This window comes from Typopeltis vanoorti, chromosome 7 (assembly GCF_054136105.1).
Source record: "Typopeltis vanoorti isolate ZY-2024b chromosome 7, IOZ_Tvanoo_1.0, whole genome shotgun sequence".
In the NCBI taxonomy this organism is placed as follows: domain Eukaryota; kingdom Metazoa; phylum Arthropoda; class Arachnida; order Uropygi; family Thelyphonidae; genus Typopeltis; species Typopeltis vanoorti.
This window is the reverse complement of record NC_143555.1, coordinates 50,305,871-50,830,000: the sequence shown is the minus strand read 5'-3', so window position 1 is coordinate 50,830,000 and position 524,130 is coordinate 50,305,871. Positions and strand designations below refer to the sequence as shown.

The following is a 524,130-nucleotide window of genomic DNA, read 5'->3' as shown; positions in this document are numbered from 1 at the left end:
GAAAGGCATCGGAAGAATCCCGAATAATTAGTATACTAATAAGTCTTCCAGTCCGGTTGGTATCCCGCTCCAGTAGCTCAGAACTGTTCCCGTAATTAATACCTATCCAGTCTTTATAATCTTGAATTCGATAATTATCGTACAGCATGGAAGCAAGCCTATATTCAGCTTAACCAAAAACAAAGGGTGGGGGGGGGGATATCACTCACTAAATTATTTTTCTGTTGCCTTCACCATTCCATGAAAATAATGGAGAAAGTCATCAACATTCAACTTGTTTATCACCCTAGAGATATGGATTCTGTTACTCTCGATTCACAAACGTACCCCCTTGCCAACATCATTCACCTTTGTATACAAATCACTGGAAAGTTTGGAGAAATTATTCATATTTCTGGAGCATTTGATCAGGTCTGGCGCAAAGACCTACTTAAAAACGATATCATTCATTCACTCTGAAGTTTAATTGCTCGTTTCTTATTTGGTCATTAACTACTTGTTTTGGTGGACAGCTTTCTTTCTTCAGATTTTTTCACTAACGCCGGAGTGTTCAAGGTTCTGTACATTTTCTTGCCTTTCCATAATTTCACATCGAAACGTCAGGGTGTATGGCAGCACTCAAAGACAATGATCGCGTTCTTCATTTTATTCCTTCACATGAATCTCTCTCTCTCTCACTCGAATCCTACCTATATGGTTTGCTGACGAGTACACTCGCACATGCACAGATGTGCTGTAGATTTTTTAGCCATTCCCGTGCAGGTTTGATATACTCATATATGAACTACCATTCCTCCTCATTTGACAAACATGGTGGTCAAATATCAAAGGTACGGATTATTCGTAACCGATGCCTTAAGCATATACTTACCATATTCCTTGGGCGGGGAGGGGGGGGGGGGAGAAGGAGACCTCGTCGACTTCAATGTAGCCCAAAACAGTCTTTTCTTATTTTATGCAAGAAAAATCACTTCGTCTTTTCTCACTTTTCATAAGACTCTGATCTCAACTCAAGATCAGCCTCTGCTGCCTTTCCTGGTAAGCACATCACATCCATTGCAATCACTTTCTTATAGGCGTACTGTTTCCGTCTTGTATACGTCTTATGTAGGTGTTATTATTCTGAACTGGACGCCCCCCCCCCCCCCCCCCCAATCGGTGCATTTTCTCTTATAGCCTGTAACACACGATCAACTGGTTGCAAACATCCACTCACTGTCCATATTCAAACCTAGAAGGAATTCATTGTCTTCTTCCTCCTTCATTATATCTACCTGTGTTCTTTGAAACAGCCTTTCTTATTTTTTCCCCTCAAAGACTAAATCTACACCTGTTCAAGAAATATATCGCAGGGTTCCTGTCTTCTTAACTACTTTACTAAATATAGCAGTGATATATTATAAGTTTTTGTAATTCGACTTGCATATTAGCTGAACTTTCTCTTTCTTATACGCAAGTTGAATTTCAGATTATTTGGAGAAGTAGGTTGTAGAGGTTACTAGTTGCCCAAGAATAACTTGAAGGCTGGATAATTATTGGGAAGTTTATAGATGGCCTTATTATTTCTCGAATTAGTCATAATGATATTTTTAGCAACAAGACTGCCTACTGAAAGATGTAGGAGGATGCTGAATATAGAACATACGCCGGTAAAAATTGTTTATCGTATAAAATACAGTAATGGTAGCATTAAAATTCTTTATAAAAACAGCTATATGAAGATAAAATGAATTATTTCTTAATGCAAAGCTGGCCATATACGAGAATATAATGTAATGAGAATTTTTGATTTCGTAATATTCTTTTATCCAACCTGCTGTGCTATTAGTTTGGTTTACAAACATGAGCATTGCTAATATGTTAGTTTTAGTTTGCAATGTTCTCATAGAATTGTTCACTAGAATTATGAAAGCGGCATCCTAAGGTCCATGAGAGCAGTATATTATTTGTTATTTGACTGTCTAATTGATTACTTGTTTTGTGGGAATCAACCCGTACGAATCTGACTAAAACCCAACTTCCGTTGCTAAGCCATTATCAAGGTTCTTTCCGTTTTAGATTGATCCCGTCCCAGCTATTTCAGCCAGAAAGAGCAATCGTGGTATCTTTCTCGCTACTGAGTCGCTTACGAGTTGGATAGAATTGTACTAAATATGAGATGATAAAATAGCTTTTCTCCCTTATTGTATCAGCAGCCGAAATAATAAAGGTCATTTAAAAAAATAGCGAGATTGTTGCTTATAATCGTCGATAAAGCTGATATTAGGGTTTGATCGTGGAAGCTTTGATAAGATTAAGTTTTGTATAAAGAAAGAACTTTAGAAAAGGGGTCGAGAGAAGGGACATGTGGATGAAAGTGAACTCTTTCTTTGCGCGCCCGCATACACATTTTCTTTATACTGTTCTCGAATGTTTCATGCGTTCAAGAAAATATAGGTCCCTCGAATAAACATTCTTACACCAGCCGAAAATAATCCCCTCAGTTTCAACACCATCAGTTTCATCTATCAAGCGAGCATCTTTTATGTTCTTCCTTTGTAAATGCAACTTCGTATTTGGATGAGCAGTTCTCACAAAATAGCTTTCTTTCCTTATAGTAATATTTCCATATTCCCATATATTGATTTCTTTCTTTATATTTCCTTACAGTAATGTAAAAACTGCGCGGAGTTTGACTAATTTTCATTAATGTAGAGGTTCCGATCCGGGATCAGTCAACCACGAATTGGTCTTATGGTATTAGAATGATACTCGGACGAATAGAGAAAAATAAAGAGCTACTGAAAAAATGAATGACGCCAATGTTTTGAATATTAGCATATATTTTGAAAGTAACATACGTTTTGTTTAATTTTGAATGAGAATTAACACTTATTAACATATTGAATGCTTTAAAAAGAAATTATTTCAGATATATTCAATTTATTCTTTATAATTAATTATACATAAAATTTATACTGTTAAATTTGATTTTAAAGCAGAGATCTGCTTTTCAGAGATGAAATTGACGCTTTAAACTCGCTTTTTTATGTTAGTTTTTTGTCAACGGTCCCAGAACAGACAGATCTTGCACTGCAGATGGTGTGTATATTCGGATCCAACTTTATTTGTTACCACGTTTTCAATATAAGTTTCCTTGGCATTTACTTGGAGTATAATATCTTGTAATAAACTTGTATTTCTTATCTAGAAATTCTATCATAATATTGAGAGAAGGTTTAAAAAAATAATCGAAAGAAATGATCGGATCATTAAAAAAAGTATTTTTCGCCTTTCAGTCTCCAGTTAATTGGATATTAACTGGAGACTGTAGCACATAAGTAACGTGTTTGAGCGAACGGTTTAATAAATCACAAACCTAGATCTAGAAGCGAAACATAATTTTTAAGCCACTTCAGGCCTCCAACAAATAAGGTGGTAGTATGTGTTATACTGGCTGACGAAACATTTGTTTACGTGTTTGATCTCCTTTTTTATGAAAATGTTTTTGTTGCTGAAAGCATCTAATTATTCATCATTTTTTTTATCATTTTGGAATTTGTATATAGTGTTTAGAATAATTGATTACAAAATATCTACTCTTATTTCTATTGAATAGATAAATACAAAAATTGTTAAATGGACAAAGTATACCATACTCAGTAAATTAAAGGCGTACTGCTTATGTAACTTATTGCACAATTATAATCTGCTCCTCTTTCGCTTGAGTCAAGTTCTGAAACCAGCTTGTTCTTTTTCTGTGCAAAGTTGCACGATATGTGCTCGTTCTCAAGACAATAATAGGAATAACCCCATTCCTAAATGACTGCTATATTTTTCACCAATAAGCAGGATTTGAAAAAATGGTTAGCGACATTTTCTGGTGAAGCAGCTGAAATGTATTTTTGCACTCCTTTACGGACAGTGATGCTAATCTTGCTACGACCCACTATTTTAGGCTTTTCCAACTTCATTTTTATTCCTTATGTTTGTACCTGATATCCCATCTACGTCTGTGCCCTGCGTTATGGCGCAGTCCTTTGGGACGTCGCCATAACGCCATTAACCCCGTGCAAGCAGTAGATGTAAAAAGTTGCGAATTGCTTTCCTTAGGCGTATGTTTTTCAGCAGCACATTAGAGGTCATTCTTAAATGATGTCACACTCGAGACTTTTTTTTTTTTACCTCTTCCACATTTTCTACCGTAACAAGGACAGACATCACTCCCCCCCCAAAAAAAAAAAGGAACATTTTGTTTTACAAAATATAATATACACTTAATGTTAAATGTTCTCGAAGCCATTAAATAAAGCAGTAATTGGATTTGGAATTTTTTTTAAGTCTAATATTCTCAAAATTAGCGTGCTCCATTTATAATTGACGAACTTTTAATTTTTTTTAAAAAATGTTTTGACTTTGCCATATGACATCGTTCAATGTGTTCTCTCCACCCTCTGAAAGGTAGACCATCGCCAAAAGATGAGTCATTGTTTTCTTCGAATCACCGGTTTAACTTTATTTGTGGTCGTTACTATCATTACCTGTAGTTTTATGTGTGCTAAAGAAGTTTAGTAGCCTTAAACTGCTTGAAATTCAGTTGAAAGTTTTTATTTTCTGAAACTGCAGGGTTTAAACACTAATGTAATTCTGTAATTAGTTCAGAATTCTGAACTAATTAGAATTCAATTTGCAATTAGTTCAAAATAATTGTTTTTATTAAAATAAAAGCAAAAATAAAAATGTCCCATTAATATATTGGATTTTAATATTTTTGAAAGAGTAAATTATCTTTACTAAATTCTGTTAGTTAAGAGATGATTATTCTATTTTCTTCAAATATTCCTCTCCAAATTAAATCTGGAAAATAAGTAGTATCAAAATAAAAAGAAATATTTTAATGATAAGAATATTAAATTATTTTGTCATCATAATATATTTGTACAGAGCAGTGATAATAGACTAATTTAGAAGAAAGTTCTAGCCATGAAATTTTAATTATATTGGATAGCTTTATATCTGGTACGCCCCTTGAGGACATACATCAGAAGGTGATGAATATATAGATAGCAAAATTTTATGTAACGTATGCGACTCTATAAATAAACTAAAAAGGTGTGAACCACCTTTTTAAGTTCATTTATTGATGGAAACCATATGACCAAGATTTCAAGCCCATGATCATCTTTAAAACACACAACGGTGATTTTCTATGCATATGTATTAATTGCTGGCCTGTCCTCACCGGACAGGAATTTAAAACCATTATTACACATCTAATCGAGAGTTTTTAATTTTTTTGTGTGAAACTTTTGAAATATTTCTTGTGCCCTGTATGTTTTTTGTGCGCATGTAATGCCAAATATTTCTTTTCGATTATTTTGCTGTAACATCGCTTCTTATACAGCGCTCCTGCACGTCATCAAGCCACGCATTTCTCTGAAATTTTTGTCGCACAGTTTCTTCTTTGCATAAAAAAATCAAACAGATTGAAAAATAATAATGAATGCTTCTTTTTAAGCGAACAGTAGCTTCTGCTGGTAACGGAGTACATTTTTTGATATAAAAATGAAGAAGCAGATGAATGAACTGCCTAAGGAAAATTCAGGTAGTGGAAAGATGCTCACATTGGATGAGTTTCGTGCGTGAAGATGATGAGTTTTAGCTTTCGTGCGGTGTAAGAAGCGCTCCATAGATTACGCGGATGTATTGTTCACGAAATCCCAGATCGGCAAAAACTTTTTTCAGTAGCTTGCATGTTTTTCCGCTGAACATCTTCGCACATCGTGTCACGTATCTGATCATTTTTCTGCACTTTAACCTTCTACAATTATCCTCCCACGGTTTGTTCGCACAGCACTCTTTACCAATGAGAACAATCATCGCTACTTGCAGGCATGTGAATTCCGTGCTGCTTCTAAGGCGGGGTGGCTCATACTTCATACTTGACGCGGCGATCCTACTGCCTCATGATCACGTGACATTCCCGCAGATGCGAGGAGAGCTATTAATTTTGCCAACGTTGGTGTCTAATTTCTTGGTTTCGTTCGGCACGAGGCCCGAAAATAAACTAGTCTCTGCGATATCAGGGAGAGTCTGGCATCGCTAGTTGTACAAGTAACATGCTTTTGATGCTCCACGTGCTACATTTCGTTGGGGTGTACGAGGGAAGGCAGGACGCCAAGTTGAACGCTAGAAACATTACTGCAACCGCATAAACAAAGCTCACGTTACTGGCGACCCTTGGCGTCTTGTGACTAACGTCAAAAACACTTCCTGACGGATCTATTTTTATGCTTATCAGTTGGGGACAGGTAACTAGCCACACTCCAGGAGGAGGTGTAACTGGGAGTGCAAGAGTATGAGGACTGATATGCACCTTTATTGATATTATATACACAGTTGCAAACCGGTTGGCACCGTTCTATGATACTATTTCATTTATTTATTTAATTTTTAAGTTAACTCCTAGTTTGCTATATGAGAAATGCGGGACATTTTTCTACCCAAGAGCTTTCGATCTGTTTTGGTTAACAGACAAAAACAGGTCACGAAAATGTCACGTGTGCGAAAGGAGATGCGAGTTTCAAAAAAAAAAAAAAAAAAAGAAAGAAGCTAAATAGGATTTTGCAGACATTGGACAAAACTGAAACAAAACAACAATAAAAAAATACTGACCAATAAAAACAAACAATTTTGAACAAATTCTCAAGTCTGATTACAGTCGAGTAAATCAAATTATTATGAAGCATTATCAGAAATAAGCTAGTACGCCCTTGTGAGAATAATAGGCGTTATCGGATTATTTTATTTATATAAACTACAAATCAAATTCAAATTTTTAATAATTTAAATATTTCACTGTTTGAGGAAATGGTAGTCTATAAATAATTGTTTAACTGATAAAAATTTGCTTATGAACATATTACATACATAGTACTTGAGGGTACGTGGCAGGAATTTGATGATGATGAATTACAAACTTTATATTAGTATCAATAAAAGTAACATTGGTTTGTGGCTATTTTTAAAAATCAGAGTTAACTACTCTTTATTATAATAAATGCGTAATTAACTATAATAAATTTACTATAATAAATGCGTATATAATTATTTGCTCATTACTCTTCTACATAATGTACTGTGTAGAAGTAACGCATGTACTTTACTAATACATTTGTAACACTTCACATTTACATTCTTAATATGTATATTTTTTCATTCTGCATCTTTCGGTTCCATCAATCTTGTTTCTTTTTTGTTTAATGGGCGACCTCTATTCGCCTTCCAGGTATTCTGCCAAAAACTTTAGGATTGCTTCTCATTCATAGCTTTCGTGTGGCACGGAACCAGTTCTCAAAGCATTCTTGCCAAGTCTCTCTACAGTAGAATCCTTCATACTACAATCACATATATGCAGCTTTTCACGCGCTTCATATAACAAATTGAATTCTTCAAGAAATTACGTTTGTCCCGTATAAGACTTCTCTTGTTAAGAAACCTTTGTGTAATCTGCGCACACTTGAACCAGAAATTAATGAGTTGATAATTACATTCTCATTTTGCTCTCCAAAAAGTAGTTTTCATCCTCCTCTCCATGTGTCTGAACGGAAGAACTGGAAAATTTTAATGCTGCGTAATATTTTAATACTGATTTTTGCGCTTATTTATGTGTAGTTCTCATTTGATCGTTCGACGTCTTCTTAAGAAAAGAGACCAAGAAAGGAAGAAAATTTGCATTTTTTTTTTCGAAGTTTCTTGAAGCTCAAGTTTTTGTTTGAGAAAGCTTTTTACTTATAACGTCTCTGAAACAGATGTATGAAAGTGAACTTTCTGAAATAACAGGCTAATAAAATATCAAATTGTTTATAAGACGTTGGTATAAATAATTAACAACTGTATATGCTAGTTTGTTTTTTACTCGAAAGGAAAAAAATATTTTTCCTTTTTGAAACTGGTGTTTTTCAACCAGACAAACTAGGCAGAAGAATGCATGCAACTAAGGCATAATACTCTGGCCTCATAACATTGTTTCACTAGTAAATTCAATAAACACAACACCATCAAAGCTATATTAGCATAACGCCTTATGGATGTCTTTGTTCTTTGCCTCTTTCATTGAACCCCAAGAATTTTGAATGTTTTGTGTGTGTGTGTGTGGGGGGGGTTGTGGCATTCTGTTTTAGTCTACATTAAAACAGGCTGATCTACACCTTAATAGTGGTAAATTAGATCTAATTATCAGGTGTTGCTTTAGTATATAATCATGTATTGTTTTCTGAACTTCATGCAATTACATTCAATTATTACACGATTGACGATCGCCGTGGGATCCGCTATTAAAACATAGTAAAAACTAAATCGTGAAGCAACTGAAAAAAAACCTTCTTTATTGTTTAATTAGCCAAATAAGACTTCAAAATACAATAAACATTAGGCTGTCCATTTTACATAAGATTAAACACTCACCGTCCTTGTTGGCCGAGTGATAATCGTCTATTTCCCATTCAGCAATCTGTGGGTTCCAATCACCTTTGTGAAACCGATTTTCACAGAGTGGTGGTAGATTATTTTCGTCGCCCGCTGTGCCATTACAATCCTGCTATTTGAAAACTAAGTAGTTTTGAGAGAAATACCACTGTTCGATGTCCAGAAGCAGGGGAACCTGATTTTCTCACTCTCTTAGCCCACTCACTTTGTACTAAGTATACGATTGGTTTACAACCTATCTCTTCGACGGGCTTAACATTACACGTATGTATTTGAATATTTCGTAAACTAAATCCATAAGAAAAACTCGCCGACTTGGATTCTTACCAGATATTTTACAAGCAAAATAATTTCACAGCGTGATTATGCTTGACTGATAAACAAAGAATTCAGATGAAGCAGTATGCATTATTTGAAAATACAGCGTAGGTAACGCGGAAAACGCAAAAAAGTTTAACAGCAAGCAATTCATAAGGACTATATCATTTTGGCCACAGGCTGGAAGTTTGGTGAAACTGCAGTCATCCAAGATATGAAAAGTGCATGAAGAAGAAAAATAAATAAATAAAAAACTTAGAACGTGATCGGACCTTTCTTCTTGAAAGTGCTGTCACTGAATGTCGCTTTATTCAGCTCTTCCAGACATAGATTGTTCCAGGTGTCGATGAAAAATGGATTGGTCGTCGACGCCAATCGGATGGCTTCCATGTTCATCCGACTTAACTCTAACATTTTTTTTTCTTATGGGCATGATAAATGATGTAGTTTATTTGAGAGAACAACAAAACAGTAAGCACTTGAAACAGCAGTGTAGGCAGCTTTTATCGGCGTTATATTACCAAGTAGGTTGAAATGTGCTGAAAAAGGCTTCATCTTTGCATCGACCAGAATTCGGTACAGTAATCAGTAAAATAACTAAAGTGAAGTTTTCTGCTGATTATCCTTTTTTGTAAATGTACTTCTAGAAAATAAAAATAACTGCTAGATTTATTTTTCTTTGTGTTTATTCCCATCCGCTAAAGGTTACAAACCTATAGTACATTCGTACCACAGATGGGCTAAGAATTTTTTTATTATCCGGAAACTTTACTCTACAAACTAAACATGGAACTTTTTTTTTTTTCAAGGCACTTTATGTTTCCAATAATAGAAGGGGCAGTGAAATTCGATTCTGACCTAAAGAGACTCATAGACATCCGTGCCCATAGCGGGATTCGAACCTACAGCATTTAGAGAGGAGCGGAGATTACTTCAACCACTTGGCCAACCAAACCAACATCTAACCTTTGTTTATATTCAAGTCGAAAGCGGTGAGTTTCTTACTAGCTCTCTTGAAGATTGTATTTCATTTTTTAAAGATTACCTCTCTGAACGTAGTGAGAATCTTTGTTTTAATTCCAAATAAAATACTTTAGATTAATAATTTCATATAAGAACAGTTATAGTCATGGCATTGATTTATTTCAGGATATAGTCTGACGTTATCAATTTTCATTAGTGGTTGAAGAAAATTTGAATGACATGGCCATTTCACTGAGGAAAATGAGTCCTCTGGGCTAAATATTCATCTAAGAAGAGTATTCACTTTACTCTTATGATTTTTAAATAATAAAAAATTCTCATCTAAATTTCTGATTGCCAAAATATGGTTGTTTTATATTGTATTAATAAAATAGCTTAAAGATATATATATATTAACCTGAACCATAAATCGATATCTCAGGTGTAAATCTTAGGTATTGAAAACTGAGTAATTCTTTATTAAAAAAAAGTAGCAGAATGGATTTTATTATTCATTAGACGTTTCTAAATTAAGACCACTAAATTAGATTTACAGTACTAGAAAAATCATATTTTGGCATATCACGATCGTTTTGTATAAATGCACACCATATTTGCTATGCATCGCCGTTCTTAATCTCTCTCTCTCTCTCTCTCTCTCTCTCTCTCTATATATATATATATATATCCATGAGACTAATTTGTGTGTTTTCGTAACTGCATAGTCGCTGATCAGTACGAATATTTAAATTTTCCAACGCTTCTTAAAGCAAATCTAAAAGCTACTGCCTATTTACCTTAACATTTTTACGTACAGTTATGAAGCATTGCCGTTTTCTTATTCTAATTTCAAATTTTGTGTGTATGCAACTATTTTGTCGATGCATTATTGCATTCAACGGGAGATAGGAATCGCTTCGGTTATTTCTAACAGTAAACATTTTGCTTGCTTCAGAAGTTTTCTTTTACAAGTGACTTCAAAAAATAATATCGGGCTTCCCTTGTTTTCATTATTCAACGAACAATCAACCATTGACTCAAGACTTGCAAACAGCACTCATACATTCAAGGTCACCAGTGTTGTCATATTTGTTCAAACCAATTCATGAACATTATAAATAATACATTTTTACTGTATTTTACGATATAGAATGTTATATTGATGTTGGTTGAATATACGAATTTCGCCAGTTTTTCAACTTGCTCGGAACTTCTTTTCGCCTTAAAGCGTTTCAGTTTTCGCTCAATCAATGTCTTTTTGTATTTGATTTGGAATTTCATACCAATTTAACTATTCTTTTTTGTGTCATTGCATGCTATTTAAATACTCATTCGTGTTACTTTATCCATTCGCTTATTGGTTTGTCATTAATGTTTTATCAAACTTTATTTTTTTGAATATTGTAATGTTTTTATGGTATGCCTTCCATTTATTTCTTGTTTTTAATGCTTCTATTAGTGTTAACATTGGTCAGATAACGATGTATCTTTTACTTTCCTTTATTTTCTTAGAGACCTTTATTTATCCCTGTTGTAGATTTAAAACATCTTGATATTTTATTAGATTTTAGAGATTGCGTATTTTTTCACAGTTATTTGTTATTCCTGGATTGTTTAAATTCCATTATCTGTTATATTTTCCGTTTAGTTCCAGTTAAAACAAACGTATTTCTCTTCTAGTTTTTAATTTTCTCTTGAGATTTCCATTTAAAATTGCTGCATGCTTATCATAGTTTAAAATATTGTCTTTAGAAGTCATAATTATGATTTCTTTCAAGTAATTTATATCATCTTCATATCAAACCGAGTTTAATTAGATTTTTTATTATTTCAGTTATCCCCTCCCGTTTTTTTAAATGTGCTATTATTTCATCTGTAATTGCGCTAAATAAAAATGTATTTAAAGCACATTCCTCTGATTTCTTTCCTTTGGGATTTTTCGCGTATTTGTATTATGATATATTATTATACAGTCATATCTGATGTATGCATCTTAAGTCAGTCAGTTAAATAATTTATATGGGATATTTTTTGAACAGGTGCTTTCAAAAAAAAAAAAAACCGGTATAATTTCGTAATATTTCTGTTCTATCTCAATTTTATGCCCTAAGTTATTTTCTGAGTCAACGAAGCACATAAATATTTTCTTAGTTTCTATTATTATTTTTTATAGCGTATTATATTAGTACCTTCTCTCTGCTTACGAAATTCTTGCTGTTCCTAATTTATAATTTAGTTGTGATTCTAATTCTTTTATAAAAAATTTCTGAGCATAAGTAAGCATAGAAACGATAATTGCTAAGAACACTAATAAATTGTTATTTAGAATTTTCGCTCTGAATATTGTTAGTGTATAGAAGTATCCAGCATACCGTTATTGGAATTTGGATCGGATCGGAGATGAGGTATTATTCAGAAGTTACTACTTCCTAGCCGGGGTTAGTTGTCCAAAATTTATAGACATTACCGTGACTTCGTTGATCGAGTATTATATAGGAATAGAATGCAAAGGATATTGTATCTTCAGAGAAGACAGAAGGAACAGGATGGTGGTGGGGGGGAGTTGTAATATGATAGCAGGGGAATTGAAGCAAGAAAAGAAGGAGCATCAGGAGAATAGGGATGTAGACAGCATTTCATTCAGGCTATATGATGTGATAGTTGATGGCATGCATTGGTAAATTAGCGAGTGGTCGAGTAATTGTTATAGGGATTTCAACTATTAGGACATAGATTGGGTGAGTGAATAGTCACAGCAGGGAAGGAAATGGAATTTATACAGCGACAGACAGATAGCTACCTGAGACAGCATGTAATGGAAGGCACACGAGGTTCTAGAGTACTGGATCTGGTCAATAGCATCAGAAGTTATCCACTGAGAATTTAACAGAACCAATGTAGCTACATTGCCTTCTCTTAAGGAAAGTGCATGTTGATCTGGGAAATTGCCAGACTTGCACAATTTTCTGTTAAGAAGGGATATATGTGTGGAATTACAGAGCAAGTGATTATTATAAGCTAATCAGCTTTCAGCAGTACAGTGGAATAAGAATTTGAAGGGGGAGAGATGATGGTGGTGGTTTGACATAGCAGGTGGTCAAGGGGCGTTTGAGGAAAGCAGAATCAAAAGGATAAATCAGGTAGGAGTTAGATGGACGAATAGTAGCATTAAGTAGGAATTGCCGACACATAGAATAAAGTTGAGGAGAGAATATAAAGAAAAAGGTGATCTCGCCTATTTGCAGTACGAGGCATAGGTAAGATGGACGACCGTGCATTGTAAGGAAGAACAAAGCTAATTATGAGAGAAAGCTAACTGACAAGAGCTATCTGATTGCAAAAAGCCAGAATTTCTCTTGCTATATGGCAAGTAAAAAGAGGAACGACTATGGAATAATATCTTCAAAAAGTGCTGATGGGGGAGAGGTAAGGTAACAGAAGCAAATCAGATAGTTGAATTACTAAGTGAGCATTTTGCAAGGCTATACCATCTAGGTGGTGATGTCGCAACGCCAGATTTGACATTGTCTGATGGAAAAATACAGGTTGGAGAAATGGAGGTGTTTAGAATATTACAGAATCTCATTGTGAACAACGCCTTGGGATTAGATGGCGTATTGGCCCGTGTTTAGAAAATGTTCAAGGGAATTATTTTCTCCTCGGAACAAGCTGTTTAATTCAGGCCTCAGTACTGGGAAGGTGGAGTGGACACAGCAAAATAGTGTGATTGCATAAAGGAGGCTCCAAGACAGAAGTAGTAAATTATAAGCCAATCAGCACTTAGGAGTGGTGGTTAAGGTATTGGAGAAATTGGTGAAAGAGAGAATTCAGGACTGAGTGGATAGAAATATAATATTTTATAAGGGGAAACATGGTTTAGTGAAGGGTAGGCTTTGTATTAGTAATTGACTTACTTTTTATAACAAAATGACAATGGAGTTGGGTAAGGGAAATAGCTACTCAGTAATACTACTGGACTTCGCAATGGCATTTGACAGGAATCCGCAAAAAACTTTCTTGCATAAATTAGAGCAAAAGGGGATTTGGTGATTTGGATGATTAGAGAGTGGTTGATGCACAGATATTGAACAGCGGTTAATAGAGGAATTGAGTACAAGAGAAGGCAGTTGACTAGTGGTGTACCACAGAGCTCAGTACTTAGTCTTCTGTTGTTTAATTTACCCATCAGTGATTAGGAAATGATTTGACAGGAAATATTCAGTTGTTTGATGATGATGTTTCAAAACTAGGAAGAGCAATAGTGAATAAAAGTAATGCAGAGATCCTGTAGGATGACTTAAATAAACTAGAAGGATGGGCAGAGATAAATGGTTGCCAGTTTAATGTAGCCGAGTGTAATGTGATGCACTTTGGAAAGAAGAGAACATTACTATATTAATAGAACTAAACTGCAGGAAACTGATAAGGCCAGGGACTCGGGGATGATTGTAGGCAAGGAGTTGAAATTTAGAAGGCATATTGCAAAGGTAACCAAAATGGCGCATCAGGTTACGTGGTTGTTGAAGAACATACTAACAAGCAGAACATAGATATGGAAATTGTCCCCCCCCCCCACACACACACCTTAATAGTCCACATCTGGACTACTGCACGCAGATCTGGTTACCTGGATTCCGTGAGGATGAAGAAATGGTGGTGGAGGGAATCCAGAGGCAAGTGACAACGATCGCGGCGAATCTATCGAATGCTCTCTATGAGAATAAATTGAGGATTTTGCGGGTTTAAAAAACTAGCTGATAGGCGGAAAAGAGGAGAACGATAGAAGAATATAAGTCATTAAAGGGCTTTTAAGGGAGTGACACTGAAGACTTTTTCAGTTTTCAGGCAGGGAAAGAGAGAATGAGGGGATCACTCATGGGAATTGCGTAAAATGGGTTAGCAAGGATGTTAGGACTAAATCTTTTGCTTAAAGGTGGTGAATGGGTAGTGTGAGTTGCTAGAGGTGACTCTGTGGTCTTATTTGTATAATAAGTAATAATTACAACCCTTTATTATTATTATTATTATTATTATTATCATGTATAAGTATTGGGTTTTTTGTGCATAGTTGCAATTACTATTCTCAATCATTGAAATCTATATATAGAGGGCTTCTCTATTAGAATGTATGATTGAATAGGATGAAAACACAGATAACTTACAAAATCTCATTGAATTTGTTCCAGGCTGCCAAAAACTTCACAACTGGCTAATCCTTTAATCCTCTCATCATTTGAAAATTATTTGTGCCAGTATAAGAAAGGTGTTCATGCAACTCAAATCACTTCCAAAAATGAATTATACGTTTCTAGCATTAGCAATGCGCATGCCTGTCTTAAACGTATTAAAATTTACCCTTTTCGACCGTGTTCTTAATTAAACCCTTGTCAAAAAATAAAATTTTGGCATCCATTCTAAATTTAATTACTCACACTTCGTTTTCAAACACTTCATTGTGATAGCAAAGCATTTAAGTTTAAGATCTGTAATCATATGTTGGTGTCTACGTTCTCAGTAGAATTGCTGTTGTAATAGTACTTTTAGTGATGTATAATAATTCTTAATATAGTCGGACTATTTTTTTTTTCCTTTGTGAGCGCACGTTGCGGTTTCTGTTGAATTAAGTTAGAGGCACAAGTAGGACAACTATTTTAATAAAAATAAATTGATGCTGGAGAGTTAAAGTGCGCCAACGCCTGTCTACCTCTGTAAGTTAATTACTGGCTGGTTTTCAAACTCCGAGGAAGCTGTCGCTTGTCTGCGTTAGAGCTTGGGAATTCCAAAGTGCTGATGGATATTTAAGACAATGAAGAGTGCCATAGTCGTTAAACACAAATTCAATCACTTATGACCTTTATACTCTCTCTCTCTCTCTGTTACGAATGTGTTTTCGTTCTGATATACTAGTTCAAGCATATTTAAAAAAAGAACATTTTTATTTTAGGATTAAAGTTGAATTAAAACTTTAAATAGATTTACATACTCGTATATGATGTGAGCAAAATTTTTAGTGCAAAAAACAAAAACTCATTTTATATACTATGCTTAGTAGGAAGGAATAAAAAATAAATTTATTTATACTTGATTTCCACTGAACTTTGCCGTCACGTATTGGAATTGAATTTATTTTTTTCTGGAAAAATGTAATTGAAACTAAAATGAAATTCGTTAATCAAATATTTAATCTACGAGAATACTAATATAATAGTTAAACATCAACTGCACTTTTTTGGGTAGTAATTCGCCCTTGATAACGTGGAATCAGTTATTTAATCTGTAAATAAAAATAGGAATTTAAGTGTATGTAATTTTGAGCTCTCCAGTAGTTGTTATTTGTAGGAGATATATCTTAGACATATTCAAATTGAATTGATTTCCGATACATTAATAATGATTTAATCACTTACACATATATACTAATATGTTAAAAAAAAGTATGCAGTGATAAAAGTGCTTGTGATCAGATGCTCTGAAGCAAGTATTTCTGAGGGAAGGTCATGCTGATGGATGGATATTAGAGATTAGATAAAAGTATTAGATAAAATATGAATATTCACTGACTCATTTATCCATGCTCTCGTCAGAAAGCTGTGCACAATTGGGGAGGAATATATCGCCTTCTACCTTCACTTTGATATTCTTTATTATTCAGGATGCGGAATAAAATCATTGGACCTAAAGCCGGATTCACACGATGCCAGTGCAGTTGTGAGTTATTTGGTGCTGTAGCTGGTCAATACGAGACTCGCCATTCGCATCGTGTAAACTCAGTGTTATACTAAGTAACAGGCATTCTGGTTTTACGACGCAGCTTAAAATATATAGTGCTCTTCCCAACAAAATTCAACCGCGGTATCTTTGAAGCTTATTAAGTTATTAGACAAAAAAAGCGGAATCGACAGAATGGAGTCAGACACGAACTAGACGGTTCATCAAAATTTTATTAAAATAGTTCGTGTGATCGTTTAAGCCTAGAAATGATTCATAGATGGAAATGAGCATTTTGGAATCACCGAAATAAAATAACTACAAAAGTCTCCGTTTTTGCTTACGCGCGCAGGCACACACACAAATTTAGAAGATCGGAAATGAAATAATTCATGTTGATTTACCGAATAAGCTGTTTTACGTGTATCATGGAAAGGCCTTTTAGCGTTGGTGATATTCCAGCTGTTTGGTGTTCCTATATTAAGAAAACTGTCTTATCATGCGAGAAGTCAAGAAATTACAGCAATCTATATAATTATTTTCTTGTGTGCAAGTTGGAATGGTGCATTTTGCAATCAAAATTTAATAGCAAGCATGCACTTCAGGTAAATTTTTGTTGTTTGAATTTTGTGGTATTGAAATGATAAATAGAGCAATGATCCAGCGAAGTACGGTTGTAAAATTGGAATGGTCACATGGATTATCTTGTAATACCCCATTTTTGCGGTAGTTTCGTGTGCTATCCTTTTTTTTTTTTTTTTGCCGTAATTTTTTTATTTAGCCTGAAGCAAGCAAGGAATAAATTTGGTTAAAATCTGAAAACAGGTGTTTAATAGAGTTAGAAAGGTTCGCTGTGAAGTGACATTAGCGTTGTGTCATCAGCTTCTTTTCCTTTTTGCTTTGCAGTGTGCTAAGTTTAGAAGTTCATATGAATGTTAGAGGCAAGAGGGACGATAGAAAACATCGCATGAAGAACTTGGCAAGCCATATGAATTTCTGTTGTGGTGTTGTTGCTTTGCTTTCAATTTTGGCTATATGCATTATATTTCAAAAAAAAAAAAATAATAAGAGAACCATTTTTCAAAGTGGGCCATATACAGATAGCTGCAGTTTTTTTTTTTTCTTTAGAGAATTTAAGCTTATTCATATTAGTTGTAATGCTTTCTACACTGTAGCGAATAAAAAAACCAAAACAGTTTTGTTGTTACAAAGGAACAGTAGTTTCTCTGCTTTTTCTAAAATCACGTTGTCTTCACGAGTAGACTGTTGTTTTTAGTTAGTTTGTGTTTGAATCCTTTCCATTGTTTCTTCAATTAGCGAGGATTTCCATGGGCCTGTATTAGCTTAACCGAAAAATGTTGACATATTCACCTAAAGGGTCGGTCTTCAGTAAATATATTTTAGTTTTTCCTCTGCCCTTATATCACAATTATTACTGCAGTATGTAGCACGTTTTGGATTTTTTCTTGTTGTAAATTTAAAGTTAAATTTTTTATGCTAAATGCCTTTGGTATTATTTGATGCGTTTTAGTTCTTGATTAGATCTTGTAATGACTAAGTTCAAATTTATTTCTTCAGTTTCTTTCTTTTCTCTTTTTTTTTATTTTATTTTATTTTTTTATTTTATTTTTAATGATTCGTTGAAAGACTACATGAATATCGAATGGGAACACGAGTTTTGTTGTTTTTTCCCCTTCGGGTTTTTAAGTCAAGTAGAGATTGTTGCTTAAAATTTTATTGAATTTTGTTTGGCAGAGCTCTTAGCAATTGCTTCTTGTAATGTTTTAAATTATCTATTTTGTAGTGAAATATTTTACGCATTTTTGAGTTGTTTATTTTTAAATGCTTTGTATGGTCTTTGAAAATATTTTAATTGGCACCATAATACTTTTAATGGAATTATTTTTAGGAGAACTACAAGTATTTCTTATCTGCTGATCAAAACGTCAACATTTTTTGCTTTTGCATGCAGTTTCCATATTATTTTTCGTATTTTCATGTAGTAATTCGATCTACATCAAAGTATCGGAGATCTGTATCATAGTAACATTTGCGGGAGTGATATATTAATTTCTTAAAAGTTAAAAACTTGCTATTTGTTCATAGCTGAAAATTTACGGCAATAAAATATTTTAAGAACTTCTGTTTCCTTTAAAAATATCTGGGATACACATTGTTTCAAATTTTCAATTAGGTGGGAGACCACTATCCTACTTGTTGAAGGGGTGAAAAAGTTGCAAGTGTTGTATTTAGAGAAACGTTTACAGATTATGTAAAAAATTAAATAAATGTATGTGTATATAAATCCATAGCCCGCCCACGGTACTAACCTTAGTCACTGCTTTGTATTACGTTTCTATTATATTATCAGTTTGCTAAGCGGTATGTTTGCTTTTATAGTGACTTATTCGTTCACCACATGTAAACCTAAAGCTATTTTTACCATCTTTTCTGCAGACATAATTTCATTTTGGCTGATTTTTCAGAGAAACTTCATTTCCCCGAAAAAATGTTTATACTTTAATTAGGCTAAAGTGTAGATTGCTTTTTTAGTTATTTCCTTTCCATTGAATAATGTCATTAAATTTTATGCACGCTGCAGTTTTGTCTGATTACATCTTATTTTTATGCACTCACTTTGCGTCTGCTATGGTATGTTATTATTTGCTTTTATTATTATTGATCTGCAGTTGTAATGGTCTACTCGAAGAGCTTGTCTCTTATATTTAGTGGTCTGAATATCACTAGGAACTGGCGTGATAGGAACAGCAATCTTTTCTTATCTGGTAAATAGACCTCGATCCGAAGTGAGTGTCAACATAATGTCCACGGGAGTTTTCACAAGGCATTTACTGTATCTTGCTGGGAATCTAAATTGCTGTTGTTTAGGTTGAGAAACCAATCTGATGGTGGCGAAAATTAGCGAATTGTCATCATTAAGGTGAATATTGCATTGCTTCCATACGAGATTAAATTGCAATTGGATTCTCTAATTCTTTACGTGAATACAAATGGATACTTTATTGCTGTAATTTGAAGTATGCGCTTAGATTACAACTTTTTATTCAGCTATTACACGCTGAGTAAACCATTATGTACAGCATTAAAATAATTAAACAAGCTCATGAAGTTTAATTTATGATACATGCGTGCTCTCATTGACAAAATACTTAGTTTATTCGTAATGTGTGAATATATCTCATTATTCTCGAAGTCATTTTAAGCGAGCAGCTAGAGAGGTATTGAAGAATAATATCGTTCCAAACTACTATAACTACTCTGCAAAATTTATGTACCTGGTATTTCTTTTAAGAACTCCCTCAGATAATCAAGAAATCGTGTATAGCTATTTCATTTTTCCATATAAATTTTATTTTCACGATTATCCGAAATTGTTTCGGATAATTGCAATTGCTTTTCATTTCCTAATCACAGCTCTGCTTTTAAAACTTGTCGAAGAAGAAGGAATAGATATCTGGACACTGTAAACCTGTTTGAAACTTAAAGACAAAATATAAAAGTAGATCTTCATACATCTATGGTGCTAGCAACAGTTAGTGGTCTTTTTGAAAGTCAATTTGTGAACATTTAAAAAATGTCTACTTACGATTTTTTTTTGTTTATCTTTGAATTTTAGCTATTTTTTGTCAGAAAAATAAACAATTAAATCGTTTAACGCATTTTTGGTTGCATTTTTGCATTTTTTAAACGCACAGAAAGATATGAAATGTACTGGGACATTTGTTTTAAATTTATTCAAGTTGATTCAGTTTTTGTTTTAGACAACTTTTATTGGCAGAAATTCGCAAAAATAGTTTGCTATCAGAATTATTCCATTTAATATAATTTCTACATTAAATGAAATAATTAGTAAACAGGTGCTTACATATTTTGCGATCTGCATCTACAAAGAGTATTCCAATTCCATGCTGGAAGAATATAACATTCTATGGCTTCATTATCAGTACACGTGTTTTATTGCGCACGAAGACCATATCGATTACCTGAATATGATTATGACACAGTAGTCAGCAACACCGAGCCCAAAGATTCTAATAAATTTTTTTAAATACTCATTTTTAAATACCTGTATGGTATTTAAAAATGAGCCAGTACTAAACAATTAAATCAATAATGCAAGCCAACTAGCTGCTTTGAACGTATTCTGTTTTCTTATTAATCAGCTCACTTTTTACATCTAAGATATTCTTCAATGAGGTGTCATGTATTTTTATAGACGGATAGTTGACGAATAATTGGTCGAAATCACTTTAACCTTGCCATCCGTATGGTCTTCATTTTTGTGAACCGAAATTCTGGATCCGAAACAACTTAACTGCTCCAAATTTGGTTGAACGATGTGATAGTGTGGTGTCTGCGGTGGAAGTCCGTACCCTAAGCCCCTACATTTAAGTTCTATTACGTCTCAGGGACTTAATGGAAATTAGGGATCTCAGCAACATAAACAACTACATTTCCAAATTTCGTAGAAATTGGTTGAAAAATGGAATCTGTAGAGGTGTCAGAGAAGAAACGTGACACTGATTTCTTCTAATCCTTACGTCTGTCTCTATACAGTGGTGTAAATTCGAAAAGCAATGGTATATCATCCATTATGGACTATCTCTTCTATCAATATGTACTATTTTCAAAAATTATTGGACACCCTTAGTAAAACTCGGACTCGTGATGAATGGTAAAGCTGGTGAAAGTCTTGATCATTACGCAGAATGAATGCTCGCTGAAATTAACTCACAGCTCTTTTTTGCAATGCCGATGACCTATTATACTGTAGTATATGATCTAACTAGAAAATTATATTTGCTTTCAAACACTAATGTTGTACTTGTTCTCTCACTTCGGGCACATTTAAAAAAAAAAATGGATACCACTCGGCGGAAACTTTGCTAAAAGAAGTCCTAAGCGTCGTCTGCTTCCGTTGTTACGACTGCCGCGCCTCCTCGCCACCAGTACACAGTTTAAAGAGAATTCGCAAGTCTTCGTGACAAAAATCCTTACAACTCCCTTTGGGGGAAGCACATCCGTCACAGGAGTGTCGATGTTGCATCTAAAAGAAAACTCAGGCGAGTAATTGACTCTAAAATACAAGAAATGAGGTGAGAGCTTTATGGTGCGATGCAGCTCCCACAAACTAACAAAACAAAAAAAAAAACTATATAATCATCATTAACTAAACATCAAGAAAATATATAATCATTATTAAGAAACAAGCCAATAACATTAATTAATTATATCAGTTTTTAATCTGGAAAGGGCATCGGCGTTACCATGACGACTACCCTTTCTATTTGTAACGGTCATATTATAACGTTGTAGGGCTAAAGCCCATCGGGACAACTTGGCACCATGAGGGGGGGCACTTTTAGTTAGATAGGTCAGAGGGTTATGATCTGAAATTACCTGTATTTCAGCACCAAATACCCATGTGTCAAACTTTTTCAACGCCTCCAAGACGCAAAAAGCTTCCCTTTCAATGGTTGACCATTTCATTTGACAGGAATTTAGTTTCTTACTGAAGAAAGCAATGGGCAATTCTTTTCCTTGTTCGTTGTTTTGAGCTAAGCATGCGCCAATTGCTGTTGCTGATGCATCCGTATACAACTGGAACGGCTTGTCGAGATCTGGAGTATGCAAAGAAGGCATTTTTATAAGCTCTTCTTTGAGTTTCGTAAAAGCTTCATCAGCATCAGTAGTCCAAGGAATATTGTTTGGGACACTTTTCTTAGTCAGATTTGTCAGTGGTAATACAATTTGGGAGAGTCGTGGTATGTAGTCACGGTAGTAGCTAGCCAGCCCAAGTAGACTTCTTACTTCCTTCTTTGTCGCTGGTGTCGCTAAACCTTTTATAACCTCGACCTTCTCTGGGTCCGGGGAATGTTGACCGGAACCAATCAAATGACCTAGGAACTTCACTTGATTTTTCCCGAATTCGCATTTTTCTAGGTTTACTGTTAAACCCACCTCTCTTAATGTTTTGAAGATTTCATCTATATGGGTGAGATGTTCAGACCATGTTTTAGAAAATATAGCCAAATCGTCGATATAAGATCGGCAGTATGCTTTATGAGGAGCTAGTGCTTTATCCAATGATTTCTGGAATGTACTTCCAGCGTTCTTCATTCCAAACGGTAAGACGTTCCATTGATAGTGACCAGAATGTGTCACGAATGCAGTGAAGGGCTTTGCTTCCTTTTCCATAGGGATTTGCCAATATCCCTTGGTGAGGTCAACTACAGTGATAAATCTTGCTTGTCCTACCTCAAATAATAAATCTCTAGCTATTTTCATTGGATAAGCATCTGGAATAGTAAAACTATTTAGCAATCTAAAGTCAATGCATAGTCTGACACTTCCATTTTTCTTAGCCACACAAACCACGGGATGAGCCCATTCACTGACACTTGGCTCAATGAGACCCATATCTAACAGTTCTTTGACTTGTCGATCTACTTCCTTTTGTAGAGTGATTGGCACCCTATAGTTTCTTAGGGGAACAGTTCTCTGCAACTTTGGAGTGTCCGTCAACTTTGGCATGACCAGGTTTGGAACTAAAAACATCTGCATATTTCCGGAGGATGTCAAAAAGTTCTTGTTTTTGTTCTCCCGTCAAGAGAGCTTTCATATCCTCAAGGTGTTTCCTAATATCTTCGACTGATTTATTCATCTTGTCAGCGGGTGCATAGTGGAGTGTTCCGAAATCTTCATCTAGCTCGAAAACTAGACCGACATGATTAATTCTTTGAATATATGGTCGAAGCTTATTTATGTGGAGCTCCCTGATACTTCCATCCTTCATCTCAACCTTCGCAGAATGTGGTCTAGTAAGTTGGACGACTGTAGCAGGTCCTGTCCAAGTATTTAGAAGCTTATGAGAGGATGAAGGTAACAATACTAAAACCTTTTCACCAATAATGAAGGATTTTTCTTTGGAACGAAGATTATATCTGGAGGAGTATTGTTCTTGAGACCCTTTGGCGTTCTCGGATGCAATTTCATGAGCTTTTCTTAGATTTTCAAGAAGCTCTTGTAAATAATTTTCAATCGAGCGAGAGGCAGTGGTTGGGATGCCTCGTCCACCAGTCCAAATTTCCTTTAACAAAGATAAGGGGCCTGGAGGTAATCTTCCATATACCATCTGGAAAGGTGATAACCCAGTAGTGCTATGTGGTACTTCTCGGTATGCGAATAGAAGATAGGGAAGATGTAAATCCCAGTTTCTTCCATGCTCCTGTATATTCTTATTCATCATCTCTTTTAAAGTTCTGTTCCAACGTTCGACAGCGCCCATACTCTCAGGATGTCCTGGAGTGGAAAAACGTGGAGCTATGCCTAGCAGATCTTCAAAAGCTTGAGTGAGTTTAGATGTGAAATTCGTACCTTGGTCGGTACAGACCATTTTAGGAAATCCCGTCTGAGTAAAAATCCTCATCAGAACATTACATGTAGTTTTAGCACTTATTTCCTTGACAGGTATGGCTTCGGCCCATCTAGTGCATAAATCAACAGCACATATTATGAATCGATGTCCTCTTCCCGATGGAGGTTCTAACGGTCCGACACAATCCACACTCCATACCTCAAACGGAGTTTCTGGTCTGACGATAGGTCGTATGGGGATTCTATCTCTACATGTAGCAGTCCTTCTCATTTGACATTCCTTGCAGCTTTCGCAATATTTTTTCACATCTTGTTTAATGGTAGGCCAAAAGAATGAGTACTTGATTCGCTGACGGGTTTTCTTTTCGCCGAGATGGCCAGCAAGAGGGATTTCATGTGCCATCTTTAAGACATTTTCTCGTTTCACACACGGTAGCACTACTTGTCTAATATTCTCGCCACAAATATGTTCGTTATGAAGCAGAACCCCATTGTCAAACGCATAGGCATTTTTCTGCCTTTTTGCCCATTCAAAACACCTTCGGAGCGTCTCATCATCCTCTTGAAGTTTGCCGAATTCGAATTTTGTTTTTTCTGGTATACACTCATTTTCTGCACCTGGTGGGGACTCTATCGTACTGACTGCCAATGCTGTACTGGTTATTTTCGAAGGCATGTCTTCGTCTTCATCATCTTCTGACCGTTTATCACTTAAATCTTTTGATTTCAGAACTGGTGTCTCCCAATGATGACTACTCTCATGTAGCTCGACGCTTTCGACCAGTATTTCATAGGCAGAGGAGCTCAGTAGCAGATCGGTAACCAGTCTTCTTGAGACGGCACATGTGACTGGAACATTACCATGTAAATTATCATCAATTTTCATTTCAAAAATTCTCAAGGGTGTTATTTCATTTTCTCCGAAAGCAGAAGATATTTCTATCTTACTTTCTCCATCATGGGGCGTATCTGCCACTAAATCTTCGCGCACTACCGATATTTGCGCTCCCGTATCTATTATTCCATTTAAAACCCTACTTCCGCATTTGATTTTGACGACCTTCAAATCATCTACGTTTCGACCAATGTCCACTGATTTGGATACTGGAATGGAAATTTTGGCAGTCAACACACCTGATTTATTGTCATCCCCAGTGGTAGACGTTTGAACTAGGTTACTGTGTGCTGTAGCAGGAGTACCTTTTGGCTGACTATTTTTCATACAAAACTTGGCGATATGACCTTCCTTTCTACAAGTAAAACAAGTTGGTTTGTAGTGAGGCTTGTATGAATCATCAATTCGCCGCGGCTGGTACCATCTCGGTGGACTTTGAGAGGGAGATAATAACTTATTCTTGAATGTTCGCTCAGCAGGTGGAGTATAAGGTCTAAACTTTTCAGTAACCTTGTCCTTCGGAATAGCTCCAATGGGCTTCCTTGATGTACTACGAACACTGTCGTATTCGTCCAATCTGTCAGCTAACTTGGTTGGAGAAACGAATTTTGCCCAGTCGTCTAAGAGATGTTCTCTCACTTCATGTGGTACTTTCTTCTTCAGTTGATCCGTAATAATTAGATCTTGTAACCCTTCAAAATCCTTGATATCAAGGCCACCAATCCACTCTTCGAAATAATTAGTTATTTCATAACAGAAATCCCTCCATGATTTTTCAGCAACCTTTTGGTGCATCACAAACTTTTTTCTGAAACTTTCAGGATTTAGTCTAAATCTCTTTAGTAGAATTGTTTTAATATATTCATAATCTTCGCAATTTTCTTCTGACTCTCTACCAATTAATTGGACAATCTCAAATGGTAACAAAGTCAAGAGACATGATATCCAGTCTTTAACATCTATTTTGGTTCTCTTAGCTTGTCTTTCAAACAGGGATAGGTATATCACAATGTCATCCTCTTGTAATCTAAACCTAGGCATTAGCTTAATTAGTTCAAGACAATATGGTTTATTGTCACTGGATACTGGAGTTGAGGTTAGTTGAACATGCGCTTCAATTTCCAGTTTCTTCAACTCGAACTCCATTTGTTCTCTTTTCTGTTGGGCTTCCAATTCATCTTTCCGGCATTGGGCTTCTAGTTCTTCCTTCCGCCGTTGAGCTTCTAATTCTTCTTTCTTCATCAGTTCTTCCTCGAGTCTGGTACTAATAATCGTCTCCAACATCCCTTTAACAAATTCTTCTTCATAAAATTTACTTCCCGTAATAATCATTTTAAGATCTATCACTTTCATTTCAACAGTTGGCTTCTCTCCCAATTCTTCAGCCAATTTACGTAAATCTTCCTTTCTACCTTCGGTTAAATAAGCCATGGTGCTTAACAATAACTCTCTTTACTGATAAAAAAAAATCACCCTTAAAAGGGAATCAATTGCAATTTTTTTTTTAAATTCGCAGAAAGAGATGTATATATTTGGCGATTATGGGACTCATAACTAAATTCAACATATCATTTGTAAACATAGATAAATCTTACAATATTATCAGATAAAAAAAAAAAACTTCAACTACACAATTTACTACACTTTCAAATACACAAATATATATATATATATATATATATATATATATATATATATATATATATATAATCAAAATAGAACTCTAAAACATGGGAGCATGCATTTACATAACGAAATCACAAGTACTGACTGTTCCAAGATGGAACAAACATGCAAAACAGGACAAATCGGTAAATGCAGAACAGAACAAAACAAAATAAATTTAAAATGAAAAAAAACATCAACGATTCTGATTTATCTGGGACAAAAATATAGCTTGAACACTGGGGTGTTTTTCTTTTATCCAAACTATTGTACTACTGTTCCAGGATGGAACAAAATTTGAATACTGATGTATTCTTTCTCTGGCGAGAAATCAAAACTACTACTGTTCCAGGATGGAACAAACTCCGAACGCCATTTTTTTTGTTTTGTATTAAAACAGACTTTCGCCGAAATAATCAAAATAGAACTCTAAAATATGGGAGCATGCATTTACATAACGAATTGCTCTCACCTTGTAGGTCCTATCGACTGCGCCAGTAAAACTCGGACTCGTGATGAATGGTAAAGCTGGTGAAAGTCTTGATCATTACGCAGAATGAATGCTCGCTGAAATTAACTCATAGCTCTTTTTTTTGCAATGCCGATGACCTATTATACTGTAGTATATGATCTAACTAGAAAATTATATTTGCTTTCAAACACTAATGTTGTACTTGTTCTCTCACTTCGGGCACATTTTTTAAAAAACAATGGATACCACTCGGCGGAAACTTTGTTAAAAGAAGTCCTAAGCGTCGTCTGCTTCCGTTGCTACGACTGCCGCGCCTCCTCGCCACCAGTACACAGTTTAAAGAGAATTCGCAAGTCTTCGTGACAAAAATCCTTACAGACACCCTTCCCTTTCTCTCGAAGATTGCGTGCTGTTGACAAACCGCTAGAAGATTTTATTTGATTTTTATGGCGCAAAGACAACAAAATAGTCAAAAAAAGTAGTCAGTCCACTAGGCCGGCCGGCGGATGCTAAATGTTGTGTGCAAGAATGGATAACGTACTGTAGGTCTAATATAACTAAATTCCAGCAAAATGCTATTATGACATCTTGCTGGAATTTACTATGGATGGTTTGATGCGTGCAACCAAACCTCATAACAGACAACCACAAGTTGGTTACGTTGCGAATCTTGCTGTGATTGGACAGCCCGATGAAAAGATCTTGCTTAAAGAGTAATCGTCATCACGATACACATTAGATTTAGATTGACGCGTTTGTTTGGGTATGTCGGCTATAAGAACGTATTTATCTGAACATGCCGTCCCATCCGTTAAGTTAGAGTTGGTGGTGATCTCATGGTTTGGATTAGAATTCGCTGTCTAAATGCTGGATAAATGAATACCAAACATCACATTGCAGACAATTTGTGTTTGCTTTGAACATATTATTCAGTCTTGTATAAACATGATAATGCATCGTGTCTTACTCTAGTATCTGTGGCGATATAATTTGAGGGAACAAGAGTGCAGAGGTCAGACTGGGCAATACAAAGTTCCTCTCTAAAACCTTCGGAGCACCTTTTAATAAGATTTAGAACGAGATGGATATGTGCAACTTTTCTTCAGGAATTAACTGTCGTATTGCTAGAGGAACGGATCAAACCTGTCAGTGTCATTTAGCAATATTTAGTGGAAAGTCTATCCAGCAGAGTGGCATTTCGTCGCGGCCAGAATACACCATGTGTATTCCATAGGATTCAGATCACAATATTTTGCTAGGATCTTGGAACCTACTACTCTTCGAACGCTTCTTTAACATTTTCGAGAATTTCAATCACCTGACCGATGAATATAACTATCGTGCGCTGTGTGCATGGTTATAGGAGTTACAAGTAATGTTTCCAAGAGAACCACCAAGAGGCTTTGTAACGTTGTAATCACGAGTAAAAGGCTTTCTAGATCATACTGGTCCCAAAAGCCAAAGTTTAACCATATCTGTAATCCATATTGTTATCAAACTCTGACGCTCCACTGTTTATTAGGAAATATGATTCATTGTACCATAACTTTTTTGCGATTGGTCAGTGAAGAAATCACAGATGTTTAAAGTATGCTCTCACCATAGTGTAAACGGCGTTTCTTTTTTATGTTATTTTCACCTCACTCACGGTTCCCTGTGAAATGGAATTTGCGTAAGGCTTCGCAGTGTAGTCATTCATCTTTGTCTTTCGGAGGAAAAATTTGTAAAACAATAATAAATTTGTTCGAAAGACAATGATGAATGACTGTACCATCAAATTTCTAAAAGGTGACGACTGCCCCACAAGTGGGGTTTCTCTGGAGTGATAAATAATTGTTCCCTGCATTTTATGGTACATTGATGGATTGCTTCTGTCCTGGTATCCTTATAATCAAAGGGATATTGTGCCCATTATCTAGTTATGGCATACTGATTTGGTGGCACATAATTATCTCAAAAGTTGCAATCGCCTTTTGTTATATAATGCACGTGATTTGAAATATTGTTTTAACACATAACATTTAGTCTCTGTTTCACTGATATTGTGGAAGGCATTCCTCAATACGTGAAAATTCTCCACGCTATATTCTGTCCTCGTGCAACTTCTACAGCCCTGGACGTCGTTGTGGTGCAAAAGTAAATCTGAATGCAATGTGACCCGAGTGATTTTTTTTTTTTCTTCAAGTTTAGTAGTCCCGTTCATACAACTAGCAACACCAATCCGGTTTATCTCGTTTCTATGAGAGGATGATTTTCGCTTGTGATAACGACCACCAAATTTGTTCATACTTTTACAGTATGAGTTGATTTTGACCTAAGTCATCGTTCGGTTAGTGGGCAATTCGATTGCCTACATTATGTTTTCAATCTCGATGTAGTATTTTTACCTAGTTTAAGACTTCAAGGGTAATATGCGAGCATCTGAGATTGTACTTCAACATGTCTGAATTTCGTTTGAGGCATGTTGATGCTAAGGGATAATTGGTTTCTAATTCTTTTGTCATGCAGTATATATGACTGAAGACCAGAATGTGACGTCAATATACGCAGTATTATATTTCTTACAGATTGCTATACATTTAGACCTTACCTTATTTAAATAATCCATAGTTGTAAATTAAAAAAAAATCCGTTAGTATGTTATTCTATGCAGTTATTTTTTGTCATTCGAATGTTCATTCATCCATTTCTGACTATTAAGTTTTCCGTTTCATTTAATATTTCTTCACTGTTACACTGCGACAACCTATTTAGGTCGACTGTACTTTTAATGATTAGTGTTTCCAGATTTAGTCACTTCCATCCCTTTCAGTTTTAGTTATTCTTGTTTGGATGCTAGTAAAATAGTGTCATTAGCTCAGAAAAATTGACGTGTTGGTTAATACATGCAGATTCTCTGAAGTTGCTTTTGAGGTTATTTCTAGAAGATTTGTGCAGTAGTCGAGCTTTTAGAACACCACATTTTAGAGCAGCTAGCGACGATGTTTCTTGGCGATCATTTCTACTTTGTTACTGTTCATCATTCGTACGGAATATTTTAAAATGTTCTGCTTAGAAGTTTCTCTTTTTAAATGGCACTTATTCCATTAACTCTAATACTGTTTTTAATACTTTATGTCTGTAACATTTCCGCTACGTTATTTTTCAATGAAGATTATAACGACGAGTAGGAACACATCAGATGCATGTCTTGCATTTAGCATGCATCACACCCATTGATCAATTATTTGGTCCTTCTAAAATCGCTTGCTGGTTATAGAAAATTTTTATTTCTTCTCATCGAGAGCTGCTGCTGCAGTTATTTTGCAGAAATGTTGAATTAAATGTTCTAAGCCGCTGAGATTTTCAGAACATAACAGTTAAAGCAGAATATTTTTTTTGTGTGCATTCTACTGTACTTCAAATGGATGAATCATTTATTCGTCATAACCTCATACGCATTGTTAATCATTTTGAATGTGAAGGTTTGCATTGGAAACAATAAGTATTTCTCAGCTGACTCGTGCTACCCGAATCCGACATTAGAAGCCTTTTTATGTACTTTGTAATCTTACTCTTAAGTTTTTCTGATCACTTAGCAATCTCTCCTATGATGCCCTTTCATTCGTCCAGTGAATTATAAAGGAAACAGAGGAATTATTGCGTTCTGTTTGACTTTCCATGTTCTGAGAAGTGGGATAAGTGTGACTGAACGGTGTTATGAAAAGAAGCAGACATTCTCTCCCGAAAAGGAGCATACTAATTTGTATCATGTAACTTCAGTACAACTTTATAGTACGTTTTTACCGAGGTTACATTATACTTAAAAGTTAAGCAAAAATGTATGAAATTCATAGCGAAAGATGTAATTTCAGATTGGGCTTACAGAGATTTCATTGCAGATAAAAACAAAGACTTGGTATGAAAGATGAGTAAGTAAACCATTTGCAATCATACTAAAAGGGAGTGAAATTAAGCAGGTTTTATATCGCTCTTCACCTAACGGTATTCACTGCATACACCCTTCTAATTTTTAATAATCTTGAAACTCTTATATTGGCATTTTACTTAAACTAGAAACAATAGACAGTAATATTCATTATAAAATTCTCTATGATAGAAATTATCAGAACTTTGACATACCCTTTAGTGTACGTACAAGTTCATAGGGCTGTCTACTTACCCTACGCAGCCCCCTGAAAGTAGACAGACTCGCGCATGTATGCTTTTACCGTCACACATTGAAGCTGATTTTTTGGCAGAATAAAGAGGTCATTGACTTGATACCAAGAAATGATAATTTAGTTTAACTAGAGAAGACTTCGGTTAAACTGTGTTTGGAAAACAACGAACATTTTTATTCGTCATGGCCAAGTCGCGTGTCGGTGTATTTCCCGAGCTTGAAGTTGTTTTAGGCTCTTCACTGTTTGAAGAGGAATATAATAACGAAATATATTGTTCTTTTCAAGAGACTATATTTTTAATTAAAAAATATAGTTTCAGAAATATACATGCGAATTATATATTTAAAGCCAGTCACCTTGCTTCTTACTTTTCTCTGATTTTTTTTTTTTTCCACTGATGAGTTCGTTCCTGCTGTAACTACAAATATGCTACACATTTGCGCAGCATTCAATGCTTCTGATTATTTTAAATTCAGAGTAGGCAAATTAAAAGTGTCAGAAATGAACAGAAGAAGCTTGTAGGCTGCATTAAAAAAGTTCTCGGTTGGAATTTCTCTAATTGTTCAGATCGTTTTCTAGAGTTTGATTCTTGTATTCCTTTGATCTAGTCTTCAGTTCATGTGTATTTGCAAGTAACACTGGCACTTCATAATATTATCTAATGAAAATACAGTGCACTCTCCTTTTTCATTTCACAAACCTTGCACTGCTCAGATCAACAAAACTTCGAAATATTTTGATCTCAAACTGTTCTTCAATGGCTTATTCCTTGCAAAAATGATTCTAGTCTTAATTTGGACAATACTCAGATCTCTGAATAAGACTAAATTTCTCTTTTCTGGACAACCTCCAGTCTATCTTGGCATAAACACGTTATAAACGAAGTCTTCATTTTCAAAGAAATCAAGTTCTTTCTTTTGATAGGTTATTTTCTCTGAACAACTGATTAATCAACTTAACAGAAAAACTGTTACAGTAATTATTTATTCTCACCAATTCATTCCAAATATTTTCCGATTCATTGTTAATCAGAATTGACATCGGTAATTCCAATGCCCTTACTTTCCTGTAAATTTTGCCAACACGTACAGGCAGCTGTGTTCAACGCAGTTCAGCTCCAAACTTACAAAATATACTATTCTGCCTCTTTTCATGGCTTTTGTTGTCTTTTACTCTTGTTTTTAGTAAGTTTACCTTTTTTTCGCGCATCCGCGATATTAATGTATTATCGGTTGAACAATCTCTCATGTACCATACAAATTTCTCCTTAGAAGTGGTATTGTATTATGTATACTAATTATGAATAAGCATTTGACTGATAAATTACATGGTTGAAGTTTATGTAATGTCTAGTAGAGGGCGCCACGGAACTTACAATTTAAATCTAGTAAAGCGCTTTGTTACGATGGGTTGTATATTTCTCTGGATAGTAAACAGTACATGTATTTTTCATTATAAATACAGTGCAAAACTTTGAAACGTGATTTAACCACACTTCAAGGTATATAGTGCTCATAGCATCCAATATAGACTAAAAGAGAAATTTCGTGTTTTTGCATTATTTGAACGAATAACCCTGTATCCAGGAGTAAATGATTTGTTTCGTTTTTACAACTACAAACAAAAGTTTATAGTAATAATCATGAGTTTCATTTTATGTTAATCTTCGAGTAAAGAATTTTAATTATTTTTAAGAAAAATGTATTTAGAATTTTTCATGAAGCGTGCTATTCCTGGTTGAAGGAACTAACCATACTTCGCCGATGATTTTTTTTTTTAATCTGCCGGCGCAACTCTAACCAACTCATCCTTATTTTGAGCTCTGTGTAAATAAATTGTTTGATCCGGCTAGGAAATATCCCCTCCCCATTTCTCGCTCCTGTTACTTCTACTGATGTATAAATGTACTTTAAAAGTATGACGGAAAATGTAAGTATACCTTGGAAAATGGGAAAGGAATCATTCCACATTTTCGAATACGTCATTGAAACAATTCTTGTTGACCTGCTGGCAGCCGATTGCGGGAGCTTACCTCTATTTTTTTATTTATTGTATATATATTTTATTATTATTATTTTTTAACGGAACTCATCGGGAAGCCGCTAAATAATCGCATCGCGCTACTATCTAATTTGAATAGAATTAAAAGACTATTTAAATTAGCTCGTCTAGAGGGAGATTAATACTACTGAGGATGAACTACCGAGGCGCCAAGTTTGGAGCTCATTCTTCCCCTTGTGTACACAGAACTTATCACATCTTTCTGTTTTTCCAGGATAACTCAGCTTTTGTTATCATAAAAAATATGACAACTGAAAACTTATTTTCTGTAATAAATATATCACCCTATAATATCACTTGCAATGTTTGGAATTGAGGGTGCCTTATTTACAACTTCACATACCTTCTTAGCGCATTCGCGAAGATAACCCAATATATGCTTTTCGATTGGAGAGGCCTAGATTCGAATCCCATAAGCATTTTCAACCCTTCTCTGGGTGGATAGCGTTACATTCTCTAACACAATGATTTGAATCCCACTGTGGCATAGGTGGCCGAAAGTTGGTAGACGATTTTTGCCGCCAGCCTAAAGTAGCTTGAAAAGGGTCTACATTTAGTTTAAGAATTATAGTTATCTAACGGCTATTGGAATTATCTTAAATTTTATCCAATTATTAGCCTACCTACGATGCTGCTACCAACGGTAGCCAATCAGTAAAGGTTGTAAACATTTAATTACCATGGATGAGCTAAGATTAGATAATTTAATTTCTCTGCTTTAAAGACCAAATGCGATACTTTCACAAGCTCTTCAGGTATTCAGTAAACAGGCTGGTGGTCTTGCACCTGGCGACGAAAATCATCTACCATCCAAAGACATTAGACATCCATATCTTCAGTGGAATTAGAACCACAGCCTGTTGGTTGGAGAGTGGGTACGCTAGTCACTCGGTCACCAGGGGTTGGCTGAGAGTGCAATTAATATAAACACATGGATTAAGATGAGGCTAATGGTGAGCTGCTGATTTTGCATCCCACAGAATAGACAAATCTGCACGAGAACACATGCAGTTAGAAGACATAACATATTGCTTTCTTGGCTTGAGTTGCTTCGGTCGTAATTATAATCATGTCCGTTATAACGAACTTCCAACCTCAGGGAAGTTCATGTTCACAGCATTTATTTAATCACTGCGGTTTAACATTGTAAGAATCATTGTAATCATTATCGTAAGAAATATTTATAAGGACTTTTCAACTAAAATGAAGTTATCGGATCTTATGTTGGATGGCAATGCATTTTTACCCGAAATTCAAACCTCCAACCATTAGAAACGCATACTTAATTGGTATATTTGCTTCATGGACTGCCAATTGATGCTAATCCTATTGTGAACCTTCTGTATACTTAACTCACTTGTTCACTCTCCCTTCCGATGTTTCTTCCGCGAAGTGTTTTTTTTTTTTTTTGCGTTCAGAGATATCAGAGAGCACCTAAACTGGAATGTTACCTTTGGGTCAATAATACCTGTAAACTTTGATAAAGGGTAGAGCTTTTTTCAAGATTTGCACTGAGAACCTAAAGTTTTTGATAGAATTCAATATTTACTTACTTTTTCCAAGAGATTTCGATATTCAGTATTAGAACATTTTGAGATTCTATCCGTTGAAGTTCTTCATTACTTTTCATTATAGGGTTTCGTTTTGCATATTTCAAGCTTTTTCAGATTCATTCCCTACCCGGCAGAGCCGGCTACGTAGTATTGCAAATGGGTAAGAGTTCGTATCCGAACTAAACACACATAATGTTATCAAGCGGGAAGCATTCTTGCCTATTTTTATATTGTTTTATTATTTCTAATCGTTCCTCTGATAGCTGATTTACTAATTGTTTAACTTGCAGTATTGATTGCTTTAAAAGTATTTGGAACTTCTGATGACGGAATCGAAAATGTGAGTCTGATTAACCGATGTTCTTGTTTAGAACAGAAGAGTAGTCTGGCATTATTGGGAACGTAAGGTTATCAGGCGTTGGCTTGAAAAGAAATTAATCGCTCGATTCGATGTATTCTTATCAGTTATATTTGACTGGATACAGAAATTTACATGAAAATCACCAGCAGTTTTCATTTTTACATCAAATGAAATAAATATCTGCTATCATACAGATCAGAAAGGTGTACATTTGAACCCACCGTCTATTAATGTATGCATTACACTCTACGCTCTTTGAGATAATTGAAATAATTTGAACCTGTTGATTTATTTATGAAAGTTGAATTGAAGTATTTAGGCTTCGTTATATTTAAAAGCATTTAATGTACACATTGCTACTGCTCAGTAATTTACATGAAAGCTATCCATACTTCCACTTTTCTCACTTACCCACACTGAACGGAGAAAAATCGATTGCTCTTCGGTTTCGAAGCAAACAAACAAATAGTTTAACAGCTATCACTTCTGAATTATAAGGACAGCGTAAGAGCGAGTCGATAGTACTGCTGCGTTAGACTCTTTGAATTTAACAACACAAAGGCGGTCGCCTGATGGTGATTCATACGCTTGCCGCAGTCTGTTGGCTTATATACATACATTCACTCATCTACAGGGCGCACCGTACGTAGGTATCCCATGATTATTCCTCAGTTCCTTCGGTGACCCGGACATATCATTAACTCTTCTAATTATAGAATGTGATATCATGTAGAAATCCGGTGACCACTAAGTAGACTGTATATGATTGTGACACGTTCGTATTTCTGTTTCCTAGCAGTTTCTGTATAAAACTTCTTAGGCCTGTGTTAAAATTATGTGAATGAACACAGCGTTTCCGCAATTGTATGCTAGTGTTTTACATGGAAATGTTTCTTTAAAACATTAAGTTGCCTCAGTGGGACATATTATGGAAGACAATTTGAAGTGGCATTCACAATATTTATTTTCTCCCCCATTATTTACGTATTTTTAATCAGGATGAACAAGTTCACTGAATGCCGTATACATTCGGTATTAACGCAACTGTTTTTATGTGCATTTCAATATTTCTTTAGGAATAACTGCAGCGACATCGCTTCTAAAGTTGTCGTTGCAGTGAGGTCACTTTGGATGTGCACACTTTTTCGTTTATGTAAATCTATAGGGAGAAAAATCTAAGCTTGCAGGCTCTAAACTTCGATGGTCAGGAAGTTAGTGTTTTTCTGCATTATCAGTTATTATTGGAGGCCTGTAGACTTATCTCAACATCATCAGTTTCTTTGAATTGATTTTACTATCGCTTAATACATTTATCATAAGGTGAATGCCCTGTGATACCATATGGGATGCCATGGGATACCTACGTACAGTGCGCCTTGTAGATGAGTGAATGTATGTATATAAGCCAACAGACTGTGGCAGTTCTCATTTTACCGAGTCAAATTTTGCTTACCATAAGGTACACTTGAGCGATTTATTCTCTCCATCTTGACACCTACTAATTTGGACTAATTGTGCGAACATACAAAACTGTGAATAGGGAAGCAAAGAACTTAGGTTAGAGCACAGTTAACCGTATGTTTTGGAAAATATTTGCATTTAAAATACCAACTTTCTTTTCTGGAAATTATCTGTATTAGAATAAAAATTATTAAAATATTTGAAGCCGTTTGTTAATGTGTTCGCGTTAAGAAAGTGAGTTTATCGCGAATAAATAACTGCACTCAACAAATAGGCAAGGCAAACATAATGTAGTGAGTTATTGTATACTTAATGACGCTATACGTGCGTGGAGTATTGTTCGGGAAAAATGTGAGCGGAGAAGGAAGTTGGAGTTGTATGACTGAAAATGGTTATTTTTTTTTCTCACTTCATTTAAAACATACGGCTGAAAAATTAAAAACTAATATGCAAAGACTAAATGTTATTTTCTATTATTCCGTTCATGGATGATGAAAAATATCTTACTGTAGCAACATGAAGCTTCAGGAATCAAAAGGTGTCCCTTTCCTGGGGAATTTCAGCACGAGTAGGAAACTTCCTTCCTCCCCCGGGGAAGGAAGTTTCCTACTAGTGCTGAAATTCCTAGGTAGGATCAATCAGTTGGTCATATTTTATAATCGCCACGCTCTGAATGCATCTTGCAACTGCCAAATGTTTCCCCATCTTCGATTCACCCGCCTCATGCCCTTAGTTGCCTCAGAGAAGATCCAGAGCAAGAGCGTCATACTTATCGTGGTTGTTCAGGATTTCTGAGTAAAAGCTTCATTTCCGTACCAGTAATGAATATTTTAAGGTGCTATAGTAAAAAGAGCCATTCGCAGAATAAAGACCATTTTTAAGTGGAACAACGATTTGAAATTAGAAAGCCCGAATTTTTATTTCTAGAATACACAAACCTGGTGGATGCATTCCTTGAAACTTTGCGTTAACCGAAATTCCCATTTGTAGGTGTAATTAATTATAACATGTATTTCAGTAAGATAAGGTATAGATCCACACACCAGAAGAAATAATTATAACTTAGAAATGTATATGGACTTACAGAGCGATTTGAAACTAATGATTACTAAAACTTTAGTAATCATTAGTTTCTTAGTAGTCTTCGGGACCTCTGGACTTAGTATTTTAATGTTGATAATAAATAAAATAATAAATTTATTAAACATTAAAATACAAAGATGCAGAGGTCCCTAGGACTTGCATGGTTCAGCGTTGTTGTATTTAATAAAAACATTTTTCTAAAAACAAACTATCTTAATGTTCAGGGTATTGTTTTTCTTTCTAATTTATCTAATAGATTTTCATTTCATTCTTCAATGAATTCCGAATGCAAGAAGCTTTACTAGCCATCAATGGATTATTAGTCGCATCTGCCTTCATAACTGGTTTATGAAGCGCATAGCAACTAGGCTGCACTCTTTTACCCGGTGTTCCCAATCCTAAATGGTATTAATGCTGCTTCATACGATCGGTTTTTCTAAGATGTGGAACTAAAAAGTTTCTTCTTGGCTCTCCAAAGATGGACTAATTTTTTCCCCATACATCTAAAAAAATGTCGAAGACAGCGGCATGAAACTAGCAAGTAGCACGATGAAGAAGAAGAAGAAAAAAGATCAAAAATGAATATTTTTACAGTGTATTTTCGTATTTCACACCTATATGTGAATTTTTGAATCGTGTGGTATTTAATTTTAGTATTTGACCTGCTTTTCATAAATCGAGAAACTTTCGGTCTCTTCTGATAGTATTATAGTATTCAAAGCAAACAACAAGAATAAGTAAAATGAGTTTTTACTCAAAGCGGATTATAAAAAATACTTCAAATAATAGACGAAACAGCATGACCAAAATTTACGAGCTAGTTGATTAATTTACTAATATTTTGTTCACATTTCATGGTATTGTAAATCATTCTAATATCGATCCTAACAATTCCTTCCGGAATAGTGGAATAAGCACAGTTAAAACGTAACATGTTTGTTTGTTTATATTACATTAGTGTATCTTACGAACATAATAAACAATTATCAATGCAGTCACACTTTCAGAGCCGTATTTTAAATGATAAAAGTACAGTATACATGTTTGAAAATAATGCATTTTCAAATTATTATTTTATATTATTATTGTCATGCACTTACAAGAATGCAACAGTACGTAAGCAGACACGCGTCATGTATGCAACTGCTGCGTGCAGATTGCGAAGTTTTTATTCTAAACAGTGTGTTCTAATGTTATCAACGGACAGAGCTCATTTTAACTCTATGCTGTAACATTATTGAATTACCAAATAAGAAAAATGGATTCTAATACTCTATATGAAGAGCCAGAACAAGATTCGTATTCTGGGAATAGACGTATGTCAGGTAGAGGCAATATTTTTCGAGATATAGGACCTGTTCTGAAAGATCTTTTACAGCACAACCAGCTGTGCGATGGAATCGTTAGAACTGAGGATGGTGGTCGTTTTGAACTTCATTGTGCAATGCTTTCTGCAGTCAGCCCTTATTTCCGGACAATTTTTACTGTAGTGCCATCTTCTGGTACTAAAGATGTCACTGTTCCTAATATATCAAACGATATCATGGCTCTCATAGTTGATTTTTCTTATACAGGCAAAGTAGCAATAACAAACCAAAACGTAGAAAAACTAATGTTGGCAGCTGAACAAGTTCAAATTCCAGACATTGTTAATCAGTGCGTTAAGTTTTTGGCTTGCGAACTGAAACCAACGAATTGCATCAGTATTTATCTTTTCACAAAGTTCCATGATTGTCCGTCTTTGCAAAAAATAACAACGAGCTATATTCTAGAAAACTTCACGCAAGTAAGTTCTGATTATAAATTAATTCCTTGATTAAATCAGTAGTATTTTATGTATCTGAGTGTGTCGATAGGATGTGCAACTCTCACTTTTGAATATGTTTGCAAGGCAAGCACCTCCGATGTCTTCCATGACTGATGATAAATAAATAGAAATGTATGTAGGAAGCGAGAGTATTAGCGATATGATAAGGAAAAACCAAATGTCACATACTATTAAATGAAAATAAAAATATTTTCCTATTTTCATTTGTTTTTAACCTGATATTGATGTTAATATACTTCAGTTTGTTTATGCTAGATCCGATTCGATGTAAATATGTTCCTCTCATCTTTGAGCTGCCAACGTCTGTCGGCCTTGTGGTTAGTATATTTGCTCTTCAGCCTACAGGTGCTAGACCGAATCCCGCTGTGGGCATGGATTTTTTTGATTATTGTCTTCAGGTGGGAGATAAATTTTATCGTCTGGTATGAGAAAGAGTCCTGCTTAATGGAGGCCTGAAATGGCTTAAAAGTTCCGTGTTTGGACTCTAAAGCAGAGTTTCTGAGCCGTGTAAAAATACATAAATATATAAATTAATTTTAAAAAAATCCTTAATCCACTCACGGTACGAATGTACTATAGGCCTACAACCTTTCGTGAGTGGGCGTCATTAAAAAACATGCCCATGCCATCAAGAAATAATTTTCGCCTACAGTATTTCCTAAGCAAACACATCGGCATTCAGTACGTTATGGAAACATTTTGAACTAGGTGGTAAACTTACATAATTTAAAAACAGGTTATAAAGAAATAGTGTAACATATTGTTGAGTTTAAGTAGAAATTTGATAAAAATGATGAATACCCAAGAAAGCTAACAAACCTGTTGTGCACGTACAGAATTTTTTATTTACTTTGATATATTTGTATAATTAGAGGACATCACTTAAAAAATAATTTTAAGTGACGCTTGAATCGGGAAGCTAATTTTTGCGTATTGCTAATTTGCAAATATCAGTGCGAAGAATGTTTTTTTTTTTCGAAACTGTCTCATAGATTAATTAATAATTTAGAGTGGTAATTTTAATAATTTACGTTTCCAATAGTTGCGTATAAGAGGAAACTCAGCTTTGATTATTCGCTTCATTAAAGCGACTTTCGCCCAATCATTTGATCGAAATAAGCTGAATAAAATCATTATTTCATAGTGATTTCAGCTATGTATTAAGGAAAGATTGACGATTTTTTTAGACTAGCTATATAAACGAAACATTCCTCTTCCGTTGAATAACAACGGAAGAGGAATAAACAAGGTCATCCAAGGTTTTGGCTTCCAATTTTGAATCACTGACCAGTGGTGAATCTCCCTCCTATTAGCTAACCTACGCGTCTCAGATGCATATAAGGACCCAGTGATATAAGGATTCCGTCTACTTTTTTTCACGACAGGTTTTGTGATTCATTTTCTGCTCTGTTGTTTAGGTTTCCAATAATGCAGACCAATGAGTAAACATACTGCTTTGGCCAATGACGTTTGCACCCTCGGCTTCATTTCTGACCCCTTTCCGGCCCCAATTCTATACTGTCTTACTGGAACCTTCGTGGCTGAGTTGGCTTTGACAAGGGCTCTGGTTAGAAACCTAGGTTCTGATCTCTGCTAGGTGCGAAGAACTTTATAAGGGGTTTTCATTTGAGTTAGCCTGTCTCATACGGAGGTTGAAGGATGATTCATCGTATGAAACAGGCAAACCGGTCAGAAGAACACACTCAGTTAACAGACAACACGCTGGCCTTATAATTTCGTTCGTCCGTAATTCTTCGAAACAACAAATCGTTTTCATTTGTTTACGAAGAGTCGGAAAACAATATTTTCTGGGACTTCATTGCCTAAACTTAAATGATGTTTCTGATATTATGTTTTGTCTCCATTTCGGAGCTTTCTATTCATACATCACACTGATTATCCTTGCAGTTTGGTAATTTTTTTTTTTTTTTTTTTGCTTAAGACACGTTGCTGTGATCTGTATGTTTTATTCCTTAGTGATGCTGTTCATGAAGGTAAGGTACCAATGAGGATATTCCATTCTTCGAAGCGTAGATTCGTAGAATACAGTTAGTTTGTAGGAACCCAAATCGGCTATTTATATCACGCTCACATCATCAATATGCTATCTGTTCTGAAATCTCTCCTGTGGGAGTGATCTAAAAACGTATTTTGTTAAAATACATTAAAAAATAATATCTTTTCAGAAGTGTACTGTATATGTATAAAGTGGAAGTGAAAATTTGTTGTGAAAGTGAATTATTTATTCGCTTATGAAAGTAAAGATATATTTGGTTTCACAGAAAGGCTTTCTTGCCCTAGCTACCATTTCTGTTTTACGAAATCAGCAATTTTGTAGTTAGGATTTTCTAAGTAGACCTATCACAAATGTTTAGTTATCATGTGCGTATCCGCTTTAAGCTTTGTTCAGTATCGACTAGAGTGGGGCTATAATCTCAAGATTTGTTGTTACACTTATCTGCTTAGCAGTGAATTAGAGCAGACTCGCTGTTATATATATCACACTCAATGATTATAAATAGTTGTTTATACTTTGCATTTTATATAGCAAAATTCTGTCATATGCCTTTTATAGATATCCATTTCTGTATTTGCAGTAATTTGAAAGAAACCTCAAGTTGTACTCTGGTTTGGAACACAATTCCTGCTTCTACTTTGAATTGGAGTTTTCTTGGTACTTGAGAGTAATTGAAAAACATTCTTTTTGTTACTAAGATAGCAAAATAAAAATCTCTTAGAAACACTATTTGTGCAGAAGGTCACAGTTATTAGTTGGCTCCAATGTAAAGTCGAACTTTATTCTGAGATCATCTGCTTTTAATTGGGTGATTAATCGAAGCGTTAGTACTCTTTATCTTTTCTGATTAACTTATACTTTTGTATCGCAAGTTATACAATTTTCTTAAGTGCTTTTTTAGAAAAGCGTAGAAGAAACCACTTGAGGAAATTATGTGTTGCAGAATTCATTCGAGAGTAGTAGGTTCTTGTAGGATGAACTACTTTTTATCTCGAATTGCAGAAATGAAGAATTCTTGTTCTGAACTAGCCAGCTGCTTACCTTTGTTATAAAGATATAACAGAGGTATAAAGACTAGCTTATTTGTTTTCGTCGTTCAGTAGTGTAATTCACGATGAAAATGAACGGTTTAATATGAAAGTTGCATAGAAAAAAATGAAGTTAGGTAGTCCCTTACAAATGCAGCGGAATGATTGAGATTATGACAAATAATTCTTATTAATGGCGTCACCGAAGCATCACTGGTGTCATTCCATTTGTAATATTGCTTTTATGATAAGAACGGGAAAAGGGAAAACTTAGAGTTGAAGCTAAATATAACTCTGAATAATCAAACAACACTCTCTAATGTCGCTCTACCAAATAAGCATTTTTCTTTTGCTATGGTTTACGGGACGAACTGAGACATTGACTTGTTAGTTTCTGGAACAACTTCAAATGAACTCAAAGAAGTCGTTATCATTGTACAATGTATTAACCGGAGAAGGTGAAGCTAGTAGAAGATCAGTAGAAATATCATGTTGATATATGCGATTTACGCATCGAAGGCAAAAGCAAAATCGTCTCTACTGCACGATGCATTTGCGAATTATGACAAGGAAAATGCATAGTAAAGCAGTTGACAGTAAGTAAATTTGTGATTAATTAACTAACTGGAAAATCAAAAATTCTTCATAATCCATCTAGCATCCATCCGTATTCATTGTTGTGTTCACTATGAATATTTTTTTTAGTATAGAGACAGAAATTAAATAGAAAGATAATAACAAGAGATTTAATTCATCTCTTGTTATTATCTTTCTATGAGAGACGTAAAAGATGTACTCCATTACTAAATACGTAACAACAACAAGATATTTAATTCATATTTATTTAATAAACAGATTTTTGAAGCTGCATTGAATCAGCTTTATTTATATGCTTATTTGTTCACTCACCTGGATTAAAATTATTTAGTAAGGAACATTCTTTCTGTCATTTGAATCATTACAGGATCTCATCAACAATATTTTCCCTTATCGGATGATGCTATTGAAGAGTTGCGGTGTGGAAAAACGATCAGTTGCCATCACATCATTAAATTGATTCATTGCAACATTTTGAATTATTTGGAAGGAAGTAAATTGCTGTATTGCCTTGGAATTCTCTATATAGCCAAGCCTAGTTTGATTAAGAAAGATTTCATTCCTTGACAGATGAATTAGATATCCTCACAGCCTAAGTTACAAGCTTTTTTTTAGTTATGCGTAGGTCAGCTAAACATATCAATTCCCTGAAAAAATGTAAATACTATTATTTTCATGAAATGTAATATCGATGTGAAATCATTCATTTGAAATAGTCCTGATTTCAGAGGAGTAATATCCAAAACACTCAGAAATATCAAAGAAAAAGAAAAAAATAATAGAAGATAGCATCTAGAACTGAAGGGGTCACTATGAAAATAGCCCCTAATATATGCCAACGGATAAGCATTCTGATTACGATCTCACGACATTTTCCCAAATATAATTTTATTCATGCCATACAAATGACATTCACTATTGTTAAAAATTGGATCCTTTGATGATCAGTAGGATATTAGGAATTCATTAAAATGATAATATAAATAATAAAATGAGCTTTATTTCACCGAACGATGTCAAATGATGCTCACAACCCTATTTTCCGTTGAAAGTACAATAAAACTTCAAAGTTCAGATCTTTTGGTATAAAAAATCTGAACTTTGCTTAACAATGGATCTAATTAATATAAAATGCTGTTTTCACGTGCTTCATTAATTGACCTATTTTCTAATATCACCAAACTAAATAATTAAATGAGGATGACTGACCTACAGTGATCTAATGTATTTCATCGTTATTTTAGTCCTTTACATTCAATAAAATCTCATTTTTGGTTATTTGTAACAGGCGAATTTATACTTTAAATGTTTTATTTATTTTATTGCACCTGATCCTTTCTTGGTTCATTTGTATCTAACAACTTGTATCTTGGCAAAACATGACGCTGCAAACTGTAGCGTCACCAGTTTTGTCAACTCTGTCAGTTCTGTGTTGCAAGCACTGAAGAAAATACATTCGCGCAGTACCAGACGATTAAGGGATATTAGATGATTGTTTGAACACCGTCCATCTGAGGATTCAGTTTATGCTGAATTTGGGGAGAATAATTGCCTCATGTGGACTCATCGTAACCCCACCCTATTACCCATCACATAAAGAGAGAGTGTAAGCTTAGCTAAGGGATAGAAATGGGACTTTCTGAGCAGTTAATCCACGAAACTGGTACATAGTTAATATATTAACAAAATTTTGGTTACAACCCGAATTCATTGAAAAAGCTGCTATTACAGGAATAACAAATGTACCGTCATATACTGATTTTTTTTTTTAATGCGATAGTGATTATATAAAAGAAATATGGATATAGCCAACTTGTGGGAAAATTAATGCCATAAAAGTTGTCTTTGAACAGTTTCCGCTAGGCTCAAATCACGAATACCTCCTCAGCCATTAACGAAGAAATCTAGAGTATTGTACATTGTGCAATGTGTTTATGTTGCACGAGATATATTGTTCCCATAAGTTGTGTGTGGTCACATTTGCCGATCTGCAGAATAGAGCATATTTCTTATAAATAAAACATGTTTTCAAGATACAAAGAACTTGCCAGTTTCATTGGCTAAGTGGATAGCATCTCGTGGATTCACACCCACTGTAGGTCTGCCTGTTTGTCGTACGAATTTGATCGTCCGGCATATCAGACTACTACATCTTTTTATAGGAGGTCTGAAATGGAAATCTGAAACTTGCTCTACTTTGTAGAGCAAGTTTTTCCAGATTATCTAACACTTAGTCCAGTAATTGTGCGATTCCTTTACAACCTTTTGTGAGTGGAATTCATTCAGACAAAAAACCGGGGTGGGGGGGGGAGGTTGAAGACTTTCCCGCCATCTTATACTACAAAAGTAGCAGAATGTAGTTTGAATGCTACGCCACATGTGTCATGAAACAGTTATGAATTATGACTTAAGGAGTCAGCAGAAAAAATACGCATTTCTAAGTGCATAAAAACCAAGTCATAATATTAAACCACACACGTATCCGCAGAACTGCTCATATTTAGCTTAACATATACATATATATATATATATATATATATAGATAGTTCTCCATTAAATCATCCCAACCATTCCAGCCGAAGTATTTTTCAAATAATTTGAAAAAGGCTGGCTGATACAAGAAATATCAGCCATGCACATTTTTTTTAATTTGGGGAATAGTTTAAGATCCGACGAGAAGCGACGTAGGCCGACGCTATCAGTTGCTTTTATTCAGACAATGAAGAACTGCTGCAGACATGCAAGAAAAAATAAATGCAAATGACATACAGCCAAACAACATGTCTGTCTGGGAGAAAATACTCAGAAGCTGGCAAATTTGCAAAGCCGACTGATGATGTTTGCATGAATGAACAAGTCGTTCCTGTCAGGTGGTAGTAGGCAAAGTTGGTTGGCTGGTTTATTCAAATCAAGACGGAATTAAATTTTATGTATTTTGAATTAACATCTTATTTATGAACATTTATACATTAATTACCTGTTTATTATTTATTTACTTATTACTTTTCTTTTATTTATCTTGAATTAAAATTATTATTTTTTTAAATATCGTATCTTAATGTACTATCCGTTGTGTAATCGGAAAGACCTGGATTTATACTACAAAAGTTTTACAATATAATACATTTCGCAACTGTTACTGAGTTAGCCAGTCCATCGGTCTCAACTGGTTCCATAAGTCTGTTTCTTTTTGTAATCCACTGACAACCCAGTCGGTGAAAAACACTCACTTGGTGGATGTAGTACACTGGTATCAGATCACATTGCTACCGTAGCGTTAACTTAAATAACCGTTTCCAACTATGTATATTTCAGCTGAGCCCTCTACTAGTTTCCACCTACAATGTGTTTTAAATGATAAAGCAAAGGATCGCAATCAAAAATGAACAGGCATATGAAGTTTTTCCCACCAAAGGGAAAGCAGTCCACGAAGATACGCAAAATAGAGATAGCAGTAAAATAGTTTCTTCAGAGGACGCCCTTACATTTCATTTGAGTTTTTATTTGTGTAGTGATTGCGGTCTCCCCCTCCCTTAATTCTAATTGTGCAGTTACAAGAGCAAAGCTTAGCGCATTAGAAAGGAGGCGGGAATTTCTCTCATAATTGAACGTCATAGAGCCATAAAGTGTACTTCACAATTCTGATGATGATTTATGATTTTAATGGCAAGGATAGCAAAGGTCATACTACGCTATATCATAGGTTATAGCAGTACAAGGTAAGACGCCTAATCACAAACATCCATGCTCGCAGCAGGCTTCGAACCCGCGACCTGTTGGTTGGAGAGCAGGTACACTTGGCACTTAGTTCTGTAATTATCTCCTCTGATTGCATAGCTATTTTAAATGGACACTTATTTGACGAAGTATTATTAAAATAATTTTAAAGAAAATTGTGAGAGAGCATTAGATGATGTCCCGCCATTCTTTCTGCAAGATATATCTGCGTTTAGTGTTTAACGTATAATTTACAAATCTCTTTGCTTTGAGTCAGCACTTTTAATCATCTGTTTAAAATGTAGTTAATATTTTTATGGTAATCTCTTACGCGAGAAGTTATTCACTTTAAAGTATACATTAGTGCTTACAAGAAATTTAAGTTCTTATTCGTAAGAAACTTGTTAACATGGGATTTGGAGTTCAGTATTAGTAGTAATGGGAGTTCAGTAGTTTCTGCACGAGTTTAAGAGGGAGTGATGTCTCTGATGAACAGGGATCATAGACATATTTGGAGCAGGTGAACGCAGCAGAAACTAAATGACCACAAAAGAGAGTGGAGTGAATTGGTGAAGGATGAGTTGCTCTCTCTCTTCTGCTGCGAAATACGTTTACTTCGATGTTGAGGAGGCAACACATATAATTTGTTTATGCGAAGAAAGGCTGGAAGTTAGAATTACCCAAGGATTTGGTTGTTGTGAAAAGCAAGACTTTTGTAAGTAAGGGACTCGTTTTTACCAGAAGTGAAACATGATTGAGTTTTCCGAACATTGTAGTTAGCAAGGTTAACAGAGTCCTCACTGAATAATTGTTTGTAGATTAGAATTTAGGGTTACAGCAGTATAATATAATATCCTGGAAGTTTTGTTGATTTGTGTACTGAAGTTTGTCACATGAGAAAGATGAGCGCATTGTGCTCATCACTTTATAAATTTAACTGAAAGGATATATACAGCATATTCTTCCTTTATTTTTCATGAAATCAATGATATTAGTGAAATTAATTGCACTAATTAGCGAAATTTAAAAATTCGCATTATAGTAGCCTATAATGACAACATAGTTACGAGGACAAGATAGTATTCTCTCCGGCTGGATTCGAATAGTGTAGGAGAAATCTTTGCCTTTCATTTGAAAGGCAGAGATTATTTCCATCATTAGTGTAGGCTTTCATCCTTCAAAACAGGCTAGAGAATACAATTAACAGATTAATATACTGCTCCCCTAGCTTTTCTTACTTCGGTGTCGTAATTACAACTAGTTAGACTGTAAACTGCCTTTTTCAGAATATATTAGTTCTGAATCAGATAATAAAAGCTAACTACAGTCGCACTAAATGTCTTCAATTTTACGATATGTACTCACCAATATTCGGAATAGAAAAAGCAACCCTTCTAGAAGGATGTAGTAAATGATTAATGCTAATTAATTTGGGACTTCTGCCTTAATTTTCGATGCAAGGATTAAATGTTTCCATGTTCTTAGATTCTTATTTTGACGAAACACGCCATTCTCTTGGTTGCAGCTGTACAAAGCGAGTAACAATCTAGCAGGATTTATTCGGCCGAGTGATTTATGGCTTGCACCACTCTAATGTTGGCGAGAGAAGAGGGTGTGGGTAAATAATCTGTCGACGTAATCACCGGGAGGACTCGCTATCGACCGCACTGTATTAAAAACGGGTTTTTAATAACGTGTTTTAAGTAATTAGATCTTGCAAAGTTACTCTTTACATGGACCGAAGCGTTTATTTGGTGCCGCTGATATCGGGCTCTTGGGTACGTATTGAAAAATAATTTAAGAACTACTTTTAAATGCGAGAGTAATTAACTTTAACACTAATCTTTAAGCCTTACCTATGTCAAAGTGTATTGTATAGGCATCGATCAATAGAGATAACAGGTTGTCTTCGTGCTTTTGTTTTCGACACAAAAACATTTTTTTTTTTTTATAAGTAGTAGCTTAGATGGTAAAGATTCGGGTGGATTTTCAGTTTCGAAAGTTCAACATTTATCGAAAGCGGATATTTCTTTTCCAAGAGTTTCAGGTGTATTAAACTCTGAAAAAAGAAAAGAATAATCGTTTCGTAAACTCTATACCAAATACTTGAATTATCGCACAGGACTGCATATGACATAAGATTACATAACGGTGATCCATGAGATTAGCTTATGTGAGAAGACAAGTAGCATATGTTGTTTACTTCAGCTATACTAAAAGCTGCGACAAAATCCGGAACAATTTTAGCGATTCTGTTAGCCACTTCGTGAATGGAGTTGCTTCAAAATGATGTTTAGATTTGTAATTCCACGTCCTCTACTGGAAAGCTGCTATCGGTACTTCGGATACTGTGGATGCAATTAGGTGATAAAGATGATAGTTTTCTAATTCCTGTAGACGATATATATATATATATATATAATGTTAAAGATACCAAGAAATTTTTTTTACATATATATTTGGTGTATCTTTAATGTATAATACATCCAAGGTAAAAAAACTTTCTACATATATATATATATATATAAAATTTTTACTTGCTGTACTATTGTAATAATGTACATAATTTCATTTTATATTTTATATTCCAGACTTAATCGAAACATGTTTTCCAGTAACTAGTTCTAATATGTGGTGTGTGAATGAAATCTCAGAAAATATTGTCATAAAGATCTGGTTTAACTCTCGAAATTGTTAGCCATCCGCAGTGTTGGGGATGGGGTGTGGAGAAGGTCATAGTATGATTAGAGTTCATACCGAGAGAGCTAAGTACCCCCCCCCCAACACACACACACACACCCTCACTCGAATTTGTGGGTATTGTAAGATATACTTTTATATTTGATAGAGGATTTCAATTATCGCAAGTAATTGAAATTAACTCAGTTTCGAGTTAGAAAAGGCCTGGTACAAAATAATTCTTTCAAAGATATTTTCATTAAGTTCTTCTCATGCTTTCCATAACTAAATAGATAAATTGCTGTGGGGGCCGCATTTATTATTTACGTTCATAATATGTGGTTAAGGGCAAAATATACTTTGGTGTTATGTTATTTTCATGAAACATTTAAAAATATTTTATGAAATACTTGAAACGCAATAATAAAATGTTAAGCGATAAGAAAAAATCGCATAACACTTTAAGTGCAGAATTTTATTCCAATCTGTAATTTACATTTTCACATCATGTAATGTTTTTGACCTTTTTTTGCTGAAGAGAACTTTCAGAGGAGTACCTGACCGATCATAATTTCATGCACTAGAAATTTCTCTTGTTATTCGTCTTAGAGGACGAAAAGGGAATTCATAAGCATGCTTGAGGACTGGGGAGTTACTACCAAAAAAATGTTACTAATGATATGTTACACTTGATTTTAATGAGAATCGCATATACTGTGGATCTTAACAGGTATTGAATTTATTCCATATTTAAGCAGTCGTATCAAAACACAATTGCAACATATCTTGAATGGCATAAATTGCGTTTTTCACTAAGTAGGATGCGGAAAGTGCCAGCTGTTTTGCATTTGTTTCTTCCGCTATAGCAGAAGATTTCTTCGTCACTCCACCAGGAGCATACCTCTGATAGATAATGAATATGTATATCCGGCCGTGACGCGTCTCTCGACACTAGCAGTTTCAAATAATATTGAAAATCTGAGACGTATAATAACAAGTGCAAGTTAGTATCTAGAAACATGAAACCACTTTTCCAAGAATTATAATATCATTCTTAGGCTTTCGCAGTAGAGTATGGAACATTGACTGAGCTGTACACATTTAGTTTGAGAAATGATTAAACTTTTTCTCACGCCGTGGGTGAGAATGTTTGTAAATGTCTGTAGGCAGGAGGCGAATTTCATTGCTTAGAGTGAGATCACCTCCACGCTTATTGGAGGCTTGAAATGGTTCAGAACGTTCTATATATATTTCTAGAGCAGCATTTCTTGATTATGTAAAAAATAAGTAACTACAGAAAAAGTAAATAAATCTTTCAACCTACCCACAGTAATAATGTATTATTACCTTTCATGGATGGGAGTTACATGAAAAAAAGTTTCATTCCTTTTTTTTAGGACAAAAACAGGAATATTCAGGAAAAAATATTCCCCAAGAATTTATAAATTGAGGGATAAAGGACTTGGATTAGAATTCCTGAACATTTTTCTGGACTTTATTGGGTACGAGTATGTCAAGTCTTTCGCTTAGGATTATTATATTTATGATGTCAAGTGTGGGTCATGCGAAAAACTATATTTGAATGACAATATCCCTTGGGATTTACGGAATTTATTAGCATATAGAATATTAAATCAGGAAATGTTTAGGAAATATCGTTATCATTACATCACCAATACTGTATTTGATATTAGCAGGTATCGAACTTTCTTACTTAAAAACATCTATTTTCTTGCTTTTCGATTTTTAGTGCAATACAAAAGCGTGTTAATATTGGAAATTCTGTTGCGCAGAATTTTATTGTTACGGAAAAATTATTTTTCTGCTTTTTCCCCCTGTAGGTGTTTCACAATAGTACCGAGTTTCCTCGATTGGCTGCCGAAGATCTGGAGATGTTTTTGAAGTCCGATGAACTCAATATTTGTAATGAAGAGCTAGCATTCCTAGCAGCTATTCGGTGGGTGGAAGAAAATCCTGCAGAGAGAAAGTGCTTCTTATCGACCCTTCTCAACTGTGTTCGTTTCGGTTTGTGCAGTTATGCGTAAGTGACATTTTTTTTCTCTGTGGATTCTTGTATACCTATCAAGTTGAAATCGTAATTGAAGAGTTAATATTGTTTAAAATTGCAGAATTTTACACGTATACAACAGACGCTAGTTTTCCAAGAAGAAAACTGGCATCTCTTGTATACTTGGAAGGTGAAGTGATCAAGGCAGTGTTAAGTATGTTAATTAGGATTAGCGAGTATTCTGCTAAGTACGTAAACACTTTGAATAGGCTATTACTAATAGCAAATATCCTCGGAATCTATTCCAGCTTGATGATATTTGAATTCTGAATTGTCAATTTGGATTAATTGATTGTGAGCATTTGAAATTCCAACCAAAGACGACTTCTTTGGACAGATGGACTGCAGAAAATCTAACTTCAAAGATAAATATTTAAATAGATCGCAGTGATTATCAGAATTTGGCAAGCGATAAAGACAACAAATGAATACAATAGAATGGGATGAAGAATTTTGAGATCCAAATTTCATAGACAGATTGAAAAGAAGGAATTTCAAGTTTCGTATTGTCTATAATGGGATACCACATCTTACCTCTCTCTCTCTGTTGTATTTTTTAATTTTTTTAAAATTATTTTTGTACTCTTTTGATCTTTAGTGATTTTTTTTTATGTTTGTTATTATTTTTGTCGGGGGCTTCTCTCTCGAAACAAGCAAACTGTACAGAAAAATACAGTAAACAGACATAATACACTGGCCTCCTAGCTTTAGTTGCCGCGGTAATTCAAGACAACCTTTTCAATTTCGGTGCCGACTTGTGTGATCTTAGTAATTAACTAGAACTTCCAAAAATTTCATTTATCGTGCAACAGTAGACTTATTATAATGGCACGAGAGTGCTGCTTTGGCAGTTTCAACTGGAAACATTACTGAAAGGCTTCCATATTCCAGCTCATTAGGGTCCATAGAAAGGAATTGCTTTCCAAGACAACATACTTTTTTCCTAGTATTAAATTTCATAATAATATACACACACACTTCATACCAGGACTAGTGCAATACTAACAGATTATGACCCGTTATTAAAAAAATTGACAGATTTGCTGTGATCCGTTCTCTATTATCTACCTCTCCCCTTTTTTTTGGCTATTATGTATATATTAGGTTTATTTATATCACAGTCGTCTGTAATGTGCTTTTTTGCAGTTTCTACATGGGCACGGTCATGACCCATCCCTATATAGTAGGGAGTCAAGAATGTCAGAATGCGCTGTATGCAGCATCCATGCTCCTGGATGAATTGGATGTTCCTGTAGGTATCAGGCCTGTTGATCTGCACCATCCTTTACTCCGACCTCGCATTCCTCATGAGCTGATTTTTGTGGTTGGAGGATGGAGCACTGGGAGTGCTACTAATGCCGTGGAAACATATGACATACGGTCGAACCGGTGGTTTCTTTCTAGTTATCCTGACAATATGCCCAGGTAAGCAAACCTAAAGTTTGGCTATGTAATATAATGTGCTTAACAAGAACTTTCTTATATATGTGAAAGTTGGACATGAATGCCTCTATTTTGAAACATGCAGTAAATCTTGTAAATATTGAACATGCTGCAGTCAGTTTCGAGGCGTGTTTATAATACACTAGAACTCAATAACGGCTGTTTGTTATAACGGACAATTAAAGATTGGAATGATAAAATTACTCCCAGAATTAAAGTGCATAGTTTTTATATATTAACATGTATACAGCATCAATATAAATTAAACTGGTATGTACTGAATTCTTCAGTGCTGAAATAGTATTATTCCATTCGCAACTGACACCCGATTCATAAAAGAAAAAAAATTACGGGACTACTAATTTTTGGGATTGAACATTTTAGTGCGCATGCCGAACTGTAAACAACGGTAGCCCAGGATGAATTAAATAAATGATGAGTTGAAAATACACTGTTCATTTTCAGTCAAGCTAGACGCTTAACTGAAAAAATACAATAAATGAATTGTCAATCTGAATCAGGGTTTCTGTTTACGCCAAAGAACAAGTTAACAGCTGAAACTTTATTCCATCTCTGCACGTGTTTTTTTTTTTTTTTTTTTTTTTTTTTTCCGACTCAAGTGGAGCAGCGATCTCATATCGATGAAATTCATATTTACAAATCCATGCCCACGGCGGGATTCAAATCCGCAGCCTCGAACCGTACGCTAACCACTCGGGAAACCACTCAGGTAACTGCTCATCACGCAATTGTTTAAACATGTGGATTCACATGCCTCGAGCAGTATACTTCTATCAGATCAGAAACCGAGTGAAACATAACTCGCGGCTGTCAATAGTACTCGTAGTGATGCTGCGTTATTCTTCTTGCCAGTGGAATGCGGCTGACTGGGGATGGTAGAAGACTTGCTGGATAATTTTATGATTACAGAAATCTGCTTAAAGCGATTATTATTAGAGTCCCCAGAAATAGATTCCTAAATTTTACATTATAACGATCTGTTTTTATTTATATTAGTGATTTTCAACATTAGTAAAAATAAAAATTTTGAAAATTTGGTTTAATAGCCAATAAGAATACAATTTGGTCGGCTAAATCCCAAATTGCCAGCCCATCTTCGTCCGTTCAGTATCCAGGTAGATACCTAACAGGGTGCACCACGAGAAGGTGAGGATTGGACATTAGGTCAGAAGCCCTGGTCGGTTCTCCGCATTCCTTTGAAGGCTATGTGGAGATCTCCTCTCAGTTATATAGCTTAAGCACCCCCAGACTTATCCTGTACACCCCTTGAGGATATATATCAGGAATTTGATGATGTAAAAATAAATATGGGTTGATCGTTACAGAGATGGTTGCATATTATTATAAATATGCTTGATATTGAATGCATTTGAGAAAACTGACTGCTACTTTTCTAAAATATGTCATATAAGTCGCATCGTGAAAATTTTATTTCTTCATTGTTAATCTTGCATTTCCCTTCATCTTATAGAAAATTGTTTCGATATAATGTCATTGCTCTTAGTTTTAACTTAAAGTTGACGAAGTTACCGTCTTCACAAGCAATGCGTTTAGATTACAACCATTAATAAAAGAATGAAAGAAACGAAACATGTGAGGTGCTCTTTTGTTATGCACACCTATATGTTGCGATTGCAATCTTATTACTTAAAATTGCTTCTGTGTAGCACGTGCGAGATATCAATCGTACCCTGAGCTGTGATTTCAAGTTCAGTGGTGTCACGCATGTTTGGCTCGAAATAGATATCTTTATTACGAAAGTGCAATGGCAGCGACGTAGCATCCCTCCTTTTTTTGGGGGGGGGGGATAAGCATCACTGCGTTGTCTGACACGGATTTCAATAGGTCAAAGTGGAGGATTGTTTGTCAGTTTTATGGAAAACAGAGCAAAAAGATAATTTTTTGTGTGTTTTTAAGGAGACTGAAAGTTGGTTTCTGATATTTAATATTCCTAATAATGTTTTACTTTTATATTTAATTTTGGCGTTCCTAAATAAAACACAGGCATCAGTTGGCCATGAAAGAAATGAATTATATTCGTATTAGTGCATAGGATTCAGATAATTAGATTGTATTATGCTAGAGTGTAACATAATCTCTTAAAATATATTAAATATTTAGGATTTAACTCTCGCTGTTAGTTTGAGGATGCTCATTAATTTGAAGAAATTATTATTTTGTAGTTTAACAAATTGATGTAATTTAAATCGCTAAATCAGTTTCATTTATGATATATTACTCATTGGAAACGCAAAAAGAATTATTACTTGTGTCGATAATTTTTGTTCTCACCAGTTGCCCATGGTTGCTGGAGATGGATGACATGACCTACAATCTCTGGTTCTCTACCTAGCATTGCATTTTATTTGATAAATACTGCGCGATGAGAATTTTAACTCGTGCATTATTCGGATTCTTCCTATCGTATTATAAATTATGTACATCGCTGTGTTGGTAAACCATGGGAAACCTCATGAATACCAAATTCATGTAGAACTAGAACTTTTTATTTTATTCAGTTTTGGTGCAAAGAAAAATATCAAAATGTACAAGAAACGACCAGATCAAGGAAATAGGTAAGTTCACCGTTAAAGTTTTGAAAGAGGACGAAAAGGTTTCTTAAATTTGATAATAGTGCATTGTGCGCATTTATTTTTCTTTCTCTGGACATAGCAAAACTGAAGGAATGGTATCCAGTTGATACAAAGTTCGAATGCAATTTTAGATGAAAGCCGAAACAATCTAAATAATCACATAATAATAATAAATGTTAATAATTAAATAATAATTAATTCATTTTTTCAAACTTTATTATTTATATATAATATTTATGAGACATTACAAACACAATTCTGCATATCAGATACTTGCACGTGCATAATATTTTTTAAATAATAATAATAATAATAATAATAATAATATTTGTTTACAACATATATTATTGTAATATTGACAATCATGATTATTACAGGGTTTTTTGCATTTTTTACACTATATATATATATATAATAGACCAGAAATGGAGAACCTCAGTTCAATAGTGCAGATCATTCCAAGGAGCTGATATTGATTCGGACCAGTTTAGTGATTGCGAATATAAGACTAAAACTGAAACAAAAGTACAAAGGAAAGTTCCAAAAAGCTAGAGACATCTCAAAACTAAATGAAGACAGGCTAAGAACAGCATATTGGAAACTAAGCTTAAGACCGCAAGTGAAAAACAAAATATAAATACAAGAGAAGAACGACTGACTACAGTGCTAAAACAAAGCAGCAGAGGAAGTAATTCCTGAAAGAGAAAAGATCAACAAGAAATGGATAACTCAGGAAACCCTAAAATTGGTACAAGAGAAAAGAGAACTGAAACTTAAAAGAGATAATTCAGGGGCAGCAGATGAGTTATACCGTCAAAAATGCAATGAAGTACGGAAAGCAGCAAGATCTGATAAAGCTAAATGGTTGGAGGACCAGTACAAAGACATTGAACAGTACTATGGAGAACACAAAACTAGAGAGGTCTACAAACCTTATAAGAAATGTCAATAGGAAGTGGCAAACAAGATCAGTATCAGTCAAAGATGAAAATGGTAAAGTATTGATGGACAAGACAGAAATCATACATAGATGGACAAGATATTGCAGCGAACTATATAAAAATCAACTAAACAATACTGCAACAGAAGTAATCAAAGAACTAAAAGCAATCTCTCCACCAGCAGAGATCTTTAAAAATGACATCTTGGAAGAGGAGGTGAATAAGGCTATAAAACATCTCAAGAACAACAAGAGTCCTGGAAATGACAACATAATAGTCGAGATGCTAAAATATGGGGAGAATCAGTTGTAAAAGAAATATATCAGCTATGTAATGAAATATGGAGATCAGGATATGCCCCCGAAGAGTGAAAAAAAATCGGTCTTGGTTGTTCTTCATAAGAAAGGCGGTGCTTTAGAATGCACCAATTACAGAACCATTGCATTATCTTGCAATAGTTCTGTAATTGGTGAAGTATTGCAGTCATCTTGGCAAAGTGCTGATGAAAATACTAACAGAACGCCTAGAGGGGAATATGGAGGCACATCTTCCGGACAGCAAACCGGATTTCGACAAGATCGAAGTACAGTGCAACAAATACTTGCACTAAGACTAATAGCAGAGAAAGCTCGAAGAAAGAACAAAACGACATATCGCTGTTTCGTGGACTTCCAAAAAGCATTTGATAATATTGACCAAAATATAACATGGGCTGTCTTGGAATCCTGTGGTGTCGACAATAAATTGATCCGCCTGCTGAAAGATATAAACAGCCAAGCACAAGCAAAAATCAGGATAGCAGGTGAGACTGGAGATTGGTTTGTCACAAGACAAGGGGACCCAATATCACCAATCATCTTCATCACACATCTGGGTAGAACACTAGATAAGAATAAAGAAGAAGGTGAAGGCATTTCAATAAATGGCATGAGAATAAACTACCTCTTCTTTGCAGATGACATCGTCTTGATTGAAGAAGACGCAGCAAGGCTGGAACAGTGCAAACACTATACACAGAAGGAAAAAGATATGGACTAAATGTCAACTTTGAAAAAACTAAAACAATGATATTCGCACAACAGGAGTTACTGAAGAGAGTTACGATAGACATATTTCAACTGGAAAATGGGGAACACTTCACATATCTTGGATGCCACATGACGCATGACTTGGACCCCAAAAAAGAGAGAAAAATTAGAATAGCTAGAGCAACAACTATTTTAAAAGCCATGGACAAAATATGGAAGAGCCGAGCTATAAAGATGCAAACTAAACTGCGCATTGTAGAAACCTGTATCTTCAGCAGCATGCTCTATGAATGCGAGGCCTGGGTCCTGAGAGAATCTGAAAGGAGGATATTGGCATTTGAGAGGAAGTGCTATAGAAAGATCTTGAGAATAAGCTGGATACAGAAATAAATTTAGTTTAATCCTTTATCCAAGTGTGAGCAAACAACGTTTGCGCCTGAAAGTATCTTTAGGACTGGGGTAAGGTAGTACAGCACCGGGAAACTCGTTGCAAAGGTGGATGGACCAAGCTAAATCACTCCTATCTCAGTATCTCCCATAATGCAAAACACATCTCCTTATGGATATGTATGATGTTATGTATTAAGGGGAGGGCCACTACCCAGACTAGTTTCGACCTTTATTTAGGTCTTTTCAGTGGGAGCCAGGCCCAGAGGTGGAGATACCAGGCAGAAGCAATACTACCTTACCCCAGTCCTGAAGATATTTTCAGGCGCAAACTTTGTTCGCTCACACTTGGATAAAGGATTAAACTAAATTTATTATAGCCTAACCAAGTGAAAAATAAACTTTCAACATCTTTCTCTAAATCCAGAGTAATTTAATAAAAAGGTGGCATACCTTTTGGCAACTCCTATAGGTAGAGATGACTTTGCTATTGCTTCTGCCTGGTATCTCGACGTCTAGGCCTGGCTCCCACTGAAGAGACCTAAATAAAGGTCGAAACTAGTCTGGGTAGTGGCCCTTCCCTTAATGCATAACATTATACATATCCACAAGGAGATGTGTGTTTTGCATTTTGGGAGATACTGAGATAGGAGTGATGTTATCTTGGTCCACCTTTGCAACGAGTTGTCCGGTGTTGTACTACCTTACCTCAGTCCTGAAGATACTTTCAGGCGCAAACTTTGTTTGCTCACACTTGGATAAAGGATTAAACTAAATTTTTTATAGTCTAACGAAGTGATAAATAAACTTTCAACTGGATACAGAAAGTGAACAATAGGAAATCTACAGACGAATACAACCAAAAGAAAACCTGATCCAGAAAATAATCAAAAGGAAACTACATCTATTTGGCCATATATGTAGAATGAATGATGAGAGAAAACTAAAAACGTTGCTGTTTGGAATAATTGAAGGAAAGAACAAAAGAGGAAGACCAAACAGAGAATGGGGCGATGACATCATAAAATGGTGCAGAAACTCTATACAGAAACTGAGTCATCTTGCACAAAATAGAATGCAATGGAAGAATCATATCAAGATAGCAGCAGACACCTACGGGCATTGGACCCATGGTTCTTGATGATGATAATGATATATATATATATATATATATATATATATATATACACACAGCAATAGGTATTATTTCTCTATATAATAATTTATTTGAATAATAAGAATTTTTCTCTTATTATCGTACAGATAACAATAATAGATTATTATGATTATTATATATTATTATGGGTTTACAAATATATATATATATATATATATATATATATATATGATTTTTTTTTTTTTTTTTTTTTAAACAGTGAAATTCATACAAATTTTTCCGGTTGAATAAGATTACAATTTTTCAGTATTTATACTATAACAATACATTACATATATTTACAATTTGTGCTTTAATGTATTTCAGCGCTGTAACTACAGGACTTAAATGTAATAATTTTTTTTTTCTTTTTGTGTTGATCTCGGTTGAGATCTAATGTCTCAGCTTGCATCCTCGAAGCTTTTTAATAAGCTTATCTGAGGATGACACCGGTTGAGCATTGATTGCTGTGTTGAAAGTAGCCTGATGTTTGATAGTCTGATATTTACTCGCACACACGCACTTGATAATTTGGAATGTCATGACGCGTCACTGAACTGGAAAGCCTGAACTAATATATTTCGTTTCATTAGGTTTGTAAAGTGTGTGTAGGATGCGTATTTCTTGTTCATAGTATGTCCTTAATGTTCTTTTCAGGCTATTGTAGTTTGTAAGGTTTCTGTATTCAAAAGGTAGTTTATTTAACACGTCTGGGTTGTAGAAGCTTCGAGTGGCGTTTCCGTAGTAATTATTATATTTATATGTGATATAATTAGTTGTCTGAGGTCTTGTTATACGGTATGTATTTCTGGCTGTCATGTAGTTGGCATCGAAATAATATTTTAGCATAGTGACATAAGTGTCTTGCTGTTACTATTTTGTGTTCTGACATCGCGGTGTATATAAAGGCGGTATTGTCTCTTTGTTCCCAAAAGATAAGTTTTATCATTTTGTACTGTAATGATATTAATCTATTTAGTTTGCAGTGTGCACAGAACGCATACGTTGTTATAGCGTGTCTTAGTGTATTTTGGCATAGTGCTTTGTATATTAGTGTTTTCAGGCATGTGGGAACTATCTCTTTTAACCTCTAGAATTTGCAAGTTATTGTTCGGAGTTTGTTTTGTAGATAGTTTATGTCGCTATTCCAGTTCATGTCTGCATCGAACTAAATTCCTAGGCATCGTATTGTTTCAACCTGAGTGATGGTAGTGGTTTTACTATTCTGTGTTTTTTTATGTTGGATGGTTAGATGTATATTATCAACTGTTTACTCAGTGGATTTCTGAATATCATTAATTTTGTCTTGTCAGTGTTTCAGTGTATGGAGGTTTTGGTAAACCAGTCAGTGAGCAGATTTATGCCATGCTGCATATTTGTTTGGCCTATGCTTGCGTTATTAAGAATGGATATTATAGCTGTATCATTTGCGTATTGGAGATCTTGTCTTTGAGAGGTAGCTGGTTAATATCGTGCATATAAATTATGAATAGATTTGGGGAGAGAACACTCCACAGGTTACTGGTAGCTCTCTACTGCGGTTTGACCCGATACGTGTGATATGTTTTCTATTTTGAAAGTAGTTTGTAAACCACCTGTGCAGAGGCCCATCTATTCCAACATGTCTTAGCTTTTCTAATAAGGTTTCATGTGTGAGTATGTCAAATGCTGTAGTCAAATCAATAAAGACTACCATGACAATTTTGTTTTTATCTAAGGCGGTATTCATTGCGTCCGTAAAATCTTCCAAGAGAGATGTTGTTCCCTTATTTTTTTGAAAACCGTATTGTGCTTTGGGATAATATCAAAGTTCTCTATATGTTGCGAGTTTCCTTAGTACAATTCGTTCCATAATTTGATAATTGGAAGTGTCGCTATGGGTCTGTAATTATTGATTAAATTTCTCTTCCCTCTTTGTATATGGGCGTGATTATGGGCGTCTTCAACATACTTAGTATTTTTCCGGTTTTAAATATTTTCCAGTTGAGTGTTGCTTGATATCCTTAGGTCTTATACCATCGATTACTGGGCCCATTTTTGGTTTGATTTGATGTATTACAGAGAGAAGTTCTGCTTTTATGGTTGGGAACCATAATGTCTGTTTTGATTGTGGTCCAAGTGGAGGATCATGTTTTGAGATTGGACGGATATTTCTCTGTAATTCTTGGATGAAGTCTACAAAGTATTGGTTAAAGTCATTTGCTAGTTGTTGGATAGGTTTAGCGTGTTTCATGAAGCTGTGTTTTATGGTTTCAGAGGCAGTGGTATTGGGAGTACAATCTAGCATCTCGTTGATCAGATGCCAGGTTTGTTTCATGTTATTTTTTGCGGAGGTTAATTTGTCTCTGTAGTAGTTTCTTTTGGCATTTCTTATTTGCGTTGTAAAGCGATTCCTTGTTGTTTTGTATTCGGATTTTAAAGTTGTGTTATTTGGATATCGCTTTAATTGTTTCCATGGGATGTTCTTTCTGTATATTTAAGATTATGTTTTGCGTTAATCAAGGATTTTGGCTTGTGTTTGAACGAATTCTGACTTACTTTGCAGCTTTTTTATATATTTCATCCAGTGAGAGTTTAATGTTGTTGTATAAGGTATCCATTGAATCTGGTGACGCCATGTGTTTCTAGTCGAATTTTCTTATTTCGTGGTTGACTCTTTCTTCGTCTATTATTGTTTTGTGTTGCGTTTCATATGTGGAGCATTACATGGATATTGTCTTAGTGTGTAGGTTTAGAGCCGTGAAGTAATGGTCTGCTACTTTGCACTTCATGACTGCTGCAGTGTAACTATTTGGTGGTGCCCGAATATTTATGTGATCTAAGCAAGAAGCAGTGATAGCATTTCCGACTGTTTCCTTCTCTCGTACATGATGCTATGGTTGGTATTAGGTTATACATAGATATCGTATCTAGGTACTTTACAGTTTTCGTTTCAATATTTATGTTATATCACCGATTATCATTAGGTATTTGGTTGAGCATAATTCTTGGCGTGAACGCCAGCAATTGAGTTCGTGGAAGAATTTTTTCACGTTTAAGTTTGGTGGCCTGTAAATAACATTTAGTATTAATGGGTGCTGTTGATTGGCGGTATTAGTGATTTCGATGTAAAGGATTTCGGCATGCTCAAACTGATAAACAGTTTCTTATGCTATTAATTTATGTTCAGTATATATTAATATTCCACCCCCTCTTTTCGTTTGGCGACAGGATCTATGTTGTTGAAAGCCTGGAATTTAGAAGGCATTAGTAATGGCAGGGTCGCATTTATACTTTTGGAGGCCCGAGGCGCAACATCATTATGAGGCCCTCAAAAATAAGCACTTTTTTTTTAGTTTATTGAAATAAAAGTCAACATTTCTATAATAACTCATTTTAATAACACAATACAACATTGGTATACATATATTTGCATTTTAAAAAAGTATAAAAATAAATCAGTTCAAATTTAAATAAAAAAATTAATAACTGAAAGTTTTTTTTTTCTGGCTTTGGTTTTAGCAAATATATCTATAATGACATCATAATTGATCGAATCCATTACATCTGATTCAATGCATAATAACGACAGGTCGCTTGTTTGATTTTGATGCAAGTTGCTTCTTAAATAATTTTTTATTCGTTTCAACACTGAAAATGAGCGTTCAGCACTTGCATTTGAAATAGGCATCGTCAAAAGTATTTTTAAAATTGTTTCTACGTTCGGAAAAGTAGACCTTAACCCATCGTTTATAAATTTGTACATATTTTAATTGAAGAATTTTCTTCCTTATCATTATTAAAAATTGTTTAACTTCATTAGTAAATTTTTCTGGATCAATATCAGTCCCATAAGTTTGTAAAATTTTATCAATACTAGTCTTGTACTTGTCTTCATCTATATCTTCCTTCAAAAAAATGTCAAACATATCTAATATGTCGAAATAGCTTTTTGTTCTTTCATTAATTTCCAAAAATAGCTTATCGCAAATGACATTAAAAGTGTTCACAGCGAAATTTTCTTTCCCATGTAATATAATCTCGCTATTAGATTGTGAAACTTCGTCACTCATTTTTTTTCGTTTTTTAACTCTTTCCTTTTTCATCTTTAAATTTTGTCTCATCTGTTAATAAATTCGCTTCTTCATTTACAGCAGCAAAACTATTTCTTATATCTAAAATAAAACCAACTAAAGAGTGTAACAAATTATTAGCTAAAAACAAATCCATATCGGGATCTTGTAGAGATTTACTAGTAGCATTTATTCGTTGTAAAATTTTGTCCCACATAACTGTTAAAATTGCTGTTTCTGGTTTGTCAAAATGTTCAGCCAACGATGAGCTCTCTAATTTAGAAATAGGTTTTTCATGAGGAGAAATGGATAGTTCAAGTAATGCATCTTTAATTTGTTTATATCCACGTTTCAAAGCCAATATAGCGTCAGCTCTTGCGGACCACCTCGTTTCACTTAGTCTTTTTAAAGATTTTTTTTTTCTAAATGTTTAAGGAGTAACCCCATCTTCTTGTTGAAGATGAAAAGTAATTATATATATTTTGAATAAAACAAAAATATTGCACTGCTTCCGGACAAGATTCCGCGGAATAGTTGCCAATTATATTTAAGGAATGACTAGAGCACGGTATATAATGTGCAGAGGGAATATGTTTTTTCAGCCTAGCTTGTAAACCTGTATAGATACCTTTCATATTGGCAGCGTTATCATAGCTTTGCCCTCTGCACATTTTTATATCCAAAGATATAAAAATTCATAGCTATTAACGCTATGAATTCATCACAAGTATGGTAAGAAAGATAATTTGATCTGCCAGAACCACAGTTGGCGTACATTTTCGTGTGATGTTTTAAAAAATCATCAAATTCACTTAAATAATTTAAGCACGATAAATAATTTCCGCAAGAATCAGAAAAAATATCATTTTTATTTCCTCTAAATGCTAGCCCTAGTTTACTCAGTAACTTAATGGTAGCTATTATTCTTTTTAAAACCTCTCTCCAATAATTTTCTTCAGATTGTATTTGTTTGATCAATTCGACTATTTACAGAACTTGATTTTCTTTTGCAATATGTGCACATCGCTCGTATATGCTCAATAGAATGCTCGTGATCACATAAGGTTCGTGTTATACTTCCCCAGTCATTAAAACCCTTCATTAAGCTATTATTTGACTTAGAAAACAATTTACAAACAAAGCAGTAAATTGCTTTGCTGGTTTCTGAAAAAATTATCCCCTCTCTTTTTTCCTTTGTTCCATGCGCCTTTTTACAGTAAAAATGTGATATATTTACATTTCTGACATGTATTCTATTGTGTTCTGTGTATTCTTTTTTTAAATTTTCGATTTTACCAACATTCTGGGGCATATTTATTAAAATATGATCGATAAACTGTTAATTAATGGTAAGTGGTCACACTGCTATATCGGTAGGATAAGAAATAGCTTGCTTGCTAGTAAGTACATACTCCGATTGAAAATTTTCTTCAGAATCCTCTTGATTTGTTTCATTTACTTCTTTCTCTCCTTCTATGTTTTCCACATCATTTTGATGTTCTTCATTTTCACTTTCATATCCTCCTGATAATGATACCAATGTTTCGTTTTCATTCCGAGAACTGTGAAGTACAACTTCAGTTCTACGAAATTCTTCATTTTCAGAACGCAAGAAAGACAAAATTGCCCCCTTTTGACTATTTAGCTGTTTTTCATTTTCTCTAAGTCGTTTTCTTTTACTAGCTCCGGATTCAAATTTTCTTGGCATCATTATGTGTATTAATCTATCAAAAGCAAAATAAATATTTATTAAATCCAAAATAAACATATAAATAAAATAAACAATTATGTTAAAAGCTTAAAAAATACAAAAATAGAAACAGTAGAATCTTGGTTTTGTTAAAATAAACGAGTAACAGTAAAATAAGAATAATTAATTGGATAATATATTCTTACCGACTGCGACAACTACTTGTATACAGTATACTGCTTTACAAGTACTAGCCAAATAACGGTAACTAAACTATTAGTTTAATTACTGTTTTTTTTTTGGAATTTCTTTATAGAGTTCATAATTAAAAAGGCTCTAATAATAATAGATTTCTACAAATGTGTTCATCTTGTTTTGGTATTATCGAGTTATTCTGAAGCATTATGAATTTTGCTATTTTTTTATTATGCTGCTAATATTTCTTCAAATGCAACACTTTTTTACAACAAAACTGGCTAAGTTATGGTGAATATATCTGTTCGCAAATATACTCAAAATCCGTTTGACCCAATAAAAAGGCAGAATGCTGATGAAACTTCATCAGCATTCTATATGTTAAAATGCAATTACCCCCCCCCCCCCTCCCGCCGTTAACGGATTATTGTAGTTATGTGCACTGTATTTCTTGGATTGATCCTTTTTTTGCTGCACAATTTACTTATTGCGTTTCTGCCCAAATAAAAACGAATTTCACATGTGCGAAAATAAATAATCAAAATGTTTGTTTGCATTGGAAATATTATATCAAATATGTATATTTTTTAAATAACATTTATTGAAATAAATATGACAAGTTGCTTCATTTCCTTGCAAACTAAGATTATATGGGTCGCACATTTCAATTTTAGGAACAATTTATTTATTTATTTATTTATTTTTATGAACAACAAATGATGTTAAACTGCATTACTCGGGGTTTCCGATTGTGAGTCAATTTAATTTATATCCAATGGTATTTTATCAGAGATTCTACGCCTTTGTCTTTTGCTTAAAACTGCAACAGTACAATTACTTTGGAAAAATAACGAATTCAAACAAAAAGAAAGTACGCACATGTGTGATAATTTTAGGCGGGGGGAGTTAGCCATTAAAGGCGAATTAATTCTGTTATGAAAATTTTGAAAATAAAATTTCATTTTGACACATGCAACTACACGTTTCAAAAGATAAATTGTAGGGAAAATATCGCTACTTCAAAATTATTATTATTATTATTATTCCTGACACCTCCAAGGAGTGCGAAGACTCATCGCGGGAGGATACCTACAATTGCCTCAACCACTACATCGAACTTCTACTACGAATCATCTCCATCAACGCCATCTATCGCCCACCACAACTAGTATTTTTTGTATGTAAATTGCGTGTGCTCTGAAGGACCGATTTGTCTGTATGCGGGATGAAAAATCCGAGTTTCCAGGAGAAAAAACCCTGCTACCTCCGTACGAGATCGGCTAACTCACCTTCGAAAAATTGCCGCATAATATCGAAATTAGCCGAAAATATGTACTTCATAACTGCAAAAACCTACAGATTACGTTATGAAAATTATGTATTACATGATATGATTCAAGATTTACGTATGATAACTAACCTTCGAACTAAGATTATGAATAAAATAGGAAACTTAATTTGGAACAGATGGAGGCTGTATTCATTTTTAGATTCGTATTTTCATGAATTTATAAAATAATTGTTTGACAAAAATAATTATCTTCAATCGAGTTCTTGGAGAATTTTAAAATGTATTGGCGATTAAAATAATTAGCAAAAAAATTGATAGTGATATTGATCTTCCAAAGTGATACAATATGAAGTGAAGAAAGTATGAAAGGATTTCCTATTTTACGCTGGCATTAAAACTATAATTATACGATTAAAACAAGCAGCAAAATGAATATAACTCGTAGGTATTTAGTCTGCTATAACTTAGATTCCGGTTACCGAGCAAACGGCAAGCAACTGGGTTTCTTGCTGTAGGCCACAGAACGTAGCTACTACGTACGCCAGGTAATGTAAGTGTTCTTTTCAGCGTGAAGGATTATCGCATCTTCTAATGAACATGACGGTCAAACTACACTTCTTATCCATGTTCTTTCAGCACGTGGACAGAATATTATCCAGAATATTATACGTGTACCAGCAAAGAAATGGTACACGTACATACATGAATTTTATGGAATACAGAGTTCCTGTTAGTTTTATATTCTAAGGAAACAACAATGTATTTCAAATGGAAGCGGGAAGCCTCACAAATTAATATTTAAAAATAAGTATTTTATTTTGCAACTATAACTATGCTGTTTCTTTATTGTTCTTTGTGAGGAGTAAGGTTTTAAAATGAGCCCCCCCCCATCTTGCGCCTAATGGTAAATGCGGCCCTGAGTACTTCTGTTAGAACCAATATGACAATAACGCCGGTGTAATTCTTCAGATAAGTTTGTAGCATTAACCAATGTTTTCTGATGCTTCTGATATTAATATGTAGGGTGGAGAGTCCTCTCGTTTTACTGCGTGTTGTTTCCATATATCGAGTGAGTCAAAATTACAATTGCTGATATATTCTGGTGTTATTACATCTGCTGATGATTCACATTCATTTTTATTCTGTTAAGTACTTAGAAAGATTGGTATATTGCCATGCGATGCGTTCAAGTCTTTGGCAACTGTTTTTTTTTAATCTGCTAGCTTTTATGAGATTGTCTCTTGTGGACTTGCTTGTAAGTCGAACTATGACTGGTGCTGGTCATGGCAAGCCTTGTTTTTCGTTCTTCCTGGGAATCCGATTTAAGGTTTGAACGTCGTTATGCTGTAGGAGGATGTCAATTGCATGGCCTAACTTTAGAACAACGTCTCTGAGATTTTCTATGGATGCAGTTTCAGGAAGATAGTTTATGACAGGATCTTCTTTATATTGTTGCTGATTTAAAAGTTCGTATTGTAGTTTTAGGGAATTAAGTTTTTGATTGAGTTCGGATGTCTCTTTCATCAAATTATGTTGCCTATCAGTTAGTATGCTAACAATATTTTCGATGTCTTTTACTGTTTGCAAGCCTTCTTCCACTGCTAAGTTATTATATTTAACAAAATCCTCATATTTTCTAAACATTTTTGTTATTTGTTCGTTCTGCTTATAAAGAGTTCTTGGACAAGATCTACTAAGCTGGCTTTTATAGTCTCTAAACCGTTTTCTAGTAGTATATTTAATGAATTCAAATTATAGGACTCACCTGTATTTCTTTGTCTGTTCAGTTCATTGTCTGATTCAGCCTCCTGTATAATCGGCTGCGCCATGTGTAGCAGTGTTTCTTTGTTCTCCCTGAAGTATAGGCACTTCCATTCCTCGCGTTTCGACTGGATTTACGTTGCCAGGTTGATTCCAAAAAACCGGAACATGTAAAGTGAAGATAACTAAGGCATTTCCTGCAGATTATATGATGACTCACCTTTCTTCCCTTGAGCAACTGTAGCGTGACTCTGAAAATGGTGACGTTCTTTGGTCACCACGGTGCGCTCCGTATTCAATTTTCATCACTCAAAATCTGGATGCTACTTAGCGGATTTCGATGAATTATATATCACTGTCTTCAGCGTGACAAGTAGAATTACTCTGCAACACTTTCAAATTAAAAATAGGAGTTAGAACCACTTTAAAACTATAAAATGGGGACAGTGATAACACCGTGTGCCCGATCGTATGCCCACACAGCGCCCTCTGATGAATAATAATAAATATTAATAATTAAATAATAAACTTAAATAATAAAAATAAAAATAATACCACCTCAGACGTATGTATTTAATTAGTTTAGCCTAAAATCATTTCTTTCAGTGGTGAACTAACTCGACTGTACAACACCGGGTATTAATAATTCAACTTTTCAGAAATGCATTCTGCATTAACAGGCATGATCAACAGTAGGGTATATCAGAAACCATTTAAAAAAAAAAACGCCAACTTAAAACATACACTCTTATTCGTTTCGACGTTATGCATCGAAAAATTTCCGCAATATGCATCTCCACAAAAATTACTTTGCCCCCCTCCCCCTCCTAATTCGTTTCAGGTTGTACAAACTCTGAGCACCATGAACTTTTTTCAAGCCATTACTGACCTTTTGCACCGATATTAATATCTTTTTGCTGCCAATGATCGAAAAGAAAGGGGCTTGAAAAGTTCCATGTTTTATTCTCTACAGAATGATTTCCGTAGTATGTAAATAAAAATAGAAAAATATAAACCTTATCCAACCCATGGTACGAATGTACAATTCTAGGTTTATTATTATTATTATTGTTCCGGGCAACTCCAAGGAGTCGACAGACTCATCGAGGGAGGCCCTAACATCATGTCAAGAACAACTATTCGACATTCACACAGTATCTATCATACCTTGCCTTGACCTCATTCACGGTCGTAGCACCCACAACAGACTCTGGAAGCTTATTCCACTCATTCACGAATCTCCATGTAAAAAACCTAGCTCTAACACCCTTGTCGACCACGCTCTTGCCCAGCTTCCAAGCATGGCCCCTAGTCCTCCCACCACCAGTCATATTTTCAAAAATATCTTCTGGATCAATCTTATAGAAACCCTTCAGTAATTTGAATGTCTCAATCATATCACCCCTCCTTCGCCTATCGACCGATTTCTGCAACCCACAAATCTTAAACCTAATCTCATAAGGTTCATTCCACAGACCTGCTATCATCTTGGTCACTCGTCTCTGGATCCTCTCCACTTCCTCCCCATCACGAAGAAACCCTGGTGTCCATAACTGGGCACAGTAGTCCAGATAGGGTCTTATCAAGGCTCGATACAGAGGAACAACAACTTGTTTGTCTTTGCATGTTAAAGTATTTTTCAGAAGCCAAGTGATTTGGTGAGCTGATTTAGTCACTTTTGCAATGTGCCCCCTAAACTTCAATTCCCTATCCACCAACACTCCCAAATCCCTGGCCTCATCAATCTCATGGAGTATGGTTCCACCAATGCGATATACTGCTGCTATTGTTTTCACCCCAAAGTGCATAACCTTACACGTTGACACATTAAATTGACATCCATTTTTCCTAGCCCAGTCCTCTAAACTATCCAAATCATCCTGTAAAATTTTGACATCCTGCTCATAATTGCTCTACCCAACTTTGCATCATCAGCAAACAAGTGAACACTTCCTCTCAAATCCTTTCCTATATCATTGATGAACAAATTGGAAAGCAGTGGTCCAAGAACAGAGCCCTGTGGCACTCCACTAGTCACAAGCCATCTTTTAGACTCCACTCTTGAATAAACCACTCTCTGGTATCTCTCCTTCAACCACCCTCCTATCCATCTCACCAACCCTATATCTATCCCCATCTGCTCCAGTTTACTGATTAGGGTTCTATGTGGTATCCTATCAAAAGCCTTGGCAAGGTCCAGTAGTATTACTGTAAACCCATTACCCCTATTCAGTTCAGCCGTCACATACAATATCCCATTTTCATCTATCCAATCCTGTATTCTTTTCTTGACTAATTTCTCTAAGACCTTGACAATGATTCCTGATATGCTAATCGGTCGGTAATTTACAACAGCAGTCTTGGAACCACCTTTATGCAGTGGAACTATTTTCCCCTCTTTCCACCACCCCCAGGACTAACCCAGACCAGAGACTCAAATTAAACAAAATGGTCAAGGGTACTGACAATTCTTTAGCTGCTTCTCGTTCAACACGAGCTGGTATACCATCCAATCCCACAGATGTATTGACATTGAGGTTATGCAATAGACTACTCATCTCCACTTCATTCACCACAATTCCCGTATAATCTACTGGTACATTCGTTTCTGCAATGTCACCACCTGGATGATATATTCTTGCAAAGTGCTCACTCAGTAACTCAACTATATCAACTGATTCAGTTACCTCCCTACCATAGGCATTCTTTAAAATCATTCTGCCATGTACATTTTTCCTTTTACTTGCTACATATCTAAAAAACTGTTTAGGATTCTCTTTAGCCTGCATGGCCAATGTTCTTTCGTAATCTTTTTTTGCTTTTCTTACCACACTCGTTACCCTTCTGGCCTGCACTTTATACCGTTCGTGTGCCTGCCGGTCACCTTTCTCCTTAAATTCCCTCCATAGTTGTTTCTTTTTTTTGCAGCTCAAGCTTAATGGTGTTATTCATCCATTTAACCACTAGTTGATTTATTATTCGGACTCTAGGTATACAGTCAGCCATTGCTTCATGCAAACACTTCTTAACTGCCTCCCATGCACTATCGACTTCTAGTCCTTGCAGTTGTACATGCCATCGCACTGAACCAATCAAACTCCTAAGCTTGTCATACTTTCCAGCCCGATAATTCCACATGTACCCTGTCTTAATTGAAAATTCCACACCTTTAGCCACCTCCCAAGTCAAGACCCCATGATCACTCTCACGGATTGGTGGCAATGTGGTCATATTTGTTACAGCCAAATCTTCAGATGTAATTACTAGATCAAGCACTCTCTGACCCCTAGTATTTTCCATTACATGCTGTCGCAGATAGTTATCCCTTAATAACCGCATAATATCCAATTCCTTCCTCCCGTGTGTCCTCTCCTCACTCCAATCAGGGCGACCATAGTTGAAATCTCCCATAATAATCACCCTCCTTCCACTCATTTCTTCTATTTGCTTGTGCATGCTGTCACCACCATCTTTTCCATCACCTGGTCTATAGCAGCACCCAATTGTATATTTAGTTCTGCTAGCCACAATCTCACACCAAATGGCCTCAAATGTGCTCTTTTCTCTATCCTGCAATTCAACTTCTATTCTCCTTGGCTGTAGCTCATCAGCTATCATCAACAATACTCCCTCCCCCCCATTTTATTCTCCCGGTCATTCCTGAACACACTATACTCATCACATTCAATCCCACTAGCTATATCATCTACAGTCAGCCATGATTCACTAATACCAATAACCTGTGGTCTGGAAGTGCCAACCATGGCCAAAAACTCTTCCTTCTTGTTCCTAATACTCCTAGCATTAGTGTACATGAATTTAAGACCCCCATTAGCCCCAACCGTAGCTTGATGCCTTATATTAACTATCCCACTCTGATTTGTTGTCCTTATTCGCTCGGGCATATTATATTCATTCATACATTCAACTGCCTCCCTAAGGACTGTATATCTACTCCCCCCCCCTTAATAAATCTAGTTTCCCTGAATTTGCACATCCACCACATTCAGCAACACTTTCTCAAGTCTTCTTACACCATAACCATTCAAATGCAAGCCATCCATCTTATATAGATCCTTTCGCCCATCGAACTCACCCCACACGTCCACAAATTCCACACCACTCGTCATACATAACCCACGCATAAAGTCATTCGCAATTATGGCCCTCCTTTTAAACATTTCACTGTCATACCGTGGCAAAAGACTAATCATTCTAACTCTCTCACTCTTTTCTTTTGCTACCTCAAACAATTCATTCAGGTCTTCTATCATTTCCATTTTGTCTCCTTTCAAATCATTCGTACCTGCCACAACAATCATTTCTTTCACCCTTTCCTTTTGCTCTCTAATAGACTCAGTTACATCCTTTATGGTCACACCAGGTTGGTACGATTTTGTCAAATCCTCTACTAACGAGTCTCCATACAGCACTCTATCCTTTATTTTATTCATGTTCACACTCATACGTCTATTTTTCCTGTCATACTTTTTATTATTGGCTGGTTCATTCAATCGACTTTAGCTCATACGCTCTAGCTGCTGTTTTGCCCTTTGTATCGCACCATTGAACAACGCGATCTCACTCATTGCGTCTATCTCATCTTTTTTATTCTCAGTAAAACCATTAATACTATCATTCACACTTTCTACATTCACACTCTCACAATTCTCTGGTACAACCTCGCCGTTTCTTGTCATATCCCTATTTTCTTCATTCTGAAGTTTGACAAAAATATCACACTCACGATCCGAAATACTCTTCAATTTCTCATTCTCCCTACATTTTCTACACACATTCACTCCTTTATTATCATCTAACCCACTCTGACCGCACTCCGCAAAGCGTACATTTCGCAGCTAGTATACTGAATCATCTCTTTTATACTACCGTTCTTTGATAAAGATGGCGAACCATCATTACTGGCCGCCATTTTCCTTCGTACTGGAGCCATACTTACTTGCAACGTATTTTATCAAATTATAAATTATAACACACCAAAAACACACAAAAAGATGCACTAAGAGACGCAAGGCAAACAAAACTACGCAATATTAAATAAATTTATCAACGATAACTGAAAATAATACTTATCTTATCCGGAGCTTTCACGAATACTACACACTACGAATCCCTCTAGCGGCGACAGCCCCAATAAATATGCTATAAAGACACACAAAATACTCTAAAAACACGAAAATCGTTCTAATATACTATAAAACCAATTTTCTAAGGAAAAATACACAAAAAAACACCAAAAATCACCAGTTTTACACGAGTTTACATAATTTTTAGAATCATAAATTCTTTTACACGAACTGTTTTGTGTGTGGAGGGAAATAACATGTGAATAAATAATACGGTTTGTTATATTTTCTTTTGTCTATGTTTGTGGACATCATATACCTCGCAAGAACATTAAATCAAAGTACGGCGAAGAGATCAGTTTCTTCACAAGTCAAAATTAAAAAAAAAAAAACCTGGATCATAAACGGTGTTCAAGTTTTTCCTTTTCTATTAACACATTGTTTTTATTAACGAATTCTGTTTAAGATGCTAATTCTAACATAAACTCTTAATAAAAAAATGTAACTTTTTTAAGTTTCTTTAGAAGATGCATCGGAGAAAAGTTATACTTCAAGAGACTCCCTTATGACCACAATATTTTGTGGCAGTGAATATCACTAAGGACTTTTATATTTCTAATTTCCTTGCATCTGGCCTGTTCACTTTCCTTTTTCAAGTGATATGATTTAGGAAGCTGCAAGTATCTTTTATACATCAAATAGTGAACAAAAGTATAATTTAATTTAAAATGGATTCGTGACAACTAAGAGCGCTGCTTCTAAGTTTTGAGATCGAAGCTGTTTTCAAATCAGTCTAACAGAAAAAAAAAGTAACGCTTACACTGCTCATTTAGAGAAAAATAAATTGTTAAGAGTAAAAAATCTCATACACGGCAAATTGAATTACCGAGAAAAAAGAAAATTAATGGAATATCATGCTAAAGTTGTAATTAGGTGAAAAAAAACATTTAGGGAGCCAGAAAAAAATTTTGAAAAATAAGGTTAGGAAAAAAAAGTTGGGATAAAAATGTCCAGCCATATAATTATCGGGTACCTGTTTCATGATGGTAATTATCGATGACAAAAAACAAATTAGAAGGCTTTACTTACTTTGATGACATCGTCACTGCACGCATTGAATAGTGTACATTGTATTGACGTATAAGAAAAACGTGTACCTTTTCATGCTTCAAATGCAAATGTGGAATCTGCATCAAGTTTACTAACCAGATATTGACAAGGGATTTCTATTTGATTAAATGAGACGACTTGTTTTACTAGCTTCAGTTGAGAAAAAATATTTACAAAAAATACATTTAATAAAAATAATTCCTAATAAAGATGTTATGTAAATCAGTGGTATTCCATTTTACCTAATTAGAACAGCTTAAGCATGATACACAATTTGTCGTTGTTGTTTTCTGTGGAAAACCTATGGAAAGAGTGTAAATAACTCATCTTGGTGTGTGACCCAGAGAGTATTCTGTTAGCCGGTTTGCCTTCGTCTCAGGTATAATTTTTCTTTTAGAGTATTCTAACAGTGTTCTAAAGCAGGGCGGAATTATAACGTAAATTGTCCATTGAAGAAGAGAAAACAGCTTTCTGGGAGTTCAAACATGTTTTTTAGCGAAGGTAGTACATATAGTGTCATTACCTACTGACACTATATGTACTACCTTCGCCATCAAGTAAGCCAAAGTCAGCTGCAAAAATGCATTGTCTCATAGCACAAAGTAGACATTTTGAAATTTTCATCTTTATGTTAAATATCTGCAGAGGAGCGAAAGAGACGATGTGTTCAACACCTATAAACTGCATTATTGATTATAAGTTAGTGGTTCTCAGGATATCCATTACGTGGCTGTGGAGATGACCAGATTTTTTTATTGGGCTGTCTATTGGAGGAAACTTCGACATTATTTACACCGTCTCAGAAAAGTACAAATGTTTTTTTCTCAACTATTTTTTGTGTTTTACTTATAAAATATTCTCTTGCAATACTCTCTGCATATTTTCAAATATTTTTCCTACCCTTAACAGCAGTTTTTAGAAATTAATGAATTTTGAATCTTGAGGCGAACGGTTTATCGGATGATATATATAACAGTCGCTAGCTTGACTTACTTTGGCTTGTTTCTACCACCCAGTTATTGAACTGCCGAAACATTTGTTTTTCACCCCTCACTCTTGAGAATTTTAAAAATATATAAAAAATAATGACATAAGGAGTCACCAGGTTTCATAATGTGTATTAAAATGTCTGTGCGAAAAAGTGATTCCGAATGAAACTGTAAACACAAGAAATGACAGAAAATGAGTGTGCATGGATGATGGAGACTACAGCAGTCAACTGGATGATTGATGTACGTGTATCATATTACAACGTTTAAAACGAACTTCTTTTAATAAATGTGGTAATATTTATTATTCTATATATGTATTCGATTTGCGTCGATACCAGTTTGCGCTAATGTTACATATAAGTGATTTGTGTCCCAAAAGTTCTGGAATTAGACTTAATGTGGTATAGATGGGAGTGTTATGCACTCATATGCAAAGGCAAAAGTTTCGCCCACCGAATAGTTTTTTACTATGTATATGTTATTTTTTTATCCAAGTCAGCATGAAAGAATTTTATTTTTATGGAAAAGAATAAAATTTAAGGTTTTGTGAGTTTTCGCTTCTGCTGTCGGATTTGCATCCCGATGTTTTTTAATGTTGAATGTGTGCCTTTCCAGTTCAAAATTCATCTGGCTTGCTCCTGAGATTATCAGGGTCAATTGTTGTTGATAAGTCATATTCTATGGCTTTGTGAAACTTTCGATTTTTTTTTTTTTTACTGCCTCTCTCCCTTCGCTGTTTTTGTTTAACTGCACTATCTATTCGCCTGATGCATTTAAGATTTTGGACAACTGTAAAGCTTATAACTGTACATTTTTTTTGCTTGTTATACGCTGGTTATATAATGTTAAGGGTAACTTCTGTGCTATTCGTTGATTATATTTTAACATTACAGTATTCAATTTATTCAGTATCTAAAATTAATACGTAATTTAAAGATTATTTCGTTTTTGTATTAGTGTTCTCTAACTTAACTCATATGTAATTATTTCAGACAGCTGTTCATTTGAGAGTATTGAGAATTATTCAGTATTTCAGTATCTTTCAATATTTTGATTATAGTAAACTTTGTAGTTATAAGCGGCGTGTACTGTTTAACAACGAAATCGTGGAAAGTAAGTACTATTGGAATAGACAGAAATTCGGAGCAGATCATTTATGCTTTTCTGGTTAATTGATTAGTTCGTTAGATGAAAAAGAAAACCTCGGAGACACAAATAAAAAGTGCATTTCATAATAGTATTCTTGTATAGTGACATCACCAATTACCACAAATAAAAGTAGCATAAAGTTCGCTTTTCCATTGACCAATTTTTATACTAAATGGACACTGATCGTATACATTCAGAGTAGAATTATCACTATCGTCTGTTATCACTTTGGCCGTAATAACTCATATTGCGTCGAGCGAACACATTTTAGCTTAATCCCAAATTTTATTTAATTCGATCCCAGCCAGAGTGAAGTTACTGCATTGTGTATTTTCGAAACACTTTACCAGTTTGCAATCGTCCTTGAAATGAAAACTGAGATGGCTCAACACATTTTTGGAAGAATTCTCAATCCGAATTTCATTAAAAGTTTTCAAGCTAGAGACGACGAAAAGTTACATACAAGCAGACAAATAAAATGAATCTAATTAGGTACTCGCACATTTTTGCAGAGCCCATCTAAGACGAGTATTTGATTGAATCTTTTTTCTCAGTGTAAAGTTTTGCGTTGCACAATGTGATACTTCAATAAAGAATTGAGTATTTAGGTCTTTTCTCAAGTTACATAGCACATATTAGGACCATATTTATCCGTCTTTTTATATAAATAAATATGCTGGAGTCACTTTATTTTGTAAATCTGATTTATTCGGTAATTAGAACCTTGACTGAAGTTTTCTTCGATGACATAACAATTTTTGTTTCTATAAGGCAATTGAAAATTTGTTTAGCCATACACACACCAAAGAAGAAATCAAGCAGAACGGGTTGTCATATTTGGGATCTTATCAGTTGAAAAAGAAATGACAACATTTATCGTTCCATTTGACTTTCGATTCAATTTTTAAATTAACTTAAGATTCGCTCGGATCTTTTCTATAATTGCTTGCTTGTAATAACATTTGGAAATTCTAAGCCTAAAAAGTTAGCATTTTTAATATATATCGGAATAGAATATTTTTCTTTTTTTATATATAGAGCATATCACGGATTAATCGCAATGAATGGCTTGGTGTACATGATAGGAGGCTTTGATGGGAACCAGTGTTTCAACACAATGCTCTGCTACAATCCTAAGACTCATGAATGGAAAGAACGAGCCTGTATGTACACTTCCCGATGTTATGTGAGCGTTGCCATGGTGGACAACTATATTTACGCCCTAGGTGGCTACGATGGTCATATTCGTGTAAATACAGGGGAAAGGTACGATGTCAAGCAAAATCAGTGGTATGTGATAGCTGGAATGAATCAGATAAGAAGTGATGCAAGTGCCACCTCATTAAACGGTGAGCATTAATCTTTTTCTAGTACTGCTCTCTTTACTTAATTAGTTATATTGACATTGAATCTATTTATGAAACGTAGAGTAATAAGTTACTGGTTCATAATACAATTTTTTAAGAATTGTAAACACGTTAACACAAGAATATTTTAATGTTTACCAAATATTTCAGTCTGAAACTATCCTCAGTGGCTTGATAGGAACTGTTTTTACAAGGTGGAATACAAACAATTGATCATTCAAAAGTAGAACGAGCCGCGTGACGTTACATTGCTAAGCATTAAAGAGAGGTAAATTTAATCAGAGTGATGAATAAATTATAGGTATTAATTCACAATTTCATATACCAATCTTAATTTATAAATTCAAATAAAGATAACATTAGACCAATGTAAGAATTAAAGGTCTCAATTAAAAAAAATAGTGTGTTATCAGGATTAATCTTTCCCATATTTTTGACAAGGATATACAATCATTTCGATTCAAGTTAAGGCGTTGAAGTAAGGCCTCAGCACTCTCTTTGAATAGGCGTTCGAATTTATAGCGACATCTATGTAGAAGACGAGCCTGGGACCAGAGGATGTTGTGGCTTGTCTCTATCCCGTGCTGCACCAATCCAGACTTATCGGATTTGTTGTGCAGAATGTATGATTGATGTTCTTGAATTCTTTTTTCTATAGAGTGTCCTGTTTGTCGAAAGTAGGAAAGATTGCAGTTACAAGGAACTTGATATACACCAGGCAGAGACATAGTTGAGCGTTTATCTTTAGAAGAGGGGAAATATTTTGGATATTTTGTTAATAGGGATATAAGTGGCTGTTAAATCACATTTCTTCAGAATTCTTGAAATTGGTTCTGAAATCCCGGAAATATATGGAATTGGAACTCGATGTATTGATTCTTTGTTGTTCTGGATTGGATTGTAGGAATTGAACAGATGTTGTGTAGTTTTTTTCGGAGAAGCCATTTAATTTCATGTGATGTTTGATAGTTGAAAGTTCTTTCTGTTCCCCCTCATCCGCTCACCTTCAGGTATTCTGACAACAACAGTTTACAGAAAACCCACTTTTACTGGACGTTACATTCTCAATCTCCCCATCATCCTTATCAAAAAATAGGAATCATAAAATGTTTAATTCGACGAGCTAGAACTAATTGCACAACTCCGCATGAATTACGGAAAGAACTTTCAACTATCAAACATCACATGAAATTAAATGGCTTCTCCGAAAAAAACTACACAACATCTGTTCGATTCCTACAATCCGATCCAGAACAACAAAGAATCAATACATCGAGTTCCAGTTCCATATATTTCCGGAATTTCAGAACCAATTTCAAGAATTCTGAAGAAATATGATTTAACAGCCACTTATATCCCTATTAATAAAATATCCACCTATTTCCCCTCTTCTAAACATAAACGCTCAACTATGTCTCTGCCTGGTGTATATCAAGTTCCTTGTAACTGCAATCTTTCCTACTTTCGACAAACAGGACACTCTATAGAAAAAAGAATACAAGTAAATCAATCATACATTCTGCACAACAAATCTGATAAGTCTGGATTGGTGCAGCACGGGATAGAGACAAGCCACAACATCCTCTGGTCCCAGGCTCGTCTTCTACATAGATGTCGCTATAAATTCGAACGCCTATTCAAAGAGAGTGCTGAGGCCTTACTTCAACGCCCTAACTTGAATCGAAATGATTGTATATCCTTGTCAAAAATATGGGAAAGATTAATCCTGATAACACACAAATTTTTTTTTTAATTGAGACCTTTAATTCTTACATTAGTCTAATGTTATCTTTAATTGAATTTATAAATTAAGATTGATATATGAAATTGTGAATTAATACCTATAATTTATTCATCACTCTGATTAAATTTACCTCTCTTTAATGCTTAGCAATGTAACGTCACGCGGCTCGTTCTACTTTTGAATGATCAATTGTTTGTATTCCACCTTGTAAAAACAGTTCCTATCAAGCCACTGAGGATTGTCTGTTAGTTTCAGACTGAAATATTTGGCAAACATTAAATATTCTTGTGTTAACGTGTTTATAATTCGTAATTTAATGTCACAAGTGTCTCTCAAGAATAGAATACAATTTTTTGTATTTTTTAACGGAATCGATTATTAATTTCGATTGCAGAATCATCTGTCAGATGTTTTTACTTATTGGCAGCGAATCTGTTTGATATGATGAATTCTATTCTAAATATCATTTTCCCTCTTTACCCGACTCGTATATCCATGACAGGAAAGCATAATGTCAGTGGGTTATTATTAAGGCTGGTTTTGATAATGCATGTGGAGTTACTTGACATTTTATTGCAGGGACGATTCCTTATTTTATTTAAACAACTCACCAAACATTGGACTGTTTTTTCCCTCCTCTTTAAAGCATGGTGTAAAATTGCTTCATCACAATTCATTTTTTGAAAGAAAACCTTCGCATTGATTTTACTAATTCAGAAAAGGTTGCGAAAACAAGTTTCCTTGATATTCCTTCTGCTTTTAAACCTAATCTATGTAACTCAAATAACTGAACTGTTCACCAAATCATACTCGCATTCGGAAAATATACAGCGTAATTATGGCTAGTGAGTTTGCACACTTGTCTCGGACGCTAGCCACATGAGGATTTGAGCCTTACATATTCTTGATAATCAAAATAGTGAGATTATTTTGACCAAATGGTGATTTTAGAGGGACATTGCACACAATAAATGAGCGTATTACCGGTTTACACATAAGTTTCTGAGACATTGTCAGAGAACATTTCAAGAGAATGTAATATCACATTGTAAACATGTTTAATGGAGTGTGATTGCTCTCAGTGTAAACTGCTAACATATTCATTTACAATGAGATTATTTGCATGCAGTTTAAAAGCTTGCTATGAAAGAACAATAAAGTGATATTATTAGAATGCAAAGAATTATTTAAATATATACGAACTATTAAGGGAAGAATAAATGACTGTGTGTGTGTATAAGCCAAGCCTACTTTGTTTATTAAGCCACAAGAATGGAAAAGCGTATCGTTGTACAGTCTGATGAACGCCTTAAGATTTAGTACTTTTGGAAAGGAAACTTTTTTTTACGCATTATGTTTAGTTTTGAGGCATTAAAAACTTTGCTGTTTTCTTATTTTATTCGTGAACTTCGAAGCACTCAGTGCAATTTGCGCTACTATTTTTCTTCTTTCTTTCCAAAGCGATATCTTTGAAGGATCTATTAGATTTCCCTTTAATGTCGATGCACACATATAATTCAGTACCTCGGCCAGAATCCATTATTCTTTACAAACACGTTTTTAAAATTCAAGTTTCTCAATTAACAGATTATAAAGTTCGTTATTTAAAAAAACGTTTTGTGCTGTATGTTATGCATCTTGGTAAAAGAAATCGTACCACCATTCAGTAATCGCAAGAAACCGGAGTTTATTGTTATTTCAATTATAGAAAAATAACCACCCTGCTTTTTTTCTCCATTACAGTCTGTGCATGCAATTTTAAATTTCTTTATATAAATTCAATTGAACAGGCCTCTTGAAGTGTTCATGAAACTTATTCGAATTGTGACCAAACATTTCACCATCTGAATAATACTTACCGAGAAGCTAGGCATTTTAAGAATAAGCTCGCAGCTGTAATGACGTCGGTTTCTTATTTTAACGGCATTGCTTTCTCTTAGTTACCGTTACTTCAAAATTCTCATATTTATGATTTTAGCAGAATTGGACCTTATTAATATGCGCATAGCATAGAGGTGAACCTCGAAAATATTTTCGGAATTTAGGTAGGCATTAAATAGGATTAAACAAGTGAAGCCAATCATAGAATCATTACGGTATGATCGCGTAATATCCTTTTGCTCTCCTGTTATTTAGGCTACGTGTTAAGATATATCACCTTTTCATGTTTTAGATATCATAAAATTCAACTTGGCGTTTTGGGTTTATTATTCTCGTGCGCGTCTTAATACATTTTATCTTTTATTTGTCATCAGCTGCTAAATGCTTTTTTTCCCCTGATTGCATTAAATTTGTAACTGTTGGATGCAAACTGAAAATTGAGCATGTCATTTTAAGCCCCCCCCCCCCACACACACACCGTGCCTTTTGCATGTTAGCTCAGAAAGAATGTTTTCTGACATGGTTTTGTATCCAAATTTCGGCCAAAAAAAAAAGAAGTTAATTTCCCCATTAAAATTTCATTGGTCCATGAAGTAAATTCTCATTTCATTAAATTGACATTGAAAGTCGAAAATGGACAGTTTTGTATCTTAGGAGATTAGAACAGTAGTAGAAACAAAATTTCGTGCTTATGACTTTGTCTTAGGTTTACTCACACTGGCACATCTAATGGGCTTCGATTCTTAAACATGTGAGACATATCCTTGAGAAGTTCGGATGAAAAGTGGCAGATTTTCATATATGGCTGACTTGTAACTTACCATTTCAACCATTCTGTTTATAAATTGGTATGTTCAAGTTTGTGGACAACCGTGGAATAACATTCTTGTAATGGTATTTTTCATCGTATACGGAAAATTACACCCTAAAAACGTTTAAGATTTAGATTTTGTTTGGTTAATATTGTATATAATTTCGTATAAACCTTGCATACTTCAGTGACCCGATTTCATTGAAGAATGACAAATGTTGTTAAAGAAGAGCATTATGCAGGTCGACGAATAAAGTGAATCCATCAGCTGTGTACGTATTGTTATGAAACCCACCGAAAACGGAATCTTATATTTCAAATTTTCACTCCTGCCTATTGAAGAAAGCAAATCTAATTTTATCAATTTAGTCGTATTCGTAAATCACATTCTGCGCGATTGCTTTAATATTCTATATGTCATCTATCAATTAGGAGCAGATGAGATAATTATTTGCTCTAGAAACCGACGTTTATGATTGTCATCAGCTTGAGCCGTATGAGTTGTCAATATGGCTCACGTTCCGTGTCCTACTGAGAGTGCTCACCGAAAGCCTGAGCCAACTCATGGCGAAGTTAGCAAATGCTCCTCCCAGTAAAATTCGTTTACCTTGGCTTACTTTCAGAACATCAACATTTCTTCCTTATTCCTACATACAAACGATAATTTTACGTTGTTCGTAAATTTTCATTTGGGAAAATAGTATATTTATTTTCAAATGAAATGAATGGCATTATTTGTAACAAAGAACGACATACATTCCAGAAGTGTGTATTTTGTGGTGTCTATCACTTCAGCCGGCCTGGTTGGCTGAGTGGTTTAGCGAATCCGTTCTTCAGCCAAGAGGCTGCGGGTTCGAATCCTGCCTAGGCATAGATGTTTGTGAGTGTCCTACTAACTCTTTGGGGAAAGGGCGTCTGCGACCCTACCACTTCTCCTATCTCCAAAAACCCGGTGAGGTACGAGAGTGACCATGCGGTGTCTACAGACGTCAAATGTGGAAATTTTATAATTTCAGTCGACAGTAAATAGAGTGTGCAGTTTACTCTTAACCGTTAATATGTTTAACTAGAAAAAAATATTACTCAGTAAAATGGTCACGTTTTATGAAAAAAATGTTTAAGATTTTAATAATTCGCGTTCTTATTTTCCTGCATTGCGAATTCAGTTGGTAAACGCCACTGTTTGTTTACTGCAAAGGCAGCGAGTTCGAATCCCGTGAAGTATGCGTGTTTCTAAGAGCTATCTTAGAAACACTTCTTACTATGTAAGAGCTTGTATAGCTTCTTATGATTAAATGGCTTTCACTTTTTTTGTTTAAAATGTCATATTGCTATTCTGATCTGATCCTGTGGCTTCCTCTCTTTGAGAGGGTTGCAACTGATTACTAGGGGGATAGAGACGGAAGGTGTTTTCGCGTTGCCTTCCTTGCCGTATTTCTATGACTGGAGCCTGTGTATTCACGGGTCCGGTTTGCCTGCTTGCGGGATGAAAAACCCCAGATAAACTGGCGGAAAAAACCCTGCTATCCAAGCCCAAGACCGTCTAACTTGGCTATGGTTGAGGAAGATCCTTAAGCTCCTCACGTCGTCGATGGGAATCGAACCTAGGACACTCTTCCCCAGGCATATGGTTGCGAAGCGCAAAGCCACTAGGCTAACCGCGCAGACCATATTGCTATTATATCACAAATTTTGTGGGATATAGGCACTTGCTCCACTTTTTTTAAAATTTTTATAGTGATTTGTATCACGTCTTACAGCAACATTCGCACTAAGTTAATATGAAATTAAAGTAACGGATTTCGCCTTTTAACAGAACTGTTTTGAGAGCGTCATTCGATATTAAATCCCCTAATCAATTTGTTTAAGGATCCGTTAGAGGTGTTTAAAAAAATATATAAAATAAAAACATGCACACAGTAAATTTTTTTTTCATTAAAAAATATGACAGCTTGCAAATTCAGCATGTTAAAAGGCCTATACAATTTTGGTCACAGTATATTCTCCCCCCCTCTATTTGTAGTTCTTTATTGAATATTAATAATATCAAGTTAATTTGTTATTCACGTGACATTACTGGACGCCGTGTAGTCATTGTACATCATAGGGTTTGTGGCATAAAGCCTTCTGCTGGTAGGGTCGCAGATGTCTTTTTTACACACAGAGTTAGTAGGGCAATTATAAACATCCGTGGTGGGATTCGAACCAGCAGACTCGCGTTGGTAAGCGGATTCGCTAACCACTCGTCCAACCAGTCCAGTAATAATATCAAGCTCTTTCTTATATCCTCATTTTAATATGGTTCTGTCATTGATGGAAATCTCTTTGCTTAACTTTCCTTAGAATTTCTTTCTGTGGTCTTTCTTTATATAACACACTGGCCCACATGGACTTTGTTGTAGCTGTAATAAATCACGCAGTAGTTCCAGTCGATCTCTGAATTCCTTATAGGTTATGTGATCTAGCTTCAGCTCTTCAATAACTTTACTGAATTATAAAGTTACTTTTTTGCCAATTTAAATTGTATTTCGAATATTATTTCTATAAGCTGACTTGATATTATTTGATTATTTTTTAGGAATTCAGTAGATCTGGCCACCTTTATTTTAGCAACTAAAGCCGATAATTGCTTTTTCCTTCTAATGTCGACAGGGCTTTTGCGAAATCAAGCTGTTAATACTTTTTTCGTTCTCTTCTAGCGTTTCTAATTTGAAGTGTTAATTAAAATAAAAGCAAATTAAAGCCTGCATTGTGTTTCACTTGTGTTAACTTGAGATCCATTTCTTAACTGTAACATTTTCTTTGATCACAGATAAGCAGCAATAAAATAATGTAATCTTTTTTCATCGGTGGTTAATTATCAACAAACTGTTTCTGACATTCAAGGAATGTCAGAAACAGTTGCAGAACACTAACGAACCGCGATAGGTGGTAATAACAAGAAAACTTAATTATCCCGAAGTGAGAAAGAGATAGAAAAAGAATTAGGTACAAATGCAATTTTTAGTCTACAGCTCTCTCCAGACAATATTAAATGCATCTCTTGTAGACATAATGGAATATATAGTGTGTAATTTACCCACATTTTAAAGTAAAATGACCCAGTATTTTCTTTGAAATATCAGCATTACATACTTTTAATCTCCCCCCCCCCCCCCCCCCCGAGCTCAGAGCCGACGTGAATTATATCGATTTAAAAGTTTCTTGTAAAGAAATGCCTTCGAACCAAATTCGGAATTGAGCATTACAATCCGGGAAAATACGTGCATGGAGATCATCTTGAACACTCATGGATTTTGTCAAGGATGAAGGCAAAAATATATTTGATTTTCTCATATATTATAAAAGAAGCAAGATAAACTCACCACGTGCTCTTGTAACGATTATAATTGTTATTTCAGAACTGCAACTATACCAGACAGTAGTTGTAGTTCTAAAACCACTCATCTTAGCTTATGTCAAGGAAAAAAAAAAAAAGAAATATCTTGAAAAAAATGCAATTTTTAATTTAAGGATAATTCACCAGATATATATATAATCGTAGTTCTAGATTATCGAGAATAACTATAAAATATTCTGGAACTACTATTAAATGTGAACAGATTTAATTTTTTTACTCATAGTAATGTGTATTACTTTACAGGCAAGGTGTATATTGCTGGGGGCTTTAATGGTCAGCAAGTTTTGAACAGTGCAGAGGTTTATGACCCGAAGAACAACACATGGACAGAGATTCATCCCATGTCAACTCCTCGAAGTGGCGTAAACTTAATAAGTTACAAGTCGGCTCTCTACGTGCTCGGGGGATTCAATGGAACTAATAGATTATCAAGTGGTAAGAACTTGGATGGTTATTGTTTTTTAAATGTTAGTTGTTTTTTTGTCCTATTAATCTTTCTTTCTTCCCTTCCTCACTCAGTGTCTCTGTAGCATATTCGGAAGAACAGCAGTATTTTTTGGATGTAAAAATCTGAGTTGGAATTTATTCTGAGTCAACAGTAACATAAAGGCGTTTCAAATCGGCAGTCAGCCAGGATGCTCCTCATAGCCTTTGCTTACTCCCCTCCAGCATTCTGTGTATTGAAACATGGTATTGTCTATACAGTTATGAGGTATTAGCCTCTTTGGAAAAGCATGAGTGAAATCTTTCAGAGAACGAGAGGACGCATTCATTTTCAGACGAGGTAGGCATTTTCTCCTCTGAGGAAGTTTGGTTTTTCACCCCATGATGTCACAAATTGCGTTTTCTTATAATTTGACTTATTTCATCTTTTTTTTTTTTTTTAATTTTCTTAACTTTTTCTTATTTGACTTATTTCACTTTAAATTTCTTATACTTTGCTTTCTTCATTTTATTTATTTCCTTTCCCTTTCTTTTCTCCTTGAATATGCATTCTGACTATTTAATTTACTTTTATTTATTATTTTATCGGTATGCTATAATCGTACTCAGTTTCAAATAAATCAGATGTTGGCACTCACCAGAATCAGACCGTTTGTAGTTTGAATACCTACTTTCTACTTCCTATATAATCTTTTCGTACGATGATCACTTTTGCTGATATCGTGGGAATTCAAGTAATTAGTAAAATTGCGAAAATAAGATGATAGTAGTTTATAATTTGTTTTAAATATTAAAGTTAATTTATTTTGAGAGACTGCCTACACACCTGGAGTGAATTTGTAAACAGTGTCGCCTAAATTATAATGCCGTTTTGTATTTCAAATCTCTCTCTCGTATAATGTAATAGAGACCATCCGTTACATTATGATTCATTCAGTTTCCCCCCCCCCCCTAATAGGCAGTGAATAAATTTTTACATTTCACTCTTCACTTGAAAAACATTTTTGTTTGAAACCATTTTCCTCTTCTTCTAACATGCAAAGATTACGAACGGCAAGAACTGCACAGTAAACTATTTCAGCTTCTTCTGTTTTGCAAGGGGTATGTTTATATGCTGTTGGAAAGTGATGACATCATCTTCAAGTATTACCCATCTGCACATTTTCTTATAATTTCACTGTGCCTACACTTGTCATTTGCTGTTAAATTGCGCTGTTTCCATCCCACCATATCACGCCTTCTTTGTATCCTTCAGTAAATATTTACTCCTTTGGTAACAGCTGTTTATTATACTTCCCACCTTTTCACCGATATTCTTACCAGCATAAAGCTCGTGTCGAAATTGGTTCACTGCTGACTTGGCCATCATCATTAAAAAGCTTCTTGTCATCGCAGAATCGTGTCGCAAGAATTAAAACACCATCCACTTATGTGCGATTTCGTCAAATGAGTTTGTTAATTAGCTACTTTCGTACTCGATGTTGTATAAATAGGGAACAGGATGCAACTATAACTGAAGCTGTTTTCTTTGGAATCGTGCCAGTTTTCATGTTCTCCGAGTATTTTCATATTGCTCCTCCTTCTCCTGCAATATCTCTAACATTTTCTGTAGTATTCGTGTAATGTTCCACTGCGGTGCTTTCGGAATGGTACAATCAGGGTTTAGTGAAAAATATTAGGCGATCCTTGCAACAAGATATGAAACCCGAAAATGAATGCTTTTTTTTTTTTTTTTTTCTTGGTTATTGGAGAAATATAACCTGCAAAAGTTTTGGTGTTCTCGATCCAGTCGTTACGCATTAATCGTACACTAGAGCACTTCACTATTCTATGTCAAGTATTAGCTACTCTAGAAATAGTATACTCCATTTATATATATATTACACATTTCAGTTTGCAAAACAATCGTCCCTCCCAGAGGTTTTATTTTCTTTTTTCTGGCTCCGTAATCATAACGTTCTTCGTTGTAGGCCTTTTTATATTTTCTGGATTACATGGAATTTAGTTTTTATGTTTTTTCACTCATTTATGAATTACTCATGAAATGAGAGATTAATAAATGAATAATCAATCATAACATTTACTCTGTACATCTTAAAAAGTAATATAAGTGTAACAAAGAACTGGGTTGCTGCCTAAAAGTAACGCACGATTTTCGAAAAATACTTTAATTTATAATTCAGAATAAGTTTGTTTTAAAAAACAGTTCAGCTTTCATTCATGTTAGACCGACTAAAAGTTATAATTGATTATCAAGTATTAAATCATCTGTTCATATCGGGTGTGCTATATAGTTCCATTAGCCTCCGTAGCTCAGTCGGCATAAACGAAGCCCTTTGGTCGGAAAAACCTGGGTTCGATTCCCGTCCAAGACGTGAGGAACCTTTATTTGGTCGCTTTTGACTAAAGGTGAGTTAGCTGGTCTCATACGCAGGTAGGGAATTTTTTTCACCCAGGAACTCGGGTGTTTCGTCCCCCCCCCCCAGAACAGGCAAACCGGCCAGTGATCACACGCATCTACAGACATAGGAGACATGGGGCTAACCACCTTATTCTCGAGGCGGTCGCGGTTTTAAATCGTAATAGGCCATGCCTAATAGGAACGTAACAGACCACTAGGTCTAATATACATAGGAGGATCTAGTTTCATGAACGATTTTTGTACATTTTGATAGCGCATTTAAAACAGTAGTAGGAAACTCACAGTATCTGTTTCTGTGCAGTACTTTGAACAAGAAAATTATCAATGTTCTTACAATCCTAAAGTGATTGCAAAATACCGTTCCTCTCTTACTTGCTAAACGACGTGAAATGCGTAGCATTCCTGTTATGTGAGAGATGTCGCCGAACGTATTACCAGAATTGTCAAAACGATCCCGTTGACTGCCACTTTCAAGTCTCTCATCAAAATCTGCCAGTTAATGATGTCCTCTATGAAAGGTGAACTTGCCTGTTTTTCATTACTTATTTACTCATGTGATATGCTTACGCAGTTTAAATTTTGCCCGTTCAGTTGAAAAGTGGATTTCTGTACACCGAGTATATTCGAATTATAAAATCACATAAACATGGTCTAGCCCACCATTCTTTAGGATAATACTAAATTACAACACTTGAAGATTACAAACATGTTCTCAAAGAAATACACGGAGCCTTATTATATCGTCTTCATTCGCAATGAACAAAACCCTGTGAGAAATTTGAGCGTTTTAACTGCATCAAATGCATTTTTGGTACTCGTAAATGTCGTTATTACCACAGTTCCTAACAGTGTTTGGTTTTAATCTAATGTGTATGTTCAGTGTTGCGTCTGAATATCTCATCGTTCTGTTAACTCGTGCACTGACACTGCTGAGATATTTCAAGAGAAATGTCTTTTTTTTAAACTGTTTTAGTTAATTATATTTTTTTATAATTCTTTCACGGTTGGTTTTTTTTTTTTAAGTTAGGAAAATACACAGGCCCCATTAGATTTAAAGAAATATTCCTCGATTTGTACAATTCTTATTTTATGCATTACATAAGGTCACGGCAAATATTACTTTATTTTTAAGGAGGCTGCATGCGTATTCATACGTTTATATGTGATTCCGAATGTCCTTTGTTTTGTAGAATATACATAACTTGTTATTGATATCTTTAGCAGAATCTTAGATGGGCTTTTTGTTTTTACTGATCATGAAATACAAATGCGTAATTTTTTATTTTTTGGTATACTGATTATGTTCTCACTCCTGTCATTTTGGAATTCTAAGTAGAAGAGATTAGTATTGTATGCATGGATTGTCCATATTTATTTACAACATTTCATCCTATCCTACCCATAACTTTCATCGGGTCCATGAAGGATTTCGTTCAGCTGTCAGAAACTTTCAAGTATCCCCCCCCCCCCAAGCCTTGGGTCGCTTGCATTATAGCGTAGGTAGTTCGTACGCTGTACTATCGCCCATTTCATTGATTGCTAAATACTCCGTGCTTAGTTTTATCTTTAAAGTTACTTATTTACCGTGTAGTCTGCGTCAGAATAAATGATATTACACTGACTAATCGGAGACTATGATTAAGACTTAATTTACTGTTCGCATATCCTTAATTACTTCTTTCGTAATTAAAAGTGCATCTTTTGTCCACTATCCTTTTGTTAATGGTATTCATGTCTTCATATTCAGAACATTAATTTTCTGTTTGGATTATCATAAACATTCTTAAGAAAAAGCTATTCGAGTCCTATTATTGCTTAATTTCATCTGTGCGTAGCCTTTAACATCAAGAGTACTCTTCTGCTTTCATTTCTAATAATCTTGCAATTTTTCAGAATTCCTCTTTTTGTACTTTCATAGTCAACAGGATTCAAATTTTATGCATATGTTCGTTTGATTCATTAATTCCATTATTACTCATAATTTTTTCTTTGTAGTTTCCTGATTCCTCAGTTTTTTATTTCATACAGTTCTTAATGATCAATGGGTTACTTTTTTTATTTTTATTTCGCCTCCTAAGTGATATGCGTTTACCTCGTGACACTTTTCAGTCATATGTTGCATTTTGTTCTTTGGTTGTTTATCTGTTTATGCATCTGTTCGTTTCATCGCCAATGTGACCGCACATGCGTGTCTTTTTTTTTTTTTTTTTCCATATTCATGGCTACATCGTCTTTATTTTACTTTAATCTGTTGACCTCATACCCTCAATATGCTTCATTGATTCAGAAGCCATCACTCAACACTGATAGAAATCAAAATATAAAGGTAAAATCTTATCCATTTACTGCTCTCTTTATTTTAACATTATAATCCAGCGCTTGGATTGATGCAGGGAGAATATGCTAACTATAATTAGCATATTCAAATACTTCTAAAGCAGTTTAACATTTCATTTTAAACTGCCTTAGAAGTGTTTAAACTGAAACTTTAAGTTGATTGTTAATATTAGTGTTTCATTTAGTTATAGAATTTGTAAATATAAAAAAAAGGCACCTAATACTTTTTTTTTTTTAAGTGGAGCGATACGACAACCGTCATGACCATTGGATAGAAATTCCCCATATGCTCAGCCCACGCAGTAACTTTGCTACTGCAGTTGTTGAGGACTATCTGTTCGTCATCGGAGGTTTCAATGGTAAGTTATCAATCAGTACTTGCAACTCTCCTTAATTTCTTTGCGGGAACATTCACTGGTTATGGTATTATCAATTTTATCCATATTAAATTAAAATAGGGGCATCAGAAAAAAAAAACATTATACAACAGTGGAATTTTCATTGAGAATTTACTGCATAATAGAAAGTTTGCGACTTGTTTAAAACTGAGTTGAGTACATGTTTATGGAGAACAAGCTAAAATGAATGCACCCTATAGTTGAAAATGCAGTTTATTCATTTTAAAATATCATTAAAATTATAAATTTTTTTCGATAAGCATTCATGCTGTGTCGAGATCATTTGACAATGCAAATTGTACACGTACATTTTTTTCTTATTCTGTGGTATTATTGAAAACATATGCAAATTGATTATATATTTTGTAAAATGTAGTAAATATAAAACTACCACTTGTTACTATTCCACGTCTATTTTAAGTCGATGAAGTAAAAATGAGTGTGCAAACATTTTCATTATAATTTTAAGGACGTTCGTAGAATAATTATAAAAACATGAATAGCTAATGAAATATTTGCAGCATTCAGGACTTTTTAATCCTCGTGAATAATTCAGTTTGTCCATACAAAAATAATGCATTTCTTATACAAATACCCAGCACATAAAAATCTGAATTATTTAATATGTGAATAGTTAGCAGTCAGTCAGTCCATGCCGCGTGAGAAAAATTTAATTAAACGGAATTAGATTATTTGTTTACAACATCCCTTTTCATTTCATTGCATTTTATTTTACCAGTGTCTACCCCTCAATGAAAGAAAAATAAATTAAATTGGAGGATTTCTTAGATTTCAGTTGTTGCATTTTCTCCGGATTTCCATAAACAAAGTAGTCAAAAAAATCAGATTGTAATGAGAATTGTGAAATTAAATAATTTTTTCCATGTTACGGGAATGAGGAGAGAAAGTAAAAACAAAGAAACTTGACCCTGCCTAATATTTAGAATTTTCAATGAAATATATTTGTAATTGTTCTAATACATTTATAAATTCTGAAACAGAATGGATTGCCTGAGGATTGTGAATGCCGCAACGGCGAATAAGTTTAAGGAGAGATACGAGAGGTACTCTTTGAATAATGGTTTGTGTGGGTTTCCCGCGATGAGTCTCTTGACTCCATTGGAGATACTCGGATAATAATAATTTCATTTATATTGAAATTTATTAAATAGTTTAGTAATTTCGAGAGTTTGATTTATGGGATATACTTGAAAAGAAATTATATTCGTTTTCATCAAGATTTATTATCAGTAAACAGTAAAAGTTTGCACATGATATAAAATAACTTCTCAACTTAGGTGTCTAACCACAATAAATTCAAATATCTACAATTAACAGTGGATATTTGAATTTATTAAGTGTGGTAATATTGCTTGCCTGTTTCAGTAATCTATTTTTAAAATGTTTTTTACTTGTGGCGGAAATAGTCATGCTGCTTCAACTCACTTAACCTGAATTTCGAATCGTGGCATTGAAAAGCAACATACTTTGTTCAACTTTAGCCTATATAGCATCTCAGTTTGAAGCAAGGAAAAAACTTCATAAAAAATTCTGTCCGAAAAAGCACTCTCTAGTGATATGGTAGCATTAGTCCCAGTCATTGGATTACGACTGATGAGACCAGTTTAACTTCTTTTATATTTGAAAACGCGTAATGTATAATATGCTTAATTAAATTAGAAAAAAAAATGGAATGGTTCTGAGTATTAAATATATGTAGCCTTGTGTCTGTTCTCTTTCCAGTTTATCATATTAGTATGTGAAATCATTTACTTCAATCTTTGTAGTACTCGAAACAAAGTTCTGTTTACTGATTTGTTTTTAGTTTACAAAGCGTCTCACGTAAATTCATAAGGATCCATTTGCTACTTCTAACCGCGTAATTTATTCCCGAAGTACTTATATAAGGCACACTGTGGCAAAGTTGCAACCATTTCAATTGTGGATATGCGCAAATGGGAATGGAATGGAAATTCTCTGCTTGTTTGACGTTACATCGAATACCCGACGTATTGCCTCGAGCTGTAGGACAGTTAGGGCGTGAAACGAGTTATTGGAGTGATTGAACACAAAAGTTTCACGCACTTCGAAAGTTAAACAGTCAGTGCTAGTTATAAAAGACCTCGTGAAGCATACTTATATTACAAGTAGACTGGTTCGTGAAGAACCGATGCGATTTACTTTGATCTTCGCAGTAACAGATCAGAATTTTCAGATTGAATAAATGCTTCTGGACAACGGTAATCTGATAATTTTAGCATTCTTGAAATCCAAGAGCCGTTAATCTATTCGAGCAAACAGATAACTGACGTGACTTCAGAGCAATTGCATTACTCTCGCTAAATGGGAAAGGATTATGTTCACTATGCGACTACCGAGCTGTAGAGAGAGATTTGCTGTGAGGCGACTACAATACCGGCGAGAACATCAAACTTAGTTCGTTCTGATTTTACTTTTTTTTTTGTTTTTTTTGCTTCAAGACTTTGTAAGAAGATTTATTTAAAAAATAATCAGAATATCCAATTAAGATTAAGCGGTTTGTTGTTAATTAACTTTTATCATTTCTTATTCAACTTTCTGGTTCTTTCGAGGTGTTTTAATTTTATCCACGCCCTTCTCTGTTTATTCTGCACTTGCTGATTTAACACTTTTTCTTCCTGGGTATGTTAACACCCTTCAGCCCGCAACCGTGTCATTTCGGTTTCGCTATTTTGGAATATACTGCATCAGTTGAAGTTTTCTATTTCAAGAATTTCGCCTTCTTTCATCATGTCCTTGTCTCCAAGTTTTTTCGTTTTTTTTTTCTAATTCTTTTCTCTTTTTGTTGCATTCCATTTGTTTTTCTTACTTTTTTTTTTCTTTATTTAGATCATTCTTGACTATTCTTACACTATTCATCCTGTGTCGAAAAATATACTTAAAAAAAAAAAGACGACAGGAATGACAGCGAATTAAAACAAATCAAATCTTTTGCTTTAAAGCGATTGTTATTACTTACATTCTACACTTGTTATAATATTGCTTCTTTTTGTAGTTTTTTAACATTCACTTTTTGAATTGGTAAATTATTCGTTCGTTTAGCCGAAATTCAGTCATATACTATATAGCAACTTGCTAAACTTGGGGACGAAACCTATAACTAAGTACTAAAATATTTTCGTAGTAATTAAGAGCATCACAACAGAAGTAAATATATTAAACACTTATTTTTGATATTTAATTACTACGTACATAACGGATTATCTACGGAAGAACTCGGTATTATTATAAACAGTACATGGCTCAAACTGGCGTTGACGATTACAACTGGCTAGATAGTATATGAAGAGAATTCTTGGGGTTCTAATTCTTCTAGTTAGCAAAAAAAAAAAAAAAAAAATGAACACGTTTTCATATTAAGAGCGATCAACTACACAGAGTCGTAAATCTGTTCACAGTAGAAAATGGATCAAAGAACCAATGTAGTTAAAGGAAAACACTCTAGTGGTTTAATTGGCCTTTATTATTTCGTTATTTGAGTTAGGGCAGCTGTTCTGATTTGATTCTTTTTCAGAAATTCTAAGTTGAAATGATGATTAAAAGCCGAATTGAGAATTTTTTTCTTGTCCAATTAGAATTTGACGTTCACAACTTCTGACTATCTTGAGACTTTCTTTTCGGCTTAAATATAATTTTTCTCCTTACACACCAGTATTGTCTCTCCTTCTCCTTGAATGTTAAAACGATAATGACCACTGATGAATAAACGTGTCGCCCTGGAGTTCCACCCAGCTGGCTGATGACACTGATTAAGATCTCAGCCATAGTTTTTGCATTGTTCAAATTTAGAAATATAGTGCTCTAGGTGGTAATATCCCCTCCACACACACAAACCCTTCCTTGTACCGATCGCCAACATGCATCAGAAATTAACTTTTAGATTTTCACATAAATGAATCATAACATTATCTATTACTCAGAATATTTCTGATAAAAGGGGATTTCTATTCAGCGTATGCAGAAATAGTACATATTTTATAATGGCCCAGGTAAATAGTTTTACACTCTACAGGAAAGGGAGTGACCCCTTAAGGCTACAAATTAAATGTTTGTTATTACTGATTAAATTTTGTTATTAAAAGGAATATTACCTGAAAGATAACTACATATTCATTGCATTTTTAAGTTACTTGCCTGAATTTATTTTATTTAGTATTGCGCTCAATATTAGATTGAAAATGGGGAACATGCGAAACCACTACGTTGTGTGTGTGTGTGTGTGTGTGTGTGTGTATATATATTATATATATATACACACACACACACAGTATATGGAAAAGCAAGAATATAATAGTAAACCAAAAAGAACGAAAATTAATATATCAGTAGTAACAAGTAATGATGAGGGCAGTTTCGAATAAAGCATTGTTCCCTTCCGTCGAAGAAGAATTTTCGGTGCTTACAAACGTTGAAAACGCTGTAACGTTTGATGAGCGTATTTGTACACTGTGAGCATTTGTCCAGGAAAGAGGTAGCTCCCTTCCCCTCACAAGAGGGTAACGAATACGAGGGTTTTCGGATACTGGGGAAGATAAAATAGTGATAATTGCACCAGGAAAATATTGAGATGAACGGTCAAACACTAAAGTATAGCCCAAACTAAACATCTGGGAGGCACACTGGGCAGGACTCTGACATTACGTCAGCATTTTACAACAGTCATCATTCAGATGTTTGCTGGCACATCTTGCGAAGTCCCGTCGGAAGTATTTCGGACTGCAGCTATCAGCTTGGTTTTTGTTCCTACCGAATATTTTACTCCTATGTGACTCGCTAAACAGCATGCACACGTGTCAGTCGATACCCAACTCGACGTCAACATGAGAATCGTGACAGGAATAATCAAACAAATCGTACCGCGCCAGCTCCCAGTTTGAGCAATATCGCTCCACCATGTCTACTCAGGAAGCATTTCCTTCAAAGAGAATACACAAAAATCATAATCAATGCACAACTCCCGATCCACACTGATCCAGACATGATAGACTCAGATCTCGCCACCCCCCCCCCTCTTGAAAACCTCAAAGCACCTGATCGACGAGGGATTTAATATTTCCGATGCTTGAAAATAAGAGTGGAACAATATGGAGATCCAACTAGTCGATTATCTGGTTTTATCACTCTCGTCATTCCTGGCGAACACTTAACCAACTTCCACCATCACAAGGTACTCGTAAGAGGCCGGCATGCTTGCACTCCTCTTCTGACTCCGGCTTGCGACTGTGGATCAGTTCAGACAATAACTCACATTATGTATGCAGCAAACGCGCCTTCTCTGGCAGGCCATCGGACGTAATGAGCGTATCAACGAAGATACGCTCATTACGAAGATATAGCTGAGTGAACATAAATTTGGACATAAATTTATGATATAAATGATTAATCACTATGTGTAATATGGATTATTTTATCTATATTCTGTTCTTTAAGATAGTTTTTAATTTTAATTAAACCTATTCTGTACACACAAAAAATAATGGTAACTAAGAAAAATGCGTAATCTTGTTTGGAGAATGTGAAAATATGAAAGGTAAGAGATGTTGTAATATTCCTTGTATTGATGGATTGAACTTATCCATCCCTTTAGGACGGTTAGAGTTCCCTAATGCGGCCGGTTTGTCATTCCTTGCTGCTTCCCCTAATGGTAATATTCATGACTATAATCCGTATGTGTTCACAGGGCCGGTTTACCTCTTCTGCCGCACGAAAAACTAGTTTCCTGGCGGAAAAAAAAAATCCCTACCTCCGTATGAGACAGTCTAATTCACCTTTTGCCGAAAGAGACCAGATAAAGGTTCCTCGTGTCACTGACGGGAATCGAAACTGGGTCTTTCCGACCAAAGGGCTTCGTCTATACTGACTGAGCTACGGAGGCTCATTCCTTGTCTTGCTTTTGTGTTATAGAGGATATATAGTGCTACTCACACTTTACTGATTGCTGTTAATATAGAAACGTGTGAATAGGGTACCTGTTCTACAATGAATATACGCTGCGGGTTCAAATCTTATTTTATATATATTTGTGAATATCTTTTAGGTGGGAGATGAATTTCAATCCTTGGTGTGCGACCACTGACTTGTACCAGGCATAAAATGACTTGAAGTTCTAAGTTTGGTCTCTTAGAGCAGGGTTTCCGCATTATTATATAACAAAAATAAAATATTAAAAAAAATCTTAGCCCACATTAATATTGTTTGGTGGAAGTCGCATAAAAACCGCTTGATTTTACTTTATGCGACTCCAAAAAATTTGTGAAGATCGGTAATCGGTGGGGAAAATAATTAAAAATGAAAGGCCAAGTAGCTGTACAGAACGGGTATTTTGCAATCCCAGGGCATTAAGTTTACTTTTCATAAATTGAATTTGGTTTATAAATAGACAGCTTCGCTTCAAGCTTAGGATCTTTTTAAGCGAGAAATTATATGAGCATACTTAATGAAAGATCGTCGTTTTAAACTCTTGATACGTCACACAAATATCTGTGTAAAACTCTGTGTAATTTGAACAACTCATCGCAGGAAGGGAATCGGTAAATATTGTTCGAACATAATGTTGCGAAAGCCGAAATAAAAGATTAATTTTCATTAATAACTAAATATGTATTATTAGAGGATTAAAATGATTCCGTGTTTTCTCTCGCAAGGGGATTAGTCCAAAGTATCTCATTTCTATAAACAGATTTCCTGTTCAGAAGGAATCAAATCAGTGCGCAATTAATAAGTAATTGTGTGCATTACTTTATAATCTCGCTTCTGTGAGAATTAACCCTTGCAGAGAATTGGCAGTTTAGATTAAGATTCCGAATGTAAACGTTTTTAATAATTACGCCATAACAATTATTGTTTGTATTTTACTCTAGAGTACAAAGAATTGCGACCTTTCTTTGAGTTGTAAATTAATTGAATACAAAGCTGAGGAATTTATTATTATTCCCCGCTAACGAAACCTAACCTTGCTGCTATATCTTTTTAAGTATTTTTCGTTTAAATATGTATCGTTTGTGAAATATCATCCTTAGGCTTATATTTTTCCTGTGATAAACGTACCAATTTCTTTTTTTTTAAGTCATGCATTATCGAAGCTTGCTAATTAACTTAGAAACGTTTCCAGTTGCCTACTTCAACAACCAGATAATCATTTCGTTCTTTTTGTCATCGCGATCATGCTGGAGATTAGAATCACACTGTATCATGATTCGTAGAATTCTTTCTAGCTTCTGAAAATACATTTAGTTATTAATTATAGGTGTTATAGCTGTTTAGGAAATGCAACTTTCATAACCATTTTAGTTTTCCATCGATTTATGTGATTGTATAAATATAAATATTTTGTACAGTATGTACTCATTTTATTGTTCTTACGTCACTGAGAACTCGGACAATCATTTTGATTATCTAACATCCTCATGTTAGACTGGTTGAGGATCTTTTGTGTAAATAAACTACAGGTAACTGTAGTATAGGTAGTAAAAGGTAGAAATATCAAGTATAATATACTTTGTAACCACTTGGTTATAAAGCATATTATATTTTAAGAAATATGCTTCACAATAAATTACATTCCTGTTGCCGAAGTAAACAAAATTTTGCGCTTGAAATATCTTCACAACTAGTCTTTCGTCTTTATCCCAAAATGTAAAAACATTACTGGAATGGTCACTTCCGACAGGTTTCAACATTTATTAAGATCCCATCAATGGGAACTAGACCCAGAAGTTACCAAGATCAAATCAATGCAGAAGTCATATTTTCCATATTCAAGTAGTAAAATAGTGTATCACCATAGTATTAAATATACCTAATGGGAGTTGTAGAAAGTTTCATGTAGCTTTTAAACTTTCGATAATTCCAGAAAGGTAGAAAGATACGACTGCTGTTTGAGTAACAGTTTTTCATGTGACAATGAGATTAAAGCCTATTTGGTGTGAGGTGAAGTATAACAAGATGAAATACGTGGTGGGATGTTGTTACAAACGTAGGAGACTGGTTTATGTTGACGAATGCATCATGAAATCATCGTGGGTGACTTCATTTATCAAACACTGATCGAATAGCGGTGAAATCTGGTAAGAATGAAGCCTAATTTATTTAACTGTTGCGAGACAATCTTCTCACGTAGCACGTGACAAAAAGAACTTGAGGTCAAAGAGTATTAGACATAACTACAGTGTCAGAGTAATTTTCAGTTAAATACGTTGCTGTTCTACCACTGGTCGACGACAAGTAATCATGCTGTACAGACTTTGAAAGTGGCCAGGTATGCAGCACCTAATATTTTCTATTCAGAAAATATTAGGTGCTGAATTACAAAGCAGGAAAGTATGAGTTCAGGAGAATATTAGGTTCTGGCTCACGGTATCGGTTGCTAGATGAGAAGGATATCGGGAGGTGGAAACAATAAAACTCCTTAAATATCAGAATGCTGCCGAAGATTCCAAAGAATAAATAGGGCAGGAGTGAAACCAATGTGCAGTGCTATTAAGCAAGAGATTCCCAAGGAAAATATTTTGTGGAAGGAATTTCGTGTGCATAAGGATAGTGTCTGTCATCCGGTAGAGTTCAAAGTATTGTATGGAAAGCTAGTTCTATAAAAAATAACTAAACAAATTCCATCATTATGCTGAAGGTGAATGAATGTGAGTGTTAGATGCAAGAGAAACTGTTCAGCTAATGAGTTTACATTTTGTTATGGAGCACGATGCTAACTTTACGATACTGCATGAAGAAACTTGGGTGTATGAGGAGTAGGTACAAAAGCTGTTGTATAAACTGAATCAGCTTTTGACGATAAAAGTATTAAACTGAACTGACCACGTTCTTAGACTTGGTTGTATAATTGGAGCCTCAGCACGGAAGATTCCGGAGTGGAAAATGTATGAGTTGCACAAGGGTAATAATGCCAAAACTAATGCGTCTCTGTTGAGCTTTTAGTATCTCTGGAGTGGCAGTTTTGGTGAAGTTGATATGAGTTCGCATACATAAATGGGTTGAAGGGAATCTATACTTTGCAATGAACAGCATGTGTTTACTAAGGGGAGGTTATGTTTGAATAAATTGCTGACATTTTGTAATGTTACAGTTGAGTTAGACCAGTGGAAATAGATAAGCCATGAATATTATTGGGCTTGCTAATTTGTACAGGATATAGCATGGAATACTGTTGCATAAGATGGAGGATAATGGATTGAATTATAGAGTGTTGGCTTGGATGAAAGAGGATGGCCGAGTGGCATCAAAAAAGTGGTGCTGGAATGACCAGTGGTCTATCCTATGGATCACTCCTTGTTCGATTGTTATTCAGTCTTTACATTAATAACATTGGGAAGTATTTGGAGATATCTAGCTGTTTCCTGATGAAACAAAAATAAGATAATTCGGAATACGACTGATTTGCAGAATGGTTTAAATAGGCTGGCATTGTCGTGTGAAAATATTTGTTAGTTCAGTGTTAGTAAATCATATACGCTGGGATCGGAGTTTTAGTAGATAAGGAGTTGAATGAAGTTCAAGGGCCATATAGCAAGGATTGTAAATACAACGTCAGAGTATAATTGCAATGCCGAAACGAATACTTGCATGTGTAGATAAGGAAGTCATTTTTGCTTCTTTACGAGGCCTCCTTGATACACAACCTCATCTAGACTGTGCATACCTGGTCTTCTGGTTTACTAAGCGATGCAGATACGGCGACGAGTATTCAAAGAAGAGTGTAAGGATGCTATTAGGACGGTGAGATGTCGATTATGAGGACAGATTGAGAATTTGAGGACTTCAGACACTAACAAACTAGAGAAAGATAGGTGATATGATGGAGATCTAAAAAACCTCTGAAAGGGTCATGTAGAATAGCAGTAGATGGAAATTTTCATTTCATGGAGGAAGAAGAGAGGGAATCCATGGAAGTTGAGGATGAATGCAATCAAGAAAGTGGTGAGAACTAGATTTTTCTCTTATAGAGGTTAGTGCGTAATTTAAAGGGATTGCTTGTGGAGGTTATGAGTGGAAGTAATATAAATGAATTCAAGGGGACTCATCGAGGTGACTTTCCTTGATGAGTCCCCGACTCTCTGAAGGTTTCTTGTAAGAATAATAATATTACACACGAATCATCGACCAAGTTTTTTTTAATATGAAAACTGGTTTATGTTGTGAAATGGTTCTGGTACAAGCAAACACCATTCTTTTCAAAATCAACTTGTATGTAATTAAACGCCAGCCTAAAGTACGGCATTTAGCTATGAAAATTTACATTTTGTATTATTTTGCTTAATATATTTGCACGGTTGTATTTTGCTTAATGCGGAATACAACCGCACTCTGTGATGATTTTTAGTTAACGTTTCTTCGGTTATTTCGAATTGTGCCAGCGTCATCTCCGTTATAAGTTTTTACAGAAACAGACTGTTTTGAAGCGCGATGATCGTATCCTGATCCTTTACTTGAACTGAATGGTAACGATTCCATGGAAATGTTCTTGACTGTTATGAAAACATTCAAGCTGTTTAAATGTTTTATTTCCTTACCTATACACGGCGATGATATGCTGCAAGTTTAGCAACCTTTCATGTGTGAATCTGATTTAAAAAGCTCTAGCTAAACGTCTACTCTGTAACACTCAAACATCTTTGCATACAAATAATGGACATTTTGTATGCAGTTGTTTAAGTCGTTATGTGTATATTTTTTGTTTTAACAATACGATCAGGACTGTGCACTAGAAAAGTACCATTTTCAAATAAAATGGAGTGTAGCAAACTGGTTCAGGTCACTAAGTGAACAGTATCGTCTTCCTAAGATTCTTAAGCATCTTGAGGTCTATTATAAAAAATTATAATAGATTTATAATTTTATAAATCTGTTATATTTACTATTTTATAAATCTAAATATAAATTATAATGTATAAGGTCACTTATACGTTAAAAAAGACAAACTATAAATACAGTAAACAACCTCAAATTTTGTATTAATGTTTGATAAATTCCAGCCCTACGTATTCAGGGCTGGAATTTATCAAGCATTAATACAAAATTTGAGGTTGTTTACTGTATTCTATAATTTGCCTTTTTTTTTTTTTATGTATAAGTGATCTTAATTTTTTTATAGACCACAAGACGCTTAAGAATCTTACGATGACGATACTGTTCGCTTAGTGACTTGAACCAATTTAGTTCACAGTCCTGGTCGTATTTTTAAAACAAAAAATATACACGTAACAACGGCTTAAATAATTGCATACAAAATGTCCATTATTTGTATGCAAAGATGTTTGAGTGTTCCAGAGTAGACGTTTAGCTAGAGCTTTTTTTAAATCCGATCCACACATGCAAGGTTGCAAATTTTGCAGCATATCATCGCCGTGTGTAGGTAAGAAGGAAATATGTTGTTGTGTCCACCCATTTGAAGGTTAGTCTCTGGTGAAGACAGAGCGAGGGAGGCTGTTCCAAAGAACAGAAATAGGTTGAATGAAAAGCGAGGAGCGGAAGTAGATTCAGTAACTTTGGAGCTATACGATAAATTGATGTCGAGTTGCATTATTACAATCTTGGAAGAAGGAGAGGGATAATAGTAGCCATTTCTGCAGACATTTTCCATTAAGGGACTTAGACATTGGAGAGTAACTGGAGTAAATCAGTAAGGGAGGGGGGGTAATCATTAAATCGAATTTTCCACTTCTGACTTGTGTCAAGCACTGTTAAGATATGGGAATGCTATTCACACCAACCCAAATGTGTGAATAGCATTCCAAAGTGGGCGAAGTAGTATCTTGAACAGACAAATATACCAAGTTTCTGAGAAGCTGAAGAAACAGTGACTGAGGCGTGTACGAATTTCTGGTTTAGTCTGCCTACCTACGTCAGCATTGCACAAATGAGTTGTAGCTACTTCATGTATAACTTAAGATAAAAAATAAAAAAATCTGTTTGTGTGTGTTTAGTGTAGGAATTACTTGCAGATTAATATGCGGGAAAACTTCTGATTGGCAATGAAGTATTTTTAAAGCTGTGTAGTGAAGGTATAGAAATGGACTTCCGCAAAAAAAAGAGGTATAATTGGCTGTATTGTTTATATAAGTTTGAGAGTTTTAATTCTTTCTGTTGTTTACTCTGTAATTTGTTTCAAAGGAAAGATTATACTTGGCTTTGAGCGTGTAATACTTACAGAAGCAAGAGGATGAAATTCCACTTTATTCCATTACAGATTTGTTTGCACATCTGGGCGACCCTGGTGAAAAACTCGAATTTGCTTTCAATAACGCATGTATATTCGACGAGAATTGCTAGAACTAAGATTTTGTTTAAAATTCAAAGAATGTTACCATGCGGAGAATATGCATAATACTTCAGATATTTATAAATAATTGTTGGCATATCTGTTTCGAAATGCTCTTTCAATAAGAGCACCTTACTAATTACTACACGAGCACACTTCAAATTCGTGTGGCGACATCCATTTATATTCTAACATTATCAGGTAAGATAACGTTAGTACATAACGTTTCAAATCAAGCTGAATACACATTCTATGCTTTTTTCCACCCACCTTATTACTGCCAGCCCGTTTCTAAACGATTTTCAACATGTTTATATTGGAAAATTTCTTGTAGGATTATTCAGTATGCTTTAGATATTTAAGCATTCAAAGCTGCTGGTTTTGAAATAAAATTTATATTTATAGGTCTTACAACTGTTCCTTTTGTCGAATGCTACAGTGATCAAGAAAACGTGTGGCGAGAGGTGACCAACATGAATCTTAATCGCAGCGCCCTCAGTGCATGTGTGTTAAAAGGATTGTCAAATGCCAGAGAATATTCTTTTTTGGGTGAGTGTTAAATTTTTTGTATCCAAATGCAGTCGAACTAATAGTCAGTTAAAATATTGTAACATCAGTCGTTGTTAATCTTGCAATATTAGCCCACTATTGATAATTTCGGGACGAATGGCTTTTCTTTGCTTCGATTCGGTCTTTATTAGATATTTCCCAAACATCGACCTAATACCATCTGACCTTTGAGTGGACTTTTGATGCTTTTCTGAGACTTTGTATGCTGATCACTGTCGGTATCCAAAAACGTGTCGTATCCCAATTTTGCGTGTCTTATCAATAATTTTCCTTGTAGACAAACTTTGTCACAACAAGGATATTGTTTTCCTTGTTTAACAATCATGTTTCGCACATCTTAGGCTGTAAAAATAATGATATCGAAAATATACTATACATTAATTAATAAAGAAATCCGTATTAAGGTAACTCGGCGATGGCGAGGATTGTATTCTCGTAAGCTCTCGAGTCAACTTACGAAACTTTCATAGTTTCTCTAAATATTCGCCTTTGAAATAATGCTGGATTTAACATTATTTCAAAGCCTATATACTATACATGATTTACTACCTTTCAAAAGGACGCTATATTAGATATTTTGTTTAAAATCCATATATTGTCCCTCGATACTCATTCGAATTACTTCCGATTATCGGTATCTTCTGCCACCAATACTTTTACCCAGGAATTCTTTTTTCTTGCTTTCCATTTTTAACAAACCTATTCACCTCTTTTGTCGACCATTTGTTAATATTCATTTTCATCAAAGGAACACGGCGTTCTTATGTCATCTGCTGTAAAATGCGCCCAACAAGGGTTGTCGCCAGATTAGACCGCGCCCTGGGGCAAACAATTAAATATCGCCCCTGAGGGGGTTATAAGGCAAAAATGTAATAAAATTTCGAATTGTTCTTTTGTTTTTATTACAAGAGAAACATTAATGCAAAACGATTACATAATATTAATTAAATTTGCTCTACGGGGATATCGCACAATAAAACTGTTTATAAGCTGTTTTAATTCACCTTATAATTTATGTCTGCCTCTATTGATATACACTAGTTGCTAGACCAACGAAACTTTCTTGGGTCGTTGCTGTTAATAAATAATAGAGCTAGTAGGAGCTAAGTTCACATTATGGGTAAATATCAAGAATAGTGATCGGAACTTGCTCCACCTTTGACATGAGTTGCCTCAGCTTGCACTACCTTAAGGGTCAGTTGCTGCAGTATCCAGGTATTTGCTTACGCTTGGAATCGCCGAACTTTATATAGTTTCTACTATATTCGGCATGAAACTCTTTGAGTTTCTTATTCGGCTAAGAAACGATATGGGATGTAATATCGCTTAACTTAAGTCATATGTGGCCGAATTGAAGCCTTTGACTCTTCATATATCTAATAAGTTAATAAATAATTTTTTTAATCAGTTTAAGCTTGGAAAAACCTCTTTCCAGGCCATACTGCGTTAGAAATTTGCGTTCAGCCATATTGCAGTAGGCGCTGTCGCCTACCGCAATATGGCTGAAGTATTTTATTGGTTATATCTAAATGTGGTTCATTGTGAAGTAGTTTTATTCCTGTCGAAAGCTAAATACCACTAAATGAGTCTTCCAAGCCTTGTAGTCATTTTATGAAAGCACGCTAAGTAGTTTTGCCGGTTTTTTTATGGCTCGCTTGAGTGAAACGATTTCCTTTTGATCTCCACTCATAGTTTTGGGGACCATTTTCAAATGTTTTTAGTGTTCCATTCCAATTCGTTTAACCTTTTTTGTTCAGCGTCATCTCTATAAACGATTATCAATTCTCAAGAAATTTTTTCTTCACACACATCGCCCAGGTCATTCGTCGTCGTATTGGTGCATGAGTTTTCCGAGGGAAAACTCATGCACCAGATACGACACGCCAAGCTCTTGAGGGAGCGCCATCTACATATCTCACCTTTCAAATCGAACATTCAGTAGCATTTTCTTCTATTTCACGAACTTTTTGATAATTATTTTTGTATTCAGTAGGTTCGCAATAAGTTAAAATGTAATTTTGTTTTCCCTCATGCAGGCGAAATGAAAGTCGAACAGGTATTATTTAGGTCATATTGTTCATTAAAAATAAACTTGTACGTGTTTTAAAACACACACAATTTGAAATAAAATATTTTAAGATATTAGGAAAAGATGTTTTACGTGATGGTTAGGAAAAAAAGTTTATTTTTTTTCGAGTTATAATTTCATTCAATGACAGTAGTGAATTTGACAAAATTTAAGATTGGATAATTTTAACAAGATAGTTAATTTGCTCGCGGGGTATTTGCTAGTAACATAAACATTAAAGTATTATTTTTTTTTTTACTTTCAGGTAACTCGCCCGATAATAACTAAACTTGCTCTTGCCACCATTTAAGATTAGTGATTACTCTGAATTCCAAAAATTGGTTTTATGACGGGCATACGTTAGAATTGAAGCATAAACTGAAATTCTGCTTTTCTTCCTTGCTGAATTGTGCATATTCTAATAAAGATTTCTAAGTTATTAATTATTTAGGTCATCTTATTTACTTCATCAGCTGAATGCGCACACTCCATCTTTAGTCGTCCTGTGTACGCCTGATATTAATATAACCGAATTTCTTCTTGATTTCTTTGCATTCTGTATGAATTTTTGTTTCTTTAGTCTTTGATATGTATGGAGAAATGAATTCAACGAAAACCTTTGTTTTGGTTGAACTCAATAATGAGATATGCATCACTTGAAGGCAGTCATAAACAAAGCAGCCAATCTGCTTAAAGTTATCAACAAGAGAGAGTGTTTCAATTTTAACGAGCTGTTCAGAAGCCGTTTACAAGTATTGCAGCAAATTATATCGCGAGGGGTGTTGGAAGTACAAATTAGTATCGGGTCGTCAGTGTTAGTTCTCTCTGTGAAAATATGGCAAAGAATTATTTCGACTTGCTATCGGCATTATTTTATTCCTTTTAAATGCTTATTAGAAAACATTTTAGTGTGAATAATCTTATTGTTTTGTAGCGTCTGTAATTCTCTGACTACATTTAGCGTTCTGCTGCTGATCATATTAGCCTTGCATTATGCTGTTTCATAATAATGATAGTACAAATGCTTTTATATATTTAGATCCTTTTGGCTGTAGCTATCCGCGCATATGAGTAATAAGATTCAGCTGTGTGTCTAATTTGAGAGTTTGTGTAGTGCCTTTTGGAGACTATTCATATGACTCCTCTATCTCCTAAATGGTTTCTATAGCTCAAGATGAGTTAATATATACAGTGTATATATATATATATATATATTATTATTTTTTCTTTCCAAACTCTATAGTATTTTTCTTTTGTATATGAGTTCAAATTTACGCAGGCATTATAGGATTTTTCGCAAGTATAATGATCAGGGTTGGAGGGGGAAAGCATAACAGGTTTTGAGGGCTCTGCGGACACCAGATGGATTTGATTGGAAATGGCAACCAAGCGTTAGAGACCGGTGCATTATATCTGTTTGATTGCTTTTTCTCTGGCTGTTACCGAGATTGAAAATGCTACTCTCTCTCTCTCTCTCTCTCTCTCTCTCTCTCCCTCCCCCCCCTCTCTCTTTCTGTATGACACCGATTAACTCCTTGAGTTGGAAATTATTCTACCAAGAAAAATTATTTTACCGATTCACAGATAAGAATCGAACCCATATCTTCCAGCGGATGGACAAGTATTCCCGACAATGCGTATAGAGATGTGCAACTTCCGACGATTTTGACCAATTATATGTTACTAAAAGACAATTTTATGCTTTATAAATATTTGTATATCGGAAATTTCCCTCTGCTGTTAATACATTTTGTGATGCATCGAACCACAGCTGTTAAAACGAATCCCTAAAGCTTTTTGTAGCTCGTTTGTGGTTTCTTTTTGAATGAGAAAAGAGGAAGTTACTGGACCACAAAAGCAGACCCATTTGGTGAGATATTCTGCGAATAGAATTGCATTTTTCTGATTTAGTCTATTACTATGTGTTCTCAAGAAAGTTTTCAAGTAACAGTTGGGCCAACATTAAGTCCGTTTCTGTTAAATATTGTGATGGAGGTGGTGAGAGAAGATGCGCCTTGGACAATGTTGTATGCAGATGACATCTTGCTGTGTGCAGATTCAAGGGAAGAAGTGGCAGCTAAACTGGAAAAATGGAGGAAAGTACTGGAAGAGAGCGGTATGAGACTGAGCAGAAGTAAGACAGTATATGTTACAAAGTGGACGGCGGCCAGGAGACAGATCTGGAGCTGGAAGGAAATGTCATCAGGAAGGTGAGGGACTTTAGATACTTAGGTTCAACAGTGGAAGAAGATGGAGGAGCTGAGAAGGAAGTGGGATGCAGGATACAAATGGGATGGAGGAACTGGAGAGAGAGAGAGAGATACTGGAGTGCTATGCAATAAGAGGGTGCCGATCACTCTGAAAGGCAAAATCTATAGGACAGCAGTGAGGCCAGCTATGAAAACTGTGGCCCTGAGGAAAAATAACATCAGCAGGATGGAGGTAGCAGAGATGAGAATGCTTAGGTGGATGTGCGGTGTGACCAGAAAGGATCGTCTGAGAAATGACTATGTGAGGGGAACAGTGAAAATTACGAACTTAGGAGCGAAGATACAGAAGGCAAGATTGAGATGGTTTGGTAATGTGATGAGGAGGGAGGACGAATATATGGGAAGAAAGGTTATGCAGATGGATGTGCAAGGAAGGAGGAAGCGTGGGCGGCCAAAGAAGAGATGGAAGGAACTGGTAGAAGAGGACTTGAGGATGAAGAGCTTGGATGTGGTGACAGCTCAAGACAGGAGAATGTGGAGGAGACTCATCATTAACAGCGACCCCACTTAAGTGAGACAAGCTGCAGAAGAAGAGTCTACTACTGTGTGTTGCTCAAAAAGAACTGTTTGATAAAATCGAAATAATGTATTGTTTTAAAAATTATCCCTATGCAAAAGATGGGTTATCCGATTGAGAATAATGATGCGAAAAGCTTGATTTTGATGGCGTTCTTGCCTACAAAGATGCACAAATGCTTTCTCTGCATTGCGTATGTCTTGCTGATTTGTACTTCAATTACGTGTATCGCAATCCAGTCCACACTTCTCAATGTATTATAGTTGATCATATGTTGGTTCATTTGATGAACCACTGTAGACAAACCGTAAGAAAGTTAAGCTATAAGCAAAGTAGACTTCTAAAAGAAGTCAGTTTCAACGTAACGTATAATTTTCTTAAGAAATTATTTGATAACGACGTACAAACAGAGATAGCCATGGTTCATCTGTCATCCTGACCAAATGAAGTAACTTTTCTCATCTGCATTCACTTATAATTGAAACTCGTTGCTGTAGTAAATTAAGAGCACGTTTACATGTATAAACATAATATTTTACGTTTTTCCCCATGTGAATCCAATCTCAAGTAGTGTAGCAGATGTATAATTACATATCTTAATACCATGGGAGGGCTAAGATAAAGCATATCTCTTCTAAGGACCATGCACGATAGTCTTTTTCTAGTCTTACATAAGCAAGACGGTAATCTCACACTGGGCAGTTAAATTCATCAGTCACCTAAAGAGACATCCACTGACGCCAGTTTTAACTGTACCTCTTCTTGCCTATAAGTTTTATTTTAATATTGACTTGCAAATAATTTTATTTTAGGTCCCAACCTTATATTCTAACAGCAATGATGTATCTTAAATGTATTAAGATTGATATTTTGCAAGTGATGCAGAACTCTGGTGATACCCGCCTTCCATGGTGGTGTGAGTTGGCCAGTCTCGTACGGAAGCGATTTTTTTTTTTTTTTACTTCAGATACTCAAATGAAAAATTTAGAATAATTTCGGAAACCAAAATATTTTGAATAGCTTGTCTTAAGGGAACTCAACAACCAGTTTGGTCATCAATCTACACCATTAAAAGGTTTTCCCATTTCGCCAATAAGATTGGCATATTTACGGATAACTGCAGTATTAACTAGTGTAATACATTTCGATTTCACTTAAAACTGTTTTTAACAACTGCAACAGCAGTAGTGTGCAAGAGAAGTTCCACCTGTGGCCTCTTGTGTTCGATACACCATCGAAACTGAATGACTTTCACCTTAGTATATAATAGGCTTACGCGTCTTCTTTTCACTGGAAACAACAGCACCCTTTTTTGAATTTTTATCTGTCATATTTAACAACAATAAAATAATAAAGTTTATATAATTCACAGCGAAACACAAACGAGAAAAACATATGTAACGAGCAAAGACGTAAATAAAGTGAAGTCACGAATACTGTGCACAAGTCGAATGAGCGAATACGGCGTGATATGAATAAGCATTCGTCATAATTGAAAAACGTCGTATGAGTGGATCGTCGTAATGCGGGTATTACTGTATACGGAACAATTTGATAAATACGTAGGGGAATGCGACTATTTTTAAGAATAATCGCTGATTTGTCGTAAATTCAACAAATATTTCATATCAGTGCTGTTTACCCTTTTAAAGAGCATGATGCCATGTGAAATAAAAATATTCAACATATAGTAATTAGTCGCCCGAGGAGTAAAAGCTCTTCCAAGGAAGGTTATATTCGTATTATGGCGCGTATCATGTTACCAACTTCACGTATGACTGAAAAAAGTTATCGAAACCCATCAAAATGTAGTCTCAGTATAAAACATTTCACATTGAAAGTGGTGATCTTTGAATATCGCGATGACACACAGTTTTCCATGTTGACAGTGCAAACTTCTTGACGTTTGTTGCGTTTGTCTATTTCGAAACGTTGGTTTTGGGGTTGGGGCAGGTCTTGCATATTACCAATGAAATAATTGTTACCATTATTTCATTGGTAATATGCATGTGCATGCAGCAACAGAGAAAGGAGAATTATTTGAAGATGTTAGTAGGCAGTGTTATTAAAGTTGCGTTTATTTCGATGGGAATATCAAATGAAATCAGTCACCGACACTAATATTGAATGAAGAACAAGCGAGACATCATATGTTAATCTCCATCTAGGTGATACCCCTGCATTCGCTGGGCAAGAAACTTTCACTATAAATAATTGAACACCAAGGATAGGAGCTATTTCTGAAGTTGTGTGCTTCAAAAAATCTACCTGCAGATCGTTGTACGTCATCGCGTTTTCGTAGCATTTTTCTCTTGTTACCATTTCAAATGCCACATTTGCTACCTCATAGCTAACCACTGTGAGCTGAGAAAAATAAAACCATAACCGCCTCCACGCTGATGGAAAAATGAAGTTATCGTCATTAAAGAGGTAATCATTGGTAACGTATAGAAAGTGTTGGATTTCTAATAAAGTAATGAATATCATAATTGTCAATATACTTATTTTGAATATCACATCAAAAGCTTATGCTTGTAATATTAGCGAGAACGAATTATATTTTTCTTCATATAAGAAAGAACCAAAAAGTTGATTCACTTACCACACAAGAAGAAAATCTGCTTGATATTTTATACAAAAATTTTACTTGTGAAACATTTTCTTATTAGAGTCATCTGAGTTAAAAGTTAAAGTTTACATTTTTAACTTGGCTTGTTTTTTATACAACATATGCAAACGGGAAAATTTAAATCCGTGCTGTCATAAAATGTATCTTTCAAGAAGAGAATCTCAGATGAAGTGAGTGCGCAGTGACAAAAATGTTACATGCACTCGCTTCCAGCGTATTCAACTGTTAAAATGGTGTGTTGAGTTTATTGGCCATATTTGAACGAAGATGCTTCCATATTGAAGCGACCCTGTAATGAATGATCGTCATTTATTTGTTGTATGCAGTTCTGAGTTCGTTGGTGCTACAATCAAATATCAAAGTTTTCACGTTGAGAAAAAGGTTTCTGCAAAGAACGGATGGTAGATGTGGATCGATGAAAGAAAGCACTTAGCTGCAGGTTTAAGAGCATTTTTAGGTCTTCGGGATATTTAAAAACTGATCCATGATCCAGAGGACCATTTGATTCATCGTGGTTGAACATTTCTGGCGGAAGACAAAACTATCTTGGAAGTTTCCTTAACGTTTTTAAATGTTTCTATCTCGTTGGCAAAGTGCTCGTTCATTTTCTACAATGCTGAACGAGTCTGTCTTGCTAGAAATACTACTCTTACTGACCTGAAAGTAATTATTACACACCGAGTTATGTACTATTGTCAAAAATTATGGCTTTTTATGTATCAACATGCTGCAATCTTGTAGTATCGTTATACTGGATGCCAGTATAACATAGTGGTGCCTTTTAAGCTGGTTTAATTTACGGGGAAGGGAATCCCTTCCCCGTAAATTAAACTCCCTAATGCAACTGTTTTGCAGACTCCCGTCCTCAGTCGTTTGGGCTTCCGTATATTTTCCTCGCGTAAATTTCCTCCTCTGGCACGATTGATTTTCAAGAAAATGGCGCTCTTACTTTCGATTCGACAAATTCTTACGGTTAACTGGCATAATAACTTGAAGTTTACTAGGGGGTTAACTTCTAGTCTCTTCCACTACGGACTATTTGTAATGATAGCTGTTAATGGTTAGCGGTTTAAATAATGTGGATTTCAGAATTACTTGGCGAAAAAAGATATAAAGCCATAATGACCATAAATGGTTATGCCGCAATTGTGTTGGTCATATGCTTTGCTTGAGGGCAAAATATTATCTACATGAATGGAGTAGAGCAGTCGATGAGGAGTCCAGCACATCACTGCAGCTTTACTTTCGTATAAGTCATTTAAAGATAACACTTCTTATTTAAAAATATTTACTACTTCAACCATACAATAAATTATGCGGTTCAACTGCAAATGAATATGTTCCAATAGGTCCTAAAACTATTCTTTTAAGAAAAGGATACAATCAAAAAGGTAACTTGATCTGAAAATGTTTATTCGAACTGTATTTTACAATATAATTCGACACAGGAAATAGGGGAGCTGAACACATTACAAGTCTCCAGTAAAACACGTTTAATACTGGACATGTTAAATATGAAGCGTTTTTTTCCTTCCAGAGAATGTGAAAGAAATAATGTGCGTCGATATCCGAGGCTAGTGTGGAAAAAAGAGCTCTATTTTTCTGGATCACGTATCATTCCGGGAATTTTCGCTGAAAGAAAAATTAAACAGCAAATGTTTAGCTAGGTTAGGTTATTATACCCAAATATTAATACAATAATCACTATTCATATGAAAGTATATTCTATTAAGTATTGCAGGTTGTTCAGTAACCGTATAGGAGCCAAACTTGAATTAATTAGGAACAATCGAATAGACAGAGCAGACTCTTAATATTCTTGTGGAACTAGAAAGAGCTGCATGATTAGTGTTCAGTGAAGTGTACGGAGGTTGGAAGATCCGCAGACTTGTATAAACAAAATACCAGTGCAATATCTTCGTTAAAAATATCTTGCTGGTTCAATAAGTTATGTTTCCGTTTTTTGTGTTTAACTTTGTCACATTTAACCCAAGCCACTACAATAAACGAACCATTATCTTTAATAATAGAAAATCAGACTTTCAGGCTGTTTTTCCAACTTTTTCTTCTTCTTCTCTTTTCCTCGTCCCTTGTTCAAGGACAGGCAGTGGAAGAGCGAAAATATCATCTTCTTTGAATATGCCACCTCTAATAAAGTTAACGCTCAACTTTGTATCTTAAGCTTACTCTAAAGAACAACTGTTTACTCCTGGACCAGATGGAAGAACCATTCTTTTGATTTACCAGGCTTATTCCTTAAGGTTATCCAACTTAAATTCGGATTTGTCATTTCGCGAAACAGGTAAGCTAGCTGAAAATCGCACGCAGTTGACAAGCGTAATATCTTAGTTACGGTAGCCGTAATTCTAAACAACAAAGGAGAGTCTCATTTTTCTTGATAGAATTTAATGGACAAAACACAATTTCCTTCTTAAAGGGAGATCAGCTTCAAGAACGAATTGCTTAAAAGACTTGAAAGTAGCATATCTGTTCGTTAAGAAAATAACTGAATAGTGGTGTGTACACCTTCAATATACCGTGATCGATAGGATTACTGGGTCTGTTGGGAACCAACTTGCATTTACACATCTCCTTCAATATTGTAATCACATAAAGTGGCTCCTTGCATCAAAGTTTCGTCTACCTGCCTTACGTGTGAATATAATTAAGTACAATAAGTAGACGAATATTATTTAGATAGGGATAAAAGTAACTTTCGTAGCTCAGTCTCTTTCTATAATGCTCTCTGCTTGAAACGTTCTAGGTTTGAATCCTATCTGTGATGTGAAAAACCTTTATCGGGGTTTTCTTCCCTCAAAATAGGTAAACCAGAAACACACACACACACATTTGATAATTATAATTTATAATACCAGACCATGCAGATAGGATAAACCTCTCTGTCCGCATTTATTAGGTTTTAACCAAACCAAGAGGCATTGAAATCAAAGACATTGAAATCTTCGAGATCAATTATTGACATCGAAAAATTAAAATATTTTGCAGCCATCTAGTTTCCGAAAACAGCAGATTGGCCTCGAGTCTTCCTTAATCATAACGCGCATTTTTTAAAATCTAGAGATAACGTTGGTGTGGGGAGAAGATAGGTTTAAATACGATTGTGTTTATATCTGAATGAGAAACTGTAATTAAGATTTAAAATTAAAGAACACAATGCTTGATTAAATAGGGCAGAAATTACCAAGAATGTCCTCAGAATAGTGAAAGGCAAAATGGACTTAATAATAGCAGCGTATTCCACAATTGAAATTTCTAAACAGTATATAATGAGACAGCCAGACCTTCAAATGAAATTCTTTCAATGATTTTTTACAACTTTACCATTATTTGTTTGACCTCATACATGAAGATAGTTCGTGTAAGGACGACGAATTACTCAAGTCCTGCTGCATGTCTAATTAACATCTGCAATACTGACTTGCGAATCTCACCAACAAACTGTAATTCTTCAAATAGTAATTAGTTCAAAGATGGATTATTACACTACTAGGATGTCAAACTTCCTTATCTCACAAGAGAAGAGCATCTTTTGTTTATTTTAATTGCAGATACAGATTTTCAAAGCTTCACTAATTATCCTACCAATAAGATTCCTGAACTTCACCATAGTGATCACAAAGACCTGGGTTTGTATCTCCTTAATGACATTATTATTATTATTACGTAACATCTCCAGGGAGTCCAACGACTCATCAAGGAAGGGAATCCACTCTACAACTCTGTCTCCACCATTCCACATTTCTTTATATAAGGACATTTGAAAGTTAGTGAATTGACTACGAAGGGAAATAGCAGGGTTTCCCGTCCAAAAAACTAACCTAACTTGGGTTTTTGAACTCACCAGCGACATATTATTACTAGTCTCATAGCCAACCGGTCTGAAATTAAGTTAACGAAATACTGTTTATGATATGTATATAATCTACAAGTGAGCTCAGGTCATCACTAGCAATTTGGAATAGCATTCACTAATTTTTTTCTATTAGATTAGACTAGGATAAACTGACAACCACTGTCAAATTATGTCGGTTGGGTATGTGATAGAAAAAAAATCATTGTATTACAATATTTTGTAGGTAAATTGCTATATAAAAACTCATTTCTAGTCTCCTTGTGTTATTAGGAGAAAACCTTTCCCCAAAGAGAGCTCGCCCAACTGAAATTGAACGATATTTTGTATTTTAAACAACACATCAATTTTGAAATTCAAATATATAATGATTACCACTGAGAAGTGCTTTGCAATATTTTCAGATTCCTCTGAAAATATTGCAACAAGTTTCCATTTGTTGATCAACAGTTATCGCCAACTGTTGATTTTGGATACTGCAGTTGAGCGGCAATGGCCGTATGGACATGCCACCAATGTAACAGCCTACGATGACACCTCTCTCGAAGTCACTGGGTTCACGTCGTGTTTCCATACCACTTGTATTCAACTGCCACGATGAAATACTACTTCATACTATCTATACACTGATTTTAACAAACCTGGAATGTTCCATAGCTTCAAGTAACAGGGGGTGTCCGAACAATTATTGGTTGATAGTATATATTTTACAAATTTATAGGGTAGCTGATCCTACTGTAGAAGTTTTAATTCTTTCATAGCCCCCCCCCCTTTTTTTTTCTTCCTTTCGCCGTATAACAATTATCTTATTCACAAGCTCATCGAGGAATAAATGGACTTCTCTGAATATTACATTGTATATAATAATTAAAAAATACAAATAGGCGAGGCATAAATTAATATTTGAGTATTTGTTTTATGATAAAAACTCGACACATCACAGCGAGAACTATCTTGCACATTAAAGTGATGAGCTAAGGGTCTAGACATGCATATCCGTATGCTATGAGTACTTGGAGTACAAAAATGTACCGCTACTACGTTCAGGAAAACTTTTATAATTTAATTTAAAAGGTTGCTGTTATAGCAGTTGTAAGAGAGTAATATCCCTTACCACTGGAGATGACATGAAATAATAAACACGGGCTATTTAATATTCCACAGCGTTCCTTGGCATCCCGGCCAGCATCGATTAACTCGGTGTTTCGTTGCTAGTGGAATTTCTAGTGTTTTTGTTGCGGCACTCTACAACTATGACCAATATATGTAACTGTCAACGTGGATGGTGCTTACATACCATGTCTAAGAGAAGTAGTAACTCGAAAAAATGGTTCTCACATCTACATTAGCATTCCTTGTTGTCACATCAAATTGAAATGCTAATTTCAATACAAGGAGTTTTTGACAATCCATTTGTTATATTGATTTGTGCTAACATTAAGTGGGTAGGTGGTGAAGATACATATACTCAGGATTAGTCATCCATCTAATCAATCTCTCTGTGTGTGGATGAACTATAGATTTTAAGATTTTGATTAATTATGTGAAGCCCACGTCAGATCACATGAATCACTTATTCTAACATTGATGATTTAGTTGTTACTGGGCAGGAGAGGAAGAGAGTGAGATATATAAAACAGCAAACGTTCCATTGAAACGTGTTACTTTTAGTTATACAATTACAACCGTTTTGTGAAAATACACACCGAATATTTCGAGAACTAACCTAACCGCCACCGGATTTGAAGGTGAGTCAGCAGGTCTCATACGGTAGTGGAGAGGTTTTAACTCCGGGAACTTCAGGTTTTTCGTCCAGCAAACTGGCCAAAAGAACATCCCAGTTTACAGATATAATATAATACATAGTCTCGCTTAACAAACAACAGACATCTACTACATATATTTGTTAGGAAATATCCTCTCTTCAGCGCCGTCTTCTAATAAGACTGTGAGTACGTTTTAAGTAGGGGAATTAAAATCAGTTTGATTAAGTTTTTCATGATATACTTTTCACAGTTCGTTAGTATGGATTCGCAAAGCTGTGATCTAAACTAGTCTTGACTCTACGAATTGGGAAATAGCGTGCGTTTCGGGGTTAATTCAGCGGGGAAGAGAGGGCATGAACTTCATGAGCGGTTCGGAGTAAATCCTGTTACTAATAGGACATGGGTATCCAACCTTTTGGCTTGCCTCAGCCACATTGAGTGAAGAGGAATTGTATTGGGCCGCATATAAAATGCATAATATAGTTAATATATATAAGTAACAAAACTTCCGTTATTTATTTTTTTTAAAATTATAACATTAAAGAAGAGGACAGCATAAAACACAAAACTAGTGAGATATTTGGCCTTGTTTACATGAAACCATTGCATCAATGTCTGGTTCGATGGAAGTGGCTGCAATTCGTAGTGAGCTCTCAAGGTACTCGTCAGAAATTTTTGATCTAACTTGACTCTTCGTATGCTTCATTCTTGAAAATAGTTGTTCACAAATGCACGCACTATCAAAAAGCGTTAACATGAATAAAGCGTGATTTTGAAAAGCGAAGGATGTTTTTCTCTGGGAAGGATAGGTCTTATAAAAATCTAGCAAAGAGACATGATCAAATTTTTCTTTGAGTTGAATATCTGATTGCAACTCTATACATTCTATTTGAAAATTCTAAGGTAATGTATTTATGTCGACTGAAAATGGAATTGCAAATATACAAAAAATTGATACTTTTTTTCTGAAATCTTGAAACCTATTCTCAAATTCCTGTATCAAAACGGAAAGAAACACAGCATATTTTTCGCATCACATAATAATGTTAAAAGTTTAAGAGCTTATGCGGCCGCATTACTAATAGTCCAGGGCCGCCCGCGGGTTGGACACTCCTGACTAAGGAGGTGTAGTTTCACTTTTCAACTCAGATTAAGATTCTAGTGAAACAAAAGGGTAAACACTGAGACATATTCTTCTTCCAAGAGATTTTCTAGGAAGAACAAAATTTCCATATTACGTAATCAAAATTTTCAGTGAATACATATGGAAATTTTATTTACTCAGATGATAAAAATATGCAATTTACTTAATTAAAGCGTTACCGCAAATAAATTTCGGAGCCTCCGGCGCTCATTTGGTATAGACTACTGTTTCCCAAAGAGTGGTACACGTACCCCCCCCCCCCCCCCCAGGGGTACGAGGCACGTTATATCTTTTTGTCGCCGTATTATAGCAGATAAGTGCAGGCCTACTCTATAATTAATTTTTCAATAACTAAAAAACCTAAAAGAAATTCTAAACAAAATGTGTCTCAGCATGTATCGATTGACCTCAGTTAGGGCCATGTCCGATTAAAAGCACAATTGCGTTCCACCTATGTGGTTCGAACTGTTTTCATTAAGTTTAAATAGTTCGAACAATGCGGTCGGAACTCTTTGCTAATTAAGATACGAATCGTTTGTATCTTAAATTGTAACAACCCTTAACAATTGTTTAACCACCCATGTAGCTGTCATGCTTGTCACAGGTTGTGATGGGTGTCCAGGTTATAGGCGTGAGGATAAAACTCACTTTTTTAGCAGTTGTGTTAAGTTATTAACAAATGTTGAAATGCAGTCTAATAATAATTATTATGACTATTATTTATTTAATATTAATTAAAATATTTGATTAATATTAATCTTTTGTATATTTTAAACTCTTTAATGTGGATCAGTGGTTAAAAATCGGATGTGTGAAACGCACAATAGAAAATAAAGAAGGCGATTATATGTTTTAACTGTGAGAAAGAACAATTTGATGCATCAGGATCAATACGTAATGAAAGTGATGGGTCTGAGCTATTAATTTATTATAAAGCAAATATTTAAAAAAGATACCTTTTATAATTATTCTTCTTTGAATGAAATATAACTTCTCCCAAAATTGCCCTTAGCTGAGATGGAATACGAATTTCCCAAACTTTCTGGTACTGAAAGTTTGGGAAATACTCGTGTAGCCGAACCAGTTGGAAAGACGGATTCGAATCCCGTCTCTGACATGAAACCTTTATCAGGTGTTTTGAATCAAATGATAAAGTAGCCAGTCTCATATAGAGGCGGAGGGGTTTTCGTCCTTCGAAACAGGCAAACCAGCCCTTTATGAATACAGCAGATGAATGGCAAGTAGGTTGCATCAATTGCCTAAATCCCCAATTAGGGGACTAAACCTGTCTTGAAGGATCTGGATGCTTTTTAGCGAAATGCCATTCCATGATCATGTATTAGTATTTTTCCCTTAATTATAACCAAGTACGATCCAGTCAGAGATAATTATAACCAAGTACGATCCAGTCAGAGAAATTGGATTGCTTTGGTCCGAGTCTTATTTAGAACAGTGATAGGTTACAAACGTATTACCCAACATGAACGATTATGAAATTTTACCTTGAACGTGTTCTTGGGTTGTGTTGTATTTGAGTACTTCATTTGTAAAGATATGAAAGGATCTATGTATAGGAAAGAAGGGAAGGAGAGGGACTTGGTGAATATAATACTGTAAAAGTAACATGCAATTATGAAAGTCCCCATCCTTCCAAAATGTTAATTTTGAATTCAAATATTTTTAAAATTTGAAACCCAACCTGGTTCCTCAGCCTTCTTTTTGTAGCATGGAATGATATTCGTTCATTCCTCCCCTCTTGATAGTCTTACGATACCCATTTAAACAAAAAAAACAAGATGGAGACCCTTCGCTAAAGTGTTTTTTCATGTTGAAACAACGCTAACCATGAAGAGAAAGACACGTAAGGTTTCATATACTCTGATTTATTTATTATTTTCATTTTAAACGATTTTTTTGCCATTATAAAGGCAGCATAATATCCTATTGTGTACATAGCGTCGCTACAGTATTCACAAAATTTGCTGGTACAAATGACAATAATTAGGTATTTCTATTCTATGCTTATAATAGGTTCTCTAGTGTAGTTTCCCAGCTAAACCGGACAAAAGGACAAACTATATCCGTGATGAACAGTCTATAGAACGAAGTCATTCATACAGCAGATGTGATATTACATGAGCCCCACCCTGTTATCTGGAAAGTCCTATTTGAGCTAAAATAAGACTTTCTCTAAAGATCCAGTATCAGCCTTTTCTTGTAAATATATTGTTGAATATGCCCTATAACAGATATTAATGTCTCATTAATAAGTACGATGCTAATAACATCGTACATGTCTGACGTCAAAAGCATGAATTTGACTGATGAACATTTTGAAGGTGTTCATTACTAGGTATGCCTCATGATTTTTTGTTAAACTGTGTCTTTGTGCAATGCACACTAGTAGAAACTGCAGCATCGCCCTGCGTATTGCACATGATACTCAATTCAAATACGATGCTAGTAAACTTACGTTAAAATTGCTTTCTAAGTCCATGCATACGTAAGAGTTATTTCGGAATTCCGACTGAATGTAATTTATCGAAATTTGGAATTTCTGTATTCTATATATTCCCACGTTTCAGTGGGACATTTGTAGGAGAATAAAAAGGAAAACATGTTTAAATTATATTGCAATTCTGCTCTGACTGAACGAATTGCTTTAAATTGGGATTTAAGATGTACATGATCTTGAACTGTTTTAGTTTCAAATAAAATTATGTCTATGATAAAATAAATAAACAAATAACGAAATGATCGTTGGTATTATAAAAATTCGCATTCTTGTATAGTTCATTCATAGTCACAACAACAATAGTTGAACCTAATGGTAAAATTTGTAGGTGGATATTTCGCCATTAAAATATATCATTTGAAATGACTCAGCTTTGTTAGAAGTTGTCATTTCAATATATTTTGGCCAGGGAAGAATTATCATTTTAACTTTTTTCCCTAACAAAAACGAATTATAACGGAAAAACTCTCTCTAGTTTTGAACCTCGGACTTTACAATCTATACATGACTAAATTGCATATTGTAATGGTAAGATCGTTTAATTATTTACATTAATTCAATTATAAGATCAAGCTGAATTTTTCTGAAATATCAATATTTGCATTGTTTTTGCAAGACATGTCTGCGACAAATTCACGCAGAGGCGTAGCTAGGGAGGGGCGGCACTTTGAACCTTTTTGAACTTTTGCAGTTAATTCTAAAATACAGTCTCGAGAACACAGTTCCAAATATTGTAATACTACTGCGAATTTTCCTCACAATTGCTTTAAGTGTCGCTAGTTGTGAGAGGAGTTTTTCTAAATAAAATTGATTAAGAATTACCTACATTACTATGAAATAGACTTCGCCATTGTCACCGACGATTTCGCTAACAGAAAAGCAAAAAAAATAACATTTTAGAATGTTGAAATTAAAGTTTTACTTCAAAAATAAAGTGCTTTAATTTATTTCCCTATACGTGGTTTGACGTTTTGAAGTATTTTTGGTGTGTATTGAGAGGGGCGGCAAGAGCTGTAGCTACACCACTGAATTCGCGTATTCACAGTGCACAAAAGTTATAACGTGTTACCTTAAATACCGACCCTATGTTGCTTTACGTACACCATACATAAGGTAATGCTTAATTTCCTCTTACAAATAGCCCGATTGAAACCGAAATTATTCAAATTTCAATATAGATCCTAATTACCAAATTCCGTTAAATTTCATCCATAAAGAAAAACCATTGTTTTATCAATAAAAATGCTCCGAATTTTATTAAACTGAAAGCTTGTTATTGCGATGGATATCATAATCTGTACACTATTTCGTCTCTCCAAATGGCCAGAATTGGAACGGAAACACATTTTGTTAAGGATACCAAATTTCAATAAAATACATCCAGCCCGTCCTGGAATGACTTGCCTACGAATGGAAAAATCAGTCTTGTATGTGCTTATGCATTTTGGGCAACATACTAAAAACAGTTCTTGTGATAAATGAATGGGATCACAATGTAAGAACGCTACTGCCAAATGCATTTTTTTAAATGCTTATTTGCAGTCAGCAGCAAATGAAAAGAATAAAACTTAGAAACTAAGCTTAGGAGTGCTGTTCTTTCTGCCATTTTATTAATAGGTACTTAATTATTAGTGGAAATTAATCCATCACGAGAAGTTTTCTTTTTTTCTGTCAAGCTAAAGTAATCGAAGCGAACGTCTCGAGTAAATGGTTAAGTTGCGTGGGTTAAAAGCAGTGTCCAACTTTCCACACAAGAGTTGCGTTTGTGGCGACTTAGTAAAAGATTGTGTATGATCCACAATCTTTTACTATCATATATTTCGAGGCTTTCACTATCTGGATGGTTTCTTCAGGATTCTTTTGACCCTAAGATAGGGTCAAGTGATTCTCGCCAACACTGGTCTAACAGAAGTCGGCATCCTTTCTTTCTTGTAGAAAGTATCCAGTTGGGTTCATGTCTAGGTTCATCTGTCACTACATTAAAATACTTTTTTTATGAAAAAGTTACACTCCGTTTCATAGTGCGTAAAACATGAATAATAAGGCAGTTTCATCCACTACATTAAAGAAACTAGCAGTCTTTTCCTAATGATACTGTATTAAATATATGATATAATAAATAAATGTGTAGAAAATTCACCCTTCAAGACTAAAATGCGAGATTTTAAATTGGCATTTCTGCTGCCTTGGAAATAAGCAGGCATATTCGTAGTAATTGCGAATGATAGAAAACTCTTCGACTTGAAGTAGGGAGTGGTTTATATAAATATTGCATGATTTCACAGCAAACTTCGATCCAATTAAATTGCTTTTATACATGCAGCATAATATCAAAAACTGGTGGTGGAAGCTCGAAAAACAGAAAGCGTTTTAGTATGCAGTGCAAGATATTCACACCCTCCTATGCCTTTTTTCTTTTTCCCTGCCTTATCTCTAAGCTTCTTTCTTTCTCAGAACTTAAGGGATTCTACTTCATCCTCTCCTTTCTATCGGTGCTGTCTTCACTTTCACTCTGCTTTTATTTTTCTTTTAAATGCTCGCTTATTTTCATCTTTTCCTGTACTAGTCACTCGTTGATTACATAGTTTCGCATTGCAACGCAGAATCAAAATATCTCACATTACACTTCTAATAGTTATTAAAACTCAATCACCTTAAATACTATTCGATGGTAACTGCACTTCTATAGACTGATTAGCTAATTTTCTTGTTATCACAAGAAAATCAATAAGGTTTCTCTTAGTATTGAAGTAAGTTTTCATTCCCCTACATTCGTATGACGTCTTTCAGAAAATTTCTTTCTTAGGCTAAATAATTAGTGAAAGGGTTATAAACAATATTCACTTAAAATCATATCGAAAACCGTGTTGTGTGACCAGAAACAAACGCAGTTATTTGCTAGTGGTCAAGAGGCTCGAGAACAGTGCTTTTACAGCAGCTGCGCCTGTCCGTAACATAATTTTTTGGACTTTTAACATGGGTAGACAAACAACGTTAGTGATGCACAGATAATGTGTAACAAAAGATTGAAAAGATCGATGGAAGAACATATCACTTTCCCCTGCTGCTGGTATGCAAATGTAGCTTTGTGCTCATTCATTTCAGCGCACGTGTTTCTAAACTGCTGTGATCTCCTAACTTGCAAGCAATAGAAAAGAAAGAACAGACAAGTATATCATTATTTTCTTAGTGTCCTCCTTCCTTTTTTTCTTCAATTTCTTTGTGTCTGTGAACATGCATAATGGTCGTATTCACACTGTCTAAAACCCTTACTTTAAAGCAATATTGAAATTTATATTTTTCTTTAAAGTTTGTGCCGAGTTTGGCGATTAGCAAAAATTTTAATTAAAGTTAGATTTTCCTAAGAAGTAAAGCAAAATAAAAATAAAAAAATGTTTTCGATTTCATTGTGGGTAAAAGAACTCGCACGGCGTGAAACGTCTTCCAGCTCACCCAGGAGAAAATTAATTTGGCGATTCCTTGTATCAGAGTTGCATTCAACTTTACCAGTCCAGTTATAATCTGCTACTCGCAATTTTGATTCTCCGATATGATTTATTTTCAGTAAGGGAAAATTTTTAATTATACAAGTAGAAGGAATGTGCTGTTAAGCGCCAGTGGAGAATTATAAAGAAAAAATAACTTTACACTGACCAAAATATCGTGAAGGAGGGAGCGAAATGCATTTATTGTCTGCAGGCCATTTCTGCTTTAAATATGTTTGTTCTTTGCGGAATCATGCATCGTATGATTGGTAAAGCATGCATCGTAGGTTAACGTGTGTTTGTCATGTAATCGGTGCAACATTTGCGAAAATTCTGATTTGTTTCTTCTTCGCTAAATATTTAATATGTATATTGAATTTCATTATGTTATTATTTATGGAATCGTGAATATTTTTTTTTATTAAACTATAGCTAGAAAATGCTGTGAAAATATTTTGCCATTCCTCAGCTGAGAACTATAAAAATACTGAAAGAAATATATGCATAAATAAACGGATGTTTTTTTTTTTTTTTTCTGGTAGCATTCGCACCAGAAAATGTTCGGGAACTTATAATAAACTAATATTACAGATTTTTAACCCTTCTTGCATGGCCAAGGACTCGCTAAACTGATTATTTTGAAGACCAAACAGTTTTTGTGATATCTCAGGCCTCCAGCCAAGAAGTTAGCGGTGGTATCACACCAATGATGAAAAAAAAAATAATCTGCCGTCGAAGATTTTCTTTAGAGTTGATTCATTGGATAAGTTGAACAACATATAAAATAGTATATGCTGTGTGGTCTCATGCGCAACAGTAAAGGAAGCTGGTGCTGTCCAGACTCATTTTTCATCTGCATATTTCGAAGTTCATTCCCGGATACAACAGATAAATATTCCTAAATACTTTAAGTCTACATATGGTAACCCCACTGGCAGCTTTTCCATTTCTTTACCTTGGAAGATATTGACAACTGGATAGAGGTGAAAGCGCAGTTTCATCAGTAATCACGGAATCAATTGAGTGATCCAGTCAAAAAATAAAATAAAAATAAACCAGCCACGCCATTATTTGAAATTTCTATTTTTTTATACAGAAATGGCAATGTTTTTTTTTTTTTTTTTTTTTTCATTCCACAACATAAGCAGACTACATATATGATGCGCTAGCCTAATATTTTAGTTGTATATGCCATAAAACATTTTAAAGCGTAATATTTATATAAAGGTGTTGAAAGTTAACAGAACTACAAGCAAAGTTTTCTAGGTCAAGTTCGAATTCGCAGTCTTGTTAAGCAAAGCTCACTATTGCTTCTGTTGTATACGGTACCAATGAATGAAACTTTCTCTCTGCTACCATCCATTATTTTTATGTGCAGCTCACCCACGAATGTTTGACAGGGAGTAGCGATATTTTTAAGGATTAGATAACAAATATATGTACATTTTTTGCTTTGTGAGATGGAGCTTCTTTTTCCCAATCCATCTCCATTAACCAAAGTGAGGGTCTCGCAACGATAATGAAATCGAACTCTTCCCCATATATCTTACTGTATTATTTTTGATATAAAAAAGTGGACCGCATATGAAGTGAATACGAAAAGAAAAGCGCAAAATTGTGACCACCATTTGTGTAGTTTTAATTACGTTTACTTCTTTATTACGTTCATTCCTATGCTTTCCAAAAATATTACAACTGTTTCAAAACGAATCAGAACTCCCGGTGTGTTCCAAAACAATCCGAACTAAGCATTTTTTTTTAAATCTCATTTTGGATGCATTTGGGCGGCAGTCCCCCTTCCCTTTGTTGGTTAGCGTAAACAATGTGTGTAAATCTCAGGGATTAATGGTCATCCGTAAACGATGCACATATATTTTTCGAAGCAGTAGGAGATGTTTCTGTCACAAAGTGCGACAGAGTTTCAGGTTCCCAAATTATTTTTCTTTTCACGTTATAAATTAAAAAGAGAAATTAAGTCTTTGTTCTTAAATTTCGTCAATTTTATTTTTGTAACATAGTTTAATCGTAGACAATATTTTGAAATCACATGATATCATTAACTAGGTTCTATTTGTATTTTAAAAAAAATTAAAATGGCAAGCTGCTGGTCTCCTAACCCAAAAGATTTAAAAATTTCAAAGAAAATTATACAAATTTGTGTAAGATGTGACATCTGCTAGATATTGTCATCCTCTCCACCAGAATGTCACATTTTCATGAACCTAAGAACGTGATTTCTTTTAAGAATATCTTCGTAATTAGGACACGGTAGATGCATGTAGCAGGCGTGCACTAGTTCTAATGCTCATATCAGATGCATGACTGAAACCCATACTCTTTTTATGAGACCGAACTGCTGAGAAATACTGTAGGTTGCTCTTCATTCTTTGCTGTTTAATTGAGTCTACGCGAATTACAAAGAATATTAAACTCAGTCGGCGAGCCACATGCATTATTTTCATGGAGAAGTATTTCTGTTCATTCCGATTGCAGCTTTATAAAGACAAATAAGTTCATTCATCATCAGTCTTGCGGTTCCTCTCTCTACGGGATGAGAATACATTCTGAAATCTGTCCTAGTCGGTTTCAATCAGAATCACAGGGAGCTGGAATTTGGACGAGTTAACTATGGTATCTTGTGCAGTAGAATAAGAAAATGTATATAAGAGAGTAAATTATTTGCGAAACACGCATACACGGACCGCATTATATTGTGGTATTTGGAGCAGGCCAAAAATGAGCAGCAACCCCACACTACTCATTCTCGACTTTACACTAACAATCAAATTTTTAAATAAATCTTGTCCATTGAATCTTTCAGGAAGCCACTTCAGACCTCCAATAAGCAAAATGCAGTCATCTCACACCGGGAAGTGAAAATCTACCATCTAAAGGACATTTTCAAACGTCCATATTTCATTGGAATGTGAACTCGCACGCCTATAATAAGGTTAGAAAGCGGAGATGCTTTCTAACCTTAAAAAACCTTGTTTTTGTTATTACCTGTATTATAAATTATGATTGGCATTAATATTTCATACAGTTTCACCAAACTTTAAGCTACAAATACAACAATTCGCAGAGGCTTCCTTGTGTAAAATACAGATTTTTTACATTTTAACAGATGTAATAAGAAGAGGACTGCAGAATAAAATTTACCAGTCTTATTGTAGATGTAGTATTAAAAAACAAATTATAGTTCCGTCTGGTTTTCAATTTTAGGCATATGTAATTAGCCGGTGCCCATGCTTTGTTTCAGACACTTTTTTTACCAGTAGATAGAGCCCATTTCCCTAATAATGCAATATATGCCATCTAGAGAGGGAGGGGAGAACAAACTACTCCCCCATCTTAATAGTTTGTACCGAATTGTATATCCAGTTCGATGCTAACAGTATAATTTCACTATCTGAACCTAAGAAACTTACTGTACGCCATAGATTATGTAGTCAAAAGAAATTAAAGTTCTGAAACTGTATGTAGCAGTTCCGGCAGTTTACCCTTCACATATCGTTCTATTGACCACCAAGTGAATAGAATGTATTGCACATTTTTGTACAAGAACTTTAATGGTTTGAACGTTTAGAGCATGCATTCCTTATATACTGCACTCTGTTGTGTATGAACACGTTTTTATCAATATACTTCTTGCCGTTTGTTAAAGAGCAAGTAGAACAATTAACGTTTTTGCAGCACACATATTAGCTAGCATTAGCTTTTTGATGTAATTTCGCTACTGTACTGACATCGAGTGGGAACGAACACTTTTCGCTTATCACAACGCGAATCGCCGTTCTCACTATTTTTATAAAAAATAAAAACGAAATTTTCACAGAAAAAACGAAGGCAGGGAAGAATGAGGGGAAAGCAGACACAAAGAAGTATGGAAAAAAAAAGTAGAGCAGAAGAGGTTGTTGGGGAATGCAAATGAGGATAAAAGAAAAAAATGAAGGCGATAGGAATATCTCTGACTGAAATTTAAAACTAAGAGGCGTTTCTTCGTGCATGATAATACAAACATTAATAATTACCATCAATGCATTAAAAGGAGACTAATTCCTTTAATTTTAAAGACAAAAAACGTAAAAGTACTTAAGCTAAAGTAATCTGTCTTGTAAAACAGACAACACAGAATCGTTGCTACTTCTATATCCATACAAATGTTAGGTATTTTAAGCAATTTAACACCAGCAAAATGAAAGCGTGAGATTGGATAAATTTGTAATAAGAAATTTAACTAAATAGCTCATTAAGTGGGCCACCACCTTTGTGATAATGATGGCTTAAGTGATCGAAGGATGTTTTATATCCTAGCATTAAAAGCGTTAATTTTTGATAAGTTGTGACATTCCAGATAACATGATGAGAAAGAAAACCTGCTGCAGATTTTCCTTTATATTACCTTTAGTACTGTTGATAATTTAAAATGTTGATAAAATATTCGACGTTTATCTTGAATATTCGTGTACTCTGAGAAAGTCCGAAATGTGTTTTCGGATTACGAAATAGAAAAAAGTGAATGCTTTCAAATGAAAGCAAAAACAGCTTACTTTAGATTACATTGTTCCTTTTATACCACTGCCAACCTATTTGCCGAGTGGTTAACGTACCCGCTCAAAGAATTCGAATCCCACCCCGGGCGTGGATGCTTGAATGTCTTTCGGAAATCCCATCCATGAAGGGATTTCCCCCCCCCCCCCAAAATATATGTATAATCGCAGTAAAAGGAAAGCTTGTCCGCTAACCTATGACGATGTTGAGTGGAAAGTCTACAGCTTGAAAGAGATGAACTTCTGTTAATATTTCTCACAGATGCTCACTCACTTGATATCAGAGAATCATCCATTTTATTTACTTATGCTTTTTCCTCCAAAGACAAAAAAGAACTCATGGCTTAATTAACACAGTTAAAAGTGAAAACAAACGCGTTTGTTTCGTGGCGATTTTTATGGGTTTTTTTTTTTTTTATTTTTATGTTGAGCCCATACACGAGAGGTTGGTTGATCAACCTATAGTATATCAGCGATTTTCAACCGGTGTGCCGCGAGATTTGTGAAAACAAATTAATTGAAAGAAATAATGCCGTAATTTGCGAATTTATTTATTAGTGTCTGGTGTTCCATCCGCACGTGAAGCTCCCTTATTTATGTTTAACGAAACATACAGTTGGTGAATCGGTTTAAAAGTGTGTTAATTAGCTTCAATCTTTTGATAAGCGCGTTTCAAAAATAACTTAATTAAATTCTCTTATTTTTAAAGTAACTGGTAAGAGTTCTTTTATTGTTTTTTGTTTTAATTCAGTTAATTTTATTCAATAGTATTCTTTTAATATGGATAAATTTGTAATAAAAAAAACGAAAATTTGAAGACAGTGAAGAAAGTGACACTAGTTTTGCTCAGCACATCAACTGATCATACCATATCTAGTACTGGTTCTTCTAAAACTAAATTAAAAACTAATGTTCGCCATTACGACGAAAATTATTTGTCATTTAGCTTTATTTCCAGTCAAGAAGATCCGCCACTTCCTACATGCGTAGTTTGTGGCGAAAAATTAGCAAACAACGCTATGGTTCCAAGTAAATTAAAAAGACATTTATTTACAATCTAAACATTCTCACCAGAGCGAAAATCCAGCTGAATATTTTAAAAGACTTGTACCGGATAAAACTATTCAAGCAAAAAGATGGACTAAGTTTGTAAGTGCGTCCAAAAAAACGCAAGACGCCAGTTACGCAATCGCTGAAATTGTTCCTAAAAAATGAAATCTCACACAATTGCAGAATCGCTAATTCTGCCAGCATGCTGTAAAATTGTTAATATCATGTTTGGCGAGGAATATGAAAAGGAGATTTTAAAACTTCCTATGTCAGATAACGCCATTTTTCGACGTATTCAGGATTTGGCCAAAGATATTGAGTTGCAAGTACTATCTTACATTAAAGAAGCAGATATGTTTGCTATTCGATTGGACGAATCAACTGATGTAACTGGTAAAGCTCAACTAGCCTTCAGTAGATTTATTTATAATGAAGATATTATAGAACAGTTTTTATTTCGTCAACCACTCCCGGAAACAACGAAGGGCCAAGATATTTTTGATGTTGTTGATAATTACTTTAATTGCCATAACTTGTCTTGGAATTCTTGCATCAGTATTTGCACGGATGGTGCTTACTAGATGTCAGGAAATGTAAAAGGGTTGTTACACTGGCTCAAAATAAGAATCCTATAATTATTTTTACACATTGTTCTCTCCACAGAGAAGTACAAACAATCGAGATTGTTTGCAGCACTCTGATCCTCAATGGAAGCTTCTTACACGCAGTTGTTAATACATACAAAAGTGAGATGATTATCGCGTGGACGAGTTTTATCAAGATTTTATGAACTAAAAGAAGCAATTCTAATATTTTTCACAGCTCAACAGTCCGAGTTATCAGATTTTCTTAGCGACGAGCTTTAGTGCAGTAAGGTTGCATTTCTTGCTGATTTATTTCAATCTTTAAATACACTTAATAAAAGTATGCAGGGAGACTGAAAACAATCTTACTTCCACTGAAAAAAATAATGCATTCAAGGAAAATCTAATGCTTTGGGAAGAAAGAATCAGAAAAGAAAATGCAGTAAATATGTTTGAACTAACGAAAAAGTGCAAACTGAATGAAAATCTAATAGATCCAATTTTACAAACCTTAAGATTACTGAATACAAATATTGAAAAATAGTTTTCCTCACTTGACATATCCTTCGATTGGATAAGAGATCTGTTTGTCTTAAGCGCGTGTAAATTGGAAAATTTAAAGATTACAGAAGAGAACGAATTAACAGATAAGAAATTACAGAGGTTTAAAACTAACACATTCAACAATAGATACTACTTCGTTTTGGTTATCTCTAAGAAGTGAATTTCCAAATATTACCAAAAAAGCAATAGAAATATTTCTTCCATTCTCCACGTCATATTTGTGCGAATCAATCTTTTTCGCAATGAATATTATTAAGAACAAAAATAGATCGCGACTGGAAGCCTTGAAAAATGATTTAAGAGTATGCCATCGCACAAAAGATATTCTGAAACAACATCAAGCTCAGATATCTCATTCAAATTAACTGCAAGTACGTGTATTATTTAATACATTTAATATTGATTTGAAAAAATCAATACAAATTTTTAAAAATAATTTTGAGTATTGTTTTTTTTTTAATCAAAATGTCAAAAATACTTTACATTTTTTTGGAGCAAACAGGATAAGTAATTACTATTATTAATATCTTGTTTGTGTAAATCAATCAACATTATGCCTATTTTTTGCCAGATCGTCAAAAAAATTAAAAGAATATATTTTTAAGTGTGCTTCAGAATTTTAATAATTAGTCTAGGTATGAAAAAGGTTGAAAATCACTGCCGTATATGTGTAGCGGCTTGTGAATTAAATTTGATTTAAAAGCCTGTATATTTCGTTCCTTGGGAATCTCATGAAGTGGAAAACTGTTCCACAATACAGCAGTAGCAGGGATGAAGGAAGAAAAGAAACTTGTTCTGTGGGTTTCAAGGTACTGTGAAGGGATTTTGAGCAGCAGCTGCACGTGTTCAAACGGGTTTAGTACTAAGTGGGGGAATTATTGATGCTATTTTAGATGAATATTTGCCATGGAAATATCCAAGTGGTCACGCGCTCCGCAACCATATGCCTGGGAAAGAAGTGTCCTGCGTTCGATTCTCGTCGCTGACGTGAGGAGCTAAGGATCTTTCTCAGACATAGCCAAGTTAGCCTATCTTGGGCGCGGACTGCAGGGGTTTTTCTCCCAAGTTTATCTGGGTTTTTTCCTCCCGCAAAGCAGGCAAACCGGTATTAATAACACAACGCTTCACAGACAATTGCACATGATTTGATCGTGGGGATAACGACCCCACCTCGTAGTGAGTTATAAAACCCAAAAATGGGAGGCCAAGGCCCCCAAATGGGGCTGTAGTGTCGAAGAAGATGATTTGCATGGAAATATTTATAAAATACACAAGTTGCAGAGACCAAACTTCTGTGTGAAAGTGTGTGGGGGGGGTGAGTTGGTAAGAGATGGGTCATTTATCAATCTAATTGCTCTCCTCTGTACTGAGTCAAGTATTTTGAGAGAGCTTTTAGGGGCTCCACCCCATATGTGAGAGCAGTATTCAATAGCTGGGAGGATTTGTATAAGGTTAACAGCTCTTTCTTGCAAGACGTTACTTCAGAGGTGAAGTAACGTCTTGCAAGAAAGAGAAATCCTAGTTTTTTATTAGATGAGGATGCAGTAGTTATGATGTGTTTATGCCAGGAGAGGCTTGATGTCAATAATTACAAGAAGAGAAATCTCATCTTGTCTGGAAATTTCAGTGTTGTCAAAAATAATGTTGGAGAAAATGGTTCTTTTTTGTGAGAAATAAGACAGAACCAGGTTTTACTGGCATTGAAATTGACGAGGTTATCTGAACCCCATTGGAGGATGGCTTGGAGATCAAAATTGAGGGCAGTGGTGGTTGATATTCTCCAGGTCGAATTGAGTTGTGTAGAGTAAAGTTTATCAAATGAAAGGGAAGAGTGCAATTTGCTATCATCTGCAAAACTGTGTATTGGGTTGGAGGCCAACTGAAGTAGGTCATTGTTATATAGAAGGAAGAGGATAGATGAGAACGGAACCTTATGGAACCTGGCATTAATTGAATGACGAGAGGATAGGGAACCATCCACCACCACATATAGTGTGCGTCCAGACAGAAAGCTGGCAATCCAACTGCAGAAATCCTGAGACAGTCCAAATGATGGGAGTTTGCTTAGGTCAAAAGCTTTGGAGATCTCAAGTGCAACCACTTGAAATTCAAATTTCTCCATGGCATTTGTCCAGAGATGGATGATATGTGTGAGTAGATTCACTGTTGATCGGCAACGATGGAATCCGTACTAGGGTAGTTTATTAGCTGAGTGCCTTTGAGGTAGTGTAGGAGTTGGGAATTCATGGTTTTCTCCATTACTTTAAATAGGGCTGAAGTGAGTGAGATAGAGCGGTAGTTAGACGGCCGTGATTTATTGCCCTTCTTGGGAATGGATTGAATATAGGCCAATTTTCAGGCTGTGCGATAGATACCAGTGGAGTAAGAGAGTATATACAGGCGACATAGGATAGGAGTCAGTTCTGGGGCACAAACCTTCAGGACAATTGGAAAATTCCTTTAGGGACGGGAGACTCTTTTTGTGTCTAATTTGGATAATATATGTTTCTGATCTTTCTGGTAAAAGGGTATAGAGGAATTGTATGTTAGGCCTCTGGAATGGTTGGGGAGGGGCATTTACCATTGTCAGTTATGCTTGTATTGGAGGTGAAGTGTAAAGCCAAGAGACTAGCTTTTTCTGTGGGTGATGATGTAATATAACAATCTGGGTGTGACAGGGGTGGGAATAGTATTAGGAAAAAATTACGACTCTTTGGCAAGAGACCAAAAGGCTTGGCTGCAAGTTTCCTGATTTTTGCTCGTTCAAGCTGTTTCTGAAGCATTGATGGTTTCTCTTGCATCTATTTCGGGTTTGATTATAAGCACTAAATAAGGATGGAGTTCTTGATGCGAGCTAGTTTGGGTATGCTTGGTTTTTCATTTGTACAGCCTTTACACATCTTTTTGAGAACCAGGGTTTAGTTAGGGGACGGTAGTTCAGAGTAGTGTGGGGAATTTGTTTCCATGCCAGTGATAATTACTTTGGTGGTACGTTCGGTGCAGGCCGGATGCAATTGGGAATGAGGCATAGAAGTCACGGTGGCTGTCCCACTTGGTAGTGTTATAATGCCAAACTGCGCTTGATGGGAGAGGAGATGAGCACCAGATTTTGGTCGGAATTACCTAGGGGAAGGACCACTACATCCCCTGTGTATTTGGAAGGATCATTGTTGAGGAAGAGATCTAGGGTGTTTGGGGAGTGGTTCAAGTTACTTGGTATTCTGCTTGGCATGTGAACAATTTATGTAAGGTCGTTAGTGATGGCAAATGTTTCAGCATCTCTGCCTGCAAGATCCGTACAACTGGAGGAGGAAAGTCAGTTGTTGTTGTGGACATTAAAATCTCCTAGGAGGATGATTTCGCTGTTGGGAAAGTGGGACTGGAGAGAATCAGTTTTTAAGGAGAGGCAATTAAAGAACTCAGAGTGGTTGGTTGCATTAGGGGAGCGATAGAGGCAGCAAATGAATTTGAGTGGGAAAGGGATATTTTCAACCAAAGAAGATCAAAGTTCGGCGATTCTAGGTTGGGTGCTCTCTGGCAAGGTATGTCAGAGTCGCACCCTCGCATGTAATAATTGTATGTAGTAAATATTACCTTGCATGTAATAATCGCATCTTTTATTTTTGTGTGAATCCCACCCACGGAAGGTTTACAACCTTTCGTGGGTGGGATTCACACAAAAAATTCACACATTCTAGAGACCAAACTTAGAACATTTTCATGCCTCCAGTAAGTTTCATGTCGAGGAATGAAATTCATGTCCACCTAATGACGTCTTATAATTATCTAACAAACCGAAAATTGTTCCGTGCATGGATGAAGATAATATTAATCAAAACATACACAGACCGTAAAGCTTAATTGCATCGCCAGTTTTTCAAAGTAAAATACGCGATTATTCGTTATATTATCAGGACAAACTTTAAGATCACCTTACCGAGAGAGTTGCCATGCCCATAAAAGATGCATGTATCGACATGAATGTCTTGTATATTGCATGTATGTAGTGATTTGTTTGTAATTATATATTGTTACATTTATGACATCATCAATTGACTGATTGTCGGAGTAGTTAGCATATTCCCTCTCTAACCGACAGGCTTCGAATTCCACCTTGAGATGTGTGTATGTGAATGCTAGTAGATAAATTTCATTGCCTAGTGTGAGGCCCCCCCCCCCCTGCTTATTGGAGGCTTGAAAAAGTTCCATGAGTGACCTCTATTATAGTAGAGTTTTCGAACCAGGTAAAAGTGAATAAAAAATATTAAAATTAATTCTATAAATAGTAATAAAAATGGGAAAAAATCCTTAGCCTACCCACAAGCTTACAATCTTTCGTGGATGGAGTTACATAAAAAAAATCCTATCTATAAGAATATTTATATTATTGTTTATCTCTTCATTTATTGAAGAAATAACACACAAAAACGCAAATACATCACATGGTTGGTGGTGCATATATTTCTGCCCTTACACCACCTTCTCAATGGCGCAAGAGCAGAAATAAATTACGTACAGCAATTTTACGTAACGTCAGAACATAATCACTTCAAATAACACTACCAACGTATTACGTTGTAATACGTTAAAGTATATCTATGCATAAGAAACATCTTCAAAAAGCAGTAAGTGTTTGATTGTAACTGAAGACGAAGCAAGTAAGGCTAAGATACTGTATATGTTATATCTGCTAAATAATTGCGTGTATTCGTTGATTGGGCTGATAAGGAGGCGACCAAGTCTTTCTTCCCGATAAAACGGGATTTTAATTCTGCCAAAAGAATGCAGGCAATTAACAGACATAATACACTGGCTTCATAGCATTAGTTGCCTCTACCGTAAAGCCAGAGTTGTAAAAAAATAAATGAAAACAAAAACATCCTTAGCCCATCTACGGTACTAATGTACGAAGTCTGTTCGGGCGGTTAGTCTATTTTGTGGGATGATTAAACTTTGGAGAGCATGTGATGGTCGGTATTGCGCAAATCTCACTATAATAAAAATGTTTCTATTACTTTGTCTTCGCATTGTACGAAAAAATTAATTACAAATAAAGATAAAATAAACTATATAAGCTTTAATTTTTTTATTTGTTTATTGTTATAAAAGGTGTTAGCTGATTTATTTATATTTGTTTTGGTAAGTCTCCAAAAGTTGGATAGGGCTAAACGGCCTCGCCTGTTCCATGTATTATTTTTTTTAAATTTATTCTGAAATAGTTTCTTTAAGTTGGGTTTTTTCTTTAATTTTAAAATGTATAATCCAAGACTGTTTACCTTCTTTAACACAAGTTACGAATATTGTATATATAATACCGATTTCCAAGGATAAAGTTTAAAAAATCGACTTGTTTTATATTATAAAATATTATGATAGCCATATGTCAAAAACTTTCTCTGAGATCAAGTATTTGAAAGAAAAAGTCTTATCAATATGGCATACTTCAATTTTAATATATTTATCAACTTCACGCGAAGTTAAGAGATTAAAAATTAGTAATTTTCATGATTCGGCTAAAATCATGCTGATTCGCAAAATTATTTTATTGCATGAAATTAGTTTTGATGCTGCTTCATTTACTTCATTGTAAACATACAGTTAAGTAGAGTTACTGCTATTCTACATGGCTGTGTTTAGAGTGGACTCCACTGTCGAAAAAAAACGGACTTAAAAATTTGCAGTTCTGAATATTTCATAGATTCAATTCAAATATCTCTTTGCGTGAATGTAAGCAATTATTTATCTTTGGAAAATCTGTCTAGGTTGAAAACAAAGTAGATTTTCCAAATATACTCAATGTGTCTATATAAGAAACGCATGGTGCTTAAACGAAACAAGAGATTTTATAGAAAAGAAGATCCATTAACAATATTTTACTTGTTTTCAGTATGCTTTAAGAGAAAACCTAACTGTTCACTGTTTCGTTCTTGTAAAATAACATTTTTTTTTATAATGCAGATATTGTTTGTTTAAAGTTATAAACTTGAGTGCCTAACTGAAATCGATAAACTAACTAGTAACTTAACGATAAGAAAGCGAAGTAATTTGTAGTTGTGCTATAAATGTAGACTTTTTTTATAGCATACCGAGCTCTAGTTTTAGGGTAAAGATATGTATATTACAATCAATGTTCCGTACAATTACTGAACTGTTGCTACGCAGTTGCGACGGACTTGGTCACTAGTTTTTCTATGTATGTCTAAAAAGTTTAACGTGCCGCGCAGTCATAAGATCATGTAGGATACGAATCAAAAGAGGACTTACTAATGCTATTTCTAAAGGATGAAGGAAGAGCAGGTCAAGATAATGATGTTTGAATTTCGACTGCAGGGATGTTAGCCAGATGTTATTCTTAGCTTTATTAATTTGGAGAACAGTAGGGGAATTATGCCTTTCGTTTAATAGCTGTTGTGAAGATATGTAAACAAAAGAAAACTGAAATGGGATGAACTGAATAATGAACTCTTAATATCTCAAGAGTTTGGTAATGCACCATAACAGCGGTTCTTGCATCTGCTCTAATCCGTATTTTGTGTAAGTGAATTATGATGCTGACGATTCATAAAACTAAAGCAGAACTACAGTTCATCTAACTCCTGTGTGACGTATCTCTATATTACTAAAAGTCCTAGCTTAGTTTGAGACAATGGACGGACATGACGTTATGTTTCGGTGACGGACTTCGTCATAGTAGCAATGCATGCTACTACTTCAAACGTTCTCACAGTTTGAAATCAAAAGCATCCTAGAAAGGATTAAAAAATTATGATATTTTAGCTAGCCAAGATTAAGTTACTTAGAATTATATCACATTCATTATAGTGCACGATTGACTTTTTTTTTTGACGTTCGTTTATTTTTCTTAAAGCTCCATGAAAAGCATGCAGAACTGAAAAATATATCTTAAAAAAAAAAGAAGGCAGCTGGTGTTAGTAGAATCTTCAGCGAGGACGTATTTGTTTACCAAAGACTGGCTGTTCTGCGACAAAAGAAATATTCGAAACTATATCTCTGTAGACAGGCGGTGTTCTATTAGCAAGAAATGCGAATGTAGACAAATAATCTCATTACTTTTCGTCCTTTTTTTCTTTTCCGGTGTAAATTAGATTTCTCCAGTCCGAAGACTAATATTGTGTTCCTTTCTTCTTGTCATCAGATCGAAAGGGTAAATTAGATTTTTTTTTTCCATAGTAAATATTCTTGAAACAAAATACGAGAATTTAATTTTATCCGCGATTGTCGAAGCATTTTCTATCGAACGGCGCGACTGGGTTGCGACTCGGTGAAAAAAAAATAATAATAAAAATCATTCTGTTATCGACTACTGTAAAAATAAATTAGGAAAAATGAACAAAACCAACAGCGACTTCCGAATGGACCTATAGTAGTCATGGTGACAACAGCTCAGATCTGAAGTTTCTTTTATATATATATTTCTTACCTTGTGATGTGTGTAGGTCTTCGATTTGGAACTTGGAATTAAAAAAAAAATGTAAGTTTTGGTATGCTGACGTTTCGTGATTTAAGTGTTCCTTCTTTAAGAAGGAACGGAGGCGGGAAGGAAAGCGTGACTGATTAGTTGTGCACTTTACGGCAGTAAACGATACTCAAATCGGAGGCTAGACCACCTTAAGATTAAATCCATTTCAATGCGGAATTAGTTTTCAGTCTATTTGGCCATCACCACATATCAGTGAGGTCTGTGTAGATCAGGGGTCTCCAAAGTTATCTGCCCGTCGACCCCCTCAAGAGTTTCTTGACTTGTTATCGACCCCCTATATTTTACTATTACGTAATTATAATAGGACAAAAAAAGACGCTTAAAACCGAATTAAATATTACCCATACAATGATGTCTTATATTTTTCTGTCGACCCCTAATAATGTCATATCGACCCCTTTGGCGACCACTTGTGTAGATGATCGTACCTACTACTAGTTACACGCAACTGCCTGCTTCAGTCCATCTTAAATAGTATACAGGATTAAGATTTTAGTGACCATGGTGGAGGAGCAAATATTGCTAGGTTTTTTTTTTTTTTTTTTTTTTGTGACTTCCACCTACGAAAAGTTGTGAACCTATTAGTACCGTCAGCGGGCTAAGGATTGTTTATTTGATTTATGTAGTCTACAGACGTTTGTTAATCAGTCTTACACTACAATATAAATGCATTTAAAACAAGAAAACTCTAAAGTACAGTGCAATGAGATACAGATATCCGTAGGACACATTATATATATACATTCATACACACGCGATTACTGTAGCTTGTGTGGTTAATACTGGCAGTTTTAATTGAATCTATGGTTTAAGTAAATTAAAATTTAGACAAGGCGAACTGATAATGATATGGTAGAATTCGATTTACCAGCAGCGCAGCCTACTTCTAAATATAGAGTACAAAAAGATCAACCAGGCGTGGCATGATTTAAGAACAGGTAATTCTTTTTCCGTTTTCCAAAGATGCAGCAACGTGGAGACCCATATCGAAAGTAATTTAACTCATAAATTTACGTCGTACATCATCATCACTGTCCAGTGTGAGATTATCATCTTCCCTGCTTATTGGCGTCCTGAAATCAAGCTTAAAGTTAGATGTTTGGTTATTAGAGCAGGATTTCCGTATTATCCCACCTACGATACTAATAAGCATTAAAAAAAAAACCCACCTTCATGTTTTGAATTTATGATTGTGATTTCTTTATCATTGGTTCAAAAGGAAGGCCTTGCAGACGATTCCGACATTTTTGCGAACTAACAGATGGATAATCTAGTATATTAATAGTATGCATAGCACCACAGTCCAGGATCACGGATTCCATTAATGTCATTAGCTCAGAAGACTAGGGTTCTCAATCAACTCTTACGCTTCTTCTAAAGTAGAATTTTACTTAGTGATATCTATATCGTTCTATAAGAACGATATAGATATTACGCATTTTTGATGATGAATTGGAACAGTTTATACTATTTTTAAGAGAAGATAAAGACAAATTCAATACTGCCACTCAAGTATACCACGCTGCAAGAGAAATGTCAATTTTTACAAACGTAAAATTACGGGTCCCGGAAATTTTACCGCCAGGGTCTAGCCGGCTTAATCCGCTCCTGGGAATTTGAAAAGAGAATCAAGTTGAGTAGGGAGATTTGTTTCTCATGAAAGACAGCATCACCGTTTTAATAGTCGGACTTGGTCTTCCGGAGATAAGTAACCAAAAAAGGTTACAGTAATAATAAAGACAGAAATGAATACAACAGAATGAAACAAGGAAATTGAAACAGAGGATGGTATTCCAGTTTCATATTCTCCGACATGGGATGCTAGTTCTGACAGTGTATAGTAACCCTTGTGACAATGAAGCATGCAAAAAAAAGTTTTAGTCGTATTCGTCTCCCAGTGATGACTGGTCTGTAGAAAGAGCGTTCTGATTATCTAACTCTTAACCCCCCTCCCCCTCACACACACATACTGTGGTAATATATACACACACACACACACACACACACACACACACACACACACATACACACACAAAAGTTTACAACCTTTCGTATCTTATTCTCCAAGGTGCAAATTAAACCTGTTGGTTATTTTCCACCACCCATATCTACTACCTACTTTCCAAGGTTCATAATAATTTTCATCATCTGGCGAGAAGGCTGCTTATTTGCTTTCAGGACATCTGCAGTATCTTTAAAAAGTGCGATGTGTCGAGTAGGATTCCAAATCTATCCGCACTATCCTAGAAACTGATTTTAATCATCAGGAAACGTGTCAAAAACATTCAGAGCTATCAGGAGTAAAAAATTGGCCTCTTAGCCTTAGTGATACCAAGAGTAATTACAAACGGTACTCGTGGTACTAATGTGTTATATGTTTACCGTGGAGAAATTGTTATTTAACAGCATAATAAACCTCATTTTCAGTATTATGCAACTACAGTAAATTATTTAGTTTGCGCGCTCGCGCCCTTGGATTTTACAATTAGCTGTATTATTGTGGTTTGTGGGGATATTCCGTTGTTCCATCCGATGATGGATGCTCATTGATTGGAATGATTTGGATACCAGTTCCGTGTGGGACACCGAGAACTTTTAGGAGGGCTTCTCAACTGATGGTGAGTTTACCAGTCTCATTCATAGGTGGTAAGGTTTTCCCTACAAAACAGACGAACGGGTAATAGTACGAGTACTGTACGTTGCGATAATACGTAAGGTACATTGTATGTACCACGAATTAAACGGAGGTAAATAAAGCCACGTTATAAAAAATATTTTTTCTTGTATTCGCAATGTTTTTAGAGTTAATAAAATATGGCTGAGAAAATCAGTAGTAATTTCGTAAACGGTTATAAGCTGTATTTAACACTTAATTGAAGTTCGTAAGCGAAAACTATTTGATCAAAATCATTTTAAACGTATGTAAAATTTAAATTACTCAGATATTCCATGATTTTAGTACTAAGCATTTAATGGTTGTGCATCAAACATTCAAATTCTTAGACATGTAATTTGATTACGTTTAGCAATAAAAATCCAAGGCTCTTTTCAGTAAAAGGTACTATTCAACCCGGATATTTGTATCTAGATGAAATGAACAGTGTTAGGAATTGGGTGGTGGTGGGGGAGTTCAGTTGGGGTTAGGAGCATTTACAAGAAAAATAAAAGTATTTTAGAAGAAGACTGCTGTTTCTGAAAATATTTTTTGTACTTCAGCCGCCAGCAACATTTCAGTGGAGTAGGAAGTGAATATTTATGCTTTTATTACGGAAGTAAAGGTTTGAAATCTTTGAGAACCTTTTAGCAAAGATTCTTAAGCTTATTTTTATCATGAAGGGATCCATACCATTAATCTTTTCCTCAACGCTTTATTCTCTATCCCGAGGTACGTACTGATTTCTATAGCCCGTAATTCTAGTAGCGTTTAGCGTTCTTATTGTTACCTAGCAAAAAAAAAAAAGGTTCAAATTCCAAGACAGTTCTATCTCTGTATGTAAAATTTTCTTTTTTTTTGTGTGTGTGTGTTTTATTTATCAGTCTACGACCCAGTAAAGAATTCATTTCATTTTTAGGAGTATCCAACTAAAAGGATGAAATTGTAAGACGCATTTACACCCCGAAAAAGTACGTAAATCGTCCAATCGGTTATTTTTTGGTCGATAACAATTATTGTAAAGTTATCCCAGACAAACGTAAATCCATGACATCGTATGATTATATATTTGTATATTCTAACGCCGGATGTGTCTTTTGTGGCTAATAAAATAGCTTAGCACTGGTCACAAAAGGATCTCGTGCATAATTGTCTGGGAAATACAATGAAACCGGTGGACAACCTATTTATTTATCACGCGAGGCAACCTAGTAGCCTTGGGTGTTGCTTGAAGGCATCTTCTAACTTTCAAGATTGTGTATTCCATAACTTTTAATTTAAGGATCGGCCCAAGATGTCATCTTGACCACCTGTGCATACATCGGAGTTCATTCTTCTCATGAAAAAAGTAAAAAGAATTATTAGACCTGATGAAAAAAATTAAGATTATAAAAAAAATTACATGCCGTGCTAGTCAGAAGAAATCTACACTTTTCCATGCATAAGATTCTACTTAAATTTGGTATTTATAATGTTTGCAGACATTTTCGAGCATTCCAATTTTCCATTTAGACTGTTTCAAGGGAAATAAAGTGAATAAATCTTTAAATTAACTCTGCAGTAACTCCCTCTGACAGGATAGAATTTAATGAAGGTTGGTATTTCGGATTTGTTAAAATTCGTCTAGTAATAATTTACATATTTTGTTCCATCGTACCGTTTGTTACAAATTTATATACTAACAGTAGATAAACAAAAACGAGTCTGCATTATTTTGACTTGTTTGTTAGATTTTTCCAGAAGTACCATCCTTCCTTTTGGTGTTCTTTGAATAACTTAAATACGTTAGAGACATCATGGTATTTATCGAGAAAACAACGAAAATTCAACTCTTATGTATATTATAATAAACTTTATTTAATGTCAGTGGTTAAATGAATACGTTACTGGATATTAGTTTTTGCTATTAAATTAGTTATTGGCTCAAGACTACTTAAATACCTTCTCTTTTGACGTTATCTTGGCGTTGTTATTGGCAAACTTTAAAATTATAAAATTCATTTTTGACTTTTTTTCGATATAATTAAACAAATTTAATGACAAAATTGTCTGTATGTAGTTTATGACAAAAACTACTTTTAGGTTCAATTGTTTTAATGAATAATATCACTATACAAGAATGCTACTAAGAGACACTTCATAACTGTCCGTGATAATTTCCTTCGAAACATCATTAAGCTGTCCTAGTGGATGGTAAATCTTTCCTTAATAAAGTTGACTACAATTCAGCATTAAAAATGGCCTTATGTACCAAGAGGTATTACGTATAAACTGGAGAGATCTATTTCAGGAAATAGTTTTGCAAGAAGGTATTTGTGTAGACCTCGTAACTTCCATGATGGCAGATTGGCAGAGAAAATACTTAAAAAAAAAAAGTTCTTTAGTCGGTGACTAGAACCAAGATTTTGTTTTTAGCCGGTGTTTTGAAGACAAGAAGGGTTTCCCTTTTCGATTAACTCAGAAAAAAACAGACTATAGAACTCGTACTGTTTTACGCAGTAATACTAGTAGGACAGAATGGCAGCAGTTGTCTGATATATTCTCGTCTAAAATCGGTTGAAATGAATTAATGATAATGAAGGGGTAGAACTGGTTTCCTACCGATTTCCGAAGTTCCATTTCCATTGGGAAATGAGAAGGCACTGGAGGGAAAATACAAGTTGACCTCAAAATGCTATCATTCAATCAAATAATGTGCATTTTATTTTTTCCTAAAAAGTTATGAACGAGAATAAATTTTATGACCCGACAACAATAACAACAAAAAAAAAAAATTAAGGGTATTTGTGGCGGCGCGCTGGATTTTCTGCCTGAATACTTAAAAGCGTTTTTCAGCCAAGTACTAGCGTGAAATTGCCTTTTTTTTTTTTATTTGAAATTTCTGACTTCAAATCATAAAATCATATCGGTGACGACGAAAGCTTGGTAAGAATGTCATCGCAAAGAATTCTTCCATAAAACATGCTTACACAGTAGAAATTTTAGATATCGTAAAATAATGAACGCGAATCTTTACATTACTTTAATGTGCCATTCATATATCAAACACTTATCATATCAGAGAATCTTGCAGCTATATATCGTCAGTGCTGATTTTATTTAAGAGATGAATCATTTTAGCATGCCAAAAGGTATATTATAGCAGTCCGTTCTTCAATTTCCCATTATAAAGTAAGTCCGATGTAATGGACAGATATTAACTGATAATTCTTTGTCAATAAAATGTTTTTTTTATTGACAAAGAATTCAGTTAACAGCTGTGTCAAGCTGTTGCTACTATTAACTTTCCCAGAGAAGCCAATGACAACAGAACTTTATGACTAGACCTTAGGAAATCCCAATTCTTCCTGAAATATAAATATAGGATTCAAGTTTCTTCAAAAATTGGCAGTTTGGCCCGTATTATGAGAAACTATCCATTATCGACTGTATTTTCAAGTTTCAGTTATGTTAATAAATACATGAAGTGAGAATGCTCATAATAGCACAGCAGTAAAGCATCATACTGTCTAACATTGTGTGTGTTGTTGGTATTGGAAATTTATGTAGTAATTATTTAAACATGTAAAACTTCTCATTGCCATCGATTAACTTCGTTTGATTTGTGTCGAGTGAGCTCCCGAACTGCACGCTAATACACTTAGTATGGTTCCTTCTGGTAGCCTAAGTTAAAGAACTATAGCATGTAATCTAATGGGCTGATCCACAAGTGAAATCCAGAGTGAAATTTAATTCCCCCCCTTATAACGTTATACGACACATTTTAAAAACTTTTCTTCATGCAGATTTCAAAAATATATTTAGCTTGTATATTGCGCCCATAGAAGGCTAATGCGCAGCTGTGTATCGAAAGGTATCTGTCGAATGGCCTATTAATATGCGTCCATGTGAACATGAAATAACTCATTTTACATTGTACTATTCACATAGTTATCAAGGATGCAGTTCATATTTACAATTGAAAAGAGACCCTGGATATAAAAATATAATCAAGAGTACATGAAAAAAAAAACCGTACATATATTTGCCAAAAAAAAAAAGTACTTGTCGAAATCAATCGCACAGAACATGCCTCACTTAATTGAAAAAGCGGGCTCTTGCTCACTTATCGTTCATACTTTTGTGCTAAACTATTAATTTCTGTTAATAGTGTTCGTTATATATTATGAATTCTAGATACAGTAAGACTGGGCACCGGAACAAAACTGCGCGTTAAACAGCTGTGGCAACGGTAATTAAAGCAACTATTCAGATACCAAGAATTTCCTTATCAATTGATTATTAAGCCACTCCGAATCAGAACTTCAGACTTCATATTTATATTACTCATAAAGTAACTGCTCTGAATTTCAAGTTTGACTGCTTCTGCTATAGGCAACCATAAGTGGCTACATCAAGAGTTGGGACGGTAAAGATTTTTTTTTTTTTTTTTTTTTGCGTGTGCTTACAAGAAAGGCAAATTGTATTATATATACAAAGCTATTATATAACACGGGTGCGATTTTCATTAATAGTTTTTTATTTTTCATTATTGTTTTAATGTTTATTTGGTTCCTACTCACGAAGGGTTTTTTTGGAAACCTGTAGTACCCAGGGTATGCTAAATATTTTGCATTTTGAACATTTTTACATCGTCTGGACACCTTGCTCTAGAGATAAACTTTTTTCAAGCCACTTCAGTCTTGAAGTGGCTAAAGACATTCACAAATATCCTTGCCTACAGCCTGTTGGTTGAAGAGCTGATACGCTAACCACTCTGCGTACTGTAATGTTTATATGAACCCCACATATGAGAGGTCACGAAACCCTACAACAACGCACTCTTGTGGTAAGAAACAGACTTCATTATTTTTGAACAGTTACTGTTCAAAACTTAGTGATGAAGTCTGTTTAAAAGAAGTAGATAGAATAAAAGAGGAAGATGATAAATTATTTCATCATCTTCCTCTTTCCCACAGATGCTCTGTTTTTGTGTTGTGCGTTTTCCACAGCAAATTTCATGGGCATTTCTCCGAACTGGCCACCATTATTTTATCCCCTTTTTTTAACCAAAAAAAAACAGTTGGAGACAACACAAAGTTAGAGCATCTATGAGAAAGGAGTCACCGTTTTAAGCATACTATTCGCTTTGAATATCAACAATATTTTTAAGTTATTTTGATACAGCATCCTAAATGTAAGATGGTTATACGAGTTTGGGATTTTAAAGTGTTGTGTTGTTTGGAGTTACTGTCAAGCAGAAAATACAAAACGGAAAACTCTTCTAGTTTTTCTGTTTTGTTTAATGAAAAACCCGATGTTTTTGTGGAGGAAAAACATTACTGGATAATGTTATGAGTAGTGTAAATAAAAAAAAAAACGTCTTGAATGGGATGGGAATTGAAGTGTTTAGGAGACATTCGCTGTGGGTGTGGAGTGTTTTGGACCAGAAAAGGCTAGAAGTGTAAGTTAGCTGGAGAAGCGAGCTCAGAACATTATCTGTGGTAAAGGAGAAACAAAGTAAAATCTTTCTCAAGGGAGAAATAAGACCGACAATGCATTTTTGGGTTATAAAATCTATGGAAATACATGTTTTCAAAATTTATTGCAGTTTGACAGCATGGTCTCGCCTCATCTCACTTAACATGCATGGGAATACTAATAGTGTATTTTTTTACTCTATTTTTCTTAAAATTAGAAATTGAAAGAGTTTTATTAAAAATTAGAAAATCTTCCTATATTCATTTCAAAATTCGAAACGTGATATGAAAAAAAAAATAAATAATTCTTGGAAACTGTCAGACTTGAAAATTACAAATGAGCGAGAAAAAGAAGCTGAGAAAGGCGGAGAGTCTACTAGTGAAAATTCTTTTAATATTCTCAATCAATTTTTCTGAGTAATATACGTGTACAAATGTTAATCACTAAAGAAATGAAGTAATTCAAAATGAAGACTTTCTTTTAAAGATTCATTTGCGAACTAGGCATTAACATTCAAATTTATTAATTTTTTTGTCATATTTCCACCCATGAAATTTAGTAAACAATAACGGCATAGTCATAATGTGGTTGGTTAATTTAAGGGATGAATAATCCAGCAACTCTGTTTTAGAGATCAAGCAGTTCTTTAAGCTACTTTAGACCTGTACTGTAAATAAGTAAGGGGATAAGAATGACCTGCTTCCCAAAAGTTTTAACAAACATCCATGCTAGAGTGGGATTTGAATCCGCAGCCTGTACGTTGAAAAGAGAAGATGTTATCCACCCAAACTGACAAACAAATAATTCTTTCATTGGTTAATTCTTTGTATGGCTTCAGAATAATTACTAATTAATGTGTAAAATGCGTGGAAAATATATCGCAAGAAGGGGAAAAAACTATTCAAAGATAGTGATCACGATTAAACTTCAAAATTTCAATAACATTTTTGCAACCATAAAGAGACTAAATCTGAGAAGGTGTATTGTTTCATCTCTTGTAAGACTCGAAAGGAGAAAAGTTTTTAAATTAACCACTATTGATATTATCCATTTGTGTGTGGGTAAGATCACTGATTAATGAGCGACTGTTCTGCATGCGATAATTTTTATTTTAATAGAGCGACTTTTCACTAGATTAACTTGCGTTGATCGAGGTTATATAAAATCCCGAAGTTTATTTAGTACTTTGCTGTACTACCAGTTGCTTGTAGAATTTATTACATTGATCCACGTTATTGTTCCTTTGAGAATTTTCATACGTGAAAAAAACTCAAAAAGGAAAAAAATGCAACTACAATAGTGCGAAATAAATTTGGGGAAATATCTGATAGAAAATATTTATTAGCATTATTATTATAATTAATACCAAAGGATTTCGTTGATTTCATAAGAAAATCTGAAAAGTGGTGCTATATAAAGAGCTGCTTATATATCATTAATTTACATAATGAATGCAAACAAGAGTAATAGCATGAGTAGTTTAGATATACTAAGTTTACCAAACAGTAAACAAAAAATGCGCTGAAACCTAGTAAATAGCGGTACAAACATTAAGGCAAAATACATAGCTTGTTAGTGCAAAAATTGCTACTACAGTGAACATGAAAATTTATGCAAAAAAAAATATTGATAACTGAAACGCCTGACATATTTCAATAATTGTTCGGCATTTCTGTCAGTCAATAAAATTAATGGTATTTTCAGAACATCATTTTGATTAATTGTAGGATAACAATATTCTTTTCCTATTCACTCAATTTAGTCTAAAATCATTTATGCTGTTAAATATCTTGCAAGGCTTTTACATAAATGATTTATTTATTAAATATGTATGAATAGGTAAATGGTGCCTCAGAAATGCATCACTGTATGAAGAGATTATAAATAAAACAATTTTCTACATACTAAAAGAATGAAACGTATGCAACTCTTCCCCCCTCCCTTGATGTACCGCACAGTACTTTTTCTGTGCATCCAATCACTATAATTTCATTAAGTTACTTTTAATAAATGTAGTAAGATTCTCATTTGGATTCCATAGGCCTCCTCTAAGCAAAAGGAAACCAGCTTGTGCTTGTACATGTTGACATTGTCTGGTCTGGCTATATTCACAGTTCCAGTGTACCAAAGAACTGATTACCTACTGTGGTTTCTTATTATTGTCAAGACTTTCTTTTTTTTAATCTTCATTTTTCCTTCTGGAGGAATGTGGAAGGCCAATGTCTACATTTTCTTCTTCATACAGCACATCCTTCCACGATACCAAAGAGATGAGTATTATTTTGGATACTCCTGTGAATACCGCGGTATCCATCTTTTTTTAACTGCATCGGGATCTGAAAAATTAACGTGCTTGCTGTCATTTGCTACATTATTGATTCCTTCTTTCGAGTCTGTTGTTATGGAACTGATTCCATACCAATTAATGCATTCTAAAGAGTAGCGCATTTGAACAGTTAAGTTCAATGTAAATGTGAAATGGTTGCAACAGTAATAAATCATTTGGAATGTTTTCTTCCTCAATTTTTATTAGAATACGAAGGCTTTTCGAGATAGTGATTGGCTTTTGATTCTCTAATCGACATGAAATGTTATGTCTTCATCTTTAGTGTATCACTTTTATCTACGTTTGGCATGGTAGTAGTAGGATGGATAGTCTCCCTCGCAGTTTTCGCTTACTAAACCCTACGTCTGGTGGCGGGACATATATTCATCACTCCGTGATATTTAAGTTCAGAGCATGAATGCGTTTTACTGCTATTTTTCAACATCTTTTCCTGTAATGAACAATGACATTTCTTCTATTACATATTCACCTACTACCTATGTGATGAGAACCCATCCTAAAACTTACCAGAGCTTTTACAGGACCAATTCATGTTCCGAAAGCAATGCATCATCACATGATAAATAATAAGCATAAAACTTTGACATTATATTCATATGGGACAGTCAAATAACCTAAGTGATAGTTTTTTTTTTCTCCTTACTTTTCATATCTGATGCTGCGATGGGAAGGTTCTGGTTAGTTTTAGGATGGATTCATACAAAGAAGGGAAATGAAATATTCATTATACATCAAGCAATAACTGCGACAATAACATCCACTATACATTAAGCAAATAATCTGAATTGGGACTCTTGAAGTGTTACCGGAATGCGCTGATGCACCAAACAACCCTTGAGCTCTTTATCCGAGTCATGGAAGGAGACTTACTGCAGCAATAGCTTTTACAGACCAGGTCATCAAGGATCAACTATCTTGCTTAAGTAGGGATCAAAATACATGCACACCATTATGAATCATCTCCCTTCCACGCTTTTTGTTCTAGTAAAAGTAGTTTGGAGAATAGGAGAGTAAAACATAGGAAAAGAAAATAGAAAAAATATGGCAAAAAAAAAATAGAAGCATAAAGATGAACGAAATGACAAGCATCATCCTATTCCTTGGAAGAGAGCATCTCTTCTTTCCTACCTAGTATATCGTGAAACAGAATTAGGAAAAATCACGAAAATTAATCTAGCCACGATACAAGACTAGCAGGTTATGTAGCATGACACTGAACGTTGAGACAAAAATGTATGGAGGGCGGCCTTGGTCCCATCCCTCCAATTGACAAATTATAGCATCTATTAGAGACGCTTGCCAGCCTGCTACAAACTAAGGCTATCTGTCTTGTTTGTCACTGAAATCACACTTAGTGTGTGAATTCGAACCGCCATTACAATTAATGGGTTGAAAAAGATTTGGTCTTAAAAGATTTACTATTTTAGTCTGTGGAGCTGAATTCACAGCTTACCACGCCCACAGCACTAAAGACAGTATACGTTTACAACTTTTCGTGGGTAGGATGCACACAAAAAAATAAAAACATTGTTTACTATATTACTACTCAGTAGAGTGCATCATTTTAATTAATAAAATTGGAACATTCCTTCGTATAACTACAATAAAACGACAAAGTAAGAGCTACTGTTTATTAATATATAGCGTTATCCGGGTCAATCGTAGTCCTGTTGAACTCTACAAGACTGAAAAAGAAACTGGCTTAATGGAATATACCATTATAGTTATATATTAGGACAAACTAAGCATGTCATAAAAATATCAATATCTGGTCCAGCACCATATTATGGAAACATCCATTGAATATCAATTCCAAGCACGCTTAGAAATGTATACATTCCATCTCTCTCAGATAATAAGTTTCATTCAATGAAAATACACAGATTGGACTGAAGACAAACCGAGAAAATCCTGTTCATGCTTCCTGATAGCAGTATTAACCAGTTAATCATTCGTGGCATGCAGTGTAGTCTATCGATGAATGGCTGATTTGTGTATTTGCAAGTACGTACTTTGTTCTAGATGTGCTTTTTTAATTGGATTGGGTTTGACTTAATTATGACGAAAAACAAAGCCGTTAAGCCAGTGTATTATGTATACATTCATAAAATTAGAAATTGAACTGTTTATTGTGTGCGCTCTGGTCGATTTCTACGAAATGAAACTCCTAAATCAGTTGTAAAGCGCTTATAAAACTTGCTGAATGAATCTCATTCAAACCTTCCCTTTTTTTGACGTTTTTTAAAGTTTTGTATTAAATTGTCATAAGTAAAAAATTACATAGTTCGATGCATGCATAATATATAAGCTTAAATAGAAAAAAAAAAGTCTTATTTGAAGAAAAGACTTAATTCCATTCGCTGCCAAATAATCGGAAACTGAACAACAAATTCATGTTAAATTTCATTGAATTTGATTATATATTAAGCAGTTAAATAAAAAAATCCATTATATCTAGTTACGGTTTTAATGGCTTGAAGTTTCCATACTTTTGGATCTGATGAATAACATGTGCTAACTTTAAGGGATTATTTTCGTCTACTTCTTGAGATTAAAAAAAAAATAGAAAAAGGTATATACAGAGAGATTTCTGAATTAACTGTTATGATTCAAATTAAAATCGAATTGGATGTTGAAAATGGCTATGGCAGAGAATATATAAAATCTGCATATTAATGAATTAGACCAGTGGTTCTCAAACTGGGTGCCACAAGGGTGCCGCGAAATTTTGAATCGTTTATTTGAAAAAAGCAAAATATTCAATTTCCACAAATAACTAAATCAAAAACAAAAAAATATATATATTTTGATTTTAATGGATGAAGCGTATATAAAAATTATCATTTCTTGTATCACTCTTATATTATATCCTGGGATTTCATTAGATCACCGCGTGTCGTAGTAACTAGATATGTGACGGCACATAAATACTGGGGAAAATGAACTAATAAATGGTTAGTTGTCCTGCTGTCTGTTTTAGTATTTCTCTGTTCAGTACGACAAGTATTATACATGATCATTTCCCCTAAACAAAAATCATGTCTTTTGTCATCGGTGAGAATAAACGAAGTACGATATTAAAGTCTTTAAATTCAGTGAGTAGAGGTTTTTATTATTGTTATATATTCCAACTATAACGAGAGACATCGTAAACAAATGTTTTTCCTTTTTCCATAATTTCTTCCGGAAAAATTTTATTTCAAGTAAATAATTTTTTTCAGAAAAAAAATTATTTACTTGAAATAAATTTTAAAATAAAATATTAAAGTTACACATTTTCTTCAAAATCATGAATAATTTTTTCCTTAAAAAAAGAAGTGAAGATTCTGACGATCAAGAAATGTCTACTTGTAGCAAAGCTAACGAACCAATTCGCACTAATAAATTATCAAAAACTGATACTTGCATTAATGAAGATTTGACTATTTTTAACGTTCAGCAACAAAAAAAGCACTAATGAAACAACAGAAACAGAAAGAATAAGTTCATGTAAAAAGGGAACAATGAAAAAGAATGTAAAAACTCGTTTATATCAAGAGAGCTATCTAAAAATGGGATATATGTGGTGTGGTGACAAATTAATTCCCAGACTAAGTATTTTGTGTGGTTTGGTTCTATCAAATAAGGCTATGGTTCCTAGCAAATTATTGCGACATTTCTCCACAAAACATGACAACTTGTCGAATAAAAATCCTGAATATTTCAAAGAGTTAATAAGATTACAAGAAAAAAAAAGTAAAAGTTTTGTAAGAAAGTTTACAATTTCCGACCGAGTTCAAGAAGCGAGTTATTTAGTCACTAAATAATTGCGAAGGAAATGAAGCCTCATACTATCGGCGAAACCTTGATTCGTCCGGCCTGTTCAGCAATTGTGAGAACAATTTTTGGTACTGAGGCAGAAGAAAAAATAAAGACGATTCCATTATCAAATGATACTATGAGTAGACATATTAATGATCTGTCAGTCGATATTGAAAAGTTAGTTATAACCAAAATAATCGAATCAAAATTTTTCAGTTTGTAGTTAGATGAGTCAACTGATATCGGTGGTAAAGCACACTTACTTGTTTTTACTCGATTCATTGAAGATGATAAAATTATCGAAGAAGTTCTATGCTGCAAGGAATTCGAAAAAACTACGACAGGAAAAGATGTTTTTGATATAATGAACACACATTTTAATACAAATGGTCTATCTTGGAAAACTTGTGTGGGTATATGTACAGATGGTGCACCTTCTATGGTTGGAATTACAAAAGGGTTTGTTTCCTTTGCTAGAAAAGAAAATGAGAACATTATAACCACTCATTGCTTCATTCATCGTGAATCATTGGTGGCAAAGACAATATATAGGCTTGGAATTAAAAAGTGTATTAGAAGAAATCATTCAGATGGTTAATTATATCAAGGCCAGACCATTAAAATCTAGATATTTGCAGGACTATGTGAAGAGATGCAATCTCATTACAAGAATCTTCTTCATACCGAAGTAAGATGGCTTTCAAAAGGTCGCGTATTGGATCGTTTTTTTTTTTTTTTTTGAACTTAAAGAAATATTAATGTTTTTCCAAAATGAAGACAAACCAGAATTCTATAAATTATTACAAGATGATTTTTGGTGTTCCAAACTAGCCTATTTAACAGACATATTCGATCATCTGAACAAGCTGAAATCCAACCATGCAAGGAAGAAATAAGAATATTTTGACACCTACAGATAAAATTAAAGCTTTTAAAGATAAAATAAAAATGTGGAAGATAAAATAAAGCACAACAATGTAGAAATGTTCCTTAAAGTTGCCTCCAGAAAATGTAAGAACACTGATCTGCAAAAGCTTATTTACAGTCATTTAACATCGTTAGAAGAAAAAATTGACCATTATTTTCCAGACATTTCAGTCAATTTATACGATTGGATTCGAAATCCATTTGTAGAATCAACATCAGCAATGAGTGAGTTAAGTATTATAGAAGCCGAAGAATTAATTGATATAAGTAACGATCGTACGTTGAGATTGAAGCATTCAGAAATGTGTCTGAATTCATTTTGGATAACTATGAAGGGGTACCTCAATATAGGATTCAAAGCACTTAACATCTTATTTGTGTGAACTGGGTTTTTCTGCACTAGTAAATATTAAAACGAAGAAGAGAGGAAGACTAAAGGCCCTTGAAAATGAGATGAGAATGTCTCTCAAAAACAAGGCCTAATATCAAAAAAATATGCAAACAACATCAGGCACATATTTCACATTAAGTTCATATTTTATTATCTGAACCTTTATAATAGCTTTTGTTTTGTATGTTTTTGGGTTGTTTGAAAATAAACCAATTTAGTTTAAATAAAATCTGTTTTCTTTTAAACACGCTTTCCTTCATATCTTTAGTATCTGTAATATCAATTCATTTATGGGTTACATATGCGAGTCTTTCAGAATCAATTAATCGGCACTTTACTCTCTATAAAAAGCAAATAATACTAGGGATGCCGTGAAATTTATTTATTGATTTTAGTGTGCCGCCAGACAAAAAAGTTTGAGAACCACTGAATTAGACAGAGGCAACTTATACAGCATACTGCAACAATGAGCCACGCGTTTGATATCTCGCTACAATTTCAACATCTAGTTCAAGTTTAATTTGAGTAATAACAATTTTTAGTTAAGTAATCTGTGTACAGTGTAGTTCAGTTAGTATAGACGAAACCGCCCTTTGGTCGGAAAGACCTGGATTCTATTTCCATTCGTGACGTGAGGAACCTTTATCTACCTCTATATGAGACCGGCTAACCCACTAAAGGTGGGTTAGCCGGTCTCATACAGAGGTAGGTTTTCTCTCCCGGAAACTCGGGTTTTTCGTCCCTCAGAGCAGGCAAACCGGTCCTGTAAACACACGCAATGTACAGACAAGAATATACTTGGAGGCATAGGGGTAACCGCCATATCCTCGTATTACGGTTAGGAAATCCAAGGATACTTGAAAGGCTATGAGCGCTTAAGTTCCTGTTGAAGCCACTGATGGAATCTCAGTGTATACCTTTTATTTTATTTTTTTTAATCAGAGGAAGTACACGAAAAATATACGAAAGTAGTAATTAAATGTTTCTTTAGAACGAGTTGCACTTGGTATTAGCCAGACACAAAAGCATGAAAATTCGTTATGTTATCAGGAAAGTTTTATTCCTCTGTGCTAAATGTACATTTATTTTGAATGACAGTAGTTAAAGAGTGTAAATTAGACTTGTATCAAAAATGATGAAATTAAAAGAAATAGAACAGCTATGATAGACTGAATGCAAACAACTTAACTATTCGCAAAAGACTTCTCCGGAATGATGCGTACAATTAAGATGACGATATACAGCTTAAGGTAATAACTTCTGAATGTTTTCATTTTTTAATTTTCTATTAGTAATTAACAGAAGTTTTTCGCAAAAGGGAAGACTTTCAAAAGTTATCTAAATAAACGAATACTACCGATGCCAAATAATTTAATTACGAAATGCATGTATTACTCAAATTATCTAAAAGGGCTATTCTGTTACCAACACTTGGAATCAAAGCACTGCTTCTGCATTATCTTTTTATCACAATTTCATCTTTAATTGCCTTTGTCTGGCTGTCTTAAAAATGTTTCTCAACGTCAAACTTACTTTTCGAAAAGTCAAGGCAATTTTCGAATTAAAATGAAAATACGTGAGGTGGGCGATAATGCAACGTTACACAAATTTATGTAATAATAAAATTTTTATAATTTAATGCAGCACACAACGGACTGTTTTCATCCGATCCTCACTAATCTACACTTCGTTCTTAGCGAAGATCAAACTATTAGCTGCCTCTTGGCCACGTTAGAATTTTTGATTAGTACAGAATCGAATCCAGGAAAAGAGTTTTATCGCAATATTTCTTCATCTCCCACCTCCGAAATTATTAGGTAACGCACGCTTTAAATAAAATTAAAAAACTATTAAAAGAGTTCCTCATCGTGATTTTTGATTGGAAATCAAATATCACGGTGGGTTTCCAGGGTGAATATGATTGATCCAGTTTCATTTGTAAAAGTATTGAGAACATAACATAGATTGCAAAAGTTAAGCATCTAATCCAATTAACGAAAACATTAGAGCGATTCACGGCAGAAAACGTTGCCTTCTTCCCTCTGCAGACCCTATCTCCCCAGGTTGCATCTTTCAGCCACCACGGGGATGTAGCCATTGCTTAAGGTTTTTGAGAAAATCTGAACAATCTAATTGCCTATAGGAGTAGAAAGAAAAATAATTAAAAAAAAAAACATCTCTACATTGCTTATTCAGCCGATATTAACCAATTATCCATCAATAGTGTAAGTAATTCCTCTAAAGAGTGGTATCGCCTATAAAGCATTCCTATGTGAACAGGTCGGGAAATGATTGAGACAGTCATAAGGAAATAACAAAAGTACATTTCGTAATCACATACTTGTATAGGAACCTAGATAATAATCATTGTCATTTTCCGTCTAATTTTGCATTATAAATCAACCATTTAAAAAGTGAATATGCTTCTTGATTTGAATTCCAATACCAAATGATTTTATTAAATTTCATCAAGTCGGGAAGAAATTATCATTTTGAATTAAAATGATCCAATTATTCCAGGCAAAAAAATGCAATTTCTCCCTATATAAAATGGGGGGGGGGGAGAGAATGCTTTATCAAGCAGTGAACTTGCAACTAGTTTGAGAATGAACGCTATTGTCCGTCGTCGTACGTATTACAAACAGGAAATGATAGCTAATAGTTTTTTATATTCTAAATATCCTAAAATATACAAATTCAAATTGTGCAATCGAATATTCGATTGTTATATCGATTTTCCCGAGAACTAGCAAGACCTCCACAACAATATTGTTTTTCTAACTTTCGTAATAATACGCACCTAGTAATATTCCATTACACATGTCCCAACCGAAATGAAATTTCAATCTGGATACAAAATACCAAATTCATCAGCTAGTGCAGAATTATTAATAGTAGTTCGAATCATTTTACCAATAAAATATGCCACCTCCAACAAAATTAAACGACAGTACAGCTCAACTACTCTGTAATTATACGTAATCAGATGCTAAAGTCCTTAAATTAATTACCATATTTTGGCCAAATGTGTCATAAACACTATTAGAAGTGTTAATATTTACTGCAATCATTTATCTTCTCCTCGAAACTAATAGTTGGTGAGGTAACGATGCTAACTTCACTAAGGAATAACAATAGAATGAGGTAGTCCTTACCCGTGAAACATTTTTTGCCTTGTTCACAGGGCCGGTTTGCCTACTTTTAGAAACGAAAAACTAGTTTCCGCGAGGGGAAAACCCTCCATTTCCGTATGAGACTGGCTAACTCACCTTTTATTGAAAAGCCCTGATAAAGGTTCTTCAGGTCATAGACGACATTCGAACCCAGGTCTTTCCATCCAAAAGGCTAAGTCGAAAACAACCGCGTTACGGAACTTTTCAATTCAAAATTATTTACGGTTTTCTACAATTAAACCGTGTCATGCAAAAATATGTCAAGAAGGTGGAACATATCCTCATTTAACAGCGAACTCTTCGTATATATTGCTGGCGTTTAAATTTAAATCTCATATCACATTAGTAATACAAATAAACAACGTTTCACATTGGTAATCTGAACCTTCAGTTGCTAAATTTAAATAGCAAACTTCAAAATGCATAATAGTAACGCCTTGAGAAATCAAGTGTAATTATTAGGTTGAGGAAGACACGACTGCCAGTTGCCGGTGTCAGTGATGTTTACTTTCTCGCTGGAATGACACGTGAAAGTCGTAGAGCAGCAATGCATGCATGTGAGCAATATCTCCTGCCATCTATGTCTAAATGATTTTATTACTGGCGTTTTTCAGTAGATGATCAGTGAACTTTGTGAAAAGCAATACCGTCTCTATTCTCTCCCACCCTCCACTTTCCCTCTTCTGTGAATGTTCTCTCTTTTTCCTTATTACATCCCTGTTTATCTGGTTTCTTTCTTGCGCGCGCAGGAGTGACAACTGCAATTATAAATTAGTGTACTTTTCGTCACGCACACGGGAATACTTCTGCAGTGAGCTGCCTACCACTGCAGTAGAATAACTAGCTCGAGGCCTACGATGCCATATTTTTATTTACCAAATGTTTTCCTCTTCTGGGAAAAAAGCAAACCGCAAGCAGAAACGTTCAAGCAGTCGTCTGGAAGATTTGACAGAATGTAATGTTCATTTAGCACACCCTTCATTTGTTTTTAAATGGTAAAGTTCAGAAAGTTTTTAAAGCAGAGAGTTCAGGCATTTACGTTACAGCTTGGGGCAAATGGACAGATGATATGTTTTGCATCTTGCACACGAAATGAGTTTTGTTTCTTCTGCTTCTCCCTCCCTAAGGATACTTGAAATGGCCGATATCGTACTTAAGTATTCTCCTGGACCAGGTTTACAGTGATATTAACCTTGCATTGACGATTTCCTTTCAGATGTTTTAAACATTATGCCGGAAGAAAGAAATTACTTTAAATCTGGCATGTGACGCTTTGCTATAAATTACATATTTAATTAATAAAGTAAGATGCTGTAAAAATAATTTATATCGTAAACATTAAAAGCAATCTTATCTTACCATATTATAACTTAATTATATAAATATGGCATTGCTTTAAAAATGTTTGATTTCTTGGGCGAACGCATATTTTGAACAAGCCTCACACAAACGTGCAGGGAATTTGCAATGGCAGACACTGTGTATACCTAAGTGCAGTAGATAATTTAAATGCGTTCATTTTAGTTAAGGAATACGTCGATATTGGAAATGATTTCCTCCCTTTCACCCAAGATGTGGAAAAAAATAAGCGAGTACGAAATTCTTATTGGATTAAGCGAGATCATTTCGTCTTCACGTCCCACTACACTTGCCTTTGGCAAGCTGTGGAATAGGCTGGCATAATGTTATCGTGCAATAATATTACATGATTTTTTCCTCATGCTGAGATCAATAGAGAAAAACAAGATGAAGGCAGTAGCGACAGTTGTTTTGCCGAGACAATTTTACTGCAAAAGATTGTACGGAATGCGGAGATAAGGTAGCATACTGTTAACGAAGGCTAGTATACGCTCGTTCGGTGTATAATTTACGTTGGTGTGCTTTGTTCGAAAAGATTTGTTCTTTCAAACAAAATACATTTGCGTGTGGTTTGTGTGGAGATGGAATCCGTAACATGCGAATCCTACCCGTAATGATAAGAATCATCAGCATTAATAGGTGCTCAGCTAAAGATAAATTTCGGATCTGAAATCAGCTTACATAAATACAATTGCAATTTCTCAAATATTCAGGAGTCCAAAATATAATGTGAAGTAGATCATTCCTGAGATGTTTATTTTATTCAGTGGCTTCAGATATTTGTCGGACGTTTATTTAAAAACAGATGACTGAACTTGGCTTAACCATGTATGCCATAGTGTACTTGGTAGAAAGAATACTGAATTTCGACTTCTAATAAATACACACACATGTAAAAAATCTCGTTTCTTACAGCAAAATATAATATGAGACTGGGCACTAGAAGAATAATAAAGCCCTCTTCCTTTATCGTGATGGCTTAGCATATTACAAGATAAGCATTTATTGCGTTATTTTCTTAAGGCACAGAAAATATTCCGTAGATATCTCGTATGCACGTACGAGATATCTACGGAATATCTCGTACGTGCATAACAAAAAAAAAAAAATCCCAGTTTTTCGTCCCACAGATTATGACAGACATAGGACACACCGGGAGGCATATGGCTGACCGCCTTATCCTCGACACCGCGAGGTAAAAGAGGAAAGGAATAATAAGAGGATACACACACAGAGAAATTTATATGCAATTGGTGTTTTTCTGTTTGTCGCATCTTCAAAGAAAGAAATATGTTCAAGACATATCGAACTTGGATATACGTTTATTTTAGTGTCAACCGCTGCTTCTTTATTAACGATGCAAAACATATCTGTACAGCTTTAGGCAGGTAAGCTTATAGTCTGTGTAACGTAGCGTCAGTTGTTCTTGGGATGCAAAAATGTTTCAGTTGAAACTGGTCAGCGCTTTAAATGAGTATTAACATCTGGAAATAGTAAAGTGGGGAGGAGAGTAAGCGCTCATTAATAATTAACGAGGCGCAGGCACTTTTGGACATCCCTAAATCACATTCTGATTAATATTTCCAAAAGTATAAGAAAATGAGCTTGTGCAGAAGGGCCTAATTTCGAAGCAGATTAAACTAAAAAGCGTAGACATGTTACTTGTTGGGCAAGTCACATTAGCTCAGATACTTTGCCGAATATTTTAACTGCAACTAACAAAAAGGTATATCAGTACCGGGGATAGTTAAATAAGCTGGAAATTCTGTGCTGCAAACTAATTTTTTTTTCAACCCACTTAAGATCTTTAATGAGAAAACTGGTGGCAGCACTGAAAATCACCCACCATCTAATAACATTTTTATATCAATCCCACATACTGGTGATACAAACACTTATAACACTGTTGAGTTATGGATTTCGTGACCTTCCTCCTGAACCATTTATCTACATACAAAGCAGTAATCTCATTATTTCTTTGAAAAACCGGACCTTGTAATTAATGGGATAAACAGTGAGATTCTAAAGTAGATCGAATGAAAGAAGGGTTTGAGAAATTGGTTCGTAGGTGTGAAGCTGAGCTATGTATGTATGTATGTACAGTGACTAATTCGTGTTTTCACAGTAAACTTATGAGAATAAAGTATAGGAATGATGGAAGCCCGTATGATGAACAAAGATTTATGAAATACCTAATAGTATAATGCAGAAACGGAATGTCCACGAGGAAGTGGTTGCCCTCTTCGGGATAGTATTATACATTCTAAAGAAGTTTTGATGTTATTGTACCGATGTGAGAATTGTGAGGTTGGGCGGATATGGAATTTATAGAGCGTTAGTTGTGCTGGTGAGCAGTGGAGTTATTATGAATGAAAACTTTTTTTTTTTTTTTTTTATGAGGAGGAGATGTGATATGTTCGTGCGAGAGAAAAAGGCTAAAAGCGTAAGTAAAACTAACATGAGAAATGTGATTGAGTGTCGATTTAATTATTATTAAAGCGAGTAGTGAAGTAAGAAAATCTTTCTTAGCAGAAATAAGGGGACTACTTTGACAGTATTGAGATCTGATCTCCCCCAACCGGAGAATAGCGAGTAGATCTGTGCTTAGGCATCTGTTCTGAAAGATCTCTTGAATCTTGGATTGTTTCAGAACTACAGTTTCTTCATCTAACAAAAAGTAACGTAATAATAATTATTAAGTAACGTAGTATGCTGCGATCAGTAAAACTATGGTTAGGATTTGAAGTTGTGCGAATCAGGTCATTGATGTTAAAGATCAAAACTGAGCGAGAGTATAGAGCCTCTGCTGTTACGGTGGCATTCGTGGAAAAGTCAAGGCAGGAAACCACCCTGATGAATGTCCAGATAGGAAACTGGCGACTTAATCGCAAAGACGGCCCATAAGATGCCAGTTTTGTACATAAGCCAGAGTCGATCGAATATACTAAAATGTCAAGAGCAACCACAGGTATCTCTAAGCTTTACATCGTTTGTGTACAAAACTGAAGAAGGTTAGCTAGATCTGCTGTTGAAATTGAGTAGCAAAATCCACACTGATTATCATTTATTAATTGCGGGACTTCCAGACATTGAACTTGGCTGTTGATGACCTTCTCCACTGTTTCGAACTATTAAGACGATAGTTTGATAGCTGACTTTTATTTCCCTCCTTCATTTCTGCGTTTTAAGTCACGGACGAAGAAGCTGAGGCTACTGTATTATTCTGTCTGTTACTGTAAATCTTTTCTTCTGGCCGGTTTCTGTTTGCTTGATGAAAAAACCTGCTACCTTCTTAGGTGATCGGCTAGCACAACTTTTGTTTCCTTTCTCTGGAGAGATTCATATAGATTTGCTTCCATATGTTGTCGGATATATAAGAAAGGTAAAGACAACTTGGGGGAGAAAAACGATGTAGTACGAGTTAATTTTGGTGTGCAAATTTTGAGCACAATAGGGGTTATAACATCTAGACCTAGAGACTTCTTGGTATTCATGCTATTACAGATTCGTCGCTTCTTTCTGATGAGACTAGATGAGGATGGAACAAGGTGGTATTGTAGAAAGTAAATCGCACATCCGTCAATGAAGGAGTTGGGTAAATATTAAAAGACAATGGTACTGGCTTCGTAGCTTCAATTGCTTAGATCGTAATTCTAATTAATAAATCTCTTTAATTAATTCAAAATACTGACCGAGGCGATAGAGTACTTTAGAATTGTTTAAGTACAGCGAGATGGTTGACATTTCATTCACACGCGGAAGGGAGAAATAAGAAGTACTGTTTATTAATCGATAAGATAATTAAGATTGAAATGTAGATTTAGATTCATTTTTTTTGAAGTTTCATCTGTGCAGTGATGAAAGTTTTATGACAACTGAAGAACGAAACGTGGAAGGAAAAATCTTCTTCAAATCACATAAATCAAGCATCTGAACGCAGACAAAATTTTCGTTAGTGGAACTATGTTAAACATGAATAAATTGTTAACTATGGTGTTTTTTTGGGTGTTTTTAACATGGCGTTCAATTTTCACGCAAAAGTTATTTAGGGAGAGAGAGAGAGTGATATGCCATTCACAACATCTTAAACTTTAAATGTATCCGTTTTTTTTTTTTTTTTTCCCTGTGGAAGACATTTCAAATATGGGTGTCGCGGTTATTGAACCAAGCACTAAATAACATGTAAACATTTCATTTGATTTCGCAACTAAATTGGTTTTGAAATCCTGTATATATTTAGTACATAAGCAATACCTAGTTATCGAATGCTACCTCGCATTTCAATGAAATGAACAAACTGGTTCTGCATTTTATTAAGCATTGATATTTACCGGTATGAACAATATTGTAAGAAAAACATGCATGCAACGGGTAATATATTTTATAAATGCAAACATACGTAGGGAATTATGCTAAACTTACAAATATATATTGAAATATCACAATTTTCCGCCATTCAAAAATAGACAATTTATGTATAATAAACAATTCCTCCGCTCCTTACAAAAAGTCTCTTATCAATAAAAATCAGTCATTGAGACCGGGAAAAGTGAACACGCTAAATCTTTACCTTTTTCGTTGTTTACTTCTTCATAAATAACACCACATTTAGGCGTTACAACATTCAACTAATTGAAGCTAAATATTCTTTTACAATCTGCAACTTCATTAGTGAAGAGTAATCTCCAAGTTAAATTTATAAGATGAGTTTCGTAAGCAGATAATCTTACTACTGCTAAGATCATATTGCATTGTAGATTGAAAAACTACAATTTTCAACACAAATCCAGTTGAATTATTCATAATTCTTGTAAAATCTTGGGAAAGAACTCGGTGAAAGGCATAGGTATCTTTAAGAATCAGTCTTCATTATTTCAATTATTATGAGTCGCCGAAAATACTCAAAACTAGTTCTCCAATAAATGCTGTCAAGATATAAGCAAAGTTTTCACTTTGACGAAGTGAAAAACCACTTGAAACAGAACTTTCACACTAATTCGAACATAGTCCAACAAAGTATGTAGACAAATCCGTAACTTCATCTGCCCAGAATAATTAGCAACAAGGCCATTAATTAGCAGATGCCGGCAAATATATTAGTGACGTGCCCATCGGCTTGCCTGTTTGACTACGACGCATACCATGAACCCTCCAGCATCTGTTGCTAAGGTAACGTCACGGCGTCCTGCCGTTACAAGGACTAAGAGTCATGTCCGCTGCTCAATTTATTTAATTCTGTCTGCACGATGAAGACTGAAAACACAAGAAACCTTTCACTTGCTGTACTACTTCGCAGTCAGAGTGGCAAATTGACCCGGCCACAAAGATGTCAAAAGTATGCGGAACTTGTCCTGTAGACTTCTTGAGGTCGTATGGATAAAGAACAGCATGAACATTGCGAGAATTTCGCTTCACCTTTCTATATATGTGAAAACATGTCTGTATACAGCTACTCACAATCCGCGTTGTATTATGCGTGTAAGCTTTCTTTACCGCAAGTACAGATATTTGTTTTACGCAAGAGAAGTCTTTTATTTTTTTTTTTTTATATACTGTAGTAACTGTTTCTTGTGGATATGCATTTAAAGATATTATTGTAGATAGTACTTCAATACCAAATGAATTTGCCACATACTCTTCCTTTGAAATGCCATCCCATATAATTCAGTACTGTGTGCAAACAGACAGACAGACAGTGAATGATGTCTGTATGTAATTCTCCTCTAAGCGAAAGAACGTGGAGCGAGGGAAAGATCTTAACTTATTAAGAAGCGACTGTTTATCAAGCGTGCAAATTTTTAGGAAACAGTATTTCAGTTTACATTTGAATCACTTACTGCGATATTTACCGACTATTTAGTAATGATAAAGTTCGAAAAGGCGCTTACTAATCACTGAAAACGTTCCTCATTGTCCCCTTGAAACTTCCTACCACTCATTGAGTTCACAGTGCAATTACGGTCTCTCATAATCGCTTAGGCAATTAACATTGCATGCACAACTGTTTGATTCTGACGCACGTACAAAGAATCGCCAGTTGACTTAGTGTAAGCAACAGCAGCCTACGATATATCCGGTAATTAGAAAGCACATTTTACATTAAAACTATAATTAAGGCAATTCACTGACTTGGCTGAAACTTCTTCGGGTTGTACACAACTAAAAGAACAAGTGCTTTCTCTCTGCCACAAGACAACTAATAATGCATAAGTCAGTAGTTAGGCCCAGCATAATTAACGTTTCACAACTAATGTAAGGAATGAAGCAATTCGGTATACGAATTAATTTTAACTATATACTTCAAGGAATATATTACATTTTGGAAGTGTAATCCTTATCTCAGATGAATAACGGACCCACTGCTATAGGGTATCTCTCTCTACCTGGGGGTTGTTCAGTTTCTGTAATTATTTATGTATAATTCGGCTGACAGAAGGCACAGCTGATGAGCATCCAATTGCTGTACAATTCAATTTCCACAGCAGCTCAATCGGTGCAAACAGGTGATGTGAGCATTTGGATAATTCAGTAAGCTATTTCAGAAGCGTACTTGAAGTTCAGTGGAAACAACTGCGATCCATTGAGCTCGAGCGACAGCCAAATCGCAACTGACAATTATATTTCATGTAGTGGAAATTTTTAATTTTTCACAAATATGTCATTCCGGGAACTAAGAGTGAATTAATTCAAATTAGTATTCAGATAATTCATCTTGGTAATTCAGGATAATTACATCTTTTAGATAACTAGGGATTATCTAGGATTAACCCGCCACATAGAAATGTATTAAATTATTTGTTTTTTTCCTTTCAGATGTCTTTCGCAAAATGCATGACACCTATCGAATTGTTTTTTTTGTCGTCTATCCATAATGAATAAACTGACTTCACAGTGCATCGATAACAACGAAAACCAAGATTCAGTTGCTCTGGTAACTTAACGACATCCCTACGAACCATATTACGAAACGTATTTTTTTCCACGATAGTCTCGGATTATTCATTTCACTTGCTCATACCGTACAGACATTTTTCAAGTAACAAATAACTCGGTTACCAAATAATGTGTACAATGTCAAAAACTGAACATTTTTTTATAGAACACACTGATATGTCGCAGTTTATATGAAGATATGAATAAGAATCTCCCCATAATAAAACTGCCATTGTTGATTAAGACATGGTTTTATGCTTGCATGGTCCCATGGCAGTGTAAGTTCTACTTGCTTATTCCAGTGATACATCAAATAAGTATATTTTTTGTATCAATAACAAAACGAGGTAACGAAATAGCAATGCCTTCTCAGATTTCATTTTTTAAAACTTCCTGACGAGTTCTGGTCTGCCTTAAAGTGGTAGGAGTTTTCATTAGCCCAGTGTGAGGCCTTAGAGGTTTGAAAAACTAGCATGTTTTCTCTCTAGCAGATGTTCCTAGACGAGCTGATCCTTAGTTTACTGGCTGTACTAAAATGCGCACTAGGTTCAGACCCTAGTATGTAGCAGTTCGTTTATAAAACCTAGATACCAGACAAACACATACCAGATACCCATCCATCCATTTACTCGTCCGCCCAAGGACGGGCTGAGTCCCTCCTAATGAGGGGTTTACTGGCGTATTAAAGCTGGCTCGCCACTCCTCTGCCGCATCCCGTAAAGGCGGCATTCTTGACTGTAATTCGTGTGTGTTCACGGGGCCGGTTTGCCTGCTTGTGGGATGAAAAACCCCAGATAAAATAAGGGGAAAACCCTGCTGCCCAAGGCCGGCTAACTTGGCTATGGCTGAGAAAGATCCTTGAGCTCCTCACGTCGTCGACGGGAATCGAACCTAGGTCACTCCTTCCCCAGGCATATGGTTGCGAAGCGCAAAGCCACTAGGCTAACCACGCGGACATACCAGATACCACAGACTCGTAATTTGGCGGAACAAATCACGGAGTGATGGTGTGATCCAAGGAAGGAATCGCATACAGTCAGAGTGATAACTAGCGACCTAATGATAAACACTTCCTGAACAGACAATAATAATACATTCGTATTGTGAAGTCAAACACCTCATGTTCTCTTTAAAAAAAAAATAGTTCTAATTAGCGCCTTGGGCCAGTTTACGTCTGTTTTCCTTTTGTTATTGATATAGTAAAATGTAGATACTGTGCTAGTGGTGATTAAAATAACGAAAACACTTATTTGGCTGACTTAAAGTTCGTTGGCTTTCCAAAGGGTAAAAATTAGTATTTATCTTCAATATTAAAATAGTCTATTATCTAAGGTTTAGGCTGATATGTAGTCAAAAGGTATTTTAATAAATATATATGGAACAAGAAAAAAAGAAACGAGAAATTTGGCCAAAACACCAAGCTAGCAAACGGTATACAGCGTTCAAACCAATTTCAAGTTATGGATCTGAGAATTATATTAGAAATAAAGCAATTGATCAACGAATCGAGACTGCTCAGAATATGTAATGTGTCGTATGGTTCTAAATTATATCATTTAGTTGCAGATTTACAAAAACATCTGCTGGGGATTTTTACACTGATGGACTTCTGACTGTCAATCCACTTTCGAGGGTTAAAGGATTATAATACAAGCAGCCTTTTTCTGTGAGCAGATATCACTAACATTTTCAAGTTTTGAAAATATCTAAGGTTTTTGGTGGATCAGGTTTTTTATTCCATTTTCAGAAATGCAAATTATTTACTTCTGATGGTAGTTTAACATTTTACAATAAAATCTGACAACTACCTATGTCAGACAGTAAGAACAAAGAGTTCTCACTGGTGAGAAAGTGAAATATAGTCTTGGTGGATGAATTCAATTATAAAATCAGTTTCAATCTGCTTTATTTGTATTTCCTGTTACATCTATAGTTCTTTCAGCTGATTTAAAAGCGAACGAGAGGTTTGTCGCACAAAAGTTTAATTAATATAGACTAAGTTTCTTTTTTTCCTTTGCAAAAGCCCATAAGATTACTTTTTAGCCTCTTTAATTAAACTTTTTATGTAAATCCCAACCTAGAACATTAGTGTACTAAGGATGAGATAATCCGTCAACCCCGCTCTAAGCGAGGAAACACGAGTCGCTTCCATCCTCTAATAAGCAAGGCCGCGGTTCGGCGTCAGGATTCTAATAGTTCGGTGTCATAGTTCAACTATAAGGATGAGGTGAAGCACTTGACTAATCTTTGCAAACATGCTCGTTTACAAACTAAAATATTCTTAAATTCATGAAAACAAGGAGAGCGATAAAATAAATTCCCTCACCGTACGCACACGACATTGCATGGGGTCGAAGAAGGCGCCCTATGTGCTAGGTATCGCAATATTATGTAGTGTTTAGGCGTAACTAAAGCCCGAGACCATTTTCTTCGCAAATAGTAAGGTTGTGTGACATAAATAATTCACACAGAAACATTATGTGGAGCAAGGTGTAATTAAGTTCGAGTCTAAAACAATCTATCATTTTTCAGAACATGTACAATGATATTTCCATGGAGAGAAAAAAAAAAAAAAAAAAAAAAGAAGAGCAAGCTTAAGCAGCCTTTTGGTCAGAAGCGAGCAACTTCTTTCGTAAGTTCCAGGTGAAAAAAAACAAAAAACTTAATTGCGTAGGGCAACTCAAAAATAAAAAAAATAATAAGAGCGGAACAATGACTCGCTGTAAATCTAAACTCATCCTAACAACGCATGCATTTTCAGCAAAACGTGATACTGCACGCAAATCATCTTAACTAGGGTGCATGAAATGAAACGCACATATTAAGTCAAACGGAGTTAAAGCAAAAAGGATATTTTAAAAAAATAATTGCAAGCAGTTTCTCTTGTAAAACAGTTTTGCATATCCAGTCTGAGAATTCAGAAATAAAGCGTAATCGCTCTAATGCTATTCTGTGTTCAACTTCGAAGCTGAAAGTATCTTTTAAGGGTTAATCTTTGATTCATCGCAGTGTTCATGATGGTTGAAATGAATCAAAATCGTCCACGATGTATGCACCTAGTTAATGTACTATTTTGTAAATTTCGGCACACAAAATGTATACCTGGAATTAAAAATGCAGATTCTCACCAAGGGCAGAAAAGTTTACTAAAAATCCAGATTGTGACGGAGTGCTATTTATGCAGTGAAAAAATTCTTGAGTAGAATTTTTCCGAATTCTGTTCAAGGTAATCTTTTAAGATCAGCTAAAGAATGATCTTAAAATATTAACTTGAACTAAGTTTACAGAGTCGTTATCTAATTTTTGCAGACATTGTATAGTAAGAAAGAAATGCAAAGATCAGACTAGAATACTTTAACGGATCTTATTAGCTGTTGATTATACTTGGAATAGTTGTTTTAATAATATATCGTACTAGAACTTTCATACTTGTATACTTTGTATTTATATATTTCTTATCTAGTGTCAGTTAATGATAAAGTGTATACTTACTTAATTTGCAATCAGTCGTCAAAAGCTGACAAAAAAAGTCTTTCTTAGGAAATATTCAGGAAGCTTGATATTTAATGTCTCTTCTGTATTAATGAGTGCAACGAAAATTTTATTTTCGTTGCACTCAATTAAATCCGTCACGTTTTTACGCAGTTCATTCAAGACAAATTGATTAAATAAATACACTGATGAGCAAAACATAAATCCATTATTTGAGCAATCATTCACGAGACCCGTAAATCACAAAAATATATTTTGTCTTTCCAGATCAACTAATTCTAGCGCGCGCGCACACACCAGATGTTATAAAAGATATAACACGGAGAACATTAAGATGAAGTGTAGTTTCATTGGCCAGCAGAAGACTGACAGATTCATCTTCAATTCTGCGTGCACAGGGGAATACGTTTTACAGCTTTAACTTCTTTATAATACCCAGTTGTTAAAATTATTGCGTAATTGGCTTCAAATTCAAAAGAAGAAAGGCAGTTAATTGCATTTCGCTATTAAGAAACTGTTTAACGCTGGGAAAAACTGAAACATGAACTTGTTGAGTATTCCCCTTCCCCCCCCCCCCTCTTGAGACTATTTAAGACAAAGTAAGGTTTCTTTTATGCTCAGAGTCAACAGTTATATTTTTGGATTTCTTTTTTGTGTGTTCTATAGCCGAGGTGTCTGTTTTGCAATGATTAAAACTGACTTTCCCGTAGAAGACGACGGAGTTACTTCGTAGTAGTAAATTGCTGGATTCAAATCTTGACAACCAAAGGACATGTATTATTTTTCTAATTTTTCTAAGGACATAATTCTTATGCAACGGCATTCAAGAGCTTACAGTAAAACCTCAATCTTCTTGCTTATGACTAAACAACGTAGCAAATTTACTTTTTTTTTTTTTTAAGGAATGCCTTAGTGGAATCGAGTGAATTATTCAGCCACCGATTTTTATTTCTGTTCTACTGTTCAGGTAGGAATTATAACACTTATGTGCTATTAACACAAAGAAAAAAAATCACGCTAGCAGCAGTTTTTTTTTTTTTTTTTACTATTTTCCAATAGTACATATATTCATATCAGAAACATATGCGCTTTCTGAAATTTTAAAATTAGATTAAAGTAAATCGAGATGTTTCTCAGATTCATGAATACGCACACAGATTGACACTGACCATCGATTGCTTCATTGAAAGTAGCGTGACGTGATCTGGCCATGTGATATAATTGTACGTCCGCTGGACCAGAGCGCTCACCGTTTCCATTTTAGTGAGACGAGTCTCTCATTCGTTAATTAATAACTTTGGTAGCTTGTAATAACTCCAGACAGATGAAATGGCCCCTCTTTTGTGTACTGAACTCCAGATACATCGATCGGAATGAATTAGTTAGATAAACTCATTTCATAATCGCATTGAAGTGCTGCTATGCGTCTATAAATTCTGCACATCTTCAATTAACGCACTTGCAAGTTCACGTTTAGGAGTAACAATATGGCTGTTTACTTATATCAGAGACTGTTAATCGTCAACACTTATGATGAGACGCAGACATCATCAATACGCTTTGAGGTAACTTAGCGTACTTGGTAATTCATTAAATGCTACCGATGTGACAAATTTTGAAAGCGCGATTAAATAATACAAGATTAAGTCTTTCTTTTAGGAACTTAATGTTGAAGCCTTCTAGATTCTCTCTCTCTCTCTGCAATAATTATCTTAATACTGTTCTTTTAACCCCTTGACAACTTCTAAAAGAGATTGGGTTTCTGTATTATCTACCAACACTTGTTAATAATACAAAATCAGTTGAAAATGGATGTTGCAAGATTACTGCAATTGTCCTAAAACTATGCATAATTGCTTCAACGCTACTGAGTGCATTCCAGTACACACGTCAGTCATGGATATGACCAGATCTTTCCTCTCGCTCTATGATCACCGAATCGGTTGAAACAAAACCTTGTCGAAGGTTGCTTAAATCATACAAGGGATCTTATCAGCCGAAATGCAAATATTCCGTGCAAATCCTGAATATTTATTTTAATAGAATATACCTATTTCTGTTTAACATCCCGTGCACAATCACACTAGGTTAGGCGATAGATATATTTCACTTTTTTTAAACTCTGGTGAAGTATTGATTCTCTAAGGAAATTTAAGATTTCCTATTAGTATGCAACGGGAAAGTTGAGACAAGTCGTGAAATGTGACTTGACAACTTTAATGTAAAAATATCTTTGATTACACCAGGGTAATTAAGGTGTGAGCTAAGCATATTATCAGTCAGAGCAGTTTGTACTGAAATTCCTTCCCCGAGAAGTTATTTCTTTACAGTCAGGAAATTAGAGTAGTCGCTTATCGGGTGGAAGAGGAGCTGACGCTGAGTTAAATCGTTATTTTTCCATTCTAATACTTAAATAATTCTCGAAAAATCCAATTAGTTGTTTCATTAAATGAAGCACTACATTAAGGTATTGCAACTATTTTTAGTATGAATTTTTGTAAAATAAGACCTGAAATTTTATGCAAGTCCTATGATGATACCTAATTTTTATTCCTGCTTAAATAATATTACTGTGTTATAGATGACACTTGGGATTTCTGCCAGATCCAATATTCATTTGATAGTCGACTGCGAACTTGGTAACATGGCAACCACCACTATTTTATGTTTGCGCACGCCGGATAAGCCATTTAAAGACATGAGAATTTTGCGATATTTTCACCGTTATTTACTGGACTGTACTAACTCAGTTATCTACAGACAAACTCAATCTGCATTTGGACATAAATATTTCTGGCTCCTCCTGAGCTTTCTTTTCCTGAATAATGCCGCATTCAAGAAATTGTGTTATGCATTGTCCTTGTTTCTTATCATTGTGGTTGCATTACATTTTAATCCGAGTATTGTTCTTAGGTAAGTTGATAGTTTCATTTTTAGTCTGCAGCGCAAAAATTCAATCTCTTTTTAATAAACGAAGATTTAACTACTGTTGGAAAATTAATTGATTTTGCTGTATACTTTTTTGTATCAAAGCAAATTCATCTGCTTTTTGGAGCAGCATAACCCAGATACGTCAGAACACTGTTGCGGTGAATGTCCAACTGAATGTCGAGTAATGGTGGGTTGTCACGTCTAAATGCTACAACGGGAAGTAGTGTTTACTTCTAATAACAAACAAAAATGCCACGCCGGCAACCTTGACAGTTTTGATCTGTTCCTCATTAAGTGAGGATTAAAATATCCTGGACTTGCTGTTAAACAATGTCTTTCAAGAGCAGACTTGAAATTAAAGGGAAAAAAAACTACGGAGGTAAATCCGATGCAAATTATATTAAGGTCGGACAATTAACAAAGTCGAATTATGCAGCCAAAGCAAATGACTGCGGGCACGTGCCTAGTACTATAAATAACTTTCAATGAATGCTGTTTGAAGAAGCACCGTCTCCATATTGGGAAGAGTAGATTTCTTCTGGGCACATTTGAAGTTTTACAGAAATGTCAAAAGAAAAGTCGGATCTTATCATTTAAACTGATGCACGGATAATGTCTGAATATAACAAGCGCCATTATGCTGTCTAGAGAGTCTTCCGGGTTCCTCTGTAAATATCAGATTGGACGCGATCTCGTGAACATCACAGCCCGTCAAAGAGGGGGAAAAAATCGTAGTCAAGAAATAGTCACAAAAGTCAACATAGAACATTCAAAATATAACCATTTAAGAAATAATGACCGTTTCAGAAACCTCACCTGTTTAAAACTTTATATTTTATGAGTCAACAATCATGTAAAATAATAAATGATGGAAACAAAATAAATTCACAAGAATATGCAAATCACCTCAAATCTGCATACAGCAGATGTGTTTCTGTTTCGTCATACGAACTTCTTATTTAAGCAATCAGGAAACGGTATTGCATCACGCTGCTGAAAAGTTCATCTTGCGTGTTAGTCAAGTTCTTTCTAGTGTTCCAATTAAAATGACTAAACGAAAAGAAATTTCTCGACATGAGAAATGTGATAATACAGTTGTGAAATGAAAATAAAAAAATCTTACGTTGAAATTCCGAAGGTTGGAAAAAGCCGATCAAGTCTCTAAATTATTATTATGAATCAGAGGGAAATGTGGTCGCCCCAGAGTATTAACGATCGAGATGCTCGAGTTGTTCTAAAAGGAGTTCAAGTCAAATCCGAAAATATCTGCTCCAAAATTAACGGAATATATTGCAACGACGATTTGGAAGAGTGTGCCTGTCGAGACTGTACGAAGAATTTTTCGATCTAAAGGATTTAATGGTAGAATTCCCAGACGAACGCCTCTCATAACCTCAACAAATCATACAAAAAGATAACTTTTCGAAGGGTATATCAAAAAGGACTTCGATTTTGGGAAAAACAGTCCTATTTACCGACGAAAGCAAATATAATATTTTTGGATTTGGCGGTCATGGAAAGATTTTGGCGACGGTACAATGAAGAAATGAAACCCGAAAATTTGGTTCCCACATTCAATTCAAGCATAGCGGCGGCTGGGTTTGGGAAATTAGTTTTCATTGAGGGTTCAATGGACCGCATACAATACTTGAAGATATTGCAAGCCAATTTACAGACATCTGTCGACAGCTTAGGACTTCGAAGCCAATGAGTCTTTCAGCAGGATAATGATCCTAAGCACACATCCAAGATTGTCAAGGAACATGAGGTGCCTGAACAGCTCCATTCATCTCCCCAGTCCCCGTACTTAAATCCACTTGAACACCTATGGGATGAACTCGAGAGAAGAGTTCGAAAACACACTATTTCTAATCGGGAATCCTTGAAGAAAGCATTAACGCAGGCATGGTCTGAAATTCCACCGATAACACAAAATATCGTGTTGTCAATGCCCAGGAGAAGCAGTGATTGATTCCAAAGGATGATCTACACGATATTAATTTATTTTCCAGAGATATTAATCATGCATATTTCTAGTTGTCTTTCCTTTCTGTGCAAACGTTTGTGACATTTTCATTAAAATATTTCTTGTATATTAGCTTGATATTTTCTCCTTTTCTTAGACAAAGAGATCTGTATATACAGAATCTTTTACTGTAACAAATGCATCATTTCTCAAATTCTTAGTTTTAGTAATAGTGCTGTTTTTAAGTTTGTCATAATATCTTAAGTACATCAAATACTATCTTTGTAAGAGGGGATGATATTACCTGGTTACTTCCCTCTCTCTAGTCGAAATGAAGGACAAAAAAAGCCCGGATCCTAATCACAAAGTGATTCAAGACATAAATAAATACGGTATGTATATCAGAAAGCTTCATTTTAAGCACCAGAGAAAATGATCTGTTTCTAACATAACAAATGCATTTTTTGCTTAAAGAAGCTTAGTAACATGACATGCGCCACTATTTAAGCGATCCGAATTGATTCAAACTTACGTCACATATATTGAGTTTGGAAATAGATTTATATATTATTTTAGTAAAATCTCGACGTCATTTTACAGTGTTTATCAAGCGACTAAGTAGTAAACATTGATTGCATTAATAACCTAGTCACCGAGTGGTAGCACTTCCTGGTGTGGATATTTGTTAATGCCAGTAGGTGATAATGATTTTCGTTGCCCGGTGTGAGACTGCTTATTACAGTCCTGCACGTCGCCTAAAAAAACTTTCAAGCTTTGTTTTCAGATGTGGGTATATGGATTATCTTGCTCCATGTTCGATAAATAATCTTTTTTTGTTATTGGAGTTCACGTAAAACTTTACTGATATATGTTAAAACCCTTTACTAGAAACCTATATCTAAGAGTGGGGTGCAATAAATTATTGCACCCCACTCTTCTCTGGGTCAGAGAAGAGTGGGATGCAATAAATTAAACGACGCCTCTTGGCTTCAGACATCTTCCAGCTGCGTCATATACATTAAAATAACAGCTTAGTTTTGATCTGATCCAGAGCTCGCAGATACTTTGTCGGCGTGGACCGATAATCAAACCAGCTCTATTCACTAATCGGTCTTTCCAGTTCCCATATGTTCAGTCAATTAAACCGTGTTCTATAGCTTTAATCTGGACTTCCAGTTGAGCTCTTAAATATATAACTACACTTCACTGGGCGAAAACTTTTTGCTTGTCTGATGATTCGAATCTAAGTGCAATTTCTTCGTCATCACCACTACTACTGAATAACTTCCGCAAATGGGTTGTCTTTAAGTATTTATAAGGTATTTTTCTTTCAGAGAGCTGGTAGTCACTGCTTTCAGCTAAAAAAACATTGACTAAATTTTTTGTTGATGCATGAAAGCCCAGTACAAAATTATTAAAAAAAAAATTCGGAATGAAAATAAATTAATGTTCAGAATTATTCCGTTGGATAGTTTATCCGAAAGAAAGTGTCTTACTGCTGGTCATGTGTATTCTCAGAGTAGTTGGTCCTGCTTTGCTGTAGGCAAAGCTGTCCTATTCCACTCTGCAACGGACCGTTCATTTTCTTTTGAAAAGGGGTTCAGAAAGCAAGATATTCAAATCCAATTCCTTCAAACCAAGGGAGACAGAATATATATAGTTGCTCTAAACTGGGTCAGAGAAGAGAATGCAAACACACACACACACACACACACACACACACACACACCAGTTATGAGAATTTATATTCCAACAGAAATTTCAATTAAATTGTTCATCGCTTAAAAATTTAAGTGTTTCATCTATAACTATAGAGAAGTTTTATTTTTACTTATATTCAGAGTATCAATAAAGCAACAATCCCATAACTAGAGCGTCCTTGCCTTTTCACATCTTTGCACGCTCTAAGAAAACTGAAATGGCTGAGCTGATCCAGCAAATCTCTGGCCCGTGAACTAATAAGAATATATTCTGCACAAAGCCTGTTCAGTTCTTTAACGGATACATGATATTTCAGTATCTTTATCCTTATGAACATGACTTAGGAAGAATGTGTTTAACATTTATGAAAACGCGTTTTCCAGCCAGCGGGAAAAGTCAGCGTGGTTATTTGAACCCACACAGTGGATGGAAGCCAGGGGGGAGGGTGCGGAAATGAGTAATAACTAGGTTACTTGGCGTTATATTCAAATTTCGAAGGTCAAGGCGAAATATATTTATTTGTCATGAGTAATTTCTATGAATTCTTTAAGAAAACAAAGAAAATAAGCAGAACTTTGGTTACACGCCTTTCCTCTTTTCATTTCTTTAGTGTGTGTTTGCTAGTAAATTTCATCGCTACACATAAGGAAAGTTAATTCTGTTTTTTAAATCATATTGGCATCTTATGAGAGAAGAATGAAAAATGCTTCCCATCGTTGATTGAGGAAATTCAAGTTATGTAACACTTTTGGCATTGCAGATGTTTTTCCTGTATGTCCCCAGTACCTGAAAAAAGTGCCCTACCTTGCTGCGCACCTTCGTGCCAGGATAGCTAACTGTTGATTGATACCTAAGAATCCGGGTTACAAATAGACTATTTGTACTATAACTGGATATTTTAACTTCTTTTCTGGAAGGCTTAAGAATAGAAGAGTATTTTTAGCACTATTAGAGAATTTTTGCTAGTTTTCGTAGGTTGCATTACAGATGATATTACTAAACGGAGATAATTTTATTCTCGTATTAGAATTTATTCACAATAAATTCATTAGTGAATCATAAAATTGTACCACTTGTTATTAATATCTTCGACAATAGCAAATTTAAATTTTAACGTCACTTTACCAACTTGATTGATATTTGAACTTAATGCAAAATTGTATTCATACGAGCGGCCTCTACTCGTAGATTGTGTGTAGATAAACAACAAATTATATTAATAATTATCAGAATTAGAGTATAGCAAAGATAAATCGCACTGAATACTGACTTAAAATTAATTCAAGAAAGAAATATTGAAAATTTTATAGACTCAATATAAATCAGGAAAATTGTTAACTGAAAGACGCGAGAATAATGTTTTTCTTTTAATGTTCAAATTATCCTGAAAGAGACAGCTGAATGGTTGGAAATTGCAGCACCAACAAATAAGGCTATTAGACTGGTGTATATTAATTCTATATGTTATACTATTTCTTGAGAGAAGAATGATATGCACTTCTGTATCAGACCAGTTAACTAACTTTCAGTTGAAAAGACCTTATATAGAAGTAGACGGTAAACTCGTGATTATATGCAGTAAAATAAAAAAAAGCCATAAAGGGGAATTGCATTAGGTTTATTATAAATGAAATGCAATATTAAAACACATCCATACTTATATGGATATAAATATTTTTAGAGTTATGGGGGAGTGGGAAGGAGTATGTAGAGAGATTTAATGGTTTCCATATTTGAATTTAATTCAAAATTATGCGATACTCTTTGCAATTCAAGGCAAGAAAGTGCATTTATCAGAAGAGTCTTTAACTCGTGCAAGAGTTAACAGTATTAATTCATAAAGTCATCACTATAACGATGCTAAGTGGCTAATTAGTCACACGCTCCTGACACCGACCAAATTCTTGTAGCATATTCCTACATGCAAAAGGAGTGTAGCTCAACCAACACCAAATCTGGATCTTCCGCTGAACGTGAGACGGAAACATCCGCTTGCTGATTCGAGCTTTGGTGGGGGTCCTTGGGCGTTCATCCAAACTTTATTAGCTGTTACTCCGATAAACAGTAAATTATGACGTCATACTTTCGAAAAAACCCACGTATTTGGCGACGTTTAGCGTCAAATGATATTGAACGAGGCTAGATGTGTCATTTGTCTCAACAGGAATGTAAATCGTTTCCGGAGACGAGGAGGCAGAAAAATCACTCAGTCTTCTTTTAATTTTGGTTTAAAATAGAAAAATATGACTGACAGGATTCATTTCCTTAGCTGAAATCAGATGACAGGTGGTAAAAACATGTTGATATTCGAAGTATGTTGAAGAAATTTTAGGTTTTCTCAGATTTTAGAAACGGCCAATACGGATGGGTGCAAAATAACCCAGCTAAGCAAGGTTAAGTACGTGCTCGTCAAGCGCACATATCTAGGTCATTGATTGTCAAGAAGGAGCGAATAATCTAAACATGTGACACGTGTCAGTATCGGTGATATTAATGAGTAAGGAGAAGGATGCAGGGAAGGTTACAGTCGAAAAACTTGGTCACAGGAGCTGCTTATATTTGACTAATCGGGTCAACACCTGGAAAAGATGAAGATGAAAAGGACGCACTTCAGTTACCATTGGCTCTGATAATAAATCGCCCTTATGATTTATAAATTGTAAGTGTAATAACGAATATACTTACCGACGGCGGTAAATATATCGTTGTCCATTAGGATCTGATTCTTGGGTGATTATTTACAAAATGTAGAAGCAAAAGACCAATTAATAAAGGGATTCGACAGCGAAAAAAAAAGTAACTTATGGCAACACTCCATCAACCGCTTATTTGTTTTCTCCACTTTATCTTTCTGATGTAATTTATCAATGAAACAATAAATAAACGGCCTTAAGGTAATGGAGCAATGCGGCTAACGTATGAAATGCTATTAAACTTCATTATGTGGCTATTAATGCCTGAACTGCAACGTATGGTGATAAACGAGATAAGCAGCTAGCGCACAGATCTCGACGGTTCCGGATTTTTGAAACTATTAGGACAAACATTTCCTTATTTTCCGTCTATTAAACAGGTTACACAGAGTAGTGAGGATATACTCGTATATTCCCGCTTTTATTATAGTTTGAGGTCGAGAACATACACACGCGCAATACTGTGGAACCTGTATCACAGTAGTGCTAAGTGTGCGCTGGGATGAAGAAGACCCTAGGGATGATATATTTGTGGAATATTGCAAGTGCACTCAGTTTCTATTTTATCACCATCTACTAAGCAACTGCTTCATGTACAATGTCATTTTATGAGTGGTGAATATAATGCCGGTGGCATACATAGCTCTATCTCTAGTTATTTCATTTGTAGTGAATCAAATAGTTCAAGTATTTTGTTTTCTTAACTGAAAGGGATTTCAATGAGAAAATAGATTCGATTCTTTAACTATAATAAAGAAGTGAAACCATCTTTATGATACCGAACTGATAATCACAGTTCTTCTACATTCCTTTTCAGCCTGTGAAAATACGAACCACTGGTCATATATACACATACTGGCCACTAAATTAAAACATTTATGCAGTTATACCTAAAGGTCACTTACGTAGGGTAAATGCAAAATACTTGGTCATGTGTGTCACATGTTCAAGGCAACTATTTAAGAATGCTGTTGGTCAGTAATCGTCAATACTCTTGATCACAATGGAAAAAACAAAATACCTTTCGGAGTCCAATAAAAGGCTTATTGAGGGTGCCCGTCTGGCTGGAGCCACAATTTTGAAAACAGCACAGCTGACTGGTTTCTCAAAAGGTGAGCTATCCCGGATGTTAAATCTGCGAAAAAATAACCCACGTTGCTTGTTTAAGAGCCGTAACTGTGGTCCTAAGAGTCTGTTAGGAACGAGAACAGAAGTCTTGTATGGACAAACAGAACTTGGTGTGTGCAGAAATTCACAAAAGCAGTTAATGCAGGCTGTTCCCGATCCATATCTCACCAAACTATGCACAATAATCGGTATTGGCAGTCACATGCCTATACGGAAACCACTGATTTCTGTGAAGAACTAAAGTTCGTCGTCTAGAGTGTCAGGAACACTACGACTGGTCACTGAAAAAAAAATCATGTGGTCTTGAAGAGTTCGGTATATCTTGTTCTGTACCATCGGTAGGTAGAGTTTGGCGGGAGTTCGATGAAACAATAAATCCAGCTTGCCTTGTAAATGCAACTCAAAGTTCTGAAGGTAGGGTCATAATGTGGGGATGTTCTGTTGGTATGGAACGGGTCCCCTGATATTAATGGAAGGCCGGGTGTTCACCAAGGAATAGCTGATCTGAAAATTGTTGCCGATCACGTCCGTCCTGCAATGTTGATTTTTTATCCAGCAGGTAACAGTTGTTTCATGGACAATGCTACTGCTCATCACGCAAGAATTGTTCAGTAAGAATGACAGACTTTAACCATCTTCCCTGGCTATCACGAAGCGCGTATCACAACCCCCCACTGAGAATGTATAGAACATATTAGAAAAACAGATCCGGGAGCAAAGTCCTCTTCCGTGACATCTGAGCCATTTGAAGAACTGTCTGGTGAACGCCTGGTATGTTGTAGATTTAATTCAGCACCCTGTGGAATCTATGCCAAACCGCATGTGTGTTGTAATTCGGACTAAAGGAGGTCCAACACGGTATTAAATAAAAGCTTGTAATTCAGTGGCCGATGTGTAGTTCAGCTTCAAACTTACCAAACCGACTTCTCATCCTCCTGTTTCAAAATATAAAAATGGTTTCATTAGAAATAGTGCAACGCTTCTGATGACAATCAATAAAATTCACAATCCGAACTAGCCAGAGGATAGAGGACATCACTGTGCTAATGAAAATCTAAATAAGGTGGTAAGTTAACACTACGTTGGAAACACATTTTTGTCATAGCTCCGAATTGGGCAACTTCTATTCCTTATCAGTCCTTGTACAGAAGTTTGCTTATTCATGTGCATGCATAGAAATCTCATCTTATTCTATCATAAGGTTTATTCCATTCCACGTAATTTTACTTTCTGTAAGCCAACGGTAATTTACTTTAATAAGCGTCTATTATGCTTCTGTTACATTACGATGACCGGACTTCGAAAAAGTTATAACAAAGCATATAATATTTACAAAATGCGCAATAAGTTACATTTCGAAATCATGATAGACGTCTATGAACTTTTTCCTCATGTTTGTGTTTTTGAAAATTTGAGTGTCCTCTCATTGCATTTTTTTTAAATAGTCAAGGTTTTTGGAGCCTCTTAGCCTGCTCTTCGTGCTGTATTCTACCGTCGAAGCTTCAGTTAAACACATTTATGAACTTCTCACTACATAGAGCATGTACGAGTATTTAGTATAGAAACATAACTGTCTTGTTGTTGTCAAGTGCATTGAAGAGCTTCTAGATATGACCATGGATCTGCTGAACTGCTTTGGCAATCTGTTGAACTTTGGAGTTCTTTTCCCCTAGGGTTCTTGTCAGTTTTCTGTAGAGCAGCAGCAATTGCTGGACAAGAATAAATGTGGACAGCTGTTTAGTTCAACTCCTGGGCGGCAGTTTTTGCATGTTTCATAGCTCTTGCTACCGTCTGGACGAATTTTCATGCCCTTTAAAATGTTCCATCCTTAGTCTGGTGATGATTGTAGTTATTTCTCTATTTTCATTTCACTGATTTCGTTTCTTTTTGATAGTTTGTTTTACCAATCTTATTTTGGCGACAGAGTTAGCATCAGTTAGTGATAGTAGGTGTAATTTTTGAGGTAAGTATCTTGCTTCTTTGACTAGTCTGTCTGCTCTTTCATTGCCTTCAATATTTACATGGGCTGGTATCCATTGCAGTGTGCAGTTCTTATTTTTCAAATTTAAGGTTGTTAGTAATTCATGAATTTCCTGTGTGAGTTTTGTATTTCCATTTTTTAATGCCTAAATGCAGATTTCGAGTCGCTGTAGATGGTTATTCCTTCTGTAATGTTTATTACTGGATTTGAGAGAGAGAATTTGAGAGCTGTTGTATGGCTGTTAATTCACAAGCGAAGTTTAAAGCTATTTTGCCAGCTATGGTTTTGATTTGCATTTCCTCACCTCTCGGTAAAGTTAGAAAAACCGCTGAACCTCCTTGGTTAAGTGCGTCTTCAGATGATCCATCAGTGTAGGCAATGACGTGGTTTGGATTATTTAAGTGATGTATAGTGTCAAGTCCTTTAATTTTATTTTATTGCTGTGAATCCTTTTTTGAACAAAGTTCGAGTAGGTTTAAGTTTATCATTGTGCATTTTAATAGAATATGGGAAAGAATGCTCTTTGCTTATTTCAATGGATAGGTGCTCTAAGTTAATCTGTTTTCTAATTTCATGATCATATTGTAACGTAGATGATTTTCTTGTCCAGGCATCGAAAGTACTGAGTGAGATGTGATCCAGTTGGTGGCTCCTGATTCTGTTAGTGAATTTAACTATGCAGAGTTTTCTTCTGTCTTTTAGCATGCGAAGCCCACACTCTTGTTGAGCTTTTAAATTATTTGTGGATGAGACTGCGCCTATGATAATTTTTGCTGCTCTTGATTGTACTCTGCCTTATTTGATTTTAAAAAAATTCTACAACCTAATCAAATGACAAAGAAAAAAAAAAAGGAAAACATCGTTTCATGACACGATGTCATAAATGTCGTTATTTTTTTTTTTTAACTTTCAGTGACTGACTCATTATAGATAACTATTATTAATTAAAATTTCTTTCACATACATACAAAAAAACCAGAAACAAAATTAAATTTTAGTAATTAAAATGTAATTTTAGCCTAGAGGTTGGAATACTGCATGAAGTTTTCAGAAAATCCTAAATATTGATCTAAGAGGCTTTACCTTAAAAGCCGAGATATTTCAGTGAATATTACATTATAACAAAACTAAGTATTCAAAGCGAAATGCATAAACTAGAATCTACTCTACACACATTCAAAAGTTATAGCTGCATAAGTTAGTGAATGTTGTTCTGCAGATACGTTAACTATTCAGCCAACTAGGCGCGGCTTATTGCCAAGATGTTGATGAACCCAGTGATCTTCCTGTTCTAAAGTTTTGAATAATGTCATGGAAGACTGCATTTATGAGAGGATACGGTAGTTTTCACTTCTAGCTTGACTCGTAGGACTATTGATAACATCATATGTGAACTATGATTCCGATTGCTATTACTGGTTAGTGGAACACCTTGGTATGTTCCATTACATTCCTTAAACCGATGTAGCAGATACGAACTTACGCATGGGATTAAGTGTTTTATTAGTTCATTGTTAAACTTCTGAACATTATCAAGAAGGGGAACTTTGATCGGAAACCATGTTTCTTAAGCATTTCTTGTAGGAAATGCTGTTATGAACATGCACTGCATGTCACGACTTATTCATGATAATACTTAGTATTCGTCAGGTATTTCGCTCCGATGATTGTTGAATGTTTCTGTCATATCTAATTTAAAGCAGTGTGGCTTGCATTGATAACACAGATGTTTTATTTCATAACTAACATCAGAGGACACATTTGCCGTCACTGTTTCTGTAAAAAGATAATATTTTTTATTAAGGATGATGCTTTTTGTCCTTTCACTGCCCGGTCAGATGGACAATCTTGGATCCCCTCTAACTGGCGTAGCATTGCATCAGAACATCATTTTGCTTTGCAATTATACAGTCTACTGTATATATAGAGTAACTTGGAACCAATTAACAAATATCGTTAAGACAGTGCAGAGGTTAGCGATATGTAATTTCGAGTCCCCATGCTCTCAAAACATTAGCATCATATGATTTTTTTTCTCCCCATGTATAATTGAAAAATGTTAAAATATACATGGGGAGAAAATTTCAATAAATAGGAAAATTCTGTCTTAAAAAGCACTTATCTGACACACCAGAAAGAAAAGTGAAAACTAGGATTTGCACTATCGAAATTTTTGTTCGATCTTGGTTCACATGCTGTTCATGTGTCTGCGAGTCTAAAATTAAATTATGAATATTTGCTATTCATTCCCATTTAAAAAGTTCGCTTTCTTCTAAGTGAGAGAAAAGTAAATTACTACAGTGATTGTGCATCAGTCTAATGATTGAATTTAAAGCAAACTCGGGAGGTCGCATCTGATCTGACAGATAAATGCTAATTGTTAATATGAATATCCTTTAACCTATCTATTGTATAGGTTGAAGGTCATGAGTAGCTGTGCATTCATGTTACGAGTGATATTCCGCAATTTTGTTTTGCTGTCAGTTTGGTTTAACACATGTTATGTAAAGGTTTGTGATGTTTGATAGTAAATGTTATCTGAGGGAGTTTAGTTGTTTTTTTTTATTCTTTGTTCAATAATTTCTAGATTGTAACTGAAAATAAATAAACCACGTATTACTAAAATAGAGAGCCAAAGGCTTATTTATCATACATGTCATCTAGGACAGCGCTACACAAACTGGGCCGTTAGTTTTGTTGAGGGGGAGCCGTGAAATAATGAAATCAAATTTTAAATGTTTTAAGACTAAGTGTACCATGTCAAATGTGTATGTAAGATGCTAAAATGTAATATTTGCATTTGATTTTTGCAATATTCGCTTGTTTGTTTTGTATTGAATATAAATACAACAAATATATGTCTGTAATCAGGGCCGCCCCTAGGAATTTTGCCGCCCCGTGCAGTAGCATATTTTGCCTCCCCTTCTCCCTTATATTTCGTATAGTTTATGCCAACTTTGCCGCCCCAAAAAAACTTGCCACCCCGTGCAAATGCACGTCTTGCACAGTCGGTAGAGCAGGTCCTGTCTGTAATACAGAATTTATTTTTCGATGGGGACCGTGAAATATTTAAATTTTTACAAGGGGGCCTTACATCCAAAAGTTTGGGAAGCACTGCTCTAGGAGATATGCTTTACATTATGGAAAATACTGAGGACAGTGCCGTTGAGCTTGCCCCACCTTTATTCCGAGTTGCCCAGTATGGCACTACTTATGCTTGCGTCCGCCGAAACTTTTAGTTTCTATATATATGTTCGGCACGAATCTCTTGTAGTTTCTATATTCGGCTATGAAATAATGTTGGATTCAATATTCACTTAATTTGTACCATCATATATTATATTTGTAGTGTTTGTTCTTTATTTTTATTTTTTTTTTTTTTTTCATTTTAGCACATAGTAGTAATGAATGTTATCTCTCAGATATACCGTGTCCTACGCTACAAAATTACCACCGCGACCTCCCGAGTGTTAAGGAATTAAAGATTGTGGCTCGCGTGTTAGTGTTTCGTGTATTATTGATGGTGAATTGCGAATTTGATTGATATGTTTTTTTAGCGATTTATGCTTTCGTGTCAAGTATTATGTTTACATGTATTGATCAAGCTTTTTGATTGCGAAACGTTTTTGTAAGTTACAGGTGAGTAAATACTTTAATTTCAATTTTTAGTTCCGTCGGAAACCATCTTCTAAGCCTGATCACAGGACATACTAAACTATATATCGTACTGCTGGAAAACACCAGACTGTCTCTACGGGATTTGCTATGGCAAAACCTCTGAACGAGACCATTTGCAAGAAGGTTTATAATGAATTCCTCAGATTAGGAAAATTCTGAGTGATAGTTGGCCGGGGAAAGTTAAGCTTTTTGACTCATTCCCGCCCTCTGCAGTCACAGAAGATAACTCTGACGATACAAGTGAGGAGCTCATTACTCAGTTGCAGTCTCCCCCAGACGTTGAAGAAGTTCGGGTGCGCAAAAAGCGCAAAACCACTGACACAGAACCTCCCATAGATTATGGTATGGAAGAGGATACTCACAGTTCCAATCCCTCGACCGCCACGAAAGAGAGGGTTCCACCGATAGTCCTTCGGGAAAAGAAAAGATGGACACAAGTAAGTTCCCCCATGATAAACCCATGGATACAGTATCTCTCAGCCAAGAAACACCGATGATGGTATAAAAATTCAGCCGGATACTGTGACTGATTACAGGAAACTGACCAAAGTGTTAGACTGCAGCAATATTCAATACCAACCTTTTCTCTTAGGAGAAAAATCTGAAGGTAGTACTGCGGGGTGTCACGGAGGATATAACTACAGATGAAATTGAGGGTAACCTCCACCACCAGGACCTGCCACCTATTAAGATCAGCAGAATGACTAGAGCGGACAAATCCCCCTCTGCCTCTGGTCTTGGTGGAGATCCACAAAGACTATAAGAACATTATGATTTAACATCTGTTTGTGGACTCCGGATCACCCCAGTCATTCCGTAAAAGGGCATGTACTAGTCAATGCCATAGATGCCAGAAGTTTGGCCATGCTCAAAGACTGCAGAGTATAAATGCCTGAAATGTGCTAAGAACCACCCCCTCTAACACGTGCACCAAGCCAAAAACCACCTCGGCTAAATGTGCCAACTGTGGTGGTCCTCATCCAGCAAACTACAAGCGATGTACTCAACACCCAAAAAACAGAGGGATGGAGACATCCCTCTGTTTTTTGGGTGCTGAGTACAGCTAAACCGCCCTCTTCCTCTAGTAAAAGAAGACCTGAGGCCTCTGCTCCACAGCCTGAGACTCGGCAGCAACAGTACCTTCAAAGGTGACCTTCCAGGACAGTGGAAGCCAAAGTCAAACAAGAAGTTATGCTGACTTGGCCCGTACTAACGAACCAATATCAGAACAAAATCAGCCAATAGCACCTACTAATCTGACAGAAGTTATTACAGCCTCTTTTGCTAACATGCTACAAGATTTCAGCCTGTCTATCCCATCAGCAGCCACCACTAAAAGATTCCTACAGGAAACATAGGTCATCTTCACAGCAATCATAAATTAATAAAATCAAACTCATTCCTACTTCTCTTCAGATCATTGCATGAAATGCGAATGGCTTAAGGAACAAAATTCTGGAGCTACAATATTTCACTTACAGATACCAACCTGATATTATACTAATCAGTGAAACACACCTTAGACCCTCTGACAGTCCCAAAATACGGGATTATCTCTTGTACAAAAATGACAGATCCAGCTACACAGGTGGTGGCAATGCCATCTTCATTAAAAATTACATTAAGCAAAATTCTGTAAACAAGCCACCAACCACTAACCTTGAAATTACAGGCGTGGAAGTTTTCACCAGCTCTTCCGGCGGATTGAGAATCTATTCAGCTTACAATCTACCCTTAAAAACTCTGCTGCGCACTGATCTAAATGACATTTTAGGAGTTAGAGTATACCCATCATTATTGCTGGTGATTTAAACTCCAAGCACCCTGCCTGGAATAGTAGAACCACCAACAAGAATGGCTGCATCCTTTCCAACTACATAGGATCAAACTATGCTGTCGTGGCTGGACCTACCGAACCAACTCATCTCAGTACTTTTAGCACTGCTGACATCCTGTATATAGCTATCCTGAAAGACATTAAACTTCAATACAGCCTTAAATCACTAAAGGAGCTGTCATCGGATCACAACCCAATTCTACTACAACTGGGAGAACAAGAATACCTCTCTCTCCTCCCTCTCACTCATATCGTGGGACAGATTGTCTAAAGCACTTAGGGATCAAATTGAACCTGTCCCTCGCATATGCACAGAAGAAGATGTGGAATCTGCAGTGACTAGCCTCACCGAACAGATTAAATCCTCTATAACGGTTGCAACTTTCCAGAAACCTGTTCCCGAGCCAGCCTGGTCGTTTGCCCAAGGATATTATGGACCTGATCAGAGAGAAGAACAGAGCTAGGAGAGATTTCGTAACACTCGCGCTCCTCAGTACAAAACAGTTCTTAATAGATTGAACGAGGGCAGTTCAATCTATTAATTTTGGGATGAAAAGTTAGCCTCTATCTCACCTATTGATCATTCTATCTGGGGGGTTATTACTGAGAAACATCAAAAATAAAAACAGATCCCCCTTACCAGTGCCTAGTTCACACAGGTGTATATAAGGCAGAAGCCATAGTAAAGAATCTAGAGGTGCAGTGCAAACCTTCATATAACAACTTAGATTTCAATCATTTATACACAATCCACCGACAGGTCAGACGCGTATTAAGACTCCCAGATACCAGTGCTGACCATATTGCACCCACATCACCTGTTTAATTATATGATATTATTAAAAAAAAAAAACTAAACAACAATAAAGCTCCTGGACCAGACGGCATTTCGAATAAGGTGATCAAGCTGTTGCCTCGAAAAGCTGTAGCGCACCTGACCATTATAATTAATCAATCTTAAGACTTTACTATTTTCCTTCCACCTGGAAACTGGCTGATGTAATCCCTATACATAAGCCAGGCAATGACCCACACCTACCTCAAAATTATCGTCCCATCAGTCTCATTTCCAATCTGGGTAAGGTTGCGGAGAAGGTCATCCTCTCGCGACTCCAAACCTCAGTAAATGACCTAAACATCCTCCCTAAAGAACAGTTTGGTTTTCGGCAACACCATAGTACTACCCAGCAAATCCACAGAATTGTGGAATACATCACTACCAGCTATAACTGGCGCCAGTGCACTGTTTTTCTAGACATATCCAAAGCATTTGACAAAATTTGGCATTTCGAACTCCTACACAAACTTATCTCAGCCGGTATCTCACTAAAAACGGGTCATCTAATCCGTTCATATCTTCAGAATAGATCAATACAAGTCAAAATCAACGGTTCTACCTCATCCCAGCTCCATATCTATGCTGGAGTGCCGCAGGGATCCCACTAGCTCCATTGCTGTTTTCTATATACATGTCGGACATCCCGCACAATCCGATGTCTCCAATTTTTGGCTCTGTATGCGGACGATACAGCAATACTAACCAGATCTCTCCGACCCCATTTCATCACCAGAAAGCTTCAAGAAAATCTTCTGAAGATGGAAGGTTGGTTCTCCAAATGGAGATTGGAAGTCAACCCCCCAAAATAGCTCAGCCATTCTTTTCTCAAACAGGCAAATATCTCCTGCAGGAGATGTGTTACTATTCAATACTAAAATTCCCTGGCAGATAGAAACAAAATACCTGGGTGTAATTCTCGACAAAAAGCTATCTTTCAACCAACACATGAAGTTTACATGCGCAAAAGGCATCTAAAGCCATCGCACAGATCTATAAGCTAATTAATAGAAATAGCAAGCTCAACAGAATCAAATTGCAGCTATACCAGATGACTATTCGTCCTATAATCACCTATGCCTCTCCAGCCTGGAGCCACACCTCTAATACTAACATTTTCAAGATACAACGAGTGCAGAACAAGTGCTTGAGAATGATTCTGAACGCCCCATGCTATGTTAGAAACAATCAACTTCATAGAGATACTTTATTTTCTCTTTCCTACAATCCTTAGCATCTAAGTTCTTCCTAAAGACGTCCACACACCCCAACGATTTGGTTCAGCAAGCTGCAGCATACGAGGCAACGGACATATTCAAACATAGAAGACCAAAAGCTATTTTAACCTTTTGTAGCGATGCATAATCTCCATGCCCAATCAGGGCGAGCAAACTGTTCATAAATTTTACCCTCACTGTAACCGCAACAGATAGCGGGGAATATGAAAAGCATCTTGCTTCACCCCTAAAGACATAAATGTCAATTGTCCGAATGTTAACAATATATTCCAAGAAGTCTCCCCCATTTGCTTCTCCCTTCTAGAGCTGTATTGTTAAAATTCCCGAGATTTACATGGACAAAGCAGTTCAGAATTGCATTTCATTCACATGATTCCAAGTTTATGAACATAATTCCATATTCATAAGAACGATTGAGACGAAGACAACCAAGACACTATCTCTTCTACAATCCCTTCGCTTCATTTTAAAACCTTGACATCCTCATCAACGAATAAATACTGTTTATAAATTGGAGATTTCCAAAATTATGAAGAATAATGTTGTTGAAAAACATGAGATCGGTAGGGGGGGGATCAACAAAATTTTACGTGTGCAAAACTTGAGTGTTTTTTTTTTTATTGAAAAAAAAAAGGCGTATTTTTTAAGAAGGGTATTATAGGCGTATTATTAAAAAATATTAGATAGTTATTTAATGGGATATTCGTCCGGAAATGGTCCTTAGAAAGGTATTTTCACCAATCTTTGTCGGACGGATGCATTTAACAGACATAAAATACTGACCTTAGATGTTTTATTCGTAATTCAAACAAACGAGGAGGGCAAAAAAAACAACCTGCTGAGAACACGTATAATTAATATACACCCTCATGACAGTTGCCTCTTCCGTAATTATAACCAACCGAAGAAAGTGTTCTAAACCTAGGAAATGAGAATCGAACGGAGATCCTTTTACTCAAAGGGCGCACAGTGTCATCGATTCCGCTAAGCAACAGGGACGCAGTGTTTTTCTTATTTGCACCATGGAACGTGACATCAATTCCCTTTTTGACATTTCATATCAGCCGTTAGTGGTACGTGAAATAATTATCACCAGGATTGACAATTGCCATGCAAGTATACTTAGGCTGAATTCATTTCTATCAAAATCTTGAATCAAGATTTCCTTAACCTCAGAAGTAAATATAAGCAACTGATGTTTCTAAAAAAAAGTATGCTTAATGAAGACAGAATTTAAAATATTCTTGTATTACTGTAAATTGGTAAACATTTTAATGTATTAGTTTTATATTTGACGTCATATCTGAGGTTAAGAAAATGTCAGATCGCCAATTACGAGTATGCTTAGCTCAGTAGCATTTGAAAGGTGTCAGCATCCTCTAAAGAGTGCACTCCGTAGATTTCTTAGAGTGACTACGAAATAACGACGAAATCCACTGATGCCGGGTAGCTATCCGTGAAATTGCTGCTTCATTCCTGTGAGAGACAGCACAGTTTCCAGGTCAGCTGCCTAATTCTGTGAGAATGGATACTAAAATGTCATAAAAAGCGCGACTCGATTCCTTTTGCTACAACGCTGCGACAGATCGAGAGAAAAAGAAAGAAAGAAAACGCTTCCTCTCTTTATTGGCACTGGCAGCTTGTTTCATAAGTGGGACGTGGTTGTTGGATTGGTGAAGAACAAATAAAGCATGCAGAACTGTCTTTAATTTTTGCATGTCGAGCATTCAAATTAAAAAAAAATCTCTGGGATTTAACGTTAAACACATTTTATTCTGCATTTCGTCACAGTGAGGTCTAATGAGAATCTTTCACACATTTATTTATCGTACTAAGCTGAATCCTCACGAAAGAAATTACCAAAATCACCCTTTGATTATACACAAAACTGCCACACGAATGGGCAATTTTGTGTACAATCAAAGATAATCCAAACAATAAATCTTTGGCGTCATTTTCAGCTGCTACGAATATCACTTTACGGCAAAGAATTTAGTTCTTCCTCCCATCAGCGAACAAAAACAGCTATTTTCGCTGTCTTCACCGCTCTCCGGGTAAATTATGATCATCACTAGATGACCTTTCAAAAGCCCAATGTTAAACTATTTATTTTAATTAATAGCTCACGTGAATCACTTATCCTAACAAAAGGAACCTGGAAGTGTGTGCTTTTTTTTTTCTTTTTCAGAAAAAAATCTTACCATTATTTTTATTGTCGGATCAAATCGCATGAATTAAGAGATTTTCATCGCTCACACACCTATTGGTAAGCTGACATGCCCATGATGTCCCAGGGTAAACAATATATGATCAATTTAAAGAATCTCTACAGTTATAACATCAGTTTAACACAAGCGAATGTTTAGAGATATTTAGTTAGTATTGAAGCAGTGGCGCACCCAGAGGGGGGGGCCAAGGGGCTCGGGCACCCCCCAAAGAAAAGGAAAAAACACTAGAAAATTTTCCAAAAATCTTTTCCTAATTAAAATTCATTTTTTTTTTTTATTTATGTTGTGTCGTGTCTTCTATTCCACTTATGAATTAGCGATCACTGCAGATGCTCAGTCATAGGTCGTATGTGATGCGTAGTGTGTATTCGCAAATCGTCTACTCAACTCGGCCCCCCCCCCCAAAGGTTAAATCCTGAGCGCTCGACCCCCTCCAAGATTAAATCCTGAGTGCGCCACTGTATTGAAGTCAAACTTTTCGAAAGTGTACTTTGTAGATTAAGTTTCGATGACCAACTCTCCGGCATCCATACTTCGAAAGCTGTGTTAAATGTAACCTGTGATGAGGGGGGGGGTGTTAAATGTATGAATGATACTTCTGACTTCTTGGATACTATGAGGATTCCTATGGCTGATACTCTTTCATTTATAAATTCGGAGCAAACTTCATCACAACGTCGAGAAGGGCCCGATATTACTCCTCAAGAAAAGCTAAGTTTTGTAGCTGGGGGGAGTTACTGTGATTGGTGTTGCATGAAAGATTTACTCCAAATGTGTCTGGGAGACTGTTTCAACAAGAAAGTCCTGTACGGCGTTTTTTCAATATTCTTGGGATCATGGCAACCCTTCCGAATAAAGAAGGGTGACATTTCCCCATCCCATGTTCACTTGTTCCATGAATAAACAGAAATGACGGTATATCTGTAGGAGTATCTGATAATTTTTGTATTCAGCCGGTTTATAAGCAAACGGTTTCGATACTTGGTTGGAACTTGTGAAGGGCTACATAAAAAGGATGAAAAATTCATTCTTAAATAAAAGGAGAATTCAGCGCAGGCGCTTCTCATCCATCACTAAGGAGTCATACATGGAAGCACACTACTATCCATCAAGCAATGACTGCATTCGAAAGTGGAAAGTCAAGCCTACTACAGCCATATCCGCACCAGAACCTGCCTTGGACCCTGTCCCTAGACCCATGAAGACTTGCAGCAACACCATTGACCCTTGAAGGCAAGCCTACTAGCCGACTGATCCCGGCCGTACCATCTAGGATTCTCGCACTATAAAAGCACGGCGGCAGGGCATTGGATTCTAGCGATAGTGGTGTGGAGTGGTCAGGAAAATAGAACACCAATAAAGTCAAATAAGTACAACGAAGAATACGGGAGGAAAAGAATAGATAAAGATGCAAAATGAAAAGGGTGGCCAGTATCGTCACTGGGAAGGCCTCTCATATCGAATGGGGTCCCAGAATTTTTAATTAAGAACATTTTTCGAGCGTTTCTCGTGCTGTTTTTATTTTGTTCTCCCTTGGTTTTTTTTTAGGTGTCTCCGTAAGAAGGCACACGACCCTTTAGCGGTCCCATCCTAAAGATCCGGGAAACATTTATGTCTGTTTTTGACTATCTTATACGGAGGAAGATGGAATATCCTATCCCCCTCTCAAAGCGACCGGCAGAGAATACACAAAAGTAATAGATAAGACATTCCCTTTATAGTCTTATTAGCTTCGAGGTAATCTAAACAAATAAGCACCAATATATTTTTGAGAGGGAAAATAGAAAATATCATGAGCAACTTGTGTACATAGCAAAAACCTACTCACATGACTATCAAACCATCTTCAACACCATGTGATTACTCTAAAGATTTGTGATGTCACATGAATTGAATTACTGCTTTCTGTATCCAAAGTACTTCATATTTCTTCTATCGTTGCTCTTAAGAAATCTGTCTCGTGTGTGTGTGTGTGTTAAAGATGCCAAGCTATTTTAAACCTGGTTTTACTCCATTTCCCAAGCAAGCAAACAGACAAATAAGTCAAGTTTGCGCCTTCACACATAATGCAAGTCTAAGTGACCCGTAAAGTAGTACAAGTCTAGGCAACTCTAAGCATTTTTGTGAAACGTTTTTTGTCAAGTTATTTGAAACGTTTTGAAACTCAGGGGCTATCCTGAGTGTCGAGTCATCAGAATTCAAGGAGAACCGGCTTACCAGTCCGGAACTCGGGGGACTAATATATGTATGAAATAATCAGAAGTTCAAACCCAAATAGACTTCCTCCTCCTTTCCCCAGTCTTCAATTTGTGTCCTCGGAATTATCACTATAAAAATCTCCACACAACTCACATGGGATTTTATTTGTTTCTCATTCTTTTGGAAGTATTTATTGTCGCACTGGACATTAGAATAATAAGAGTTTCTCAGTTTTTAACATCTCTCTCTTTGTACTTCAGACATTTGTTTAACTTTAAAAGTAAGCTACTTAATATCAGAGAAAAAAAAAAACACCCTCTTCTTATTCCTGCAGCCACGTAAGCGCTGCTAAGTTGACATCACATAATGTTCTTTTAGAGGATAGGATCAAAAATGGTTTGTTGTCTCTTCTTTTTGATTTACGGGCTATGAGGTTAACTGCGTGTGTTCTAATGGTCGGTTTGCCTGTTTTGCCGGAGGGAAATCGCACCTACCAGCGTATGAAACCGGCTAACTCACTCTCAGTTGAAAACTTCTGATAAAGGTTCTTTGCGTCACAGACTGGATTCGAACCCAGATCTTTTCAACTGAAAGGCATTGTGGAAAGTCAAAAGGATGATATTCATTTGGACCGACATCTATATTAGTGGTAGATTAGGGAAAACTTGCTTAAGTTCTTGAAGCAATCCACTGCGTTTATTACTTGTTCTTTCATCTTTGTAACTTTCTCCATTTGTACAAGTTTCACTGAAGTGAGTGTGTTATTTTCGTAAATCTCCCAAGATTTTGATCCAATTCCGAAAACCTGATTGCTGTAGACTACAAAAATCAAGTTTTCGGAACAGGCTACAGACTGTAGCATGTTGTTCTCTAACGGTGAAATTACAAAGCAGAGTTCACATGTTTATCCTTCCACTATACGAGACACAACAGGCAATAACCGGAAGGCGCATTTAAGCTTGTTGAACTACATAATAAATATAATGACTTGAAAGCAAATTCTGATGTGCTGTGAGACAGACCAAAATCGCCCTTTCATTTTGATTTTTTCTCGCATTTATTCGCAACTACTGCTCCTATGTATGCTACCTGAAGAGCCGTTATTTATAGTTCGATCACAGAATTCCGACTTTCTTACTATGTGTGCCTAATCTAGCTATCAGGATCATCGTACAATTAAATATACGACAACGCGTTGGAAGCAGTGGACTAAAATCAAGTCCGTTTTTAAAGTGGATATATTTTAAAAACATGAATAAACATACAAATGCATTTCTCTTTTTGGAGAAATGTGTTAACCATGTAGGTTTATTCATATCTAGATTATCAGACTGCGCACTGCCTTGGAGACAAATGTAATCCAAATCCTGACAGATTATTTCTCGGAATCACCTGAGTAAACGTTGAAGATGGGCTTCCGATTTCATTTTGCACTGCCCTATCTATATGGCCTACTTTATGGAACTCTGATCAGCCAACACCACCACCATCATTTAATTGGTATTAGAAAGAAGCACGCGATGTAATGAGCAATTGATAATGACCGTGATTACGCAGATCATTATGGGGTGTACAATCACTGTTGCCGAACGATAGTGTTTTAAAAGGTACTGAAATGTCCTGGCATTTTAACTTCGCGACATATACTTCTGTTTGTAACTAGTTAAGACTTCGGTAAGGATGAGAAATTTATATTTCGGGTCGTGTTTAAATTTGGTATTTGTTTTAATTGCATAAAGATAAGCTTCATAGCTTACATGCAACATTGATGTTATATTCAACGGTGGTGTTGTACAGATAATTAGATGTTTACTCATGGTTCTAAAGTAAATATGACGAACAACGTTTAGAATTAATAAAGATTCAGAGTGTGGTATAATTAATCATAGTTAAACCGGATGCAGTTACTTTTAAGTTAGAAATAACGTTTATGCTATCGGAAGTGAAGTAACGCGAACTTCACTGTTTTCTATGAGATTTGAAACAAGTAGCACTGTGCTAGCTGCACGTATTCAACTGCAGTAAAATATCAATAAAAAGCAAAGTTTTGAACTGAATCATTCATGGCTAAATACACAACTGAAGTAATTGTGCCATTATTTAGATTGCCGCTAATCTAAGGAAAGTAGAATGTAAATAATGAAAAAAAAACAGACAAAGCAAGTTAAGAATGTTCGCATCATCAAATTGTCTTTATAATGCTGCTGTTTTGATCTGAAGTGTGCACGTGAATAATTAACGTCTACAATGTAAAAATCATAATCACTTTATAAACGTGTACTTTATGGCAATTAGCTCTGAATAACAATACCGTGCTAATGATGTACTTCTGTATTGTATAAATACAGTATTCTGTTCAGAATTACGCCATATAATTATGAAACACCATTATAAAGTAATTGTTCGCTTCAGTTGGTAATAATAAACATTTCAATATGCTAGTACGGCAGGTATGAGCAAATAATGCCGCGCAAAAGACAAGAAAATTATATCGGTTTCCGTTGTTTAACTACGAGGAAAGCAATCTCCGTATATCTAAGATTATTAGCGTACTCAATGCACTTATTGCTGCTTTTGTCACTCTTATTAAATACATGTTTCGCGAGTTCGGATTTCACCAAGTACTTCACTGCGATCAAGAATCCATTTCACAAACATAACTTCCGTTCACCGTTTGTTTTCGGAAATAAGTGGGGATTTGCAATCTGCATATTTTAAAACCGGTTGGAATGTTTGTAGGAAAGTTCGCTGCTACAGCTGCACTTTATTTATTATGATATTTTAATACAATTAATTATATGAAGAAGCCACTAATATAATCTTGACAAGTTATTTGGCTGTTAACGGAGATTCTAATCGATCCTATAACGATGAGAATAAATTGAGAACGTTCTAACAGTATTTTAAATTTAAGAAGTGTAAGTAGAGTTGAACATTTTAACATACATAAATAAAAGATGAGTCTGTAATGTATTTTTCATATTTTGGGTAGGTAGTGGCACTGTATATATATATATACAGGGTGTTCGGGATAAATTTGACATATTTATAATTAATTATATTTTTCCGTAAGTTACATGTATTAACACACACTTCTCTTCATTTAAAAGTTTGGACCCTTCTTCATTCATATACAAGATGTCAGAAAGGATGGATAGCTGGAACCCACCTGAATCATGGAAGAGAATAACTTGTATCATGATGATTCGTGCCCGCCATCAAAATAAGGATATTACGACTGCTGCCCAATGCTCCCTGAATACAGTAAAAACAATCAGGCATGAACTAGAGACTTGCAATGGTGACTACGAGGATGTAGCAAGAAGAAAGATCCCTAGCAGACGATCTGATTGCGTTCGTACAGCAGAATTCCTCGCAAATCTGCAGGAACAGGTGTTGAAGAACCCTGGCATTGGAATTCGGGCTTTGTTCGTGGAGTTGCTAACTGTAGTCAAGCCCTGGATAACAAGGGTAGCCAATGGTAGGCCGTATGTATGGCAGCAGGATTCGGCCCCTTGCCACACCTCTGGGAAAAGTCAAAAATGGTTGTCTGAAAATTTCTACGACTTCACCAGTCCAAATGTTTGGCCTCCAAACTCCCCAGACCTTAACCCCATGGATTATTTTGTATGGGGCGCAGTTGAAAAAGACACCAATCGCACTTCCAGTAATACAAAAGCCCAGTTAATGGATAAAATTAAAACAGTTTTTGCGGCCCTTCCCAGGGAGACTGTAGCATCAGCTTGTTCGAGGTTCCGAAGCAGAATTGAAGCTGTGATCGATGCTAATGGTGGTTATTTTGAGTAAATCTTGTTGATAGTATTGTAATTAACTCTGCCTGTAATGTTTTTTTGTCAATTCATTAAATTTAATAGATACAAAGAAGATTTTCTTTTTCCTTACGAAACTGTCAAATTTATCCCGAACACCCTGTATATATATATATATATATATATATATATATATTTAAATTGTATCACGTTACAACTGTACAGTTCTTGGCATGTTTCAAACAAGGGGCTGCATGTCCGTGCCACAGAAGCAGTGAAACGTGGTGCACCTTTTAGTCTCACGATGCCATACCAAGTGGCAATTATTTTATTATGTTTCCTACGTAGACAAAGCAATTAAAAAACCTTCCATTCGCGATTAGCTATTGAATCCGATCGGCACTGTATTGATCAGAAACACTGCATCAAATCGGGATATTTCGTTTTAAGCATCTTGCCTTGCGATTATCCTCAAGATACCTTCAGACAAACTGAAAACTGCTGAATATCCCGCTGACAGACCAGCTTGCAGACAAATTCTAAAACTTTTTGTTGTTTACCCCAAATTTATCGTTGGAAAGTATTTATTTCGGTATACAGGGGCCCCATATACGAATAAATACCATGTGCCTTTCCTGAGACGACAAAAATGGCCGAACACCTCGTTGTTCATTTGGTGCAGACAAATACAGGAACGACGCCACGTTTAACATCAGCGCTAATGTCGTATTGCCACTGGTCAGAGATAAGAAAACACATTAAGGTTAAATCTTTCATTTGGATAAATATAAGGACGCGCATTTTCGATTTATCATCCTAATTAGCTTGGTTTCGACTATTATATTTGGTTATAAACATTTGCTGCCGCTTAGATTGCTGTATCGATGGCATCGATTCTTATCAATCGAGTGCACTTACAAAATTGCAAAATCCGTAACTTATACGCATGACGATATTCAGATTGTGATGCGTACTATTTCATAAGCGTAATGATTTTATAATCGAGTCGAAAAGCTAACATTTTGTGCTCAATCATAAATATCTCTGCGCTGTTTGATGATCATTTCAATAATTCCTCTTGGATACTTGGTGGAGCATAAATGGAATTTGGTCAGTAAATGTAGTCACACACAGCCAATGCAAATATAACAGACACTACGTTATAACGAAAAGTTCCTTTTTCAAAAAAATAAAATTCCCGAAGCTCATGAACTGAATTTATTATTGTTTATTTTATGATAATTCGTGTGGTATCATCTTAACAGACGTATCATATCCCGGGATGTTACGGCTCAGTCTTTTCTTATCAGACCTCTTTGTCCTGATAATAATTAGCTTTAAGCTAATTACAGGCCGTACTTCTGTTACTGCCAACCCTTTGTATGTCTTCTGGCCAGTTTTTCTGCCTTTTGGAAAGAAAAACTTACTATCTCCGTATTCAATTGGTTAACACGCCTTTAGAAATGGGGTATATCAGAATTCAAAACCCAGGCCTTTACAATTCCAAATAAGATCCATCTGAAACAAAGGGAGATGACCATTTCCTCGAATTTCTTTCTATATATTAAACATTTGCACTAGATTTGAACTATAACTTGTTAATGCGTATATGCATAGGCACCAGTTAGATTCGTTTGTTTGAGACTGACTGAACGAACGTTTGGATTTTTATTAACTCCCGTTTTTTTTCTGTTTCAGTGTGGCCATTTTCGGGGGGGAAAAGGTATACTGCAATAATACTGAAAAAAATGAGTCTCTTATATGATCGAGACATCCATATTGTAGTCAATATTGTATCGCTGTGACTGAACAACTATGGTATGTCATTTGAAAAAGCTAGAAAAATACCACTATCATTGTCTTCAATGAATACTTAAAAGGTTCACTCGAAAGACAAACACACTAACATCACCATTTCGACTAACAGTTTTGAGGCAATGATTGTCCACCAGAAATTCAGCTGATTCGTTACTCCACCTCTGCACCAGATACTTGCCTCCAAAATCTGATTTCTCGGTTCTCAGGGAAGGCCAACGAAGAACAGAAATGCTTCAAGGATAATTTGAATGCAAACATATAACGAACAACTTTTGGCTGTCGAAATAGCGAAAGGAAGTGTCTGCGTGATCAAGTATTTAAAAACTATGCTGCATGTCACATAGACCGAAAAGAGAAGAATTGGGAAACAACGTCGGATAGTTCGGAAATGTTTCTCAAAACCATCAAAGCCTCCTAGAAACACATGTTACCATTCTGTCTTTATATTTGCACGGTTATATGGGATCATTATACATTGGCTTAATCGGCCAATGTATTATTTGGGATTTAAGATGTTCATTGGTTAAAGTTTGCTTTCAGTCGAATAATTTTGGCAAAATAAAAATTAATGAAATTTTATTTAAGATAGTAGTTGAAATCTGTGGAGTCCTTTCATTTATGATTTCACTTGTACTAAAAAATGAGGCAAAACTAAATGTCTAGAATATGAAAGTCAAAACACAGTCGTTATGTCATAATTGCAGTATAACGTTTTGGCCAAGTACAACCAGTCCATAGAGTTCTTAGAATAACATGCTTTCGACACACACGTGATAGCGCTCAGGATTAAAACGGAAAAATACTAACAAACTATTTTATATCAACAGTTGAAAGCATCTCCTAGAATTATGAATATGCATACATACAGTATAGTAGTTTTTGTTGTTACAACTTTTTTTTTTATAATTGTCTGTGGTCTATTTGCACTCATTTCCTTAATGTTTTTCTTCCTCATTAACGCAGTACTGCCAGTTTATTTCACATTAATTTTAATAAATTTCACGCACACTAACTCGGTTTCTGGTTTTAGTACTTTGCAAACCTTTACTTGATTATAAAATTAAATTATAAATTCTAACGTCTTCTATTACAAAAAAAATAGTACGTTTAACTGTTAAGCTGTATCTTTTGGAAATCAGTGGGCAACTGGTTTTCACCCTTATTCGCTACCAGTAGTTCAGTTCATTTTTATCGACGATTTGTATATATTAGGTCTTTATAGTACACTATGGTTGAACAGAAACGCCCGTTAAAAAGAGAAAGCGTTCTAAACGAGTAAACCTAAAAAGGAAAGCAGGTTGTGAAAATATTGCCTGCAACAAATAAACGAAGATGACTTGACAGGATTGAAAACAAATCGTAGTTTTTAAATAATTAATTCTGTGAGAAATAAGTGTAGTACGGTACGTTGCCGATCGATTCGATGTTACCGCAATCAATAAATTTATGCATGTTCAGACCTCATCAGTAAACATTTCCCAGTTATTTGAGGCGCGCTCTTCATTCTTTTGTCTTCCAAAGTAACCGCGCAGTCAAAATCTAAACATTTCATGTCGTATGATATGTTTTGTGTATGACATCCCATTCTGGCACACATGCGCAGTACCTTATCGTAAGTAAAAATTTGCATATCACTAATGAAAAACAGGAACACATCACGGGTTATTTGACAAAACCTCTTTTTTTCATTCTGATCCAATTTGTGATGGCATCGGGTGTAATCAAAATTGTGACGAGTCATATTTTACATGTATAATTATACACAATTTAAGTGAGTTAATGCCTAGTTTTCTTCAGGAATACTGAAATAATATTTCGACAATATTTCAATAGTATAACGCCGATATTACACGTTCTTTCTTTAACGTACTTCTTATCGTGGATATATTTATGCTTTTTTATTATCGTTTTTACAGTATTTTTCATACCGACATAAATCGTTTGTATAACGTCTGTTTTGTATTTGTTAAATCCCTGCACGAAGCCTGATTCGTTACATTAATTATTATTGGAACGATGATTCCGTACCCATTGTACTGCTCGTGCATGATCTTTGACGGATAGCATAGTACTGTATATCCGTACTCGGCATTCTTCCAAGAATTGCATCTAGAATGAAAAATGTAAAAGGCGCTGCCCTCTGTTTCTTTTACATCTTCGTTTTGGCTAGTGAGTTTTCAAATTGGACATTTTTCGAAAGGTAAATGATACAAAAACACAGTGGCGATATGATATCTCTTTAATGAAAAAGAATTTGGTGCTTTCTTAACATGTTATACCATATTTCTATTGATGTCCAATTTTGAAAACTATCAGTCAATAACCTGAAATGGTCTTTAGAGATACACGCATTGTATGCGTACGAATCACGCGACAGAAGATAAGCATGTTTCAGAACTTAGTACATAAATCCTCATGTCACCCGCAGTTATTTACTATAGCGGACCAAAGTGATATTGTCGTGAAGATCTCAGACCAACACATTACCTTGGCTGACAGCGATAAGATTCTTTATCAACATGCGCTTTTTTCTATACGCTACAGCAAGCTCTGTCGAGAACTGAGATGTCTGGCCAAACGTCGAATCCTCTTCATAATGATTTTTTCCCCCTTCTATTAAAGCTGATTGGAGAGTCAACATCACGACAAAATAGAGTAGAGTGTGTTTATTAATAATAAATAATTTCACAACGGATTAGTTATTCTTTTTGTATCTGAAAGAAAAATAGTTCCTAAGGGAATACAGATTCAGTGAAATCAGTTCGACACAAGTGAAGTTTTTCTGCATCATTTAACCACTACTAGATGCGAAGTTTCCTCTCCGCATATATGAAGGAGGAAGAGGAAACTAAATCAGGAAAAAAAAAACGATTGAAAATTCTTTTAGAAATCGTAAAGGCAGCTGCTGTAGAGCCATCCCATTTCTGTTTTAACATTTCGGTCTCTTGAATGGCAGTTCTATAATCTACATTTTTGGCAACGGTTCAGAATTGCACGCGCACGCATCTTCAACCGAGTTCCGCAAACCACCACCACTGCTAGGGTTACAGTCTCTAAAGTTAAAAGTTTACGGTCCTGGAAAAGGATGTCCATCTGCCTCTCGTAAATCAAAATTCCTTTCTAAAGGAAGACTTCTGCCTAGTGATAGCGTGATAATCAGCAGGGTAATGGGATTCTGGATGCAACAAATAAAAATCGCGCATACAATAATGTGAGCTTCTTAAAAAATATATAATAACCACCCGGTAATGTCTCTACTTGCATTGTAACTGCTTGAGTAATCAATCGCATCTACGCTGTGAGTATAAAAGGGAATTGAATAAGGCCTCGGGGTAGCAATATCAATTATTAAAAAAGATATAATTGCGAGCTGATATTTTAAAAAGGAAGAAAACTATTAATAATGGAAATAAGTTCGGTTAAATGTGCAATACATTACAGGTTAACGCGTATTTGCTAAGAAATAAATCATATTACATTAAACTTCGGTGGAAGTGGTTCCATAAATTCAACAGAAAACCAAAAATAAATTTGTTCAGGAAAAAAATATTTAAGTTGCGCTCCTGTGTGTAGTTATTCATTGGTTCACAGTGTCCTCTGTGGGAATTAATGAGAACTCATGAAGAGCCACTATTTAGTTTCAACAAGTGCACATCGCTTGAACGATCGCTAGGGATTACTTAGAGTAAACGCTTAATTAAAATGTCTTTTGCTGGTAAAAAAGTATTTGACGCAGTTGAAATATTCTTTGCAAAGTTTGTATTCTCAGAAGACGAAGTTTACTTGCCTTTTCATCATCGGTAGGATGAAAAGAAAGGATAATTTCGGGCTGTTCAAAATGAGAAAATACGTAACTGCAATATTAATATTAAACCAGACGTGGCTAATGAAGTAGTGCAATATTTCAGAATTTATTTTCACTATCGGTGCGAGTAAAATGTAATGAAGAATCCAAGGACACCAAGACATTGAAAAGCGTCAGTTATAGAAGCGAACTTTTTACTAGAAATGAAATTTATATATGAATACATTTCACCAAACCTTCGAAGAATTACTAAAGATAAAAAAACTCAAGATAACTTGGCTACGAATCTAAATAGATAGAAAAGTAAAATTCTCAGACTAACCGGAAATGACGTCAACTGTCCCCGATGGAAACTGTACAAAAGAAATGGGTGTCATCCAATTTTCTAACTGCACGCATCCAGAAGGTTTTAATTAAAGAGGAATGCAAAAACAGAATCACCATATTAGCAACGAAGTAATATTCTGTGACACCAGATGACAGTTCCTAAACTAAATGAATGAACATGTTTTCGTGCACAGTATTAAATACGACTTAACGAATATGAGGATGTCTGGTAAAGATTGACGCAAATAGAACACACCAATGACATCGCATCAGCCTTCAGAAAGGGGGGTAATTACATGTAAGAGAAGCGAGATGGATTTTGTGGTGGTGGAGTTTAATGTGCTTAAAGAGAGAGATGTATTTCTACCACAATCTCATTCACTTAAAGACAGATGACGTAAACGTGGTGTGACCTGGCTGTTGTCACCTTGAATGATTAATTCCTATTCCACCTAAATAATTTTTGCTTGCTTGTAAGTGTACAAGATGTGTGTGTGTGCGGGTGCCAATTCTTCATTTTCAACAAAAAATTACTGAAAAATAATGCACAAATACCACGGTAATGCCGAACTGCTGTGATGCCCAGCTGGCGACTCGAGTAATGGGAAGGAAATGTACACATTAATTAACGCTCCATTTACACGATGCCCAGCTGCCGGAGTCATCTATAGGTAACGAGCCTTCCCGTTGCGTAAAGAACGGTCTACAGATGTAATACCTGTCTCTCCCAGTCATTACACCTCGAACACCCCACACGTGGGGAGAACTCCAACTAGGTTCGCAGTCTTTTGTTAGCAACCGCATACTGCTAGCGAATGCATGGCAGTTCCGAAACAATAGCCTCGTCATGCGAAACGCAAAACTCAGAGTACTTTCCTGGTTTTTATGCCACTCCATAAAAACAAAACTTTCTGCTCCGAGAGAATTGTAATAAGTTTTGTTTCGGTAATAAGAATGCCATTGTCAGAATTAAGTCTGCAGTTTGATTCCTAAGCGGGTAACAAAGACACTTTTTTTTTAGTAACTGCAGATAAACTGGGTTAATAACTGAAATACCACCCCGGTAAATTAAAAAAAAAAGTAAGATTTAAAAATGAAATTGCCGTAATCATCAAGCAGTCGGAGGTCGACTTACTTAAGCCATTTCATCATTGCAACGAATCAGAGTTAGTCATATGGCTGAAACCACGACAACAGCATCTCATGGTTTTGATTTACCTGGTAAAATCAGTCAGCTAAGCGGCTATGCAAGCTCAGTTATCTGTTATGAGAAAGACTAAGAGAAGCTCGTTTAATTATGTTTTGATCTTCCGTTCGGTTAAAGATGTGGCTAATGTACAGGTACGTCTGCGGCACTTTCTATGTCGAGGCCTGTAATAAGCTCTTACATTCTTCGCATGCACATTGGTTAACACATCAGTTTAATACCAATAATACATAATTATTTAATAATTGAACTTTGATAATTAGGGAAATATATTTTGTAGCGCCATGTGTTATCTCTGTTACAAAATAAATTATCATTGACAAGAAAATTATATTATTGTTTTACCTTTTATGCACATGAATCAAATCACGATTGGTTTTTTGTATGTGAGAGGCTGTTGACGTAAGAATAATTGCCTCAGTATCTCATAATGCGCAGCACACTTCCTTTTGAAAGTGCATATTGCTGTGCATTGTGGGAAGTATCACTATTCACTGGTTTCGCTCTCTAAGTGCAAGCATTCTTCTTCTCTCTTCCATCATCTATGTGGATGATCATGAGGCCGAATGAACTCTTTCCACTTATGTCTGTCCCGGGAAAGTCCGAACAATTCTGTCCAGTTTGGTGTCGCTCGTTGCGATTTGGTTTTCAGGTCCTCTTTTATTTTGTCTATCCATCTAATTCTGGGTCGTCCTTTGGATCTTTTACCTTCATCGTTGTATTCAGGGTTTTAGATGGTAGTCTTTCTGTTCCCATTCTGGTCACATGGCCAAACCATCGCAGTCTTCTTTCTTGGATTTTGTCTATTATTGTTGTTGTGCAAGTGCAAACATGGTCCAAGCAAATACTAGCTGACCTTCAAATCACTGTAACCTTAATGAGTAATCCAAAATGATCATTTCACTTAACTATAACTATTTTTTTATCTGAATTACTCCAGGATACACCTAGTGGTTGTTGCGCCAGGCAACAAGAGCTGCGAAATTCTCGGACAGACCAGGCGATAGGCAAAAATCGACCACTGAGCCAACACACCAGCCTTCGTAAGCAGCCAGCAAGAACCACTCATTTCCAAGGACAAGCGCCCACCGGTCCTGATGCTAAGGCAATGTCAGTAGGGACCATGCCATAAATCTAATACTGGAATGCACTGGAAGCTAGACGCAGAGAGGTACTAATCCAAAAATCATATATTTTCCATAAGTAGCAAAATAGTGTATCGCCATATTATTAAATACTCTGGATCAGAGATAGTTGTAATAAGGGTTTCCCCTTGATTGGGAAATAAATTATAATAAATAAATGTTTTTTTCGTTTATGCAACATAGTAATATACACATTTTAAAGGAAATCTCCTTTGAATTATGGGATACTAAGGTAATTAATGTGAAGTCATCAACCTCTATATACAGCTAAATCATGGCGATACAAACTTTACTTACTCTTGGGTTAAAAAAAATCTTATAATTCGTTACTTTGCATATTCGATACGTGCTAATTCCTTTCAAGGGAAATCCAGTTTTCCTATTCACATAGCAGCATGCGCTAAAATATTCATGATACATGTTTAAGTGCCAAAATACCGCAAAACTGAAAGAACGTGACGTAACATTATTAATTTACAATGACATCACGGGAAAAAATTTTGGACCTTGTTAAAAGTTAATTCAAGTCATTAAAAGAAATGATTGACACCCATATCAGGAGACGAATGTAATAAGTTGGGGGTGGGGGGAATAAAGTACATAAACACCTTAGGGAAGTAATTTCTGCAATACCTTAAAAAATGTGCTCTGGCAGATCACCATGCTTCTCCACTTCGAAAGGACATTCCTTGCCATGATTTCCGTTTGCCAGGGGAAAGAACAAAAACTACCGTAGCAAATGAGGTTTGGTTTAACTGGAATTATGGTTGAAGCCAAGGCTATGAGAACAGTATATCGTCTGTTCTCAGGTTGTTTTGCCTATTATGCAGAACGAACAACGAGTTGTGAGGCGACCTACCCCTCTCTCGCTTTCGTGAGACCAACTATCTATTCTTAATACTTCACAAGCCTTAAGGTAAGAAGATTCCAAAATGCAAATCGAATTCGATGCATTTCCAACCGAAGGGCCAGCACATGAGATGATAGCCACTTAATTCGAGAGTGCTGTGAAACGTCACACGTCTGTCATAATTTTGTTTTAAATAAGAAAACATTGTGTCATCGTGTGTAATGGATTGGGCGTAATCCGTTCACATTGAAAATAATCTCAGCGTCGAACGTGAAACCAAGTGTATCACGACAGCTATAGCCAGAGGACACCCTCAGCGAGTATGAACATAAGTCACTGCGCAACACGCCGTGGCACGATGCAAGTTTTCCACAATCATAACGGCAACGCAGAAGTGATGTGTCAAGTTTTACGCTAGGAGTACAAACTTCGCATGAAGCTTCTTCCATTTTCCCAGTGATCTGATGTGCGTGTGTGAAAATGCCCGTGGAATATTCCGAAGAATAATGAGAACCACTTCCTGACAAATAAATCTGTACATTCGCAGCCGTTGATTAAATACAAAAGCAAGCTCAATAAAATTCAAGAGTAACTCGTACACTTGACTCGGGTACGAATTCGGAGCTGAAGTCAGCCGTTGATCAGTGGGTTTTCACGGAAATACTCTTGCGAGACATTTGCTTGAGTATTAAAAGGAAGATAGTTTTGATGTCAGAAATGTTTGCAGCTCACTGGATTAAAAAAAAAAAGCACGTGTAAAAAGTGAATTTTATTTTTGACAGATTAGGAAAACTTAGAGCTACAGCAGTTCCGAACACACTAAGACAACTCTTATTTCATAAGGAGGTTGAGTAAAAAACTGAGGAAAATATAAAATGATTCCTTTCAAACATTGAATACAAGTATGTTCGTAACGAAAGATAAAATCTTCCTTCATCTGTAACAAAGTTTTTTTTCCGCTAAGTTAAAAAATTGCATAAATTCTCTACATCACCAGTTATTTGTGAAATGTGCGTTACATATGAAACGAGAAGTTGAACGAGCTGTAAGTTCATTTCATTAAAGATAAGCATTGAAGTAAGTTGGCAGACGACCGCTTGAAAGAAATGCTGTTGCGGTTGAATTACTCGAAATATACTCCAGATTTGAATAAGTCGGTAAAGAAGACACATGAAGTAATTGAAATCGTCGCCATGTTTCCTCTCCTACTCACTGCTGAAGTTAAATTAAGTTTGCCGAACTAGTATTTTCGCAGAGCTGACATCCGAGGACGGTGGTCAGTTCCAAACTTAGCTGAAAGAAACGCATAAGAAATTCCGTCTTCCTGTCGCAAAGATCTCTCGCTTTTGGCGATTCTAATGACGTGCGACATTACTGAAGGAGAGAATTCTTTGTCATTTCAGTTTTGGGTGGCAACGAGATTCTTGTTTAACGAATCAGATAGTTATTCCAGGAAATTACAGGCATTTATCTCGACCGAAATTTTCATTATGCGTATGAGTTAACATAAATGACGAACACCGGAGATCTTAATTTAAGAAGGATCCACTGGAAATTAAAGTTATCGCGAGTTCAGTCAGGTAGACAACTGATGTTGGTAATTATGTAACGGCAGTGGTAAACAGTTGGAAACATTGGAAAGGTGAACAACAGCGGATTCATTAAATAAATCCAACTGCCCGACTACGTTCAGAAGTTTCTCCACAATAATTTTGTTTTATGCACGGATGGAAAGGAATTCAAACCTTCACTAGAATAGCAAAACTTTCCTACTCTAGTGAAGGTTTAAATTCTTTCCAGTTCATCAAAGAGCCTTTTCTCTAGTGTAGCTCTGGTAAAATATTAAAGCGTCTGCCTCTATGATCTCTCGAGAGTCAAACTGTGCTTTCTTTACGTTTACAGTTCATGAAGATACAAAATAGAAACGTATCTACTGGAAACCCGGTGAAAAATAATAACACAACAACTATATAGTTTATGCGATCGAAAATGGGATTAGAAATTCAAATACACTCAGAATAAAAATTACTAGTTCTCCCAACAGGTTCTTTGCAAAATACTACTCATATGTTCAATAAAACAACAAAAATATTTTTGTTTAGTGGCAATGCTAATTATGTACAGTATAACGAAAATATCCAGGATGTTCGGAAATGAGAAGAACATTATAAACTTAACGAGAAATAAAAACGATAGGTGGCGTATTCAGGCTGAACACATACAATTAGTATGTGATTTTGATATTTGAATTTACTTTTCGGTTATGATTATGTCATCAAAAGTATGTGTAAAAACAGTCCGGATACGTTTTTATGTAGGAGGGTGGTCTGAAAAGTTCTCGGCCTCGACCATTTTTCTAAGTTGGTACATCTGTCATAAGCATCCATGTGAAATTGCAAGTCATTAAAGTAGTTTGTTTTATACAGCTGTCTGAAGCAAAAGTGTTCTTTAGCTCTTGAAATGGATAAAATTAAGTATCATGCAGATTATAAAATTCTTTATAAAAGAAGGTTTAACGCCAAAAGAAATTCATTCAAACTTCATAAAAGTTTATGGGCACTCTTCTCCTTCGAAAATTAAGAAATGGGCTGCAGAGTTTAAATGTGGCCGTACCAGCCTTGGAGATGATCCATGTGAAGGACGTCCAAAAAGTCCAGAAATCACTGATCGAGTACACGATATGGTATTGGATGACCGGCGAGTCAAAGTGCGTGAAATTGCTGAGACTATAGGCATTTCAAAATAACGTGTAGGATATATTTTGCATGAAGAATTGTGAATGAAAAAGCTTTGCGCAAGATGGGTGCTGCGCTTGCTCACAGAAGATAAAAAATATACTCGCATGAAATTTTCATCAACAGTGCTTGGGGCGTTTTAACAAGAATAAAACTGATTTTGTGCGTCGGCGTATTAACTATGGATGAGATTTGGATTCACTATTACACACCAGAATCCAAACAGCAGTCAAAACAGTGAACAGAAGCCGGTTGTTCAGCGCCAAAGCAGACAGAAGCCAGTTCCATCAGCAAGAAAGGTCATGGCATCGGTGTTTTGGGATGCTAAAGGATTTTGTTTATTAATCATCTAGAAAAGGGTAAAACAATAACCGGGAAATATTATTCCGATCTTTTAACCAAAGTAGACGAAAAAATTCGTGAGAAAATACCCCGTTTGCAGGGAAAAAAATCATCTTTCACCAGGACAATGCACCTGCCCACAAAGGTGTTTTGGCAATGGGAAAATTAAGGGATCTTCTCTATGAATTGTAGGAACAACGATCCCCATTCCCCAGATTTGGCTTCCTCTGACTTCTATCTCTTCCCAAAACTAAAACTCTTCCTCGCTGGTCAGCATTTTTCTTCGAATCAAGAGGTGATTGCAGCTAGAGGGGTATTTTGCAGAGCTTACTGAGAACTACTACAGGGACGGGGTAATGGCGCTGGAGCATCGCTGGAATAAATGTATTAGTCTTAAGGGAGATTATGTTGAAAAATGAAAATAATTTATTTTGAAATTATAAATTCGTTCTTTCATTGTTAGGCGGAGAACTTTTCAGACCACCCTCGTAAAAGAACGTGCTTCAAGAAGCAATGACTACAGCGGGAACATAAGCATGGATTACGTTTCAGAAATACCAAAACTTGTTGGAGACCAAAAAAGGTTCCTGATATCCAATAATTAGCTGAAAGCATGCGCAAGAAAATTGGAGTGAAATATGAGCTCGAAGATTCATTTTCGTGCACATTCAGTACATCCTTGAGAATGATGTTTAGTGAGCGAAGAGACAGGATAACATTTCCTTGCGATAAAAGATAGATGAAATGGGGGATCGTGATGCAGAACAACAGAATGAGAAATTACTTCTGGTGATTAAAAGGGCATAAGAAATAGACATTGATTTTTTAAAGATAAACGAACAAACTTCAAACATAAATTCGGAATAAACATTTACTTTCATATGAATATTCTTTCATATTCTTCTGCTTTACATTCCCTTAATTTATAAAATGTTTGTGATTGACGTCATAAATAAATACGTTATGTTTCTCGATCTGTGAAGCATCCTTACGTAATCCAAGATACTGTTTTTGAAATCAGCGTAGCAAACTTGCCTGTAAGCTATTCAAATAACTCCATTTCGACTCCCATGAGAGCCGAGATACTGCATATTTAAAATGATACGCGGCAAGATAGGTGTTTTGCAGAAGTTTTTGGTATGTTATTTGCCATTAATAAGTCCTTTTCAGGGTTATAGAAAGGGGTTTAGAAAGCAATAGTCGACAACAGTCACATAGTTTAAGTTGCGAAAATAATATTTTCTATTTATCACTGAATCGGCAATTTAATGCATCATCTTGTCGTATCCATAACGACTAAAATGGTATACAAAAAATCCATTTAGCTGTGTTTTACAAGAACAGCTTATTTCTTTGATGCCATGCCAAGTAGGCCATTTTTGCTTTTTCTTCCGTAAGGAGAGCTCACAGTGGATAATCATGTCGTTTTTAAGAGGGCATATCTAAGATTAAACCTCACTATAACCGTCTGAAAGTCTCCAGCGGCATTTGAAGCTGTCATTTTCAATCTAGAAAATGCGATGTGTAACTTGAAACTACCAATGCTAACCGTATAGGCATAACAATAAAATAAACAGCATGTAAAAGCAGTGCTTCCCTCTAGTGGTGAAACAGTTATCTAATGTCAATTGAAGATATATGTTTCCCCAATTTTGTCTAAGAAGAAATTTAGAAGCATTTAATAATTAAATATATATACACGTCTTTGCATATGAATTCGAGTATTTGAAAGAAATATTTTCTTGTATAAATAAAAAAAAAACGTTGGTTAAAACAATTCTTAGATCCTGAATAACTCAATTGCACAACGCCACTGAAATTCACTTACGTAATGCCAATTAACTGAACACGCAAATCACATTACTCAATTGTACAAAACATACTAGCGTGGAAAAGGTTTGCAAAATACTTGGCTCAAGTTGTTTCCACAGCGGAAGATCTGAAAAGGCACTGGCTGTCAACTACTAAATGCATTGGGGTCTGAGAGCATTGTGCCACATAGCTTGCCGATAAAACATTCGCTCTCTCTCTCTCTTTTTAATCAAACGAAAAAACAAACGCCCTCTAACTAAAACGATTAACTTTCTCAAACGAGAAAAAGTAAAAATAAATAAATAAAAAGTCTACATTATTATTGTAGTTTTAGCGATACATAAACAATTTTTATAAAGCCAGTACTGATTATATAATTTAACTTAGGCTGAATTGCAGGAATAATGTCATATTGTGCTTCATTGTAATCACGCTGCTGAAAAAGATATTTTAGAGTTTTCAAAATCATATTAGTTCCCTAGAGCCTTCGCAACTCAATCAGTATAGACGAAGCCCTTTGGTCGGAAAGATCCGAGTACGATTCCCATCAGTGACTTGAGGAACTCTATCTTTCTAATTTAATTATTTCGACTAAAGGTTGAGTTAGCCGGTCTCATACGGAGATAAGGAGGTTTTCTCTCCCGGAAACTCCGGTTTTTCGTCCCTCAGAACAGGAAAAACGTCCCCGTGAACACACGCTGCTGCAGTCAAAAATACATTCCCCTCCCCCAGCGGTAAAGTCGGCGACAAGCTGGGTGGGGGTTGTAGTAACGAAAGTCGTATCTTATGTAACACGCACACCCTGCATTGGAAGCGGGATAAACGCGCAGAGGAAGAAGATTAGCTCGTCGCACCATATCATTAGTATGCATTCCTTTGAAGCAACAAAGTCGTTCGTAGTTTTATTAAACTTAAGTTGCACAACTTATTCACGGTGACTTAAACGAAAGTTTTATAAGTGAACAAGCTCACAATAAACTTAAATGAATGTTTAAGTTACCGTGAACTTACTCATGTGTTTGCTAGCAATTTCATGAGGGTCCTATAGTTTTATTTTAAAATATATCCTCTGTTTGTTTGATAATATATTCAAGGAGAGGTGTTTAGAAAGGTGCAACTAACAACGAAATCAACATGTGTTTATTTCACATACTGCAAGTTGTGAAGCTAATAGTCCACTTTAGACACGCAAAAATAACTTTCGTTAAATAACTTTTCACTTTCTTCAATTACGCGCCTTCGGCAATTGTGTTGCAATTTATGTTTCGTGTTAATCCATTCTTCTAGAAGAAATTGCCGCTTTTTTTTTCAGTCTTTCGGATAATGACACTAGACCACGCAGAGTATTTTCTCAAATATCCTGAAACAGCTTAAATAAGGGCAGGATTTTGAGATACTGCACGAAACAACCCAAGAATCTGAAACACAATTATCTGTGCTTATTAAAGTAGCCCATGGCCCTTCCAGGTGGCCACCATTACGGGAAATGTTATCAACATGAGCACCGTAATGTGCCCTCAGCGAAACAACTTATGTAAGTAGTCGATCGGATTACACTCTCGTTCTTGAACAGATTTTATACCCAAACCATTTCGAACTCCCTCCCCTCCACATGGAAATTAATAACTCTGGCAACCCAAAATATCATTCTGTGAAATTCTAGAGCCAATTGATTAAAATAATTCCGATTATGGAAACGAATATGATTCTCTTTAGCGCCGCGTATTCAGAGTAAAATTTATCATGTTTATTCTAGCTATTTCTGCACCAAATAAGTGGAATGAAATTAAAATACAAGTTCCACACTTTTCCTTCATAACTGGAAATGAAATGAATTTCTAGAAGATTAAAAACGTTTTGTGACGGTTAGTCCTAACGAAATAGCATGCATTCATTAATCACCCAAGACTCCGGAAGGACACATTTCAATTAACACATTTTAAATAATGCGGTTTTAATGAATGTTCCGAATTTACATCTAAGAGACGTTGTGGGTGTTAATTGCCACATCTTGTAATTATACTAATTAAGATTTAAATTTAGAGACTTGCGATGGCAGTTTTAATATCCACGATTTTAGAATACACGAGAAGAGATGAGTTATTAACAAAGCGAAAAATAAAGTTTTTCATGAAAATTTAGTCTGTTTTTCTGGAGCGACACAATTGTGTGTGCGTACGCACGCGTGCAAAATTTAAACACACCATTAGTACCTTATCTTTTTCCGTGATACAGATGTCACTCTCTTGGATAGGCTTGCTACTAAATGCTGATGAACAGATACCGGCATTCGGTTCCCGGTAAAGTTGGAAATGTTGGTACGGTCCTGACATCCGAATAAAAACATTCGGAGGTTTCGGATTACTTGCTTGATTGTGAATAGAATCAAGCCACCGAAACGTAATCTCTCACGCAGAAGAATAGACGGGATCCAAAATGGAATCGTGATCGGATAAGTACTTGGTGGATTCGAAGCAAAGAATATCGGCCTGCACTTCAGGAGGTGGAAGACTGGTTGAGAAGCATGTTCATTGCGCTCTGGCACTTATCCCTCTACTCGAGCCTCCGTCGCTGTTTGAACTAAGGTTTTTGGCTGGAAAGACCTGGCGTGGGTGAAGAATGGTCACAGAGTTTCAGCTGAAGGCAAGTTTGCCGGTCTCATGCAAAGGTCTACATCCATCCCCCTTGATGTTAATTTGATCACTACGTCATAGTGCTGTGGCCATTTAAATGCCCCATTACAAGAATAGGAGTAACTGGAATATGAGGTCATCCTGGATGATATCTACAGCATATTGTATATGCGCCCACAAGGATGGCATCTCCTCCAGGTAAAGCGACTGTCTTTTACTTCTGAAGATATCGTTGATGGAGGAATCCACAACAATTTCATTGCTGGAATGCTTTATTTTTGGTGGATTCGCATGGCTTCTGATTTTGTAAGGATTTCCTTTTATCAGTCTTGAATTTTTCCTTTTTTCGGGAATAATTCTGCTTGTTTGGGATACTCGGAATTTTTTTGCTTATTTTGTTTTTGGAGTACTGATGTATCCATTCCCTCTAACAGTGAATCTGAAGGATATTTTTTTTTTTTTTTTGAGGTGTACGTGGCATTATTTTTTCAATTATTCTATTTTGATATAGCGGAACATTTTGCTCCGTTTTCAGGAGTTAAACTATATTGATATTCCCCCCCCCCTCCCTGATCCTCTCTACGGAGATTTCGAGTAAACCATACCGTTCGGATATTATGTAATTGTGATAAGGTGGGATAGTTATGCGTGTTAATATCCCCTTTGGATACTTGGGTTTTAAATGTTACCTTCCTAGCATAAGAGGATTCTTGGATGGTGATGTGGTAGTATACTTCCTTTTCGTCTCCTGATACGGAATGTTCCTTGGCTGTGATCATTTGAATGTATTTCTTATTCGTCCACATGGGAAAGTTCGGGAAGACGTATGATGAGCTCCTATGCTAACTGCGAAGGAGTTTTCGCAGGAACTTTAATGTTCTTTATCGCCGCATCGGGCACAGATGGCAGAGGCACAACAGGCCGTCTGAGGATAACCTTATCTGACATTTGAAACAGCGCAAACGATTGGGAAGGTCCTTCAGCATGGCGAACTTCGAACATCGAGAGAATCCCACTGGGATATGTTACTCCTCGAAAAACGTTCGGTTTTTTTTTTTTAACACGTTCATTGCCAATCACGCGATATCGCGCGATGCGAGTTCTCACCAAATGGCCGATCATGCGTTATCGCGTAGACGTCGGTAACTAAATAAAAAAAAAAAAAAAAAAAAAAAATTGGCCACCACACGAAATTCCAATTTTCAGCTTGGCAATAAAAGTGTTAAAGATTACCGTAAGTGATATTTGCTCAAATGACGTTGCGAGGATTTTGCTCTAATTATTTCTGGGATAATGTGTTAACGAGAACATTTTCACGGATTTAGGGATTCTGCAAACCCTTCCAAGCTCTTATGGACAAAAGAAGGGTGATATTTTTCCAACTGTTATTTTTATGTTACGAAGTTTAATTTTTTTTTTCAAAATTTTATTTTCTGTTGATGCTACAATGATTTTGCTGCCTTGAGGTCCCCCTGCTAAACGCGAAGATGGAAAGACTCAAGAGAAAATTCAGCGACAGAGTCTTTCACCACCACTAAGCTACATATGGGTGTTCACTATCCGAAAAGCAATGACTGCGCTCGGAAGTGAAATGCCAGGACTATTCCGGATTTCAAATCCGCACCACAGCATGTCTTGGATCCTTGGATATCAGATTCTCAACTGACTGATATCTAGTCAAAGTGACCTAGACCACACGAGTCACACACGTGCATCGTTTGGCTTGCAAGCAGCGGCCCTTCGACAGGAACCAAAAGCAATGGAGTTTCATGTGCAATGTTATGGTACTAATATCTACATCTGTGGACCGCCTGAACTTTTCGCAAAGAGAATGAGAGACATTATCGATGCACGCAAGGAGAAATCCATTTCAGTGCTTGCAATTTTTATTTTATTTTATTTTATTTTTTTTTATCGGTGATCTGCCTGAAGTTTTCTTGGGGTTATTTTCATCCTCTCATATTTTGATGCAGTGGTGGCTCGTCCATAAGGGCTGCATTGAATGCAGCTCCGGCGTTAAGTATACTCAACACTGGAGCTACATTCAATACAGCCATTATGGACGAGCTGTTGATCTCGGATGTGTGCTGCAATTGCATACAAGCTAACTGATGACTGCAACAGTATCTTGTCTTGCAGATTTGGTTGACGATTAACCGCTTAGAATTTCCAGTGTTGTACGCAAATATAGTCAACTTTTAGGATGCGTTTTTTGCCCATGTCCCATGATTTATAACTTCTGCGCATTATTTCCAGATAATTTTGGCAACGTGTGTATGTATATACGGCAAACATTTAACTCGATGAACTTTAATAGTACTAAGAGCGCTATGGAGTAGGAGAATCACATGATAAAAGTTGAATAAACTTCATTCTCATTATTATGTTAATTACCAGATATTATGTGGATTGCTATTTTAAATCAGATTAGAAAATATATTACAGCGAAATCTTGTGATCAAATATATTCGTCTGTTTCGCCATCGTTGCAAAATGTGATCAAGTATGGTTTATTCTTTCGCACTTTTTATTTTTTTATTACTGTTCTTGATATAGTACTCCAGATGGAATGCCAATTTTGGTCACATTTTCTTTATAAATTTCTGTCCTTCCTTGATATAACTTGCTTTTACTGCCGAGGCTTTTCATCTCGGATATCATTCTTTAACCTGCCTGAAGTATATAAATTTTAGCTAGAAGGAGAAATTTAAGGAAAAAGAAAAACGAATAGCGTTGTCATTGTTTCTATTAAACTTTTCATGCCTTCTTCCCCCCCCCCCTTCAAAGTAATCCCAAAATCTCATTTTCACGACATAAATGCTGACAGCGAAACAATTCTTTTGTCCCTTCTTCGGTATTCTCTTCCCGAGGCAAGCCTGGTTTCGGAGACTTTTTAAAAAATGTTTATACTTAAAAAAAAAAAAAAAAGTAAAGCCTTGAATGCATTAGCATATAATGGAAATGGAAAAAGATAAAGCCAAATTGTGGAGACAAGCAGATTATAGATAGGAGCAGGCAGTGAAGAGAGGGAGACGTGACAAGGGTGAGATAACATCATAGTGGTGACAAGAGATGACAAATAGAGAGATTTTGCACGTGTTGCTTCTTTGCTGATAAAGACGTGAAAAGAAAATGAATAAAAGCTTCGAAAGAGGTCAGTATTTCTTCATGACTCCCTGCCGGTACGGTAATAATCTCTAAGAGTGAAATGCTGCTACATTACAAACCCTAATGTCTTGCTTTTAGGAGCACGCGCATCTTATGTAACGTCAACTCAACTCAGCGTGTACCCTGTAATTTAAAACTTATGACGATTTCATCATGATTTTATCATAAAAAAGTACTCGCATCTGTCACTTGAAATAAAAACTTATTACTATATACTTTACTGGCTTTTTTTTGTTTTAAATGTATGTGAATGAATCGTTTAACACACTCTTGTCAGAAAAATGCATTAATCTAAGAAATGCGCATCGTTCTGATTCAAGTAGATATTCTAATTATGGGCCTCTCGACGTAGCGTATGCCAGTATGGAATCTACAAAAATTTTAACCGAGTAGCACGTATCGCCATCTATGAATAATTGCGAAAATTATTTTTATAATTACCAAGCTTTTATGCTCTTTGATAACAATATTACAATTATTCACGCCCAATTCTTTCTTGTTGTACATAAATCGTGATATCAACATAAAACTAGAAATAAACCACCAGAAAAATAATTTATTTAATTTACAGTGATTGACAAAACAGAACTTATATCTTCACGATCAAGGAAGAAACCTGCTAAAGAAACAAATAATGGAGGAAAAAAAAAAAAAAACGAGCAAATAAGTACTTCAAAGCCGAAGAAAACCAATCCGCATTATAAAGGATCAAAGATGCATTTAACATCGATTCCTAACTGTCATCCTGGAATCCAAATTAAAATAGCCTCACAAAATTTAGCAAAAGATTTCAATTGTCATATTTTATCAAAATCAGTTTGGCCAGACGTACGATATCAACATATATTCTCTCACTCACACACAAAAAGACATTGTTAATTTTACGAATTTCTTTAAAAGCACTTATTTAAATGGAGCAATTTATAATTTGCCATTATTTTACGTTCCCACGCACATTACGTATAAAACAACGTTTAAGCACGATCCTAAAAAAGCACCAATTTGTTAAGTAACTTGTGTCATTTCACAAATTCTTTCGTTGACGGTTTATTGGTAAAGGGGGGGGGTCGAACTTTTCCTTTTCGCGACAAGCCATTCCATCTCGCACCATATTTTTTAACACCATCCCTCTTTTTTTTTTGAACTAATTTTCTACTGTACAATAAAAGAAAGATGTTTGATTCTCAGGAAACCCAAGTTTTTAACTTATTTCATCTTGCGTTCACACAGAACAAGAAAAGGGATTCCTTCCGTCATTCGTGTTTGTTTGTTGTTGTTTTTTTTGTTAGGAAAAAAAATATTGGATTTTTTTGCGTTTTTTTCCGCTAACTGATTTAAAAAGTTGAAACCCATGAAAACGAAAAACAAAACTTTCTTTATTAAATGTAATCAATTTTTTGGATTCCCCCCCCCCACCTAAGAGATATAAGATGCTTTCTTGTTTATTTACAAAGATGAGAGAGGCAATCTCGTGAGAATCTCGTGATTATTAATAACAGTAATTTCAAAGTTGGATAAAATTCATTAAATAAAAAAAGAAAAGTAATTAACCAACTGTCGATACTGCTCGTTATGCCGGGGGGGGGGGGGAAACAAGCGTTACAGAAATGAATGCGCCTTGTTAGTAGAAGTTTCAGAACCGTTTTTAATTTTTGTATTTCGCAGTTAATTGTAATATTTTCAAGATGTGTGGATGCGAATGGCTCAAGGCGTGAGAGAGAGAAAGAGATAGGCATTCAATAAAGATTGCAACCTATCGTACATTAGCACCAGGGCTCATGCAGCGTGGAGTTTTTTTGATAAGCATCTTTTTATATTTATCTTGAAGCCATTTCACGTTTCCCATAAGCAGGGCCACATCGGGCGTTGAAATACATTCACCAATATCCATCTCCACTCAGACAGGCAAGAAGATTTTCAGAATTACATATGGGTGGGAAGTCAAATTTAAAACACCATATACAATCTGCAATTTGAAGCAATAGGAGAATCTCAACTCTTTCGACCCTCCTTGTTACTCATGTACATGTGGAACCCACGCACACGAAAGATTCATGCAGTACATAATAGCAAATTAAGAAGTCTAACGTCTGTAATTCAGAAATGCAAATAATAAAAACCAGATTTATTAGCGGATTTAATATACGCATTTTGTATTTCAGCAAAACAATTTATTCGATATGCAGTCTGTTATTCAAGAAATACGAGTATCCGTGAAATAAGAGTTAGTCGAGAGCGCAGGTTTTGTCTCATCAGCATTATTTCTACTTCCCAACATTCTCCGTTCATTTATAATCTTCTGCTATTTCGCGTAAAATAACTACTTCCTGTCTGGAAGTAGTAGTTATTACTGAGGCGGATAAATTAATACAAAGCAGACGACACAGAAACAAATCAATAAAACTAAATATCTGATTATCTTGATTATCTTTTGTTTGTAATTTGTTTCCATTTTCTCTATAACAATGGGAATTTAAATTTTTCCCGCCCCGAACTATTTCTCTTAATCAATGGTGCAATGGACAACAAATAGTTCCCAGTGCGTGCTTCGAATCATTTACTAAAAATAACTTTCAATTCTTTGTTCATTAAAACACTAAATGTGTTTGGACGTTTCACTTGTTAATATAATCATATACAAAATATTTAACTGTTTCTTCTTTCTTTCTTTTTTGACTACAATGCTTTAGTGTGACATTTTTATCCTTAATTGTTAACTGACGTGTAGTTCTTGCAACAAATTTGAGATGATATTTTCGTCTTACTTATTCTAACATATTCTCACTTTTTTTTGCCTTGCAAAAATGCTTTTAATTGTAGCACCAACCGTAAATCCTTAACAAGTAAACTGCTAATTAAACCTTGAAGGACGTAGCTGCAAAAATGTTGTTAGGTGTCAAGCTAAATGTTAATTCCCTTTCGCATTTCTCTTAAATGTCAAGTCGTTTGTACTTGATTTTAAGTACAAGCTGATAGCTGAACTTGAAAAAAATCTGAAATTTTTAGAGACAGAGCAATTTTTTAGTTATTTTACCTGAAATTTGTTCTAAACGGAAAAAATACCGACTATTAACAATATAAGTAATTCATCCATATCGCTAATTGTATGCAGATAATCACTTGTACCGTTCTTTCTTACTCCTGGTGCTCTTCAACCCCCAGCAGTTATTGTTTATATGATTTTTGTTTGATATAACAGCATATGATATGCACTACTTTGCCGAGAGATAGCACTGGCATTTTCTCTTTATTTAAATGTCGTTATTGTATTATATAGAGAGAGACTTTTTACGAACTGTCCATTTCAACTTTGACCCTAAAGCGTAACTTTCTATTTATCACTATATCGATGGAATACAGAAAGGTTCTGCATATCCGTACTGTAATGAGGCTATGTGCAGAGTGAAACGAGTACATTTATTCACTTCCAGAAATCTTGCCCTTACCTCGTCATGGTTTCGAGGAGAACGGATGAAGCAGGCGAAGCATACCGGGAGTGTATACCTCCAGAAGGGCCACCATCAATGTATCCGGCAACACAGAAGGTGGTCTCTGGTTGAGTTAGCAGCTCGTTAAACTCACTCAAAGAAACTAGTGCTAAGAATTGGTACCTAGAATGTAAAATCACTTAGGAAAACAAGGAGATGAATTAATTGAAAAACCTGAAAATTATAACATTAAAATTTACGCAATATCAGAGACAGAGAATAAAAGCAAACTACTATTGCATGCTGATATTTATCAGGGCAGAAAAACGCTAAAAAGCAACTAAGAAATCTGGAATAATGATACCTGAAGATATAAGAAACGCAGTACATGATTATAATTATATATCGAGATAAATACTTCATTTAAACCAAAAGTAGAAATTGAAGAATTTTATTATCTACATAATATAATGCACAAAATAATTTTAAAAAAAAAAAGATATAAATTGGAAATTTAAATGCAAGAATTGGCAAATCTATTCCAGCTACTTAATGAAGAAATTAATGAAACTGGAATCTGTTACAACTTTGTAGGAATAATGAATTAAGAACATAAATTCTTTTATCATAAGCAAGGGGGAGGGATCTGTAATTTATTACATTACAACTAACAGAAGTAATGTCAGAAAAAAGTATTGATGTAAGAGTTCTAACATCAGCAGATATAGGAAGTGACCACAAGTTGGTACTTGGAAAAACTGAAACTAGCAAAGCATCAAAGAATAAAACAAAACGCAATATACAGAGGGAAAAAAAAATAAAGGATAAAATTACTCCAAGAAGGAAGTATAAGAGACCTATACCAAAAAGAAAAAAAAAAACAGTTGAAAAAAAAATGGGCAGGTTTTCGAGATCCTCTTCATGAAGCAGCATTAGCCGGGAAAAAAAAAATCAAACAGACCATTTAAAGAAAAGGTAAAAAGAAAACTTAGCAGAAGAAAAGAAAACATAATTTCATAAATACCCGTAAGTTAAATCAAATATACCAGTGTATGAATCATATAAAATTATACGAAACAAAATAAAAACGAGATGAGAAAAATTAAACAGGAATAATTACTCAAAATCTAATATTTCTGTATTTAGAATTTGTTTTCATAATCTAAATACAGAAAAAATAAAAGATAATATTACCAAAGATAATGTTTATGATGAGAATAACTTTTGAAATAACAAAGAAGGACATTTAAATTACTGAAAAATAAAGAGCTGATACAGAATGAACATATTAAGATATACAAGAAAACAATTAGCAACAGAATTACGACCTTCCAAATGCAGTATTTCAAGAAAGATTTAATATGAAATGGCTTGCGAAAGAGCCAAACAATGCCACTTTTTATAAACGGAGAAAGACCCAATCCAGAGAGCGCCAGAGGAAAAAATTCTTTGCACAATATTAAAAATTTTGCACAAAAATAAGATTATCTAATAAAATTCCAATTATGAGTAACAAAGGTTTATGGGAAAATTTGTACTAACAATAGGTGCAATATTTATGCTAATAGTCAAATAGGGGGAGGGGGATAGAGCATATGACAATATAATTAAGATTTAATATCCACATTTAAAATAAGTACGAGAAATTTCTTAACTAATTAAGAAATATATATATATATAAGGCTCATTAATAAATACAGAACAAGGACAGGCGAAAGAAATAAAATTAACCAAAAGAATTTAACTACTATTTCTTCTTTATTCATTTTAGCGCAAAAACTAATATTTAGAACCCCGCGCGCTAGTTTAAATTAACAGGGTCTTCAAGTAGATGCACCGCAAGGAACACACCCAAAATGCTTCTTTCTTGGTAGGGACTGCCAGTTTGTTAAGGATCTCAATTTAATCGGAAAGATGGGATTTTATGATGAAACGTATGATTTTTAGTTTGAAAGAAATTTTAAGAATTGCCGGCATAATTAGCCGATTGAATAGCGCATCCACTTTCCAAACAGGGTTCGAATTCCGCTGTGAATATTTGTGAAAATCTTATGTAGTAGATGATTTTCCTCGCTTGGTGTGAGACCACCGTTTGGCTTGCAAAAGTACCATGTTTGGTCTCTAGAGAAGGGGTTCCAGATTACGTAGCCCTTAGCTTATTCATATGTTAATGTACGATAAGTTTACAACCTTTCATCGGTGGTAATTATATTAGCCAAACTTATGATGGTCAAGCTTGAAAGTTAAACAGATCTTTAGTCTTGAAAAACGCTAAGGAGAGAATGTAGGAGATCGTGTATGGAAACAGTATAATCGCACTTGCGCAGAAAGGCATCAAATGGTCTCTGCTCACATTTCTTTTATATGCAAATAATGTTTTTTTTTTCATGGTCTGTGAGATTTGTAATCGCAGTCAACGAATATTGTGTTGAATATGTAACTGTCCAAGATTCAACAAGAAATCCAAACGAAAAGAAAATCTGCTGATAATTTTCCTGAGATTTTCGGCATATTCATTCAGTAACGTAAAGAAAATTAAGTCTTGGAAAATACGTGACAGCTGTTGGGCAGCTACACAAACAAGTGTTTTTTCAACATCAAATACACATCCTAAAAGAAATCTGGAAAATTAAAAGATAATGTTTTAAAAATAAACAATACCTTATTTTTTATGTTTGAAAAATGAGGCTAAAGACCTTCGCCACGATAATGGTAAGAGAATACGTCGAATGCTTGCCAACAATCAAATGAATTATTAGTGTAATTCCTTTGATTGTATAATTTGATATTTTTATTATTATTCCAAATTGCTTGTCCTTAGTATTTGTGCAGTCTCGATTCGTTCCCGATGTAAAACTGGTTTAAACAAAGTTTTAGATCTGGAAGATCCTGACAGATTCAAGCTTACGGCAAAACAATCATTCGATACCATAAAAACAGATAGTAAAACTTATATTTGTACAGATAATAAATGTGTAATAAGGTACTGCATTAATAAAACAAAATGAACTGAATGAAGAAAGGAATTAAGGCGATTCATTACGTCCAGTACTGTTCAATTTAATGGGTGAAATAACAGAACTGAGGAATAAAAATTAATAATATAGTAAATTTAATCTGCAGTGCAGATGACATACACAGAAGATCAGTTACAAAGAAAAGTATTTTATTTTCAAGAGATTTCCAAAAATATGGAAATATCAACACACAAAAATAACCAAGACGCTCTTGATTAGCGTGCAAATCAGCTATCGTTTAGAAATAAACAGAGAAATAACCGAACAAGTGAGGAATTTTAAATACTTAGGTTTTCAGATTAATTCAGAAGCAAGAACGGACGATCAAGTAAAAGAGTAATTGCTTGGGACAAATAAGATTTCTGGATCTTTAAACAGAATTGAAAAACTAAAAATTTAAATAGACTAAATCATACCTGAGTGAAAAAGAAAAGAATAATTAGAAAAATGGAAATCAAGTACTAGAATAGCATGAAAATGGAAGAAGGATGTACTGAAGTACACATCGTCGCAACAGGTCTAAAGCGAAAGACAAAGTTGTTTCGTTACATTTGTGTTTCGTTTTCCTTTGGATGCTTCTGAGTTCACCAATATTTTTAAGTTACGAGCCTGTTGCCCAACCTGAAGAACAAGGTGGTCATGATAAGATGATATTTAAGTTACAGTATACGAGTTTAGATTCAGGTTAGCGAATTGGATTGGCTGTGTGATATAGGACAGCTGTGTACTAGGAAGCGTTATTAAGGAAACAGAAGGTTAAAATTGGAGTCTGTCAGGGCTCAGTACTAGGACCTATATTGTGTTCGTTTCGTCTTGTACTTCTTCCTTGATTTATCTGACCTGGGTACGCTGTGACGCATAACTCTGAGCATCATAGTTGCTAGCAAGTTCCTCACCATCGAAGAGTAGTTCAAAATAAAAGGAAAAGTTAAGAAGAATGCATTTTGGGTGGCATTATTTCAACAGCACAGCAGTTCTATCATTGACCGATATTTATTTCTACATGTTTTCTTCGCACATCTTTAATATTGGTAACATACTCATATGATGCGTATATAATATAATATTTGTGCTCTTGTGTTGATAAACACTTGAGTCAAGTCAGGTGCGCTGCTTATTAGCATATTAATACAATACTATGAGTAATATCCTAATGAAGTACAGCAAAGCGGATGCACCTTGATTGGCACATGATAAGATGGCATACTTCACCAGGTGGACGTAAAACTTGTCGCTAGTCTTTTGTTACTTATGGCGTGCGAATTAAGAACAGGACCAATAACCTAACAGTAATGTGTACAGACACGTGATTTAAACTGTAAAAAAGAGAGAAGATCTCGGATAACAAAAGCTGAAGTAAACCTACGGGCAATGGACAAGCTGTGGAAAATCAGTGAGCCTTCTCATAAAGCTGAAACTGCTGAAAACATGCATAATCGCATGGCTACGAGTCATGGGTAATGGTCAAAGGTTCTGTGAGACAAATATTGCCTTTTGAAAGAACAGGTTATAGAAAGATTCTTCAAAATAGTTGGATACAAAAGGTAACAAATGAATAAATGTATCGCAAAGTAAACTGTAAAGAAAATCTAATCTTGATTCTTGGTACAATGGACAGGATCAGTAGAAGAGGACGGCCAAGGCGAGAGTAAGTAAATGTCAAAGAATAGTGTGGAAAGAGTTTGCAGCATTTGAGTCATCTAGCGGTGGACAGAGTGAAGTGGAAAAGGATGCTGTTGGACACCAGAAGACATTGAACCCATAGGCAAATGATGATAACCATGATGGTGTACAGAAACAATAAATGATACTATTTCGTAATAATTTATTTATGACATTCGATGAACCTTTATATCGTGAAATTGCTTTACTTGTTAATTACTATTTATTCAGTAGAGTGCTGACACTTTATTGTGTAGATTTTTCAGATTCAACTTATCAATATGAGAAATACGAAACCCCCAGTTTAGTCACGATAGCAAGAGGAAAGGAAGACACATGAAACCTTCATGAACATAGAAAGTGAGAATCACTTTCAGCCAAAGTTTGGCTTCATTTTACTGTTAATACCTTCAAGTACAAGGAATAATACATTGAATGAGTCAAAAATAATGGAGAACGCCCAAAGGATGACTATCGGCATCTACGCAAGACACGTCTCTGTGCACGAGTCTTTCATTACACTTCGTGATGTAATAACGTAAGACACTTCTTACGTTATTACATCACGTTTCATTCGGTTTTCATATTTCTTAGAGCGTTATGGTAATGATTTGGTGTACAAAACCTTCAAACCTAAGTGTTATATCTGTTGAAAAAGTTGAAGTGAAGACTAGGATATTTTTATCCTAAAATTCCTCTTTTCATTTCTCAAGATGAGATGACTCTTATGATAAATATATCCGCGTCTTCACTTAGTTAAACTTATTCAACAGAGATAACACTTGATTTTGATGGTTTCGTATCAGATATTTTTTCGTAACATCACACATATTTACGAGGAAAAAAAGCGTTATATCGTTCATTCTCCAAAGTCGTGGTCATTTAGTCCTGTTTAAGTTTTTAGAGAATCGAAAGTGCAGTTAATCTCCGCCCATTAGAGATAGCCAGTCCTATAACTGATTTTAATACACACACACACAAGATATATTAATATTGATAATAATTAAATGGCTTCTGTTGCGAGGTTATGTTGAGTAATCAACATGGCAGACATCGATGGGCTTCCCTTGAATATCTCCTAGCATAATTTGTGTATTTAAGAATAATACCTCGATCAACCGCTTCTTACTTTTATAAGGAAAAAGAAATCAAGAAAAACAACACCATATAACAAAAACGCATTTGTTATCTTGAAAGGTGAGAAGTCATTTGCAAATTCAAATTCTCATGAATTCATATGCAAGTGCAATCATGTAGTCACTACTCATCTAGCTAGAAATTTCGAGGAGTAGGTTAAAATGAGAAGCCGTTCACATTGCGCATCGCACTCTACAACCCTATTCGATTATAAATGCAAATACATTTGCGTCCATAAACCGTGTGGAATTTATTCCAAACGCAAATTCCAGTAGAGCATTATATGTATATGCAATTTCGTTATGAATTTTAAGACAACTTTGCGCTAACTAATTAAACAAATGTCGTGTTACAAAACAGCTACGGACGATATGTAAATTTAAGGTAAACAGCACAGATAATTTATCTAATAAATTAAAGAACAAAGAGGAAGAAGCTTCATGAAATTTATTCAACAAAGCCAACAGTTCTGCTATTTACCCTAGCGGTATTCAAGATAAAAATAAAACATGGGATATCATGAATAAAAAATGCCAAAAAACTGAGCTAATGGAACATACCACTCTTCATAAATGGTAATTTAAAACTCGGAACATGCTTCTAAAATTACTTGTTTTATTTTTCAGGATAGAAGATGTCAAAGCTATTAGTAAATATTCTCTTTCAGAATTCCAGCCTTAAAAGTTTGCCGAAATGCATTTGGCAGCCATCGGAGATTCACATGTCACGGCTCTACGATTTTGTCTGACTTGCATGTTACTGGTGATAATCAAATATTCTCCCAAGATGAAACATTTCCTATTGTAAAACAGAAACAATCCGTTTATAATTCTAAACGAAATAAGTATCCCTTAAGTCACAAACAGAAATGTATTACGTAATTCAATCTCTTGTCAAATATCAAATTATTTGCAGGATACGGAATTTCTTTCGAATTCATAGCGATGGTGAATCATCACTATGAGTTAAAAATAAATAAACCGGCCTCAAGAATCAAAAAATGTAAACTAAAAACTCACACAAATCTTTCATATTCACTTTACCAACATCCGTGGCATCAACAGTAACTTAAATGACGTGAATCATCATCTTCGACCATCCAAACCTGATGTTCTGTTGCTGACAACCTGAAATTTCTGCTAAATCAACCACACTCTCATCTTATCTGTCCAGATTACACCTTTATGAATCCTTCCGGCGTAAGGTACCTTGTTGTACCTCTATGCATTGTAATATTCTTTGTCAAATGATGCCTGAAAACGTACGTTTTTTTACCTCCTGTGGCTTAAGACTTTTTTTTTTTTTTTTTTTTTTTTACCACATTTTCGTATCAAATAGTGAAGTCATTTTATTTTGCGATTTCAAGGTCCACAATTCTGCTCCCTTTTTTCGAATCTCGCTGAGCAAGCAGGTAGGTAGGAAGATATTTCTGCTGTGAGCAATGACTTAAAACAGATCATCTTATTCCCGGAATTTCCGACAATCCAATCCTCTTCACTCACCCAACAGTATGAATCTCGTCTTAACTAATTGTTCTTCCAGGTACTCTGATCAGTGGCTTCTCCGCTTGGTAATTCGAATCAAAATTTCGTCCACGTTTCATCTCTGGTGGAACGTCCTTCCTTCATCCACTCACAACCTCGTGTACTCTGGCATTAGGATAATGCCAAGTGGAAGGACTTAGGTAACTTTAACTCCTCTTTTCCATGATCAGTCTGTTTTCATTCTTTTGATCCAAAAATACTTGTCGTAACCTTGTTACAGAAATAATCCATATTGGAATGAAGCCTTCGTTCCTCTCTGTTCAAATTTCCCAATCCATACGTAAACCATGGGTCTCCAAGAAGCGTGTGAGGGCGGTCCAAAAAAATGCACAGCCTATGACAAGTGGCTTGAGACCAAATCGTCAGCATCATTCACAGTCTACTGTACACAGCTGCCCGCAACACTTGTAAAACAAACCATTAAAAGGTCAGTCTAAATTCAACGGGGATAAATGTAGAAAACTCGCTGCTTGTGCCACTGGGAGTCGCGCCTTTTGGTCCCTCGCCAAAGCTATCGGGCACAACTTCTGTGTTCCTCTATCTTGCATCACCTAAAGACAAAGCTGATGCTGCTTCATTCTTCTATTCCAACTCATCCATAGATGATCACGGAAAATCACCTCCTGCTTTACCTAGAACATTGCATTTCATGCCTACTGTGACGATCCACTGGAAAGCCACCAGAAGAATCTTCAGTAACTTGGATACCACAATACACGGTCCTAAGGGAATCCCACCGGCGTCCTTAAGAGGTGTGCTGCTGAACTAACAATGTTCGTTTTCATTTATTTCGCTAAACTGCGCTCAGCATGCATCCACCCTACAACTTGGAAGAAAGCTCATACAACCAGTTCCCAAAAAAGGCGAAATGCCTGCCATTAGGCTATCACCAGCTTATTGTTCTCACCTCAAATGTTGTCTAAAGGAATGGAGAAGATTATCAACAGTCAACGTCAACACTTGGAGAAGTTCCATCTAACTAACGACCATAAGCATCGATTTCGCCAATCTGGATCTACAGGATATCTGCTTACATCACGCATCTGTGGACCCATTCCATGAAAAGGTTTGGAAAAACTTGTTCCGTTGCTCTTCTCATCAAGGCTTTTTACAGTCTAACATCGAGATCTTCTTAACAAGTTGTCATTTGGGTTACCTTCGTCCTTATGTAATCAGATTACCAGTTCTTTCAGATCGATCCCTATGTGCAATGGCGGATGGTGTTGTCTCTCTCCAGACTTTCCTGTTAATACAAATATCCCTTAATGCTCTGTCATTTCCCCCATCCTCTTCCTGATTTATATCAACGACCTGCTCTCATTGACTATCCTATCCTATCCCAATGGCTTTAACAGGCCTTAAAGGCCTGTTAAAGCCATTGGGATAGGATGCCTTCCACAACCTATCAAGCATGCTTGGATTTGGTAACCGAAATATGAGGACAGAATGGTCACGCCTATGCCTCGAAGTTTTCTTGGCTGTATCCCTGTGTGTTCACGGGGATAGTTTGCCTACTTGCGGGATGAAAAACCCCAGGATAAACTGGGGATAAAACCCTGCTGTCCACGCCCAAGACCGGCTAACTTGGCTATGGCCGAGGAAGATCCTTCAGCTCCTCACGTCTCCGACGGGAATCGAACCTAGGACATGCCTTCCCCAGGCATACGGTCGAAGCGCAAAGCCACTAGGCTAACCGCGCGGACTGCCAAACTTATTCACAGTTTTGCTGATGATAACACAGTTCACTCATCCTTCTCATATGATAAGCCTTGCGGTGCCCAAACAGCTCACTCCTCAAGATGTGCAATAAGTGCATTGAACACTGATCCCCACAGCTTGATTGGGATGCAAAAAAATCTGGTCCACTCCATTGCTTTCAAAACACGGTTTTGCTTGTTTTTAGACTTCTCAGAATTCACAGCTCAACAGTGAAGACCAAATCTCTTTTCTCGGACTGACTCTTACTCCCATTCTTTCCTGGCGTAATCATCACTTCTATCATCAGCTTCCAAACACTTGGGATCCCTTTCCTCAAGACGGTACGTCTCTGCCGAACAGTAACTTGCTCTGTATAAATCCCAAATCCGATCAACATTGGAATACTACTCTCATGTATGGATTCGTGCACCTAAGACCTTCCTAAAAATTTTTGATGCTGTTCAGAAAAGGTTAGTCCGGTTCATAAATGACACCTTTTCTTGTAGATTCTTCAGGTTCTTTCCCATAAAAGACCAGTCTCTGCATGGTGTCTTTTCTACAGATATTTCCATGGCCACTGTTCAACAAAACTTCCATCCATTTCTGCCAGAGGTGCAGCTGCTCGGCATCCTTTTACAGTCGAACTGCATACTCACCGAACCTGCTACTCCCTTTCACCTCAATTCTGTGGAATAGCTCCCCCCCCACCCCCACTGAAGCATTTCCAGAGGACTACAACCTCCAATGGTTCAAGAAGAATATCAACAGATTACTCCCGATCCCTTCCAACCAACAGCTTTTATTAGATAAAAGCTCTTCGCCTTTCTTGTGTAGGAATAATATAAAAACAAAACTCTCCTTGCGTATGTAAATATATTTAAGAATAATACTTCAATTAGGAGTCTGTTCCTTGTGGAACAAATACAGTTCATATATGGAAGAAATCAAGAAAAACTTCATACGAAATTGCATCCTGTTATCTTAAAAGGTGAGAACAAAGAAAATCCTCTCATGAACTCATATTTAAGTACAATCATGAAGTTAGAGTAGATATTAATCCTTTGTGATAAGAAATACCCATTTAGTTACAAACTTCGAGGAGCAAGTTAAAATCAGAAGTTGTTCATTGTCAGTCTGGTTGGCCGAGTGGTTAGCGTATCCGCTCTCCAGCCAAAAGGCTGCGGGTTCGAATCCCGCAGTAGGCATGAATGTTTGCGATTCTCTGAAAATAATAATGGCGTTGGTGTAGATGATGTGGTTCGCTGTAGCTGGTGGATTGAGTGGGGGAGACGGAATTGTAGAGTAGATGAATCTTTGGACTCCTAGGTTGTGTCGCGTAATAATAGAACGACACTATAGGCTAAAATGCTCTTCGATTATAAAGGTAATAATTCAAATACATTTACATCCCTAAACCAGGTGGAAATTATTCCAAATGCAAATTCCAGTATAGCATTATTTGTATATGCAATTTTAACACAACCTGGCGCTAACTAATTTAGCAAATGTCGTGTCGAAAATAAGTACAGATGATACGGTAAATGGAAGGTAAACAGTACAGATAATTTATCTAATGAATAATGTGGAAATTTCACAAAATGTATTCAGCAAAGCCATCAGTTGTGCTATTTCCCCCTGGCGGTATTCAAGATAAAAATAAAATATGGGACTCGCATTAGATAGCATGGGGGGGGGGGACCCAGAAAACTGAGATAATGGAACAACATGTCACTGTACATAAATAGTAATTTAAAACACGGAACATGCCTCTAAAATTACTTGGTTTTTTTTTCCCGCTTTATTTTTCAGGATAGAAGATGTCAAAGCTGTTAGTAAATATTCCCTTGCAGAATTCCAGCCTCAAAAGTTCACCTTAATGCATTTGGCATCCATCGGAGATTCACATGTCACGGCTCTACGATTTTGTCTCACTGGCATGTTACTGGTGATAATCTAAGATGAATTCTCCTGACATTTCCTCTTGTCAAAGAGGACAGAAAGTAATGCGCTTTTATTTCTAAACGAATCAGGAATTCACGACATATTTGAATCTTTTCCGAAATAAGAAAACAACTTTTCTAATTATTATAGCATTCGAAATTTCTTCCAAATTCAGCCGATGGGGAATCTTCACCCTTTTTACCTCCCTACATTCATTTTAAAAATTATCATTGTTAATTTTCATTCTCTTTTTTTTTTCGTCCGTGACGACTTACGTTTTGGATTCATATAAATAATACATACACGATAGTAGTTCGCTGCGTATTACTAATACATGATGCAGAGATTTTTGTATGATTAGATGACTCATATTTGAACCGATACGCAAATATTTCAATCCTCGCACTGTGATTCTCCGATACATAAAACCAACTTGACAAGAGAGGGGTGCTTTACAGATGATTAAATCAGAAATGCACAGCGGAGTGATATACATTCAACAGCCAGTTTATCTTACCTTAAATTAGCTATAATGCGACAGTTTTGCCTTCGTTTGTCATGAAGTGTGTGTTCCCAATGTAATATATTCAATTTAATTATCGTATAGGCCCGTACCTTCCACGGTCGGCCGAGTGTTCTTGGCTAATTGACTATTAGGATAAGGTGGTTGCTATCTTATGCCTAGTGAATATATTTCCTTCTAAACTGCATACGTGCTCAGCGGGACAGGTTATTTCAAGGATGGAGAAGTCTGCCACGCTCAATTAAAAAACCCTTATGAAGTTTCTTAGACGGAATTCGAACCCAGGGCGTTTCCAACCAAAGATGATTTCAGCTACTGAGCTAATGCAGCTCCCATGTTCTCCAAGTAGGTTTTTTCCCCTCACTAAAAGTTGTATTTCATGTTCACAACTTATATGTGCGCGCACCGGTGCGATAGCTCAGTCTCTTTATCAACTCCCTTACTTTTGCATCGGTGTATTGCCAAACCAGTTGATCGATGGCGTTCCCTCCCTCCCTCCCTTGCCTTTCCTTTGTGAAAGTAGAAAATAGTGAGAAGAGAGCACCTCTTAATCTTCATCAGAGGGTATTCCACAAACAAGAAATTACACGAAGTGCGGAACATCGTCTGGCCAAATTGATCCACGAGATGACCGACACAAACATCCGATTCGCTGCTTCATCTCAATGAGCTAAAAACTGATGCTAACGAAGACTCGATCAGAACTGCGGTCATTATCGAATGAATGCGAAACTTTGAGTTCGTTTGAATTGATCTAAAATTACGCATTTGTGTACTCTAACGCAATATATTTCTTATAATGTAGCATCAGTTGCAAAGGTTATTGTATCAATTACTGGCAATTCATTACGGCCAAAAATTGTCTAATAGTAGTGAAATACATTATTATATTGATCACACAATGAAACTTTTGATATTTTTGTAACAGAACGCATTTTAAGGCAATTTTTGTACGCTGAAATTAACTCATTCATTTGAGACTTTAGGCGGCTACCTACCATCTATTAGAAATCGGCACGCATTCATGAAGAACCAACTGCAATTTATTGAGAAATGCTTCGTACAAACCACATTTGATTTAAAAGTGACGTCTCTGTACCAACCTTAAAGTTCAGTTTAGTTTATTAGTTTCATAAGATGGGGCGTCGTACCTTCCTGTACTTCAGTCGTATCGCCATACGCTAAATAGATAAAATAGTTCAGCTTCATGAATTTTGTGTCAAACTCAGAGATCGACTCAACTCAAACCGGTATGAATGCTGAAGTATTTCCCCAATAGTATTGATGAACAAAAATAGTTAATCTACCTACCATAATACCAGATAATTCTCACCCGTGACTTTCTCTGAACCATTCTCTTTCCAAATATACTCGCATTTCCCCTTGGTAACTCAGATCATGACCCTGTTGAAGTTTCCTTTTCTACAAAAGAACCTTCACCCAGCGATTCTCAGTCTCGTGTCCCCTTGGCATCACAATGCGCCAACTGGAATGACCCGATTACTGTTTCATTATATATATCTCCAAATATCTGCTCCGACAAAAATAATTCTCACAAGAAGAAGCCTTGGTTCTCCAAGATAGTCCAAAAGAAAAATTCAACTTGCCTAGTGGCTTGAGCTCAAAGCTTCCACTTCGTACACTCACCCTACAACTAAACTTGAAAAAAAAAACTAATCAACAAATCAATCTAGATCTGATTTTTGAACGGGCTAAGTGAAAACTCCCCTCCTCTTTAGATAACGGTTGAGCCTCTCCTTCTGGTCTCGTCTCGGGGCCACTAAATGCAACTTCGTCCATTCCATGCTTCCATTCATCCCGATCGTAATATATTACCCAGATATAAGCCACACTTCCTGACATCATTCTTCATCTCCTCCAAACTGCTGCATAGACCTCCACGTCAAATTACTTCCTACATTACCAAAACAGCTCAATCTATGCTGCATCTTGACTTCTTTCTGATGAGAACAATCTTGAGTAGATTCGGCACCAACAAATCACCTGCTGCTGATGGTATCCCTTCTATTGTTCTAAAAATTCATGCTCTAGAACTAACAGTAATTCCTTATAATTTACAGTACCGCCTTACAATTTTTACTTGACTAGCATCTACAGGGTGATCCAAAAGTAACAGAAAAAGTAAAAATTCAATAATTCGAAAAGTATAGACAGTAGTACGATGCGGTTTTCACAGACATGCACAGAAAGACATGGGATTTTTTTAATAACAAAAAATTTTATTGCCAGAATAGTTAAATTTGCCACCACCGACAGGTGGCGCTTCAGTTGTGTCAGTAGTTTGTACATTGGCGCAACGCAGCTAGGATTACAAATGTTTAATGTGACGGCCGTCATTCATGAGAATGGACGTCAGACGTGGCACGACACCCTGCACAGCATCGAAGAGGGTTTCAGCTGTAATTCCTGTCACATGATGGCGAATAGCTTCTTTCAACATGGCCAATGACATCGGCCGACCTCTGTACACCTGTGACTTCAAGTAGCCCCATAACCAAAAGTCACAAGGTGTAAGGTCTGGGGACCTTGGCCATTCGTGCGGGAACGAGCGACTGAGGACACGGTCATCGCCAGATGTCGATCGCAGCAGGTACTGGACAGGACCTGTGATGTGCGGAAGCCCTCAATCCTGCATGAATGTTACACTATGGAGCGCTTGCCTCTCTTGCAAGGAGGGAATGATGCTGTCTCTTAAAAGCACTGCACGCTCGCGTGGGACAGAAACAGTTCGAAACGTACCGCCGTGGACTTCCTCAAAGAAAAAGGGACCTACAATGAATGACGCAGTGAACCCACACCACGCTGCCACCTTTGGCTGATGCAAAGGGATTTCCACAATTTCCGGATCTGTTTAAATAGAGACAGGCAGCAGCTACGGGACAGCTACAGCGCCACCTGTCGGTGATAAATGTAACTATTTTGGCAATAAAAGTTTTCATTATTAAAAAAAAATCCCATGTCTTTTTGTGAAACCGCATCGTGATACTGTCTATACTTTTCGAATTATTGAATTTTTCTGTTACTTTTGGATCACCCTGTATATATACAGAATAGAAACAAGCCTGCATTTAGCCCATTTTTAGAAAATTGTGATAAAATTTACCCAAACTATCACCCAAGATGCTCTGACTTCAATCCTCAAAATCATGAAGAATGTCACCAAAACCGTTTCACTACCTGAAAGCCTATCAGCTAATTAGTAGCCAGGAATATGATTCTGCCACTCTCGATCCACAGATAATTTCTTAGCCATCGCTATTCATCTGTGCTGGACACAAGCTATGCAAGAGCTCATGTACTCGCTGTCACATTTCTAGGGTATTTTGTCATGTCTGGCACAAAGACCTACTGAGCAAACTACTATCGTTTAGTCTGCTTTCTATCCTTTACAAATGGGTCGACCCCCCCCCCCATTTGATAATACTTGGAACTCTACGCACGATCAGATTTAGTTGCGCGGGCAGGCTGGCTTCTTCCTATAGTCTTCCCTGTCAGGGGAAATAAGAGCACATCCATAGCCTGTTCAGACTCAAAAGACGTGTCTTTTTTTTTCCACTAAAGACCACTTCTCACCTGTGCAACCTTCTAAAAGTTCCAAATTCGCCGAACCTTGGAATTCTACTCCCATATTTGGGATGTTGAGCGTAACTCTCTCTCTCTCTCAGAGAGAGAAATACAAGATGTCATCTAGAAGCATATAATCCGATTAAATCGAATTATCCTCTTCTGGATGGTTCATGATCCATCTCTCACAGGTTCTCCAACCACTATCTCATAGACTTTCAATTTCTGTCTTGTTTCTCTTCTGTGGGTATTTTCAGGAAAAATACTCTCCGAATTGGCCTCTATCATTCCTCTTTTTCCAAACACTAAGAACACGAGCAACTAGCAGTACCAACATCTATGCCAGGGGGTCGCCAAACTTCTTTGACCGTCGCCCCCTTCAAGAGTTTGACTTTTTATCGACCCCCTCTATTTTACTATTATGTAATTATAATAGGACAAGCAAAAAAAGACGCTTATGCGAGTTTTTAGATTGTTTATTTTATAGTTACAGTGTTTATTGTATGTATAATATAGTATATATTATTATATTACTATCACTAGTAATATCACTGGTATTACTACTGATATTAATAAACTACTGGTATTAATATCACTGGTATTACTACCAGTGCTGCTCAACTCTTCAACATAGAAGTTTAGTTCGTGAATGAATAACGATTGAATTATAATATGTATGTTGATGAATTTTAGAACATTAACGCTCACTTGTATGTCGATGCGCAAAAATGAGAGTGGGATAGAATACGTGTAAGTATAAGTAAATAAAAACATGTTGCAATCTCGCTCCCGCCGCGTCGACCGGGCAGGAACCAACAACATCCATTTATTGGTAAATACGTTATTTTGGCCTACTTGATTGGCCTCTAACTATTTTCATGGCCTTGCTCCATCTCATAGGTCCTATTCATGTCACTGTTCCCACGATTCACTCTTAATTGCGTTGTCATTCAGGATGGAGGTAATCCAAGTTAACCGAATTAAATATTACCCGTCGACCCTGGGGGTCGATATCGACCACTTTGGCGACCATTGATCTATGCAGTTTCAAAACCTGCGTAACTAACTTCTTTTCTTCCACTTTCTTTCCATCTTTCTTTTATTTGGAGCAACATTCTTCACTCTGTCTTCTAGAAAAGATCAGAAGCTTCAGCTGTTCAAGTAAAACGTCAGATTCCTTTTTTCCTTAACCTGTTGTTCACATAGTACTATACTATAGGTTTTGCAGATCACCGTTTTGTTGTCCTTTTGGGACTCAAAAACGGACCCTAAAAAATAAAACAAAAAACTGATTTCGATCCCAGAGTTGATCATATGCAGTTCTGTACAAATGTTTCATCTCCCAGTATCCCACTATGGGTCAGTTGAAGCTATTTGTTAAGGGTATTTTCATTTTCGAATTTGTTCCCGTTGTATTTTATCTTTTAAATTAACTTTCGTTACTTTTATTTGTTTCCTCTACTCTAGACTTTCGATTTCATCTCTCTCTCTTTAGTTATATCTTAAGGTTTCACTTGTTCACTATGTAAACATTATAAAAATCTACTTTATTACAATAGAACGCAGTTAATAAACCCTTAGTTAAATCAACACTACTTACGGGCACTGCTCAGGTTCACTACACTCGAATGTCGCACCTTCGCTGATTAATTAATGTGCAACAGAATTTGAACGTCCACCAATCAAAATAAAGGAAACTTGTCCACATAAAAAAAAAACTAAAGATTTTACACAGATGACTTATGTAAGATGAAATCAACTGCCGTCCGCCATCTGAGGACCCTTTTGTAGGGTAGTGTACAGGGAATTCTCGAAGTTTTGTCATCAACCAAACTATCAAGTTTCGAATCCGCTTTCCCCATTTCTATAAATGCGCAATGCGACTGGAGTTGCAGTTTATAAAAATGCATTGCATAAAAAAAAAAAAAAATTAAAAAAAAAAAAAATTATGACGATTGATTGAAATTTCATTCACCGTTAAACTGAGAGAATGACTAGAAACCTGGGTTCAACACTTCTGAAATTCATTTGATTAAAAGCCAGAATTCCTTATTATTAAAACACTTCGCAAATAAGACGGACTCGAAAGGAGTCTACTAAGAAAATTTCACTACATATACTTCAGGTAAGTAAAATGAAGATCCTTCATTTATATCAGACGGGAAATACAAAGAAAAGGTTGTGCAGTTAAAACAAGCGCTTCGGTATGCGCTGTCGGTTAACTTTGAAACGTGCAGCCTTCCATTGTAATCACTTTCCAATTATAATATAATACCGGGAGATTATAATGCAATCTTCTTCATCTCAAGAAATATTTCGCTGTTAACGATGCAGTGATTATGATTGTTCTTCTGTCTGTTTCATGATCGTAAAGAAAAGCTAAAAGCAAAGTAGGGCTTTTTTTTTTATTATTATAGTTCATACTAGGATATACTCATTCTGGGACGGTTTGGCCATGTAAATAATAGGAGCTGCCTGGTAATTTATTACCAGTTACCAGAGGTCGCGCCATCTAATCCCCGAGTCGAGACACTATAAACACTACTTCAAATCTTTATCTCTTACGTTTCGCTTGCTTTTAAAACGAACACAGTTTATCCTTCACACGTTATGCGATTGATCCGAATAAATCGAACTACTACACAGTTATTTGGTTTGAGTTTATTTACTGAGTTTGTTTATTTATTCGGATAAGTGGCATAAACTTATCCCCCTTCTCACATTTTCAATTATTCTTCAGTCGCATCTAAATGTAAAACGAAAAGTTCATCGCTAAGTTCAAAGTAAAAACTACAAAATATTTTAAGTTTAGAATGCGTAACAGTAATTCACTGTTCCATAGGTACTTAAAGAACGTCATAAAAAACTCTGCTAGTACTTTGCAAAAGTGTGATTACATTTCTCAAGAAAAGAGAGACTAACAAATATTATCCGATTGCTCTCTGATACCACTAAGGAGACAGCCATACGTGACTAAAGTATCTATGCAACTTCTTTAACGTCCAAGTACATTTACGAGTGGCGCTGACATTTTAAATTAGAGAAACTGTCAGAATATTCTTGGAATGCAAGATTTACATTTCCTTATCAATATAGAATGCCCTTAGAAAGGACAGACTAATTAACGTTCAAAATGAAATCCAAGAAACGAAAGCGAGAAACAGTGACGCACTGCGTATGCTAATTGCATCACTGGATTCACACACGTTGACAGGAGTAATGAGAGCGGTGGTGGAAGAGCAACTGTTTGTCAAACTGCACGGAGAAGTTTACTTCACAAGTTGGTGAAGGATCTTCTAGATGCAGCATAGTGCAGCTTGGATCATGCTGGATGTTTAGTATAAGAAGGGGGGGGGGCGTTTAAGATAGTCAAAATATGCAGTTGTATCACTTTTGGAAGCTTCGTAAGGACAAACAACATGCTGTCACAGTGGAGAGAGGAAAAAAGATCTGGGTTCAAGACCCATCTTAAAATTGAGGAACCTTTATGAGGCCTCTCAATCGAAGGTAAGTTAGCTAGTGTCTTACGAAGATGGCAGAGTTTACCGGCTTAAAACTCAAAGTTTATACCCACATGAAAGAGACAAATTGGGAGAACAATTACCGGACAAGGTGCATTGCAGCAAATTTCGTTGCTGTCTCAAGCGCAACAAGACCTCGTACAACCAATATGAAATCACTCCAAGTAACCAAATAAAAATATGGAAGATACGCACGTTATTCCTAATAAATATCATCGTCATGCATATCAAGGATTTGGGCCTAGCGTGGCCTGTTCCGGCCTTAGAAGTCATCGTTGAATCTTTTAAGAGGATGTCCTGGTTTGCTTTTTTCTAATGGCTTGTACTTTAAATATGAAATAAATATGAAAAGGAAATAGCTGCCCGATAAATACTTGATTTGAACTTTTTTCTTTATTTTTTACCAAATAACTCTTCGGAAATAATTCAATGTAAAATCCGATTATAAATACAAAAATAAAATATTTCGACTTTAAATTAAAAAATGTAATTTTAATGAGAAATAAATTGAAATTTTTTAATTTTAGAAACAAGATCTTTAATATTCCAGAAGTTGCTCGGTAGAATTTTCTGAAATGTCAGAAGACAAAATTAAAAGAGTCTGTTGCGAATATATTATTCATATGATCAGTTGCAGAGCCACCACGGTGTTGTACGTTTAAATGATTTGTGTCTGTTAAATCACGGGGAGCGATTAGAGGACTTTTGCAGATGACATTGAATTAATGACTCGCATAAATGCGAACGTGATTCAAGTATGAAACAGGTTTATACGCTGGATTAGCGAGTGGTCGATACTGATGAAATAATGAGTTTATTTCAGATTTGCAGAATGCCATTACTTTATACATAAATTAGTCTTAACTGCACTTGTTTGATTACGTCATTTATTTAACAAAAAAGGTATGAAAATAAGGGAAGAAAAGTATTAAAAAATGGATTTTAAAATAGAATTATTATACTCGAGTCATTTTTGGCACAGCAAGCAAACCTAGACGCCATTTTGAACCTAAATGGGATCGCTTGAATTTCATTACAGGTTTTAAATATGAACTTTCATAATAGGTTGGAGGCATTTCGCAAAACGCACATAAAACAGATGAGACCTTAATTAAATTGAATGCTTTTATAAGAAATACTCAATAAACATAACGAAATACGAGTAGTATGACTTCTTTCCCCATTCAAAAAACTAGTACTAGCGCAACTAATAGTAAACGCGATGCCCTATAGCCACGAGAAGAATCTTTTCTTAAACTGCTGTTCAACTTTAATCTACAATTTTACGTAAATTTATATGTAAAAGACCCATACCGAACGCAACTATTTATCAACTAATAATACTAATGTTTCGTTTAGTGGATAACTGGTATTATATACGAGCTTCCAATATTTTGCTCAGTTCCCATTATAGCCATCCCGTAATGTCTTATTTTGTTCATCATGACGCGATTACTGACTTTGGGCAATGGTGGTAACTACAACTATGGGAGTTCATTAGACTGAGTACGAATTCTAGAGATTCTAGTTCTAACTGGCGCCCTCTACGGGTACAATGATGGAAACGTGAAGGTCTCACGATGATGGTCTCCCAGAATACAAAGTAATGTGAGGCAGCTGAATTTGTTGAGATTTGGCGTTTGTTACAATTCTGAGGTAGATTCTATAAAGTTTGATTTATCTATGGCACGGTCAACTACTCCAGAACGGCTGCGTTGCAGGTAATGGACCTACTTCCTGTGTTCTTCTAGGTGGATATTCCGTTTAGTTATTCATTTCACATGATGGAATGGATAACGACGGAATATTAGCGCAATAATTTATTAACTAAATAAATTGAGTTAGCATTTATTATCTGGAGACGTGTGTTTATTTCACTTAAACATTCAACACGAGTAGAAAATCGGTGTAAACCTCGTTTTGGTAGAAATGTGTTAAAACATAATATATTTAGAAAGAAAACACATCAGCACCGATATGAAGTGATAGAATTTCATATCACTACTGCGATGCGATAGTTGATTTAATGAAATCTCCGATATTGATACAAGCTCAGTTTTATTATTTTTCAGTTATAAAAGCTGAAACTGCGAACATATTGGCCTTGTCAGCATGATGGCGTTGAACACCATTTGAAAAACAGAATCGCGCTTGCTCTTCAAGAGCAAGGTTATTCATTACAAGCTATCGGGGGAAAAATGGAATCCATCATTCAACAGCACTGCTTTGAGTGATGGCAATTCCAAAATCTGGAATGTGAAAGGAAGAGACTGTCTCTATGGAAACGTGAAACCGCTACTTGAAGCGATTATCATTACAAAATCGTTAGGCTATATCGAGAAGCGAAACGACAATGGAATGTTGGTGAAATAGTTACCGCAAGTAGCGTTAATATTAGACGTCGGTTAGGGGACTGCGACTCGAAATACTGTTGTTTGTGTTGTTGATAAGTTTATAACGGACAAAAGAAAATACTAACCGGAATTCAGTCACTGGAACACTTTTTTTCCGGATGAGTAAGTTCAACCTACAGGGTTCATATGGAATTCAGAATCAAGAAACTGGTCGAGTGTATTTCTAAAAGAACACAAAGCTAATGACTACATCCCGAGAAGACAGTTAAGTGACCGTCTGTAACAGGCTCATTTGAAAAATTATTTTATTATAACACTTCCAAATAATTACTCATTAAAACGGTGGGCTATTTTCACATTTCTCCTCGAATTTTGTTTTATCGTACCTCTCCCCCCGATTCTTGCGTAATAATACCCACATGGACAAGACATCAGAATGGTTCCATGACCTGATAACTGCCGGTGTTTTAATTCTTTGCAGCACTGCAGACATTCGATGAGTTCAATAAAGATGAGTCGAAGGCAGTGCAAACAAAAAGAGAAATGCGAGGAACGATAATATGATTGCGATATCAAGAACTAAAGTTTAAGGTTGGCGTTACCCTTAACCTTGTGTTAACCTTAAATAAGTCATTTGACTATCTTATTGCTTCGGTTTTTGTAATTTAGTGAAAATTACAAAACTGGTAATTTTTTTCTAGTTTACTTTTTTTTTCTTGTTTGATTTGCGTAATGTAATCATCTAAAGCAGGATAAATATGCAAATAGTCTGTCGATATATGATTGGATAAATGAAAGCAAGATGAGTCGTGCTAACGATTTATCCATACTGAGATACAAATGATGCCAAAAGCACTGGAACAACTCGAGTAACAAAGATCAAAGTGTTATATTTAATAAGACGTAGGATCACCTAAGGCCAGCATCAACATAATTCAGTGTACATGGTATACCTTTCAAATACAACTGACCTCTTCAGGTCTGGAAGCGAAATATAACTGAAGAGGTTCATGTCCCCACATCATCTCACATGTGCTCAGTCGGGTGAAATCGAGGCTATGACTTGGCCAGCCTATTAAAGGCAGGTCATCCTCAGATAAAGCCACAGAGTACACTTCGCCATGTTGAGATGTAACGAGTAGGTTCCTTTACACTGAAGAAGTCCATAAGTGGCGCGTACTTAGACCCTAGAGGTACACTTCTTCGTTCATGGTAGTATCAGTAACAAAACAGTCCCATACTGTACTCGCCATGCTTTACATTTGGGACAACGCAAGCCTGCTCGAATCATTCGCTGGGATGCTTTCCAAATCCACTTCTAAACAAATGTAAGGAGATTTATCGCTCAACGTATCCGTTTCTAGTTGTCTAGCAAGCAGTTTTTAAGTAAGAATTCAGTTGCTGAGCACGAACTATATTATGATGACATAAGCCATTAAGCGTTCTTCCATTTCAGTTCAAATTGACTTATCTACATTATTTTCGCAGCATCACACCACGCATATTCAAGGTAAAATCTAAATACATTTCGACAATTTAGCATTAACTGAGAACACTGTACCGAAACATACAAAATTATGTAACAGATATTCAGGTCTGGAAGCGAAATATAACTCAAAGAACATAGCGAAGATAAAAACAGAAAAGATTATTTTTCAAGTGTGATAGTATAAATACAGAAGATATACATGCATTTCTTGCTATTTCGCCTTGAATGTATACAGGAATAGCAACAAAATGAAACATACCCCAGTTAGTACTCGAGATAGCATTACATAACGTTGCAAACCAATTCCGTACAAGCGAGTTCGGTGTTTTGAGAACAAACCTAATTGCAGAGACTGGCATTTGCGCGAAGCAAATGAGCTATCTACGAATGACACAACAGTAAATGTCACGCTTGATGAGTGGAACCATCTCGAGCGGATATCTCGTGCAACAATTCGGTAAGGAAGGAGAAAAGGGAGCGAGCATTAAAGTCAGCACGGGACATGTTCCATCTGAAAGAAGCATGTCAAGGAGTATATTGTTTCTTTACTTCTTCCTCAAGAGAATTGCCGGAATTAGATATTAGATTGTCTGAAATGTCAAGATATGGCGAATAACACTGCGAACTTCTTCTCACGGCATTACTAATTCATAACACAGTTTCGTGACGGAGAAATTTCTCCACGGCCAGACGAACTTCTCGATTCCACTTAGCCGAATAGATACGAATTTCGCAGGAAGATTCTTTTAAACGACGTCACATCCAATAAAAGATGTCATGATCATTAAAAGAGCTTCGGGATGAAATCTGTAGACAGAAGGAAGTGTTTTGAAATACGACGACACACAATCAGCACTTCATACAAGAAACTCGGGTAATAATCTGATAAGAAGTTTGTTCCTGCGTATACGTTCTATAGCCAAGTTTTTGTGTGAGATTCTCTTGTCAATAGAGCCACGTGATGATCTTTCGGTTGTCATTTGCAAATCCTTCCCGAACTGTGAGACAAGATAGCATACTAAATAACTAAACTTAAGCTTCTCTTTCTCAAGAATGGAGCCGAGTTACTGTACAAACAATTCCTTTTTTCAACCGACAGGTGAATTGTTTGCCTTATAAAAATAACTAACAAAAATTAATTATTCAGTAATGAAAAGAAATTTAAGACAAACGTATGCAAATATTTAAAGTGTATTCAACCAAGCCATTTTTTGGGTGCGATGATATCATCGCATATTAACTGGCGTTTAAGTGCGATGATATCATCGCACTTAAACACCTCGTACTCTCTACTGGTTTGAAATGAAATGACAAAAACATTTATTTGACAGCAGACTACTTTAGTATTACCATGTAGATCACTACTCGTTTAAGTTAAAAACTGAAATAGAAGATTAAAAAATGTCACTGAAGTCCGAAACTATCCAAGTTAATTAAAATAAAAGCAAAATATTTACCTTAATGAAGATTGCACCTTAGTGCTCCTTAATCATTTCGAAATCATCTTTCAGCTGAGAAAAAAAGAAGAGTGTCGTTTGTCGTAACTAGTGGACAAGTTTTTTTTTTTTTTTCCTGACAAAAAAAACAAGCATTCTATATTTATCCCACGTCCGTACAATTCGTGTATATACAGAAGTCTCGTATTGAGTGAATTGATAGTGGGTGGTGTTCGATTAAGGTTGAATTATACGGGAACCTTACTAACGTAAGCAATAACTGTATTGTAAATTGGGTCGAACTCTGAATGAGACGTAAAAGATGTGTCCACTGCGAATGAGACCCCCCACCACCCCAGAGTTATGTCGGCTCGTTTAGTTAGATTGGGCTGAATTTTTAAAGGACTTTAAGCAGTATCAAAACCTGCTATATTATCCCAATTTTGGTAGAAAAACCAGGGGAATGATACATGTAGAGCTCTTCTAAAATGAATATACAAACCCTTCACCCCGTCCCATTTAATCCGATATCTTAGGAGAGCAGGAAAAAAAAAACTTAAGAAATCACTATATTCCAAATTTGGTTCAACCGGTTGTGAACATCATCACAAGAAAAATGGGGGCGGGGCGGGAATGACGCGTTTTCGATGTTTTCAAATAATCCTGTTGAATACATCGATGAAATTAAAGTAGATCAATAATAACATTTGACACACTAAATTGGAGTTACAGGAGGTCAAGGAATAAGCGATTAGCATATTCCGCAACGTGTTACGGTACGTCACTTAATAGTTATCGCAGTGACTTGATAGAACCCTAGCGCCGTCTCAAACGAAGAGAGCATGTGGACCACGTCCTCACTTTCGAAGCGACGAGGAAAGAAAAAAGTTAAATTGTGGGCATGTATTCGGTCACTTCTAAATATAAGTTTTTCACGCATATTTTTGAGCTGTTTGTTCTCTCCCCCCCCCGTATGGGGTGAGGAAACAGATGGGCAATGGCCAGGTGCGCTCCTCAAGATTATACACTGGCATTTGATATGAAAGCAGAATAACGTTGCTCGATAGCTTTCCATAGTTTTTTCCATGCACACGTCTGTCATTTATGAAAAATGAACTTTACGGGGGCCTTTGTTTTCAAAATTAAAAACAAGTAAAATAATCCTTAAAGAATTATTATGCCTGCAAACACACGCATCTTCATTAAACATGAAATGTTTAAAGAATGTGGAATTCAAATTTTTGGGCCAAATTTAACTTCTCGTATTCCGTTTTAGATTTATTTTATGTGATGCTTGAGATAATTACTGTTCGCAATAACTTGCCTATTTCCTGCACATTAATTTGATCAACAAGAATTTTGTAACTAAGATATAAAAAAACAGCACAGAATTTGAAAATGGAATCTTCTCCACACAATATTGAGGATTATTCGTTGAAATATGTCAAAATCTAAGCTGGCTAACTATTGTCTGGAAATTTAAAAAAACATTTTTTTTTTAATTTAAAAATCTTAATAATTTTATAAAATAAAATAAGTATCCAGAATTCGAGTACTTGCATATTTGACTACATTTACAATAAGAAAGAAAAGAATTTTAAAGATGAACGAATATAAAACCCCTTATAAATACATCGTTTCCTGTTGGAAGCACTTTGCATGTCCTCTTGATGAAGGAATGTAACAGAAGCCTCCCATCATTCAATTTCTCCTTTCTCCATTACTCGAAACAGAATCTCATTAAGTTTCATGAGGCAAAATATGAAGCTGAAAGTTTGTTTCTATTTTTAGAATGGAAATATTCGCTTTTGGAATAAGCATGTTGTGTTGTTGAAGAAGAAATCCGGGCATTTTAGATGAATTCAAATCTATAATAAGATTGCTTATTTCTTCTGTTCAATCAGACGAAGAAATTTGTTCCCTACTTCACAAATGCTTTCGTCTGACAGCAGTATCTGCCTGTCTACACTAGAAGCAGAAGAGTCATCTGTCAATTACACAATTCTTGGCGGTGAAGGGGGGGGGGACTGGTCTTATGACATGGAAGTTATGCTTGTTTATTTTTCATGGTAACTTCAGATACTGCAATTAAACACCATTAACACTGTTGCATGATCTTTTTGATTCCCTACACATCACTTGGAAGCCCACAAGTACTAGACTGGCCTCTTCCCAAAATCAATGAATCAAATTAACTTTATAAGATGTTCAGCAATTATGACGACCTTACTTTTCATATCGATTCCTGTTTCACACCTAATAAAATAATGTAAGCATACAGTCCTTGATTGTCACGATGCGTACAAATTAAACACTTGTAAACGAATCAAGCGGCACATAAAAAAAAAATTGATCGCAGTATTTTTGTAAGTTTCTTAACTATTAAAATGCAGTAGAAAACAATTTAAAGATCTAAGAGGTACAAAGACGTCTTGGCGCCAGCGAGAGCTAAAGAAATGAATTTGTGTTGCATCATTTCTTGCCGTAAAGCTCGTTCCGACATGTTCAAACCTTTTTGCTGCATGCTTTAAGAGTTGTGACAATAGAAAAGTATTAATTTAAATATTTCAAAAAAAAAAAAAAAGCAAAGTGCGTATGTAGACGTCTTTAAAAATCTTTGGCATCTCGAAATACGTTAAAATTACCTAAATAAATGTCACTTATGAAAACGAGTTTCAATTTGTTAATCGGTGATCGTTAATATAATGAAAATCTTTTAATATTCTAGTTATTTATGCTTAAAACAACAGAACAAGTTCCGTATTCTCCAGTTATTTTGCTGATGCATTTTGCGAAATGCTTACCTTGCCATAACAAAAACTGGAAATTGCAGAAAAACCAACTGACAACAATCTTTATAAATTTATGCCTTCAGTTATTAACTTTTAAGTTCCTGCCATGTTACAGCGTACAAGGAACATACAAGCTGATTCATAAATCATGGTCAACTAATAACAGACGCATATGCGTGACTTCGGCCCATTTATAGCACATTCCACGACAGGCACGTGCATTAATAACGAGTACAATATATGAGCAATACAAATAATCATTGGAAGAAACAAAAGATAAACTTACCTCGGATTCTCTGACTTGTAACATACATCCCAATGACGAAAGACACAAGAATCGAAAGGCAGATCTGTTGTTATATCACTTGGCAAAGATGGCTCACTGGCACGAACTGAGAAATATATTTCCTCGAATGTTTATTCTGATGCAGAGCTGTACTAGGCAGTTCGTATCTCAGTTTTTCCCAAAACCTTCTGTCTCTCCACGATATGAACGTCGAATGCGGTAAGCATTTCCTGATGTTCCTATCTATCTCTAGCATGGCCGATCTGTCCAACACAATAACAACCAGCTTCTGCAGTTTATTGTACTCACACGAGTGGTGGGCACTTTGTAGCTCACAGCGACACCTATCACTATTAAAATATTGGTCCGAAACTACAACTACTGTTCTACGACTACGTCTTATCGCCTCGGAAACGGCTTCCTCGGTTTCGAGTTCTTGCTGAAGATCGCGATGTCTGAGACACAACTTGTAAGCAGGATTCCCACACTCCAACTCGGCGGCTAGAATCTGGAGAATGAACGCCTCATCTTCTTTGCAGTACGTGACGAAGACATCAAAGAGAATTTCCTTGTCTTTTGGTGGATCTGCAGTCCGTTTGTTAAACAGACGGATACCGTACTTGGTGTAAAACCAAATTTTGATGTGTTTCTGATAAGTGTAGGAGAGGACAGTTAGCAGCACGAGAACAAGACAAAGGCATGGCACGATGATGATCCACATATATTCCTCTACTCTGTGCGCTTCAAAAGCTCGTAAAGGAAAGTAGTAAGAACAAGCAGTAACGTTAGCTCCAAGAAGATGCTCTCCGAGTTCCTTTCTCCCATTGACGACACAGTGAATATCGTCTCGGTCTATGACGTGCCGCTCGTGTAGAGACAACCAGGAATGGAAAAGCTCCATGAAGTCGCATTCGCAGGTCCACAGGTTGTTTCCCAGTTGTATGTCGTGAAGGCGATGATTATAATTGAACTTCCATACTTCGAAGGCCACAATTAGGTTATGGTCCAAGTGCAAAATCTGCAGATGCTCCAGACGTAGAAAAGTATTGTTATTTATCAAGCGTATGGAATTATGGGAAAGATAAAGCTCTCTTAGATTGGGCACATCAGCAAACTCATGTCCATAAAGGACGCTAATGTCATTATACTGCAGATGGAGTACATGAAGATTTCTCAATCCACTAAAGGTCTTGTTGTGTATTATCTCAACATTACTCTGGTTTAAGTAAAGGATCTTCATGTTTTTTCGGCCAATGAAGGGATGGCTGGAGAGATTCTTTAAGTAATTTCCGTCCAAGTACAGTTCTGTCACATCCATGGGAACTGTGGTCGGAATGACAGAAATGTCCTGATTGCCGCAGTCCACTATGTTAGAATTCCATGTTTGGTCAGAAAGACAAGTGCAGCCTTCAGGACATACCATCTCGCAGTCGCATGCATCAAAATCGCAACAGTGACAAAGGGCAAAACAGTGACTATTGTAAGTACACAGAAAAGATGAAGAAGTAACACTTGACACAGGGAGTGTTACTTGACCCCTGGGTAATGGTGCCAAGCATCGAACATTTGATAAATCAGGAACTGTAGGGTAATATGTGGTGTCGTTAAGGGAACTAATCCACGTCAGCCATTCCATCTTGCAGTCACAGACGTAGGGATTCTCGGAGATGAAAAACTTCGGGCGCTGGAGCAAGTTGAGATTCGCGTTAACTCTAAATGCATTCAGATCGACCCTTTGAAGGTTGTTATACCTCAGGTCTACTAGAGACAAGTTCAGGTTGCGGTAGAAGGTAAAAGGATGCACAGTTCTGATTCTGTTCCTGCTAGCCTTGATGACCACAAGAGTGCGAGGAAACGAAGTGACTCCAATTTCAGTTAGTATGTTGGCGGACACATCCAAATAACGAAGCTGGACCACGGATTCTAAACGGAAGTAGTTACCAAGCGTGTCCAGATCATTGTCGTGCAGATCCAGTACATGAAGTCCAGCAGGTATCAAAGCATAATCAAACCATTTGACTTTATTGCGGGAAATGTTCAAGAACGTCAGATGGTGGAGGGTTCTAAAAAGCCCGCTGATATCAGAAAGGTGGTTCTCGTTAAGATTCAATGCACGCAGCTGAGGGACTTCATCAAACATTCCCTTCTCAACAGCTTCCAGATAATTACTGCTCACATCAAGGGTCTTCAAAAACCGCAGACCTTTGAAAATTCCCTTGGTCAGATTTCGGATGTGATTTCCAGATAACTTCAGACTCACTAATTGTCCTGTCTGGCGTAATTCGGCATTTTTCAAGTCAATTATGTAATTATCGGAAAGATCCAAATGCTTCAGTGCCTTTAATAGATTGATTGCCTCCGGAAACAACCGCAAGCGATTTCCTCTTAACTTGAGGTTTCTGATGAAGGAGCAGTTGCCTAGCGACTGCGGATGCAAAATCTCGATTAAATTGTTACTGAGGGTTAAGTAGTTGAGGGCGCCGAGACCATTCATGGCGAAAACGTCGATACTGGTCAGTTTGTTTCCGCTCATCGTAAGTGTGTGAAGGTTGCTCTGAAAGGCGTAAGAATGATCGGCAAGGAGAGAGATCCGGTTGTTATGAAGGTAAAGAATTCGTAGGTTGGACAAACTCCGAAACGAATCTCGGTTTATTTCCCTAAGTCGATTATGACTGAGGTCCAGGACAGCCAGTCGAGGTAATTCTCCGAGATATGCCACCGAAAGGTTATTCCAGCTGAGATTCAATACGGAAAGTTGATGAAGGCCTTCCAGCATCTCACCGGATAAAAGAAAGAGGGAATTGTTGACCACAGCGAGCTCCCGTAGCTCGGTGCAGTAACGATAAAGCGAAGGAGGAAAGGTGGTGATGAGGTTGTTGGAGAGATCGAGTGTCTGAAGTCGTCGCAGACCAACGAAGGCATCCGCAGAGATGAAAGAAATCTGATTGTGGCTCAGCGAAAGCACCTTCAGTTTGCGAAGGCCACAGAATGTGCAGTTTCGAAGATTGGTCAGTCGATTGCGGGAAAGATCGAGCGTGTCAATGTTCGACAAACAGGACTCGAAATCATCTGTCGGGGTCAGAAAGTCCCCTAATTTGTTGTTGCTCACATTCAGCGCGGTTAAGTTGGTCAAACTACATAAAAACTGCTGCGGAATTTCACCGAGTCCACTGTAACTCAAGTCCAAGAATTCCAGACTAAGACCTTCTCGATAATCTTCAGGAAGAATCATTTCGCCGTCTACGTGGATGTGGACCGTTAGGTTACGGAGAAAAGGCAGCATCCGAAACATTATTTTCGTCGTCATGTTCGTCAGCTTGCAGTGTTCTACCGTCAACGCTTGCAGCTGGCTCGAAGGGGAGGACAAAAATGACCTCATCAAATCATTCTCATCGACGATGTCATCGCAAATGACAGACAGTTTGGTGGCAGAGTGAAGCGATCGTGGGTCGAGAGTGGGTGATGCGGCCTTTATCCGGCAGGTGACAGTCACTTCAGTCCCCTCATCAGTTCGCTGACAAACGTACGGCGGCACGGCCAGTACGCTGCAACGTGCCACGAACGACATCACTAACACGGGAAATATTGACATCTCGACGACCGAGTCACGCGGTCCGCAGCTGAGACGCTTTCTACAGCACATGACAGCGTCCGATTCGAACTGTCGCCCGCGGACGGTTGTGTTTTATCCGAGGAAACGTTTCCTCCTCCTCCTTCTTCTGCATGTTAATAGACGTCGATTGGGGAGAATTTCCCAGCACGGATTTCCTTCTCGAGGTAATTTGTGCCGCAGCGGAGAGCGATACGACGTTTCCCCAAGAAGATATTGCTACACAAGTATTGTCTGTTACGGGGAAGCGGCCGCATTTCTCATGCTAATGGATCAAGCTTAAAGCAGCGGTGAGACGAGAGGGTGATTTTGGAGAGCATGAAAATAACATTTCTTCCCTAATGCCGCCGCGGGAGTCAACATCGTCTGCCATTACACTGTTTGCTCTATCTGTCTTGCAGGCCGGATTGTGGACGGCAGGTTCTACAGAAACAGATCGTATCTTCTTACAGAAGTGATGAGATACGGAACAGCCGAGATTATCGGATAAAGACGTCACTTATATACACGAGGAAACGTAAAAGATTTACGGTCGTACAGCCTTCTGCCGATCTCCTGAAAAGATATAAAACAAAATAATGAGAAGTTCACAAAACGTTGCGAGAGAAAGAGAGAGAGACAGAAAGAGGTTCATTCTGCAACATTATTGTAAAGTGAATGATAGCAGAGAGAAGCCGTTAGGGGGAGACTTGTATTTATTAGATTGTAATAGCTTCTAACAGCAGTTTTATGACTGAGACGTACTTTGCGTCCTTTTGGAGTCCTCGTATTATGTGCGGTATCGCACGTAAGGAGGTCGTACTTGCTTTTTATACGTCTTCGGCAAAGAAACAAGTAAATGGAAGCAGTTAACGACAAGTCAACATTTCGTTTAGCTTTCCGAAATCTGCCAAACAAACACGAAACACAAGTGAAGACTTTTTTTTCCTTTGGGAATTAATGATTACGGTGATTCCAAGCACTAGTTTGGAGATTGCATTTCGGGATGCATCACTTAATTTTAATAGAAATACTTTTCGATTGTAAAAGAAGACTTAGCTGAAAGCAAAGTCTATAAAAGATATACTTGGCATATCAGAGGAAACATCTCCCTTTACTATAAAATGCTGAACTCTGTTTCCCAACACGAAGGGGGGTGATCGTGAAAGCAATAATGAAAGTAGCAGAGAACAGTCATTTTCTATGAGCTGCAAACAAACAACACTTTCGCCCCAACCGTCATACAATTTCTCAAAAGGAATCGGACACGAGGGTAGCTTAATGAATGTGATGAAAATAAAGGTACAAACATCGTGGAAGTCAGATTTTTTTCCATCTTATATGTCCACACAAAAGCGACTCCTTATGTAACGTTCGAACCACTTTCTGATACGCATGCATTGAATAAAATCTTAAAACCGTAATAATTAATACGTTTACAAATGCAACAGATTTGCAACGTGACATACTCTTCCTACACGAACTCGTATTTTCATCTGTTTGATGGAATCAAACTACACGCTTAAACGCGTCTCTACGCATGCTCTTTCGTGACAGATCGATTTAGAAGCGGCGAAGACCATGGAAGATGGCAATTCGCTTATGTGCTCCAGAAATCGAGTGCCCATACACGTGCTTTGTGGGGGTGGATGATTATCTTTACAGCCCTCTCAAGAGAAAGATTACAAAGCATTAAAAACTTTCATTCAATGGGATGACTGGGCTCAGGCGGAGCCAACCAAATATGTCGTTTTGCAACATGCAATCGTTCTGATTATTTGAATCGGAGCACTCCGTGCCGTATAGATCATTTGGTAAAGAAAAATTCCCTGTATGAGCACTGTACCTTCAAAGAAGCATCGACATTTTTTTTCCAAACTGGCTACATCTTCGAAACAGTTCTTCGCCACGTGTTGGTAATCTCTGCGACCTTCGTCGGTGATTTGAGGCGGTTTCGTCATCGGTTTCCAGCTAGTTTGGGTGTTTTTGTTTTGGCTCCACTGAGACGCACACAAACTTTTCCCTTCGGATTGTGGTCTATTTTTGGACCATTTATCAATGTTTATCGTCTTTGACTTTGGCTGACGTCATTAAATGTCTGGAAATCACAACACAACCCAGGAAAATACTTTGCGGGAGTTTGTTAACTAAAACAATCCATTTCTATATACTACTATGGTAGTTTAGCTTGCTTTTAGTTACACTTTTGTGCAATGAAACGCAATCTACAGGGCGGGAAGAATACTTTTTTTTGCATCGCAGTGTATGCGTGCAGTGATCAGTGCACATTTTATACTAATTAGCGTCAGTTACATAACGTTAAGAGTTAGCATTTACTATCCATCAATCTCTTCATGATATTTTAATTATGTAAAAAAATCGTGTCTTAATTATTTTGAAAGACTTAATAAAAATCGAGTCCATTTGTATTAAAATTGTTCGTGGTGAGGCGCGTAATTTCTTTTAATTTTTAGTTCGTCATTTTTTGTGTCAGTAAAAAACTAAGACCAATTTCATTACTAGTTCTAAGTAAATTGATAATAAAATTCCTTGTAGTTATTTCGCAGCTAGCTAATTTAGTTTTGTAATACTCGCGTTTAGATTCCTTTATCTTTTGTTTTACTTACTTAATTTTTTTTTTTTTTTTGCTATCTAGTTTAAACTATTTAATAGCAGAGGATACCTTTTTTGGATAGTTTTCATTCATATTCATAATTCATTTATTACATCATCCTGACATTTTTAAACTTATGTACAATGTTTTAAAAGATTCGTTGTAGCAGTGCTTTCATAATCGTTGTCACCAAACTTCATGCTCGATTTTTTTGTGCGATTTTTTTTTTTTAATAAGACCGTGGCGAAGATAGGAAAGTATTAAATTATGTTCATAAAGGATAACTTTCAATCTGAAACTTGCCCATGTTTTAACAATAAAACGATCCGGGCAACTGGCGTATCGCTTGAAACTGTTGTAATCGCATTAATGTGTATAAATCTAACGCTATTTTTATTTGGATGACAACTGAAATATTTTACGTAAAATATTAAGATTAAATTTAAAAAAATAGTAAAATAATCTGTTGTGATTCTCTGTATATGCTTGCAATTTTTATATTATTTGATTTTCATTTAACTTATGAAGCACATCACGAGTGTGATCCGCGTGATAAACGTGAGCGCGCTAATCAATAAATAAAAAGATACAGAAAACTCTGCATAGGTCGAGCACCGCGTATCATAACAATTCCATTTTGATTATTCAATTTCCAAAACAACTGTTAATAAAACAAACTTTAGCAGCAGTCTGTCAATTAGATGGAATATGTCGTTATGCCGCTTAGTGCGTGTATCCGAGAGAGTCAAATTTAACGAAATCTAAAACATTAACTACATTAAGATTAGTCACTTTATTTAAATTTCGTACCCGTCTTTCTACATGATTAGAGAAACACCGTTGCACTGCATGAGATATGAACGTAGATCACCGCCATCTAAGTTTTAAATTACTTATTAAGCTAATGAAATGTTGGAATTAGTTCATATGATGGCTGTTATTTCCAATCACGAACTGCGCAGTTTAGCTAATTCAGTTGCCCGTTGTCCTGATTATAGGGCGTAATGGGATCTTTACTTGACGACGTTTATTTATAGCGAAGACCGAAAGGTTAATAACCTATCTAGTCTTCAGTTAATTCTCTAATCCCAAATCTATTTTGTTGTTCGTTTTCAAAAAAAATTAATACGCTTGTTGATTTGTTACGTAACGACATGGTTTGTAATCTTCGGCCCAGTTATTACCTAATTTCCTGCTTCTAAGTACATAATCCTGTCTGTCGAGAATAATAGTTTTACTAGGTTAATTTGATAAACAAGTGTGTGTGCGCGCGCGCGTAGAATCTTTAGTTAAAATCTAATAAACAGTCGTAATGAGTATGGAAATTCGCCGTAAAGCACTTTCGGCGCTGTTTATCATCGCCGCCTTATTTTAAACGTATATCTGGACTCAAGACAGTCAGAATTAAAGGTGGGGAGAGACAGGAGGATTGGAATGCGTTTACGGAGGTTGAGATATAGGTTAATGTAGTGGTTTCTATGGGATAACTCGAGAATTGTAAACAGTTTGGGTGCTGACGTCTTAACAACGTTTCTGATGACATTTGTTGATCAATTTGATTATCTCATTTTCTGCCTCGTTGCAGTACAACGCAAGTGAAATAACATTGACGAAGTTTTTCCTTATTTACAGCTGCGATCGCAGAGAAGAATCTTAATTTTTAGCCTTTCTTGCTTTGTAAGCGAGGAAAGATCTTTTCACATAAATTTGCATTCAACTTCAAACGAAATGCTTTCCGATCATACTTCGAGATTACTTTCGCTGTATTTAGGGACTCGTGTAATAAGTTCGTTTCATTACGTGAGGGGAAGGAGGCGGTTGAGTGCTGAAATTACCATGTGAGATCTTTCTGATATTCGACTCAGATATTTCCTAGAAATGCGATCCAAATGCAAGCCTTAGCGAGATATTATTTGCTGCCGACTTTCTGATAAGGGGTCAAACGGCATCAAAGCCCAGTCCAGATTCACATAATCAAATATAGATTTAAATGCAAATATAGCGGAAGGTAACCCCGAGAGTCGGCACTTCTCGGGCAACTTTTTTAAGTCCAATACTAAATTTAGAGATTAAGTTTCTTTTACTAACTCATTCATTCCTTCTTTTCCGATAGCGTGCTGCGTATTACGTATGGGTTTACAAATTTCGTGGGTGGGAAGCATAAAAAAGTTTAATAAGCTTTTTTTTCCCCTTTAACACTTTCATTGCCAAGCTGAAAATTGGAATTTCGTGGTGGCCAAATTTTTTTTATTTTTTTATTTAGTTAGCGACGTGAACGCGATAACGCGTGATCGGTCGTTTGGTGAGAACTCGCATCGCGCGATATCGCGTGATTGGCAATGAACGTGTTAAGTAACTGAAAATTAGTTACACCAACTTATCCAGGATATTTAACTGCGGAGGATGCAGGAAATAGTATTATTCTTATTAGATGAACCATTAGTATTATACATTAATACTACTATTAGTATTCATAGTACTATTATTATTAAAAGTTGTTTTTCCAAATATTAATTTTGTGTGTGTGTGTGTGTTCGTTTCGAGGAAATCCATCCCTTCTTACTTCGCTGGTCATTCCCGCCATAGCTTATAGATAATTCAATGATGACCCCGTACAATTTGGTTCGAATGCGTCCAGAACGAAATTTAATTGAAGGCGAGATAACCAGTGTTATATTAGAGGTGGCAGTGTGTGTTTTATTTCACGCAACTGACCGGAAATGCACGCATGATGAATAGCCCTAATTATATTGGTTGCTTTACTTCAGCCGTAGCTTCCCCCCCCCCCTTTCCCTCGGCACTACCATCACCGCACTTCCTATCGAAGTACAACTACCACACACAGGATAGCGCCCCAATCAGGGTTTTCAGACACGTTTTTAATTACTGTATCTTACTGGGAACAAACAGAATCACGCAGTTCTATGTTCAATACATCTTTTGAAATCAAAAGAAATCCTTGTTTGCGAATCTCGCAATTTTTTTTTTTTCTTTTTCTTCCATTTTTGTATAGAGTTGAAAAGAATTTACACACCGTTGTACCTAATGTAACGTAAGGTATAATACAATATCAAAGACTTAGAAATTCGGGCTAAAATATTTGATAAATCTGGAGAAAATGAAACTGTCATGCATATATTCAATTCTACGTTGAGTCACCGTAGCAACATTGCGAGTGGTAAAAAGCTATCACAAGGCATGCACACCTCCAGTTATATTTTTAACGTCTGGGGAGGGAGGGAGGGCAGGATAGAGATACTCCTTCCTTTGCACTTTAATGTCATAATTTCCTTCTCAGTCAGTATTTTTAATAAATTAGATTTTAAACAAGTTTCGCTAAAGGTCTCCCACTAATCAGCCTTTTCCAAAATAAACTATCACAGTCGTTTTACAAGAGGAAGGAGAAAAAACAAACAGTAATTAAGTGAACATTGCAGATTTATTGTGCAACACCTCATTAGAGTCTCGAGGAGTAAACATCGTAACATGCCACTTAATTAGCTCCAGTTTCTCTTCTTATTGTCCTGTCACTTAGCAATGGCAGAAAAGAAATAAACACATCTAAAGATAACACACTTACCTGTCTACTAACAGAGATGTTCTACGCGCAATTAGACTACAACACAAATCCTAAGAAAGGTGACAACTTCACGGAATGTCTTGTCTGTTGGGGAAGAAAAATAAAAGGAGGCAAAATCTGAATTCGATGCGGTTATTGAAACCGATCTAGACTTTCAGTTCAACTTCTGCTGATGCTGTTTTTTAAAAAGATTTTTTTGTCTCGCCACTGTAAAAACCACTCAAGAATCCAATCACAGCATACTTTTAAATCGTTTTTTTTTGTCTTCAGTCCTCAAGTTTTTTTAGCACATTTGTTAAATCTTCCCTTCGTAAACATTTCTTGAAGCCTTGCTTCGTAGACTGTTTATTCTTGACATCATAGTTGGCACTCGTAAACATCCCAACTTGTCTCAGCCTTCCTAAGACTTGCTATCACAGCATGCAATGAGCTCGACGCACTGGTGAATTATCCGCACGGCATATGCGGTTTTGCACTTGTTCAATCTAAAATGTTTAAAAATAAATTTAAAAAAAAAAAGCCTAATTACTCGTCGTTAGAATCACTCGTATAGCCCTCGGCAACAAACTTTAATTTATTTCAAGACCTTTTTTATTACCTTTTGCTCCTTCAAAGTAAACAAGAAACTTTAGGTTTAGCTTGCAAATCTGAAGCTGCATTGAACGTGCGATAACAGCTCCCCCCCCCTCTCTCTCTCTCTCTCTACTGTGATCTCGTAATATATCGCTGTGAAAGCTCTGAAGCTGTGCGCAGTATACAAAAATTCGGTAATGAATTGGTATTTCTTCACAGAAAAAGTATAAAACGAAAATCATGCCATTTAACGAAAGATGAAAATATATTTACTGAAAAAAATTAGCTTTGATATTTCATGCGAAATAATTTCGCCACATCGGTCTCTGTCGGTTTACTTTTTCATATTAAATACCAGTAGTTAGCTTGCAACTATGTGGAAAATTTTTCAGAAAATAAATGAAGTAAAATTTAAATTGCCACTTATGCACAAGGAAATCTAACAGCGTGGACGTCTTTTTGTGTTGAATCGCGTAAGAAGAAATTATTTTTATACCTTTTCAACCAAGGCTTACTTTACCGACCTCAGGCGAGAAAAATCTTGAATTTTGGATAAAAAAAATTAGAGTGTTTCGACACGTTTTTACTCCCACAGAAGACAAACCGGCCTATGAACACAGGCACATGAATGACAGACGTCTTCCGAAATCTTAGTCAATAAGCACAGGTCAAGAAAACTGGCTTTATGAGTGTCGATCAATTAGACTTCCCCACCCCCCCTATAGGCCCGCATGTCATTTTGGATCCAACGTGCTCAGAGTAGCAAGTTATGTTCAAAATTTCAGAATTGCTTATTCTTTTGTAAAATTATATTTAAAATCAGTTTCTTGAATGTGAAAATGTATATATTAATAGCATATCTTAGTTTATAAATAATCTCGACGTTTGTTGTTTCAAGGGGAAGTGTTTTGTTTGCTTCCAAAGTTGACAAAAAATTCCAGGAGTCACAGTGTCGCTGCTTGTTTACTACTTTTTATGCCTTCATTTCTTTTCAATACAGAAACCAAAAAGACATGATCTTGAAGTATTGCATTACAGACGTCGTCCACTGACACATTTTTGATAACAAAATGGATCGATAACACCATCCTTCAATAAATGTCACGTTTTTATTTTCAGGAATTCTGATTCCAGTCACAAATGATGTCACTTTTTCCTTTTTTTTTTTCTTTTAAAGAGATGAATTTACTCCGAATCCACAGATCAGGAAAATAGATGATGATTTCTATGCTATTAGTTCAGTAAAGAATAGTTTTTACATATATTTGGAAAATATAAATGCGTTATATGTTGCGTGAATGTTTGACAGAGTCTGCATTATATGTAATGAAAAAGTTTTAATCCTAAACACTTATTTGGAAATCGGTTCGTTTATGAATTCTAAATAAATTTTAGGTCAGAAAGAGGAGCAAAATTCACAGAAGTCTGCACACTTCATACAATTTCTTTATTTATAACGTTATTTTCTTGTAACGGAATGCGAAGATAGGAAAGATAAAAACAGAGAAACTAAAAATAATTTATTACAGCGCCACCTATGCAGTCATTTTTGTCACGTACTCTCTGATTTTTGGACTATTATTCGTGTGTTTACGTACTGCAAGCTCTTTCACTACATCACTGATCCCTTGCCACAACCCCCCCCTCCCCCAGGTTTGGTTTAGTTGGAGATTACTGCTGAAGCAACTAAGGAAGAATAACACGGTCACCTCCTAATGGAGATGACCGTGTTATTCTTTTTATGGGAAAGCATTCAAATACCAAAAAAAAAAAATGCTCCCAAATGTTTCCCACTGATAATTGAATAATAATCGATTCGATCGTGCTTACTTGAGTGATTCACAGAAAAGCTATTTGAGTATCCACACGACTCCATTTAGAATTCTTCACGTATCAGGAATGTTGAATGTTAGGCCAGATTGCGCACGTCTCTGCTAAATTTTTAAACGTCTTCAACCGATTGTGAAGCACTCGGTATATGCTCTTAAAAATATGTATAAGAACGAACACAGTGTATCTGTACAAGTATCTGAGCACAGATACTCGCCCTCAGATATCTGTGCTCTCAGAAATTAAAAAAAAAATGACATTTTAATACTTCTTGTGCGTTATTTCTTATCACAAATTATAAAAGTGATATGAACAGAAAGGGACCTCTCAATGCTGTTCTTCGTCTTCCAAAAAAAGCTTCTTAGTTCTCTCTGGATACTTTTATCTTGTGCTACAGAGATTCGCAAATTTGAGATAACAATAAGTGTGTTTTACACACGTTCAAACAGCAGGAAAATCGGTTGTGAGGGGGCGCCATACATCTGCCGGTGATATCGAAGTCATTAACGAACCACCCAAAGTCAACAGTAAGGAGGGAAGAAGACATTCTACTTGAAGAAGAAGAATAATGCTACTGCTGCATCCAAGTTCTCGGCTGAGAGTAACGAGAGGAGAAAGGGAGGAGATTGAGGTGCATCGAAGCGTGTCTAGCACGCTAATCACCGTGACTCGACACACACATACAAACCATCTATAAAGAAGTCGTTATAAACACGGTGGTGGTCGGGGGGCAAATGTCCTTCCGCTTTGCCAAAAATATAACGAAACTCCAATAGCAATGTTCGCAGGCCCTTTCGGGACTAAGAGAAGGAGCTGCGATAACTTGAAATATAAAGATATAACAAAGAAGGATAACTAGACAAGACAGAATTGATTGTATCCCACACGTTGGATAGCAGACGTGTTGGAAGATTTCCAGTAGAACTTAAAAAACTAACACGAAAATATTTGCGCGTATTTCCTTTTTTTACTTCAGTAATTTCAATCTTTCTACTAATGATTTAGAATTTAAAAATTTTAATTATACTTCCGATTAACATTACAAAGAGATCAGAATTATTATTTCCATTTTCTTGAAGTATTTGAGCGGACTGGTTGAATCAATTTCATTTCACATATTCTAACTTCATTTCCCCCCAATAACTGAAATTAATAATAATCAATTTTTGTTTAAATTGAGCCATTTTGGTAGCATAATTGGGAGAAACTCATTACAAATGAGTTTCTACCGAGTATAAGTCGAACTGCACAAAGAATGAGACTTTCAAACGCACATTTTTATAATTGCTACTGATCATTGATGAGAATATTGGCCATGCGTACTTTTCAACAAATCTGCTGTCCAACTTAATTAACACAGAACCATCTCTGATTCGAGTCAAAATGTTCTCAACCTATAAGCCGATTAGCCTCGTTACTTTACAGCCATATTTCTATAATGAGCGCACCGAATCTTTTTATAACTAATGTGTAGAGATGGAAAATTCCTTTGAACGTAGAATTTCATTAAAATTGTATTAAATGATATCAAATCTGTTTAACAGTTCAGCAATTACTGAGATAGGAGCGAGGTCTTTTTGTTTCCAAATCACGTTTGACAGAAAGCTTCCGCTATAATAGTGACAGAATGTAAATCTGTCTTCTTTGTATGTGTGAAAAAAAGAAGGTGGAGACTTTTACTGATTCCTAAAGCAAATAATTGCAGGCTGTTATCTCAAAAGTCTGCCAGGAATTACAAGAAAATGAAAATTATTCAAATAACGAAAAAGTCAAAGAAGATTCGTATGTGAAAGAGAGATTTGAATCCGACCGAAGGATATTAACAAGCTGGTTTAACGAAATGGAATACTTCACTTCGTAATCATGTTGTTCTGCAACTCTCTCTCTCTCTCTCTCTCTCTCTGTGTGTGTGTGTGTGTGTGTACACACGATTCACGATATAGTTCTGCTGGCAGGGTGACTACTCACACGCAAGTAGGTTCCTGTTATTCCTACAATATCAAGGAGCCAACCAAAACGTTGCACTCGCCTTATACAAAACCATCATGAAATTAAATTCCTTCGTTAAGAATAAAACAGGCAATACTAGCAAAATGAACGCATTCCTCACACTCCGACTATAATTATACAAAAGTTTAATGAAAGGTGTGTGTATGTGTGGTGGATAACCTAATTAAGCCTTTAGTTTTCTTTGCTTGTTTCAAACGACTTGACAAGATTAAGGAGGAGGGGGGGAGAGAGAATGGAATGATACTGACAGTCCATGATATTCGATTGGACTGTCAGTATTTTCTTTATGAGTAATGGCTTTGTGAAAGTTTTCCGAGATGCCTTGAATAAAAATCTTTAAGTGCCGATGGATTTCCTGCTGCAGAGAGTAATATACGGCCTTTCTGATGTTGAGTCAGTTTATGTTTTTTTTTTCCTTAGTGTTATTATATTATTATATAAAAGTTTTGATTTCTTAAGTTAGTTGCTATTAGTGATGAAATAACTGATAGAATTTGGTTGTTAAAAGTACGCGAACTGCCATTGAGAAGCATCATACGTGTTATATTTATAAGTGTATAAAAACTGCTATAATATTTATTTACATTTTATAAGTGTATATGCCCCCCCCCCCCCGTGTGGTGACCGGGGTTAAAGAATAGTCTCAACGTAGCCCATGTCGTAAGAGACGACTAAAATGGGTACCCGGTGCCTGGGATATAGCTGGACTACCCTGCCTCCAGGGGACAAAAATTTGTAGGCCTGGTCCTCCAGATTGGGGGTTTGGCAATGGGCGAACAACCCATTCCAGTAAAAAATCTCTTGTTAAGAAAGCTAAACAATTGGAAGCCGCACTGACTTCAAGGAAACGATACATGAAAAGTAAAAAGTTAATGAATTTTGGAACATGGAATGTCAGAGTAATGTTACAGGTGGGGAAAATGCAAAATATAGCGCAAGAGTTAAAGAAATATGGATTGGATGTTACAGCGTTACAGGAGATAAGATGGAGAGGAAAAGGAAGAATAAACCAGAAATATTATATTACGTATTCTAGTGGTGCTGAAGAACAAGGAAATTATGGAGTAGGATTTATTATTATAAAGAAGATAATAAAATTAATTTTAGGATTCACGCCAATAAATGAAAGAATTTGCAAGTTACGAATTAATGGAAATTAAATATCACTTTTATAAACGTGTATGCCCCGACTGATGAGATTGTGAGAGATGAATTTTACGAGGATTTACAAGAAACACGTGAAAAAAATAAATAAAAAGGATGCCATGGTAATATTAAGGAATTTTAATGCAAAAATAGGGAAAGAAGACGTATTTCGTGAAGTAATTGGAAAGTACAGTTTACATGAAGAAACCAGTGAAAACGGAAATAGACTTATACAATTAGCAATATCAAATAAACTTCGAATAATGAGTACATGTTTTCAACATAAGAAGATACATTTGGGGATCTGGATTATTCCAACAACCAAAGAATGTAACCAAATAGATCGTGTCCTGATTTCGAAAAGATGGACAAGTTCAGTTAATGATGTACGAGCATACAGAGGAGCAAATTGTGAATCTGATCATATGTTAGTTAAAATTAAATTTATATACAGAATAGACCAAAAGAAAACTGGAAACTTAAAGAAATGGAACAGTGAAGCATTTCAAAATAGAGAAATAATTTATAAATATCAAAATAAAATAAAAGATAATATTAAAACTATAGAAAAAGGAAAGAATATAGAAGGAATGTGGGACTTAATCCAACAAAGAATCATAAATGCAGATGAAGAAGAAATAGGATGGTATAGGAAAGATAGAAATGAATTGTTTGATGAAGAATATAAGGAAATCATGAAAAAGTATTTACAAAGGAATACAGGAAATAACGGAGAAGAATATGAAGAGAAAAGAAAGCAGGCAAATAAAATTTGTAAAAAGAAAGAAATGATGGAGAAGAAAGTGGAACAAATAGTGCAGTATAATAAGAAAAGAGAAACTATAAAAATTTATAAAGAATTAAAACAGTTAATACATAATTTTAATACACAAATGATAGGATGTAAGGATAAAGTATTAACTGAGAAGAATTAGTTAAAGAAAAATGGAAGGAATATTTTAGGGAATTATTTATGTAATACGACAAATGGAAAGTATTAAAGCACCAGCAGTAGATGGGATAACAGGAGAACTTACATAAAGAATTCAGGGGAAATTTTATGGAAAGAAATTTATTATTTGATATATGTAAACAAGAAAACATGCCAAATACTGAAAAATTGGAATAATCCAACCAATATATAAAAAAGGGGATAAGATGAATTACATTATTGAATCTTATTGAATACAAAATTTTATCAAGTATGATATATAAAAGATTAGAACCATACATAGAAACAGTAATAGAGTACCAGTGTGGTTTCAGAAATAAAAGATCCACAATTGATAATATATTTATGCTACTAAATATATATGAAATATGTTTAGAATATGATATAGAACTTCATAATTTATATATTGATTTCCAACAAGCATTTGAAAAATTGAATAGAAAAGAAATGATACATGGCTTGAAAATACTGCAAATACCAGGAAAACTAATTAGGTTAATTAAAATTACATTAGAAGGATCCAAAGCAGTAGTTAAAATACAAGGGGAATTAACGGATCCCTTTGAAATAAACTGTGAGATGTACTTTCAGAAAGTTTATTTAATTTGGTACTTGAAGCAATAATAAGCAAGTTAAATATGAGAGGATTTATTAATAATAAATTAATACAAATATATGCAGACTGATTTAGCAATAAATCGCACGAGAAAAGATTTAGAAGAGAAATTTGAAGAACTTAATAGAAACGCTAAAGAAGTTGGATTGCAAATTAACGAACAGAAAACTAAATATATGCAATGTGGGAAGACAATAAATATTACAAGATATAATATAGGTGAATACAGTTTTGAAGTTGTAGATAGTTTTAAATATTTAAGTTCATTAATAACAATAAACAATAATATATCCGAAGAAATTAATAGTAGAATCATGACTGGAAATAAGTGTTATTATATTTATAAAAAGCTAATGAGTAATAAGATTCTTAACTGTAATCCTAAATTACAACTTTATAAAACAATTATAAGACCTGTAACAACATATGGATGCCAAACGTGTCCATTAACATAGAAAGATATAGATAGACTGAGAATCTTTGAAAGGAAAATATAGGAATCAATAAAAGAAGAAAATGGGATATGGAGAATTAGAACAAATAATGAACTTGAATAACTAATTAATGGTGAAGATATAGTAAGATATATAAACTCACAAAGAATAACGTAGTTGAGGCATGTAGAAAGACTGGAAAAAGATAAGAGGAGTCAAAAAAATATTTGAATGGAAACCATTAGGTCAAAGGAAGAAAGGTAAACCAAGAAAAAGATGGACTGATGATGTACAAAAAGATCTCACAACTGTAAATGTTAAGAATTGGAAGAATATTGCACAGAAAAGAAAAGAATGGCTAAAATTGTTTTGCAGTTCAAACTCATGAAGAGTGGTAAAGCTAGAAGAAGAAGTGTACATGCATTTCAGACTTCTGTGCACTTATTCGTTAAAGGAGACCCCATTGGACAGAGCACGCAACCATAAAAACACGCATAAGGTTTTTTAGAGTACAAACTATAGTGCAGTCATGATACTGCAATTTTCTTTTTTTAAAATGAATTCCATCCACGAAAGGTTTCAAGCATATTGACATCTGTGGGTTGTCCGAGGGTTTCACATATTTTGGGTAGGAATAAAAATGCGGTAGCCATATTACCTTTTGAATATGCCAGGAATAGCAGTTCTGAAAGTAGTCATTGGTCGATCTACTCCGATCAGTTATCTACGCATCTTCCTATTTCCCGCTTTAGACGCCTAATCCAGGCTTCCGACTTTTCCGAGATCATGTCAATATTTATCTAGTAATTCGTGTCCTTCCTAGCCAACCCAAAACAGATCTAGGTCTCCTATTTCTTACACTACTCCATCATCACATGCGGGAAATGGTTATCAGGGGAGAGGAGGGGCGTTCTGCCGCTATGAGACTGGCTAACTGGTCTTCAGTTGCAAAGGGAAAAATATTCCTATTGTCAGGGACGAGAATCGAACTCAACTCTTTTGGGTAAGTTCTGACCCTAACATTAATAAAGAAAGGAAATGTGATTATTTTTGTTGGCTATTTTCGATTGCGAGTGTGGTAATTAGCATTTTATCCGATTTTACAATTCATGATGAAAATAGTCTGGTTAACAAACAACTGCGTATTCTTGTGTGTGTGTGTGTGTGTGTGTGTGTGTGTGTGTGTGTGTGTGTGTGTGTGTGTGTGTGTGTGTGTGTGTGTGTGTGTGTGTGTGTGTGTGTGTGTGTGTGTGTGGAAGGATTTACAGATGATTGTGCAAAGCCACTGAACATTTAAAAATGTATGGAAGTTAATTACTTTGCATACGTATGTTATCATAAATGGCGAACTACTTTGAAACCGAGACAGTTATATTGCACCCCTTAGTTTCAAATTAAAAAAAAAACATACATTTTGTTTTTATTATTAAATTGTATATACTGTTGTACTATCTCTTCTATTGTAATTGGTGCTACATTAAATTTAAATTACTTATTGTGTAAATGTAGTTCTAAATTATTAGTAAACTTAAATTAAAGTACAGATAAAGCGGGCTAAGTTCACCTTAGTCTTCCACATTCAGGTCTCTTTATTATAACACCAACAGTTATATATGTGGACCCACCCTTTAACTCAAGTCATGTGCATCGACTCGATCTTTCGACAGAAAGAGCATTTTGCTCTTTTTTTTTTTTTATCGCCCGACCTTTTTCCCTACACCGACGAGTCGCCTTCCGGGCGACCTACTAGCAGCCACAGAAGGCCAGATTCACCATCAGCCCCATTCTTCGTGTAGCATTTCGTTTTCGCGAACAGTTAATGGGGCGTTTAGTTGTGTGAGGAATTTAAGGCACTCAAAAGATTCGTTTCTTCCTTGAAGCTTCCAGAATGTCGTTAAAAGATATAAAAGGAAGTCTACAGAAATCCCTACAAACAAGTTAGCTGGGGGAAAAGTCGTTAAATCCTGAGACAGTAATCTGTGCTACTGGTGAAACCAAATGGCTTCAGACATGCCGTCGAGGTTTCGCACAGGAGTATGAAACATTCAAAAGAAAATACGGATAATTAATCCAAGTAATTAATTAAGTATCATATAAGTATCTGCCATCAGAGGTTCACAACTGAGTTTTGTGAAAAAATGAATTTTGCATATTATATGATTACATGTAAATTATTAAAGACTACATGTAATATACAAAAACTATCGTTAAGATTCATACATAATGAAATATGTATTGTAAAAATCCGTTAAGAATGTCTCCTATACTGACATCAAAAGAGATTAGGAGCGTATCATTTCAACCATTCCGTAGATTTCACCAGGTAGTCCCAAAAATTATTTATATCTTATTTTAAAACAGTCTTCTATCCTTTACAACACGGGGGGGGGGGGGGGGATAACCTTCCCAAATTTCCAGATTGAAAATTGCCAAATAACCTTGCCTTAATCCCTTGTATAAGTCGTACCCGTCTCTAGGATAAGGTGATTAGCCCTAAGCCTCTCGGTATATTCTATGGCTGCAGCTGCGTGTGGTCACGGGGCCCGTTTGATTGCTTTGCAGGATGAAAAACCCTAGGATAAACTGGTGGAAAAAACTCTGCTGTCCACGCCCAAGACCGGCTAACTTGGCTATGCCTGAGAAAGATCCTTAAGCTCCTCACGTCGGCGACGGGAATCGAACCCAGGACACTCCTTTCCCAGGCATATGGTTGTGAAGCGCACAGCCACTAGGATAACTGCGTGGACTAAGTATTATTCATATCTTTATAATAAATGGATTGATTGTAGTTAGAAAAGTTAGAAAGTGCCTTAGAGGACGTGAATATAAGATCTGACGGTACCGTTGAGAAATGGCAAATTATTTAGAGAAAAATTGTAGATTGCAAATTAGCAATAATGTTAACGTATGTGATACTATCATAATATCCGGACCCTCCCTTGTATTCCAGGAGTATTCCTAATATGTACTCCTTGAGGGCATTTTAGGAAGATGATATAATCTTAAAAGTAATCTTAAAAACAAGAATCAGTCTTTATGACTAAGGCTAACTATACTAGTATTATGGTATGATTGTCCACAACCTATACGATCATTTCACCGCCTTCCAAAATAGATTTTTTTTTTTAGCCAAAGAACAAGAAAGGAATCCGATTGCATGGGCCAAATACTCCTTAACCATCAGTACTCCCGGGAAGCAAATGCCACCAATGTGGAGTTAGTGTAGTTCACGCATGACCCTAATCAGCCATCCCCGGAGTCACCATTAGATGTTCGGAAGGCAATTTTATTATTTTGGCGAGTGGCTACCAATGACGACTAAATATTTTTCTTTTGCTTGATATTACAATTGTTTGCTTCGTTTTTGTACTAAGACAGAATGTGGTGACGTCATGTTTCCATGGTAACGAATGTTTTGCTTGCTCACAGTAATCAGTGTATGTTTCCGCTCATCCGAAAATACTCTTAATAAACGGCTTTTTTTTTTTTTTTTCAGTTGTTTGCCGATGGGAGATTTGGTAATTACTAGTAAAAATGCAATTATGTAGGGCTTTTTAGCTGGTGGCTCTAGTATGAATACAGACAAATTGCACCTGAAAACAAAATTAAACAATAATCAGGTCATCCACATACTTGTTTGTCCCATAATTGGGCAATGAAATTACAAAATTGGCATTCATATAAAATTAATTGGGAAGAGCTCAAGCAAAAATATTAGGCAATAAGACGATGAATCATTTTGGCTTTAGAGTGGGAGAGAATTAACATTATGTGTCAGAATATGCGCCTTAGTTGCTCCGTTTCATTTGTTTTCTTATATCATTTACATGTTTTTCATTTCTTAACCTCACATCTGAATCTCTTGCATTTTGCAAGAGATTATTAGTCATGAATTCGTCATGAATTCTGAAATTAAAGAAATATTTGCGTTTCTCCTTACACAGACGCATTTCGTTCGCAGGTTTTCCGACAACTGAAAATCCGTTCCCTTCCAGACGTCGTCTCGCTCATCTAAAAACGGCTTACTTTACAAATTCCAGATTGATCCTGGATGCAACATTAATTCTGTGTTGATTGCTCTTCTCAAACTTTTAATCTGCTTAAAAGAGCAATTAAGAAATGATTGATTGATTACCGATCCCTCCCTTAATTCATTCGCCATTTCCTGAAACAGATATTCGATTTCTTTTTTTTTTTTTGTTGTTGATTCATGTCAGTGTAGATCAATAACTATTATTAACTAATATAAACTGGAGAAAAAACGATCAATCTTAATATTTAGTTCAACTTCGCCATCCTCTTTCTCCATCTGGAAGGCGTAATCCTTAGATATTCTCCTTTCCTTCATTCTAACTTTGAATAAAATATACCCATAAAGCGAAAAAAAAATTAAAAGTAATCACATAAACCTGGAGCCTGTGTAGTTCAGCGGATGTGGCGTTTGCATACCACGGCGCTTGGCCGCACGAAGGAAGACTTGGTTTCGAGTCTAGTCGGCGACTAGAGGAAATTTTTCTAAGCCTTTTTTCGACCGGTTCCCGAGTTAGTCGATCTCTGGCACGGGCAAGCGGATTTTTCGTCCCGTAAACTGAAGAAAATCGACCGTAGAACCCACATTATTTTCAGACATTAAATATATTTTGTTAGGGTTAGGGACCACGAGATGGCGGCACATTTGAGCCGTCTCTCTTCACTGTGTACCGCTTAATTAGTGATAGCCTTGGGCCATCTATCTCTGATTGGTACCAGTGGAGATTGAACTGCCCACTCAGTCTCCAAAAGTTAGATAGGGCTAAATGGCCTCACCTACTCCCGTATACGGGAATAAAAAGGCGTGAGCTGATTTTTTTTTACATAAACAATGATCGAGAAAATGGTTGGTAGAGAGCCACTTAATCTCCTTTTTCATTAATAATAAAAGATTTCACACGAAAGCAAACAAAATCATGACCTTTAAAGACGAAGTTAATCGCAATCACTCAACAAATGAAAGTAATACGAACAAGTGTCAGTTTAATTACATTAAAAGTCAGATATAGATGGCATAATTCGACACATTTCAGAAAACATTTGCAACAATTAAAAGAACTCTAAAACAATGAAACAAAAAAAAAATTGAATTTTGTAAAGCGATGGCCAAAAAAAAAAAAAAAATGCAAATTTTAAAAAGCAATGCCCACTCACACATTATTATGGTTCAAAAATATACACTCCTAAAAAGAAATAAAGTAAAATACATGCAGAAATTAGATTTGTAATAATTAAAGAATACGTAAAAAATTTAGGTAGAAGAGATATTTATGGTTTAAATGAAACAAACAAGGAATATTGATAGCAAAGGAGATACAATTTATGCGTGATGAAAAGATAACGATACAAAAGAAGCGGATAAATACAGACCAAAGGGGCGGGGGGGGAGAGAAACAGAGAGATGAATTACATAATGGAAAGACGTATGAATCCGAACAGGAAAATATTAGATATTTCATGAGAAGGAGAAAGTTTTTCTACAAGATTGATGAGACAAAGCTTCACGATACCATGGCAACATGAAAGCAACAGTGGGTTCTGCTTAAGTGGTCGGCATCTGTTTCATCTATCGATAAACAAAGTGGGCAGAATTTCTAGCATAGAAAATGGTAAAAGGCACTCGATTAATTTCGGCATTCTGGTTAAACGATCTTCCACCCAAGAATTCGGTAGAAAGTTCGATTATTTTGAAGTGGGGATAAAAGCGAACGAAATAAATCAATCATTAACAGCTACTTCATAACTGGATATGAACTAGATATTGGTTGCACATTTTTCAGGAAGAATCCTATCGTCACTTAGAGGGAATTGATTTATCCTTTACACGTTAAACGTAATGACTGACGTTATTTTAAGAATGCAAGTCAATGCTAGAACTGTAGGATTTCTGCTAGAAGGCCTTCAAATTTTATGCTTTGCGCAGTGCTGCAGGTAATAAAAGTAGTCTTTTATATCTTGAATATCAGATAAAATATTGCACTCTACAATCTTATCTGAGACCTTCTGGCTAAATAGAGATTATAAAACTGTTTAAAATGGACTTGAAAACAACACTAAAGGCAATAATTCACCACGGACGTGAAAAATTAAGCAAGTAAATTTAGGATACGCTTAAACAGTCATCAAATATTTATTATTTTAATCATCAATGATTAAACACGTGCTATAGGACTTCGTTAGTGGAAAGAGAAGAGTGTAAATTATGGGTAAACACGGTTTTAGGTGGGAAGAAAATCATTAAGAATGAAAACAAGAGTGCTTGTGAGTGAGGTATGGTGTGAGTCGAGGAACAAAAAAAAGAAGAATTAAGTAGTCGTAGAAGCTAACTTCAAGAAATTAAGGAAATCGTTCTTGTAATTAACGTTCTTAGCCAGCATTAAAACAGTACATATATGAAGTGTTTGCGAGTAAGTAAAGGGGAGGACAGAATCTCGCGACGATATAAAGTTGTCCGCACAAACAACTTGTTTTGCTGCAGCTAAAAACTCCAAAAAAAAAAAAAGCAACGTAGAGTAATTTGAGAAGATTTATGTACGCAGTTAGGCAGGCAGGAGAGACTTGGTTTGGCTAGTAACACTGGTTAGTTGACACATCGGCAATAATTTAAGTCATGAGCAACAGAGCGATGCAAGAATAAACACCAGTTATTAAAATCAGGGTACATTTCGCTTATTAATTTTACTGTAGTGGGCGAAAGGGTTAATTTTCTACGTCACTTCTTTTTATTATTTTCTTCAGGTAAGTACGTAATGACAGTCGTTACTTTATTTGGATAAATTCCACTACAAATCAATAATTTTCCCAACCATTACTATTATCGACTCCTATTCTATGTAATCTCATCATATACAAAACCACGGTCTAGCAGAGTTATTACACGAACACCTCCAAGGACTCATGGCGAGAGGGCGCTCTACGTCACACAACCCACCACTACACTACCTAAACCTGTATCTACACATAGCGCCATCTGTCGCCACTAATATTATTTTTGTCTCTAAATATCGTGTGTGCCTGGCCGATTTTCCTGTGTATTATTACACATATATCTGTGTGTGTACTCAAATGCTGGAGACGTGCATTTATAAACTGTTTGGCCATTATTATAAACAATATTCATTTTTTTCCCCTTTCTTTCCTGCTATTTGTATTCCTTCAATCAAAAGCAGTAATCAGAATGTTTGCAAATTGTATTGTTTAGAAAAAGATCTTAAGTCGTCCGGCCTCAGTCCAAATTTATTATAATAAAATTTTTTACTCAAAAAAATTATTCGTTTCCTTTGTAATGATCAAATTATTGAATATCTTATTGTATGTTTGGTTTCTGGAGTTTCTGGATTATCCAACTCCTTAGTCCAGCAATGGTGGGGCGATAGGATTACAATCTTTGGTGGTAGGTGAGAGTCGCCTTGAAAAAAATAATTGCAATCAGAAAAAAGTCATCATTTTGTTCGCTTTTATTATTTTCTTAGACATTACTAAGAAAATTAATTTGTCAAAGCTGCATTTTATCTAAAGGCAAGAATCGTATGAAAATTCAGAAAGCAAAGATGAGCTAGATTTAAGTTAGAAAAAAAATGCATGCTTCAACGATTGGATGTTGAAAAAAAATGATTGATAGAAAGGCAGGCTGGAATGGTTGCACCATACTCCTCACCCTTCACAGAAAAGAAGTTTACCATCATTTAAGAAAAATCTAATTTTACTTATCAAGAATGCCGAATGGAATAAGAAAAAAAAATAGCAATGAAATTGTTGTGGCATCTGAAGAAATAAATTGAAACCAGAAAAAGGAAAACGAACTTGTTCCTTTTTCTAGTCTTCACCTTGGCAAAAACTTAGCTCGATATGTATGTCACTCTGATGTAGTGTGCACAAGAATAACTCGTGGTAAAGATGGTCCACGCTCTATCGAACAGAAATCCTACAATTTCTCTCCTAGTAGACTTAGAATCCTATGCTGGAGACCAAATATGGAAATTCAAGCCACTCTGGGCGTCCAATAAGCAAGATGGTAGTCGCATATCGAGTAATGAAAATCATATTAAACACTTCAAAAGATATATGTCAAGTAAAAAATCTATAATTTGCCTGATAATAACGAAATGTTTAATTACCTTAATGCTTTTATAGTGGACTGCGGTCTCGCCGTAATAAATCAGCTATTTTTTTTTAATATAAGATCATGAATATTTATGTGCCTGCATTTTTCCATTTAGTATGTTTTTATCCTTTTATTTTTCATCTTCAACAAATGTTACTCGCAAAATTAGTACATTACTTATTTTAAACCTCTTATAAAATCTCTTCCAGTTGTGAATCGCCGGCTGTTTTCTACAAGTAAATAAATTGACTAACGTCTTTTATTTCTTGAAAGGAAGTAGTCGAAGTAGTTGAGACCCAACTTTTCTGAAGACTGTTGGACAGGCAGGTCTTCGCCCTTAGTCTTGATCTAATTGTCAGCAATGGCTGTCGATGATCTTCACAGACATCCAGAGAAGATTCGGGTAAAAAGCTACCGCCATCTCGTGGTTTCTAACACCATCGCGAGTTATTAAAATCCTACTTGCTTTTGCCAAGTATTGACTAACTTCGGAATCGACTGAAAAAAAAAAAAAAAGTTCTAGTCGGCGACTAGAATCGAACTTAACTTTTTTTTGGGAGGTGAGGGGTCTAGCGCTACTATGGAAACAGCGGCATTTCCACAGGGGCTATACGGAAACTAAGTGGTGGCATCACTGCCATTTTTTTTAATTATCTCACCAGCAAAAGATTTATTTAATGCGATGGAAAGACTTAATATAAGGAGACAGAGCCAGTGCATTTTAAAGGAAGTGGCGCGTGCAGGCACACGCCTACCTTTTTTTTCCCTGAACCTTTAATGGTGTCCAAATGATATTTTAAAGGAAGTAAAAAAAGTCACATTGGACCATTAGGTGTCGCTGTCTCACGGACTGTCCAGTAGCAAAAAGGAATCATAATTAAACCATCTAAAATTTGAACTCTCCAGATATTTTTTGGGTTATTTCCTCCTTACTGCAGCATACATTCGTTTACAGTTTCATCCATCAGAGTCCACTTCCTGTTTCCTTCAAATGCATTTGACTTACTTTCATAATTTAGCGTTGCTGTATCCAAGACATCCAATCTGTCCAGTGAACGATCCTCTACAAACCGACAGAACTTTGGCCACCATAACAATGATGATTAACAGTACGGAATATAAATGCTACATAAGTAAGTATTTCCAACTATTATTACAAACTTTCGGACAACTTAAATGGCTAAGTTAGCAAAATAAGAATGAATCATATCCCTAAGTTTAGGTTATAACTTATCGTACGTTCAATAGTCTGGTTAAGCTAATTATTACTAATACTTTTCATTCTTTTCAGTTATTTAGAAATTACTGCCGAAGGAGATGGATTAACCACAATTGTTTGAAAGCCGCTTTAATTTTAATATTTCAAATTTTGGAAGGATTGGAATGCATTTAAAAGATGACATCGCGCTTCAGTTCCGTTAAATTCAGCTCCGATATTTTGGCGTCCACATTCATGAATCTCGAGAATGGCACATCCTGAAGTCGACTGGGAAAATCTTATTTTTCTTCATGTGCTGAACAACCCAAGCACTCTCCGAATGTGTTAGTTTGCGGTGTTCGCAGAAGGAAGCACAAAAGGAAATGCACTTGTCGCGCGAGCATGCAAAATGAGATTTTTCCGCGGTTTCCGAAATTGTGTCCGACATTTGAATAGCAAGTGCGGAGAGTTGATTGCAGTTTTCTTGGGCGTAGTTAATTTTCACAAGGGGATGTCACACCATCATCGACATAACAGAACATTGAAGCAAAGGATTACTACGGTGTCACGTGTGCTCTCTCTCTTCCCAGGCGATGCACATTTACCAATACGCCATCTTTACTTATTGTGTATTATTTGGGTAAGTTATATTTCTAATTTGCAGTGAAATTCACGGCTGTTATACAGGCAAGCTTTTCTTATACAAGAAACATTAGTAATTTTTTTAAACAAAAAAAAAAAAAAAAAAAAAAATCGTTATAAATGATTTGTCTTAAATGTGACAATTATTGTATAATAAAATTTGCATTCGGAATTAATGCACATTGATTATTAATTACCATTAAACGTGTAACGTTATACAGCCCATAATTTAACACGCTAAAAAGAAGGCTAAAAATGATTTCATTTATCAGCAACCACGTCAGAAATATTGATAAAGTAGTACAAATGAGATTTATGACTATGTAACTCGTGCTAAATAAGGACACATTTTTAGCGCTGGCAAACCGAAAAAAAATTCACATAATTGTGTTTTTAGATGTTGTCTAGTTGCCCACTCTACCAAAAGATCAAATCCATGGCGCATTAAGATTACTATCGTGGTCATCGCAATCGGTAAATAATTTGGAAACCCAATTCTAGAGAAGCCACTTTTATGTGTGACTACGAAATTCATTTCCCACTTACAGTTTTCAGTCGGCATAGACGAAGCCCTTTGGTTGGAAAGACCCGGGTTCGATTCCCGTCTAGAACGCGAAGAACCTTTATCAGCGCTTTTCAACAGGTAGGTGGAAAGTTTTTTTTTTAATCTGCCGCAAACTCGAGTTTTTCTCCTGCAAGCAGACAAATAGGTCAACAGAACACACGCAATTTACATAAAAAAATATATTACAACCAATAGTAATATATACCCACACGGACATTCGGCACCAAATGCCTGTGTGAGCATGGCCCACTGTATCATCATCAACCTGCAGCGATATCCAAAGTGGAATTTGAATCCACAGCCTAATGGCTGAGGGCGTTTACTGGCAGCATATTCGTTACAAAAAAATAACTATTTTATATTTTATTATATAGAAGGATCACTTCTTAGAAATCAAATTTCCCCTTTATGATTATTTCATCGTAACCTGAAAGGAAAAAGTGCATAGAAAATGAATACTAGCTTCGATCACAAATTCAATATATTTACTTTTAAAAAGGCAACAAATGTGGTGTTTACATTTTTTTTTCCAGAGGATATTACAGGAATGTACTTCTGTAATTTATGCTTTCTAAAGTAGTTCATGGAGATCATTTCTCCAAAATAGAACTTTTCTCGAAAATAGCTGCTTACCAATTCCTATTACGTAAGCAGCTATTACAAACTTTACCGAAATTACTTTTATTCTATTGGGCTTGTGGTACATTTAAAATATGTGATCTCATATTTCGTATGTAAAAAAGGAAGCAGGAGTTACAAGTTTAGAAGCGGCTACATTACCGATTTAATTTTTAATAATTATTGTTGTTGCTGCTGCAATACGATTGGTGGAATTCCAGAGAGAGATTTCCATTTTCTACAATTCAAATATCAGTTAAGCAATCTCACTGTTTCACACGCGAAGTGTTTTTACTGATGCCATTTTTTTAGATTAATCCTTGACAAAGTTGGTTGAAGGTAGCGACCTCTAACGGTGTTGGCGATATTTTACTTTCTCTTCCATCTACTACGCCCTCCATTTTGTAATAATTATGTACAAATTATGAGTAAACCTCAAACCCAAATAAAATAACTTGTTGAGTTATTTGATTGGCCATAAACAAAGTCAGAAACAATTATATTTCAAATTCATAACCATTCCATCTTGCGATCTTTAGCTTTAAGCTAAACAACCATTTTTAGTCGTTTTTCGCTATTTTTGAAGTGCTCTAGTCGTTGTTGTTTTTTTTAATTGGATTTAACGCTTCAGATTTGTCAGTGTCTTGCTGAATACAACGTCAGTCGAATAAAGACTAGTGGATCAATAATATTCAATTTAAAACCAGGAGTTGCAGTAGGTCGAATTTTGGCTCTAACGATTTTTGTTAAAAGAGTACTCACTGACTCGCAACGGTACTTGGCTAATCAGTAACGGAGTTCTTCCCGTAATGTTCATAATGTTAGAGGGTCACTTTTATTCGGAGAAAAATCAACGGTATATAACTATTCTGTAAGAATTTGTGGTCCATTTTTTTCCCGATTGAAAAGTCGGTTATCCATTTTGGATAAAGAGATAACCGACCGCAAGATGAACAATTATTTGGTGGATCGAGTCTTCACTCCGCACATCGATTTATTTCATGAACCTTTATGAACAACCAATCGAAGTAAAGTTGCTTTTTCCCGCAATTCCACCGTTTCGTTTAGTAAGGAGTCTACTACTCCATGATGACGCTTCCGCTTTTTAAAGAGATGATTTCCGTAACCTGTTTTGCAGGGATGTTGCAGTTCCAGATCGAAAGTAAAGGACGTAAACAAAGAAATATATAGTTATGGGAAATCACATAGTAAACAATTGCTAGCAGGTTTATTTTATTATAGTAACGTGAATACCCTCAAGAACGCAGGGACTAATATTTAATATTGAATAAGTAAAGAGAATGCAATTCTTCAGGTTTGGGATGCTTTAATGTCCGTCCTTGCCGACGGGAGAAGCTCCTAGATATTTTTCTACAGAGGTTAAGCAAACTGATCTCAGGCTACAGAGTTCCCTCCCCTACCAAACAGACGCCTCTCAGTATAAGTCCCGCTAGCCTGGTTCCCAATTTTCCTGACGCTATTTCAGCTCTGCTGAAATTTTAACAGTTGTTGAAACTATAATACTGCAGCACAGTAAATGGACTGAAAGCTGAGAATAATGACGAAATATTAATATTGCAGATGAAGCGTTAGAAGTGTGCGGAGAACACCTCTCAGGCAAAGTTCATTTTGATATCTCGTCTTCAACTCATATTCAAAACGTCATGTGAGAGAGGAGAGCATGCTAAGTAAGGATTTGGGTAAGCTTAGCTTGAAGTTCTCGATGGCACAACTGAGGAGAATAAAAGGAAGGTCAGTCGGAAGGAGAGAGGATAGGAGATGGAGCGATAGAAGAAATTAATAAGGGATACAAAGGGGCAGGGATTAACACGGGGTGCAAAAGGTAGCCCGGCCTTCCTGATAAACCTCTTCTTTGAGAATACCTTTTGCGATTAAAAACAGATCTGAAGTCCTTGCAACATCTGGAATGGACTAGGTATTTCGAATCTGGATTCATCAAACGATACTGCTTTAGGAGTGCTTATGCCTTTGAGTCTCGCAAACGGACCTCTTAAATTAAATTACTGCTATTGAGGATTAAGTTTCCGTATTGATGCGATCAAATTGCTTCGAACCAAAAAGTGCTCCGAATATTAAAAGTGAGTGCAATTTCTATGGTATTACGGTATCTCAAAGTGTCAGAGTCGATTAATCAGAGCACATTATTTCCCAGCAATCATTGCATAACCATGCAATGGTTACCATCCATTGCATGGTTATGCAATGGCTGCGTTAAGGGTTAAATGATAAGGGATACAAAATAAACATGGTTTAAGGAATAAACATGGCTCCCAGAGTAAGATTCCAAACTACCTAACGCTTGACCCACTTGCTGTTCTATTTCAAGCCATTTCATCCTCCAGTAATCAAGGAAGAAGTCTCATACTGTGTAATGAATAATCTGCAACCTAGACAATCACAAGTACCCATGCCAGCAGCGAGCTTAACCACGCAATCTATCGGTTGGAGAGCAGAGATGCTATCCACTCCACCACCGAGGCCTTTCCTAAACTAACACACGGCCAAGCGATCAAGTCACTGATTATAAACAAACTTGCATTTATAAAGAAATAAGAAAATGGTACCGCATTCCTAAAAGATGGCTCAATAATTGCCAAACGAGTAAAGAATTTGTCTTTCAAAGATTGGTGAACGAAATGGGAATAACGCAAGTGAATGACCAATCAAAATTCTAACCGGTCTCTGAATCGCTGACTGTGCGATATCAACAAGAATACATTTTCCAATTCAGACAGAAAAATCTATTTCTCGTAAAACTACCCAAACGACTACGAATGTTTCAGAGGGCTTCTAGAATTATTAAACAGGAAAATTGCGTAAAAATACCCAGGTTAGGGATGGCCATAAAACTGCACTTATTCAACGATTCTGCAAATATTTCGCCATCAAGTCAAGGTAGCAACAACTGTTGATAACGAATCTACCGTTTAAGACAATACGCATGAATTGCGATAAAAGACACACTTAAAAAATGCTGAACGGAGTTTCTGAAACCGGAATTTTATACAAGCATCCCTTCTAATTATCAATAAATGCACTAAGTATATTCGGGAAGCAACGTTGTGGAAAGTTAGATTTAAATCGTTTGTTGGGAAACGAAGTCAGTTATTTTCCACTTTTCTAAAATAAAAACCCAACTTATATTCCAGAATTGACTTATTAATTGGAATTTAGAAATTATATAACGAAAAGGTTTGGAATTTCGAAGACTTTACAGCCTCCGGGAACAGTTTTATGCAAGCCCAGTGATTATAATTTCCAGGTTAGGCTTGAGTGTAAATGTTTGAAAAGGACTTTTGGTGCTTTGTTTTAATTAATTTTTTCCTTTATTAGGCACGTGTGTTCAATATTTTAACCTATAATGAGATTTTTAATTAAGTTCAACAAAAAAAAAAAAAAACTGTACCCATACTTCCTTAGGTTTACAAAACGCTAATTCAGGAAAGTTTGAACGGCAGAAAAAAAAAAAAAAAGAAAATTCAAATTAAACAATAAATTATACATTTCTTTACTCTCTGATTAAAATTCAGCCTATTTTAATGCCACTGTATTTTTTAAAACATGGACTACGAGTGAAATGCTCTGAAAATGTACACAATTCGTTTCTGTTATCACTCCAATAACTTACGCATAACGAATACACACTTCGATTCTTTCAGTCATGAAAGGTTACGTATGCCATACACTTGAATGAACTATTTTACAATCCTTGACGAAAAAGGAAGGAAACAGGATGTGGACTCTGAGAGGGAGATTCCATTAGTTGAAATACTCCTCCACTTCTGAACAGAATTAATTTTGGGGAAGGACTGAAATGAGCCTTTTCAATGAAGGATTTAACTGCGAATGGGGAAATAACATTCCTCAAGAGCCTTCCCGTAGAATACGCAGTATTCTACGGGAAGAAAAATTCAAATCTAATTTTGTCTGAGAAACACAGTGATGAGCGTTTTATGCCAGAAATGAATCCGGTTTTTACGTTATATGCATTGAAGACGACTAAATTCTTGTTTTATGAAAGAATGGCATGGAGGCGAGCATACGCACCTATTTAAGGCTGTGGTTGTTAAAAAGGTTATGAAGTGAATGTATTTTGTCGGCTAATCATGTGTTTGTGTGTGTTCTCCGGTCGATTACTTGTTTTGCTGGTGCATCAAAAACAGTTTCCAGAAGACAAATGATGCCAACTCATTTCCTTTTAGCAAATTTACTCTGAAAATCATTCTACAAATGACCCACCCTATGCAAGATGGAAATCCAGACTTTTCCAACGTAACAAAGTGCCCGACTTAAGGTTTTTGTTGCAGATATTCTTCAACTTTTGAATGAACACTGAAAACCTATTTTTTTTTAAAAAAAAAAAAACGTACTTTGCGTACTTTCATTATTTTTAATGAATATTTAGTCATGTATATTCCTGAAATTATCCAGGACCACAAACTGATATTACTGTAAGTAGCAGTAAAAGTTCTTATTAAGAAATTATTTCAATTAGGAAAAAAAAAAAGACAACTTTCTTCTTGTGCTATGACAAGATCAAAATAATTCGTTACCACAGTTATTTTGACGGGCAAGAATGTACACAATTCTTCAATCCTCCAATGTTTCTATACACAATGAATCAGTCATACTCCTATCACGAAGGTCTTAGAATTGAAAAAAAAAAAAAAATGAAAGGAGGAAGAAATAATTGTAATATATATCGCTGGATATTTGTAGAGCCCCCTTTCAATTTAACTTGACTAGGTTTACAAATGACATTTCCATTCCTGGCTTTACCATCAGTACAGCCCGCCTCGGTAACAGCAGCAAGTTCACCTCCGGGTAAGCCGTCGGCCATTGTAAAAGTCTAGTACGGGCAAGCTAATTTAACGTCTTGAGTTTATAAGACGTTATTTTAAGAAATATCTCAAGTGGTATAGTATATTAAAGGGTAAAGCTAGATGGCTGTTCCTGTCTTCGCCCAAACTTATATGCTTTAAACTGTACAAAACTTAACATTATACAGTAGCCAAAGGACAATGCAAGACGTCCATCTACTGGAAGAAATAAGGATTGAGAGTAGCAAAATGCTTGCTTCACAGAAATTCGGATGTATACTTCTTGAGAAAACTAACAGTTTATGAATAAGAATGAGATTATCCGTAATTTATAGCGAAGTTATTGTTTGCAGTACAATACTTCAATTAGAGATCCAAGTCCAAAATGGCTATCAGGTCAGTAGAACTCATCTATCAGGTAGTTGGTTGGTGAATCCCGAAACATGAGAATGAATGTCATCCTGTATGAGGCCACCACGACCTGATTATAAATTTCAATGGCTAACGGAACTATTTAAGTTTCGTTCTTTAGTCATCACTTCAAAAGATTTCTGGTCAGGTCCTTTGGAGAGCCAGATCGAAATCTTTAAGACCTCAAATAGTTGGTGAACCACAAGATGGGAAACAAACATAGAGTATAATTAAAAGAAACACATGTATTATTTAATGTAAATATTTCGTCCAAACATAGAGTATGGCCAAGACAAATCAGAAAGCAAGTTTTATCTCTTAGATATTTTTTGAATTCAATGAACAAGCAAAAAAGGAGAAAAAATCTAGCAATGATGAAATACCCATTGGATCCCTCGGGAAATAAAGCATGTATCAGTTACGAAGAAATATAAAAATAACGAAATACGATATTTTTCTTATTTCGGGATAAGCATCACTTAAGCAGCGATTCATAAAATACCAGCAATTAAGGTTTTGGCGAGAGAGTTTCGCACTTTTTTTTTTTCAGAAACCCTGTTCAAAAGACCAAACAAGGAACTTTTATATGTTTGGTCTTTTTATATAATCAAACATATAAGAGGTCATCCCCCCCCCCCCCCCACACACACACTTATTGGAAGCTTAAACCACTAATAAGAGGGGAGTGATCTCTCACCGAGCGACGCAAGTCACCACCAATCTAAAGACAATCAGAGACATCCACATGCTGACGACGGGATTCGAACACGCAGTATTTTGGTTAGAAAAATTAGTATCCCGGTCAAGAAATAGAGAAGAATTTAGAAGCAGATTAAATGATACTGCAGAAAAATTGTTGATTACTTCTGTAGTTCTTGTATTTTTCTGATAATAATTATAACTTGGTTTCTTCAAACTGTTTTTTTTTAATTTCGTTTCGTGTAACTATCGCATGTTTAACTGAATAACATTACGACAGATAGTTTCAATTAAATCTGGAAAATAAGTGAACGCTTCTGTTTGTTTCGGCGACGAACTTCGTTTAAAAGCTTCACATATTTAGTGACTTCGCTTTCGACCAGAAATGCTTAAATACTAAGGCAGCACTCGCTGTTCATTAGTACTTCCAAAAGCAGCACACTAACTTTTGAGTGGTTTCGAAATATCCGCTCTTCTAATAACCTGTAAGATGCGCTGACATTGATTGATATCTCATAAGGGTAGACGCTATCCATTAATTTCTCCAAGCATCAGAGAAACTTAAGAGGTCTTCGGAGATTAGGAGTCAAACTCTTAGCAGATCAGACTTCATGGAAGGAGATAGAGAAGAGGTCAGAAATACAGAAAGTGTAACAATCAACTGAGGCCTACTAGCACATCAATATAATTATTGTAATTCACCGTTAATTATTTATAACTATTCATTCGCCGATTACTATTTATAATAACTTCACTTGCAGTCGCATCCAAATTACTACAAACATATTAAACTATTTTTTTCCTTCGCTTAGAAGTCTGAAATCTCATTATTGGTAGACAAATAGTCCTAAAAAGATCCGATGCGGGAGCACTTTAGCTCATCTAAAGCATGAATCGAGTTTCGATATACACGAGTGCAGTTACTGAAACCTACGTCTCTATTTCAATAAACTATTAATATAAAGAGAAAGCAGCGGTATCCCACGCTCCATTTTCGGAATACTAAGGAGGAGGGGGATATCTTCCTAAGATTGTCATCACTCTCTTCCTCATGACTGAAAACATATGCATTTCATTATAAACCTCCCTCTTCTAAACTAGTTCACGTATACTTCAGTAATGTAGCCACGCGATCATTCGATAGTTGTTAAGAGAAAAATTCATATGTGTAGGGTTGACGCCAATAACCATTACATCGGTCTCTCTTTAATTTTTTCCACACTAATAATCATTCTCCAGATGCATTTCCGCAGAGCCAGTAACAACAGCGTCACATGCATATCACAGATATGATATTGTATTCCAATGGAAACTTCCTTTATCCAACCGCTCCAAAACCTTCAGAATAATGCATTTTCCATAGGTAAGCAGAAATGATGCAATTATTCTCGTCTGGTTTCCTCTTCTTATTTTAAACCAATCTCAGTATATATGCTGAATCCCTATAGTGCAATGGATAGACTTCGTACATTCCACAGCCGTTGCTTTTTACATGCTGAGATCGAGGTAAAAAATAGTTTTTTTTCTTTTTAAATCAGTCAATTTGCATTTTAAACAAATGCATTTGAAAAATAGTTAATGTATAATACTCCTCGGAAAAAGTAATGCCATGAATATTTATACCTTATTGCTACAAATACTGCTGGCGAGGAATTGCAGTTGATGAACAATCCAGACATGCGCAACATACACTGAGTGGCCAGTTGATTACGTACACATTCGCAGAATCTATACTTCGTCAGCGAAAAGTGTCACGTGTTCTTTGCAAACTACATAAAGCAGGTGGGATGACACCGAGGTATGTGCTCTGGCAATTCAACGCAATAATGGGCCAACAGCGCGACCTAATTGACTTTGAACGTATGATAGCCGGCGTCAGACGTGCCGTTGCAAGTATCACGGAAAATGACGCTCAGCTGGAGTGTTCACCGCAAAATAAAAGTCTAAGATGCACTCCCAGAATCAAAAGCCAGTAAAAACGCAGTCTGTGGTTAGACGCAATTTCTTGATGTGAGAAGCCTACGGAGGATTAGGACTGCAGTTCTAACAGTCGGTTAAGTGGCAAAGCACACACACACACACACACACACACACAGTGGATGGTCATCAAAAGAGCATCAGAGTGGGGTGAGGCCGCTGCGGGAGAGTATAGTACATCCGTTGAGGCATAGTACAGACGACCTCGCCCAGTTTACATTCTGTTAACTGGGCGAGGAAAACCGACAATCATAAAATGTGTGTGAAGGATGCATGAAAGTCACCTGATCCAACAATTCCCGGTTCTATTTGTTTCCACGCTAGCAGCATAAATCGTCACCACAACCACCACTAGCCTACCGTGTTGCCATGGATGCACTGTATGCCATGGCGACATCCAACTTTTTAAGCTGGACATTCTTGTGCTTAACTCCCAGAACAGTTTTCTCCTGGACTGCTATTTGCATTCTTCAGACAACACTGTCAGATTTTATATAACCTACTCAAGGTCTGCTTTTTAATCGCATTCTTACTGCAACATCATTTCCTGCTGGGAGCCTCCGTAGCTCAGTCGGTATAGACGAAGCCCTTTGATCGGAAAGACCTGCGGTTCGATTCCCGTCAGTGACGTGATGATCCTCTATCTGGTCTCTTTCGACTAAAGGTGAGTTAGCTGGACTCATAGGGATGGGGAGGTTTTTTTTCTCCCGGTAACTCAGGTTTTTCATCCTTCAAAACAGGCAAATCGGTCCCATGAACACACACGGCTACAGTCAAAAACGGCAAGAAAGGCAACGGGAAACCACCTCGCTCATAATCATCTCCCTAGTATGGTAGCATACAGCTATCCCCACCATCTGAGGGGAATAGGATGATGGATGAATTTCCTGCTGCTTGTAGATTTTTTTTTAATGCACGTGAGCAAAATCAATTTTCTGATCGATTCTGCTTCGTCATGGAAATTTCTGAACCGGAATCGGGTTACTAATTTTCCTTGCAGCCATCATTTCTTAATTAATAATCGCTGGTTGAGGATTTCGCCTCCTCTTTTCCAGGATACACAAGTTAGTATCAATAGCTTTATTTATTTTATTTTTTTTTTGAGCAACCTGTCTTAAATTTATGCTTAAATATTTGAGCGTATTTGTATCATATTTTTAACCGTAGTCAATAAGTACATTGTAGTTATTGACTATGTTAAAATATATTCAATGAGTGCATCGAATATAATTAGGGAAAAAACATCTCAAAGCTAACATATGTACTGGAGCTAAGAAAACAATCATAAATATTATTATTATCAAAAGAAGTATTAAAATTCATTTTTACATCGGTTGATTTATCCAGTATACGCACGTGAGCTGATTAAAAATATCGAAGACAGTTTTCTGTACGGAAATTCAAGGGAAAAAAAAACAGTAGGCGAAAAATATATTGTACCTTCCATTTTAATGCATTTTTGGTAAGCCTGTTTGAGTGGTGTTGTATTAAGATGCACATCCCACTAAGCCTTGAAATTATTTCTCCTTTACAGTGCTTTACACTCTGGAGGAGGAGGAGGGATTGAGGGGACAAAAAGTGGTGAGTACAGTCGGTGGATAACCACACTGAGATGCTGTGCTTGACTATAAATTGTCAAATTAAATTTCAGATAATTATGATTATCTGAATAAATGCACAAACACGTTTATAATCAACTGACTTTTTTTTATTAATTGGACTGATCATCAAAAGGTATAATATGGACTATTTTTTCTTTGACATGTCCATGCACTACTGCTGGACGCACTGATCTCGCTCGAACTCGATATTCTATCAATGAGTTTCTGATGAGTTGATTTCGGAACCCTGTGGCAGCCATTTTACTTCAACCTGTAGTGTGATAGGGTTCGCATTGTCGTATCGTGTTGTGTTGTGTTGAAGTGTTGCATTGCTAAAGGCTTTAGCAAACCAATAAAGAGGAAACAGTTCCCACCAACCTTAATATCGCGTGTGCGTGCGAGAGAGAGAGAGTTAAAAATCTGGTCGTTTGCAGATTTAGATTCTCTTGACAAGTGACCCAAATATGCTCAACTTCCACGCGCACAAAATAAGTTTTCTCGCTTCTGAGGAGAAGAAAGAATGATCCCGAGCCAAGGGAATTTTTCCGTTCTCTCCCATAACTGTATTCCGTTCGTGTCCATGCTTGGAGATGTAGCTAGGGTCTCGTAGTGTCACGCGAGCAGTTCATTCTGTTGTTTAAAGTCTCTCATCGCCTATACACACGCGCGCATTGGGGTGATGCGGTGTTTCTTTTCACGCGTTTGTTCGATAGCACTAAAGCTTTTAGTTCAGCTCTTTAGGTGATCGTGCGGGCATGCGAGATTAAATGCACCATAGCTTAAAAATGAATAAGAAAACTTCGAACGACCGAAAAGCACGTGCAAGATAAAGCGGTGCTTTACTGGTATAATTGACAAGCATATTCGCTGTTTTCTCTTATGTCCGCTAGGTGGCGCCAGCGTGCGCATGAAGTAATGATACAACGTTTCGTGTTAGAATATTCCAAATTTTCTCTCATTCCGTGTTCTATCGCTACGGGTTTTTATGATATTTCTGAAGAGCATAACCGAGTGTCGTCGGGGGGGGGGGGGGTAATCGTATACGAAAAAAAAAAACTTTAATAAACCGCTTATTAGTAATACTAATTTTATCGAACTGATATTTGAAACTCGGGATACTAAAAAAACTCAACTTTACTACTTTCTTTGGTTTTTTTTTATCGATCGGTCTGCTGACAAATGATACAAATGAACTTTAAAACCCTTTTCTGTGTTTTAATCTTAACAGATAGTCTCGGAATGATGTGAGATAATGCTTGTCGCACATTCTTCTGTTCAGCTTTTCAAATTTGGGATTCGTCAGAATAATAGCCTTTAAGGGTTTAACGTGAATTCCATTTTAATCTCGGATTTAATCTTCATTTTCCGTTCAAGAATGAAAAACGTTTAGTTATTCACCCTTTTTCTTATTAAGATCTGAAATTCGAAATAAGATACCAAAACCAAGAAGAGTAATAAGGAAAAGAAAAATACTAATAAGTTCTGGATGGACTTGAAAGCAGTAATAGTTCTTAATTTCGGCTTAAGATGGACAATCAGAGCTTATAAATGAAATGTGAGCGAACGCCATAGTTCTAAGAAGCAGCTTTGATAGATAATCTTAACGAAATTTATCTATCGATTCTTCTTGCGTACATTTTGTTCAATAAATTAAATAGATTTGAAATGTAAACCTCTTTTATAATTCGTTTTGTTTTATGCACGTTTTTTGACAATGTATGAATGCAAAAAAGGCTGCAAGATGCTCCCGAATTAAACAATGCAGTCGTTTGGCAACGAATCAATGTTTGGATTCCGCTTCCGGTAGCCTTATTCTTTGTTATGTCATCTAATGTAGCTATATGGTGGTTTTTACTATGTCTAAAATATCGTGGATATTCGTGGAGAAGATTTTACTGTAAGTAGCACATTTTACGCTTGCGCAGTTTGTTGTCCTTTCGATATCGCTATCCTTTCTTCAATTTGCAGTGAACTAGCATCATTTTTGCTCGACTGTTTTATAACGATGTTAATAGGATAATGCCGCGAATTACATGAATTTGTAGCACGCATTTGTAGTAGGCTGGAGCTTACAGATTATATAAAGAGATGCTTTTAAAACAAAGTGCTCACTTAGTATAGACATTAATGATTATTCATTTAAAAAAACGACAAAAGTGATTATTGGATTTTTTAGCGAATAGTTGTGGATTGTAGAAAATATTTTAAGCAACTTTAAATGTTGATTTATAAATAAGTAATAAGTAAAATAAATGTATTTGCGGTCAGTTGGGGGATTGTGAGTGGTGGAGACAGGGTCGTAGAGTAGATCCCTCCCTCGATGAGTCTTTGGACTCTCTGTAGATGACAAATAATAATAATAAATTGCACTGGAAAATACACTAACATCACGAAGACATTGTAACAGTTTTTAATAGATACACAGTAAACTGATTTTATCTCCCGGTGTGATAACAGAACTGTTATTAATTGAAGGCTTGAAAAGGTTAGGAGTCTGGTCTATAGTTTCCGTATTATTATACATATTTAAACAAAAGCATTGCATTATTCCGATAATCGCACAAATTAACGAATGGCAATAATACTTAATACGATAGCAACTTCATGAAGTTACTTCGCAATATAAATGTCGCTATCTTCAATTTAATTTCTTACTATGATGACTTTCTTTTTTCTTTGAGAATGTGAAATACCAAAGAATTTAGCACACCTGATTCCGTTTGGCTTCACTCCAATGTCTATTGATTATTTCTTTTGCGAAGGCTCACTCGAACAATCCAAGTTCTCTAAAATATTGGAGTTCCCCTCAATTTACTTCATAAAAAATTCTTCATCGCAGTTAAAATGAGATTGCTACGTGAGATTTTCTCGTTAATCGCATGCATGGATTAGCGAAAAGGAATACCGAGCAGAAAAATGCGAATTTTGGTCGGCTTAACCTACCAATCCGCTCATTAACTTTTACATAATTAACAAAAATGCGGCCTAAATTATTAAGTATGGCATTGAATGACACTAAGCTTGGAAAAGGAATTCTAAATTGAATTTAGCATATTTTATTCAAAGTATAGCGATAATATTAATAAAAGACGCCGAATGAGAAGGTAAACAAAAGGACACTGGGTTGAACTGCGCAAAAATATTCTTTCCTCTTAATAATACGGAGGAGAGTTGATTACATATACAACCAGCAACGCGTGTATACAAACATGAGTTTAATTAAATCCATTGTCAAGAGACAACGTTCAAGTGAGAATCGACTCCTCCAAACGACACAGCTTAATTACGTAAGAATGTAGTTTATTAAAACTGCATCTCGCGCTAAATGAACAGTTAAAACAGCATTTACAACGGAAAACAAACCCGGAAAAAAAAATGTAACAGAAAGTTATAAATACAAATCAGCACACGCATTTAAAAGATATGAAAAAAAAAATAAATAAATATATATATATATATATATATATATATATATATATATATATATATATATATATATATATATATATATATTATAAAAATGTAACTGTTTTTAATGTTGGAATAAAAAAAGAAAATTAAAACTAAAAGTTTGAATCAAATTCGTAGACAGAATGACGTTTCGCTTTGTTTATGCTTCATCATTTTGCGCTTAAGGGTCGAAGATATTTACTGTTAGATCCCCAGCTTGTTCGATTTCAACTCCAATTTTCTGAAACCATCTGTATCGTTTTCGTAGAGGAAGCTGTAGACGCTTTGGGATCTAAATCAATCAATCATTTCCGTAATAAAGAGAGTTCACTTAAAGGTAACACTGCGATAGACCTCGAAAAGTCATTCCTATCGCAAATGTCGAGTCCGGCGAATTATGACCTATTCCCTGAACTCTGGAATTCTCCCCAGAGAAAGCAGTACGACATCTGAGAACGGCTTACTGACAAGATCTAATGTCGTCTGCCCTTACCAATAATAATCAAACCCGCAGGGATCTCGGCGTGATGGGAAAGCGATGTACTTTATAAAGTCCTTCATTGACAAGAGGCCAACGCGCGTGTGAATATGGCAAAGGCCACTTTAGGAACAACCAAGCAACAGAACTTTTATATGCTTCATTTTGACAAGAAACAAATTCGGGAATGAAAGTAATGAATTGAGAAGCTTTCTTTGGTTTCTCGTAAATAAAACTAACGCATTCCACCATAGCATACCCGCACACCTATTCTCTGGTTGGTACGCTCTATAGAGCGTACCAACCAAAAAAAAAAAAAACAATCAGACAACACGTCCGATAGTGCGTTAATACACAATACTGTGTGCACAACGTTTATTAAATTTTTGGTGCGCATATCGCGCTAAAATACACCCTTCATATCTGCTATTATTCTTGACCACGTAAAGGACTTAAATTTAACAATGGAAATGAGTAGTAATTACTGCGCAAACACAAAACCTGCTGTTGCCACGGGAACATGAAGTCGTTAAATCCAACAATCACTGACTATATCTTCCGGTATAACAATGGAATGTGTAGTAATTACTGCGCAAACGCAGAACCTGGTGTTGCCATGGAAACATGAAGTCGTACAAATTTTTTAGTTTTTTTTTTTTTTTTTCCCTCGAAACTTTAATAAGTTATATAAAGAGATTTGTGATTACTTTAATCACACACTATTTTAAATTTCGTTTGTTTTTTGAAATTCAGCAATTTTCCTGATTAATTCAAAGGAACCGCCTAGCAAAAGGACTCTTATTTCTGAAATATCAGTATTTTGCGTGTAATGCAAATACGTGAAATAAACTAACCATTACTCTGAACAAACTTTGCATGTTGGAGGCATAGCGTGAACTCGGATAATTTGTTCTTTTAGTTGTACTGTTTTTAATAGCGGTTTTGTTATAAAAAAATAATAAAATAAAAATAACAAGCGCACACCATAAATATGTTGGTAATATAAGTCCTAGAAATCTAGGAAAGACAGAAAAAAAATTAGTTTTACCTGACGGAAAAGTCATTTTGTTTTCCATCCAAAGACCACGTAAATAATTGAAGTCATAACGATTGGCTGAAAATATCGCGCGCATATATTCTTTTTCTTCTTCTGTTGTCACGCATTTTATCGTTAAAAAGCATTTTTAATATTTTATCTTGTAATAAAAACCTACATGAACGCGTAGATCAATACGTAAAGGATGTGATCTTCCCTGGAATGTATTCTGCATAATAAATGCCCAAAAATATTTCTTCTTCTTCACTTTTAAAGTTAGCGTGACTCTTGTGCGTGGTGGGAATTGGAGGTTGACGAACTTTTGACTGCAACTATTGCAAAATCTGTTCAAGCGTGCGACTTATCATAGTCAAACTTCCCGAATATCCCTTAACGTATTAGCGACTCGCCTTAAACTCGATGGAAATTCGGAGAGATGGCGTTCATCTACGGTACAAGTGAAGGCCAACGAAATCTTACAAATTCCGATACACTCGATAAAGAACTGAGGTTCGTATTGCTGCACAGCGCATTACAGGCTTCCAGTCGAAATCGGACGTACAGTTGACAGGGTTAGTTACCTTGAACGTTTTTTTTCCTCTTTTTTTTATTTTATTTTTTTAAAGCGATTTCTAAGCTTCTTGCTCTATAAAAAACGTTTCGTATGAGACTGAGGTGACGTCAGCCACACGACGGTTTACCGATGAAATTTTTCTTGGAAATAATTATCCCTTTTATTTATAATCCAATTTATTCCACACGTTAAATATATCTACACTTTAATCATTTCTAAAATTCTAAAAATGTCGCCTAATACTTGTAATATCTGTCAACGTTTCATATCATGATATTACAACTATTTTATGACAAAAAATCTTTCGCAAACATAACTCATAATGCAACTGCTTCCAAGAGTGAAGCTAACGTTTTTTATATTCCCCGCTATCTGATAGGGATACAGTGAGGGAAGAAATTTATGAGCTGTTTGCTCGCCATGAAAGGAATGCAGATTATGCATCATTACTGGAAAATTAATATGGCTTTTGTGTTTGGATAGATCCGTTTCGTCATATTTTGCAGCTTGCTGAACCAGTTCATTGGGGTGTGTAACATTTTTAGGAGAACTTTGTAGCTTTCGCGTTCCTCGCGATAGTCTGCAGAGAATTTAGTTCTGTTCATTGATGAGTGCAGTGAGGATGGTTTGAGTTTCGTGTCTTTTTTATTGAGGTCAGAAGGGTTGGATTTGCTGAAATCTTGTAACATATTTGCTAGAGAGGCAGTGATGAGAGATGTAAGATTTGAATGTGCTGCTGGCTGATTCTGTTCCTGTGTTGGCTTCTTTGAGTGGGCCACGTAAGCATCTGTTCTTGTCTGGTGATGAAAATTTAATCTCTTGGAAGTCTCAGACTGTGGAAGTTGAGCATCCATCTCTCTACATTGTCTGATGAAGGGCTGTGGATTCGGAGCTTCAGGAGATCCCGTTATAGATAAAGGGGTAAATTGCTTGTTTAGCTCAGCCCGTCTGTTCTTTGGGTGATGAGTGCATCCTCTATAGTTGGCAGGGTGAGGGCCACCGCAGTTAGCGCACCTAGTCAGGTTTTTTTTTTTTTTTTGGCTTGGTGAAGGTGTTCGTGGGGTTACTCTCACCATATTTTAAGCATTTGTACTCCGCTCTACATAACTTCTGAGCGTGAACAAACCTATGGCACCTGTGTCATTGCCCACTTGAGGGCAATGCCATAGGTGCCCTTTTTCTCAGAGGTTCTGGGGTAACTTGAAGCCCACAGACTGATTTTAACTCATAAATGCTTTTATAAGCATTAGATCTCCACTAGAACTAGTGGCATCGGGCTCTTATCAGCGCTAATCATTCGGCTGACCTTGATAGGTGGCAGATCCTGGCAGCAGAGATCAGTAGTTATTTCATCTGTAGTTATATCCTCCGTAACACCTTGGAGGACTACTTTCAGATTCTTCTCCGAGCCGAGGGAGAAGGTGTAGTGTTGCGTGCCACTGGAGTCGAATGCTTTTATCAATTTTCTGTAATCCATAACGGTGGCGGGCTGAATCTTAATGCCATCGTCCATATTCTTTGCTGACGTGTATTGTATTTGAAGTTTAGTCATGGTGGACCTTAAGGATATCAATCTTTGTTTATCATGGAGAACGATCGGAAGCACCCTCTCTATGTGAGAGGCAGTGGAATCGGAGATGGGATCGTCTTCCATTCCGATGCCTTTAGGTGACTCTGTATCTGTAGTTTTGCGCTTTTTACGCGCGTGGGTCTCTCTGCTATCGGGGGGGAGCGGTTAACTCCCAATCTAGTTTCTCTTCCATTTGGGCAGTGTCTTCACCCTCATCATCATCTCCGGATATAGAGTATAAATTGAGGAGGCCGGGCCACTCGAGCTCAAACTTTTTAAGAAGCTTTTTAAGAAAGCAGAGTGCCAGCCGTTTGTCGAGCGACTCTATGGCAATGTGTGGATAAATCTCACTCGTGATGTTGATAGCGTGATTAGTCGTAAGTGAAATCTCACAGGTCTGGGGGCCCGCTAGCACAGTCCTGTAGGCCGGGGAGGCCTACTAGTTGCAAATTGTGAAAGAGAAATTAAGAAGTGTAGCGTTGTAGAGGGGTGATGCCATGACCTTACTTGGCTCTGCTCGAATTACCTGCCACCCTATAAACCAAATATCCACCACTGGTCCTCATAACGGGTGGGGTCTACGCGGCCATTGATCTCGTACACGTTTTGTGCAGAGGAGGAGAGAGTAGGAATTCAAGCTGGGTTGGAGCCAGTGCAATGCAAGAATCACGGAACACCTTTAATAGTAGAATAGTAAAAACCCAAAAGAATGCAGATATCTAGCAGAAAGAAGAGAACATGTTCGTCCTCGTCAATTGTCCAAGCGAAACATTATACCTTTCAGAAACAGTCGTATTATGCATTATAAACAAAGAGTTCTCATAAACAGCCACGTTGTATACCATGACAAAAGATTTTCAATGGCAGCCAGTTTTGCACCTCTTTTGGTGAAGATCTGAGTACGTGATCATGATCAATAGTGATTAGCGAGTTTTGGATTTTGTGAATGTTCATTGATGCAATTTTCCCAGGCCCTCTCCTGTTCCCTACCATGTGCGCATCAGTAGTCTTCCGCCTCTTGTAAGAGATTTCGACTGGCGGTCTACACTCGGTGGAAAGAAGGGACAAGGCAGGTCCTGAATCTCACCCCCTCCCCCTACTAATTGCGCGAATTGTGGCGGTCCTCACCCCGCTAACTACAGAGGGTGTATTCATGACTCTACCTACCTCGTCGTCTAGTGCGAGAGCTCCTGATATTCAAACTTCTCAGTCCCCCAAGAGTGAGAACATGGCAACAGGTGCTCATCCACCATTAACTGAGCCCCTCAAGAGAATGAATCTTCAACATCAAACGAAAACATATGCCGATGTGGCCTGCTCCAAACAGACACCCCACAACCAGAACCTGGCTAATCCACATTCAAATCTATCAGCTATTATCACCTTTTCTCTTGCAAATGTGCTGCAGGATTTTAGCAACTCAAATCCATCACTAAGTATTACAAAAGATTTTTACAGCAAACTCAATCCATATTATTTGCACTCTGATGCATAGGAAAAAACTTACTCCAGATTCGCTTAGGATTATCGCTTGGAACGCTAACGGTCTCAAAAACAAAGTGTTGGAAATTCGTGAATTCAATAATAGATATAACCCAGATATATTACTAATCAACGAAACTCACCTAAGGCCATCTGACAACTCCAAAATCAGAGGGTATCAGTTTTACAGAAATGACAGACTTAAGTATAGAGGTGGAGGTACAGCCATCCTTATCAAAAACTATATAAACCATCATTCCGTAGCAAACCTTGGAACCACCAACTTCGAAATCACTGGCATTAATGTCCTCACAAACTCAATTGGAAAGTTAAAAATATTTGCTGCTTACAACCCTCCATCAAAAACATTGTTGACCTCAGATCTGGACGCCATCCTCGGAGTAAAAGGACAGTTCATCATCGCTGGAGACTTCAGTGCAAAACATCCTGCCTGGAGCAGTAAATCTACCAACAAAAGTGGCTGCATACTGTTTAACTACTCAAGTTCTAATTATATAGCTGTGGCTGGTCCTTCGGTACCAACTCATCTCAGTCCAGTTAGCTGCTCCGACGTCCTAGATATAGTCGTCCTCCAAAATGTCAAATTGCAGTACAACCTGGAATCACTAGACGAATTAACCACTGACCACAACCCTATTCTGCTGTAATCAGAAGGGACTGTCTCCCCCCGTCTCACACCTTCATACCTTGGGGAAAATTATCCAATTTGTTCCCAGACTACTTTGGCCCTGTTCCTCATATTAACTCCAAGGAAGAAATCGAATCTGCAGTCAATAAACTTACTCAACAAATCAATGCAGCCTTATCATCTATGACCTCAAATACACCTGCTTCTAAGCCTAAACGACTACCAGAAGATATTATGAACTTAATCAGGGAATAAAGCAAGGCAAGAAAGCGATACCTTAATACAAGGGCTCCCCAAGATAAAAAGTTAGTCAACAAATTAAATAGCGCAGTGAGAGATGCACTTGAGGATCACAGAAACAAACTATGGGAAGATAAATTAGCTTCCATTTCACCCGGTGATCAAACTGTTTGGAAACTGTTAAGAAATATCAAAAACAAAAATAAAACTCTTCCCCCTCTCAAATCGGATTTAGGCATTGTTCACTTAAATGCTGAAAAAGCCGAAATTATAGTTAAAAATTCAGAAAAGCAGTGCGGCCCTTCATATGATAACCCGAACCTCAATCATATTTATAAAATCCGCCGCCACGTCAAATACGTCTAAAACGGTGTGATACCTGTACCAGTCAACTCACACTTACTTCTCCAGCCGAAATCTATGACATCATACAGAATTTAAAGAATAAAAAAATTCCTGGACCTGACGGCATTCCTAATAAAGTTATTAAATTGCTGCCCCGAAAGGCCATCGTACATCTTACAACAATAATAAATGCCATGTTCAGATTCAAATACTTTCCCTATGCTTGGAAGTTGGCAGATGTGGTCCCTATTTATAAATCTGGTAAGGACCCACAGCTGCCACAAAGTAATCGTCCCATCAGTCTGATTTCCAATTTGGGCAAAATTGCTGAAAAGGTCATCCTTTCCAAAATTCAAGTTTCTGTAAACAGGTTAAATATCCTTCCTACAAAGCAGTTTGATTTTCGTAAACTCCACAGCATTACTCAACAAATCCATAGCCTAATTGAATAACATTACCATCAGCTTCAACTGGCACCAATACATCGGAGCAGTTTTTCTTGACTTACAAAAGGTCTTCGATAAACTATGGCACTTTGGACTCCTATACAAGCTGATTTTAGCCGGCATTCCATTGGATCTGGTCCACCTCATAAAGTCCTTTCTTTCTGGAAGACGCATGCAAGTTAAACTAAATGGGACATTATCTACCCAGCGACGGATCGTGGCCAGAGTGACTCAAGGATCCCTCCTGGTGCCGATACTTTTCTCGATTTACTCTTAAACTGCATCTTATTACCAAGAAACCACAAGATAACCTGCTGAAATTGCAGCGCTGGTTCTTCATTTGGAGATTGCAAGCAAACCCTCAAAAAAGAAGTGCTCTGCTGTTCACTAAAAGTTCAATATCTTCTAAAGAAGACATCTTCCTATTTAACATCAAAATTCCCTGGAAAACAGAAGCCAAATATCTCGGTGTACTGCTGGATATAAAACTAACCTTCAGACCGCATACCAAATCCTCATGTGCAAAGGCATCAAAAGTCATCGCTCAGCTTTATCCTCTTATCAATAGGAACAGCAAACTAGATATTAAAATCAAATTGCTCCTCTACCAGTTGACATTATCACTTATGCGTCCCCCACTTGGAGCCATACTCCAAGCTCAAATATCCTTGAACTGCAGAGACTGTAAAACAAATGCTTACGCATGATTTTAAATGCACCATGGTACATTGGAAATGTTCAACTTCATCGAGACGCAAATATCCCTTATATCTACACTTTCCTGAAATCTCCAGCAGTAAAGTACTTCTCAAAATCGTCCTCACATCCAAATGAATTAGTTCAACAAGCAGCAAATTATGATGAACCCAAATATAGAAGACTTAAGGCCATCCTAGTTCCCTTTAAGAATCTATAACTTGCCCAACTCGTGCAGAGCACGTAGCTCATAAATTTTTCCGCACACAGGAACCTTACCAGATAGCAGGGATTATAAAAGCATTATGCTTCACCCTTATAGACAGTAACGTTCTGCATTGGCAGCAAAAATATTATCCTGCACTTTGAGTTTTGGTATTCTTGAAGATGGCGGTTTTATGATCTGATGTCGCGTTAATTAACGAATGTTATAGTTTACCTATTCGGAACTTTTCGGATGTTCTAACATACTTTATTTTGTTTTAGTGAACATTCACAATCTGAGTGCAGCAGGTAAGAATTTTATTTAATTTGAACAATTATGGAAAACTTAGATGCGGATGACTTAGTCTAAAATCTAGACCTCAAACAGGCACTCGATCTTTTCTAAAACCTGCTGAAGAGATTTGAGGTTGAGTGCCGAACCTGTGCTCATTAACATCTGATACTGAAGGCCAAGAAAAAGGGTTCAGATAATGAAAACATTAACTTGGTAGTCTCTCCACCAAAAGAATTCCACCAGTTGGAAACACAAGACAAACTTGTAAGGAAAAAACGCAAGACCGAGGATGTTCACCTGGACGATGAAACTCTTCAAAAAGATATTCCAAGCACTAATAATGAGAAGGTTCCTCCAGTTGGTCTGCGTGACAGGTGGACGTCGATGACCCCGGTTATCAAAGAACAAAATATCATTTCCTTCTGGGCAAAAACACAGATGAAAGCATAAAACTTCAGCCACTACAGTCACCGATTACCATAGTATAGCCAAACGGACGGATGGTTTGAACTTGTAGTACCATGCTTTTGCCCTGAGCAGCGAGAGAAATCTGAAGATTGTGCTCGGAGGTGTCAGTGAGGGTATTACCACAGAGGGTATTACCATGGATTAACTCCTATAAAAGTGAGTCAGTTGTACCGATCTAACAAAAATCCCATGATATTTCTTTCTGTCTGTTATTAATCTCCACTAAAACTATGGACTGAAAATTACCCCTGAACCCCCCCCCCTCCTCTTAGGAAGAAAACATCACCTGAACAATGCCGCAGATGCCAAAAATGTTGTTATAACCAAACTTTATCTAAAACTATACTAGAGAATTGCGGCTGGCCTCATCCAGCCAATCACAAAGGATGTAGTTTTTAACCCCCCCCCCAAAAAAAAACCGTTACATTGGAAGAAATACAAAGACTCCCTCCGAAACTTCCACCTTCGTTAAACAAGCAGATCACACATCCACTCGGGTACATCCTAATAAACAGTAAGGAAATCTACGTCCAATATGCAGATGTGGCACGTTCATCGAAAACATCACGCTCTGAACAAACTAATCAAAACTTAATTGCAGTCCTAACTGCTTCATCAGCGACCACGTTACAGGACTTCAGGAAATCCAGCGCCCGACTCTAGTTTCTACAAAAAGATTTCTGAAAGAGACCCACTCCATTCTAACCACATTCAGCAATGCATAGAAAGAAAACCCTCCCAAACTCATCTAATCGCCGCTCGGAATGCCAACGGCCTCACCAACAAAATTCTTGAACTACAAGAAGAATTTGCCCTCAGATATAAACCAGAAATAATACTAATTAGCGACACATATTTTCGGCCAGCAAACAATCCAAAATTAAGAGGCTATACTACAGACAGAAACGATAGATTTGATGCCAAAGGTGGCAGCACTGCCATTTATGTTCAAAACTACCGCAAACAATGCTGCAGCAAGCCTCCAAACCAAAAACTTGCAAATCACAGAGACTGAAAGTTCATAGCAATAATGCCGGAAAACGTATAATCTATACAGCCTACAATTCACCTAGTAAAACTCTGATACCAGATCTAGACGCCATTCTACCATCATAGCTGGTGACCTAAATGGTAAACATTCAGCATGGAACAGCAAAACGAACAATTGAAATTGTCCTATACTAAATAATTATATGATCCCCAATTATAGTGCAGTAACCGATCCCCACTGAACCTACACATTATGGTCCTCCTGGCAGTCCAGACGTTTTGGATGTCGCTATCCTAAAAACATCAGATATCAGTATTAGGCTACAAACAATTAATAAACTAACCTCAGACCACAACCCTATCTTACTCAAATTCGGCACTCAAGGAAACTTACCCCAAACAACTTACCCCATTTCATTCCTTCGTAGCCTGGGAAAGATTATCCAAAGTAATTCCCGAACATACTGGTTCAGCGCCCACCATAAGAAAAAGGGATGAGACAGATGAAGCCAACTTCACAAATCAAATGAACAAAGCATAAGCAGCAGTTACCAGGATCAAATTTCCTTATAAGCCTAACCGACTCCCTGATAATATCATGAATTTAATCAAAGAAAACAATAAAGCCCTGAAAAGATATCACAATACACGAGCTCCACAAGATCAAAGAATCCTTAACAAAATAAACTAAGTTAGAGAAGCTCTCAGAAACTACAGAAATCAAGAATGGTAAAATAAGTTCACATCTCGTAGTCCCGATGACCACTCAATATGGAAATTTCGTCAGTATGTCAGACGGAACCTTAAGACAACCCACAAACAACTTGGAACTGATTAGCCCTACTTCAACAGAAATATTCTTCCTTTTTTCGTATTAGGCCTATTGACCTGTCACGGAGCTATCTTAAGCCCTTTCAAGCCGTACCCGTCCCGAGGATAAGGTGGCTAGCTCTATACCTCCCGGTGTGTCCTATATCTGTAGATGCGTGTGTTCATGGGGCCGGTTTGTCTGCTTCCGGGAGGAAAAACCCCAGATAAACTGGGGAGAAAAAAAACTCTGCAGTCCACACCCAAGACCGGCTAACGTTGCTATGTCTGAGAAAGATCCTCAAGCTCCTCACGTCAATGACGGGAATCGAACCCAGGACACTCCTTCCCCAGGCAGATGGTTGCTAAGCGTATAGCCACTAGGCTAACCGCGCGGACCAGAAATAACTAGTATCATCAAACATCTTAACAACAAAAAAAGCACCAAAAAAAGCACCAGGTTTGATGATTTTGTTTGTGATTCCCGGTGTAATCACAAACAAAATCATCAAACTGCTCCCACGCAAAGCTGTAATGCACCTTGTCAACATCATAAATAATACTGGGATTGCAGTATTTTCCTCCAACATGGAAAAGTGCAGACATTATTCCGATACATAAGCCAGAAGAAGATCTGAAATTTCCTCAAAATTACCGACCAGTCAGTTTACTATCCGATTTAGGAAAAATTGCAGAAAAAAATTATCGTATTCAGATTGCAAGTAACAACAGATAAATTGAAGATCATACCAAATGGATAATTCGGTTTCTGATGCAACCACAGGAGCACACTTCAGCAAATCCATAAACTCGTTGAATATATTACCACAAGATACAACTGGAAACAACGCACAGGATCTGTATTCCTGGACATTGCAAAGGCTTTCGGCAAAATCTAGCATCAGGGTCTTGTGGATAAGCATATTAGAGCAAATATCCCAATAAACATGATTCGTTTAAATCATCTCAGTGGGAGAAAAATTCAGCTCAAGATTAACAGCATAATTCTACTCAGTGCAAAATATCAGTTGGAGTTTCACAACGCTCCTTATTGGCTCCTTTTACTCAATCTACACGACAGATATCCCTCAAAATCCTAAGATGACCATCTCAGCTCCATATGTAGATGATACTGCAATATTAACAAGAGACTCCAAGATAACATCTCCACTTTGGAAAAACGATTCTCCGAATAGAGACTTCAAGTAAATCCACAAAGTGCAGCCATACTTTTCAACAGAAGACTAACATCTCCCAAAGGAGATATTCAGTTGTTTAATACTAAAATCCTATGGCAAACAGAAACAAAAAACCTAGGTATTCAATTAGATAAAAGACTACGATTCAGTAGTCCCGTCAAACTCGTGTACGAAAGTATTGCTCAACTTTACCCCATGGTTATCCGACGCAGCAAACTAAATGCGAGAAATAAACTATTACTCTATCAGATGGTGATACGACCTATAATTACTTACGCCTCGCCAGCTTGGAGCCATACATCCGATCTAACATCCTAAGAGTACAAAACAAATGCTTAGGGATGATACAAGATGGTTCATCAGAAATGAACAGATACACCATGAGACCAACATCCCATATATATATCTCTTTTCTTCACTCTCTAGAAATTTGAAAATTTTCACTTATCTTCGCCCATAATTTGAAAAAATAAAATGCTGATATTTGGATTTATTTATTTTATTTTTTCAATAAAAATAAGACATGGTCCGTTCGTCGGAGAGAAGACAAAAATCTACTTATACCTTCTCTTAAAATTCGAAAAATAATTAGATTTTTTTTACTCAAGGCAGTTAAAGCACCTTGTAATTGGTCTTCATGAAGTAAATTTCTGGGTGTATTAATACCGATCTTTAGCAGTACTCACTCATCCTTAAAAGTGAGTTTTTTTTATTTCCTTTTTAAGAAAACTGCGTTCCTTTCTTGCCCTACATGAAGATTAGAGATCAAAATTAAAAAAAAAAAATGTATTAGTAAAACGTACTTGCATTTGCCTATTTCAAAGTTCTACTCTATCAAAAATTACGAAACTTTTGCTAATTAGTAATTCAATCATTTTTCTTGGCTGTTTCCGAAAGCTACTTGCAGTATCAACTTTATTAATTAAATGTCATTCAAGAAACAATCTCGAAGAAAATCTGTAAAGAGTGAAATATTTACCCAATACTTCAGAAGATTAAATTCATTAAAAATCCAATATTTACACTCTGTGGTAATGATTTTCTCTCTCACTCTCTCTCTTCCCCCCCCCTCTCCTCCACCCAACCTCTTGTTTCTCTCTCTCTCTCTCTCTCTCTCTCTCTCTCTCTCTCTTTCCATCTATTCATTTAAGTTATATACTTCACTCCTGTTGCTCGCTAGTAACTTTTTACATGCAAAAGATTTGCTGGTTAATTCACGTATGGCTCGAGGGAAGTCACGCGATGCTCGAATAATAAAATAGCATCTCTAATATTTTTAGACTCGTGGATCCATTCGGTTAGTTAAAGTATTGTGACGTCACGAAGAACTTTAGAGTATGGAAAATTAAATCGATTGGGCGCCTGGAAAATTAGAAAGATAACGATTTAAATAGAAAATAATTTATTTTTCATATATTAAGGGAAAGAAATTCTATCATAAGTTTGTTGGAATCGTGACTACGGCGGTGGGTGCATGAAAGAGTCAGTCCCACTTTCTCATTTTAAGTACTTATTTCAAACATGCTTTGGAAGTAATTCTTCCTGCGTTCGTTTATCTGGCAGAGATAAGGAATATTTGCAATTATAGTTTTCTTATACTTTCCATCATGGACACACGTTATCGTACTGATGTATAGTTTATATCTAGGAGTTGGTTGTTTGCATTATTAATTCAAGCGGTAATTTCATGTTAAATGTATGTAGTGTAATTAAAATAATCATATATTAAGTAGAGGTCGTGCTATTTATAATTAGTTACACTGAAGTCAGTCACAATTATATAACTGCATACTTTTAAAAGCGCAGAACGCCGAGAAACCCATTTAATACTTTCAGTTTCAAGTTTTGAGCCAAATTCTACATTAGATTGGTTTAATTTTTTATTACTTCGTTGTTGTAGTGTAATTTATCGTACAAAGAAAACAAAAGCTAAACTCTCTGTGCTTCCCATTGCTTTTTTTTTTAATATAAGAATGACACTTTTCATAAACACCAGAATGGGTGTAAAAAGACATTTCTCAGAAAAGGCGTCGTTTATATAAAAAAAAAGTTGCCATCATTATTACCAATGAAAAGACCTTCATCTCGTATACATATTGTTCAATAATCAATTAATTATTAAGATTTCAAAAGGCGAAACACTCCTGATTCATTCGGAAGCTCCTCAAGAGACTTTGAGGTCTTGTAAAGAAAGATATGAAGACGTTGTTCTCAGTGAATTATTAGGAACTGACGAGCCCCAGGTGTGTATGTGTGAGAGAGATCCAAAATATAAACAAAACTTGCAAAAGCCATTCATAAATTCTTAATTGTTGATAGTTTGTTTTTCTCCTTTCTTATAAAAGACAATCGCCACTACTGTTATTAAAATATTCATGCGAAAGTTCTCTGAAAATTCTAAATCCTGAAAGTCTTTAGAAGTCGTGACCTCATTATAACTACAATAGAAAATTATGAAGCGACAACAGTCTGGGAAAAGCTGATAATGAACAGAATTAACCTGCACGTGATACAGCGTGGAACGTGTGCTTCAACTTCAACAATACTAAAATAGTGTGGTATTATTCGGCAGAGAGAATGGCACTTCTTTTATGAGATGTTCTGTATCACACAGATAATTTGAATAATAGGGAACGACGAAGAAGGGTAACATGGAAGGGGGGGGGTAGTCAATGAGTGCACTGCAAGGAGAAAGGATGTTCGAATAATACCTATCAGATCGGTGAAAGGAAGTCTTCCTTTCTGGCATTAAAGTCATCTTAAAAATAAGCATTTATGTTGTTGAAAGCTGAAGTTTTTCCCCTTTTTTTAAATGTATTGTTAAATCATTTGCTTGATAGAACAATGAAATAATTTGCATTTCACAGTAAAACGTTTTGTAGTTCATGTTTAATAATTCAGGAACCAGAAGACAAAATCTGTCCACTTTCTTCTTTTATAGTGTTGTTCGCATTGGCAACTACAGCGAACGTAAAATATTCACCTGTAAGAAGTGGGAGGATATGAAATACGAATGTGCAGATTTCATACTTACACTATCCTGCCAAAAGTCATGGGACACCTTTTAAGGTTGAAGCAGATGGATACGAGTACACAATATTAGAATAGGTGGTCCGTAAATTGGATGAAGGAGAGCCCACTTTATATATGATCCACACACGAAAGGTCACATGACATATAGTACTGTGTGTGATCAAGAGGAATAGATGAAAGGTGGAATCTGTTCACATTTTGCTTGAACAACTAAAATTTGCTTGGATTTCACCTTATGTGTCGGACGAATGAATACCTGCAAGAGTTTCAGAGGGATAAAAAAGAGTAAAAAATGTACGAGCTACTGCGCAGCAATTAACCACACACACACACACACACACACACACGGACTATGGAGCAGTGCAAAAAAACGCATTCCCACTAGGCTTGCAGTGTTGCTGCCTATCAAGTCGGGTTCACCGATTAAAGATGGCATCGCCGTATCATGGCTCCACCGTCCGTAAAAAAGTAGTGGTAATCTTGGGTCCGACATTTCTCGTGTCGGTATTCCCGCGCCTACTGCTTGTAGATCATGGGATGGAATTATGAAGGCGACTCACTCTGACTTATATGCTCTTCGGATAAAGCACTGTTGTGGTGCGTTGTCATTTTGCCGATTATAGCCTGTCCCGTTAGACTAAACGATTATTCCAACCATTTTATAGCTTCTCGCATCAACAAACTGTCCCAGACCACGTGACTGCTTCGTTGAATGCTCGGGTCTGCTTGTTGGAGCATGAACAACGGCAGGAAACAAGCTCCCATGATGGATGCACTTCCAGACCGAACTCACCGAGTTTTCGTTGTAAAATTATTTGGCCTATTAGAGCTAAATTACGATCGCGCGCGCTCACAAATATCCCACGAAATGCCTACGTGCTTTATATAGCCCGAAATAAATACGTGACGGATTCGTTGAATAAACTGGCCAGTCACTGTGTACATATATTGCCGGAGTTAGCTTTCATGCTACAGGTCATTTCACGGGGATACACTCATTCTGCTTAACAAATATAAGAGCGACACATTTCATAAATAGCATGATGCGCCGCTCCATTTTTCGAAACTGTAAACTTACCGTGTAATAAAGCTTAAATAATTTCATATAAAATCCTAACTTGTTCTCCTTAAACTTTATACGCATGTTTTATAATAAGCTCGAACGGTTTTAATTTTTTTAATTTAAATTTTTAAAGTCTTCTTCAAATTTAAGGGCTGTTTTTGAACGAGTGATCACGGGTTAATAATCCTACCCAAAAAGGGGAAGGGAGGGGAGAATAATCATTAGACAATATTTTTACTACAAACCAGATGCAATAGCATATCAATGCACACAATTTCAAATTTGCTTAATATTCGATTTGGCACTCTTTGACTCGTAATGAAAGAGTGTTAGATCTGATTACAGTGTCATAAGAGGTTTTAGTTAAAAACGCAACTATTCTGCCTCCAGTTGGTGACAGTGATCATGCGGTATTCACTTGGGAAGTGACTAAGTTTATGAATGTTCCATTCAGACAAGGTTACATGGTGAACTAGAAAGCAGGAAGTTATGACCAACTGAGGAGAATGCTGAGTTCAGTGGAATGGGATCGGTTGCTGGATGGGAAGAATATCGACAGTGCGTGGAAAGCATTTTAAACAACACTTAAATGATGCGATATCAGAATGTGTCCCGAGAGTTCAAAGAATAAATAGAGTAGGAGTCAAATGGATGCGTAATCTTATTAAGCAAGAGATTCGTAAGAAAAGGATGATGTGAAAGGAATACCGTGTGCATAAGGATGATGTCTGTTATGAAAGTTATGAGCAGCAGGCTAGAATAGTCACAATTGTTGTACGTAAAGCAAAGTCTGATTATGAAAAGAAACTGTCTCTGCGTGCTGAGACAACCCACAAGAATTCTATCGATATGCTGCAAGTAAAAGAAGGAATGAATGAAAGAATAGCTCTTCTAAATGCAGACGGTGTGATGGTTACAGATGCAGAAGAGGTTGTCCAACTAATGAGTGCCCGTTTTGTTAAAAGCTATCAGCCTGGTGTAAGCAACATTGAGCTCTCTGCTACCTCTTCACTGGATGAAGAAACTCAGATGTATGAGGAGGAGGTATTAGAGCTGTTGCACAAACTGAATAAGAATTCAGCAATAGGGACTGATGGGATATCACCAAGTGTGCTAAAAGAATGTTCGGCTGAATTGGCTATTCCTTTGACCAGGCTGTTTAATATGGGTCTCAGCTCAGAACAGGGAAGATTCCGCAGGAATGGAAGGAATGTATGATAATTCCATTGCACAAGGGTGGTGCAAAGACTGATGTATCCGACTATCGACCAATTAGTATCTCAAGAGTGGTGGTGAAGATTTTGGAAAAATTAGTTAGGGGTCGCATTCAGAAATGGGTTGACAGTGAATCTCTACTTTGCAATGAATAACATGGGTTTACTCAGGAAAGGTCATGTTTTAGCAACTTTCTCACATTCTATAACAAATAATATTAAACTAGACAAGGGGAATGGATACACCATGATACTTTTGGATTTTGCTGTGTTTTGACGAATACAGTATGGAAGAGTGTTGCATAAATTAGAGAATATAGGTTTGAATTATCAAATATTATCGTAGATAAGACGTTAACTGACTGACAGATATCCAAAAGTCATGTATGTGGGGGGGGGGGGGGATCTGCAAGATTCAAGGTAACCAGTGGTGTGCTCAAGGATCAGTCTTCGGTCCATTGTTATTCATTCTGTACATTAATGACATTGGGAAGGATTTTACATGCGATTTACATCTATTTGCTGATGATGCAAAGATAAGTAGGGTAATCAGGAGTGCTGCTGATATGCAATACCTGCAGGATGATTTGAATAGGTTGGAATTGTGGGGCATGTGAAAATGGCTGTCATTTCAATGTTAATAAATATAAGGTCATGGTGTGATTAGATATCCAGTGTCGTATTATATTGGTGGGATTATGCTTGAAGAAACTGATGATGCTAGGGATATGGAAGTGTTAGTAGATAGGAAGTTGAAGTTCATGGAAATATTACAAATACAACTCAAAAGATAATTGCAATGGTGAAAAACGAACGTTCGCATTTAAAGATGTCATTTTTCCTCTTTACAAGGCCTCGATAAGACCTCACTTGGACTATTATGTGCAGGTCTGGTCTCCGTTGTGATTCTGATATATTGGAGAGAGTGCTAAGTAGAGTGTTAAAAATGATATCAGGATTGTGGAATACTGATTATTGAGAATTTTTAAATCAGAAAGTAACAAACAGGAGAAAGAGGAGTGATATGATTGAGACTTACAACCTTCTAAAAGAGTCATACAGGATTTCAGTAAATGGAATGTTTTCATTTTATGGAGGAAGGACGCGAAGACATCCTTGTAAGTTGAGAATGTTGTCAAGAAGGGGGCGAGGGCTAGATTTTTCTCCCATAGGGTGGTGCATGATTGGAATGGATTGCCACTAGATGTTGCGTGTGTGCAAGTAGCATGAATGAATTTAAGAACAGGTGTGATAGCTGATGCGAATAGCATGGATTCCTTCGATGAGTTTCTGACGTCCTGAAAGTCTCTCTTAATAATAATAGTAACATTCAATTTTTGTTGTAGAAAACAAAACAAAACTCACACGTAGCCACTGTTTCAACACAACAGAAAACTAGCCTGAAAATGCATTACCCTAATTATCTCCTGATAATTCTAAACGGCCTAAATAAATATAGGCTAATATTATTTCTCCTGAATGGCATTACTTTGTTCTGTTAGGATATTCAATGCAGTCAAAAATGTCTTAAATACATGCTCCGGAATATTTTTGTTATTATTAAAGTTGAAAGTTTGGCATTTATTGTTAGTTCCATATTAAGTTTGGTTAATGTGGAACGATTTATTATTCAACTTAAACCAAAGCAGAATATTTAAAAAAAAATCTTTAATATTTGGTTTGATTTTTAGCTCAATCGAGAGTACTGCATCATCTGCAGTTCAAATGTGATCACACGTGCATTCCCATAGTGACCGGCTTCACATATTCGCGTCACACGACCAACTTTACCTTCTTCATAATATCCTGGAATGATCTGTAATCTTTAAACGTTCTCCGGTCTTTTCCATCCTTTTGTGCATCGTAAAAACTGCGCACAAGGAGAGTGTAGAAGGGGCGTAGTAAAACTTGTTCGACATGCGGTTTCCAAACATCATTCTACAACACGTAATAATAGCAGTCCATTCCTTTCTGCTTGTAAGAAGATTTGTTTTCTTGTTCAGAGGCTCTTTCTCGTTTTTGGAGTTTAAAAAAAATAATAAAACAACTGAACTAGGTTGATAATATACATTTGAGATCTCCTGCCTCTCTTTCCCTCCACATTAATCCCTTCTATCTATTTATTCCATTATCGGATTTGTCAAAGAAACGTATACATGCTATCGATAGAGGATGCATTACTCCTATGGAGGATGAACAAATGTTTTGTAACTAGAGAATACTTAGGAAACTGTTTAAGACCGAAAGAGCTGGTTTCAGATCTCCCCCCCCCCCTCGAGAACACTCCAGTTTTTCTTCCCACAAATAGAAAAGTTGTTCTTGAGTGAACTTATTGACTGATTATCGCTGAAGTGAAGCTAATTCAGCCACAGTAGTCCTAAATGTTTTTAATTTAGATCTAAGTTTTAATCCAGTATAGTGTAAGATTAACTGCACTGGCTGTGGTTGCTTTGGTATCATTTGATTGGATTAGAATTACAGCTGATATAACTACAACTACATGACTTATCGCGACGCTGACTTATGAAGAGATTGTAGGCCGTGTTTGCTGTGGTTTAATCATCCTAAAAGTGATGGCTGAATCCCGCAAATCACACTTTGACATAACTCAGTTTGAAATGAAGGGATTTGTGATATTCCGTATTTATTGGAGGCCTTAAATGGCTTGTAAAAAGTTCCATGTGTGACCTCTATAGCAGGGTTTCCGAACTATGTAAAAATAAATTAAAAAATTACAAAAAACATATAAAAATAGCAAACAAATCCTCAGCCCACGGGAAAAAATGGTTTATAATAACCTTTCTTGAGTGGGAACCACATAAAAAGCGCGTTTGTTGCAACGTCTTGTCCAAGTATGTTCACGATTCGCTAAATTATAAATTTAGAATAATTTGTCTACCGAATGAAATTTTGTCTCTACAGAAGACACGTGAAGTTAATGTAATTATTGATTTACTGAATAACTTGAACGGATTTACTAACGAAAATCTGGTGTTTTCCCTTGTAGATTAATGGGACAATGCTGACACGGTAAATGACACCTGTGATCCAATTAGCACAGTTCGAAACTACAATCACTCCCTCCTCCTCGAAACCCATTTTTCTTCGAGGGTCAGTTTCCTATCGAATTTGTCATCACTGACGAGTCACGTATACATACCTTAAGAAGCGTTTTCGCCGTTCCCCGAACATCGACAGCGGAGATGAGAAGGAAGCGATGTAGAGCTTACACTCGAAATGGTTTTGCCCAGATAGTTTCGGTGGCTTGATGTCCATCATTTATAATGTAACTGCTTTAATTTAATCTCTGCCCATCTCTCTTTATCCTTTCTTTGTCCATGCCTTTCCCAATTCACTCTTTTAATCACTTTTTGGAAGCTTAGTTAATGATTCAAGTTCTTATTACCTTGCTTCTACTTTTAGTTTAGTTCATTCCATCCATTACTACTACAAAATTTCATTAGTAGTCTTACATTTTTTTTTTTAAGTTTCATTATTTTTTAAAATAAATTTGTGTCTCTTTTTGGAAAATAAATAACTATGGAAATAATACGGATGTTTTAAAATATCCCGATCGGTTAAAGTTTTTATTTATTTTATTTTTGCGGCAGATAAGTGTTTTTTTTTTTTTTTAGTGCCTATGAAGCAAATAACATACGCTGAAATACAATATCTACGACCCCCTTTATGGATATATAAGTATTCATAACGATTCAACCTTTCATCTCCATAGACTTTTCTAAAATCTCTGCGTGCCAAGTATTTTAACATATTCGGTAAAATCAAAACGCAACTACACCCACTCATGCGCAATTCTACCTTCAAATTCAGCCCATCATCATCAGTAGATTTTGAATTAATTGTTTGCTACCAAACAAATTACATCTTTACTGCGTGCACATTTTAAGTTTTAAAACTAAGTACACACTGAGAAGAAATAATGAGACATTGGCAGCATTTATTTTGTAGTATTTTCCTCATTATAAGAGACATCTATTATCCCCAATCCACAGAAAATAAATTAGGATTTAATGTTCATAAAAAAAAAACAACGACAGGTACATTAGCTTCGAAACCTAGCCATTAGCGATGATCTAGTAAACAATCTTTCGCAATTCAGTAATGGGTCATGACCCCGTTTGAAAAAACATGATACAGCCTACATTTATTCGACGTGTGTAAATTATTACGAACACCTGCCAGGGCTCACGCGCGCCCTTTTTATATATTGATCCCACACACGAGACATGATTTGTCGCAAAACCCATAACACCACAGTGCCATGGGTGGTAAAGTACTGTAATGATCAACAAGAATCTCTTGATGCGTTTCTTTAAGTTCAATATCGATTATATCCTTCGCATTGAGAATTACAACATTATCTTCTGCAGGAGTTCCACAAAAATGTAATTTCCATATAATAAAATAAAAAGGACGAACCCAAACATAAGAGTCAGCTCTGAAGCTCATCCGAAAATGTCATGAAACTCAGATGCATTTTGGTATCTCTGTCAAAGATTAATCCAAGAACAGTGTCTGAGACCTCTGGTTAGGACAATATACAAGACTGCTACACCATATTCAAAATATGTTGTAGCGCGTGTTAAATTAAATCGAGATAGTCATTCATAGCACGTGATCATTAAGTAAATCTGCTATAATGTTCAAAGCTTAAACTTATTCTTTTTCGGAAGGCATATTAAAATTAATCTCGGCGCTTAATCATCGCTTGGTGGTCCTTCAGCTATGTTGGAAACTTGAAATAGCGAAAAGGTTTGACCTTCAGAGAAGGTGAACATCAAAAGGATGTAAACATCACAAGAACCAACGTAAAACTTAAACGGGAGAATGTCAAGGTGAGTCCACGCACCTCCATGAATCGGAAACATTCTCTAATGATTGTCTTTTTAAAATCAGAAGTGGTTCGGTAACGTGACACTTAAAAGGAACCAAGGACAGTACAAACATCATAATTTTGGGAAATACTTACCAGCAATCAATTATTCAGGAGATGCATGGCTGGAGTTTATCCACTATTAACACCATAACGAACCTTTAAATATGCAATTAATGTTTGTTTCTATATTTAATTGGGCACATTATGTAAATATTGGGGAATGATGATACCGCCGGCTGATATTAGAAAATATATTGACGGAAAAATTAAAAAAAAAAAAAAAAGATGCCTTAAAGGGGATGGCAAATATTTAGAGGAATGTTAAACCTGATTCAGATTAGCAATATATAAATGTTTTTCAGGGGGTCAATAAACAGACAGTACTTCAATTGACGCTCAAAGTATACTTTATAAAGACACATTCAGTTAATGTCCAAAATAAAGTAATTCTTTGGGTATAACATTGTAAAGTGAATCCATATAAGAGTGCACGAATGTCTTCAGAAGTTGGGAACACGTAATGCTTAGAAAGGTTTACAAGCATTGGATAAGAATTCTTAGAAATGGCTACCACAACTTAGAGCCTCGTTAGGACTCATTCCAAGGTTATCCAATTGGTATTGAGGAGAAGGAACGGATTACTCAACTGCAGCGATGTGTACCGAAATCAAATTAACTTAGAAATGTCACGTGCCGGCGTTATGTTAGCTTTTATGTTTAAATCTCCTTTTCTGAAATTACGTACAAATGTGAGTTTTCTTTAAAATGAAAGGATTATCCTATTGCACTTATGGAGTAGATATATTGCGTATAAGCGCGGTTCTGATGTGATCTTAGATGTCAAAGGGTCTTTAAAATGCGGCAGATCTTAAACATCAACGTATGAATAGGAAAAAATATAAAAGGATGATAAACTTTGTATTTGGATCCATCGTAGTTGTTTGCATCCACTGCGGGCTGTATTGCCAGACACGCTTTAAATAGGGTTGAAAATTTATTTATCACTAGGTTAGACTATAATAGATTTAGTTTAATCCTTTATCCCAGTGAGAGCAACCAAAGTTTGCGCCTGAAAATATCTTCAGGACTAAATATAGTGTTGTACTATCTTATCCAGTAAGTAGTGCAACACCAAGGCAACTCGTGGCAAAGGTGGAGCAAGCTACCAGGCACTTCTAACCCAGTATCTCCCATAATGCAAAACACATTTCCTATGTGGATATGTATACTGTTATGCATTAAAGGGATTGGCCATCTACCCAGACTAGTTTCGACCTTTATTGAGGTCTCTTCAGTGGGAGCCAGGCCCAGAGCTGGAGATACCAGGCAGAAGCAGTAGCAAGTCATCTGTGCCTATGGGAGTTGCCAAAAGGTTTATCACCTTTTTTTTTAAAAATTACTCTGGATTTAGAGAAAGATGTTGAAAATTTATTTATCACTAGGTTAGACTATAATAGATTTAGTTTAATCCTTTATCCCAGTGAGAGCAAACAAAGTTTGCGCCTGAAAATATCTTCAGGACTAAATATAGTGTTGTACTATCTTATCCAGTAAGTAGTGCAACACCAAGGCAACTCGTGGCAAAGGTGGAGCAAGCTACCAGGCACTTCTAACCCAGTATCTCCCATAATGCAAAACACATTTCCTATGTGGATATGTATACTGTTATGCATTAAAGGGATTGGCCATCTACCCAGACTAGTTTCGACCTTTATTGAGGTCTCTTCAGTGGGAGCCAGGCCCAGAGCTGGAGATACCAGGCAGAAGCAGTAGCAAGTCATCTGTGCCTATGGGAGTTGCTAAAAGGTTTATCACCTTTTTTTTAAAAAATTACTCTGGATTTAGAGAAAGATGTTGAAAATTTATTTATCACTAGGTTAGACTATAATAGATTTAGTTTAATCCTTTATCCCAGTGAGAGCAAACAAAGTTTGCGCCTGAAAATATCTTCAGGACTAAATATAGGGTAGATGGCCAATCCCTTTAATGCATAACAGTATACATATCCACATAGGAAATGTGTTTTGCATTATGGGAGATACTGGGTTAGAAGTGCCTGGTAGCTTGCTCCACCTTTGCCACGAGTTGCCTTGGTGTTGCACTACTTACTGGATAAGATAGTACAACACTATATTTAGTCCTGAAGATATTTTCAGGCGCAAACTTTGTTTGCTCTCACTGGGATAAAGGATTAAACTAAATCTATTATAGTCTAACCTAGTGATAAATAAATTTTCAACATCTTTCTCTAAATCCAGAGTAATTTTTAAAAAAAAAGGTGATAAACCTTTTGGCAACTCCCATAGGCACAGATGACTTGCTACTGCTTCTGCCTGGTATCTCCAGCTCTGGGCCTGGCTCCCACTGAAGAGACCTCAATAAAGGTCGAAACTAGTCTGGGTAGATGGCCAATCCCTTTAATGCATAACAGTATACATATCCACATAGGAAATGTGTTTTGCATTATGGGAGATACTGGGTTAGAAGTGCCTGGTAGCTTGCTCCACCTTTGCCACGAGTTGCCTTGGTGTTGCACTACTTACTGGATAAGATAGTACAACACTATATTTAGTCCTGAAGATATTTTCAGGCGCAAACTTTGTTTGCTCTCACTGGGATAAAGGATTAAACTAAATCTATTATAGTCTAACCTAGTGATAAATAAATTTTCAACATCTTTCTCTAAATCCAGAGTAATTTTTAAAAAAAAAGGTGATAAACCTTTTGGCAACTCCCATAGGCACAGATGACTTGCTACTGCTTCTGCCTGGTATCTCCAGCTCTGGGCCTGGCTCCCACTGAAGAGACCTCAATAAAGGTCGAAACTAGTCTGGGTAGATGGCCAATCCCTTTAATGCATAACAGTATACATATCCACATAGGAAATGTGTTTTGCATTATGGGAGATACTGGGTTAGAAGTGCCTGGTAGCTTGCTCCACCTTTGCCACGAGTTGCCTTGGTGTTGCACTACTTACTGGATAAGATAGTACAACACTATATTTAGTCCTGAAGATATTTTCAGGCGCAAACTTTGTTTGCTCTCACTGGGATAAAGGATTAAACTAAATCTATTATAGTCTAACCTAGTGATAAATAAATTTTCAACATCTTTCTCTAAATCCAGAGTAATTTTTAAAAAAAAAAGGTGATAAACCTTTTGGCAACTCCCATAGGCACAGATGACTTGCTACTGCTTCTGCCTGGTATCTCCAGCTCTGGGCCTGGCTCCCACTGAAGAGACCTCAATAAAGGTCGAAACTAGTCTGGGTAGATGGCCAATCCCTTTAATGCATAACAGTATACATATCCACATAGGAAATGTGTTTTGCATTATGGGAGATACTGGGTTAGAAGTGCCTGGTAGCTTGCTCCACCTTTGCCACGAGTTGCCTTGGTGTTGCACTACTTACTGGATAAGATAGTACAACACTATATTTAGTCCTGAAGATATTTTCAGGCGCAAACTTTGTTTGCTCTCACTGGGATAAAGGATTAAACTAAATCTATTATACGCTTTAAATAGGTTGACGTTTGGTCCATCTGTTTTTCATTCCAGATTTTTTTTTTTTTTTTTTTTTGACGCAGAGGTGTCTTCTCGTGTTGTTCGTGTCTTTTTTCTATTATCTGATGCTAATGTAGTAGAGTCTAGATTGGTGTAGGTTACAATCATTTCGCTGTAAAAATTGTTAGTAATAATTAATAGGTTCAACTGTTTCCCTCATCAATGGCTGAGTTTTTACTTCAGCCAACCGCGGCTCTTTCTGCAAAATGTTCTGATAACTGTTGCCTATTCTACCACTACTCATCTCATGCATGTGTATGTACACATATCAGTTATGTATATATGTATGTATATATATATATTAATTATGTATACATAGAGGAAACAGCCTCAAAATACACAGGATAGAGGCCGTTGTTATAACGCCCAAGCGTGATACCGAGAACACCACACTACCCCTATACAAGTTGGATCGTAGACTGCTACAGAACGTCTGCAAATGCAAAGTTGGACATACAGTAGTTCTGACCGGAATACACGCTGCCAACAACATACGAACGAATCTGAATAGCTAAAGCTAAGTGAACGCAGTGTTAAAAATATGTTAAAATGTGGTTTAAAGTGTCATGTAAACATACATCACAATTTTCACTTCAGTAATTCAGTCTTTTAATTTCATTTTTAGGTTGTCTATCAGGAATGATAAAGGCAACTCCGCAACACGGTGAAATTAAATGTAAAGTAGGCAAAGAAACAATAAAATGACAAAGTTCACAAGACGGGAAAACCTTTAAAAATGCAGCCAACTTGTTCAAGTCACCGCAAATATTAAGGTTTATGAAAGTACAAGAGAGGCCTTTTGCTCGTGGCAATCCATCATCAGACAGAGCGAAGGTTGTGGTAAAGGAATGACAAACTCCATAACTAGTGGCCCCATTAATTAAATACGTCTCCTTAGGGATTTAAATAAAGATAGCTGTCTAGAGATGTTATAGCTTTAAAAGAATGCCAGCGAAATAACCTAAAGAAGCTGCTTTTGGAAGATGACAATATATTTATTCCACCTAACAAGTCGTGATTATACTTGCTTTTGTTTCGGTTAAAAGGAAGCACACACCACGTGCAACACTAGTCTGCGTCACACAGACTGCGTGTATGTGACGTAGACCAGTAGAAAAACACATGAACAAATCCAGCGAGGACAGAAATGGGAAGAATAAAAGATGAGAAATCTGCATCGCCATTTAAAAATGGCTCTCTTATGTTTTTTTGCTGATACAACAAATGCGTTTTGAACAGCGAATGCAGTGTCAGTCTGATAAAGCAAGATGAGATTGTTATTCAGACGGTCTAATGTGCTTCTGTTTACTGAAGCTGACAGAGTATTTCGTCTACTCCCAGGTCGAGAAAATGCACACAGGACGGTGATCTAGAATGCAAGACACGAAAAAACTAACTAACAAAAAAAAAAAAGTATTCCAGTAGTTTCTCAAAACACACTCGACTGCTGGGAATCATTCAGAAAGCAAGTTTTTTTCGGCGATTACATCCGATTCCTTATCGAGTTCAAAACATAAACGAATACTTCTTTATTTCGAGGATTGTGAACTGAAACCATAACAATAAAATGAACAATACTTTTAAAATGTGCGATAAAAAGTTGGGGATTTTAATAAACTGTTAATTTTTAAACTTCATGAAATAAGAATAACATCGAGATTTTTTATATTTTCATTTATTGGATAAATGCATTTCTGAAAAAAATTAGTAAATACACTCTCACTCCGACTTAATATACGTGTTTATATAACACAATAAGAAGTCCAGGACATCTTTATGGAAATAGAACTTGAGCTCTCAATTTCTTCAGCTTAAGAAAAAGAAAAATCGGAGTCCTCCAAAAGGAAACCACATCTTTGAACAGATAACTCAATTATGAATCACATGAACCTTGGTGCCGTGTGCGACAAAAAACACGATTATGTGTACTTAGATATTCGTTATAAACTTCGACTGTAAATAGTTAGTCTGCTAACAGATGGGAAGATTAACCTCCAATGGTGTGTCGGTGACACATGGAGGAAGGTCCCGCAAATAATATGATTGATACAGATAAACTACAGATTTCTAATACGGTAGAGCTTGTGCGTATGTATCTTTACAAATATCTACAACACACAAATCAAAACACAGTTTCGCATTCTAACTTTCCGATAATCAGATCTGTCTGATGTTAAAATACAAATTTTATAGAAAAAATTAAATCTTGTATATAAAGGCAGAACAGTAGTCAGTGGGGGAAATGAGCTCCCTTTATTTTTTCCGTTAAAGTTAATACAGTTTTATATTTCGGAGGAAAAGAAAATTAACTTTTTATGGCTTCAAGTTTTAATTAAAGTGCTTACATGATTGAAAAACTGTAGGTCAGTAAGCGTTTTTACAAAAAGTCAAGGATATCGTCTAATTGCTTTGATTTTTTCGGATTTTTTAGTCTATTTAACATGTCTGAAAATTGATAAGTGACAAAAAATGGATAGAAGCACGAACATTTGTAATCTGGTAGCTATTTATTGCATGTAGACCTTCCAGGTAGATGCAAGAAGATATAGAAGAGTGAAGGAATAAGTAGACGCGCGATTTGAAAGGGGGTTTAAATCTGGTAAATATAACTGATTACTTTAGTAATCAGGAAACCTTCATAGCTTTATGTAAAGTTATGGAAGATAGCAAAATTTGCTTCAAATCTGTGACGAAATGTAATTTAATTGCATCGAAAAGAGAATGTGTTTTTTATATTTTCTTCAATATAAAAAACACATACAGAAAAAAAGCAAGAAAAAAATAACCCAGTTTTTTAACAGCAGATGAAACAGTTGCTTCCACTTATTGCAATGATATTATTTTTCTATTCATCAACTGCCTGATCAGACAATTTCTCTAAAATATCGCGACATCAATGCAATGACTAATTTGGTTTAGCTCGAAGTATGGCTGAAGCTACGCAAGTCACATGATTGCTTTGTGGCACGAATAAAATGTCTGATGAGGCAGGCATTAGTTCGGTTTCAGCAAGAAAACATCAAAGCAGTTGCAATTTCCTTGGTTAGCACAGTAAGTAGAAAATTCAAAAAGCAAGAAACAACGATCTACCACAAGGGACTGAATGACGAATAAGGGGTTTGCAGTTGCCTTAAATGAGTAATGAGCGCAATGCTGTCTTTTTCTAGATCTGGAAAAGATAGCAATGGGCTTGTTTTGAACAACTTGTGAGACAGAAGACAACCCTTAAAATAATAAAAATGTTAGTCTTTCGCTTCGCCTACACCTCGTCAATATATAATCATGGAGTGGGGGGGGGGGGGATATTTAAAATGCTGTACGAAAAGACACGGTGGAAGGTATCATGCATCTCCAGATGCGATGCATGGCCCGTGAGAGAATTCCCTCTACAAATCAAGAGTTCAGATATTGTTATGTAGAATAAACATGTTTGCGTATGCGTACTCAAAAAGTGATTCTTGTTTCGAAGTGCTAGTTTCGCCAAACAGATTTGCTGTGCAGTCAGAGGGATCGAAAAAAAGTCCTTAACATTGTTATGACTTCGGTGGAAAACGAAAAAACAAAAAAATGGGAATAGTTGACTATTAAATAATTTAATAAAACGTCAGTCGATTTATTCTACCAGTTAACATGTATTTCTATTTCTCAACTATAAAACCATTAATTAAATAATTAATCCAGAAAATTATCGAATTACATTACAGCGTGATTGTAATAATAAAAAAAGTGTGTAATAAAAGCCAAAATATATGAAAGCAAAAACCTGGTAGAGGGCGTTGCAAAAATATGAAAGCATTGAATGAATTGGGACAGGAATGCATGGTAGGGAACAAACCGGAAAAATAACCTTGAATAATAACTGAGTTGGCAAACTACACCAACCTTCATAGATTCGCTACTACCCCCATCCTCCCCCCCCAAAATTAAAATGTAAAATTGATTACGTTTTAGAGGGGAAAATGTTTGCTAAACGATATACATAAATAAGTAGCTTTCATTTCAGTTCACACCTATGGTAGGTGCGCCTAATTGGCCCCCTCGATGAGTCTTGGAGGTGTCAAATAATAATAATTTCGTCATGTCACGCAACTTCATCATCGGCAGTCTTGGCACATTTTGAATTCACGCCAACAGATGGCGTTGTCATGTTTTCGACCAACGAGTGTTTTGTTAGTTCGCCGCTTCAGAAGAGCAAATTAAAAGAGAAGCCATTTTCGAACTATCATGACGCAATCCTGAAAAGCATAAATACGTCTGCAGTTTCATCACCAAAATACACACAATCACAAATTGTAAATTACTATTTTAAACGATATTTTAGGAACTTCTATTTCAATCACGATTCTAACAACTGGTGGTTTCTTTTGTTAATAAGCCACGACTAAACTCACCATATAAAAATAATATAAATTAGCTAACGCCTATTTGTTCCCTTGTAGGGAGTAGGCGAGGCCTTTAAACCCTATCTAGCTTTTGGAGACTGAATGGGCAGTTCAATCACCACGGGTAGCCAATCAGAGATAGCTGGTCCATGTCTATCATTAATTATAGCAGCCACCGATGAAGAGGCTGGCAAACACGTGCTGCCATCTCTTGGTACCTAACCCTAACAAGATATGTTACTGTCTGAAATAATGGGGATACTACGGTCGATTTTCTAGTTTACGGGACAAAACACCCGCTTGGCCGTGCCAGAGATCGACTAACTCGGAAACCGGTCGAAGAAAGGCTTAGAAAAAGTTCCTCCAGTTGGCGACTAGACGCGAACTTAAGTCTAACTTCGAGCGACCAAGCGCAGAGGACGCAAGCGCCCCTTCACTGAGCTACACAGGCCTCTCACCAAGAAGCGCATATGCTACAAATGGAATCTTGGCGATTTGCAAAAGGCGCCCTCTATGATACAGCAGCGAAAGATCAGCTATCTTGGAATTCCACTATCATTGTACACTGGAGGATTTGCGAAGTGCAGTAATTCCAATATAGCATGAAGGCTAATGCGTTTACTAAATGTTTTTTCTTAAGTGTTTTTGAAAGAACTGAATTTTTTAACCCAAAAGTTGGGAAGAAAAACCCCAAAACTCGGAATTTAAATGTAAGTTTTGTTCTAAAAATTGTGGTCATTTCAAAAATTTATGAACATCCCTCAGAAGCCGGAAATCATGAACAAACATGGATGAAGGCTGAAAATTACGTCTGCGTCATCAATTACATGTTCTAGCGAAAGCCAACCGTAAAACATGACATTAACGAGGCAAGAACATGGAGATGCTGTTACTGCATTAACGCATGGCTACGAAAGTTTTTTCCGTTAGCCGGAACATTACCTTATTATAGACGAAACAAGATGTCACCTTCCTTAGTAAATGAAGAAGCAATGATTATACGAGTGCTACACCCATTGAGTAAACCCACACACAAACTGCAGCCAGTGAACAAATCGGCATTCAAAGCCTTTGAAGCTTACTGAGATGCGATCATCTACTGGACCAAGTTTGAAGAAAGGACCCGAAAAAGCAAATATTTGACCAAAGTTTTTCTGTTTATCTAGGATAAAGTAATAACTCCCTTGAATCGAAGTGGGATGCAATACTTCAAGTATAATTTCATACAAACCTAATGAAATGTTGGCTATGTTGACAGTTTCCTTTGTCGTTGGACACAGTGCATCGGGAGCAGTAACAACACCTCGAATAACGATGACGCTCAGCTCTATCAACCAATAAAATTGGAAGGCCATTAACAGCAGGATTTAAAAATATGAAATCTTCTTACCACCTTCTTGGGAAAGAAAAATGCGGTCATAACACATCTAATGAGAAACAAGATGGCGGCAAGTGCAAGAAACCATGAAGAAGTGTCAAAACAAGGATTCAACCAAAACCAGAAAAGTGTGGGCAGGAAGTGTGTACTGTTACACATCGCTGGTGTTGCTTTTTTTTTTTTATATATATATGACAGAGATGAAGTGCTGCATGTGATAGTCTGTGCACGTCGCCATCTATTTGCTCGAGAAGCGTGTGAGTTGGAATGACAATAAAAAATACTGAAGATTATCTTGGCTCACGATGCTTGTCGATCGTCGTGAAAGTTTGTTTTCAATATTTGAATTCTTGACTTCATTAATCAAATGCTTTAATATTTTTTTATTATTTATTTTTCTAATTTGATGGTAATTTTAAGAAAATAAATATTTGTTGGGAAGGAAATTCAGATCGATCTGTAATTCCATTTTCCACAATACTACTTACTAATAATGCATTATTATAAAATTAAATGTAAAAAACGAAAGGAAAAAAGTTCCATACACAGAAGAGTATCGTTAACAGCCAATGATTTGATTTTATATGCTGGTAAATTATAAACGGAACTTATTTTTGATAGAAAAACTATTTAAGATAAAGTCCAATTACTCGAAGTCATCACTTAAAGAGAAATCTGGTCTTGTCAGAGGTTTTCTATATTGCTGAGGCATAGGGTATGCAAATATGAATCTTCTCCGTCAAGAAAGAAAACAAGGTTGTCTTTTGGAGCATTCAAGATGACTAGGTTGTCCCAGTCGAAAATCGGATTGAAAACTTAGTGGAAGAACTGGTTGTAGATCTTGAAGCTATGGATATGAGAATGGCGAAGTTTAATGAGTGAGAGGATGGAGTTCACTCTCGCAACCAAAACTGTGGATAAGATTATAGGTTAGTTATAGAAGAAAGAGAAATAACAGCTCATTTTTGGGGAAAAAATTATAGAAAAATTGAATTCAGTTTTTTGTTTTTTTTTTCTGCCTGCATGTAAAAAACTCGAGATTCTGGGAGGGAGAAAAAAATTCTGTAGATTCTGTGTCGGTGTAGATGACGTACGTACTGTATGCTTAATATGATTAATCAGTTAATCCTCTGATTAACATAAATTTGGCTTATGTGACGGCGAATTCATTGGTCGTGATGGGCAATTGAGCCTCACGTAAAGATGAAGACGAACTAAAATGAAATAAACGGCGAAACTGGTGATATGGTCCAACCGCATACCAGTAATTTCAGGGTTTGAGTAGAAGTCTCTTCTTAGTAAATATTAATAAATTCTCTTGTTTATGAAGTCCTGATCCTCATTGATCGTAGACCCACACTTCACCGTGCAGGCGTTCGGAACCGAAAACCTCACGGAATAGGTCGGTTATTCCAGGAGTGTCCGATGTCTGTAGATGCGTGTGTTCACGGACTGGTTTGCCTGTTCTGGGGGACAAAACACCCGAGTTTTAGGGTGAAAAAGGATCCCCCCTACCTCCGTATGAGACCAGCTAACTCACCTTTCGTCGAAAGAGACCAAGTAAAGGTTCCTCATGTGACTGACGGGAATCGAACCGAAGGGCTTCGCCTATACTGACTGAGCTACGGAAGCTGTCGTTTATGAAGTACTTTTTAAAATAATAGGGAAGTAAATATTATAGAAAGTCTACTTATTAGCAGAAAAAGTGATCGCATCTTCCTAATTTTGGTGTGTGACATTCTAACTCAGCGATGCTTGCTAATCCCTTAACAGTACTGCATCAAAACACGTTTCTTGCGACTTTGATATGTTTACGATAATATCAAGCAAAAAAAAAGTGAAGATCATCAAGTAAGATGAACCAATTCGACGATGGAAGAAGAAAACTTACGCCATTACATTACACTTTCTAAAGATCGCCCTTCTCACAGAAGGGTTGCGAAGAAAGTTTGTTCCAAATAAAAGTAAAAACGAATGAATGACGAAGATGTCTCTTTAGTTTGGCTCGGTCATTCATCGTCAAACAAGCTCGTGCAGGCCGAGAAGGTTGGAAGAGTGGTTACGATTATATGTTGTTTCCTTTTACGAAATGAATGCCTTGTTTTAGCAACAGAAAAAAAGTTCAGCGGATACTTCGAGGCGCATACAAAAATATATGTTGTGTGTAAACTGATTTTAATGTCATTGCAAGCAGTTAATTAGTACAAGTTTGCATGCTGACGGTTGTTCAGTTATGAATCGAGTTAAATTGTGTAGTGGATGACAGTTGAGATTCTGTGAGAAAGAGCGCTCAACCAACAAAAGCTGAATTATGAAAAAAAAAAAAAAAAAAAAAACACGAATCCTATAGGTGACGTGTTATTTTAGGAAACGTAATCCATTTACTAATTGTGTATCCGCAGGAAGACAAAGCAGAAATTTGATGTAACAATACTGATTATAATTAGCGAGAAGTTAAATTTTTTTACAATCTATGCAAATAAGTTAAATATAGGAATATTTTCGTTTAGAAGAGATCAGCAGTAAAGAGAACCTTTTTTTTCTTTTCTTTTTTTTTTTTTCAATAATACACTTGTCAGTATGTGTAATCATTTCTCGTGAGCTGCAACACGCACACGTTGTAACAATTAAATTTCACGAGAAATGACGTGTTAAATGATATCAAATCACGCATAATGAGTTAGGGTTATGTTTAGTATCGTATATTCATTGGTTTTATACTCTTCGTAAAATTAATTTTAAAAAATTGAATTTAATTAAAATAATTTAATACAATAAAATATAGTTTCATTTAAATTATTGTAGAAACGATAACAATAAACAAAATTAATGCAGTTACTTGTAATTCTTGAATAAAAGGTACACCTTTCTGAGTATTTAATCGGTTACAAAGAACAGGGCTTTATAACCTTTTTTTACAAGTGTTTTGAGGTCTCTCATTATAAAAACCATATAATTATGTTATTTATGTACTAGCTGGAGTTTTATTTCCAGCATTACAATTTATCCGTGATATAGTGTAATACATATTCGATGACAAATTGCCATATTCTGTTGGTTTTTCTAAACATTTTTCGAGCCTTTTTTTCAAATTATTCTCATTTACACGTCCACGCACATCAAAAAAACAGAACCGTGAGTTCATTACGTCTCTAAGTATAATGACTATTGGTTGGTTGTTTCCGTCTATTTTTCAAATAAATGTTTTTTTTTTTTTAAATCCCATTTCACCTTGGTCCTTCAGCGATCCCATTAATGTTTCCGGCTATTCGTATCACTTAGTGGAACTCTTTATATATGATCTCCAGTGACACATTACGAAAGACAAGTTGTTATAAATCAACTACTTCTTGTGGGAGACACACTCGCTACGTATTCCTTCTCGCCCAGATAGGTGGCATTCCTTATTTTGCTTCTTTGCTTAAGAAGATTATGAGGGGTCGACGGAGACTTTAATGTTTAACCTAATGATATCATTCCCTGTTTTATGTAGACTCGGAGATTACCTCGAGACAGCACTTTGGAATGTGTGTAATCTACGTTTTAATATTTTCAACGAATGTGCGTTGGCTTTTTATAGCTGGTCGCGCTTCTTCCGAGCAAAGCCGTGTTGTTTTCTGTTAAGGGTTTTTGTATTATCCCACTATAAATTTCGCTGTCAGACTCACCGCGCAATTTTGAAACGTTAATTTCGCGAGTTCGCTTAGATCGCTGTAATTTCCAGAAGCCCTCCCGTAAGGTGTGTGTGTGTGGGGGGGGGGGAACTGCACGTTCCTACTAAACACAGACGGCATCGCTTCTGTAAAAAAATCATTTCAAACTTCGTCAGTAGAATGACTTGCTAGATATGGATCACGTGGTATTGAATTTCCAGGTGCCTTCGGATGATATTAGGCCTTTATCTTTTCCATGTTCGGTTCTCATCACTTTAATCTATTTCTGGATTTGTTTCAAAAACAATGCCGAATACGCAGACAGTTGATACAAAGTAGTAACTAAAGAAAAGTGGAGTTACTGACATCCATAAAAGGTTTCCCTTAACGGTATAATGCCATGTGTGTGTTTATCACGCAGTTTAATATCGTTATTTATTTCTTTTAGCCTTTCTTGGCCATTCTGGAACCTTCTGTGAACCATAATGCAACCTCTAAGAAGTCGAAAATAATTTTATAAAATTCTGAAAACAGCATATAAGATACATTTATATAATAATATCAAGAATTAAAAAACCTACTTTGTATTAAAAATATTGTTCTATTCTTTTTTTTTTAAATATAAACAAAATTATTTTCCGTTTATATATATATATATATAATCGTTTCTTTTATTTTTGTAAACGTCGTGGCTTTGGTGCTGTTAATTCAAAAGGCGGGAAGAGTGTTAGGAGAAATTCGAAAAGCTCTCTGACATCGAGCACCAGTTTCGATGGTGCTTCAACTACGTGCTGCATTCGGATAAGCTAACGCATATAACTGGCGTCATTATGATTCCGCGAGATCTCAATCTTGATGCATGAGTGCTGTTGTAGTTTTATGAACAACAGTAGATGGCCACTATCTTCCTTCGCGTAAACGTTGAACCTCGCTATGGCATTCATGAGCGTGGCAACTAGCGCGATCACGAATAAGCAGTCTCACATTATTCGTATTGGTGTTTCCACTGGGATTTCGAGAACTGCATCCATCTGTCTTTATTAGAGAATTTCGAATTCCATATAAAAATTCCTTATCGAAATACAGTTAATTTTTCTTTTAGCGATATCTTAGTAAATAGAATTAAGTATTAGGAAACGAGTCTTTAATTCTTGAAAAATGTAAGGGCAGGGTTCTAAGATTTTTTTCTCCTCCGTCTAAGTAACAAACAAAACTTCTTTCCGAAAATAAATGCATGTAATCTATGAACTTCGATATCTAGCGAGCTTTTAGTTCGGCATTATTCCGAAGACACCCGTACAACACGTTCGCAATGCTCGGTGCGATCTGGCAGCGGCAGCAGGCAAACAATATTAACTCTAAGCCGAGCGAAAAATGCCTAAGACGTATTACAATTACGACGAGCACCTTTGAATTACCAGTCGGTCGTGAATGGAAACAGAAAAAAAAAAAAAAAATACAAGAGATTCCCTCTCAAGTCAGCTTATCTCTAAGATATTCCGTACAGTCATTGATCACCTCGTGCTACTCTTCGAGTACGTTAAAAGCGTTGCCGTAGCAAGAATGGCACGAAAATAATTAACTTCAAAATATAACCAATGGAATGCAAGAAAATTAAAACATCCGCCGACAAAAATCAATAAAAAAGAAGGAAAAGTAAACTAAATAGATGGAATATAAGAAACTTTAAGGTGTTCCTTTCTATGTTATATATACGGCCGCCTTTATTTAAAATGGAAAAATTTGTTAGATCCGGTTGGAAAGCTACGAAAACTCTTGCAGTTTAAGCCAGTAAAGCCGTTTTGCAGGAATAATCTAATTATTTCCAAACTACACTTCTCCGTGTTAATCTCATATAAAAAAGGACTTATTTTTTTAAATTCATCAAATCCAATCGCTCTTTAATCCTTCCTACATCTCAGCTGGTAAAGATGAACAGATGATGTGAGCGAAGAATGTTCGAAGTGTATACAGTATTACCAGAAGGATCATGAAGGTGACGTCACCATACTCGGATAACTCAGGAGCATCGAAAGCCCATTTAAGCCTACTTCGCGATATAAAATTGACTTGTTCAAAGAAAACCTTCTTAATAATGAAATGGATTGGACAAGGAAATTGTGCACTGAAGAACAAGATGATCTGAAAATAGCAACTTGAAATATTAGACGATTAAATTATTTTAAGCTGTGAAGTAGCAACATGAGAAATAGTTGAAACATAACAGAATCCATAAAAATATACTCTTAGCAACTGATCATGCATTACTTACGGGAAAATTGCGATTCGGGGTAAAAAAAAAAGAGTATCATACGCATTCATTTACGGAGAAAAAAGTTCAAGGTTGAACTATTACAAGTACTGAAACATTGTATCAAATAAAAAAAAAAAAAAAAGAACACTTTAATACAAAAAACGATGGAAAACACAGAGTTGAATTTCAAACGTGGGAAATCTTTAGAGAATTGTATTTCTCCGTGGTGCTCGGAGAAAATTAAAGTGTTCGCACAAGAGAAAATATGTCTAGCCCATCTACAAGATAACAGAGGTAAAACTAAACAGAAATGAAACTAGTAACAAGATCCAAGAAAAAAGCAAGAATTCTAAACGACTGCTAATTGCAGTATTCTCAGAATTCACTTTTAACACGGTTTTTTTTTCCTGATACGTAGAAATAAAATTGGAAATTATTTTTCACACTAAAAGGTCGCCGCTTTTGCACAAATGAAAGAGCTAATAGAAAATAATGCACATTCTAGTTCACAGATTTACATAAAGCATTGGTTGCGTAAAGTTATAATATACTCTAAATATAAGAGTAAAATTAATAGAACAGAAAAACAGATATTTACACACAATTTCTTTTCTTGTTATTCCTTCCCTCCTCTTCTACCTTGCAGTGTCGAGGATTTTCTACATTTAACCACTACAGTATCGAGGATAAGGTGGTTAGCGTTATACCTCCAGGTGTGCCCTATGTCTGTAGATGCGTGTGATCACAGGCCGGTTTGCCTGTTCTGGAGGGACGAAAAACCCGAGCTTCCGGGTGACCCCCCCCCATGCATCGGTATGAGACCGGTTTCCGATCTCACACAGATGTATGCGTCATCAGTATAGACACAGTCCTTTGGTCGGAATATAGAATTCTGTGAGGCCGCTCTTTACTATTAAGCCTTATAACCTGATAAAGAACTATATACTTATGCAAATATTTACTACGAAATGTACTCGGAAAGAGGTGTTTCCAAGATAAATCTTACTGCTTTCACTATTATCATCCGCCGATTGCACGCGGCCTGTTCCTTCCTTCTCGAACACGCAGTCTCCTGGATAAAACCAACTATGTTAATAGTAATATGTTTCTATTTGCTTCCATTTAGCTCTTAGTGGGCGCTAATACTTTAGTCACTAATAAATGCAAATATCTGCTCAGTAACACGAAGATTTTCAGTTATATCGCAATATCTAGCCGACTTACTAGGTTGTACGCGATAGGCAGGACACGAAGAGAAAGATGTAAAAGAACCATCCCGGCATCCTAAAACTACTTGTTTTTAGGTGTCGAGTTTTGTTTACTACAAATTTTAATAATAAATTAAGTTGTAAATTTCCAATTATATTAGAATGATACTTACTATTCATATTTCTTGCCAACTTGGTCGAGACACGAAAATATTGAAACTTCCAATGGAGAAGAGCCTCGGTTATCCAAACTAATTAAAATTACAACAATTGTTTAAAAGGCTTAAAATACTGAAAATGTACAAGTTTCATTTTAATTAAATAAAAAATGAATATTTTAAAACACAGCAATTAAACATTGTAAATATAAACGCAGAATGAGTGCTGTGAAAGCTCTCATTACGATAAGAGGAAAAATGCGAGAAATATCGGCATGAATTAAAGGTAATTGGCATCTGAAAGAACCCGCTTTGCTGTAATAAGTCGCAATAGAATAGACTATGGTTCCCATTCCTCTGGGTAAATAAGCTTTACTTTTTATAAACCGTTTCAGTGACAGGAAATCTTTAATTTCAATTCTGTTACAAAAACATGAATGGGCAAATAATCACGTGATTTACACCATCTGACCTACATTCAGATTACATGCACAACCTCTGCATATTACATTGCAGAGATCGTGTTTCCATCGAAAGTTAGCTTGTGTCACTTTCGCTATGACTTCAACAAAGGACAACTACGAGAAGTTCCGTTCCCTGCTCATTGATAACCGTCTCCTTCATTTGTCGGAGTATAAAATGGAGAGTGGACCTCAGAGAAAGAGAGAGAAGAAGATTTATTTAATTCATGCAGGGAGGAAAGGAAGATCAGTGGCTTTAATTCATTTAATTAAAAATTTTATCGATTAGCGAAGAGATGGAGCATCTTATGTTGCTTCATTCTTTTGATGTTGTCTTATGAGAAAAGTACATTTCGTCTTATTAGGAGAAATCATCTCATTCTTATAGTTTGTTTCTTCTCGCTCACCAAACGAAGGACGGTGATGCAGTTATGTGCAGCATCCCTCCTCCTCCCCCCTTTCAAAATTCGTAGACAGTTAACCAGGGATTTGTATTTTCATCTCGAGCTGATTAGCCGCATTGCAGAGTAAAGTAATATTTATTAATAAAGTAATATTTGGAAATGTTTAATAACGAATAAGACTCACTCGGGTCGAAAACTGATTGGATACTTCGAAATGGAAAAAAAATTCAAATTTCTCTCCAAATAAAGTAACGTAGTTTACTTGGAAGGAAAAAACGTCCCTGTGTGTGTGTATTTTAGTAAAGCAGAATTATTTTAAAACATTGAAAAAGGAAAATTTCTTCAAGTAGGAGCTTGAATCGCCTTTGTAAGGAGGTATCCTTTTGTCCACTATTTTAGAGTAGTGCATCCCTAACAGGTCCTGACAAAGGTGATTCAAGCCCTACATTCACAAGCTCCTCCAAAGACATCAACGAACATTGTAACAATGGCGCTTAAGGTCCGTATTATGTCACTAATCACTTCGATATAAAAACTGACGAATACCCTTTTATCAATGGATTAGGCAATCTCAACACTTTTGACATCAAGTACACTTTGTTGCAGTGACGGCCCGTACATAAGCACTGCGACACTGCAGTGCTTATGTACCTATCCTCTCCCATAGTCCTTAATGGACCATTGGGTCACTCATGGCTAAGTCACGAATGTCTAATGGGCGGTGAATTAAGACAGATGGCGCTCATCCTCCTCTTCTGTCTTCGTCTATATGTCCCAAGGAAAAAAATGAAAAAATTAAATTTTGTTTGTGTTTATAAATAATAACAGTGCTTACACCATTTTATAAATGCAATACAACATGTTAAAGGTTACAGCTTATGTTTTGACACTGATTGAATAGTTAATAATTGGAATTGTCCGATTAACGCTTTAGATTACGAAACAAATGCACTGCGATCTAACGCCGATATTCGTTTGCGCTTGTCATTGCACGTTACGTCATTGCCACACTGCCCAAACGGAAGTGTATCTTTGCTTACGCGCGTTATTTCTGTGAGATCTATCCTATCCTCTCCCATAGTCCTTAATGGACCGTTCGGTCACTCATGGCTAAGTCATGAATATCTAAATGGGCGGTGAATTAAGACAGATGCCCATCTCCTCTTCTGTCTTCGTCTATATGTCCTATGGCTGTATCCTGTATGTTCACGGATTTGGTTTGCCTGTTCGCGGGATGAAAAACCCCAGGATAAACTGGGGAAAAAACTCTGCTGTTCACGCCCAAGACCGGCTAACTTAGCTATGGCTGAGGAAGATCCTTCAGCTCCTCAAGTCTCCGACGGGAATCGAACCCGGGACACTCCTTCCGCAGGCATATGGTTGCGAAGCGCACAGCCACTAGGCTAACCGCGGGGACTTCTGTGAGATTTGAAACGTTTATTATTGGTGCGTGTTCGTGGTGAACTATTTTTTGTTAATCTTATTTGATTTTGTTAAAATAACATATAATTATTTATATAATAATTATAGATACAAAGCTGAATTATGACGAGCGTCGAAAATATGAAAAGAATTATATTTTTTCAATTATCGTTACACGAAACAAATGCACTACGATCTAACGCCAATATTCATTTGCGCTTGTCATTTCTATTAATACGAAACTTTTATTATTGGTGTTTGTTCGTGGTGAGGATGAAATATTTTTCATAAAAGCAATTTTTAATATGTAAATTTATTTATTAATAAATTCGTTACTAATTAGGAAAAAAAATATTTTTTTTTTTTTTTTTTTTTTTTTGTATATGCAGCACCCTCACTTAAAATTTTCACTGGCCGCCACTGCTTTGTTGCCAAAAAAGTACTGAAACACATCAGTAGACGCCAGATAATGAAAAAAAAAAAAAAAAACCAAGCCGTATGATATAGGCGTAAATATCAGTAAAATCAGAACTCCGATTTGCCATGAAAATTTTCCAGATTATACGTGGAATATTAGATGCCGTGAACAGAAGTGCCTACACATAATTAAAATAATAATAAAATATATTCTGTTATTTTCCAAATGGTCCAATTCTTTTGGAAATGATGTATGATAAAGATTTTCATACAGAGGAGCTATTATGTAATAATATACGGAAAGATTACTACATAAAAATAAGAAAATTCTTTCCATAAATTAATCAAATATGCCGTTTTCGTTTCTCTTGTATTTTTAGACATTTCCATAAAGCTAATCAACGAAACAACCCCCGATCCTTCTCAGAACATAACAGCACACTCGAATAACCTTCGTTAACGTGTGCAAACAAAAATTCTTGAATACGGATTTGACTTGCATAAATACCATTTGCATACAGTCATGGTTAATTCAGTGAGGCAGCGCTAACTTCACTGAATTCTAAGGAGGCAAACGTGTTAATTCAAGAATGACCATTCTTATCTATCGAATGATACAACTCATTTATAATGATCCTATTAAATAGTTTGAATTAACACAGACTGCAATTCTAGTCTTCCAAACATATTAATGAGCTTTGTATATTCGGCGAATATACAGAGCTCATTAATATATATACAGAGAATTACAAATTACGCAAAGCTTAACAAGCATTTTTATGCAAATAACACCAGAGCAAAATGATATTCTTCCAGCACCCTTTTCCATCTTCAAGAAATGAATCCAACCAATACACCTTCATTAAAATGCAAATTGTCAGTTCTTTCCTTACCAACATTCTATGTTTATGCAAATAGTTTAATTTTGAGTCTCATGAAGATGACATTCCTTCCTCCAATAATTATTTTTAAAAAAATGGGCTAACGCCTTTTTATTCCCGTATACGGGGAGTAGGCGAGGCCATTTAGTCCTATCTAACTTTTGGAGACTGAGTGGACAGTTCAATCTCCACTGGTGCCAATCAGAGATAGATGGCCCAAGGCTATCACTAATTAAGCGGTACTCAGTGAAGAGAGACGGCTCAAATGTGCCGCCATCTCGTGGTCCCTAACCCTAACACAATATATTTAATGTCTGAAATAATGTGGGTTCTACGGCCGATTTTCTTAAGTTTACAGGACGAAAAACCCGAGTTTCCGGGAGGAAAAACCCGCTTGCCCGTGCCAGAGATCGACTAACTCGGGAACCGGTCGAAAACAGGCTTAGAAAAATCTCCTCTAGTCGCCCACTAGACTAGAAACCAAGTCTTCCTTCGTGCGGCCAAGCGCCTTGGTATGCAAACGCCATATCCACTGTTACAGGTTACCTGTTACACAGGCTCTCCCAATAATTATTTATTATTGTAATGTATTTTAATAAAAAATATTGTAATATTTGTTTTCTAATTATCACACTGTCTTAGTGAGGCGTTCAAAGTTGATCAACCTAGAAAAAGGTTGATTGAGAAGACATCTGTAAGGAAAAAATTATAATTTACAAATCGGATGCTTTAGAATCGCTAATTTCTATTTCAGAATCTGAATCAGATCCCATATATGCTAAAAATGATGCCCTACGAGAATTCAATTACATTCGATGTAATTAGAATTCAAACTCTAGGTTGATTATGCAGGTCTGTTTATATTTAGAGAAGCGAAATATCAAATATCAAATACACCTTTAGTTATTGAAACCGTATTATCTCTTTGATTCTGTTTTTTTCGTCTAACTTCGTTTCTATAGAAAAAGATTTACATTTTTTTTTTCTTGGTGAAGATAATCCACCTTCTCACCAATGATAAGGTGGATTATCTCGCATTTGAACTATTCGAGGGAATCCGTGGCGTCTCCGCTCTTCAATAAGCTGTGGATTCAAATCCCACCGTGGTCATGGATGTTTGCGAATGTAAAAAATTCCATGTTTGTTCTTTAAAGAAGAATTCCTGGGATGTCTAGTTCTTTATCCTATCTGATAAATGTAGTATAGCTTTACACAATTTTTTCGTGTGTAAGATTAACATAAAAATATGAGCAACGTAATTTACTGACAGCTGCTCATGATGGCGACCTATCCGGAACAGAACAATACTGAATAAAATCAAAACGAAAATTGACAATTCAATAACCGCTGCATTAGAACAAGTAACAACACAAAGAATAATCCCTGCTCATTGAAAGCGTGTTTGTGATGATGAAAAGTTGGTTGCTGTTGACACTGACTTAAATCTTATCTAATTTTACATTACCTTGGTAAATGTTAATTCTTCATATTACAACTATGAAAGAATTAACGTGTGCACAGTGTAACTGTACACGGTGATCCTGACTGAACAGTCAGGATCACCGTAATAATTTGAATCTAAAGTGTACAATAAAGGACGAATATTGTCATTAGGATAGGAATTATAAGCAATCATTATTCGGCTCACTGCGTCAGGAAAAGCTGAGTAATAATGGCAGGACTGCATCCTTTTCAAGTCGTCTACTCGAGAAATTCTGTTATTGGAATTTATTACTGAAAGAAATAATATTGTGCTCATTCTAATACCGTAAATACTCCCTCTGTCTTCTCGACGCTCGAGATTAATTACTCTTGAACTAGGTATGTTAATGATAATCACTGCTGCTTGTTCTTGAAGCCAATAGTGACACGTTCTCCATGGTGAACGTGTTGCTGTGCAAAAATGGAGTGTTAACAGGTCCCTCGACATATCTACAGGTAACCGCCATAAACTACGTGTGATTAATAACAGAGAAGATGACAATTAGATTGCATTGTTCGGTTACGATGTAACTAAAAATATTAAACCAACTTCTAACTTCTATGGCTGGATGGACATCAATCCCTTGGATTTTATCCCGTAATCGTTATTTTTTAAATTGTTTAAAGAAAGTTTTAAGCACTTGGCTCGCCCTGATTAGGGCTGTGTAGAAATATTTCCATCTGTCTTTTTGTTTCTATCTGTCTTTTTAATCGTAATCTGATGACTCATGAATGAGTAGGTTGGGATGGAGTGATGCCTGAGCAAAGTACTTGGTTGCTATCTGGAGGAGAAACGTAGGTATGTCTGGCAGGTTTCCGTCTTAATGGAGGATAGTGTTCCTTACAAACCACGGGGCATCGAAGATCATTCGGAGGCATTTGGTTTGGATTATTTGAAATCTTTTGATGTTGCTAGGGGAGGTGTGGCTCCACGCTGGTGAACCGTAAGTTAGTGTGGGTCTGATGATTGCTTTGTATATTCTTAGTTTGTTTTCTGGACTTACTTTGCTTCTACGGTTGAGTAGAGGGTAGAGTTGAGCAATTTCTGAGTTTGCTTTGTTGCAGGCATGAGAGATGTGGGAGTTGAAGTTGAGGCAGTTATCTAGTTTGATTCCCAGGTATTTTACTTCTTTTTACCATGGGATATCAGTATTGAACATCGTGACTGCTCCGTGATGGTTTGCTTTCTTCCTTGTAAATAGTATGGCCGTGCTTTTGTCTGCATTGACGTCAATTCTCCATTTCCGAAACCATTTTTCAAGATTCGTTGCTGCGTTTTGTAGTCGTTGTGTGGCTAGGTATGGCCTGAGCGATCTGGTCAGTATCGCCATGTCATCTGCATAGAAAGCCATGGTGGTTGATGCTGTGCTTGGAACTTTCTGAGATAAAAATGTTGAAGAGCAGCGGCGATAATAGGGAGCTTTGCGGGACACCTGCTGTGATACTTCTTGTAGTGGATCTGAGGCCACGGAGTTTCACTTGAAATTTTCGGTCTTTCAGGTAAGAGTCTATGATTTGGATGAGGTTTAGTGAGTATTTTGCAGTTATTAGTTTATGGATGAGGCCTTTGTGCCACACTTTATCGAAGCTTTCGCAATCATAGAGGTGCAATCTTCCACATCATCCAGGAAGATTGCACCTCTATGTTGTTTCCAATTAAATCCGATAGTTATGTATAAGTCTGTGGATTTGTTGAGTTGTGCAGTGATCAGTTCGAAAACCAAATTGTTCTTTTGGGATTAGGTCTAGATTCCCCTTTTCGTTTTGTAGGCGTTTCAATATTACTTTTTCAGCGATTTTCCCAAGGCCTGACAAGAGGCTGATAGGTCTGTAATTCTGGGGGAACTGAGGTGCTTTCCCCGGTTTGTGGATTAGGATTATATCTGCCTGCTTCCAGCGAGTGGGGAAGTAGTTGAGTCTTAGCATCGCATTGATGATAGCCACCAGATGCATTATATTGTTTTGTGAGGGAGTGCTTTTATAATTTTGTTTGAAATCTGATCAGGACCTGCTGCTTTTCTGTTGTTGAGGTTCTTGATAATTTGGTATATTTCCTTTGGCATAGTATAGCTTGTGCTGTCACGGCTGGTGGTATGATGAAGTGCATAGCGTACTTGCCTGTGAATTTTTTAAATAAAGCGCAAGTCCGCATGAGTGTAGTTTGGTTGAAATTGCAGCTCGAGGGTGTCTGCAAAGGCTTCTGCTTTTTCATCGTCTCGGTAGACTATGCCTCTTTCTCCATGGATTGGTTGTATGTTAAGGAGATCGCTGCGAAGGGCTTTAGTCATTTTCCATAATGAGTTGTCTTCAGTGTTTAAGGAGCCTAGTTTCCTCTCTCATAGTTGATTCATATGGCCTTTGATCGCATATCGGACTAGGTTTATTGCCCTGTTTAGCTGCTCTTGTGTATCCTGGGGTGATAGTGTTGCATGGTATCGACGTCTGATCCTGTTTTTGTTGCGGATAAGCTTTAGAATCTCTTCTGGGAGCAGGTTAGTTTGAGCTGGGGCGGTAACGGTGGAGGCTGTTGCAAGGCCAGTTTGGATTGTGCTTTCCAGTTTATTGATCGCTGTGTCTACTTCTTTGGGTGAGGAGATGGTCGGGACTGGGCCTGTGATGTTGCAGAGAGTTGCGTTGAGCGTCTTGAGATTTGTGTAAGATTGTCCAGGGATGGTTTCTGCTTTCCCGCCAAGGCTAAGCAGAACTGGATTGTGGTCGGAGCTAAGATCATTAATAACCTGTAACTGGAACTGGTGCGGGGGTGTTCCTGAAGATGGCTATATCCAGCACGTCAGGTTTGCCCAGTGGTCCGTAGTGTGTTGGCTCAACAGGACCTGCTATTTCTTGTCATAGCGAATTTGTGTAGGCTCTTCCCATTATTATTGGTGTTTCTAAGGTTCCACGCAGGATGTTTTGCGTTTAAGTCTCCCGAGAAAATGGCGATTGCTCGGGTTTCCCGAGTAGTTTGCGAGTAATCCTGTAGACTTTGAGTCCACTAGTTAATCCCGTAGATTAACTAGTCCCGTAACTTCAAAATATTAGAGTAAGCGTCTACCAGCAAAAAGTTAGTTTATTATAGGTGACTATCCTAAAAAAGGAAAAAGGAGTTTCGGGAACTTACTTGGACACAGTGCAGAGACCTACCTCCCTAAAATACTATTCATCCACCACTGGTCCGCATTGCGGGTGGGGCCTGCCGGCCATCAGACCTCTGCATATTTCATACACAGGGGGGAGATAGTAGGTCTCGAACTGTGTTAGTTCCAGTGCAATGCGATCTTCCCGAAAAACCTTATATAAAATTCAACTAGGCAGAGTCTAAAGAATACGTCCGCTCACAACGACAGCAGATTGGATTCAAAATAATAAACCATATATTATATATATATATATGTTAAAGATACCAAGCTACTTTAAATCTGGTTTTACTCCATTTCCCAAGTAAGCAAACAGACAAGTAAGTCAAGTTTGCGCCTGCAAACTTGACTGCAAGACCAAGGCAACTCATGGTAAAAGGTGGATAAGCTCTGATCACTATTCTTAATATTTACCATTAATGCAAAGCACTTCTCCTGGAGGAGATGTATGATGCTATGTATTAAAGGCAAGGGGCCACTACCCAGACCGGTTTCGACCTTTATTGAGGTCTCATCAGTGGGAGCCAGGCTAGAAATACCAAGATTTTAGTAATACAGAGCTTGTAAGTATTTTACCAGAAGAGGTTACCATAAGGTGTTTTAACCTTATTAAATAAAACTCTCAGGAGGAGAGAATAGATGTAGAAAGTACTTTACCTTGGGTATAATAAATATTAAAGATACCAAGCTATTTTAAACCTGGTTTTTAATACATAGCATCATACATCTCCTCCAGGAGATGTGCTTTGCATTAAGGGTAAATATTAAGAATAGTGATCAGAGCTTATCCACCTTTTACCATGAGTTGCCTTGGTCTTGCACTACGTGTGGGATCACCTAAACTTGCAATACTTGCAGGCGCAAACTCTACTTGTCTGTTTGCTTACTTGGGAAATGGAGTAAAACCTGGTTTAAAATAGCTGGGTATCTTTAACTTTTATTATACCCAAACCAAACTGCTTTCCACACACACACACACACCCACATAATATACAGTAGTTCTTATAAGGACTGGCTTAAAGGGGCGAAGCAAGAATGCTTTTCATCTTCCCCGTTATCTGTAGAGGACAGTGTATGGATAAGATGTTATTGAGCTATTAAAGCTCTAGTCATGGCTGGGTAACGGCAATAGCCGAGCCTCAGTTAGAACTTCATTGGCTACAGCATTGCCATCCATTACCCTCCAAGGGTATTGGATTGAATGAATCAATCACCGTATGTGTAAGTAAAGGTGATAATCTCAAAAATATCGGACGATCTCTAGGCCACTCATTCGTGGGCGAAAGACCGTCCAAATCTCCGCGTTGGTTCTGCTCAGTGTAACTCGAGTACCGAGCAGAACCGCTCACATTCCGAGGAAAATAATTCACCGGCAAGTACCCCTCAGCGGGCCGTGCCGGAGAACACTTTCCCCGGAGACTCAAAGTGCTCCCTTAGGGCAAAACCTAAGAGAGCGAACTCATTAACCCAGGATAACAGCAACAGCCGAACCTCAGTTAAACTTCATTGGTTCAGCATTGCCATCCGTTACCCTATATATGGGCATCTCATATGAAATCAAGGACCGCATCTCACGGTCGATTGATCTAATCGAGTCGAATAATAAACCAAAACATTACGGCGCAATAATATTCTAATGACATGCTAACTTTTTAAAGGTGTATAAAATAATTCCGTATTTAAGACTTGCAAGCGAATATCTAATAGAGAAATAATAGAATGCCACTGATCATTAAGAAATCGATATTTTTTTATATAATGCTAATCCTTTAACAGCATAAGAATATTGGAAAAAAAAAAACTTACGAAACATTCTGCTTCACAGATATGAACAACACGCTCGTTACAAAATACAAAAATAATTCCATTTATGTAAAAATATTTATTCCTACTCCCCGGAGTTTCTGTGTGGAAGCAATTACTTCGAAAACTGCTGCGAATTGTTAAGCAGTTCTAATTGTTCTTCGGGTTACTTCTGAAGAATTCGCTCACTCACTTGTAGACGTTCCTTTTTCAACTGTTTGGGGTTGCTTAACATTCTGAGCATGCTTTGGACGAAGTATTTATTGGTCTTTTGCTGTGCCGACACTTTTGATGTGCCACATTCAAATTCCTTTCTCGGTGCATTTGCGTTAATTTGCCAACTTTCTTCTTCGCTATTTCTCTTTTATATTCTTGCAATCCTAATTATTCAAAGATGCGCTTGGATGGCTGAAGAGACCCTGAAAAGACCCCGAATAAGTAAATCAAGCAGTTTATTTATTCTCCTTTCCTTTCCGCTGCTTTAGAATTAAGCGCCGTTTCTTCTTTTATAATTTTCTTACCATGTAACATTTCAATTCGGAATATAATTTTTTGGTGAAATTTGATTTGTCTCCGTCATCCAATCGCAATGGAATTCCCCGAAGACGAATAAAAAACGAATTCGCAAATAACAAAAAAGGAAGAAAGACTTTAAAGTGCAATGTAAAACGCCCCGTAAACAGGTCAAAAGTACCAAACGCATAATAAATTAAAGAGATCTATGGAACGTAAGGTTTTTAGAAAAGAATGAAGGTTCCAGTGGTAAGCTCGAGAGCTCGAGTAGGTAGAACGTGCTGCCTTTATTATCCTCTTTGTAAGAGATACTTTTTTTTATTATTATTTTAGCCGACAGACGTTAACTAATCGCACTGCACGCTGAGTCCCTGTTGAATGCTGAAATATAAAAGTTACTGAAAATTCAGCCCTTGCATTTATAGCGCAACATTTCGACAGTCAGATTCGAGGTAATAAGACAGCGAACTATAGAAAGGAAATTTAATTTGTTAGTGCTATCCACAACAATGCACAAGTGACAACAATTGACTGCAAAATCCTCATTAATTGTTATGAATCTGCTGAATGATGATGAATAGTATGCAGCATTCTTGTTATGCAGCATTCTACAAATAAAAATAATCCATTTTAGAAGTTAACTGTCGAACATATAATGCAGCATTCATCTTCTAATATTTGTCTTCTACTATTTGCATCTTTTAAGAGTTGGAGCTTTATCATCCCTCTTGGCAAAAGAAAAATTATTTGCTGCTCTGCGGAAGACAAAAGAATTTCCACTTTAATGACGAAAACACGTCATTGAGATGTAGAACCTTAGACTTATTTTAATTTCTGATTCAACATACGATGAATCTTCACGTTATAAAATATTCGTTATGCCCGTGCTTCTGAACCTCGGAATTATTAACGCATTACTTGTTACATAGCGAACTAACCTAAGTTATAAGCCCGCTCAAGTATGAAGCAAAATCAAATAAATGCAAAAGAAACGATTAATGTCTTGGAAGAAATGTGCCTTCGCTTATCAGACAGCTGACTAAAATGCTAATTATGTTCACGTAATAATAACCAGAGTGTGTTTCACTAGAAAAAGATAACACTGATAGAAAACTATAACGTTACCGGCTGGATGGGTGAAGCAAAGATGATTGATTTTGGTCTTTTATATTTGCCGTGTTTGCTTCATTGTAGTTGGCAACTTGTTTGATCAGTGGGTTTGAATGAAGGTTTGCCTTGACGAAGAATGTTTCTGATAAATCACGAAGAAGAGAAGAAATATAAGGAATGTTTACTTCTCGATGGATCTGAGAGTTTCTAATAAACCAAGGAGCGTCTAGAATCATCCTTAGGCACTTCTTTTGGATTCTTTGCAGTTTCAGAGGTGTGACTCCATGCTGGAGAAGCGTAGATGAGAACTGGGTGAATTACCATTTTGTACCGAGTTAGCTTGTTTTGTATTTCTAATCTGCTTTTGCGGCTGATCAAGGGGTAGAATTGTGCAATTACTCTGGATATCTTTGATCCCATTAGTTTGATGTGACTGTTAAATAAGAGTTTATCTAGTTTCACTCCAAGATATTTTACTTCTGTCTCCCATGGGATCTTGACTCCGTTGAGCTGAATGTCGTCCTTGCTGGGGACATTTCTTCTGGAGAAGAGTACGGCTGAGCTTTTTAGATGGTTTACTTGGGTCCTCCAGTCCGTCAGCCAAGTAAAATTTCTAGTGTATTGATAATGCCTAGAAATCTTATTGCCAGTTGAGGACTGAGAGATCTAGATAGTATCATCCGCATATAGTGCGGAGATAATCGCTCTCGGGTTTGGGGGGGGGGATATATCGGCTACGTAGATCAAGAACAGAAGAGAGCCCTGTGGCACACCAGCGTGGATCTTGCTTCTGGGTGACCCAGTACGATTTAGTTTAATTTGCATATATCTGTCATTTAGACATGATTTGATTCGTTTAACTAATTTTATTCTTGAATTAAAATTCTTGATCTTGAAGTCTATTAATTTGTAGAGAAGGCCCTGATGCCAGACCTTGCAAAGGCTTTTGCAATATCAATGAAGACTGGCTGTGTAAAGGTTCCAATTAAAACCGCCTACCATGTGTTCTACCAACCGATATATTTGTTGCGAAATCCGAATTGTTCATCTGGAATTATTCCAAGCTTGTCAGTAATTGCTTGTAGCCTTGTAAGGATAACCCCTTTTCTGTGACTTTTCCAAGGCTTGATATGACACTAATGGGTCTATAACTTTCAGGAAGTCGGGTATTCTTTCTTGGCTTTTTTTTTCTTTTTTATAAGTGTGATATCTGCTGTTTTCCAGGTTGTCATAAAGTGCTGAAATCTGATGATTGCATTTGTTATTTTAACAATGTGTATTATAGTTTTTCTTGGTAGCATTTTTATTACCCTGTTTGTGGTCCCGCCTGGGCTTGGAGCCTTTTTTTTGTTCAAATGGGTTATGATGTTTGTTATTTCTGCTGGGGGTGGTGGGAGAGATGGGTTCTGAGTTATCCATATGATAGTTTAGAACATTTCTGACCTGTCGATGAATTTTATAGATGAAGTTAATGTATAAGTTTTGGTGCGACGGGCTGCACTGCCTCTTCAAAATTATCTATAAGGGCTTCTGCCTTTTCCCTATTTGTGTGGGTTTGTCCTTGCATGTTCTATATGGGAGATAGAGGTTGTCTTTCGGTGCGAAGGATTTTTAGGAATTTCCAGAGGGAATGTTCTTCTGAGTTGATTGTGGCTAAATTGGTTTCCATTCGTAATTACGATGGTTTTGAAGAGCTTCTCTGACTTTTGTATTGAGATTATTTAACACTATTTTGTCCTGTGGGGCTCTTTTATTGTGATATATCTTTCTAGCTTTGTTTTTTGTTATGATTAGGTCCATGGTTTCTTCTGGGATCCCATTGGTCGAGTGGTTGATGGTAGTTTGGTAACTGAAGCTATTGCTTTGTGAATTTGACTTGTTAGTTTGTTTACAGCTATGTCTATCTCCTCTTTATTGTGAATGATGGACGGTGGACGGATGTATTCTGAGACAATTTTGATGAGTTTGTCCCAAGCTATAAATGAGTGCTGGGGTGAGATTTGCTTAAGCTGGATGGGGTTGTGGTCTGATGAAAGTTCTATTGTTTCTAGTTGATATTGGTATGACATGTTTTTGAGAATAACAATGTCCAGTACATCTGAATTTCCTGTTGGGCTGTGATGAGTGGGCTCGGTAGGTCCAGCCACGATGGCAGAGTTGAGCATTGCATAGTTGTATAAAGTGTGACGTTAGTGTTGTTTGAAGAGCTGAACCAAGCTGTGTGTTTGGAGTCGAGGTCTCCTGATAAGATTATGAAGTCTTTTGACCCGATGATGGAGTCCAAATCAGATGTCAGTAGTAGGATGCTAGGAGGGTTGTAAGCTGAATAAATGTTGAGATTGCTAGCGTGCACCTCCAGCCCGGTTACCTCCAAGTTCGCAGTTTGGAAGTTGGGTATTGTATTGTGGTTCAGGTAACTTTTAATACAGTTGACAGTGCCTCCACCTCTTGCGCAAGTCGATCGTTTCTGTACAAGGAAAACCCTCGGAGTCTTAGATTATTTGCTGGCCTTAGGTGCGTTTGGTTAATTAAAATGATGTCAGAACGCAAATTCTCGGAGTTCCAAGATTTTGTTTGCTAATCCATTAGCATTCCATGCTACTATTTAAGTGAATTGGGTTTGAATTTTTTATTCATGACAGAGAGCTGTCAATATAGATCGGGTTCCTTGTAGGAATCTTTTTCTTGAAGATGATGAGTGGCTTGTTTTGCTAATTTCTGCAGCATGACGGAAAATGATGCAATTAGAACAGAGGTTAGGTTAGAGCCTGCTTGCTCATGAGATGTAGGAGTCTTAATTCGTGCAGCCTCAGCATATGTTTTGGTCATGAATGTGGATCGCATTTCTTCCTATGTTGTTGGAGTGGTTTCAGCTGAAAGGTGACTTGCTTGACTCGTTATGAAGTCGCGGCGGGGAGGGGTAAGGTTAGTTCTTGCTGACCCACGATTTTTTTTGGTGGAAAATGCATCCTTTATAATTGGCGGGGTGAGGTCCTCCGCAGTTGGCACAACGTGCCGGGGTGGTTTTCGGCTTCGTGCAGATGGTGATCTGGTGTCCTTCGCCACATTTTAAACCTCTGAAGGCAACTTTGCAGAGTTTTTCGGCTTGCTCAAACTTCTGGCAACGGTTGCGTTGTTCTGTCGATGCCTTTTTTCTTAGCGGCCCAGTCGTAATTTTGAGCCAGCATACATTTGCTAGTTCCACCAATATGAGTAGAATCGGTTTTCTGTCTGATCCTAACATCCTACTCACTTTGACTGGAGTAAGACCTTGGTTGATTAGGTCGGTAGTGACCTAATCAGTCGTGATTCCTTCCATAACCCCTCTAAGTACCAGTTTGAGGTTCTTTTCGCTAGCCAGTGCGAAGGTGTGAAAAGGCAACATGGAGCAGTTCAGCATTTTAGTCATCTTGCAGTAATCCATACAGTTGCGGGCTGAATCTTTACTCCCTCGTCTGTATTTCTGGCCCAGGAGAAGTTGTTTTGTTCTCCTATGGACCTTGAGACTGAGGTCCACTTTTCTTTGTCTCGGAGGATAAGTGGAGGGACGTTTTCTTTTCTGTCTTGAGTATCATGTGTTGTTACATCCTGTTCCATATGATCTACAGATGTTCTTCGCCTTTTGTTTGATTGTTCCGCCTGAGAACAATCATATTATCGGGAAGTCTTTGGTGGTGGAACAGGTGTGCAGTCCCCTTCAGTGTCGTTAATCTGAGTGTAGATATTCAAGAAGCCGGGCCATTCTGCCTCAAATTTCTTTAACAGAAATTAAGGTCAAGCGCCAGATCTGTTTAGATTTTCAATGGCGTCCTTAAAGTCCTTTGTGTTTTCCATTTTTGTTCACCGTTTATTGTTGAAGAATATTCCGGTGTCTTGAATAATTATAGATGATCCTGTAGACTTTGGAAGGTCTACTGGCAAATCCTGAAGATCTTACAATCTTCCAGGTAAATATTTGAAATATTTTACCCTCTTACGTATTATATTTTTACATTATATATTTTAATTTATATTCAGAGAAAAGGAAAATCAGAGCGAGTTAAAGGAAACCCCCACTAAAACATTTGAGAAGAATCTTACCATTACTGCTAAGCTTAACACACATGATGCGCTAACAGTGATTTTTGCACAACAGTAAAAACTGCACTTTTTGTGTAAAGTCACCGATAATGCCACTGATAGTGCATCAAGTTGCATAAAACCTAAAATGTGGATTTTTTTTTTTTTCACAAAGCAATAAAATTCAACAACTTATGATGGTTTGGGTTTTCTGTTTTGCATTATGTAAATAAATAGTCGCTAATAAGAAATTTGACTTGTAAAAAAAATGCCGTTTTGAGAAAAAAAAAAAGCAACAGCTTTTTTAGGGTCATCTTGATCTTGTAGGAAGAATTAAATCTTTTAGAATGACGGATGAATCATTAGGCTTGGCAAATCCCTTCTCTACATCGGGGTAAGATTACCGTACAAAAGTGACATACAAATCACATAAAAATCAGTTATGTAAGCAAGACCCGAAACAGGCTTATTTCTATCTGAGACACCGTCTCAGTTAGTAATCCTTTTACCACGATTCTTCTAGGTATTATTCTCTTGTCCGTTAAAGAAGCGTCTGTCTTTCCCATCTGCGTAATATTAAGATCGAAATCACTCTCCTCTAACTTGCCTCTACCAAGCACAATAAACGTCTTGCCGTCGAAGTTTCCCCTTCTGGCAGGCTTAATCTTGATGAACGATCCTGCTAGTCTCGTGTTACGTGGCCCATAACTGTATACAAACTGGTGACGTCAATCAATTTTTCCGTGAGAGAATGGGGAAAAAAAAAGAAGCCTAAAACGCGTAGCGAGGTTTCTGGAATGCACCTTTACATATATTCGCCTTGGATTAGCTTACTTTTATCTATTCGCAAAAAAGAAGTGAGAAAGGATCAACGAACAGAATGCTTACGATAGTGTCAAGAATCGCCTGCTTAGATTTAACTAGATTGCCCAAATCTTTTTAAGTATGGAGAGATGAAAACGATAGCTTCAAGGCTCATATGTTACAAAAAAAAAAAAAAAAAAAAACAGGATCATCAATCTGATGCCTCATCTGCTTCTCATATAATGTATTAGTTGAATGCTTTATCAAAACAGTCAAGAACTTTTTAAAAACAGCTGCGAATGATGTTTCTTCCTATTTACAACTAATTTTTTTTTTTGAAAGAAAAAACGCATTTGTAACTAGTCGCAATATGTAAGACGTTAATGGCAATATCATTAGTTCAAAATGACCAACTGTTTTTAAATACTTCGCGAACTCAGTTGCACGGTTACGTTCATTTCAATGTAATAACTATCACGATTGCCACCGTACGAACTTCCCAGTGCTTCGAGAAACCACACTAACGGTTTATCTCCAATCAATACGGCATGGTTAGAACATCTGGCTTAATATCATTAATATTGCAAAGAGTAAACAAATTATTTCTTTTCAGTGCCGTCTATAGGTTCTGGCAATTTATATTTTCCTTGCCTCATTACGCATAAAATTTGTTAACAGGATTCGCAATCCAATTTTCAGTTCCTAAATAATCTTCCGTATATCAAAGTACGAGACATTACTAGCGTAAGCAAATGCCGCATCTTTTCAAATGATGGGCACATTCCACGTGTTCCCACCGTCTAAATGATAGTAGCCATAACTTTCTATCCGATATTTGTTAAGGAGTGGGTGATTAGCGAACTTTAGGAGTGTTATTTTTAAGATGAACTTTCAATGCTGCGATAAACTAACATTAAAGTCTGCAACACTGTTATAAATTACATGTTATAGAATTTCATTCTTTCTCTCTCTTCGCCTCGGCAATTCGGTATTATTACAATTTTACAGCCAATATAGTGCAAGTAGTAGACTTATTGCTACTGGGCTATCTAAACAGGGAATTCTACCTAGAAAATGAACAGATAGCTGCTTAACAGCGCAGATTACCATGAAAAGACAATAGACTGGGCTGCTAGAACACACACTGCCGATATTGCCTAAGAAGCCTGGAAGTGTTAAAATCAAAGCAATATTTTTTTTAAAAAAAAATGCACTTCTGAAATCGTTTTGTGATACTGAATAAAAGAATTCAACAATTAAAATCATAACATTCAATACATCTTGCGCTCCCCCCTCCCATTTGTATCGGATATGAAATACCCAATTCCAAAAACCATGTTTAATTCTCATACACTACACAATGAAACAGTTTCCACACCTTTTAACATAGTATACTAGAAAAGCTATATTAATAAAGAAAAGGTGTATCTGCAAAAGTTGCCAGGCGATCTGTTTTTTTTTTTTTTTTTCAAAAGAATTTTTTATTAAATAAATATAAAATTTACTATAATTTACTTTAACACTATATTTGTAATATTCAATGAAATGCTTTCATCTTGCTTTTTCATCTTTTTACAACGTCATCGAATGACGTCATAGGAAGGATGCTCAGTGAATTATACGAGTTACTGCAACAGAATCGTACCCTAACTTCTGGAGTTGTAATTAAAAGCAAAACAGTTTATACTGATGAATAAGATTCTAGATGAGTGGAAGATATCCACGTAATAGGAACTTCGGTGATGACTCCTGACTAAACTTATCGTAGCCCGAGTTCAGTTATCGCAGGAGTCCCTGTAGGCAGTAAACAGTTTTCCGTGATTCAAGCAGTACGGCGCACTCCTGGAACACACACTCGGTGAATATCAGAATGCCTTGGCTTTCCTAAAACGATATGGAAAGTGCTAAAATAAAGGTCGGTTGCATAGGCACCATCAGCAAGAGATAAAGCAACTTATGAAACATCACAAAGATGTGCGGTTCCCCTCTCCCCCCCCTTTTTTTTTGTACTTTCTTCTGAAGTTTCTCTTTCCAAACTTTATTCTCCTCTAAAGATATCCTGCATCCATACTATGTTTTAAAGAAAACCGAAGGAGGGTGCAACTGTTTTCGGTAATAGGAAACGAAGACAACTTCAAGATGTCTTCGTTTCACATTCTTCCTCCCCAACACAATACATCTCGAAGACTGTTACTTTACAAATTTTCCAAGAACGTAAAGAAAAACAGGGTACGACGGTTACATATAAGACTCGGTGTCATATTTCTATACAAAAAAGTCGTGTTCCATGGATAAAAAAGAAGCATCATTTTTCTATCTATCTATGAAGACTTCCCATGTTAGTTATAATCGAATAATACCATCCCTTGTTCATTTGGGCAAAAATAGCGACTGCGTAGTCCTTACCAAACTAAGCATTGTTGCCTACTTTTTGATGACGTGAGAGAACATGTTTGCTCATGCTCAGTCACAAACTCACAAAACGTTCAACTTAATAAAAGAAATATAATTCTATGGGAAAATGCAACGGTTTTTTTTTGTATGGATCATGAAAACAGAAATGTTGATATAAAACTTTTAGAGGAATATAAATATTCCTCGCCGCTTACCTTTATAAATAAGTTGACGAGATGAGATATTTTTTGCTTTCGGAGTGCTAAAGCGAATAAATATGAAAATCGAGGGAGTAGTTCTGTTTGAATATAACACGATTTATCGTGAAAGCTTGCTATTGATAACTATAAAAATAAATCCAATACTCCCCAAGAGATAAGCGAACGGATGTATGATGGTCATGTTAAAAACGAAAGCTGAATACGATAACTTTTGGCTTACGGGTGAAATATAAAAGATGCAAAGCTGTTATACGGAAGTATATAAACAGCCTCCCCCTCCCCCCATCTTGTAACGTTTGACTTCTAAATTATTGAAAGGTTACTGAACGTTTCTTGCAATGCAAGAAGAAGAAATTCCTGTTTATCCGTACAAGTGCGATGGGACTTGTATAACAAGTGTTGATATCGAATTGCAGCCACAAATGAGGTAGAAGCGGTCTCTAAGCATGAGAGCTTTTTTGTGTTTTCTACAGAAAACTTCCGCCTATAGGAGGAAATATATTATTACTGTGAACGGAAGGGAAAAGCATATTACTTATGAGGTCACGAAGTAAGTCCACAGTATCTCAAATATCTATTTTTTTTTATTGATGCCAAATAATCAGCTAAGCAAAGAAATTAAAAGATTGCTACATTTTATATGAATTTAAGACTAAAAAAGGGGGAGAGAAAGCTAAAACCACTCCCTTCTGTTCATATCAATAATGGGAAGGTGCATCCGAACGTGGTTAGGGTTTAACAGTTCTTGGAGCCCGAAAACACTCGGAATTGTTTTTAGGAGCGCAATTGGAATTTTTATGCGATTCCAAACCATGAAAAGTTGCAAACCTCTTTGGCTAAAGCTTTTTAATATACTGTAATTTTTATTTCTTTTCTAGATTTCTTCTTCTTATATATGTGTTAAAGATACCAAGAAATTATGTACTTGGTTTTGATCCTTATCCCAAGGAAGCGAAACAATGTTTTGCGCCTGGAGTATTTTCAGGACGACTCGTATATAGGAGCTGATGATTTCCTATCGACTTGCCTTAGTATGTATCCCATAATGCTAAGCACACACACACACACACCCTTTCAGACGTGTAAAGGGCACTGTATAATGGGAAGAGTCACTACCTTTCAAACTTTGTGGTCTCGTTAGTGGGAGCCATATACACGTAGCCAAAAGGTGCTTGACCTTATTAATAAAGCGAATTTATTTATAATACTGGATATTTATTCGAATTTTCATCTGAAAAGAAAACAAAAAATAGTATAAGGGGAAAAAACATTTTTGAACATCAAAGATTTAAAGGAGAGCTTCCAAAATTCAGTCGGTATAGACGAAGTCCTTGCATTTGGGAAAAAAAAAAAAAAAAAAACTGGGTTTGAGTCCCGTCTAAGACGTAAAGAACCATTTAAGTGCTTTCAAATGAAGGTGAGTTCGCCTGTCTCACATGAAGGTAGAAGGGTTTTTCCTAGCTCAAAATCCCGGGTTTTTCATCCTGCAAACAGACAAACCGTCCCCGTCAACAGGCATGAAATACTCGTCCTTAAAGAAATGTCAAATCGGCTACTTTAAATTCCCTGAAACCGCTGATTAAGGAACTCAGCCCGTCTTGGAATGGCGAGAGACTTCGAAAATTTTAAGAAGGTACAGATTACATTAAACCAGATCTCCTTTTCAAATTACGTTATTACTCGCCTCATTTCCATTCTAAATATAAATTATAAATGATTATTATTCGACACCTCCAGGGAGTCCAAAGACTCATCGAGGGAGAGTGTGCCAACAGCATCGAATGATTGATCCTCCTAACTACTAACCGCAATCAGACTTGCTTAACTTTTTTCGAGAGCCATTAGTAGCAGAGGTTCTACCAATCGACACCAACCTTTCCTGGCTAATTTCACATCAAAAACTCCTCACCGCCACTCTCGCGCCAACGAATAATACCAAACACAAAGTTCACATACATTTTTTTTTTTTATGTTCGGCCCATATACGAGAGGTTGGCTGGTCAACCTATAGTACTTTAGTACCGTATATGGGTAGTGGGATGGGAAAGGAGGAACTTGTTAACATTCGATTAAAAAGCCTGTATATTGTATTCCTTGGAAAATACATCGGGGGAAGACTGTTCCACAGTACTGCAGTAGCAGGGATGAAGGAGGAGGAAAAGAAACTTGTTCTGTGGGTTTCAAGATGTACTGTGAAGGGATGTTGGGAGGTGGCTGTACGTGTTCCAAAGGGTTTAGCAGAGCGTGGGGGAATTATTGATGTTGTTTCAGATGAGCATTTTCCATGAAAATATTTGTAGAATATACAATTGCAGAGACTAAACGTCTATATGAAAGTGGGGGGAGCGAGTTGGTGAGGGATGGGTCATTTATTAGTCTAATTGCTTTCCTCTGTATTGAGTCAAGCATTTTGAGGGAGCTTTTAGGAGCCCCGCTCCAAATGTGAGAACAGTATTCGATAGCTGAGCAGATTTGCGATTTGTATAAGGTTAAGAGCTGTTTTGAAGTGAAGTAACATCTTGAGCGAAAGAGAAAGCCTAGTTTTTTGGAAGCTCAGGATGCGATGTGTTTATGACAGGAGAGGCCTGATGGCAAGGTAATTCCAAGAAGAAAAATCTCATCTTTTCCGGAAATATGAGTGTTATCAAAAATAGTACTGGGGGGAAATGGTTCTTTTTTGTGGGAAATAAGACAGAACTGGATTTTACTAGCGTTTGAAATTGACGAGGTTATCTGAGCCCATCGGAGAATGTCTTGGCGATCTGAATTAAGGGAAGTTGTGGTTGATGTTCTGTGGGTTGAAGTGAGTTGTATAGGGAAAGGTTTATCAAATGAAAGGGAGGAGTGAAAGGTGCTGTCATCTGCAAAACTGTGTATTGGGGTGGAGGTCAACTGAAGTAGGTCATTGATGTACAGAAGGAAGAGGATCGGTGAGAGAACTGAACCTTGTTGGACCCCAGCATTAGTTGGATGGTGGGAGGATAAGGAGCCATCTACCATCACACACAGTGCCCGTCCAGACAGCAAGCTGGCAATCGATCTGCAGGAGTCCTGAGACAGTCCAACTGAAGGAAGTTTGCTTAGTAAGCCTTTGTGCCAGACCCGGTCAAAAGCTTTAGAGATATCGAGTGCAACTACTTGGGATTCGCCAAATTTTTCCATGACATATGTCCAGTCATGGGTGATATATGAGAGCAGGTCACCTGTTGATCGGCATCGACGGAATCCGTACTGGTAGTCGCTTAATAGCTGGGTACCTTCAAGGTAGAGTAGGAGTTGGGAATCGATGGTTTTTTCTTCATCACTTTAGATAAGATTGAGGTAAGTGAGATAGGGCGGCAGTTAGATTGTCACCCTTTTTGGGAATGGGTTGAATATAGGCCAATTTCCAGGCTTTGGGATATATATACCAGTGGAATAAGAGAGTGTGTACAGACAGCATAGAATTGGAATCAGTTCTGCTGCAGAGACCTTCAGGACAATTGGAGGAATGCCATCAGGGCAAGGAGCTTTTTTTGTTTCTAATTTTGGCAACATGTTTATGATCTCTTTCTGGCAAAAGAATACATGGGGCATTGTATGTTGGGCAGTTGGAATGACTGGGGGCATTTGCCATTGTCAGTTATGCGTGCATTGGAGGCAAAGTTTAAGCCATCTAGGTATGATAGAGGGGTAGGAGTAGTGTAGGGCAAAAGTTGCGACCAATTGCTTTGGCAAGAGACCAAAAAGGCATGGCTGGCACTAGGACAGGCTGCAAGTTTCCTGCCTTTTGCCAGTTCAAATTCTGTTTTGGAATCATTGATCATTTTTTTTTGCATCTGTTTCGGGCTTCAGTATAGACACTGAAGGAGGATGGAGTTCTTAATTTGAGCCAGTTGTGGTATGCCTGATTTTTCATTTGTACAGCCTTGGCACATATTTAAAAAAACACACGATAAAATGCTCAGGCTAAAAACAAAATTAAATTAAACTACATAAATCCCTCTCCGCCATGCTATAATGGGACACTTCGCATATCCTGCATCATTCTTCATATGAAATCACGACCATCTAACTGGAGATAATCCTCTAATGTACCACAAAGAGAAAGCCTCATCTGTAGAGACATCACTAAGGACATTTCTGAAGATTGCACGTTTTTTGAAAACAGAATCCAAGGAGTTCTTCACTTAAATTTACAGAAAACACAAGGAGGAATGGATAGGATGGCTTATAGAACTACCTCTGCGATGGCTTATAGAACTACCTCTGCAAATACCGGGATTACAGCTAATATTTTAACAAAGTTCGAAGTATCCATTGAAGAAGTCGAAAGAGAACTACAAAAAACACTGAAACTGTTAGATGAGGAAGGGAAGAGATTTGGACTTGTTGTGAACTTGAAAAAAAAAAGACGATGGTATTTGGTGAGAAGAACATGAAACAAAAGATACAAGTGAATGGAATGAATTGATATGGAAAATGTAGAACAATTCACATATTTGGGAAGTAAAATGACGTATTATTTTGACGGTAAAAAAGAAATAAAGATCAGGATTGCAAAGGGAAGAACAAATCTGAAGGCCATGGATAACATCTGGAAAAGTAAAGTGATCAGTCTGCAAACAAAACTCTAAGAGTACTGGAAACATGCATCTTTAGAAGTGTACTGTACGGATCCGAAACGTGGGTAATAAATAAGGAATCAAGAAAAAGAATTTTAGCATTTGAAAGAACTTGTTACAGGAAGATTCTAAGAATAGGATGTGTACAGAAATTCACGAATGAAGAGCTCTATCGGAAGATATAACTAAAAGAGAATTTAATGCAGAAGATTATAAAATGGAAGCTGCAATTATTTGGACACATCTGCAGAATGAGTGAGGACCGTAAGATAAAGACATTCATGTTTGGTACTATGGATGGTTTAAACAGAAGAAGTAGACCATACGGAGAATGGATAGACGATATAAAGAACTGGTGTGGAATGAGTGTACAGAAACTGGCATTGTTCACTGGACAAAGAAAGATAGAAGAAGGTTATGAAGGAGGCATCGGACACAACGGGCAGTGAGCCCATGGTTCGTGATGATGATGAAGTGTCCATTTTATATTTGCAGATGAAAGGTTATTCGAAAATCCCGCTTTTACCCTAAAAGGAACGTTCCTCATATCTCAGGAAAATACAACTTGTACTTGTGAGCAAGGAAAGGAGGAGGTTTATGGTTCGATGAATCGGACGTCCTGCTAATCTGAATAATCGTAGGGTTAGAGTTTACAAGCAACCATGTGATCAAATCCAGTATGCATTTCCTGTATGGATAAGCACATGGTAGTTTTTTTTTAAGTGCTTGAGCACAATTATGTCATAGGCGCATTAAGCCACCCTTTCCCACAACATGAGAATGCCACTATCATTCCAACAACAACAAAACAAAGTTTCAGTATGAATTCAATGGATGGATTCATGACAGCAATTTCCAATATATTGTGGCCAACAAAATTCCATGACCCGAATCCTGCATTAAACACATGTAGGATAATCTGCAGATGCGCATAAAATGTCAAGAGAAACCATGTAGGTTCCTTTTACGAGTTTATTGCTGTGGTCAAGAATCCGTATGGTTAAAATGTGACACTTCTCCCAATGTTTGTCCTCCCCTGCATCGCAGAAACCAACTTTTGAGGTTAAAAATAACTCAATTCGTCATTCTGATAACAGTTTACCGATAGCGTTTGTTTAATATATAATATTTGTATAGTTTATAAACGTAAGAGGAACAGTATCATGAGAAATCGGTTGAGGGACAGAAGAACAGTCGAAAGATAATGCAGTAACGGGGACTGCATTATCTTTAATTTCACAAGTGACATATTAAGCAGGTGACGTCGTCACGAATTGATTGCATTTGCAGAGGGTTTATCCAATACTATTGTGTTTCGATATTCTTTAGCTTTGGAAGGGGGAGGTGGGAGAGGCGGTCAAGATGAGCGTCTGTTGCGTACGGTGGATTCATTAGAAAGACAAGCAGGAGATATATAGAAGCCTGTGACTGCTTAATATCCACTTTTTCTGGGAACAAAGCAATCAAGCATTGATCCTTCTCATTGATCTCCTCAATTCATTATTCCACAAGCATTAATTTTCTGATGTATCCTTCGTTTCAGATATCGGCCAGATGTAGTTTATCTTAAATGACATCGCCACTTCCATCACGATTTTCTCACGGCATATCAACACCTGCGCGTTTTCGCGTATGCAATGTAACAAATGAACCTCCTTCATTGTGTTATATGACATGTCTTAAAACTTAATGTGCATTCAGACGAATGAGTTGTGAGGTTATAATCCATCAGTTGTTCGTTGTCGGTATACTAATGCACACCTTCGATATTTATACATTACATCATAACACCACCGCCTTCTTCCCCCCCCCCCCCGAAAACACGTTGGTGAAAGTTCAGGAAGTTAAAACACATCCAACCTATTTTGAATTGCTAATGAGGTTAATTTATCCGAAAATTGCCAAGATGGAGGCCACTCCTAATCAAATACAGCTCACATCTGGAGGTTTGTTGTTAATAAGTTATCTTTCTTCTCAACCTTCAACCTATCCACCGTTACACATCTAACAATTGTTTTGTTCACGAGATTACTATAAAAACGGGATATCACGTTCACTTCTATAGACTAAAGTGTAAATATTAAAATATGTTTTTCTTTTTATTTGGTAATGACTGAGATACTCAATCACAAATATCTACTTATATTTACGATCAGAAGTAGTTCTACTGCTCTACACATCTTTTTCTTCACAGATAGGGAAAAAAAAATTAAAACGTTCAAAAATAAAAGAATTAGAAGCAGTGAATTCTGTAACTGTCTGATACGAGATTCATCTAATAGATTTTTCCAGTTATCTTATTTCCATATTCTTTATACATTTAGAGTTTTAACTGAACGTATCGCATCATCCCATTTAGTTTATAAAAGGCACAACCCGTTTTTTTTTTTTCGATAACATTTTAAAAATGTATTCCCCGTAATTCAATTCCAGTTAAAGTAATTTTTTTACCGGGTTGCTGCATACAATAATCAAAGTGTTGATGAGAAATTTCGATTTTAGATACTCGGCAAGAATTTTTTCTCCTTTCTCCATTTTCCGACGAATACTAGTTACTCGGGCTTGTATCTCATTATTCATGCACTAAACCGCTAGCACCGTTTTCACACAGCATTGATCACTTTGAAAAAAGTGTGTTAAATTTGCAAAAGTACCTAAATATTGAAACGGCGTAGTTTTTATGTTGAGTTAAGAACCTACAGCCGTACATTAATATCTCAGTTAGATTCTCTACCCTGCTAGAATTTTAACATTATTGTAGCACATTCGACTGGCAAGGTTCCAATCTCACCGCTCTAAGCCCAAATCGCAATATACGTTCATGAATAGAAATGCGACTCCTGATGGACTTAAAAATATGCAAAGTATTCTTTCCATTTAAAACTAGCTTGCAGCATTTATAACGTGTCAAGGAAATCATGCTTCGAGATTAACTGCGTCTATCAAAGTGACATTCTGCAGGGCAATGAAGAAATGAAAAATTTGTAATTAATAGAACTTTACAAACATCGCTAAATTAATATGCTCAGAGGAATTTATAAGGAAAAGGAAATAAACTATCGATAAAATTGATTAGTTTAATGCCTTGCAGTGCAAACGAGTAATTGTTACAATCTAACAATGAGTCATAACTCCAACAAATGATGCTAAAAATTCTAGCGTGAGATTTCTTAACAATCAGTTGCTGAATAATCAAAAACGTGTATTTCTATTAACAATGGGAAGACAATGCATTTATAACTGTAATAAAACATAACTGACTTATGTATATTTATTTGGGGACGATAAAAATGCTAATTATCAATTCTGCATTATTAAGCCATATTAGGAAGCGCTACATTTTTTATCACGTAAAATGAGAATTATAAAATAAAACACACCTTATTAAAAGTGTGAAGTTCAAAAAATTCGTTATTTTAAAATGAAATTAAAATAACAGCGAGATTTGTGAACTTCTTTGAAGATGAATCGGGGTGAAGAGCTACAAGAGGACTGCGAGAACGAAGACAAATACACAGAATGGGTTTGTTTAAAGAAAGAAATGAGAAATGGCATGATAGCCCTCGGGACAAGTGAATCGAAAGAATTGCGGAAAGTATGTAAAAAAGGATACGAGAAGATAGATGATAGGATACACACTGGTTAAAAACACGAGTGGAACTGCAAATTTCAGCGCTGAAAGCCGATCATTACTAACCGGTGAAAGGCTGTGAGCAGATGTTGCTCACTTCAGAAAAAAATTGTAGCCAAGAATCAGACAAGTCTTGTTATAAAGAAAAATATAACAAGTCACGTCGTAAAGATAAAAGTAGTCGCGATATAATAAACGAGACAGACCTCCTGGAAAGAACACTCGGAACCCGATTTTTGTTGTACAAGAAACAAAAAATCTGATTCTGCATATCAGAATAGGTAGTCTTTATTCTCTCCTGTTAATGGAACGGTTGTTGCTATTTCTATACCTTAAACTTCTGTCATTGTTGTCGTTTAGAGAAAACAATGAAATTCCGCGCAACAATATAAAACTGACTGTAATGAGAGTAAAGTCGAGTAAAATGCTAGTCAACAAAGTGAAGAAAGCAGACGACTTTTTCACAATAATGTGGAAACGAATTTTATAACCCCTTCCACTAATCGAAAATAGATACGTACATCTCTACTTAAAAGTTAATTAAGTGTTATAGTGCTTTTAGCTTATCTTTATTTTTAAAAGCCATAAAATGTCGTATAAAACGGAAAAGCGAACCAAAAATACATCAGATAACAGACTATGAAGTAATCAACTTCGACACATATAGATGCAATATCATCAATTAAATCTGGTGTGTAAGACTAACAATATTAAACTCTTCTTTCTACAGAGGAAAAAGTAAACTTAAAGTTGAAATTAATCTCTCTAAAACTTAAGTCCGCTTTATTTTTCAAAAGATTAACCCATCCCATTGTTTTTATATTAATTTTGTCATCAGTCTCACATTGATCTTCTGTAACTATCCTGCAGTATTCGGAGTAGGAAAACTCAACTTTTTTCATGATTCATTTTAAAAATGTTGCAAGTTTTTAATAATGCATTATAAATTTTAACTACATGTGAGTGCCCCGTGGTACTAAACAATAACGCGATATTCGTGTATTGTTAGATGAGCAAACGCCATTGGTCACTCGTCAATAATACAAGTACGTGTGCATTATTGCGTGCCACGCGAACTGGATAACACATTCGACCACGAAATGAACACAATATTGTTCATGTCTTCGTGGTATAATAATGGTGTATTACGTCAGATCAAATAATAGCAATCATACTAAAAAAAACTGGTTATGTCAAGATATACACTAAATTGTGGAGAGAATACTCTATTATTTAGTTTTATGAGCAAGCCAAGAATTTTTTTTTCGAAAAACTGAGTTGCAACAAATAGTTTTAAATATTTAAAAGTGTGTTTCTCTGTAAATATTCTAAAAACTTTCTCGAAAGTACTTTCAATAAAGTAAAAACTGGAGTTTACTTTGCTGCTACGGCTCTGATATCCTGATAAATGTATTATAGTAAATAGAAGAGTTTGGGGAAGAAAAAAAAAAGTATCAACTTCATCCACAGGAGGAAGAGACGATAAACCAAAGCTGAACAGAACTTTTCTGCACAGCTGACAAAGGAAAGACGTCACTAAAAGCTACTGAAACATTAATATCTTTCGGCAAACTACCACGAACCAGAGCAAACAATTCTAACTTCTGAATATTTTGCTTCACAGAGGAAACTTTGTGTGCGTCACGGTTAGTTATTTAAATATTAAACGACTAATAAGTTATCCGCAGTACAGTTAATTTACTGCTCACTAGATGTCAGGATTGGTTTACGTCGATGCCTTTACGTACTAACCAAAATTAATGTATTCTGTTTTAAGGGGGTTTTGGACGAAACAGCCAACTTTTCGATATATGCTATGAATATAACATCGCGAGATAATGCAGCTTATCCTGTAGATTCATAAATGTAAAATGAGATAAGTTTGCTCCTAACAAAACACGGTATAGGTTGCAATATTTTATTATTCCGGTCATGTTGCCGAACTGTTGTTTGTTTTAATAAACAACGATCTTATCTTTATCGCAGTTTCATCTACCTCTTAAAAATCCTCTTTCTTTTTACCATCCGCTCGGCCGTGCATTGCTACAAATTCTACATCCTTTATTATACTCTTTAACGTATTTACTCCTCTCGAAATCCTGTCTTCTTGTTCCGAAACCTTCTCCCAAGCCATTCGCTGTCATCCTTTCTATCAACATTACTAATGTAAAGGGTTTTGGCTCCTTTCAAAGTAAGCCGAGAGAAAGAGGGTCGAACTGTGTACTCTACCTTAATGGAACTTCTGCGATGAAAAAAAAGTAGGAGAGAGAAAAGTACGGAAGGGCACATTCTCTGAAGAGTGTCACAGCGCGTAGAAAAATCTGACTAGAGAATTATCCTAAAGAACAACTGACGTTTCTCTAGGAGGACTCAAGAAAATCGGGAAAAAGGAACATTCATGAGAAATAGATGATGCAAATGAGTAAACGTAAGTTAAATGGAAGTTTCCATTAGAATTCTCTTGTGATATTTCTAATAGCTTTATTTCTACCATATACACAGGAGTTTTTTTTACCCTTGTTTGTCCAAAGCAGATTAAAAAAGAATAATTAGTTGAACGTTGCATTACTGAGCACACAGGTGCTCAGAAATGAAACGTTCAGAGGTGCTCAGAATGTTGCATTTCTGAGCACTTCTGTAGCTGAATGGTTTCTTCATGGATGAGTTCTCTTCTCGAAAAGAGAAATATGGGTTCGAGTCCCATCTGTGATGAGATTATGCTGCTGATTCTTTTTAAAGGCTGCGAGTATTAAAAATTAAAATCACATCTCGATTTTTGCTCACTTATGTAGGAAAACAAGCGACTTAATGTTTTTAAGTGATCTTTAAGCGATCAGCATCCTTATTAAAAATTCGTATAGACATCAGAATAAGAATATTTCACTTAAATATTAAGTATGTTTAATTTAAACGCAGGGAAAGACTGATGAAGCTTTATCAAGGGTGCTTAGAGGCCTCGTAGGGAAATTACGTATTTTATATAATATATTCCCGAATACTTAAGATTTTTGGTACAATAAAGTTGTTCTGAATAACCATGATGCATCATAAAAAAAAATTCTAGCAGCACATTGAAGTCAAAACCTAGTGTCGTATGTTGCTACCTACAAAGAACGAAGTGATTTGCCCTTTGGTTAACACGGAGAGAAAGTTGTATGGGTCTTGACGTTTGCCTCCAGCAACTAGACTTATTTTCCTTCACAAGAGAACAAAACTAGCCTACAGTATTGCTAGACTTCGACAGAAAAGAGGGGGGGGGGAACTCAAAGTATAGAGGGCAATAAGAAACTACGCCATTTTTGGTCACAAATGTAATACGAATTCATATTTATCATGACTTTGCTTTAAAAAATTGACAATACCTTTATTTGTATAACTGGTACGATATGCGTATTATTGATAATTGCTTATTTAACTCATTAGTGTAGTTTCTTTGTTTAAGTCATTCATATGCTTGCATGAGTAATTATTGTTGCGTGTTTAAACAATTAATGTGATATGGCAATTGTTAATTTAAACAACCGGCAATAATGTATGTTCATTTAGACAAACGACCATGTAATTTCCATTGTTTCAAACATTCAACAGAAAACCATTCTAGCAAAATAATTAAATTTAATCGAATCCATAAATGAAGCTGTGAATAAATAAAGCTAAGTAATAATTAAAGTAAATTACATTAAGATCGACGGAATACCGTACTACGTTTTGGTGCAATTAACTGTGTAATGAAACGATACAAAATAATTAACAGAATACGTTTCTTTGAGAATACGTTTTTCACACGTTAAAAATATTATCCTTGAATAAGAATTACACATAAAAAATCTACAGTAAAAGGGTTATTATAAGACACGCGGGGGTAAATGACGGGAGACTTTCAGGTAACACGATTGAGTGACATCCATGGTTTCGGTGAAGACAGCTATAAAGGGGAAGGTGATTTAGGGAGGTCTGCAGATAATTGGCTCACTGCTTGAAGGCGTCTCTTAGTGAACTACGGAATTTAAGCAACTGCGATCAGTAACGGGATTCCTAAAGTGTCCGGTTCCCATACCAGGAGGTGGTATACACCTTGGACGAGACCTTTGAGTTTGCTTGGAGCAGTTAAAGACGAAAATCATTATTTTAATGGGCATTAACTTGGATTACGAAAAGGTATTGCGATTTCGCTTCATTAAACTTTGCCTCCTTTCAATTACGTGTTATAGTTTTCGAGATCTCGGCTTTAATTGGTAATAGGACGCGAGCTGCGTTCTCTTTCTGATTGTCTACGGAGTAATATACAAAACAGAAGAAATTAAGTGTTTCAAAATATTTGTACGAACTGTAATGGTAGTCTTTACAACAAGAAAATCACCAAAGAATGGTGATTTTCTTGTTGTAAAGAAAAGCACCATTCCTTTTATTAGAGAATTTTAGAGAATTCATTCGGTGATCAACTGTTAAGTATAAAAGTTAGAATTTGATATTATTCTCTTATTAATGTTAACTAATTTTTTTTCGAAATTAATTCCCAGACATTCCTCGAAAGAAGAAAATAAAAAAGGGCGTCGAATGAACAGATGTTAACAGCACGTAATAATAATTTCTTTCATTCTTATACTAAGGAATCTACTACTTGATAGGGTAAGTAAAAAGTCTTTATAAAGAATTCGACATACAGATGTCAGGATTCTTAGCCTAGCAGCAAAGCTGCGAGTTCTTCTTGAACCACGAACATCGAATGACATGCGCAGACATTTGTGGTTCTGAAGGGTTTTTTTTTTCTTTCTTTTCTTCTTCTTCTCCCTCCCCAATAGTGGAGAATGTCATGTGACTAGGCAGTGGTACCGTGAGTTACGATTGGTCTGATTGAGGGTTTGTAGTAGTTTATTTTCTGACATCAAGTCCATGCTGAAATAAGACGCACTTGAGTTCTCAGAGAAAGACAACATTCACTGAGCACGAGTGTTTACTTAAGCGGTTAGTAAACTCTTGCAGTTCGTAGGGTTTTATTGACCAGACGATAAGCATTCCAATACGCGATCTGTACAGATTTGGCAGCTTAGCGATTAACTCAGCGATTACTGAGCGCAGAGAGGAAAGTTACTGTGGCCATCGCTACACGGAACTCTGCTTTTCGGAAACCCTAGGCTTGGGTACATTTTTGGCAGCGGTGACATTGGTTTCGTAAGAATGGGTCCGGAATCCATTCACAAGGTCGCAAACGTCATCAATTTCTAGTCGCTGCTTACTAAACTCCACCAGAACTAGTGGAATGGAACTTATCAGACGGCTGATATGAGATCCAGTCCTTGACTTTGTAATTTACCATACGCTCAAGTAGATACCGATTCTGTAATGCCTTTCAGTACCAATTTCCACTTATTTTCGCTCTGAATTTTAGACAAGTCTCATTTAGAACATCGACAAAGTTTGACTACAGTAGTCAATAACCATCGCCAGCTGAATGCAAACCTTTTCATCTATATTTATGGCCTTTATGGTTGTCCCTTCTGCGCAGATTGTTCTTTAGCGCAAAAGATAATCGTACCCTGTTGGTACTGTTACTCGCGTCCGTAGGCGTTGGTACTAAATTTTAGCAATAACTTTTTTGTGTCGACTTCTTGAAACCCATCGAAGTCAGCAGCTGGATCCTGGATCGATGAAATAGTCTTCAGTAGAAGAACTTGATTGGCTAATTGGGCATTAGCAGGCCTCCAACTCCGTGTCCGAGGAGAATGCAATGATGTAAATTGAACTCGGCTCTGCCATTCTGTCTGATAGTGTGACCGCATGCTCATAAATCAAGCCTGGTCAGATCACCCATTGTAGGTAACCGTACGAGATCGAGAAAGCTGAATATCAAAATAATAAAACTGTATTTTAATGTCTGACTCGACTCTTAACTTACCTGATACTAAAACTCTAATGGAAAGAATAAACATCACTGTTATCGAACGATAGTGAAAAACTAAATAGTGCAGTCTAAAATTAAGATCCAAATGAACGCTAACAAGATATCAATATTTCTTTTCGCTTAGTGGTATTACAAAAGTATAATAATAAATAAAAAGGTGTGTTTTCAAATTTCGCTTTACGATTTACAGTTTTTGTAAAATCAATTAAAATTTATAGAAATTATCTTGATATAAAACTTCATTTCATATTTTATACAAAATTCCTTTAAAAGTGTTATTCATCATTCAATATAGCAGTAAGTGAAAACTACAATCGATTTAATTTAGAGCCTTGAAGGAAAAGTTAATCTTCTCGTCTCAAGACTCTGCAGTCTCCACACGTGCGGATATCTACATCTAAATAGGAATATCTAATTCAACAACAGTTAATGAGTACCAAAAATACAAATTACTCTTTCATCAGAATCAAAAAAGCCGAAATGTCATTCCTCTGGTTTTTACAAGGGCCATTGAAAATTAGCACACACTTAAAATGGCAAAGTTAAGATATAAAAGTCCACCTAAACGTAATTTAAAAGCCAAGTAGTAAAAACGTCGTATAAATATTCTGTTTTTGGTGTTCTTGTTCAGCAAAATAAGACTTCAAATTAATGAAGAATCTGACACAGATCTTCCCCCCCCCCATCCCGATCTCACTACAAAAGTGTTGGCTGCGTTAACAATCGAAGTTAAATTGATGACAATTGGGTTACTGCAAAAATGGAATGGTCAAGACGGAAAGATTACTCTGGGTGTAAATATGGCAGTTAATTTGCTGCGAATTTTGGGGCACAAAATCGACATTTATGGCATAAGTCATTTTTCTCTGATAGAACAGTAAAAGAACAGCACAGGTGGCAAATGCTTCCTCACCTCCCATACAGTCTTCCTACGTGTCCTGCAGACTTCGATCGGTTCCTCAAGTTGAAGGAACTACTGCGTGGAAAATACTTCAACCACTAACGAGGTTGTTGCTATAGTGATCCAACGTAAATACATAAATAAAGGGGGGGGGGGATTTGCTGACAGGCAGAGAAGATTTCTTGAAATGTTGGGCGCGTTGGAGATTTGTTTAACAGTAGTACAGTGTGTGTGTGTACAGAACAGAATATAATATCTAATCGTGTCGAAAACCGTCAATTTTGGTGTTTGTACATGTCTTTGGCTTTTTTTTTTCTTTTTTGAAAAAATCGGAGTGCCTTTATAAGGGTTTACAATGGATGGCGAGTCAGCTTGTCGCTTATATAGGGGGGGGGTTCCCTCTTCAGGATTCATAAAGCATAAAAACAGGCCACATAACAGATGATACACTACCGTCACGTTATTGCAATCAGACCAGACTAAACAAACACTTGAATAATAATGCGAGAAGTCTGCACGTCGACGAGAAAGTCAGTTGCAGTGCAAAAAATATTCTTAAAAGCAGTGGACACCCAAGTCATGAGTTAATCGGCATCAGTAACAGAGTACTGCACGACTCACTAAATGCTACGGTAAACAGAAAGAATTTAAAAAAATATTTTATAAGTGGAGTCTCTCTCTCTCTCTCTCTCTCTGAGCGCACAGATCTGAATTCAAGACGTTTTTATTCGTACTGCAGCGGCGGCGGCACAGTAACCTAAACTTTAACCTTGGCTCCACTGCTTCGCACACCCTTAATTATCCCAGTTCCGACCACAGCTGCGCTTGACGTCTTTCTGCATGTACTTAAACGATACAGGCATAACACGGAGCTTAAAAGAACGCACAGCACGGGGATTAAATCTCATCCTTCATTAAAACAGTCCGTAATATTATTTACCTAACCGATACTAGAAAAGTTGGAACAACTCCATAAAATTTCTAAACAAAACTCTTCCGTTATAATTCTGCTTGTAAATAAACCACAAACAGCTTGCAAATATGTGTGTTGTAATGCACTAATTAATATGAAAAGCTTCATGGGCTTCGTCTAATTTAAAATTCGATTAGTTGCTGTCTTAGTTCTATCTTCTGATGTTGGTCAGACCATTAGGTTAAAGTCTTGGGTGGAAAAAAAAAAAAAAAAACCGGCAGATGAGTACACTAATAGCCCATCTATTAACTTTATTTTCTTTGCGTTCTCTCAAAGTGGATAGTTAAAAGGGTCAAGGAAAAACTGAACTTCAAGTGGCACTTAATTGCCAGTGCGTTATAACATCTTCGTTACTTTGTTGCATTCTATAAAGTTCTTCCTTAAATAACTTCTTATTATCACGCCCAGATAATCTTTTGTTAATTCCGACTGTTTCCTTTTTTCCCCCTTGCGATACCGACAACTTTTGTAGCTGATCATTGTCATTATAATCTACTGCTCTCCAACAGGAGAATTAATATCGATATTGCGAAGTAGTTTGGATTCTAATCCAAAATCTTAATTCCTGGAGGAACAAAACAGGCGCACTTGCAGTTCCCTAATGAGTTCCGGGGGAATATTAAAACGGAAGTCTGATACCGTCACCAAGTTGCAATTAATTCTCCCATTTGATCAAATGCAATACAATTTACTGCAATTAATTTATTGTAAACCAAGCTAGGAATGTGTAAATGGTTGGCTAGTGCCGAGGCAACTTAGACCACAAGATAATGTGGAATATATCATCACGTTCCGGTTAATTCCTTTTCACTGTCGGCAACAAATTAAATACAAATTTCCTCAAAATATTACAACCTCTCGCGGGTGGATACACAGAAACTTAAATTTCCCCTCGAAGTCTAAGAACTATGGTCGACTTAATAAAAGCAGTTAATTACCATTCCTTTCACCATCCCCCTCTCGCAAAAAAAAAAAAAAAAAAATCCTGTACCAAAGGATTTCCAGTAATTCAAAGTTCAAGGATCGGTGTCTCTAATGACATCCATTTTATGGCGCATAAATTACTGAACACGTGATGTCCAAGAAATATAAATTGCTTAAGAAATTTCCCAAAACACTTTACGCAAAATAACTCCGTTTTGAAGTTGTTGGCATACTTTCTCTCAAAGCAGTGACTCCAACCAAAATAGCTCAAGGCTCACTTTGGATTTAATATCCGCTGCATTGTATCTTTCTGAGATTAACCTTATCAATATCTGTGTAAGAAAAAAAGCGATTCTTGATACGTCCCAACAGCTTAAACTATTCCTGACTTTTTTTTGTATACTTTAAGCGATGTTTGAACAGTTGAGGGAATGAGATTTCAATTTGGTCAACTTGGATGGCCAGGAAGTTATGCTTAGAAAGTTAACAGTAAAATGAATTTTTACAAGAAAAATATAAATAAGAATAATTCGGAGAGTTACGTCCGGAAAACTTGAGACGAATATAATAGACTGGATGTCCAGAATATTGATTTCTAACTTGTGAGCGATCTTAACCTTCCTGTCTGACATGTTTTCGGTAATTATTACAGTAAGCTCCGGTCTCACGTTTCTTCACAGTATTGCTAATTAAATAATTTATCGGATTTTGTAAACAGTTGAGAAGCGAATCAACTTCGTCAGGAATTGAGAAAAGTTCGTGCCTGGATGGACTTGAGCATCTATTTCACCTTTTAGAATTTTAAATACATTACTTTTATTTTTAGTAAGTTCTGGTGTGATTATTAAAATTATATCTACGTTTGCAATTTCAGAGATCAGATTTCATTTAAGATTACTTTTGATAGTATAGATTGGGAAAAAGATTTTTTCGACAAATATTTATATGGAAATTTAAATCAGAATGCCATTCAGTCAACAAGCTTTAATAACAAATTAATTAATGTGTGATATTTCTGGGTCTATACATTCGAGTCATTTCAACGTTGCGTTAAAATCTAAAAATTTGTTAAAACAAAAAAATAACTAGCAGAAGTTTTGAAAGTTTTCAAATACGTAATAACCAATTAATAACATATCGTCTTCGTATGTTATCTTCGACATCATTTCATTTATAATTATGTTTGGAAAAGCTTTTAATGCATATAAATTCCTTACGTATAAGGAACTAACGGTTTGTATAAAAATAGCAATGCGTAACAACTTTCTCAAATCCGCTAACTGCCATGGAAACCGCAAATATCTGCAACAGTATACAACTGTCACTTCATTCGTCTTCATATTCTACAAAAGAAAAAAAATATGTTAAAATCTGCGTTATTACAGATTTCATATATACTGAGGTGAAAAAGTAAAGGATGCTCATCATAGGCCTACAGTAGTGAATGGGTGCAAGAGAGCCTCATAGTATTAGGAAAGAAAGATAGCATGAGAAATGATGTAAAAGAACTGAAGCATTTTCTCTATCATATAGCCAAAGGTTATCAGTTTTCCTTTTTCACCAATCTCGTGCAGATGAACAACCAAAAGACCAATTGAAATTAAAGTGCAAAGATGACTGTGGTTAGCCTATCTCAGTTAACCGCCTTCAGTTGGCCTTCTCTGCCGGGGATTCTTCTCCAGTCATCCCTGCAATTGACTATAAGACCACATTGAATAAAGACGACTATTTAAAAAACCTCTCATAGCAAGAATAGGCAGAATTTTATCTCCCCCTGGTGAATATTGCTTAATATGGGTGGTTTACACCATCTAGTGATACATTTGATATCTCTTAGAATGCTACTTACTAAGTACAAAAATCGTCTGACTGAACAATAAAATTTCCACAATATTTTAAAACATTTGGATGTCATATTGCTGGTTTTCAAATCCATGTTTCTTTCAAACCTTCCATAAATTGTATTTTAATTCATTAATTATAAAGATCAAAATTTTCTTCCTATTGCTGACAGGTGGTGGGTACTGCAAAAAAAAAAAATAATAATAAATAAATAATAATAATGATGATAATAACCTGTTCTGTTGTAAATAATGGAATGCCCAACACATTACATAATCTGTTCCAAATACGCAGGGCAAGAGGGGAGCTGTAGAATGCATACTCTGTTTCCAGTCGGTAACAGATGTCACAGATTGGATCTCCGATGTTAAAGTACCTCCATTTGATGGCACTGACTGGAATGTGGCCATATGCAATTCTCCAAGCAAGATCTCTCCTGTTAGGCTATCCTTGGAACTTCAATAAATTTTGAAACAAAAAGTGTTGTTGTCAGTACTCAACTGTGGAAGTTCGTGGAAAAAGAGATTAAAGATTTCTTTATACCAAATTTTACTTTTTTTTTTTTTTTTAAATGGAAACAATGTCAATTCCAGAGTGTTTTAGCAGTCTTAGAGTTAAGCACAGAGTGTTGTAGTGTTCAGGAACAATCTCAGCTTTTAAAGCTTTATAATCATTAACTCCAAACAGGGGAAGATGAAAACCCAAGTAGTAAGTACTAGTACCGGAGAAGGTCTGCACATGTACGATTGGTCTGCAATATTTTATGGAATTTTGAAGCTGTATTGCTTAAATAGCAGAATTTTAAGACTGGAAATCCAAATCCTCCATGCTTCTTTGATAGTTGAAGAAATTCCTTTTTAACTTCTTGGTATCGGCTGGACCAAACAAAAATGCACAGGCTTACTATATAATTGCTTGTTTTTAGCTTCTGTGATGTCTGTAATATTTATGTAAAACTGAGCAGGAAAGATTATGGGTTTGAATACTATGGCTTTAAAAGAAGAGGAAGTGGCCCAATTTTCCAGTCTTCTAAGGTTTCAAAGTTCTTGCATATAAGTACTTAGACTAGTAATATTGGGTTAGTGGAGAAGGGAATTCCAAGCGTTAGACCAAAAGGAATGCCTCCAAGATTCCACTTCCCAAAAGCTTTTAATTTTATCTTGTTTGCATTAGTAGTTAATCCACTGATCTTGTTGAATTTTTCCAAAATACCAATATATATATATATATATATATATATATATATATATATTGGTATAAAATAATTATCCTTCAGAGTTCCCACTGCATCATCGGCATATGCTAATACCTTATTTTCCTCCATAGTTGAGGGAACTGGCACAGCACGTATTGTCGACTTCCTGTAAGAAAGGTTCAAGAACCAGTGCAAAGAGCAGTGGACTAAGAGGCAACCTTGCTCGACTCCTTTTCGAATTTTGACCGGGTGTGACAGGAACCCATTAATTAGCAGGGGGGGAGCTGAATTGGCATAGGCCCATTTGATAACGGATAGCAGCTTTTTACCCAACACCACTTTGCTGGAGGATATGGAACAGAAAGGGATACCGGACATTAAATGTTTCAGTAAGATACACTGGTAGCACTACTCCCAAGTTTCCAGCATGAATTCTCTCAGTCCTCAGCAGATATTTATTTAAAATGATTATTGCAATTTCAATTTTACTCCGCTTGAATCCAAAGCATAAAGTTAGTGACATGATTAAGGCATATTTCGTTCCAGATTACGTAATTTTTTTATAATAATAACGGCTTTTTTTTTTTTTTTTTTTTTTTACTTTAGTGATAAGGCAAAAGATCGCATAGAATATTGTCGTGTATAAGCTAATGATGATCACTATTGTTAAACGTGGAGTGTATTGTTTAATTTTTTTTTAAGATTGGAAATATTACTTGGAACTGAACCGCTTTTGGATGAATCATTACGTAGTGAATCGAGGCATGACGTACACATCAGCCAAATCAGCAGCAATGCAGAGCAACACATACCTCCGCTCATTTGAGATCACTGCCTGTTTCTGCTAACGTAATTTGGAAATGGATGATTGGTAGTTCTAACAAGCTGCTACATCCCGGCAACTAATCGGTCAATAAATCTAGGAAATATTTTCTAATTCCTATTATCTTAGAGGAGTAGGCATTTATACTATAATTCTCCGTATTTTATGTTCTGGAAAAAACAGGCTTTGATTTGAGGTGAATATATCAGAAAACGTTTTGTTTTTCATACACTCCCTTTCAACGTATGCTTGACACCGTTTTAGGCTGCTTTCAATACCATCTGGTGGCTAAAATTGTAATATTGAGATGCTTGAAAGATTTGATAAAATATTACGCTATGCACAAGAATTTAAAAAAAAAAAAAAAAAAACTCTGAAATATCGACTCATGTTCAAACTAAAATATAAAATTATAGTTTTCAGAGAAATTAAATTACACTGACAAAACGTGTCAAGGATGCTGACGTCACATCCGTCATTAACAAATAAAAATATACAAAAAACCTTTTTGGGAAAAATTAAACTCCCCCCCCCCCCAACCATAAAATCATGCATAAATAAGCAACACGTTTCCAGATTAACTTGAAGTTGTAATAAAAAAAATGTTATTCGGTTTTCGCTCACATGATTTTAAAAATCATCACGTGAGTTCTATATACGTTCGTGTTTCAAAACTTTCTGACGTCATTTACTGGGCACACTGACATTTCCATTTCGTATTCACAGTTATTTATTCGTAGTCGTCACGTTCCCAAGAAAACCTTCAGAATTTTTTTTTTAATGGAGTTCTTCAAAGAAACCTTCCTTCAGAACGAAGATTCCCAACACGGCAGAGAAGGATTACGCCTGCCATTCAAGACATCTATGCAGACAGCTAGATCGAACGTGAATGCAGATCGGGTGTCGTCGGGACGTGTTACGGGCGGCACGAAACGTCCACACCCACACAAAAGAGTACCAATCTTGTCAGTAAAAAATTTCGGAAATATTCCGGCAATGCATATAATTGTGCCACGTGCACATTGAACATCCTCGGCGTTTGTTACTCGACCGACCTTTCCCCCTCCCCCCCCCCCTCCTTGCTCTGCGGAATACTTCCTTTCCCGTGAATCGCTGTTGCGATCACCGATCTTGATGGCGATTCTGTGCTGTAGACCCTTTAACTTGTTCGATTATTTTTCCTTTGATTTCTAAGTTTAATCTTATGGGTTCTCTAACAACTTTCTTTGGATATCTTCGTATTTTTCTTGTAGATCATCTTTGTTTTCTGCTGAGAAGATTGCGCCGTCAGTATATCCAACAATTATTCTTAAAATTTTCATTTTGATTTCACATTCTTTATTTAATCCAATAAATACGTTAAAATAAGGCGGGACTTAGTCACTTTATCTCATTCATTGGGTGATTTTAATTTCTTCAATCTGTCCTTGTTCACAATTTATTATACATCTTTTGTTCTGTTGTTTCGAATTCGTAATGTCGCTATTATATCTTAATTTATTCTATTGCATTCTTTAATCTTCAAGTTTCATGAGTATTGTTCTCCCCAAGTACCATAAAAATCATTTTTATGAAGAATTATTCCAATATTCTACTTTAAGTTCTTAAAAGAACTGGGAGACGGACTGAGTCCTTGACTCTTTATCCCGTCATCTGAATGAAGAAAATCTGTGTGGATGGGGTGTTATTGAGCTAAACGCTCTAACCATGACTCGGCAACGGCAATAGCCGAGCCTCAGTTAAAACTTCGCTGGCTACAGCATTGCCATATGTTAAGGTAAAGCCGTCTCTAAAAATTCGGACGATCCCTAGGCCACTCAATCGTGGGCGAAGGACCATCCATCTCAGCGTTGGCTCCACTCAGTGATGGCCGTCACTAAAATTGCTCCCTTAAGGCAAAAAACCTACAAAAACCTTAAGGGAGCAATTTTGGTCTAGTTTCTAAGTATTTTACCTCTTCATTATGCAAAATGGTGTCTTTACTTCATTCGTTTTTGTACTAACTGATCTTCCTTATAATGTTACTTTTATGCTTTCTGCAAGGCATCTTTAATTGTTATCCATGTTTTTTAATCGTTTTGTTTTTCATTATTATTTTCAAATTATTTTTATAGGTAATTATCATTCTTCCTGAATTAATTCTATCCAATATATCTGTTCTCTGTAAAATGCGTCTTATTTTATTCTTTTAGTTCCATCTAGATATGCTGATGTTGAAACGCATAATAGAATTTTAATTCTAGTATAATTTCTGCATTCGTTATAAAGTAATCACACTTTATTACTAATTCATTATTCTTACAAATTTTCAACTAATTTATTCCATTAATTATTTCTTCGTTAGATAGTTGGCATATACCTGGACCAACATATGAATTTTTTTTATTTATTTTGAATAATTAAATTGTGCAGACCTTCGTAAAATTCATTTATATATTTCTAGTAATCTTAATTTTAAATGAAGCCTTCTGCTTGATATATAATTATATTCTTGTACTTTTTTTTCTTTTAAATATTATATCATCCTACTTGCAATAAATGCAATGTCACACGTATAAATCGCAACATTTCTATGAAAACAGAAGCAAGAATTAGTTGGCAAATCCCCCCCCTTCCTCCCCGCTAGCTCTGCGTACTTTTATGGTTAAACAGTCATGTATTAATCATAGGATACTATTTTTCCTCGTGACAGTTTTCCGATGTTTGGATTACCATTCTTCTCGCTGGTCCCTTCTTCCTTCATCATTCCTCCGTGTTCATCAAATAGGGAATCATTCTTATCCAGAGGGGAAGAAGGGATAAGTGGAATTCCGATGATAACCGAATTATTTTTAAAGTTATTCAAAGCTCCCAGCAATCTCTGAGCAGTTATGTAATATATCGTTGACCGGTGACCTCCTTCTTTCTGAAAACTGTCATGCGAATAATGCCGCAAGATAAAAAAAAAAAAAAAAATGTATTTAAGTCTTGAGAAGTACGGTAGAATTCCTAAATGCGCATGTCCATTATCTTCAAGCACTTCAACGTTGTAAGAAATCTGAAGTTCCGTATACAAAAAGGCAAAATGATACGGTTCCGAGAAAAATGGCACTAGAAGACAGCAGATATAATAAGCAATCGTTGATATATCCACAGGTTAGTAGGAATGGGCCTAAGAGAAAGGTTGCTATGAAGACGAGTACTGAATAAGCAGCTGCAAAGAAGAGAACGAGCAGGCTTCACTGCATAGCATGTTAAACTAAGCACAAGAACGGTGATAACGCTGGGATATCGTCGGAACGTGAGCGCGAAATTCTTCCGTCGCTCGTGCTGGCATTCCTTAAGATCTAACAAAGAATCGGCTCGCTAGACAAACCTTCTTACCTGCAAATCCGCAATAAAATTTCTTTTGTCCCCAAATATGCAGTGTGTTGTAACCGTATGAAATCTATGACAGGGAAGCTCTTTTGGTGTTGCCTCCCCCCCCCCTCACATACACGCACAACGAATTTAAGTCGGCATAAGGCGAACATCCGACACTGTCCGGTCATCACTTGGTCGCTTCAAATTGACTTAGAATAACCCCCGTCTGAGTATATTTCGAGCTTTACTCACTCGAGGTAGGATATTAAAGATACATTATAATATGAATAAAATAAAATTTAAAAAAATCAGGTACTTTGTAATCGTGCCACGCGCATGTTACAGCAGAAACTGGCAATTGCACGGTCAGCATGAATGTGCAAATCGTATGCAAATGACCTCTCACCTGCCTGCATACGATATTTTCGCAAAGACTTGCGTGTTGTGTCTTTTGCGCTTCACTTTTATGTATAAACAGAATGCATCTTAAATACTTTTAAAAGACTGCTTTCTTTGCAATTCAGAAAAATTTCTTTGTTCAACACAAAGACCGGAAAATATGGACGAGCTAGAAACATGGCATGGGTTACTGAAGATCCCGCATGCAAATATTAAGCGGCAGACTTTTTGACATCCCTCACTCTGACGAAATGATATGCTGGATTTTTATTATTATTATTATTATTTTTAACTAAGGAGTCATTAACTTAGAAGGGAGTGAGTGAGCAGCGCAGATACATAAACTCAGTGATCAGACGAATGCGATGAACACTCACAATGCTGCTTGTGGATGCCCACTGTGAACACTCAAATGCAGTACTTAATGAGTTAAACAAGAAAGGAAAGAATATTAGTGAGGTATTATGTGCACCGAGAGCAACTGAAGTAGCACGTTCTTTTTTGTTCTGAATCGCTGCCGAGAAAACTTAAGGTTATCGGCTTCTGACAGGTTTGCCTGTTTCACGGGATGAACCTGCCGCCACCACCGTATGAGACTAGCTAACTCATTTTCAATTGAAAAGTCTTTATAAAATGGTTTTTCATATCGCACACAGGATTCGAACCCGGATTTTTTTCCAACTAAGAGGACATCACCTTTATCGACCTACGAAGGCTCCTAGAATTAAGTGTTTCAATGCATCTGTCGCTCGCTCAGAGGAACTATAGTTTGACGATCGAGTGAAGTGTAGTTATTGTTTTATTTTAACAAAAGTATTTTTTTTTCACAATATTTCTTCCCAGCCTTACTTCACCATTAAAAATGACAACCGTCTTAATATTTCGTAGTCTCTTCTCCCCCCCTCCTTCTTGCCAGGACTGTCATAATCCGGAGTGACAGACTCGTCCAAGGCCTCATATATCTTTTCCGTAGATCTGCGGAGTGTTCAGGGTGAAGGATTCAAAAGGCAGAAGCTCTAGAATCCACGTAACCCAACCTTATTTTCAATGTTTTCCGTACCTGCTGCCACATAACGCTGTAACTCTGGTTTTCAAACTACCCTTGTCCTTCGCAGATGCCCTTGCTTCTACGCAGCTCGCCCCTCCTGCCTCATTCATTTCGGAAAGTGATTCTTTGGTGGGTCATATACGTTATCCACATCAGACTAGGCTAGAAACTGCAAAATCTTCTGGATGAAGAAATGCTCCTGGCAAGGAGCATCTCTTCATCCAGATTTGCAGTTTCCTTAATCAAATAGTTTTTTTTTTTTTTTTTTTTTTTTTTTTTTTTTTACAAGGAGGGATAATTAGCCCCTTAGCCCCGAAGGAGACCCGGCTCTACCCGCGGGGAATGGGTCTCCATTTATCGCCTCTTACGATTGTGCAGGAGTGCGGTTGAAGTATTCTACTACCCGCCCCCAACACGGGGAAACCCTATTTTACAAGATTCAAATCCGGCGATCACGAACACCTGGAAGTAGCTGGGGTTTGTTCGACGCACCACTCTCGAATAGTAACGAGGTATTATGCTAATAGAACAGCACCTTTACCATCAAAGAAGACGTTCGCGAGGCATAGATGCGCCTTATATATGCTAATAAATAAAGCACAGGCTATGCGTAACAACACTAAAAGATTCCCAGACCACACGCTCCTTATCATAACGCTACATCTTTCATCGCGATGACTCCTCGCCCTCAGGTTATTGTAAATTTTTTCCGAGTCTTCAGTGGTCCAATGACGTCCTTTACAAGCAAACTGAACGCGCAGTCGCCGATGATTAAGAAAGCATCAGTCCTTTGACTGGACGTATACTTTCGAGATTCATACGAAGGTCAGGGAAATACTGCCATTCGTGCGCTGGTTATATTCCACGATCAGACCAGACGTTCCGTAGTTTTTCGCCTACGGGCTTACACAAGCCTGAACAGCCCTGCTACACCACTAGCAGCGATGAAGAATGGACACCATTAATCCGAACACCTTAATTACAGCCCTCTACGAACAGCCTGCAATTCTGGCGGGTTCATGAATATTGACAACCATCAACCGATAACCAACAATCATGCCTTTTTCGAAGTCCGTCAGATCACATCTCTTGCCAGTGTCACACACCTCTAGTGTCACTTATACTGGCTTCACCGCGATACAAATACTACCTAACAGGAATGGTTGCTTACTTGGGGTGGTCGTAACATTTTGAAAGGACGACTGTGCAGACAACGTTTCATACGCACGGAAAGACATGACGAAGCCAAAAACATGACTTAAACCCAAAAATCATCAATTGGTGATTTTTCTCAAAACTGTTTACTCCGAACTACGCATACTTAAGGGGGGGGATAAATAAAAATAGAATAGGCAGGTATTCCTCGTTTAACGAAGTTTCGCTTACAGATTTTATGGATGGCACGTTCGTTAAATGAGGATTGCTTACATTCAATGAGTAAATTTCTTGCAATAATGGAACAGTTTGATGGTTGAAACCGAATGTTAAAATGTAACCATGTTTTCGTGACAGAAACAAGTTAAAGGACAAAATATTCCCCGTTCTCAACACAGTGGTAAGATGCTACTGATTCAAAACTTTTGTTTGGGTTTAATTTAACCCATAAATGTCGGTGATATTTTCATATGTTAGAGGAATTAGACATACGGGCCGTCTTGTGAATATTCGGTCATTTCGATTTTTTTAAAATAAAAATCCCATTTAGCACGCAACGCGCACCAATTTTCTAAAAGTTCTAGTTCTGAAAGTTCTAGTAAAATAAGAAATCTAATCTTAAGATTAGTTTTCCCAACCATGCATTTCTTCTGTCAATGCATCTCTATGCTTGTATAAGAGTCACTTGAAATCTCACTTTATCCTTTACTTTCAGTGGCGTTCCATTTAAGGAAATCTCCGTAGGCTATTTAAAGTAGTTGCTCACTTTTTTTTAAAGATCATTTTTGCATGTTTCGGAAAACACACTGCCCCCCCCCCCTGTTTCTCTATTTCTATCTTCGACCTATTCAAATCAAATCTACGCAGTATTCTAAACTAGGATGCTGCTATTACGGCACGAGATATTTAATTTCCAAAGTAAACGATATCCTCTATGTTAACAAGGATCTCGAGCAGAGGTTAATACGATTTTTGATTTGATGTAGTTTCAAGTAAAAGATCTCGAGTATACTTCCTATTTGCGAAACCTACCGAGACGAAAAGTACACAAAAGAGAAACAGATACCGTAAGGTCGTATCAGAGCTGAAGAGCCGATGGAGGAGAAAGTTATCATCGGTTCCCATCTATTTTATATCTTGTTAGGAAAGAACCACAAATTCCCTGCAGAGGGTTCCACAATCCGATAATATCTTGCAATATGGAAGGAGACTCTCCTCGCTGTGAACAAAAGAGACGACACACGCGAAACTCAGTCGAAACTTTAAAGGCTTTGACTTTGAGTGAGCACTTCGGAGATGGTTACATCAAAGCAAGAGGTACGGGATGGGATAAGATATGAGAATGACTGTCATTTTCAATGGTGGAGACGCAATTATGCGAGCTAGCTACGTTCGAATTGCGCATGCTCAAAACGTTGCGAAGAAAACTCATCCACAGACTGAGTATTGAACACTGTAGATGGGTAATATTTAGTCAAAAGGTGAAAAGTCATGGCAACAGCGGACGAAAGGTTCATATCAAGTTGCCAGATTTGAAGGTTTTGCAATCTCGCATGTGGATAATTGATTATTAAATTGGTATTTGAAATCTTTAGACATTTTTAAAAACGTTTTTTAAACTTAAATTAAAATTAGAAAAAATAAAAAGGTCAAATATTAATATTTCATTTGTCACTAAAAAAGTTACTCGATCCCATCTATACATTTTTAGTAAATAAAGAAAAACCTAAATGAAAAAAAATACGACAGGTTAAAACCAGCCACAAGATACAGTATCTGCATATTGCTCAAATCATTTAAGTATTCATCACTTAAACGATCAAGTCAAATATTAACAGAACCTTTGCTAATCAATGCTAACAATCTGGGGAACTGTGTGGCGAGTAGATGGCAGCAATCGTAGTTTGCATTGATTATATAACGCAGCAAAGCGAAAGTTGGAAGGTTCAGATGGCCTCAGTGGTCTAGAACAAGTGCACAAAACTAAAACGACGCTGGTGAATCAAATGAGGTGCCGGGGATCTAACGATGTCAAATATGAGTGGTTTAGGTCAAGGCTGATGTTTACAACTAAGTATGCCAGGAAAATGTGTCATATTTATGGTATCGTAATTTACCGTATTTGTAAATGGCATTTTCTCTGAGTGGGTGTTCCTTCTTTCTTAGAAGCGATTCGAAGACTGGCAATATCCAGCCAAAAAGGCGTCATCACTACCGACTGCCCTACTGAAGTAGCATATGAAATGGAAGCAGTGATTGACAAATGGTAGCCGTGAAAGATGGTGAAAACCTTCGGTCAAAGACCAGTGTGATCGAGTTTCTAGAACTTGGTGTCCAAATACCATCGTCACTAGCACATTAGGCGATAAAGGTCAAAAGAATTGTGGCGACTTTGTGTCCGTTTGTAAATATAAATTATTGGGAATAATCCACGAATGTATTCGGAGAATATTCAGAAACAGTCACCAAAACTTTTACTAACAACTAAAAATGAATAATTATTTCTTGATTAATGAAATCCCATTTCGTTATTTCCAGGGGCTTTCACGTGTTTCAGAGAAAAATCATTAATCAAGTTCTCAGACCATTTCTGCAGATGACTGTGAAGTCAGTCACTGCGAAAACAATATCGTCTGCACTCAATTCCTACTTCACAATCTTTATGTACGGATATTAGCATGAAATGCATAAAAAATATTCCATTGTTAAGAATTTGAACAATTTACTATTTGTTCGCAACTTCCATTGTTAATATATTTTCAACTACAAGCCACCATCCGATTTAAACAATCGGAACAGAACAGGAAATGCAAAAAATAAAAATGAAAAAGGCAAACCACCTGAAAGTCAGAATTCTCCGTGTGCCGATTAGATATTAACCTTTCCGCCTGCAAAACAACACGAACAGCTTTTTTTTTTTTTTTCTTTCTTTCCATTTCGTCATCAGCTCCGCCCGCCGTTGCAGATACGTACAAGTGTCTGTGTGCGTGCGTGCGCGCGCGCGCGCGTTCGAACCCTTCTAAAACAAACCGGCGGGCGGGCGTGCGCGCGAGAACACAACCACCAAAAGATACAGTCGGGAACCGAAAGTTTTCGACGCTTGCACGTAAAGTCCACGGCAGCAGAAACGATCCCGACTGACGTCTATCGGAAAACGTGTTCTCGTACAGCGTTTTCGTGCATCGGAACTGTCAGTGCAGACCTGAACGCCGAAAGAGCGAATTAATCATGTCATGTCCTTTCCGTGACAAAGCCATCCATTCCACCCTAAAGAATGTACGGAAGATTTCAGGGATTAGATTTTTGTACTCGCGAAGTTGAACTCCGTAGATGAGCACGTCAGTGCGTTTCGTTCGAAAACTTAAGGGGGAGGGGAGAACATTAAAGGGTGGGAGGGAGGGAAGGGCGTCTGTTGTGTGTGTGTGTGTGTGTGTGTGTGTGTGTGTGTGTGTGTGTGTGTGTGTGTGTGTGTGTGTGTGTGTGTGTGTGTGTGTGTGTGTATGTGTAGTTTTCTCTTACTAACGTCGCATCAAGCGGATAACAGCAGACAAGGCAGGAGTTGAAAGACTCACCGCAGACAGCGTGAGTGTGTGTGTGTGTGTGTGTGCGTGCGCCGCTAAATTAATTAGCTTCCTGAAACCCTGATGTTCACAAAAAGAGCAAACAGATGAGAATTAAAAAAATAAAAATAAAAAGCCCGCATTCGTGGACCCTATTTATACATGGAAATTTAGGCAAATTTAATTTGGGGAGGTCAGCTATAAGAAACTTTAAGTCACCTTAATTTTCTGAGCAAAGATGATTTTTTTTTTTTCAATTTTTTTTTTTTTTATATTATTATTGGCTGCTGGTAGTTGGCTGATAATTTTCAACATCCTTTGTACATCGAAATTCTAATCATCTTAATGGTAGAACACATCTGCGAAAAGATTAAACAATACAGAAAAGAAATAGCGACTTTTTTTTTTTTCACTCGTGAAAAAAAATGTTTTTTCTACACGAAATTTCCAAAATAAAAAAAACGAAACCTTTATTTGTCGAATCCGCACGGCATTGTGACATAAGCCATTAAGGAGACGTATCGCTTGTTAATAGTAGGTTTCCGTTCTACGGTGATTACCGCGAGATTTATCTGTGGACATCGCAAGTATCTCTCTGGATTTCGTCCTCTTTTGCAGACAATGCGATCACAGTTCTTATTCCTACTAATCCATTAACTTAATGTCAGCAACTACCCTGTCCATCAATAAATGACAATTTACAAGCAGGCGCTTTATGTCTAAAGAACAAAAAAGATCCTGTGTTGTTCTCTCGATATAATAAAATAGCTTGATAATGAAATGAGATGCAAATATTGTTTTAAATGCATTAAAACAATAAGCAATAGATATTTAAATTACTTAAAAACGGGGTTACTGTTAGTCATAAAACGAAATATCACTGAGACCTTTCCGAGCAGGTACATCCAACAATTGCATTTATCACACGTTTCCAACAATGACATTTATCACAAGCGCTTCCAACAATGGAATGAAGTCACAATAGTAGGAAGTTATGAGTGTTAAGAACGTCTATGGAATAGCAAAAGCTAATAACTCAATAAAAAGACAGTATTTCAACGAGTTATGGGAAGAAGTCTACTACTTTTTTTTTTTTTTTTTTTGGGATGGCTGCAAAGTATCGTCGAGTGAAAATGCATTTGCGGTAAAGGTAGTAAGTTTGATGCGTTAGCTTTGTTGAGCAAACCATCATATTGGGACATCTCCGGCCATTCCACTCACTCAGTCCAGCCAAAGAAAAAACAAAAATGTGACAGTAGCTTTTGCTATCCCGTACACTGCTTTATCATGATGCTTCAACAGAACGTCAGAAGAGACATGTATGAGCGTACAACTTGCGTCAGTCACTTCTAGAATACAAAGAACTGCTTACAAATAAAAGCAGGGGAAGGAGAGCAAACGGTGATCTGACATCTGATTGACATTACCCACCTCCGGACTCAGTAAGAAAGTCCTAAACTTCAAGAATATTCTCTGAAGCATAATTATCGCACAGATAACTCCAGAGGAAAATAAGTAAGGCAAACTGGCGAGAGACTAACATAGAACGGAATAAAATATTACTAGTATAGATCACAAACCGTATCAAGATCTTGTCCGTTAGAAAGCTTTAAGACTAATTCCGAATTTAAAAAAAAAAAATAAATAAAAAATAAACTCCGACGCTGAATGCAAGTTGATATTTTCAAGTCTTACACAAATACTCCTTTATTATCATCCACTCCTGGTTTCACAAAGGCTCTCTAACTACCCCTCTAATTATCCTCCATTCAGCTCCTGAGGCCTTTTACTATTTTTCTCCAAAGTTGCTCATTAGGAAAAACACAGCTTCAGATAAATGTTATTCCTGTCTTTGCAACTCGTATAGCCATCCTTTTATCATAAACGTCCGTCTTGATCGATACGCAGTCTCTATTAATTTGAGTACTTTTTTGATATCAGCAAAATACCGCCGTAAATTGGAACGGAATGAAGACGTGCCAATCAAATAATTATAACCATGTTAAAATCTCGCATGACTGCCGTTACAAGATCACACAGAAAATAGCTTCCATTTGAACTCATCGGTGAAACAATTGATTCCTATGGGAACCATTTTGCTTCTTCACCAGTTGGATGACGTAATTATTAATGAGGGTTGTAACAATTGGTAATCTTTTCAAATTACTTCAAAAATTGGGATGTTTTTTTTTTTATTATTATTTATTTAGAGGACATGTAAGTCAATAAATGAAAACCAGATATGTTGTTTTTGACGTCCTACGATTTTTATTTTCAAAATTACCTTTTTTTAAATAGCATGTTCCAGAAGAGACGCAATCAGTTAACAGATTCGTTAATAATATTGCACCATTGTTTACATTTCAAAGAAAGAGAAGCCAGTAACGACTGATCTTTGCAAACTGATTCTGATCATTTAATATCTAAAAATTAAAGGAACTAGATTCTTTGCTACGGGGAACAATAACAAAAAAAACTTAAAAAGTTTCATGTTTTATTCAATATCACTTTCTAAACATTTAGAATGCAGAAGCACACAATTCAAGTGTACCAATTTCCGTCCAACTTCATACTCCAGTGCACTCGGTGTAGTTTTGTGCAGCATCTTCAAGAATATATTATTTGAAATAATTGAAGGAGGTGAGCGAAAAAGTATCGATAAATTCAGAACAGAATCCTCAACCGAAATACTAATGCAGAATGGGAAAAGAACTCCAATATTGTGAATTCCATATTCACCAATTCCTGTGATGTCGAACTTAGATTTAAAATTAAAACAAGTTTTCTCTCTTTGGTTGTGTATGTGTGGGTGTTAGACACGATCTTTCTAATTACGACAAATGTACACGTATACCTTAATGTTCTACACGAGGTCAGCGATAGATGGATTTCACCGCTCGGTGTGAGACTACTGTCCTGTTTATCTGTAGGCCTGATATGGTTGGAAAAAATACTCCTGTTTGGTTTCTAGAGCAGGTAAAAAATATAAATAAAAAATAAAATACAAAAACAAAAAGAAAGAAATCGGCTCACCTACGGTGCAAATGTACTATAAGTAAGCAAATTACCCTTTTGTGTGTAAAGCCACTGGGGAAAAAAAAATCTATAACAGTAAATGAAATTAAAAAAAATCTTCAAATATAGCTCTCGCCTTCATGACTTTTGCATTTCGATGGTGTTTTACGATTTTAACCTAAGAAAAGCAAAAATAATTAAAAGACGATCTCCATGTTTTTTTTTTTTTTTTTTTTTCTGTCAGTACAACACAAGCTACACGTCTTAGAGTCTACTTGGAGCGCATCTAGAATGCGCTGGTGATAACAAGATCACATGAAGAAACGTTCAAATAAGTATTACAAAAGTTAAGTACACCATTATTTCTCCCTGTCTTATGCAAACTCTCCAAAGACAATTTCATAAGTTTGTTGGGTGCTTTTAATTCTTTTTGAACTACGAGAAAAAAGATCAAATTGCAGTTTTCCTTATCCATATTCTCCGAAAATGATGAACGAACCTTTTTGTAAGAACCATACAAAAGATGAAAAGTGACAATTACGTGGAAATATTACGGTAATTTACGGACTTGGAAAAATAAACACCCATACATACAATCAGAATAAGCAAAGTAACAATAAATACTCGTATGCAGTGCGATTCAATGCGGTTAAGTTTCTGGAAGATAAAAGTTGGCAGCTGTGTTTATTTCACGTGCCACTGGCTCAGTAATTGTAACACGCAGATGTGGCTACTTTTGATTATTATCTCTATGAGGCGTTTCTGTGGCAGTTCTTGAATGGCGTGGAAACAAATCAATGGCTTCCATTGAATGCTTGGAAGTACCTTGTACAGAAACAACTTGAGTGAAGTAAGCGTGACAGCACATTAGTTATAGTGGACAAGAAAAGTTAGCCGTCTGACGGTTTAAAAAAACACGGTAATATTAGAAGTGAGCGAAATCATCTAGAAAAATACGCATATATTAAATTCTGCAGTAGTTCGTATATAGAGGGAGCTTTAAAATGGAAAGAATATGTTTAAATAGAAATTTCTATATTCATTCAACACTTACTGACTGAATATGTAACAATAATCAGACATGTTTATAATAAAATTACACCTTTTACGACTTTTTAATAATGTTTTTAATGACCTGAATTATAACCTAGAGAGAGGACTGAGTTCCTAGAAAAAACTTAGGAACTAATTTTTTACGATTCATACATTAAAAATCATTTTTCATATATATAACTATAAAGTAATTATGTTACTTATAAAACCTTAAAAAAATTTAAAGGAGATGACAAATAATTAAAAGATGGGATAAGATTTCCAAATACACCTTTTCCTTATGACCATAGATTTTATATATGTAGGCATTATAGAATATCAATACGAAAATGATCAATACCCTTGGAGGGTAATGGATGGCAATGCTGTAGTCAATGAAGTTCTAACTGAGACTCGGCTGTTGCTGTTACCCTCCTACCATGATCAGAGCTTTAATAGCTCAATAACACCTTATCCTTACACTGTCCTCTACAGATAACGGGGAAGATGAAAAGCATTCTTGCATTCTGGCCCCTTTAAGCCAGTCCTTTTAAGGACAATACGAAAATTCCCTGGTAGACGGAAACAAAATACCTGGGTGTAATTCTCGACAAAAAAAGCTATCTTTCAACCAACACATCAAGTCTACGTGCGCAAAGGCATCTAAAGCCATAGCTCAGATCTATCCGCTGATTAACAGAATCAAATTGCAACTATACCAGATGATGATTCGTCCTATAATCACCTATGCCTCTCCGGCCTGGAACCACACCTCTAATACTAACTTTATCAAGATACAACGAGTGCTTGAGAATGATTCTGAACGCCCTGTGGTATGTTAGAAACAATCAACTTCATAAAGATACAAATATTCCCTATATTTTCTCTTTTCTACGATCCTTAGCATCTAAGTTCTTCCTAAAGACGTCCACACACCCCAACGATTTGATTCAGCAATCGGCAGCATACGAGGCAACGGACATATTCAAACATAGAAGACCAAAAGCTATATTAGCCTCCTTTAGTGATGCATAATCTCCATGCCCATTCAGGGCGAGCAAACTGCTCATACATTTTACCCTCACTTTAACCACAACAGATAGCGGGGAATATGAAAAGCATCTTGCTTCACCCCTAAAGACATAAATGTCAATTGTCTCTCATAAGCGAAATCAGAGGTTACGTACTAGTAAAAACTGTGTACTAGTTGATCATTTTGGATAGTTATCCATTTTTATACGGTCGCTGCAAATTCTTGTTTTGTTTTTTATTGTATGTTTTTAAATCTTCAATCCACACTTCGCACATTTTACTTCATTAACGTCACGTAATCAACGATTTCAGCAATTGTGTGAACAAAGCATGACAGACTTGCTCAAGCATTATCGTCTGCAATCAAAATAGCACTTTTATACAAATGTTATCGCCCTTCCTAGGCGCCATTTCAAGACATCATTGCTAATTTACTCTTTCACCGCCACAGAATTGAAACCCAGCCAGACTTTTGCTGGCATCTTATCCTTCTGAATCCGTCTCTCGCTGTAGTTCCCAAAAGGCAACCGTCAAAGAACAATTTTTCTCGGTAATTACACGAAGCTGGAAATTTCTTTTTACTCATTTCCAGAATTACAACTTGATGTTTATCCCTTATACAATCGTGATACTTAAGTCCTTTGCAGTATTGCTAAGGCATTAACCCACTATCACCTGTAATCCAACACACCTAATGACTTCAGTTCTTTCTAAAAAAAGAATAAAAGGCGCCATCCTGCGGCCAATTCGAAATTGCTAGGGAAAAAAAAAAAGCCATAACATTATTTCTATGTACGCCAGTGCATTGATTCACTGCAATCATTGAACACAATTTGTCAGCTACGAGAATTAAGGATAAGATTCAGGCCTCACGTTCAGCGCGCGCCTGGATATAAAAAAAAACAGCTAAGAGCGTGGTAATTTTATTATGAAAAACCCGCAGCAAAGGTTTTACGATTTGATAAACAGCCACGTAATAATTCTTTACTCCCGATATTTCATTTATGTCGCGGAATATTTACAGCGGCCGTAAGTAAAACGGACCGCGATGCGGTGTTTAAGTGTTCGTTTCCAGGTACGTAATGCGATTAGCAGAAGCGGTGTTGGTACCCGGGGCTGAATCCCGAGTTAAGTTTCATTCGTGTGGTTGCTACATTTATACTTAGTGGGAAGACAAGGAACGTGGATTACATCTAAGGGATTTAAAAAGCCCCCCCCCGCCAAGCCAACTATAGTATAGTACAGAATTATGTGTATTTAAAAGCCGCGATAACAGCTTTGTCTGCCTCAAAATAAAATATTAAAATATCAACAATTCCTAAGAAGCTGAAACAACGTGAATTATTTCATCTCATTTGAAGCAACACCAATCGAATAATTTAATACATTCGCAAGTTTCCTTAATCTGATGCAATTTTTTCAGCTGATTTAAAATAAAATATTAAAAATTTATAATTACTGAAAAATCCCATTTTACTTATTTTTAATTTTGTTTTAAATATAGATTAACATAAAAATATTTCAATTACATGATTATCCTCTGTTTTTTTTTAATCTCTCTTTAATTTACCTGTTTTAAAACCACATCCTTTTCTTTGCCCATAATCCCTGACATCCCACGAAGCTATGTACAGTAATCCTTAAGTTCACCTTCATTACGTCTCCCCCCCCCCCTCCCATGAAAGAGCTTCCTTAATTATTCTTCCTTTCTAAGGAAGAGGAAAACTGAACCTTCATTGCTCACCTCTTGCCGACCAATAACATCAGTGAATATGAAGGCATGCCTAAGCCTCCCCGCCACTCAATTTTCCATAACAACCCCTGGATGCAAAAAAAAGGACAAATTAGCCACACTAACTGTATATTAAATATATATGTACTATTAATAAACATTAAATGAAATATAATAAATTATATAAATTAAAAAAAACGAGCAGAATAAACTATTGTCTAGCCCACAGATGGAATGGAATCCAGTTTTGTGCACCTACTCCCAAAAATGGGGAGATCTCCCACCAAAGTAAGTTTCCAAGGATGAAATCTTAGAATACTTAAAAGTATATCTCTAAATCCTCCTTCCTTAAAGCAAAAATCTCACAAGAGTTTGAAAGCAGAAGCAACCCATTTGTTAAGATTAAAACAACAATGCTTATTTTCACCATTGTCCCAACAATGATCCAGTTTTTAATTTGAAAATGGTTTAACATTTTATGACGCTTGTAGATAAATTGTAACAATTAACTTTAGTTTTAACAATTAGTGTTTTTTTTTTTTTTCGTGTTAACATTCTTTTGTTTTGATTAAATATCAGAACAGTTTCACTAACCCGTAGAAAATCTAGTTCTGGGAATCAGTCTCAAACCTAGAACAAGACACGCCTCCTTGGGAGCGAATAGATAATCACAGTACTCAAGAAACATGATGGCAAGTAACAAAACGAATCAGTAGAAGACTGCTAAAATCACTGACTGCAACCTTTTCTGTTTTCGTGGGTAAAAGACCAATATCACTCACGAAAAAGATACTAATGTACAATCAGTGAAACTGTTCTAATATTTAAACAAAAAGAAACAAAAAAACGTGAGTTAATTGTTACAATTTATCTACAAGCGTCATAAAATGTTAAACCAAATTAAAAACTAAATCATTGTTGGGGCAGTGCTGAAAATAAGCATTGTTGTTTTGCTCTTAACAAATACGCATGTCCTTATGGAACTATTTTGAATTACGTACAATTTGCTGACGGTCGAACATAATTATGTGCATATATTATTCTTTATTATTCCCATAGCCGATCTAAATGAGAAATTTTATCTGATACAAATGTGCGTAGATATTTGCGTACTTGGATAAGATTTTCTAAACATAAAAAAAAAAACTTGTATTTTCATGTTGCTTCGCCATTTCATTATCGAAAAGATGCAGAAGTGTCTCAGTACTGCATAATCTAGCCATTGTATTCTAAAATTCGGTACGAGTAAACAGCTAGCGACAGTTCAGACCCAATGAATAAAATTATCATTATCTGAGTTGTCTATACATGGCGATCTCAATGCATTGGATATAATGCGTGTTCATGCAAAAATAATTTATATTATCTTAAGCGGGTTTCAAGTCGAACCCATTACAGCTTTATTAGAAGGATAAGCCTTTAATCGTTGGTTAAAAAAAATATCCCAGATTATTAAGTTTGTAAGCTATGGATCGAAATAAGATGAAGCCAATTAAGGCTTTTCCCTATTGCTGGATACTTAACAGGATTTCAAAGCCTTTGAAAATGAAACGAACTGCTGAAGATTTAAAGGTGAAATCATTTGTTATATATTAGAAATCCCATGCATATAAGTTTTTCGATTTGTAAGCTTCGAATCACGTGTTTGATTCAGTTTCATAGGAAAAAAAATATTACGAGAATAATTTTTGAACCTGGAAAAAAATTGGACTCCGGTATGATTGCTGAAAATAAAAAAAGTCCAGCAATCTTACTGGAATTCGATACCAGTAAACTCAGGAGTAACTACCAAATCCACCGACTGTAGCAAAAAAATTCTTTCTGGAGACACGAGAACTGTTTAAACCGATCAAAATAACAAACTCTGACAGAATAAAATGCTCCATAGCACATCTGTTTTACCTTAATATTAAATGCAGTTCATATATGCGAGATGACAGAGAGAGGTTAAAAAAGAAAGCAGTTTTTAAACATTTCCTTGCTATGTAGAAGTATGAGAAAGGATAAGAGGAAGCGAAATAAGGTTGCAGGTGCGAGACTTCTAACAACCCAGCCTTACACAAAGAAAATAAACTTCGTCATTCTCATTTTTAAGTTTAGCTTAAATCCGGTAATCATTTTACAAAGGCATGAGCAGCTGTGATCCATTGTTGAAGTAGACACCAGACGACTGTTTCTGTGACGTAACAATTCAAACCACTGATTTGATTTTTGGGCAGAATATGCACAATTAATGATTATTTTAACAGAAAAATAAACAATGAAATATTAGCTCTTTAAAAAAATGTTATATTATACAAGAAAACTTATTTAATAATACTTTTTTTACATTTGCAATTTAAAAATTAAATTACGTTTTCAGCTCAACAATGTATATGCATATTTTACAACTTTTTTTTATTATTTGGCTGTTTGTAGGGTGTTAGTAAATACGCGAAATTAACGCAACCAACAAAAAAACTCCGCTTTTTTAAACGCAATTCCTAATTTTTAGCAATTGCCAAGTCAAACTTTAATTAAAGCGGTGTATAATACTGACAGTTAAAAATGTTTTAACTGCATCCCGAAAAGAAAGAAAAAGCTCCAGTTAATGAGATGAACTATCAAGAGCAGAAACCATTCAGCCATGTTTAAATTGCTATCTTATATTTCTCCTTCATTCTTCTAAAGTTCAGCTTACGTTTCGAACAGGTTAATTTAAAAAAAAATCCTTTGATAATTTTTTAATTCTTACTAAATTAATTGAATCTCTGGAGATTCAAAAAAAAAAATTTCATTTTGTTTGGTGGATTGGTTTTCGGGCAAAGTCAGCCTGAGGACCAACTTTGATATTGCAACACTACTCAATTATATTAACATTTCTGTAAACTACATCGCCGGGAGATACACAATTACATAGAAGGTTCGTTATCACAATTAGTCAAGAAATGTATCCACGCATCGAATTCTAAACTTTTCTTAATGTTAAACAAGAAATTCTAAATCGTGATTTTTTTATTTTTTTTTATTTAAATAGAAAATGATAAATGTTTTCATACACGATCGATAGATGGCAGTTATCGATACTCACGTGCATAAGAATTCCTCAGCTGATCACGTCAAGTGAAGATAACAGTGGGATGTGGAACATTAATTGAATCGTACAAAAAAAAAAAAAAAAAAAAAAAAAAACCTTATCAGCACCAATCAAATATTCAGAACACCAACATCAATAAATCACACACGCAGTTGATGATGTACGGACAGGGGAAGGCAAAGAAAAAAAAAAAAACATTCACGTGTATACGTCAAACTCTTATACTCAAACACAGATCACTATCGTGACCAGCAAACACATTTATGTGTTTCTAAGAATACATGTGTAATCGGTTGGCTAGAAACTACAGAAAGAAGGCGAAAGTTCAACTATAATAATAATCATGAATATTATACGAAGGCATTAGGAGAAACCATACACGCATCAGTACATACCCATTCTTTCTCGGCAACTTAGTTGGGCTCAGATGCGATAGGAGATGAACAAAATGTAGCAGCCAACGTATCGGTTTCCCGACTTCGCCTGGGTAGAGAGCGAACTACTGCTGCATGAAAACCGCTACACTGTGACATCAAGGAAGTGGCGGTCTCATTGCCTCCAAGCAAAATTACTTGGCTACTAATTACTTTAGCGACCTGCGTTTCGGAAGTCGGTGGCTGCACCTGACCCTATGGGATTAAAGGCGAGATGGACCGCACACACACACGTATGACAGTACAAAAAGGATTTCGCGCGTGCACACACGCCAATATCCGCGTGTCGATTAAAACGGTCGTAGAATCGTGCTGAATTTGTGTTTCGTTAAGAGGATAGGGGGGGGGGGGGATTAATTGGCGAACAATTTCTCTGATGGTAGACCGGGAAATCGCTATTAGTAATTAATTTTAAAAAAAAATCTTTGAATGACCGTTTATCTTACGTACCTTCTCACAATTTCCGCAAGTCTTAGGTCCAAGAAACGTAAATATCGAGTCCTTGCACATGTCCGAAACAAAGCAACAGATACGTCAGGAGAATAGCACGCTCATTAGTGTAGCGGGGGCTACACTACGCTACCGCTCACGGAATTAGCTTCCTCCTCTTCCTCTGTTCGCATCACTTGCAGCATTCTCCGCGGTTTTCTGCTCCAGCAGCTTCGTGCTTGGCCCCGCCGCTTTCTCTCTACTCGCTGATCGGCGCCGGAGAGAGAGAGAGATAGTTCTTTATAACCACTTTCGTCGCCATCTGGTGGTTACTGGAAAACAACAAGTTAAACGCTATGCTAATAGTTTTAATCATCATATTTCAAGTCTTTCTTTTCCTGAAGATGCGCGCTTCTACGTAATAATATCCGATATTTTCACGTGAGGATATTGTTGACAACGAAATCAACAATGTAAAATAGCAAATGTCAAAAGCACATTGAAGACGAACTTTGAGCGCAAAAGACAACAATCAGACAGGATATGTTTCCTGTTCAAGTATATAGATTAACTTTTTAAGCATACCTGTATCGATTTCCTTAAGAGTACTGTGCGCCAATTAACTGCGTCACCTTTTGACCTCTTTAATTACTGAATACACTGTCCTATCATTAAACTCATCGGCCTTAAAAAAACGTACCTTAAACTACTTTTTTTTTTGCTAGTTTCAGAATTTTGTCGCTATAGTTACACGCAGTTTGCTTAGAAATATAAGGCTATTAATCTTTTTTTTTTTTAATACACACGTGCATATTATATATCAAGTGTGAGATTTTATTCCGGAGAGAATAAAATTGAAACGGTACGGATATATTTCAGATAAATCTGCTATTGCACGGGCGGTGTGATTGAGAACAGATATCCCAAACATCAATCTATGACTGGGATCATTTTTTATAGCAATTGTAAAACTACTTTGGAAGTTCGCACGTGTGGAATGGAATAAAAAAAATGAATTCGCTTGTTTCTCCGTTCTTTTCAATTAAGACAATGTATAAAACCGAGAGAGAGAGAACGAGTTTTGAATAATTTACTTTCATGCAAGATCGTCTGCTGTTTGAATTTTTCTAACAATGAAGAGTTAACCGCAGTATTGTTAGAAAAGCAGCAGACGAACTAAATATATTTGAGTTAAACAGTATTAAAACAATGAAATCTGCGCTATCTAATATCTGAGATATTTAGCTTGATCTAAGAGAATATCGACATCCACTATAAATAAATTTCTTGCTCAGATGAACTAAACGATCTCTTGGTACTACAGATGAAGAGTAACATGAGTGATTCCGAACAGCTCCAGGATTATCCAATCACGCGATAGGTAATGACCAGTGAGCATACTCTAATCAATCAAAGCTACGAATTTACTCAAATGGCCAAAGGAACAATAATATACGGCTTCGTTAATTAACGACATCTGGTGGTAAATTTGGACATATCGTGTATCCAAGACAACAATAAACAATGAGATGCATACAATGTCTGCAGATTAACTGAAAATCTTCAATTGTGATGGTGATTTTTTTTTCTTTCGCTTATCCGAATAAGTAAATGTATTATGATTCTACCGCTGACTCAAAAATGTCGATTGTTATAATGATGCCATTGTTATTACACAAGCAAGCCCCAGACTAATAATGGAAAGCGATAACACAGTAGAATATTTTTCATACATAACACAATACGGATAACTGTATGGTTTTTACGGCTTAGTAACACTAGCGTCTAACAAGTATAAAAGCTAATATAAGAATCGTCTACTCAACGAAAGACATGTAGATATTTGCGTAAAGAAATAAATTAAACATTTTCGTGAATAAAAAATAAGTGCACATCACTAAGTCTCAGCCGTGTAACATTAGCTCATTTCCCCAGTTGTCACACTTTCGTCACGCAAGCGATATCGCAAGTATTAATAGGAAATCTGCGTAGAATGCTACAGGAAGCACATACAAGAGCGAGTATCAAGAATGCAGCGAGGCAAGGAAGTGAATACACACGCGGTGAATTGAGAAAGAGCCTACGATAAGGCAGACGCTTGCAAGTCTAGGATTAAAAATACCATAAAATAAAACCATTGGAAATTTTCAAGGTGTCCTTTATTATAAGATATTTTTTAACCAATAAGAAACTCATTTCATTCTACGTATCTTAAAAGAACCAAGTAGCACAAATACACCTTTCTAGTCGAACTAATGACGTCATATAAACTAACAATCATCTACAAGACAGGGTCTTTTATCTGTTTTATTTCTTCGTCAAACAAACGTCTAGTTTGTGAATAAACAAAAAGGTGAAAAGAAATCAAACTGTGGCCGATGCTTTATCGCACGATACGAGCGGTCTTTTGACGTAAAAGGTTTCAGCGAATTGCAGTGGAATCCAAAGAGATAAACTCCGATGTTTCGTTGCTCTTAAAGGCAGACATAACTTAACTTAACTCAGCTTAACTTAACAATATAACTAAATTTATCAAGAATCTAATTAAGGGATACGACAGGAGACTGTAAGAATGATATAAGAAAATGAATTTCTTTACGCTTCTTATAAAATAGAAGAAAAGGGGGGGGGAAGAATTCCACTTTTTTTCCCCTTGAATATATGAACGGCGTAAATATTATCCACTGTTTAAATCTGGTCAAATCAATGTTAAGATTTTAACATTCATTTGATCTATTTTAGCCGCAAAAATGGCTACCACAGTATCAAGCCATTTAAGTCTATTTACTAAATGCATGCTCTTCTTCCTTTCCAGGCTTATAGGCCAAGTGGCCTGTTCCGGACTCAATTCCATCTTTTTAAGGGTCTTCTTCTGCATCGAGTACCTTTTGGGTGGTAATTTAGAATTTGTTTAGGTATTCTGCTTCTATTCATTCTCAGCATGTGTTCTTTCCATGTTCTCTATACCAAATAATTGTTTCGTTTAGGCAGCTTGTAATTCAAAGTTTTTTTCCTGATTTCGCTGTTTTTCATTTTGTCTATTATTGTGACTCCTTCAGTTCTGGGCAGAAATTTCATTTCGGATGATTCAATTCTTCTTTCGTCTGCTTTTTTTATTGTCCATATCTCACTGCCATAAAGTAAGGTTGGTTTAGCTACTGTATTGTAGATTCTTATTCGTGTGTGTTTTTGTACATAATTGGGTTTAAAAATTTTATTTATAATGCCTGTTACTTTTAAAAAGTTTGATATCTTTGGTTCTATATCAGCTTCATTTTCATATGACATTGTGCAACCTAAATATTTGAATGTATTTACTTGCTCTATTATTTTGTTGTTTATTACTATTTTGGTTCTTATTGGATTAGCACCTTTGAAGGTCATGACTTTTGTTTTGTCGGTTGATATTTCCATACCATATGTTTTTATCAGATTATTTAGACTACTTAATGATTTTTGTAGTTCATCTTCATTGTTTCCAAGGATTATTTGGTCATCAGCAAAAAAGAAGAGTAGCTAATCTGGTTTATCTTGAATCCTCCTTCATTAGTTATCTTCCATCCATTCTTTTATGATTTTATCTATGTAAATATTAAATAAAACCGGTGAGAGAGGGCAACCCTGCCGTACCCCTCTATTTATTGGTTTCCAGCTTGATGTTGAATTATTGTACTCCACAGGATGTGCTATTCTGTAAATACCCAACACGTTTAATTCTTTCTGCATATGACAAAAAGAAAAAAAAATGAAGATAGAAAGAATCGGCATTTTTCAAAGAACAGTAGTTCGATCGCTTAAAACATATGGATGCTTTTGAATTGCGCATCTACACCAGACAAAGTTCCTATAGAAACTTTTCACTGTGACGTAGGAAGTCTTTCTTAAATTCCGATATTTAAATTTTATTATTAACTTAACAATGCATGCTATCTCTGAATATTGTTGCGTAAGGTAACAATTCTTTAACCAGCACCGATGTGGTTGCCATGGCAGCATTACTGTAGGTTAGCTGAACGCACAAAAGTGCGTTCAGCTAACCTGTTTTCACATAACACTGATGCTGCTAAGGCAGTGTTTCTCAACCTTCTTTCATGTGTGCCTCATTTTTTAATATTAGTTTTTGTGGAGCCCCTACCTTCTTCCCTTACAATTCTTGTGTTGAAACACTGGCAAAACTCATAATAGTTAGCAAAAAAAAAAAACAACTAGGAATTAATTAAAAAATTGTAAATATTCATAGAAATTTAAATACGTTATCAAATCTTTCGAAAATTGTATAAATCTGGCATCACTGCACGGACTGTTGAATCGTATCGGCCTTTCGGAAACATTAGCTATTTCATCACGGGAAGTCTCGAATGTTCTGGAGATGCTTCTGCGAGTATAAATAAGGTTTGAAATGGCAAGACAGCAGTAACAGTGACCAACAGTGAGAAGTCGATGGTGGGCGTTATTTTACTCCTATTCGCAACGACTGTGGTACAGAAACAATCTTTTTAGTGTAGAAAAATGGATCCATTTTTAATTAGACGTAAGCGGGCATCCGACGACTGTGGAGCGTCGAAGTCAACAAATTCAGGTTCACAGAATATCCCTCCGAAAGTAAAATCAAGAAAGCATGCATCAGAATATTTAGATTTCGGTTTTACAAAGACTGGAGTAAATGATGAAGAAAGACCACTGTGTGTTATTTGTTCGAAAATTTTGGCAGCTGATAGCATGAAACCGATTAAACTTAAGACATTTGGAAACACTTATAAGGAGTATGTTAACAAACCTCGAAAGGTCTTTGATGCCAAACTGAAATGTTTTGAAAAGCAAAAATCTAGCATCGAAAAAGCTTTGTCTGTAAATGAAAAAGCTTTACTAGCTTCTTACAAAGCTGCATATACAGCTATGTGCAAAAAAGCTATCGGAGAAGACCTAATTTTACCAGCTGCGATTGATATTGCGGAAATTACGCTTGGAGAAAGTTTTAGTAAACAACTGCAGTGCATACCTCTATCAGATGATGCTCGGCGAACTGATGATATGTGAAGATATGAAGCAACAACTTTTGTCGGAGCTTTGTGATTAATTATTCTCAATTCAGATTGACAAGGCAACAGATAGCAACAAGGATTATCATTTAATTGCTTATGTTCAATTTTGCGATGGATAATCAGCAGTTGAAGAGTTATTGTTCTGTAAACCAATAGAAAGAAGACCACCTGAATTGTTCAAAATGTTGGACGATTTTATACATTTTATTATTTCATTTTCAGAGTGTATTTTATGTTTTTGTTTTTTATATTGTTTTCGTGTTAATAAATAGTTTCATTAAACGATTTTCTTTCAATAAAGTAGTTTCAGTTTTTCCTTTGATTTCCATTTTCTTCGAGTCACCTCTGTAGCTATTTCGCATTCCCCAAAGGGGGGAGCGCCTTGTAGTCCACAGTTCGAACCAAAATGCAGTATTTCTACGTTAATAAAGCTTCCAAATACCACTTTTCCAGCCGACTTTAGCTGTGCAGGTGTTGTATGGGTAGCGACAGACGGTAAAGCAACCTTAGGAAGTGCTTACTTATTTAAAAAGCTAAAAAAAAATGCCCGAAAAGGAATAAAATATTCGTGTTTAAAAAATCTCCCGGAAAATTCCACGTGGATGAAAGATGTAGTCGAAGTCGCGTAAAATAAATGAAGTATATTTCATTAATGGAATTTAAAATCTAACAAAACACGTGGCATGTGATACCATTCCCGAATCCTTACCACACGCTCATGATTGGTAGCTAGTGGAGGTATTAAGAAAATAAACCATGAGACTAGCTCGTCAACTCCAGATGAAAAGCTCCAGTAAATATTTGACATGACTGGTGTGTGTGGTAATACATGTGTGATAACCACCCTGCTTGTTGGAGGCCTGAAATGGCTTGAAAATTATTATATTTAATCAATAGGGTAAGAAAACCAAATGATCTGACATGGCACTAAAATAGTTCGTAGGTTTCCAGCCGTGGAATTGTCATTAAAAAAAAAAAAAAAGCTTACGCTCAAATAACTCAAAGACCTACCGTAATATGCAAATCCTCTCGAAGAACTACAGCTACCACAATTACTAAAACCATGAAGGGAGTGCATGGTTCAATTACCCCCTCTTTTTAATTCCCACTTTTTTGCGTCTTTTATATTTATTTATTTATTTATTTTGAAACATGTTCCTTCATATGTAGTTATGTGAAACAAAAAATACTGGAATAGTTGTATATATTGATAAGTCGGTTTTTTGTTTTCAACCTTCAGCCAGTCTACAGTATTATATTTCAATAATTTTTGTTGTCAGTGAGCCAATCAACTAATTTCAAACACAAAATATTATTTTAGCTATGACGAAAACAATTAAAATCGTCATTTCAATAAGCAACGCGCACGATGAATAATGAACGGTGTTAACATTATTACGTCACAAATTAGATTTACATTAACCGACTTGATTCCAATTATTTAACACAACTGCACATTAAAAGTAGATTATAACCGAAACGTAAATGAAAATCTACTAACTCGTAACTTTCCTTATAAATCTAAGTTTTAAATCGTGCATAACATAAATTTGGCTTAATATTCACTTTAATATAAGCGATATTTTATTGTTACACATAACAAATACAAACCGAAATATTAATATCACGTTCATAGGCGTCCATGTAAAGCATACAACAAGAGTAGTACGTTACATAACTTGATGGCAGCTGCTAATACACAGATATGCAATGAATCTTCCCTTGGATTTCGTGCTAGCATATGTCAGAAGCAAGGACTTTAATATATTCATAGAGTTAATTAATTAAGCCGTTGTAAACGAAGACAGATTTCTTGATATAATTATTGCAGCCACTACAACTCAATTACTCTTATGTTTCATGTAAGTTTGCAGGTAATTTTGCTTTTGCATTCTCATTTCATTAGGATGTAAAAGCAAATTACAAAGCAGCCAAATCTCGAAAGAGACATAAAAACTTTCATCTTCAGGGCCAATTTATATTTCGTGCACAAAATATTACTGCGTGCCATCTTCAGTATTTGCTTCTTTGAAAGAAATCACAAACCGGAAAAACTGCTTCCGGCTTATGTTTTGTTCGTCGTCTGATACAAAATGTTTATGTAATTCAATTTTCGTTTTCTATGGCGGAAATAAATGGAATAAAATATTTTCATTATTTTACAACTTGCCCTTGCTTCTTAAAAGGGAAAGGAAATTACCGCATTACATGCATGCTTGTTGTAATCTTCGTGCCTGGATGGGCGCATTCGTAAATAAATACATTAACAACATAAACTCTAAAATTAAAGTTTTTAACGGAATAAATATGAAAAAACGTTTCTTGACTTCCCATTCACACAAAAAGAACAATCTGAACGAGGCTTTTCGTGCATAAAAAGCTTCCGTTTTACTATTGGAAAGAATCGGATGTTTTGCTGCTATGGACATTGGAAACCGAATGTTCAGTAACTTTATGTGTTGGCAAATTGGATGTTCTTTTGCTCTGTCTTTTAGCAAATTAGATGTTCTTTTGTTTTGGCTATTGGCAAATTAGATGGTCCATCTCTCTGTCTGTTGACGAATTACATGTTCTTTTGTTTTGTCTATTGGCAAATCAGAGTCCATCCCTCTGTCTATTGGCAAAATTAGATGGTCTGTCCCTCTGTCTGTTGTCGAATTACATGTTCTTTCGTCCTGTCTTTGGCAAATTAGTGTTCTTTTGTTCTGTCTGTTGGCAGTTTGATGTTCTTTCGCTAAGAATGTTGGTAAATAAGATGTCCTTTTGTCTATTGGCAAATAAGATGATCTATCCCATTGTATGTTGGCAAATTAGATGCTCTACTGCTTTTTTTTTCTTTTCTTTTTTTTTTAAATTAAACTAATGGAAGTAATAACTTAGACCTAGAGTCCTATGTCGTCACAGGCGCTATTCAGTTATGATAGGATCGGTTAATTTTTTCCTCTTAAATCTCCCACGACCTCTTTCATATGTTTTTCATACGACCTTTTTCTTTCTTTCTCTTTAAGATGCATGTCTGGACAGGATCTTCAAATAATTTTATCTAACAGAAATACGAAAGGGAAACGATAAGAGGCAAACGGATTGCTGAGCAAACCGAAACTATTGATATTATTATTTAAAAAAATGTGGTAGTCAGTTAAACTGAAGTGCCAATAATCGACGATTTTACATTTAATAGCTAAGTAACTAAGGCTTTGTTTTTTTTTTATATTGTAATTTAACAATAATGATTATTATTAAAGAACATTATACAATAACAAATAATATTATTATTAAATCTATATTATTAAAACACTAAAGCGATATAGCTTAACAGAAATACCTATTAATAGATCATTTTAAATAGAAATTCCAGGCACTATTGATGGCACAAGCACTGTAAATTAAGCCTATTTGTTGATCCAGAAATTCAAAGCTAGCGAACACTATCCTCCAGGGACGTTAATATTTTAAACCAGCCTAGTTAAATGATTAAACTGTTGTCCAGGATTCCGTGAATAAAAGCCGCCTTTTATGTTTTGTGTGATGGCTAGGTGAATATAAATAACATGTTCAGAGGCTTCTGAAGTAATTATTTCTCTAGTGAATATCTCTTTTAACGACCAAATTAACAACTGAATCTCTGTCTGCTCGAAATCAACTGCGCCTTCGGAGAATTCAACCCTTTCGTATGATAATTTTGCGTGCTTGAAATATTTGGATTTCAAAAATTTATAACTATATAATTCCTTAAACATATCCGAGAATAAAGAACAGCGAAACAACAGCATACGAAATGCTTTTAGAATCGCATTTGTTAAAGACACAATACCATATCAAATTAAATGCAATATTTAGAAATGTTTGAGGCAAACATCTCTAGATGTTTAGAGATGTTTGCTTTATTTAGAGATGTTTATTTTTAATGGATTTTCGTCATTAACGAATCAGTTAATGATGAAAATCTATTAAATCCATGTTACAAATACCATGATTTGCTACTGATCAAATTAGCATTAAAGAGAAAAATGCGTTTGAATTATCTAAAACAGAACAAATCAGATTTGATGTATTATTACAAATACGTTTATTTCGAATACGTGAATTACAAATAAAACCGCAGTAGAATAAAAAGCAGAGTCTGAAAGGCTACCCGGACATAAAGGATAAGAAATAGAAACTGACCGATCCTTCGTAAGGTTTGGTTGCTTGGGAACATAATCCAAGTAGGCAGCATGAACACGGCTAGTGTGTCATCATCAACGACGCTTCAAGTCGCTCTTCATTTCAACGAGAATCTCTCGCGCACCTGAGCATTCCTGTGTGGTCTAACTCCCTACTTCTGTCAGTAGCATGAGCAAGACAAGGCGAAATTGTCTCTCGCTTTGGTACTCCGTCATCTTCAGCTCCGTGAACAATTTTCTTTCTTGTCCTCTGCTTCTCCACTCAGCCAAATATGTTTTGCCATTTATTTGCTCGTTTCTCTGCATGCACTTTTTTTTTTTTCCGTGAGTTAATTAACTGCACACTTACAAAATGCACCGACGAAGATTACTGTTGATCTTGCTGTTTTGCATGTTCGTAAAATAATTTTTTGGCCAACATTTATTAATGATAGCGTGAATGTAGTGTTGCTCTTAAAAAAAAAAGAGTGTTCTGCATATGTTGCTCTTAAAAAATAACTGTTCTATTTTATATTTTATCGATATCCATTTTTCAATCACCAAAAGGAAAGAACACTCAAGACATAACCTACGTACATCTACATCCCAACCCAACCAACACTCAAAGCGCATTTAGTCATCCATAACCCATTTTAGTAAACAGGAATATTAATATCAGATGACTTTATATGAGCATCCGAGTACAGTTTTTTTTTCAGTCTCTCACCCACATATCCCGAAACTTCCCCCACACATTTTTTTTTTCTGAAGTTTCTCACACCCAATCTGAAGCTTAAACTTTCGTCATTTCTATTATGAACATTTAATAATTAATAAAAGTGCACAATTTTCTGGAATTATATTACACCATTTAAAAAAAAAAAAAACATTTTTTTTCTGAATAGGCAGTATGGTGTCAAGTAATTAAAACAGGCCAGAGAGAGAAAGAAACCGAAACGGCAATTATTAAATTACAATCAGAAAGCGGGTAGCAATCCAGGAGAAAGAAAAGGGGAACTGCTAGCTATGTTTTTCTTTTTGTATACTCAGTTATCCTATTTAAGTTAAATTTATGACGTAAAAGTTATAAAAAGGAAGTCTTGTACTCATCTTTAATGTAACCTACATCGCATGTAACTGGAATTGTAGTTTTAATAATGACATTAAAGATGAGTGCAAGATAAACATCTGGTTAAGTTACTTTGTACCTAATTAAAAAAAAAAATCAAACACACCTGTTCTGTGAATAGAGATTATTCCATATTTGTTTTGCTTGACTTCTGCAGTTACTCACCTATCTCAATATATAAATTCGAGTAAGTTTATTTATTATTGCTAATATACATTAATAGTGACGATGGTATGACCATTGATTACTAATATTACTATTTCATACCGGCATTCGTAAAGGGCCTCGAAATTTATCCAAGAATCGCCATTTGAAGAATGTCACTTCTTGGATAAATCTTAGCAATGGATAATTGAATTATTACTAAGGCTTTTTCCTAAGGAAGACAAATGGATACAATGTGTAGCACTTTTGATAATAATTGGTTGGTACTACATACATCCAAAAAAATATTTACGCCCCCCCCCCCCCTCGACCGACTTCGGACGGATGCTGTATACGCAAAGGACCGAAGATGCAGCTTTTGTAAGGTATTCCGTCATGAAAATCGGTAATTTTCGACAGAGTGACGGTCAAACACTTCTTCCCAATGTCAGGTTGGTTTACATTTTGAAAAGTAACTTCTTAATATCTAAGTTATTGGATATTAAGAAGTTACGTTTATATCAATAAACGATCCCGTTCAGTCTGTTGACAATAAATTATTTTTATGATAAAACGAGTTGGAGGCTAATTTTTTTTAATAGTATCGTCGATTTCATCCTTGACAATACGCATCATTTATGAATGCTAAATGTGCAGCTAACAGCAAAAGAGATACTAGCCGAACCTATTATTCTATGATAATTTTTCTATCATTTTTGGAAGCAATGATGGCATATCGTTAACCAAGCAAAAGTATTATACAGCGATTCTTGTGGGAATATAACGCTAGACGCTAATTAAGTTGCCTGTGTCAGTCTAATCGAATGTTTGACTGCCGTCAGCATTTATTAGCAGTCAAAAAACTCTCTGTCCTCAAAAAACATTCACAATGACTAAATTGCACCAAAATCCGTCTAGCTTCTAGGTGGTTAACAAATAATGCAATACATTATTCGATTTTTTTTTAACGTTTGTTAATGATCTTAACAGCGGCACATTTATACGGTCTGCATATAATTTAAGTAAACAAATATAAATAGATACGTGCACGAATGAAAATAAATTAATGGAAATAAATTGAAAGACTGGGCAAAAGAAAATTCGGCAGTTGACTAATAGATGGGTTTAGGGCAGAATTGCGTTTTTTTAATTATATAGGAAGGAGGGTGCAAATCCCTTTCCCTTTGTAGTACGCACTCATACTAAGTATAATCCCCGGCCTTTGATTATTTTTTTTTTCCTGTTTGGATATTAAAGTTAATTCTTTAAAGCTATTAAAGAATTAGCTTTAATAGCTAAAATTAATTTATTAAAGCTATATAAGTATCCTTACGTAAATGCACGTTCCTCGTATCCAAACTCAAAGAATTCAAAGTGCATTTCCCGACATGCACTGCGACAAAAAGTCTGTTAAAGAAGCGAAATTGTTTAATCCAAGTTAGGCCAGGACGGGCCTTAATGACTACACAACAAAATCTTAACAGGATTTCAGCCGGTAGACTTTTAAGAATCGTATTCCACTTTTGCTTCACAGTAGCAGCTAATCTATTCCCGGAACATAATCGTTTCGGTTCGAATTTGATTCGCCGCTGCGAAATTTTATTTCACAGTTAACTGTTAATGGTTGTCGTGACCTTCAAAGAACTCTCTTTCTGCCTTTGTGCACACTTTGCAACGTCTCGGCAACGACTGAAATAATTTTCTCAAAGTCATTTGTAGTCCTGTCGTCCGATTGGCTGAACACGTTCAATGGATTCAATATCACTCCATTTGCAATAAAAAATTTCGGTTTTGGAGAGAAGAAGAAGAAGAAAAAAAAAAGGGGGGGTGCGTGAAGTTTCAAGAGCCGAATGAATGTTCTAAAAATGTTTTGAGTGCTATCGTTGCACGCGATTGTCTTCAGCTGTTGAATTGATCAGGTGGAAAAATTGCTCGTCACCTTCAAATGTCTTCCATTAATTCTTCAATTAACCACAAAGAAAAAAATATGTCGGATGCACATTGTGCCAGCACCGCAAGATGCATTAACATTTAGTAAGTTTTCGGAACATTTTTCTTCCAATTTCACTAAAAATTCAATGTCTGCGTTGTCTTTTATCGACAAAAGAATAAATACTGTCTCGATTAAAAAATAAATAAAAAAACTGCTATTGCAAAAAAAAAAAATAAAATAAAATAAATAACTTAATAAGCACTGCACAAGACTGGTCACACGCTCCACTATGCGCTGTATCACCATTGTGACGTCATGTAATTAAAATAAAATAAAATAAATAAAACTATAGAACCACGCAGCACGATTTGAATGTATGCCACGAGGTGAGTAGAAGATTGAGTGCCACGTTGGCTGGCGATAATTCGAAGTGGGTTTTTTGAAATATCGAAAAACAGCATTTTGCAATATCACATATGCAGTCATGAATTCCATGAATTGATAACTTTTATGTTCCGTTTCTTTTGACAAAATTTATGACATGAAATAAGTATTTTTAAAATCCGTATCCTAACTATAGTTATAACTTAATGAAAAGCAGTACAGCTTAATTTAATTAAAGACTAATCTTATGTTTAGTGCTGTCGTTATATATACCCTTTACGACAGTATTAAAATAAGCCCAAAGCAGTATTTAGTATCTGTTGAGCCCTCTTTACTATAATTTAGTTACAGAAGTAGCAATTTCTGAAGAGTTATAGGACTATTAAATGTCCCGTGCATGGTAATATTCTGACGGTATTCTTGCAATTGTCAGATGTGTGCAGCATGTTTCCTTCTTTAAGTCTTGAAGAATCCAACGTGCAACACTTACGGGCGGCCCAATATCTGCTGCAATACATCTCGCCGTGTGTTCACAGTCACTGAAACCAATTACGATGCCTTGGGTAAAGGGTGAAATATCGTGAGCCCCAGCTGCTTTCACTATTCTTCAGTGCTTACAGCTGACTATAATGGTGTGGGATTTCCTGTGCATCCTTCGTCAGCTTTAGTTGGAAACTTTGCTTAATCCTTCTATCCTCAAGAGACTCAAATTAATCTTCAGAATTGTCTAAGAAATTCAAGCGTTTAAATGTCCATGAAATGCGATAAAGCAAATTGATAAAATAATTTTAAAAAAAAACAGTATTCAAGCAGTTAAAAAACTTCGTTTATTTATATTTTTTTATTGATTTGTTATATAAAATGCTTTTGCTGATGATTTCGGATGGTGTGAACTCGTGCATGTCATTTTACTCATTTTACCAAAGCACTTTTATTTCTCTTAAAGATAAAAATGTAACTCATAATTTACTTTTACACTTATAATTTAATATTTTAAGTACTTTAAAATATTTTCTAAAATTCTAAAAATACAGATACACCTTTAAATATTCAATATCACAATATTACAATTAATATAACGAGTGTGTTTGGAATTAAGAGATTCTGGAAGTTTCTTGTAAGTTGTGTTAGATGAGTAGTCGAATTTGGACCGGTGAGTCGGACTTTTGTAAGTGACACTTGTTGTAGATGAGTTCTGAAGATCTCGCCATTCTATTGCCAGTGCTTTTATCCCAAATATTTGGAGTTTTGCAGTAGTGCCGGCCAGACCACAACTGCACGGTAAGCATTTTTTTCCCCTCAGCTTCTGACGCATCACATTGATAGACATGGAAAAACACGTGGATGAGACGATATTTGAGGAAGTATGTCGTGAATTCATCAGACTAGGCGAGCCGCTTAATAACAGTTGGCCAGGAAAAATGAAATTTTATGATACGTTTCACCCTTCAAACAATTGGAATCGGTGATCTCTACTCCCTCAGACTTTGAAGAGGTCCACGTGCGCAAGAAGCGCAAAACAACCGTAGAACCACCTAAAGATAAAGAAATGGAACAAGACGGTCCAGTTTCGGACTCCACTGCTTCTCCCAAAGAAAAGGTGCCTCCGATCATACTAATAGAAAAAACACAGATTGTCAGCTCTAAGATCTACAATGTCCAGTTTACAAATTGATCACCGTGACAGATTACAGCAAATGGTCAGAGGTATTCAGTACCATATCTTTTCACTCAATTCAGAAAAAAAATTTAAAAGTGGTCCTCTGTGGCATTTGTGAAAACATTGATTCAGAAGAGATAGCTGCTGATCTTAACTTACAGGATCTGCCTCCTATTAAAGTCAGCAGAATGTACAGATCTGACAAGACTCCCATGCCGTTAGTCCTTGTAGAGATCCCTAACATTTACAAAAATATTTACAACTTAAAAACAATCTGCGGGCTCATCAGCATCACACCAGAGCCACTCCGGGAAAGGGCATCTTCTAGGCAATGCCACAAAAAGCCGAAAACCACTTCGGCTAAATGTGCCAACTGCGGTGGCCCTCATCCTGTCAACTATAAGGGATGTGCTCAGCACCCGAAGAACAGACGGTTGGAGACAGCTAATCAGTCCTCCTCCTCCTCTAGCACAAGAATACCAGAGTCTGCACCACAGTCCGAGGCTCGGCGGCCACAGTTGGAGGCCTTCAAAGATAGAGTGTGCCAAAGGCAAAGAAGACGTTATGCAGATGTGGTCCGTACAAGCAAGTCAACACCAGAACAGAATCAGTCAACAGCACCTACAAACCTGACAGCTGTTATTATGGCCTCTCTTGCAAACATGCTAGAAGACTTCAGCCTGTCAAACACTTCAGCAACCTCCACTAAAAGATTCCTACGCGAAACACAGGCCATCCTCACAGCACTTATAGATGAATGGAAATAAACTAATTCCAGCCTCTCTTCAGATCGTTGCATGGAATGCAAATGGCCTCAGAAACAAAATTTTGGGGCTCCAAGATTTTGCCCATATATATCAGCCAGACGTTATTCTAATAAGCAAGACACATCTAAGACCCTCGTACAGCCGTAAAATAAGGGGTTATCTCCTACATAGAACCTCTATGGAAAACTATACTGGCGGCGGCACTGCCATCTTCATTAAAAATGATATCAAACACCATTCTGTCAACAACCCTTCAACCACTAACCTTGAGGTCAGAGACGTGGAAGTATTCACTAGCTCGGCTGGCAGACTGAAAATCTACTTCAGCTCACAGTTCACCTTAAAAACTCTACTGCATTCTGATCTAAATGCCATCTTAGGCATCAGCGAGTCCATCATTATTGGCGGAGACTTAAACTCCAAGCACCCTGTCTGGAATTGTAGAACCACCAACAAGAATGGCTGCATCCTTTCTAACTACATAGGATCAAACTATGCTGTTGTGGCAGGCCCCACCGAATCAACTCATCTTAGTACGTTTGGCACTGCTGATATCCTGGATGTAGCTATCCTGCAAGATATTAAACTTCAGTACAGACTAAAATCACTGAACGAGTTGTCATCTGATCATGGGAAAACAAGAATACCTGTCTCCTCCCTCTCACTCATTTATATCATGGGAAAGAAAAAAATATCAAAAGTACTTCGGGATTACATTGGCCCTGTTCCTCATATAAACTCAAAAGAATATGCTGAAACCGCAGTCACAAGCCTCATCCAACAAATTAACTCCGCTATAATGTTAGCCTCCTCCTACAAATCTGTCCCCAAGCCTAGTCGTCTGCTCGAAGACATTATGAACTTGATCAGAGAAAAAAATAGAGCAAGGAAAAGATTTCACAACACTCGCGCGCCACAAGACAAAACAGTTCTTAATACACTAAATGGGGCAGTGAGAGATGCACTCGAAGCTCACAGAGACCAATTATGGGAAGAAAAGTTAGCTTCCATCTCACCTACTGACCACTCTATCTGGGGACTACTGAGAAATATCAGCAACAAAGCCAGATCCCTACCCCCTATACTTTCTGACTATGGCCTTGTTCACACAGACTTAGAAAAGGCAGAAGCCATAGCAAAAAATTTAGAAGAGCAGTGCAAACCGTCATATGAAAACTTAGACTTCGATCACTTGTATAAAATTCACAGACAGGTCAGACTCTCATTAAAACTTCCTGATACCGGTGCTGATCATATTGCACCCACATCACCTGCTGAAATATATGATATTATAAAAAATTTAAAGAACAAAAAAAGCTCCTGGTCCAGATGGCATTACAAATAGGGTGATCAAGCTGCTGCCCCGAAAAGCTGTAGTGCACCTGACCATGATAATAAATGCAACCTTAAGGGTTCACTATTTTCCTCCCACCTGGAAACAGGCTGATGTAATCCCAATTCATAAGCCAGGAAAGGACCCGCACCTGCCTCACAATTATCGTCCTATCAGCCTCATCTCCAACTTGGGGAAGATTGCAGAGGTCATTCTCTCTCGACTTCAAGCTTCAGTAAATGAACTAAACATCCTTCCAAAAGAGCAGTTCGGTTTTCGGCAACACCATAGTACTACCCAGAAAATCCTCAGAAGAGTTGAATATATTACCACCAGCTACAACTGGCGTCAATACACTGGAGCTGTTTTTCTTGATCTATCCAAAGCATTTGACAAAATATCGCACTTCGGATTGCTACATAAACTTATCTCAGCTGGTATCTCACTAAAAATGGTAGATCTGGTTAGATCATATCTACAGAACTGAATCATGCAAGTCAAGATCAATGGTACTACCTCATCCCAGCGCCATATCTTGGCCAGAGTACCGCAGGGATCCCTGCTGGCTTCATTGCTATTCTCTATATACATGTCATACATTCCGCACAACCCACTGTCATCCATCATGGCTATATATGCGGATGATACAGCACTGTTAGCCAGATCTCTCGGACCGCACTAAAAAGCTTCAAGAAAACCTTCTAAAGTTAGAGAAATGGTTCTCCAAATGGAGAATACAAGTGAATCCCCAAAAAAGCTCAGCCATTCTCTTCACGAAAAGATCCTGCAGGAGACGTCTTACTATTCAATACTAAAATTCCCTGGCAGAGAGAGAAACAAAATACCTTCGTGTCGTGCTCGACAAAAAAATTAACTTTTAACCAACACATCAAGACTACGTGTGCAAAGGCATCTAAAGCCATCGCCCAGATCTACCGCTAATTAACAGGAACAGCAAGCTAAACATCAGAATCAAATTGCTTTTATACCAGCTGACGATTCGTCCCATTGGCACCTATGCTTCTTCAGTCAGGAGCCATACCTCCAATACTAACATTCTCAAACTGCAACGTGTACTGCGAATGATTCTAAACCCTCATAGTTCACCAGAAACAATCAACTTCATCGAGATACAAATATTCTGTATCTCTTCTCTTTGCTACAATCTTTAGCAACAAAATTTTTCCTAAAAACGTCCATACACTCCAACGATCTAGTTCAGCAAGCTGTAGCCTACGAGGCAACGGATATATTCAAACATGAAAGACCAAAAGCCATTTTAATTTCATGTAGCGATGCATAATCTCCATGCCCATTCACAGCGAGCAAACTTCTCATAAAATTTTACCCTCACTGTAGCCGCAACTGATAGCGAGGAATATGAAAAGCATCTTGCTTCACTCCTAAAACAATTAATGTCAATTATCAATTGGAATTTAGATTATTCTGTCCATCGAAATTTCGTCGGCCTAGTTGAAAAGTTTGCTTAAGACTCAAATTGATCTTCAGAAATGTATACAAAATCCAAACGTTTAAATGTCCACGAAATGCAAATAGTATATAATGAGACCACTGTTCGCAATTCCTCACATAAAAATGCTTTGTTTGAGATGGTATGAACTAATACACGCCATTTTTACATGGATTATCAGTGTCCTTTTATTTCACTCTAAAATAATAATAATAAAAATGTAGCTCATAATTTACTCATAATGCATAACTCAAACTTTTAAAAAGAGCTAGAAGTTGTAACTCAGGGTCGGATATTACTGTTACCCTCCTGCCATGATCAGAGCTTTAATAAGGACATTTAGGACCGATTATTATGGGCGTCACCCTTGGAGGGTAATGGATAGCAATGCTGTAGCCAATGAAGTTCTAACTGAGGCTGGGCTATTGCTGTTACCCTCCTGCCATGATCAGAGCTCTAATAGCTCAATGACACCTTATCACTACACTGTCCTCTACAGATAATGGGGAAGATGAAAAGCATTCTTGCTTCGTCCCTTTAAGTCAGTCCTTATAAGGACATTTATTTAAGCCAGTCCTTATAAAGACTAATAAGGATAAGGACGTTTATTTTTATCATTTAACGCTAGAGCCCTTTTTAGGACTTCCAGGGTAACGAATGGCAAATGCTGTAGCCAATGAAGTGTTAACTGAGGCTCGGCTATTGCCCGTTACCCAGCCATGACTAGAGCTTTTAGCTCAATAACACCCCATCCACACAGATTTTCTTCATTCAGATGACGGGATAAAGAGTCAAGGACTCAGTCCATCTCCCAGTTCTTTTAAGAACGTTTATTGTTGGTACATCGTGTGGTGGCCAGGATAAGAACAGTCCCACTGCAGCACCATGTCGTATGAGGCGACTAAAATAGGTACCCAGAGAGGGTAATGGATGGCGTTGCTGTAGCCAATGAAGCTCTAACTGAGGCTCGGCTATTGCTGTTACCCTCCTGCCATGATCAGAGCTCATAGCTCAATAATACCCTATCCTTACATTGTCCTCTATAGATAACGGGGAACAGGAATATGAAAAGCATTCTTGCTTCGCCATCTAGATTAAAAAAAACGTTTATTGTATCATCAAAAAAATATTATTTTAATAAATGAATCCCACCTAAGACCTCCAGATAAACCCAAGCTAAAAGGATACCAGCTGCACAGAAACGACAGGCTTGATTAAGAGGCGGTGGCGCTGCCATTTTCATTAAAAATTATATTAAACACCACTCATTAACTAACCCTCCAACTAAATCTTGAGATCACGGGCATAGAAGTTCTCACAAACTCAGCTGGAAAACGTAAAATCTATGCTGCCTACAACCCACCGCTAAAAACTTTGCTATGTTCTGATTTAAATGAAATCCTTGGCGTTAGAGAGCCCATCATTATCGCTGGGGATTTTATCAAGCATCCTTCTTGGAACAGCGAAACTACTAACAAAAATGGCAGCATCCTTTTCAACTACAGAGGACCTAACTACGCTGCTGTGTGTGTGGGGGGGGAACACTGAACTAACTCATCATAGTTCTATCCGCACTGGTCACATTCTGGATATAGTCATCCTACATAATATTAAATATCAGTACAGTCTCAGAACATTAAATCATCAGACCATAATCCAATTCTACTCCAGCTAGGAAAACAAGAACAACTCTCCCCCACTCCTTCATATCTTGGGAAAAATTATCCAAAGTGCCTCCGGAACATATCTCCTCATATAAGATCCAAGGAAGAAGTTGAAATGGCAGTTAAAACCCTCTCTAAGCAAATCAGTGCAGCTCTAACAGCAGTCACCTCAACTACAAGTGCCCTCAAGCCCAGTCATCTATCGGAAGACATTATGAACTTAATCAGAGGAGGAAACAAAGCAAGGAAAAGATATCCTAATACTCGTGCTCTGCAAGACAAAAATAAAATTCTCAATAAACTAAATTATTCAGTCAAAGATGCTCTCGAAATTCATAAGAACCAACTATGGGAAAACGAGCTAGCTTCCATCTGGAAACTGTTGAGGAATCTCAGAAACAAGAGTAAATCTTTTTCCTCTCTCCAATCCGACCTTGGCCTTGCACATTAGAACGCAGAAAAAGCTGAAGATTCTCTAATACCTGTACCAGCCAAATCACACTACTTCATAGGAATGTATGTCACCATAAATAACTTAAAGAATAAAAAAGGTTGCCGGTCCTGATGGCATCATCAAATTATTACTCCGAAGAGCTGTTGTGCATCTTACCAATATACCGTATTTGCCGGCGTATAAGACGCACTTTTTTTCCTTTGAAAATAGGTCTGAAAAATAGGGGCGTCTTATACCGATATTCATTTTTTTATTTCTTTCATTCCTGGAAATTTTCTCTGTTCCGAGTTACGCGATTTCTTTCTTGCGGTGTGTGAGAGCATTCCAGTTACGTAAAGTTCAGTGACGATCACAGCTATATTCCTGTTCGTTTAAACTCTCTAATTGTTGTTATGAACGGCGATAAATTTCTGCCGTTCAATTTTCTCTAAATTTCTTGGCAAATTATGGCTTAAAACGGTCGGCATTGCTACAATATTGCATACAAGCTACGTGTGATTACGTACACTAAAGAACATGGAAATAGGACTGTAGAGAGAGAGGTATTTCGGGCCATCCCAACTGAGAAAATGATAAGAACTTGGCGGAATCAGGAAGAGGATCTAAAAAAGGCAACTCACACTAAACATAACCTACGAAGTGGAACTGCAAAATGGCCAGAACTTGAGGCAGAACTGAATGCTTGGATTTTAGACCACAGAAAAGCGGGACTTTCAGTGTCTACAAAAATGATTATTCATCAAGCGAAAGCGATTGCCACTAACAGAGGGATTGCCAACTTTACTGGATCAACATCATGGTGTTCAATATTCATGAAGAGAAACCAGCCATGTATGCGAACAAAACAAAAATATCACTAAAGATGCCAGCTGAATATGAAGAAAAATGATTGAATTTCATCGATTCGTCATTAACTCATTAACGTCATTAACGTCATTAACATTAACGTAATTTTCTCGTTTCCTTGCTTAACGCAAGGAAACGAGAAAATTTTGAACTTGCGCAAATAGGAAACATGGACGAGGTGCTGACCTTTGATGTGCCCTCAAACAAAACTGTAGATTCCAAGGGCACAAAAAGTGTTACTGTTAAAATTTCGGGGCACGAAGAAACTCACTACATGATCGTTTTATCCTGCTGTGCTGATGGGACAAAATTGCCACCGCTATTGATTTTTAAAAGGAAGACGCTACCCAAAATAGAAACTGCTTCAAGAAGTGTTTATACATGTTCACGCAAAAGGCTGGATGGATGGAGGAGGAATGAAGTTATGGATAGATAAAATTTGGTCTAGGCGCCCTGGCGGTCTGTTGAAGAAGCCTGCCCTGTTAGTATGGGATCAACTTCGTTCTCACAGAACAGAAGATGTTAAAAATAAACTCAAGGAATTAAAAACTCAGTTAGCTGTAATTCCAGGAGGTCTAACTAGTCAGCTTCAACCTTTAGATGTCTATATTAATAAACCATTCAAGGGATTTATGAAGTAGAAGTGGAACAGCTGGATGCAGTCTTCAGATTTTGAGGTTACGCCGTCAGGAAGAAGGAAGAGACCTAGCATTTCGCAAGTTTGTGAGTGGGTCAAAGCTTCACGGGATGCTGTGAAAACTGAGACAGTGGTTAAATCATTTAAGAAGTGTGGCATTAGTAATGCACTGGATGGTACAGAGGACAATTTGTTGCATGAGAACTCAGATTCTGATTTAGAAGAGGTTTCAAGTGTCTCTTCATTTAGCTCTGGAGATGAATTTCTGGGTTTTGACGAAGAAGATAAAAAGGTGGGTACCCTTTCCTAGTTAGATTAGGTATTTGTTGAAAGTAGACCTACTTATTACTTTATATTTGAAATAGTGTAAATTCATTATAATATTCAGTGATAAAGTTTTTTTCCTAAAAAATGTGTACAAAAAAAGGGGTGCGTCTTATATACCGGCAAATACGGTAATAAATACAATCTTCAGATTACAATATTTTCCTTCTGTTTGGAAAATCGCAGACATAATCCCCATTCATAAACCGGGAAAAGATTCACATCTACCTCAAAATTATCGTCCTATCAGCCTGATTTCAAACTTAGGAAAATAGCGGAAAAAATCATCCTCTCCAGATTCCAAGTCTCAAATTAAACATTATTCCAAAAGAACAATTTGGTTTTCGTCAATATCATAGCACTACTCAGCAATACACAGACTGGTCGAGTATATCACCAACGGTTTTAACTGGAATCTACACACTGGAACTGTTTTCCTCGACATTACTAAAGCTTTTGATAAAATTTGGCACTACGGTCTATTACACAAACTCGTCACTGCCAACATTTCGCTGGAAATGGTACAGTTAATAAAACCATATCTCCAAGACAGATTAATGCAAGTCAAGATAAATGAGGCGATCTCAATCCAGCGTCGTATCTTGGCTGGAATTCCACAAGGATCCTTACTGGCTCCGATTCTATTTTCGGTATTCATATATAGCAGATGGACCTATACGCTGATGACACAGCGGTACTGGCCAGATCTCTTCAACCACACCACCTTGTTACCAAAAAACTTCAAGAAAACCTACTAAAACTAGAGCAATGGTTTTCTAAATGGAGATTACAAGCCCTCAGAAGAGCATAGCTATGCCCTTCAGTAGAAGATCGGTATCTCCTAAAGGGGACATCTTCCTGTTTAATACCAGAATTCCTTGGCAAACAGAAGCCAAATATCTAGGAGTACTGATGGACAGAAGACAAACCTTCACCCACCATCTCAAGGTCTTATGTGCAAAGGCATCTAAAGCCATCACCCTCCTAATTAACAAAAACAGTAAATTAAACACCAGAATCAAACTGCTTCTCTACCAGATGATGATTCGTCCCGTAATTACATACGCTTCTATGAAGCGTATGTAATTATGGGACCTCTAATTATTAGTGGTTCCAGCCATACCGCTAATATTTTCAAATTGCAACGAGTGCAAAACAAATGCTTACGTATGATTCTAAACGCTCCACGGTTTATCAGATTCGTCCAACTTCATTGGGACACAGATATCCCTACACACCCTAACGAACTGGTATAACAAGCTGTAAACTATAACGAAACAGATCTCTACAAACATAGAAGATCAAAAGCGATCTTAATCTCAAGTGAAGATGGTGTAATCTCCATGCCCTCTCAGGGCGAGAAAATAGCTCATAATTTTTTCCCCTTCATTGGATCTCCTTCAGACAACGGGGAGTATAAAAACCATTTTTCTTCACCCTTTGAACCAGAAACGTTTATTATGCATAGCCATTGGTACAGTATGTAAAAAATTGAAATAAGGGTTCGGGATTCTCACAGCATTCATTTTGCTTATTTTTAAAATGATATTCATTTCGAGCTGGAGATTGCCAGAGCTGCTGGAAAGGCTGTCGCATCAATCTGTGAGATTATTCCATGTTGGTAGTCGCTAATGGCTTATAGCAAACAACCTGAAAAAGGAACCTTATTGTCTCATGGATTTTTTTTCTCTATATCTTAACGGAGTACGATATAAAATTCACTTTAGAAACACCAGATAAGATATAAAATCCTTATAAGAACAGAAAAAAAATTTAAATTTAATTTAGCATTAAAATAAAATTTATTTTGATGATAAATTTATTTACCATTTATTTTTTGCTATTCTGAGTGATTTTTTATTATCACTGTTGTCTTACAACGTAAATGATCATTGCATATTGTTCTCCTTACGACAATGAAAAAGCTGGAATGAACTCGAATGAGAAAATAAAAGAATTTTGCATTATTCATAGCCGTGAATGATTGATAACAGAGTTTATTTTTTGTAAAATAGCGACTTTCCCAATTCCATAAATATTGTTACCGTTTAGGAAATCAGTGCGGTAAAAAATATATATATATGGATAATTTCCACTTGTGCTAAACTGTATACTTAAATAACAAATATTGTGAATGTTTCTTAAGTCTGAAGAAAGACACCATCAGAATCCATTAAAGATGATCGCGAAATCAACTGGACATGTGGTCAACCAACAGAATAGCTCAATGCCAAAACAATGGGGAAATTAATGGTTCCGCGAGTTGGAGCGGCACTTTAGAAAACCTGAATTGATGATCCAAAAACTTGTTCAGAGCACTCACAAAGGAACTTTCAATAATAAATAATATTCCAGCGTAAGTGAGATCCATGGCCCAACTTTACTTTCTCTGTGGATATTCTACTTGGCAATATATTTGTTAAAACAGTTACACGTTCACAAACTTTTAGTTGAACTTCGCACGAGAAAAAGTACATCGGAGATTATGTCTCGAGTTAAAAGCATTTGCTCTCGAGTTGAAATTATAAAAGATATCGAACCATAGTCTGTGCTTAGTCAAGATCTATATTAATAAAAGTATACACGTGTAGAGAGAATATTCAATTTATTATTATTATTATTATTTCAAAATTTTCACCTTTCCTCGAAGTCAATATGCAAATATGCGGTACGTTTTACCTTCTTAGACCTGTCATCGTTTCACTTTTTCGGGGACGTGCCGTAAATGTAAAAGTTGCATCAGCGGTCTCGATCAAGTTACGCTTCTCAGTTAAATGGCACGTGCTGTGAGTTATGTCATAAACTGCTTTCTCATAAGGAATACTAAGGAACACAATTGATATTTAGGACCAAGGAAAAAACCTGTTCTGTTCTATATGTGATTAGTATATGACAATTTATAAATGCGATTAATAATATCAGTCGAGTACTGGAATAAGTTGCAATATATTGTTATATGGGGAAATTAGGGAAAAATAATTGCCTTACTCGTAATAGGATATATGGAGATCCCAAATATTGTGAAGGGTTTTTTAGCCTTAGAAGATTTGCCGAAGAAGGAAACAGTGCTGAACCCATTACAGGAGCACCTTTTTTTTTTTTTTTTTGGATTAGTAGCAAGTCAACTACGGCACATTATCAGAAATCACGTGTCTTTCAGAATATTTTGACTGAAGAAACGAGTAAAAAAAAAAAAGCAAACAGCAATTAAGACATAATTATTTCAATATTTTGGTCTCCCCGTGAATCTTAACTTATAATTTTTAGTAACTGCTACCAGAGTTTAAACCAGTTTACAAAACTATTATCCTGAATAGCGTAATTTAATGAAACTGAAGATTATACGAAGCGAGTAAAAACAAAGATGGATTTTCACAAGGGACTCATTCATGATTTGGTAATCAATAACATTAGTGAAGATAACAGAACCGATTATTTTTAGTGATAAGAGTCTCCATCACATTTCGATGATAAAATAAAAAAACTACGATGTCTTATTAACGTAGACGTGGATGAGATGACAATGTTTATTTTATGAGTAAATCAACGCAAATTATCTGGATTTTTCCCTCAGGCAAGAGGTGCACTTAGTGCATTTTCTAAAGTGGACTTAGACGTGCTATAAAATGGTTTTTGTTGCGTTTAATTTTTCGAAATGACGGGAGAGTTTTAGGATTCTAAAAAGAAGATGTTTACGATGCTTGACGTATGTGAGAGTAGTGCGTGGAATGCTGTTGATAATAACTAATCTCATAACTCAGCAGCAGTCGCAGACAAATGCAAATAGGTTTGACTTCCAGAAAGTTTTTTTTTTTTTTTTTTCCTGCGGAGAAACACAAAACTAGTTATGTTATATTAGTTTTTAAGCCTGTCTTCGTCAGTTGAATTTCGAAATCTCGGGAATATTAACTGAAGAAAGCGTTAGCTGTGAATTAACTCGGCTGTTGGAAATACATGTGTGTAATCTGTCTAAACAGCAAATCCCTAAGTTAAATCTGTAGGCGCTTTGTAATCAAGATTATTTTATTTCAGACTGGAGATTATGCTAACATCCTTACACGATTTAGATTACTTGGTTTCTAACTTGGAAACTTTTGCAAGACAAAAACAGTTCCACTGATCTTCCCTCCAGAGTTTAATCAACTCCATTTAATTCAAAGGAGGAGATTAGAATTTTACAAAGCTTACAAAATATTACTGTTATGCGTTGTAATAATCAATTCTATCTCTAATATTATTCAGAGAAAGCTTATTAGTTTTCCTCCGAACACGAAGATTGGAGAATATTAGTCCCACGTAAACTCGGCATTACGGAAATAATTGTGAATTTACAAACCAGGAGCTGATCACTAGAGCTCTAGGGAAGAACTTCCTGTCGATTGACAAATCGGTTCTCTCCTTTTGAGGGATTTTTTTTTCCCTTAAGATTCTGCCTGCAGGAATTAAAGGACGTTCCTTTACTTGCATTTCAAAATGCCGTTGGGAATTTCGTCAATAAACAGACTGTACGCAGTTTAAAAGGTGATTAAACGGGATAAAATCCCAATGAGATTTATCATTTATTTATTGCAGTTAGTTACTACTACTGGATCTAACAATTACTTTTCATATGATAAAGTACGTAAGGACACCGGTAGACGGCACTCTTAGTGCAGCACGGTAACTGATGACCAGCATAAGTTTAAAAGTATAAGTTCATACCGACTGCTAATGTCTTTTGCTCAAGAAACTGAAAAGAAATGTCGCTCGGGGAGGAACTATATTCGTATATTCCATCAGTGCCAGAGTATCATCTATACATTAACCTGGTTTATCCGTAATTTCAATGATGCAAGATACTCCACTCCTCTTCTGCATTCAGCAAACCTTGAAGTGCTCAAATAACTTAAGATTCAAGATCTTCCAAAATTAATATCTTCAACATTGTCCACAATTACACTGGACTGGAGATTGACAATCTAGCGATCTTCGATACTACCAACACACAAATCTTATTTCTTGTAAAAAAAGGCCTTACTTTTGGCAGCCCCCACATCTCCATTTAATATCAAATCTCTCTTCTTGGGATGACGTTCACCACCAGCACAAAAACGTCACAGTCATTCGATTCGACGCCTCCAAGAAAGTAGGCGTTTTCGGTTTTTCAAGATTACTAATAAGATTACTTATAAGATTAATTATTAATTATTAATTAATTAATTAATTATTGATTACTAATAAGATTACTTCTAACACGGTATACAATCTTGCAAAACTACTTACAGATTTGGGACAGTACACCTAAGACCTCCCTAATTATGCTTAATATCAATCCAGAAGAGGGCAAATCGGCTTAATAAACGACCCCCGCTGTTACAAACTCACTGCAATCATTTTCGCATACACACTTTATTTCTTTCATATTCCGCTTAGTATTTTCATGAATGCCGTTCAACCGAACTGGTCGTGACCTTCCTTCTAAGCACGTGAAAATTCGAGCGTCAGCTGGTCAACATCCACAGTTCGGCTTCAAACGAAGTTCTTGATTCCTGGTTGTATTTCATCTACTTCTATATTTTATAAATCAAAAATACAAAAATTTTTGCTAAGGACCACAATCTCCAACTGTTCAAGAAAAACATCAATAGATGCCTTCTTTCATTTTAACCCCCTTGCGCACACGACACTGAATCGCAGGCGTCAGATTAACATTAAGAAAAAGTAATATCTCAAAGAAAGGTTAAAAAAAAAATTTCAGTTGTTTTAATTGGATTTCATCTTTGATGGGTATGTTATTGTTACGTCAATAAAAAAAAAGCCTCAGAATATTCCATCTCGTCTGCTAACTTGGCCTCGGATGAACTGGATTTGGTCCATTTGAATTGCAGCCGCAGCAACTAAGACTATGAAAGGTAATCATGAGAACTGCGCGTGTTATTCGGGCGGGTTTGATGCTTTGCGGGAGTAAACTCTCTTCGTCACAGCATGAGACCGATTAACTCACCTGTTAAAGTTCGCGTCGTAGAAGGGGATTCGAACCCAGATCTTTCCAACCAAAAAAAAAGGATCGTCGATAACGATTGAGCTAAGGAGGGGAAAGTTGAAAAGGTCACAAGTATTCTTTACGTTCCTTGAAAGAATTCCAATTGAGGGCCTTTTCAATTAAACCTGCGTTACACGCAAAGCACTTTAATTTATTTCTTTTAATGTACATTTAAAGAACACAAATCTGTAAGATTAAACACTTTTTGCTTAAAGAAGCAGCCGGAACGTGCAAATGCGTTTGTTTTGTAACTTTTAGATTAGCAAATAAAGTTCGGGGATTTATAGTGGCCTCCCTTAAATAGAATTTATGCGCGCCATGATAGTGTAAAAGGTAAATGCACTTCGCGGCCTTGTTTCGAATGAATAGAGGAATCTCCCCCCCCCTTTTTTTTAACCCCATAGAAGCATTAGACCACGTAATATTTTATGTATCTTTGCATTCAATTAACTTTTCTGTTATCTGAGCATCGCATTACATTACTTATCTCCGCGTTATTTCGAATAACGGTGAGCGTATATAATGGCGGTCCACTTTTCATGTAAACCAGAAAGGTCAATTAACAATACTATCTGACGGCGTTTAATGAATTTTGCAATAATTTAATTGGAAAAACTAAAACTAATTTAGGATCTTATTTTAAAAAGACAAGAAAAGTTAATTACGTGGAAAGTCTGATTACATTCCTTAGTTAACTCCGTGTTATCCTAACCGTCAGGTGGCAACAGTTTCATTGTGGTAACTCTGATTATCAACCGGCTTATTTGTCATGTTGGTAATCGAAAATCTATTCAGAGAAGGAAACAATGCAGGATTAAGCATTTTGCTCCTAAACATTGCTCAGCACTTCGCAATCTGCGAAAGAGTGCAAATGCGTCGGATGGTGTTGTTATTTGTAAATGCATTGCGAGAAGCCAAATCGCTGTGCACGAGTAGAATGAGAGGTCATGCATACTCTGAAAAGCATCCTCTAATGCCTTTCATCCCCCCCCCCTGCAGCTGTCATTAGCCTTACCTTTAGAAATTTCTAAATTTCTTCACTGATACTTAAGTTCATTTCTACCCCCATGATTTGTTGACATCATGGGATAACGAGAGTAGGATAAACTCCTGCCGCCATCTCGTTTTGAGGGCTTCGGTAGCTCAGTCAGATTGGCAATGTCCTATGGTCCAAACTTTGATAGATTAGCAATACATCTGTGTTGAAAATTTGTCTAATTCAGCGAATGATTAGCAATACGTTTGTGTTGAAGATTTTGTCTAAATATTCACTCAAAATTTCAATGAAGAGTCTAAGAGAATTCAATAATACATACAATCTGCAAAATAATACCGACACCTCGAAATAAAAACCATCTTCTGAACAAGTCTTAGAATAGCGAAATTGGCGTTCTACGCAGTTCTTTGAGAAGGCTGACGTGAGACGTAAAACACAGTTTATCTGAAAATGACGGAATCAATGTCACTTTACAGATCATAAGATGAATCATGAACACCGATAATATATAATCGCGGTTAAGAAAAAAAAATTCAATCTTTGTATGAGGACGTCATCCGACATCAATCGAAAGCGATCCCACTAGGTGTGCATGTAGTGGGATCGCTTGGTTAGGGGGAGCGGAAAGAAGGTCACAAGTAAGTCCTATATATATATATATATATTTTTTTTTTTTCCCCCGAAAACGAGGTATATTAAAATTCTCTAAAAACAATAAATTTTTCTGAATACAAACTGAATCCAATTACTGATTCATCTTGTGATTTTAAAATATGGCCCTTTTTTACATGCAGTTGAAGTTGTTAATAGAAGAATACTCGAAACTTTTAACTTCATTTACATAAAAAGATCTCTTCTTTCTAAAAAAATGAAAAAGCCTACGTAAATTAGTTGATATCGACGACGCCCTCAGGTTGAAAATACCAGGATTCGAATCCCCATGAGGACTTCAAGCGAGTCTGAGTAAGTCAGTCTCAGGCGGTTGGGTTAACTTTTATTTTCTCTCTCCATCCACCAAGACAGGGAATAAACGCAGCTGAACTGAAACATGGCAGACTAAAGGAATAATGGTTAGCTCTATCCTATTCTGTTGAACTGTTATCTTACGTGGTTGTGAAATCCAAGTTCTATGTGCATCCCTTGAGTCCTCTGCAGGCTGTTGGTCCAGGACCATAAGTTCTTGCTTTGGGGCCGTTTTCCTTCTTTTTTAGTAGTCTCCTTCCCCTCCTTCTCCCTCCCTCCCGAAGATCAAGGTTAATACGTTCAGACAACATAAATGGACCCTCTGCACAGTCAATTGGCCCATTACATTTCTTGATATTATTGAATGTCCTTTATCCTGAGTTCTCAGGCTAGTTTGTCTGTTTGTGATTTGAAAAACTGGAGTCTGTCAGGGCAAAAATCCTTTCCCCTTTCGAGCGAACTAACTCCCATTTTATTTCATATATATGTTCACACATAATAATAATCCAGAGATCATACATTGCCTTGTTATTCCGATTGTCCTTCGGAGCCGCTTGTCTCCCCCTTCCTATGTCAATACAAACCAGTTTCGTTAATTATCTAGAAGTTTTCTTAAAGTTCATTTTAATAATCATAATTTTGTGAATAAACAACAAGATATTTGATATTTACAAAACCTTCTCGCAGACTACTTCTGAAGAAGCGTTAAAAATTCAAAAGAAATAAACATTTTTGCTGGTCATATTAGGAAGAAATGCATTTTGTTATTGGATCTCATTATTCCCTTTTAATATTTCAAGAAAGAAATTGCTTCGGCAAAAATTCAGTAATCCGTAGCGGTTTCTGCAGTTTAAGATAAATAAATTTCCAAAAAGAAAGGTAGAAAAATCATAAATGTTGAACTAGAGCTTAAAACGTAAAAAAATGATGTTTAAAAAAGGTACAAAATCTGAACAAAGCAGTTAAAAAACACTGAATAAATAAATAAAACAATTGTCTACTAGTGAAAGATTAAGTAATTGGAATTATAAACAAAGAAAATTTAATTGCAGCGCACATCGTTCAAATTGAAAATCAGCATTAAAATAAAAATTAAAAAAAAAGTTCTGCTGCAAATATTCATTAACTTCGACGCAAAAAAGTTTTCAAATAAATCTACAAGTTCTTTTGCGTAAAAAAGCAATTTATATTGACGTCACAATAGATATATACTGTGCTTGACTCGAGAATAAGTAGCACGTGTTTGTTTGTTCTGGAGATGATTGTATTCGAAATGAGCAACAAAAGCTACAATATATGCAGATTTTTCGAAAGAACAGATTACTTCTAAGCGGAAAATTAACGAAGGCTTTGGTGTATGCAGTTTGTTTCAATTTGTTGTTGATTATTGCAAGAAAAACTCTTTCAGTTTATCCCATTTCAACAGGCGCCAATGATTACCGAGTAGCACTAAATATTAGTAGCGAAGTATATTTAAGTTTTCTACTAGAAAGAAATACAGTTGAAATCTGTTGCTAACGAGAGTTAGAAAAAGGCTAGTAAATTGTTAAAAATGCACTTTAGTCAATTTCTGGTAAGGTAAAAGGGAAAAAAACGCTCTAAAATGGAATTTTAGTATTTTATGTTAGCATATTACCACAATTTTAATTTACGGTAGATATATATTGTTTTTATATAGCAGAATACATATTTAAAAATCGTATATTTATCTTCCCTGGCATTTTTCACTGCATTAGCAGAAGATATTTACGTGAATAGTCCAACAATGAACATGGCAGACTATTCATAATTCAAAAATTCATAGTTCATAATTCTGACACTGGCTGGACAAAGAGTAAAGATAAAGATAAAAAATAAATAAATAAAATATAATATAAAATAAAAAGTAAAGCCGTTAAGTTTAATGTCTGAAATGATCAAAAGTTTCTATTATTATTCCCATTATATTCTTAAATATTCCCATATTTAATATTATTGCATTGACCATGAGCAGAACAACTCGTACAATACAACGGGCCAATAAGATGAGTGAATTTTCACTTGGCGCAATGAAATTGGAACAGAATGTTTGCAGTGTTTCGGAGCCCACCGTGCCTGCGTATTCAACCACCAATAAGGATGAGTCAGAGAGCAAGTTACGAAAGCGGAGCTAAATACACTTAAAGCAATATATATATATATATATATATATATATATATATATATATATATATATATATATATATATATATATATATATATATATATATATATATATATATATATATATATATGTGTGTGTGTGTGTGTGTGTGTGTGTGTGTGTGCGCGCGCACCTGCAGCAGCATATCTATATCACGTTTCGACTCGACTAACAGCTTCCTCAGGGATTATTAAAAAAATATTTTACTTGAACTTACTTAGTGTTTGTGATAGTTAAACTAAATATTTTTCCCGTTTCTCTCTCCCCCGAGAAAACCAAACAGCAAAACGTAGAATTCTCTCCCTGACGAGGAGATTTTTTACTCTAATGATCACATGGTCACATTCTGGCTTGAAGGAACTTGCAACCTGAAAATTTCCCAACAACTGCACATTTATTACAGAAAAAGAAAATACAAGTTAAGGAACTTGCGCTGCCTGGTTCATTAGCATCTCAGAAGATTTAGATAAATGGGAAAAAGTTTCACCCACTTACACTAATCGTAACAATTTTTTAGTTATTCGTGAAGTACTGCTACCGTCAGGTAGCAGTTACCGACCATGCAGAAATATCCATGTAGATAAGTACTTTTATAGGTTCCTGTATACGGATTTAAATATTTTTCTCCTCCAGAGGCAAGTCCTATAAAGTCCAGTATTATCTTTGCAGAGAAATGTGTCCTTCCCAGTAATCCCATATAAGACTGAACTTTCTTGCCCACTGTACTTAATGGGATATTAACTACTTCAGCTAGTAGCTATTTTAAAACCTAATTATCCGATTTCTATCCACTTTATGTTTGTATATTTATACCTGAAATATTTTACATACAGCCCACTCTGGAAGCAAGCGTAAACAGTGGAATAGCGAAATCCTCAAGGCAATGAATAGAGTCCAACTGTAGACTAAATAGATCTATTTTTCAAGTGTTAATATCATACATCATTAGCCATCAGACAGATTAGAAGCATTAATGAGACTGCGCTGGTAATTCGTTGTTGCAGAAGAATTAACAATCACAATAAATAAATGCAATAATAATGTTATATTGGCAGATGATCCAAGCAAGTAATCGTCACAGATGGAATTTCATTGTTAAAGATTACGTTCATCAAATATATTGTTATCCACTATGCTAATGACGTAGTAAACTTTGTCGGCCTGTTTGACCAAGAGGATGATGTTTGCGCTTTCAAACCAATATGTTGGAAGTTCATATTTCACTGCAGGCATAGAGATTCATCAATGCCTTTGAAGATCAGCTTCACAAGTCTTCAAAGCTGGAGGTGGTATACTGTACGTCATGTAAATAGGTACTGTTGGAATCTTCAACAGAAGCCTCGGGTTTGATAGTGCAGACAAATTCACTGTAGTGATGAATTAAAACCCTATTTCTTCTCATACGAGAAAATTATTGAGCATGTTTTAACAAATCAATTAACGTCTTCTTCGGACACGAGCCATCTAAAGCTCTAATGTAAGCTAACAGAATCCCTTTCGGGTGAATTAAAGATTTGTGAGGACGAAACCTTAAGAACCATCGAGAAACCGGAAGAGAAGTAAGATTATATAAAACTCAGCATTAGGACACAATACTTACAAAGAATACCGCAGTCTCTAGAAGATGGTGCGGCGGGTTTGATGCCTTAATAAAGCACGCTTTTCTCTCCCCTCCTCATAAGACGATTGACTCGGTAAAAATGCTCTAAGTCATTAAATATCTTACATCTCCTATTTTCTTTCCATTTCTATAGAGTATTGAATCGTACGAGAGGGGAGTGCAAGAAATCATCTTTCAAACTTTCTATTTATTTATTTTTTCCGTCTATTTAACTGGGAGGTTTCTCACATCATTGAAGGACACAAAAAATTAATATATAAGATTGTCCGAACTCAAACTTTTTATAGCAGCTTCATGAAAAAAGTGAAACACCAGAACAAAGAAAATAATTGCACACATCTGCAAAAAACATTAAAAAAAAGTAGCTGACTCCTTAAAACTTAACTCTTCCTGGTCTCCATAGCTACAAAAACCCGAGTCACAATTTACCCTTAGGCACTGCAAGAACAGCAAAAACAAATCGAAAAAAAAAATTGACTAAAATTATAATTTTATTAATGATTCTCATTAATTTCTGTAGCAAAAATTATAAAACTTCCTTTTTTGGCAACAGAAATTATAAAGTTTCCACTCGCGATGATGCTAATTAAAAATCACAGCACATTTCAAAGATTATCATAAAATTTCAGGCAGGAGCGTTTTATTCACAGATAGTGAGTTTTTAAAAGCCCTGAGAACGTGATTACTTTCTTACTATTGATAAGGATAATTACAATTATCATTGCGATGGAGTTTGCTCCATCTCTTAAATGAAGCCTCGATATTAGAAAGCGACTCGATCCAGTCATTAGTCGCTTCTAATCTGCAGCCAGCTTTATGATTCTTCGAAATTACTTCCACGCGTTTATACCAATTTCTTCTTTCGCCTCGGCGATATTCTTTGTAAGTATTGTGTCCTAATGCTAAGTTTTATGTAATCTTACTTCTTTCTCCTTGATCAACTTCGCATCATTTACTGTTCTATAGTTTCAATTCGCTCATCGCCATTTCAACTCTTTATCGCATTAATAGTAATTTTATATTCTTTGAAAACCACTTTATTTTCTCGTTACTTATTCAATTTCTTTTAGATTTCATATCGGCTGTTCCAATCTTCATTATCGCAGCGAATAGTTCACATGAATAAACAACACAACGGCCGTAAGGTTGTGATCGCCACAAGTTGGCGTTCAAGAGTGTGGCAGACCATGACGTCAGCACATGATGTGGTAGGATGCATATGTGATCTTTAAAAGGATGTCTCATAAAAAGAGGCAGAATAAGGTTTGCCTTTTTTTAGAAGACCTCATAAAAACGCAAACCTTATGCTACCTCTCTTAATAGCGTACGCGAACGGTATTAAGAGATGCAGCCACTGAACTAAACATAATTTACTTCAATGGCTAAGAGTGAATACATGTTACTTTTAAAAACAACCACTTTTAAAAGCGTAATACTCTCCTCAAACCCTTAATCGGGTTTGAATATTATGTCTCTTAGTTGTGTGTTCCACGGCTGGTTTTCTTGAATGAGAAGATGAAGACGTGTTACTTCCTTATGTAACTGGCTGACTTGCCTTCGTTTCAAACAATTCTTAGCGACCCAGACAAGAGTCTTATTCCCGATTAAATAACACCCGAGCCCAAGACACTGCAGCGATAGGATCAAACAAGCCCCGTGCGTGATACTCCTGGAAAGAAGGCAATTGATTTATGCGAGTTTCTTAAAATTAACCTTAAGATACTTCCATTACGTGAGTTAATTCATCGTTGAAGGACTTTTTATTATGTCGGACTGAAAGTCCTGCAGCAGGATTTTCAGTCGGACATAAAAATGTGGAGCAGTTGAGAAGGGATGTAAAAAACGTATTTAAAATGAAAATATTTTTGCTTTTGGTGTTCATGAAAACAATTTTAGCTTCAAAACCTAAAAGCCGATAAGCTTCAAAGTAGAGAGTGAGTGAGTGAGCGTGCCATTCCTCTATCGTTCTGGAGATAACAAATTATAAGTTACAACATTTATCAGTGCTGCTGTTATCAACTGCAGCACAGAATCCCGAAGATTGTGAAGCTCTTATCGATATTATCGGCAAAACCATTGATCTGCTGAGAAAGAGAATTATCAATTGCCTTCTGGAATGAATATTTCAAAATGCTGGAAACAAATATTCAGTTCTGAAGCAGTTCTCAGTCGGTAAAGGATTTTAAAATCCTCCGGCAATTATTAGCAAAGAACCGAAACTTGCGCAACACTGAAGTTGTAGTGAATTCTCAAGAGCAACCCTTTTGATCTTCTCGTACAAGAATCATTCCCACGAAAAGTACGTAATTACCAACCACAAAGGTCGCCGATCATACTAAATTAATGCCCTTCAAATACTTTCCCCTTGAATTTGTTTAAAAGGTATTTAATCCTGCAACGCTTTCCAGGAGTTTATTCCGCTGAGTAACTAATCTTTCAGTGAAAGAATATTTTCTAAAGTCTGTGCTAGAGCGATCCTTCATTAATTTAAAAATATGTCCACTACTACGCCATTCCTTGAAAACAAAAATCAAAATTATCTCCATTATTCAACTTATTCATCTTCCAAGACAGCTTTATAAACTTCAATTAAGCGATCTATTTATTCATCTCCAATCTCAGATAATTTATACAGAGAATAAAAAAAAAAGATTGTATCCATGAGAATCATAAATGTCTTATCTATTGGTTTGACTTATCCTTGCAAAATTATTCTTTAATGATTCACCATTTTATTGAGACGTTTATGAAAATTTTTCATTTAACCCTACAGGAGGAAAATTCATATCCAAAGGCTCTGATGAAATATTCTATCTTGCAAAAAACATCCTAACCAATGGCTGTGAACAACTAAATAGCAACAATGGTATATCATATATACCATTGTTGCTATGGCACGGCCCAACAATGGTATATCATATATACCGTTGTTGGGCCGTGTGACAGCAACAGTTGCACTACAATTTTTGCTACACTGAAACAATTAATAGCAAACAATTGAATGCAACTATTGCTGCACTGAAACAATTAATAGCAAACAAATGCAATGCAACGCAACTGTTGCTGCACTAAAACAATTAATGGCAATAATTCCAATGCAACAATAACGTAGTTTTCTAAAAAACACGGTAAGCGGATGAAAAAAACCTACCTACAAACCGACTCTTTCTTCAAGAATAAAACTTGTGTCGCGTAGTATAATTGGATTAACCAAATAACCTGTTTAAAAGCCACGATTTTTTCTAAGTAACCCTATTATGCCGATCAAGCATTTTACCAAATAAGAGATGATGTTTGCATACTTCGTCAGTTATTTTGTCACATTCTAAATATTTAGCCGTGCAATGTCTTTCAACGACACCCCTCTTCAAAACAAACAATTTCAGCACATACACGAATCTCACGCGAGCTGCTTTATCAGCAGAAGCTACATACCAGTAACTCCCAATCTTCGTCTCTTAAAAATTTTTGCTCATCGCAAGTTTCTTTTTTAGAATCCAAAACCGGCTCTCCAAGAGTTTATAGCAGAAAACATTCGAGGAATTCAAAATAACTTTAACTGTAACGAGAAGATAAGTAAGGAATTCTTTGTCGCAAACTAGTATCGCGGAGAGAGTGCGTACTCAGGATGACTCGGTCGACGAAATATTACGGCTAGCTACTCAGACTGTTCCATTCGGTCCTCTGAATTTCTCAGTATGCTACTAATAATAAATTAAAAAAGAATCACGTGAACGTGTTACGAGTTAAAATACTGTAGATTCAGAGTTACTTTAATGGAAACTTATTACTAGAGCTGCCTTAAGATAGTGTAAGTTAAAGCCGTGAAATGCAATACCGAATTGTTAATATAACTTAGAAAAAGAATTCTGGTGCGTATTATAAATAGACAATTTCTTCAAATATAAATAATCTAAGACATATGCATACTGTTACAAAATTATTCGAATATCCCTCTTTTTCTCGAAAACTGAGGTATCTGTTAGAGACCACGTGTCACAGCAACATAGTATAAAGGCAAAGGAGGTTCTCTCCATCAGAAATTCCGAACTTCATAGCTGTGGAGTCTTTGGACATTAAAATATTAATGAACTCTATTTCCATACACCCTTTCTGGATTGAACTTAGTTCAATTGCTGTGCCGAACATAGTTCACTTCCTGTGCCGAACATAGTTCACTTCCTCTGCTGAACTCAATTTACTTCCCGCATTGAACTTCCTGTGCCAAACTCAGTTTACTTCCTATGCCGAACATAGATCACTTCCCGCATTGAACTTCCTGTGCAGAACATAGTTCACTTCCTGCATCGAACTTCCTGTGCTGAACTCAGTTCACTTCCTGCAGTGAACTTCCTGTGCCGAACATAGTTCATTTCCTGCATTGAATTTCCTGTGCCAAGCATAGTTCACTTCCTGTATTGAACTTCCTGTGTCAAACATAGTTCACTTCCTGCATTGAACTTCTTGTGCCAAACATAGTTCACCTCCTGCATTGAACTTAGTGCCATTTTGGTAAAGGAATGTCAGCTAATTCACTATTTAGAGGAAAGGTCTATTAAAAGTGGATCTAACAATGTACTGAAGTCAATTAATGGTTTTCTGAAATATTCGTTTATCTGAATAATCTTTGCAATATAGGATGCATTCAGACAGGCAGGTGATTCTAAATTTAGTCCGTTGTGAAGAAATTATACACAATTTGCTTTGATGCCAGCATTAGCAGAAATCCTAAGAAATTTCTGGTACGTGGCCAACAGAAGTTTGAGAACCTGAACTGAAGGAAAACAATTTTTATTATTAATGAAAAGGCTTATCTGTGATTAGAGAAAGAAGGGATACGCTCTCAATAAAACTCAGTCCCCGGGGGTTACCTAGGATTCAACTTCCGGTAAAATGAAAGAAGTGGCATTGCTAAGCCTTTTTCTTTCTTCGGATTGACTAATTTGCATTTTTAATTTTTCTTCAGTAACACGAAACTTTTTTTCTGTGTTTATTATTTCAAGTTAATATTAGTTTAACGCATGAGAATCTTTATAATCCGTCTTCTTGTCCTTTATCGGATTATTCAATGCAGCTCAGCTTTTGTTGGAGCTTCCGTGGAAGGATTAATTTCTTTATGTAAATATGCTACTAAAAGCAGCATGTGCAGATTCGCAATAAAGGTGGAGTTGGATAACTTCGTCTTTGTCTGCATCCTGAGCGCTTTTCTCAGAGAAAAGCAGAATGGAAACTATAATGCATAAAGTGCTTTTAGAACTTGGATTGCGTGCATTTTGGATTATTGTTTACGATCACGTTTAAAGTAAAATTTCTCTAGTTTGAAAGAGTAAGAAAATAATAATAAAAAATAAATAAAAATAAAAAAACATTCTCCGAATGAGTCCATAACAGGCCAGGTGTGCTGAGTTTTGAACAAATCGGGCTTCAAAAATATTACTTCATGAATTAACAATTGTTAACAACAATTGAAACAATTGAAACCGCAATAGCTGGAACTGCTGAAAAACCAATATTTAGCCTTTTAAGTTGTTATGAAGTATTTCGAACCTCTGAAAACCTTGGTTTACAAGCGATTATTCCCTTGCTTGAAAACCGGGTCTTGCCACCTGAATACTTTTTCAAATAATTTGACCAGTTTAATAGAGGATTTCAAATTCATAAAATCTGCAAATGCACATCCTTTTATTATTCTAAAGCTGAGCTTATTAAAGTTTTATTTTTTCAACACAAAAGCCAACACCTGAAATGCTCCAAATCGTATGGGATATTAGCATTAGTGTATTTCAGAGGCTATAAACGGCTATAACCTGGGTTTGATACTTGAAAAGAAGGGCCTCATATTCTTGCCGCCATACTCTGGTTTTGCCATCAGTATGATACAATAGAAACAGGGAGTCACGTTTCACGGTCCTAGCCATTCTTCTCTGACCTCGTGCATAAATGAGCCGTTTCCCTCCACATGGCTGCCGTTGGCTTGAAGTTGTCTGGTTATGACGCACAATTTACTCTTCTGGTTATCACGCACAACAGTGTGTACATTGTACACACTGTTGTGCGTGAAAGTCCAGAAGAGTAAATTTGTGGGATAATAGCACCAGTACGCCAGGCGCGAACAATTATACCACTCTCAAAGCTTAAGTCACGCCGTTTACCCCTTCCGACGCAATAAACACAAAAAACAGAACCGTCGGATGCCTGATTTATATAACGAACTGCATCCACGTGACGTAACTTCTTCGGAAACGGTCTAAGGGCAGGTGTTCCTAATAAAATGGCCACTCGGTGTTTATACAGAAAACGCCAGCAATCTCAAATAATTTTATAAGATTGAAAGCAAGTACTTGTGAATAACAAGTCAGATGATGTCCACGGAAGTGTCTACAGAAAAAAAATACAAGATACAAATAAGTGGCTCGAGTAAAGGACCCTCAATCGAATTAAAATTAAGACACGGGAAAAAAAAATCGAAATAAGGCATAGCCAAACTCCTTCGGATGTCCTTTTTGACTAAGAAAGTGATATCAAGGGCAACAGCTCTTCAGAATACATAAATAAATAGACGAATACTTCAACGTAATGTGAGGAACGTAGAAGATCTATTAGGATTAATTCTATGTCCATCACCTTTTCACCGCGTACTTGTTAAGAAGTATCCATTTTGACAGTGAACGGCCGAAAATGTACGGCTACTATTAAGCTGGTATTTTATGTGTGGAAATCGGAATATCGCAGGTGTTCTGATAGGCGCGGAATGCAAAACCAAATTTCGGGGAGGAAAAATCAAACCATCTTCTCATGAGACCGAATCAAGCCCATGCGAATGAAATTTTCAATTCAAGTCTTTCCAAACTAAACACATCATCGATACCGACCAAGCTGGGGAGTATTTATGACGTCCAAAGGAAGATATGTGAAAATTAGCGATGGTATCTTTCTAAGAAAGTGACCATTTCCTTCCAAGTGTTGTTATCAAATGGCACCTTTAAGGAAACTGAAGATCGGACTTGACACTTCGTCTGCCCTATTTGTGTGCCAAGGAAGCAACAGCATATTCTCAACACAAACATTTATTATTTCACTCGATATTATCTTTACAATTTCTAAAAAAAATTCTAATTATGCCTGATAATTAAATGAAAGCGTTTGTCACAAAAACTCATTATAAAAACTACAATCAAACCACTTTCCTAATTAAAAATGAGACCGCTGATGAACCTGAAGTATTTAAAGTCATTAACATATCATACTGCTTGATCTCGAGACCACAGTTGCTAGCAACAATGGTAATAAGTGCAACAATGAAAGTAGAACTGATTATCAATACATTCGATTGATTGGACTTTAATGCTAGCGCTACACAAGACTGCACAAAGATCACTCTAACGGAATTTTTCCGATCGATCTTCTAACGAAGTCCAGAAGTGTGACATACGTGACGATGCTAATAAGTCCTGAAAGCTAGAGTCATTAACATATACTTGAGGATATGTGGTCAGGAACAAAATCACTGCAAAGAATAAATTAAGACAACCTTAATTTAGTTTTTAGCGTGACGCTGTTCATTTATTAATTAGAAGGTGCGAAGCGATTATGAGAAACTTTTTCAAAGGCGAACAGTTCACAAAGAGACAACAGATGTTACGTAATTGTTCGAGGAATTTTTGGAATTCGAAAAGCAAGCATGAAGAACAACATAAAAAAACCAGTCTATTTTCCTAAAGAAAAAAAAAGACGTGAATTTATAATCATTAAGTTTTGTATAAATATCATAAATTATCCGCATATGCACCGAAATTATACGCACATGAAAGCGCTAGAGCACAAAAGCAACAATTAACTTACTATACACACGACTATGACTTCTGTGGACAGTGATACGTAGTGTAACAATATTCGAAAGACATTTTTTTAGCAACAATTTGCAATGAAAAGAACTACGTCAGTAACAACAGAATTTGGCGCCAATATTGCAGCATATCCTTCAGTTACAACAATTCAGACCATAGCGTTAGACCACGTCTATCATTTCTCGCGCACATGACGTCACAATTAGTACTGTTCTGTTAGTATTTCGATATATAATTCTATATTCAGCGTACTGGAATGTCATATTATATTGACAGCAGCAGTTAAAACATGGGGGAGGGATACTACGTGATTTCCAGGATCCCATTCATGACTATTCTTTTGTTTATGCAGTTAGTTATGGAATCTTCGCTAACAAGCTATTTTAACTCTTCAAATTATTTAAATATTTAATTTACATTCCAGTTAAATTTGCGAGTCTCCTACTTTTAGTTGAGTATCTTTGATCAACGCATTTTTAAAACCCTATCGTATTTTGAATTCTTTAACGTATAAACATGTAAGAGAAATGCTGTAATACGAAACTGCAAACATCAAGTCTGCATAGCAATTCAAAAATGTGACTCTCTTCGCGATTCCGTGTTTTACACTTCTGACAAACTTCTCTTGTAAGGGAGAAAAAATTTAGCTTATAAAAGAATCTTCCACTTAAGCCTTTGGGCCATATCACAGCTCATTTTAAATTCCTAGAAAGTAATGTGTTATAAGTTAGGAAAGAAGGATGCAGAGGACAACAAGCTGTGCTTCTGTGTGTGTGTGTGTGTGTGTGTGTGTGTGTGTGTGTGTGTGTGTGTGTGTGTGTGTGTGTGTGTGTGTGTGTGTGTGTGTGTGTGTGTGTGTGCGCGCGCGCGGCTTCAACGAAAGTCATCTTTTTTCAGTTCCATTTCGTTGGAGGCGAAAGTTTGCAGCAGCTATTTCTCATGAAGTGCTCCCAGTCTTACAACTAAATTGACGTGGGTATTTCCCAATATGAGAGGAAGAGAATTCCAAAAACAGCATTTTACGGAGTCTACGTGGCGAGTTTGCGGCTGCCTTATTCGTGGTTTAAGGAAAAGAGCCACTTTTAACCTTAAATGCCTTTTGTAGTAAGATTTCTAAGTTGTTTAGAATTATGTCGTGGCTTTAGAATTAAAGCCGAATCGATGAAGGCTATGAATCCAATGTATTATGTCTGTTAACTGCACGAGTTATATTGGCTTGTTTGTCTAATTCGCAGTTGAAAAAAAAAGTCGTTTCTGGAAGTAAAACCCACCGCTACCACACGAGACAGGCTAACTCACCTTCAGTTGAAAAGTCCTTATAAAAGTTCCTTTCCTAGACTAGATTCGAACCCTCAATCTACGCTGTTCGATATGCAAAAGCAGTATTCTCTAGCTATTTAAGGAAGGTATACTTAATAAATCAGCTACTGGGTGAAGTAAGAAACATGACTGTTCGTCCATTGTGCGACCGATGATGTCTGTGGGTGTCTGCCGATTTCCTTGTTTTTGCATTATAAAGCTATAACAACAATAATGCAGTTTTTCATATTAATTGTTGCTAACTGTAGTGAACTAAGTGCCAAAATGACAAATAGTTTAGTGGAACAAAGTGCCAAAATTTAACTTATTTCACTACAAAAGAGTATCAAGTTCAATACAGGAAGTGTCTATATACTAACTGATTTTTCTCTTTCAGTCGTTTCCGACCCTAGATGACTTTGTAGGCATTGCCCACAGAGTATTCCTGGTAAGATTTTTTTACAGAGTAGTTCACCATTGCTTTCTCCAACCCCCCAATTTTATCAGGGCTCGGGTACCGGCATATGGCTGGGACGTATTCATGACTGTAATCCATGTGTGTTCACAGAGCCAGTTTGCCTGTTCTGGAGGACGAAAGACCCAAGTTTCCGGCTGAAAAAAAAAAAAAAAAACCTACTTTCGTATGAGACCGGCTAACTCACTTTTAGTCGTAAGAGACCAGATAAAGGTTCCTCACGTCACCGATGGGAATCGAACCCAGGTCTTTCCTGGCCAAAGGGCTTCGTCTATACCGACTGAGTTAGGGAAGCTCAGTGTCTATTTATGGAAATGAATTTCATTAATTTTTTAATGTCCGTCATATTCATAGTACTTTTATTTAGAATTGTGAATACTAAACCGGTATAATCTTACATCGTAACTCCACCTCTGTTTTGTATCATCGTTTACAACAATCTGATGCTGCGTATCTTTACAGAATTACGAAACTTATTCAAAAATTCCTTCCTCAAAATATTTTTTCATAATAAATGATAACTGCATAGTCAGACGTTGCTGCAGACAAAGTTAAATATGACTGTCTTTTAAGTAAAAAATAAAAAATAGAGGACGAAATAAGTGACATCAATTGACGTAGCTCGCATCTTATCATCTCGCATTCTTATGCGTCACCGCCTTTTATTGACATCTATCCGGTTTCATCAGGGTTAAATTTATAAAAGATCTCCGATCATAAAATTGCTTTCGCTGAAATTTGCAAGGTCAAGGAAAAGTCACTACGTTCCTTATGATGTTAAAATTTCCAACGGCCTCAGGGAGCAGTGCCGATAATCCCATTATAATGTACTTCGGTGAATGTATGCAACTCAAAACACCCTCTGCGTTGACAGACGAATCAATGGTTCGTTTAATTTTAATACGTTACTAAACAGATCAAGGCAACTGCAGAAAACTCGTAAGATCAAAGACGTTAGCAATAGTCAGAAAACTAGTGCATCGGCTACATGAAAAGCTTTCCTTGACAGACTTCATTAAAAATAGAGGACAAAATTCGCACCGAATTTTTATTTTTTTTCTTAACATGTCAAAAATCTGAGGTACACTCTTCAAACAGAAACAATTTCCGCAGTTGCATTTGGTAGAAAGAAAATGCACGATTCCTTGAATTAGGACATGTTTTATTATTTATTTTTTTATACAGATGAACCAGGTGAATCAAACATTTAGAGTTAAAAAGACTTCGTGAGTGCGTTATCCGTAATTAATAAACATCCCCATTACTACAAACAAGCGAATCAGAATTCAGGTCACCGATGGCTTTGTCGTCAATTTGGACGACAAAGTTCTCCGCTAATATTAAGAAGTGAGGAAATGGAACGAATGATCTGATTTCGAGTGTGTGTGGGCGCGCGCGTTACAAAGCTCTCCATAAACTAAAATTGGGCATTGAAAATGTATCTAAACTAATAACTTGTTAGCTAACAGCAATGATGTTGTCAGTTCACTGACCCTTCCCGCTATAGCAAGTCAATTAAAATTTTGCTCACTCCTAATTTAAACTAATCAGACATTTTATGGCTCGTCCATATCCTCTCCCACTCCCCGGGACACACACAGCAATCCAAATAGAATATTTCATCATTATTATTACATCGGCTACAAACCAAACGAAATACGTCACTGAACACTTTGTTTAAAATTTAAATATAAAATTTTGTAGTTATAAAAGTCCGTTCGAAGTGGAATTTTAATTTCGTTCAATTCCAATTTTAGTTTGCTTTTTCAACTCTAGAAACGGGCAAAAGATTTTTATACACAAATAAAAATATTCTGTATGTTTCTAGTGTTATAATAATGACTTACAAGCTATTGTTATAACTAGAAACGGAAAAAAAGATGATTAACAAATGATTGTAAAACGATCACTAAAAAACTAAAACAATGGCTTATAAGTCCATTGTTAATAACACAAAGGATATAATGCATTTCGGAAAGCTTTAATATATTTACAGTAGCAAACAAATTAGAGGTTTTGGGTACTTTTGTTTCCTGACAGAAGAGGAAAATGTGGGCGAAAAAGGAAAGATCGTTTACTAGTTAAGAAAAGCAAAATGAATCCAAGATTGCCTGCTGTAGACTTAAATAGACACAGCAGCTAGTGGGATTAATGTTTCTGAGATGACAGTCCATCGAAGATTGTTGAAAGCAGGGAGGTCTGCCCACAGACCAAAAAAAACTGTTGACGAAGACAATGCAGAATAAGAGGCTCCAGTGGGCAAAATCGCACAAAGATTGGACTTCTGAGAAGTGGAAGAAGGTCATATTCTTAGATGAGAGCCATTTCTTTGTCCAAGGAGAGCGATGAGCGACTGAGAAGAGTTCTTCCACCAACTTCAACAAGCTCCTAAACACCCAGCTAAAAAGATATTCTGGAGTATTTTTACACATGACGATCTAACGTCACTTGGGACTGTTGACCGTACGAAAGAGTAAGCAATACATACAAATATTGGGGGGGAAAAGTGATCCCACAGGTCCAGAAAGACAACGAACTCATCTTCGAACAGAATCTCTCTCCATGCCACACTTCAAAAAAAAAAAAAGTGAAAAAGTTTCAAAAATCACGACATCCAATTGCTTTGGTAGCCAGGTAACTCTCCTGACATTAATAGAAAATTTGTGGGCCATAATGAAAAAGAGACTTGGAAAATTAATCTGCGATAATTATTAAGGATAACTTAATACAATCGATTATTAAAATATGATTTCAAGAATGCAGAAATAAGAAAAAATGTGTTCTACGTTGGCAGAATCCATGCCTAAGCGAATTAATGAACTTATTAGGAGCAGAGGAGCATATTTAAATTATTAGGTAAAGTTCGGGTTTAATTTGTGTGCATATTTTCTTGCGAAATTAAAAATTTTCTTTAAAATGTGAGTGTTCGGATTAATTGGTTCGCTAATGTACAAATCGTGAAATGAACAACTCTAAGTCTTCTTTTGTGGTAAGTTACATTGTTTATTTGACAATTTCTGGATAAAACTTTCATAAATGCATTATATAATTGGTATTATTATCAATTGACTTACGAGCGATTGTTATACCTAGAAACGGGGAAAATATTATTATTCGCAAATGATTGTTTAAACTAACAATGGCTTATAAGTCTATTGTTAATCACCCGAGTATAGAATGCATTTCTGAAAGCTTTACTATATCTAGAAATTGTGAAATAAACAATACAATTTACAACGAAAGATGATCTAAAAATGTCGAAAGTGAATATTAAGATTTACAAAAAATATATTTAAATATTTAAAGAATTAAACAAAGCAGATGAAAACGGAGCGCGAGCATTTAAATGTAAGATGAGAAATCGGCTTCAATCACCGGTTTTTCGAACCTCCATTTAAAATAACGGTGAATGCAGTATTTTAAAGATCTTTCGCAGAGAATAAAAATATTTCAGCATCATTTAAAACAGAAACGACCTGTCAGAATGCAAGTCTCATCCATCAGTAAGAGAAATAATCCACCAACCAACTCAGGAGGAAGTGATGAATGCTGTCAAGCAGGTGGAGAATGATAAATCCCAATGGGAGGTCGCACTGAGCCAGAAGTATTGAATGGAGCAAAACAAGAACCGAACCAAAGAACGATCAGTTTTTTCTACGCAATGTAACCACGGAACTGGAAAAAAAAAAGTGAAAAATTTCAATTTGTAGAAGAATCCCAAAAATCTATACAAATGCAAATACGTTAGGAAAACCAAAATTATTTAATGATAGTTTCACATTGCAATCGTATTTGATAGGAGCAGAATAATTTTTAATTTTTTTTTTTGGAGGGAGGGGGGTTGAAGTGTTTATATTTTATATTCGAGTATGTTAAGTGTGCACTTATTCCTTGGATCACTAGCTTTAAATTAATATTTTAAATATAGTTTTAGAGCCTAACAGTTTGGTTTGACAGGGAGGGTCAGCTGGAGGCTTTGTGGGACCTCGGGAAAAAGTTATTAGTGGGGTCCAAAAATATTTGCAAAAAAGAATTTTTTTTTCCAAAAAAACATAATTTTATTGAATATAATTTACAAACTATTTTCTATTCCTTTTATGAAAAATAATTAATAATTATATTAATTATTTATTATTAATTAATAATAAATACAGTATATGAATTATATTAATTATTAATTCTATTATAGAATGAAATAATTCTATTATCAAATTTTCTTAGAAATTTGAAAACGCGGGCACCCCTCTGAGCCCTGTTGACAGGCCTGCTCAGAGAAGATAAAGGCAACTAAGGCCACAATGTCAGTTATATTAGTTAGTTAAACAGTTGGCATTTTGAGATTAAAAACATTTCCCTGACTATCTCACCTTCATTTGAAAAGTCCTTACAAAAATTGTCAACATTCTATGCAACTCGAACTCCGGTCTTAACCACAAAGACAAACGCCTCGTCATCACGACCGTACTACTGAGGCGCAGCCTACCAATGAATAACTCTTTTAGCTTGTTTATTTGAAGTATTAGCGAAAAGGCATCTTCGCACATCATGATCAGAAGTTCATTTGATAGCACAATCCAACATTTCCCTCTTACAATAGACGCCGGACTTTCGTAATAACAAACTTTGGTTCAGGGTACAAAAGGTGTCTTAAATTACTCAAACTGCTTTTAAGACTCAAAGAGTTGAGTACGAGATGTTTCATCTTCTTCGGTGAAGTTTTAAGATCGAAGAATGGAAACAAATTACTCTTTTCCCCCATTGTTCACTTCAAAGGAATCGGCGTCTTTTAATGCGAATGATAATGACTCCCTCTTCTAATCTCGTTTCTGACAAGTGAACATCGCCTGCGAACTCTTTCTATTTAATTACAAAAGAATGAAAAGCTACCAACTTCTAAATGGAAACTTAGCTGCTATCGTCTGATATTTGATGAATATTAAGTCAATACAACTAATAAAATAGATGCGCATTTTCGCTGCGCGACAGTTTCAACAATCAAATGAGATTCATTGTAGTAACGTTCAAATTTCTGTAGGTGAAATAAAGTTCTCCGATTGTTGTTTAGTTTTAATTATTTAATCCGGTAACAATGATAACTGAACAGAATTTGTGTGCGAATATTGTTGGAAAAAATAACTGCTGGAAATCTGAATTAAAGTTTTATATCAAAAGGAAATTTTAATAAATCGTTTTTAAATTTTAAATTGGTTAAAAAGTTATTAAAATTTTAAATTGTTCTTCAAAACTTGATTCGTTCTGTCAAAAACAAAAGAAAAAAACACGCTTTTGCATACTCAATACACGTAAAATATTACTATTTCGAGATTTATGAGAACATATAACATGCAATGCATCAGAAAACATAAAAACAAACGAAAGTTTTTGCTGCCAGCAAACAATCAAAAGACTTACAGAAATGTTGCCAAGACAACTGTTAGTCTTAACTATGAAAAATGGAAGTATTCGTTTTAGTCTGACGTTATTATGGCAAGCTGAGAGAAGAGACACAAATATATGATGGTAATTCACATAAAGATAGCAATTGAAAGGGCAGTCCGTTTCTTTTCTTTTTTTAAATTTCCTTGAAAAGGCAAGTGACCGGATGGTGTTTGAAGCTTTCTTGAGAATGTGTGTGTGTGTGTGTGTGCGGTATGTCTGCACGTAGATATTTCTTTCAGTGTTGAGATAAACATAAAAAGACAGCTGGAAGAGGGAAAATAAAAGTGTGCGATGAACAAATATACTCTTCAAGTATTCACGCCAAGTTTTACTTTATTCTGAATGAATAAAACGGGCAACAGACAGACGGAAAAATTAATGTTTTGATTTGGTAGGTGATATTCAGATTTTAGTTATGCGAACGATAGTTAAATTGCCAAACGATGGAACGTATATCGAGATTTAAAATAGATAGGAAGTAAAAAAAAAAGAAAAATGGACTAAAGCAATTTTCATGCGATACAAGAATAGTTGTCATACATGGAAACATATAATCATCAAGGCTTTGCTTGTTAATAGGTTTTAAACGGCAAAAAAATATATTAATCATCCCCGTACTTAAACGGATGTCTCCACAAACATCAAGGTGGGGCAGGAATGCTCCATTCCGATTGACTCCGGAGTTATTCCTTTGCAGATAATCATTTTTACAAGGTCAGAAATGGAAGTCTGGGCATATTTAGAATTCATACATCAGATAGAAATTGACCATACACTCTGAAATAAGCAGAAGTGCTTTGCGATATTTCGCTGTATCTCTTTCACACTATCTTAAGGTAAAATAAAAAGAAGCGTACTGATTTGGAAAGCTGAAAACCAAGCCGGAATGTTAAAAAATAATTAGGTTTGAATCTTGTGTTGTCTTAAGTTTTTCACGAACCATTAAGGTTCTTTAGCTGTGAACTTCACAACCGCAACTGTCTCGAGGAGGATAAGGTGGTTGTCCCTATGCCTCCCGGTGTGTCTATGGGTAGGCTGATTTTCCTCTTCTGGGGGAATAATCCGAGTTTCCGGGTAAAAAAAAAAAAAACCTACCTCCTTATGAGACCGGCTAACTCACCTTTCGTCGAAAGACACCGGATAAAGGTTCCTCACTTCACCGACGGGAATCGAACCCAGGTCTTTCCAAACAAAGGGCTTCGTTTATACTGATCGAACTACGGAGGCTCAGGTCTGAATCTACTTCTTGGAAAGAAACAAACTGAATGATTTAATCTCACTCTGAGTTTTTTTTTTTTTTTTTTTAATGAAAGTAAAGTAACAGAATTAAGTACAGGAAGAAAACTGCCACTGCAGTATCGTATGCGGGATGAGTAATTTTTGACCAATTAAAAAATTTTAAAAACATTAGCATGTTTGGATTAAAAGAAAACAGATCAAGTTTTGGGTGAGGATGCTCAATTCTGCTGCTCTTCATCTCGCTCCGCTTCAGTTCTTAAGTCTCTGCGCTCGTGACATTTTTGCTTCCATATTTTTGTGATACGGAGGGATTGTCTACGCTGTGGAGAAGTTCGGAGTTTACAGAATGAAGCCTGACTGATAGCGGAAGCAGATCACAGAAAATTTTAGAGGATATTCTTTCAATGAACGGGAAGTTCGCAGAGTTCGATTCTGCATAAAAGATCTCGCCGGTTATTCTCAATGATCAAGTTCGCTAACTCCTTTTGAAGCCCGAAAATCGTTACAGCAGATTCTCATCCCCAACTTAATATGAAGCCGCTTCTTTTCTTTGGAATGAAACAGGGGTGGCGCTGAAAACAAAGCAAGATACGAAAAACAAAAACTGCAATAACAAAGGCTGCATATTTTCTCAGTGCAAACAGATGGAATTGTTTAGAGCAACCAGAAGCGAAAGATTATAGTTATAAGATTAAATAATGACTGAGAAAGAAAAAAATTATATCTGCCGGAAGCAACAGAGAGTAGTCAAATCTTTGCGGGTTTAACGATCCATTGAATTCCTTTTACAATTCCTTGGCGCCTCCTTTTTTTTTCTTTTCCCCATTGAATTATCACTAAAGTTCTTTCAGTTGGCTATTTATCCCTTTTCACTTCGTACATCCTGTTGAAACGCCCTGAATCCGAAAAGAATATGTCCGGAAGTCATCAGAAACAAATCAATTTTCTTCAAACATTTCTTTTATATTCCGATTAATTACAGTGACCTAAATGACGCAATTTAACAATAAAAAATAAAAATAAAAAAAAAACGAATAAAATATATTAAAAAATCTTCAGACTGCATTCAGGTCAGCGTAATTAACAAACCAAACTAAAATTAACGAAATTATTACAAGACCTCTTTTCCATCGAAAAACATTTCTTTTCGTAAAAAGGGTTGATTTATCGCTTTAAATCGCTCATTGTTCAGCCAAAAAGGAGATGCGCATGCGCGGATTTACTATGTGGTTGTAGTACTGCTACCATAGCATGTTTTTTACGTGTACGCAAATGACAAATACCCTGCCAGTTAACTAGCCTTCTTGAATGGTTCAACTTAAAAAGAATGATCGGCGTGTTTTATCACACCTGGCTGGATGCACAAAAACTTTTCCCTTTGGAATGTTGCCATCGCACCAGCAAAATAATTTTCCTGTTTTATGTATTGTGATCGATTAGTTTCTAACGCATTGAGAACTTCTTTCACGTTCGTTCTTTCTTTCTTTTTTTCTCCACGTGTTTTCTGCGCACAGAAAGCCAAGTTCTCGAGCGTTAGTTCTACCATATTAAAAGTCTTTCGCAACAGCGGAATGTATCGAAATTAACCCTTACGAACCGACATTACGAACGCAAAGACGACATCAGAAAAATGTTCCGTGGTCGATACGACCTTTTCACCTTACATGCTTTTCATTTCCATACGATATCCCCCTCATCCCCCCCTCCCCTTCCAGTTCTTTTCAAAGCAAGGTATGTCGTGTGCTCCTTACCAATTACAAGACCTCGCTATAAACCGCAAGACGTGCATATAAATCAGAAACAATTTGAAAGTGGCGGCTAATCTTAAAAATTTTTCTTGCCGTCGTTGCCGTAATAAACCGGAGTTAGTAAACATTAAGTTACAAAACAAAAACTCCGGTGATTTAAACCAAGTATTATTAGTTACTCGGAATATAATTATTACACGCTCTCATATTCGAGAAATTTTTATGCGTTAAACTCCCGGTCTTGATTACGTATCTGAATTTGGAATAGTAATGCGATGCTTCTAAGGGGCAAGCAGTCACCTTGTTTAATCAAAGATTGCATTTATAAATAATGAACCAGAATATTCAGATGAACGCGATACGACCCTTTTCACCTTGCATACTTTTCATTTAGATACGACGTGGAATTCCGTGCAAAGTATCCTTAGCAAATGATGTAATCTCGCCATACATAAAGACCCAAATATAAATCAGAGATAATTTCCATGAATTCATAATGTTAAATTTTCTTGAAACGGATGCGAATAATTAGGGTTAAATGAGAGATTTCTGTAGACATCTAACTCATTTAAATCCAAAATAGCATAATGATTTAAATGCATAATAAAACTGCAACTGGATAAAATGAACCATTGTTAAAAATGGTTTGTTGTCATTCTGGGTTGTTAAATGCATTGTTGTAAAGAAATCTCTTGCTTTTTTATCGTCTGCATTTATATTTTTTATTGTTAAATTTAATCTGAAGATGCACAAGAAAAAAATATTAACGGCATGCGGAAAACAATGAGTAACACAAATGTATCATCTTATTTGTCATACTATTTACGTCTTCTTGTAAATGTACTTTAGAATTCAAACTAAGTGCTGCGCTTGAGGCAAAATTTCATTATTGCTACTAAAATCGAAAAGCTTGAGAGAACGCATCTAATCAACGTTACATACTTCTTTGATACTTATCTTTATTTATTACAATTTTCTTCGGCAATTCATTCTTAAAAAGGTTTCTTATTTTCTTCATTGGCGTGGGCCATACGTGTTTAAACATCTGATTGAGACTATCGTTCTCGCGTCTCTATTACTTCAAGTTTGATTTGCATTTTCTAATGGTGTTACATTTTTTTTTACTCATTTTGAATAAAATGCAAAGGCAATCACAAATTTCTCATTCTGTCCACTTGCAATTAATTATTAGAATTTATTTTACTTCAAAATAAAAAAATTAAAAAGAAAAAACATCAATGGCTTGTTTAAAGATATTTCGACCACACGTAAATTTTTAAACAACCGATATTTTTGATTTCCAACCTAAAAGTAGTAATGAAAAATCCAAAACCATCACGTGAGCAACTGAGCACGCATTGTTTAAATCTATTATTTATGTATTGTTATTTTGCAATTACTGTTGCACGAGTATTGTTGCTTTTTTCAGCAGTGTGCGTAGGCAACAATCGCAGGCAACAATCATATTATAGATTATTCGCTCTAATGTATAACTTACGTTGTTTAGAATAAACCGAATAATTATAACATATTCACATTATTCCGGAAAATATTATTATAAAATACGGCACCCTTATCAATTATCTATTCATAAAACACTAATGAATATTCGCCATTAAATGCATTAAATGTACAAAATTTTAAAGTCATTTTAATGAACTAATGATTATATAATTTTGACGTATATTTTTATGAATTATTTTCCTGTTTTGTGAATACTTCCTGGTTATGAAGATTATTTATTCAGTCAATTAATTCGAATGGGATTTCCCTTAAATAGAATCCGTAGAATGAGAGAAATACGTACTTCACTCCTAATGGTATTGTTATCTTGTTTGTTTCTCCTGTTGTTCTAACTATAACCAATTCTACTTTCCTGCAGTAGCAAGATCAGCTGTTTTTCCATTTCGTATCTCTGCGGTCTCCTTGCAGACTGTGTAAATAAGCACGTTGCTATTTTCCTTTCTTTATAATGATTGCCTGAGTAAAGCAGAGGATGCTTTGATGAGCTCTAACAACATTTCTGTGAACAATTCTTTCAGAACTTCTTATCGTGTAAGCATTTACACGCTGCTGGAATACACACATGAAAGGGGTAACTTACATTTCCACTGTTTTCTAATGCATAATCAGAGCTTTATTTAAAAGGGACAGGATGTCGCCGAATTATACTGTTGATAACCTTTAACTTCCGTGCCTCTAAATACAAACGTGTTTTCTAGTTATTGCAGAGGTTTTTTTTTTTCATCATTCTGGAAAATGTAAAAACTTCCAATGTCTCCAAAATAGAGCGAAGAATTGTACATTTCATTTCTATGCGAGAAAAAAAAAACATTAAATGAAGATTGAATTTTAATATAAGTTAGGAAATTCTTACAAAGAGCTTAATTAATAATCTGAGAAAAACTACGCGGCAAAATAAGAAAAATCTGCCATTGAGAGAGAGAGAGAGAGAGAGAATTGAAAACTGCCAGAAAAATGGAGCATAACAAAGTTAAAAAAATGTTGACGCCTTGCAAAATATAAATTTGAATCAAAGCTTAAATGTAATTGACTGCTGACAAGCGAACGCTTAAAATATATGAATGATAGCTTGACTGTCATTTATTCAGTTTATAAGTCAGAGTGACACTGAGGACAAAGATCTCCATTCCACACTCCCTGTATAATGTGAGGGAAGGGCCATTACATTGTGTGCTCGTTTCTTTTCTTGTTTTGAGCTAGATTGATTTACAAGTGCAGTAGACCCTCACTTATCATACGTAAAAGGGATCGATGATGCTTCGGAGAAGTGAAGTGTTGGCTCAGATTAAAAAAAAAAAAAAAAAAAGTGGCTCTTGCGTATTACAGCAGAATGTTTGGTGTTTTTCATGTACTTTACATTTTATAAAAAATTAAAGAAATTATTAATTTATTTTTGGGTGCTTGATGTCATCCTTTTCAAAGAGATGCCGATACTGTTAGCATTCACCCTTTTGCTTTTCCAATTGCGTTTAGCTCATGGAATTACTTCTGACAGAAACCGCTCGCTATTTATCTTCTTATTTATTAATATGAATCTAATGTGAAAAATATTCCTTCTTCCTACTATTCACAACCAATAAATACATATTTTATCGTATGTATTTCAAGCACGTTCATATGAATTCATTTTTAAACCACGAATGCACTTTGCATGTATAGATTTGGACTTTCAATATCTCAGAATCTGAAAATCTATTCAACTTCTGTGGCACACTTGTAAGCGTAAAAAGATATTTCATATTTCATGGTGCATTTAAGGGTGAATCCCTTCCTTTAAGAATGTGAAGATACCCTTGTACTATGCAGGCAAAAAAAGAAAGAATGAAAAAAAAATTCTCTAAGATCAGTAAATCTAACTTAGAAAAAATACACTCTTCCAATCAATCGTTTCGTCTCATTCGTTAAGTGTGGTCTTCTGTTGTGTGTGTGTGTGTGTGTGTGTGTGTGTGTGTGTGTGTGTGTGTGTGTGTGTGTGTGTGTGTGTGTGTGTGTGTGTGTGTGTGTGTGGATTCTCCATGTTTGTACTGGAAAAAAGGAACAAACAACATTATGTTGACATATTCCGGATAATTATACGCTGCAGTGGCTCTCTAAAAACGACCCGGCTGAGTATCAGCACAATAACGTACCGGGATGACATATTTTGGGGAGATATAGTGCAAGGGGTTAGAAAGGCTACTGTAAAAAAAGTCCTAATTTCTTCCCAGTACAGAACGTTATATTGAGGCCTAATTGTTTTGACTGAAAACGAAATCAACAATTTCAACTCGGCAGCAGGAAGTGGCTGCTCTTGTATAGTAAGTGGCCCAAACACTTAGCTCCATTGCATCAATATTTAGTAGAAATGTCTCTCCCAAAGGCGAGCAAACAATGTTTTAAGGTTTCAAAATTATTGAAGAGCATCTATACTTTGAGTCTCCGTAGCTCAGTCCGTATAGACGAAGCCCTTTGGTCGGAAGATCTGGGCTCGATTCCCATCCATGTCGTAAGGAACGTTTATCTGGTCGCTTTCGATTAAAGGTGAGTTAGCCAATCTCATACGGAGGTAGGGTTTTTTCCCATCCGGAAACTCAGGTTTTCCGTCCCTCAAAACAGACAAACCGGTCCTGTGAACACACGCAATTTACAGACAAGAATACTTAGAGGCATAGGGGTAACCGCCTTATCCTCGTATTACGGTTGGGAAATCCAAGGGTGTTTGGAAGGCTATGAGCGCTTAAGTACCTGTTAACCACTCACTGATGGATGGATGGATGGATGGATGGATGGATGGATGGATGGATCTATACTTTTCGCAACGTAGTATACGTCCAGGTAAAATAGAATCATTTTGTCCTTAAATTCAGAAGAACAAAGAGACAAAATACCGTGTTATGAATAAACAGCTGAAGGAGATCAGAAGACGAGCCATTGAACTTGTTAAAACATCTGAATGGATACATTTAATTACAACTTAAAATTAACGGATTCCTAATCGTATTTATTCTTGTCCTTTGATAAATAGCATTCCGGAGAATTTAATAGCACTCCGGAGTAAATTTATGTCTTTCTTAAAAAAACGTTATTTATATCTAAATCTAATCTAAATCATCAAATTTAAATACATTTAGCACTGTCAAAAATGTTGACGTCTTTTTATTACAAAATATCTGGCTCACAGCCATATTCCCAAACCAGTCATAAAGTCGAAGTTAATGTATGCGAATGATTAATTAATATTCAGTAAGTAAGATGACCGATATTCTAAATATATAAGCATGCGAATTTAAATAAACTCTAACAACCGAAATCCTCTCGACTATTTCACACGAGCTGAACGTATCAGCCAAGCTTTTTTTTTTTCAATTGTTATATGACGTCATAAATGACTAAAGACAATGTGCTTTTTAAGTTCAAAGAATTAGTGCCATAATCATTGTTGTATTAATATGATTTTATGACGTCAAAAATGACTAAAGACAATGTGCTTTTTAAGTTCAAAGAATTAGTGCCATAATCATTGTTGTATTAATATGATTTTATGACGTCAAAAATGACTAAAGACAATGTGCTTTATTTTTTGTTTACTTCGAAAAATTCATGATATAATCATTGTTGCAATTCATGAGAGCAGCGCTGAATATTTTATTTATTTAACCGTATTACAATGACGAAATAATCGATCCGGAAGACAGCAGACTTCTAATTTCTGTGTGCCTTCGTATTTAGTAATTCTATCTCACTGAGGTTTCGTTCCACTTCTTCAAAATTCTTCCAGCCAAGAGAGCTGTTGTTGTTATTGAATTTCGTCTTCTCTTCCAAGAGCGTCACTCTACGATCTAGACTATGCGAGTGAAATTATTTTTCCTCTTGCACTTCTTTCTTCTTCCGTTCCATTAAATCTGCTTTCACCAGAAAAGTCACTACATTTAAAGCTATTAGGGAGTAAGTCTTTAGAGAGCTTTTCTAACACCATCTCTCCCTTCTTCCATATCAGATGTAATACAGCAATAGAAAGATGCTCGGGACTAAGGTCCCTCGAGTTGACTTTCCGCGCAATTAAGCGAGAATAGACTTAATCCTAGACCGGAATCATCCGGACAGAAAGAGAAAAATACACACACACACACCGGTAGTTAGGGTTCGAGGAAAAGATTTGCTGTGCGGCTAAGTTAAAAGAAGTTTGTATTACATATATAAACGACCGCTGACGAAAAACATAAATGGACGAGCATAAAGCAAGAAGCACAGAAAGCAACCTACAAATATATTTGCTTTCATATACGTAGTTGAAGAATAAAATCATACGCCACCTAGCGGCCAAAGTGTGCAGATGATTACAGGCGGTTCATTGAGGCATGGTATAAAAACTGTCTCGAATGTTTTTTTTTTTTTAATTTGTTACTTATTCCTAATTTAAACTTTATTAAATACAAATAAAAAGTTAATTTTAAGATAACGCTGATTTTTAAATATGTTTCATGGCAATTATAACGTTTTCTACTAAATATCGAACTTCAGTTAATTCCGAATATCACGTGGTGTCTTTTCTGAATAATTAAAATATTTTATGCTAGTTTCGGTCACAAAAAAAGACCTTTAGCAAACTAATATTGAATGAAGTCATTTACTATGTGTGGATGCAGAGTTACTTAAAGACCTAAGGACCAAAACGTATTAAACCACAATCACACGCAGCAATGATGTCACTCACATTCTCTCGAGACCTGTAAAGGAAATGGTGCTTATAAAACAGCAGTCTAACTTTACATTAAATTTCCAATTTTTAAAAGGACTCAACTAGCAGAAGACAGCGCAGCTAAATACTCATCTTCTGCTTCCTAGCAATAGAATTCAAACTGTTCGACAACACAATCCAATACGATCGATCCGAACATGGCGAATTGCTTATGAAAGTATTAATTCAACAAGTCTACATACATTATTTAAAAAAAAAGCTTTCATTTCTTTGCTTGCCTAAGATCTTTGTTTCGTTTTTATGGAATAGATTCTACTTACGTCTATTCAAAATCCAGTTACTCAACAACTGCACATTGAAGAGCCTCAACAATGATAAAAATCATGACTCAACAATGAGAGCTAACATTGTTTACAAGCTGACTTAGATAACTAGTTCTGCTTCAATAGCATGTAAAACGTATCTTTAAAAAATTTTGTTCCTGACTTAATGAGCGCCTTAGCAGTACGACGTTCACGGCTACTTAAAAATATTCTACATTATAATAGAACTCACAAGCCGAAACTGTAATGAACTGAGCCAATAAAAAATGGAGTACAAAAAAGGTTAATAAGGTAAAATGTGTCAAAAGTAAATAGACCAATATAAACGAAAGAAAAATCATCTTTTTAAATTAAAATTCAGTTTAACGATATTATACAATAAAATCGTAATGGTTAACTATAGTTAGTTCATGTAATTTATAACTAAATTTCGAAACCTAACTCGATAATTTCTTCGAGTTACGCCTGACACACATTTTATTTTTTTTTGGGGGGGGGTCTGAAATTAAATTCGTGGTTTTATTTTTATCAGTAACATCTCTGATGGAAAATCCATCACATTATCTGAGGCACGTAATTCATCATTTATTGTAACTAATTAACGATCAAACCGGAAACAAGTTTTTTTTTCTATATTTTTGCGCAACACTACAGCTGTGTGCTCTAATTTCCTTATAATAAATTTCAATGTCATTTTAAAGAGAAATGATGACGCGAAAATGATATTTCAAGGATGTGAAAATTCCTTAAGTTCGTCGAAGCAACTAAGGATTCCCTAAAAACTTAAGGAAGGATTAGGTTTTAGGGATGAGCTTCCATGAGGTAAAAAACCATTTGAGACCACCCAACCCGTCTTCACCTTATGTGTCACATTATATACGGGATTCGAACCATGTCTTACCAACCTAATGTAAAAGGAAATCGGAGATACAAATACGAACTAAGGTTTTTTTTAATATATTAATGAACGTACTCTTATTTAATTGTTAATATATATATATATATACTCTAATGAAGGCTATTTCGTAATAGGTTATAAACACGGGAACGTATTTCTAGCAAAAAAAAATCTTTCTTTAAAAGGAACAGCATACAAAAATGACGTTTCTGATAAATTCTTGGTTTCCTTAGACAAAGTTGAAATTTAAAATAACCCGCAAAACTAAACAGTAGCGTGACGGCTGTAAGGTTGAATAAACTTCCTTAAATGATTCAATGCTACGATGCTGATACATTCAAAACGTCGAATTCTTGTTCTATTATACAGTCTTCAAATGCTAAATTCATGAAACAGAGAAGACTTTTTTCCTTGACCGAAACTTCAGGATAGTTTAGAAATAAAAAAAAAATATTCCATTAGTTATTTTTTTGCGTTTGTATCTCGGTGAACAAACCGAATGTTTACAAACAAACTTCATTTTTTTTGTAAAATAAAAAACAAACTACGAAAAAAATTATTGAATTTCTTTCAACGCAGTTATTAATATAAAAAATTAATGCGCATCTGGAAAAACATTTAAAATTAAGACTGGTTTAAATTGGTATTATACAGAAAAATCTGATCAAAATTTAATTATAATACTTCATACAATCATATTTATTGTCGTTAAAAGCCAATTTAAAATGGCTATAAGGAGCAATGCATGCGCAAAATACAAGCAATTGAGTTGAACACGGTATCACGAGCTGGCTCACAATGATACAAATCATATGACTCAACAATGACAGCTAACTTTGTTTACAAGCTGATTTAGATAACTAGTTTTGCTTCTATATCATGTAAAACGTATCTCTAATAAATTGTAATTGCATACGCTAATAGAAACAGATCTAGTAAAAGATTTGGAAAGTAAAATCGTAGTTGAATTATATGTAAAGAAATATCTTTTGATACTCAAAAGCTTATAACTTGGAGAAAAAAAAAGATCTGAAACAAAAAACGTATTAGAGCGAGATTTCACACACACTCCACATTCTCTCCTCCTAGAACGAGAAGTAGCAATTTTTCTCCACTTCTCCTTGCAATACAGTCAGAAGAATACATACAATTAGCGAACATAATAATACACTTGGCCTCATGGACTTGATTGCTCCGGCCCTAATGCTAACCCAACAGCCTCTCTGTGCTCTTCCTCATTTGGAGTAGGATGGGAAGAGTTCGATTCGGTCTAAGTGTTTGTTCATTTCCAGATCGAATTTATCTTCTTTAGTAGTGAATATAAAAGTCATGCCTGTCATCAATAGCACCATCATGTATCAATTTTTGAAATTTAAAAATATGCTCCCGCTTTCGGGTGAATCAGGTACAGAGCAAAAGATTCCTCTTTTGGAAAAATCACATTTAACCAAGTTAGAAGTCCAAATAAAAAAAGTCAAGACTCATCTTCACGTGATAATCTTTACCGCTTATATTACTAATATTCTTGTTTTCTCTTGGAGAAGTTAAAAAACTGCAACTAAAGTAGGTACTCGTCTGGCGTCGACTCCATAATTCTTCATAAAAAACATATTTCCAAATGATTCCAAAGATATTTGAGGGGATTTAAACTCGGCATCAAAGTGACAAGCGAAGGCACGTAAAAATCTTCGTAAAATCCGCCTCACTTTTTTTTATATCCCACGCACGGCATAAATTATCGTTCTGAACAGTTCCTTTCCGCAGACTGTCGTGAGAATATAAGGAGGTAAAAGTGCTCGCAAGTTGCCAGAGCTGCGTTGCATTCCTTTATACGAAAGCAAGGAATGGAAGGGAGAGGGGGGGGGGGGTGGGACTGAGAGAGATCTGAATTTTAGTAGGCATAACAAACAGATCGGAAAGTATTTGCATACATCTGATGCCATAGAAGATGACAACGGGTAGTAGCGGTTGCTACTTCACAAAATGTGGGATAGGGAAGTGATGTCACTTTACGCAACTATTTATTCGGTTTTGCTACATTTTTTTTTCCATAATAAAAAAGGGATATCCGACTTCGTTGGAGCTCGTGTAATAAGTCAATACGCACTTTTGCTTTTTTAAACACTAAAAAACACTAATACTTAATTCAACTAGACCTGACATTTGTCAATTTTTTTTTAAATTAAAGAATAATCCATTAATAATATTAAATATTTATTTTTTAATATTAATATTAAATATATAATATTTTAAAGTACTTTCCATAAACCGATTCTGATAGTTTCATTAGTTTGTACACGTTTTTTCTCAAAATTTACGGAGAATCAAGAGATCTTATTAATAAGTTCTCCTGATTCTCCGTCGAAATGGATAACATATGTGTATGATAGAAAATCAGTTGTATTGTTTACTTATGCGTCAAAGAGTAAATTCAGTTGGTGGGCGAATGTGTTCGGTACCCACAGTGAACTCTACAAGCATGCAAGCCCTCAAATGCAATCACGCTGTGGATGTCCACTGAAGCAATAGTGCAAAGAATCAGAACCAGCGCACGAAAAGTGAGTACAAAATTTAAAAAAAAGGGGTATGACGAGAAGTAAAACTATTCGGTGAGCAGTCGATCACTTAATATATCCTCTCTCTCTCTCTCTCTCTCTCTCTCTCTCTCTCTCTCTCTCTCTCTCTCTCTCTCTCTCTATATATATATATATATATATAGCACGTAAGATTAAAAAATTCATTCAAAGATTCGTGATAAGAGCGTTTATTCTTATCAGCAATAGCACATCGAGTCATGTCACACAGCATTTAATATGTCCATTCTCTTCTTTTGCCTCCATTCAATAAAAGGGAGAAACCAGAAAGCTCACCATATTTAATATCTACGCAAAATTTCGGCAAACGAGAGACCCCGTGTCATCAATATCTAATCACCGGAAGGTGCGAGTCTTCATCTAACGGATCTAACGGACAATAAATCCCAACCTTAAGGAAATTCAACAACTCTCTGAGAACCTAATACAAGCTATCACGTGGCAAATCGCGAAGGAAAAACAGGATCTGATGCTTGCTATCCCCCTCGTGCTTCGGCACATGAACTTGTACAGAATCTTTCCTCCTAAAGAAGATATACGTCTTGAAATCCCTATTCCAGTTAAATACTACTTATGTAAATTTACAATTCACGTAGACAATAGATAGATAGATAGATAGAGAGAGAGAATTCCCGTTTAGCGCCGACGTAATACATAAGACAGAATATGTTCTGCTCGGCCACTAGGAATGAATTATGTTGATGTTATTTTTAACGCGTCATCTGCAACATCCGGGTTATGTCAAAATAAAAGCAAACCGAATGATAAATTGTGGATGCAACCCGCACAAGCATTTTAGGTATATAATAGAGCGATGCACCACCCATTATACAGTCTAAATATCTCGTTAACCGTAATTAATTTTATCCAATTATAACGATGAATTTGCAGTCTAATCACTGACCCCTTGTAAAACAGAGCGATTCCGTTTGTTAGCCGACCACTCGACACGCTGTTCACGAAGCAGAAATTCTAAAATTATTATCCACAGGAAGCTTAAAATGCTGAAGTTCTTCATGGTATACTGACAACCACTCATACGCGATATTCTGCGATTTCATTTGCAATTCCTTCTGGGTCGAGGCCATTTAAATAATACAAAGAAAAAACCACAATGTATAATAAAGATTATGTTGCACAATTAAAAGGATGATTAAGTAAAGAAAATGTTTAATGCTGAATTAACAATCCAAATTTTTTTTTTCTTTTATACAAGTGTTGCTAATATTCTTATAAATATTTATAACCGGGGAAATGTTGCAAAACGCATCTTTAAATGCTCATTAAAAATTGTAAAATAATGATTTCATGAATATTTTCTAAGACTACAAACACAAAAATCGGAATTCGCATTAGTACCTATCCACGAGGAGCAAGAGAAAAAATTATGCAATGCTGTAAAATTCGCATTAATCAGCTTTGCATAATACAGAACATAACATTTCGGCTCCTATCACACCTTATTGAATTATAAAAATGCGATTGCAACACTTAATTCATTGTACAACAATGTAGAAGCATGACGATTGTTGAAATAACGGTGATGATAATTAACAGGCAAGATACGTCATTTCCTGTTATTTTTTATTTTACGAATCTTGCCTGTTAATTACCATCACCGTTATTTCAACAATCGCCATGCTTCTCTTTACATTGTTGTACAATGAATAATTTCTTATTGCGTTCGCATCCATAACGCCACATGGGTGCGAACGCAAATAAGAAACAGTATTTTTAAACAATAAAACAAAATGAATTCGTTCCATATTAACAATGCGATATGTGCACCCGAAAAGAGACACAAAAACAATGAAATCAACTCCATCCCAGACATGATTAATAAAATATAAACACACCGCCTATTCTAGAAATTATAAAAACAGCCAGATGTATAATTTACCGACAAAACTATGGGAATAGATAATCATCCTTTAACGTCAATATTCGTTACGGAAGTCCATACGGTATCACGTAGGTCTGCAGAAACATTCATAAAATATATTAAAATAGATATAAAAATTGAAATGATAAATAAATGAGAATTTTTACGGAAAAGTAACTACATAAGTTCTATTAGGATATTCCTTTTTTCATCGGTTTAATATTCATCCCTATATCTCCAAAAATACCTTGGGAAATAATTTGCTTTACGTCCGGCTAATTCACTAACTGTGTGTGTTTTCGACCGTGTCTTTACTTATGTCAATGATTAACTGCATTGTTTTGCTAATTTCATAAAGAGCAGTTCGGAAAACCCCTCCAGGAATACGTCAAAAGAAATATTATCCGATGCGAGTTGCTTTCATAATCACACTTTGGGTGCATGAAGTAGCCGTTGCAATTTAGTTAGCTTAATGATGATGATGACGCCGTTGGCATGGGCTAAACATTCGCGTACGCTGTTTACCATGAAAGCAGGTGAGGCAGATGCGAAAGGATCCGTACCCTCGCATCTGTCTCACTTGGTAAGAGCGGCTGACAAGGTTAAATTGATCAGTTTTTGATTCGTGTGCCCTGTAATGAACAGAGTCATCCTTCAGTTGGGTCAACTAAATTTAGCTCCAAAATTGACAGCTCAGTCACGTAACAGTTCCTAATCTTTGAAAGAAGCGAATACGCGGCCTTTAAAAACTCAGCCGGTAGTAAACATAGTGAATACCAACGGTAAGAATTATCGTTTTTCCATTATGTGACTTTTAGTTCATTTTCCTTTTACTTAACTTTAAAGCATGCCGATATAAATTGAATTTATCGAATTAAAATAAAGTAATTTAGTGATTGGAAGTTTAGTATGATGAAAAAAAAAAGTGTTCAATAGTGCTATTTTAGTCACTACTTTTTCTATTATCTGCAGGAATGAATTTTTTGGTAACGGTAGTTTTATTATTGCACATTAACAATTTTCGCGCAAATGAATTTGCAAATTATAGAAATGTTGCTTTTTTCATTATAAGTGTTTTTTCCATTGTCTACAAGAATGAATTTTTGTTAACTGCACTTTCATTATTGTAATTGACATTTACTGTAGACCAACTATTATGAATCACAGTTTTTACGCAAATAAATTTGCAAATGATAGCAGAAACAAATGCTGCTTTTAATTGTTACTGCCTTTTTCTATTACTGTCTGTAAGAATGAATTTTGTTATACGTATTTTAATTATTCCAGTCAACAATCACTATATATTAACAATTATGAATCGCATGCTTTTTATTCGCAAAAATGATACCAGAAACAAATGTCACATCTTATAATTGCTTTTTCCATTGTTCTCTGCAAGAATGAATTTTTTGTTCGACGTACTTTCATTATTCACTCAACAATTACTATACAAAAACAATTATGGATCAAAATATGCTGCTTTTTAATTGTTACTGCATGTTTCTATTACTGTCTGCAAGAATGAAGTTTGTTAAACGTATTTTAATTATTCCAGCCAACAATAACTGTATATTAACAATTATGATTCACCTGCATTTTTTTCGCAAAAAATGCAGGTGATTCATACGATACCAGAAACAAATACCGCATTTTATAACTGCTTGTTCCATTGTTCTCTGCAAGAATGAATTTTTGTCCAACGTACTTCCATTATTGCAATCAACAATAACTATACAAAAGCAATTATGAATCACAAGCTTTTTTGCACAAATGAATTTTAAATGATAGCAGAAACAAGTGCTGCTTTTTCCACTGTTGTCTGCAAGAATACATTTCTGTTAACAGCACTTTTATTATTGCAGTTAACAATTACTGTGCATCAATAATTATGAATCACACGATTTTTTGCGTACATGACAGCTGAAACAAATGTTGCTTTTATATTGTTACTGGTTTTTTTCTCATTTTTGTCTAGAAAAATGAACTTTTATTAACCGCAAATTCATTATTGCAGCCAACAATTACTATACAAAAACAATTATGAATCACACGCTTTTTGCGCAAATGAATTTCAAATGTTGGCAGAGGCAAATGCTGCTTTTTCTACGGTTGTCTGCAAGAATGCAGTTTTGTTAAAAGATTTTTATTATTGCAGTTAACAATTACTGTGCATCAATAATTATGAATCACACGATTTTGATTTTTTGCGCAAATGACAGCTGAAACAAATGCTGCTTTGATATATTGTTAGTGGTTTTTTTTCTCATTTTTGTCTAGAAGAATGAACTTTTATTAACCGCAAATTCATTATTGTAGTCAACAATTACTATACAAAAACAATTATGAATCACACGCTTTTTGCGCAAATGAATTTTAGATGTTGGTAGAGACAAATGCTGCTTTTCTATTGTTACTGCTTTTTCTACGGTTGTCTGCAAGAATGCAGTTTTGTAAAAAGCATTTTTATTATTGCAGTTAACAATTATTGTGCATCAATAATTATGAATCGCACGCTTATTTGCGCAAATGATGGCTGAAACAAATGCTCCTTTTATACTCTGTTACCGTATTTTCCATTGTTGTCTAGAAGAATGAACTTTTGTAAACACAAATACATTATTCAGTCAACAATTATTTATTAACACAAATCGCCAGATTACAACTGTTTATTAAAAACATGAGCAAATGAATTTGCAAAATGAATGATAATTTTTATCATTCATTTTGAAATTTAAAAAGAATTTAAGTTCAATTTAATTATTTGAAAACCAAAACAATAAGAGAGCATTTGTTAATTAAAAAATCATAAAGGGAGCTAAAGTATATTTTTCTTGAAGACTCACTTCCACGTTCTCTTAAACTTCGTTAAGCAATCATGTAGAGAGAGAGAGAGAGAGAGAGAAATAACAATGATGCATGCAATCGTAAGACGATTATAAATACTTAAGTTATTCAAATTAATTCAGTATATAATATAAATATATTCCCGTCATGGAAGATAAGAGATGAAAGACGACGCTGGCAGAATATTCGACATTAAGTCGAATGCGCACAAAAATAGGAGTGATTTTATTTCTCGTGATTATTGGTTTCATTTCTTACTACAAAACACATCAAACGATAGATAAAAACAAAAGTCATACTAGGCATGGTTTTAACATCAGAGAACAATGTTATCAGAGTTTAAAATTCAGAAACCTTATAAATATCGGTATCTTATGTTTAGATATTAGTTTCAGGGAGACACGGACGTTTTTAAATTCTCGAAGTTGTTCTTATAAAAATCGATAGCAAATCGATAAATCATAAGTCATTGGAAAGAAGAAAAATTAATTAAAGATAAGAGGTTCGCGATGGGATATACTGTTACTAAACTGATGACGTTTTTCTAGTATCCCGAATTAAAATTCTAAAAAAAAAGGCAAAACCAATTTAGATAGCCAGTGTATAAGAATAAGTGGTACCGAAACAGTATAAAGAGTGGTTCGCAACAAATAACTATTTGAGAGATCACAGTAAGAAAAAAAGAAAAAAAATGCTGAAGCAATATTCAAATGAGATTGAGACAAAATGCAGATATAGAAAAAATAGAACAAGCGTCGTCTGAAATCATGAAAATTAAGAAAAAAAAATTATAAAACACTCCGCACACAAGAAGAGATGAAATTTTGGAATTAATTGACAAGCAAAAGAAATTTTATTTACAATAATACAAAATGTAATCTACTGAAACGCGCATGGATGCAAAAATATGCCGGTAAATAGATTTATTTTTTTCGATTGAAGAAAAATATTAATAGATTTTAGTTTAAAGAATATCAAAATACAAACCAAAGAACTGGATATCAATAAAAACTTAAATAACAGCGGACACATCGCCGATTTCACAAAAGACTCCTTGTAAACAGGAATCTCCTTAGGGTAAAACCAATATTCGGAATTTTTCTTAACTTTAAAAGTCTTTTGTATGATGATAATGCTCCGCTTTAGATCAGAAAGGTATTATCGTCTTATGTTCGTGTTATAAAAGAGCAAACATCTTTTATGCTCTGATCTGAAAGAGATTCTTGAAGAACAATTAAGTTGAAACGACAAACCTTCTTTGTATTCGAGTAAAAACGAAATAAAACATTTACTGAGCTGTAATGAATCAGCATTCAAGAATATTTGCGAAGAACAAAATGAACCAATAAAATCTGTATACAGAATCTACATTTAATTCTTAAAATCTCATTTGGCGAAGGCTATCAATAAATACTTAACCAATTTCACGAAATACTCCTCGTAAACAGAAGTTTACTGCTAGCGAACAACTTGTGTCAAAAATTAGTTAATTAAAAAAGAATCATTTTTGGAAACATTAACTGCTTTACATCGGACGCACCTGACATTGCACTATTTTTCAATTAAACAATTTGGAAACCCTACTCTAGGAACAAATTTCTAGAGTCACTTCAGGCCTCCAAGAAGAAAGGTCGTTAGTCTAGAACTGGATTCGGAGCTTATCAGGGACTGCTTAATCTTACTTTATTCAAACCGAATGTTTATCTTATAGAGCATGGCACATCATTTTGATGGAAATAAACGACACTAATAGCATTATAACCACCCAGTTTCGATGGACATTACTGGGTGATTCCTACCGAACACATCTTGACCGCGTATTATTACCCGAGAATTAGTTAGGACCAGGTATTGGCCTACAGGGTAACAACGTGGCCAAAGGATCTCGACTCTTCCTGCGAATGAGTGTCACAAGACTTGCATTGTGGAAGATGGTTCGAGCATATTCAAGCATTCTCTGCACGCCTCCCTTCTACTAGAGTGGTAGCTTGTCCAAGGGAAGTGCTAGAGATTATCTCGGTCAAAGTAGGCCCAACACACCAGGTAGGAGTCATAATATTCTGGCTCATGAGTGCGAACTAATTCGCGTGCATGCCACAGAAAAAGAAAAAAATCTTCATCCACACATCCTAATGCAGGAGAGCGCAAAAATATTGAAAACACGCTTCATTCCAATATGAAATCAATTCGTATTCTCATCTGATATTTTAAATGATGTATTAAAGGCGCGACATAACTCAAACCTTCAACGTTGCAGATGATTTTCACCGCCCTATGAAATTACTGAAGGGAGGGATGATTAGCTGTTGCCATGTTTAGTCTTAAAAGCGGGTTTTCTTCGATTAATTTTACCCCTCTTATGTGCACTGCAGTTACAGTCTCAGAACCATGCCAAAGGAACCCAGAACTCCCCCATTCTAGAGGACAGCAGGAAACAACCAAACTTGATAACGGAACAGGAATCTCGCCAACCGGTCGGGTGCTATTCGGGAGACGATTAGCGACCTGGCTGGTTGAGTGGTTAGCATATCCGCTCTCCAGCCAAAATGCTGCGGGTTCGAATCCCGCCGTGGGCATGGATGTATGCGATTGTCTATGAAAATACTAGCTAGTGGTGGGAAGTAGATGGAGTTGGTGTAGAAAATGATTGTAGTTGGTGAATTTAGTGGTGGGGACAGAGAGTTGTACAGTAGGTGCCCTCCCTCGATGAGTCTTTGGACTCCTTGGAGGCTTCACGTAATAATAATAATAATAACCAGAGGGAGAGTGGAGTAGAGCGGTAGGAGGAGGAACTGTCCGGACATACAGCGACTAGAAGACTGGGTACTCCTTCTCTCTGAGATATGAAAGTAACACTTACAAAAAATGAGAGTGTTTATAGATTGAAAATCCCCCCCCCCCACAGATAAACACTAAAGTCCATAAAGAGAACAGCTCGACGTTCGTGGCCGTAACAAAACTATAAACGATGTGCATCACCACTTATAAAACCGAATCGATGTCTCTATTAGCAATTCGACCGGTCGTTCAATAGCTGAAACTCTACTCTGTCGATTTCCGTTCGTTACAAGAAGGCATTTGTTAGATCTGATTTCCATGTTAGAATTCCAAACCGAGATTCCCTTCTTTGCGATCTCCCCCATTCAGCTGTTCGCTCTCCAAGTTCAAATTACACTTTCACTCAAATAGCGAGGTCTCTTTTCTAAGAGACTTCAATGTTCGCGACTTACCTTGTCTAATTATACTGATATTTCCTCAAGCAATTTGCCCTTCTAAATATGCTACGAATGGCTTTGGCACTACAGTGGCACAAAATGGAATTAATCTTCACCCACCCCCCACTCCTCCTCTTCCTCCTTTGTGAGCTAATTACCATCTGAAACCTACTTGGTTTTTAGATAGTAATGAGCATACAAATAAAAGAATTCTTAAAGGAATGAAGGCCTTCATTCTACACATCGCCTACTCTCCAATGGATGTTTCTCCAAATGTGTGAAAGCAATGAGAATTGGCTTCACGCATTTCCATCCCAGTAAACTGCGGCTGACAATTGATGCCAAAAGTTTGAAATGACCAAAAGTAGAAAAGATGGTTCTTGTCTCAACAGTCATAACGTCTTTTAGTCCCTCACTGGTGAAGGATCAGAAGACGTTGCACTTTTCGCACCTATTCGTTCACCTCGCACATCAAACTAGTACCGTTATAGCATCAGCCAAACATAAAGCAGATTTCGGGGCGTTATTCTTCTTCTTCTCTAACTCCTGCACAGATGATCAACGTAAATAACCGACCTTTAATATTCCAAGAACATCTCTTTGCATATTTCCCAATCTTCCGTCAAAAACAGGATTAGAAGAATTCCGAATATCATTGCTCGATCGCATTTTTCACCCCAACAATGTTCAAAACATGTGCTTATATCCCATCTTATTGTCGTCTTTTCAATCCTTTATAATGGTCTTCTATCTAATCGACGGTTGAAACAAGTCTGCTTTCAGTCCCTCGTAAAAAGGAGAATGAAAGTCGGTCATGAAACGATCTTCGCATTATCCTCATCCCAAATTTCTTGAAAACAATGGGGGTCAACGGATTCCATAGCAGATCTCCTGACCAACATTATTCGCCTGTGAACAAAAACCATCGAAAGATCCGAAGAAACTCGTGCGATTACTCTTGACATATGTAAGACACTTGATGAAGCCTGGAATAGAGGCATTCTTATCAAACTACTATATTAAGAACTTCCCGTCGTTTTGTGAATGGAGTGTCAGTTTTCTTAACACTGCATGTAGTAGTAGAAACACACCTTCCACTTCAGATTCCTCACTCAAACATAATTTAAGTAATCAATGCTCGATTACTCCAGAGTTCAGTACAAAAACCTTTAAAATGCTGTCCAGAAAACAGATCGTCCCCCACATACACACGTCATAAATCAGCTGCTCACACGCATTCCTATTTCTGTCCTGTGTCTTTTTAGCTATTTTTGCGGACAATATTACTAACTAACCTCAATTTCCCGGAACCGGGTTTACACATCACCCAGGAATTGTCAAATCTGGAGAGTGTTCTTATATGGTTTAAATAAAGAATGTCTTAGGGCAAACAGTTAGATTCTTATCTTATGGGCTTTTAAAAAACTTTTCTACTAAAAAATAAAATAATCTTTCTACCATAAACTATTAGTAGGAGAGGATTATGGCTTAAAGACAAACTTCTTATCGGCAAGGGTAGTCCACAGAGACTGGTCATGACGTCTCGCAAATAACATCATAATGGACAAGAAGAAATTTTCCATTAGGGGAATTAAAACTTTGAAAAGGTTTTATTAGAAAAAGGAAAGGAAAAGGAATGGATTTGAGATCTCTGGAATGGTGGAGGGGGTCCATCTTAAATGCGCTTGTAGGTTGCGCAGTTAAATTGCTAATAAAATATAACACGTTTATGTACTGTTCGAATATTTCTCCTCATAAAGTTACACTATCAGAAAATAGACGTGAAACCAATTGTTGCACTAGTATTGTTCGCTAACGAATAACATTTCTGGCTAGATGGGGGAAGCAAAATTGCTTTTCGTATTCCCCTTTGTTTGAAATGAAAAACTTTGAATTGGAGTGTTTATGAGCCACATGCTCGCCCAGTGCGGGCAGTGAAATTAGCTGTGTTCAGCTGTACTTAAGATATATTTTGGCCTTTTATATTTGTAGCTTTCCGCTTCATTACTAGCAACCACCCAAAGTTTCCTTGATCAACGGGTTTGGGTGGTTGCTAGTCTTGGTAAAGAACTTCATTGCTAGATCTAGAAGAAGGGAAGAGATGTAAGGAATGTTGACTTCTCTATGGATCTGGGGGTTTCTGATAAACCAAGGGGCATCCAGAATCATTCTCAGGCACTTACTCTGCAATCTCTTAAGTTTTCGAATATTTGTATTTGCGGTGTGGCTCCATGCGGGAGACGCATAAGTGATGACCGGTCGAATCACCATCTTGTAAATTGTTAATTTTGTTTGTGTATCCAGTTTGCTTTGTCTGTTGATTACAGGGTCGAGTTGGGCTATGACCTTGGATGTCTTTGAAGTAATGTATCTTATATGATTGCTGAATAGAAGTTTTCTATCCAGGATCACTCCGAGATATTTGACTTCGCTCTGCCACGGAATCTTAACTCCCAAAACATGAATGTCTTCCATATTGTAGATTTTCTTCCTTGTAAACAGTATGGCTGAACTCTTCTGTGGGTAAACTTGGATCCTCCAGTCCGCCAGCCGTCTCTCATATATGTATACTGGTTTGCAATCTTCTAATTGCCAGTTTTGGGCTCAGAGATCTTGCCATTAATTCAGTATCATCTGCATATAATGCAGTGAATGTTGTTCTCGGGTTCAGAGGGATATCTGCTACGTAGACTGAGAACAGGAGAGGGGCCAGAAGAGAGCCCTGGGGTACTCCTGCGAAGACCCTGCGTCTGGACGAAATCGATTCTGCGACCCTGAACTGCATATATCTGTCTTTCAGGTATGAGTGGAGTATCAACTTGATTGGAAAGCCGAACTTTATGAGTTTGTAGAGAAGGCCTTGATGTCAAACTTTGTCAAACGGCTTCTCTGCATCGATGAAGATGGCAGCAGTACTTCTTTTCCAATTGAAACCTTTCGTAATGATTTCTACTAGCTTGTGGATTTGTTGAGCAGTACTATGGGCCTTGCGGAAGCCAAACTGCTCGTCATGCAAAACTCTTAACCTATCCGTTTCTGCTTGGAGTCTTGTGAGGATCACTTTCTCTGTTACCTTTCCGAGGCTGGACAACAGGCTGATTGGTCTATAGCTCTCGGGAAGGTGAGGGTTTTTTCCTGGCTTCTTCAGTGGCATGATGGTGGCTGTTTTCCACGCAGTGGGAAAATAATGGAATCTGAAAATTGCATTGGTAATATTGACGAGATGAACTATGGCCTTTCTTGGGAGTAGTTTTACTATTCGGTTAGTTATGTCATCAGGTCCTGGAGCGTTTTTATTATTTAGGTGTGTGAATACAGAATTAACAGCAGACTGTTAATTCTGTATTCAGAATTAACACATGCCGGTGAACTTTGTACATAAGGTTAATATTAAAGTTTGTATAAGATGGATTGCATTGAGATTCAAGGTTATTTATCAGTGCTTCAGCTTTCTCTCCATCTTTATGAACTGTCTCTTAGGAATTTCCAGACGGAATGATCTTCAGTCTTGATGTTAGCCAATTTGGATTCCCATTGGTGGTTTCTGTGTTTTTGGAGAGCTTCCCGGACCTGTTCTGTTTAGATTGTTCAATACTGTTTTGTCTTGTGGGACTCTGGTATTGTGGTAGCTCTTTCCGGCTCTATTTTTTGCTCTGATTAGCTCTATAATTTCTTCTGTCATACGGTTGGTTGAGTGGAAGACAGTGGATTGTCTGACTGATTTCTATTGCTTTCTGAATTTTTATGGTTAAGTTAATTACTGCTGTGTCAATCTCTTCCTTTTTACTGATATTGGGCACTGGACCAATATAATCTGGAAGAAACTTGGCTAACCTATCCCAAGGTATGAATGTGTGTGTGGAGGAGAGAATTGATCGGATGAACCTAGATTAAGCACTATGGGACTATGGTCAGAAGATAATTCGTTAAATGTTTCCAATTTATATTGATATCTTATAGTTTTGAAAATGACGATGTCTAGCACATCTGAGCTACCTGATGGGCTGAAGTCGGCTTGGTGGGACCTGTCACCACTGAAGAGTTCAGCATTGCGTAGTTGAACAGTGTGTAGCCTTTGGAGTTAATTGTACAGCTGTGCCAAGTTGTGTATTTTGAATTGAGGTCTCCTGCTATTATTATGGAATCATTTTGTCCAAGTATGGAGTCCAGATCAGTTGTTAACAGAGGAATGCTCGGGGATATATAAGCAGCATAAATCTTGAGACTGCCAGCATTGCTGGTATGTACCTCCACCCCGGTCACCGTTTACGATTTGAGGGTTGGCTATTGTATTATGATTCAGGTAACTCTTAATATATATGGCAGTGCCTCCCCCTCTCGCACCAGTTCTGTCTTTTCTGTACATAGTGTATCCACGGATTTTAGAGTTATTGGCTGATCTTAGGTTTCATCAATCAGGATGATATCAGAACTGAGATGAATCGCAAATTCTTGAAGCTCCAAGACCTTGTTCATTAATCCATTCGCATTCCATGCCACTATCATGAGCGACTTGGTTTTAAATTTTTTACTCATGACAGATCGCTGTTATAATGGTTTGCGTGCCTTAGAGGAATCTCTTTCTGGAAGATGGTGAAGGGCTTGTCTTGCTAAATTCCTGCAGCATGGTGGCAAGCGAGGCAGTTAGAACTGATGTTAGGTTGAAACCCTCTGGTTCGATAGATGTGGGTAACTTAGTGCTTGCAGCCTCAGCATATGTTTTGATCGTGGTTGTGGGCCGTGTTCCTTCCTGTGTGATTGAAGGTGAGGCGTTTTGAGCTGGAGGAAGGCCCACTAGGTTGCTTATAGTGTCATTACTAGGAGGAGCAAGATTGGCTTTTGCTGACCCTCGATTTTTTGGATTGAAAAGGCATCCCTTGTAGTTGGCAGGGTGAGGTCCTCTGCAGTTTGCGCAGCAGGCAGGCGTAGTGCGTGGCTTGTAACAGGTGCTGGTCTGGTGTCCCTCGCCGCACTTCAAGCACCTGTAGGTGCTTGAAGTTCAGCGAGGTGCCATTACATAATTTTTTGGGCGTGCCCGAACCTTTGGCACCTATGGCACTGTCCAGCTGATGCCCTCTTTCTAAGTGGCTTGTTATTTTGAGTCCGCATACTACAGTTAGATCGTAGATTTGTTTCTGTGTGTTGCTTATTTCCACCAGCACCAAAGGCATTGGTCTTTTATCTGCTCTGAGCATCCTGCTCACTTTTACTGTGGACAGGCCCTGTCTAGAGAGATCAGTGCTCACATCTTCAGGAGTGATACCTTCAGCTATCCCACATAGAACCACCTCAGGTTCTTTTTTTCGCTGGGTAAAGTGAAGGTGTGGTATGGGACATTAGCATTGTCCATAAATCTGGACATCTGTCTGTAATCCATGACAGTAGTGGGTTGTATTTTAACTCCCTCATCTGAGTTTTTGGCCCATGAGAATGAGATGTTTTGTTCTCTGAGGGCTGAAGAGACAGGGATCCGTTTTTCCTTATCCCTTAAGATGACTGGTGGTATATTTTCTTTAGGAACATTGAGTGCTTCCATCCTGTTGTTTTGGGTTCTTCAACATTGGTGGAGATTTTCCTCTTCTTTTTGACCATTTGGAATTATGTATCTGTTTCCAAGGTCTGATAACTGCTGTCTTGGGATGTAGCATCTTCCATACTTGGGGAGTGTGCAAAATCAGATTGCGTCAGAAGGGGGGGGGATGTGTCAAGAGCTTGACTTTGCCCGGCCAATTATCACTCAGCAGTAGCTTTCCTAGTCTGAGGAATTCCTTGTATACTTCCTCGAATTTGGCCTTATTCCGAAGTTTTGCCATGACAACAATAATTTAGAAATGTGTAAAGACACAGATGGAGAAAGAGTAGAGATTGCTCAGGTGTCCCGAGCAGGTTACAGGTAATCCTGTGGAATTTTGAGGGTCCACTAGCAAATCCCGTAGACACTCAGGTGTCTACCAGCAATAAAATACCACTAGCTGTCCTACAGTAGGGAAAAGGAGTGTCACGAATTCACTTGGCCACAGATTGAAATCCTAGCCCCCTAAATAAAACCATAAATCCACCACTGGTCCTCATTGCGGGTGGGGCCTGCCGGCCATGACACCTCTTGCATGTTTCATGCAGAGGGGGAAACAGTAGGAAACAAACTGTGTCTACGCCAGTGCAATGCGCGTTTCGTGAAAAACCTTGTAAACAAACTAATCAGGCTCAGTCTAAAATAATATATAATATAATACGTCCGTTCACATCAAAAGCCAGAATCAGAATTATTCACTTATAGTCCTTATAAGGACTGGCTTAAAGGAGCGAAGCAAGAATGCTTTTCATCTTCCCCATTATCTGTAGAGGACAGTGTAGGGATAAGGTGTTATTGAGCTATTAAATTAAAGCTCTGATCATGGCAGGAGGGTAACAGCAATGGCCGAGCCTCAGTTAGAACTTCATAGGCTACAGCATTGCCATCCATTACCCTCTGTTTAAGTAAAGGGGTAAAATCTCAAAAAATCAGACGATCTCTAGGCCATTCATTCGTGGGCGAAAGACCGTCTAAATCTCGGCGTTGGTTCCACTCAGTGAAACTCGACCACCGAGCAGAACCGCTCATTCCGAAGAAAATAATTCACCGACAAGAACCCCTCAGCGGGCCGTGCCGGAGAACACTTCCCCCAGAGACTCAAATTGCTCCCTTAAGGCAAAAACCCTAAGAGAGCGAAGTCTCGAAACTCAGCAGGGTAACAGCAACAGCCGAACCGCAGTTAAACTTCATTGGTTCAGCATTGCCATCCATTACCCTCCAAGGGTCGATATTTTAACTTTATCTCCAACCAGAATTATTCACTAACTAGAGCATTATTACTTCATTTTGGATTATTTAATAAAAATTTCGGTGAATGACAACTATTGCATTTTTATTTTCTCAAATCCTTAAATTTCCATTGAAAATTAACTTTAATTCTATTTGATATTCAAATACAGCCCAATTTTTAATCTCTCATTTTTGTCAAGTGATTTTATGTATTTTTATTTTAATTTTGCGACTCTTAAATAACCAACTACACTTTCATGTTAATTATAAGCAATCTGTTCATTCAAGTCAAACAATAGTTTTTGGAGGAAAAAGTGCTTTTGAAGTACTCAGACGTTAAACACTTTTTTTTGTTCAAATTTTACACCTTCTTAAGGATTCAAAATGAAATCAGAAAATCACACAAGAAACGAACATTCGAAATTATATACTAAAAAAAATGAAAACTTAAAACATTATGAAATATAAAAAGAGAGAAAAAACAACTTCCTAGTTCAGAAATAAGCAATTAGAAATAAAACGAAGTGGATATTAAAACTTCACATCCACTTCGTTTTATTTCTAATCAAATTAACAGAAATAAAATGGGGGCAACGAAATCTCTTACCATGAAATGGTCCTGATAAAAACCAACATCACGCATTGAAAGCACGAGATCATTCGCTGCACATTTCACAACAGATTTTTTAGACTTGTTTTGATAACCACAGTTTTTAGAATTCTTCGAGGCTTAACGATTCGTTATTGAATGTCTGCATGAAAAGTAAACAAAAAAAAGTAATATTACATCTAGGTTACATTTTGCTATTATTACATGCGCGATATTTCGTGCACAATATATTTCTAGATGTATGAATTTAGTGAAAATATTTTAATCTGATTATCACTTTGAAATGAAAAGAAAGTTATTCAAGTCGATGTTTATTTATTTTTGAATAAATTGTTTAGTAAAGTGGATGACTATTTTTTCTAGTATTTAAATATCAATTTGTGAGTGGTACAAAAATCTCCTATTATCTAATTTGAATACGATGTAAATCGAGTTAAAATCTTAAGCTATGTTTACGATTTTGTCTCAACAGCATAACGTTTTTCAGTCCCTCACTGGTGAAGGATCGGAAGACGCTGCACTTTTCGCACCTGTTCGTTCACCTCGCACATCAAACTAGTACCGTTATAGCCTCACCCAAACATAAAGCAGGTTTCGTGGCGTTATTCTTCAAACTTTATTTTAGAAGTGCAGAATGGATTTAGAAAAGGACGATCATGTATAGACCCGGCCTTTTGCCTAAAATTAATAATAGAGAAAAGAAGAGAATGCAATTTAGAAACACATATTGCATTTATTGACTTTGAAAAAGCATTTGACAAAGTTAAAAGAAACATATTATTTAACATATTAAAAGAAAGACAAATATCAAATAATATCCTGAAAGCTACCACAAGTATATATGAAAATAATCAAATACAAATAAGATTAAATCACGAGCTATCATATACGAGAGAGATAAACCAAGGGGTCCGACAGGGATGTCCCCTCTCAGCAACTCTTTTTAATATTTACTTAAATGAAATAATAATAAAATGGAATAAAAATTTACATCAAGGAATTAAACTTTCTCCTACTGTGAACTTAAACACTCTCCTTTTTGCCGACGACCAAATAATAATTACAAATTCTGAAGATAACTTACAGAAAGCCATTTTAGATCTAAATGAGATATCCAAAGATTATGGTATGATAATATCAACAGAAAACTCAAAAACTATGGCCTTTAAAGGACAAGATCCAGCAAGAACTAAAATAGTAATAGATAACAAGATCTTAGAACAGGTGAATTCATTTAACTACCTAGGATGTATGATCACATAGGAAAATGAAAAAGATATAAACGTAAAAATTGCAAAATATTTAAAAATAACAGGTGTAATTAACTCTATATTTTAACTAAACTTAGTTCAAAAACAAACCAGACTAAAAGTATACAATACATAAGCCTTACCGGACTTAATGTATGGAAGTGAAATCTGGACAATAAAACTAAAAGACAAACAAAGGTTAACAACAGCAGAAATGAAGTTTATGAGAAAAACTGCAAAGTATACCCTATTTGATCACAAAAGAAACGAAATATTATGAAAGAATTAAAGAAAGAACCAGTAATAGAAAAAATTAAAAAATATAAACATAAATGGATGGAACATGTTCAAAGAATAAAAAGAGAAAGATTACTAAAACAAGACTTAAAGTACAAGCCATTAGGGAAAAGAAAACCAGGACGTCTCCTCTTAAACGATTCAACGATAACTTCTAAGGCCGGAACAAGCCATGCTAGGCCTAAATCCTTGATACGCATGATGATGATGACAAAAATCTCCTATTATCTAATTTGAATACGATGTAAATCGAGTTAAAATCTTAAGCTATGTTTACGAACAGATCAAAATTAAATTTAGAATTTGGGTTAAAGCGGACAAACATTCTTTTTTTTTTATCTACTCTGTCTCGACATACTGGCTCTAAGTATTGCATCGGATTAATAAGCCTAAAATTATGTTTAACTCTATTCAACGAAACAAGAACCACAGACCTTTCAAGAACATTCATTTTTAATGCAGTAATAAAATTCCTCAAACGATGTCATTATTAAAATAAAAACTCTTAACAATAACCTTTTTGAGCTATCCAACGTGACTAATTCTTATTATTGCGTCAACTAACAATAAAGCTGCTTGACAATGGCTGTTTGGCAAACATTGGGACGTATCTGAAAACTAATTAGTGACTGCCTGTATACTAGTTAATGTTATTACTGTTCTGATGAATAAATCGGCTTCTGATGCAGCTGCGCTTGTGAAGATCCATCCACGTGATTTTGCAAAGCACTTCCAAGAATGCATCACAATTTTTCTACTAACCAAAGCGATATGTCGTACACTAAAATATAAAAGTATCTTATTAAACAACTCGCTGCCAACATTAAGCGTTCTAGATAATTAGCCGACACTTCGTATATTATAGCAAATTAAGCCGATTTAGTGGCCTGATGGTAGGTAGCTTTTCGCAGAAATTAAAATATCTCGTCTTCACTCCGCTTGAATCGTTTTTTTTTTTTTTTTAGAATTCAATTTCATTTCATGGGGAAAGACAAACGCAGTATAAAAAATACTGTATCTGTGTCATCAAACGCCTGTTTGCTAGTGTGGATAGCATACCAGCTCTTTAACCAAAAGGTTATAGGTAAGAATCGGATCATTATTAAATACATTGATTCTCTTTTATATTTTCTTTCGTATCGGAGGAGGCAGGACATATATGGCGCAGAGGATGAAGCTTGATTATATTCCCTGTTGTCTGTTTCGGGAGCAGTGATGGGAGAGATTTGTGAGCTATTTTAACTCGTCCTGAGTGGGCAGAAGTGGTTACACGTCGTTGAGTGTTAGGATGGCTTTCGGTCTTTTATGTTTTCAGTGGCCATTACCATCATAGTTTCAAGCTTGTTGTATAAGTTCGTTTGGATGGATAGATGTCTTCATAAAGAATTTTTTTTTGCTAGGGAGCATAGTAGTGGAGAGATGCAGGTGATATTTATTTCCCGGTGGATCTGGGCGTTCCACGGGGTGTCCAGTATCATTCGCAGGCACTTGTTCTGCAGTCTTTGTAGCTTGAGGATGTTTGTCTTGCAGGTATGGCTCCAGGCTGGGGAGGCGTATATAATTGTGGGACGGATCACTGTCTTGTAGAGTAGAATTTTGTTTCTTGTGCTTAGTTTGCTGTGTCTGTTGGTCAAGGGGTACAGCTGGGCGATAACTTTTGAAGCTTTGGCGCGTGTGCTCTTGATGTGGCTGTTGAAGCATAATCGTTTGTCGAGAAATATTCCGAGGTATTTAGTTTCGGTTTTCCAGGGAATTTTTGAGTTGAACAGGGTGATGTCGCCTTGGGGGATGCTCGTCTTCTTGTGAAGAGTGTCGATGTGGTTTTCTGGGGATTTAATTGAAGTCGCCAGTCTGTAAACCATTTTTCTAGATTCAGGATGGTGTCTTGTAGTTTTTTGGTTACGAGATGTAGTTGGCGGGATCTGGCTAGTATAGCCGTGTCATCTGCATAAAGGGCGATGGTGGATGTGAGAGGATTTTGAGGGATGTCTGCCATGTAGATATTGAACAGGATCGGGGATAGCAGTGATCCTTCAGGAACTCCAGCGAGGATTTTCCGTTGGGTTGAGACTGTTTCATTGATTTTGACTTGCATCCTCCTGTTGGAGAGATATGATTTGATCAGGTGTATCATGTTTAGTGGAAGGTTAGCGATGATAAGTTCGTAGAGGAGGCTTTGGTGCCAGATCTTATCGAAGGCCTTTGAGATGTCTAGGAAGACAGCTCCAGTGTGTTGATTCCAATTAAATCCTGTGGTGATGTATTCTACTAGTCTATGGATCTGTGATTTTGACGGAAGCTAATTGTTCTTGTGGAATGATATTTAATTGGTTGGCATGATCTTGGAGTCTGATGAGGATGATTTTCTCTGCCATTTTCCCTAAGTTGGATAGCAGGCTGATGGAACGGTAATTTTCAGGTAGGTGTGGGTCTTTGCCTGGTTTGTGAATTGGGATGATGTCAGCTATTTTCCATGACTGAGGGAAGTGCTGTCATTTGAGGATGGAGTTTATGACGTTTGCCAGATGAGCTATGGTTTTGCGTGGTAGTGCCTTAATGACTTTGTTAGTGATGCCGTCGGGACCTGGGTTTTTTTTTATCTTGAGGTGGTTGATGATGCCGATAGGTGATGCCGATTCGGTAGGCATTATAGGGCTTGGATTGTCATCGGGACGATTTACTGTGAACCTGACTTTACGATGGATTTTGTATACATGGCTGATGTTTAGGTTCTCATATGCAGGACTGCATTGTTTCTCTAGGTTTCTTGCTACGGCTTCAGCTTTCTCAGCATCTGTGTATGCAAGGTGCTGTTCTGCTTGGAGAGGGGGGAGAGGGATTTGCGCTTGTTCCTGAGGTTGTTTAGGAATTTCCATATGGAATGATCTACTGTGGAGATGGAGGTGAGCTTGTTGTCCCATTGTTGATTCCTGTGGTTCTGGAGAGCTTCTCGGACAGAGTTGTTTAGTCTGTTGAGGGCTGTTTTGTCCTAGGGAGCACGTGTGTTGTGGTATTTTTTTCTTTGCCTGTTTCTTTCCGTTATTAAGTCCATGATTTCTTCCGGAGTCGATTTTGTTTGTGGCTAATCGTGGATACTGTGGCTACTGTTATGGCTTTATTGATTTGATTTGTGAGGTTCTTTATTGCCGTATCTATTTCTTCCTTGGCTTTTATATGGGTAACCGGACCAATGTGTTCTGGTAGCACTTTCCCAAGTTTCTCCCAGACAATGGAGGTTTTGGGAAGGAGGTGACTGGTCTTTGTTCCCTAAGTGAAGTAGGATTGGGTTGTGATCTGATGATAATTCGTTCAGTGCTTAAATGCTGTACTGGTATTTGATGTTGTGTAGGATGGCGATGTCTAGGATGTCTAGGATGTGGGCTGTGCCAGTTGGGCTGTGGTGGGTCCTGTTACGAACGCATTGTTTAATCCTGTGTAGCTGAAGAGGATACGGCCATTTTTATTTGTTGTTCTGCTGTTCCAGGAGGGATGTTTGGAGTTTAAGTCCCCAGCGACGATGATGTATTCATTTATGCCCAGGACAGCATCCAAGTCAGAAAATAGTAGGGTCTTAGCGGGGGAGTTGTAAACGGCTTCGATTTTAAGTCTTCCAGTTGAGTTTGTGTGGACTTCGACACCGGTGAGTTCTAGGTTGGAGTTTTGGGGGTTGGGTATTCCACTGTGCCTGATGCAGTTCCAAGCGGCGATGTGTATTGAGTCTGGGAGTAATCTAGTTTTGTTCATTAACAAGCATTGATAAGATGGTTCGAGTTTCTTTTAGAAAATTTTTTGTGGAGTTTGGTGAAGGTTTTGACTTACTGAAGTCTTGAAGCATGTTTGCCAATGAGGCTGTGATGACTGTTGTCATGTTTGGAATAATTTGGTCCTGCTGGATATTTTTGGATGGGCGGGCTACTTCGGCGTATGTCCTGCTTCGACGGTGGCTTTCCAGACTGTTGGTATTTTCCATTTGTGAGAACTGTTGTTTTGTTGTCTTTTGTTGGGTGTCGGGCAACTGGGGAGCAGTCGACTCTGGTGCCTGTGGGCAGGGTTGAGAGGTCTGTTTCCTTTTGTTGTCCGTTTTGTTCTTAGGGTAGTGACTGCAGCCTCTGTATTTTGCCGGGTGGGGGCCCCCGCAGTTCGCGGATTTGGCCGGTGAGGTCCTGGGTTTTGAGCAGGTTGCTGTGAGGTGTTTTGTCCACATTTGAGACATTTGTAGTCTGGTCTGCTCTGCAGAGTTTCTGTGCGTGTCCGTACTTCTGACATCTGTGGCACTGGCCCGACGAGGCTCTTTTCCTTAGTGGTTCAGTTGTGATTTTCAGACCACAGATCGTTGCATATGTTCTTATGTGAGTTGGGTATCTCTACGAGTACTAGGGGCATTGGACTCTTGTCGGCCCGCAACATTCTGCTAACCTTGACAGGTGGGAGATCGTGGAGGCGGAGGTCTTCAGTTATTTCATCTGTGCAGATGTTTTCTGTTACTCCCTGTTATTAAATATTATGATATTTAATATTTAACTCATCCATGGTTTTTGTGAGGTGTCTGTGGTCGCCTACTGTGGCTGGCTGGATTTTAACTCCGTCATCTACGTTTTTTGCCCATGAATAGGATATTTGGTGGTTTTGCATAATAGGCCTAAGGGCCGTCCATCGTTCTTTTTCCCGTAGTACAATTGGCGGAATTTTTCATTGTTGGGTGTGGGGAGGTCAGTGTTGGGGGCATCTTCTTCCATTCCCCCTCGTTTACCTGAGTCTCCGCTGTTTTACGCTTTTTTCGAGCATGGGTTTCTGTATGGTCTTTTGGTGTGGGAGCAAAGATTATCAGTTCATCTTCCCTTCTTCCCCTGGTGTTGAGTTGTCCCCTTCTGTGGAGTCATCTGTCGCTGAATATAGGTTTAGAAACCCTGGCCACTCTACCTCAAATTTCTTCAACAGTTTTTTGAGGAGGTCGAGCGCCAGCTTCTTATCCAACGATTGGACAAAGTCCTATATATATATATATATATATATATAAAATATATACTGTATATATATATATATAATATATACTGTATATATATATAAAATATATACTGTATATATATATAAAATATATACTGTATATATATATATATATAATGGCGAAGAGAACAGGCAAGGGCCGGAAAATTGCATGAAAAGTCGAAGTCTTACCTTGTCATCCGCTATCAAAGAAGATTCACAAAATCTAAAACTCACTAATCACTACTGAAATCAAAACATTCTTCGCAACAACAACCATCATGCCGGTCCTCTTCTTTCGTATCATTAACATTTTAACATTAACATTTCTGGCTAGATGGTGAAGCAAAATTGCTTTTCATATTCCCCTTTGTCTTGTAATGGAAGAACTTTGAATGGAGTGTTTGTGAGCTATATGCTCGCCCATTGAGGGCAGTGAAGTTAGTTGCGTTCAGCTGAACTTAAAATAGATTTTGGTCTTTTAAATTTGTAGATTTCTTCTTCATTATGTTCCGAGGCTTCCTTGATTAACGGGTTTGGATGGTTACTTGTCTTGGTAAAGAACTTCTCAGCTAGATTTATGAGAAAGGAAGAGATATAAGGGATATTAACTTCTCTATGGATCTGGGTGTTTCTTATGAACCAGGGGGCATCCAGAATCATCCTCAGGCACTTATTCTGTAATCTCTGAAATTTTAGAATGTTAGAATTTGCGGTGTGGCTCCAAGCTGGGGATGCGTAAGTGATAACCGGTCTAATTACCATCTTGTAAATTGTTAATTTTGTTTGCATGTCCAGTTTACTTTGTCTGTTGATCATAGGGTAGAGCTGTGCTAAGACGTTGGATGTCTTTGAAGAAATGTAACTAATATGTTTGCTGAATAGGAGTTTACTATCAAGAATCATTCCAAGATATTTAACTTCAGTCTGCCATGGAATCTTTACTCCCAATAAATAAATATCCTCCATGGTATGGATTTTCTTTCTAGTAAACAGTATGGCTGAGCTTTTCTGGGGGTTAACTTGGATCCTCCAGTCTGCCATCTCCACTTTTCTAAAGTGTGTATGCTATTTTGTAGTCTTTTAGTTGCCAGTTTTGGGCTCAGTGAACTTGACAGCAGTGCAGTATCATCAGCATATAATGCAGTGAATGTTGTGCTTGGGTTCAGAGGGATGTCTGCTACATAGATTGAAAACAGTAGAGGTGCCAGAAGAGATCCTTGAGGTACGCCTGCCGAGATCCTGCGTCTGGTCGAAACCGTTTCGCCTAACCTGACCTGCATGTATCTGTCTTTCAAATAATAATGTATTACCTTTATTAGTCTGACTGGGAAATTAAATTTTATCAGTTTGTAGAGAAGACCTTGATGCCATACTTTATCAAACGCCTTCTCTGGGTCGATGAAGATGGCAGCTGTATTGAGTTTCCAGTTGAAACCTTTAGTAATGATGTCTACCAGCCGGTGCACTTGTTGGGCTGTACTATGGGCCCTACGGAAGCCGAACTGTTCGTTAGGCAAAATTCCTAACTTATCTGTTTCTGCTTGGAATCTTGAGAGGATCACTTTCTCTGTTACCTTTCCGAGGCTGGATAATAGGCTTATGGGTCTCTTGCTTTCAGGAAGGTGAGCATTTTTTCCTGGCTTCTTCAGTGGTATGATTGTGGCTGTTTTCCATGTAGAAGGGAAATGCTGGAATCTAAAGATAGCATTTGTAATGTCGACGAGATGGACTATGGCCTTTCTTGGAAGTAGTTTTACTATTCTGTTAGTTATGCCATCCGGTCCTGGAGCTTTTCTATTGTTTAGATTGGAGATGATATTTATCATTTCTGTTGGATTTGTAGGAGTGATATGTTCTGAGTTGACAATGTTCTGTCTTAAGGTTGACCTAACATGACGATGAATCTTGTACATAAGGTTGATATTTAAATTAGTATACGATGGGTTGCACTGAGATTCTAGGTTATCTACTAGTGCTTCGGCTTTCTCTTCATCTTTGTAAACTGTCCCTTTCTTGGTTTGGATAGGGGGTATGAGTTGCTTTTTGGTGCGGATTGCTCTTAAGAATTTCCTTACAGAATGATCTTCAGTATTGATGTTAACCAATTTGGTTTCCCATTGATGGTTTCTGTGTTTTTGAAGAGCTTCTCGGACCTGCCTGTTTAGATTGTTCAATACTTTTTTTATCTTGTGGGGCTCTGGTATTGTGGTATCTCTTCCTGGCTCTATTTTTTGCTCTGATTAGGTCCATGATTTCTTCAGGGATACGGTTTGTTGGGTTGAAGACAGTTGATTGTCTGACTGATTCAATTGCTTTCTGAATTTGTATGGTTAAGTTATTTATTGCTGTGTCAATCTCTTCCTTTTTACTGATATTGGGTACTGGACCAATATGATCGGGAAGAACCTTGGCTAACTTGTCCCATGGTATGAATGTGTGCAGAGGAGAGAATTGATCTGATGAACCTAGATTGAGCACTATGGGACTGTGGTCAGAAGATAATTCGTTGACTGATTCCAATTTGAAATGGTATCTTAAATTTTTAAAAATGACAATGTCCAGCACATCCGAGCCACCCGAAGGGCTGAAATGGGTGGGCTCAGTAGGGCCGGCGACTACAACAGAGTTGAGCATTGCATAGTTGAAAAGTGTGTGGCCTTTGGTGTTAGTAGATGAGCTGTACCAAGATGTGTGTTTTGAGTTGAAGTCTCCTGCTATTATTATGGAGTCATTTGGACCAAGTACGGAGTCTAGATCTGTTGTCAGCAGAGGAATGCTTGGAGGGTTATATGCAGCATAGATCTTGAGACTCCCAGCATTGAATATATGTACCTCCACACCAGTCACCTCCAGGTTTACTGTTTTGGGCTTGTCTATTGTGTTATGATTCAAATAACTCTTTATATATATGGCTGTGCCTCCACCTCTTGTGCCAATTCTGTCGTTTCTGTACATAGCGTATCCACGGATTTTTGGGTTATTAACTAGTCTTAGGTGTGTTTCACCAATCAAGATGATATCAGTACTGAGACGAGTTGAAAGTTCTTGTAGTTCCAAAATCTTGTTCACCAATCCATTTGCATTCCATGCTATTATCTTAAGAGCTTTTGGTTTGAATTTATTATTCATGACAGATGGCTGTTATAATGTTTTGAGTGCTTTGCAGGAAACTCTTTCTGGAAGATGTTGAGGGGCATGTCTTGCTGAATTCTTGCAGCATAGTGGCAAATGAGGCTGTTAAAACGGATGTTATGTTGGAGCTTTCTAGCTCGAGAGATGTAGGAGGCTTAGTTCTTGCAGCCTCAGCATATGTTTTGGTCATGGTTGTTCCTTCTTGTGAGGAAGAAGGCAAGGTGTTTCGGACTGGAAGACGGTTTGTTTGGTTGCTTAAAACGTCTTTACGTGGAGGAACAAGATTGACTTTTGTTGGTCCTCGGTTTTTTGGATTGGAAAGGCATCCCTTGTAGTTGGCGGGATGAGGTCCTCTGCAGTTTGCACAGCATGCTGGAGTTGTGCGAGGTTTGGTGCAAGAGATGGTCTGGTGTCCCTCGCCGCACTTCAAGCACCTGTAGGCTGCTTTACATAATTTTTGGGCATGTCCAAGTCTTTGGCATCTATGACACTGACCTGCAGATGCTCTTTTCCTTAGAGGCTCAGTTGCAATTTTGAGACCGCATACTACAGTCAGTTCATAGATCTGCTTTTGTGTGTTGTTTATTTCCACCAGCACCAAAGGCATTGGACTTTTATCTGCTCTGAATTCTGCTCACTTTAACTGGGGACAGGCCCTGTCTGGAGAGATCAGTGGACACATCTTCAGGAGTGATACCTTCAGCTATCCCACGTAGAACAACTTTCAGGTTCTTTCCACTAGGTAAAGTGAAGGTGTAGTATGGGACGCTAGCTTTGTCCAGAAATCTGGTCATCTGTCTGTAATCCGAGACTGTAGAGGGTTGTATTTTAACTCCCTCATCTGTGTTTTTAGCCCATGAGAATGAGATGTTTTGCTCTCTTAGAGCTGATGAGATAGGGATCCATTTTTCTTTATCCCTTAATATGACTGGTGGTATCTTTTCTTTAGGACCATTGTGTGCTTCTATCCCTGATGTTTTGGGTTCTTCCACATTGGTGGAGATTTTCCTCTTCTTTTTCACCAATTGGAACTCTATATCAGTTTCCAAGGTATGATGTCTGCTGTCTTGGGATGTAGCATCTTCCATACTCGGGGAGTGTGCTAAATCTGATTGCGTCTGAGTTATGGGCTCTTCACTCATGTCAACCATATTATCCTCTGTGACTGCTGTGGGTGGAAATGTGTCAAAGAGCTTGACTTTTCCTGGCCAATTATCACTCAGCAGCTTTACCAGTCTGAGGAATTCAAAGTAAACTTCCTCGAATTTGGCCTCATTTAGAAGTTTTGCCATGATAATATTCGGAAATAAGTCACGGATGGAGAAAGAGTAGAGGTTGCTCAAGTGTTTCGAGCAGGTAAAGATAATCCTGTGGAATTTTGAGGGTCCACTAGCAAATCCCGTAGACACACTAAGGTTTCTACCGGCAATAAGATGTGGCGATATAAAATACAACAATGGCGATACTAGCGGCAGTAGGCCTAGCGTATCGCAAACCAGTATAGAAAATAAAGTGCCTGTTTATGGTAGCAAGTAATTAACTGATATTATTAATGAATAAGCATAAATCTCTAAAAACATATCAGTCAAATTCACAATTTACCATCAAAAATACACGACACGAAACACTAACACGCGAGCCGCCATCTTACTTCAGTCACTCTCTTCTTTCGTATCGCAGGACGCAGGATGCAGGACATATATGGCGCAGAGGGTGAAGCTTGACGCTTTTCATATTCCCTGTTGTCTGTTTCGGGAGCAGTGATGAGAGAGATTTGTGAGCTATTTTAGCTCGCCCTGAGTGAGCAGAAGTGGTTATTCGTCGTTGGGTGTTAGGATGGCTTTCGGTCTTTTATGTTTCCAGTAGTCATTACCGTCATGTTGTATCAGTTGGTTTGGATGGATAGATGTCTTCATAAAGAATTTTTCTGCTAGGAAGCGTAGTAGTGGAGAGATGTAGGGGGATATTTATGTCCCGGTGGATCTGGGCGTTCCTGATGAACCACGGGGCGTCCAGAATCATTCGCAGGCATTTGTTCTGTAGTCTTTGTAGCTTGAGGATGTTTGTCTTGGAGGTATGGCTCCAGGCTGGGGAGGCGTATATGAATGTTTTCTCTCAAAATATATTGTTCACATATAGGAAGATACAAGGTTTTGGTAAAAAAATCCAATTATAATTATTAATTTAATATTTTTACGAATAGGTACCTCCCGATCTCAATTTTAGTTTCAAATGTATTGTATATAAATACAAATATACCCAAAATAATTCATTTTATGTTAGAAATGATAAAATGATGGTAAATAAGCCATATATAATAGAGTAACAAAAAATAGATCTCATTCAATTGTTGTGATAAGTTATAGAGTTACAAAATTCTGTAATTTCACATATTTTAATAGACGATAGTTAATTTCGAATTTAAGTTAAACAGGTCACATATATTAAAAATTATGATAATTGCAAATATATTAAAAGTCTTACTCAGAATTACGACTTTTTTTTTCCCCAACAGAAGAGTAAACACCAGTCATTCGTTCTCCATTCCCTCTGACGTGAATCATTACAATCGGCTGCGGAGGTGGTGTTGCAGTTCATGTTATTTCATCGATTCACTCTATTTTTAAACTTTCTGATACTCATTCTGGCGCTACGGACATAGCAACACCGTAGTTGAAATGCAGCCTACTTTTTCGCTGTTTTAGGAGAAGAACAACAAAAAAAAAAGATTCTTGAATTCTTTTCACTTGTTCTAGAAAAGGCATTCCCATTTATATTCTTTGTACCATCTTAATTCTGAAATCCAAGCAAAGAGAGACTAATTGCTAGCTGTATCACACGTGATATTAGTCACTGATGTAATATCCGCAAACAAATCTAATGAAATTGCCAACAATGAAAAACTTCTAACAATAAAACCCAAGTATCGCCTTAGAAACACAGCAGGTGGTCAAAACTCAGCACCATCGATCAGATGGGAACTATCATAGATTTTCCAATTTTTATGTAATACAGTATACCAACATAAAAACAAACATAATCGAAGAAAAAAAAAGACAGGATATTGACAAGTGTCAAACCGAAGAAATACTTTCGATAAAGTTAGCGGATCTTCAATAATTAAATGCTAAAAGGAGCGCTGGATCAACTTCGTAACAATATTGGGATTTTTAATATTTCTAGGAACCGCTATTGTAGAAGCCACTCACCAGACACGATATGCACGCGCTGATGGAGAAAAAAAAAGGTATTCTGCTCCCATCTGAGACCAACTACCATTCAGCTAAAATGTTCTAATGAAGGGCTTAGAAAGGACTTGAACCCAGCCCATCCAAGGAAAGGATGTCACGTTGTTCTTCTGACTGTACTATGCATGCGCTAGATTTAATCAACTGTGCAAAACGTAATCTCAGATTTTAAGTTACGTAATTGGAAATTATAGTTATTGTCTCAATTATCACTGCTTTTGGCATTTTTGGAGCAACTGTCGCCTACCTGAAGTCCTTGCGAAACGGGCCAGATATTGGAATTGAACATCAAAATTCCTAATGCATCCTGATGTCCACCTCCCTGGATTTCCGATATGCAAATAATTATTGCGTTACATAACATACGGGGGATTCATATATTCATTGATTTTAAAATATCATGAATTTCTCATAAAGACTATGCAGCAGTTTTTTTTTATTAAGACTAAATATTGAGAGGGACAGAAAGTTTTCAAGTAACAGTTGGCTTGCATCAAGGGGTCAGCATTAAGTCTGTTTCTGTTTAACATTGTGACGGAGGAGGTGAGAGAAGATGCGCCTTGGACAATGTTGTATGCAGATGATATCTTGTTGTGTGCAGATTCAAGAGAAGAAGCGAGAACTAAACTGGAAAGATGGAGAAAAGTACTGGAAGAGAGAGGTGTGAGACTGAGCAGAAGTAAGACAGAGTATATGTGTTGCACAGTGGGCGGCGGCCAGGAGACAGATCTGGAGCTGGAAGGAAATGTCATCAGGAAGGTGAGGGACTTTAGATACTTAGGTTCAACAGTGGAAGAAGATGGAGGGGCTGAGAAGGAAGTGGGATGCAGGATACAAGTGGGTTGGAGGAACTGGAGGGAGATGGTTGGAGTGTTATGCGATAAGACGGTGCCGATCAATCTGAAAGGCAGGCAAAATCTATAGGACAGTAGTGAGGCCAGCTATGACGTATGCTATAGAAACTGTGGCCCTGAGGAAAAATAACATCAGCAGGATGGAAGTAGCAGAGATGAGAATGCTTAGGTGGATGTGTGGTGTGACCAGAAAGGATCGTCTGAGAAATGACTATGTCAGGGGAACAGTGAAAGTTACGAACTTAGGAGGAAAGATATAGGAGGCAAGGTTGAGATGGTTTGGTCATGTGATGAGGAGGGAGGATGAATATGTGGGAAGAAGGGTCATGCAGATGGATGTGCAAGGAAGGAGGAAACGTGGGCGGCCAAGGAAGAGATGGAAGGAGCTGGTAGAAGAGGACTTGAGGATGAAGAACTTGGATGTGGTCACAGCCCAAGACAGGAGGATGTGGAGGAGAGTCATCATCACCAGTGACCCCACTTAAGTGGGAGAAGCTGCAGAAGAAAAAGAAGAAGATCGATTGCGATTTGTTTATTTATGAGGCGCAAGTGGTTTTGGGCCAACCAGTTGGGGGAAAAAACTGTTCCGGACCAGATCCTATTTACGCGTAGTGGTAAATTGAATTGATTTATCTCCGATGTTATTAACATTGCAAATTTGATGCTCGACGAATTTCGAATTGTTTTTTTTTATTTAATTCTCAGAATTCGCAGTTTAAATGAATATTTCCAAATTTAACAAATAAGAAAATTTAATACGCAATATTCACCGTATTTTCACCAAGTACACGTTTTGTTTTGTGCACAGTGTCTAGCGAGTTTAGTTAATATTACATGCGAAACAATTCTTCAAAAATAAGGATTTGTAATATTTTCTTCATTTCTTTAGTTACTTAAAGTTGCATTAAAATTGTCTGAACCTTATCCTTTGGTTTTATTTTACTCTGCTTCTTCATGTAATAAGAAGCTCGATTTACATAAGTTATTCTTTCTCTCACGTAGCTATCAACTGAAGCAATGCATTTAAATTAGGACATTTCTCTCTTCAGTAAGATCTTCTAAAACCGGGCGTAGATCACAGTGAAAACAACATCTTTCTTCGGCTACTTCCATTCGCCTTACATAATCTGACTCGGTTAATTTTTCCAAACTTCTTGAATTAAACAGCAAACATAGATGGTACCCATGATTCTATGACTAGTTAAAAGTTAGAAAATAAAACTAATTACAATAAAAATAAACAAATGCTTTCTCTAGCATGTTCATTTTTGATAATTTGCTTTATCAAAACACCACTTTTCATAAAGTATATTTGGTTTAAGTGTATAAATGTAACTGATAAAGCAAATAGGTTTTTTAATATTTCTAGGAATCTCTTATTGTAGAAGCCACAATAATTATTAATTCCACCTCAGTATGAGATCTGATATCTCACCAACCGACCAAGAGCTCTTATAAAAGTTCTTCACATTCTAAATAGGATTCGAACCCAGTTGTTTCCAAAGGGACTTTATTATTATTATTACGCGATACCTCCAAGGAGTCTAAAGACTCATCGAGGAGGGCCTACTCTACAACACTTCGTCTCCACCACTCAATTCACCAACTAGAGCAAACCGCATCATCTATACCAACGCCATATACTGCACATCACCATCACTAGTATTGTCACAGACAATCACAAACATGCCCACTGCGGGATTCGAACAGGTTAGCGTATTCCATAATTCGAACAGGTTAGCGTATTCCTGGTTAGCGTATCCGCTCTCCAGCCTTTTGGCTGGAGAGCGGATACGCTAACCAGGCCGGTAAAAAAAAAACCTACCTCCGTCTGAGACTGGCTAACTCACCTTTAGTCGAAAGAGACCAGATAAAGGCTCTTCACGTCACCGACGGGAATCGAACCCGGGTCTTTCCAACCAAAGGACTTCCTGTTTACCGACTTAGCTACGCTACGAAGGCTTATGCTGTTTTGATGTGTGAAAGGGATTAGGAACTTCGCAGGGTACGCCACTACGTGCAAGAAATCGAGACAGAATAGTAGAAGGAAGATGTGATAGGTTATGGTTGCAGCTACCGAGAGAACTTACGATGCGGTATACATGGGTGGAATATTAGGAAATGATCTAAGTATGGGAAAAGTGAAAAGGATTTCTTGATATTTTCGTAGGTCAAAGACTGCGGATTCGAATCTCGTATACGATGTGGATGATTGTAAAATTCTGATTTCGTTCAGTTTGTAGAACTCTTTGGGTTTAATCAGCAACTATATACTAGCTGTTGAGAAGCTGCCTTGCTACCAGGTTTAGTCCTGAATATTAGCTGCCGTTTTTCAGAGTTATTTTACACTGGCAAAGTCAATAAACAATTGGAATTCTTTAAAAAAAAAATCATGACGCAATAATGAACCGGAATTCCAATCATTATATGGCGAACTTTCGGATAAAATGCAAAATACGTTTAGCAATGAAATGTTTTAACTATAAGGTTCTTGCTTATTCTCACAGCTTATTTTCTTTGCTAACATCTGTTTACTTCCCCGCTTAATCAAGACCATAATCTTGCTTAATACAACCCTAAAAGCGATGTTGTCAAGAACCATTATAATGTGTGTCACTATTTTTTGCTGCACGGATACGCTTCCTACCTGCAAATTACAGGTAGTCTGAAGGCCTTTAATACCGGTTCTTGCACAGATATGATCTTAAGTTAATAACAAAAACTAATTACGTTGTTAGCCCGAGTCGTCTTCAAATCTCTTTGTACCACGCAATTCACCTAAGTACGTTAATCCAATAGATTGAATATCTTCAACGGAACACTAAGAAAAAAAGACAATTATAATTTAGAAACTATTTCCGGTAATTTGGATTTTATTTTTGGGAATTAACCGAACAGTTTTTTTCCTTACGCTTCCACAATGTTTAATCACAATTTACTTCTGAGCACCCAGATTAGATGATCATTTAATTCTCACACCATTACGAACTCTATTAAACCGAAAAGAGGTGTCTCTCTTTGCACATCTCTTTCAGAGTAATGATGGTAATCTAAGTCACTTAATAAGAAGCGCTTTTGAGCGGCAATAGTTTTTCTTTTTCAATAATTAATTCTTTTTTTGCAAGGACAAAAATAAGTTGCGCTCGCTCAAGTGATACAAGAGCGAATATTCTGTTCGAAAATCGGTCGCGCGAAGAAAAATAAGAACCGTCATAGCAATATAAATAGTTTTAGCAGTTCCACACACACGGCGTAAAATTTTCCACAGCTATGTTGAAAGTCGTTGGTTAACTTGGCACGTATGAGAAGGCAGTCCGTAGGGTATAATTATCGAAAATTGCGAGTTGTAAGACGAATGGAAAAAGTGTTCGCCGAAATTGTAGTGTAATGAAAACCCCCAATGCGAGAGCTGCAAAGGACAATGAGAAAAGCAATTCATTTTTCTTCGTATGATGGAGATGTAATTTTTTAAAGAAACTGTCTTAGACAGGTTGTGGTAATTGCACCGCATAAGACGTATTCTGAAACGCAAGAAAATGTATTCAAATACGTCTTATACTCAACGATTTGGTTTCAAAACAGGATTTGTTGGGAGTTGAATCTTTGCCAGTTCCGAATTAAGTTAATTTATTATGCATTAGCATTTAAATTTGATTCTTTGTAATATCAAAATCTTACGTTTGAATTGCAAAATAATTTTATAATTAAACGTATATTTCAATACGTTTCGTCTTCACATTCGTTACCCACCAGGGTACTCTGCAACCTATCGGGGATTGATTAAAAACAAATTATCCTGATAAATACACTTTGCTTTGTTGTTCTCTCAAAATTTATGCTGTTAATCGTTTTGGATGAAGATGCACTTTATCTTAGCAAATAGAGAAATATAGGAATTCGGACATTTATGTCAACACTTCATGCGATTACTCTTGAAAAAAAATAGCAATTGACAAATGAGGGTCATTGTGTATTTTCTAAGGTCTTCAACTCTCTATAAACTCACTGCTTAGGCAGGAAAAAATGACTACTTCCACATTGGCTAAGCGCCATCTGCACAGGAAGTGCAGATGGCGCTTATTAATCCATCGGAACTAATGATGTCAGATGGCGCCAGATGAGAACTACATTGGGATGAGGAAGCGTTGGCTCCAATTCTAATTTTTTTTTTCTTCCTTGGGTCCCAACTTGTGTATAGTCTGGCGTTCTATTAAAGACATCCACTTTGATCTGACCATTTCCCGATAGCACTCGCGTAGAACAGTTTGAACTGGCTCCAGAGTTATAAGAGTAGACATTGTTGGCCACCCTTCTAGGACATGCGCAGACTAAAGTACTTAGTATATTCCAGATACCCAACACGATATTGTTCTACAACGGATCTATCAAACTGGTAGACAGCATTTCCGGGTTGGTCGGATGATTTGTGCCTGTCCAGCTTGTTGAAGTCGACTAGTTTTTCCACGAAGAAGTAATTTATTTGACAACACATTCATCTAGAAGATTGGTAAGCATTTCCTTACAGACACAACCGATGTTAATTCGTGCGCTGAATGTTTTTGGAGGCTTTCATTGACATCGCTAAGATGATGACGATGACTTTGCACTCTTTTCAATGGAGTACCGAATTCGCTTACAAAGGAGCTTTTTAGTCGGGAAGACCAGCTTCGACAGCTTGACTCAATGTCTTTCGGTGAACTGTGAATGATATTACCGGCCCAATTCCCGCATTTGTAGATGTTTCGGACCACTTTGGCTATTGAGATTGCTCCAGCTCGAATACGTCATGTTCTTAAATGAGATGATTTTTAAAGGCAAGCTTTATGTATCGATGTCTGTCATTACTAGACGTTATTCTCATTGTCCAATTACTTTTCTTCTTTGTTGTTGCTATTTGGAAAAATGCATTTTAACCTTCAGAAGTCAAGCTTCGAAATGAAATTAAAACGCATGATTACCAGAAATTGTAAGAACAACAGAATGCATATTAGTGCTGTTATCAGAAAGTGGAAAGGATATTACGTTTCTATTTTGGTCTTTACTTTTATCTCCACAGCGAATGAGTCAATCGCAAATAATTTCAATGGAAATACAATACAAACGTATTTGTTCAAATTCATATTAAATATATACAGAGTGGTTCAAAATTCAACGTACAAACTTTAAGAGGAGGTAGAGAACATCAAAATCAACCATATTCACATAGAAAAGCATGACCGGAAACGCCACCGGAAGGTACTAACAGGGACACAAAGATACAGAAATAACACAAGGAGTAAGTAGTGTAAAAATTTTTATATGGCGCAACTGAACAGTTCAATAGCAGTTGGATACATAATATGGAAACGAGGTGCATTTCTGCCATCTCAGCGTTCGTAAAACGACGCAAGTTCTTCGTAAGACGTCGAAAGCTTGAATGAGGAAGCCCCAATTGCTCACCTGGAGCGCTGGCGAACAGCGCCACCTATCACTTTCGGGAAGGGACACTACTTGCGAGCCAGTAGTGTCCGGCACCTGTGTGCGAAACTTAGTCGGCGCCCCTATACCCCTCCCCCAATAAAAAACACTTTATAAAAACGTTATTTTTGATATTTGATGCCAATAAAGTGAGTACTGTATTTCATTTTGAATTTTATCTTCTAAATAGGATGGCATATTTTTAAAGTCAGGATCATTAGCTACACGTCGCGTGTGTTCCGATATAAAAGGATCAAACTTTTCTAACATCTCAATGCATTAAAAAAAAAAAAACATTGTTGTGATCATAAAGTTTATTACTTTTACCACGAAGAGCTGGATTTTGTTTGCCTAAAAACTGTACTACAAAAATTATTCTTTTTATAACTTGCCAACGTTTCATTTCATTATCTAAAACTGTTTGTTGCAAATGATCAATACAAGTTTTATTTTTTAAGGATGTAATTAATTCTGTCCATTTTTTGTAATTGTTCAAATGATTTAAATTTTTCTCATGGTGATTCAGGTACACTGCAAGATGTTGCCTATATTCTGCTGATAACAGCAGAATATAGAATAAAGTTAAAACTGCAGCAGATTTCCTTATATATGTTTAGAGAAAATGCGAGTGCGAACAAGATTAAACAAATTCAAACGCGCGTCATCCTGTAAACAGTAAACTCACGCAAGTTCAAGTTTTTACTTGTTTACGCTAAACTACTTGTTAGAACTAGGATCAGAATAAAATAAGATCTTAAGGAATAATAACATTTAAGTGATTATAAATAATTTGTTTAAGACAAATCTATAAAATATAATTAAAATTTAAACAAAAATGTAATTTATTTTGATATAATTAATGAATAACATTTTTTAAGTATTTCCTCCTCGCCTGACATCAGTGTCGTCGCGCACACTGCACATATTGCCGGCGCGCCCCTGCTTTCGGGTGGTGTTTCCGGTCGTGCTTTCCTATGTGAATATGGTTGATTTTGATATTCTATACCTCCCCTCAGAATTTTCAAACGTTCGTGTGAAAATTCTGAGGGTCTCCAGAAAGAATCATAAAGAACGACGTCCAAATCATCGTACGTTTGAATGCGACGTACGCCACAAATATAGTTTCTCACTTTTGACGCATTATAATAACGATTGGGGGGGGGGGGTAAATTAAAAATTGAGAATATTTTAGCGCGTCATGTGCGCTGAAACTCTAGTTATTTATAGATCATTTAATGTAAATATGTATTCGGCAAATAAATGCAAAAATTATTCTTTTATTATTCTACAAACATGATTTTGAGCTTGTAACGTTCTCATTCATTTCTTAAAGCAATTTATTAAAAAAAAAAAACACCCGTTAAGCGCGTTAACCACTGGTGACACTCGACTTGTCCACTGTCATTGACCACGTGACACAAATTCACTATTACCATATTCTGCCTATAAAATTGTCTGTTTTGGTGCGAATTATACTCAATTAAAATGCAAAACACATAAAAAAATCGTCCAAACTGTAATACATCTCTGGGTTTAAGTGTCTGACATATCCATTAAAAACCGTCTTCAAGATATCTTGTAATTACCTTTCCAAGCTGACATGAAGACAGTATAAAATCTCCATTTCTACATTCGCCAATGTCCATGACAGGGTAGCTTAGAGTGTCGGAATTTCTACTTGAAAGTTGACATTAATTATTGCAGCGAACAGTAAAATATTCGCTTTATGTAAAGATTGTTAATTTTTTGAAAATAGAGGACTTCACAAATTACACGAAGAGAAAAATGAAACCGAGATGAGTATTAATTGCAATAATGTCTATCATCAAGACAGAAATGAAAACTTCATACAGAAAATTAATTGCGCAGCTCGAAGCAAACAAATAATGTCGGTAATATCATATACAATTTGCTTTCTATCAAACCAACGATTTAATCCTTTCGTTCTTTGACTCGCACTAATTCAGAGGAGTCGATAATTACTTCCTTTCATTCCTATTTATACTCATTAACCGCATTACAATCAATATCAGATGGTTTGATCTGCAGTTTGCTGTTCGTACGCCATTTCCGAAAGGTCCTGCAATGTCACATCCGAACAAAGTTCCTCCACTCCAATGATGTTCACCAGTCTACCGAAGTATCACAGAACGGAAGGAGCGTGAAAAAGATACGAATCCTGTCAGATGTATTAAGCCGATTACTTAGTTTAGCAGAAAATTAATAACGGAAAATAGCAATTAGGCGTGTGTACGGTGCCTCATCTGTTTCGAATAAGTTAAATAACCATTTCCAAATGACAGTTTGGTTTGATACAAACAGAACTAGAAATTATCCCGAGACAAATTAAATTATGAAAAAGTTAATAGATGGTTAGCTTATTAAAATATTAAACGGCTTTTAAAACAAGTATTAGACAAATAATTCAAATGTACTGTATGCAGTACATACATGCTATTATCAGCACACATTTTATGAGACGCCCTATTCCTATAATACAAAATCGAAATATGTACAGCTGAATTTGAGAGCGAGAGCATCTTTCAATGATGCTCCAGACTAACATTTTCTGCAGGAGAATTTTCAGTGAAAAATCCCCTGACTAAATTTTCTGCAGGAGCATTTTTAGTGAATAATCCCAGACTACTATTTTCTGCAGAAATATTTCTCACTGAATAAGCTGCAGAATAACATTTTCTGCAGGTGCATTTTTCAGTGAAGAATCTGCACAATGATATTTTTCTTGCTTATATGAATATAAAAATGTCGGACCTGCAGCATATTCCTATTGACGAGCTATGTGTTAGATAATTGGAGAATTCTGCTGTAGGAAACAAACATGGGAGTGTATAACTAATTCCAGTCTCCAACAAGAAGAGTGATTGCTTCATACGGAGCAATAAAAATCATCCCCACGTAAGATATTTTCAAACAGTGCTCACAGCAGGCTTCGAATCAAGCCTGCTGTGAAATCAGATGAAAACGAAGATGCTGTTCGTCAGGAGCCGCAGTAGAATTTACAACAACGTATACAATTCCAGAGTTTGTTTTAGGCTTGATTTTTCCCACTGCACAACTTTCCAAAATACCGAGTCTGACTACGAATTAAAAATATTAAACCGAATAAAAAATTACAAGTACACAACTTTTAAATTCATACCGAATTACTTTTATTCTTACAGCACATTTGTTAGTTGCATATTAGAATAAAGAGGGTACTAATTTCTTAAAACCATGTAAAAAAAAACGGAACAAAGGAACAAAATACGTACTGAAGAAAGTAGGGAACTGGCTGTGGTTTACAAAAAAAAAAAAAAAAAACTATTTTATTGATCTCTGTAGCCTGGTCGGTATTGAGGATGCCCCTTTGGTTGGAAAGACCTGGGTTCGAATCCCGTTTATGACGTGAACCATTATAAGGATTCTTATGCTGTACGATAACCAAGTATACTTGGTAGGTCATGAGTTGTAAACGCCCGTAAAAAAGCAATGAAGAATTTACTGATATTTTTAATAATTATCCTTAGTTGTTACTAGAATTGTATAGGAGTATTTGCATTTGCCAATAAACTGTCAGCCAGATAGTTTATTCTAAATTGAAGCCAACGTCCTGTTTCGCATCATCCAGAATTTTACGCTTCCAGTTTAGCAGAGCGCATCCTGTTGAATGCTTCCGTCGAATGAAAGTGCGAACCGATAAACACAGATCAAGCAGATGGACCACTAGACTGGCTGTTTTCTTATACTGTACCGGATATTATTACAAGCGGAGAATTTCCAGATGACACTGAAAACTCCAGAAAAAGGTTTCTTAATCTTCATTTGCATACGTGTCTTCATCTATGCAACCTATAAATTTAAGATAAACTGATTAGGGCTGACGCTACGTGAAAAATGTACAACGATACAATAAAATGGCTGCTCTTAGTTAGCGTAATCTAGAAACAGGTAAGAGTTTAAATGAGCGGAGTTAATTCAAAGCCGAGATTCTTTGACAACTTTTTAGCTGTTTGTTCAAAAGCACACTTTTGTGAGGAGGATCTCAGTGCAGAACTGCTTGTTTTCGTCTGGTGTTCCTTTGCAACTGCATACTCACGTGTTTATTAACGAAGAAGACGAGTGTTAATTTATACATTTGGAATTTAAATACTTTTATATGTTAAATTTACAACTAAAATATATAAATTAAAAAAATAATAATTAATTCTAAATTAATTAATAATAATTAATTTAGAATTCACCTGCGGTGGTTCTCTTTCGAAACATTTGTGAAATTTCAAGTGCTTCTTATGAACACCTTTTTCTGTATGTTATGGCTCAGCGATGTAAGCAACTCCGACAGACTTGTCGATATTTTGTCCCGTGTGGTGGCCGGGAAAGAAAATGCAAATCCAAGCATGTCGTAAAAGGCGACTAATTGGACGCTGAGATTCGAGAGTTTGAGTTCGCTCTTGCCTTAAGGGAGCAATTTGAGTCTCCGGGGAAAGTGTTCTCCGGCACGGCCCGCTGAGGGGCTTTGTCGGTGAATGCTTTTCTTCGGAATATGAGTGGTTCTGCTCGGTGGTGGTGGTGGTGGTGGTGGGTGGAAGGCCATCACTGAGTGGAGCCAACGCTGAGATGGACGGTCTTTCGGCCACTATTGAGTGGTCTAGGGATCGTCCGAATTTTTAGAGATTGGCTTTACTTACGTATCCCTAATGTAGCTCATGCATGTCGTACGAGGTGACTAAAATGGGTATCCAGGGAGGGTAATGGATGGCAATGCCGTAGCCAATGAAGTTCTGACTGAGGCTCGGCTATTGCTGTTACTCTCCTGCCATGATCAGAACGTTATAGCTCAATAACACCTTATTCTTACACTGTCTCCTCTACAGACAACGGGGAATATGAAAGCATTCTTGCTTCGCCCCTTTAAGCAAGTTAAGGACTTGTCGATATTTAGTGCAGGCTTTGCCATGCGGTTACATCAGTGTAAACAAAAAAGTTGTCGATATTTGTAAGAGAATGTGAATCTTGTTTTGTTCGTAAATTATATTACACTGGTTTAAATACACTATGGATCTGGTTTGATGGGTTAAAAGAAAAATGAATTCCCCAATTGCGCATGCGTAACACTAACCCCCCCCACCTCTTATAAACCCAACCCCAGCTACTAACCGTAGTTTGAAGTAGTTTTTTTCCTTTCCTTTTAAGTCTGATTGCAAAAATAAAATCCCAAACGGTTTATCACTGAAATGTGTGTCAAAAATTGACAGATTTCTCCAGATCCCTAAACTTTAGGAACGGACACACACACACACACACAGAAAGGTCAGAAGCTCGAAGCGTAAACTTCCGAGAACTGAGAGTTAGCTCTTGCAACATGCAGAAATGTGATGCATCTTTAATATTAGTATTACAGTAAAACAGAAACCCGACCCATGTATTTGGCCTCTTTTTTAATGGTGCTCGAGCACCATTTCACATACACAAAGTCTTCTATTTGCAACGTAATATGAGGATGATGTACGAGTTCAATGCACGGGCCTGCAAAAAATAAAAAAGTGCCCACACAGTGTTCGAGGATGGGAGAAAAGTGAAAATCCCAACGACATGATTTAATACATCGGAATATAAGATAAGGCTTTTTTTTTTTTTTTTTTTTTTACGTCTGAAAAGAGTTGTCCATCTTCGCAAGCGGGAGATTGGGGAAATGCTCTAAACTCGATACAACACCAGACGATAGTTCCTACCTCCCCCACAGATGGGTTCCTTTCCTAAACCCACAAACTATCTGGTTGACTGCGAGAGGTTTCCTGGTCTCCTCGTTTTCAAAGTCTTATCTTTTGCTTGATATCTGACTCTTGTGGGGGACCTTTCGAGATCCGCCACTCCCAAGAACATTGAATAAATTCAAAGGATAGTCAAACCTTTCAAACCGCTTAGACTATATTACGTATAAATCTTTAAACCATTAGGATTGTGAAACACGTTACTTCACTAGTATAGAAAGCCTGTATGGTACCATGCATCACAAACAACTGTGATGCAAGATACCATGCAGTAATTATTATTATTACTGCATGGTATCTCGCTGTTCCACCTCATTTTCTAAGGTGGGCATCATTTTGACTTCAGAATGCGTTGCATAAATATTCTTCTTTGATTAATTAACCGGTTCTGTATGGTACTTAAACATAAAATAATGTATCACTTCAGTTCAACACCCAGAATACGAGGAGATGCGGTTTCGCACCGATTCTTTAAATATGAGGGTGGTCTGAAAGGTTCTCAGCCTAACAATGAAAAAACGAATTTATAATTTCAAAGTTATTTTTAACATAATCTCCCTTAAGACTAATACATTTATTCCAACGATGCTCCAGCGCCATTATCCCGTCCCTGTTGTGGTTCTCAGTAAGGTCTGCAAAATACCCCTCTACAGCTGCAATCACCTCTTGATTCGAAGAAAAACGCTGACCAGCGAGGAAGAGTTTTAGTTTTGGGAAGAGATAAAAGTCAGAGGGAGCCAAATCTGGGGAATAGGGATCGCTGTTCCAACAATTCATAGTGCAGATCCCTTAATTTTCCCATTGCCAAAAACACCTTTGTGGCCAGGTGCATTGTCCTGATGAAAGATGACTTTTTTTCTTCTGCAAATCGGGTCTTTTCTCACGAATTCTTTCGTATACTCTGGTTAAAAGATCGGAATAATATTCCCCGGTTATTGTTTTACCCTCTTCAAGATAATTAATAAACAAAATGCCTTCAGCATTCCAAAACACAGATGTCATGACCTCTCCTGCTGATGGAACCGACGACTTTGTCTTCTTTGGCGCTGAACAATCGGTTTCTGTACACTGTTTTGACTACTGTTTGGATTCTGGTATGTAATGATGAATGCAAGTCTCATCCATAATAAGAAATCGACGCAAAAAAATCAGTTGTATTCTTGTTAAAATGCTCCAAGCAGCACTGTTCAGAGATTTTCATGCGAGTGCGTTTTTGATCTGCTGTGAGCAATCGCGGCACCCACCTTGCGCAAAGCTTTTTCATTTGCAATTATTCATGTAAAATATATCATGCACGTTCTTTTGAAATGCCTATAGTTTCAGCAATTTCACGCACTTTGACTCGCCGGTCATCCAATACCATATCATGCACTTGATCAATGATTTCTGGTGTTATAGTTTTTGGCCGTCCTTCACGTGGATCATCTTGGATGCTTACGACGGAAATTTGAAAAAAAAAAAACATCGTGCCGATAGTGTTGCCACTTATGGTCAAGGCCGTGAACTTTTCAGACCACCCTCGTATATTTCTTCTGTTCATTATGACGAGTATCAATTCATAGATATTCGACTTTTTGTGAAAAACGCTGAGAGGTAGTGGATCAAATAGAAAGAAATCCAATAAATGATTAACTGAAGTTATTATTATTATTATTATTATTATCTGAGACCTCCAGGGAGTCAAGGACTCGTCGAGGGAGGTTACAAATTACTCAAACCAGCTGCCATACCTTCTCTTAACTTCCCTTAACTTCCATGGATGCCTCCGTGTTCTCTCCCCACCTTCCATATAACGAAAAATTTCACCAGTTGATATCCTATAACACTCATTCAAAAGTTTACAGACCTCTATCATATCACTCCCTTTCTCCTGTTAACCAGAGTCTGCAATCCACATACTCGCAATCTGTCCTCATAATCAAAATCCCATGATCCAGATATAATCTTTGTAACTCTTCTTTGCACCCTTTCCACGGCGTCTTCAACCCCTTGGAATCCAAGATACCAAATCTGCGTGCAATAATCAATCCAGGTGTGGTCTTATCAAAGCCTTATAATGACTTCCTTATCCTTACATGTCAAGGTTCACTTCAACATCGCAATTATCCTCTGAGTTGTATTTGCAACTTTTGCTATGTGACCTTTGAATTTGAAATTTCTATCCACTAATACGCCAAGATTCCCTGCCTCTTCAATTTCTTGTAGCATAACCCCGCTATTATAATATGCCTCTGGAACTCTAATCACGGCAAAGTGTATAACTTTATACTTACAAACATTAAACTGGCAGCCATTTTCGTTTGCCCAAATTCAAATCATTTTGTAATTGCTGAATATCAGTAGCATTCCTGATTGCCCTGCTTATCTTCGCATCATCGACAAACAATTGCGAATGTGATGATAGACCCTGCTTGATGTCATTAATGTATAGATTGCACAATAATGGCCCAAGGACTGAATCCTGAGGTACACCACTGGTTACCTTAGATTTAACAGATTCACGCCCACTGTATACCACTTTTTGATATCTGTCTGTCAATCATCCCCTCATCCAAGGCCAGAGTTTATATTCCAATCCCATATTCTGCAGTTTATGTGACAACCTTTCGTGTGGCATCCAGTGAATTCCTTAGAAAAATCCAACATCACCATAGTGTATCCATTCCCTTTATCCAACTCGGCCGTAACAGTGTAATAAAATATGAGCAAATTGCTAAAACATGACCGTCCTTCAGTAAACCCATGCTGCTCCCATTTTCTACCCATTTCTGTTTGCAAGTTCTTACTAACTTCTCTAAAATCTTCACTAGCATACCAGAGATACTGATAGGTCAATTAGTATTAGACACATCAGTTTTTGCACCACTCTTGTACAATGGAACTATCATACATTCCTTCCATTCCTGTGGTATCATTTCTGAATAAAATTTCTGAGACTCAAGTTATACAAACATGTGAAAGGCCTAATTAACTCGGCTGCACATTCCTTTAGCAAACGTGCTGATATTCCCTCTGTCTCCATACACAAATTCTTATCAATTGTGGTTATTTAATGACTTTAGTAATGATCTTGATGAGCTATGCTCAGATGACATTAACTGTTAAAAAAATGGCGATCATGACCAGAAACGAGAAGGTTAATTTTTTTCAACGCCAAATTCCTGCTTCCTAGATAGACTCGAACCAAAGGATAAATGCTGCATGGCCTTCACGATTGAATTTCAGAGGTGCTAATAAACCGGAACTGACAATCTTGACCACACAGATCTAGTCAGTAAAGCTCTGAAGCGACAAAATTTTCAATATTCGTATTACCACGCGTTTGGTGAGAACAGTAAACGGAAGAAAAATTCCAGTTCCTAGGAAGGCTGCAAGGTCAAAAAAAGATCATCAACATATTTAATAATTATTTTTAGAACAAACAATTTCTCATATCAGACTGACGCTACCTATCGTACAGCAAAGCAAATATTGAACAGAAACTTCAATGGCTGTGTTGTGGAATACGATCAACGTTTTTTTTCTTCTTCTTCTAATACTACACCCGTTCTGTTGCAAGGTTAGAAATCATAGTTAAGTCTTTATTCTTCTAAATAAAATCCACTCAATTCCACATAGAGCTTCTTCCTATAATAATGCGTGCCATGCAAAGATTGTGTTTGATCTCATGAGCTCTCGGGGTATGCGTTGCAAGAACAACAGGATTTCAATTTGAGTTCCCAAGTTGCCATCACAATAAACAAAGCGCTTTCAACGTTCCAGTAGTGAATCTCGTGGAAGAATTCCTTTGCACACGCGCGGCGTTATTACATCGAGTGTAGCGAGGAGGATTAAAAGAATTTTGAGGTCGCAAAATTCATAAAAAACACAAGCATTGCCTAATAACGAAGTAACGTGTAAGCCTTGGCATTTAATATTTTATTTTTTGAAATTAACTGAGATTTAATTTTTCAAAACGTTTGGAAGCAAAAGACACCTGCAACCTTCTCACAGTATTACGGTTAAAAAGGTGTTCAATACCACGAGGTGTTAAATCAAGCGAAGACAAATGAATGCTTGTTCCATAAACGAATTTTCTATCACGGACTCATTCGCACAATATTTACATTACCTCAGAGGAGTTGTTGTATTATTGCAGCTGTTGGATTATTTATCTCAGAAGACACATACATACCGCAGAAGAATCTAAGACTTTTAGGCCACTATTATGTCGGTGTCATTCAGGCTGTTTCGCCTGTTTTCTTGCTTGAAAAACCAGAGTTTGGAGGATAAAAGTCTCTGACCACTTGAAAGAGAGAACGCCACAATGGAAGGAAGTGAATAAGCTGACTGTTGTTGGTTCTGTTCGTATTTTCTTTAATCCCGCTCACTTCTTCAATAAGATCGAATATGCAATAAATCCGATGGATACCCAATGGCAAATAACAATTACGGAAAATGAGACCGACGAAATAAGGCTAACTTTATTACAGAGGGGGTTGGTGCTGTTTGCAAAAAAAGCATTGGACTCTTAACCATTCGAGGAGCCAAATTGTATTTTTATTTTGTTGTCAAATGCATCAAAGATCGTTTTAATAACTACAGTTCGCTGTATTCAATAATTCATTTATTGATGAAAGTAAAAACGAATTCTCTTGGAACTAAGAATTGGAAATTTCATTTAAGTGTTGTGGTTACTAAGTTACGTTCTACTGATCAGCGACTGTTGGGTACTAGCAAGAATCGCACAGACGCAACGTCAAGATTATATTTCCAAGATTTCCAGAACAGCTATATGTTACATTCTTGAACAGATACTGCATTCCTAAATTCACTCTGTGTCCTCACTATATTCCTCCTACGTATATCAGTCCTAGTGGCTCGTTACGTTCGTATTAGGCATGGCTTATTACGATTTAAAACCATGACCGCCTCGAGGATAAGGTGGTTAGCCCCATGCCTCCCGGTATGTCCTATGTGTGTAGATGCGCGTGTTAAGGAACCGATTTGCCTGTTCTGGGAAACGAAAAACCCGAATTTCCAGGTGAAACTGCCTTTCTTCACATCTCGAACGGGAATCGAACCTAGGTCTTTCCGACCTGGGTTCGTCTATACCTATTGAGCTACGGAGGCTCATCTCCACTATATTACATTCCTAAATTCTTACTAAATTTCTCAATAGAAATACTGTTAATATTTCTGCAAAAACTAATTTTAGAAACAATATGGGAAGCCTATTTAGTGGGCCTTATTCGACATAATTAAAACCAATCTTTATTGCTTTTCGTAGATCAAATTATTTCGGTTTCTATATCTAAGATGTCACTGACGTCTTTAGCTCATATCTTGAAGCTACATAGTTACCGCATCAGTATTACTTTTTAGACCGAATGCAAATCTCCAATGAAAGAGTGGTAATCCTTCAGCAACCTTAAGAAAACGGGAGAAATCACAGCTCTCAGAATAAATTCAAAATGGTACATTACCCAAATTTTAAGGAAGTGGATGAAATTCTTTGCAAGATAATTTTTGAAATATTACAAATGTGTTTGTGTGGAAACCTTTTCAACTCATTTCAGGCTTCCAATAAGCAGGGTGGCGACTTCACAACAGGCGATGGAATTCATTCACAAACTAATTTTTACAATCAGGCAGGTTTCAATATCATCACTGAAGTCTTATTCCACTCTTTCCATTCGTTCGGGATCAGTTTAATGTTTTGACATAAATTTCAATTATTCACTAGCTGATATGACTTCTGCATATTACGTACGTAGATGTTCCACCAAGTAGGTGTGTGCCTGTTTTGTCACTGTAAAGGAGCCTCAGTTGGCATAGAAGAGCCCTTTGGCTGGAAAGATACAAGTTTGAACTTGTATATGACGTGAGGAACTTTTATCCGGTCTCTTTCGACTTATATGATTCTAATTTGTAGCGATAAACACCGGACTTCCGGTGTTGATCTGATAGTGCAGTGTTTCCAAAACTTTTCGTACGACTTTAAAAATTTGAGTAACTCATGCGTATCCCCCCTCCTCCAACCTTCGACCTCTCAGGAAGTTGGGAGAAGTTCTATTTGATTACTCAAACACGAATAATTATAAAGGAATCGTTTAACATTTGAGTTATAATAAATTAATGTCTCTCGCTCATTACATCCTTACAAACGCACAATGGAAAATCCTTCGCTATTTTCCATTGTGCATTTCAAATATCCCGATTTTGAAAACAAGGTCTATTAATTTAATAATATTAAAACTGAAATACTTAACATTTATAAATAGCTGTTGTTTTCAAAAGGTTAATACGAGCAACAGTTAAGCTCTTGAGGCTGAAAAAAAAAAAAAAATCCCAGGGAGCTGTTTAGGGAAGTCACGTTACACGTAAAGTAAAGTAACAACAGCATAATAATTATTCCTTGTAGTTGGTAGATCAAGTTAAAACAAGTTTCTACATTTCGCTTCCTATGTTGCATGCTAGTATTGCAAGCGCCCTCTCGTAGCGATGATTAAAACTACATGATTAAAAAAAATCTGTCATACAAATACGTAAATTTATTTCATTACAGTAAAATTTTGAAATATGTATAATTAATATTTAATATGATTTAATCAATCATATTAAATGTTTCCAACAAGACTATTTTGAAACAAAAAGACATTTTGATTTCTAGAGGTGGAGTGCATTTCTACAAGTGCTAGATAAAGAGGCCTGATATGTAGTTGATTAAAAAGTGGGCTTATTCTTGAAGGAAAAAAAAAACATTTGCATGAGAGATATTCGGAGAAAAATGACGTAATATTAATATTCCCGTGATTATTGTTCTCTAATGATACAACTAGAAAACAAATATTAATAAAAAAAATTTCTTATATTAAATGAAACCTGCGACGTTATCGCTCGTTTAAAATGTGAAGTCAAATATTTCACGCTCTTTTTTGTCGATGTATGAAAGGTAGCGATATTCAGTTAATGCAAGTAAAAAACTGAACTGATGAAGTAATTGTATTACATGTTTTTTAAATTCGCAAACAAATACTTTAAAAAATTTACATTTATATAATAAGAAATAAATATAACATTTTATATATTTTAAATAAAAATATATAATGTTTTTATTAAATAGAAATATTTTATTTAATTATTGCTCTTCTGTTAAAAAAAAAAAAACTTGCACCTTTTAAATTAAATTCTTAAAATTTCTTGAAAACGACACGCCGAACTCCGGAAGCCTTGTTTGTTCTCGTTCAAACCTCCGGAGAAAGCTTTACAAACACCCGTGCTTACGCGAGATTCGAACTCGCAGTCTGCATATTGTAATGGGAAGTCAGAAGACATCGTTTAACCTCAACCAACCTCGTAGAATATGTCTCTTAACATTACACCACACAGACCAGCAATTATAATGTATTTTATCTTTTATTTAAGCTTCACAACAATGAAAAACTATTCATAGGATGATATCACGAAACAATCCGTTTAACTAATTGTTTCAATGATCACAATACAACTGTTGTCAAATTACATGCCTAAAGAACTCATGTTGATAGTAACTCAGTGAAAACGGGCTTTTCAAAGAACATGATAAAAATAGAATGTCATCGTTGTCATGAATTTCGTGATACATACCCCGGGGGGGGGGGTCAGGCTATTATGACAGCACTCCTACAAATTAGGCTAATGCTTGTGAAGAATCCAATATTGTCATATTTAACATTTCTATCCTCTAAGGCACTTTTTGGGGTGCTTAACAGTCAAAGCTACTTTGAAAAATTGCTAAATGAAACAAGCAGTGATGACAGCACAGTGGTAAAAAACACTGACCAGGCATGCAGGCAGGAATACATATCCATACTTGAAGTAGAAAAAGCCATCAAAGGCTTGAAATGTGGAAAGGTAGCAGGAATAGATGATATTCGACCAGAAATGCTGAAGTATGGTGGTATAAAAGTCTTACAGTGGCTGCACTGCATAGTTCAGAAAGCCTGGACTGAGGGACGAATTCCCGATGATTGGAGTAGAGCTCTCATAGTACCCATATATAAAAAGGGAAATAAATCTGAATGTGAGAATTACAGAGGCATTTCCCTACTGAGTGTTCCTGGCAAGATCTATGCAAGTATACTTGAGAAACGGTTGAGAAGAATTGTGGAAGAAAAGCTTGGTGAAGAACAAGCTGGATTCAGGCCAAATAGAGGCTGTCAGGATCAGATCTTCACTTTACGACAAATAGTCGAGAAAGCATGGGAATATAACAAAGATCTGTATTTAAGTTTTGTCGATTTGGAAAAGGCATATGACAAGGTGCCAAGAAAGAAGCTATTCAATACACTGCAGTTATATGGTGTCAATGGGGCATTATATCAAGCAATACTTAGTCTTTATTTGAGTTGTAAGTCAGCAGTTAGAATTGAAGGAAGTACAGGAAGATGGTTTAATGTTAAATCTGGTGTGAGACAAGGATGTACATTATCCCCTCTGTTATTCATTATCTATATGGATCACATTATGAAGGAATGTGGTATTCAACCTGATATCAAAATTGGAGATGTTAATGTCAGCTCTTTGCTTTATGCAGATGATGTTATACTTCTAAATAAATCCGCTACAAGTCTGTAAGATTCCCTGACTAAATTGAATAGCTGTTGTAATAGATATGGTATGAAGGTCAGCAATAAAAAGACAATGAAAATAGGCAGAATCATTGAAAATGTCAACTGTGTTGTGAATGGAGAACCTGTAGAACAAGTAAAACATATCAGCTACTTAGGCTCGATTTTTGGTGAAGATGGTAAATTAGATAGGGAAATAGACAACAGAATCAACAAAGCTGGTATGGTGGGAAGTCAATTGAATAAATTCATATGGAATAAGAGAGAAATTAGTCGGAACACTAAATTAGCTGTACACATAACAGTGTTCAAACCATATAAGTTAAGGGGATAAAAATCTTTTATCAAAAATCTCTCTTAAGTTATATCAACCTCGCCAGAAAAAAATAGCCGTTTGGCTTTTCATCTTAGTGTTCAAACCAGTTTTATCTTATGGATCTGAGAGCTGGGTCAGAAGTAAAACACTTGACCAAGCCTAGAGACCGCAGATATGAGAGTCCTGAGAAAGATTAAAGGCGTGAACAGATGCAACGATGGCAAACATATTAAAAACGAGGATATTAGGAAATAACTTGACATTGTCAGCATCCAGGAATGCATTAGCAGAGCTAATCTCAGGTGGTATGGTCACTTAAATAGAATGGGCAAGGAAAGATTAGCAAAACAAGTGTTCTCTACCAGGTTGGCAGGAAAAAGACCCATAGGAAGACCAACACATAGGTGGATTGATATTGTAAAAAGCGTTTTGAAAGATAGAAATACAAGATATGATAATGTTGGAGTCTTGACAAGCAACAGACTGATTTGGAGGAAAATTGTAGATAGGAAGTTATTAATGATGTAAATTTTTCATGTAGTACTATCATATCCTGTACGCCCCTTGAGGGTACATGGCAGGAATTTGATGATGATGGTACCCTCACGGGGGGTGGGTTCAGGCTATTATTACAACACTCATACAAATTAGTCTAATACTTGTGAGCACTCCAATATTGTCATATCTAACATTTCTATCTTCTTCAAGCATTTCTGACCGAATTAATCCATCTACACCTTGGTCTTCCTCTGGGTCTCTTTCCTGCCATCTAACACCTGTTTTGATAACCTTTCTTCACCAATTCTGTTCAAGTGACCCCCCCCTCCCCCTTAAATTAGCTCTGCTGACATTCATGATAATATTCTTGAATGCTAACAATGTTGAGTCCTTTCCTAATATCCTCATTTTTAATATGATATTGCCATTGATGCCATTTGTTCACTCTCCTAATCTTTCTCGGAATTTTCGTACTTTGAAAACTTCAGAAACACTGGCGTATCCTCTCCCCTCCGAGGCAAAGGCAATTTGATCGAAGTTATATTTCATTAATTATAACCAAGATATTTAGTTTGACATTTGGGTTATAATAAATTGCCAACATTTGAAAACGTTTTTTTAAATGATTAAATATATTTTTATACATATCCAATATACAAGTATAAGAAACAAAAATTATGAAATTTAAATTTCCAATATTAAAAAAAATTTTTGAGACGAATGAATTTATTTTTGATGGGAAGAATTTAGTTTTGGTGAGATCAATTGTATATTTATTATTTTTAGAATTTCGGAAAGATGAGGAAAGATACGAAGCCTCCACATTGTTCGTATTTTCACCTTCCATCAATATCACGCATTATTGTTTCTGAAACGTTTGAAGTTCTCTATTTTCGAAACCTGATACTCTTTCAATTCATTCTTTAGTTCTCACAACTATAGTTCATTTATTTCGTAACTAAATTTCTTTCAATTCAATACACTTAAAAGTACATCCAAATGTGATGTATGGTTTTAAATCGTTAGTGTAGCCTTTGATGAATGAATGCATTTTATAATTTGAAATCATAATTTGTTTTAAACTGCCTACGCAAACGTGCCAGACAGTAACATATTATTTCAAGAAGCGAACGAACGCAATCGAAGCAATTGTACAAATTCACTTTATAAAAGAAGTGTCAGCAGAAAGTGAGCAGTGCATTTTAAAGTATTATTAATTACTGCATTTAAAGTGAAATTCAGTTTGGATGCTTAATCAAATTGAACGCAAGAAGTTAGGATTTTCACAGCTTATTACGAACTATGATGCCTCTTTGTTGGACTTTTAATTGCAACAATTAAATATTATATAACATATAAAATTGTTTATTCCTACTGCTTTGTTGATCGTCTGCTCTAAAACAATAACAAATATAATGTCACGTTATCTATTTAATAGTTCGATATTTATATGGCGAATAGGAAGCCTGAAAAAATAGTTTATCATTTTTTCAGATTGAATTTCCGCATGCGTGAGCCACCTGTATTCAACAAGACAGACTATGATTGATTATTATTAGTCACAGTGTCATTTTCACTTTCGTGTTTTAGTAACACTGTTTGAATACCTCGTACATCAAATTGGGATATTTTATTAAACCTCAGATGAAGATAACGAAGTAATTCGGGCTTCCATTTTTTTTTTAAGTTAGGACAAGAACTAATTTGTTAGGAAAGGGATGGAACTGGAAATTGACTGATGACATTTCAAAAAAAGGCTCTCCCCCTAATTTGTGCTAATAATATAATTAGTATCTCCAAATAAAACCAAATTAAAAGCATTATACAAAAACTTGTATCCAATTAAATTTTGCCATCATTTTGTGCGTAAAAATACAACAGAAATAAAAAAAAAAAAAAAACTTCGGATCTCATTAGTGTAATGAATTAGGCAGGAGGGATAATACCCTAATCCCGACATTCTAATCAAATTTTAAGTACGACAAGACCTCCCACTGTTCGCATTTGTTTTTGAAACCCTGCTTTGCGGATTAAAGCGATGCCTATTTCGCGGTTAACCTGAAGCAAAGAGTGTAGGAAGAGGTTCAATAGTGAAAACAAACATCTCTTGGCAAACAAACGATTTAAGCCTACACTCCATGGTATTTCGGATCAACCCGTTACTCAACCCAAAATTGTCACTGCATTTTCGAAAGGAATGTATCCAGTTTTTTTTTTTTTCCTTTATTTGCTTGGTCAAAGATTCTATTACACTTGACAAGAAATAATTTTAATTCTTGACCCAAGCGGGAAAAAAAAAATGTACGTTAGATATCTTCAAGACTAGGCTACCTACCGTATTTTCCGTTGTATAAGACGCACTTTTTTACCTTAAAAATGGGATGCGTCTTATATAATGAAGGTAAAGATTGTTTCCTCTTTTCCAAGTCATACGCACTCCCTTTTATGTTCTAAGATCTTTGTAGGCGGTTAATGGTGCAATCAAATTGATGCGTGACCTTCACGTGACTTCTAGCGCGTCATTGGCTAAGAACGGGGAGCCCTATTCAAGTTTCAGAATATCTTATCCGAGTAATCAGTTACCGATATTTATCAGTATTGAGTTGACGTGTTGAGATATTTTGTTAGTTTTTTTCCAGAAAATTGTATTAAATTTCTTGGGTGCGTCTTATACACCGGAAAATACGGTACTGTATATATAGATCTGTGCAATTCCCACCAAACTTCCTCAGATTACAATAATTTAAGCTTTCGTTAAGTATAATTCATCTCAGATACTATTATTCATTAACACAGACCATAAGTATGGTTGGGATTTACGGCCGAAGCAAAACTGAAGCTTATGACGTCAGGATATATCTATTTTACGCGTGTTCTTCTGACCGGTTTGCCTGTTATGCAGAAAATGAAAAAACTCGAGTTTCCGGTAGCAAAAATTCTGATAACTCCGTATGAGACCGGCTAACTTACCTTCAAATTAAAGGTACGCGACCTAGACGGGATTTGAACCCAGGTCTTTGCAGCCAGATGGCATCATCGATACCTACCAACTGAGTAGGAAGACTCCTGAAAGTACCGTAATGTAAACACCGAGCACTTTTTATACTGTCAATTGGAGCTAATTTGACTAACGAGAAACATCTCACTAACTAAATATTCAGTTCAATTAACCCTAATGAATTAATGAAAGAATGAATGACAAAAACTGACGTAATCTATAAAATTAAAAAAAAGAAAGAATTCGAAATGAGACCATTTTTATGCCGATGCCGCAACGCTTTCCATTTTATTAACAAGGAGGTACACCGCCTACTTCAGTAACCAAAGGAAAGCGTAATACACACAAACTAGCATCCCTCATTCAGAAGTAAATAATCTCAGAAGATCCCCAACTGCAAACGCCATACCCCACCCTATTAAGTTCGCAGTTTCGGAATCCGTGTAAGTGACATTCGTGACAATATCTGACGTCACAATTATACGTGATCTCCGAAAGCGATAGTACCGATTCTGAAGTTCTACGGAAAGACGGAAATATGAGTTTAGCAAGAACACCGGTTCAAACAATCACCCTCTCAAAAATAAACGTCTCTAAGATAGACGCACACCTGGCCACAGTTCTATGTAAATACGAACAACAAAAAAAAAAAAAAAAATCTGTTATGCAATACTTGTTTGTCCGCGCACGCTTGGGGAGCATATTCTGCTAAGAAAACGATGGCCGAAGTCGGCGACAATCAATATATTCAACCAACAAAGCCTTTCACAAAAAACTGTGACACCTTTACAACGCTGAATGACAGTAAATTGTCAAAATCCCCAAAGTTATGATCACAAATTTCTTCTCTAAAGATGTTAAATGCTCTGACAATGTCTTTGTAGTCCGCCATATTACTAGCAGCAGTCCTCACAGGTATGATGTAACTTGATGGAGAATTTCGGCATTCACTTTTCCTGTACAGAATGTGCTCGGCATATCTAATAGATTGGTTTCATAGTTTTGTAAACAGATCACGTGGTTTTGGTACTATTTTCCGATTATTCGTGGTGCACGCAATACTTTGTAGGATTTTCGCTTGCAGTTATTCAAATGTTACATCAACTGAAGTACTGAAAACTGGCACTCTGTATATGTCCAGAATGTTTTGGCCTCAGTATTTCATCCATTTCTTTCGCACAATTATGATAGATGTGTCAGGACAACATAATAATATTTATTATTACTTAGACATGTTCATTATCCTTACGTGAAATCAAAATACATATAAGAAACTACCGTGGCTTACTTACCTTTCTGTAATTAAGATAAATAAAAGCCATCTTCCGAGCTTCCTGAGAAAAATCTCAACTACTATTGTCACTGGAACCAAAGTAACACGCGCGTTACATCACTGCTTACCTAACTACCTCCCCCCCCCGTCCTTCCACACACCTCAACTAAACATAAAGTAGCCCATCCCACACATGCATCCATTCCCTCCAGTTTGTATTGGTACGTGACGAGTCCCGGGTTTGGTTACGTGATATTCTGCATAAACAGTGGCAAATGTAGGTTGTTCCTATCGGCGCAATAAAAAAGCATAATCGCGAGCGTCCATGTATCCAGCTCATCTCTTAAATCAATCAAATGTGTCAGTCCAGATTGCTTTCAGGATTTATTGTCCACAGTTGGCAAAGAGGGGGAAAAAATCCACCCCGGTAAGTGTAATTTAGGACGCAAGAACCTACTGAAGGAGAGAAAGAACAAAAAACAAAATCGATCACCTTGTGGGCAAATATATAATCAGTCAACTCGCGGGTTCTCACGCCACAATTCAACACGGAACTACCCTTTTGAAAAGTGCGCAAACAGTTGAAGGTATTGACACTCATGAGAGGATGGCGCTCTGCAAACCACTTGTGTCTAACAAAAAAAGTGCGATGTCAGTTTACGGAAGAAGAACAGATAGAAACAGCGAAAGTGCGCTTTTAGGAGAGTCATGCATTTAAATATGGCATAAGATCCCCCCCCTCCTTTGTATTTAGAAATTTAACAGCCCTTGGTGAGAAAGAGGAAAGTTATAATTAAACCAGAGACGTGTGTTTGTTTGTAAGGAATCATTACTTGATCATATAATAGTAGAAAGTCGGTTAGTTTTCCGTTTGTTGATTATCGCACTTTTCTCTGTGATTTTCTCCTCATGTGGTGTTTTATGGCGAAAAGTATAAATGGGCGTAGAATCCACGTAACAATCAGTAACTCAAAATCCATTCATATTAGCTAAAATACTTTAACGATCTACTTTCTCCCACTTTTTCCTATTAATAATACAAACACTACACATATTCGCTTTTAAACAAGATACTTCATCGCGTATACAGAAGAATGTTGCGAATGTGACTTGAATCTGTAAGGTAGGACTAACATACTCATTACAAAATCCACCTTTTAACAGAAAATATATCCCCTTTGATCTCCAAGAAGCCTCAGTCGGTTTCGACGATGTCCTCTTTGGTTAGAAAGTCCTGGGTTCGAATGCTGTCTAGGACGCGAAGAACTTTTATCGGGGTTTTAAAGTGTCACGTTAACCGGTCTCGTACGGAGGTGGAAAGGGTTTTGTTCCCGGAAAATCAGTTTCATCCGGCAAATGAGCCAGAAGGACACACGCAATTTACAGACATAATACACTGTCCTCCTAGCCCTAGTTGCCTTGGCCGTAAATCGAAATCAACCAATCAGTTTGATCTCCACAGTGTTTTGACATACCACACTTCGGGTAATTTCATTTTTCTTGTATGTTCCCACATTTCTTAAAGCTTTTCTTGATTTAATGCCTTTGCTGAAACTATCTCATCGTATACACCTAAATAGCCATTTTAAAATCATAAAAGAAAGCATTTTTAAACACAAAATCAGAAAAACATTTTGCTGATTTTAATTTAGAACTAAAATTTACAAATAGTAAATAAATCGATGTGGAAGTGTTTTCTGTTTGCAACACACTTTTTCAAAATCATTTTTATGCTTCTCCATAGAATGAAAGGGAAAACTTTGCCACATCAGTAAGACCAATGAGTTATGCAGATTCGTCGAATTGTAAAGGAGATTTCAATCCGGGCTTGTTCACCCAAAGGACACGAATAATTCTTCAGAATGCCATATTAGAAAACTAACAAGCGAGAAGATTGGTGCCTTTTATAAATGATACCCAAATATTTAGGTTTAAGACTGCTTGGAAAGAACATTCTACACTTCTAATCCCTGTTCCATACGAGGATCGTATTTTTGGAACCTTAAAAGAAAGCGTTTAAAATATTTTTAAAGGAGAAAACTAATAAAATAATTAAACAAGAAAATGACTAAATTGACAATTAAATACGGATTTTCCTTCCATATTTTTTATTACCATAGAATTATCGCCTTAGTATCAACAGGATCTTCACTGGGACTTTCAAACTGAAGAAGAAGAATATAAACAGAAAGATTCAACAATGAACGCGCGTGAATGACGTACATCGTTTAGAATGATAGTCTAAATACATGAAGATCCAATGAAAATACCTTTAACAAGAAATCATTAATTATTTCTCATGAAAGGGAAAATCACAGAGCATCACTTCTGTTTAGATGTAGCAAGGTTTCACAACTTTCTTTACATAAGCTTTCCATGAGCTAACCCTTTTATGGAGAACCTTAATCTTCTTTCAAATGATTCGGTGTTCGGTGGCGATAACGTGTTCTGCAAGTCCCGACTATGCAGGCCCATGAAATTTGATATTCATCGCCGATCTACCTGTTTGGTCAAAATATGATAATCCACAGTGGTGGATAATTACACCAGTAGGCCGACAGAGACGATAAGAATGATGGTTTGGCTATACATTCAGAGACGCCTTTAACACAAGGAGTGGTAACATAATGGATCACGTCAGTGTCACCAAGACGATGAGAGACAGGTGACAAGGAAATTATAACTATCGATGGTTTTGTTGATATAAGATTCCGTAAAGCCATTAGCAAGGAAGACATAATCGATGTACCAGAATCTTAATGGTGTCAGATGTGTTATTAGAATGATGGTGTGAAATAGTATGAGTTTTCTTTCTAAAAACTGAGAAATGAAGGCCAATGGAAATCTGATTATCCTCTTCTACTTCAACAGTGAACTAGATGAGATGGTAAAATCTGTTGGTCTTATTGAAGAACTCTTGTAGATCTCAAGGGAACTATCCATGACGAACCGCAAGGATATCATCTACATAGTTGTACCATAAGGATGGTGTAGGAAAGATGCCGTCAGTAATTAGCAAGGGTTGGTAATTAGAAAGAGGACCACTCATTGATGTTCCCGCAATTTGTTGCTAAAACTCTAGAGTGAAGGACGAAGTCAAATAAACGGACAATATCCGCCGGAAAGTCTTGCTTGAGGAAGTTAAAATGCAATATCTCAGCTGAAAAAAGATCACTTGAGCACAGATGAAGCTCTGATACCTTTGCTTTGCTATTCTTGATAATGATTCCCATGAACGCCAGAAGTCGTTTAGAAAGGTGTTTGGCAATTATGTAGCAAGGCGAGCCAATGCAGTCCAACAAAGACGTCACGGAATATTTGCTTTGCGGACTTTTGGAAGGCCACACAGACAAGAAGGATGCAGTTAGTAAGACATTCAAGATATGTAGAATAGTCACGTTGCAATGATGTTAATTTCCTGTAGTATCAATTTGTATCTTGAACTCACTTTACTTTATTTCTGAAATCCTTCATTTCTGAATAAGATCCAGAGGTGGAGGCTTGGACTTCAAAATGATTTGCGCTATTTGAAAACGCATGTGGTTAGCTACATCTGAATTCCAAATCTCAGCGTGTAATCTGTGGTGCATACTCTTTCCAGTGATATTAACGAATCTTCATAGCTTAAAAAAGATCTTCGCGTAAAAAAGTATACGGTCAATAAAATTAAATTTACAAACGAAAACACTGATGAGGAAAAATAAATTTTGAAATCTTCTTTGAACTTAATTGGTTGATGGACTGAGTCCTTGACTCTTTATCCCTTCATCTGGATTTTAGATTGTGGGTGATGAGATTATTGTGGGTAATTTACCCGCTCATTGTGAGCATTGAGGCTGTATCAGCTTTCTCTTGCGATGGAGGATTCCGGTTTTTTTATGTTTGAAATGATCTGATGGCTTGTAGTCCGCTGCCTGTCGAACTAGCTGATTTGGGTGATTATCTGTGATTGTGTAATTTTTCACATTGTTTTTAATATATTATGATATAGACCATTTAAAGGTGTATGATATGTTTCTCATATTTTGGCAAACTTTATTAACGTGTTTAAATCATTTAAATATATTTTATAAGTAAATATAAGTTCCATTATTATTTAAGAGAAAAATGACATATTTTCTTACGTAAACTGTGTTAAGGTAAGAGAATTTATTCGTGCGAAGTGAAGATAAAAATGAATATGGAAACACTCTTGGTGCACGTATGATATATGAAGAAAGAAATACTCAGGTCATTATAGCAGGTTCTCTAGTGTAAACAGCAAGGATGAAAAATATTACTTCCCTTTAAACGGTTTGTGTTCTTGTCTACCTGATTGTGTAATAATAATGGAGATGGCCATTCCGTCATAGAGAAATGCTTGCACCACCTTTCTTGAGGGAAATCGTACTACATTGGAGCTCTTTAACAGTGTTTTTCTCACTTGGAAGAAGGGGTAAGGAACTAAACAGCTCGGAATTAGTGAAAGAATTGCCAAATTTGCATATTTAGCAGATTTATTTTCAATTTCCTTAGAATAGACCTGATCCCTTATATTAACGGTGGAAATGATTGATGGGCTCAGAATCGAACCTGAATGCAAAATATTGCACTTTTATTAAAAGTTAAAGCGATGAAATAAACAGAAGTAAACAACACACACACACACACACACACACACACACACAGAGAGAGAGAGAGAGAGAGAGGTACCTTTAGGCAATTTCCTAAAGGTACCAGTTGTACGATATCTAGAACAATTCTGGTTTTTATGATTTTTTTGTATATTTGATTCTTAATAAGGAATACTAATAGTAAAGCAGAAGATTAATTGTGTGTGCGCGCGCATGCGGTCCTTATGAATGTAAAATAAACGGTTCTTTTTAATTGTGACACTCGGTGTTACCGCTGTCGATCTATTCACTTAATCGGCACGTGCTGTCCTCATGACATTGCTTAATCAATCAGTATCTGACCACCGAGTTAAATTTGGAAGTGTGGACTCTACGCCTCGTGTCCTTAGTTTTTTTTTTTTTTCGAGTGTGTCCTCATTTCCCCCAACTAATTTTCTTTTTTAGTTCACTGAACGTTTTTTTTTCGATTATTTTTTGCTTCTCACTTCATATCCCTCCAAGTACAGGTCTGTTTTTGTAATTTTAGAATTAAAATGTCGTTTGCTATTAAATTTCCTTCTTCCCCCAACTCCCCTCCGGGATTCTTAATATAAATAAAAGCACCAAAAATTTCCTTCAATTTCATGCAGAACACAATTTTCATGAAAAAAAAAAAAAAAATTCGACATGCATCACTAACCTTTTCTTGCCAATAAATCTAATCTCTTTCTACCAATAATTTGCATTACAAACAAGACGGCTTATCAATCAACTGCACACGTGCCCATACACATCCCGAGAATAAATCCAATAAACTTCATTTTGATCACAAGTGTCCAGACCTGTCGGCTTTAAAATTCTGCCTCTTCGTGAGCTCAATATCTTCTTCTTTGAAGCGTACATCTCAATCAACACACACACACACACACACACACACACACACACACACACACACACACACACACACACACACACACACACACACACACACGATCCTTTCTAAGATACATCTATAGACAATCATTAACTGAACCCAGGTTTTTTTTTTTCCTCCCAAGGAACGGTCATGTCTTCTGCCGTCACTTATCTCATTCCATGACGTGTATGTAAATATTGACTTCGTTTTCCGAAAACACGAAAACACGTTCTATTTCATGACTCCAAGTTTTTCGAAGCTAATTGTATTACAAAGTAAATAAATCTAAATAGATGTAAATCTAAATAAGTAAATAAAGTAAATAGATGTTATTATGACGAGTATTCACTCGTCATAGTAACATCTCCTGAATTAGCATTAACTAAACATTCTCTATCAGCATGGTTGACATGTTTAAAATCAGGAGCATTTCCTAGAGCCGAATTCACACATGAATTGAACAGTGTTGTTAGCCATATCCTTATCTAACTCTTGAGTGTGTATTATTTTTAATAATGTTGTTATAAGATTTCCCATTTAACGCAAAGAATTCTCACACAAATATCATGTATGTTTATTCCTTCAAGGGTGTCAACCATTCTACGGATTTTTATGAAATTTGGAAAAGTTTCATTACTTACTACATTACATCGTAAAAATTCCTTAATGAAATCCAAATATTGATCTGCTAAAGGCTCACGATTTGTGGTGCATACTTTGAAGCTTCGTCATCAATTCATCTCCATAAAATAAAGAAATTGCCGAGTCCAGTCCAACGTGCCGTTTCAAAGAATTAAAAACAGCTAATCGAAATCTATGCTAGGCGAATCTTTTATTCAGGACTATTCGGCCTGGATTCGAGCTACTAAATTTCGATGGCCTCCAGAACTAACAATATTCCTTTCCTTAATAATTTATTACTGTGATGAATATTTCACGCTTTTTAGCGTACTAAGATCCAAAATCTTAAGATGGCACGAAGAAAATTTAACTGACTTACAGGCTGCAGATTGTCTTTACAAAAGTTTAATGGTTCAAAATTTTTTTCTTTCCTATTTCCGAGTAAAACTTCATTCTGGACTTTGAAAATCAAATATTTAAATTATTCTAATTATTCCATTTAAACTCATTCATTTTGCCTCTCTTACTAAAGCTTTCTGAGGCTTTATCTTTCCGATACACTTCTTTAGTAAATTGTTTGAAAGTATATCCCGAGGGTAACTCTCTAACTCGAGTCCTTCCTTTAACTTGTTAACTTAAGTCGTTTTATCTCAGTTTATCAGACAAAGATCACTGCATGTACCCTTAAACATCTGAAATCAGTTATACATTTTAAACATTTCATATGTGGATGCACGTGTTTGGCGTCAAGCTGTTATACCTAAGCTGCTTAATATATTTTGTCATTTCATATCGAAAAACCACCCTTACCGGCGCGTTTCTATGAAGGAACAAATATTGCTAACTTTTTCGAAAACAGTGCTTTAATTGTGGCGCACAAAACATTAACAGCAACTCCTAGTTAAAGCGTGATTTTAGTTGGAAGTTTGTTATATTTGGAATTGCTACCAAAAGGTCGAGTTTTGTCAGATGCAAAATTCCTCCACCTCCGTATGAAACAGGATTCCTCACTTGGGGATGGAGGAAGGAACTCAAATTTTAAGTCAACTAAATGCAAACGTTTTTCACTAAACAGACATTTCGCTTCTAATCTGAATTACCGTGTTATCCGGGTTTAATTTCACAAAGAGTTGTCCTAGTATTGCACGATGAACAGCGTTTCTTCCGATTATTTCCCTAAGAGCATATTTTCCCACAAGGGATTTTAAGAGCAAAATAAGCATCTGTTCTTCTCACCGGCAGGAATCTGAGTTGACTTTTTTGTCGCCCATTCTCCTCTTGGTAATTTTTTTCCATAATCATTCATCGAGTGTTTGCATTTCCACTATTCCTGACCAATATTTTTGGCACATTCCACTTGAGGGACTTTTCTTCTTCGACATAGTTTTTTAAAGACCTCTCTTCGTCCATTTCTAATGATTTTACCCTTTGCATGTACCACTTCTTGTGACTCTTCACACACACATCCCTTGTGACTGATGATTTTAGTTAATCTTTCATCTTTGCTCATCTATACACGTTCTTCATTCTCAGCATCTCACACAATTCATCATCAGCTAATTCCTTAGCTTTATAACAAGCATCAATCTTCTCGCTCGTGCAATTTTCACAATCCTGGGCTTTTGTTTGCTACTGTTTGAAAAGGTCTTCCCGAGACTTGTACTTCATCATGCAAATCACCACGACACTTTACTTAGCATCCTTTTCTAAATTTCTTGACTTCCTATTGAATTCTGTCCTTGACTTTGAGTTCTTCCTTATCTAGTAATTCATTATTATATTTACCATGCTCAGCTTTAAGTTAACAGTTTTAGATATTAATTTAAACAGACAAGTTAATAGAAGAGTGGCCATACTTGGCACGGCCCTAATATATTTTATAAATTTCACTGAATCCCACATACTGGCATCTGTCCTTCACACCCAGATCGGTGGCGTCCGCCTGCCCATCCACTTTAGTATTCGGATTATGATTAACGCGTCGAATCATTACATTTTGTCCATTCATCAGTAAAGTGTCCTATACTAAGTAGGACACACTGTCCTACGTCAAGGCATCTGTTCGCCCATCCCTTTAAATGAAAAGGACACACTGTCCTACGTCAAGGCATCTGTTCGCCCATCCCTTTAAATGAAAAGGACACACTGTCCTACGTCAAGGCATCTGTTCGCCCATCCCTTTAAATGAAAAGGACACACTGTCCTACGTCAAGGCATCTGTTCGCCCATCCCTTTAAATGAAAAGGACACACTGTCCTACGTCAAGGCATCTGTTCGCCCATCCCTTTAAATGAAAAGGACAACCTTGTCCTACTTGAAGGCATCTGTACGCCCATCACTTTGAAATGAATAGGACAACCTTTTTTTTCTAGACAGCGGTGCCCATCCTCCCATCAGTTGTCATACCGAAAATGACAACGCATTATCCTACTTAGAGATATCTTGCCTCCCTTTTAATCTGATACAAGCGTGTGATACACATTTGTTGCGCAGCGAGTCTTCCACTTACTGCGCAACAAATGAAGGAATGAAACCGGAAGAGCACTTGTAGCAAAGAAAAAAAATCGTCTTGTCAGAAGAGACAAATTATACAGCTAAGCATTCATTTATAAATAAATAAATCATTTCTCTTCCAATAACATGCAGAAGATGTGACTGTTGCTAATTACGAAAACCAAGCAATATCATGCGAGCATTAATATCGGAAAACATTTTAATGGCGAGCAACGGCTGGACTGGTTCTGACCATTGCATTAATTAGCGCATTAGCGAAAATGCAAATGTCGGTGGATCCGTGCAGTAAATAAACCATTTCTGAGGTAATCTTGCAATAACTCGGAAGTTTTTGCGCTCTTCTAATGTATTTCAAAATCGCTGAAAGTCAATTACTAACAAAAGCTGTTCATTCTAAACCATCCTCAAACCATTAGTGCAAATTAATTGGAGCGCTAACACATTAAAAAATTCGTTTTCCTGCTAATGGAAACGTCAGATGATTCATGGGTACTCTCTGTGCAATATGAATATCAAAAGAATTCCGATATTTATTACGAAGCATTTGGGAGAAACGAAGATAGTCGGAGACAGCAAAATGTAACAGAAAACGGTGCGGCCTTCATTCCTTTATCTAACCGGAAATTGACGTTTATATTTCAATGTTGGTGTCCCATAAATGAGCTGCGTAACGGTGTAAGAGGGGAGGCGTGATTTCAGCCCGAAGTTTGGCATTTTAAAAATGCCTTTCAGTTACAATTGGGGATTATCAATCAGAGAACAAAATAAGTGCACAATAAACGCAGCTGCAACTATGGAATGTTATTCGTCTCAACCAGCCTTCTCCCTCTCCACGTTCACTTCAAGAAGCCACGTTTTGTATATTTTCTGCACTGCAAACACTCCACTTCAGGCGCCTCCAGTAAAGAACAGCAGTCTTCATTTCACCTGGGCAAGGTTTAGGTGGTCGCTGCTCGTGACTAACAGTACCTCATGAGATAAGCGGTTCACCATATGATGGTCGCAGTATTTCAAATAACGGAAAATTGATGTTTTGAAACAGCAGTCTACAATTAATTTCAATATTCCACATTTACATATGCATAATACCATTTGTTTTTTCTCTTGTAGGAATTATTATTTGCTACATTTCCTGTTGGGTGTTATTGATTCTCTTCTTCGTCCCCATCTACAAAAATCTTTTCCTCGTCCTCAATGTCTTTATTTCTTTTCTTCCTCGTCCTCTTCTTATCATCACCTTCATCCTATTCCTCCTCCTCATCACCTTCATCCTATCTTCCCACCATCGACGCCTTCAGCATATCTCATCCGCCATCAACGCCTTCATCGTGATATTCTTCTTCTTCTTCATCCCATTCATCCACTTCTCCCTCATCTCCTTCTTCATTAGATTTTCAACAATTTTCTTTCAACCAGAATTTTTTTCGTCATTCGAAACATGTAATTTGTGGTATCCATCGGTTTCTTTTATTAATGCATTAATTCGAAGCTTGTACAAATACAGTACTACAGGAGCAAAAGATCGCCATCATTCTCTTCATCTTTTTTTTGTTCTTTTTTTTTCCCTACAGAGAATAATGAAGAGAGATCCGAGAAGAATATGATACTTCATATGTCAAGATCCACAAAAAGGAGATAGACGTAAATAAAATGGGTTTTATAAACATGTCAAGAGTGTAAAACACCGAACATAAACATTGTAGAATAGAGAAAGCTTAAAAACGTCTCAACTTATAACATCTCTTCCTCTTGGGAAATTCGCATTTCAGTGCATGTCATTGTAAAAGCTGCTGATAAATGCATCCTCCTCCGACAACAAACACACTGATGGCTTGAAAGACAAAAAAAAATAATAATAATAATAAAAGAAAATAAAAGAATCCTTTTCTATTCTACGAATTAAAGAAAACCAAGAGAATGCGGTTATTGTGCTCATTTCGACAGCACGAGAAACGAAAGACGCTGTTTCGTAACAAGGTGACAACGTCACCTTCGTTATCATTTAATGAGCAAAACGACAAACTGGGTCATTACAGCTCGAGCGGTAGTCCGTCTCCAAGGAAACGGAGTCTAAATTTTACTGACATCTTTAAAAATTTATATGGTCGTGCCGAAAAACAGATGTAGACGACGTCAATAGCGTCAACAGCACTTCTCGGCTGTCAGGATTGCATTGCCTAATGCAGAATAATATAAAGAAATTCGCAAATTTAATCGACAAAAGTCATCAACAAACCCGAAAATGTTTAAAGGAAGGTAAATAAGAAAAATAATTAAATTACGCATTGAGAATATTACGTGAGCGAGCCGGAAGTCTCCAGTTCTAGCCATTAATCCTTCGGCGCTTATTCTCTAGCTGTAGCGCATAATTCTATAGCTCCGACTCTTAGTTCTACAGCCCATTAATCATTTACGTAAGCTATAATAGCTGATTATAATAATTCTAATAATATAAATATGCGTAATTAGCAGCTTAAGTAGAATCAAAAATATACTTCTCACACAAGGACAAGGAATAAAGGAATAATGTTTTCCCATTAACAAAGCGTTAGAGGCTTTAAAATTTAGAAAGAAGCACAAAAAGTGATACAGTTGCCTCTATGAAAGCTTTTGGGATGATAACGAATTATCCAGATCTTGTAAAGGTCATCCCGAAGAATTACATTTGTTGCATATTTTAGTATTATGAATATACAAATTAAAATGAGATTTTTTACGTATTTTTCATGATTCCTCCAACAGGTGGCGACACTGTATTGATTGTTACGACATTCCAAACAGTCTCTTATCAGTCTGCATTCACGCCAAAAAAAAAGCGAATTGTTGTACGATCGATCAAGAACTTCCACTACTTTAGACAACACTGTTTTCCTAGACACACTACTATTCGAAATGAGATGTACGAAAACTAAGGACGTCGTTGGAAACTTTTATTGAAAATAACTTAAGAATTAATCTTCCATCCGTATATTTTGAAATGTTCATAAATATCTTATGTCAAATAGTGCTCACAAATCAAGTTGTATTTAATTAACTAACTGATGGCATAAACAGCAGAAGAAATAAAAGATATTTCATTCATAATTAATATAAAACGAAAAGTCATCTGAATCACATACAGAAAAAACAACAATTGGTATTAATACTAGCTGCACGTATCAACAATTAATAGCAAAACGTGAAACGCGCAGCTATTAACAGTTTATATTGTCGTTTGTGATGAAGCAATACAGTTTTATTTATATGTTCGACGTAAAATATTTACATAAATTCTTTCAAAGGTGTGATTTATACAAAGCACTCAAAATTTACTTTACACAACGGGAGAGTTCCCATAGATCCTTGGAGAACAAAGGATCTACGCAATGATAAAGACAATTAAGGAGCAATAAAGATAATAAAACGTTATCGTTTCATATCCTGCTGAAACTGTAATAATAACAGACGATTAGGGAGGAGTAAAGTGTCCACAAAAGAAATTCATATCCCTAAACAAAGAAAATTTATTTCCTTTTAGTAAACTACTTTCCACAGTCAAAACGACTGGACCCTTTGAGCTTTCCAACTACAATAAGTCTTAATGGCTCGGCCATTATTAATATCCCAATTTTTGAAAACCAAAACATTGTTAGGAAGACGAGCGCTTTTGATAGGAAATTATAATTTTGCATTATTATTTATTTTCTATTTCATTATTAAGTTTTAACAGTACCCAAACAACAATGGATTGTAATTATTTTTATTGTTGGAATTATTAATACTTATTCAGTAATTGTGTAGAAATTTTTGTTGGCATCATTAGTTTATTAACTCATTTTTAACTCGTTGGGATAATTTGAATTCAAATAATAAATTTATCATAAAACGTTACTGATAGAGTTAGATTACTGTGGAACCTGTTCATACGTAATGTCCAATGTCATTACGAAGCTTCTACCATCAATTAAAAATAGGATTTTCTCCTTATTTTCGACAACTTTTAAGCTGCTATTAAGTGGGATGATGTTACTACTAATGTATAAATGGAAGGACCTATTTATTAGGCGCGCATACCTAACAATGAATGGCAATTCTCCATTTAGTTCTCCACACATTCTCTGTTCTGAGGACATCGCAGCTAATGAAATGAGAAAATGGACATCACAGGTAATAAAATCTGTCACTAAGGGATGTTGGCTCATGGGGGAGTATTTCGCATCCTGCTGTTACTCATAAAAAAATTTCGTGCGGTTTTTCATAATAAAAATTAATACATCGTTGATGCATTGTTGATTAATGCATGTGGAACCCATTTGCTTACCTTCCATGATTTTCTCAGTTGATGCAAGTGTAAATAAATCGTTTCACCACTCACTATTAAACATTTGTGAAAGTCCTTGAACTAATCTTGAATTATTTTCAACAGCGACACGTGATTCTTCGTTATCAATAATGGAGTGTCTTCCTAAACGTGGTGATTCATCACCAGAAACAAATTTCTTAAACCATTTCTGCGCAGTACGTTCTACTACCGCCTCTTTTCTAAATGCCACACATAATCTTGCGGGGACGCTTCTGAAGCCTTAGAACCGAGTTTAAATTCGTAAAGCAAACAAGCCCGAATTACACCAGATTCAACTGACATTTTAAAATGGCTCAACGTGACAGAAAAAGAGTGCACATCAAGTTAGAGCGCACGAATTGACTGACGCATATCTGTGCCTTATGACGCACATAAAAAATTGTACTCTACAAACCACAAAAAAAAAAAAAAATCATTAGCGGATTCTATCGAAAACCGCGCGAACTTTTTGGGTTACCTGATACAATCGACTCATACGGAAGTAGAGGGTTTTTTGTCCCCCCCCCCCCCCCAGAACAGGCAAACCGACCCCGTAAACATCTACAGACATAGGACACACCGGGAGGTATAGGACTAATCACCTTATCCTCGAGGCGGTCGCGGATAATTCGTAATAAGCCATGCCTAATGCAAGCATAACAGGCCCCTAGGCCTAATATACATATAAGAGGAGAGAGGAAGACGATAACTATCAGCTGTATCTTTGTTGAAAGCTCATCGACAATGATCTTAACCACATAAATACCATTATTGACTATTAATATCGGAGAACAACAGTGTATCGAACACACAATGTTACATTCAGGTCTTACAATGCACTAAACTTTATTTTTATAATCTACGAGTACTCAATAAACCTATATACGAGGGTGGTCTGAAAAGTTCTCGGCCTAACAATGAAAAAACGAATTTATAATTTCAAAAGTATTTTTATTTTTCAACATAATCTCCCTTCAGGCTAATACATTTATTCCAGCGATTCTCCAGCGCCATTATCCCGTCCCTGTAGCGGTTCTCAGTACGATCTGCAAAATACCCCTCTACAGCTGCAATCACCTCTTGATTCGAAGAAAATCGCTGACCAGCGAGGAAAATTTTTAGTTTTGGGGAGAGATAGAAGTCAGAGGGAGCCAAATCTGTGGAATAGGGTGCATGTTCCAACAATTCACAGTACAGATTCCTTAATTTCCCATTGCCAAAACACCTTTGTGGGCAGGTGCATTGTCCTGATGAAAGATGATTTTTTTCTTCTGCAAATCGGGTCTTTTCTCACGATTTTTTCGTCTAGTCTCGTAGCTCAGCTGAATTCAAATCGTTCTCAATCTAATCTAACATTTTCCATTATATTTAAATGCTCCTAGTGATAGGAGCATTTAAATTCGCCGTTAATAAGTAATGTGTTACGATAACGCAGGGAAATCCATCATGTGTTCCAGTCTCAATCTGTATGCATATTTGCCATCATAAGCGATGTTTAAAGTTCTTCTAAACTAAGATAAATCTGAAAGTCTTAATACAGTCACGTGATTAATGACAACCGGATAAAAAGCTTCAGCCAAAATGTCTTATTTATCTAAAACTTCTTCCCTCCCCGTACTAAAAAACCCAACCAGTGGACGTGGTTCAATACAGAGTGATGCGAGAAATGGTTTCCCAGTTTTATTTGACGCCACGCTAAACTTCTAAGCTCGCCAATGTTCAACAATCTTGCGGTAAAGCGTGGTTTGTTGATGTGCAGTAAGGCTGAAAATAGGAAGTTTTAAACGCTTGGAAGAGGACGACCATCTAAAGAGAATGTAAGAAGTTTACAGCATTCCTATTAACTCTCCGGCACTGCTTGGGTAATTTTGCTTCACTTTTGAAACAGCCTCGAATTAAAACCGAGGGAAATCTTTGACAGCTGGTCACGTGTTATTATCGGAAAATGTGAGGTTCATCAAACCTCAATGGACGTATGTTAATGATGTTATTATGACACGAACAGACTCTACTAAATGCAAAGGCAAATTAGCAACATAAAAGCATTTGCAAAAACGTCACGTGATCAACACATACGCTATATTTGCATTTAAAAAAAAGTAACTTTAATTCTCTCTCTCTCTCTCTCTCTCTGAAGAAAGTATTTCAAAAGAGCAGCAGTACTTAGCAGAGTGATTAAAGAAAGAAAAAAAGTATCCGTACTTTATAACCAAATAGGCAAACTTGTGCTTACGCAAGTAAACTTTTAAAAGAAGCTTCAAAGAATGCTCCGCAGTGAATAACGAAACAACAAATTATCTTCGGAACTAGGTGCCTGGGTATTAAACTTGGCATTAAAAACGGTATTTTCGCCTCGTAATAGTTTCTTGATTTGGATTGATAAACCAGTGTTTTTCAAACTCTGGTTTCTACTTGGCCTCAGAAGAGAATCAATGGTTCACAAAGACACTGTTACATTAGTTGATCGTGAAATTAAGACACTCATAAAAAGGAACATGAGGAATTTTCGGTAACCAAAGTTAGTATGAACACTAAACACCAAGGAAACCAATGCCAATGTTTACGTAAACTCCGTACACTACTTTTCAATTGTTAGATGAGAAGGATTCAACAGAACGCAGATGATATGCGAGCAACATATGCAGAAGAGGTTGTTCAACTAATGAGTGCCCATTTTGCTAAAAGCTATCAACCTAGTGTATGCAATGGAGTTCACTACCTCTTCACTGGAGGAAGAAACCGAGTTTTAAGAGGACGAAGTATTAGAGCTCTCGCACAAACTGAATAATAATCCAGCAATAGGGACTGATGGGATATCTACATGGATGCTAAAAGAATGTTTAGCATAACTGGCTATTCCCTTGATCAGGTTATATAATCTGAGTCTGAACAGGGAAGAGTCCACAAGAGTGGAAAGAGTGCATGGTAATCCCATTGCACGAGGGTGGTGCAAAGACCGATGTATTCAGCTATGGATTAGAAAATATTCGTGTGGATAAGAGGATGGCTGACTGGCATATCAAAAATTGGCATACAGGGGATGCGAGGCTGCAAGATTTAAGGTGACCAGTATATATGATGTACGATGTACCACGAAGATTAGACGATTGGTGAAGTTGAATTACCAATCATCCGAGTTAAACAGTTAATAACCGCTTTTAAACAGTATACCTAATAAATTTTACCATATATTCCAGTTAATTTAGTCTTCACAGTAACGACATTCGGAACAGTTTGACAGGCGACGCAGAGCCGTTTGTTGATGATGCAAAGATAAGCAAGGTAATCGTGAGCGCGACTGATGTGCAGCGCTTAATTGCAGGATGATTTGAATAGGCTGGAATTGTGGGCATGTGAAAATGGCTGTCAGTTTAATGTTGGTAAATGTAAAGTAGGGCACTTTGCGTAATTAGATATCCAATATCGTATTACAGTGGCGGAATTATGCTAGAAGAAAGGGATCAGACTATGGATCTTGGAGTGTTACTAGATAGCAAGTTGAAGTTCAGGTCATGTAACAAAGACGGCAAATACAACTCGGAGGATAATTACAATGCCGAAAAGAATCTCAACATGCAAGGAATACGACCTCACTTGGATTATTATTTGCACGTCTGGACTCCTGGTTTCCATGGTGATTCTGGTATAGTGGAGAGAGTGCAAAGTAGAGTGTTAAAAATGATATCAGGATTGTGGGACTGATCATGGTTGAGAATTTGTAGACTGCAGACACTAGCAAAGAGGATAAAGATGGAGGATGTGATAGTCTTACAAAGTTGTGAAAGGGTCACGCAGGATATGAACAGATGGAATTTTTCGTTTTATGAAAAGTGGGGAAGGGAATGGAAGAACATCCATGGAAGTTGAGAATGAATGCCGTTAGGAAGGGGAAGAAACGTGGAATTGACGCCTCTGGAGTGCGGGTAATGTGAATGAATTCATGACAACATGCATATGATATGTAGCCTTCCTTGATGACGGTCTCTCTTTATAATAATAATAAGAAGAAGAAGAAGAAGAAGAAGTTTTAATGCCAAACGACACCATCAAGGCCTCTTTTTTATAATTCTAATATTATATAAATGTAGAATATCTTGTATTATATTTGCATTAAGAATATAAGAAAAATCATCTCCAATTTTTTAGCTTTAATAATACAGCTTCCACCTTAACAATATAAGCGTTTACGAGCAAATGCATAAATGATTATATTATATTGTTTGACTTTTATATTGTAGAGGCGGCTAACAATGTTGTTGCCACAACTATTAACAATTTATATAAATGGAATTTCGTTTATTACGTGTCCAGTCACATAGCACACAAACAAAACATGACTGTAACTTTTTCTTCCTTATCTTTTTAAACAGTGAAAATCTCTCTCTCTCTCTCTCTCTCTAGAAAGCATTTGATATTAGTTGTACTTGAAAAAAGTGCATACATGGGTTCTCAAAAAGAAGCGGGATTTTTGATTAGTTCATCCAAGTCGCTGGAATGCATCAGATGAACAAAGTGTCAGATAGAACAAAGTGTCGAACAAATCTTAATTATTTAAGATTGTCTTGAAATAACAACGGAATCCTTAGGATATTTAAAAGAATAAAGGAATAAAAAGAAATTACTACGTTAGAAAATTAGACAGACGGAATTATACTTGCAAATACGACACAGCGGGAGTCACTGAGAAACACATAATTAAATAAACTGCATGATTGACTTTTCTCAACAAATCAACTTTATAAAAGTGGACGTCATAACGTCTCCCAGATGATAATTTTCAACATCTTCAATCGTGAAAATTTTCATTAAATTCAATTGCTTACCTCTCCAAGGAAGCATAAACTAATCTTAACAGTTTATCGCGCGATTTCATCGGAATAAATGTAAATCAACGGACACTTTCCGGTGGGGGGGGGGGGATTCACGCTAATATTAATAACACGAACGAGTAAAGATACACAAGCTGTTTTGCCACTGACTACAATATTCCTTAAATTAAGAACAAAAGCAAATATCCGAAGACAAACACGAAAATCTTCGCTTTGTAATTCGCCATTTGCATTTAGGACTTGCTGCCGTAAGTGAAGTTAAATTAAACTTTCGAAGAATTAGGATAGGATGACTTGAGGGGGCGAAAAAAAAGTCTAGTAATAATTATCGTTTACGGTCGTTGTAATAGCGCGAGCATCTCGTTAATATTAGCATACAATATCTCGTTTTCCCTTGTGATTCGGCAATCTGTGCCGTGATAGATAGCGGCAGCCATGTACACACACACACACAAGATATGAAGTGCCGTAATGACGACGTATGTGACACCGTCATGTTCCACTAACCTTCCCCGTGATGAGGGAGGGGGGAGGGGGGGGAATAAAGAATGCACACGCGCGCGTTCTGCAGATGAAGCCGCTAATGAAGAGTAAACATCGCACGTTTTTTAAATGGCAATGTAAACAGTGATTATCTTACAAACCACGGCGCGATCACGGAAAGGAATTTTTGAAAAATGACCTTACATATAACTTAAGAACAACAAAGACCCTCAGATTAACGTCTTCGAACTCCCTCTGGTGGCAAAGATGTGTTTGACGATAAGAAAAAGGACATCTTTGAGACCTTTTTTTTTTTCGTCCCTGAGGCTCTCGAAAATAACAACACCAAAAAAAAAAAAAAAGTAGGTTGTCCGTAAAAAGCCAAGTACGGCTACATATTTGCCAAGTGTACTCTATGCAAAGACGGTAAATGACTGTTAGAGAGTAGTTATTTGGCGGAATCACAGCTATCTTTTAAGAAATGTCCCATTCTTGTCGATATTCATTCTTCAAGTTATCTCCAAACTTCTTATCGTGTCCAACATATTTTGCGCTTGTAAAACGAGAAAGAATTCCCATAAAACGATTTACCAACTCATAAAACGGTCTATGAACATTATTAAACCATATATGGTGTAATGAATTCTGACATATATTCCAGATACTCGGCAATATCTGTTTCCTTTCTTTATTATTTTGTGCATAAGAACGTGTCAGTAAGGAAGCTATACTACAAAAAAAAAAAAAAAAAAAAAAGTGGTCCAAATAATCAATTAGATGTTTCTGACCACCAGGAGGCGTCTGTGAATAAGCTACTCTAAACTTGTGCTCCTACATTTTACCGTTGCTGCAAGTGTTTTTCATTCAAATTAAACATTGAAATGAAATCTTAATAGCGGGTACTAAGGAGCCGATTACTTCTGCTCAACCTGTAACTACTTATAATGCACTAAATCAGTTATCTTTCCAGTTAAAAATCAGCCACGTGTAAGAGCCCGCTATGCCTACCGTACGAAGCAAAGATGGCGGCAACAAAAGCCAACGTCGAACGAGCATCCCGTATCTCGGCAGAGTAGCGCCGTCGATTGTCGACAAACCCACAAAGTGCTGCGGCTGTAAAATTGATGACAGCGATAAAAAAAATAATAATAAAAAAAAAAAAACCGGGGATAAAATGTGCGACTTCTGTTGCCACTGGCTACACGCTTCCTGCGCGTAAAACAACTCCTGAACTTAGGCAAATGAAACGAAAACCTAGAACAGCACATCAATGCTATGAACGAAACTTTTCCCTCCAAAATACGAACAATGGGAAACCAAGCTCGAACTAACTGACGAATCAGCGCCGCAACGCAAGTTCACCCTTGTCCGCGAATGAACTCCGTGACCTAATCGCATCAACGGTGTACAACTCGATAGAGACCAAAAACAAAAAAATAAAACGCCGTTATTTTGAACTTTCCTAAGGAAAACAGAAAAGCACTAAAAGAAGACATCATCAAATTACCAGAAGAATGCAACATCGGTTCTAAAAACATGGTCAGGCGCCATCGTTGCGGACCCATTAATAAAAGAAAGGATGGAACGAACTTTCCATGCCTCGTGATTTGCAACATGCTGAGAAGCACATCAAAATTAATAACAGCAATCAACAACCGGTTCAAAGACACTTGTCCCCAATCGCGCATACGTGCTCGACCAGACCTAACATTTGCACAAAGGGAACAAGGATGCCATCTTCGAAGAGAACTTGAAGAAAAACATCAAAATGGAGACACCAGTTCAATCATTGTCAGCAGACAAGTTAAATTGGTGCAAAAATCAAGTGACTACATCTTCAGTCCATCAAACCCCACCTATTCTTTCTGGCAGAAACTCAAATATTACCTCCCCCCCAGCACTGTTCATCTCAACCTTCCAAACTACAAACTGTTTAACTCCTTTCGACCAAGGGTGGGGGTCTATGCATACATCTGCTCCGACATACCTTGCCAGAGAGCACCCAACCTAGAATCGCGAAACTTTGACCTTCTTTGATTGAAAATATCCCTTCCCACTCAGTCAAATTCATTTGTTGAATCAACCACTCTGAGCTCTTTAATTTCCTCTCCTTAAAAAATTATTTTCTCCAGTCCCACTTTCCCATCTAGCGCTCATCTCCTTTCCCATGCAACAACGCTTACACAGCCACTCCCATACAAGAATAGTCTGGCATTATAACAGTGCCAAGTGGGACAGCCTCAGCAACTTCTATGTCCCATTCCCATGGTTGGACTATTGCTTCCAGCCTTCCAACTCAAACATATGCACCGAACTTATAACCAAAGTAATCCTCACTGGCATGGAAACACATTCCCCTCAGTACTCTGAACTACCATTAACTAACTAAATTTCCAAACGATGCACCAAGGCTGTTCAAATGAAAAACCAGGCATACCATAATCGTCAAAGCAATCGGTCGTAACCTCTGCCCAACACTATTCCCATACCAATCATACCCAGATGGCTCAAGTGCACATCATGATCCACAGAAAAAGCCAATCTCCTGTCTTCACA

At 36.2% G+C, this 524,130-nt stretch overlaps 2 protein-coding genes across 4 annotated transcripts; one reads left to right on the top strand and one right to left on the bottom strand.

The window, feature by feature from the left end:
• Positions 1–38,752: 38,752 nt before the first annotated feature.
• On the top strand, positions 38,753–205,777 carry LOC150104668 (kelch-like protein 10). Of its 3 annotated transcripts, none has more exons than XM_090395257.1 (8): positions 38,753–39,353; positions 51,275–51,474; positions 52,648–52,926; positions 77,437–77,747; positions 85,845–86,036; positions 91,044–91,163; positions 103,918–104,061; positions 205,415–205,777. In XM_090395257.1, exons 1-8 carry the CDS (start codon positions 38,826–38,828, stop codon positions 205,423–205,425), a joined length of 1,785 nt encoding a protein of 594 aa, XP_090251383.1. In that variant the 5' UTR covers positions 38,753–38,825; the 3' UTR covers positions 205,426–205,777. The 3 variants fall into 3 exon arrangements, with proteins under 3 accessions (XP_090251383.1, XP_090251382.1, XP_090251381.1); XM_090395256.1 differs by lacking the exon at positions 205,415–205,777 and adding an exon at positions 120,379–121,009; XM_090395255.1 differs by lacking the exon at positions 205,415–205,777 and adding an exon at positions 106,416–106,596.
• Positions 112,974–387,735, bottom strand: LOC150104667 (toll-like receptor 6). The gene is made up of 4 exons (XM_090395254.1): positions 387,514–387,735; positions 327,351–327,428; positions 247,573–251,737; positions 112,974–113,198 (listed from the first exon to the last, which is right to left on the bottom strand). The coding sequence occupies exon 3, from the start codon at positions 251,213–251,215 to the stop codon at positions 247,643–247,645; it is 3,573 nt and encodes a 1,190-aa protein (XP_090251380.1). The 5' UTR covers positions 251,216–251,737; positions 327,351–327,428; positions 387,514–387,735; the 3' UTR covers positions 112,974–113,198; positions 247,573–247,642.
• Between the last annotated feature and the right edge of the window lie 136,395 nt (positions 387,736–524,130).

Excerpts from the sequence above, each read along its gene's own strand:
- LOC150104667 (XM_090395254.1), bottom strand. The coding sequence starts at position 251,215 with ATGTGCTGTAGAAAGCGTCTCAGCTGCGGACCGCGTGACTCGGTCGTC.
- LOC150104668 (XM_090395255.1), top strand. The coding sequence starts at position 38,826 with ATGGATTCTAATACTCTATATGAAGAGCCAGAACAAGATTCGTATTCT. Across the intron at positions 52,927-77,436 it reads TATCCTGACAATATGCCCAG|AGCATATCACGGATTAATCG; the intron begins GTAAGCAAACCT and ends TTTTATATATAG. Across the intron at positions 77,748-85,844 it reads AAGTGCCACCTCATTAAACG|GCAAGGTGTATATTGCTGGG; the intron begins GTGAGCATTAAT and ends ATTACTTTACAG.